The 576,716-nt window shown below is 42.3% G+C and overlaps 12 protein-coding genes, 1 long non-coding RNA gene and 3 pseudogenes across 38 annotated transcripts; 9 read left to right on the forward strand and 7 right to left on the reverse strand.

Annotated features, from left to right (window-relative positions):
• Positions 1 to 14,413: 14,413 nt before the first annotated feature.
• On the forward strand, positions 14,414 to 24,216 carry ATP5PO (ATP synthase peripheral stalk subunit OSCP). Its single transcript, XM_041735302.1, has 7 exons — positions 14,414 to 14,523; positions 15,795 to 15,845; positions 17,359 to 17,469; positions 19,808 to 19,937; positions 21,287 to 21,399; positions 23,663 to 23,749; positions 24,034 to 24,216. Exons 1-7 carry the CDS (start codon positions 14,488 to 14,490, stop codon positions 24,145 to 24,147), a joined length of 642 nt encoding a protein of 213 aa, XP_041591236.1. The 5' UTR covers positions 14,414 to 14,487; the 3' UTR covers positions 24,148 to 24,216.
• Positions 24,217 to 33,865: 9,649 nt separating this feature from the next.
• On the reverse strand, positions 33,866 to 257,045 carry ITSN1 (intersectin 1). Of its 5 annotated transcripts, XM_041735053.1 has the most exons (39): positions 256,797 to 257,045; positions 182,668 to 182,727; positions 180,262 to 180,354; positions 178,991 to 179,054; positions 169,271 to 169,431; positions 161,774 to 161,953; positions 159,885 to 159,981; positions 156,951 to 157,051; positions 152,117 to 152,180; positions 148,513 to 148,650; positions 147,022 to 147,137; positions 141,853 to 142,115; positions 139,663 to 139,812; positions 139,095 to 139,235; positions 135,425 to 135,512; positions 135,153 to 135,292; positions 122,580 to 122,707; positions 119,811 to 120,040; positions 117,935 to 118,056; positions 107,934 to 108,181; positions 105,665 to 105,824; positions 102,694 to 102,899; positions 101,856 to 101,938; positions 97,778 to 97,944; positions 94,428 to 94,473; positions 91,981 to 92,102; positions 89,116 to 89,233; positions 87,232 to 87,423; positions 67,632 to 67,753; positions 65,779 to 65,885; positions 58,963 to 59,146; positions 56,330 to 56,428; positions 50,664 to 50,831; positions 46,112 to 46,324; positions 44,769 to 44,890; positions 43,664 to 43,746; positions 43,284 to 43,367; positions 42,377 to 42,550; positions 33,866 to 40,023 (listed from the first exon to the last, which is right to left on the reverse strand). In XM_041735053.1, exons 2-39 carry the CDS (start codon positions 182,693 to 182,695, stop codon positions 39,875 to 39,877), a joined length of 5,151 nt encoding a protein of 1,716 aa, XP_041590987.1. In that variant the 5' UTR covers positions 182,696 to 182,727; positions 256,797 to 257,045; the 3' UTR covers positions 33,866 to 39,874. The 5 variants fall into 5 exon arrangements, with proteins under 5 accessions (XP_041590987.1, XP_041590984.1, XP_041590985.1 ...); XM_041735050.1 differs by lacking the exons at positions 33,866 to 40,023; positions 42,377 to 42,550; positions 43,284 to 43,367; ... (6 more) ...; positions 65,779 to 65,885; positions 67,632 to 67,753 and adding exons at positions 85,312 to 86,837; positions 245,780 to 245,873; positions 246,644 to 246,773 and having other exon boundaries at positions 256,797 to 257,039; XM_041735051.1 differs by lacking the exons at positions 33,866 to 40,023; positions 42,377 to 42,550; positions 43,284 to 43,367; ... (6 more) ...; positions 65,779 to 65,885; positions 67,632 to 67,753 and adding exons at positions 85,312 to 86,837; positions 246,644 to 246,773 and having other exon boundaries at positions 256,797 to 257,039.
• On the forward strand, positions 56,845 to 58,671 carry LOC121479206 (60S ribosomal protein L10-like). The gene is made up of 2 exons (XM_041734673.1): positions 56,845 to 57,080; positions 58,326 to 58,671. Exons 1-2 carry the CDS (start codon positions 56,845 to 56,847, stop codon positions 58,639 to 58,641), a joined length of 552 nt encoding a protein of 183 aa, XP_041590607.1. The 3' UTR covers positions 58,642 to 58,671.
• Positions 58,152 to 58,278, forward strand: LOC121479622 (annotated as a pseudogene).
• LOC121479448 lies at positions 107,190 to 110,121 on the forward strand. The gene is made up of 3 exons (XR_005984730.1): positions 107,190 to 107,614; positions 107,728 to 107,812; positions 108,188 to 110,121. It is a non-coding gene; the product is annotated as an uncharacterized LOC121479448 (long non-coding RNA).
• A 482-nt stretch (positions 257,046 to 257,527) lies between the features above and the next one.
• Positions 257,528 to 293,284, forward strand: CRYZL1 (crystallin zeta like 1). 8 transcript variants are annotated; one of them, XM_041735061.1, is made up of 13 exons: positions 257,531 to 257,900; positions 266,004 to 266,075; positions 267,861 to 267,938; positions 270,060 to 270,132; positions 273,214 to 273,258; positions 275,063 to 275,131; positions 282,992 to 283,125; positions 284,159 to 284,270; positions 287,260 to 287,358; positions 288,537 to 288,658; positions 289,516 to 289,621; positions 292,049 to 292,098; positions 292,959 to 293,095. In XM_041735061.1, exons 2-12 carry the CDS (start codon positions 266,010 to 266,012, stop codon positions 292,096 to 292,098), a joined length of 954 nt encoding a protein of 317 aa, XP_041590995.1. In that variant the 5' UTR covers positions 257,531 to 257,900; positions 266,004 to 266,009; the 3' UTR covers positions 292,959 to 293,095. The 8 variants fall into 8 exon arrangements, with proteins under 8 accessions (XP_041590999.1, XP_041590994.1, XP_041590995.1 ...); XM_041735058.1 differs by having other exon boundaries at positions 257,536 to 257,900; positions 292,053 to 292,098; positions 292,959 to 293,284; XM_041735060.1 differs by lacking the exon at positions 275,063 to 275,131 and having other exon boundaries at positions 257,530 to 257,900; positions 292,053 to 292,098; positions 292,959 to 293,284.
• A 738-nt stretch (positions 293,285 to 294,022) lies between these two features.
• Positions 294,023 to 305,159, forward strand: DONSON (DNA replication fork stabilization factor DONSON). The gene is made up of 10 exons (XM_041735056.1): positions 294,023 to 294,363; positions 294,999 to 295,079; positions 296,606 to 296,809; positions 297,984 to 298,162; positions 298,924 to 299,102; positions 300,329 to 300,410; positions 300,526 to 300,630; positions 301,094 to 301,292; positions 302,912 to 303,124; positions 304,196 to 305,159. The coding sequence occupies exons 1-10, from the start codon at positions 294,040 to 294,042 to the stop codon at positions 304,331 to 304,333; spliced, it is 1,704 nt and encodes a 567-aa protein (XP_041590990.1). The 5' UTR covers positions 294,023 to 294,039; the 3' UTR covers positions 304,334 to 305,159.
• Positions 305,151 to 337,864, reverse strand: SON (SON DNA and RNA binding protein). Of its 5 annotated transcripts, none has more exons than XM_041735044.1 (12): positions 337,716 to 337,864; positions 334,491 to 334,657; positions 326,130 to 332,036; positions 324,359 to 324,519; positions 322,290 to 322,436; positions 321,932 to 322,120; positions 314,857 to 314,967; positions 313,613 to 313,729; positions 309,293 to 309,440; positions 306,997 to 307,068; positions 306,778 to 306,893; positions 305,151 to 306,226 (listed from the first exon to the last, which is right to left on the reverse strand). In XM_041735044.1, exons 1-12 carry the CDS (start codon positions 337,790 to 337,792, stop codon positions 306,068 to 306,070), a joined length of 7,371 nt encoding a protein of 2,456 aa, XP_041590978.1. In that variant the 5' UTR covers positions 337,793 to 337,864; the 3' UTR covers positions 305,151 to 306,067. The 5 variants fall into 5 exon arrangements, with proteins under 5 accessions (XP_041590978.1, XP_041590979.1, XP_041590980.1 ...); XM_041735045.1 differs by having other exon boundaries at positions 306,084 to 306,279; XM_041735046.1 differs by lacking the exons at positions 305,151 to 306,226; positions 306,778 to 306,893; positions 306,997 to 307,068 and adding an exon at positions 310,109 to 310,188 and having other exon boundaries at positions 309,353 to 309,440.
• Positions 337,865 to 338,064: 200 nt separating this feature from the next.
• On the forward strand, positions 338,065 to 370,934 carry GART (phosphoribosylglycinamide formyltransferase, phosphoribosylglycinamide synthetase, phosphoribosylaminoimidazole synthetase). Of its 2 annotated transcripts, none has more exons than XM_041735055.1 (22): positions 338,065 to 338,562; positions 342,093 to 342,276; positions 344,626 to 344,721; positions 345,156 to 345,330; positions 346,386 to 346,497; positions 347,635 to 347,703; positions 348,188 to 348,313; positions 350,013 to 350,100; positions 350,498 to 350,583; positions 350,774 to 350,942; positions 353,130 to 353,361; positions 355,356 to 355,450; positions 355,832 to 355,941; positions 356,929 to 357,127; positions 358,417 to 358,668; positions 358,908 to 359,060; positions 363,807 to 364,013; positions 365,056 to 365,193; positions 367,480 to 367,610; positions 368,173 to 368,314; positions 369,506 to 369,621; positions 369,711 to 370,934. In XM_041735055.1, the coding sequence occupies exons 2-22, from the start codon at positions 342,132 to 342,134 to the stop codon at positions 369,900 to 369,902; spliced, it is 3,033 nt and encodes a 1,010-aa protein (XP_041590989.1). In that variant the 5' UTR covers positions 338,065 to 338,562; positions 342,093 to 342,131; the 3' UTR covers positions 369,903 to 370,934. The 2 variants fall into 2 exon arrangements, with proteins under 2 accessions (XP_041590989.1, XP_041590988.1); XM_041735054.1 differs by lacking the exon at positions 338,065 to 338,562 and adding an exon at positions 338,732 to 338,887.
• A 16,304-nt stretch (positions 370,935 to 387,238) lies between these two features.
• DNAJC28 (DnaJ heat shock protein family (Hsp40) member C28) lies at positions 387,239 to 402,791 on the forward strand. 7 transcript variants are annotated; one of them, XR_005984720.1, is made up of 4 exons: positions 387,239 to 387,344; positions 397,647 to 397,713; positions 399,476 to 399,604; positions 402,600 to 402,771. XR_005984720.1 is itself a non-coding variant. In XM_041734970.1 (4 exons), the coding sequence occupies exons 1-4, from the start codon at positions 387,468 to 387,470 to the stop codon at positions 400,997 to 400,999; spliced, it is 315 nt and encodes a 104-aa protein (XP_041590904.1). In that variant the 5' UTR covers positions 387,379 to 387,467; the 3' UTR covers positions 401,000 to 401,675. The 7 variants fall into 7 exon arrangements, 4 of the variants coding, with proteins under 4 accessions (XP_041590903.1, XP_041590905.1, XP_041590902.1 ...); XR_005984719.1 differs by lacking the exon at positions 387,239 to 387,344 and adding an exon at positions 387,373 to 387,510 and having other exon boundaries at positions 402,600 to 402,765; XM_041734970.1 differs by lacking the exons at positions 387,239 to 387,344; positions 402,600 to 402,771 and adding exons at positions 387,379 to 387,510; positions 400,924 to 401,675.
• Positions 387,446 to 444,822, forward strand: TMEM50B (transmembrane protein 50B). 3 transcript variants are annotated; one of them, XM_041734973.1, is made up of 8 exons: positions 387,446 to 387,510; positions 397,647 to 397,713; positions 430,571 to 430,703; positions 433,419 to 433,531; positions 435,316 to 435,383; positions 435,933 to 436,025; positions 439,839 to 439,896; positions 443,368 to 444,822. In XM_041734973.1, exons 3-8 carry the CDS (start codon positions 430,605 to 430,607, stop codon positions 443,411 to 443,413), a joined length of 477 nt encoding a protein of 158 aa, XP_041590907.1. In that variant the 5' UTR covers positions 387,446 to 387,510; positions 397,647 to 397,713; positions 430,571 to 430,604; the 3' UTR covers positions 443,414 to 444,822. The 3 variants fall into 3 exon arrangements, with proteins under 3 accessions (XP_041590907.1, XP_041590906.1, XP_041590908.1); XM_041734972.1 differs by lacking the exons at positions 387,446 to 387,510; positions 397,647 to 397,713 and adding an exon at positions 406,686 to 406,820; XM_041734974.1 differs by lacking the exons at positions 387,446 to 387,510; positions 397,647 to 397,713 and adding an exon at positions 407,102 to 407,252.
• Positions 413,039 to 413,598, reverse strand: LOC121479422 (60S ribosomal protein L31-like). Its single transcript, XM_041734975.1, has one exon. It carries the CDS (start codon positions 413,559 to 413,561, stop codon positions 413,184 to 413,186), a length of 378 nt encoding a protein of 125 aa, XP_041590909.1. The 5' UTR covers positions 413,562 to 413,598; the 3' UTR covers positions 413,039 to 413,183.
• LOC121479333 lies at positions 423,606 to 428,608 on the reverse strand (annotated as a pseudogene).
• An 11,396-nt stretch (positions 444,823 to 456,218) lies between the features above and the next one.
• Positions 456,219 to 484,329, reverse strand: IFNGR2 (interferon gamma receptor 2). Of its 2 annotated transcripts, none has more exons than XM_041735001.1 (7): positions 484,077 to 484,329; positions 474,491 to 474,623; positions 469,496 to 469,704; positions 464,944 to 465,089; positions 460,951 to 461,110; positions 460,402 to 460,559; positions 456,219 to 456,888 (listed from the first exon to the last, which is right to left on the reverse strand). In XM_041735001.1, exons 1-7 carry the CDS (start codon positions 484,147 to 484,149, stop codon positions 456,748 to 456,750), a joined length of 1,020 nt encoding a protein of 339 aa, XP_041590935.1. In that variant the 5' UTR covers positions 484,150 to 484,329; the 3' UTR covers positions 456,219 to 456,747. The 2 variants fall into 2 exon arrangements, with proteins under 2 accessions (XP_041590935.1, XP_041590936.1); XM_041735002.1 differs by having other exon boundaries at positions 474,505 to 474,623; positions 484,077 to 484,328.
• Positions 484,330 to 530,445: 46,116 nt separating this feature from the next.
• IFNAR1 (interferon alpha and beta receptor subunit 1) lies at positions 530,446 to 553,078 on the reverse strand. The gene is made up of 11 exons (XM_041735099.1): positions 552,892 to 553,078; positions 547,506 to 547,629; positions 545,066 to 545,244; positions 543,158 to 543,315; positions 542,904 to 543,042; positions 541,855 to 541,996; positions 538,516 to 538,715; positions 538,262 to 538,419; positions 536,198 to 536,348; positions 534,900 to 535,045; positions 530,446 to 533,753 (listed from the first exon to the last, which is right to left on the reverse strand). Exons 1-11 carry the CDS (start codon positions 552,962 to 552,964, stop codon positions 533,514 to 533,516), a joined length of 1,710 nt encoding a protein of 569 aa, XP_041591033.1. The 5' UTR covers positions 552,965 to 553,078; the 3' UTR covers positions 530,446 to 533,513.
• An 11,217-nt stretch (positions 553,079 to 564,295) lies between these two features.
• Positions 564,296 to 565,008, reverse strand: LOC121479334 (annotated as a pseudogene).
• Positions 565,009 to 576,716: the final 11,708 nt, after the last annotated feature.

Consider the following 576,716-nt stretch of genomic DNA (forward strand, 5'->3'; position numbering starts at 1 on the left):
AAATATAAGTACTCTTAACATTACCACAGTGTCAGTCTCATACCAAAAAAAAAAAAAAAAAAAAAAGAAGGAAACAAGAATTCCTTAATATCATCAAAAATCTGATCAGCAGGTAGCATCCAAAATAACCCTAAGTGAACAGTTCAGTTTTGAGGTGAAAGTAACATTAGGTCCAGAATATGGCAGGGGCTGGTTCTAGGACTGGGCCTACTCAGGGGAAGAAGGGGCCGTGACGTGAATATCACCCATTTCACTGTTTTGTTGTGTTTTCCAGTTTCACAACTGCCAAGAGCAATCCACGTAAGGGAAAGGAGGTGAATGTGTAAGCCAAAACATGAATTACTCTCCCTATCAGCCAATGACACTCACCAGCTTCCCCCAGCTGTTATAAAAATAATTAAGACTTAGGTTTCCCTAACCTGGCAGCACTAGGCCTTGAGTAGTTAATCCCATTGTCTACTTCACCTGATTTCGATAAGCCAGTTGTATTTGTCTGAGCCTCAGTTTCCTTGTACAATGGAGGCAATAACAAGACATACCCCGCAGTGCTCTTAAGAGAATTAAAGAAGATAATGTATGTAAAGCACATCGTAAAGCTCCTGGCACAGGAAACCCATAAGGAACAGGAACTATTGTATTGTTATTCCCAGTCTCCTTGGAAACCAAAGCTGGGGCAAGCTGATGCTTGATGAAGATCCTAATGTCCTTATCATGGCCGCCTCCTCTGCTTGATAATACACTGAATCTGAAATATTTTTTTTAAAGACTTTATGTATTCATTTGAGAAAGGAAGAGAGGGCACAAATGGGGGGGCAGGAGCAGAGGGAGAGACAGAAGCAGGCTCCCCGCTGAGCAGGGAGCCCAACATGGGGCTCCATCCTGAGGTCAAAACCTGAGCCGAAGGCAGGCACTCAACCAACTAAGCCACCCAGGTGGCCCTGAATCTGAAATATTTTAAGCTAATGTGCCTCGAAGTGCACTTTTCAGACTACCTGCATCGAAATCACCCCAAAATGATTATTTCAGTGTGGATTGCTAAACCCTCGGCAATTCTTAGGGACACTAAAGTTTGAGAACTTCTGCCTTGAGTTTGCCCAAATGTTTGTACAGTAACTTTTCCAACCAGAGAAAAAACAGGGTGCCCGAAAGACAGTGCAGTGTGGCAGCAGGGACCTGGGACCAGAGATCAGGAGACCAATAGTGGAACTTGGTCATCCATTTGCCTGAGGAATGGAACTGGTGATATCTTCTTTCTGGGGCCACAGAGAGAGCCAAGTGGGAGATCGTAAGAACGAGAAATTACTCCCCATTCATCAATCAATGTGTGGTGTTACTTATTATCCCAATTCTGAGAACCTAAATATAGAATTCCTATGTGGTGTTTCCAAAAACAGACCATGTGGTCTAATGATGTTCACGACAAAGGACATCATTCATGGCAGTCTCATTCATTCATTCATCAATAAATATTTATTGAGTGACAATTCTTTGCCAGGCACTGCACTGGCATAAACCAGGGGAAAAGCACTCACATTCCCTGTCTCCTAAGCACGTAACGGGCTCTGCAGTACCCAAGGCCAAGGAAGGGACCGGGAGAGACTTCAAGCTCACAAAAGTCAAGAGCTAGAAAAGGACCTTAATGAACACAATTCCTTCGTGCAACTGGTGGGAGACAGAGATCCAAAGAGGGGAAGTGGCTCCAACGCCCCACCATGAGAAGGTAGTTAGAAAGGCACTTACTTCTCAGTTCTCAGAACTGTCCCTCCTCTGTTTTACCCTTTCCTGCACCAAGAAAAGCAAAGAAGCAAAATAAATACTGAGTTGCTCTTTCTCCATGTCATCAGAATGAATCATTTGAGTTGACAGCAACAAAATTCTTCCCACTTCATCGCAGTACTATTAAGTTTTCGTTTTTCACTTAACTTAGAAGCAGATACAAAACAGCATGCGGAATGGGATCTCACTTTTGTAAACAGTGTATCTGTGACGTACACAGAAAAATGGCTCTACCAATCAAAGATTAGCCATAGATATTCCCTAGGGGCTAAGATTATGGGCGCTTTTTATCTTCTTCTTTATATTCCTGGAACTTTCTCAGAATGTTCTTAAATCCTCTACAAGGAACACGAATCACTTCTGTAACAAATAAAAGGTTATTTCAAAAATAATGTTGGGTTCTTTTTTTTCTTTTTAAGCCCATGTGTTTTGCCTTTTTGAAACTAAATCAAATCTCATGAGAGGTTTTTAGAATCTTTTTGTCCAGATTATTTCCTTTTTTTTTTTTTTGTCCAGATTATTTCCAAAAATTAAACGCAGTTTTTGTCCTCCAACAACAAGATGTGGCACAAAACAGCCACCTGTCACCAGACCTCTAAGATATTCCTTGGATTTACCCAGGCAAAGACTCACTGTAGTCTTGAGTGGAACCAACTAATCTACAAGTATTTCCTGAACCCTACCCAGTTCAAGGAACTGCATTGTGCCCCATTCTCCGAGGTCAAAGATGCACAAAACATGATCCCAATCTTCAAGAAATATGGGATTTAGCTGAGGAGTGAAGACATAAAAATACACAAAGTTCAGTAACAAAATGTGATATTGAACAAAGGTGTGATGTTGAAAAGCACACTGTGTGTGTTGGACCAGCAAAGACAGTCCATTTAGGGAGCCGTGGGAACCCACTGGCAGACAGGAGACAGAGGGCAATGGAGCCATTGAAGGGTTGTTTTTTTTTTTTTAAATCGGGGAGGTGACCTAAGATCTGTGTTTCCAGGAGATTAAGGTCTATAGAATGTACAATTGTATTTGAGCTACAAGAGGCTGAGGAGATGGAGGAAAACAGCTGTAATATATATCAAGTGGAAAGAATGCGAGGTTTTAGGTTCAGTTCAGCCACTAATAAGGCGACTGTCATTTCTGCTGCCTACGACTAGATTCCTCATCTGACAAGTGGGAGAATGGACTAGAATCTCTAAGGTCGTTCCCTAGCTGTCAAAATTCTTAGTTGCACGATCCAGGCAAGAATGATGAAACCTAAAACCCACATTGCAGTGGCGAGGACAGGCATGGTTTTATTCTAGCAGGTGCCTCTTGGACACAGCTGCTAAGTCACCTTACACATCAACAAAATACAGTCAGATTTTCTCCTCTTACTCTTATTTTTAACCCGTTGGGTGGCTTTGCCCCAAATATTTTCTTTTCACATTCTTTAAAGAGACATAACTAACATACCATAAAATTCACCCTTTTAAAAATACAATTTAGCCATTTCTAAATATTCACAAAGTAGTACAAACACTAGCACTAAGTCCAGAACCTTTTTTGTCACCTCAAAAAAGAAATCCTGTGCCTATTAGCAGTCACTTCACCGCCCCTCCTCCCCTAGCCCTTGGCAATCACTACTCTACATTCTGTCTCTTGATCTGCCTTTTTGCAGACAGTTCATATAAATGGAATCATACAATCTGTGGCCTTTTGTGTCTGGCTTCTTGCACTTCTTTCCTACTGTCGTCAATGTCTATCCACGAGGTAGCGTGTCAGCACTTCTTTTTTATGGCTGAATAATATTCCATTGTATGGATATACCATATTTTATCTGTTCGTCCATTGATGGACATCCAGCTTTTCTCCACTTTTCAGCAGTGCGCTAAATGTTATAGTCTTGTTTTTCAAAGGAAAAGCTGTCACAGGCACTGCCACTATTTGAATTTAAAAAGAAACAGAAATTTGGGACAGAGGGAGGGTGGTCACTCCTGGAGGGTGACAAAACCATTTTCATCAACGGTAACTGTTGTAGACATTCATTCCGACGACTTTTTCCATAGATACCGCAAGGATAAACAAAATAATTGTATTTCCAAAGAGAGTGTGACTTTAAGTGAAAATTTTTGAGCAGCAAAGCCCATTCCATGGATTAAAAAAATGCCACAGGATTAGGGGATAATCTTTAGCTTTCATGTTGTGCCAATGAGAGAGAATTGAGTTTGTAGATTCCCAGGCATGACGGAAGTAGCGTCTCAGCCTATGTGTGACCTGCTTTTCACTCTGTAAACAACCAATTCAGACTCAGGCATATTAGAGTTTCAGCATTTCTTCTCCTTTTCCCACAGTCCAGGCTGTTAATTTCCTCACTGTATTTTTATGAGCAGGGAAAACATGAAATATCACTGACCTGTCAATATTCGTGTTACAATATAAGACCCAAGATGACCTTGCCTTTTCCTAAATCAAGCCAAATGAAAAATAAGGCCAATAAAAGATTTATCCCTTTGACATTAGACCTCTGAGTTCAGGCCTTCCTAAGTGAGGAGGCAGCAGGAGGAGCCAGAGAAGAGACAGAAAAAAAATAAAACTCAGCTGCGTGTTTTCTTCTGGTGGTCCTTTAACATAATTTTGAAATTATCATACAGATCAGAAAGAGAGTAGAGAGTTTAAGAGCTTCATCACCAAGGAGAAACATTTACACAGCACCTATTTTGTGCCAAGAAGAATGAAGAGGTCCATGGTCTCTTGTAATTGAATCGAAGGGAGAAGATTTAGTCATTAAAAATCATCACAATTTGCCAGCGGCTGGGAGAAAGAGAGAATGGGGAGTAACTGCTAATGGACATGACATTTCTCGTTGGCCTGATGCAATGTTCTTGAATTAGACAGTGGTAATAGCAGCACAACCTTGTGACTATAATGACCCCTGAAATGTACGTTTTAAAAGGGTATGCAAATATGTGGTATGTGAATTGTATCTCAATAAAATAAAACATTGAAATCATAATAGTAGCACATCACACTATTAACTAAAAGAGTGAAAAATATCTGGGGCTAGGGTAACAAGAAAAGTCTTCTTCCAATCTTGGGTTTGGGTACTAAACAAAACCTGTAGTAAAATTTCCCTGTATTTGTCAAAGCCTTCCCGAGGCTGTTTCTGCAGAGCCCAGGTCTTCCCGAATCCCCAACTTGTCCTGGCTCAACAGATGCCCCTGTCCTCTGACTCAATGGAAGTTCTCTTAACTGTTTTGCCCCCAAGGATGTGTTTCTCAGGCAAATGCTGCCTGGCTTACAATGTGATTCGGAAATACGCTGCTGGCTGTGTTTTATGCATTTTATCAAGTGTTTTTAACTTTGTGCTAGTTGGAACCATGAAGGGCACAGTTTTAGAAGGTTGAAGTTAAATAATAATTTAACACCAGGAAGCATTCAGCCGGGGCCACCTAGCACAAGCTGCCTGGGTGGTCAATATTCTTGAGCCCTGCAGGCAGCTTCCCATCAGGAGGTTGCTTCGTGGCCACTTGTAGAGTTGGGGGCTGAACAATACAGCAGTTGAGCCCACGGACTCTTGGAGACAAGCCAACTGACTGGCCAAGTAACCCTGTATGTGTTAATTAACCTCACTAAACCTCAGTTTCTTCTTCTGTAAAACAGGGATGATCTTATGCATAGGTAACCCATGGATTTTGAGTAGATGAGTCTACAGTGCCTGGAGGAGTGGCTGGCACACACTCACCCCTTAATAAGTGATGGCTGCTATTTGGATTACTACTACTTCTTCTGCTGTTGCTCTCTGACTGTTCTTAAGGAAGGAAAGTGTTTGCTGCATCCTTCAAGGAGGCTGGGCATATATTGGGTATATTTTAATTGTCACCCACTTAACCTGTTGCATTCTACAATAAGACAATGAGGTTAAGGAGCATGGGTCCAGGGACACCCTGGGGGCAGTTAAGTCAAATTCCACAATGGAACCAACACACCAGATTTTTGCATTCTGACATTTTTTTCATCAGCTTTAGGCTTTAAACTATTTAAGCCAATGTGCCCACTCCTTCTAGGTTCTCAAAGGCCGGTATGGGATCATCTGTTCAGAACAATTTGGGGCCCTTGTTCAAAATAGGAAATTCCCAGGTCCCATCTGGAATTACTCCTCCAGAAGGCTCAAGGGAAGAACTCTGCATTTGAATGAGCTCCTCGCTATTTCTTGGGCATGCTGGAGGGTAAGTGAGAACCACAGCACTGGACTTTGCCCAAGTGCCTAAAATTATCAGTGCCAGGCACACGGCAGATGCTTAAGACATTTTCATCTTAATAAATAGGGAAAAAAGACAAAATAAAATTAATAAGAAAAATCTAAGGTTAAATAAAAATCATGAAAAAGTAAATGTATGTATGCACGTATGTATGTATATATGGATGGATGGATGGATGGATGGATGGATGATAGATGGATGATGGATGAATGGGTGATGGATGGATGGACAGATGCATGAATGCATGGGTGGATGGATGATGGATGGATGGATAGTTGGATGCATGGATGTATGGATGGATGCATGCACGCATGGATGAATGGATGATGGATGGATAGACGGATGCATGGATGATAGATGAATGCATGATGGATGGATGCATGGATGGATAGATAGATGATGGATGAATAGATGATGGATGGGTGATGAATGGCTGCATGGATGGATGCATGCATGCATGGATGGATTGATGATAGATGAATGGGTGATGGATGGATGGATGGATGAATGGATGTTGTATGGATGGATAAATGGATGCATGGATGGATGGATGATGGATGAATAGATGATGGATAGATACATGGATGGATGATGGATGAATGGATGTTGGATGGATAGATGGATGGATGGATGGATGGATGGATGGGTGATGGATTGGATGGATGCATGGATGGACAGATGAAGCAGTGTATCTAACTTCTTTGCTCCTTTTCATCATGTTGTTCTTGAAGAGGAAACCATCAACATTTATTGAGAGAGTTTTTCCTCAGTGTAAAAGTAATATAAGACTGATGCTTAACACTTAGAAAACAAGGAAAGCAAAGGAAAAGACAAACAAAAATCACCACTCAGAGGTTACCACCCTCAAAATATTTGCATTGTTCCCTCTGATCTTCTGTAGGATGCATATAAACACAGGATTGTTTAACAAAAATATCATCCTGTTGTACACCTAATACTCTTTTGAGCTTGCTTTTTTTTAACTTAACAACACATTATGAATATTTTCTCAACTCAGGAAATTCTTCCTCACCATAATTTTAGATGGCAGTATAGTATTCCATCATAGCTATGCTATGATTTATTTCATCCCTACCCAATCATTGAACGTTCAAGCTCAGTAATTAATTAAAAATGAAATATACATGTAGATTCTAATTCATGCCTTTAGTATTTATCTGTATTTTTTTAAGTTCCACAGTTGATTTGAATCAGGAGCCAGAAGTGATGGCTACTGCCCACAAGTCTACTTCTAGAATATTCTCGAGAAACTTCTGGAGTTAAAACACAAAAAAGGAAAATTTCCATGCCTCAATAATGTTGGTATATCTGGATTATATAAACTCTATTGATTCCAGGGTGCACAGCATTGTCACACCTCACAGGAGGAAAGAACAGGTATTATTGTCATCATCACAAGGGGACCAATGTGATCCAGTACCATCAAGATGGTACCAATTTCATTTCTGATGAACAACTGTTTGGAGAACCACACAGCGATGCTCCGCCAACTGGAATGATTTATTTTTATCATTTCTTTCCCTTTCATTGCTTCAATTAGTTGCCAAGATATGACAGGAGGAGCTTGCTGTCTCTTTGGGGCTTGGAAAAACTCAAAGATTAAAGAAAGCCCAGAGTTTATAAAATTATGTGCAATTTAGTGCTTTTGATTTTTAGAAAAACGCTCATACCAGGTTCTTCTGGAGTATAACAAAGGAAAGGTGATTTTTTTAAAGTTAAAAACAATTCAGAGGGAATTAGCAACACACCCTCGAAGGCAGGATCTGTCTTGGTTACCCTCATTCCCTACAGCATCTGTCATGATCTCTAGCACACAGTGGATGGTTGCTAAATGAATTAATGCTCGTATGAATGAATGAATTAGGAGATGGTCCTCTATCCCATTTTAAGTCATACAATATAGATGATCTGGACTCCTCGGTTTTCCTGCAGACTTGATGTCAGTCTCCAAAGGCCAGCCCACTCCTAACTTCCTTATTTCCTAAAAAAACTCAAAATAGGTAATGCTTTTATCCAGCCTCACAATCCTATGCTTAGGATCAAAATCCACAGAAATATGTCACCAGCCCCATCTGCCCCCCACCCCCACCCCCAAGGGAGGTACTCAGCAAATGAAAATCTTCAGGATTCCTTACCACTCCTGGGTCACAGGGGCGATTCTCAGGGTCACAGGAATTCATTTGCTATAGAAACCATGGCTGCCTTTAAACCTGGAGGTAGAAAAAGCTTCCTTTATACTCAAATCACCTCAACTGTGTGGTTCCCAGCCCCATGGGGTCAGCTGTGGCCACCGGGCTCCCTGTGTTCTCCGCTTTCTTGGCACCAAACTGCATGACCCCAAACAGAGCCCCAGCCTCACTTAACCAGGAACCTCAAAGCAGCCATTCCTCTCTGGGTGCTTCTTCACTGATTAAAACAACAAATGACTGCTCTGGCACCACGTATTACCAAAACTCTTGGGCAGTTCATCCCACTGTGGGATCCAGGAAGATCACATCTCTTCCCTGAGTGGTTCAGAACCCCACTGCACCACGTGCCGGTGCCAGGGTCCCCACTTTCTGGGAGCAAGTCCCTTCCAGGCTGCCTGCATTCCTCGCCCTGACTTTTACTTTCACTTTTACTACAGCCAAATACTTGTGCAAAGAAAAAAAATGTATAATTCCTCCCCTCCCTTTTTTTTTTCTACTGTATACTTTCCTGTTTCACACCAAACCCTACAAAGCCTTTAGTGTGTTCACATTTTTATTTGCACCAAATATACATGCTCTTTTTTTCTTCTTTTTAAGTAAACGGTGTTCAATGCTTTCTTATTTACCAGTACGTCTTCCTGAGAGCTGATTGTTGCTGCAGAAAGTGTGAGGGCCCAAGGGGCCCGGTGAGGAGCTGAAGGGACATTGGAGGGGCGAGCTTCTGCCCTGATGTTGGGCAGTGGGAACAAGAGACTGTACCTGCCTGACCCAGAAACACGCACAGCCCGCATGAGAGCATCGCTCAGGGACTGTTTTGTTGGTCAGTCTCACAATACCCTGATTCCTGCTTGCTGAGCTCCTCACACTGAGGTTTGAACAGGGAAAGCTCTAGAAAGAAATTGATGGAGGCCAGAGGCTGGGTCTGCAACGTGAGGAGATGGCTCCCCCCAGTGTCGGGATGATTCTTCAGAAACCTGGACAAGGTTAAGCCAGAGCAGTGACCTTGAATGCTGAGTTGGTGACCGATTGAAGGTGGTGTGACCCACAGGCCTCGAGAGGAAGGGGAAGGAAGAGGCCAGTGCCCAGCGTGGGGTACCAGTTCCCCCAAAGCCGGTCCTCCCTCTGTCACCTTCAGATACTGATGGTCAATGCTGCAGACCACCCCCAACACAGCTTTCTCCAAGGACTCCAGAAAAGCCACCAAGCCTTTTTTTACTGTGTTTTATTTGCTCGTTCCTCTTTCCCTCTGCAGCAGATGCCCCAAACCCTAAAGATAAACAGGTGAGGTTGTATGGTCACAGTACCTGGAATCCCATTGTGTTTTCCTCAACATCTTTTCCTGTTCAAAGCCCGATCCATTCCAGCTCAGGGGCCTCCTGCTGATTACCAGGGCCTCCCTAAAGCCCCCCTTTATTTTTTTAATTGTATTTTTTTTTTTGGAGTTCAATTTGCCAATGGGGGAAATGCCATAGACCTGTGTTAGAAAGCTGCCAAAGTCATTTTCCTGTTCTTAGGTTTAAATAGAAAGGTAGACTACATATGAAGTTCTGAAGTGGAGCTGCCAGCCTGCAGCCCTGAGGAAGTACAGGGCGCTGGACTGCTATTAGGGATCCGTGCATGATTCTCAAAATAAATTCACCAGAAAAGAAAACAAAAAGAAAGAGAAAATTGATGCAGAATTCAGCCCAAGAGAAAAAAAGACTGAATAGTGCAAATATTTCCCAGGTCCATTCAATGTAACAAAACATGTAGGGAAAATCTTATTACCATCACTTGTTCTGAAGATACCATCCTCAGTATATATTCTGCAAAGCTAAAGAAAAATGTCCTGAGGCTGGTGGAGTCAAGGCTGAAGCCAAACTTGGAAAGACACCTTGGAAGTGCTCTGGTCCAACTTTGGAGACTGGTCCTTCATGGAACGTGTCAACGTCAAGTCATTCCTCTTCATGTCAGAGGCTGAATGTTATCAGAAACTAGGTATATCTCTAATAATGAGGCACATAGGTAAGTGATAAGATCATGGCATCTCTTTTTTTTTCTGATTATGGTAGCGACACATGTTCAATATAGAAAAATACAAAATGTAGTTTGTAAATTTTTTCCTCAGTGTCATCAAATATTTTTCTATCTTGTTAAGTATTTTTTTTTAATTTCATTGTAATGGCTGCATAATATTGCACTTTTAAAACCATTCTTTTATGAGAAGACATTTGTTTCCTTTTTTTCCCCTCTGTTTTAAAGTGAAACAAAACAGATGAACATAGGGGAAAGGAAAAAGAGAAGGGGTGGGGAGGCAAACCATAAGAGACTCTTAACTCGAGGAAACAAACTGAGGGTCACTGGAGGGGAGGTATCTGGGGGGGATGGGGTAACTGGGTGAAGGGCATTAAGGAGGACATGTGATATAATGAGCACTGGGTGTTGTATGTAAGTGATGAATCACTAAATTCTACCTCTGAAATTAATATTACACTATATGTTAACTAAAATTTACTTAAAATGTTTAAATATTTTTTAAAATATTTTTTTAAGTGAGTATGGTGAACATTCAGATTTCTGAGTTGCTGGGTCAAGGAGAAAGTCACTTTATTTATTAAAACATGCAGTTGAGGGTCTCATGACACCATGCTGCTGTTTTCCATGCCAGCACATGGTGCCTTTGTAGAGAAAATAAAACTGTGAAAAGTATTTGTTTGGAATTGAAATAATAAAATTAAAAAGTCGAGATTTGACGTTTGGGTTTTGCTACTACTGTGGCAGCTGACAGCCTGTGGCACATCCCTTTGACTCTACTGGCCACACCTAAATTAACAATTTTTTAAAAGATTTTATTTATTTATTCATTCATGAGAGACACAGAGAGACACATGAGAGAGAAGCAGAGACACAGGCAGAGTGAGAAGCAGGCTCCATGCAGGGAGCCTGACATGGGACTTGTTCCCAGGTCCCCAGGATCAGGCCCTGGGCTAAAGGTGATGCTAAATCGCTGAGCCACCCAGGCTACCCCTAAATTAACAATTTTTAAACAATTTAAGGTTATACAGAGAGAAAGCAATATGCTAAGTCTTTTCTCTTCTTCTATGGAATAATTTTTTTTTTCAAATTCTCTGTTTTTGTGTAGGAGAAAGTATGGCAGTCATACAGATGGGAAACTGCTGCCAGCTGCTCGTTCGCAGGGGTTTGCCTCTGGGACCCTGGCCTGCACTGCAGTGTTTTGCCTGTGGTAAGAGTCCAGCAGATGTCCACCAATCCAAGAGCAGGTGGAAGGGAGGTTTAAATGCAAAGACATCAGGCTTCAGGGCTTCTTCTGTATTTCTCCCATTATACAAATCATAGTCCAAATCACCAAGGTGTAAGCAGTATACACTGGCATCAAAATCCCATGCTCAGAAATACATCCAGAGCCCCAGAACTGCCATTTCCTAAATGAGCTGTCTAAACAGGACCTGAGAAGTCTCTGCACCTGCAAAGCGGGTCGGGGGGGGGAGTACCAGACTACCTATGTCTCAGAGCTGTCCTGAGACTCAATATAAAAATGAAATTATATATGTGGTTTAAATAAACCCTAAAACTCAAATAATTGCATTAAGTAAACTATCAAATAAATTAACCATTAAATAAACTCCAAAACTCAAGTAATCACAAACCACTATTATTGCCTTATCCAAGGAGCTGGAATGCATTGGGGATAAATGCAAAGACCGTAGAGCATATCTCCGTGGTGTTATGCAACTTTACAGGTTACTTATGATGATAAATACAGTAAAGGACCTAGAAATTTCCAAGTGTATTTGGCCCCAGAACTTTCAATTCACATTATATCTATTAACATCCACATATTAGAAATCATGGGTTTTGTGGTTTGATTTCATATAAAATGTAAGGTGTACGAAGGCAAGCACTTTGTCTTGTACCCTACTGTATCTTCAGGCCATAGAAGAGCTGCCTGCACATAATAGGTACTCAATAAATTTATATTCATTGCATAATGGATATGCTTTCCATTAAGCTAATTTGAAAATAGCCTCTGAAAATAATATGCATAGTGACGTGAAACATGGGTTTATATGCTCTGCTAGTGAAAGTGTAAATAGGTTTAATCTTTTAAAAAGCAGCCTAACTTCATGCAGCAAGAGCTTCTAAAGTATATGCCCTCTCACTAAGTTGTGTTGCTTCTGGAAATCTACTTGGATGTTATTCTAAGTATGAAAAAAAAAGTTTGTATTTAAGATGCTCAGGAGATGCAGTATTGTTTAAAATGGGAAAAAAAAACCCACCTGGAAACCATCTGAATTATGTTCAGATGAATAATTAAGATACAGAACATTCACTTGATGGGTTATTCTGCAGCCATTAATATGCTTATGAAAATTATAGAACTTTGAAATATTCCTATATTATATTGTAAGCACACATTCATAAATCACATATAATTTCTTTTTTCTCTTGTATTAAGGAAAAAGGCAAGAAACTAAATTGTACATAAATTATAATCCATATATGTAACAAAAACAAATGCAAAATAAGGAACTAACACTGAGTGCCACTGTGCCAGGCAATTGCTCTAAATACTTCATATACATATAACATCTTTATTTTCCTAATAATCTACAAGGCAGGTATTATTATAATACCCACTATAATACTGAAAAAAACTGCTCAAATACTTACACTCAAATATTGGCAACAGCTGCCTCTGAGTGATGAAAAAGACAGTAATTATATTCCCTGCACTTTTCTGCATTCTTACAAGTTTTATGTATGGGGAGAAAACTGCTCTTTAGAAGGGTAAACTAATGAATATTAATCTGTGTTCCTGTAACGGATCTGAACAGGAAAAAAAACTTAATTGACCGCAGGACCCCTTAATTTCAACCAGGGAACTCTGACCCACCCGTGCTCTGCTCGCCAGTTCTCTACTGTACAGAAGAGGAAATTAAGAGTAAGCTCCATTTAGGGTGAAATAGGCTGAAAATCGCTTGTTTTTGTGAATGCAGAGAAACCAGCCAAGGCTAGTGTTGGGTTTTCAGTTTCAATGTCACACTTGCTCAAACCCCAAGATAACCTCGGATAACCACTGTGCTCTACCCAGAATCAAGAATTCAGGCACCGGGAACCTCATATCCCCTCACAGACCAACGGGTTGTTGGGGGTGGAGGGGTGGAGGGGGTGGAGGGGTGGAGGGGGTGGAGGTAGGAGCTGTCACCGCCCAGGCAGGCATTGAGCAGGAAGAGTTGCAGCTGGAGCCCTACAGCTCCTTTCCTTTTATGCAGAGGGAAGAACTGAGCTTGATACATCCTTTGGACGCAGTGGAAATAAGGGATAAAAGATCCTAATGATGCTAGTCATCAATGCGAAATGGGACATATGCGGGGGGGGGTGGGGGGAGTACCAGACTACCTACGTCTCAGAGCTGTCCTGAGACTCAACATAAAAAATGAAACTATATATGTGGCTTAAATAAACTCTAAAACTCAAATAATTGCATTAAGTAAACTATCAAATAAATCAACCATTAAATAAACCCCAAAAACTCAAGTAATCACAAACCACTATTATGGCCATATCCAAGGAGCTGGAGTGCATTGGGGAATAAATGCAACTTATTTATCTATCTATTTATCTAATGAAAATATTTATCTAATTTATCTACTTATCTAAATGGAAATTTAAAATGGAACTATTTATGTGTCTAAATTGATATTTACAATGGAAATATTTATCTAATTTATCTATGTGGAAATTAATTTATTTATTTTAAGATTTTATTTATTTATTCATAGACGCAGAGAGAGAGAGGGGCAGAGACACAGGCAGAGGGAGAAGCAGGCTCCATGCAGGGAGCCCGACGTGGGACTCGATCCCGAGTCTCCAGGGTCACACCCCAGGCTGCAGGCGGCGCCAAACCGCTGCGCCACCGGGGCTGCCCCTAAATGGAAATTGAAAACGGAAATATTTATCTAATTTATCTATTTGTCTAGATGGAAATTTGAAAACGAGGGACAAAAAATCCACCGTACAGTAAGGATTACGTGGTATCAAGGATTTCAACTTAAGGCGCTGTCCGAGCTCGCTAGCTCAGCGGGTCCAACTCTTAACACTTGTTTCGAAGAACCACAACTCCCAGCTGACGGCGACCCCTGCGCATGCGGCCTGACCACCTGCGCCTACATTTCCCAGAGGGCCGAGCGGCTACGCTAACGCACGCGTGCGCCCTTGAGTCCCTCTGACGCGGGTTTGACCTACAGCCCCCGGAGAAGATGGCCGCCCCAGCGGTGTCCGGGCTGTCCCGGCAGGTGAGCGAGGACGGAGGTCCTGAAAACTAGCGAGAGGATCCCTCCTAGGGCGGAATGTGCCAGAGTCCTAGGAGCCGCGGGGCGAGGCCGCAGCTGGGGAAGCGGCGTCGTGGGGCCCGGCGAGTGGGGGCGAGCGGCCCTGCCGGCGCCCTGCGGGCGGGGGGCGCAGGGGGACGCGCGCCTGACCTTGGGGAGCCCGGAGCACAGCCTCGGGACGCCGCTGAGCTTGAGGAGCAACGCGGGGGCGGGGGGCCTGCCCCGGACGCCGAGGAAAGGACACGCCCCACGCCCCCAGTCCTTTAACTTTGTCGTTGTGCCTAAACCTCTCAGGGGCCCACCAGTAACGCTTCAGGATTATTTGCAAAGCCCATTTTTCACCTTTGTGCAAAGAGAAAGAGACGGAAGCGTTTAAGTGACTCGGCCTTGGCCGCCCAGCCAGTAAGGGGTGCCCAGAGCTGAGATTCGAGCCCGCAGAGTCACACGGAAGATGGAGTCGGAAGGGAAAGCCGTGCTGTTTGTGCTCCATGGCAGCACGGTGCATGTCCCGACGCCTCGCCGCTTGGCCGAGTGTTCATGCATGATGAAGTATTTGGATCCCCGCAGCCAGTTTTGGTGTAATAACGCTGCAGATTTGAGATATTATGTTAAGGTGACCTGTGCCCTTGCAGATGCTATTTAAACGAGCTCCAGCTCGGTTCCCTGGGAGACCAGATCCCGTGTCAGAGAACTAGGGCTTGGGCTCACGTCAGACGGCTGCAATGCTTAGAGGATCAGTCTCCGTTTTCTTTTTCCTATAGCATTTGGTTTCTAAGAAGGTATATCTCTTGCACATCACGCCTGGAAGCCTCCCTTTTTTTTTTTTTAACTAAAATCCTTCCTCATGGGTGGAAATATAAATGCAAATAATAATAATAATACATGGGTGGTATATGAATGCAAATAATAATACACGGGTGGTAATATAAATGCAAATAGTCATCATCATCTTGGGGTTTTTTTGAAAATCATCATCATCATCTTGGGGTTTTTTTTGAAAACTGTATTTCAGCCAAATTTGTGTTTTCTCTCTCACACTGATGTGTGCTAGCCTCAGCCTGTTTCTAGCAAAACTGGGGAGTTGGTGGGAAAGCCTATTTCCCAGGCAACTAGGGATGAATCTGAATTGGGGGCAGGGGGGGATTTACCCCTAGGTGATAAATAGCAGCTCATGGTAATCTGTGTGATGATACTCGGAAACTAATCGTTTGAAATGTTTTATTACTGTTTTAAAGGTGCGGTGCTTTAGCACGTCTGTGGCCAGGCCGTTTTCCAAGCTCGTGAGGGTATGTCAGCTTTTGTAATTAATTGTGGAGTAGATGAACGTGTGTGAGTCCAACGGCAATACAGTTAGGGCATAGACGTTTGTATAAGTGCCACCTAAACGTTTCTGCGTGATCTGTGGTTTCCAAAAGGTGATATGTGCATGAGTGCAGGGAATGGAATATGTTGAATGTGGGGTGTGCGGCAGGCCCATGCATAACGTTTATGAGAATTTCCTTTTTTTTTTTTAAGATTGTATTTATTTATTCATGAGACACACAGAAAGAGAGGCAGAGACACAGGCAGAGGGAGAAGCAGGCTTCCTGTGGGGAGCCTGATGCAGGACAGGACTCTATCCCAGGACCTGAACCAAAGGTGGATGCTCAACCGCTGAGCCATCCATGCATTCCTCTGAGAACTTCTCAAAACCCCATTACAGTGCTGGAAAGTAACTGGCCTTCCCATTTACAAAAGCGGAAGCCGACTCTGGAAAACTTGCCCAGTGTTACTCAGCCTGGTCTTAGAGCTGGACTAAATCTTTCTCATTCCAGGCCTTAGCTTTCCCACTATGACCAGATAGCACCACCAAGCATGTTGTAGTCATATATAGGAAAAAGCCTGTAGTTTTTTGTGAAAAATAATTCAGGCACTTACTTAAGTTGTTAGAGCTCTGTTAAACTGAACATTGATGAGGAGGCACTGTAAGGGAAATTTTTTTTTTTTTTTTTTTTTTTTTTTTAAGATTTCATTTATGGAACGCCTGGGTGCCTCAGCAATTGAGCGTCTGCCTGTGGCTCAGGGCTTGATCCTGGGGTCCAGGGATCGAGTCCCATATCGGGCTATCTTTGGGGAACCTCCTTCTCCCTCTGCCTGTGCCTCTGCCTCTCTCTCTCTGTGTCTCTTATCAATAAATATTTTTCTTAAGATTTTATTTGAAACAGAGGGCATGCACGAGCAGAGGGTGGGTGGTGGAGGGGGAGAAGCAGAGTCCCTACTGAGCAGGGAGCCCTATGACGTGGGTCTCATCATGACCTGAGCCAAGGGCAGACGCTAAACTGCCTGAACCACCCAGGCACCCCAGGAGTAATTTATAATGTTACTGTGAAATGTATAAAGATACATTTGTATATGTTTCATTAATACTTTTTTCTTGGCTCTAAAGTGCAAAACTGCCTTCTATCATGTTTAAAATCTCCAGTACTTGGAACTGATTAGTTACTGAGTTCAAAGGAAGCATGAGTTCATCTCAGAATTAAGGTAATTGACTTACAGTTAGAGCTGAAAGGGACACCTTGTGTCCTCAGCACTTTTAAGATGAAAAATTGGAAGTTCAAAGATTGAGTGACCTGGCCATGGAAACAGCTCTGGTTTATTGGAGAATTGCCATTCAAAATAGCTCTTCGATGACATCTTTAAAGTGTCGTGTGCTATAAATGATGTCATTTTTTAATACAAATGTTTAATCCTTCTGTTGGCAGTATGATATTGTCTTAACTGATTTTCCTTTCCTTTTCCTTCTCCATCCTTTTTTTAAAGCCACCTGTTCAGATATATGGTATCGAAGGTCGCTATGCCACTGCTCTTTATTCTGCTGCATCGAAACAGAATAAACTGGAACAAGTAGAAAAGGAATTGTTGAGAGTAGCAGTAAGTAGTTTTTTGTTCATTACTTACTAAATTTCAATCGTATGTTTTTTGTTTTGGTTATTTGGCCCTGTAGCCCTAATAAGGTATATCCTAAGAGAAAATGAACTATAAAAAAAGAAAAAACCTGAAATCATGTTGATAGTGATAGTAGTGGGTATTAATATTTTGAACCTATTGTGTGGTAGGTACAGGCAGATACATACCAGGATATTAATATTAGGAACCAAGATTTGGGGCTTAGAGGAGAAATAGAAGTCATCTTTGAAAATCTGTGTTTGTATTTCAGGTATTTTCAAAATAGTTTTTAGAATGTGTTATAACGTGCTTTACTAGGAATTTCTTTTCCTTTTGAAGCCTTTCCTCGGTTTCAATTTTTATTTTATTCCCAAGATGTGAGAGGAAAATGACCAAGCAGAGCATGCTGGGCAGCAAAATTAGGAAAGTCATATGGGCTCTGTAATGATAATAGAGAACTGATAAAGATCATGAAGCTTACAAGGGAGTCCATTTTAACATTTTTTTTTAACATAAAAAGAGTAAATTAATTGAATTAACAGAAGTCAACTATGTAACTTAAAGAGGAGAATCTGCTGTAATTTTAACTCCATTTTCTAGTTAACAGGTTCCTGCCCATTTTGTTTACAGCAGAAATTCTTTTTTTTTTTTTCCAAAGATTTTATTTATTCATGAGAGACACAGAGAGAGAGGCAGAGATACAGGCAGAGAGAGAAGCAGGCTCCACGCAGGAAGCCTGATGTGGGACTTAATCCTAGGACTTAGGGATCACACCCTGAGCCGAAGGCAGACGCTCAACCATTGAGCCACCCAAGCATCCTGAAATTCTCCTCTTTGAGTTCTAGATTGAAGGTGGAGAGTCTGTACCCTCTCCCAAGAAAGTTTTGCTCTTTTTTGGTTTTATGCTTTCAGAAGTTCTTGTATTTTTAATCCACTTATTTCTAAAGATTTTTTTATCTTACTGTTCAGAAGAGAAAACCCCCACAGGCTAGTCACATAGGATGATACTTACATATTTTGTTCATTTTTCATTGTAAGCTTTTTTATCAGAACTTTTGTCCTAGTGGATAACATTAGCTCTGTATTCCTTTATGTCTGCAGATGATGCTTGCGGTGTTAGTTGGCATATCCACACAGAGCAGGCAGGCTCACACACAGCTCTTTTGGAGCTGATACTTACTGCCCGCTCTTGTCATTTATGCCCATTGTAAACGTGAACAGCAGTGTTCACAGTAGAGAGCGTGACCTGGGTTGTGGTTCTTAGAATGGGGTTTGACTAAAACCTGGAAATCAGTTAACATACAGAGAGATAGAAAGGAAGCAATTACCTGAAGTCTCTATAAAGAATTAGCAGTTTTTTAGAACTGAGAGGAAAGTGTTACGCTACACAGATGCCACTACAAAGCTTTCCACTGGATGATGGAGCAGAAAAAAACTAGAAACATGAAATACTGGATTCCCCAAACACCAGAATGCTTTTAATTTGTGTAAGTCAGCAATTTTTAGGGGAAAATGTTGTTTTTATGGAGTCACTTAAATTGAAATTTTAGCCCTAGATGCTAGTATGTGACAAGTAGCCTGGATTAGATTCACAGTTCTGGCCAGGAGCCTGAGAAAAGGGGCTGCCAGTGGTATTTAATTGAATGAAAGGTGCCCAAATGGAAACAGCCATTGGTTCATTGAACTCTGGCCTGATACAGAGGGGAACAAGGTACCAGAAGCTACCTTGGGTCACTGAAAACAGACATTTATGAATTAACAAAATAGAGACCCACGCTGTCACTCCTGGTAGCCAGCTCCCGTCCCAGAATGGCTGAGGCTTCTCTGGAAACACCAGAGGTCTCTCACGGGGCCCTGTAAGAGGCAGGGCAGGGGCAGGACCAGGCTGAGACCTAGAGGCCCCCTCCCAGGGCATGACAAGGACGCCTCCTTTGCCATCAGAGCACCTTTTTAGGTCTGCACATGAGTGTTGGCATCACTAGCCTTCTCGTAGTTTGTGAAAATCTAGAGGATTACCCATATTAAATACGTTAACAATATGCAGTTAATTGATTCTTTTGGCTGCTTAATTTTTTAATAATCTCTTGAAAAGCAAAAAGGATTTAAGAAACCTTATAAAGTGTTTTTAAATTTTTTCAAGAAATATATAAGATAAAGGTAGAAAGTATTCTCAAAGGCAATGAAAAGTACTTGATTGTAAACTTCTCTCCATAAGTGCTTGAGTGCTAACGAAATATGTGATTCATGCGAAAGAAGTATGTTGTGGCAGCTAGGATCATTTATGCTTTAAGGAGTTTACGAAATTATTTTTTGGTACTTTCAGCAAATCTTGAAGGAACCTAAAATGGCTGCTTCCATTATGAATCCCTACATAAAACGTTCCGTGAAAGTGAAAAGCCTAAATGACATGACAGCAAAAGAGAGGTTCTCTCCTATCACATCCAACCTGATCAGTAAGTATTAGACCTTTTCCACTGAAGCTGCTGGAAATCTTGTTATTGGAAATGTCCAAGGATCAGGAGCATCAGCATCACCTGCCTTTTGGCAGTGAAGCATCTCAGGACTTAGCCAACCTAAGTCGGAATCTTCATCTTAACTAGCTCCCCAAGTGAATTGTTTGTGCATTAAAGTTTGAGGAGCACTGTCTGAAGGATGTTAGGATGTAAGAAGATAATTGCAGTCAGTACTTTCACCCTACGGAGAAGACCGGTGGGATTCATACCCAGAAAATGGTTTGCAGCCAGGGCTGTACCTCTGTCCTTGAAGACAGGTGGATTCTTTGGTGCATTTGGCTTGACTTTGAAGTCCTATGGTCAACCAGAATACGGGCTCCAAAGCAAACCATCTTTGAATATAGATATATGTTAATTTGGGGATTTGTAGCCAAACACTGGAATCTAACCAGAAATAGGAGAATCAGACCGCAGGCTGTGATGAAGATGCATGTTGCAGATCTCTGAGACCTCCCCCTACACCCGCCTTACTGATTTAAATGCCTGTCAGTGCTGGTTCTTTTAAACATTGGATATACTTTTTTTTTTTTTTTTTTTAAGATTCTATTTATTTATTCATGAGACACAGAGAGAGGCAGAGACACAGGCAGAGGGAGAGGCAGGCCCCATGCAGGGAGCCCAATGCAGAACTCGATCCCAGGTCTCCAGGATCACGCCCTGGGCTGAAGGCAGGAGCCAAACCACTGAGCCACCCGGGCTGCCCTGGATATACTTTTTAAACAACAAGTTGTATCTCCTTTGTATTCACATTCTTTCTTTTTTTTTTTTTTTTAAGATTTTATTTATTTGTTCATGAGAGACACAGAGAGAGAGGCAGAGACACAGGCAAAGGGAGAAGCAGGCTCCATGCAAGGAGCCCGATGTGGGACTCGATCCCAGGGCTCCAGGATCACACCCTGGGCCGAAGGCAGGCACTCAACCGCTGAGCCACCCAGGCGTCCCGTTTATTCACATTTTTTTTTCCTTTTTTTTTTTTTTTTTAATTTTTATTTATTTATGATAGTCACAGAGAGAGAGAGAGAGAGAGGCAGAGGGAGAAGCAGGCTCCATGCACCGGGAGCCCGACGTGGGATTCGATCCTGGGTCTCCAGGATCGCGCCCTGGGCCAAAGGCAGGCGCTAAACTGCTGCGCCACCCAGGGATCCCCCGTTAATTCACATTTTTAAAGGATATTGAATATAGTATTTTAAGGCCACAAATCTAAATTTGCTTTAGAGGTGAATATAATACCTTATGGATAACCTGTTTTGAGTGAGTTTCATGGTCCTGAGACGCCTTCACTTCCCCAGATTTGCTTGCTGAGAACGGTCGCTTGAACAATACCCCTGGAGTCATTTCTGCCTTTTCCACCATGATGAGTGTGCACCGTGGAGAAGTGCCGTGCACAGTGACCACTGCGTCTGTAAGTGACCATTTGTTGCCACTATATTTACTTTGATACTCCATGCATCACATTTTGTGTAATGAAAAGAAAAAAACAGGCTGAAATCCAGAAATTGATAAAAGTGGCTTGCCACTTAGGAGGTTTGCTTCAGTTCTTACACAGTTCGACTCTGGGAGGTACCTTCTTGGTGTCCCCCTAACCAGTGACAAATCAGAAGGGCCAGACCGGGTTAAGATGTGTTAGGGAGTAGTGGTTTATGTTCCTTTACAGGTTTGAGTTACTTTGTAAAGATCTTATTAAGTAGGCTCCTGGTAAAGTGTCTAATCTTTGGTGGTGGAGGACAGGGCACACAGGCCTCTTGATCTTGTTGCATTGCGGAAGTGGGCTGTAATGATGGACACTGCTTTTTTGAAACCTGTATGCCAGGTAGTTTGTAATTCATTATTTTTTTTAACATCAGGATTCCATGGGAGGTAGAATTATCCTTATTTTATAGATGAGGAAACTAAGTTGCTTGCCCAAGGTGACAAAACATGGAATCAGGATTTGAACAAAGGCGTCTCTTTCAGAAGTGCATGTTCCTTAAGAATTAATTTTGTTAATGTCCTAAATACGTGTTTCCTTCCTACTCCAGTTGAGTCGGTCCAGGAGAACGGCCTTTGGGGCTTAATTATCAGGGGATGGTAGATGTGCTTGGTATATGCAGCACCTGACCTCGTCCAGATTAGTATCTGGTGTTTACAAGATACTCTGACTCCAAGAGACCACAATTACAAAGAGACATTGTAACACATTACAACATATTTGCACGTTTGTAGCTCAGCAGCTGGTCCCAGGAAGCACATAAGCAGCCGAGAGCCATCAGAGCTCAGGCGTTCTCCTGGATGGGAGGGCCCGGGCAAGGCTTCACCTGGCAGTGGCTGCACCATCCCAGAGGCCAGGCCCCGCTCCGCGTCATTCAGAGATCACGAGGACATGGGTTTTTTTTAAATGGTGCCAATTTTTGTGAAAGCTTTTTAGAAGCAACCGTTGCTAATGCTTTTGATGTTGAAGCTCCTGGGTAAATAAGTTTCCACTGTTTAAAACAAAACAAAAATGTATTATTTGATTAATGACTAAGGGCACGGACTATAGAAATACACTGCTTGTGAATATTGGAGCAAATGGGACCTTAGGTGGGTTTCTTAACTGCTCTGAACATTAGTTTCTTGTATGAAAAGTGGGCATAAGAACTGCCTGCTGCCCAGTCGTCTAGATTAAAGGAGATGGTGGCTGTGAAGTGCCGGCACCTAGTAGGTGTCTACGTGGAAAGTGTGCACATACTTCAGAGTTCTCTAACCTCAGAAGCTCAGCCAAACATTGGTAGACTTGGGGTGCCTGGGTGTTTCCATCGATTAAGCATCCAACTCTTGATTTCAGCTCCGGTCATGATCTCAGGGTCATGGGATTGAGCCCCCGCCTCAGTCAGGCTCCACATTAAGCAGGAGTCTGCTTGTCCCTCTCCTTTTGATCCTCCCCCTGCCTGTTCTCTCTCAAATAAATAAAATCTTAAAAAATAAAACGTTTATACACTTTCACAGCACCCCTCATGCGCCCCCAAGAAGCACTGTTAGATCTTTGCAAAGATGGAAAGCTTCTCTACTAGCTTTTGGACTCCTGAATGTGGGGCTGGGGCGCTAGGATTTGTGACAGGTTGGAGGCCTCTCCTTCAGCCTTTTGCATTCTCCCCTCACCAGGAATGAGACTGGGTCACGAGGGGAGAACACAGGCTGGAAGTCCAGTGCTGTACCCCAGTAGGGTACAGAGCTGTGCCTCCAGAGCTCCTGCCAGCCCTGAGTCTTAAAGATTGTAGGACTGGGTTAAACTGCAGCTTTCCATCCAGGGAAATAGCCCATCCCATGCCCACAGGGCTGCCCGGAGAAGCAGCCTGTGTCATCAAGCATCACTGACTTCAGGTTTCCCCTTACTCGTGTCTGTGGTACCGCTCGTACCGGGGAGCAGAGACACGGAGGCAAGTGGCACTTCCGGCCATAAGTGAGCCTCCCAGTGTGCGCTCAGAGTTGTTCTTGTGGGGCAGAGCCTTGGCTCGCTCCCCAAACAGCAGGGGTGAGTGGCTGCTGCTGGGCAGCTCCAGAATGGCTCCCCAGTGACCCCACACAGGCACTCATGAGGCCTTTCATCGTCATGACGGGTGCCAGGGATGTTTCTTCCTTTTCTTTTACTATGGAAAGTGTCTGCTGTGCCTTACCTAAGTTTAAAGGATGATTTTGTCCTTTTCTAGCCTTTGGATGAAGCCACTCTTACTGAACTAAAAACGGTCCTGAAGAGCTTCCTAAGCAAAGGCCAAGTATTGAAATTGGAAGTTAAGGTGGGTCTCTATGTCTGATGTGCCTCCCCAGCTCGTTTGACTCCGTCGAATGGCTGGAGGAAGTGAAAAATTAAACCTGATGACATACTACATTGCTTATAATAGAAATTTTATATTTTCAACTTAAATGATTATGGACTCCGTTCACAATTTGACTTCTGCTTTTCTCTAGATATAACACCTTACTTTGTGCAACATGCAGACTTTTCAAAGCTTTTCATCTTTCTGTTTGATCAATGAAATGCCAACACTTTTTCACATTTCCAACCTATTTTCTTTCCTAGGTTGATCCGTCAATCATGGGGGGAATGATTGTCCGTATTGGAGAGAAATATGCTGATATGTCTGCAAGAACCAAGATTCAGAAGCTGAGCAGGGCCATGCGGGAGGTTTTCTGAAAGTATTGATTATCTGTCAGTGAAACCTCCTAAAACTTGGAGCAACAATAAAATGCTTCCTGAACAGAATGTCCTGTTTATCTTTTTTGAAGTGGAAATACAGGGAGCCTTAGTTTATATCTTTCCTTCAGAATCCCCCCTAGTTGGAAGGTTAAAAGGCCCATTGGTTGGAGATTTTAGTTTGTGTAGCTTATTCTTAGGAATTTATGGAAGCTTGTGATAGTAGGAAAAACATTTAACGTCTATTGAGGCCTTCTGTGCCAGGCACAATTAGGTCCTTAACGTATCGTATCTTACCTCTCCCGTCCTTGGCCTCCGAGCCCGGAGCCTGGGGTGCTGACCTGCAGGTGAAGTTAAGACCCCAGCAAACCAGGCCAGTTACCATCCTGGAGTTTCCACAGTTAATGCCCATGTCCCGCAATAATACTGCAAGTGGTCCTCCGAGCCCCCAGAATCTGTGCCGACCAGGGCTCTGGCAGCTGCCCCGTGCTCTCCTTCCTGCTTCTTTCCGCTTCTCCTGTGTGTGGACCAACGGCTGTTGCTGTGCCCTCAGGTCCCACATCTGCCAGGTGGATGGGGTCTGTATAGGGTGCTTCACGCACAGCCAGCTGGTGCTCTTCTGATTATTCTAGCAAGTATTTAACTCTTGTGCATCTCCTTTTGACCCCAGAGTGATTTGTCTGTGAGACACAGTGTTCTATGAAATATAAAGGCACTAGTGCTTTCTGTAAAAGTTCTTAGATTCTGGCCAAAAAGATGTCTTCGTTCTAGAATCTACCGGAAGAATGCCATTAATGCGCTAACAGGTATTCATTCCCTCAATCCCACTGAGGGCAGAGGGCCAGAGAAGGGCTGTGCACTCCGCCCGGGAAGCCAGCAGAATAGCGATCCCAACCCTGTGAATGTCCTCAACCAAGGACTAGCCCAGAGTTTCAGCCCAGAGTAGGAAATCGGGACGTTCTGCCCCCTGGAAGCAGCTGTTCAGCATGGCGACCCTGGTCACTGAAGTCACGGCTCAAGCTAAACTTCTTGCCTGTTGGTCTTGCCAATTCTCAAAGGCCTTTCCAGCCAACCAGCAGGCGGGGTGACGGGTATTAGCAGAGTCCCGTTTTCACAGGCTGGGACCAGACCCAAAGGCAGCAACACTTCTGCTTCTCTGATGATCATAGTTAACCCAAAAGGGTTGCCCCAAGGGGTTCCTCCGAGACTTACCTGTTCATATGCAGCCATCACACTTCGGGTTGTGAAGTGTGTCCTGACAAACTAGAACCTGTCGAGTACCAGGAACGGGCCAAGCACAGCGATTTTCACTGCCTACCCCACCAGAAAGTTCCATAAAGGAGGAGATAGGACACCATGTACGGTGAGGCTCATGATGTAGACTTTGGCTGCTCTGTGCCCTGGGACAGTAGCCTGGTGGTCAGGGATGTATCCGGGCCACCCAGGGGGTGTGCATGCAAGCCTGCTCTGCTGCTTCCAAGCTACGGGCCACCCCAGCCTCTCCAAGGCTTGGTTTCCAACCCGTAGATGGGAGTGATCACGCCCACTTCCAGGGTAGCTGCAAGACGGAAGCAGAACTATGAAGAGTTTAGCAGAAGGCCTCAGAGATGTAAAGATGTCAGTAAATGCTAATCCTGGCTCCAGGACCTACTTCCCTGGGTCATCTGACCCTGAAGATGAGTTGACTGCACACAGCTCTCACCTGACACGTGGTCACAAGACAAAGTCCACCTGGTACTGCTGTGAAGGTGTCTGTCCTCAAGGGCTTGTCCAGAGCTCCTGGTTCCTAACGGATCATTAGGATGACTCCCACTCCATCGGTCCTCCAGGGCGGCCTCTCCCTAGAAAAATACCCTTGACCCTGGTATAACCGCCCACCCTGCTCCCCTGCCCCATATAGGCTGCAGCTCTCGAAGCCACTTCATAGATCTCACTGTTTATAACAACCTCGTGATACAGGTGGGATAGACAGCACCCTATTTTCAAATGAGGAAAGAGCCTGAGGGGCTCTGGGGTGGGCTCCACATCACATGCTGGTGGATCAAGTCCCCGAGCCTGGGTCTCTCACCCCCCATTTCGTGCTGGTCCACACGTCACTGACTACACCCTGGCACATGGCCTTCCATCGCTGGAGCCAACAGGCAAAGCTAATCTTAGTTGAGTCCCTAAGATGCTCTTGATTCACCCCTCAATCCAGGTCAGATCTTCCTTATACCTTCCCTCCTATTGGCCTTCTAGAGAAAAAAGTTCTCCAGACACCAGCTGCCTGATTTTTGGTCACGCTCCAAGAGAGTTTGGACAGCAAACCGATTCCCTTCCTAGGGAATACCCCTGGGTGGGCAGAGACAGGATGACTGCAGCTCCGAAGCCCCGCAGGGACATGGTGTGGCCCAGGGCCATCCTGCACCCTGGTGCTGGAACCAGCATGCCCTCCAGCTGGCACGACGCTGCCCTCCTGACCATCAGCTTGTCTGAAACTCTGGCTTCCTCCTGGCAAACCAGCTACCTAATCACCTGACAGCTGAGAGACACCACTTCAGGGCCTCTTGGTAGTTTCCCAGGAGCCAGGAGTGCCCAGACTGCTGGTTGGCCCCAATATCTGGTCACCAAACTTCTAGCTGGGCCTAGCTGGGGACTACATTTACCAGTGTCCCTGGCAGTCCCTGACCAGGACGTGAAGGTCCAGCAGACAAGCAAGGGGAGGAAACGATGTGTGGGTCTTCCTGGGTAGACCTCAGAGGAACCAGCACGCAGGGACCTCAGGAGGTCCCCTTTCCCTCTGGCTACATGCAGATGACAAAGTGGGACTGGAGCAACCACACCCCAAGGGAGAGCCAAGTGACTTCAGGACCAGGCCACCCTGGTCGGCCAGACCTCGGACCTCTGGGCTGTTAAGACAGAGAAATAAACTTCTCTCTTTGAAGCCACAGGGTGTTGGGTCTCAGTGCCAGCAGCTGAGTCTGTGACCTGACCAGTACCCCAGGTCCCCCAAGCCCTGTCTGCCTTCGTCCTGCCTTGCCTCCCGACTGCAGCCAGCCCCGCACCGCACTAGACAGAGCATGACACACGTAAAACACTATAAAACCACAAGCTTCTAAGGTGACAGCTCACGGACAAAATATCTCTGGGAGAACCTTTTGCCGTAACACTGCCCAAATCCTTCAGATCAAACCCAACAACCTTCCTGTGGGTTAAACACATAGAAACAGGGGAAATGATGAAATGGTTTCAAGTACTGCCCTGTGTGATCATCAGACCATCCGTGGGGTGCTCTACCCACAGATCTGTGTACAATGGTATTCAAACGAGGGGAAAAAATTGTAAAGCCACCTAAAGATGTAACTATCCAAGGCTGTTTAAATAAATTAGGATGCGTTCAGACAATGAGATACTATGCAGTCCTTAAAAATCAAGTTGTGAAAAAAAATATGTATATAGCTGATGTAAAAGAAAGCAATCAATAAAATATTAGTGAAAAGATTTAAATTGTGTAATTGAATGTCGCCTTGCATAAGGGAAGTGCTCAGTGAATATTAGCTATTAAGTAGCATCTCGGGGCACCTGGGTGGCTCAGTTGGATAAGTGTCCAACTCTTGATATCGGCTCAGGTCTTGATCCCAGGGTTGTGAGTTGGATCCCCATGTGGCTTACCAAAAAAATAAAAAATAAAATTAAAAAAAAAAGCATATAACACACACGCGGAGCAAGAAAATACAGGAATGACGAACATCAAAATGTTAACATTGGGCTCCTGGGTGGCTCAGCGGTTGAGCGTCCGCCTTTGGCTCATGGCATGATCCTGGGGTCCTGGGATCGGGTCACACATCAGGCTCCCTACGGGGAGCCTGCTCCTCCCTCTGCCTGTGTCTCTGCCTCTCTCTGTTTCTTTCATGAATAAATAAAATCTTTTTTAAAAAGTTAACATGTATTTTTGTGTGGAAGGATATCGCCATCGAATTTATTGCCTTTGTGCTTTTCTGTTTGCTGAATTTTCTGCGTTAACAAATATTACTTCTATAATGAGAAAAAAACAATAAATATTCTAGAATAAAATAGCTCCTTGGTTATGCTGGCTCCTAAGTGGGGTTAAATAGGTATCCATTCAACATGTTTTATACCAGTGATTCCTTTTACCCTCCAATTTGTGCAAAAGGAGACCTTGTCAATCTCAAAGAGAACTAGGTGTCGTTTGGAAAAGAAATGCATTATTTTCTGTGTTTATGACGATGTTCAATTTATTTTGGAAACCTCAAGAAACCAAGGAAAAGGGAGTAGGATTTTTACATTGATCAAAAATGGGGCCTCCTGGTTTAAAAAGGGTGAAAACACACTACGTTAGTGTGCAAAATTTTTTAACTTGTTGTAACATGTCAGCTGGTGTTCAAGCCAGCCAGACAGCTTAAAGGACTGGTTCATCATCAGAGAAATCAGTGATGAAATAGGGAGGAATTACCTTAAAACCCAATCAGCAGGGCAGCCCGGGTGGCTCAGCAGTTTAGCACCACCTTTGGCCCAGGGCCTGATCCTGGAGTCCTGGGATCGAGTTCCACGTTAGGCTTCCTGCATGGAGCCTGCTTCTCCCTCTGCCTATGTCTCTGCCTCTCTCTCTCTCCCTGTGTCTCTCATGGATAAGTAAATTTTAAAAATCTTAAACAAAAAAACAATCAGAAGAAAATGCTATAAATTCAGATAACAACAAAATTCAGTGCTGGGTTTGCTAATGGCGCCCAGAGTTGAAACTCAAGGTTCTGACGAGTTGTTTGTGTGGGAAACTTCTCAGAAAGCCAGAGTGATCCTCCGAATGTCTTTTTAAGACAATCTCAGCCTTATGCTCCCCTGTCAGGGCCCCTGCGTTCCTTCTGTTGCACCTCACTGACTTCTCCACTTCCCAGAAGTACTCAGTACTGGGAAATTGAGTTCTACTTGGTACTGACATCTGTGTGGGAGGGGTTGTTGGTTCAGTTTTTTTTTTACTTTGCTTTTGCACAGTTTTCCTTCCACGACAACCACCTTATCTGTGGGAGAAGGAAGTGCCCAGGAAGAGAAGCCATTTGCCGAGCGGCCTGTTTCCTGTCTGCTCAGAAAGGAGGTGGGGCAGAAAGAACTCGAAATAATCCACCGGGACAGGGTTGGCTTTCTCGTTTTATTCATGAACCATGTGAATGTAAACCATCCAGGTCAAAATGAACACAGAGCTCTTCCGAAGAGATGGTTCTTTTTTCAAGATACATAGGACTAGCAATCTGTACCGATGTTGCTCCTGGTTTAAGGGAAAAAAATCAGTTACCATAAGCCTGAATCCGTAAAATTTACCATCTCATACATAACAAGGTGCCAAAGGAACGTTTGAACAGCAGAACTAACTCCAGCTTCTTTTAAAGAACAAACGGAAGCAACCTCATAATTTGGCCCCGCTTCATCAAACCTTAGACAAATACATAATTCTACAATTTATAATAGAGTCTAATAATTTTTTAGAACTCCATTGACATTGCGTATTAGACAATATAGTCTCCCTTCCATGGAAAATTAAACAGTACCATTATTCAGCAACAGAAGTATCGTACAGTCAACAGGACGTCCATGGAGGGGTGGGGGGTGGCCTGGTCTCTCCCACACGCCAGCCCCCCGCCGGGGAAGGCTGTGAGGGGAGCACTATGCCACCAGCTCTGTGACCCATTTGTCACTAAAACACAAGGGACTCGTGTCAGACTGATACATTCTTTCCCAAACGAGTAAAGGCTAACAGGAGTGGCTTGCAAGCCCTGCTGGGCGGGACCCTCACTCTCTGGCTTGTCCTGTCCCCCCAAATTTCAAAACAACCAGGGCCCAAGAAGCAGCTGACTGGCTGACTCGTTCCTACCCACAGCCCTCTTGCTACCCCAGCCAAGAGGGCGTGGTGCTGAGAAAGGTCGGCCCCTGTGCTGGGCAGATGGACCAGAGCTCGACTGGTTCTGCAGATGGCCTGGGATGGCCCCCCGAGGCCGAGCCTGAACCAGGAGATCTCTGGACGGCTCCATCTTTGGGAACAGAGTCGGTTACATCCACATGGTTCCTTGCAGGTTCCTTGTAGGACTCAACAGATTCCAAGAAGCTTCCAGAAATCACAGCTCCCCGCCCCTGAGGTCCCAGAAGTCACGTGGACTCCAGTGTTCACCAATCTCACGCTTATCAAAAAGGGACTTCAACGGTTGGTCAGCAGCATCAAGAAACAGACAGCTGACTGTTGAAAGAAATCTGGCAAACCCGAGGCTCCCGCTCCCCGCAAATGCCTGCAAGCCACCCACGGCAGGGACCCATAGGCGGTGGCCCCATCTTACCAGAAACCAGCTACTTTCTCCACTGCCTCACTTCCGGTCTATCAGGGGAGGCTGGGACCCCCCCCCCCAACTTGCCACCTCCTGCAATGACTTCTGAATGCATCTCTCAGGGGTTCAGATGTTGAGTTTCATGGGATTTTGTATGCCATCTTTCCACAGGTGGCCTGCAGGGACACTTCTGGTGGCCAGTCTGTGCCCTAGAAGCAGCCTGGACTTCTGGCCCTTTTTTTGGGAAGGGGAAGAGAGGAAAGCCCCTTGGCCCTGGGACCTCCACATCAGAGGGACACAGGCACCTAAGGAGGCTGCTCTGCACCGCCTGTTTGGTGTGCCCAGAAACAGCTTGGCCCAGAAATTCCAAGCTGCCTTCGTCAACCCGCCCGGCCCCGCAACAGGTGAAGACGGTGAAGATGCCCCAGAAAATGTCATTGAAAACGCGACCCACCAAAGGGATACGCCGAATCTATCCAGAAAGAGAGCTGCAAAGGGTGATCCGGAAGCTGGGGGGCTGGGGTGGGGGTCCGGGGGCTCCCTCCCATGTCCTGGACTCTCTAAAGGATGTTTGGTTCAGTCTCGAATTCCTGACCAATCTGCCAGAACTCATGGAAGCTTCTGTGGCACACGGATCTGATGGGAAACAGGCTCTCAAGCCTCTTCGTCCTTCCTGACACAACCACCCTCCAGGATGTTACCTGTTCAAGTCAGTTTTTCGAGAAACACCACGGTCCCATCTGAGGTCATGGCTACAGGATGCTCGTCATCTTTTTCACACCCACCCATTTCCCTTAAATGAATTCATCACATTCTCTGCCCCACAAATGACTTCCTTGAATTTCTAAAATACACAACTTGGATTTTCTTTTTAATATAAGAAATTTAGTTGGGCTGAACCCAAGTAATCTGATTAAAGGTTTTCTACTCCTGGAATAGGTTTTTAATTTTTTTTTCTATAGTTTTATGCACTTAAATTAGATTCCTAAAATACTCTCATATACATACAGAAAAATAATCTCTCCATGACAAATCACATTTTACAATAACAAGTTAAATATTTTGACTACAGAATCTGTGTTAGTTTATGCAACATTTACCAGCATAGCCTCTTGCATACCGTATATACATTTAGTCATGGACATTCCCGTAAACACACAGCAGAGATTTCATGACAAACCTTTTGAAGAGCAGAGCATAACCTTTTCACTTTATGTAGTAGATTTCTGCATTTTCCTTAGCTGGAAACTGTATAGAAATGCAGAAAACCAGATGCCAAGAGCTGATTATCATACACAGGACATTTTTTGTTGTAGATTTCTCATCTATATACACGTATTTACACATATGTTGACCACCTAGAGATGGGAGGGTACAGAGCTAATGTAGCTAAGGCAATACGACATGAATTATATGGTTGCCAACTTCCCTATCTACGCAGAGCTACCAAGAGTCGGAAGAAGGGGGTCGGGGGGATGGTATAGACTTCAGCTAGCTGGGTTTCAGCCCACCACGTCTGAAGTCGGCTTCACAGTTCAAAGACACTTGGGCTATTGGCAACGTGTGTTTGAAACGCACGTGTAAAAATAAATCCCATTACCAACGATCTTGCCAGGATGTCTACGTTCTGACACAGGGACCATTTAGCAGGTGACATGTTGAGGATGTTGATTTGTAAAATGCACATCGAAATGTTCATTCAGGAAAAATAATGCCAGCACGATGTTCATTAAATGCCCTCAGAAAAATACTTTCTGAGCACTCAGTAGTTTGGAAGATTGCATTGCACGGAGAAACAAAGCTATGATGTGCTCTTTCATTCAGAGGGACGCAGTCACACCCACAAAGATGAGTTTGCAGTGTCTGTGCAACTTTCTGGTGACATGTTCACTTAGCAAGCTTCACAATCCCGGACAGAATCGGGAAACAGGATTATTGCTCTGTGTGTGTAGAATCGAGGCTGATTTGCCAAGGGCAAGCAGAACTGCAAAGGTTTTGGGGCGTCCAGCCCAGTGCAAGACAAAGAAACAAGGAGCTGCTTTGTGAGGGAAAGCGACAGCCAGCGCCCAGCAGGAGCGTCAACCCCAGGAGCTACTCACACAGTGGGGTTTTCTCCGGCTCCCCACCCCACCCGGCTGCAAAGCCGTCCATGCCATCCTACAGGGAAGGCCTGCCTCCCAGGGACAGGCACCCCAGCCACCTGCGGACCCTACAGCTCTCTCTCCAGGGAGTGGCCACGGACCAAGCAGCCCAGACCCTGGGGAAGGGACGTGAGCCCTTGTCCCAGCCTTCCTGCCTCTCCTGCCACGTGGATGGTCCTTTGAAGGCAGAGGCTCCAAAAGCCTGTCTGTCCTGCCAGGAAAGGGGAGAAAGGCCCTCGGTGGCCAACTAAAGATCAAAAGGAAGGGTTTTATTTCAAATTAGTGGGTTACAGACCCCAAGGCCTCTGGGTGCCTTGTGGCAACGGCCTGGGCGAGGGGCCAAGGGATGAGCCGATGACACCCTCTCTGGGCCCGGGGCGCATCTGTCACCTAAGGCCTTGCGTCTAGGCCGTTTGTGCTTCTGTGAAATAAAAGCGGATTTTAAAAAGTATCGTCAGCCCAGCGCTCCACAACCTGCCAGGAGGACTTTACAAAGTAAGAGGATGGAAGATGAAGCCCCACCTGCTTCCAGAACCAACTGAAAATACCACGTGCCCGGGGCCAGCTTCGTGGGTGTAGGATCTGTGCGGCCCCGGGGGACCACGTGCCCACTAGGGCCCACGCTTCCTTTAACTCTCCGCTGTCACCCCCTCAAAATTCATTAAGTCTCTGCTGTCACCGCCTCAAAATCTTAACAATTTTCAACACGAGGCCTCCAATGTTCATTTTGTAGCGGGTCCTGGGTGTGACTGCGGGAGTGTGAGACCAATCTGTGTCCTTGTTCGATCTACATATCTTCATTTCCCCTGGTGCACACACACACGCACACACGTATCATGGACACGCCACACACACATCACACACGCATCACACTCACACACACAGCGCAGTCCCACACTCACACTCAGACTATCCTCTCACACACCACACGCTCACTCTCACGTACACACCACACACATTTAGACACATCACACACGCCGTCACACTCACACGCTCCTCTCACAGGCCACACACACACAACCTACACTCTCACACGCATGCCACACACAGTGTCGCACACCACAGATATGGTCATACACTCACACTCTGCTCACACACCCCACACACCCTGTTATACATTCACACACACACACACACACACACACACATACACCACATGCACCCCAGACCACACACTCTCACACACATACCATACTCACACCACACACACATATACCAGACATCCTCACACATCACACTCACACTCTTACACACACCATACACGTGTGCACACACTCTCATACGCTCACACACACACACCACGCCATGAGCTTCTGCATGCCCCACCTCCACCCCCACCCCCACCAATTCTCTGCATCTGAAATTCGGCAAGTCCTAGTCTCCCAGGAGGGACACTTGGGTGGCTCAGTGGTTCGGCATCTGTCTTCAGCCCAGGCCTTGATCCCAGGGTCCTCAGATCGAATCCTGCATCCTGCTCCTTGCAGGGAGCCTGCTTCTCCCTCTGCCTGTGTCTCTGCCTCTCTCTGTGTGTCTCTCATGAATAAATAAATAGCATCTTTTTAAAAAATGAGTAAATAAAATCTTTTTAAGAAAAACAGAGACTCTATTATCCAATCCCAGTAGAGGAGGCCTGACCCCTAGGGTCCCTGTGGGAGAGGGCACCTCCTGGGGGTGGGTGGACAGTGGGGGACACCCCCAACTTACACCTGAGACCCCCGGGAGGACCTCAGGGGCTCTCACAAAGGGGGACACGCTGAACACCCCAGCCCAGGGGGAGGCACAAGGTCACTAGGTACCCCGGGGGCGCTGGCTCGGGCCCACGTCCTGCCCTCCCCACCCGCAGGCAGGCCCCAGGGTGGCCTCACGAGCACAGTCACACCCCGGGGACCCCAAGGTCTCCAGCTGGAGATCACCCCTTGGCGGCCACAGTGGGGGCAGCACGGGCTCCCCCCACCAGACTCGGCCCAGGTTCCCCGACCACCCTCCAGGCCCGCGGCCCCCCATCTTCTTAGATGGAGAAACAGGAGGAAGAAAGCCATTTGCGCCTAAGAGGAGAAATGCAAAGGAACCGAGTTTTAGAAACACAGCCACACAGGAATGTTATTTTTTTTTTGAACGACAAAAGTACAAAAAAAGTGTTCCAAGAAGGAAAAAAAAAATCTCCATTCCTCCTACTGCATAAAAAGAAGAAACCCTGGTTACTGGTTCTCAGGAAGTATCAGAGAAAGGTTCACTTTTTTTTTTTTTTTTTTGAAGGTTGACCAAATGAACCCACCTCTGGACACAGTTTTACTTGGTGGGCTTTGAACACTAAGATAGTCACGCTAGTCAGAGGAGCTGAACAACAGAAGCTGGTATAGAAAGTAGAACAGAAGCCTGTTAAAAACGACTCACAAAAAAAAAAACAAAAAAACAAAAACAAAAGCAAAAACAAAAAAACGACTCACAAAAGCCCTGACATACAGTTGGGGCAAATTTACCCGAAATATGACAACCACACATAGTGTCCACAAAAATGATTATGTGTGTGTTATCTGGTCCCCCAAGGCCGGAGTAATGAGGGTTCCTCTTGTCTTAGGAGCTGATCTGCTCGTCACTGATATGATTATTTAGAGGGGGAGGTGAATTTTTATAAGCATTGGGTATTTTTCAAATAGCTTAAAATCAGATCCACAAGCAGGCCACAAAAGCCACAGAGGCAGGCCCCCCCTGCCCACCTCCCAGTCCCTAGGACAGGGCTCTGGAGCAGGATGGGGACTCCCTGGATGAACATGTACTATTAGCATCACTGGCTCTGTTACTAAGAAGTCACAGCCCAGAGATGAGACCCCCCAACAAGGGGGCATCTGGACTTTAATGCTCCCACGACAGAGAGCTGGTAGACATCCTTCTATCCTTCACGTGGAGTAAGATTTCCCTGCTTGTAGGGAATCGATTCTGGCGCCTACAGGTATCAGGTTAGGTACCTTAATTGAGCTGGATGACCTACAAACACACCCTGGATCTGACACCAGGTGAGGTGAGGGAATGGGAGTTCCAGAACTTTCCTTTCCTCAATGTGAAATACACGGCTGTTTTCCAAGTACGAGAAACATGCCAACTTGATTGATAGGATATGAAGCAGCCCCCACAAAACATGGCTCGGAGCACTGCCAGGAGAGTCCTGGCTGCTGACCCTGGCCATTCCCGGCAGGAAGGGGCATTTCGGCACCTCGGGGTATGAGAGGAGGAAGTGTTGCCTTCCAGGGTGCAAACCAGAGGTGTGACTTTTACCAAGTACCTCATAGGGCTGCTCCGACCACAGCGTCTGAGGCCTGCACCGTGTCCTTAGTTTCTGGTGCCTCCAACTATGCTTTTCCCTGGTGGGAACTCAGGCCTCTACACCTGAAGGCAGAGGAGGAGCATCCAGGATATTTCATTTCCCCCCCTCGCCTTCTCCCTTCTGGCTTGGGGGGCTCTAAACTCATGGAGCAAGTCCATCCCGAGTAAGCAGACCCCTGCTGACCTCATGTTCACCTCGAGTCTGAACCCACTCTGCACCTCTCAAGTACGCAGGTGTCCGTTTCAAAGTGCTGGCGTTTGCGGTAAAATTCACCTCCAACCTCAAAAGAGAAGGCAGTCAAAAGAAAATAAAAGGAAAGAAAGCCCATGAAATAAAATTTAAAACCCACTAGCTGTTTCCAATGGAAATTCTTCAAGTTGTTCCGCACAGTAACAGATTTTCTTCTTATGAACCGGCCCACCCAACTAGAAAAGGCTATCTGGGGTAGAGATTGTCTTTTTCTCCCCATACAAAGTGTTGGCAAACTCTAAAATATATTCCCAAATCTCCAGCCTTCCTAATAAAACCTGAAGCACCTCATCCATTCCCCTCTTCTCCAATCCCCTGGGATTCTAGAACACTCCTTCTCTGTATGGTCAGTGGCTTATGATCGCACCAGCCAAGCTCCTGGAGAGACAACCCTCTTGCCTGGTCTTGGACGGCAGGCCTGCAATCATCCTTCTCCAGTGGCTCCAGCACCCCATCCCCTGACCTCATTCCCTCCCCATAAGACACCAGGGGGTTGGTTACCAAGGTCACCAGGATGCAAGTGATCAATCTACCCACTTTCTGATTTTTTTTTTTTTTTCAAATTCCGTGCTACTCCACTGGATGAAATCAGTTACTTTCACATACTTTAAGTTCATGCTCAAGTTGTTCAAAAAGCAAAGAGGAAAAAGAAGTCCCTTTTAACATTAATGTTCTTTGGAGCACAGCTCTCTCCTCTGCCATCGGAGGACAGAGACACATTATCCAAGCAATCAAATAAGGAAACCTGGCCCAATTTCTCAAGCATCCCTGGTGACCCTAGCCTAGAAGAGCCCCCCTTCTGGAGTCAGGCAAGCTTGGGATCTGAGTGTAAAACACCATCCAGGCTCTCCTGGTTCCAGGAGATGTTGCCTTCCTCCCTGCCTGCCTGCCTGCCTGCCAGGGGAGACAGTGTCACCCAGAGAAGCCCTGCCCCAGAGGGACTGATATATGGATTGTCCCTTCAGGAAAGCTAGTCTACAAAAAGCTCCGGTCCAAGGGCTCCTGTTCTCAGCACACAGCCTGTGAGCAGAAAAGCCCCTTGCCGGGCTAGAGGAGGTCAGTGTGGCTCAGAGAAGAAAGGAAGCTTGCAGGGGCGTCTGGAGGGCCGGGGTCAGGATGCCAGGATACAGTGGCCTACAGAAACCCGGCATCTAAGAAGCAAAGAGCTAGGAAACAGATCGCTTATTGGAAAGAGACATTTCGTCTCTATGAATTTTAGCCCAGGCAGCCAACAAAGCAGAAGCGAAGGAATAGAGGTCAAAGAGACCCCATGCACTGCCCACGCGTCTCTATCCCCCCAACATGACTGCTGAGTCACAGCTGGATCCGAGGGTCAGATTAACTCACCCACAAATAGGCTGGGTCACAGTACAAATTACGCCAGCGAGCGCAAGGACACCGATCCAGGGCTGCTACCCCGGAGGAGCATCTCAGAGATGCTCAATACAGTCACTTGGGGAAAAGGCTCACATACTGCTTTTTCATGCCACATTAATTCTGATAATGGGACGCTGTGAGAGGGTGACCTCGCAGACCTACAAGGGTTACAAGATGCTTGTTACTGTTCACATCACATCCTACCTGCATAAACAGCGACGACCAGCACGACACAGAAAGAAAGCCAGTGAAGAAAAAGGTCTTTTCCTCCCAGAAGGAAAGGGATGGGAATGGTGATTCAGGACTACCCCATTTGCACACCACATACATTTGGTCTCTACCCTAGAGCATGTCCTTCGTATAATACACTGAACAAACTGGATTGGTTATAGAAATAGGAGCGCATGAGTTGTATGTCTATTTATAGATTTAATCTCACACAGTTTCTTAACAACGTCAAAAAATATAAACGTAAGGTAATTCTAACTGTATTTTCTTCTGGGAAGTGGTAAACAAATGCATGCCTGAAGTTAGACTTGGTCTGTAACAGTGCTCAGTGGAAAGTTTTCTAACTAAAGGGTGTGTCTGTTTTAAAAAATACTTGTCTGTTGTTCTGGATACAAAAGTCTACACTATCTTCAATAAATAAATAATAAAGTGTTTCTTAAAAGTATGAAATGTAAACTTTGTTGCCCCTTCTAACACACACACACACACACACACACGTTTTAAAAATTGCTTGAAATATGACAGGGCTCTTATGGGAAATTATGACACTACGCATTCAGTTCTCAGCCAAGTGGAGACTCGGCCACTATGTTGATGCTACCGTCTATGAAAGCACTTCTACAACCCTAGTTAAATGCTAAGGACCTACGATCAAAGAGAACACCGTCTAACACAGGAAAGCTAGACTCCAGTGCCAAGAGAACATGCAAAGAACATTTCATGACCACGACGAACTGGGATTAGGACAGTCACATGCGAACAAAAGACGATCCCAACACTTTTCATTAGCAAATCAAGTTACTACCTAGTTAACCAGCCTATCTCCCGGCATTTAAGGGGGGTGGGGGTGGAGGGGGGAATCAAAGAACTCAAACCAAACAGCTTGGCACAGGGTCATACACTCCCGACTCTGGCAACAAGCACGTGTATTTCCATTACTGAGAGGTTGGTTGTGTGCGGAAGAGGACGGGAGAGAGTCTTAGGTCTTCCTCCCCAGATTTGTGAGGCTTGGATGCTCCTAGAGCCTTCCCCCCACCACATGATGGAGTTCCTTCACATCTTTCCACCCCACTTCCAAATTGTCACTTTCCTTTTTTCACATCTTGGGGACGTCTTTCTTGGGAACACACCAAATACGGCTGCTGGGATTTCCCATGACAATTAGGATCCGCCACACTCAAGCAAAAATGGGCTCAAAGCTGGTCACCAGCAATTACTCTTGTCATGAAACATCATAGGACCTCCAAGGCAAAGAGAATTTTCCAACTGGGCTGGCAACCAGGACCCAATGATATTGTAAAGCAGCCTTTCAGGTGACCTGTGGTGATCTAATCCAGCAGAGTACAACTTTGTAGGTAACAAGCTTCCTTAACCATCTTCCAAGCATGCTGGAAATCAATACTCAATCACCTGATAGTAGCTAGTGATAGTTCTCATTGACATCTATCAATAAAAAGACCTGGAGGGGACTGGAATGGCTCTAACAATGCACCTGCTAGAATCTTCCATGGACCAGCTCTTCAAAGGGCTAGCGCATCGTCTGATCAGGAGACCATCTCCCCGAGGGATCATATCCAGGGCAGCATTTCCAATAAGGTCCCAGTAGGGGAATGAGATTCTGGAGCAGCGGCAGGACCTTCATAATTATTTCTAAACGCACGACGGACTAGGCGTCATAGATCAAAGGGCCTATTCAGGGACTGGTGGAGATAAGAAATAGCGTTACATGAGTTCTCCAAAAATCCAGACATTGCATTTATAAATCTATAAACCAGACCCACGCCTCAGGCCCAGGAATGGGCCAGACTCCCAATCGAATCTAGCTGGGGGCTATGGGATTTCAAAGCCCCTAGAAGCCATGATGAGACCAGAAGTGGGGACCAAGGAAGACACAGTTTTGTTTCATAAAGTGGGAAATTGTTTGGGGGTGGGGGAAGGATTGTCGAGAACTATTCCTAGAAGTTTTGAGGGGCCTGTCTTCACTGTCTCGTTGCCCTGTGGCTGAACATCAAACGGTGGTCTAAGGGAAGCAATGCATTTTTCCAGATTGCATCTGCCGCCTGGGGCTGGAACTCTGCCAAGCACAGCCTGGGCCCACTTCCCTATGGCTCATCAAACAGCTGCAGGTCCAAGCGGACCACAATCTCTCCTGTGGGAACTTCGTGTAGCAGGAGACACTTTGTAACTGGACCCTTGGAACCCTGGTCCTTCTTGATGTCGGCCACACGGATCTCTGTCCGACCCAAAAAATCTGCAAGGAGAGAAAAAAACCCTGCTCAAAGAGAGAATTCCTTTACTTCAAGGCATGTAGTTGGCATATTAGGAATTTCTCAGTGAACTGTTATGCTCTCTTTTCTTCCAAAAGGGAATTAGGTCTGTTTATAGGAATCCATGAACTACAATGACAGAACCTAAGTTTTAAATGGAATGTAAGGAAGAAAAAAAAAAAAAAAAGACTGTTCCAGACTGGGAACAGAGGGGAGTCTAAAAGGAGGTAAAACTGCAGACTATATGGGACTCCTGGGTGGCTCAGCGGTTGAGCGTCTGCCTTTGGCTCAGGGCGTGATCCCAGTTTGGGGATCGAGTCCCACATCAGGCTCCCGGCAAGGAGCCTGCTTCTCCCTCTGCCTGTGTCTCTGCCTCTCTCTCTGTGTTTCTCATGCATAAATAAATAAAATCTAAAAAAAAAAAACAAAACAAAAAAACCCCTGCAGACTATGACTTTCCCCACACCTGGGGACCTCCTAGGGGCTATAAGCTTCCCGGGAGGCAATGTGACATCGCATGTCGTATGAGCTGTGCAAAGATTGGAAAGAAGTAGCTCCCTGGGTTTGTCAGAGGAGGATACTTCATGATGTCACATCCTTTTCAGAAAAGCTAAGGATGGTGATCTAGGGCTGGTCCTTACTATGTCCCCTTGCACATGCCAGGGAGCAAATGCAAGGTGTGGGCAAGGAGGCCACAGCCTGGGCACCGCACGGTTCCAGCAGTGCTCCCAGAACTACCTCAAGACCACTTTTCATCAAATACTGAGTGTCAGCAGAAGAACAGATGTGAACATATTTGAACATTTTTTAAATGCGAGGCAATAACATGATGGTATTAAATGGGCCTCCAGGCCATAATTTCTTCATTTACTCATTTAAGAATTATTTATGGAAATATACTATGGGCACTTCTGTGCAGGAAACAGCTTTCTTTCAAGGTCCCATTTAAAATGTGGAAATTTGGGATCCCTGGGTGGCTCAGCAGTTTAGTCCCTGCCTTCGGCCCAGGGTGTGATCCTGGGGTCACGGGATCGAGTCCCGCGTCAGGCTCCCTGCGCGGAGCCTGCTTCTCCCTCTGCTTGTATCTCTGCCTCTCTGTGTGTCTCTCATGAATAAATAAAATCTTTTTTTAAAAATGTAGGAATTTGGGGTGCCTGGCTGGCTCAATAGGAGGAGCATACAACTCTTGATCTTGGGGTCATGAGTTCGAGCCCCACGTTGGGTGTAGAGATTACTAAAAGAAAACAAAGAAGAAAAGAAAAAAAGAAAACAAAGAAGCTTTGAAAAAATAATTTTAAAAAATAAGTTGTGGGAATTTTTTTTCTGGTGGACAGATACAGCTTTATTTTGCTCACCTCATGGAAATAATCTGTGATGTAAGAACAACACTAGGATTTTCCATTTATACCCCAGTGGAGTTAACACTATGTCGTGATATTTCACTATCTAAAACAACCATAATAACAATCCAGTCTCAAACCTTCACTCATCAGAATAAAAACTGACAATGAAACACAGTAGGATCCCACATGTGAGAGACTGTTCTGGAGACGCTGTAGTATTTAGGCAGTTACGTGCCTGTCTTTGGACCATAACTAAAGGTGCCTAACTTACGATGAGATAATTCATTTAAGTATTAAAAGGCAAAAGCCACATGGAACAATTTAAGCCTTGCACAGATCTTGCTAGCCGTAATCCCTCACTCCTACCACTTAACTATACTCTTTGAATATAATTAAGTTGATACTGTAATCTTTAAATGTATTGTCTGATTTTTACTGGGTGAAGAAGAGAGAATTTCTTGGAATCATTGACCAGACCCCTGCTTTTCCAGGCTCACAGAAGAAATGGACAGCTGGTTGGAGGAATATGCATCCAACATAATTCTGTCCCTTTGATTAACCAGACATATCACCCAAAGGGCACTGATTGATTCTTGCCACACCCGTTGTGGGCTGTCGTTCTTCTTGCTCAGCTGGCTACTTTTATCCATTTTCACCATGGCTTTGGGCCAAGAACTCAAGGACTGGGCTGAGACTTTGGGGGATAGCCTTTGTTGTAGTCACTTGCTTTGGGGAAGCATAGGACCAAGGTCCAGGGTCTTTATCTTGGACCACTATACACCAAGCACGCTTTGTCCACCTTCCCTGAGATACCGCAGCATCAGTGAAGTCCTCTTTCTAGAAGAGGCTGAGTCTTATCTTGTGTCAACCTCATCTCTCTGGAGGGAAGCCAAAAAGCCCCGGCCACCAAGTTCCCAGATAGAAAGCATTTACCCACCAAAGCTGAGTGACAGGGAAGAAGGAAGGACACCTCAGGGGACCATTCTCTACTCACCGTCTGGAGAGAACTGGTCCCTCTCAAACACGGTGATGCACAGGACCTCCTGCTCCAGGTCTTTGATGAAGAACTGGCAGTTGGAATTCCACTTGGGATTCAAAGTGTCCTGGATCGTCTTGGTGATGTGACACTGGGAACCCATGGTCACCTCACAGTACGGGTTACTCTTTCCTAGAGTGGATAGAGTCTGCTAGACTCCCGTGTGGCTGCAGGCTCTTCTGGGCATGGCATGACAGGGGCGTAGCCACACTGGGCAGCAATTTCCCTCCACGGGTCCCTCATTTCTATCCCCTCCCCCACTGCCATATTCGTTAAGTGGCATCAAATGGAGAATCTGGGGACTCCTGGGGGCTCAGTTAGTTAAGCATCTGCCTTCGGCTCAGGTCGTGATCCCAGGGTCCTGGGATGGAGCCCCTCATCGGGCTTCCTGCTTAGCGGGGAGCTTGCTTCTCCCGCTCCCCCTACTTGTACTCTCTCACTCTCTCTCTCAAATAAATAAATCAAATCTTTTTTAAAAAAATGGAAGATCTGAGTGAAAACTTCCACCATTCAGCATCAGACTTAAGCTACGATCCTTAAATATTTCTAATACTTAAACCATTAGATTAATGAGCTTTAAAACTAGGCCTTTCCAGTCTCCTTGCTAGAGCCTTAGAATGCATTACGTCCACAGTGAATTGGCAACCACTCAGATCTCTCTAAAAAGCAAAGTGATGGGAAGGATTAAATTAAGGGGGGGGGGAAAACTCTAAGTTTTTAATAAGGGTTCGAGAAACCAATTCTGGAAGGAAATTTAGGATTATGGCAATAGTACATTTGACTTAAAGCTGGCTGGGCAGGGGCACGGGGATTACAGAAAAGGCTCCCACCCTACCCCATGCTGGAGGAAATTTGGGGTCCTTACCATGTGACCGACAGGGTTTCAGCTCAATGCCCTCAACGACGTTCACCATCAACCTTCCAATACCTGTCGCCCTTTGGGAACGGACTGTGATGGCAGGAAGAACACAAGATGGCTCATTGAAACAACTGGCTCCCTCCCCATCTCTGTCTGCTTCAGATCAGCTGCCCCCTCCTCCCCTTACACTCTGGCTTCCTGGCTCCTGGAATTTACGCTCCACCCTCACCCTGCACCCCACTCTCCATCTCCTCGATGCCCATCCCTTCTCAGGTGCAACCCCCTCCACCCACAGGCCCGTCTTCCACCTCTAGGGACCCTGTGCCCAGCCTTCTGGGCCCAGCTTGGCAGGACACACAGCAGCCACGCCGCTGAGCAGTGCATACCCAGGTACGCCTTCTCCCGCTTCTTCTTCTCAGTCTCTATATAAAGTTCTGAAGCAGCTTTGATTTTCTGCACCCAGGCAGTCCTTGGGAAGAAAAAGACAGAAAGGTGCCAAACAGAACTCAGGGGAAAAGGTTTCAGGTCTGTTCAGACTCAGCCTCCAGGACCCTACCTGCTTTGTTCATTTGCCCCTTAACAATAAAGGCTGGGAAAGAAAGTCTGGTTTTATGTCAAATGATGCTAATAATTATTTCTACCATGAATAAGGAGGGGATGAGTGGTATTTTTATTGATGTACTCGAGACCGGCCTTGGCCTGGGTGTCCCCGTGGAAGAGAGATGCTGTCCTGGAGATGTTGGCACACAACTCTGTCCTCTGTCACTGAAAAGCATCCCATTTTTGCCTTCCCGAAGGAGGCCAGATGGATCTCTCTTACTAAACCATCCAAGGGAAGACCAAACTCAATTCCCAGAAACGGAAGCACTTTACATGGAAAAGCAAACACACTCTGGAGGAAGCACTGGGGCATGGTGCTTTCTTCTTCATTTCTTAGAGACCCATGGATGCATAACTTTGGCCAATTTTCTTGCTTGGCGCAAATGCTCTTCGGAATGCCGTTGGCCTTGTGTCAGGTTCACCCTTCAGAAATGATCTATTTCCTTTGGCTCTAGGGCAGAGTCTTGAATACACAATTGAGGCAAAGTACCCGCTGCTCTCAGATCCAGAACGTCTGTCCAAGCCAGACAGCTCAGGACGGGGTCAGCCTTGGGTGGTCCCATTAATCCCCAATTCGCCTTCCTATTGGTCTCTGCCACCTGGGAAACCTCGGGAAATCTGATCTCAAAGAATGATGAAGATGTGTTTTTTAAAAATTCTCGAGCAAAATCAGTTTCAATTCATTCTATTTTGAAAAATTCATGCCACGTGTTAAACTTTTGAGAGGCTCTAGAGAAAAGTATTAAGACCTCTCTCCTACCCCCTCCAGCCAAAGGTTATGGTATTACAACTCAAGAAATGTTGGGACCTTCTGGTGGATTAAATGTCCTCTATGTGTCCAGCACCCAGTGGAGCCGGGGTGCCCAGAGCCGGGGAGGTGGCAGGTCTTACCTTTCATTTATGCTTTCAGCTCGGAGCGTGTAGACTCGGTCAATGTGGGAGATGTGGAAGATGGGCTCATCTCCAGAAGGGTCAGTGGGTAATTTTACTAGAACCTCATTCAGGAAAATAGGCTGAAAAATAAGGCACAGGCATTATAAAACCAGACTGGGACTCTGTTTCAGTGAACTGTGTGTGTGAGCCTACATGCACGTGTTTTAGTAAACTAAACTTTGTGTGTGTGTAAACTAGTTTCTAATTTCCCATAAACTAGAAAGAGGAAATGCGTGTGTGTTCCAGTAAACTCTACTGGAATAATGATTTTGTGTTAATATCAACTTTCACGTATTACAAACTGTCAATAGGGATTTTTGCCTCCTTCATTTTGCAGGTGTTTTTTGGGTCCTTTAGAAGAAGAGCTGACTGGTCTGTTTTGGCAAATCCTAATCAGCCAACAGTCCCCACGACTTCACCTCCAGCCAGTTCCCTCAAAGATTTTCATATAAAGTGGCTAGTGACAATCCACATAAGTATGTTTTCTGGGGATCCCTGGGTGGCGCAGCGGTTTAGCGCCTGCCTTTGGCCCAGGGCGCCATCCTGGAGACCCGGGATCGCATCCCACGTCGGGCTCCCGGTGCATGGAGCCTGCTTCTCCCTCTGCCTATGTCTCTGCCTCTCTCTCTCTCTCTCTCTGTGATGACTATCATAAATAAATAAAAATTTTAAAAAAAAATTTTTTTAAAGTATGTTTTCCTTTTCCCCACAATCAGGCTAACTGCTGCTTCAGAGAAAATTCGTCTGCAAAAACACCCCCAACACAGACAAATTTAGGAAAACAGTAGCCCAGGACGCGAAGACAAACACAGCTATGGACGTAGGAGCAGACCAAATAAACAGCAGAGGGAAATTCTCCACACATTGACTGTTTAGATTGGCTTTTGCTGGGAAAAGGTGAGGGGCACAGATGTTTCAAGCCATCCCGGGCAGTTTGGAGGCGAATCTGGGAACGTTTGGAAGGTGGGCCCTGGAGTTCCAGTTTTGAGCTTTGCCAGGCCTGCCTCATCCATAACCGTGAGCCCCGCCAGCGCAGGGTGTCCTGTCACCTGGGGACCCACGGTGGCCATTTGGAAGCTAGTAGATGTTTCGTCAATCTAGTTGAATGCTGTTTCTCTTCTGATGGTGCTAGAGCTTCACTGCTTCAGTAACCCTAAACCCTGGCTCACCCCTTAGCTTTCTCCTCTGTGCCACAGCCCCCAAACCCTGCTAATACTCTGACTCTCTTTGGAAACTTTCTATGCGCCCCCCCCAAAAAAAACCCCATCAACCCTGATATTGCAATCTGGAATCATACTTACTGTTTTGTACATTTTATACTGCAGGTTAGATTTGGGACTGAAGACTTTGTCGGTGCCGGAAGAGCCCAAGGGCTTTATGATTTGGGTCAGCAGGAGGAAGTCGTTGAAGAGGAAGCCATACAGCTCCTTGTTGCTCTTGGCCTTGTAGAGTTTCCCACTGTGCAGAAACTTGCGTGGCCCCAAGCAATTGGTCACTGAATTGAACACAAGTTGCTGAGAAAGGAAAACAAAACCCAAAGAACACACGATGAAGTGAGGTCATTTTTTTGATTTTTGTATTTCTGCGCCTGAAAGCCCGGGATCCATCAGAATAGGAGGCTGGGGGATCCCTGGGTGGCGCAGCGGTTTAGCCTTTGGCCCAGGGCGCGATCCTGGAGACCCGGGATCGAATCCCACGTCGGGCTCCCGGTGCATGGAGCCTGCTTCTCCCTCTGCCTATGTCTCTGCCTCTCTCTCTCTCTCTCTCTGTGTGACTATCATAAATAAAAATTTAAAAAAAAAAAAAGAATAGGAGGCTGGGACCCAGGGGGCCTGTATCTGAGGCTCAAATCAAGGACTGCTTTGAAGACTTCAGGTGGTGCCTTTCAGAGCCAAGGAGTCAATGTCAAAGACACAGTTTCCGAGATTCCAAATATCCAGATGAGTCTTGAGTATAATTCCTGCTGCTTTCTCCCTAGGGGTCTATTAGTGTCTCAGGGATTAGTGCCCCTCCTTACTTATTAGGAAATGGGAAGCGGAAAGAAAATCCTCAGCCCTCTCCCACCTCAATGAGTATGTGCTATGTCCATGCTGGGGCCAGGAATCGGCTCCAGTGATAACCCCACACAGGCTCGGACAGTCCCTTGGGCCTCTGGAAAGCAGCCACTATTCTCTGTATAATTCTTTTTTATTTATTTATTTATTTATTTATTTATTTATTTATTTATTTATTTTTATTCTCTGTATAATTCTACAGGACATATGCTACTTTCCAAGCTGCAGATAGAGTCCAGGCCCCTAGCACGTGGGTGACTGCAAAACTCGGAGGCGCTGGGTGATGCCTCAAAGCCAAGCAGAGCAGACACAGCGTCAGTGCACATTAAATCTCAACCAACTCACTTGTCCTGAAAATGTGAAGGGGAAACTTTTCCTGCCACTTCCCAAATCTTGGACCTGGTGCCAAGGGCTGCTGAAACCTGACTCTACCATCCCACTGGGCTCTCTTATCTCATGTGAGCAGTTTCTAAAGGGGTGGAGGTAGACTGAGGCAGAAACATGACTCCATTAGGACCCCCTTTTTTGGTAGAAGGAGAGACTGAGGGAGGGAAAGACCACAGCTGTGCCCAGGCAGCAATAGGATCCAGGCAAGTGTCAGTTCCTCATGGCCCCCACCTGCCCACACTTGAGCCCCAGGAGGAAGCTCCACCATCAGCCTTCAAGGGCAATCCTCCCCAGAGCTACGAACCCTGTAGACCTCCCTGAGAAGAATATTTGTGAAGAGGTGACAGGGTGCACACCATGTGTCCCCCAAGAGATGTTGGTGAACACCCATTTCCCTCCATCATGGGAGAAAGAATCAGTGGTGCCTCTGCGGCTGGAGATCCACAGGCATCAAGGAAGAGTGACCACTCCACTGCACTCTTGGCCACAAGGAAGGAGGAGGGTCTCTAATCTCCCCCCGAGGCTCTAGGAGAGTCCAGAAGACTGAATGTGGTACCCTGTCCCCAAATGGGAGCCTTCGCAGAGTATTCTTTACCCTTTCACAACTCTGAACAGGAGTCTGGAGATCAATTTTGCTTGCCTAGAGGGAGTTCAAGCTCCTTGGGGACAGACAACGAATCCAGAGAAGGCAGCCTGGATCACAGAAAGATGATGTCATGTATTCAGACTCCAGGTTTGGGGCTTCCATGTGGCCAGGCAAACACTGAATATAAATGAATTGGGAACCGTCATTTCATTTTTCTATCTTAGGACAAGAATGCCAAAGACGGTATGTATTTGAAATTTAATTATGGGTACGAGTCCAGACCTGGGCCAGGAAACAGAAGCCAACACGCCCCCGTCCACGATTGTACAGTGAACACCATACAGATGAGACAAAAGCTGGTGTACGAAGCCAGGTAGGAACGATCGATAGGGAGGCAAAGAGTCTATCTCAGAGAGGTACAGAAGCCACACAACTCATAAGAGCTTATTTCACACTCTTATTGTGCTGAGTCTGCCTGATGACAGCTGTGGGACTCAGGGAAGTGTCCCCTCCCAAAGAGCAGGTCACCACGTCAGCACTGTCGCCTGGCAGGTTCAAGAGCTGGTCAGGCATGCTGTCTGCAGGAACAAGGCAGAGCTCCTCTGGATGACACACACGCCTTGCTCGCCCTGGCTTCAGCTTGCCCCAAAGCCTTATCACCTCTTGCTCTGCAGATGCCCTGCTCAGGACATGCTCTCCACTGGGATGCCCACCCCCTGGACTCTATCCTGGACGGATAACGTTATCCTTCAACACGCAGCCAAGTGTCTCCTTCTCCGATGCTTCCCGGAATCTCCCTGTGACTGTCCCTTCCTCCCCACCAGCACCTGCACCTCATTCTGCCTGCATCTTGTTGTAAGCACTGGGTCAGCCCCCCACTTTATCCAGAGTCATAGGACCCAAGGGAGGGAGGGGGTCCCATCTTACTGATTTTCGTGTCCTTTGTGTTTAGCACTGAGCAATGGCACATGGGCAGGTGCTTGAGAAATGTCTACTGAATGGACAAGTGGATGAAAGAATAAGCCAACCAACCAGTGACTGCCCCTGGATTGCATATCAACCCAGAACCCCATGCTCCCACGGCTTTGCCAATCGCACACCTACACTGAAGGCAGACGGGGAGGTGAGGCAGGCGAGGAACCCCTGGTGGGGAGCCAGTGACCGCCCCTGAAGCACTGGAAGAAGGAAGGAGCCACAGGGACAGTGGGTGAGGGGGACTCTCATTCTCCCTGGGCATTTTGGTAAACCCTAGTGAACGGTGGGCGCGCATGCACGTGTGTATGGGTGTGTGCGCACAGCCACAGACGTGGATGCAGAGGCAAAGAGAGAGAGGGAATACAGGCAAAAAGAATCAATGAAACTAAAGAAAGGTAAGTGACAAGAAGAGAATTAAATACCAGGAGAGAAACTTCTGTTTCCGGCAGACTGGTGGACTAGATAGCTGACACAGCCAGTGAAAAATTTTAAAACAGTAACATAGAAAAAATGCGCTTTCGAAATGCAAGCAAGCAAAGTGATCAGAATTTCTAAAAAGTAAAAACAAAAAACAAAAAGCAAAACAAACAAACAAACAAACAAAAAAGACGGTGCAGAGAGAGGCCAAAGCCAGAATGAAAACGTCAACCTCCGAAGATCAACAAACCCCAAAGCCGGCTTCAGCCCTGAGAGTGTCTCTTGAATCCACTTGGAAAGCCAGGTGGAGGGCAGGAGACCAGTGATGCCTGGGGGGCCCAGGTGGGCTGCGGGGTCTACCCCGAGATGGCCACAAAAACACTGGCTCCCAGAGGAGGAATGACAAGTAGACTCCAGCACAGAAGGCAGGAACAAGACGACTTGCTTGTTTTTGACCTTGGAATAAGTGAGATGGAAAAAAAAAAAAAAAGCCCCTGAGAATTTGCAAGAGCGAGATGGCCCTGGCCCAAGTTCGCACACTCGTGTGATCTCTGAGCCCCTCTACATTTAATTTAGGGTGAGGCCGGTAGCAACCCCCGCAGGAGGAATGCTGTTTCAGACCTCAAGGTCCTGCAGATAAAGCTCCCGGGCACCCCAAACTCACAATCAGAAATCACAGCCCAGACAGTGGAGCGGAGGCCACCTACCAGAGCGAGTCCGGGGCTGCGGGGATTGGAGTGATCGGATCTGGAATGTGCGGGAATATGTTTAAAATGTGTTAAAACAGGGATGCCTGGGTGACTCAGTGGTTGAGTGTCTGCCTTTGGCTCACGTCGTGATGCCGGAGTCCCAAGATCGAGTCCCGCATCGGGCTCCCTGCACAGAGCCTGCTTCTCTTCTCTCTGCCTGTCTCTGCCTCTCTCTCTCATGAATAAATAAATAAAATGTCTTAAAAAAATAAAATAAAATGTGTTAAAACACACACACACACACAAGCATGGCCACTTGTGCGAGAATAAGACACAAAAGAGAAACCAGCAGGGATCCCTGGGTGGCTCAGCGGTTTAGCGCCTGCCTTCGGCCCAGGGCCTGATCCTGGAGACCCAGGATGGAGTCCCACGTCAGGCTCCCTGCATGGAGCCTGCTTCTCCCTCTGCCTGTGTCTCTGCCTCTCTCTCTTGTGTCTCATGAATAAATAAATAAAATCTTAAAAAGAGAGAGAGAGAGAGAGAGAGAGAGAGAGAGAAACCAGCAGATCTAATGACATAAAGGAACTCTGGGACTGGAAAGAACGGGCCCGGTGGCCTAGAGAGGTCGGCTCACAATCTCCCCAACAACCACCCACCCCCGCCGGCTGTAGGGCTAAGCTCGGGGTGGGGGGGCTGGGGTTGGGGGTGCACAGCCCGGGCCCCCCACCCCCCCCAAGGCAGCTACCTCGGACAGGCCTTCGCACTGCACGTGCGCCTGGATCCACTCGAGGCGGTCGGAGTTCTCCTTCTCGCGCACCCCTTCGTTCACCTGCGAACACAGCTCTTCGGCCTTCTCCAGGGCGTGCTTCAGGTGGCTGTGGTCGGGGTGGTTCTCAGGAGTGTTTTCCAGGATCTGTGGGGTGTGGGGTGGGGGTGGGACAGGAGGCAGTGGCTTCAGGCGGTGCAGGTGGGCCCCGCAGAGGTGGGCATGGCACCCACCTTTCCCAATGGGTGCCCACGTGGGGAACCGCAGCTGCAGCCACTGGTGGTTGGCAGGGTCCCCTGGGGAGGCAGGGGCATGACACACGATTTATACCTGGGGTCGAGGCGGGGGTGGCTGCTGCGAGGGTGACCAGGATGCAGCCTTACACATCTCCCTCCTAGAGATGGCTCTTTGCTAGGTCTGCGCACTCTGGAACACATCTGAGCAAATGCGCGTTTATTCTGTGCAAAACACTCGAAGCTGGAGGCTAAGAGTGCCGGTTCTAGAGCTACACTTCCTGCGTTAAAATCTGTGCCCCCGGGTCGCCTGGGTGGCTCAGCGGTTAAGCATCTGCCTTCCGCTCAGGTTGTGATCCTGGCATCCCAGGATCGAGTCCCACATCGGGCTCCCCGTGGGGACCCTGCTTCCCTCTCTGCCTGTGTCTCTGACTCTCTCTCTGTGTCTCTCATGAATGAATAAATAAAATCCTAAAAATCTGTGCTCTGCCTGTGACCAGCCATGCTATAGGCCAGTCCCACAAATGTTCTGAGCCTCAGGTTCCTTATACTAAAAATGGGGATGCTCATCGTACCTCCTCTATAAGGGTAGCTGGAGGGGTAAATGATTTGATACGGCAATGCACCCCGCAAAGTACCTGGTGCTTAGAAGGTGCCCATCAGATTCTCAAAGGACTTAGGGTATTAGGAGCAGTCGTGAAGAAAGGTTCTGAGCCAGCTTTGGAATGCACGGGGGATGCAGAAGGTGTACCTGCCTAGGCCTTGTCTACATACAAATAATTCAAATGGACCTAAGCATGAATAATATCTCACCTCAAAGGTACCCTTTGGCATAAAGTCCTAGGTAAGCACCTAAATTGAGAAAAATGCACATTCTGGGTCCTGTGTCCCCCAGTCGTCTCCAACAACAGCCCCACCCTCCAGGCCAATCCTAGCTGTAGTTAGGATCCCTTTGGAAACTCCTGATGTCTCATCCCCGACCATAGCCCCGGGTGTGTGTGTGGGGGGGGGGGAGGGGGCTCCCATGTAGCAATTTTCTAGAGCTCTCCAGGTGGTTCTAACGTGCAGGCAAGTCTAAGGACTACCGCTCTAGACCAGGAGCCCACACAACTGGCTTGTGCAAACTCCTTTGTTTTGGTTTTGGTTTGGCTTCCTTTTCTTTTCTTTTTCTTCAATTTATTTAAACTTAAGAACAACAACAAAAAACACCCCCACAAACATAGTTTACCCATTTATGCCATCCCCTACCCCTGCCTCTGGCAACCACTAATCTGTCGTGTCTATGAACTTGGGGTTTTTGTTTGTTTGTTTGTAAATTTATTTTTTATTGGTGTTCAATTTGCCAACATATAGCATAACACCCAGTGCTCATCCCATCAAGTGCCCCCCTCAATGGCTGTCACCCAATCACCCTCACCCCCACCCACCTCCCCTTCCCCCACCCTTAGTTCATTTTGGGTTTTTTTAAATTAATTTTTTTAAGATTCCAAATTTAAGGGGATCCCTGGGTGGTTCAGCAGTTGAGCATCTGCCTTCGACCTGGAGCATAATCCTGGGGTCCTGGGATCGAGTCCTGCATCAGGCTCCCTGCATGGAGCCTGCTTCTCCCTCTGCTTGTGTCTCTGCCTCTCTCTGTGTCTCTCATGAATAAATAAATACAATCTTAAAAAAAAAATTCCAAATTTAAGAAAGATTGTATGGTATTTGTCCCTCTATATGAGTTTTATCACTTAGCCTAATGCCTCCAGAGTCCATCCATGTTGACACAAATGGCAAGATTTCACTGTTTTATTATGGCTGAATAATATTCCATTATATATTACATTATATACATTCAACATAAATATAACATATATTCACATCACAATTTTTATATCCATTCATCCTTTAGTGGATAAGTTGTTTCCATGTCTTGGCTATTATAAATAAGGCAGGGATGAACATGGGGATGCGTGTATCTTTTTGAATTCGTGTTCTTATTTTCTTCAAGTAAATACCAAGAAGTGGAGCAACTGGATTGTATATGATAGTTCTATTATTAATTTTTTGAGGAATCTACTTACTATTATTCATAGTGCCTGCACCAATTTACTGTATGCTTTTTGATGCAATTGTAAATGGGATTGTTTTCTTAATTTCTCTTTCCGATGGTTCATTATTAGTGTTTAGAAATGTAACAGATACTTGTGTATTGATTCTCTATCTTACAATTTTACTGAACTTGTGTATTAGTTCTAACAGTTTGTTTTATTTTGTTTCAAAATGAAAATGGGCTTATTGATTTCTCTAATTATCAGAGTGTCAAAATTCAGAAAATTCGGGAAGTAATGAAGATCCTAAAAATCATCCGTAATCTCCCCATCTGGAGAGAATTTCTATATATTAGTCAAATGCTTTGCCTACACACACACACACACACACACACACTTTTTGGAAAATAAAAACTGAACCATACTACCACACTACACTGTACCATTTTGCACACTGTTTTTTCTCCACTTCATAAGTTATGTCATTTGATGTCCATTTTATGTGGACCTATGCTATCATTTGTTTCCTTCAAATATTTTATTTATTTATTCATGAAGAGACAGAGAGAGCAGCAGAGACATAGGCAAAAGGAGAAGCAGGCTCCCTGCCCGATATGGGACTTGACTCCAGGACCCTCAACCAGTGAACCACCCAGGTGGCTATCACTTTTAAGGACCCTATGATATATCATTCTAAGGATGAACTACCAGTCATTTAAATATTTCCCTTCCCATACAGCTTCATATTGTTCCTAATTTTTCAATACTTCTGAGATTATTTTTGCAGGATAAATTCCTAGAGGGGGAGGTGTTCAGCCAAGAGAATCTGCAGTTTGATCTGTCCATCACCCTCCAAAAGGCTGACCCACTCTACCTTCGACCAGCATCTTTGCTCACGCTGGCGACCTACATTTTCAAGATATGCCTATCTGGCAAGCCCAAAACAAGGTATTTTCTTCTTTTGTTATGCATCTCTTTTATTATGTAGTTAACTTAAAGCTTTTTGTATATTTAGTATATAAGTGTACTAAATGATAAAGCTAATGTTTATGTACTATTTAGTAGGAGCCAGGTACTTTCCATATACTACCTTGGTTAATTCTCATAACCCTTTGCAGTAGGTATTATTAGTGTCCCTAATTTACTGAAGAAATTGATGCTCAGAGAGGAGCATTGTACCCCAAGGGCACGTAGCAGCGGTACTGAGATTCAAACCCAAGCAGCCTGGCTCCTGACTATGTGTTCTTCACCGCTACTCTACACCACCTGTCAGAAATATCTAGTTGTGTATTTTGCCTATTTTCCAATTGGAGTATTTTTTTCTTCTTGAGCTGTAAGTTGCCTTACATAGATGATAGATACATACATACATACATAGGTATAGATGGGTAATCTATGGATATTTCATATCCTACCTACTTACTTACAGTCTGAAATGTGGTTACCCAGCTTACACCTATCATTTGCCTTTCATTATTGTTCATTATATTTTGTCACACAGAAATTTTTAAGAAAAATGATTATGCAAATAGTATGTTAACATATTCTTGATATGCAAGATTCAAAGAATACAGAAGTACATAGAGCAAATGTGGAAGTTCCCCTCTCATTATCCTACCCCAGAGGTAACCATGCCAATGCGTTGAAGGGCATCCCTTGAACTCCTTTTAGATGCTCTGTACACATTTAATAATCACATCTCATTTTTCCTCTGTTTGACAAAATGAACTGCACTGTAAGATATCTCATGATTTTTTTTACATACATAGAAGTCTCTGTATTTTTAAAAATATTTTCAGAGTACAGATCTACCGTAATTTATTTGCTTTATCTAGTATCTAGGTTGTTTCCAGAATAAAATATTTTTTACATTTGCTACAACCCTAAATCTTTTAAATTTCTGTCCTTAGCGCCACGCTAAGAATTTCTCCACCTTAGCATCATAAACAGTATTTCATCTTAGTACTTTTGTGGTTTTCATATGTATCTTATAACTGGCCACCTTTTAGTATTCTCTTCCTGGGGCACCTGGGTGGCTCAGAAGGTTAAGCATTTGCCTTCGGTTCAGGTCATGATCCCAGGTCATGATCGAGTCCCACATTGGGCTCCCTACTCAGCAGGGAGCCTGCTTCTCCCTCTCCCTCTCCCTGCCACTTCCTCTGCTTGTTCTCTCTCTCTCTCTCTCTCTCTCTCTCTGTCAAATAAATAAATAAAATCTTTTAAAAGAAAAAAAGAGGAGCACCTCAGTGGCTCAGCCAGTTAAGCGTCTGCCATCGGCTCAGGTCATGATCTCAGAGTCCTGGGATCCAGCCCCACAGCAGGGTCCCTGCTCAGTGGGGAATCTGCTTCTCCCTCTCTCTCTGCCTGCCACTCCCTCTCCTTGTGCTCTTTCTCTCTCTCTCTCTCTCCCTCTCTCTCTCTCTCTCAGATAAATAAATAAAATCTTTAAAAAATAAAAAAAGAATAAGAGGTATCAGTATGAACTCATGGGTTTTAATATGCATTATTATCTACATGAATTGATCTAGAAATAAATATAAATGTATGTGTGTACACTTAAATAAAAGTATGTGTGTATGAATATAACATACATATATACATATATTCCTGACTCTGCCACTGAGGGACCCAAAAGGCAGTAACACTCCAACAGCAATGAGCACCCCAGTACCCAGATATGGATTTCTAAAGTCTCCATTAAAGGGAACCTGAGGGGCGCCTGAGTGGCTCAGTGGTTGAGTATCTGCCTTTGGCTCAGGGAATGATCCCGGGGTCCCAAGATCTAATCCTGCTTCTCTCTCTGCCTGTGTCTCTGCCTCTCTTTGTGTTTCTCATGAATAAATAAATAAAATCTTTTTAAAAAGGGGGGGGTTGGAGAACCAGATCTAAAACCTCTCTCCAGGAGGTATGCCCCCCTGTGGTTATATAATCACAGGTTCAGAGTATGTCTGAGTCTGCTCACTCATATTACAGAGAGAAACACTGAAATCCTTTTTTTTTTTCTTTTGGTATTGGCTTCACAATGGCTTTCTGAAGATGGGTAGTAGGGATGACATTTCTTTCTGCTTCTTCCTGGGAAAATCAAGGCACGAGGGCATTATACCTCTATTAGGAAAAGAACCAAAGAACGAAGATTTCCTTTTCCAACTTATGAGGTGAAAAACACTGGGTCTCAGAGCTTAAGACTGTATATTATCAGCTCTTTTCACCATAAACAGTTTTTCTTTCTGAGTTACTGGGCAGATGCTTCCAACATCCCCTTGGTGTATGATTCTAGGCAACAGATACCAGGTGCGTTGGCTGGAGAACTTGCCCATGACCCCAGGTCCCTGAAATGCTGAGAAAGCATTTCTCTGCTTGAAAAGGCAAGACGGGTACTTACATTTTTAATGATCAGTGGGTATCTCGTTACGCGTTGCATAGGCTTCAGGATAAAACTAGAGAGTGGCATCCCTTTACATCGAGGGTCCATTGCCAGCCTCTGAAATGAGAGATTTTTTTTTTAATGTACTTAAGAAATATGAAAAATCTGGTCAGTGACATCAACTCCCCACCCATCACATTGTCTGATTTATCTGGACAAGAACGAGAATAGAGGGGCCTGGAGTTGGAAGAGCCTGACTCACTATTCTAGCCCCAGATGGAGGTCGGAGCCCATAGATGTGACTCAGCCGCCGGGGTTAACCTTTGCTCTGCAGATTCAGTACACGCTCCCTGGGACACATGGTCCCCCCCTTACAGAGGCGAGAGTCTGTCTTTCCAGAGAGCATTTCTTCTTGTTACTGTCAGACCTTTTTAACAGTCCCAGGAACGAGACACAAGACCATAGAGTTAGAATAGAAATGTCCCTTCAGTCCCAGAGATGCCAGAAGGGCTAAATCTCATTGCCTGGTGCAGATGGAGCCTGCACACACCCATGGGAGCCCCGGGCAGGCGGGGACAGTGGAGTTGAGACATGAGGCGGGGGAGGACTACAATCTCAAGGCCTGCAGCTTGTCCCCGGCTTATATGGCCTGTCCCTTTTGTCAACTCGACAAAGATGATCCCATCCGTAAATCACAGGGATTACGTGGTGACTCAGTCCTCAAGTTGAACGCCTTAGAATCGGGCAGCTGCCCTGACCTGGGCCCCAGGTCCTGAGAAGTAAGTGTCAGCGCCTGAACCTACTCCTGCCTGGACATCATCATTCCAGGAACACCTCAAACCTGGCAAAGGTGTGTCAGACCCCCGCAGGGGTGAGGTGAGGAGAGGTGATGAGGGAGAGAAAACAAGCCCCCTGCCCTGGATAGTGTCAGCATCTCCCTCAAGTTCAAGTGCAACCAGTGATGAACTCAGCCTGCCCTGTGCCGGGGGAGGACTGGCCGTTGGCTGAAAAGCCAGGTGGCTCACCATCTGCTCTCCAGTCTCTGGATCACCCTGGGCCTGCTTCTTACCGTATCTCTCCCCTTCAAATGACATTAGAACGCCCCCTATTAATTGGATAGCGAATCAACGCTTTCATGTTGAGAAACACCAGGTGAGAAAGAGAGAACAGGCCTGTGGGATGCTTCGGTCAAGGAGAGACCACCCTTGTACCTCACAGTGGTGATTCCACTGATTATGATACCACTGATTATGGGAATTCCACTGGGATTCCCGTGGATTCCCATAATTCACGGGATTATGGAGGAGGAGGGAATGGCCTGCCCCCAAATGCACGAGGTACAAAGAGAAGCCTGCTGTTAGTATGATTGGTCTATTCACCAAAATATGACTGAGGCTCAGCAGCAGTTATTTGATGCTTTTCCTGTGGTCTTTTTCTCTGGGAGATTTGGGGGCTGTAGAGTGGGCCAGTGGGGCCAGCAGGGACCCACCCTGGCCAAGGCCAAGTCCCAGGGCCTGGGGCCTCCAGCAGCATGGGGCCCACCTCCCCAGATGTCCCTTGTGGGGACACACAGCTCTCAAGACCCCCATTGCCCCCGGGGCAGAGGTCCTGGCATCCCACCCTCAGCCCCAAACACTTCTCAGAGCCTGAAGCCAACCACAGAACCAACTGGGAAATGGACAAAGGATCCATTGGGATTCCTGGCCATTCCCTCTGCAGCAAAGAACAGGGCGTGGGGAGGTGCTCAGACCAAACGGAAGGGGGAACCTGAGATGCACCAGCCCCACCGGGCCGACAAATGAGAAGGATGATTTAAACCTGCATCCAGGTAGCACCACGTCTGCAGCCAATTAAGCCAACTGTGCTCTTTCTCCCTGGGGAGAAACATGCTGCAAACAGTAGCCTCCTTGGTAGTGTATGCAGCCTGTTGATTGTATGGGTTGCCCTAAGGGACCTTGGAGACAGCCCTTTGTGGTCCACTTCGAGGTCTAACATCAAGCTGTCTCCAATCTAGGCTGCAGACAGTTATGCGAGGTGCCTTTGGGAAGCCCCTGGGCACAGTAGCCAGGGTCCACATTGGCCAAGTCATCATGTCCATCCGTACCAAGCTGCAGAACAAGGAGCATGTGATTGAGGCCCTACGCAGGGCCAAGTTCAAGTTCCCTGGCCACCAGAAGATCCACATCTCCAAGAAGTGGGGCTTTACTAAGTTTAATGCGGACGAATTTGAAGATATGGTGGCCGAAAAGCGGCTCATCCCAGATGGCTGTGGGGTCACATACATCCCTAATCGTGGCCCCTTGGACAAATGGAGGGCTCTGCACTCATGAGAACCTTGCACCACCCGAACCCTACTCATGCCCATCAATAAATCCTGCTTCCTGTAAAAAAAAAAAAAAAAAAAGTAGCACCGGGACCACCCGGACCGCGGACCAGCGCTTGCAGGTGCAGGGCCGGCCTGTCCTCTCCAAGCCTCTGCTCACAGCCACGCCTGCCGGCCACTGGGCCACTGTGGGGGCCCTGGTCCTCAGCCAAGCCCCAGGCCTGGGGGCCGTCCTTAGCAGGAATAGGCTTGCAGGCTTGAATTCGCCCCTTGCACACCCAGCTGCCCCAAGTCAGCCACTCGGGGGTGGGGGGGGGAGGCTCCTTACTTTGACAAACTCCTTGAAGTCCGGGGCCTCGTCGGTCTTCTGCTGGATGAGGGCAGCCCCGTTGAGCTGACAGCTGCAGAAGCGGATGTAAGGCTGCATGTGCGGCAGCTGGGCCGTCAGGATGTCGCCGATCATCTTCACGGGCATCTTCTCCCCTGACATCTTCTTGCGGACCCTCAGCGCTCTGCACGGGAACACGGCTAGTGAGCGGCCGGCACACTTCGAGGTGGCTCGGGGGCACACCGCGGGGCGCACACCCGGGGCGCTAAGGGGGCTACGGGGACACAGGGACAGAAGGAACCGGTCTAGTGCTACAGGGAGATGCCACCCGGGTATTTTTCTTTGGTAGGATGGCTGTTTGCTGGTTCTTGGGAATAAAAACTTTTCAAAGAAATCTTTGCCGAACAAGTCAGCATGAGAAATATTTATTTATTTATTTATTTATTTATTTATTTATTTATAATATTTTTATATATAAAAACTTTTCAAAGAAATCTTTGCTGAACAAATCAGCATGAGAAATATATATATATATTTATTTATATATTAAATATTTTTATATATAAAAACTTTTCAAAGAAATCTTTGCCGAACAAGTCAGCATGAGAAATTTATTTATTTATTTATTTATTTATTTATTTATTTATTTAATTTTTTTTTTTTTTCCTCATGGAGAAATAGGGACTCATTTCTTGCATAACCCAGACAGGATCTCTGTGTTGATGTCTCATTTTATGGATTATTTGTGGCGGAAGTCCCAGGCTAGTGTGGCCCCGGTGCTGAGTCTGCTCTGGGCCAGTGCCACCTGTGGGAGGCTACTGTGGCCAAGGGACACGGAGGCTCATTTTCAGACTAAACAGAACATAATCAAGATGGTAAATCAACTGCCACAGAAAAATAATCCCATGTTGTTCACCAAAGCCAGGTATAAATGATTGTCTGAACTCTCTGTGCCGAGCACAGCTTCATCGCTGTGGCTAATTTGAAGGTGCCGGGATTACAGACTTCCAAGGAGAGAAGCCTGTTTATAGGATAATGGGCCAATGAACCCAAACGATTCATATCCTGGAAGTGTTAAGAGGCTGAAGGGACTGGGAAGCATTTGTTTTGGGATCCGGCTGCAGTCTGAGCGTTCCGGGCCGTGAGAGCCAGGACTGTGCTCCCCCGCTTCCAGCTCCAGTGTGTGACCTCCTGACATCAGCCCCTAGAAGGGCACGTCACTGAGCTTCTACCCAGCAATGACAGCCATGTGCTACGAGGGCAGGGCCACAACCTGGGAGGCCATGACTGTGCTCTGCCTCCCCCAGGGAGGGAGGGAAGAAGGGAGGGAGGGATGGATGGATGGATGGATGAATGGATGGACAGACAGATGGATGGACGGATGGGCAGACACAGCAGAATGGCATATGATTTTAACATAAGGTTGGGAGGTTGTTATTATAAATTCCTTTGACCGCCTTCCTGGCCATGTTGGAGAAGCCCCGAGGGAAGAATAGGGCTCTATGAGAATTCCAAGGAAGCTTTGCAATACTAGCATTAGCCTTTCAAAACTTCAGACCACTTTACTTTCTTCCTCCTCCATTTTTTGGCTAAAGGAAAAATCCTTGGACTGGGCAAACCAGTCAAGGAGAGAAATTTTAGGGGACAGTAAGTTACGCGGTCTGAGCAATAAGAAATTCCATCTCAGGCAGATGCCCTTGTAGGGAGAGGCTCTGGTCAGCACTGGCTGCTTGCTGTGTGAGGGGCTGAATGGCCACTGCTCACTGAGGGGGTCGGGATGGAATATCCCCCAACATGTAGAAATTTGCTCAAGGGTGATGCCACCCCCAATTCTGGGGAACTGGAGCCCTACGTAACCATGATATAAACTTGCTATGGATGGAAACAGGAAGAAATTCCATCGTTCCATCATTTTTGTATGAAGAGGAACAAAATAGTCTTTCTCTAAGGGAATGGAAGTACCCTCAAACCTCCCCCCACCCCGACTCTTTTGCTTTTAAAAAATCATGGAGGAGACAAGGAGAAGAAGAAAGGGCAACACATGGCCATTGTGTTGAAGAGGCTAAACCAGTGCCTGGGTTCTGGAGGAACTTGTCCTGGACAGACTCAACTTGTCCAACCAGGAGACAGGTCTACAGTCAGGCTCCTACTATGGACCAGGCACCTGTTAGGTTCTGTTGCCGGTCTCCTCCTGGGATGTTCTACTGCACAGGCAGGACTTTCAAGGACTGGGCCTCAATGGATTTGAAAGGAGGGTGTCAGTGACACCTGGGTGGCTCAGTGGTTGAGCATCTGCCTTTAGCTCAGTTCATGATCCCAGGATCTTGGGATCCAGTCCCACATTGGGCTCCCCGCAGGGAGTCTGCTTCTCCCTCTGCCTATGTCTCTGCCTCTCTCTGCGTGTCTCTCATGAATAAATAGAATCTTAAAAAAAAAAGAAAAGAAAGGAAGGAAAGAAGGGAAGGAAGGAAGGAAGGAAGGAAGGAAGGAAGGAAGGAAGGAAGGAAGGAAGAAAAGAGGGTGTCACCGGGCTCGGGGCTCATGTGACTCAGTCGCCACAGCTCCACTCATTGGTAACCTGGGTCATCACCTCATCTAACATCCTGGGTCAAGGCCTTGAAGGCCAGGGTAATCAATCAGCTAATGAGCATTTCAAAGAGTGCTCGGTTGTTTGCTGGGTGCATGAGTGCTCCTGACCCTCTGAAGTCCACCGAGCAAGCGTTGGCCTGACGTCCTATGCATCCTATGGGTCAAACCCTCTTGTACGTCCATTGCTTATTCTCCCCACTGGCTGTTGGTGGAAGCCCAGTGACTTGACCAAACTCCCGCGACTGATACTGGCCCAAGCTGTGCTCGAACCCAGGTGCTGTGAGGCCGGGGCTCGCGGTCTGTAAGCAGCGAGCCTGGGGCAACGGGCACAGCGCCCAGACCCTGTGCTCCCCCCCAGGTGCTCCTGCCACCTCGACTTCTCTCTGTCGCCCCCTTGCCCGCGGCTCCTCTCCCTGCCACCACTCCTGGCATCTCCGTGCCCCACCTCAGCCTCCCACCCCCCCAGCCCAAAGTTCCCTCCACCCTGTCTCTATCCTCGAGCTAGGTTACTCCTTGTATTTGATTTCTGCTTAAAATAAAAGTATGTCTGGGGGCACCTGTGTGGTTCAGTCTGTTAAGCATCTGCCTTTGGCTCAGGTCATGATCTTGGGGTCCTGGGATCGAGCCCCGTGTGGGGCTCCCAGCTCAGCAGGGAACCTGCTTCTCCCTCTCTCTCTCTCTCTCTCTTAAATAAAGAAAATCATTTAAAAAAATACATAGGGCAGCCCTGGTGGCTCAGCGGTTTAGTGCCGGCCTTTGGCCCAGGGCGCGATCCTGGAGTCCCGGGATCAAGTCCCACGTCAGGTTCCCTGCATGAAGTCTGCTCCTCCCTTTGCCTGTGTCTCTGCCTCTCTCTCTCTGTCTCTCAAGAATAAATCAATAAAAATCTTTGAAAAAAGAAAACTGTTGAAATACGTGTTTCCATAAGGAAATCAAAACTGGAAAAGAAATATTTAAAAATAAATTAATTAATTAAAAAATACATAAATAAAATTATGTCTATCTTAATTAAGTTAAAAAGGTCACTTTTTTTTTTAGATGGTCCTTCATTTTTCTCCAAGCAAGGAGGCAGGAAAGGAGATTGATTAGAGGCAAACAGCTCCCAGGACCTGGGTTTGCATGGCCCTACGTCACGTCTGCATCCCCTCTGCTATCACTCCTGACAGCTGGGCCAAGGCACCTGCTCTTACTGTGAAAAGATCCTTCTTCCCTCCTCTGCTTCTTAAAAGCAAATTTCACAGCTCACCAGTAAGAGAGCGAATCATCCGTTCTAACTGCCAACCAGAGGCCTCATTAGTAGGAAGTCCCTAGGCCCCAGTTAGCACCCCTTTATTTTCATTTATTTACTTCTTCTTTATCTGTTCCCTAAGTCCCATGTCCTCCCCACTCCCACCAAGCACAAAGAGTCGCTGGCTCTTGGGTCAGGAGGGCCAGATATGCAGCTGCTCACTAGTGACCGTGCAGGGAGGGCTGCCTCATACTCTCTATCCAAACACGCCTTCCTCTGCCAGCCTGCAAGGAGCCCTAAAATCTCCCCATCATTGGGGTCATTCCTTTGCATGAGGAAATTAAGGCGATGCAATGAAGGAACGTACCAAAATGTTCCTGGTACAATCTACAATATGGGCGCTCGCCCCATAATTCTTTTCATTTTTCTGTATGTCTAAAATTTTTTTAACTAAAAAATAAATTAAAATTTTAACATATTGAAGAGAAGCAAAAGAAATCAGGCCCCCAGGAGGCTCCTATTAAATATTTTTTCTAGAATAGGAAACCATTAGAAAATTCACCCAAACTGATGAGGACAGAGGAAGGGGACAGAGCTCAGGGACACCGTGAGGGGAGAGGGTGCGGTCGGGGTACATGGACATGATTGACAGCGGGCCAGTAGTACGGCCGACCGCCTCGCTTCTCAGAATACCCCCGCATGCCCCACAGGGCGAGCACCATGACTGCGCTTTTACAGGCCCCAAAACAAGGGGTCCACGGAAAACTGCCCAGAACAAGTTAGAAGATGCTGGAGCCCAGACAAAAACTTAGGACAGGGACGCCTGGGTTGCTCAGTGGTTGGGCATCTGCCTTTGGCTCAGGTCATGATCCCGGGGTCCTGGGATCGAGTCCCACATTGGGTTTCCTGCATGGAGCCTGCTTCTCCCTCTGCCTGTGTCTCTGCCTCTCTCTGTGTGTCTCTCACGAATAAATAAATAAAATCTTAAAAATAAAATAAAAATTAAAACCTTAGGGCATTTGCCTCCTGGTTCCACATTCTTTTCCGGGGGAGGGTGGGCAGCCCTGGCTGGGACGTCCGCAGGTCAACCACAGAGCAGCCTGGGCCCGGCTTGCCTGGTGTGTGCCATGAGGCATTGGCCCTCTCCCAGCCCGGCTCCCCCAGCGGAAACAGGGCCCTGGAGCACATCGGCACCAACGGGAGGAAGGAGCATGCGGGCCTGGCCAGGACAGGGCTCCGGGAAGGGGCTTCTGCTTCCCTGACAGGACAAGAAGGAGGGTGAAGTGGGGGGACCACGGAAAGGTACGGGGGGCGATGCCAGCAGCACTTTCAGTCGGGCCTGCCCCGATGGGTGGGTGGCGGGGGCACCTGGGCACATCAGACACATCTCCCACCTGCCCACCCCCCACTGACGGCTGCCCAAGGTGGGGGGATTAACTTGTAGGTATATTTTCAACAGAAAACTTCTGTGTCTCTTTTGGAACAACTTGTCTCCAGCCCTTTAGGCTGAGCGCGTGTTAGGGTCAGGGGCTAACCAGCTCCCGGCCCCAGGGGATAGGGCGGCCTCTCTCCAAGGCCAGGCACCTGTCATCTAATGACCCCCTAATAACCACCCTATGCAGGAGGTACACTTATCATCCCCATTTCACACATGAGGACACCGAGGCCTAAAGAGCCTAAGTGACTTGCCCGGAGACACAGCCAGTAGGGCCAGAGCAAGGTGTGAGCCCAAGCGCCTGACCCGGAAGCTTCTGCAGCATCGTTCTGGAGGAGGAGGATGGAAACACTTTCTCCAAGCACCCCTTGGGGTCCCCTCTGAATATTAGTTCTCCAGAGCACAGAGAAAAGCAGGTGTCATAGTTTTGCTTCACATCCAGCTCTCTCTCCATCCCTCAACCGCCCCCAAACACACACTCAGGAAAGTGGGGACCAGGATTTATAAGAACAAGGGGTCACATGTAGGAAATGGCCACTTGCTTGTTCCGTGAATGTCTTGATCAGGAAGGGATGCCAGCTCCCGGGGCTGCTCTCCACCCCTGGGCCCAGCGGAGGACGGTCCTCCCAGGCTGGCTGTATCCATGCAGACCTGGGCCTACTCTGTGTTCTTAGCCAGGGATGTTCCAAACCATGGCCCCCTGGGCCCCGATGTGGGGGATTCTTTGTAGAACTGGAAGGGACCCTCGTGATGACATAATTCCCTCCCCTGGCCTCACAGCTGGGGACCCAGAGGCTCAGAAAGGAAGGACAGGGAGCTGGTCTGCTGACTCCAGACCCAGAGCTTCCTCCCTGGCCCTACACTTTGCCTCTGGAAACTGAAATGGGAATAAAATATAAGCAGCTCCAGGGACGCCTGGGTGGCTCAGTGGTTGAGCCTCTGCCTTCAGCTCAGGTCGTGATCCCGGGGCCCTGGGATCAAGTCCCACATCGGGCTCCCTGCATGGAGCCTGCTTCTCCCTCTGCCTGTGTCTCTGCCTCTCTCTGTGTCTCTCATGAATAAATAAATAAAATCTTAAATATATATCTTCTCGGGGCGTGGATCTGAGGAAATTGATGGGCAGCAAATGTTCCTATTGTTTTTCCCCCTGCAGGAGCCAAGAAGGTCCCACAAGAACATTCGCCCCAGGACCCCCGGGTCTGTGGGCAGGGGAGTGGGGAGCTGCCCAGGCCCTAGGAAGGAGCAGATCCGCGGTCAGGAGCCACCCCCAGCCCCGCTCCAGAGTCCCTAGACCCCCCCGTACAAGCAGGACCTTGGCATTCAACTCTCTGCAGTGAGACTAGGGGGTGTGTGGGGGGGGTGGATGTTTCTGGAAAGCATCAGGGGTGCAAAGGAGCCATGGTGCTTGTGAGTGGAAATGAGCGAAAGAGGCGGGGAGAGACACACGGGCGGCATGCATGGGGGACACACGGACGCACCCACATGGAAGTGCTAGTGTGTGAGAGCCCGGGGTGGGGGTGGGGGGGTGGCGAAGCGAGGCTGGGGTTAGCGGGGAGAGGCTTACTTCAATAGTTTGATATTACACATAATCAGCTCCTTCCAGTTAACAAAAATCATAGCACCCTCTTTTTCTGTCAGCAGCTCAGACTCCATCAGGGGTTTCTGAAAGATCTACAGGTGCAGAAAACGAAGCAGTTCAGAAAGCAAACAGTTAGCTTTACAACTCCAACACGCGTCTGCGCCCTTGTGGGGGCTGGGGGGAGGCCCGGAAGCTGACCCCCCGCCTTCCCGCAGCTTCTGCAGCAGACGGCCCCTCCTCTGCCTGCCTGAGCGGTTGGGGGGGTCCCCAGCAGGTGTGCACTGTTCGACAAAGGGGGGGCAGCTGAACTCCAGAGGATGGGCCTTATCTCCAGCAGGACAAAGGTGAGAGGCCTGTGCAGAGTCATGCACACTCGTATCTGCCCACTGAGGGGAGCAGGGGAGGGGAGTGGGGGCTTCAGGATGCACGTGGCAGGATCTGCTGCCCAGACAAGCCTGGGGCATCCTTAAGGGAGCAGCCGACAGAGAGCCTGGGTGGAGGCTTCTGCAGCTCGGCTAGGCCCTCGGCCTGCGCTGGGTGGGCCTCGGGTAAGGACTGGCTGTGGCTCCGGGAAGGGAACGAGCCTGCCCAGGCTCCAAGCTCTGTGTGGCTGGGTGGCTCGGGGTGCATCACAGCTCTCGGCCCAGCCCCACGTGGTGGTGAGGCCCTGCCTCCAAGGAGGTCATTGTCTACCACCGGAGGTGGGCTGCTCTTCTGAAGGGTCTTTAGACAGGGGACAGCCTATCATTGAAATAAACGTGGTCAGGCTCGGGCTGTCCCCTGGGAGCCCTATTCTTCACGCAGTCTCAGGCCGACGTTGAAGCTGGCATATGCCAGCCCACTGCACACAAGTGCCACGTCTCAGGGCAGTGACACTCTCTTCCTAGGCATCCTAGGTTGTGCATTTAAGTGACAGTCAAGGGTCCTGAGGAAGGGGCGCCTTTTTTGGGTGTTCACTAACATGTCCTAATGCAGGAATGGTGGCCTCCTGGACCAGGAATCCATCCCACCTCCTATACTCATTCAACACAGGGCAGCTGGGTGGTGGCTTTCCTGGGGCCCAAGGAGATGGTTGCACAGCGGTTAGGTGGTGGGGGTGGGGGGGATGGCAGGAGTTTCAAAACTGTTATAGCACTTTTCAAACTGTTGAGTGACCCTCCCATCCAGCCCTACAAACCCCTGTTCACTAATATGGCATTTTCCCATGAGTATGAGCAAAAGGCTTCCTGAAAAGCAGGGGTTCCCAACTCTGCGTCTCCCCCTCCTTCTAGACCAAGAGGCCCAGGCCTTTCAACAGCTACCCGGGGGGAAGAGACAAAATGAGGTGTCATCCGGGTCAGGGGAGGGAGTTAGGGGTGTGCATCAGGACCCGAGAAGAAACATCTTCATTCTCTGCAGCAGATTTTCCTCAGGGGGAGATTGTACCATGAGAACTTGGCCAGGTTGGCTGCCGTTTTCAAATGCCAACCTTGAGAGCCAGGAGACCATGTGACAAGCTTGATGGCATCAACTAGTTGGTGGCTAAGCCCCTACTTCTGAGTAGAGTCTAGAATCTCAATTCCCTGCCCACAGGTCTCCTTCCATACACCTCCTCAGGGACTCATTCACCCCTTGGCATGAGCGATCTCTGCCCCTCTATCGGGATGACTCAGAGGGCCACGGTTGAGAGTCCAACCACCTTCTCTTGGGTATGAATCTCCTATGTGATTTCCCATCCAGATGCCCCCCACATGTCAGAAAATTTCTCAGGCTGAGAATCAGGAGAGAGTCCTCCTTCACAGAGCACCCCCTCCCCACCCTCTCTGCCAGTGCCCCCCAGCACCCACTGTGGCCCTTACCTCTGTGACCAGCTGCAGGTCATTCACATAGTTCTCCTCTGTGACAATGAGCTCATGGATGTATCCTTGTCGCTTTCTCTCCGTTGGGGTCAACATATCCAAGAGGTGTAAGTCTGAGCACCCTGGAAAACACAACCATCGAGACATTTCAGGCCAGGTCGAGGGACGCGCTCGCAGCTTCACAGTGAAGAGCCCCGGGGCCTCATGCCTGCGGGCCCCTGTGGTCTCACTCTAGTTGGCAGTGAGTGCTGTGGGTTGGATTTGTGTCCCCTAAAAATACACCTGTAAGTCCTAACCCTTGGCACCTGTGGATGTGACCTTATTTGGAAATAGGGTTTCTGCAGATACAATGAAATTAAGAGGAAGTCTTACTCAATGAACGTGAGCCCTAACCCAATATGACTGGTGAGCCCTAATCCAATATGTCCTTATAAGAAGACATACAGGGGGACTTGGGTGGTTCAGTCAGTTAAGCATCTGACTCTTGGTTTTGCTCAGGTCATGATCTCGTGGGATCGAGCCCCATCTCAGCATGAATCTACTTGAGATTCTCTCTCCCTTTCCTTTAGCCCGTTCCCCTGCTCTCTCTCTCTCTCAAATAAAATAAATAAAATCTTAAAAAAAAGATCTGTGCCTAGCACGGTGCCTAGCAGTAGGCGCTCAATAAATCTTGAATGAAGAATTTTTTAAAAAAAGAAGAAGATATACAGAGACACACAGAAAGAAGGTCATGTGACAACACAGGCAAGGACTGGAGTGAAGCCGCTATAAGCCAAGGAACCCCAAGGATCGCTGGCAGCCATTGGAAGCTAAGAGAAAGGCATGGAAAAAAATCTCTCCTAAATCCTCCAGAGGAACATGGTTTGGCCAACACCTTGATTGTGGAGTTATCTCCAAAAGTGTGAGAAAATAAATTTCCATTGTTTTCAGCCTCCCCATTTGTGCCATTTGTTACAGCAGCCCTAGCAAACTAATACAGTCGGCACACTTTTGCTTCATCAAAACCACTAAAATAACATCGAAAGAAGACAAAACAGCAATTGGCCCATATTTCCTGAGGGCTCACGCCTGCCAGGTGCTGTACAAGGAGCCTTTCGTGGAGCGGTCCTGAAGGCTCACCTAGATCCCACAGTCATCACCACTTTACAGACGGGGAAACAGGCTGACTCACCCAAGATCTCTCAGCTCGGGGGTGGCCAAGAGTCAAACCTGACACTTTGACACCAGAAACTGGGCTCTACCTCAGACCACTACTGTCGGGTCCAAGCTACAGGAGGGGATCAAGTTACCCCAAGGTTGGATTTGGGAGGACGAAGTGGCTGTGCTGAGGCTCCCGATGGGCCTGGGGAGATAGGCGTGGAGTTCAGACGGCGCCCCCTAAATGGAGCCAGGCTGCTGCCCTGCGCCTGTGGAGCTGAGCAGCAGGCCTGCAGACAGACAGGGAAACCCCTCCAGCGGCAGGCAGGTGGGCACAAAGGTGGCCCCAGGTGCCTGAGACAATGGCTCTGTTGACCTCACATGGGGCACGCACAGGAGGCAGTGCCTGCCCTTGCCTCTGCTCACTTAGCCGGTCATTTAGGGTTTTGTCTGCATCGAAAATTCTCAGGTTATCAGCAGAGGTTGTCCCCTGACACACTGGGATGAAGGGTGGGGAGCTCTGTTCCCAGGAATGCCCCTCATCCAGGCCTGGTCCCACCTGTTCCAGGCCAGTGGGCTCTCCTCTCCTTTTTGTGGCGGGTTTTTCATTTAATCACACACACAAAAATCAGATTTTATAAAACAGGCTGAAAGGTGTCCTGGATGTGGGTGGGAGTCGGGGCCCAGAACCCCATTCACTTGCTGTTCTCATACCGTCTCCCCACGAGGGGGCGCGATGGAGCACGACGTGAAAACACCTGTGGCCACCAGTGGGCATCAAGGACCCCAGAGCAGCAGCAGCAGCAGCACCGGGGAACTTGTTAGAAATCAGATTATCACCCCCCCACACACACACCTCATAGGTGGTTATTTGGGCTCATGACCTAGTCAACATGCTGGAAGCTTCTGGAAAGAGAATGATCCCTCTGGGGGCGAATGATATCACTGACTTCTTAGCGAACATGTTACCGTGCCAGACCTTAACTCCGAGTCTGAGTGCTTCCAGGCCTCAGTCTTTTCACCTCCCTGGCCAAATGCACTTTCTAGAATGCGGCAGCTTCTCTTCCTGGAACAGGACAATTCCAGGATGGGCAGGCAGATGGATGCCGGGAAAGCAGCAGGGATGAGCCGTCCTGACGTTAATACCCTCCACGCCCATCCATCTGAGACCTCATCGAAAGCCACTGCGGTGTGGCCAAGCTGTCGTTCCGCAGGGCCGTGCGCTGAGCACAAAGCACGGACGGTGCAGCGCTGCAGCTGAACCTGCGGCCTGGGGCCTCTGCTCAGCCACCAGCCCGGCCCAGCTGTCCCTTGTGGCTTGGGGCGTTGGCCGAGCTTTACTCGAACCACTGCCTCGTCGGTGAACTTTCAGGAAGGAAGCAAGTCCTGATGGCTCACTCTGCTCAGTTCGGCCAGCCTCTGCGTGAGCTTCGGTTTCTGGAAAGTAGAGTGATGCCACTGATTTCTTTGGCCTTCAGGAGAGAGTCACCCGGGAAACACTCTTCCGTTTGGGAGGAGACACCCCCTTCCTGCTCTGTTCTCACCAAAGCTTCCCATGAGTGGCTCCAAGAGCCCAGGGCTGAGGCCATTTCTTGTTACAGGGCAGGGTGCAGTCCTTGGGGACTTGTCTGAACTCCCATGGCGCAGAGTCTTCCCCTAGAATTTTCAGGACATTCCTTTCTGCAGGGATGTCAGAATATTGTGGATATTGTTTGGGGCTGCAGTTCTAAGACTCATCCCACAACCGCTGTGCGGTAATGTTTGCAGGGATACAAACTGGGCACTGGTCAAAAAAATAAAAATTAAAAAAAACCTGGGCACTGGTTGGACCAGGCTTTGGAACGTTCCCTTAGGTCACAATTTCCCTTGGAAGGTATGACGGATGCTATCAACTTGGACCCCAGAAAACCCATGGGTACAACACACACAATAGACGCACAATTTGCACACAATTTTTTTTTTTTGCACACAATTTTATAAGGTCCGCGGGTCCTCTTGAAGCTTGTTCGCAGATCTCATTCATTCATTCCACAAATTTTTACTGGATGTCCTACTATGAGTCTGGCACTAGCTGATGGGGGAGGATTTACAGGGAAAGAGGAGAATGCCTGCCCTCGAGAGCACACTAAGCCTGGGGTCATCAGCTGGGGGTGGTGCTGACTCCCTCCACAGCCTGAAGGTGGTACCCCCCCCACACACACACACAGCAGGCTGAGGGTGGTGCTGACTCCCCACCAAACAGAGGCTTGTACTGCATCCACTGCTCTGGATTTCAGAAGTTCTTCCGAGTCTTCAAGTTTTACATGGTACAGTTTTGAAGAAGCTCAGAGCCAGAGCAAGAGCCCAAGGTCTAGGGTGGATTAAAGCCATCAGTTCCAGAATCCCAGGTGCTGGGGCCAGTGTGGGGTGCACTGGAGGTCTGTTGCACAAGGGCAGGTGGGGGGCATGAGGAAGCCACATGGCCTCCTACTCTGGGCAGCTCCAGCTTTCCGGTCCATCCACCCACAGACCCACATCAGAGCTGATGGAGCCGGGAGAGGCCGTGGGACTCTGGGCTGCTTGCCCCCAACAAATTCCACCCCACACTGTCCACCTACCAGCCTGCCTGGAGACAGGGGCATGGCTCGGTTGGCCTCTCCAGGCCTCAAGATGCAATGAAAAGCAGAGATTCTGTGGGGGAGATTCGTCTCTGCATTGTAAGCCAACAGTGTTGGCTTTCAATCGTCTTTTTAGCTACCGAACTGACCTGTAGGATGCTGTTTTAAAAATCCTTGCTGGTGGTTGCCAGACCGAGAGAACCATTACAGACTTGAAGCAGGCACTTTGAACTAAAAAATATCGTTTCTTTGAAAAATTTAATATTTAGAAAAACAAACGAGTTTAAAAAGTGCATTATTCAGAGAAGGGTAAATGGAAAAGACATTTCAAATAAAAGTTTTCTTTAAGGGTGGAGGGACGTGGTCCTTCTCTCCTTTGGGAACCAGGATAAACATGGTTTTCTGGCTCACTTTCCCGGTGAAAAACGAGAGGATAAAGTACAGCAAATAACTTTTCATGGACAGCTCGGTGTGATGAAGGGCTTCTTATAACTAACTATAATTCACTCCCAGCTGAAATAATATTTCGAGTGACTCCAGGCAGTTAAAAATGATCCCCAACTACAGCCTACATAAAATTCCTAATCTATGTGCTGTCCCTTGTACTTTTGTGTAGTTAGACACGTCTATAAAATGGAGAGGGCCGTGGCACCCCTTTGGAAGGATTTGAGGCTGGGGCACTGGAGAGAATATGGGAAAATTTTACCCAGAGAGGTTATCCTGTCCCCTCAATTGGAAATGTTTCTATGAACAGCATAATCTAAATAAATTGCTTTATTACGAAAGTAATACATAAACACAGGCTTACTGTAGACAGTTCAAAGGATACAGAAGCACTTAGGGTAAAACCTGAGAATCACCCCCCTCTCTGCACCCCCAACCGCTCTACTTCCTTTCCCAACAAGGCCCATAATTTCAAAAACCAAACCAGCCCCCACAGCAAGCTGGCCACGGAGCAAAGCAAATAAACAGGCCTTGCTCCTGGTATGAACGGGCCAAGATATACTATAAGATGGTCAATAAATATTTATTAAGTTCCTAGGAAGTCCAAGAGACACAGAAATGAGCAAGATAAAGTCCTTGTCCACAAGGAAACTCACAGCCCGGAGGGAGACTCGACATGAAAAGTAAACGTGAAATAGCAGGCAGTGGAGAACAGGCCTCCAGGCTGCGACAGGATGGTGGAGTCGGCAGGACTCGGAGAAATAGATGCTCCTGCTCCTCATACCGACAGAGGAAGGCTGGGGGGGGGGGGGGTCCTGTATCAGGGAGGATGGGCCATTATGCTGTGGGTGTGGGGCCAGCGTGCCAGATAAATGCAGAGACGCTGTGGGAGATAAAGTGGGAAGCGGAAAGCAGAAAAAGTGGAAAGTAGGAAAGTGGGAAGATCCTGGGATAAGGTGGTGGGAAGAAGGATGGAGATAAGGTGGGAAGAGGGAAGGAGGTAAGATGGGAAGAGGGAAGGGGATAAGGTGAGAAGTGGGAAGGGGATAAGGTTGGAAGAGGGAAGGGGATAAGGTGATAGGACAAGGGATGGAGATAAGGTTGGAAGAGGGAAGGGGATAAGGTGATAGGATAAGGGATGGAGATAAGGTTGGAAGAGGGAAGGGGAGGAAGGGGATAAGGTGGGAAAAAGGATGGAGATGAGTTTGGAAGCGTGAAGGAGATAAGGTGGGAAGAGGGGAGGGGATAAGGTGAGAAGTGGGAAGGGGATAAGGTTGGAAGAGGGAAGGGGATAAGATGATAGGACAAAGAATGGAGATAAGATGGAAAGCGGGAAGGGGATAAGGTGGGAAGTGGGAAAGAAATAAGGTGGGAAGTAGGAAGGGGATAAAGTGGGAAGTAGGAAGGGGATAAGGTGGTGGGACGAGGGATGGAGATAAGGTGGGGAGTGGCAAGGTGGGGTAAGGCGGAAGTACATTCCATCACAGTCCTCATAATGCCAGAGGGACCAGCTGAGACATCTGGGTACCACTCAGCAATACGGAAACCCAGGCATAGATTTTTATCTTTAAGGGAAAGCACTTGCCAGAGTCTCTGGGGACCCCCGGCCCAAATCCCTGGCTAAGCGGCCCCGCTCACCAGGACACACCCTGGAGCCGGAGCTCCCCTCTCGACTGAAGGCTTCTCCAGGCTTGGCCTGAATGTAGGTAACAGGGGCCCCACGGCCCCGGTGTCTCCCACCAGGTGAGCCCACTGCCCCACCAAGGCTACCCTGGATTGTTCTGGACAATGAATCTAACGGTGCTGCCTTCAACCCCCTGGAAAAAATGGCACATGCGGGATGGCCTGTCGTATAGAAAAGGCCACAATGGATGTGACATAAAGAAGGTCCTCTGGTCAGAGCACTTTGTCCTCCACCTGCAGCTGACGTCTGACCACCGCTACCCCCAACCCTGATCCCCAGGCCGCGGACTTGTGCATCCTGCCATGCAGCTGTGCATGGAGCTGGGATCTGGTGATGAATGAGGCGAGTGGGGGTTCCCAACCTTGGGGGACCTTGGTCTACCAGAGGCTCAGGTGGCCCATCCAGACTCTGGTTCTTGCCGAAGCACAGATACCCAGTAGAGGCACCGCCATAAGCTGCCGTCCTTGAGACCTCAGGGTTGAAGTCCCTCAGACTGGATTTCCGTGGGGCCCCAGAGAAGCTGGTGGGCGTGGAGACCTGTGGTGGGACCTGGGGAAATGTCCCCTGAGGCCACCAAAGACCCCTGTGCCTTATGGCCAGCTGAACCCAGGCCACCCCGTCCAGCCTGTCTTGGGGACTCATCAGGCCCCACTAGGCTGGCTCCCTCCGGGGGCTTCCACGCAGGAGTGACCCAGCAGCCTCAAAGTGCCAATGTGGCTGCCAGGTAACATTTCCTCCTAAGACGGGGACTCCGGTCTATGTGAGCTGCCAGCCAGTTTGATGACCACAGAGCATTTGCAAAGATCCAGCTACTCTCATAGTCAGGTTCTCTCTTAATTTGCCATAAATGAGAATATTGGTAACTTTTTACTTAAAGGCGTAACATGCATGGCTTTATAGCCAATGACGTCCCTGGGGGGGCGTCAGGGGCCCTGTGGTCTGCACCTGTTAGCTCATTCCTGGCCTCGCTTATGTTTCCACCTGCGTTTTCCCCTTCTTCTTGAGCTCCTGATTTCTTTCTTATCTTGTTTTTTTAGAAGATTTTATTTTTAAGTCATCTCCACACCCAGCGTGGAGCTCGAACTCACAACCCCGAGATCAAGAGTTGCACACTCCGCCAGCTGGGCGCCCCCTGAGCTCCTGCTTCCCATCCCGCACCAGCTCAGGGGTCCTTGGCCACGACCATCAATAAATCCTTCGGATACATAAGGCGAATCAGGGCACAGAAGTACAGACACGTTTTTATTGGAATGTGTGTGCACTATTTTTGACCAGAGGGGCCTGGAAATATGTTCCAGGAGAGCAGGAATTTGGGGTGGACCCCATGGGGCACAGGCCAGGGTGGGGAGAAGTAGTGAGGGAGCCAAGCAGGGGGGATGGTCAGAGAAAGGGGAGTAGGTGGTGCAGGGCCTGGAGCCCTGGGCACAGATGAGGGAGTGGGAAGCAGATGCCGGGGTGACGGGGAGCCAGGGACCTCAAGGTGGAAAGCTCCCAGGAGCCACACTGGCAAGCGCTGCGTCCTCCCCAACAATCCCGTGTGCTCACCCCCTCATCCAGCACACAGGGATCTGAGACACCCAAAGCCTTGGTTCATCCATGGCAGAGGGAGTCCCACGCTGCATGGGCCACCGGGCCCCTCGCCCTGCTGGGAAGGTGACAGCTTAGCGACAGCTGCTGGGACCAGGCTCCACAGACTGGTGGGGGGTAGGAGGGGGTGCTCAGATGAGAGGGATGGAGTCCAGAGGCGCCAAGTCCAAGATCACGGTGCCAGCAGGGCTGGTTTGAGCCCCCGCCCCCCCGCTTTCCGTGGCGGGCAGTGGTCAGCTTCCCCTCACGTGGCCTTTCCCCAGTACCCCGATGTCCCTGGTGACTCTCGGTGTCCACATCTCCTCTCCTGGGGAAGGACAGCAGTCAGATTGCAGTGGGGTCCACCCTACTAGCCTCATCTTAACTCGGTGGCCTCTTGAATAGAGGCCCCACCTCCAAATATAGTCAGATTCTGGGGCGCTGGGGGTGAGGGCTTCAACATTTCAATTTGGGGCTGGGGGGCCTCAATTCAGCCCCAGTGGGGGAAATAGGGTCAAGGAGTCCGAAGGCCAGAGCGAGACGGTGACACTTTGGCTGCAGAGCTGGGACAGGTGTGGGCTGTGTTCCAGAAGGGTCGCCGTGGCAGCCGCCTAGAGGGGGGGTAGGGGCTGTGGCTTCGGAGCCTGCAGTCTGAATCGCCCGAGGGGCTATCATCAAGCCGGGGATCCCTGCGGTACCCCAGCCCCACCCAACCCGCCTGGCCAGGGAATGGCCTGGGCGGCCGTGAGTCCTGAAGCTTCCAGGTGGCTCCGATGTGCAGCCAAGAGTGAGGACCGCCCCGTCGGATGGCAGGGTGCCCGGAGGTCCAGACAGCGGGTGTGACACGGGGGCAGGATTCGGAAATGAGATCTGTCCAGGCTCATGAAGCATGAGAGTTGTCACAATTGACGAATCGATGATGCCGGACGGTCGGAGGCAGGTCACTCGAGCAACTTGTCCGAAGGGAAGGGACGTTTGTGACTCGGAACGCCTCCCCGCATCCAGGGCCTGGAGCCCAGGCAGTCGCTGATGCTGTGTTTCTGGGGGCCACAGGGCCACCTCGACCCCCAACCCCAGGGCCAGAGCTCGGAAGGTCACTCTGCTCAAGGTCCTCACTGGGCTGATGGGACAGCAGTGCCCAGGGATGCATGTGGCTTCTGCTAGCAGGAACAAAACCTTTGCTCCTGCGGTCGTGGCAGACGGAGACTCACAAGGAAGCCACCAGCTTCTCAAAGAGTGGGCCCGAGGGTGGCCCATCCATCCCGTTCCGCCAGCCCCGGCCAGGAGGGCGCTCCTGGCCTTGGCGTCCGAGGCCTGCAGGGGCCAGGAGCAGCCAGGCCGGGTCAAGGCCACTGCGTCTCCTCTGAGAATGGCGCTCGGCTGACCGGTCCCGGGACCTGCTCTGGCATCCAGGGCGGGGGGGGGGGGGGCGGGGGGCAGCGTGCTCCTCATCCCGGCAGAACTTTTTTCTTGAGCCTCTAAGAATAGCCTGGTCCCTGGGGCACCTGGGTGCTCAGCGGTGGAGTGTCTGCCTTCAGCCCAGGGTGTGATCCTGGGGTCCTGGGATCGAGTCCCGCATCGGGCTCCCTGCACGGAGCCTGCTTCTCCCTCTGCCTGTGTCTCTGCCTCTCTCTGTGTCTCTTGTGAATAAATAAAATCTTAAAAAAAAAAAAAAAAAAAGAATAGCCCGGTCCCCTGCTGTTTCTCCTAACTTGGCAAACTGACTCCCGGTGGGACAAGAGACAACCGGAGCCTGGGACATTTCCTGCTCATTGTCAGCAACTGCACAGATGCGCTCAGGTCCCTGCTTCCAAGGAGCTTCCATTCTAGTAGGGGAGACAGAAAACCAAATACATCGTAGTTAGGGCGGTGGTAAGAATCATGCATGACTGGGACGCCCGGGTGGCGCAGCGGTGGGGCGTCTGCCTTCGGCTCAGGTCATGATCCTGGGGTTGAGTCCCACATTGGGCTCCCCGCAGGGAGCCTGCTTCTCCCTCTGCCTGTGTCTCTGCCTCTCTCTCTGCATCTCTCATGAATAAATAAATATCCTAAAAAAACCCAAAAAGAATGATGCTTGACAATTCCCATGACTAACACACTGGTCTCCAGCCTCAGGTGAGTGTAGCTTTGAAATCAGCACAGCCTTGTGTGGGGTTCGAGGCCACACCCAGCACAAGGACCGAACCCTGATGTGTCCTCTCCCTGTAGCCCAGTGGGGGAGGAAGGAGCAAGCCTGCCAAGCAAGGGGACTGTCCACCACGGCTCCTGGGCGACCACTGTGGCCACGGCACCCGGGAGGGAGGCGTGCAAATGTGCAAGGCACACATGGCCTCCAACTTGGAAGCTGCAGGGCAGCTGGGGGTGTCCCGCAGGAACAAACTGTCCAGGGGGAGGTACCATCACTGCTTGTTAGAGCTGATCCCGGGTAGATGATCGTGGGGCACCGCCTGGCCCCCAGGGAGCTCAGGGTCTCGTGCGGGGGATGCGTGTCTGTGTGTCTGTGCATCGGCTTCCACCTGCTGAGCTCCGTGTGCGGCAAGTGACTGGCAGGTCAGCAAAGGGCTGAGCCCTGGCCAGTGCGTGGAGCTGGGCTGGGCAGCAGGAAAAGGAGGGGGGTCGAGGAGGGGGTCGGCCCACCCCCCTGTGGCTTCGGCGTGACCAAGACCCCTTTGGATGGTGGTGACAGAGGAGGAGTGTTGGTTGGGTAAGACGAGACAGGCAACGTGGGGCCGGACAGTGGGGGTCCGAGGACCCTCGTGCCGCCTGGCCCTGAGCAGGGGAGATAGGAGGCTCCGGGAGGTTGAGTCACACGGTCTCTAAGCGGGGGAAGGCCCCGCGTCCATGCTCTCGGCTCACCGCTCACCTCCTCCCCACTGCAGGCCCAGCGTGTGGGGACCGGTGAGGAAAGTGGGCATTTCCACCCAGAGGTTCGGAGGTGGGAGGAGACGGTCTTCAAGAGGGTCACTTGGAAGCCACCAGGCCTCTGTCAGGGGCCACCGGGGTTACTCAAAGGTGGCAGAAAGAATGTTAGACGGGGATGCTAGCCACCGGCTCTGTAAGGGGCCCGGGCCGGGCCTTCACCTCGTCAAGTATCAGCGGCCCCTCCTGCAGCCTGGAGGCCCGGGGCCCCTGCACCTGCCTCACATTTGGGGGCTAGAAACCTGGACCAGTGTTCGGGTGAGAGCAGCCATCTGGGGCTGTTATGGAGCAAGCTTCCTGGAGCAAGTGGTGAGCGAGCGATGCTCAAAGGGAGCACACAGGCGAGGACTGGCAGCCCAGCTACGAGATTTGGGGCACCGTCACACAAGGACCGGGAGCCCCGGGGGGATCGTGAGCAGAGTAGTTCCATCTTTAAAACAGCTCTCTGGCCATGGGGTGGAGAAGAGGCTGGGAGACAGTGAGCCTGGTGCAGGGACCGGTCAGAAGGCTAGTAGTCCTTATGGGGTAGGGGGCAGGAGAACCTCAGTCAACCTCAGGGCCTTTGCACTTGCGATTCCTCGGGCCCTAAGCACTTTCCTCCCTGACTTTCGCAGAGTGCTTCTGCAGTCAGACCTCCACCCCCAAGTCACCTCTCTAGAGACACCTTCCTGGCCCTTCCCGGCCCTTCCCGTCTGTGACAGGCCTGGTCCTCAGTCACGCTCTGGGCCCTGTGGTCCGGACTAGCTGAAACGACTGCGCGTTGTCTGGTGGTGGTTTCCTCTGGCTCCTACAAGCTCCATGAGCGCGGGCGCCTTGTCTGCTCTCGTTTCACTGAGCACAGGCCTGACACCTGGCTCCACGCTCCTTGGCCTTGACGGTCAGGGAAGTAGCGGGACAAGAGCTGCTTGCCAGGAGACGCAGGCAGGCTGGGCACCTCCCCGGCCTCGCGGGAGCTGGGCACCCTGGGCCCTTGCCACGGCAGGGTGGAGAGGAGAGGCAGGAAAGAGGGGGGGGAGGACTTCTGTCCCTTGAGGATGGACTGGGGGGGGGGTGTCCCAGCATGAGGGAGACCATGACAGTGGAGGGTCGCACCGATGACTTGGACACATGGGGATCTTCCCACAGCGGCCTCAGAACAAGGTAATGCTGCACGCAGGACCGGGGCGGCCTGGCCCCCCCTTCTCCTCTGGAGCAGATTACAGGGTTGGAGCTCCGCTGGGGGCCTGGCTCGCAGAGCACACAAAGCTCTGGATCCCGAGAGGCCTCTCAGGCTACTTTCAGGGGGCAGGAGAGAACTGATCTCCCAGTCTTTGAGCGTGCTGGGGGTAGCTGCTCTGGAGACGGCGCTTTGGGGTGGCACCCCCTCGTGACACATGTCCCCCATCCAAGCTGTATGGCTGCTTCAAAACAAAAGCCAAACAAAAAGAATGAGCTCCTGGCATGTTTGGGAGCTGACCATTCCAGTCTCTGCTGGCAAGAGAACACACGCCCCAGAAGGCCGTGATGAGAAAGAAAGGACCCAGCGACCCAATGCATCGGTGACAGGTTTATTGTGGGGCGCTGCATGGGCCTGCCAACGCGGTCCACAGACATGACATTTAGAAGCCTCGCACATTCCATTTGCTCCGGCGGCCTCCCTGGCCTCCCCGCCGCCGGCCGTGTGAAACACGGGGCAGCCTGTCCCCTTGGCCAAGAGTCTGCTGGGGAGGCTCTGCAGTTGCAGGGAACGTGGGGAAGGGTTGACGAAGCGGCTGGCTTCAACACGGGGGGGGGGGGCCTCCCCCGGTGCACGAGAGGGGCCCCGACGTGTGCCTGAAGGAGCGGGCTGTCTGGACGTTTTAGGGAAGCCAAGTCCAAACTTTTCTCTCCAAAATCCCTCCCCTGCAAAAGCTCGTCTCCTGTAAAGCCTTAAAATGCACACAAGCCCCCGCTGTCTGGGTGTATGGCGAGCAAGCAGGAAGCCAGTTAAGTGGATTCCTTCATGCTTGGGGGCCAGGTGCAAGGCCTTTCCCCTGCAGTGAGAAGGAGAAGAAGGCTGTGGGGGGCTGCCTGCCTGCCTGCCTGGCGCTTTTATTGTCCCTCACATGCAAATGGAAACGTCCCTCTGGGTGGAAATGTGGTTTAGTAGCTTGCCCACAATCAACCCACCGGGAAGGAGCAGAGCTGGGAGCTGAACCCACGCTCCGAACCACCACCCTGTAGCCCTTCCTAGCGTCTCCAAAAGCCCAGGCTACGGTTAGGTTGACGGCGTGCTGGACACCCCCACTGTCTGCCTGCAGAAAAATAAAATATCCCAAAGTTGTTTAGTTTGTGTGTGTGTTTCTTAAGATTTTATGTATTTATTCATGAGAGACACAGAGAGAGAGGCAGAGACACAGGCAGAGGGAGAAGCAGGCTCCATGCAGGGAGCCCAATGCAGGACTCGATCCCAGGACCCCAGGATCACAACCTGAGCCAAAGGAAGGCAGATGCTCAACTGCTGAGCCACCCAGGGGCCCCAAAGTATCCCAAAGTTTTAGGAGAGATGGAAAGAAGTATCACAGTGAACTTGCAGGTACGCCATGTGGGTACATCTGGCACCACGTATCTCTGGCAGAGGTCAGGGATGACGGGGAGACGCCCTGGCAGCCGTTCTTGGGGTGACCCTGAGCAAGGGCATGTCTGGCAAGCCCTTGTCTTTGGAAAATACCCAGGTCCGCGGGGGCGGAGGCAGGGAGGACTGGAAAGGTTGAGGAGGCTGGCTGCGCCTGGAGCCTGTGCGCGGAGAAGGTGCTAGAATCTGGCACCAGCTCCCCATCCTGGCTGGGGCCGAACACCACGTAGGAAGAGGAACCTATTCCCCATCTTCCTATAGCAGGTGTAGGGATTCCGAGAGGCGGCTGGCTCCGAGGCGCTGCTGCTCTCACTGGCCACGAGCCGGGGGACTGGGGGCTGCCCTTGCAAGAACGTCCCCGCAGCTCCCAGAGCCCGGGTGCTCAGCTCACAGCGTGGGGTGACATCCAACATCTGGATGTCGTGGGACCATCCTGGGGAGCATCTCTGCGCGCGCGTGCACACACACAACACACACATGCACGTCCCCCCGCTTTCTTGCTGGAGTGCGCCACGAGTGGACCCAGCGTGCCTGAGGGGGCATCCTGGGGACCAAGAGGGAGGGGACAGCCCAGGACAGAGAAAGGGACACCACGGGAATCCAGTTGTTCAACTGTGAGTGAGAACAGGTTCCTGGAGGAGAAAGGGCAGGTGAAGTGGCCCCTTGCCCCCCACCCAGGGTCACCCGGGAGAGGCTACATGAAAAGGGGGATCTGCCCAACTTTACAAAATCAGGGCGTGAGTCAGAGGAAGGGACACTTCCTCTTTAGAGGCTTGCGACACTACGCGGGCCCCGCGTGCCCAACAGATGTGGGGCACGGCAGCTGGCGGCCTGGGCCAGAAGCTTGTGTGGCCTGACGGGTCTGCTTTCGGGCTGCGCCCCGACCTCACCATCCCACCCGATGTTACCAAGCTGAAGGCGAAGGCGTTTAACCTGCCCGTAAATCACTGTCCTGCCCGTGTGTCGGCCACACAGGCGCGTGCGCGCACACACACACACACCTGTGCACAACATAAAATATAACCTGGTGGTTCCTGAGAGGCAGTGTGCCTAACCCCAAGTGGCCCTGGTAGAGTTCTATGGCTGATTCTCACTTTTTACAAACCAAACCTTCCAGTTTTTTCATGAATCAACTCCTATCATTTGAGGGAGGGCGCCTGGGGGGCTCAGTCACTTAAGCGTCTGCCTTCCACTCGGGTCATGATCTCAGGGTCCTGGGATCGAGTTCCGCTTCCCGCTCCCTGCTCCGTGGGGAGTCTGCTTCTCTCTCTGCCTCTGCTCCCCCCCTGCTTGTGCTCTCTTCCTCTCTCTCTCATGCTCTCTAATAAATAAATAAACATCTTAAAAAGAAATAAATAAAAATGCCTGGGGAAGTCTTTCATTTAAAGGCTAGAACTTTCTCCCAAGGGAAATGGAATAGCTACACACCAGGAAACATTCTGGAAATCTGGTTTTTCATGTGTGGGGTTTTCTTAAAGGAAGGCCTGAGAACTCTGGCTGAAGTGAAGTATTCACATAAAGCCACCCTGACCCTTGACCTCATTATGTCCCCCCAACCCCCACCCCACCAGATCCAAAATACTAGATACTCTGAAGACCCTCCCCGCCCCCCCCCCGTGCATTTTAGGACTGCTGGCAGTCAATGTAGTTTCCATAAAAATTCTCCCGGGTATTTTTGGAACTAGAAAGAATGAATAGGATTAACTTCTAATTTTGCTAGAGGCAAAAAAAAAAAAAAAAAAAGAATATTCACTCCCAGAAATACTTTTCAATTGGCTAGGAAGCAAGGCTGTGATTGAGTAGGCCCATCCCTGCTGCAATCTGGGTGGGTGCCTCCCCCGCCCCAGGCAGGGGGAAATGAAGGTCCCCCGCACCCTGGCATCTCTGGTCCTTAGCCTCCTTCATAGACCAGAGGTGCAAATCCCCCATGAGCATGAGATACTGTTCCAAGGATACTGTTGTGTTTAGGAAGCTCACAGGTAAAGGAAAGGGAACCACTTGTGGGGTGGGGGTGGGGGGGCACGTGTTGTACCAGGAATGAACGCCAGTGCTTCCTTCTTACTCATTAATTGGTCAACCCACTCATTCAAACAGCATTTCTGAGTACCTAACCTACTGTAGGCCAAGGTGATCAGTGTACTGAACGACAGGAGCTGCTGTTTCATGGGTGAGAAATAGGAATATGTTCCAACCTACTATTTAGAGGGTTTTCTTAAGCTGGTATTATCAGTTTTTCCTTTCTTCGGATGGGATCAAAGAAGGCGTAGAGAGCCCAGTCACCATCTGCTATGGGAGTCTGGATCTGCCCAGTTCCCTTCCAGAAACAGGGCAGACACCAGTTTCTACCATCTGTGTAATGGTGAATTTTTTTTTTTTTTTTTTTACACAAAAAGATGAATCCTTGCTTTAGATCAGCTTCTCTCAGACACCCTTTTATGCAGAGGTGGTCTGGGCTTGGGCCCACCGGCCACCACTCTGTTCCTGCAGCTCTCCAGGCCCTGTTCTGAGATGCGGAGAGGCAGCTGGCCTTGGGAAGGCAACTCAAAACTGCAAAAGGAAGGTGATCTCATTGGTACTCTTCTTCCCCATATGCCGCTGTACCACCCAAAGTTCGGTTGTAAATATATTCACGTTGGACAAATCAACACCAATTATGAAATTAAATGATTTAATGACCAGTGATTTTTGTTTAACAACTCAAAAAAAAAAAAAAAAAAAAAAAAAAAAAAAAACCTTGACATCTTGGAACTCTGGGGCCAAAGGAGATACCTGGCATTACTTGGCTAATTTAATTAAAAGATGCTTTCCCTCTGGTTTATCCATCTTTTAACAATCAGATTCTCTGAGAACGGGACTAAAGTACTTTAAACCAAATTGTGCGGCTTGGGGACTAGCCAGAAAGAGTAAGATCAAGTCTAAGATATAGAACCAAGACTCTGGGACACGTTTTATGCTACAGATACTGAGCATGAACTTATTACATGATTACGTTTACTCAACAGTAGTTACCAGAACAAACTCAGCCGCCACCAACAGGGCAACCGTTTTGGCCGTGACCAACCAGGTGAACATTAACCAAAATGGCCAGTGGGTGGGACCAGGGTTTCTCAACTCTGGTACTGGTGCCATCTGGGGCCAGATAATTCTCTGGTGTCCGGGGTGGGGGGCAGGGCCGTGCGTTGTAGCATAGTTAACAGCATCCCCAGCCTCCACCCGCTAGATGGCAGTAGCATCCCCCCGCTGAGAGGCCCTGGGTCGGATGGATACCCTGGGATCAAATGCAGACTGAGTGGTTTGTAAGAGGAAAGAGCAGCGTCCTGGGAAAAGGACCAGGAGGCCAACAGAAGGCTCTACAGAGAGGGTACTGTGCAGTTACACACAGTGCAGAGTATTACCCACCTTGACAATGTGTCACTTCCAGCCAAACTCAAGGCTGGAGAAGAAACATTGGCTTATATGGGTGAAGGGGTCCTGAGCAAGACATGGGGCTTGTGGCATCGTGGGGCTCGTGGTGGCATTGTTGCTCCACAGTGGCGGTGTGGGGGGGGGGGGCGCGGAGGTTGGAGGTGGAGATTTCTCCACTCGTCCCTTGGCATTTGCATGTCCTGACATCTGTGCCCAGGACAGCAACTTTTCTTCTCAGCTTCATCTGGCCCCTACTTGTTGTAGGTCTCTGCTAAAAGGTCACTTACCCCTGGAAGGGTTCTCTGCCCTGCAGCCGCCCTCCCTGCCCCCTCTGCTCTGGATGTCCTGCTCCGTGGTGACTTGCATCCATTCCTCTGGCACAGAACTTATCTCATCACCCTCCCCCCCCATATATATATATATACATGGAGTGCAGTAGTTTGGTTTTTGCCTTGTTCTTCCCATTAGAACACAGACCCCAGGGACGCGTGGGTGACTCAGTGATTGAGGGTCTACCTTTGGCTCAGGGTGTGATCCCATGTCTGGGGGATGGAGTCCCACATCAGGCTCCGTGCAAGGAGCCTGCTGCTCTCCCTATGTCCCTGCCTCTCTCTGGGTCTCTGACGAATACATAAAACCTTAAAAAAAAAAAAAAGGAACCGGACCCCATGAGGACAGGGACCCTGTCTCTGCCGAGAACCCAGTGGGGCACCTCCCAAAAAACATCTGCTGAACTGATGAAGGAAATCACTCTTCAACTGAATGGCAGCGGAGCGCCGGTTAAGTGAAGCTCACGATCGGAATCGAGCGCGTGGGCATCAGAGCAAAGAGTTTCGTCACTGTGTACACTGGCTGTTCTCTGCGAAGGCGACAAGAGTGGCGCGTGCCAGGCAAAAACGGATGGCGACGGCAGGATGGAAGACGTGAAAGTTCCCATCTCTACCCACACGGTTTTGTGGACGGTCAACAGACCCTTGTTATGATACGTCGTGCGGAAAAATGTTATGTGCCGAGTCACGCACCTGTCAGTGGACCAATGACATCTACGGAAAAGCCCGCGGGGACAGTTAATCACTCGGCTGCGTGGCAGTTCTAGGCTTCAAAACCCATCTTGTACGGGGCAGTCCTCTACATCTTGGTCAGGTTAGGGGTGGGGGGCGAGGGGAGAGGGAGGGCCATTCGCAGGCTCAGGGAGGAGCGGACGGTGTCGGTATCTCAAGGCCCGAGTGTCCTATGGGACACGTGGGCAGCTGACCCCCCTGCGGACATCTGGTCTGCCTGGTTCCCCGTCACCACTGCCAGGTTCCAACAGCAAAACACAGAGACATTTCCGTCTAACTTTTATATGAAGAATTTAATTATCTATACACGTAACTAATTCAAAAGGTCGTATTACAGTTGTTAAAGCCGCAGGTTTATATATTTATATATCTTACATTCATATCCATGAAAATACTGAAGGGCGAGGGGATGAGGAGGAGCAGCCCTCGTTCCCTGCGCGCGGGAGTGGAGGAGGGCCCCTACACAGCTGCCAGCCCGGACATCTGCTCCCAAGGGAGATGTAAAAACAGAAGGTAACTGCAGGTTACAAAGGCATTAGTGGAAACTGTGAGACTGTGCTCGAGGCTCCCCCTCCCCGGTTTCCTGGGCTGTCAGCAACGGGCATTTTTATTGAGAGCTTTCCAACTAGTGTTTAAAAGACACACAAGGCTTCGGCTACAACACGTCAAACACATACACAGACCAGGAGCTCCGTTCCATATTAATCTGCAGAAATCCCACAGTCTAGTTAAAAAAATGTAAACATTGGAAATTAATTGCAAGGAGGCTTCTATACATTCTTTCTTGTCAAGAAAATTACTTGTTCAAAATATGTCATTCCATGAAGAGTAACTGGAATAAAAACTTCATGTAACAGAGACTAGGAAGAGATTGTGGATGCTGTGGATCGTAACAACCTCGGCGGTGTCTGATTTCATGGTACGAAAACACGCAAAATTAAAAACCCAAAACAGAAAACACCAACTCAACCAGATAAATCTGAGACCGAACAAAAACACAGGTGCTTTCTCATGTGGCTACAAGGTCACTGTGCAAAATCAAATTAATGCAGTATGATTAGAGCATCGTACAAGGTAGTAGCTTTCGCCACGGAAAAGAACTAATTTCTTATGTACAGGATGTATTATTACATGCTCAGCAAGGTACATCTGATACACACAAACAAGCACAAAACACCTTCCGTTTAATTGGGGTCGTTCTATAAGTCTTTAAAACAGATATACTGAATTCCTCTGTACGTCTACAGCAGGGGGGGGGGAACCCAAACTACACAATTTAGTTGATAACACTGGACAAAATGAAAAAAGAAAAATACATCAAGTCTCAGATTTATGGACATTTGGAACATTTTTTTAATAGCACATGCAGCATTCTTTGATAGTGGGTCTTTTTGCAAAACTGAAATAGCAAAGGAGTCATTTATTGATTTTTATTAAAAGGCTAAAATATATTTTTTAAAAACACTTTTAAAACTATTGAAAGCACCTGTGCAAAGGTGGGGGGGAAGTCAATTCGAGTCACTAGGAAAGCCACAAAAGGACCCACTACCCTGTGTATTTTTGTAATGTTCGCTTCTATCTCTGGAAGGAAGAGCTCGACATTGTCATCACATGCGACTAAGGTAAAATGAGGTAAACTGCTCTGCAGTGAGTTCTTCTACTCAGAAGGCAGTAGGTGATCATGCTGGAAGTCACATGATCAAGGCTGCATCTCCCATCATCCCTCTGGGCAGTGATATGGGATAGTGGGTCTCTTTGAGGACTTTCAAGCCTGAGGGGGGGATGGACAACATATGATTCCTAGAAAAAGGAGGAGAACAACACATAAGCAAAACAAAACAATGAGCAAAATTCAAGCTAGGAAAATGAGTCAGGCATGTAAACAGCATGGTGCCAAAATGATTAAAAAAAAAAAAAAAGGAAAAAGTGGGGAGGGCGGGAGGGGGACATGCTACAGAAGGAATGAAAAAAAAAAAAAAAAAAAAAAAAACCAAACCAAAACCAAAACCAAACCAAACAACCCCGCAAGATAAAGTCTCGCATTACAGAAGGTCTTCAAAGAGACTGTGGTGAATGCAGCAATGGTCTGGCTTTTAAAGTTCTGCAAACGAAGCTCAGCAGAATCAGAGCAATGCTGCACGTCCGACCGAAAGGAACCAGAGAGGAGAGGCAGCGCAGCCACCCGGGCACTTACATTGCTGGCTTGGGTCCATGTCCGTGGTCAGCTTCACGTAGTTGGAGGGGAAGAGCCCCACTTGCCCGTTGACCTCGCCCTTCCACCAGTCCGGGTCGTCTTTGTTGAGGACGTTGATGATCTGGCCCTTGCTGAAGGCCAGCTCGTCGTCGTTCTGGGCGCTGTAGTCGTACACGCCGATCACCTGGCACACTGTGGGAGACAGGGCCGCGTGAGGGCCACGGGGGCTCGTTAGGCACTCCCGACGCCACTGCTGCGCGCGCTCCCTCTCTCTCTCTCTCTCTCTCTCTCTCTCTCTCTCTCTCTCTCTCTCTCTCTCGGGACGGGACACAATTAAGTGGGTCCGCTCTGCTGGGCTTCGCCGAGCGAGGGCGACGGACGAAGGCGGGGGACACAAAGACCAAGGCCATGGCAAGATTTCACGCTAAGTCTTAGCTGGCGCGACACCTTCCTCTGTCTCGTGTGTGCTCATCGCAGAAAACTTAGGACGAGGACCGAAGGCTCGCGGACTCGCTTCTATGTGGGCGGAGGGGAGCGCCCCTGAAATGCAGACTCTGGGAGCCGGGCCCAACTGCCCAGGACGGCTGTGCACCTCGGGGGCTTCACCACATTGCTCTGCTTCTCTGCCCCCCCCTTTTTAAAAGTGGAAGGTAATTAATCATCTGATTTCCACCCCCGACCCTGCTGCCCCTGCAAATCCAAATCCTACTGAAAAGTAAATCAGTGTTCTATTCTCCTATTATCTTTATGGCTCAGAATTTTGCTTCAAAGGAAGACATCTCCACGCCCGCTTTCCCTCAAACCTATGGGAGGCTAAATCGTTTTCTTTTCCAGGGCCTTAGCAACACTTTAGATAAAGTCTGCACCGTCAGGGTGGGCCTCTAATTAATCTTCCTTAACCAGCCTATCTATGGCTTTAGCTTTTTCAAATTCTCCAGCTAATTGAATCACTTCAGCAAATGATTTCTGTGGGTTTCAACCAACCTGATGAAGGGGCTCCTGCCAGGCCTCCCCGAGGGAGAGGAGGTCCAGCTGGCACCACACCCTCCGCCCACAGGAGGCCACGGCTCAGGCAGAGAGGCCCAGCTGGGGCTGGGAACAGCCCTGGTTTGCCAATCCCTTCATTTCTTGCCAAGGCTGCCAAGTTTTAATCTGATTTCATTGGGGACGTATAGCACAGACATGAACAAAAACGTCTACATTTTCTGCAAATGCCACCCAAGAACGGGTGGCTTGAAGACCCGAGGGCAGATTCCTGCTCCCCTAACCTCGCCCATCTCAGATATTACCAAAGCATCTAATTTGGTCTCTTCAGTCAGAAAATAGCCAAGCGGCTTAGTCGCGGTGCCCTCTGTTCTTTTGAGCCCTTTAGGAGCGCGTGTGCAACATCCTGCCCATTAAGCGAAGCCCCCTCTGTTCACAGGAAATGTCACAGGGGAGTTATTTTGGTCTTCAGTGAGCAGCACATTACAACCAACAGACCCCCGTGGCCTCCAGCTCCATCTCCTGACCTATTTAGACCCCAGCCATTTATTTTTAGGAGCCTCTTTTTTGTCCCCTCACCCCCTAGCCCAAATCCCAATTTAAATAGTTGGAAGGAAATCAAGAGAAAAATCTGGCTTTAATGCCATAGCATTCATGACTCCTTTAGGAAGAGAGTCCAACAAGGGCTCTGTTGTACCCAGAACAGCCAAGCTGCTCACATACTTGGTCCTTTTGAAAAACATATTCCATATCACAGTAGTTGGGTATAGGTCCTGGCAAGTACAAGAAGTGTTCACAAGCAGATGTGAAAGGCAATCTAAGATCCTTCGTGAGAAAACCGAGTGAAAGACTACCGCGACCCGCAGACCATTTGCCAAGTAGAGATCGTATGCTGCCTACCTGCCGGGAACGCCGTGGGCTTAGGTGGCTCCGTTGGAGTGATTTTGCTCGTCCCAGGGCTTAAAAGTTTTACATAATTCGCGGGGAACCAGCCTATCTGGCGCTTCTTCCCACGGGCCTAGTAAGAAAATAATTACATCAAAATGCTTAAAAGGTTCATCCTCATTCAGGGTACAGTCTGCTTCGCAACAGAGCACTTAAAGTTTATAGAAAACTACAAACCAACTGGCATTAACAGTAGAACCTCTGAGCTCCTGTATTACACAACGAAAACACTGTAGCTAAAATTCAAAGTGTAGTAGTCATCGGCCAGCAGAGCTGGGAATGTTGCTGCATAGGCTGGACGGTGTGGGTCCAACTCAGTGTGATGTGGTAGGTCTGGCACAGGCAACTGCTCACACTGCGTTGGCTCTCACGTGTTACTTTCAGGTGACTCAGAGGTGATGGCGAGTGCCAACATTACAGAGGGATTTGATGAGTAACAGTGACAATGATGACAATGAAAATACTACTAAGAATAGCAGGTAACAGTCATTGGGTACTTCTAACGAGTCCGGCTCTGCGCCGAGCATCTTATATGCATTTACCTGCACAATCCCAGGAGGAGAATACTATTACTACTCCCAATTCCCAGATAACAAAAGTGAGGTCCAGAAAAGTCAACTGACAGTGTCAGGTTTACAAGCCAGTTAGTGGTAAGCCAATATTCACACTCGCACCTGCGCTCTTATGGGTTACAGGAGGCAACACGCGTGCAATACACACAGAACATAAAGAGTCTAAGCTTGACACTGTTTTCAAAAACTACCAGGCCTACATGATGGCTGCAGCCACGCTTTGCACTGACATTCTTTTCTCCTTCATTTCAATCCAATTCAACACGAGAGCCATTTAGTGAGTGTTTACATGCTGCGTGTTGTTGGAAAGAGGTAATATACAACATGGAGGAAATTATAACCAAGGTGGTGAGCTGAGATCTGCAATTCTATGAGATGGGGGACCCTAGCTGGGAATCACGAGAAGCGCTACAAGCACCCAACTCTGCCAATGGGAACAGAGAACTCAAAAGGATTCATACATGTGCACACACATGCACACACACATACACACAGCATCTCTAGGAGCAAGACTCTGGTAAAAACAGTTGCCTTTGAGGACTGGGGTGGGAAGGAGACACTTCATATCCCCTTTTGCTCACTTTTGAATTTTAAACCATGCGAATATGTTACCGGTTCCAAAAATAAGAAAATAAAACTCAAAGCAAACTTCCTCTACCTTTATTCTGCCCTCCCACCTGCCAAATTATGGAGAAGGATCCATCTGGGTTACTTTTAGAATGCGGATCAAGTTCCCCTTCCTTGTGGTCTGATAGACTTCGTGCCCTTGGCTCAAGGACTAAAGCTTTTATTTTTACAGTGAATCCGCCCACGACTGCAGCCTCTCATTTTCAAGTCCCCGCGTGTTCCTGTACCCAGTAGGCCGCCATATGGCTTGCAATGACTCTGCTACGCCTCAGCCCTGCACTTTCACAAGGGCAGAACACCGAGCTCACTGGCAATTTCTTCGTTTGTGTATCCACAATGAGAGAGCCTCTGGTTGAGGCACCAGAAGCCCTCCTGCGCATGGCAATTCACCCTTTATTGTGGATTTCAAGAACCGTTCGAAACTCCCTTTTGAGCAAGGTGCTAGGAGCATGAGGATGAAAAAATATGGTTACCGCCTTCAAAAAGCTGATAACCTGCATGGTGACATAAGGAATATGTGTGAAATGCGAATATCATTGACAACAATGTTAAATACCAAGAGTGGTGTGGGCATCGGGACCACCACAGTTCAGGGGAAGATGTCACTTCTGGAGGAAGTGGGATGTGGCCAGCTGTGGGGGGTGGGGGAGGGGAGGGGAGCAGAAGGGAGTGGGGTGTGGGTAGACACGCACTAGGGAGGCATGTTATTCTCAATGAGGTTTGAGAGTCTGGAGCGGTCCTTGTTTTCAAATGCAATGAGGCTGGAGCAGAGGTGTCACTGATGGCTGGTAAGACTAGTAAGCGTGGGGCTGGGAAGGGAAGAAGGGCACCTGGAGGCAGCCTCAGGTGATGGCAGCACAGTAGTATGAAGAGGAGTGGATTCCAGGACTCGAGAGGTCAGATTCCTGAGCCTGGAAGGTCAATGTGGTCAGCCCTGCTGGACAGGTTTTATTATGGCTGCCCAAGAGGAAGTTTAATCTCCGACTTCCCATTCTGGCCAAGACACATTTCTCTAGTCCGCTGGCTCACCCCGTACTCTGCTGGCACTTTATTTTTTAACTCGCTGCCTCTGATCATATAGAGGTACTTATTTCTTCAGCTCACCACGATATAGATCCTCACTTCTTTGACCAAAATTTGCCTCGACAAAACAGTGAACTGAGGACACACATACACACGCGCATGTGCACGCATGCATGCATACACACACACACTCCACACATGGGAACCAAGCATGTTGTGATGTGCACATGTAGCTTTTGTACCACATCTTACATTTATATAGATCTCCGCTTCTATAATGCCATGACCCCTGAGAAGGACTCTGCCCACATCCCTCATCCTGACCTCTCACGCTCCCACCACTCACTATCTGAATTCAGGAGTCAAGCAAATTTGGATAAATCTTCCAATGAATCCTTAGCTCTCACAATTCTGCTACTGGCTGTCCAACGCTCAGGAAACAAACACATAGATTCAGATGATGTGGAATCTCTCGATATCCAAGAGCAGGATGAGGTGGTGGTGGGGTTATGTGTACTGTGCGATGAAATCGTATCCCTTTGGGGTTTTGAGTATTCATATTCGGACAGAATTTTAAACAAATGGAAAAGACACTAACTTGCAGCTCTCCTTCCCACCAACCGCCTGGGTTCTTTTTTCGGATCAAAATCAGCTGACCAGGGGCCAGGGTGAGCTGCTCGGGACCAGTAGCTGTGTAGCAGGCGATAACCTGCGCAATTTCTGAAAAACAAGATCAAACATCGTGGCACAGTGTTACAGTCAGGAGAAGAAATTCTAGGAAGACGCAGCCACCTCCCGGGTTCACAGATTGGCATCATCAAAGTCAATGCCCTGGGCTGGTTCTCTACTAAATGGAGATGGTTCATTCATCCCCCCTACCCCCATTCTACGACCTATGACCCAGATGCAGCATTCAAGGGCTCGGGCGATCTTTTGGTTCTGCTCTAGGACTTCCTCATCATCTCTCGGAACTTATTTACCAACTTCCCTCCACCCCATTCTTGCCCCCAATTCTCGTACTTTCTGTCCCAGCCCCCCCCACCACCACAACTGCTGCCAACACCCTGCTGCCCACAGCAGGGCCTGGCTCCTCTGCACGCCACCCTCCACCCCACAGAGCTAGCACACAGCACATTCAAGGGTGGGCAAGTGAATAAAGGAACTCAAGTGGAGCTTTCCCACCTGCCAAGTAAGTAGAAAGAGGAATTCTATATTCTCCAGAAACTTTTGGGAGTGTGGCGCTAGCTGATTTCCAGGTTGTGGCTTTAGACGCTTAGCCCCACCCACATGACCACTGTCTTTGTGGCTCACACAAAGGGGGATCCTTGGATATCAGGTAGGAATCATGTCAATGCAGGTTTATTTTTATTTCAAGTTAAAAAAAATCTGGAGTTAAGAAGAGAATTTTATGCAAAAACCAGTTTAGCACAGGAAAAAACAAAAAACCTAAACAGTTCTTTACTTTCCCTGAATGTTAAAAATCTCATGGGAAAAATCCCAGCAGTACCACAGACCAGGCTCTGAAAAGTACGTTTCTATTGGCACAGGAGGTCGAGTATGAAAAAACAAAACAAAACAAAACCAAAATCCTTGTCTGACTGAATCCTGGCGTATCCAGTGACTGCTTTTGGAACTTCTAGAAGCAATGCAGAGCAAACCATTCTAGTCCTTCACACTCTCTCCCCATCATAATAGATCTTGAAAGAAAGAAGGGATGAGGTAAAGACAGAAAGAAAGAAATAAAGGAAAAAGGGAAAAAGGCCCCCTGTCCCCTGACAGTACTTCCTCGTGCTCAGGAATGCACAGTAGCAGCTGCCCATCACCATGCTGGGTGCGCCAGGCTGTCCGGGGGCAGGCCTGGCCCGATGCTCCAGGGAGATCAGGACAAGTAAGAAAGAGGCCAGATTCCATACACCTTGGCCCTACTGAGAGCCCGAGCTGGGAACTCTGTGCTAGGGTAGGAATTCTCCCCTGACATGCCAATGGCTAGCTCTAGATTCCAAGAGTTTTTGGTTTGGAGAAAGTCCAAATCACTGTCCTATTTGGCCTCAGATTTTCCTGCTCCTCAAAGGACCTGGCATGCCCCAGCCAGTGATCTGCCCCAGCATTCTTCTGTCTTTGGTGTCCTGGAGCGGCCCCCTGGTTTCAGTATAAAGTTAAGCCCATCTGGACCCTTTGGAATGACAGTTTCAAAATGTAAAACACTCACAGTTAAAACACAGATCTGCCCCGTGTTCCAGTGTCTGGAGTCTGACTAATACCCTATGGCAGCCCGAGAGCCCACTTTCCCCCGCCAGGTCAGGCCATCTGTGGTTGAGCACTGGACACGGAAACGCCAGATCCCCCTGTCGGCCTGCCGGGGACCCTCCCCACCCCTCATCTCCTACGGACACAACAGCAAAAACGCTCCAGTGACCTACAGGAGGAAGGCGTGCCAGACAAACCATGTTATTTCACCTCTGCTTCTTTCCCTTCTCTTTCGTGGTACTATTTGCAGAACGTGTGATTTTGCTTAAATAAACTATAGCACTAAATTCAGAGGATGACTGTAATTTTGCATCTTCAAATGTGTACCTGATGAAAACCTCCCTATGGCTTCCAAATATTCATTTGGGGGACCTCTACTTTGTTGCTCTTTGAATTTCTGCCACTATTTATGTCCTGGGACCAAACTGTGCTGTCAGGAGAGGGAAGGAGCTTCCTGGACCTCCCAAGAGAACGAGGATGCAGCAGTCCTATTACTTTTAGAGCTTCTATGCATTACGACTTCCCACCACCCTGCCTGACTTACTTCACAACCCAAGAGAACCTTCTGTCTAGCGGTGTCCCCCCCACCCCACCCCATGTGTGAAGCAACAGCCATCGCTCATAACCACGTACACATTATTAATGGATTCCAAGAAAAGGATAAACTCTGACTGCTCTTAAGAAAGATTCTTTTGTCTGTCTTTTTTAGGCTTCCAGCCCTAATGAACAAAAGGTTGGGAGCAACTATCAATTACATTCAAAAACATTGAAAAATAAGCATCAGGGTTTGCAACTTACCAGGTTTTTTTCCTAAACTCCCTGTTTTCCCAGCAGTTCCAGAGCCCTTAAAACAGAGCAAAAGGTCTCATTTGCATACTGAAGAGTTTTGGTCATGCAACTTAAAAACACGATCAATGATGACCCAAGCCCGATCGAGCCCCTGAAGCCCCCTGGTTCATTCTGGGGAAACACGGCAGCAACTCTATCTCTTGACATCAGATGTGTGTCAGGAAAACATGGGACAAAACGAGTACTTTGAAACACACAGCTTTTACCCTCTTCTTTAGAGAGAAGTGAGCCAAGTAACGTGGCATTGTAGGATCCCAGACGGCTCAGGTACTGTCTGCGTGTAGCACAGGTGCATCCTGTCCCTGAGTCACACCAAACAGGGGGTGCCGGGCGAGGAAGACTGTTAGGCTATGTCCTAAACACTGAACTCATGCTTATGTTCAAATGGTTATTGAATATTTTACACAATAAAACTCCAGAGACTCTGACATCCAGAGCCCAACATCCAGATGTGCTACATAAAATATTAATATTTTGCTACATTTGCTTTACAGCTTTATCTTTTTACTTAAAAAAAAAAAAGATAACTGAAACAGCACAATGGCAATTCAAACACGCCTTCCCCTATCCCATTCACCTCTTTATCCACAGAGGCAGCTACTCGCCTGTGTATCTTTTTTGCCCAAATCTTACACTGTTTAAACACTGAAATTCCTCTATCAATGCTGGATGCACAATCCATAGAAGCAGACCATATTTTTGTTGTTGCAACGATTCATTGTTCCAAAAGTGCTCTGGGGTTGAATTCCTTTATGGGTACTCATGGAATTTTAAACCAGCTGAACAAGCCAATAGAGACCTTGAGACAGGACAGGGGCCAGACTGTCATCTGTCATTACAAAGTGCTTTATTCTGAATTGATTTTCATTCTTGAGTCCCTATCTGGCAGTAAATTAAGTATTCCAATTAAAACAAAACAAAACCAAACAAAAGGCTTATTAATAAAGTAAATGACAGTTACTGTAAGAATAAAAACATGCCATTCATCTAAGCCATCATGGTCCCTTTATTTTGGTTATTGAAATTTAATAACCATTTACCAGGAAAAGTTTGAGTTACAATTTTTACTCAGATTATGATTTCTGTATAATATATAAAAAATATATAAAAGATATATAATACCAATCTGCCTTGCTATTTTTATAGGATGCGTATCAAAATAAAGGAATACTAATGAAACAAGATTCCAAATGACCAGTTAACTTTCCCAGTATGGACTTATAATAACTCCCTATAGGCCATAAAAGGAACAAAGGCATTTGGCAACACCCAGTGAATGAGTCCAAATAGCTTCAGTGTGCTACCCTGCTTTTTTTAAGTGGGCTCTATGCCCAACGTGGGGCATGAACTCACGACCCCCAGATCAAGAGTCACATGCCCTACCAACTGAGCCAGTTGGGTGCCCCAGTGTGCTCCCTTTTTAACACCACAGCCAGCACATAAACTAAGACATACTCAGAAGGCCTGGTTCTGTCCTGGCACATCTCAGGAATGCAGTAGAAAAGCTGCCCCAGGATATGTGCCACAGCCCTTCTCCTACAGAGAAGGGAAGCCAGGATAGAACAACCTCTCCCATGCCCAGAGGGAAAGCCTGGTATCTGAGGCTGGATCTGGGTTTAGCAGGAAATTTTCCTTATACGCTGAACTCTGTACCCAAGGAAAATGAAAGAGCTGACTTTTTAGATTTTTCTCATCACTATGAAATAATGTAGCCAAATGTTTGTGCAAAATCTTTAGCTCCGTTGGTTCTTCTGTGGCTCATAATTTAAGGCCATGGTTAAAAAAGCACCTTGATATTCAGCTTACCTTTAAAAATGTCAGTTTCTTTTTTAACTTACTGATTTCAGATTTTTTTTTATAGCAAACTATGATTTATCAAAATACAATATAAGTAATGGTTTTGGTCTTTCAATTGATCCAAAAAGGTAGTCACTCTAAGATTCTTCACGCCTAGCAGTAGAAATTGAGTTTAGTTTTAGTTATTCCCCTGTGACCCCTGGAATATCATCTGTATGATTCTTACTGGATCCAACTGGATTCCTGGAGAAAACCCTAATTCTCCCCTCTCCAGGTCTGCAGAGGACAATTCACTGCTGCATTGGAGAGAAGCACTGTCTACCAGGCTTCTGCCAAATTCTCTAAGGGTAAGCAGACTCATGCAAATCCTTTCCTGGGAGTCTCAATAAGCTGCTCTCAAGACCACAGCAAGGGAAAACAAAACAAAACAAAACCAAACCCCAAAACTGAAACAGCTAAAAAGACACTCCCTGAAAAAACAAAACCCAAGCAAAATAAAAACTTGCTTCTGGGCACTGCAGGGAAGGCGAGAAAGGAAGGGGAGGGAGGGACCACACTGTGGGGTCAGGCTCCAGGCTCCCAAAGCAGCTGGAGGTACTAGGGCCTGTGGATCAGCCCAAGGTACACCCTCCTGCTGGCATTCCAATGACAGAGGAGCTCTGTCCACTGGCTTACACCTGAGAAAGCAGGTTTAAAAAAAAAAAAAAAAGACAATTCTTGTGGTTTATTTATGTGCAATGGATCTGTTAAATGACTACATTGATTCACCCTGAAATTCTCCACTAACTTGAAATTGGTCACTCTGAGATAGGCTCCCAATACCCCGGTGGTGGGCTCACCCCACCATTTCATTGAACTCTGCACTGCCTCAAGACCTCTTGTTCTGCAATTGGATTTTTAAGGCCCCGCATAACAATGGGATTCATTTCTGATTCATAAGGAGAACAGCAGTTAGAATAAATTCAGGCCCTCATCAATGGGCCTGAGATTCTAAGGCCTGGTCAAAAGTGTCATTGATCTCTTAAATCTTGTGTCTTCCCAATGTGTAGGCAAAAGTATCAATTGTAAAAACTCTCTACCACCCCACGTTCTGGGGCCAGTATCACCCAAATCCTCTTGTTTTACATGGGCAAAATATTGCTGTGTGTCTTTCTTTGGGTATCCCAGATCAGTGACCCTGAAGACCCAACCAAGAACATTCGCTCTAAACCCTAAGCCAGTCGCATGCAGGAACAGAAATGAGCCCTGAACATTAACTCTCTCAGACCAGCCTCCAGAGAGGTAGCCTCTGCTCAGCCCCAGGGGGTTCTTCTGCTTGTGGGAAGCTTACCCTGCAGCACCAAATGACCAGTTCAAACAATTACAGGGCACTCTGTATCCACTGTCAAGTTCCCGGAACACAGCAACACCCATCAACAGTGTTCCACCATCAAATATTGGCGACTCCCCGCCGAGAGAACCATCGCACAGAAAGGGAGAGTAAACAGTTAATGTGGGTTTACCTCTGAATCTTTAAGCCTCACATAGTTAGAAGGGAAGACTCCGGACTTGTCGCCCACTGCTCCTGTCCACCAGTCACCATCTTTCTTGGTAACCAAAATCACATCCCCTTGCTGAAACGTTAAATCGCCTTGCTCAGAACTCTCGTAAGTGTACATGGCAATAAATTCTGGTGGGGAGAAATATTGAGATACGGAGAGAGCTTGATTGTTTACAGAGATCCCAGACAGCTTTGCAAACGCAAGTTTATGAATAAGGAAGTTAGGATAAGATCCATTCAAGAGAAAAGCTTGTCACAGATAAAACAGAAGTGTGGAACATCCCTGGCTGCAAATGCCCTAACTGCACATACAAATTCAGTAACTGCAGACGTGGGAACAATTCTTGGGAAGACCCAGCCATGCGAACAAAAATGCCAACTGCCTGTCTACCGACACCGAGTGCCAGGGCTGAGCTATAATTTCATGTCATCATTTCCTTTGGAGTGAAAATGGTTTTTACATTTACTCTTAACATTTACTTAGTTGTGCTGAGCACTCATTTGGATGCACTAACACACCAGCTCTTCTATGCACATCAAGTATCCGTGTTTTCGTTTTGAGGGTACCAAGTCACAATTTTGGAACATTTTTAGATACACTATAATCCTTCATGTAAATTAAATAAGACACATTGTTCATTACTCAAGTGCCCGAGTGAAAACTTATGTCCTTTTGTGCCATATACACAGATAGTAGGAAGCTGTTAAAACACAAAATAAAAGATACGTATTATTTAGTTAAAAACGGGCATCTACTTGTCATTCAAGTGCACAAACACGTAGTGAGGACTGATAATAAAAGTAACGTCTACTCAATCCCAGAAAATAAGCAAGCCTTCCTGAACAAGCTGAAAAGAAATGTTTCCTATGTTTTATTATTCAAGTCTTAAAGGCTAAGAACTGACTTTCTTTACAGTCTTGCATGTGATGGGGGTGCATTTCAGAGGAAAATTTCCTTTTTAATTATAAAGAGTTGGTTTTACAAAGGCTCAGAAACCAAATCACTCTCAGAAAGATCCCTAGACACAAAATTCTAGACACTATACTAGGTGCAGGATAAGAGATCTACAGAGAGATGAACCTAAGTGTCTTGCTTCCATTTTTTTCTCCATTTTATCCTAGGCCTTTGGGTATTTTTGTCAAAGTCATTAAAAAAAAAAAAATCACTTTTTACCCACCCGGAAAGTTCATTTTGGGGATGGATGAGGCCTGTTTCTCACTAAAACTTCAGATGGAGCCCTTAAATTCAGAGCCTAATGTTAATTAATAGGCAGAAATTGAGTATGGAGGAATGCTTTTGGCTAATTATAAGAGCCTCTGCAGGAGGTACTAATGAAAGCTAAAACAAACACAAAAAGACACAATGCCCCCTAATGCGTGTGCTAATGTAGGCAGATCTACAACGTGGGAGAGCCCGCCAAGGGCTGAGTCAGCTTAGGCAGTGCTGGCCTCAGGCTGGAGCCTCAGCCAGGGCCCGGGGAGTAGGGACCCCACAGCAGACACAAGGTCACCCAAATGACCAAGGGAGAACAGAAGACGCTCTGTCTCTAGTCCTCCAGTGTGGCTCACACACACCTCCACAGTGAACACAGGAAAAATGATTTCCCACACACGGAAATCAAATCTGGCAGTTGTGCTAAGGACATTCTTTTTTCATTAATATGTTCCTTTTCCCGATCTCTCAGTATTCTGACCTTTCCCCCGTTTGGTTTTGCTCTGCCACTTGCCCCTGAAGCTCATGTTCGGCCATTTAAGATAGGATCTTTGGCAGATGGATGCTTTTCCCAGTGATTCCTGCATTGAAAAGTCACTTTCTCAAAAATGGATCCAATCTTTGAAGTGACTTTCAAAGTGCTGAAGAAACTTCAGACGCATGAACTCTGGCTGAACCTACCATTGCACTATAAGATACCAAGGAGACTGGAAAGACTGTGGCTTCGTTTGCCCTGCCATGCACACAGGCATCTGGGAGGCTCCTGTGGGGCTCAGTGACACGGGCCATGGGAGGATGGGCGGGCGATGGCACTCAGAGCCTCCTCCAGAGACAGTTACCACAGGGCACTGGCCATTCCTAAGTGGGCACACTAAGAGCTACCCAAACTGACCATCTGTTTAATCTGGTTTATGTATGCTTTACTTTGAATGTGACTACCTTTAATGCAATATTAATAAGGGGCTCATTGATACATGCAGATAGCTTTTCTCTGAACTTCAACAGCCAAGTCCTCTCACGCCACTCCGGAAGGCCAGTGAGCTCTCTCCTAGTGTTTCTTAATATTCCAGATCATCTGACAATGGATGTAATAAATGTCAGCGGAGATTAGAAACTCTCTTCTGTTACCCAACTTTAAACGTGTGTGTGGTTCACCTGTGACCTATGGATTGAGGCCTCAAGGGACGAGGCCTCTGTACACGTTTCAAAACAAATCGGCGTTCATCGATGCTGCTCCTAGAGGAGAATGCTCACGGCGTTAAGTGGCTCTCCATCAACAACCCAGGAAATGAAGCAAAAAGGAAAAAACACTAGCAGACTCTTACTGACCTTTCTCCTAGATGCTTTATGCAAATTATCTCATAATCCTTGATTGTTACTTTCTACTCGAAGAGGGGGTCAGTAGCCCACTTTACAGGAGAGGAAGTGAGGGCATGGCTACTAGGAGAGAGCCAAGGTATAAACTTCAGCCTTCCGAGGAGACGTCATTGGATAAAACATACTGAATCTGGGCAGAATAGTAATCTGCTTTATATAATATGGACCACACATGTGTTTAAAAAGAGTTGGTTTTTTTTTTTTTTTTTTTTGCCTCGTTCTGCTAAGTGGATAAAGCACTGATTCAGATGACTGATAGAGTGTATAAACAGAACTCTTCTAATGATCGTTTTGGTGGCAACAGCAAAAACTGGATGCAATAAAATGCTGGATGTGTTTGGCAGTGATGAGGTTTTTATAGCTGTATTTATAAACTACAAACATTTTTGCTTCTCAAATTCCTTTGGGGAAAGTAATTTTGTTACCGGGGGTCTGAAATACCACTGAACTTTAATCCTTGCTGTCTCCAGCCAAACAACTGTTTTCATAATTCTTTCACAAGCCACGCTTTCCAAGGAATGTGACAATCTCAGGATGGTGAAGAGACTAAATAAAACACTCTATCTTCATAGAATTTACTTAAGGAACCCAAGAAAAATTAGCATACAATGGGGTAGACATCTGTTAGCTAGGAATCCCCATCAGACTTGCAGTGGAAAGCCTGTCAAACTACTGGTAGCACTCTTCAATGAGGTGAGAATGGCTACACTGACTGCAGAAAAGACGTGAGATTTTTACCATCCAGAGCCTGGATCATGTGGGTTTTATTTGTTTTTTTTTTTTTTTTTTTTTTTTATTTGTTTTAAAGCCCACACCATGTATCAGCATATATAATCCTCACACTTATGTGATGAAGACCAAGATATAAGGCAATTAATTCTTTGTGTGCTAAACACTCAAAATTAAATTTTTAGGTCTTAAATAATCGGGTGTGCTTATTGACAAGGAACAGAAAAACTGAACTCTGTTTCTTTTGAGGTGGCAGAGATGCCACTGCGATTGCTGGGACAGCTTTACTAGACTGTGTAGTAACATTTTTAAAACAAAACACTTATGTACAAGTCAGAAGAGAACAGACTATAGTAGGGGAAGCAATGACCACAATCCAGCTGCAGAGATGCTCACAAAACTTGATCCCTAGTGACACTGATGGGCCTCTTTCAAACGTCAGAGAGCTTGTGACCAACTATCATTAGAAGATTCGGTTATTATGATCAATGTATCTGATACTATTTTGAAAGTCTCCATGAAGTACTCTGCTTTTGTAAAGATCTAACCTTTCATTTGACCTCAGAGTGGAACACACTGAGCATAAACTAATATAGTCTATTTTTTTTTTTTTAGTACAGTCTATTTTAAAGTGAAATCCCATTTCATTTCAAACATGTACTGTTTATATTACGTGATCCCCTCGACCCTCCTAAGAACATGATTTGACTCAGGTTCTCACCTTCTCCCGAAACGGCCGGCTTGGCTGCTGGGGAAGCTACTCTCTTCAGACTAGCAGGACTTTCTGAAGAACCAGATTCCATGCTGAAAGAGATGGGAGGAGAAAGTATTTTAATTTTTATCTTCAAAGACATGAATACAAATGACACTGATTTTCCTTTTTTTTTTTTAAGAGCTGCTTAATATTTAAAACTTTGAAGCATCTACAGCTGTACAGCTGAAACAGTTGCACTTGGCTAAGTTAAAACACTTAACAGCGCCACAGAGGCATGAGTCTGAGCTGCATTGTTTCTCAGCACTTGCTACATAGCCAACGTATCCATCTAGTTCAAAGCAACGATAGATGCTCTTCCAATATTTTTTGTTATTTTTATCTTCTTGAAGCTCCTAACCTGTTTGAACACCTAGGTGATTGCAATAATTGAACTACAACCTTTATGTTAAAGGATCCATGCTATAAGGTTCATAATCCATTCTTTCAATTATTTCCCCAAATGCATTGAGCCTGTAAGTATTCATGTGTATCTGCATAGTACTGAGTACTAGGCATGATCACCAACAAATCCACAAGAATGTTCCAGGCCTCAGAGTAGAAGTCCTTCTTACATAAGTCACTGGAACACAAGATATGCAGGCTTCCACCAATGAAGGGGGGGAGAAAATGACCACTTATTTGTCAGAGGCTGTCTTCTCCAGATACGCACTCTAACTTCTGCAGTTAGAGGATCCAGAAGACACCATAATCCTGCAATCCCATCTGCGAATCTTAATGAACGCAAGCAATAATTTCATGCCCAACATTGTTTTCATCTAACAGAAGCAGACAAACACAAAAATACCTTGTGGATTTCCTTATGGGCCCTGAAATGAGTTTCACGTAAGACTTGGGGAACCAACCCTTCTGACCTTGGACTTCTCCAAACCACCACATGTCTTGCTGTTCCAGGACGGTGATGACGTCATTTTTGTTAAAATTTAAGTGGTTGTCTTTTTTGGCTCTCCAAGGATACAGGGCTTGTGCTTGTAGCCCTTCCACCTTCTCACCCTTGTGTGGAAATACATAAAGGACCTCTCATTACTCTGTGATCAGTTACCGACGCAGGTGACATCAACACTGGCACGAACACTCCTTTCCAGCAAGCACACACAGGCACACACAGCCACAAAGGGCCCTGCTTCAGTGCAGCATGGGTGCTGGATGCTTCCCTGGTTCCTGGTGATCTCTCATTTTCAAAAGGAGAGCCCAACACCTGCCAGCCTATTCGCAGGGGCACTATCTGGCCATCCAGAGCTGCCTCATTAAACAAGCCAGGAGGTCATATTTCTTTTGGGGCACCTGGCTGTGTGCCTTTGACATCTGGTTCTGTTTTAACCTCCAAGGTGCCCAGGCCACTCCCACCATCCCCATTTCCAAATGGATTTTGGATGTTGGGTGGAAGATTCATACCGAAGTGTAGAAATCTTGCGAAATCTCAAAGGATAATGAACTGATAGTTTAGGTGGACAAAGGAAAATATGCCCCACGTTGGATTGTTTGAGCTCCTGTTTTAGAGACCCAGGGGTCTGGCTGGCATAAATCTGCTGTGATCCACTACATACATCTACATGCAGAGAGGGGTTACAAAGAGGAATAAAATGCCACCTCTGCCTCCTCCAAATAATTTAGGCTAAAAGACTTTATTGACCATATGGCACTGGAAAAAGGGACAGTATGGTATCATTAGCAAAGACTTCACAATTAGCGGGCAAGAGAGAGACACACACAATGATATATACCACTTGGCAGAACGAGATCTACTACAAAGAGGCTCCAGCTATTCACTGTGGGAACAGAGAGAAAAGAGGGATGAATTCTGCCCAGGGGCCATAGGGACAGTTTCACAGAGGAGGCAGCACTGGAGTCAGGCCTTGAAGGGCGAGGAGGATTTTGAGAGCTAGGGCTTCGGAGGAAGGGCACTCCAGGCCGAAGGCACAGCACAGGCAACGGCCTCGGGGTGGCATACTGCAAAGGGTCCAGGAAGAGGAGCACAATCCTGGGGTGCGTGGAGCCTAGTTTCATGGAGGGGTGCAGTAGGAGATGAGGCTGGAAAGGTAGGGTGAGGCATTTATTATCTTTTTTTAAAAACTGTAACATAAAACCATTACAATATCTTAAGATGATACTAAGAAAATTACAACGTCAACTTTCAAGCATATACGAAAATGGACAGGAACAAAAAGATGATGCTCAAAGGCAGCTCATTTGGAACCAACTTGTACCTGTTTTTAAAAGACATTTTCCTATCGACACTCCTGGGTCCTCACCTTCTCGGACCTTCGAAGTCCCTCCTCCCTTCCATCTCGGCTGCACACTTCTTCAGATCCCCCAGATTCTCTGCCTGTTTTTCTTCCTCGGGCTCGCGGGAGCTCCCCGACCCCCACAGCCCACCAGCTCACAGCCCTTCTGTGCTGTCCCATCCTCCCAGCTGCTTCCATCCATTCCTCTGCCAAGCCTGGGCCCCAGCCTTGTCGACCTTTCCCCACTGACACTTTGGAATAACCCAGCCTGGGGCTGGACAGAGCCTGGACTCGGGGTTGGAACCCCACGTGTGTCACTGATTTCCTGACTTTGGTCAACTGTTTAATTCCCCATAGGACCCAGCTTCCACGTTCTAAAAATTGGATATAAACTATCTTCGCCTACCTAGCAGTCAGCATCTCCTACTCCTTCCCAGGTCGCAAACACATTCTTCTTACCACACTGAATGCTCTCTACCCTGATCACCAACCCCAGTCCCTGCAAAGAGCCCAGCAGGGACAGAAGCAAAGGGAAGAGAACATCTCTGGCTGGGAGCTCCTCCTCTCAGGTGGGGAGAACACACACACATGCTGCGGATTTTCCATTTTCTTACCCTGTTCTCTTTTTTTGAAGATCTCACATGTTTCCTCAGAGCTGATCTATGTTCTCACTGCCTGTCGCATGGGACCACCTGGTGCCCTACCTTCACCCTGAACACACCTAAAACTGAGCTCCTCTCTCCAACTAAAAATCATTTTCTCTCTGTGCCCTCCTTGTTTCTCTCGGAGGTCAGATCCTTCTCTCAATCCCAGGCTGCTTTGCTTTCCTTTGGCTCCAACAGGAGTGTGACTCCGTCCTGCTTAGCTGTCGCTGCTGCCCGATGTCCTCTGCTGGCACCTCCCCATGCACCTGCTCAGAGCCCGCATGCCTCCTGTTGATCCCAAGTCAGAGACTGTCCCTGACCCCCAAATGCCTCCCACATGGGCATTTGCTCTGTCTGGTTTGATTAATGTATAGATATTTCATTCCTTTATGTTCATTGCATTAAGTAAACTACTGCTTTATCGTATGGAGTAGTAATATTCAGAATAACGATCCTTTTAGAAACACCCTCTTAGGAGGGCACTTAAGAGTTTCCCATTCACCGGTAATCAAGCCTTTCCGATGTATACTTATTGGTCTCCCCAGATCGACAGGCCTAAGTTTTTCCTGAAACACTCTGGTCTCCTACGTTAAAGCCTCTCCTCACAGCATTTGCTGTCTGACAGGCAAGCCCATTCTACTTCCTAACAAAATCTACCCATGGTATAAGATACTACTTCTTTAGCGAAGCTTCCTGGTCAACCTGTGCAGGAAATTACCCTCCTCTGAACTCCCCAGGCTCCTTAATGCTATTGGGAAAATGTAAACTGAATCCACACTGCCACCTGACCCAGATACACAGAAATAACACTGTCGATAAGCACTTGGCCAAATGTGCTCGTACTGGGTACTGCATGCTAGGTCTTCACACTCCCACTGACTGCTTTTACCTGGCCTAAAACGGGAGATGGAGAGGAGCCAGTGGCCGTGGCTGGAGTAAACGCTGATCTCTGCCTTAGCTGGCCAGCACTGGGAACGGTGAGAGAGGGCTGGGCTGCCCATGCGTCCCAGTTGTCGGTTTCTGGCTTCTCATTCGTGCTGGTGGGCCACCTGGAAGGAAAGTTTGCCACCATGAGAAGCAAGTACTTTCTATGTGCCAGCTTCTCACCTACGGCAGCTGTAAAGCCAGTACGTTTACAGGGCTTTCTAAAGATGAGAAACAAGACAGCAACGAGCCTCAGGCAAATTACAGTAGTTGCTCTAAATCTTCATTTCCCCATTGATAAAATGGAAACAATATTCTGTCAATTTGGTTCATTAGAAGGGTCTCATGAAACATGGGATAGGGACTCGTTGCAACTGTACCAGAGAAGCATCCTCACATGCCATTATTGTCACTGTTAAAAATGATAGTGCAGCCAGCAAAAAAGACGTAATACACCACATAATAAAACATGCCAGCTTGGCAGCTGGCACTTAACACCATTTCTCTGTCTCCTTCCATCCCACAGCAAGCACCAGGCCACAGGCCTAGCCACCAGGGTAATGACAAGCGGTATCCTTAAGGCAACCAGTCGTGCTGGGTCTCAGGGATGGTTTTAATTTTGTAATATTTATAATGTTAATACATCTGTGTGAATGCAAATATAAATGTAATGTACTTTTTGCATCTTTATAAGACATAAACATATTTGGAAATCAAAATAATTCCTTTGAGGGGTGCCTGAGTGGCTCAGTCGGGTAAGCATCTGACTCTGGCTTGGTCATGAGCTCACAGCCATAGGATCCAGCCCCATGTTGGTCTCTACATGGGGTGTGGAGTCTGCTTAAGATTCCCTCTGATAAAAATAAAAATATAATTCCTTTGTTAGATGGTACATCCTGATTCTGAGTTTGGAAAATAAGATGTCCGTGATTAAAGCAGGAGAACCGCACATCACACATGTATTGCAGAAGATTCACAAGACTGGATCCACAGCAAAAGAAACTCCTAGAAAACATGGTGTTTGTCTTCTTTGTTAGTCTGAGCTTCAGTTTAAAAAAAGCCAGAACTTTTGAATCAAGATTAAGACAGGAAGGGAGTCTTTCAACTTGGAATCATGCTAATGGAAGGCTACTTTTTAACAGAGATTAGATAGGGAGGACTTTTCTTAGCACCTGCAACCGTTTGTATGAAAACAGGAATATGTAAAACTTGCTATTCCTTACATCCTTCCCTCTACTTCCTGTGCCCCTGGTCACCATGCTCCTTCCTCTACTCTATTTAAGCCATTTGATCTTTCTCTAGCCTTACGTCTTGACTCCTTGCCTACTATTTGTTTCTTCTGAATAATGATTAGGCTTGAAAAAGAAAATTAGGGGCACCTGGATGGCTCAGTCGGTTAAGCATCTGCTTTCGGCTCAGGTAATGATCCCAGGGCCCTGGGATGAAGCCCCGCACCAGACTCCCTGCTCAGTAGGGAGCCTGCTTCTCTTCTCCCTCTGCTGCTTCCCCTGCTTGTGCTCTCTTGTCAAATAAATAAATATTTTTTAAAAAATTAAAATAGTTCTTACTCAAATCCCTCCTATTTGAATGCTCGTATGAACTACTTTTAGACGACTGCACACATAGATCACAGTCCTCTAACTGGAAGCGTGGGCAGCAGTTTCCTCCATCATTTCAAACCTCTGCTTACACACAGTTTTTAATGCCATTTCCTGATGACCAGGGGTGCGGCCAAGAGCACACGTCTCTTCACTTCCCAGTACAAGACCGATGACCGATGACAGAGGAAAGTTTTAAAGGAAACAGCTTTCTATCTTGTTCTAAACCACATGACTGAATTCAATTTCTGTTTTTGACCAGCAGAAAAAGTGCTGCTTGCATGCAGGAAACAACTGTTTGCTGACTGCCCTGGATGGTAAGTGAATTATTATTAGAGAATGATATTTCTCCATTTCTTCCACAGGAAGGAAAGATAGAGACAAATTACTGAATGCAACACGATGACAGGCTTGACTTCGTTCCTCCCAGGACACACCAGTGCGGAGCAATGAGAGAATGAAATCCAGCTCCGTGAATGTAATCCAGTGTGCCAGCAGAGTGGTCAGAGAAAAGGGTAAGGGAAATGAGCCCACTCCTTAATGCCAGAGGTACAGCCCAAACCCATAAAAGTACTTTAAAAAGATTACTGAGCAAGGAGATCCAAAACCCCTCAGAGATGGCGTGCCTACACGTACGTGGAGCTGAAGTCAGCCCAGCTGTTGGGGGTCGTGGAGGGCTCCGGAGCGCTCACTGCCACCGGAGCGGGGGTCTCACGCACAGCCAGTTTGGGCGCAGGGGCAGAGGTGAGGTCGGGCCCGGGTTTGACTGGAGCGGGCACCTCGTTTTCTGGGATTTTCTCTGCGTAGTTAGCAGGGAACCATCCCGTCTTTCCTTTTAATTCTCCTCCAAGCCAGCCCGGTTCTCCAGTTTGGCTTTCATCCACCTGCAGGGAAAGTCACAAAGTTTAACTTGAAAAGTGGCCCTACATCAACCCCTCAAGATACCAAAGGGCTCTACCAGGACCAAGCCCTGAGCCAACGACCCCATCGGACTGATATACCCCACGTACGCCTCTTCACCCTCTTTTAGTCTTTGTATCCAGGGAAATGAACCCTAAACATGAACCCTGAACAAAGAGTTTGTGTTGTAAAGGTTTCTCATTCTTTCTGCTTTTTAAGCACCTCCCCCCTATCCTTTTCTAGCAACAGCAATTCAGATAGAGCTGAAAGTCCTCAGGCCCACAGTTTACATTTTTAGAGTGACTCTGAATTGGAAAGTGATTGGAGACACTCCATCACTCGGGAAGTCATGTAATTATTAAAAAATAATTTGACTTGGGTTTATTATTTAAAGCTTAATCAGTACTCTAGAAATCTCTAATAACGGAGTAGTATTTGTTTAGCACAGGGATCAGAAAGATAAAAGCACGGTCTTAGATGGTTTCCATGGGAAGCCAAGCTGATGTTAAGCCATTTAAAAGCTCCATAGATACATGATGAGAAAATCAAAGAAATAATTATTCATGGCCAGTCAACTTTATTAAGGTCCTATGTTGTTCTTTTATACAAACTTAACTTTAATATTACAAAAGTGCACAGGAGAATTCAGAATTCTGCTGTTTAATTCTAATTTAAAAAGATCATTCAGAATCACCAGAAAGGTTCTACCTATCTTTATGAGTTACCCCCACTATTTTATGAGCAACAGGAGGATGACTTTGGAGGAAAATTATGTTCATTCTTAGAAAACCATTTTCATTACTGTATCAAATATGGGTCTATCAGAGACCTTCTCTTATTCTTATTCCTTAATATATGCTGCCTGAGGAGGTAAAACGTTGAACACTTCATCAGACATTAATGTTGCTTTTTAGAAATCACAGAAATGAGTAGGGAGGATCTTAATAAAGATTTTGGGAGGGGGGAAATGGGCAAAAATACCAGCTTCCTAACTCATTCAAATATATAGTAAAAAATAAATACACTAAAATAAAAAATAAAGGCCCAAACCACAGAACCAAACATCTACTACCTGTATTCAGTGCAGAGTAAGTGTAATGCTTATTAGCATACCTGAATTTTAAGCGTGCTTGGGGTGGGGTGGAAAAAGCGGAATACATGGCTTACCACTTAACTCTACATCTTATTCACAAAACGTTCAATAAGTAGAAGATGCCGGCACTCTGCTCTACCTTAGGGGAGGGACCCTTATTGTCAGGGGTAAAAGCAATTTTTGAAACTGAGAATTCTCCAGAAAGGAGTTCCCCGAGATAAAGAGCAATATTGCTTCAGAGCTGCTATTTTTCTCTTTGCAGTTCTGATATTCTTACTAACGCTTACATCAGATGTGAACACATTAGCCACTTTTCATTCAACTCCCCCACACTGTTTTGTGCTTACGTTCCTTTTTCTGGGCAGCCCCAACTGTTTCTCTAGATGAGGATTTAAGATGACATTTTTTTCCAATGGGATTTCATGCTGAATGCAAACGGCTAAATGCCTTTGTTTCTTCATTTATACTTATTGGTGATATTATGACACATTTAAATATTGCCACAGCTTTGCAGTGGGAACAGCTGTTTCTAGGCCAGATTGTGCAGGGGAGGGGCTCCCCAACTCCTCGGCAAGTTCAACAGTCACGCTCCCAGCCGCCCTCTCCACTCACTCTATGACCCCAGGTGATGTCAGGCAGGAGTGAGTGAGGAGCTTGAGCCTAATTCACTACTGTGAGCCTGACACAGTGACTTAGCCTCAAGACGGAGACATGTAACAATCAAGGGTAGGGCTCAGCAATTAGATTGGTCTAGTCTGAATACTAGATCTACCATTTATTAACTGGGTGACTTTGGGCAACTTTCACCTCTTGGTGCCTCAACTTCTTCATCTGTCAAATGAGGATAACAGTACCTGTCTTATTATGGTAGCAATGAGAACTGTGAAGTATTTAAAACACTGCCTGGCATATGACCAGTGTTTACTGATGTATTTTTATTTTTTAAAAGATGTTATTTGTTTATTCATGAGAGACACAGAGAGAGAGAGAGGCAGACACAGGCAGAGGCAGAAGCAGGCTTTATGCAGGGAGCCCGACGCGGGACTTGATCCCGGGACTCCAGGATCACACCCTGGGCTGAAGGTAGGTGCTAAACCACTGAGCCACCTAGGGATCCCCTGATGTATTTTTAAAAGCTATCTCTCCTGGGGCTCGTGGGTGGTTCAGTGGTTGAGCATCTGCCCTTGGCTCAGGTCATGATCCCAGGGTCCTAGGATCGAGTCCCACATTAGAGTCCCCTGCAGGGTGGCTGCTTCTCCCTCTGCTTATGTCTCTGCCTCTCTTTGGGCCTCTCATGAATAAATAAGTAAAAAAATCTTAACAAAAAAATCATAAGAAGAAGGAGCTATCCCTCCTGTTGTCCTGCTCTGAATTTGTACTAGAGCTGTCACTTGGGCTTTTGTCCCATTCTAAGAGCCTGGTCTTTACCCTCACTTTAGGTAACAATCCATGGTTCTCTGTATGGGGTATTACTTTACTCCAGGAAACTGCCTGGGAGCCGGGCCCTGTGGCTTTGCCTTCTTTATCAGCAGCAATCCTTTAGAGGCTGGAGCTCAATCCTTAATCGTGGCCTGTCTGGAATGTCTACTGGTCTATCCATGTAGGACCTCCTCAAATGTCAGCTGCTTTACTCACTTATATCCTATGTTTTACAGTTATTCTCTTGAGACAGAGGGTCTTACCTGGCTAATAAGACTTCTGGGACTGATATATGGAGTTGGCTCTGAAACTCTGAGGAAAGGTCCTGCCCTGTGGGCAGGTCTAGTTTGTACCCCAGGTAGCTGCTCACACCCAGCCCTGTTCCCCTGGTAAGAGAGAAAAACATGCTTCACTGCTGAAAGGTGTTTGTACACTTGGAGGCAGAGAAGGTGCCACATCAGCCTCTTATCTCATCCTTCAGGGTAGTGAAACCAAGGAAATTCACTGGTCAATTCTGACCAAAACATGGTCTTAATTAGCTGGTTTTGTTCTCATAGGAATCCATTCGTTTTAATGAGTAACTTAATTTTAAGATTCAGAGGATATAAGAAAAATTCACTCGGAAACTAAATTAACCACTTAGAAAAAGCACAGAGGTTCTCATATGAAAAGGAGAACTAGAGATGCTTGGGTGGCTCAGTGGTTGAGCATCTGCCTTCAGCTCAGGGCATGATCTCAGGGTCCTGGAGTAGAGTTCCATATCAGGATCCCCAGAGGGAGCCTGCTTCTACCTCTTCCTATGTCTCTGCTTCTCTGTGTCTTTCATGAATAAATAAATAAAATCTTAAAAAAAAAAAAAAAAAGAAAGGAGAAATGTATTTCCTGAACTAAGGAAACTTTACCCAAAATGCCAATCCAATTGTGGAAAAACAGTACAGAAGATCAGGATAGAACAAGAAGAATTAGGCATACAAATTGCAGCACAGCTGGCTAGCAAGTGAACTTTAACATACAAAAAGTAGATTCATCTATTGGTGGCTATAAGTCAGGGGGATCTGAATGATTAACAATATTGGTCTTGCTACAATTTCATTTGAGCAGCCCCATTGCACCACCTCAAAGCATTTGGGGTCATTCTAGTAGTATAGTCAAAAAGGGAAACCACAGGGCAGCCCCGGTGGCGCAGTGGTTTAGCGCCGCCTGCAGCCCAGGGCATGATCCTGGAGACCCGGGATCGAGTCCCACGTCGTGCTCCCTGCATGGAGCCTGCTTCTCCCTCTGCCTATGTCTCTACCTCTCTCTCTCGCTCTGTACCTCTCATGAGTAAATAAAATAAAAATCTTAAAAAAAAAAAAAAAAGTGAAACACAAACCCCAGATGTTGTGTCCATGTCTCAAATGTTACAGATCTACAGACTGTTAATATACATGGTATGCTGGGAGGCTTGGATGCAATAGTCAAGTGCACATAAGAGCCATGAGGTTCAAGTACATATGGCTGAAGCCTGATAATATTACATCTCATGGCTGCGCGATCCGTTAGGTAGCATGAATATATCTAAAATCTCTGACCTTGTCACAAAGAAGCGAAAGAGAAATTTCCTCTCCTTTCACAAGCATGACGCGGAACAAGGAGAGCAAAGAGATTTAAACTATGTACCAACTCAGAGCAGGTGGTGTGGCTGCTGAGATGTGCTGAGGAGTATTAGGAGCAGCACATGGTTCACGCAATCGACAGTTTAGAAATAAAAGTTTTCCCCAAAACTTCTGGAAGTTACAACACTAAAATTGTTTTCTAAAGCTCTAATCTGTAGGTCGTCAAATTTTTCCTCCGTTGTAACCGCTCAACTCTGCCCTTGCAGCACAAAAGCAGCTGTAGGCAATATGCAAATGAATGAGTCAGGCTGTGTTCCAATAAAACTTTATTACAAAACAGGCAGTGGGCTGCATCTGGCCCACTCCTGGAATCGAATGTGTATTGGTCCCTCAAAACAGTGAAGATACTATTGTTACAAAACATGCCCACCTCAGATGTTGAGGTTATGGAACTCAAAGGAAGGCAAGAAAGAAAAGGTGCTGACTATATAAAAGAAAAAAAAAAAATCTCAATCAAGAGAAAACAAGGAAAAGCAATGAATTTAATGTTACAAGAATAACACCAAATTAGAAAATCAACAGAGTCAAATGAACTGGCTGATGGCTGACAATCGCTAAAGAAGTGTCCTTTTTCTGAGATATTTCTAAGAGGATATGTTTCAGAAATGATTTAGAATTAGTCTTGACAGGAAAAAGCCATTAGGATAGATCAGTGGTTCTCAAAAGTGACTGCCTAACAGAACCACTTGGAGAAGATTTTGAATCCTGTTTATGGAGTAAAGTTCCCAGAGTCTCTAGGGGTGAGCCCTGGAATGCTGATTTCTTCTGAGCTCCCTGAACAGTTCTGATGTACTCAGTCCTGCACCATCCAGACCTGCTGAGTTACATGATCAGCCTGTGCTCTGAAGACAAACTTCAACAAAATGGCAGTGAGCAAAGGTCTTTTTTTTTTTTTTAAAGTAAGCTCTACACCCAACATGGGGTTTGAACTGACAACCCTGAGATCAAGAGTCGCATGCTCTTCTAACTGAGCCAGCCAAGAGCCTCTCTTCTAATTTTTAAAGTTTTTCCCATACATTATGGATGGCAAATTTGATTTATTTGCCCTCCAAATACCGGAACCTCCAGATCAGAAGACAGGCCATCAAAGTTCACAGCTGTCAAGGTCAAACTCAATTAAGAAGCTTCCATTAGGACACCTGGGTGGCTCAGGGATTGAGCATCTGCCTTTGGCTCAGGGTGTGATTCCTGGTCCTGGGATTGAGTCCTGCATCCAACTCCCCGCAGGGAGCCTTGCTTCTCCCTCTGTCTGTGTCTCTGCCTCTCTCTGTCTCTCATGAATACATGAATAATTTTTTTTAAGATTTTATTTATGTATTCATGAGAGACACACAGAGAAAGGCAGAGACACAGGCAGAGGGAGAAGCAGGCTCCATGCAGGGAACCTGATGTAAGCCTCGATCCCGGGATTCCAGGATCATGCCCTGGGCCAAAGGCAGGCGCTAAACCACTGAGCCCACCCAGGGATTCCCCCCTATAAATAATTTTTTAAAGAAGCTTCCATGAAGAAGGTCTTCCCTGCATATCAGTCTATTCTCATTCCTTTCCTCTTAAATTCCTAGCAAAGTTAGAAGGATTCACTGAGAACATCAGACATTGTCTTTTCAAAGTGTTTCTCTCTACTTTCTAAAAAGATTTTAAACATATGAATGGCAGATATAATTTTATATTTCTTATATTATAAACAATATACACTGAGGGGAGCACTTGATGGGATGAGCACTGGGTGTTATTCTATATATTGGCAAATTGGACACCAATAAAACATAAATTTACAAAAAAAAAAACAATATGTAGAACAGGACACTATATGGTACGAACTTTTTTTGTTAACCGTGGGGGAAAATATTTTTGGACAAAACTGGACTGGTAGTTAATTTTTTTCAAAAAAAAAAAAAAAATTTTAAAGTTCCCTCCAAGACTGCCTACGTTAAAAAAGGAAAGGTTAGGGGATCCCTGGGTGGCTCAGCAGTTTTAGTGCCTGCCTTCGGCCTGGGGCGTGATCCTGGAGTCCTGGGATCGAGTCCCGCATCGGGTTCCCTGCATGGAGCCTGCTTCTCCCTCTGCCTGTGTCTCTGCCTCTCTCTCTCTCTCTCTCTCATGAATAAATAAATAAAATCTTAAAAAAAAAAAAAGAAGAAGGAAACATTAGACTTCTGAAATCTAACCAAAATAGTCTGCTAATTTTCAAAGAAGTTTGAGAAATCTGAGAATCCAATGATTACTCTGCCCACAAAAATAAGTGACCTTTTGATTATTCCACCAAGAGATTGATAGTAGTCTTCTACTACATAAGTTCACGATGTTTCTTAACCTCAAACTTCAGGGAATAAAAAAATTATTACTATCACATGTCAATTTCCACATTTTCTGTGCTGACTGTTAACCTCACGAAGATAATATAGTTGAATGCCATTTGGGGTATAATGCTGCACTGTGTAGTAGAAGAAGACATTGCCGCTATTCCTTTGGCAAGCCAGTATATTATGACCAGCCGCACATTCCATACTTCATTACTTATTTGGGATGTCTGAGATAAAACAAACACCATTCCAGACCTGGGTATTCATTCTGTTATACTTGTCAAAGCTGGACTTATTTTTAGCATTTCTTTAAAAATTACAAATGTTGGCCCATTTATAAATAATACAAAATGAAAATACAAAACTACAAAAAATTAAACATAAAAGCCCCTTCTTTACTGCCCAGCAGTAACCAAAGTTAATGGTTTCGTGTCTCTATTTCAAGACTTTTACCACACACATAAAAACATTCACATATACACACAATTTTTTAAGCAAAATGCAATTATACTGTACATATTATTTCTGCTTTTTCTTTTTTACTGGTGAGCTTATCTGTATGTGTAGATCTGCCTTTTTTTAACATCTTAATCATACTGTTTAGCTATATCATAATTTATTTAAGCATTCCCTGACTTATATGGCCCCCCCCTTTTTTTAACCAAGATTGCAGTGTACATTTGTGTACACACAAATTTGTGCATATGCCAAAAAACATAGGAAGAGTAACAGAATTTCTGGGTCAAAGGGAGTAAGAATTTTTAATTTTAATAGGTATTGTCAAATTGCTTTTCAAATAGCTTAGCCAATACAACCATGCTGACAGTGTGCATTTCATTTACTTTCCTACACTCTTGACAAAGCTAGATATTACCAAATCTTTAAACTTGCTCAGGTGAGAAATGAAAAATGCTATCTGGTTTTTTAACTTGCATTTCCTGATTATCAATGAGATAAAGCCTCTTTTTGTATATTTTAAAAATCATACACTTTCTTCACGTGCCAATATCTCTTCATATCCATGGACAACTTTTCTAAGTTTTAGGTTTCTTTCATGTTAACTTTTAGGAGTCTTTATGTTTTGCAGTATACAAGTTTATTTTATATTGTCAAATCTGTTCATTTTTATCATTTATGGCTTCTGTTTTTAACTCAGAAAGGCATTTCTTTGCTAGAAAACTATTCCTATATTCTGCTTAAAAAAATTTTTTTTTATTAAATTTATTTTTAAGTTGAAACTACTTGGAACTTATTTTTGTCTGTAGCCTGAGATGGAGACTTAACCTTATAATTTGCCAAATACACAGCCTTCAAGTCAGTCCTTAAATGGAATCTAGCAAAGAGAAATCTGGTACACAAACTTTTATACCTCTATTTTGTGTTTTCTTAAGCACAACCTACTATACAAACTCAAAACATATTTTTACTGCCACGACAACACCCAAAGATATGTGTACTTACACAGAATTAAAGTGATTTAAAAGAAAACATTTAATAAGATGCAGACTTCCTGACAGTTACACAGACTTACCCATTCCCCTTTAACCTCCACCAGGAAAGCAAAGGTTTGAAAGCAAGGCAAAATATGTTTAATGAATGTTTTATTTTTACAGCACATCTAAACTCTATTCATCTAGTCAAACTGGTGGTTAACCAGCTATTTTGAGAAAAAAATACCATTGTAACAAGACTATGTTTCCAAAAAATAGCAATATTTTCTCATTAAAGTATAGAGATCATCTATAACACTTCCTTACTGTAATATCTGTAACACTTCCTTATCTCATCTCAAGAAGAGAACACTACTTTCCTGTACATTGTGTTGCAACAAAATCCAGTTTCAAAAACACCGGGCTCTTTTTTTGTTTCAGTGTTAAAAAAGACTTTGTAATGAGGCCCTCTGAGGTCACACTGTACTCTCATAGGTTTTAGATTCCTGGTTTGGTATTTTTATATATTTTAAAACAATTCATAGGCTTTACAAGCCATGGTATTTTCAAAGATGAGGCAGGACAAGTAAAACCACTTCAGGCCTTTAGAAAACAGCATAGGAAAAAGTCAGTGGTGAAGAAGGTGCCTTACAAAACTGTCTGTGTGTACAGAGTGCTGTGCCCACACCAAAGAGAAACCAGCAGTTCTTTCCGTAAAGAGTGAGTAAGGCTGGCACCCAGGCATTCACAAACTGTTTGCTGAGTGAAGGCTGGACTGTATTTGAAGAGGGTTTGTATTGTTATGGGGATTCTGACTTCTAAAGAATCTGATATTTGGCCTTGAGTCCCTATTTCAAGCCCATAATAATTTGAGAAAAAAAAAACAAACAGAAAAAAAGGGGAGAAAGGATTGAGACCTCTGAATATTGAACATACTATTCTTTCTATAGATTTTGGCTCATTAAGGATCATATATTCCCCACCCAGGGATCTGATATATATGTGCAAGATGAATGCATGAGTAATAGTATAATGATCTGTGCATTACTCTGTTACTTCAAAGATACCTAATACTGGTACAACAAGCAGGTTTGTCTCACTCATAGTTCTTTTAAAATATGAAACGATGCCCTTTAAACAAACAAAAAATGCCACCAACAAAACAAAGTTTGACCACTTCTATGACTGTTAATCCTTATTAACTAGATAGAAGAACTGTTTTCTTTTACAAAATTATTTAAATCAACCACATTGCTTTATTCTTTCTTAAACTATAGTTTGAGTTAGAATTACACGAATATATTTAACTGTTACTATAATTAAAGGAAATGAACCCTGACAAAGCAAAATTCTGAACTCTGTTATCTGCTCATTTACGGAGTAAGAAGGCAGATTAACTTTATGTACTTCATGACTCTTCACACAATTCAAAGATGACACAACTAAAGGGGAAAAATGATTCACTGACCCAAAAATACAAAAGTTATCATTGGCAATTGTGAAAGTGATGATAAAGCATTTTGCATTTAAAACCATCTCTTAAAGATTATTCATAGTATAATAAGTAGCAATCTAAACTCTAAATTACCAGACCCTTACAGATTTAAAAACACACTAAGGCTGTGATAAGAAGCCATTTTCTTTAACACCTCTATCTTAAAGTGATGCTAGGATATATTTCTAAATATCATCTTTCATTCTAATAGAAAAGGAAGGTTGAGCCCCTACTTCCAAAACCCTGGATTTCACACTTGGCGCCAATTTCGTGGTGTCAAAATGCAAGAAGACAGATGTTAATCACTGATAGAGATCACACTTTGACCACAGTCTTTCTTACCATTACTATGTCTCCAGGCTGGATCGTGATCTCATCATGACTTCTGGATTCGAAGGGATAGAGTGCTCGGTAATACACCACCTTTACGTTCTCCTGTGCAGAAATTGTAAGTGGGCCTTTTTCTATTTACAAAACAGTGGGGAGAAGGGAACAAAAATCAAGCATTACATGGAACACATATGCATAATAATAAGCCAAACCACTGACCTCTCCTCTACAGATGACCTTAACAACTGAACTATTTCCATCTATTCCAGGAATTTCTGAAGCACATACTTCATGCCAAAGGAGAGCCAAATCTGATGTCAGCAACTGAAATCTATCAGAAAGTTCACTAGCTGCCGCTCCCTGAACAAAGGCCATCCCAATGCTGAAGGCAGTGAGGCTGCCTTAGGTCCCTGGAGAACTCCCTCCTGGCTGAGGCTCCAGCAGCACACATCTGTAAAGCATCAAGACCCCTCTCCCCCGCCCAGGGTGCAGAGTACAATGAAGCAGTTAGAATGTGGCCCTCAATCTGAATCAGCCAAAAAGAAAACTCCTTTGGCAGGAAGCAAAGAAGCACAACTTTCCACATTAACAGACTTGGAAATGTCGATGTCTCAGGTCCCTAAAGCAATCGTATAAAATGTCAAGTGCTGATTTCCCCAAAAATGATTATTATTGATAATCCCCGGTGAAGTAAGTCTTCCTCCACATCTCTCATGGGTGGGGAAATGAGTCTCATGACAGACTTTCTAGGAAAATACTTTAGATTTTAAGTAAAAAAGTTTTAAAAATGGATGCAAGCAGAAGACATTCTGACTTCTGATTAACTTAATGGTATCCAATTGTGGCCCCCTGAACTGGTTTACCCTAGAAATGGACATAGTTAGCCACACATCTATTTTCTCTGAGAAGCAGTGAGGGGAAGGTTATTATCTTCATGTAGTCTTCAAGTGGATAATGTGCAACATTTCCCACTGACCACAGGAAAAAGAAACCCTCATTTTATATGAGGAGGAATCGAGTCCTGGTGAAATTATTTTCATACCAAAGAAAGCATTAAAACATATATTTGCTTTGCCAGCCTGGGCTGCAGGTATTTGGATGTGGGGCCCAACTCCAAACCCCACTCCCATCCCTGCCTACTGTAAACAGGAAACAAACCTTATGCAACAGTGTGCTTCTTTCTTTTCTTTCTGTATACCAATAAAAAGCACACTGATGACCAAATAAAATCGATATAATTTGCCATACAGAGGAAAAGACAATCACTTTCTTCAGCTCATTTTCTGTGAAGCTGTACAGTATTATACAGCCACACAAGAAATCTCAAAAATACATTCAGGTTGCATTTGATGGAAGAGATAATGTTTTCTAGCATTTTCGAGGTCTTTCACTTATCATGATTTAAAGAAGCCACTTACAATCAAAGGTAAAAAAACAGTCACAGTTTTCAAAAGGTCAAAAACGTGGTTTTATGCAGCATTGGCTAAAGACAGATCAGCATAGCCAAGGGGAAAAGGAGCCAATTTCCGTGCCTGAAACAGCCCAGTAATTCCCAGAGAAAATAGCAAACTGGAGAAGCAACAGGTTCTTTCCAAATCTGGAATACAGGTTTCTGCATGGGGCTTGGGAAGGACATTCTTGCCACTTTTGTCTGCAAAGGCTCTGGATCCCAGCGTGAGAGGGACCAAAGGCTGGCATGGTGGTGGAAGATTATACAGGCAGATCATGAGCTCACAGAATGAGTATCTGCACAACTGAAAAAAGGACACTGGCATTCTCATCCCTCTCTAGGAAAGGAGCCAAGACAGGGCTGCCTAGGTATGGGAATTCCTCAGGGCGATCTGGCGGAGAAAACTTATTTGCTACAATGACTTTTGGGCCCTAATACCTGTGGTGGACCAGGGTGCCTGGACAGCTGGCTTGGCTGGCTCTTGATGCTGGTGGAAAAGCCGACTCATCTTGTCTTGCATGTCCGGTTTGCTTTTTTCCTCACTGTCCTTCTTTTTGACACTCTCTTCCCTTCGGAGTTTTTCTTCATCATGGATCTTCCTTGGCCGCTGATGCTCATCGTCCTGCTGCACGTGCTCAATCCACTGCTTGTCCCTCTCCTGAGCTCGTCTGCCAACAAAATGCTTGATTACAGCTAGCAAGCAACGCTGGTTTAACACTGCTACGGGGTCTTTGCACTAAAAAAGCTCCATCTAGTAAATGTGATGCTACACATAGAGGGGATACTGTACTTCAGATGGAGCAATCCGAGTCAATAAAACAAAGGCTCTCAGGGCTCTGATTCTGAGTGAGATGAAATCACAGGACTCAGAAAAACAGAAGATTTCTGATGTATTTTACCAAGTGGTTACAAGAATAACAAAAAGATTTCTCGATGATAAAACTGGTATTTCACTGCAAAAAACCCATAACACACAGGAACAAACGAGATAAGAGAGCTCAGCCAAATAAACACACATGTAGCTCCCCAAAGCTGAACGTGAAAGCAACAGATTTGTCTGAACCCTTTAGGTAGCGGCCATCAATATTAGACAATAGTCTCTGTGCATTTCTCTGAATCTGACAACTTTGTGTTTATCAAAATAGCTGATGCAAAAGGACAAGTGCAATTAAATCTAGGCCCTGAAATCTAAGACAACCTCAACCTGAAACCCACAGGACAAGACTGGGGATGATTTTTCTCTTGGTGCATGGCTGTCTATAAAATCAGTAAACATTTTAAAGAAACTCACGTGCAAAAGGGATACAATGATAGTAATAACTAGTCCCTCCTCAGACATTAACTCCATTACCCTTCACGCCAGGGGGCCAGGTCCTATTAATGTCCCCATTTTTACATGGGAGAAAAATGAGGCAGAAATATTAAAAGGCTTGTCCAAGGTCACACGACCACACTTGCCTGGGGTTCAATCCCAGGCAGCCCGGCTCTAGGCTCCACACCCTGAACTGCTATCCTGTGACATGGCCAACGCACAGAGGTCATCTCCTGGAATTAGAAAACTGCCAAAGGAATATAATATAAACAAATAAAACTTGTATTTGCCATTTAAAAAGTATTATATTTATTTCTACCCTGTATGAATGTGAAAATTTAGCGGTAAAATTCTTAACTTACATCTTTAACATTTTACTTACTTTCAAAACATCTCTTAAGAAAGCACAAAAAAATTTTTTGAAGGAGTCCCCTACCTATGTTGTCATTCATAACAACAATAAAAACACAATAGATTTTCCTTAATATTTGCTACTAATAAAAGTCATCATGTATAGTGTATAACCATGTAATTTCTGAAATTAATTTTGGGGTACTATTCATATGATCATAAGCAGGACATTTACCCTTGTTGTACTATGATATTTTGTGTTGATTTCTTCTCCATAGAAATGTTAATGCTCAATATGAATAACCAAAGCATCTAATCAATTTTGAAGATACAAAAAGGATGGAGTTGGGGTTAATCAGCGTATCTAAGAAGTGAATCCTCAAATTATATCCCAAGAAAACCATAAAATAGTCCTCTAAGTTGGTTAGAGACCCTACCCACCTGTCCACTGGTAAACTGTGTGGGTTCACTTAAAGGGATATTTGACAGTATGGTACTGTGAAAGTATGTTCTCTTCCTTATGATTTAAACATTTTCCTTCTCTAGCTTACCTTATTATAACAACACAGTATATAACACAACACACGTAACATACAAAATATTTGTTAATCGCCTGTTTATGTTATCTGTAGACTTCCCTTTAATCAACAGTAGGCTATCTGTAGTTAAGTTTTAGGGGAGTCAAAAGTTATATTGAGATTTCCAACTCATTGCGGGGGGGAGGCATCTGTGCCCCTAACCTCCTTGTCGTTCAAGGGTCAACTGTACTACATACACCCACAACAAAAGGAGCTCAGCCCACTAAAGGCAAGGACTTGCTTAAAGTATGTTTCTTCATTTTTTATTCTAATTTCAGTAACCAATTTTTACAATTTATAGTGTAAAACTGAAATATTTGGTCATTTTTGTTCCCTGGAGTCGAAATTAATTGAAATTTAAAAAGCAAATATCCAGTAACAAAATCAGACACACCGAAAGTTAACAAATAAATTGCTCTGACTTACTACAAAGAGTTACAAAACAGCAAACTACAAACACAAATATTCAAACACAAAAAAATGTGTATCCTAAACAGCAGCAAATTTTCTCCTTTTGTGCTCAAGTTCAATTTGCAGTTGAAGAAAAGAAGAAAGAAGTTGGAGTGGCACACTGTAGTCCTACTGGAGGAACCCTGTGTGGCGAGCGCTCAGGAGCTTTGATTTCAAACCCAGCGCTTGGACAGCCACTGTTATGAAAAGGCTGTGAACTGGAAACGTATTTTGGTCATTGGCATGCAAATGAGCAGACCAAGTGTCCTAATTTCCTTGTATAATTCCATTTATCTACTCAGTAGTAGCTTGGGAGAGCTCTGGAAACTAACCAAAAACTTCAGGGGATACTTATTATATATGCAAGATTTATATATCCACGTATTTGTGCTTGCATACACACACACACCAAAGAGTAAAGGCTCTTTCTGGTCAGTGGGTACTTGCAGAAGCCCAGAAAGAACAATAAACAAAGTTCCTTCCAGATGGGCCTATAATCCACTGGAAAAGACTCACCTTTGGGCTTCTTCTTTTTGTTTTTCTAATTCTATGGTTTTTCGCTCTTGTTCTTTCTGTTTCAGACGTTCGGCCTCTATGGACTTTTGTTTCTGGAGTTGTTGCTTACTATGTATTTCTCTTAGTTCCTATAAACAATCAGGAAACAGTTCATGTAATGACACAGGGTGATAGGCATTTCCACCATTTATCAGTATGCAACATTTTCATAGAGAGGAAGTCTAAGGCATTTAGAAAACTAACATCTCAGATTTGAAACATGTTAACTTGGAAAACTGAAATCACTCTCCATTTTGACATGCCTGCACTCTAAGAGCTGTTCCAGATTATATTTTATTTTAGTGAGTCATAAAAACATTACACCATTTTCCATTACACGCTTTAGAAGGAACTTGCTAGGGATCCCTGGGTGGCGCAGCGGTTTAGCGCCTGCATTTCGCCCAGGGCGCGATCCTGGAGACCCGGGATCGAATCCCACGTCGGGCTCCTGGTGCATGGAGCCTGCTTCTCCCTCTGCCTATGTCTCTGCCTCTCTCTCTCTCTCTCTGTGTGACTATCATAAATTTAAAAAAAAAAAAAAAAATTAAAAAAAAAAAAAAAGAAGGAACTTGCTAGAGAAGGGTATTAGAGAAGCTACACTGGTTCAAGACTCGGCAACAGAAATGGACTTAACCAGTTTTAAGGGATGGTGATGATCATCAGTAAAACCTCGAGGTATTTCTGATAAGGAATCAACACCAGCCTCCGCTGGCTTGGAAAATGCACACACCTCTTCACATGCTGCCTCCATTAAAACCTCACCTTCTTATGCTATGCTGCCTTAGAACATCCCTCTGCTTCACAACTTTGTTCCTACCAGATTGTTTTCCTTCAAACCACACCCCTTCCAGAGCATCTTCTCTTGCTAAATCCAAGTGTAAAGCTGTCGACCTCACCAGACTAACCCTTCAGTTGGGTTGAAAATAAATGCGGTAATAGTATGATCACCACTTTGGACCAAACTTCCTCATTTGGTATCAGCCCCCAGGAAAAACAATTTCCTTAGCAAACTACTAAAAATAAAATGCATTTTATGATATTTAAAGCACTCAATTCAGAAGTTTAAATACCCTAAAATGTGAGGAATAAAGAAATGCCTGTTGAGGGGGAACCCTCGATTCCATGTAGAAACCCAATGGTCAATAACTGATTCAGGTGCTGAGACTCCTCTTGCTCGTGTCAACAATAAATCAGATGCATCAGTATCCAATAGAGCCAAGGATGCATTTCATTTTTTTTTTCTCTCTGTCTCTAAGAGTGCATTTCCAGTTGACTACTTCATCTAAGTAACTAGGGCTAGTCCCCCGAGGTGGTAGCCCTGGGGTCTTTTTGGTGAGACACGAGAACTAAGTAAGGTTTGCCCCATCTTCTTCATCCTGTTCACTGGTTAAGTCCAAATGGGTAGGTTTCCTCCTGCCTTAAATTCCTACCTTTAGATTCATTCAGAGATTGAACAAAGGTAAAGCACTGTCTATAGAAGATCAGTGTTTTTTTTTTTTTTTTAAGATTTATTTACTTATTTATTCATGACTGAGAGAGAGGCAGAGACACAAGCAGAGGGAGAAACAGGCTCCATACAAGAATCCTGATGTGGGACTCGATCCAGGGACTCTGGGATCACACCCTGAGCCAAAGGCAGATGCTCAACCACTGAGCCACCCAGGTGCCCAGAAGATGAGTGTTAAAATGCACTTACTCCTAGAGAAAAGCCCTATGGGTTAGGCTAACCTTTTTCTGCTAGCTAGACTGTCCTCAGGATAAAGAAAGAACGCATGGACAAATGTTTTATAAACCAGAAGTGACTCTGAGAGGTGCTAAAAGGGATCAGTGAGACACAAGAGAAAGTTTTTGGAGACCAGGAGGTTATGGAGAGATGGTACTGATGGGGGTGCTGGGGGAACACCTAGAGGGAAGTAGGCACTGTTAAAACTGGGAAGAAAGGAAGAGACTTCAGTAGGGAGCCCAGCAGATGAGACTGGGAATATCTAGGAAGAATGCAGGAGAAAGAAGCAACTCCGTAATGCACAAACTGGTGGACTATTCCCTACGGCAGCAGCCCTGACAACATGACTTAGACTTGGTATCTTAGAGACAAATGGAAAAAACGGGCCACTTCCTATTAGAGTAATCTGTACTCTTGGCTCAAGTTAGTATCTCCATGTGAAAAGGAAAACTGCGGTGGAGTGTAAATCAATCTCTAAAGTCCTATGAGAGGGACTCAAAAGTTGGATCCTGCACAGACAGCAATGACCCAACTCCATTGTTAGCCCAATGGCTCAGTAAAAAGGGACTGAAGCATTTACATTTTTTATTTTAAAACTTCATCTTCAATTGCAGAAAATTCTTAAATGGGTTCAAGAGAATAATTTATAGCAATAGACAAGAATCAAAGGGTACGGAACCAGGAAGGAAGAAACCTGGATTCTAGTCTCAGGTTCCTGACACAGGCCAACAGCTTAATCCGAGCAGATGACTGTTAGGTTTTCTTCTTGCTTTAAGATCTGTTATATTCTCAGACACTGCTGATCACATAAAAAATCAGTTCTTATTTATTTCAGTGTCTTTTATTAAGGGCTTTATTCTTCTCACAGGAATAAACCAAAAAGGGTAACTAGTAAGCAAAATAACTGAGCTGAAATTAAATACAAAGAAGTATGAAATGGCAGGGGAAAAGTAACATTTTAGTTTGATATTCAGGAGCCTGGTTACACATTACAATAGAAAAGCTATTACTTTATATGGGAAAAATGTATTTCTAGGCAGAGTGATATTCAAAATATTTAACAACAGGTACAACATAAACACTGCCAGTTAGAATGACTGCTGCCCATGATGCACCAATGCACCCATGAAAAATGGTTTTTTGTTTTACCAAAGAATTACAATGCACATTTCCTTTCTATACTGGGTTCTAGTGATTGAATGTTAACTTACAGACAGATAATTACCAGATACAAAGTCAAGACAGATAGGAGTAAAGCTAGTGCCCGGGTGGCGCAGGGGTTTAGCGCCGCCTGCAGCCCAGGGTGTGATCCTGGAGACCCGGGATCGAGTCCCACGTCGGGCTCTCTGCATGGAGCCTGCTTCTCCCTCTGCCTGTGTCTCTGCCTCTACCTCTCTCTCTCTGTGTCTCTATGAATACATAAATAAAAAATCTTTAAAAAAAATAAATAAAGAATCTATAGAGGGGTGCCTGGGTGGCTCAGTCAGTTAAGCTTCGGGGTTTAGCTTGGGTCATGATCCCAGGGTCCTGGCTCCCTGTTCAGTAGGGTGGGGTTGGGGCGGGGGATGGGGGTTGTGTGGAGTCTGCCTCTCTCTCTTCTCTCTCTCTCAAATAAAATCTTTATAAAAATAAAGAATCCATAGAAAAAAATCATGCTAATAAGACAGTTTTAAAAAACAATTTTTTAAAAAATTTATCAAACCTACATGAAGGAAGATATTTTAAAATTCTAAAAACACATTTATTTTTGAGTACAGTAGCATGAGAGGACAGGCTAAACCCATCACTGAACTGTATAAATAAGTTGCAGCTTCAAGTGCCTCCAAGGAACTGGAACTTGCAGGAGCAATAAAATAACAGATGTCAAATAAGGTAACGGAAAGCCCTGGCATCTCATGATCTAAATTTGTGGACTGCAAAGTGTTTCTACCATTTCCTTCATCCAATCCAAACACTTTTGAGTACACAATTGTAAGAAAATCAAGATGCTACAAATAGGCAAACATTCCAGGTCTTCCTCTCTCTTCTTGGACTTGGGAGTTTAAGATGGCATGAACCAAGATAGAGCAGAAAATTCATGATTCCTAAGCTTGATAACTTTTTCTTGAAAGTTGAACTTCTAGATAGGCAATCTACAGAATGAAGGAATGTGTACTAAAGATGAGTCAACGACTTGTCTTTCCAAGCATGACAAGAGCCCTGTGGAGAGCAGAGTATCTTTCTATAGGGGGCAGGCAGCTGAACTGCTCAGTCATTCCTTTTCAGCGTTGTTTAAGAAACTCAAGTGCAATCATGGCTATTTAAAAGTACCCTTTTAATTGCTTCAGGGAAAAATTTCTAAGGTGACAAGGAAAGCTGATGTCATTAAATCATTTTTTTTTTTTTTTGGGAAATGACAGAACCATTGGGAGAAGTAGCTATGTAAAGCTTCACGACATGAGTTGGTGGCCAACCTCATCCAAGTGACCCTGCATGCTCTATTCCTGTCACAGTCATTTCTTTATCATAACTAAGATAAAAATAGAACAAAAAAAGAAATTACTGACAACCAAAGTTCATTATCTCACTTGTGGCTCTTACTAAAATTATTTTTTTCTATAATCAATAACCCTGTAGTCACATTTTTATAGGCTTAATATTTATCTAGCAATAAGGTATTGAATATACAACTTTGTTGATTTTTCTTCTGTGAGCTCTACTCAATGATCTCAGATGTTTTACATAGGTATAGTGCACGGTAATTTGATATTATCTCCTAATATAGCATAAATACCTTTCTTAATAAAGAAGAAATAATTAAACATGCATTGAAGAAGTTTTAGCTTTGTGTTACAAATATATAAGAAAAAGAGAACTATAGAATGTGTAGTGTATATAAATTAAAATGATACCAATAATATGTCACCAATAATATCTATAGAATTCTAAAGATATCTATAGAATATAGATAATAGTATATAATATACATAATATATTATATATGCATACATATATAGCACATAATATCTACATAATATATTATATATACACCTATATATACTATATAATAATATCTATAGAATTCTAGGATGTAACAAAGTTTCCTCACCAGGGGCTAGCAATAAGTTTTGGATCTGGAAACACTATGAGCTAGTATGCAAACTGAGCTATATGGGCATTTGTCTAGCAAAGAAGGCTCAGAGTTTTTATTGGATTCTGAAAAGGGTCTTTGATCAAACACAGATTATGAATTACAATAAGAAGATAACTGGCAAATAAAGATTGTGCCATATTAGCAAAGATAAATGAAAATAAGCTTGTTTTTTAACATTCTTCCTTCAGCTCAGGGGGAAACATCCCTTATTTCCCCTAAAGAATTAAGATATTTGTACTATAAAACATCTTTGGACATCCTATGGCAAACAGCCAAAGTATTTCAAAAGCAATATGCTGAACGAATTGAATACTCCAGAAGATTCAACTTTTTTTGCCCTGAGAAACATGGCTCACTTTCAAATTTACTAATGACAGTTGTTCTATTGCTATGCAAGGGGCACAGAATCACTTGACTTAAAAACTGTGACTCTTTCTCCTTTATTTGGACTTAAGGACACTCAAAAATAGATGTATTATGTAAAGTGATAGTAACTGAAATACAGAGACATATCCACCTGAACTGGGATTCCTTTTCATAAACAAACATTACTTTACATAAATGCTTCTGAAGAAACAAAAAATTAACTAGCAAGGCTAGTAGTTAATGGAAATTTACTGCTAATTCAGTCATTTAATTTTTTTGAAGGATCAGGGCTTCTCGCTTTTGCCTCAGGCTATCTCTTGGAAATGTGAGACAAAACAAATACACCCTAATTACTTAAAATTCATGAACTCAACATTTTAAATCAAAATAAAGCTGTTTAGGGTACATTTCTTAGGTCTATAATAATCTTCATTCTATTAATATGAAATGGACCTAGGCAATTGATCTAGATGCCAGTATCAAAAATTTCAAGTGTTTGTTTTGCCTCAACCTAATACCTACAGAAAGTCAAAAGCAGAAGTGCTTATTAAATATGTCACTTTATTTCTAACCCAGGGGTATTATGTAGCACACAATATCAGAATTTTTAAAAAGCCTTTTGAGTTCTTAAGATACAGTTTTAAAATATCCCAATTAAATGGATGTGAAACAGACAAAGCCATTAAAGAATGCCAATCAACAAGCCCAATGAGGACAGAGGAACTTGTACCTACATGAAAAATCCTGAAAAGTATTTCAAAACATTGAAACTGTACCCAAATAAAAGTAAACTGATATACCATTCATCACAAAATTATAAAATGTATTCACTCTTAATGCGTTATAATGGGTGGAATACAAAAAAAATATATTGATTGGGTTATTTAAATTCTGAGGAGGGGTATATTAATGTTTAAAAACACATTTAAATATTATTCTAAATCTGAAGTCATTATTCGACCAATTAGGAATTCCAGTTGCCCATGGCACAATTGGCAGTCTATCTAACATAAGTGCTACAGGAGAGCCAACGAGGAATGTATTGGGGCGTGTGTGTGTGTGTGTGTGTGTGTGTGTGAACTGGTGAGGAGACAGGTGGACAGAGAGGGGAGAAGAGCTTGAAAATCCTGTCCTCTCTGTAGGAAGAGCTATTTAAGAAATTCACCCACACCTCCCAAGAGGCTCTGGTATTTACCCTGCTGTTACCAACAAGAGAAAACAGACTCCATTTTGTCCTGAAAATGTGAGTTTCCCCAAAATGTCTCAGCTTAATTTTATAAATCAATATCTCATTATTTGAAATGCAGGTTATTCTAAAGGATAAAATGGTCAAAGGCTCCGGCTAAACAAGAGAATAAAAAAAGAAAACGTTTTTTCAAAAGATTGAATTCTGCCTTTTTCCCTTTCCCAAATCACCTTTGTTAAATATATGTTTTTTAAACCTCAAAAGAAAAGCCCACACTCTAAAAAATGCTTCAACCAACCAACCAAGCCTATGGGTGCGGCCTAGAGTCTGGTATATACAACACCTGTTAATTATTTTGAGGCTTGGGCATGTTCAAATTCTTTTTCTTTCTTTCTTTTTTTTTTTTTTAAGATTTTTTTATTTATTCATGAGACACACAGAGAAAGAGGCAGAGACTAGGCAGAGGAAGAAATCAGGCTCCCCGAGGAACTTGATCCCAGGACCCCGGATCACACCCTGAGTCAAAGGCAGATGATGCTCAAACCGCTGAGCCACCCAGACGTCCCTAATTATTTTACTATATTCAAGGAATCTACATAAAGTTCCCACAATCACAAGTACACTGAATGAGAGTTTTATTACTTCTGTGCTGAGCAGGTCTTTTGAAAAGGATCACATAGGTAAAAGGAAAATTTAATCATGAACAAAATCAGGGAGTGAACCATGAAACAGCCAAACATTATTCTACTAATATGAGAAAGAACTGCTGTTATTTTATTTGAGTTTACACTGATTTCTCTTGCTGTCTCTGTATCTCCTCTTTCTGGATTTCCCTCATTGTTTCCCCTCACATGCCTTTTTTTCCTGACTTCTCATTCTGTTCTGCAGCTCATTCTCCAGCTCTTTTCTTTTTTCCCCTGGTTGCTAAACATTTTGCTTTTCACTGCCTTCATAATGAATGAGCCTGCCATGAAAGCAAGTGTTTGAAACCAAGAGCATAAAAGCCTTAGTTTAAGCCAAAAGCCTTATTTACTCTAACTGGCATTCTCATTTCAACATCAATTCAGTTCTTAGGAGCAATTTTTAAGACAGGTATCATACAGGCAGAATTTATATCTCTAACAGCCTCTTGTGTCTAATGTAAGAAGCCTGATTTCCCAAGAATATTTAAAAAATACAATTCTGAATTCTCAATTAGTCCTAACCTCTCAATTTTGCTAAGAAATAAAATACTCTCCACTTTCAGAATAGTATTACTGACTATAATACTGTCTCCCATAGGATGGAAATATGCACAAAGACCCAAATCATGTCTCAGTTTTGTCTTTCAACATTTTGCAGCCAAGTGGCAAATTCAATGACCTAAAGGACTTGCTAGAAAGATAAGACTACAGTATACACAGTACCTTACCCAGCTGGTCGTTCAGAGCTTTCACCACCACACACACAATTTGTCAAGAGCAAAGATTCACTCATACTCCATGATTTACAATAACTATTCATTGACTTTGACAAAGAAGGCTTACCCCTTCGTGGTAAGCTCTCTCTTAGACACTGAGCACTCATCCATGTGGGGGAACTATAACACAGAGCTGGAGAAGGTTCATCATTCTTAATCTGAGAAGGATGTGCATTGCCTGAGTATGACATGGAGACCTTTAGAAAAGACTCTAAGTGGATGACGCAGCCCAGGAGAACTGCCTGGCAAAGCAACACTGCCTCCTCCATTGCCACTGACTAGAAGGAAGAAACGCTCCAATGAAACACCATTCACATTAGGACTTGTCCAGTACACAATGACTAGACAGGAACTATCAAGGACTCCAGCTTTTCAACATAAAATACAACGTCTAGCCTCTCTGAATGTTGGATTCTCTCATTTGGCACACACCTGAAGCCTTGAAAACTATTAAGCTATACATCCTGTTGCTGCTCTGTATCACAGTTAAGATGTAAAAATATGGAGTATTAGGCTGTCAGTGCCAAAGAAAACTGGTACAGTAACTATTAACATTGCCGAAGGCAAGAAGTCTTCTATTTGAAAAGTCTCTATCAGTAATGTTATTTGACACTTGCCAGAACCATAATTTTATATCTATAGGTAAAGTAAAAACAACGATCGGGGGATCCCTGGGTGGCGCAGCGGTTTAGCGCCTGCCTTTGGCCCAGGGCGCGATCCTGGAGACCCGGGATCGAATCCCACGTCGGGCTCCCGGTGCATGGAGCCTGCTTCTCCCTCTGCCTATGTGTCTGTGCCCCCCCCCCTCTGTGACTATCACAAATAAATAAAAAAAAATTAAAAAAAAAAAAAAAGAAAAACAACGATCGGAATGTCTCTGTGCCCTTTAGACACATACCTTCTTCAAAAAATGTTAAAAGTTCTTGATTTTCATGTAAAATGAAGTAAAAAGGAAAAGTCACAGAAAATAATGTTAAACTGATGTTTCTAGAAAATGAATATGAGAGGACTACTGATTTCTTAGTATGAGAAAATATCTGCATACAGAATACATTTGAAAAGCAGAGAAGTCTGGTAAACAAATGTGATTCACTGAATTAAAACTACTTTAAGAAGTACTAATTCTCGTTAGCAATAATTACAGAAAAAATCAATTATTCATGGCTAAATCACTGGTCAAATACTTCTTTTGATCATGAAAAAGCTGAAATTCACTGTTCACATAAAAGGCAGCATAAATATAAAGGCGGCTAACCAGGGCATTTCTAGCACAAGAGAGTCAGTATCTCAGTGTGCTACTATTTCTAACCCCCACTACCGCCCCGAAGCCCTTTCCTACCGCCTTAGCAAAGCAAAGTATATTTGCTGCATTGAGATTCCTCTGCTGCCTTTCTCAAGTAATTCTTGGCTTACAGTGATAAATTCGAAAGATGGTTATGTCCAGGGATTATTTTGGGAATATATAACATTACATCTATTAGGTAAATATCTATTATATATTTTATATATATATGTATGTTTTGGGAATATATAACATTACATCTATTAGGTAAATATCTATTAAAATACCTGGAAAAAGCATTGTGTGAAAGGAAAGAATGAGCCCTCAATTTCTATGAGATCAGATAAACTCCAGAGACCTTACATCTTATATCCCTGAATCTGGAGCTGTTTAAAACACGACTGTGATTGTAAATATGCTTTATGTTCTCAAAATGTTGCTATCTTTATGAAACATACACCTGTTAACCTGACTAAAAAAGTAATGATTTTTTCCTCTTTAATTAATGATTGGAGAATTTCCATCATTGGTTAACAGGTCTTGTGTCAGGAAGCAGAATGTAATTCTTCCTGAAGTGAAGAAAAAGGAGAGACTCCTAAAAGAAGAATGAATCTGAACAAGCCACGTGTTAGAAAGGACTAAATCAGATGGTACGTCTTAAAAAAAAAAAAGGAGAAAATGATAAGATGTACCTACTCTCTAAACTCTTCTACGTTCAAGAAAATAAATACATTTAAGCCATTTTGATCACAGTCTTATACTCCAGAAACTGAGCTAAAGCAGGGTGCTAGGATTCCTTATGGGACCTTCTAAGTAAGGGACTAGACATGACTTTGACTTTGCATCAAAGGAAGTGAGTAACTTATTGCAAGTAGTTGTGTATCAAAGCTTCCAATGGAGACTGGTTTTTTGTTAAATGGAATCCTCATTTGTGGAGCTAGCCACTGAATACAGATTTAATTTCCTGGTCAACTAATTTTAAAATTCTGCATGCCATAAGGCACTTCTCCAGTGTTATCCTACTAGTTGATAATGAGTGAATTACACTCTTTCTCTAGGGGAACAATCTACACGAATATAAAACAAAACTGCTAAGTCCTTTTTCTTCTATATTCTCCAGCTGGTTTCCTTCTGGGAGGGGGAGATTTTGGATATAGCGAGTTCACACCATCAGATAAGACGTGTGAAATGACTGGACAATCGCCAAGGTTTCACTCCCAGCAAGGCAAAAGTAATTTTTGCATCATTAGTGTGAATGCTGTAAAGGCACTGTTGTACCAAGAGAGGCACTGAAGAAACCGCAGGGGTCAGAATGCTGGCTCTCCTGGTCTATGTCATCATACAAGAATTATAGTTACTAATGAACATGTGCTCTAAATTCAGGGAAGAAATGCTCCCTATTTTCCAACACAACCACACCAAAGAAAAGTAGGCAGGAGATACTCAAGAGATGAAATCTTAAATCTGCCTCTAGAGTTGTCTCGATCAAATTATAAATCTTTTGATGCTTCAATTTAACCGTTTCTGTTTTGGTTTCACTAGGTAAGAGAGGAATATTAGAAATAATAACTATAAGGCAATACAATGTATTTGTTAAGGCCTCCAAATCGGTTGTTTATACAATAAAGCTCTACTGCCTTGTAATTCTTTACTCTCTACATTAAAGTTAATAATGGAAAACCAAAATAAAAATGAAGACAGAAAGCCAGGTTCTTATTTACAAATAAGTGTATTTGGGAAAAGGAATAAAGTAAAAGGAAGGGCTGACTTTGTGTCACTAACACTCAAGGCAGCATCGGTCAATGACACACAGTAACAGGGACTCACGCCACCTCCCTGCAGGGTGTTCTGTTTGGCAATGGCAACAGCACTCCAATAGGCCAAAACAATCCATAAATAGGCCAGACACTTGGGAAAAATCACCCACTGCAGTGTCATCCTCTAATATATGAACTTTGTTTTCGGGAGTCAAATTGCAAGAAAAAGGAATCTTCAGATTAATGCAGAAATCTGGATGACTGTCTGGGTTCAGAAGAGACCTAAATATTTTAACACTGTGTGTTACAAGAGACTCTTTTTTTTTCCCCCAAGAGACTCTTAAAATGCACTGTTAATCATATTCTTTTTGCTTGAAAGAGTGATAAGTCACAGTGAGAGTAAAAGTGAGCGCTTTTATTGTGTTTATTGTAGAGATAGAGAACTCACAGCTCTACTTCCAGTACTTCTCATATAATCATATATGTACAAATATGGGATCTACATATAATACCCCCCCCACACACACACACTGTATAAGAATGAAAGCAAAGAAAAACACTAAGTTAGCTCCAATAATATGTCCCCTAGGAGCACTTGCCTGGCATTGTATAACTGAGAAAAGTTCATTACCTATTACTCTAAGAAAAAAAAAAAGCAAAAATACCTCAAACTCAGATGTCTGAACAGTTTGGCCTCGAATCTCAATTCAAATGCCAACTAAAAATCATGAATGTGGTTTCTAATTTTTTCCTATTTTTAATATTAAAGCAGTTTTCCTTTTTCCAGTGCCAAAAGCAAAATTAGCTAAAGTTAAGTATAAAGGATTTTTGAAATGGAAAAAGAAAATGAGTATTTAAAGAAAAGTATGAAGTCCATTTCTTATAAGAACATAACTGATTAACAACTCCAATATTCACTTAAATCTACAGTACATGCTCATAGTAGGAAATTAACTGCTTACGCTCTGGCTTTTTTATAAGAGTTAATGGTCTTACGATGATAAAGTTGTGAAGTTAAATCAAAGGCACCAAACCCAAAGGAGGCTATCCTAAGCACTTTTATATTCCCTAAGAGCTTTGGCATGTTCCTGAATTTTACCATGTATATGTGACAAAACCATACACCACTTTTGCCACAGAGACACAAGCAATTACTGAATTAAACTATACAATTTTAAAATATGAGGTAACAAAATAAAGATGTGCATTTGAGGACAATCTTGAAGATAAGAAGTGGCAGAAAAATTCTTAGTTTGAAAAAAGAAAAAATCCTTTTTTGGTAGTCTTCGAAGAACAAAAGGCCTAGCTTTTGGACTTCAACTTGATTAGTTATCAACAGATGAAAGGATGGAGATGTACAAAAATGTAATTCGGGTTAAAGACAGACATCGTGTTGGGGGGTGCTCACTCAGCTTTAATTTACAGATAACAAACTCATCCTTAGATGTTAAAGAGAAAAATGCAATATAGATTGTATAATATTCATCTGTAGTATTAAGGCTTGCAAGAAGGCTGACAAACCAGCATCATAAATTTTTCTCCCTGGAATTAAGTATCAACTAACCATCTGGCTAGTTAGAAAAGTTACAAGGGTAGGACATATATGTAGGGACACACAGAACAGTTACCTTCAGCTGATTATTGAAAATATCAATCTCCTGTAGTTTTGATCTGGTTTCTTTCTCAACTTCATCCAGTTGATCTCGGAGCTGCTGCCGAGCTAGTTCTTTTGCTTCTAACGCTCTTTTGAGTGTAAGCAGTGAATCTCCTATTTTAGAAAAACATTGCAAGATAAGAGAGGCAAACGGGCAGTGAAAAAAAATGTAATCTTCTCATTTTACCGAAGGAAATTCTTGCCAGTAGAAAAGGAAAAGACCAACTTTAAAAAGAAAACACGTACTGTGCAAACTGTTCTGTTGAACTTGTTTTAATTGGTCATTGAGTATCTGCTTTTCTGGAATAAGTCTTCCAAGCATTTGCTGGGCTTCCTAGGAGAGAGGAAGGAAAACAACAATGAACTGACAGGGAAAACGAGCATGTCTACGTTCCACATCCGGGCAAACGTAAGTCAGTATTCTCGTCCCTCAAAGACGCATCTAATCTCACCCCAAATCCTATATAGAAACTGCATTTAATCACCAGTCAGGGCAGCTCTTGCTTTCTTGCCAAGCAATTAACTATTTGCCAAATGCTTTTCACTGAAATAAAGTTAAGACAATTATAGCTCTCTTGAGGTTTTGTAAATTTTTGTTGACTTACTGCCTATTTATAAGCATTAGAAATGTACTTTAAGTACAATTCAGCAGAGAAAATGAAAAGCAATGATCTCTCCTTTGCACTGGGATCAATTGTAAATGCAGTGACCCTGTTAGTGGAAAATGACTCCATAGTTTGAATAGGAACTACTCTGAACTTTGTAACCTGAATTACAATTCTCAACACTGAACTGAGGTTTACCATACACCTAAAGATAGAAATCAAGAAGAGATTTCTAACAATAGGATCTTGGCTGCCATATATGTTTTTCTACCACCAAGGATGGATGTACAATTGTAAACAGGTACACAAAAGTCCTGAACCAACTATTTCTTAACTGATATAAGAAGAAAACTAACCTGCACACTGTAAAAGGCTATTTGGAGTTTTCATGGATAACCTCTCAAAGCACTATTTATTTGCTTACAAGTTCAGCTGAGATTACCCTATATAATTTCTATACGTTTCAGTAAAATGACAACCTTTCCAGCACAGAGTAACAAATATTTGACTTTCATTTTTAACTTGGTTTTAAAAAAAAAATCTCATTAAGGAGGTCACTTGTGATGAGCATTGGGTGTTATATGTAAGCAATGAATCATTAAATCTTACATCTGAAACTAATAAGCATTGTATGTTAACAAAGTGGAATTTCAATAAAAACTTGAAAAAAACTCTATACATTGATTTTTGGTTTGAGAAAATAAAAATGCCTTAGTTGACAAAACAGAATATACAGTTCAGGTTGTTTCCCCAAGAAGGCCCAGACAACTGAGCTTCTCCTATTCTCCTCCCTAAATTAAGGAAAGGCCCCTTACCCAATTCCAAAGTTTCTTTCTTGAACCAAGACAATGACACATACAGAAAAAGCCTAGTCCATATACTGAGACTGTTTCATTTATATAAACTTCACTTTTAAAAGCCAACCTAAATTCCTAAAAAAGTCATAAACAAATATGAAGGGCCACCTGACTCATCTGCATAGCAAATATTTGCTAATAAGAGTAAAGAAGAGGAATCAATATCTCATAGCCTATGATATACCAGGCCCTCCTCAAATCATTTATTATTTTTCACTTTACTATTTTTTCAGGGACCCTGATTTGTATTTTATTACCAATAAATGAACACACTAAGTGTCAATCTTAAATAATAAAAATGTGTTTGGTCACAGAGTATTCAGTGAGATAATAAATAAACATGTGGCCTCATTCCTACATTTTCCAAGAGAGTATTTTATGAAACTTCTCATAGTTAATGAGAGACATATAAGAAAAAAGTTATCATATAGAAAAATATACTTTTATTTATTTTTTTTGAAAAATATACTTTTAACAGGTACATGTACTTTTTAATATGTTTAAACAATTTCTAGCAGTGAACATCTGACACTATTTACATTATATATCATATCCTAGTATCTCAAATTGATTAGGTCTTCAAAGTACATGAAACAATAACTGAGAGAACTGGAAGGAAAAAGGAAAAATTTACAATGATAGAGCTATCAACACTCCTCTCGCTGCAGCTGGAAGAGGTCACAAAATCAGTAAAGATGTAGAAAACACAAAAAACACGATGAATCAATTTTTTTTTTTTTTTTTTTTTTTTTTTTTTTTTTTTAAAGAGAAAGTCAGGGACAGATAGAGTTTCTTTTTTTAATTTTTTTTTTTTTTTTTTTTTTTTTATTATTTATTTATGGTAGTCATACAGAGAGAAAGAGAGAAAGAGGCAGAGACATAGGCAGAGGGAGAAGCAGGCTCCATGCACCGGGAGCCTGACGTGGGATTCGATCCCGGGTCTCCAGGATCGCGCCCCGGGCCAAAGGCAGGCGCCAAACCGCTGCGCCACCCAGGGATCCCCACGATGAATCAATTTGCTGTAATTGATGTTTATGGAACATTCCACCCAACTACAACAGAGTATATATTCTTTACAAATACACATAAAATATTCACCAACACAGATCATATGCTAAGCCATAAAATAAGTCTCAGTAAACTTAAAAAGATTAAGAAGAATTGAAATCATACAGAGTATGCTCACAGCTCATAACATACATCAGAAATCAGTAAGATATCTGGAAAACAATCAAAATATTTGGAAACTAATAGCATAATTCTAAATAACCCATCAAAGAAGAAATGACCATGAAAATAAAAAAAGATTTTGAATTGAATGGATATGAAAAGACATTAAAAATTTCTGTAATATGGCTATATGACAATGCTTAGAAGGAATTTTGTATCTTGGGACGCCTGGGTGGCTCAGTGTTTGAGCATCTGCCTTTGGCTCAGAGCGTGATTCTGGGGTCTGGGATCAAGTCCCACATTGGGCTCCTTGCATGGAGCCTGCTTCTCCCTCTGCCTGTGACCCTGCCTCTCTCTGTGTTTCTCATGGATAAATAAATAAACTCTTAAAAAAGAAAAAAAGGAAATATATATCTTAAAATGTTACATCAGAAATGAAAAACTACTTTTTACATCATGAATGGGTGAAGTGGGTCATAATTTTTTTTTTCCCTGCATGTACCGAGATGTGTTAGTTTTTTCTCTGTCTTATTTGTATGGTGATTTATGTTGGTTGAAATTTGAATGTTAAGCCAACCTTTTATTCCTCAAATAAGCCATACTTGGTCATGGTGTTTTACCATTTACAAAAATATTTTACTTGATTCAATATGCTATTATTATCTTTTAATTTAAATTCTTGAAAGATACTGGTTTATAGTTTTCTTATAATGTTCTTACCTAGTTTTGGTATCAGGGTAATAAATAAGAAATTAGTTAGTATTCCTTCCTCCTCTATTTTCTAAAAATGTTTGTGTTGAAATGGCACTATTTCCTTAAATTTTTCATTCATCAGTGAAGCCATCTGGGCTTGGAGGCTTTTTTGTGGTAGGACTTTTAACTGCAAAATGTATTTAATAAATATACAAGTATTATTCAGATTTTCTGTTTCTTCTTGAGTCTGATGATTTGTATCTTTCAGTGAATTTTTTCATTTCATCTAAGTTGTCAGATTTATTTGTATCAAGTTGTTTAAAATACTCCCTTAATTTTTTGCAAGTCTACAGTATCTGTAGTGATGTCAGTTCTTACATTTCTTATAATGGGAATTTGCATCTTCTCTCCCTCTTCAACTTTTCCCCGCTCTTTCTCCTTTTCCCTCCTCCTCCTCTCCATCAATCTAGCCAGAATTTTATTAGTTTCCATGTATATGTAAATGCTGGACACTCGTAGGGATAAACGAGTGGAATGAATTGGAGGAAAAGCAGGTAAGCCTAAGAGCAGTTAAGGAATGTATTTTCTCACCTGTAATTGTTGCTGTAGATGGGTGATTTCAGCAATTCTCAACTCTCTGGATTTGTTTGTACTCTCAATTTCTTGCCGTTGGGTGGTCAATCGACACCTGATATCTTGAAGTTTTCCTTCTAGTTGATGCTTTTTATCATTCTTTAACAAATGAAAAATAATTACTATTATTATTATTACCATTTCTAATGGTTCAGGGTTAGTAGACAACTGACCCTTGAACAACACGAGTTAGAATTGCATGGGTCCACTTACATGTGGATTTTTTTCAAGAAATAACCATACAAAAAAAAAAAAAAAAGAAATAACCATACAGTCCGATAAATGTGTCTACTTTTCTTTATCAGTTTCTTAACATGTTCTTTCCTCTAACTTCCTTTACTTTAAAAATACAGTAGATGATACATATAACATATGTGTTAAGTAACTGGTCCAAAGCACACTACTAGTAGTTATGTTTGAGGGGAGTCAAAAGTTAAGAGTTTTGACTACAGGGGATCTGTGCCCATGATTCCTGTGTTGTTCAAGGGTCAACCATATTCCCAGAGCATAATCAAACATCACTCACAAGAGCTTCTAATTCAAATTCCAGAGTCTTCTTCTTTGCTTTCAGTACAACTATGTCTTCTTGTTCTTTGTTTCTCTGATTGAGTAGCTCTTGTCTTCGATTTCGTTCCCATTCCAGTTGCCGCTGTCTTTCAAGTTCTCTCTTTGCAGCCTGTGGCATTGGCAAACAGACAACTAACATTTTAGTCCTGACATTATACAACGTCTCCTAATAAACATAACATCTAGTAAGGCCTTACACTTAGAGATAAAATGGTACATGCTACAAAAGCTTCTATTACAAAATAGTAAAACAAAATTTATACAAATCTAGTATTTCTTCTATGGGGAAAAAAAAGAATATTGAGAAAAGCTATTTAGTTAGGTGAGACCAGGAAGGATTCATTTCATCATTAGAATTCAATTGTTTATGCCTTCAAGAATGCTTGATGTGACTAAAATAAAAAAACAAAGAACAAAACAAAAAAATCCTGTTCTTTCTTATTATTGACTCGTAAAGACCAAGAAAAATATCTTTAATCCAGTAAAGTAAACCAAAACCCCAGGACAAAAACCAAAAGCAAAAAGTACTCCCAGCCAAAAACACCTTCTATCAAATGAGAAATTACTTATCTCAAGTTTTAAAAGTTTATTGCTTCCCGAGCCCCCTAATCATTTTTTATTTTTAAACACCACATAAGCTTCCATAATTTCTGTAGCAATGTCCGCTATTTTGAAAGCTGACTCTGACGGCTGCTGGGTAAAGTACATGTCCAGAGCCATCTAGCACTCTATTGTAACTGCTTCGTATGTACTGGTCCTCCAACTACCCTTTGGGCCTAGAAGGAAAAGGTGGAGTACCTATTCACCAGTACTCTAGGAAGTACCAATGTGTAGCTTATGGTGAATGACTATTAAGTAATTCTGAATAAATACTCTAAAGTGTCTTTAAACAAAACAAACAAAAAAAAAACATTAAGGGTAGGTGGTCTGTCTTTTGGCTATCCATTCTGGAAGTTAAAACCCCATTAGTATCTGTATGCATTTGCCTGAATTAAAGGAGGCTTACTGTTCTAAGTTTTCTGAGGCAATAACAGTAAATGAAACCAAAGTATTGTGTTTTTATAAAGAAAAATCTTCCATATGTAAAATATATTTCATTCACACAAAAGAATAATGGCACTGCATCTGCAGCAAAATGCTAGAACTGGAAATTCAGGTAAAAGATTAGCTTAGACCCTCTCCAGGTATGACACCAAATTTATGAAGCCTTCCATCAAATATAGTGAACATATATTTTTTTAAGTGGAAAAAAGTGGCATAGAACAATGTAATTAGCATGATACTATTACAAGGGTTAAAAAAATTGCACCAAACATCCAATCTCTCCACTATATAACCTTTTATATTTCTATATACATATATAAATGCAGAAAAAAATCTGAAAAATTCTTAACTGATATCAGTGGTTTGTTACAAGACTATGTTATCAAAAGCTGGAGCGTGAATGTTCTTAGCAACATTATTCATAATAAAAAAAAATTATTCATAATCGTTCAAAAAAGGAGAAAACAACTCAAACGTCCATAAGCTGATAAATGGATAAATATAATTTGGAACATCTGTGTAATTGAATATTATTTGGTCATAAAAAGGAATAAGGTAATGATTCATGCTATACCTTGGGACTTGGAAACATGCTAAGTGGAAACCAGACACAAAAGGTCATATATTACATGATTCCATTTATATGAAATGTCTGCAAAACAGGCAAACCTACACAGGTGGAAAGTAAATGAGTGGCTTTGAGGGCAGGAGAAGAGGGGGATAGAGAGTAACTGCTTTATGGGTAAGAAATTTCTTCTTGGGGGATGCTTGGGTCGTTTAGTGGTTGAATGTCTGCAATGTGGCTCAGGTCGAGTCCCGCATCAAGCTCCCTGCAGGGAGCCTACTTCTCCCTCTGCCTATGTTTCTGCCTCTCTCTGTGTCTCTCATGAATAAATAAATAAAATTTTTTTTAAAATTTCTTTTTGGGGTGAGGAAAATGCTCTGGAATTAGACAGTGGTTATGGTCCCACAACTTTGTGAATATACTCAAACTACTGAACTACAGCAAAAAAAGACCATATTAATATATTAATATTACTTGAATAATTAAGAAGGAGACCAGAGCACACACGCTAATTGTGGGCTTGGCTCTACAGCTGCTTACCTCTCGTCTCTCAATTTCTTTCCTCCTCTCCTCCTCTCTCTGACGTTCTAGCTCCCGTTGCTTTTCCAGTTGTTTCTCCAACTCCAGTTGCCTTTTGCGCTCTTGCTCCTGGCGCTCCCGCTCTTTCCGTTCTTGCTCTGCACGTTCAAGCTGTGCCAGGCGCTCTTGCTCTTTGCGCTGCTGCTCCAAGAGCGCTTGTCTCCGTTTCTCGAGTTCCAGATTGCCACGTTCAAAATTCTCACGCTTCTTATCTTCAAAGGTTACTTTAAAACAAGAAGCAGAAAAACTTTGAAAAGTCAGGATTTTCAACATACTATTTTCTAAGGAAAAATTCATTCAATGGCACATTTGAAATTTGTAGTAAAAACAAACCTGAACTGAAGCTTCTGTCTTGCCTGGGCCCTTAGGAATAAGCACTATGTCACCAAAAAAACTTTAATTTTTTTTTTTTTTTTAAAAACTTTAATTTTTTGATACAAAAAAACTTTAGAACCAATAACTTAATTCAGTAAAGCTGCAGGACACAAAATCAAAATATGAAATTGGTTGCATTTCTATATACACATAATGAACTATCAGAAGGAGAAATTAAGAAAACAGTCCCCTTTACACAATGGCAAAAAAAAAGAATACCTAGGAATAAATTTAACCCAGACCTGCACACTGAAAATTATAAAACACTGATGGAAGAAACTGAAGACATAATTAAATGAAAAAATATTCCATGATCAGAATTGGATTGGAAGAATTAATATTATTAAACAAGCAAGCTCTAAATTTAATGCTGTTCCTATCAAAATTCCAATGGCATTTTTCATAGAACTTAAATAATTTTCAAAAGTATATGGAACCACAAAAGACCACAAATAGCCAAAGCAGTCTTGAGAGAAAGAAGAACAAACTCAGAGCTATCATGCTCCCTGACTTCAAACTATACTGCAAAGCTACAGTAATTGAAACAGTATTATTGGCATAAAAACAGACCAGATCAATGAAACGGAACAGAGAGCCCAGAAACAAACCCACAATTAAATGGTCAATTAATTTACAACAAATAAGCCAAGAATATACAATAGGAAAAGAAAAGTCTTTGCAGTAAGTGGTGCTAGACAACCGCCACATGCAAAACAATGACACTGGACCACTTTCTTCTCATACCAGACAAAAAAATGAGCTCAAAACAGATTAAAGACTTGAATGTTAGACCTAAACCATAAAACTTGTAGAGGAAAACATATGCAGAAAGCTCACTGACAGTGCTCATAGAACACTGCTTTTTGGAACTGACTCCAAGGGAGTAGTAACATTGAAAGTAAAAACAAACACGTGGGACTCTATCAAACCACAAAGTTTCTGCACAGTGAAGGAAACCATCAATAAAATAAAAAGGCAACCTATTGAACAAGAGAAGATACGTGCAAATCATGTATCTGAGAATGGGCTAATATCCAAAATACATTTAAAAAAACTCCTACAACTCAACAAAAAAAAATCTGATTAAAAAATGGGCAGAGGTTGGGGTGCTCGGCTGGCTTAGAGGAGCATGTGACTCTTGATCTCGGGGTCATGAGTTCAAGCCCCACACTGAATGAGAGATTACCTATATAAGTTTTTAAAATGTAAATAAATAAATAGGCAGAGGATCTGAATAGGCATTTTTGCAAAGAAGCATCCAGATGGCCAACAGGTACATGAAGAGATACTCAGCATCACTCATCATCAGGTAAATGCAAATCCAAACCACAATGAGATGTCATCTCACACCTGCCAGAATGACTATTATCAAAGACAAGAAAACAAGTGTTGGGAGGCTGTGGAAGAAAGAGAACCCTCCCGCAGTGTATGCAAATATTGATTATGTTGTACACCTGAAACTAATACTACATCCCGATTTTACCTCAATTTCAAAAAACCCTAAATTCTTTGCTAACATATTCTCCCCCCCACAGACTTATAATCTTTCTAGAACAGCAGTTCTGCATTATACCAATCTCCTTTCCTTTCCTGTTACTCTACAGTTCTCCTTCTCAATCACCTTGATTGACCCACTGACACCCTCTTTCCTGTACCATGAATCTCTCCATCCCTACCTCTCTCCTCTTAGCTGATAACTGTGCTGACGTGTCTTCTATTTTAACAAATAAGACAAATTCTGAAAGCAGAGGTAGGAAGGTGAGTATCCTGAGTTTCATAATGAAGAACAAACTGTGAAGTACTCACTATGTAGATCACATTCTGATTCAGTAAACAATTTTTTCTAATCCATTACTCAGTTTCCTTCTTTGAGAACACCAATGATGAATTTTAGCATTATTCCCCAGGCCAATCATTTCTTTTTCTAATATTTGCTAACATTCTGTCTACAACCATTTTATTTTCCCTTTAAAAAAGAAAAAAAAATCCCAGGCTATCTGGGCCACTCAGTCAGTTGAGCATTCAACTCTTGATTTCAGCTCAGGTTGTGATCTCAGGGTCATGGGATTGAGCTCCACATTGGACATCACACTCAGCATGGAGTCTGCTTAAGTCTCTTTCCCTCTCCCTCTTCACCAACCCCCTCGTGCATGCACTGTCATTCATTCATACTTACATACATAAATAAATAAATATAAAATAAATAAAATAAAATAAAATTCCCAATCTCCACGCCCCTTATGTTTTCAGCAGTGTCTAATCGATTTTGTGTTATATGCTGCTCCTTGGAACCAACCCCAAACAAGAGAAGCATGACATTCCCATTGTTCTCTATTTCAGGAACTGTCACTTTACACTTTGTCTTGAGATGTGTCGCTGTAAGCATCCTTTCTTGGCTTCTTACCACATTTCTGTTTGGCCTTCACTGCTTTAGAGAGATGTTTCTCACACATTACAGTTATGGATTAGAGATCAAACATGGCATGTGTATTTCGGTTTTCTTGTTCTTCTTGCTCCTTTAGTAATTATGAGGAGGCAGCATCCATTTCACTCTGCCCCCTGAAAACTGGAAGTCCCCTCACCCATACAAAGGAATGAAATAATGACACATGCAACAGTGTGGATGAATCTCAGAAACACCAAGCTAAGTGAAAGAAGTCAGACAAATAAGGTCATTCACTGTATAATACCCTGAATGAAAAATCCTGAATAGGTAAAACCATAGAGGCAGAGAGCAGATCAGTGGCTGCCAGGGATGAGGGGAGGGGGATTAGCAATGACTGGTTATCAAGTTTTCTTTTGGGGTAATGAAAACATCTCAGAACTAGACAGGGCTGATGGTTGCATAATACTGCGAGTATACTAAATACCATTGTTATGGACTGAATAACCCCCCAAATTCCTACATTGAAGCCTAAGCCCCAGTATGATGTTATTTAATTAGGATTAAGACAAAGTCCTTAGGGTGGGGGCCACATGAGGAGATTAATGGCCTCATAAGAAGAGGAGAGAAATATCTCTATTTCTCTCTTCCCCTGTGCACACATCAAGGAAAAGTGATATGAGGACCTAAAAAAGAAGACTGCCAACTATGTGCCAGAAAAAGAGCCCAACCAGGAACAGATCTGGATGGCATCCTAATCTCAGCCTTCCTGGCCTCCAAAGCTGTGAGAAATTTACCTCTGCTATTTAAGCCACCCAGACTGCTGTTTTCTATTATGGCCACCTAAGCTAAGACAGCCACTGATTTGTATATTTTTTAATGATCAATTTCCTATTATGTGAATTTTACCTCAATTAAAAAATAATCGAAAGTCTCTACACAGTTTATTCCAATATCTGGCCCTATTTCTGCTACAGAGGAGGTAAATACTAAGTGGTTAGTAAAGAATAAATGAACAAAAATCTGTTCACAACTCTAAATGAATGGCTATCACCAACAGGAAAAGACAATCCCAAATCTGAAGGATTCCTGTCCTTATTTGCCTTTGAGACTTTATTCCCATTATTATTGTTCTGAAATGTTCTTTCTTTCTGCTTGTAATGACCCTATTCATCTTCAGTCTCAAAACAACTGTGACCTCCACAGAGATCCATACCTCATGTCTTTCCAGTCTATGCCAACGGACATACATAAGCTCTGCTGTGCATCTGTAATATTGTCTTCAGGGATTTATTGCACTTACATACCACTCTAATGATTGTTTATATGGATGCCCTAAATCCACAGTTATATTATAACCTTCCAGAGGGCATAGACCACATTTTTAACATTAAAATTCCTCACTGTACTCAACACATAGCTTTGCACAAAGAACATTTTCTTTTTTTTTGGTTAAGATTTATGTGTTTTTTTTTTTTTTTTTTTTTTGGAGAGAGGGAAAGACAGCATGCACACAAGCAGGGGGAGGGGCAGAGGGAGAGGACCTCAAGCAGACTCCTCACTGAGTGTGGAACCCAAGTGGGGTTGAATCCCATGACCCATGAGATCACAACCTGAGCCGAAACCAAGAGTCAGACTCTCGACAAACTGAGCCACCCAGGCACCTCAAAACCATTTTCAGTAAGTAATTTATCAGTGAACAAAAACTAATTTAGTTTAAAGAGAAAACTGAGAGAACTAGGGTCCTGAGCAGGTAAATTAACCACTGAGCACTTCAAATACAGCTACATGACATTGACAAAGTATTTAATATAGAGAGACTCCATAGTAAATTTCATTTGCTTCTGAGTATCAATTATCATCTCACTGTTAAAACTCATAGCCACCTTAGAATATTTTAATAATGTGATGCGTTTATTATTGTAAATGAGGATTTTTTAAAATAAGGTCATATTAAATTTAAAATAACTTCTGGCCATTAAGGAATTTCTTGATCTCTTATAACAACATGAGAAAGTAACAGTAGACAATTTCACATTCTATTTCTGCATTGCTGGTATTGAGCAAACACCATAAAGGTTTATTAATTTTGAGTGTTTTATAAATAACATTTATAAAATTTTTTTAGTGGTGAATAATCAGACTTCAATTTAAAAGTTAGAAGAAGGGCACATTAGCAAAGTACATAATGTTCTTATTTCTCTACATATATTCAAATCCAAAACCATATTACAAGAGTCTCCATTCGGATTAAGGTCAGTTACAGGAACGCAGCAAGGATGTCAGAAGCTAAATTTATTTTTACCTCCATCTTGGCCTCAGAGGTAGAAAATCTCTATAATGATGTAACTCAAATATAAAGACTGCCTTACCAGGTAATTTCTTTTCTAGTTGTTGTTGTTCATCTTCTAAAACTGGTTCCTCTGGTAACCTCTGATCTACTGCTGTTGAGCTGATGACTGATATACCACTGCCAGATCGAACTCGTCTGCAATTGTGGAAAAAAAGAAAAAAAAAAAAAAAAGATTAATTATAAAGCTGTCAAGGTAGAACTGAGTAAATTATGGAAACGAATTTTTAAAGATTATGCCACATCATGGAGCAAACTTTATAGCGAGGAAAACATAAAGATTTGGTCCTCCTTATTTACAAAGAGTTTTTTAAAACTGAATATGTGAATATCCTCAGACACTTGAGTGCCAAGCTTGTTCAAATGTTTAGAGCCATCACCAAAATCAGGGCAATTCCAAAGGACGGAATTCGTGAATAATTATCACGTGGTCTAGAAAGCGCATGGGTCACAGGTGCTCACTGTTGTTACGGCCACCCTTTCATGGAACATTAAATTCTCCAAGGGAAGATCAGTAGCTGAGCTGAATTGGAGCACCTCTTTCCCCTTTATAAAAAGCCTTTTTATCTCATAATAAATGCATGAAATATCTATACTTGACAGTCCCTAAAACAAATCACTTAATTTACTGATTAGTTTCAACTTAAGCCATTAACCTTGCTCTCTTAAAGCAATCTACCTTTTAAAAAATGATTTATCAGCTTCCAGTCTTGCGTCCCTTGTAGTGATTTTTGCCGCTGTCAGACTTTGCAGATCACCTGCCCGGCTACAGTTTCCTCCTACAGCCACAGATTTCTCGACTTGCTCAATACATGCACTGACAGCCATGGGACCATTTCTCTTACTTTTATGGGGATTTTCCACCCCTAGTCATTCCTGATGTTTGAGGAATCAAGACAGAAATTCTTATTTGTGTTTCTTTTTCTGTTCTTTGTGCTTGTAAGATTTCATATTTACCTTTTAAGTTAAAACCTTGAAGTGGCAGCCTCTGGAACAGGAGATGTGTGTGGTGTGTAAAGGTAGAGGATACCAGTAAGTGCGCATTTCTTTCAACTGGACTTTGGTCTACTCTTTTGGCAACTCCACTGAAACTGTGTTTTGGGCTAGGATCATTGTACTTAATTAATTAGCTTCCTCATTGTAATTTCTACATTGCCAACACTTCATTACCTATCCAACGTGTAGAATTCACAGGCAAAATACCCGTATCTTAGGTTCTATGTACAGGTTAATACGGTTTCATTTTAACTGCTAAAATTTTTGGCAACCTTTCATAGATTGGTACAAAAATCGCCAGTCTTTTGGTGTTTTACAAATACACTATAGCTACTTTAAAAAACAGAACAGGCCTAAGATTAACACAGGACCTACATAAGAAGATTTTCATCAACTCATGGATATTTCATTTACTTGCCAGGAATAAAAATGATTAAAAGATACACAGCCAGCAAAGCCCAGTTTGAAATTCACATGCCAAATACACAATTTCTCAAAAGAGCCAAATGTTCCTTACCTAAAGGAAGGTGGAATGTACTCTGGAGGCAGGACAGGTGGCAGTGGTTGGCCAGACATAGCTACATCAATTAGGTGCATAGCCAAGATAAACTCTTCTGCTGTGAGTTTTCCATCTTGATCAATGTCAGAAAGATTCCTATTCAATAAAAGGTTAATCACATTCTAGCTTCATGAAAATGCATGTTTGTTACTATTCCCAAGTGACTGAAATGTTCTGTTTTCTTATTCTGACTCTAGGCCAGTTAAGTCTCTCTGTGACTCCATTTACAAAAATAGTACCTATTTCATAGTACTGTTGCAAAGATAAAATGAGACAATCCATAAAGTTGGGATGGTGTTCAGCATTCAGCAAATAAATGTTAACTATGATTATAATTATACTCTTCTCAAGCCTTGCCAGCCCATTTAAAATGTATCATACTCACATTCTATGTGTCTTTAAACACTATGTACAGCAAACTATCAGGTCAGATAGTAAACATTTAAGCTTTGCAAGACATGGTAATTAACCCAATGAATTCTGCCCTTTTAGGAGGAAAACAGTCATAGAATGGGCACAAAATCTCATTTACAAAAACAGGTGCAGGCCAGGTTCTACTCATTTAGGTTAGCTGGCTCCCTGCTGACCCAGACCTACAAGGGTGGATCTCTACGGCCTTCAGCCAGGGTCAAGATGTTTGCTGCTCCTTAATCTCAAGATTCAGTGGCCACTATTCCTCATGATCAACTTGCCCTAGTAGTTAATGAGAGTAAATAGGTATTTCCAGCAAGTTTAAGAATGGGATTTTACTTAACCACTTCTGGATACCAAAAGAGGATGTAAAACAACAAAGTTCTTCACCAGAATGCCAACAGGACAGATACTACATTGGGAACCTGGCTTTGCTGATGCCATAAATCAAGCAATTGCTCTTAAATCTGAAATTTCCTTAGGTGGCATAAACTAGTTTTTATTAAAGGTAGAATGTCCATGCAGTAACATTTGCCCTTTCTAGAGTAGAGTTCTGCAAGTTTTGACAGGTTCAATTGTGTCACTGAATTCAGTTGTGTATCACAATATACAGAACAGTTCCATCACCACCCAAAATTCCAGCGTATTTCTGAGTAACTCCCTTGCCTTGCCTGCAGCCTCTGTGAACCAGTGATCTTCTTTCTGTCACTCTAGTTTGCATTTTCCAGATGCCAGACTCTAGCCTGATCTTCCTTGACCTCTCCTCCTTTCCCCACCCCCAAGTAAATTCAGTTAGAAGGCAAGTGGAATTCTTCCCCCACCCCAAAGTTGCCTAAACAATGGCTGTAAACATTTTTTTAAAGATTTATTTATTTATGATAGATGAAGAGAGAGAGAGAGAGAGAGAGAGAGAGGGAGGCAGAGACACAGGGGAAGGAGAAGAGGGAAGGAGGGAAGGAGACCTCTTCCTTGACCTCTCCTACTTCCCCCACTACCAGCCACTCCCAAGTAAATTCAGTTAGAAGGCAAGTGGAATTCTTCCCCCCACCCCAAAGTTGCCTAAATAATGGCTGTAAACATTTTTTTAAAGATTTATTTATTTATTTATGATAGACGAAGAGAGAGAGAGGCAGAGACACAGGAGGAGGGAGAAGCAGGCTCCATGCCGGGAGCCCGATGCAGGACTTGATCCCAGGACTCCAGGATTACACCCTGGGCCAAAGGCAGGCGCTAAACCGCTGAGCCACCCAGGGATCCCCTGGCTGTAAACATTTAATTAAAATATCTTTTTACTGTACAGAAAGGGAATATAATAATATTCTAGTAGGAGAAGACTCAAGTATTTTTTTCAAAGAGGGCTGGTTATAAATGAAATACATAAGCATTTAGATATACTCTAGTGTCACAAGAACATCCAATAAATTACCAATCAACCTCTATCAATGTTAGATCTCAAGTTTACATTTCAGAGGGCTCTAGGATACTGGTACATATCCAGGCTTAAAGAGATCTGGATGTGTCATATTAATTGGTCTGCTATGTTTACTAACTGGTCTATTATTATTATTCTATTGCAAAAGGAAGACGCTTTAATACATAGCAGAAAGAACCAGGATGAGTGTAGGGACTAGCACTAGATGTGACCATTTATGAAGCAACCATATCAATGGACCTTAATGGCAAAAATCATGAACCTCGCATGTATACAATTAAAGCAACCAAAAGCTATTAAAAATCATTACAAAATAAGGGTGCCTGGATGGCTCAGTCGTTAAACATCCGACTCTTGACTTTAGTTCAGGTCCTGATCTCAGGGTTATGAGATCGAGCCCCATGTTGGGTTCTGTGCTGGTATAGAGTCTGCTTAAGATTCTTTCTCTCCCTATCACTCCATCCTTTTTTTTTTTTTTTAAAGTTTTTATTTATCTATTCATGAGAGACACGGATAGAGAGAGAGAGAGAGGCAGAGACACAGGCAGAGGGAGAAGCAGCCTCCATGCAGGGAGCCCCATGCGGGACTCGATCCCAGGACTCCAGGATTACGTCCCAGGTTGAAGGCAGGCGCTAAACCGCTGATACACCCAGGGATCCCCTCTCACTCCATCGTTCCCCAACACCCCCCCTCAAAAAAAAAATCATTGCAAAATAGAGACATTTATGTGCCTCTGATGAAAGTACACTGTAATATCTCTGTAGTCCTGCCAAAAAAAAAAAAAAAAAAATCAAATTTGAATCTCATGAGTGGTTTTCATCAGTGGGATGATTTTGTACCCCAAGGGACATTTGTCAACACATGGGGCATCTTTGATTGTCACAACAAGGGGTGGGGGTCATGTTACTGGAATCTAGTAGGTAGAAGCCAAAGATGCTACTAAACAACATACAATACACAGACAGCCCCTCAAACAAAAAATTATCAGGCCCAAAGGTCAATAGTGTTGAGGTGTAGATACCTTGCTCAAGATCCCATTATAGATCTATACGAAACACAGGAATCAATCAACATAAGGAGGCAACCAACCACCAAGAGATAGACTAAAAGAAACTATAGGACAAAAAAAAAAAAACAAAAAAAAAGAAACTATAGGACAAACAATTTGGGCTTTTCTTTTCTAGGGAGGGTGGTTAGAGAACAAAGAGGAGTTTATAGAACACGTAAAAGATGTGTCAACCAACTGATGCAAAATATAGGTTTATTAGCATCGGATTTGAACAAATCAACTACAAAAGGTATGAGGCAATCTAAGGAATCTAATCACTATCTGATTAACTTTGGTGGATTACTGGTATTACGTCCTCTCGAAAAAAATCCCTATCTCTTTTGGAGATTAAAAAGTTAAAATATTTGCAGATGAAAAGGCTATAATCACTGTGCTCTGGCTTAAAATAACTGGAAAGGAGGAGAAGAGAACCAGAACTAGTCACAAATTGACTTACTTAAACTGTGTTAGGAGTTCTAGAGAATTCATTAATTTCTCTGCTTTTGTATTTTTCAAAATCAAAAAGAGGAAAGAGTAAGAGAGGTAATCATTGGGAAATTAATCATAATCCCTACATCCCCACTTGTAAATAATGGTATTAAACTAAGGACCCATGAAGTTGTATCAATTAAAGCCACTTTATACAAACCAAGGAACTTTTTATTCCTTACCATATTGAAGCCAGCTGAGCCTGTGGCAAACTTGATTGCATAAGAATAGTCCTTGCTTGGGGACCTAAACAGAAACCAGGGAAAAAAATATAAAGATGAATCAGCAAATCTTCACTGTCCAGGAAGACCAGTGTTGTGCACATAAAGTACCATGAAATCTCATCATGCAATCACAGTGCTTAAACAATATTTGCTATTACCCAAGGGGCTTTTTCAAAAGGAAATTAAGCTCCAATGAAAAGGGAAAAAAAAACAAAAACAAAAAACAAAGCACGCCACAGCATCTGGCACATATTCAATAAATTCTTGTTAAATGGATGTTTAATGAACAGAGTATGTAGAAGATTAGAGTTTCAAAATGTAACCTGCCCTTTTGTCTGGATTATCATCTCTATTTGTATCAGGGTTTTATTGTCAAAGCTGAAACTTCTTGTCTCTAAACTCAGCATCTTCTACCACCACCTGCTGCCTCCACCAGGCCCACTATCGGAAAAGATTCAGAGAATCTTGGAGGAGGAAGAACCTTAGAGAGGACAACCCTTGTAACCGGTTCATTACAGACTTAAAAAAAAATAGTGACCTGCTCAAGGCTGCACAAATGGCTAACATCACAATCATTTCTTATGTTAGCAATAAAGAATTCCTGGAATTCCAACTCTGCTCTCCAAATCAGCTCTCATTTCTTAAAATACTCATAAATATCTTCATCTCTGGCAAGAAACTGGGCTAAGATATCACATAAAGTCTACAGTGAGAAATTTTGTGTGTTGAAATAAACCAGGGTTAGGAAGAGAGACAAATACGGCTTCTATCACTGTCTCTCAAGGTGTGGCCCCAAGATAACCGATGGACCATGGAACGGGGAATTGTAACAATTTTGTTGGGAAGACTGCCATGTATACATTCTTGCTTTTAGCTATTTCATGTTTCAAATGGCACTTGATCAAAAAAACACACAAGTGGATGTGTTTTTTGCATGGCAAGCAGTAGTGGTTAGGGACCACTGAGAATTATCCTCAATGTGTCAGCACAGGAAGTGCCCGAGAACTTGCCACAGGACTCAGCGCAGGCAGTTTCCTCATTAATTGGACCCAGTTTTCTCATTTCAGATGTCCTTTCCAGATTTATAAGTCTGTGCTCCATCAAATAAGAAATATAACATGGAGCTTAGCATAGTGCTAGCATATAAAAAGTGCTCAATTAATGGTAAATTGGAGACAAATTCTAACTTTTATTTACATATAAAATGTGGGCAGAAAAGCCACATCAACATACACATATGAATTTTAACACATGCAGAGGTATAGAGTTTAATTCTCCCAACTGAAAATTTTTCAAGTAAATCATACCTAGATTATGAAACAGCACCCCAGGAACCCTCTCCAGCCATAGCCCCCCTCCTTTTATCTTTTTAAGAGGAGATGTGAGGGAGAGAGAGAGAGAATCTTAAGCAGTCTCCATACTCAGTGTGGAGCCCAGTGCAGGGCACCACCCCATCAGCTTGAAATCATGGCCTAAGCTGCAATCAAAAGTCAGAAGTTAAACTAACTGAGCTACACGGGTACCCCATCTCCAGCTCCCATCTAATCATTCCCCCAACCAAGTGTAGCTCAACTTCTAACAGCACAGTGAGTCCTTGTTAAGTCTGGCTTATCTTGTTCAACGTATTGCATGTGGTTGTAGAACATTAACCCTAACTGCTGCGTGGTGTACCATTTTGTGACTGTAATAATCTATACATCCATTTTGTTGATGGGCATTCAGACAATTTCCAGTTTGGAGCTCTTATGAAGAGTGAACCCTCTAGGTTTGGGCAAATATATACACACATTCCTGTTGGATGAATATGTGTGTATGTGTACTGGAAGTCTCTAAGAATAAGAAGCAATCTTAATTAATGTGAAAGCTCTAAAAGTTCTGAGATATCTGGAATGAGGAATGTAGACTGATCATTTTGTTTAGGCTCTAATATGATACTTAGTGTGTTGGAACATTAAAAGAGAATTCGCAAAACTTTAGTGAACACTTTAATTTATACTTGTAACAATTCTCTCCACTTCAGAACTACATAAAAGGAAGTTAGTACTTCACCTACCCCCAATAAAAAATATAATAATAAACAAACCAAAAGAACTAGTCCTGGACCTGGATGGGTATCAGGAGATTTGGATTCTGGTCCTGACTCTTCCTACTCCCTAATGGCCTATGACATTAACAAAAGTACGTTCACTCTCTAAGAATAAATTCCTTCCTCTCTGAAGTGAGAGAAATGATCTGTAAGTGATTGGTAAGCCACAGCCCACAGGCCATATCTGGTTCACCATGTGTTTTTGTAAATAAAGTTTTCTTGAAACACTGCCACATCCATTCATTTAACCATGATACATGACTACTTTTATACTACAACGGCACACTTGAGTAGCTGTGACAGACAAAATGCATGCCTAATATATTTATGGTTTTGTTCTTTATAGAAAAAGTTTGTTCACTACCACACTAGAAGACCAAAACTGTTTTTTTGCAACACTAATACTTAACTCTGTACGTCCTAAGGCAAGGTTATAAACATCAAAATATACCACCAACACCTAAGATGGCCTCTTAGCATAACAAAACAGGGTAAAATTGAACTCAGTACAAAGAATATCCTGTGGAAGCCTACATCCATAAAAAGATACCAGCTTTGGGGTGCTGGCTTATATGGGAACATTATGGGAATAAGCAGAAACCTCAAGTTCATAAGTCCTACTATAGGCATCCACATTTTTGTAGAGAAGCATGCTAGTCAGAATTAAATGAAGTTAATGCTTTATCTCAAACAATGACTAACACCTTAGCTTTCGTGATTAAAATATGAATAACCAATAGCATATCCATTGTTTCAGGACACAAGATTAATAAAATTCTTTTCTGGGGAGAAGGCTAGCATTGATAAGATTACCAGAATTCTGCAGCTACTTACATAATCTTGATTAAAGAATGGGCTCTATTTTTTAAGATTGTCTCTTTTAAGAGGGTGTAATAGTATACATCAAGTTGTGAAGCAAGAAGGGGGTACCCACCTAAACAAGTGTATCAGCTAAATGAACCCAGGTAACCAGTGGGGTAAATTGTGCCACTGCTAGATTAGCTTCACTTCCTATAGTGGACAAGCTCGTATCAGAAGCTCAGACAGGTAAGGACACAGATAAACATTAACAAAATCTGCTTTTTCAGGTGTACTTTAAATTTTATCGTCTACCTCACATATTTAAAGGTCTAAATATTCAAGTGCTTGCGTCATTATCTTTGGGGTGAAGACTGCATGTTGGTCATAAAACAGATCCTACCAAGAAAGAGAATTTCTACATCAATGTCACATCTGAATAATATTTTAATTGATTCACAGCAAACACCAACAATGCTTTGAAGAATTGTTCTCAGATTCACGGACAATGTAGTTCCAGGTCTGTATAGAGCACTGGTGTGGGGATCCCCTGGGTGGCGCAGTGGTTTGGCGCCTGCCTTTAGCCCAGGGCGCGATCCTGGAGACGCGGGATCGAATCCCACGTCGGGCTCCCGGTGCATGGAGTCTGCTTCTCCCTCTGCCTATGTCTCTGCCTCTCTCTCTCTCTCTCACTGTGTGCCTATCATAAATAAATAAAAATTAAAAAAAAAAAAAAAGAAAAGAGTACTGGTGTGAAGCAGACCATGCTGAATTATACTTAAAAGTATACTCCTGAATATTCCTTCAGAGCCTGTTAAAAGCTGGACTGGTTTCCTATGTTATATATAAAAATGACAGCTATGCTTTAGCAGAGAGTGAGCGTGGCATTTAGAAAATTTGTGTGTAATTACGAATGCCCCCTCAGATACATACTTATTTGAGAAGACCACTGAGATCCTTTATTAGGGATAAGGCTGAAGATTAGATCAGGCCTTCCAGATATCACTATGTTTTTTAACAGATGAACTTTTCTTTTGGAAGTAAAAATTGCAATGGTAAGTGACAGCACAAACACACACACACACACACACACACGCACACACGACAGTAAGAGTTAGAAATTTAAGATATGTTTCTCCACTTCAGGAAAATTAACTCCTTCTCTTTCCTTCTGTATGTGTTAAAAGGCAGTCACATGTTTTCCCTTCTCAACGTTCAAATCAGAGGTCTCTAGTCTCCTTATTAAAATTACACTTTTCTTTATAATTCTCTCATTTATTTTAGGTGTTTAACTCTCATTAGAAAGGTTGCTGGATAGTATCCTAAAGTCCTTTCTACTCTTCTGATATGGATAACAGAATTTCTTTTTTTTTTTTTTTAATCCATGGAGTTCAGTAAGTTAACTCTGACCTCTTGTACAAGAGGTAAGATCTTACTAGGTAAAAGCGACCTCCCACTAGTTAGTGGCAGAACCAGGCTCCAGACTACTCAATCAATTATCATCACTCTGCAAGCTGCCTTAAACACAGACTCTTTGAGTGGATAGTTTCAAGTTCATGTACAAAGCTGGGCTTCAAAACCTGAACCAGTTTTGGTTTGCAGCAGGGTTTCTGTGTTAGCGCTCTGATCCACATACTAGTGGCATCCACTGTGCAGGAGGATCCTGGGCCTATGTTCCATTTACCAAGAACCAATGGGGTTCAAAGTCTGGGGCGCTCGAGAAGAAAGGAACTGTGGCATTATCAGTAGATGAGAACTCAAGATAAGAGGAACAAAAAAAAAACCCTGTTTAGACAAAAAGCAAACTGAGAAAGACATTTGGAGAGTATCTATGGTCCAACATCTGGAAGCAATTTGCACTTGGAATCAAAATCATATTTCACCAGATTAAGTCTCATTTGTAAATACCTGTTAAGTGTCCACTCATAGTTTTGTCATGACTGTTGAATAACTGTCTGTATTTAAGTCTGGATGACTGAGGGACAGCCCATTCTGCCACGGGAGGGACACTGTGGGGAAAGAAGATTGATGATGAGGAACATATTCAAATTCTTTAATAACAGTTAATGAAGAACTTCCTAGAAAACAGCTTTAACATTTTATTCCCTTTCTAGTCGCTACTTCTGAATGTTCTGTAATGAGTCTTTCCAAATTTTATAGTTATAAATATTTCTCTCAAAACAGACACACTCATTATTTTTCCAGAATCAAGGGTAAACACAATAGACCAAGTGACTGTTCCAAGTTAGAGATATGACTTAATAATTTAAAGGTTCCACAAGATATGGAAAAAAAAATCTCCCTGGAACTGAAGTGATACACTACTGTCGAGGCTTTCCCAAACTTCTGGAACAGTTCTCTTTTGGATTAAAGAGCAATGCTGGTAGCCCACAGATAACTCCCTTTAAAGGTATTAATTCTTGAATGTTTGTAACTTTCTGGTTAGCAAAATGCATTCATTTCTTCATGAAGGGAAATCATTTCATTCTGGGAAGTTTAAATTCCCACGAGTGGAAAGTGTCCCAGAGAGAAGAGAACATGTCCGGGGTCATGGCAAATCATTGGAGTCGTAATGGAAGGAGCTTTGCTTTCCTGTCTGCCACCTACTGCTGCCTTCTCTGACAATGTGTTGCAACCCTGGCCCAAAGAGACGCCTACCAGCAGTCAGATGGGTCTACACCTCCTTAGTGATCAGGTCCTCAGAGTAGTTCCACGCCAAGTATCACAACTGACACCAATGGCTTGTTAAGAGCCTGGTGTCTAAGGAGGGCAATTTCAACGTAATGCTAAGCTCTCAGTAAAATCTGCATTCCACTTTCAGGGCAGATTATAACTAAGGCCCCATTTGCAATTTCCTTTGATTTCAACAAAAATACCTATTTCTCATAGGTAAAAGCAAAATTTTAATCACAAAGTGAACCTCTTAGTCATCATTTATATATGTTATCTACATGCTTATACTTATAATATACACTTCATAAAGTATATGAAACTGCTCCCAAACTCTTGCAAAGTACCTAATTATATTCACATTTCAATTATTATAAATTTCTTAGTAAAAAACACTTACCAATATTGTTTCTGCTGTGAGTACTTCTGCAACAACGCTCTCATTTTAAACTAATATTTTGCTGATTCCAACTCTTGCCTACTTGTCAGAAGCTAATTATCTTTCCCCTACACCCCAGGAATATAGGGTGTTGCACACAGAAGCTGCCCCAGATTATACTTATCAAGTCATAGTTTTCAGCTGAGACTTTCCTGAAAATTTAAATGGACTAAAAGCCTCATTAACAGGTAACCAAAATTTAGATGCCAAATTCTAAAAATGTGCTGGAAATTTAAATTATTAATAAGATGACTACCAAACTCCCTCCTCCAAAATCAATTGTCCTAATAGCATACATGTTTACTGATTTTTGATTCATTCTTATGTCACAAATCAATTTTACGGTGGATTGGAAAATCTCTTGTGGAGAGTCACAGAAAACTCAAAACTTCACCATGGCAAAGGGAAAAGACTAAGAAATTCAAAATTCAGTTATAGATCACCTTGAATTTACATCTCCGCTCGAACTTGTGGTAAAATGTAAACCATCAGTGAGGATTATAACCTCTCGGGATTTACTCCCTCATTCACAATTCTGAGGCAGTATCTACTGCAGGTGGCTATGGGGGGTTAATGAGGTATTTGGTAATAATATTCCTAAATCTTCAGAGTAAAACCTTAATTGAGTGGAACACAAATATCTGTATACCACCATTAACTAAAGTTTCCAGAGAAAACTGCTATGGTTAAGAACTCATGCCTTAAAAATCAAAAAGTACTCAGTTCAACTCTTGGTTCTGTCACTTCTAAGTTGTGTTATTTTGGAAAAATTACTAATGTCTCTGAGCTCCTCATCTACAACACAGAAAAATCGAGTCATCTTATAGGGAAGATGGTGAATATCCCAAGAGCTAATGTATATACATCAGCATTCAGCATGGTGATTTTCAGTTTATGGGTTTCCTTTAAATCATTTTATAAAGGGTTATAAATTGTTCAATTATATTCAATGCACTTTTCTCTTAGAAGTGGGAAAATGACTTGAGTCACTTAGGAAAGATTTCTAATGAGGACTGAAACAAGAAAAGATGGAATCATCTTCATTTATGTCCCCTTTTAATTGCAAAAGTTTGGAAGTGGTTTATGAAGAGACTTAACTTTTCATCTTGTGTAACAATATGCAAGGGAAAAAATTTGAGATAAAGGAAATAGAAATATGAGAGAATATGAAACCAAGATTGGTCAAAATGTAAGCAGTAAGGTCATATAAACTTTGCCAAAATTGGGCCACATACTTGATTAATAATGATTATCCACTAATCTGAATAATTCATTTCATAAAAGGTGGTTTTAAATAAGGTTTCAGTAACAATCCATATAGATTCCATGAGATTATCTGAGATAGAATAAAAAAAATTAGGTGAACTGTGGCTCCAATCTTCATATAAAAATTTTTATACATACACTTTTAAATGACCAATACAAAATAGCTAATTTTCCTCTCCTACCTAGAGTTCGATTTTAATATTTGTGAACATTAGTATAACTGGTACCTATTTGTTTTCCTTGTTAAAAAAACAACACCCAAAGCTTTTTTAGGAAATGTCATGTTTTTTATTCATCATCTCTGCAACATATAAGTGGTAAAAACTGGTAACACTATCCAGCACTAATTATTGGCATCTTACAAAATAAAAGATAATAAAGAACATAGCTAATTCATTTTTAGTTTTAGAAGTTAATCAGATAATAGCTTTTCCCCAACAGCCCATTTGAAAAACAAGCACACTTACCTAGCCACATCAAATGACTGTGCCTTCTGTAACTTAGTGTTTAATTGTGACCCGGGACCAGATCTACTGAAGGAAGAGCTCTTTGGCAATGTGGCTGCTGTAAAAACAAATAGACTTTGAATAATTTTAACTCTACAAAGAATCATGTCCCTATTAACAAAAATGAGAATACACAGTCACCAAATCTGAGGCAGAAATTATTATCCCCTTTTCACCCAGGATTCAAAATGAGTTATTCCCTCCTTGTTCCCTGTGGCTGGACAAAAAGTCCTCCAGATTTATTCAATCCTGCTGAAAATCACCTTACTAAATAGAAATGGTTACCACCCATGTATTTAACTCTTTGTTAAGCTTTTCATATCACACTTTATAGACTCTGTCCCATTAGTTAAAGAAACAACAGCTTAAATACATAGAATATGGCATTCTCTTAACTGTGCTGGAAGAGTGGAAGTATTAGTTCCAGATGGAAAAGACAAAAAGTCCCAGCCTTGCAGGCCTGGCCAGAAAACATGGGATACTAGGGAGGCTCAGCTCTTATGTCTGATTCTCATTCTGGCTGGTTAGCAGTGTGCCAGGAAAAAACTCTGGAGCCTTAGCCTCGTTCCCCTCATCCCTGCCTACTGTCTTACAACATTTGCCATCAGTCACAAAAGAAAACAAGACAGAGCACGTGGATTCACAGATACTACTAAAAAGCAACTGCAACAACTTTCTCAGGTGTCATCTCATCTGCAGCCATGGTCACAAATGAAAGGTGAAGTACATGGTACAAGAGAATCTTATAGAAAGAAAAAAAAAGTGGTACATTTGGCTATAACTTAGAGATAGATCTTGACAGATGTAATAAACCCAGGTAGCTGGGCAGAGAAATAATGATTCACATATAATCATTATCCATGGCTAAAACTCCACACCATCATCACTAGTGAATGTTTCAGATACATACAAAGTTTTTTTTTTTTTTTTTTTTTTTTTTTTTTAATACTTCCCCCATGGTGCCTGAGTGGCTCAGTTGGTTAACTGTCCAACTCTAGGTTTTGGCTCAGGTCATGATCTCAGGGTCATGAGATCAAGCCCAGCAACAGGCCCCATGCTCAGCTCAGAGTCTGTTTGTCCCGCACCCTCTGCTTCTCCCCCTGCTCTCTCTCTCTCTCGAATAAATAAATTAAATTTTTAAAAAATACTTCTCCCACTGGATAAGAATTTTCTAAGATTTGTAGACCATGTCTACAGTTTAGGTTTGCTTTATTTTCACTAAAGGGAAAAGACCTCAAGTAAAGTCTCAGAATGAAATTAGCTACACCAGGAACTTTCTAATCCTTTCCTTCAGGGAAGGGAGCAGGGAATACTCCATCCTTAATGTATCTAGCCATATAACAAACTTCCTTCCCCCTTCTGCCCAATTTTACTATGCCTCCTCCAAAAAAAAAAAAAAAAAAAAAAAAAAAAGCAATGTCTTTTTTTCTCCCTGCAAGTAATCCTACTCCTAAGGGAATAGCTCATTTATCAGCAATTCATAACAACTAAAGAAAAGTAGTAACTGACACATGGAAAAAAGAAAATGTTCAAATACTGCTCCAACTGGACTTGCTATTGTCAGGCCCTAGGAGGGAAATTAAGCTCTTGGTTTTAGCTGTTGAGTTCATCTTTGTCCATAATGGTACCAAAGCTCCACAATTTTATTCTCCTTTACTTCTCTCTAGCCTAGCATACCTTATTTAACATATCAGGAAAAATGAGATATTACATGAAAAAGGGAAATATTTTCCTCTGGAACAAAATGCCACAAAAATATAATCAGAAATTGAAGACAGAAGATTCAGCAAGAAGGAAGAGTAAAATACACGTTGTAAAAATTCAGTCTATGGATTCAGCAGGTCACGTACCAGGATGAGCAAATGCAGGCAGAGGTTGTATAACAGGGGGAGCCCCGTTAGCCAGGGGAGGCACTGCTGCTGTAGGAACAGAAGATACTAGAGGTGGAGACATTCCGACAACTGGAATGGATCCCATTGGCACTGGAGCAACAGCTGTAAGTGGTGGTATGCTGGCGATACCTCCTATACCTGGGAAGGAAAAAAACCCCACAGAATTCACATGGAATCACTTTTCTCCACATTGAATGATAATTAATTCAGGAGTCTTCAAAGAAGCAAATCACTGTCCAGTTGTAATATATTTCCATTTAAAATATAAATTCAGGGATCCCTGAGTGGCTCAGTAGTTGAGCACCTGCCTTTGGCCCAGGGCGTGATCCTGGAGTCCCAGGATCGAGTCCTGAATCAAGTTGCCTGTGTGGAGCCTGCTTCTCCCTCTGCCTGTGTCTCTGCCTCTCTCTCTCTCTCTCTCTGTGTGTCTCTCATGAATAAATAAATAAAAATCTTTAAAAACATATATAAAATCGGAAAAATGTATAAATAAATTTAGATTAATCATTTTGAAGAATATGAAAACTTATGTCAAGTATCCCATCCTAAGGGCACAAGAGCCAACCTTAAGAGGGATCTACTGGCCAAGGTTGAGAATCAATATGAATAACTGTAATGGACTAGAGCCACCAAAGAGAATTAAGTTTATGAATTCATAATGATATTTAAAAACAAAAAAATCCTAATTGGCCACCACAGGTAATCAATGTATTCTGAAAACTAGTATAAATATACAAGGAAAAGAAATCACACATCCATTCTGCCTTTCCTTTACATACTGAACCTCAGAGTAACCAAACATTTGATAGGGAAGTTTCTCTTTATAGAAGTATTCTAACCAGAGTGAAGAAATGATAGAACTAAAATAAATGTTTCCTTTTTGTTTCTCTGTCTGAACTTGTGATATTGTAACATAATAAGAAATACATATCTGGTCTTTGTCCCCAGTTCCTGGTTCTGGTTCCTGGCAAAGCGCCTAAAACCCTTGTGATTTCCTGACTGATAGGAACATCTTTTGTTAAAATATTTGGTCTTGGTCCCTGGTTCCTGACACAGGAGCTTCTAAGACCCCTGGAATTGCTGGAGTGATGAGAGTGCCTTTCCGTATTTTGAATAAGGTGGCTTGGGGCTGGGGGCCCTTAAATAGATGCAGGACAGAAGCTGCTCATGGGAAAGACCGTGGCATGGTTAGTGGGATGCAACTTTCAATCCCACCCCATCCCTCCCCGCCTCCACACAGACCCCAGGGGAGGGTATTGGGGCTGGAGATTGAGCTAATCAACAGCCAAGGATGTCACAATCACACCTGCAATGAAGCCTCTATAAAACTCCTGCACTATAGGGTCTGGAGCTTCCAGGCTGGTAAACATCTCCATGTGCTGGGAGGGTGGCACACCCCAACTCCATGGGGGCAGAAGCTCTTATACTCAGGAACCTTCAGGGCCTCACCCTTATATGTGCCCTATGTGCCTGTGTGTACGTATCCATCATCATATCCTTTATAAGGAACTGATGAACCTAAAATGTTTCCCTGAGTTTTGTGAGTGAGCTGTTTTAATTACAGAAAGGGGAAGCAGGGTGAGTGGGGGCCTCTGACTTCGTAGTCAAGTTGGACAGAAGTACAGATACTCCAGGAATCCAGTGCTTGTGACTCAAGTGTGAAGAGAGGACAATCTTGTGGGAGTGGGCCCTTCCACCAGAGGAATCTGACGATAACTCCAGAGTTGCCATCAGAGTTGAGTTTAATTAGGAAATAATGTTAGTGTCTAGAGAGCTGGAAAATTAGGTGATGTGGTTCTTCTGGACACAAAATTCTTGGCTTAGTCTTTCCTTGATAATACTAAATACATCATTCCATCTTCTGGGATAAAGCACTGCTGTAGAAAAGTCTGAGGATATTCTAATTTTCTTTCCCTCATAAGTCATGTGCTTCCTTTTTTTACATACCCAAATAATTTTTTTAAATTGGAATTTATCTTAGCACTGGTTTCTGCAGGCAGATATTCTCAAGCACATGATATCCTCTTTTAATTTCAAATCCTTTATTTCCAGGAAGTTGTCTTGAACTGATCTTTACCATTTGTTTTCTTCCCTTGCTTTGGTTTTCTCCTTTAGTGACTACCAATACCTTATATTCAATTCCTTTGCCTTCAACACTGGTCACTTTTTCTCAAGTCCTTTTTCTCTCTTGTTAATTTTGTTTTTATTTTTGAAATCTTGCCCATTTTCCCTTCTTTTTCTCTTCTGATAGCACCTCTTGTGCTGTGTCTAGTTTGGTCTCCGTTTCTGATATGACTTTTTCTGTTATTTCTCCTTCTTTCCTGAGTTCTGTTACCTTACTTCTGAGGTTTTAAAATTCTGATTGTGTTGCTCTTTTAGGACTGATGTCGTTTTCTTCATATTTTTTAGCTTGTTTTGAAATCACAGGTTACTGGGGTGCTGTCACTGTTCACGGGGGCGTTATTCAGCTCTCTATACTCCTTTTTCTACTAATAACTTTGTGTGGGATTTGACCTTGCCCAATCCGCCTGTTGCTTGGTTTTATGTGAGCCTTGCTTCCTGGGATTTCCAGCTTCTGTTCTCCACCCCCACATTGGTCTAGACCATTCCCTTTCTTTAATGTCTGTGTCACTGCCCTGTTCAATTTTGATTCCACTCCCAGTCATTTCTCCTCAAGTGTAGGAACTTGTCACAAATGGAAGCTTTTAAATAGCCGCTACGAAGACTATCATCCTTTTACCAACTGACTACTTTTATGAAGGAATATTTTCCAAAGATTTCTAAGGAAATGCATACTGGAGGCTATGTTTTGGAGAGCATCTCTTGACTATGCTAAATCTTAATTCCTGGAATTTCCCCCCATCTCTCCTCAACCACTGGGTTTTCCTTCTTTTCTCTAAAAGTGAAGGGACACTTCCCACCCTAAGCACACCAGCCTTCAGCAGACATGCTCCTCCAGCTTTAGCTCTCCTTTACAGTACAACTCTCCCCTCTTCCAAGTCTCCAATCAGGCTTCTGTCTCTACCACTCCAATGAAACTGCTTTTCAGAAGGTCGTGTACAAATTCATTTTGCCAAATCCAATCACTTCTCTGTCCTATTTTCACTCAATCTCAGAAGCAACTCAAACAAGAGAACACACCCTCCTTGAAAAATGTTTTCTTGGCTACTAGGACACCAACCTCCTCCCATTGTTTCTTGCTTCTTCCCTTTTAATACAACTTTAAATATTACAGCATGGCAAGGACTGGTCCTAGGTCTTCTGGCTCCTCTAGCTACACATCCTAAGATAGTCCTTTTTTAAAAAAACTTTTTAAAAGATTTTATTTGTTTATTCATGAGACACACACAGAGAGAGAGGCAGAGAGAGACACAGGCTCTCTATCGGGAGCCAGATGATGGGACTCGATCCCAGGACGCCGGGATCATGACCTAACCCAAAGGCAGACACTCAACCAATGAGCCACCTAGGGGCCCCATCCTAAGATACTCCATCCAGTTCCAGGGCTTTCATTGCCATCCATACTCAAATTCTCCAGAGCTGATGGATCCCTCCTCAGAGTTCCAGACTCATGGATTCACCTACCTCCTTAGAAAACCAACAGAGCCCTCACACTTAACGTGACCAAAACTTGATTTGCTTTTCCTCCAAAATACAGAATATAATGAATCTAAACCTATCCTGTATTCCACAGCAATTATTACTACCCAGATCTAAATCTCCATTACTTCTTGCCCACAGCAAAAATCTCCCTACTAGGGACGCCTGGGTGGCTCAGTGGTTGAGCGTCTGCCTTTGGTTCAGGTCATGATCCTGGAGTTCCGGGATCAAGCCCTACATTGGGCTCTCCGCAGGGAGCCTGCTTCTCCCTCTGCCTATGTCTCTGCCTCTCTGTCTCTCTCATGAACAAATAAATAAAAGCTTTTTAAAAAAACCCTCCTTACTGATTTCCCTGATTTTACTATTGCAATCCAATCCTCACATAAAATAGACTATTTTTTTCTAAAAGTCTACCAACCATGTACTCTCCTACCCGTAAGTTCTCTGCAGCTTTCAACTGCACTTAGAAAGAAATTTCTAACTCCTTAATGGTTTTATTAGGCCCTAAACCATCTGGCTCTTGCCCTACCTCCCTGACCTCAAGGCCTACCAAAACCTCAGCTACCATGTTCTCATGTTTATTTCTTGCACATACCAACTTCATTTTTGCCTTAAGACCTTTGCTAATTACTGTTCCATTTGCCTGGAAGGTTTGCCCCCTAGGTTTTCACATGGCTCTCATCACTAAGTCAGCTCAGAGTTATCTCTCCTCAGAGAATTCTACCGCAATAACTTTCTCCCATCAGTACCTCTATCATATTACCATTTTATAGAACTGATTGCACTTATCTTACCCTGAAACTATTCATCTATTTGCTTACTTTCCCCACCTTAACAAGAAGCTTCTTAGAGGCAGGAGCCATGATGTCTTGTTTACCAATGTATTCCAAGCAACTAGGACATGCATTAGGGGGTTAAAAATAATAGATTAATCTGGGGCACCTGGGTGGCTCAGTCAGTTAAGAGTCTGACTCTTGATTTCAGCTCAGGTCATGATCTCAGAGTTATAAGATTGAGCCCTGTGTGGGGCTCCACACTGGGCACAGAGCCTATGTGGGATTCTCTCTCTCCCTCTCTCTTTACTCGTCCCCACTCTAAAAAAAAAATAATAAATAAGCATAATCATAATAAATTAGCCTAATAAAACTATGGGATCTGGCAAAATAAGTAAATAAATAAATAAATAAATAAATAAATAAATAAATAAATAAATAAAAAAAAAGACAAACTCCCCCTGAAACAGACTCAGTCAAAAAATAATTATTCTGCGTGTAAACACACTGAAGGAAGAAGATATCAGGCACACAGAACTTCCTGGAATATAGCTGGCTGCCCTCAGGCAAGTCACAGTATCACTACATCCCTTTTTCCTTTCTTTAACAGAGGGGAGTTAATCAAAATGGTCGCTCAAGTCCCAGCTGGCCCTAATTCCACATGTTAACATGTGCCTTAGCACCCATGCAGACGATGAACCGTGGAACAGTGACACTCCATGCCATCCATATGGTTTGATGATAATGAAGGTGGGAAGAGAGAAGGTAGTAAGAAAACCAAGAAACGGGCAGCCCCGGCGGCCCAAGGGTTTAGTGCTGCCTTCAGCCCAGGGCGTGATCCTGGAGACCTGGGATCGAATCCCACGTGGCTCCCTGTGTGGAGCCTGCTTCTCTGCCTCTCTCTCTGTGTCTCTCATGAATAAATAAATAAAATCTTAAAAAAAAAAAAAAAAAAAAACAACCAAGAGCCTTTGAAAAACTGTATGTCTGGACAGGCTCGACCTCACTTTTTAGGAACATGGTTTTAAGCAAACTGTTTACCTTCTCAGAATCTCAGTTCTCTCATTTATGTAACGGGGCTAATTTCTGCGTATTTCAGGGTCATTATTGTGACCAAATAAAATATGATACGTGAAGGTAGAATGTGTAAGGGCTAGGAAATGCATGGTGAGATCCTTTTTAACATTAACTAGAAAATCATGATCCTAGTAACAAATTATTTTCTTCTCAAGTAGCCACATAAGAAGTGTTAAAAAAAATTATCTCGGGTTGAGGTGAGAGGTGGAACTAGAAATACCAGCAAAGGTCAGATGTTTGAGCAAAGCTAAGCAAACCTGGTTAGGACACAATGTACTTTTTAACTTCTCTCATGTTCTGATATTCCCTGGTGAGTCACCTCTTGAAAATAATTTACGGGATGATGCTGATGTGACCAGAAGGAAGGTAGGAAAGGCAGTGGAGAGAAGCCTAGGGGAGAAGCCCAGGACTCACTGACAGAATGGCGGCTCAGAAGTCCCAGGTTCCCTTAGAGGCAGGGGCAGCTTACTTAGGCTGTGGTAAACCCCCCCGGGCAGCAGGTCACAACCTCATGGAAATAAATCAGCAATGACTAGAGCTGAAAGTCTTGCTGTAGAATGGAAGAAGAGAAGACCTATTAAATGTTCAAGGAAGAATGACTGACCCCCCAGTTTTGAGGAAAAAAGAGGAAATGGGATGCCTCTGGCTCTCTGACTCTTTATCCTCCCCGAGGTATCTTCTTGCAGTACCAGAAGGGAAGCCAAAAGACAACCAAACACCCTATAGCTGTTTTAACCCATGGGTCCTGACCAAATGTTGGCTACAGGGACCTTCAAAGATTCAGAGCTACTTCTACTTAAATAAGCCAGCTAACTAAGGACGTAGGGTTTTGGACACACAAGGGACGAGACCCACAAGGGTCCTGGTCATGTGGTGTGGGCTTTACGTACTCCTCACCTCCGCACGTCCTAGCCTTTGCTCATGCATGATTTCCTGAGTTTCTCTGTTTTCTCTCCTGGATCAATGTCCTTCGTGCCTGACCCCAAATCTGCACCTTTCCCCTAATGATTGCCAGTCTTGTAGCTAAACCTCACCAAAAGAAAGGCACTGCACAGTTTGTTTTTAATAGTAAATCTATTAAGTTAAACTACAGCATTTATTCATCTCAGCTTATCATTCATTGTATCAGAAACAACACCTGCATTACTACTGACTGCCCCTCCAAAACCGACTTTGCCTTATCACTTGTCATCAGATCTATCAGGAGGAAGAAAGGGAAACTCTAGCCACAATTCTTGTGTTTTGTTTAAACTAAGAACTTTTGCATGCATCTGATATTAGATCTGATTACTATAATCTTTAAATCAACCTAAACCATTAAAGTCTAGGGTGAGAACACAGAAGAAATCAGAACTGTTGGTAATCTTCGCCAACTAATTACTGATGGGTTTTTAAGAAAAACACCTGGCTAAAAGATCTTTATATGGAATTGTGTTTTGAACTCGGATAATGTTTATTTTCTTCTGCTTCATTTTGTACCAAGAAAGAATTTAATGTGGTCGGTTCTCTCAATATTATGAATTTAGAAATATATTGCTAGATACCATAATCCAAAGGAACTGTTTCAAGGTAGGGGAAAATAAAGATGTTATGGAAATGAAGCCAACAGAAAGAACTGGCCTTGTGAAGGGTCAAGGATGCCATAAGAGCAATGAATATATGGGAGATGCAGGAGCAGACTGCAAATTTATTCCTTTTACCCTGACAGTCTGTGCTGACCCTCTATTTGCTCAACGGGATGCTGCAGGATTCATGAACCACTCAATAAAGCCAATTATGACTTCAAATTTACTTAGGTGAACTTTTGTTCTTTAACACAGGCTAGGGTTCAAATGTGAAACCTGATCTTCTCATCCAGCACTCTCTGCCTTTTACGGGACCAGGACCATCATTTTTTGGACAGAATCACCTCCTACACTATCACAAGGCCACAAACTGAGAAGGGAAAATATTTCTTTTTAAAATATATGGTGAAATATAGGAACCACGTCCTTTTCATACTTACCAAAGGCTGGTGCGCTAGAAATAGCAACTGGTTGCTGTTTCATGACAGGGGGAAGTGCAGAAGGAAGTTGATATCCTTGCAGCTTGAGTTTGATGAGTTTCATAGCTATGGAAAACTCCACTTGATCCATTCGTCCATCATTGTTCATGTCAGCTAGCGCCCTGCAAACCAACGTCAAGGGCTAGGAATGACTCTGACCATAAACCATCACCACACCCACTAACCCCCAGAACGGACTAGTCAGGTCCCTTCATCCTCACCATGGAGACATGACATGCTATGCTATAGTTCTAATACATCTTTAAAGCTGTGAAAATTAAATGAGCTTACAGATGTGTTTATTACTTAAAGATGGTACTCAGACATAAATGGTCAAGTGCAACTTGCAATGAGTATTTTTGTCCCCGGATTTTAATTTTCCTTTTTTTTTTTTTAATTGAAGTAGATTTGTTACATTAGTTTCAGGTGCAATGAGTTTTAATGTATATTCTCTCAAATATGGGGTTTACAAATGGAAATGACTTTATGCAAACCACAACTGTGCATATTCACAACGTCTTCTGCATGAAAAATGTTCATCCAGATTTCATCTTAGTCTAAATATTAAAAATATTAAGATGCTTTATTTAACTTATTCTCTATGTCTCTGCCTCTGTCTCTCATGAATAAAATCTTTATAAATGAATGAATGAATGAATGAAAGAAATAAAGCAAGCCACATCTAGGTAGTGCCCAAAAAAGACAATTAACTTTCATAGAACCTATCCTATATTGCCGGAGTTAACTCAGGGAAAGAAAACATGAAACACAATGAAAAACATGACTTACAACAAAGGTTAAAAATCGTTGATAGCACAGAAAGTTGTTAAGAGTCAACACTATTCTTTTAGAAGTTAGAAAAAGTCATCATGTGGGAGATGGGCTACAGAAATCACATTTGTGCTTCAGGCAGGAGCACACCGGGGCCCTCCTGCAGTCAATGATCCCCTTTGGCAAACCTCACCAGGCGAATCCAATTCCTTTCACCAATAGTGAGCCTGAGGCTCATTTTTCATATGGTACATGAATTACTCATTCACATCCTTTGCTAATGTTTTTTGATGGACTGCATGTCATTTTCTTGTCAGTCTACAAGAGCTCACTGTATGTTAGGTCTTCACTGTTTATCTGTCAATGGTGGACTTTTAAAATTTCATTAGTTCATTCATTTGTGAATAATATCTTTACTAATAGAAATTCTACAATTTTTAAAAATTTTTTTATTTATTTATGATAGTCACACAGAGAGAGAGAGAGAGAGAGAGAGAGAGAGGCAGAAACATAGGCAGAGGGAGAAGCAGGCTCCACGCACCGGGAGCCCGATTTGGGATTCGATCCCCGGTCTCCAGGATCGCGCCCTGGGCCAAAGGCAGGCGCTAAACCGCTGCCGCCACCCAGGGATCCCTACAATTTTATATCATATGATTTCACTTACATGTGGAATTCAAAAGAACGAAACAAACAAAATAAAACAGAAACAGACAAATACAGAGAAACTGGTGGTTGCCGGGGGAGCAGAGTGGGGAGATGCATAAAATAGGCAAAGGGGATTAAAAGGTACAAACTTCCAGCTATAAGATAAATTAAGTACACCATAGGAAATATAGTCAATAGTACTGTAAGAACTCTCTGATGACAGCTGGTAACTACACTCATCATGGTGATCATCTTGCAATGTACACAAATCATCATGGCACACTATATGCTTGAAACTAATATAATACTACTTTAATTAACTAATTCAGCCTCTTCTCATGGAACTAAAGATTACTTTTGCTGTATATTAAATGTTCTTTTGAAGTGAAATCTATTTCTGGATTATCTACTCAGACCAATTCCCAGTTCAATATGACAATGATCTGATCACACTGGCTCCATGAATGTTCTGGTATCTGGCAAGACATAACTTCTTGGGGCGCCTGGGTAGCTCAGTTGGTTAAGCACCCAACTCTTGATTAGATCATTTTCTTCATGTAGTTACTTTTCTTTTTTACAACATTTTATTGATTGATTGATTGATTGATTGACTGATATGAGAGACAGAGGGTATGTGCAAGCAGGGGGCAGGGCAGAAAGAGAAGAAAAAAGAAAATCTTAATCATACTTCATACTGAGCATACAGCCCGATGATGGGCCTGATCCCATGACCTTGATGATCATGATCTGAGCCAAAACCAAGAGTCGGACACTTAATGGAGACACCCAGATGTCCCAGTTACTTCTATTAAATGTATTCTTAGGAGTTTTATAAATTTCCATCATTATTTAAAATGGAACATTTCCCCATTTCCATATTTCAGTGCATTGAAAAAATTTTACTTTTAATAATCATTTATGCTATATTCAGCTATCTTATCAAACTTCTATACATATTACTTCTTTAACCTAAAATCTCTTAGGTTTACTAGGTTTACCATCACATAACTAACAAAAAAGAGAGTTAACTTTCGTTTCCAATATTTATATACTACCTCTTTTTTATTGGTCTTACTGTCTCATTGAAATGTATGAGCATCCTGCTAAGTTATGGGTTTCAATGAAAGGGCTGTAGTGTTTGTTTAGAATAATATTTGGTAGTGATCTTTAGAAAGTAACCTGATATATTTAAAAAGCTTCCTTTCTATATATTAGAAATAGTTACTATATATATATATTAATCAAATGCCTACTCAGCATCTGCTGTTCTGATCACACTTCCTTTTATCTGTTGCTAAAATATTGAGAAAATGCCTTGATTCTGAACCAAACTTGCACTCCTGGCATTAACTCCAGTTGGCCAGAGTTGTAAATACATTGTGATATTCTATTTGCTAGGATTTTGTTTTGATTTTTATACCTATATTCATAACTGAGACTGGTCTCTGGTTATTTTATTTTTAGAACTATCTTTCATGTTTTATAAAGGAAGTTAAATAGGTAAAATGAGAGGGTGAACTTTCTTTTTGCTTAGTTTTTTAAAAATATATTCAGTTATATCAAGCGGTTCTTGGGAGAAAAAGAAAAAGAAAACTTGCCAACAATCAATGTCAACATGCATACTTAAAAAGAAAAATCAAGCAGAGTCTCACATTCTATTCCCCACATCACTCCCCACCCCCACCAAACACATTTTCTAATGAGAAACAAATATCTAATGTGGAATAATGACTTGTTGGGGGAGAGGAGACTTTCTAGTATACTGTAAGCTTCTAAAATAGAAGAATTTCATGTTTCTAAAAACCTTCCACTGACGTGCTTCAGTGGGAGAGGAAAGGAGACATGGAATTCTCAAATTCCAGATGAATGACTTTAAGCCACCCACCACAATCCCACTTTTTTTTTTTTTGAGAATTTTACGTGATCTTTCTTAAAACCTTTATTTCTCAACTAACAAAACATTAAGTATTGGGACTCATCCATAGTGAAAACTCAAAGGACTTTATGCAAATATGATAGTTAATGCTACAAAGCTCAGCTTTCTCCCCACTCCCCTCTCCCAATGAAAGAGCTGGAATACTGGAAGAGCTGAAATTCTAGTTCTCAAGATTTCTCTGCAAAAAAACCTCAGATCTACCATCCACTTTCACTTCCCATCTATAGTTTACTCATTTCTAATAATCCCCCAAAAGACGAACTAAAAGCCTAGGAATGCTAAAATTAAATTCACAAAACTTCCAAGGTGAAAAAAATAACATGTGGAAAAAAGAAGTATATGTTAAACAATTATTGTATATGACTCTTAAAAACCAGCTGATCCTAAATATATAGCATACATACATGCATAGCAATAGGCAGAGCTGAAATGAGAGGGGGACCACAAGTATACTGAAATCTGAAGGGACAAATAAACCATGTATCACTCACACACACCATAGGTAGCAAAAAGTGTAGCAACTCCAAATGAAGGGAAGTATCGCAACATCTACAGAACTACCTAGGAGTTTACTCTTTGACCCCGCAAATCCACTTATAGCAATTTACCCTGAAGATACACCAAGAATATATGAAAAAAAAACCCTATGTTTTAGCTCATTATTACATTATTGGAAATAACTGAAACACACAGGAGACTGGTTAAATACATTAAGGTGTATCTTCTACCATGGGTACCATGTTCCTGTAGGAAAAAAAGAGAGAGAGGGACATCTGGGTGGCTCAGTGGTTGAGGGCTGCCTTCAACTCAGTGCGTGATCCAATGTCTGGGGATTGTCCCACATCAGGCTCCCCGCATGGAGCCTGCATCTCCCTCTGCCTATGTCTCTGCCTCTCTGTCTCTTGTGAATAAATAAATAAAATCTTTAAAAAAAGAGAGAGAGAGAGATCTATGGAATGATATGAGTGATTTCCAGAATGTGTTAAGTGAGAAAAGCAGAAGACAAAAGAACATTCATGTCTGGTAACCTTTTAAGTAAGAAGAAAGAGGAAGTAAAATAGATACGCACACATGATATATTATGAGGCTACTTTTTTTCCCACAAAAATAAACAGAGGAAGGATGATAAGAAACTAAATAGATGCACACAGGGATGAAGGGACAGCACAAGGAGTGACATATCTGAGTTCCCTTTTGTTATAGTGTTGGCTTTTGGAACTTTGTTACTGTGTGACATATTTAGAAATAAAATTACGTCCACAAAGAAAGGAGATCTCTAAACTGAATGAACACAAAAACAAATGCTGTTGTTTTGATTTGTTTTTTTAACACAGGAGTAACAGAGTACTTCATGTATCCTCAGTCTATAACTGTAAGTACTCCTGAACTCCACAGGCTGCTTGTGCGGGTTGCAGACTTGAGTGTGGCAATGGTGAAAGTACTCCTTTGTTCTAGGTACCTCTGCTCCCACATCTCATTCCTGCCCTGGAGATGGAAGTCTATAGGTCTCTAGGGGCCCATCTCATCCACAGAGGATGCTCACATGATGCTCAGCGCTCAATGCACAGATCAATCCAGCCTATGCACTGATTCATTCATTCATTCATTCATTCATTCATTCTTTTATTCATCCAACAAATAATTTTTGAAGATACGGACCTACTGCAGTGTAGGCTCTTCCTGAATTGGTGTTAGCACTATGAATAAGAAAGAGAAGGTTACTGCCCTCACAGAGATGGTATTTGAGTACAAGCAAACACTAAACAAGAAAACTAATCAAATTCTTCCCCATGATGGTTCATGCTGTTCAGAAATAAAATGAGATCATGGGAAAGAGAAGATGGAGGGCAGGAGCAGGTGGGCAAACGGAACCACTTTAGACAAGTGGTCAGGAAGTACTTCTCTGAAACCTGAAGGGTAATCAGCTAGTTAGCTGTGTGAGAATCCTGAAAAACTGCATTACATATTACAGGAAGAGGAAATACCAAGTACAATGACCCAGAGGCAAGAAAGAGCCTGGCCCATTTAAGCAGAGAGAGAAGGTCAGCAAAACTAGAATACAAAAATTGAGGAAGAGAGGGGTGCAAAATAAGAGATGAAAAAAAGGCGAGAATCAGCTCAGGTTAGGCCTTGTAGCCTTGATAGATAGGACTTTCGGTTTTCTTCTCAATGGGGAGTTTAAAATGTATTTATTTTTTACAAAGAGAGTGTGGGTGCTATATGGAGAATGAAATCTAAACTTGGGGCAAGTGTGAAAGACTCCAGTTGAAATGGTGACCAGTGAGCCCAAATGGGATGACAAATGAGGACAGTAGCAATGGAGACAGGAAGAAATGGTCAGACTGGGGAGAAAAGTCTGTAAATGGAGCCAAAAGAATGCACTAATAGACTGAATGTGTAGCTTGAGGAACAGAAAGGAATCAAGCATGCCTCCCAGCAGCTGGACAGTTCCTCAATGCCATCCACTGAGGATGGATGGGATGAGAGACGGAGGGGATGAGGGATGAAGGGGACAAGGCAGAGAAGAGAGGGGAACAAGAAGAGTCCAGGATGCCTAATTCCTTCCTTCCTTCCTTCCTTCCTTCCTTCCTTCCTTCCTTCCTTCCTTCCTCCCTCCCTCCCTCTCTCCCTCCCTTCCTCCATTCCTTTCTTTTTTTTGTGAGTTTGGCAAATTAATCTTGCTGGGGGCTGAAGGCTCTTCTCACAGAAACACAGTAGTGTCCTAAGACACTAGATGTTATACAGCTGTTGGCCCTGCCCCCATGGCCCCATCCCTGAACAGATCACCAAGCTGTTCTCATATTTGCATTTATGTCTCTGGTTTCTGCCTTCTCTCCCAGGGTCCGCTTCTGGGTAGGCCTGCCTTCTCCTCATTTCTCTCCTTAGAAGACTCAAATCTCCATTTTTGTGACCTCTACTGCCTCTGATGCCACAGCCTTCTTCTTTCAGCCTCTTTTTATTTCCTGGACCATCAAGGTTCCTGTCTGCCCCCCTCCACTTTCTTCTCTTCCCTCTGCACATGTAGGCCAACACTGGAACAACTTTAAGTATCCAGAGTTGCCAAAATGATACAGGATGTTTGCCAGTTTCCTTCCAGTTCCTTATTAGTAAGACAATTTCTAGGAAGCTGTTCCACCTTTGGCCACTGTTACAATTTGGCATTACACACACTGACATGAGTCCATCCTCTGAGAATTCAGGTTTTCCTGTATTATTAGTTGGAAATTAGATTGGATAGATAAGGAGCTCCAAAGTATGAGTAGGTTATAGTTTAAAGTTCACAAACTAGGGGAGCTTGGGTGGCTTAGTTGGCTAAGCATCTGACTCTTGATCTTTGCTCACATCTTGATCTCAGAGTTGTGTGTTCACGCCCCGTGTTGGATTCCACGCTGGGGATGGAGCCTACTTTAAAAAAGATAAATGAATATAAGGTTCACTTATAGTGAACTGGAATACAATTTCTACCTGGCACAAAAATTGTACAGGTTTGTAACACATATTCCCCAGGAGTCCCTATCACTCATAGATACGAACCGATATCCACAGAATAGAAAGTAAGGCCCAGAGAGATAGAGAATATTATAGTTCCTCTCAATCCAAAATTTTCTTCTCCCCCACATGACTGACAAAGGGACTGCCCAAACTTTCTGACTCAAACCCATTCCTCTTTCTACCAAAAGGGGAACTGGCCTTCCTTGGGACCCCAGCAGAAAAACTATTAAGAAAACACAAGATTAACATGAGAGACAGGGAGTGAAAACTATTCCATTTGATCAACTGTTACTGTTTATACATTTAAAAATCTAACTTTGAAGAGGCCAAGTATTTATTACTCAGGGTTACTAAGTGAGTAAGTATCAGAGGTAGAGCTGAAAGACAGATCTAACTCATACTTTGCACTACATTATTCCATCATCTTAGCAGGACATCTGTGGTTCATGAAATCAATGATTCCTCAAAGATTATTTCTTTTGAGAAAAGATACCTAGAGGCTTGCTTCCCTCCTCCCAATAACAATTCATGATAAAAGGAAAATACACCATCACAAATTCATTAAGAAAATATCAGCAAAAATTAGACAACAGTTTTGACTCAAGCAAGACTGCCAATTCATCACCTTTACTGTTAATAAAAACTTTCACCATAAAAATAATAAGTCGGAAAAATGACCTTAATATGCTTAGCCAAAAACATTTTGGAAAGCTAACAACTGTCTTAATTGGAAAAAAAAAAAGTGAAATTTACTGGATAATACTTTATTTTTCTCCATCACACTTATTATCATGTGACAATTTTTATACTGCTATTAATTATATCCTTTTCTCCAGATTGCAATTTCTATGAAAGCAAAGATTCTATTTTGTTCACTACTTTGTCCCAAGCACCTACAATAGTAACTGACCCATAGAAGACATTCAATAAATATTTTTCCATTGTTGACTGAACAAATGGGAGATTTTCTCGCAGCAGATATGCATCGTAAAACTGCTTCTTCAGGCAGCCCGGTTGGCTCAGCCGTTTAGCGCCGCCTTCAGCCCGGGGTGTGATCTTGGAGACCTGGGATCAAGTCCTGCGTCGGACTCCCTGCATGGAGCCTGCTTCTCCCTCTCCCTCTGCCTGTGTCTGTGCCTCTCTCTCTCTGTGTGTCTCTCATGAATAAATAAATAAAATCTTAAAACAAAACCAAAAACTGCTTCTTGAATGAACATTCATAAATTACAAATATAGAAGCAGAATTCAATGGAAGAAGCTATGTCCAGTAAACAAAGGCCCTAGTGAGTGACCTTGATCGCCAGTGTGAAGTACAATCATACCAGAACACAAAGCAAAAGAAAGCTTCTTACAGTTAACACAGATGTCCCATGTCTCTCGAATTTAAACTCAGGCACTTAAGTGCCAGGTCAGTGCCCCCATGCTCACATGAGCATGAGTTCTTGCTCTCCTCCCCTCTGCCTCCCCACCCCTTGCAAACCTTTCACTTTATTTTAAAAATAATTCCCAAACCTTGGTTATGTGACTTTCCCAGCTGAAAGTAGATCAGAAGTAAGAGCTAGAAGGGCATCACAGGAGGAGGCTCACCAATTGAAGAGACGGCCTGGCGGCCAATATGCTGACAACCAGGAAAAAACATAAAGCAGACACCAAAAAAAGCACAGGAATCTGGTATCATTTAGTTTCAATTCAAATTTACCCGTATACAAATAGATATATTTCTCATGAGAGCTTTGCTATTCAGAACACAGTAAATGATTTTCATACTGATGACACTGGTCATCAAGCTTAGGCTACATTCTTTAGACTCTGCTTGAAGGCAAGAAGGGACAATGTTGATCTTTATCAATTTCCATTAAATTGTAAGAAAGGTTGATCATTTTGGGGGACAAGAAATTAGCTGGACAATTTAGTTATGGGGCCTACCCAGTCCCTCATGATGACACAGGTACCGTTTCGAGTTTCGTTTTGAGGGTCTATTACACATCCCACACTAAGTCCTTTATATACAGTTTCTCTGCTAATCTTCTCAACAACCCTGCCAGGAAAATATATCTGCCCATTTTCTAGATTAGAAAACAGAGGTCAGAGAGCATGAATACATATTCAAATCATAAAGACCGAATGTAGTACAGCTGGAATTCAAACAAGGGTCTATGACTACAAACCCTGCGCTCTTTGTACTACGCAGAAAGATGCCCCCACAACACTAGAAATGAAGTATTAATTGCAAGAACTGCATGGTGCAGGAAAATGTGATTTCCTGGCAACAGACCTCAGCATGGCATAACCAAAATCATGAACCTAAAATCCAAAATTACATTTGCCACTCTTTTCTATGGTCCCTTTCTCTCCTATGAGCTCAAAAGACTGAATGCTTTTTTGTGATAGTTAATCAAGGAATTCAATGGTGTTTATTATGCCTTTACCTTGTACAACACTGTAATAAATACGAGTTATTTCACTCGCGGCCCTCCAATATTTTCTTTACTTTTTAGTCAAATAACATACACGACCACTACATTATAAAGCAAGAAATGTGGGACATTCAGGTAAGTATGGGTGATGTAGATGAAGCTAAAACAAACTGATGAGAAAATCTCAAACTGTTGATTTCTCCACTGGAAATTCAATTTTTTGATCCTGTAAATGTCACCACTTTTTCTTTTTTTTCTCCTAACATTTCACATTAGAAAGATAACTTTTCAGAAGTATTCTCTGGTAAGAAGTAGTAGAGTATTTCAGACTAGAGATTTATGTTTGCCTTCAAGATCTTAAGAAATGATACTACTGGAATATTTTATTTTACCTTCTGCTTATGTGAAGTTCCAACTTACCATATCTGTGCTAAAACAGGTTGAGGTAACCCAGATTGAAAAAAAAAGTTTCTAGCTTGATCACCTGTAAATTAATTAGAAAAAGTTTCAGGAAAAAAACGAGCAGCTGACAGAGATTTTCTTATAGCACAATTACAAAAATAAGAAAGAGGTTAGTAATTCTGCAAAAACTGAATTAAATATATGTTAAAAGCCAAATAGTTAAGTTTATAAGCAACAGCAAAATGAATCCATCAGATTCACTCATGAATTCACTGACTTTAGAACTTAACACTTAAAAAAAAAACCATCTCAAAAAAGGGACTATCATGTGATTGTACACTTTAGTTCATCTGCTAATAATTAAGATGGGAATAAATTGACAAATGACAAAGCACTTCTATAGGGATCCTCAAGCAACTGATGACTCACACTTCTACTTTTTTAGGTTCTCTGCTATTCCTAATATCTACACTTCAAACTGTCAGTGTTTCTGCTACATTAATGCGGGAAAAGTAATGATTACACGAGTCACATCAACAATTAAGAATGAATTATTTAGAGAGAACTGTGATATACACACACAAAAACAAGTCACCAGGAAATCTAGATCCCATTTTTTCTAAAGCTATCTCCTGAAAAGTAACCAAACAAGGCAGGGCGCCTGGGTAGCTCAGTAGGTTAAATGACAGATTGACTCTTGGTTTCAACTGGGGTCATGATCTCAGGGTCCTGGGATCTGCCCCATTTCTGGCTCCTTGCTCAGCACAGTCTGCTTGTCCCTCCCCTCCCTCAACTCATGCGCATGCTCTCTTTCACTCTCTCTCTCTAAAATGAATAAATAAATCTTAAAAAAAAAAAAAACACAAAAGAAAAGGCAAAGTACAAAAGGAACTTCAGGATATAACAACATGAGAATTCTGGATTTTTTTTTTTTTTTAATATTCAGAACCTGTTCATTTATTTACATTTCCCAAACCAGTTCAAGATCAGAATTAAACAAACATTTTAGCTCAAGGACCACAGTTCATTGGTTTACTACTTAAAGAATATGGTCCACTGACCTTTACCAATTCCCATCAGTGATATACCTAAAACAAGTGGCTTGATATCCGTTATAGAATGTAAATAGGTTTGAATGCAATATAGGAAAAGCAACTGAAAGAATATAGGCCCAACGCTAAGGCAGATGTCCCCTTTGTCATATGTCCACCTCAGGTTTGTGTAATAGATTTCCCATAGATATATGCACTACTGATAAGTAAAAACATAAAAATACTGATTCCGATTACCAGTAATAAATCCAGATATTGGCTTTAAACTATGGAACTGTTGATCATGCTTCGCTCTTTCTTCTACAGTTATGGCCCAGATATCCAGGCTGCCTACAACCCAAAGAAAAAACAAAGAAATTATTCAATGAGAAAAGAATAGCAAAGTGCTCACATGCATTATTTCCCTAGTACTTTCAGATTTTTTTCAGTATTTTGTCAATTATTTGATTAACATCAAAAAATTGATTAACATCAAATTATGCATATAAATTAGAAAATTAAGAGTAGGGATGCCTGATGCCTGAGTGGCTCAGTGGTTGAGCATCTGCCTTGGGCTCAGGGCATGATCCTGGGGTCCTGGCAGGGAGCTTGCCTCTCCCTCTGCCTCTCTACCTCTGTCTCCCATGAATAAATAAATAAAATTGTTAAAAATAAAAAAAAATTAAAACAGGCAAAAATAAAAATGATACTGGCACATATTCTTTATTTTAAAAAAAACCTGTCCTATAATCTTATAGTTAGGAAGACTGTATAAAGACATAAGTTAATAGGCACTTATTTACATAAGCTCAAGAAACAAGTGAATTTAAAACTACAATCTCAGGTTTATTAAATGTTACAGGAGAAAGTTATAAGAGAAGCAGTGCTTCACAATTCATATCCTATGTGATTCCATGAAATCTTTTTGGAATGACATATTGAAATACTACTGGATTGTGGTGATAATTACACAACTCTGTAAAGTTACTAAAAGCCACTAAGTTTTACAGGTAAACTGGTGAATTTTATGATATGTAAAGTATACCTCAATAAAGATGCATTTAAAAGTGAGTATCCTGGAAAAAAATAAAGGCAAACCAAAGAGAATGATATTTGGGTTCTCCTTCACTTTCAGCTCAGAGACTGACCAGATTGCCCCCCCCCACACACACTTCACTTTAGTCCTAGGTCTCCTCAATGTCATCAAAATAATTTTAGACTACACAGATGGAAGACTGTCAAAAGTTCAGATACTTTCCAAAAAGTCGGGGAATAGGCAATATGTATGTTTCATACAAAATATGAATGAGACCAGCACAAAAGCAAGATGTCTGAACATCACACGTCCCCTCTATGTTGTCTGGTAGGACAGCAACAGGAAGGGTGGGATTTATTCAGTCACTGAAAACATTTACTGGCTGCCTCATATAGGCCAGGCACTGTGTCAGATATCAGAGACATCATAGTGCCTGAAACAGCTATGATCCCTTCACTCAGAGGCCTCATAATCCTGCAACTTCTACTGCCCTGTCAAATTTAAACCTAGAATTATAAACAAAAGCAAAAGCAAAAACACAACAGAACACAAACCTGCCCAGGAATTAACAAGAGGGATAAAAATAAAACAATAATGCTAATGGTTTTGAAAAGTTTACAGAGTTCTGTACTGGAATTTCACGGGGGCTTTAACAGATGTGATCAGAGGGGTGGTGATTTGTGCCTCACTCTCCTCATGACTGGATTAGACAGTTGCCAAAAGACAGACATAATAATGGCACCTTCTCTTAAAAAAAAAAAAAAAATTGGCCAGTAAGCAAAACTAATATTTAACACTTTTATCATAATATTAGGAAAAATTACCTGAAAAAAAACTTTTATGCAGATTGATACGTTTCAGGCAGATAAAGTAAAACAAACAAAAATGTCCTGCTTCCAATTCAGGCTTTGGGAAAAAATACAGAATAAGCGACCCAGTTGCTTCCACAAGTACGATGCAAAGAGAAAACAGTGAAAGGCGTAGGGAAAAAAAAAAAAGGCGTAGGAAACATGTGAACTGAGAGCAATGTTTGGATCCTGATTTGAACTGACACACCATAACAAAAAAGGTCTGAAGACCTTCAGGGAAACTATAACACTGGTGTGATAGTTAAGGATATTATGGAATTACTGTGAATTTTAAAGGTGTGATTAATGGTATCGTAGTTATGTCTTTAAGAGAGTTCACGTCTCTCAGAAACACACACTAAAATATTTGTGGATGAAATGATATGATGCCTGGGAGATGCTTCCAAGGAATCCAGATGAAACAATATTAAAAATACGGTCTCAGGCGGGTGCCTGGGTGGCTCAGTTGGTTAAGGGTCTACTTTCGGCTTAAATCATGATACCCGAGTCCTAGGGTTGAGTCCTCATGTTGCCTAGGGCTCCCTGCTCAGCAGGGTGTCTGCTTCTGCCCACTGTTTCTCCCTCTGCCCCTCCCCATGCTTGCTCTCTCTCTCAAATAAAATCTTTAAAAAAAAAAAAATGTTCTCAGGGAGCCTGGCTGGCTCAGTGGGTAGAGCATGCAATTCTTGATCTCAGGGTCATTGGGATGGAGCCTATTAAAACAAAAAGAAGAAAGTAAGTCTTGAATACATTAAAAAAGGAAAATCTTTAAAAACTTACCTCCAAAAGGTGTTGGAAACTGAGCCATGGTTCTGTCACTTTTACCTTGCTAATCGACGCCTGTAATTGAAACGCAACATTTAAGTTTCTGAAAACTTCATTCCTATACACTTATAAACACACTAAAACATTGTTTTCAATGATAAGAAACAGAGTAGTGCCAGCGCTGGGCAACAGCACCACAAATGGAAGTTACAAGGAAAAGGTTCATTCATTAATTTCTGAAGCTCCTTAGCGCCAGGTACACTGACAGGTACTGGGGAATGTTGATGCAAGACTCTGGAAACAAGAAGCTTTCAGTGGATACTACTGGCTCAGGGCAGCCTGCTGTATCACTAATGTTGTATTTGTTACTCTTTAAATATATGTTTTTCTTAGCCATCTACATATATACCAGCCCATCTACTTGGTGGTTGTAACACCGGCTTCTTTTAATGAGCACTTAGTACATGCCGCACACTGTTGTAGGTGCTTTATAGCTCTTACCCCTTCATCATCACAGCCCTTATGATACAGGTGAGACAGACCAGTATTTCCACCCCTTATTCCAGAGGAGGAAAATGAGAATCAGATAGATGAAGTGATTCGAGCAATACCACACATTTGGTGATGGAGCACCATCTGAGCAGGGCCAGCAATCCCCACAGTCTGTGTTCCACTCCCGAAAAACACTGGTAATTTTGCAAAAGGTGGTAAATAATGTATAATGTACTAATGTCTGTCCAAAATACCCAACGCAACCCCAACACTCCAAAATCCCCATCAGGCATTATTTGTTCATGAACAGCCAATGTGAAACCAACCCTGTCTTCTTCCTCAACAAAAATACTCCAAAAGTAATGAATATTTTCATGATGCAAATAGTAGATGCAAATAGTTAAAAAAAAAAAACGAGTATTAAATATTTATAAACATTCAGATTTTTAAAATGACAGTCCTTTGCCCTAATACTCTTCAATTTCATATTCCAGTCCGTCCATGGATTTCTTTTTTTTAATACTGCCAAAATCCCAGGGTCCTAGGATTGAGCCCTCAGGTTGCCTAGGGCTCTTTCATACTGCCAAAAGCTTTCTTGACCTTAACTCTATTTCTAGTACTCTATTTTTTTTTCATAATGGGCACAACATCTTTTACCCTTTTGATGTGTTTTTGTTTTTGTGAGGACAGTATTTTGTTCTTTAATTTTCTTTTTTTTAAAGATTTTATTTATTTATTCATGAGAAACAGAGAAGGGCAGAGACATAAGCAGAGAAAGAAGCAGGCTGCCTGCAGGGAGCCCGATGTGGCACTGGATCCCAAGACCCCAGAATCACGACCTGAGCCAAAGGCAGATGGCTCAACGACTGAGCCACCCAGGTGCCCCTGTTCTTTCATTTTCTTGCTTCTTATGTCATTTAAGTCCTGTTTTGTTTGTTGGCTGATTGCTTTGGGTCTCTCACTTTTGAGGCTTTCCTCATATATCTGGTGATCGACCCCTGGGTGCTCCTTCATACTTAAAAGTAAGGCATTAAAAAATGGGTGTGGGTGCCAGGTCTATTGACTGATGGGCTTCTATACACAATGGTCAAATGTGCCCAGTCACCTTTCACTGGGAGACCTCCAAATGTCAATATGCAGAGGTCTCCTTGTTGAAGTTGCTCAGTTTTGCAGACAGAAGTGTATGGGAGGGTGCTGGCTTTGGAGGAGCAGAAAAGAAAGGAGAAAATGAAGGGGCCTACACTTCCATGTGTACACGAGCACATACTCCCTTTATTTTCAACCCCAAGCTCACTCTTCTGTCAGGAGCATCTCTGGTTCTAATGCTCTCATCCCATCTCCCCAGGAAAAATGGGACTGAAGAAGTCACCTGTCTGCTGGGAATGCAGGAGAAGACATCCCAAAAGATCTCAATACAGATTTTTAAAGAACTTCCATTTCACCTCCAAAACTGACCTCTGCCTGCAGCAGCCACCAAACACTCTGAAGCCTGTCAAGACATTCCCAGAAACAGCTGACTTGTACCCCATCTCATCTATATTGCCCCTCCCCAGGCATTAGGTTGCACCTTTCTCTAAACTCACGTACCACTCCATTCACACTCTGGTTCTAGAAAATTCTTAAAACCCTTTGTTCACTATCTTTTAAACTGCTATCTTTCTCCCTGTGAGTTAATATCTGTTAGGCTTCCTTTGTGTTCACTGCAGACTTTATGGAAGAAAACACATGTGGTCAAGCTGCCATATTTAAGTGAGGGGTCTCTGGATTCAGTTCTGAAGCAGGCGACTTCTCACTGCCAATTCTCTTTAGAAACTATGACTGCTATTCTCTTCTTTCACTATTTCTCACTCAATACATTGTGTAGGGAAGCTTGACAATTTTCCAAAAAAATATATTTTTAAAGATTTTATTTATTTACATGAGAGAGAAAGAGAAAGGATGGAAGGAGGAACAGAGGAAGAGGGACAAGCAGACTCCCCACTGAGCGTGGAGCCTGATAAGGGGCTTGATCCCAGGACCCTGAGATCATGACCCGAGCTAAAATCAAAAGTCAGACACTCAACCAAATGAGGCACCCTGATAATTTTCCAGAAAATTTTAATGTGTTTCATCTTACTTAATCTTCATAATGCTCTTAAAACTGACAGATCATACCTCTTTTTTGTTGAGCTTTACAAAAGCAGTAAGCTCTTATTCCTAAAAGCAGAGTAATACAAATATTTCATATACATAATATGAGAAAACATTGTCTTGATCTATTTCCATTCTTTACTATTTATTGCAAAATAAAGTTATTGATTTAACTATCTTCTTGGTACCCAGCCACTTTACACATTTTCTTAACCGTGCTAAGTCTCTCAGATGAGTCTCTCGGGTTTTCTAGATCTATATCCTTTGGGAATAAAGAATTTAAGCTTATGTTATTTGCCTAAACCAATAAAGCTAAGCTATACAATAGCTGGGACAGCAGGAATTTTTATATTGCCCCTGACTTTCATGGTGATAGTTTTGGTATTTCACAACTAATGAAATAGGTTATGAATAGTTATGTTTGCTGTTGTAAATAGCTTTTACCATGCTTAGGCAGTTTCCTAGTATTACTTGACTTAAAGTTTTCATTAGAAATGACTGCTAAATTTGTTCAGAGGCTTTTTTAAGTGTTTAATAAGATGACCATGTATTTCTTTCTAGAGTAGCATACTAAATTATAGTAATATATTTCTAGTAGAAACTATCCTAGAATTTATGTAAAAACCCAACTTAGATATGCATGTCACTCTTTTACTACATAACAGGGTCCAATTTGCTCGTATTTTTCCTTTAGAATTTTTGCTTAAGCATTTTTTTAATATATATATATATATTTATTTATTTATGAGTGACACACACACACACAGAGAGAGAGAGAGAGAGAGAGAGAGAGAGAGAGGCAGAGACAGGCACAGGGAGAAGCAGGCTCCATGAAGGGAGCCCGATGTGGGACTCGATCCCAGGACTCCAGGATCATGCCCCGGGCCAAAAGCAGAGCCACCCAGGCATCCCTTAAGTGTTATGTCTTAATTCTATGCAACAGAGAATCTAGAGAAAATGGATGTATTTCTACTTCACTGTAAATTTCCAAAATGATCTTTTAAAAAGGCATAATATATTTAATAGACCAAGAAATAACTGGAAATGTAAAGATGTAACAGTAAAAAGATCCCAAGAAAAAAGAATCTTAGGGGTGTGTTTGAGCTAGCCTTCAAGGAACAAATAGTCCTTTTACTAAAACCATTCCACTGAGAAAGATCAAATAAATATTCCTCAATTCAGGTTATGAAATTAGCATCATCGATACTAATCCATAATAATAAAAGTATAGACTACTGTCACTGTTCTGTAGATAAAATAATTATATGCCTCACTTTAAATATTTCACAGCTATTGTGAAAGAATCACAGACAAAGTATAACAAGCCCTAGGTTCCAAAGGATATTATAATCATCATCAGCTCCTTGTGAGGCATTTAAGAGCATTTGCTGTTTACCATTCTTCCTAGAATTCAGGAAATAATTCCCCATCCTCTGTGAACCTTTTCTGCAAAAACATTCACCTATTACGAACATTAGACAAACCCTGTCTTCAGGCCCTTTTACTCCCTCTCTGCTTCCCATTCATCTTACATCCATTAGTGACAACGGAATGCACTGCAACCCCAGCTTGGGCCCAACACCTGTCAACTAATGCCCTTCAGTCTCTTTCCCCCTCATTTAAAGCCCTGTTCCTTAATTGTCACTGGTCTCAGTTGGATACTGGTAAGAATGGACCTAATAAAAACTAAATCACCTTGAAGTGTGAAGAAGATATATCTCCTAGACTTATTTACTAACACAAAAGTCCAAATGCTGCCTTAAGGATAAAGTTGGAATAGTCCCACATACATTTCTTTTAACCACAGGTACTTCAAATGCCATTCACAGCTGGGTTCCCCTCAGATCCAAGACAAAGATAGTAACACAGAGATGAAGCAAATAAATCAAATCTTACAATCCCACCTTCTTTTCAGTTCTATGCTATACAGACGAACCATGGTGATAACATCTTGGTTCAAGGTATTTTGTTACTATTTTTATATATATTGGTTGCATGTATTACTGTAATTTGAAAAAATAAAATAATTTATGAAAACAAATACCACATATCTAAGATTTCTAAGTGTCAAAAATCAGAGTTCTAGTTTGGCTATGGTAGTATATATATATATATATATATATATATATATATATATATGCCCACTACAATCCCTGTCCCACTTAAAACTAAAAACTGGGCAAAACTTTAAAAAAAAGCAACTCTCTGAGGACAGTAAGAAGTAAAGAAAAGTAGATTTTAGAAGAGAGGCAAAAGCTCCCCTCATTTTGTTCACTTTTCTCTAGTAGCTATGCCCCAAGGGTGGGCCCAGACATGAAGTTACACAGTGAAGCTGAGGAGCAAACAGTAAAGCTCTGATAGAAACCCAGTCCTTCTGGCCAAAGGAACTAAAAAAAAAAAGAGCCTCTGTGGGCAGGGAGTGTGAGGATCACGTAATTCTATAAATGAACTCCCATGAGACTCAGGCTCACACCTGAGCTGCAGGACAAAACAAAAGCAGCATAGCAAAAGTCTCGAAAACTGATCTGACAATGGAACCTCTGTGTGCCAACAGCAGATAGAACTTGTAGTTTGAAACTAATCAGGATGAAGACCTGCTCAAACAAACACTGGCACTGTGCAGGGGATTACCACAGCGCACAGAACCTAACATGAAATCCACAATATCCAGGATGTAATCCAAAATTACTCAACATACAAAGAACCAGGAGAATCTCACAAATTCTCAAAGAAAGTTTGTAATCTCAACAGATCCCAAATCCTAGATAATACAAATATTGCAATAATCACAAAGGCTTTTTATTTTATTTTTTTTTAATTTTTATTTATTTATGATAGTCACAGAGAGAGAGAGAGAGAGAGAGAGGCAGAGACATAGGCAGAGGGAGAAGCAGGTTCCATGCACCGGGAGCCCGATGTAGGACTCGATCCCGGGTCTCCAGGATCGCGCCCTGGGCCAAAGGCAGGCGCCAAACCGCTGCGCCACCCAGGGATCCCACAAAGGCTTTTTAGAGCAGCTATTATCCCTATGTTCCATGAGGTAAAGGTAAACACAAATAAAGTGAATGAAAACTCACATGGTCTCTGCAGAGAAGAGAAAGCTAGCTTAAAAAGAATCAAATGGAGCAGCCCAGGTGGCTCGTTTAGCGCCACCCTCGGCCTAGGGTATGATCCTGCAGACCTGGGATCGAGTCCCATGTCAGGTTCCCTGCATGGAGCCTGCTTTCTCCCTCTGCCTATATCTGTGCCTCTCTCTGTGTGTTTCTCTTGAATAAATAAAATCTTTAAAAAAAAAATCAAATGGAAATTTTCGAGAGAAACTTAGTCCTTCAAGAATGAAGAGCAATAGAAACGGTAAATATCTAGGTAAATATAAAATTATATTTTTCTTATAAAGCTCCGTAAGATATGTAGACTGTTGAAAGAAAATATTGTAACACTGTCTAGTAGGGCTTTCAATGTATATTAATGTAATACCTAGGATAACTTTAATATAAAGGTCTATGGAGTAAGAGTAAGGGCCTTATATGGTTGCAAGCTTACGCATCTTATTTGAAGTAACATAATATTACCTCTAAACGAAATCTAAGAAAACTAGATAGATATATTTAATCCCTATAGTACTTACAAAAATAAAAATAAAAACACAGAAATATATCCAAAAAGTCAATAGATAAATGAAATTGAATATTAAAAATTACTCAAATAATTTTTAAAAGGCAAAGAGTAGAAGAATAAAAAAACAGAAAGGATAAACAAAACAACCAATAAAATGGCAGATCTAATTATAACATACCAATAATTACATTCAATGTTAATGGTCTAAATACTGAAGAAGATAACAGCTGAGGGGAAAAAAAGCAATGTAAACTAGAAGTAGAAAGAAGGAAATAATAAAGATAAGAGCAGATTTTTTAAAAATTGTTTTTAAAAGACTGACAATAGAAAAAATTAATGAAACCAAAATCTGGTTCCTTGAAAAAAAAAAAGACAAACCCTTACTGAGACCAATTAAAATAGAGAAGACAAATCAGATCAGAATTACCATCAATCCTACATTAAACATTAAACATTCAAAGGGTAAGAAACACTAAAAATAACCTTATGACAACAAATTTGACAATATGAATGAACAAATTCTTGGAAAATAAAACTTACCAAAATTGATTCAAGGAGAAAAAGAATAATATCCAAATATTCCTATGTTTATTAAAGAACTGGTTTTATTAATAGAATCCAACAAAAAAAAAAACTGCATTCTCAGATGGTTTCACCAGTGAATTCTATTGGTCAAGGAAAAAACAATACAAAAACCATGCAAACTTTTTCAAACAGAAGGATCAGTGCCCCCACTTGAGTTTTGAAGCCATCATAATTCTAATAACCTGACAGATATTACCACAAAAAATTATAAAATCCTAAGTAATACAGATGCCAAAATCTTTCAGAAGATATTAAAAACTTAAACTTAATAATATATAAAAAGGATAATAAAATGACCAAGTAGGGTTTATCCCAGAAATGCAACATTTGCTTACATTGCTGATAATCAGTTAATATAATTTACCATATCAAAAGGATAAAGCAAAAAAACCTCAACATGATTATTTCAATAAATGTGGGGAGAAAAGCTTTTAACAAAAACTCAAACCCAATAATGATAAAAATTCTCAGTAAACCAGGATTAGCAGGAACCTTCCTCAGAAACAGAACACCTACGAAAACAGACAGCTAACATCATAACTAATGGTTTAAGACTGAATTTCTCCCCATGAGATAAGAAGTAAGGGATATCTGCTTTCACCACTCCTATTCAAAACTGTTCTGGAGGTTCTAAGCCTCTGAAATAAGGTATGAAAAACAAAAACAATAGCCAAAAAGATTGCAAAAGAACAAAATAAAACTCTCCCTACTTACAGAAAATCCCAAGGAATCTACTAAATACTATAATAAGTAAATTTACCAAATTCTGATTTTGTGTGATATAACAAAATTGCAAGATAGAAAGTTAATATACTGGAAAAAAATGGTTGGAAAGTGAAATTAGACAAACAATCCTATTTATAGTAGAGTGTCAAAAAAAAATGCACAGTTCTACATATAAATTTAACAAAAGACATCTAGGGATGCCTGGCTGGCTCAGTCTATAAAGCTTATGACTCTTGATCATGAGTTCAAGTCCCACGTTGGGCATAGAGCTTACTTAAAAAATAAAACAAACAAAACAAAGAAAACCAAGGCATCAACATTGAACACTACAAAATACTGAGGTGGGGGGAATAAAGACCAATATAAAGAGAGATGTCCTAAGTTCATGGATTGGAAAATTCAATATTGTTAAAACTGCATTTTTTCCAAATGGGTGTGTATATTCAAAGCAATTCTAATAAAAACTACAGCAGGCTTTTTAGTAGAAACTAAATAAATTTACATTGAAATGAAAAAGACCTAGAATAACCAGAGCAATTTTTAAAAAGAACAAAATTGGATAATTTACTCTACCTGATTCCAAGATTCACTATGAAGCAACAGTAATCAAGACCTTTGGAACAGGTATAAAGAGACACACCAGATCAATGGAACAGAAAACAAGAATTCAGAAATAGACTAATACATGTTTGATGAATTCATTTTTAGTAAAGAAGCAAAGGCAAATCACTGGAGAGAAAAAAAAAGTCTTTTCAACAAACAGAAATAGATTAATGGGATGCCCATGTGGAAAAAAAGAAAACAACACTGATCTTAACTTCATATTATACATAAAAATTAACTCAAAATGGGTCAAAATTTTAAAATTTAAATTTGAACTAATTTAAAACCATACAGTTTAACATTAAAATTCTAAAAGATGGGGGAACACCTTCATAACCTTAGGCTAGACAATTTTTTAGGACACAAATTGCATGATTTATTTACAAAAAGGGAAGGGTGGGCTTCATCAAAATGAAAGTAAACTCTTCAAAAGTACCATTAAAGGGTAGCCTGGGTGGCTCTGTGGTTTAGCGCTGCCTTTGGCCCAGGGCATGATCCTGGAGACCCAGGCATGGAACCTGCTTCTCCCTCTGCCTGTGTCTCTGCCTCTCTCTCTCTCTCTCTGTCTCTCATGAATAAATAAATAAAATTTAAAAACAAAACAAAAATAAAAAATTAAAAAAAAAAAAAAAAAAACAAAAGTTGGGATCCCTGGGTGGCGCAGCGGTTTGGCGCCTGCCTTTGGCCCAGGGCGCGATCCTGGAGACCCGGGATCGAATCCCACATCGGGCTCCCGGTGCATGGAGCCTGCTTCTCCCTCTGCCTGTGTCTCTGCCTCTCTCTCTCTCTCTCTGTGACTATCATAAATAAATAAAAAATTAAAAAAAAATAAAATAAAATAAAAAATAAAAACAAAACAAGTACCACTAAAAAGACAAAAAGGCCAGCCATAAAAAAAAAAAACATTTGCAATACAATTATCAGAAAAAATAACTATATTCAGAGTATATAAGGAACTCTTACAACTTAAAAATAAGAAGAGTATTTGGCTATAGTTCACCAGAGCTTGCTTAACCTGAATTGCATTTCTTCTGTTCCACAATAAGCACTTTTTTTTTACTTTATTATTATTTTTTTAACCATATCAGCCAATAGCGAAGCACAGAACTTCACAGTGGTTGTTTCTTTCTTTCTTTTTTTTTTTTAAAGATTTTATTTTTATTCATGATAGACGGGGGTGGGGGTGGGGGTGTTGCAGAAGCAGGCTCCATGTGGGGAGTCTGACATGGGACTCAATTCCAGCACTCCAGGATCACGCCCTGGACCAAAGGCAGGTGCTAAACCGCTGAGCCACCCAGGGATCCCCTTTTTTTTACTTTAAAAAAAAAATTGAGTCAAACAACTCAGTGAGAAAATGGTCAAAAGGTATGATCAGACACTTCACAAAATAATTTATAGAAAAGGCCAAATTAACACATGGAAGGATGCTCAACATTACAGACCATTAGGGAAATTAAATTGCAACAATATGCCACCATATTTACACTAGGGTGCCAAACAGGAAAAAGACCAACCATACCAGGTGCTAGCAAGGATCCTCATGTACCGCTGACAGGAATATAAGATGGGTACAACCACATGGAAAAATATACTTTTCTTTAAAAGTTTTACAAGAGTGCCTGGATGGCTCAGTTGATTAAATGTTTGACTCTTGATTTCTGCTGGGATCTTGATCTCAGGGTCATGAGTTCAAGCATTGCGCATTAGAGAGCTCTCCATGTGTTGCCCAGCATGAAGCCTACTTAAGAAAGAAAAAAAAAATGTTGTACAGTCCATTGGACCTAGCCACTTTAATTCTAGGTATTTAGCTAAAAGAAATGAATTTTTATGTCCACACAAAGATTTCTATACAAGCATTCACAGGAGTATTAATTTTAGAAGCCAAACCTGGAAACCCAAATGTCAATCAATTGATAAATGGATAGGTAGTGACATATCTGTTAACACTACCTAGCAATAAAAAGGAACCAACTGGTGCTACAAGCTGTAACATGCATGAATGTCAAATTACTATGCTAAGCAAAAAAGCCATGGATGTACATATATACTATATAACTACATTTCTGTAAAAATTCTAGCGAATATAAACTATAGTGACAGAAAACTAGTCAGGACTCGGCAGGAGATGTGAGTAAAGGAAGGGACAGGTTACAAAGGTATAATGAGGCACAAAGAAACTGTGGGGAAAGGTGATGGTTTCATAGGTAATTATATATATCAAAACTGATCAAATAGCATACTTTAAACATATGGAGTTTAGTGTAAATTATATCTTGATAAAGTTGAAAAGAGTCACAAGCCGTACACACAAAAATCCCTATGAATAAAAGTCAAGAGTTTTGCAACCCTAACAGTTCAATACAAATTAGAATATCTATGTTGGAATATCATGTGAGAGAGGTACTTATTCCCAATAACTCCTGAGAAGTATTTTATCATTAAAAACAACAAAAAGGCAACTTTAAGTTCAACTTAAAAACTTAATTGAAGGGGGATGCCTGGGTGGCTCAGCAGTTGAGTGTCTGCCTTTGGCTCAGGGAATGAGCCTGCTTCTTCCTCTGCCTAGGCTCTGTCTCTTTGGGTCTCTCATGAATAAATAAATAAAATCTTTTTAAAAACCTGAAGAGACAGAACAAATGACAAACAATAAGGGTTTTGGGCAAGAATATTTAATATAATTAAGTGATAGATATTTGGTTATTATTATGAATCCTTAATAATATTATTTAGTAAGGATGACAAAGAGAAGATTTATTTAAAAAAAATATTTTTTTACAGAGCTGGGGTGGGATGGGGATAGTCTACATTGATTGAAACCAAAATGCTTTACCAGAAAATAGAAAGTACTCATCTTAATCTTAACAAGTCCAGTGTATTTTGTAATGAATGCTTTTGCTAAATACACAAAGGCCAGTGGGTTTTCCAAATACCTTCGTGGCCAAATAATAAATGCACATAACAGCTATATTTTGATTTTCAATTTCACTGAAGTGGGGAAAAAAGTCTAGAAAGTGTAGGATAAAAGCCAGGTATTCTTACAAATGTCATCAATTAAAAACTGGTCCATCTTTAAAAAAAAATTAAAAAATAAAAAGATATAAAACTGGTCAATCTCCGTAAACACCGATCAAATTCTGCATCTATCCTAATGTAGATTAAGTAAAAAAAAAAAAAAAAGAAAGAAAGAAAGAAAGAAAGAAAAAGAACATCAAAGTATTTTTAAGTATATAAACAAAATTAGAATACGATGTAAGAGTAGACATGAATGAAGCCTCACAGAATCAGCATTTGGTTTGTGTGAGGAAAATATATATACCCCCAGAGGCAAATCATAAAAGCTTTTCGGAAAAAAAAAATGCATTCACTGCCATAACTATAAAAATAAATTAAAATATATCGTTAAAACACAAATTTAGAATGATAGGAGAATATAAACTTCAGTCCTTCCATCTCTAAAGTAATAACATTTGGGCTAGATATTTTAGTAAGGCCTTTTCATTCAAATTTCCAGAGTATGAATCCTTTCTAGATGTAGTCAAAGTTTCAAATGTTAAGATAACTGAAAAAGAGTTAGTTTTTTGACTGTTGAGTCTGAGCATTAGCATATTTAACATTTTCATATTCTTCTCATTTATGATCAGATAATCATTTCTATTTAGATATTATTTGAAGATAAGCCTTTATACCTTTCAAAGATCTTCTCTCTTTAAAGTCTTACTCATTTACTCAGAAAAAGGTTTTATTCCCACAGACAACATAAAGCTATACTAATCTAATACATAAACAACAGGCTTGTGTCAGTAATTTTTATCTCCTCATTGAAACATTTCAAGGTTATCCTAAAAGAGCTGATTTCTAAATCCTCATCTCATTCAAACGATATCATGAAGCTCTACTCCCAGAGTCAAAGCTAATGGTCTACACATTATGCCAAGATTATGGAGTCTGCTTACATGAGGAATAATTAGCATGATCCTTGCTATTAAGATGTTTACAGGAGCACCTGAGTGGCTAAGTCAGTTAAGCGTCTGACTCTTGATTCTGCTCAGGTGGTGGGATAGATCCCCACATCAGGCTCTGGGCACAGCATGATGTTCGCTTTGGATTCTTTCTCCCTCCCTCTCCCCTTATACCCCTCCTTGTTCCCTCACTCTCTCTCTAAAATAAATAAATAAAATCTAGGGGTGCCTGGGTAGTTCAGTTGTTTAAGCATCTGCCTTTGGCTCAGGTCATGATCCTGGAGTCCCGAAATCAAGCCCCACATAAGGCTTCCTGCTCAGCTAGGAGTATGCTTCTACCTCTCCCTCTGCCCACCCCGCTTCTCTCACTCATTCACTCTCCCACTTTCAAATAAATAAATGAATAAAATCTTTAAAAATAAATAAAATATTTATAAATAAACAAAATCTTTTTTAAAAGTAGTTTACAATTGGGGTACCTGGGTGATCAATTGGTTGAACTATTGATTTCACCTCAGGTCATGATCTCAGTGACTTGGGATTAAGCCCAGGGTCAGGCTCTGTGCTCAGTGGGGAGTCTGCTTGAGGACTCTCTTTCTCTCTCCCTCTTCCCTCCCCCATCACACACATGTCCACTCTAATAAACAAATAAATTTTTTTTAAAAAGGTCTATAATTAACTTACACAGCCCAATAGCAAAAACACAAACAACTCAATTAAAAAATTAAGCAGTCTAGATTCAATGCAACCTCCATTAAAATATCAACAGCATTTTTCACAAAACTAGAACAAGTAATACTAAAATTTGTATGGAACCACAGAGACCTTGAATAGCCAAAACAATCCTAGGAAAGAACAACAAAACTGGAGGTATCACAATCCCCAGTTTCTTTTTTTTCCCAAAGATTTCATTTATTTATTCATGAGAGACAGAGAGAGAGAGAGAGAGAGAGAGAGAGAGAGAGAGAGAGAGAGGCAGAGACACAGGCAGAGGGAGAAGCAGGCTCCATGCAGGAAGCCCGACATGGGACTTGATCCCGGGTCCCCAGGATCATGCCCTGGGTCAAAGGTGGCACGAAACTGCTGAGCCACCCGAGTTTCCCTCCCCAATTTCAAGATATACCACATACTACAAAGCTGTAGTAAACAAAAAAGTGTGGCACTGACAAAAAAACAGACACAAAGATCATTAGAACAGAGAGCTCAGAAATAATCTCATGCTTATATGGTTAATCTATGACAAAGGAGGAAAGAATGGGCAAAAGACAAATTCTTTAATAAATGGTGCTGGGAAAACCGGACAGTGATATGCAAAAGAATAAAACTGGACCACTTTCTCACTCCATACCCAAAAATATACTCAAAATGCTTTAGAGACCTACATGTGACATCTGAAACCACAGCACTCCTAGAAAAAAACATAGGCAGTAATCTCTTTGACGTCACCCTTAGCAACATTTTTCTAGATATGTCTCCTCAGGCAAGGGAAAGAAAAGCAAAAATAAACTGTTGGGACCACACCAAAATAAAAAGCTTTTTGCACAGCAAAGGAAACCAACAAAACAAAAAGCCAATCTACTGAATAAGAGATGATTTTACAAATGACATACCCAATGAGTTAATATCCAAAAAATATTCTTAAAAACTTATACAATTCAACACCAAAAAAATCTTATTAAAAAATGTGCAGAGGGCCTGAATACACATTTTCCCAAAGACATAAAGATGGCCAACAGACATGAAAAGATGTTCAACATTACTAATCATCAGAGAAATGCAAATTAAAAAAAAGGAGATATAACTTTATACCGGTCAGAATGACTGGAATCTAAAAAACAAATAACAAGTGTTGGTAAAGATGTGGATAAAAAGGAACCCTCCTGTACTGCTGGTAGGAATATAAATTGGTGCAGCCACTATAGAAAACAGTAAGGAGGTGCCACAAAAAATTTAGAAATAGAAATACCACATGATCCAGTAATTCCACTACAGGGTACTGACCTAGAGAAACTGAAAACAGTAATTTCAAAAGCTACATGTACCCCTATATTCACTGCAGGATTATTTACAATAACCAAGATAACCAAGATATGGAATCAACCCAAGTGTCCATCTACAGATAAATGGATAAAGAAGCTGTGGGGTGTGTGTACCCACAAACACATACACTGGAATATTATTCCGCCGCAAAAAGAAATGAGATCTTGTCATCTGTGATAACATGGATGGCCTCTGAGGACATGATGATAAGTGAACTAAGTCAGACAAAAAAGGACAAATACCATATGATTTATAGACAATAAACTCGTGGTTGCCAGAGGGGGGTGGTGGTGGGGTGCAAGATGGGTGAAATAGATAATGGGGATTAAGGGGCACAAACTTTCAGTTATAAAATAAATACATCACAAGGATGAAAATTATAAATAGAAAATACAGTCAACAATACTGTAATAACATGATAGATCATGACAACGCTTATCATGGAAAGCAATGAGTAATGTATAGAGTTGCTGAATTAATATATTGTACATCTGAAACTAATATGATCTTGTATGTCAAAACAACAAAAAATGGGCAAAAGACCTGAACAGGCATTTTTCCACAGAAGTTATACACATGGCAAACAGATGCTGAAAGATGCTCAATCTGACAAACCATCAGGTAAATGTAAATCAAAACCACAATGTGATGGGATAGCTATTACCAAAAAGAGAAGAGGAAACAAATGCAAGCAAGGATATGGAAAAAAGGGAACCTTTGTATACTATCGGGAGGAATGTGAGTTGTATGTCCACTAAGGGAAACATTACGGAGGCTCTTCAAAAAAGTTGAAATTAGAACTACTATTATAATCCAGCAGTCCCACTCCTGAGTATATACCCAAAGGAATGAAATCACTATCTAAAGAGACGTATGGAGCACTTAGGTGGCTCAGTGGTTGAGCATCTGTCTGCCTTTGGCTCGGATCATGATCCTGGAGTCCTGGGATCTAGTCCTGCATTAGGCTACCCACAGGGAGTCTGCTTCTCCCTCTGCCTATGTCTCTGCCTCTCTCCCTCTGTGTCTCTCATGAATAAATGAATAAAATCTAAATAAAATGTGGTGTTATATGTATGTGTATAATATATATACAGACACACACAATGCAAAATTATTCAGCCATTTTTAAAAAGGAGAAAACCTGCTATTTGAAACATGGGTGAGCCCAGAGGACATTTTGCTAAGTGAAATAAGCCAGACACACAAAGACAGATACCATACGATCTTACTTATATGTGGAATCTAAAAAAGCCAACCTCATAGAACCAGAAAGTAAAATGGTACTTGCGAGGAAGGAACCAGAAGATGCTTGTCAAAGGATACAAACTTTCAGTTATCAAATGAGTTAAGTTCTGGGAATCTATGGTGAATAATACTGAATTCTACACTTGGAATTTGCTAAAGAATAGATATTAAGTCTTCTCACTACACACACACACACAAACTATGTAAATGTGGATATGTTTAATTAGCTCAACGGTGGTAATCACCTCACAATGTACATGCATATTAAATCATCACATTGTATACCCCAAATACATACTATCTCAGTAAAGCTGAGGGAAACAAAGCAGTTTACAATTAAACAGGGGATGGAAAATATACATCAAAAAATCTCTGAGTGTGTCTGTATGTATACAGAGAGAGATGTAAGCAACACCTAATAACTAAAACTTTGTTAAATGCTCACTAATACATCTGATCTGATTTAACCAACTTAATCTTATGAAGCTCTATGGCTTAAATAACTTTGCTATCCCATCTCACAGATATAGAAACTAAAACAACAGTTTATACAATTATTAAATAGTAGAAAAGGGAGTCAGTTTGGTTTTAGGACACATGATCATTCTTTCAGGATTATGAACTTATTGGAACAACCATGAAGTAAAGTTAGCCTGGTAAACCAAGCAGGGTGGAGCTGGGAGGTGGGGAGTAAGGGGATACTGTTCCAAGCAATAAAAGCACTAGAAAACAAAAAGGAGGCAGAAAGGGAAACCAAGTGTTCAGTTTTGTGTTTTTGTTTTGTTTTTTTAAGTGTCATAGCAGACCATAGAGGAAATTGGATGGGAAAAATACATTTGATAAAAGTTTTCCATAAAAGTCCAAAGAGCTTTTATTTCTCATATTAAAAAGCAAAGCTGGGGCACCTGAGTGGCCCAGTCAGTGAAGCATCCACTTTTGGCTAAGATAATGAATGATCCCAGGGTCCTGGGATTGAGTCCCATGTTGGGCTCCTTGCTCAGCCAGCAGGGAGCCTGCTTCTTCTTCTCCCTCTGCCTGCTGCTCTCCCTGCTTGTGTTCTGTCTCTCTCAAATACATAAATAAAATCTTTTTTTTTTTAAAGCAAAGCTTCCTGAAATGTAAATACTTCTCACACAGAAGACCAAAGTTAGATAGATAAGACAGATGATCTAACAGAAAGCCCAGAGCAACAAAAGAAAGAAAGAAAGAAAGAACCAAAAGTGATCAAAGGCAGAAGTTCTACCCATATGATAGGATTTCAGTGGAGTCATTAAACAAACAGGAAAGCAGGCACCTACTTAGGATAAAGCAGAGAAGGTCATGCTTCTCTCTAAGGTGCCTGTCCCCACTGCCTGGGAAGCAGGCAGGCAGGACTGCTGGCCTAGCACAAGGCTCACCTGCAGTGCTAAGGCAGTGCTTAAAGCATCTGGGGTTCTTACAGGCAGAGAGGATGACCACTACGTAGACAAATATCGCCTGTACTGTCCTACATTTTTAACAGCCTCTCATTTATGTTTCCTTCTAGTCTTTTCCCTATAAATATACAATTGTTCCCTCCTTTCTCCCCTTTACATTATAATATATGCTTTCCCCAAGTTATCTTAAAAGCCTTTGATAAACATGCTCCTGGAATTAGTCATTTTCAGAGTGAAGCAAACACTCCTATATTTACATATAAAAAATAGAAAAACACGCAGACTAAATACTCAGCAATCAAGAAATAGGTAGAAAAGTAGTTTCTAAAAGTTCAGATGAGGGATACCTGGGTGGTTCAGCAGCTGAGCTTGGGCCCAGGGCATGATCCTGGGAGTCCTGGGATTGAGTCCCACATTGGGCTCCCTGCATGGAGCCTGCCTATGTCTCTGCCTCTCTCTGTGTCTCTCATGAATAAATAAATAAATAATTAAAAATAAGTAAATAAATAAGATAAAAGTTCAGGTGAATGTTAGGATTTTTAAGCCAATGCCTAGAATATGAGCAGAGTCTTTAACCTGTCTTCATTTCAATTTTAGAAAGAAGAGCTAATTACTGAAAGGTAAGGGAATAAATACTGATCCTTAATTTCAGTATTTATAAGAAAATCTCAAATGTTGATATATTTAAAGTAGAAGACCTCTATAAATGTGGATTTATAAAACTGGAAGACCATTCTTAAAAGAGTATTTATTAAATGTCATTTCACATGAAAAAGAAAATTATATTGCAAGAGGTTTGTTATTTGATTTCCAATGTTTTATTATCATAAATAAGGGGAGATTATTCAGAAACTATGAAATGATTTCAAAACACAAAATAAAAAACCATGTACTAGCAAATACTAAATTAACAGTTTAAAAAAAGCCTAAATTTATATGAGAAATAATTTTTGAGAAATAAAATTTCTAAACTCTATTAACATAATTTAAAATGTTACACTTTATATAATCTAACTATCTGAAACATCTTTAAAATTAGGTATGTTATATGATTCTTTCTGATTTCCTAAAAGTTTGAAAATACTTTAAGGTTTTTGGGTTTTGTTTTTCTCTTTTGAAAATGTTCTAAAGGTTTTTGTTTGTTCATTTAAGATTTTATTTATTTATTCATGAGAGACACAGAGGGAGAAGCAGGCTCCATGCAGGGAGCCCGATGTAGGACTCGATCCCAGGACCCCAGGATCATGCCCTGGGCCGAAGGCAGACGCGCAACTGCTGAGCCACCCAGGGATCCCTAAAGTTTTTTTTAAATCAAAGGGGAGAAGGACAAAATAAAAACAAGTATGTAACATGAAATGATGTAATTAAAATACACTCATTCACAGAAACAGGAATCTTCACAATTATGTAATTCAAATAATCAGCATATTTCTAATATACCAAAAATAGGCCTAATTTAGGATTTAATGGCCTAAGGAACAAAAGGAGATTATAAACATACATTACCAGTTTTTTACTCAATTACTGACCATTGCCTCACAAAAATCTTGTAATCCTCTTATATAAATACAGAAAAGTGAGGGGTGAGGGAGGGGTCGGGAGGGGGGCAGAATTGAGGCAGAGGCCCTGGTGGTGCCACAAACACTCCACTGACCTAGGTCACTGGATTCACAAGCAAAAACACACCTGGTCTCAGTATTTTAAAATGTAAATCTTGGCAGAGAAGGTATTTTATAAGATGGAACGTTTTTAAAGTCAATCAGGCTCACTCCTCCTATTCTCCTTAAATTTACAATACTCCAGCTGTCCTAGATTGTGGACAGCTACATTTGTGCTGCCAGAGAAAGGCAAGCTGGCTAGAAGATATCAGAGGCCAGAGAGGTTAAGGAAACAAGAGAGCTCATATTTAAAATTTTTGGCTTGCACTTTAACAGGTCTTTTGTCTACACTCAGTTCAAGGAGTCCTTTCCCCAATAGTCAGACTAATTTACTTGAAATAGATTTTCATGGTAATGAAGGTAATGAACTTTAAATTCATTTCTCATAAAGAAAAAAAATTTTTAATCTTGTTGGAAAGTTGCTCAAAAGGGGGCATCTGGCTGGCTTAGTCAGTGGAGCATCCTACTTTTTTTTTTTTTTAAGATTTTATTTATTTATTCATGAGAATACACAGAGAGGAGAGAGAGGCAGAGACACAGGCAGAGGGAGAAGCAGGCTCCCTGCAGGGAGCCTGACATGGGACTCAATCTTGGGTCTCCAGGATCATGCCCCGGGCCAAAGGCAGCACTAAACCGCTGAGCCACCTGGGCTGCCCAACATCCTACTCTTGATCTCCGGGTCATGAGTTCTCTCCACCACGGTGGGTGTAGAGATTACATACATAAATAAATACATACATATACATAAAACTTTTAAAAAAGTAAGTTGCTCAAAAAATTGAGTTTTAGGTTAAAGAGCTACAGAATGGAAACGTACAGGATAAAAATTTTAAATTTCTATAAATTTAGTATCAAAGAAATATTGAAAAGAAAGGAAGAAATGTCAAAATGTAAGAGAAGAATAAAAAATGTGTATATTTTAAACATACATTTCTTTAAAGGATAAAGGATATAAAAATATCCTCAGAACCATAAAAAGCACATATAAAATTTACCCTCTACTTATACCATGATGCTAATATTTGAGAGTTGTGAAGAATCTGGTTTTAGGTATTTTTCTATGCACATTTATCACAAATCTATAATAATAAAAATTAAAAGGAATCACTAAAAACCATTGTCCCCACATCCTTTCCTTTTGGAGGCTTTTGTATCTCCAAAAATTCAAAATTTAGAAAACCTTAAAGAAAAACCAAAGGAAATCTTTCTCTTATTAAAAAAAAAAAAAAAGTCTACAATGAAAGAAAACTAGAAGAGCCTCCATCTCTATAGTGAGTCTTACAACAAATCCCAGTCCTGTGAAAACTATTTGAGCAGGAGATGAACACAAAGCAGAAGCCGCCCTGTAAGATTACAAATAAAGGCAGGATGTACACAAAGCCCTTTTGAAACACAGAGAAAAGGTACTGAAAGCCAAACAATAAAGAGACAAAGGAACTGACAAATCCCAAACATATAGCCAACATGATCAACGCCAAATTGTCATGTCTCAAGTCATGGGGCTCAAATGTGGCTTCTACATGTGCTGCTGTTTCAAGTAGAACAAGATGACCCATAAGGGACGCACATACGACTTATTCACGAAGTTGAGATTTTTAAAATTGCATGAAGGGTAAAGAACGTGATAAAAAGGAGAACCTTGTTACTGTGTTCCAAGAGACACTGTCAACATTCTGTCTGAAAAGCTGTAGTGAATTTTCGAGTTGGTCTCTAAAAAAGAAACAGGCACTCCTAGATTTTTGTTGTTGGGGGAGGGGGTGGTGGCAGGGGACAGAGGTGAGAAGGGGACAGGTCAGGAATGACCAGTGGTGAGGAATCACTGTCAGGCCCAGCTGTCAGCACATTACTTGGCAACACTCACTGGCATTTCAGACTATTTGTCCATTTATTCCTGCTCACTTTCCATAAAGAGAGATGCCCCAGTGGCTAGCCTACAGAGCTTCAATAAACAGATTTTAATCTCAATTCTTCTAAGTTATCCTTCCTTTATTATTGGCAATGGGAGAGAATTCATCCGGGAGTAATAAAATCAAGACACAGCTACAAAGTTAAAGAACGAAGGGCAGCAAACAAAAAGACTAGAGAAAGGAAGTTAAGAGAGAAATGGAAATTAACTCCTCTTTGAAGTCTATTTCCACCTTTAGACCACCAACTAACTGCAAAGTAAGTCATTAACCATAGTTGTCTTTTTAAAGAAATCAGAATCTAGAGCACTACAGCTGCAGCTAGAATAACCATTCATAAGGCTTCAATACAATAAGTGAGGACTTCATTTATTCCAGAAGGTTCTACTTTTAAGAGGATCATTAAAGAAAAAAAAAAAAACATTTCAAGGTACGGAAAGCTGAAAAAGTAATTCCTGGAAAAAGCACACAACATAAAATTAATGACAATACTTTTAAGAATCATTGTGTGGGAGAAGAGCATTTCAGATCAAACTATTATTTTAAATATAAGACATGAAAAAAAATATAAGACATTTCAAGGTACGGAAAGCTGAAAAAGTAATTCCTGGAAAAAGCACACAACATAAAATTAATGACAATACTTTTAAGAATCATTGTGTGGGAGAAGAGCATTTCAGATCAAACTATTATTTTAAATATAAGACATGAAAAAAAATATAAGACATGTAATTACAAGAGTAACAGCTAAAGAAATGAGATTATAGAAGTTTAACCTATTTTGAACTCACATACTTTTCAGTATGCTCTCAAACAGAAATTAACTAGTGACCCCCAAATTCAAAACATTTTGTCACATCAAAAAAAACGTAGTAACAGGTTAAAGGAAGAAGAAAATGTTGAGATTTGTGTCATATAGATGTACATATTGTCACTAAAAAAAAGATGATCTAGAGTTTTCTTCCAAGTAAAAACTTTAGTTTCAATACATTACAAGGCACATGCACCTTTAAAAGAAAATATTAAAATAATGTTTCCATTATTTTACTTCTTCCATGCTCCAGAAGAGGAACTGATATATCACACTTGTCTTAAGTCAACAGTGTACTGGTTTACTACTCTAACTTTTATCTCTAGGTAATTAACTTGTAGACCTCTAAACACAGCCAGCAGCCAAGCCTTGGAATTATCAGTTCACCTGAGGGAACAGTGAGAAGCTAGACAGAGGAAAGTTTTAGAGAAAGCCTTTAGCTTGAGGAAAGAAAATCAAGAAACCACCCAGAAAGCGCCAATTGTGCAAAATAACATTGCAACACTGAAAAGAGCAAGAAAGTAGGAAGGCCTCCTGCCAGATTTTTAAGCCTGCTTCAACAAAAATAGTGCACCAGCTGCAACTGGATAAATTAAATATGGGTTTATAGATCATAGTAAAAGAAGAAATGAAACATATGCAGGCTGTGTTAAAAAAAAAAAAAAAACAAAACAAAAACAACCAGGTGCTAGTATTTATAAAATGCTCTACATTTGAATGTATTCATCAACACTGAATTGGCTACATGTAAGCCTTGATAATGAGAACAACTGAGAACCCAGCAAACATTTCACATCTTTGACATCTTCACAGATGTAGTGCCACAATGGATAGCAAATATCAATTACACCTTCCAGTTCGACTCAACTACTTCCTGATGAAAAGTGGAAAACTCAATGGAGATGCGTTTTAATCCCTTAGAGCTTTTGCTAAGGACATTAAGTTTACCCAGTCAGGAGATAAAGGAAATCTGCATAGGTACATATCGATAATCTGACCCAGAGATGCTAGCTGCCTCCTGCTATAGCTGAAGCTTATTTGCCAATGTGTAAAGAATGGGCGAAGTCCAAGGGGGAAAAAGTCTTACTGGAACATCAATGAAAAGTCACTGAGTGTCATGAGTGAGAGCAAAGGACAATGCTGTCATTAATAAAAGCAACTGCGCCCTGCTAGGTGACCCAGAGGACTTCAGTGCAGGAGAAGATTTATCACCACTAGGAAGTTTTAGGACTATAAACCAGTTCAATAACATTAGCATCACTAAAACACTAAATAGACTGCTGTTAACAGAAAACCAGACCGTTTTAGAAGGCAAGAGGTACATGATTCAAATCTTTAATTTCACTCCACTTGACTGAGATACACTGAAATATTTAAGCCTGAGGAAACTGAGAAGAGCTGAAAAGAATCGTGGTCATGATTTGCTGACGATCTCACTAATTTCTTAAGTAGAACCAGCTGTACCACTGAAGTACAGAACAGACATTTGGAAGTCTCTGTTAAAAAGAATCACAAATACTATGCGATCTGGAATAAAACTGGAAAAGAAGAAAATCTCAGAGTTTCTCAGTTTCATATTCCCTTTTAAAAGGTTCAGCTTCTATTTTTAATATGAAAAACTTGGTAGAAGCCAATTTTATACTCAAAATGTGGATTACAGTTCATCTAGAATTCCAATTTAGGCACGTTTGCACACTTAAAGTTGACTGTTTAATTTCAATGTTGCGAAATCCAATAGAGCTATTAAGCTTTGTAATTCCAAATAACATTCAAAAGATTCTGAAAAGATAACTATTGTTACTGAAGGGAAGAAAAGTTAATTCATTCAGTACGTACTTCACTGAGTAACATTCATCTAGATGCGGACTTTATAAAACTAACCCTTCATTCCCTCTGTGACAAAGCTTTTCTTATTTTCTTGACATCTCAACTTTTAAATGGATCTTATACAGTTTTTGTCTAAGGGAAATTTAACTTGAGAATTTGAGCCAATTTACTTAAGGTCAACTCAGCTTGGAAACTCATCACAAAGGAATGAAGAAAAGCCTCAAAATAAATAAGTTTATTACTGCAGATTTCCAATATTAATAACCAGATAACAAAGAGAGCCCTCTCTCACACTGCTGGTGGGAGGGTGAACTGTTACAACTCCTTTGGAAGGTAATGTGACAAGATATATATCAAGGGTGGGGGGAAAAATGTTCTTACCCGTAGGCCCAATAATTCAATTCCTGGGAATCCACTCCAAGAAAAGGATCCAAAATGCAAAGATAGAGGTCTAAAAGGTGTTGACTGTGACTTTATTATGAACAATTGAAAACTGAAATAATCTTAAATGTTTGATAGTATAGGAACTATTATTAACAGTATAGGTAAAAAGTAGAGGTAAATTACAATGTTATTACAAATGTATACAGTGAAATATGTGACCATTAAAACTATTTAAAATGCTCCTCAAAAAGCAGTTTAGAACTTTATAGCCATTATTATGCCCATTATGTTTTTATTTTTCAAAAATGCTCTGATAAAAGAAAATATACCGAAAATTTGAAACTTGGATTAAAAGTTGTAAATATTCTAACATCTAACACTGCATAAATGATTTTGTATACATTGTATCAAATGATATTAGCTGGAGCAAGTTTGCAGAGGACTTTGACAGCTCCAAGGAACCAAAACTACCAACAGCCCAGAGATGGTAAGAGGCCACTCCGCAGGATAACTAGCAATGAGTGTTATTTATTTTTAATTTTTAAAAAAGATTTTATTTATTTATTCATGAGAGACACACAGAGAGAGAGAAAGAGAAGCAGAGATACAGGCAGAAGGAGAAGCAGGCTCCACGCAGGGAGCCTGATGCAGAACTCATCCCAGGACTCCAGGATCACGCCCAGGGCTGAAGGCAGGTGCTAAACCACTGAGCCACCCAGAGATCCCAATGAGTGTGATTTAAATTAGGAGCTGTAGGAAACAGCATTCTAGGCTGAATATCAGCAGGATGGCAGGAGCAAACTACCAAACAAAAGCACAAAATGCCCCCAAAGTCTAAGTGATTCTGAATGGCAGGAACGTAAAAAAGAGGAAGGAGAATGCAAGAGAGGCCATGCAGAGGAAGGGATCCCAGTAGTGGAAGGTGGACTCCAAACTGCCTGGCCATTGGAGGAATCTTCCTCTTAATTCAGACTGCAGAAGCTAAAGAGAACAGCAGCTGTATGAGTTAATTTCTAATTTTCTTAAAAATAGAGTGAAATCACAGAGAAATGGTCATGTTTCACTTATTAGCATTCTGAAAGCAGCTGATTCATAGAGCTTACAGGATAACTCACCCATTTTTTTTTTTTTAAGATTTTATTTCTTTGAGAGAGAGAGAACACAAGTGGAAGCAGTGGGGAGGAGCAGAGAGGGAGAGAATCTCAAGCCGACCCTGTGCTGAACGTGGAGCCTGATTCAGGGCTCTATCTCACGACCCAAGATCATGACCTGAGCTGAAACCAAGACTTGGATTCATAATCAACTGAGCCACACAGGCACCCCAATGTTTAAAATTACCTTTTATGTTCAGAACATCTAAAATCCTAATTTTTATATTTTCTTCCTTTGTGGCTATATTTCAAAAGGTAAGACCCAGAAATCTAACTGAAAAATGTTACCCTCCTGAATAGGAAATAGAAATATATACAGTCTCCCCATCCATCTGAAATTCGAATAAAGCTGCTAACACTTAAATGTCATTCTGTATAACACAGAGTATGTTGCTCCAGTGGAAATTATGAGCTTCACAACAGCACTGGCAGCAGCGAGACCACAGGTCATTCTAAAATAAAGGCAAACTTCTACCGGTTCTCACAGTAGGTTAGCAAAATTCACTGAGCAGTCACCAGGCAGGGTACACAGGCCAGAAGATGATCAACACTTTAAAGTCATAAGATGGGGGCACCTGGGTGGCTCAGTCAGTTAAGCGTCTGCCTTAGCTCAGGTCATGATCGAGGATCCTGAGACTGAGCCCCGCACTGGGCTCCCTGCTCAGACTGGGGAATCTGCTTCTCCCTCTACCCCTCTTCCTTGCCTGTTCTAGAGAGAGAGAGAGAGAGAGGAAAAAAGAAAGAAAGGTCACCAGATGTAAAGCATCCAGTAAGCACCCAGCTCTAGCATTTACCTCTGGGCCTATGGGAGTTGCTTTGGCTATTTCTGAGTTTTAGATTCATTATCTGTAAAATGCATGAAATAATACTACCTACCAGAAAAGGCTCATAATGATAAACACTCTCTCCCTGACCACTTTAATCAGGTTCCTCTAAGCCCCCTTGGCTTTGGCCCTATCCTGTCTTCAGTCTGCCTACCTCAATTTTAGCAAGAATCCTGCTATGCCAGTTTCATGAGAATCCCCTTCTCCCCCAATATTTGATCACACTTGATATGTGATCAAGTTCTTCCATCCCCAACCTTTGATGGGTGAGTCCTTGGCCTACCTTTAGCCAGAATCCACCCCCCACCTTGATTTCTCTTCTCGATAATTTCTCCTCCACTGATCCTCTATCACTGTGCTCCCTGGCTATAAACCCCCACTTGTCTCTGTGTTCAGAAGTGAACCAAAACTCTCTCCTCTATTATAACAGTCTGAATAAAATCTTCCTTACAATTTCAATAAGTGTCAGAATAATTTTTTCTTTAACAATAAGGAGGATCACTTATTTAATGTAAGCAAAAGGCTTAAAACAGTGCCTTATGCACTCTTGTTCCACCACAATTATCAGACAGTACATGTACCAGAGTAACTACATGTTTAAATGCTACACGGCTCAGCTTAAGTAAAATACTGACTATTTAGTAATGACAGTTATTGTGATAAACATAAAAATCCAGACAGGAAGATATAGGTCCTTCCTCAAAGGGCTCAATTTAGAGCAGGAACAGGGAGAGTAGGTAAATAATTCTGGCACAGTGTGCTTCATACAACAGACAGCAGGTCAGGGTCCAAAGGCAGCAAAGAAGAAAAAATGATGAACAGAGCATGGTAGAAAAGTCACCAGTCAGCAGATAGACTTTGGAGAATGAAGATAAGTTTGCAGAATCACTGCCAAGGTTGAGAGTGAACACTCAGGAAGGAAGCCATCCCAAGAGCAAGGGTTAAGGGTGGAGCTGGGACTAGACCACATCCCACTGGCACTCCTGGATAAGAGGGCTACTTAATTATTTAATAGGAATGTGTCAGGACCAGGTTTACCTTTCCCAATTTACTCTGGCCCTCTGAGGCAACAAAGTAGTTGGATTAGGGGAGGGGGCTGCTGAAAACCAACCAGACACACATGACATAATGGGCAAGGGAAATGTAGACACTGCCCATCAACAAGTACAAAATTGAAAAGGAAAAAAAAATTAAGCCTAGACAGGTTGTAGAAATATGTCAAGCAAAGATATTCCAAATTAATATGTCAACATTAGGCTACCATGAGTATTTTATTTATTGTACAACTACTACAGATTGGTAACTGTTTATTAGTAAATTATTCTTACAAAAGAAATGAATTTACCTGCCATTTGCTGATTTCTGCCCATGATCCTCTCTGTCCTCCCTTCTTGCCAACTCTTCTTGCCATTCTAAACAGGGGCCACATGTCTTGTTTGGACCTTAGAATGGTTTACCTGAATCTCTGCTCTTGTTTCTTTTGCATGCTCTAAGCTTAGAAATAGATCCATGTAAAATGCTTATTTAAGGTCTGTTTCTTACATCTGTTACATGGTTTGGCTTACATAAAAAGGCATATAAACAATGTCTACTGAAGGAATGAGTTTTAGGACGAATGAATGAAGCAAATACTGGGAACTCATGTGACAACCCTTCCATCCTCCACAGTTGCCTGCATAGGTTGAGAACTAAACAAGAAGTCTCCCCAGTGAGCTTCCTGCTACAGCCTACTACTACAAGTGTTCAGGAACCAATTTCAATTCTACAAAGCAAAAGATTAACAAAGAAAAAAATACACAAAGAGAAAAACAACAACAACAAAATTATTTAAAAGTTGATTTGGGGGCACCTGGATGGCTCAGTCAGTTAAGTGCCTGCCCTCAGCTCAGGTCATGATGTCTGGGTCCTGGGATGGAGCCCCACATTGCATCTGGCTCCCTGCTCAGCAGGGAGTCTGCTTCTCCTTCTCACACTCTCTCTCTGTGTGAGCTCTCTCTCTCAAATAAATAATAAACAAAATCTTTAAAAAAAAAAGTTGATTTTGACTCCAAATAATGTTTCAAGGAATTTAACAGAAATAAACTACTAGTTTCCTAAACTTCACAGAATTATATTAGTTATGTAATTTTCAAGTCAAAATATTCTGGAGTTCTGACAGAAATATGTGAAATATAGTCCAACTAAAGAAGCAGATGCTTAAATGTATGTCTGTCTCTTTGAGGGAAAAAGTCTATGAATTAGAACACTGATGACTTTTTTTTTTACTTTAACATCTTAACACAGGCAAGGTGGCTGTTTTGTTTTTTTAGATAAACTAGGTAATCATATTCTAGAAATGTGCTATTTTGGGGGCAACAATAAAAATGCTTAGGAGTTGATCTTTATCTGCACACAGCACAGATTTTTCTTAGAAACAGTTTTCATTTATTTGTCCTTAAAATCAAACAAGTTTAGTTTAACATCAGAGGCTTCCCTGTTTATTTTATTTACTCAGTACCAAAGTAGGTTATCAGTGTTTTTAAAGAACCTTTTAAAAGTAAAGTGGTTGTCACAGGATGCCAACTCATGATATAATGAAGGCTACTGAATAACATTTCATAATCCACAGACAACTGTCCCTATGTATGTGGAATGCTGTCCTGAGCAAGTCATCTCATTTGTTCTTAAAAGTTAATTCATTTCCAACTGGAACTCATAGGAACCCTTTGAGTTGGTCAACATAACAATGTAACAAAAGAGACCACCCTGTGAGAAAGAACCGGTCCTATTCCCTGAAAAACTACCTCCCCTACTCCATATTCTACAAATTAGAAACACCAAAACCAAAATATATCACAGATTATCTCATACTAAAAGGAAACAGTGCCTATATGCATCCCAATGAAGGTGGGAAATTGTTTAACTACTAGGGTTAAAATTCTTTAAACTTAACTAAGATTGACCAGCTATTATCAAAATAAAGTCAATATTCTGTAAAATATACATGAAGCATGTCCCAATGGTATTGAAAAAAAATCAACCATATTGGCCACTGACAAAAACAAAACAACCCAAACCAGCTAAAGAAAATAATCTTCCCCATAAACACACAATCGGATTCCAGGAAAACTGGAGAGTCTAGTGGCTGGCTGTGGTCTCAGATCTGCTCAATTTATTAGTTTTAGGAATCCCTAATCCATGCCCCATATGTGATGAATCTCATTCCAATTTTATTGGATAGCACTAATCTTCCCTCCAGTAGTTAACCAAGTAGATCATCCATCCTGAAATTTAAGGTACAAAATAGAAAGGGAAATAAAACAAAATTTGAGTTCAAGGCAGTTAGGCAACAGGCAAATGGATTCAGACTTCCCAGTCACAGAGAGCGAAACCTGTCACTGTAAACAGTAACTCTACCCTGAAAGTGGAGAGACCAGAAAGACACAGGCGAGCACTTAGCACAGTTCAATTGCCTTGCCATTAACTTAGCCATCTATCCAGACACATCACTGTGTTCTAAAAATAGGACACAAGAATGCTTTTATAGCATCCCAGCTGCTAAGAACATTAAGAGAACAAATTTCAAAACATGCATCAGAACCTGTACCCCAAAAGAGAAAAAGCAGTATGTTTCTAGTGTCAAAAGAACAAACCAAGGCAAATGAGATGTTAATAACACCCTGCTTTTATATAGTACCTATCTGTGAAACAGCTCAAATATTTTTGCAAATTAAAAAAAAACTAATTATAGTACTAACAACATCTCTGTGAAATAGGTAATATGTAAATATAATTACTTCTGTTTAGCTACTAAAAAAAAAGTAGAGACATATTTAATCACACTGTAAATTAGATTACTGATCTGGCTCAATCCAGTACTTCCAGCATCCCATCAGCTAAGTCACCAAGTACTCTGTTATTGCTAACAATGTAATGTAAAATATAAAAGTGAATCCCACAGTTCCCTGTGTTCAAGAACTCAACTCTAAGAATCAACAGGGCAAAATTGGCTTTAGTTTTAGAAAGAAAACACTTTATTCTATTTAATCTGTTGAATCTACTTGTTTTCAGGAGTAAATTGAGAACCTATCATCATCATCATCATTATTATTAAAGCCACTTGACACTTAGAAATCACAGAAAAAGTAAAAATTCTACTTTCACGCTAATCGATATAAACTAAAGCTTTATGCTTCACTCAAAGGACAAAAGGAATTCAGTTTGCAAGGTCAACATATACGAAAAGACACACTGGCCTGGGAAGTTAATAGGTTTAACAACAAAGGATGAGTGAAGTAATACTGCAGATCTCAGGTACTTGAAAGAAAATTTTATTTTGGCTCCAAAAAGGAATTAAATTGTCCCCCTGATGGCAAGGACAAAAGATCACCTTTAAGTGTTTTATTTGTACTTTTTAAGAGCCATTATTATGAGGTAACTTTAAAAGCCAGTATATGATTACAACATTAAGGGGCACTTCCTTAATATACTGAATATATCTAACTCCTCTCAAAGCCAACTCTTGCTGAAATAATTCTTTCTTCCCTTCAATACTATTTAGATAAGGCACAGCCAAAACAGTACAGGCTGACTAAACCTGAACTCGCTACAGGAATTTCCAAATAGATAAGAACTTAAGAACTTTGCAAATACACCCCTATTTGAAAGACAAGAGAAACTTGAAGAAAGTATCCAGTGAAAATATGAGCTCCTTTCTTAAAAGGTAAACTCTTCAATGCAAAGTCTGTCTTATAAATCTATTGAGCCCCTGGCGGCTGTGCTAATGCCAAGAAGGAACATGGCTCTCCTGCCACTATCAAAGCAACTCACTTTAATGAAATGATGTCTAGAAATTCTTCAAAATACTCTGGAGTGAGGCCTGGGTGGATAGATGGAACAAGATTGGTCAAGAGTTAACAGTTCCAGCAGCAGGGTAATGGACATGCTTCCCGGGGCTTATACTCCCCCCACCTTTGTAGGTATTGGAATTTTTCATAATAAAAGGTTAAACAGTGAAAGAGAAGAAGAAAGCTGGTTTTAGAAAGTGTCTCTGAAATAGCCTATTTTTATAAGCCACCAGCTCAAGAGTTACTTACTGGGGAATTCAAAAGGAATAAGATATAACTAGCATGTAAAAAATTCTTCCGAGTTAATAAAACAATCAAAATGACCCTGTGGTTTCCTGTCGTTCATATCAGAGTAAAACGCTGACTTAAGAAATCATGTTTCTAGATTGATACGTTTTCTCCCACATGGGTCACGGGAATTAAGCCTGATTTAAAAGAATGGCTGAGGGAGGCCTGGGTGGCTCAGCGGTGGAGCACCTGCCCCTGGCTCAGGGCGTGATCATAGGTCTCAGGATCCAGTCCCACATCAGGCTCCCTGCCTGGAGCCTGCTTCTCCCTCTGCCTACGTCTCTGCCTTTCTTTCTCTGTGTCTTTCATGAATAAATAAATGAAATCTTTAAAAATAAAATAAAAGAACGGCTGGTTATTTTTTTTTTATTTCATCCTGACGACAGACACTCTTTCTGAAATAATCAAAGGGAATTATGGGATAGTCTAGAGAAATTGTTTCTACCCACAAACCCAGACTTTAAATAAAGCTTAGCAAATTTTAAACCATCCTTTTCATCAGTTTCTAAGAGCTCATCTTAGATCAAACTAAATAAAGCTAATTTTTAACATATTACTTATATCTTAATAAATACTCTCATAAATCATGCTATTCCATCTTTGGAAAACTTCATTCTTTTGGATCCTGCTAAGAGCTGGAACACAAAAGAGACCAAAGCCCTGTCTGTCTTTTATTCAACAGAGTCAGTACTCAGATGAATGCCATCAAGATCTCTTTAGTCTCCATAAATGATTGGAGACACTTGACAATCAAGATTAATGTCTGACCTGTGAGTTAACCTTAACAATGGACTCTTCTCTGCAGTCACATGGAAACTCAAAAGTTATTACCAAATCACATTTCTTTACAAAGTTATCATCGTTCTACTAACAGAGAATTAATCAAAATCCTTTCTTAGAACAGAGAAAATTAAACTCTAGGATGGGAAACTTGAAGGACTCCCATTAGTCCTGAACAGATATTACATAGGGACTCTTTCTCCTCTTTGATCCAGGCAGCTTTACTTAGAGGAATCTGCTTCAACAGCAAACACACACATTATTTAAGCTGTCATTCTGCACATACTGCTAACCTATTTGGCAGAGTGAATGTTTCTAAAATGGATAGCAACTACAAAAACTAAAATAGAGAAATTCCTCAGACCTCAAAAACTGGCCACTGAGCTGAGTCTACAGTTGGTATTTCCAAATATTTGGAAATTACATTAAGTACCAGGAGTAATTCAAAAGAGTGTAGTAGGTTAATTCATGTCATCTGTATGGTAACTTTTACAGCCCTGATCAGAGCTCTTTATAAATGGACACAAAAGGTACCTTTTTAGTAACATATAAGGAATTCAATCTGTGCATTATAGGAGACAAACCAGTTCTCTGACCTGTACTGAGTGAGACAACAAATATTTCATGCATTCACCTCAGCAGGGTGGATTTCCCCGCATTGTGAAGGGCCAAATGGCTCAAGATTCAGCCTTGTTTCCAGAGCTCAGAGGGAAGATGATTAATGAATCAAAAGAACAAGGAATGGTGAACTTGTTCAGGGGCTTGCCTACAAAAGCTTGGTTGCCGCCTAAAAAATGCTTCAACCTTAGATAAAGCAGGCACTCAACACAGAGGTTCAGGCAGGGGCTAAGTTCTTGAATGACTCATTAAACTTCTCTAGGGTGTCAGCCACAAAAAAACGATAGGACTCAAACCAATTTTTTATCAAGTTCTTGACTTTCAGGTTGTTCAAAAGACTGTGCAAACTCTACGATATGAACAAGTCATCTCTGAGCACCAGAAAAAGAAAAAAGAAAGGGGTTGCGGGGAAGAAGAGCTTGATTCTCCAGGAGCTGATGGACTAGTCTGAGAATCACATCAGTCCCTTAGTTTTCAGGCCCACACCTTTCTTTTCTTTTCTTTTTCTTAAGATTTTATGTATTTATTCATGAGAGACAAAGAGAGAGAGGCAGAGATACAGGCAAAGGGAGAAGCAGGCTCCCTGGGGAGCCTGATGTGGGACTCCATCTCAGAACCCCAGGATCACAACCTGAGCAGAAGGCAGACTTTCAACCACTGAGTGCCCCAGCCTACACCTTTCATCACTCTTCTGCTCATTTCTATTCTTGCCATGGTCAGAGAGGAAACAAATAGAGGGTAACTTTTGTGACTTGAGAGAACAGCTCATATGGAAGAGTCCAGTTTTGAGAAAGAGAAAGAGGAAAGTTACAATTTATCCTCTATTACTTATCTGTGCCATCTATGCCCCTTAGAATTGTTGATTCACAACATTGGAAGTGAAGCAAGAGATACTGTAATAAGGACAAAAAGAAGTGATTACAATAGGACTATCAACATGGCACTGTTCAAAAATTATATGGACAAAAAAGAGGAGGAAAAGAAATTATAGTAGAGTATAATAGTGGTCCTGAGTAGCCAGGTAAAAGACGATCTTTGCCTTGCTTGTATTTAAAACACATTTTTCGAATTTTCTAGAAAGATCATTAAAAATAATTTTTTTATAACAAAATATGTTTGCCCAAAAAGCACTTTTTCATTTAATATATGAAAGGTGCTACTTATAGGAAGTATTCTATAAAACAGTCTCAGGCTAAGCTGTGAAAGGCACTACAATGAGAAGAACTACTTTTTTATTATCCTTAGAGGTCTTTGCCCACCTAATCCAATAAACATTTAGTTGTTTTTTTTTTTTTTTTCCAATAAACATTTGTTAAGAAGCTATCATGTGGGGGGATCCCTGGGTGGCTCAGTGGTTTAGCGCCTGCCTCTGGCCCAGGGTGTGATCCTGGAGTCCCGGGATCCAGTCCCACAACAGGCTCCCTGCATGGAGCCTGCTTCTCCCTCTGCTTGTGTCTCTGCCTCTCTCTCTCTGTGTGTCTAATGAATAAATAAATAAAATATTTAAAAAAAGAAGAAGAAGCTATCATGTGGGACACCTAGGTGGCTCAGTAGTTGAGCATCTACCTTTGGCTCAGGGCATGATCCTGAGGTCCTGGGGGGAATCTGCTTCTCCCTCTGTGTATGTCTCTGCCTCTCTCTGTGTGTCTCATAAATAAATGAATAAAATCTTAAAAAACAAACAAAAAGAAGCTCTCATATATTAGATCCACGGTCAGCTGAGATCCCAAAAATGGTAATAAAGACATTTACTAGTCAATTCTCATTGTCAAGGTGCTTCAGAGCAGAGCTACAAAACCTCCTGCACCCACCTCCAAATTTGAACACCCCTCAAAAAAGTAGGAAACCTTTTTGTAATGTCACTAAATTCGAAAACATACTACAACAGACAATATTATTGTCAAAATGCTTGTTGCACTTCCCTTACCAGAGTTTCTACCTGCCCATCCCTGCAAGGGAATATACTGCTTGCCCACTGAGGCCATGCTTGACCATGTGACTTGCTTTGGCCAAAGAAGTATGAGTAGCAATGGCATATAGCACTTTTGAACAGAAGTGTTAGGAACTATTGAGAGGTTCTATCATGGCTCTTTTCAGTCAATCATACCAGGTCCTGGAATGAAGCCCACAGGGGACATTACCGTGAAAAGTAAACTTTCGATGTAGTTTACTGAGATTTGGAATTGTTACTGTAGAGTAATTTAGCAAAAGCTGACTAATTCATACACCCCAGACAAAACTTTAATATACGGAAAAACACTACACCCCAATGGGCAGGAGGTAGAAGAAAATAATCTTCTCTCTAGCTGTGCTCATTCCAAGTTCACAGTTTAACCTTCCAAGAGACAGATGATAACACTTTGGCCCTGAAACCAAGCATTACTTGCCCACTGCTTGTTTTGTTTTGCTTCATTTTCTCCCCAAAAGTCTGGGTAGGCCAACTTGAGGCACTTCAGGCATGTGGAGCCAACCTCTCATTTAACCCTTAGACATATGAAATTCCCTTCCTTGAAAAAAACCCTCCAAAAATGGTGCCAACGAAAATATTCCATGTGACACAAGATAACAAAAAATGTCCAAAGGAATGAAATCTACCCCTTTCCTTTGAAATAAATTAACATTAAGTCTCCTTAAGTTGTACACCAGAACCCAACATAACAATTTATGTCAATTATATCTCACTTTTAAAAATTAAGTTAATCTTTATATTAGAGAATACCTGCTTTTTAGGAACAATAAAATGCAAAAGCCTATTAAACCATAGGCTGCTGTGAGACAAGCAGGCCAAACTAGCTAGAATGTACCTAAACTAAGAGATTCAAGTATGAGTAAAGATCTTTCAAAAAAACACTAAAAAGCAAGGAAGAGTCACTAAATTAATACAGCACCATTGCAAGGAAAAAGTTACATGTGATAAAAAAAAAAAGGAAATTTATTTTTATAAAGTTACATAATCCAGAATGAAAATGACAATTGTAGAACTTCATACTCACCATACTATAACATAAAAACACATAGAGCAAAAAAAGAGGCAATCTCTTTGTATTTACTGGTCAAGATTTAGAAAGTAGTAAAACTTAAAACACAACTAATAGGAGTTCCTAATTAACACAATAGCCAAAAACTAAAATATCTGAACTGTCAGAGGACAGGTGTTGCAAAAAAACAGCCCCTTAAAAAAACAAAGACAAAAACAAAAACAAAACAGCCCGTTTAGGAAGCAGTAACCTGGTATACATCAGAATTCCAATGTACAGGCGCCTGGGTGGCTCAGTCCACTAGGCATCTGCCTTTGGATCAGATTGTGATCCCAGGGTCCTGGTATCAAGTTTGGCATCCAGCTCCTTGGTCAGTGGGGAGTCTGCTTCTCCCTCTCCTTCTGCCCCAGTCCTCCCCCCACCCCCTACTGGTGCTCTCCACTCTCTCTGGTGCTCTCTCGAAAATAAATAAAAATAAAAAATAAAAGTAAAAGAATTCCAGTGCAGTGCAGAGTTAAAAAGGAAGCAAACAAGTCAAACACTAGAGTGTTTACAATTTAATGGGGAAAAAGAAAACACAAAAATACTATACATATACATATAGATCAAGGGGAACATACATTTAGATGAATAACACAGCTGGAACCCAAATATTTACATAATAAAGCTATATAAATGCTTTGGCTTGGGATTCAGGAAGCACCCCTTAAAAAAGGTAAATATAAGAGGATACAATCTCATAACCTTCCTAATTATAGGATAAAAATAATCTATGGTATGCAGTTTGGTAAGATAAGAAAAAGTACTCCTGGGGAAGAAATATTTAAAATCATGTTGTTCTCATGCTCTCCTGTTGAGGTTAAAAAGTCAGGAATCACACATCAATATATTTAAGAAGCAAATGGAATACCCTGCAAACGTCAAATTAAAATCTTTTTTTTATTGAAATTCAATTTAATTACCATATAGTGCATTATTAGTTTCAGAGGTAGGATTTAGTGATTCATCATTTGCATATAACACCCAGTGTCGATTCCATCACATGCCCTCTTTAATGCCCATCACCCAGTTACCCCTTCTCCCCACAATGACCCTCTGTTTGTTTCCTAGAGTTAAGAGTCTCCAATGGTTTGCCTCCATTTTTCTTTTTCCTTCCCTTCCCCTGTATTCATCTGTTTCGTTTCTTAAATTCCATAAAATCTTCTCTTTCTCATATATCATTAAATACCTATCTTCTAAGGAAATTATCTTAAAACTTTTGTTAACCAAGAAAATGTTCTGTAAACAAAACCTCATACAAGCTCAAGATATAAAAGTAGAGCTGTTTTAAGTGTGCGTATGGGCTACAGGATGGGAGAAATTCTACAAGTGGTTACCCAGCACCTAGGACTAGTACCATTGAGTCAAAGGGCTACTAAGGGTAGGGAATTGAGAAGGGAACAAAGCAGAGTCTATGCTCTGAGGGACCTTATATTCTAGAATGAAGAGATGGTGAATAAGTAAGTACACAAATAAATATGATCATTTCACATACAGAGAACTACTCCAAAGAAAACAAGGTAGGTGATGACCAGAGGTGGTATCTGGGGTTTCTTCATGAGCTTGGGTAGTCAAGGAAAATCTCTTAAGAAGACACTAGCATATTTTCTGGGTAGTTCCAGAGAAGCAAAGATTCAAAGAAATAAAAGAAGCTGTTCACAGACTAGAAAGAGGCCAGGTTACCAGTAAAGAGTAAATGAGGGCAGTGTAGAAAGGAAATTGGAGAGTTAAGAGAGACCAAACCACAAGGATCTCTTAAAGTGAGGTTTGATATTAAGTGTAGGAAGTCTCTGAAAGGTTTTAAGCAAGAGAAGAACATGATCTGATTTATGCTGTGGAAGTTACGTGTGGAACAGATTCCACGTAAACAGGAGAAATCAAGAAAACCAAAGAGATGATCATCACTGACACTCATGTGAGACGGGGACTCATGTTTTAACCATGAAAATGATGAGGAGTGGTCAGATTCAGGACATATCTTGGACAGAACACCTACAGAACCTAACAGTGGAGTAGACAGAAAGTGAGTGGAAGAGAGTATAAAGGATAGCTAGGACACTTTCATGCTGCATACCTGGATGGGTAATGGCACTGCTTACTAAGATGAGAAAAGTCTGGGGTATATAGATTAGGGCTTGGATAGCATTACAAATTCTGTTTTGGGGCACCTGGCTGGCTCAGTCAGTGGAGTATGTGGCTACTGATTTCAGGGTTGTAGGTTTGAGCCCCACATCGGGTATAGGGAGGACTTAAAATTAAAATCTTAAAAAAAAAATTGTTTTGACCAAGTTAATTTTGAATGGCCTACTATTAGCTACCCAAGATCTGTCTAGTAGGTGCCTGCTGACATCTAAATCTATAGTTCTTGGGAGAAGTTGGAGCTATTAATGCCCACATACTTGCCCAGCTCTTCCCTGCTCTCCCACTTCTATATCCCTATGGCAAACCCTTTCAAAGACTTCTCAGAATTCCCAGTGCTCTTCAGAGCAACGTGAAAACTTAATGATTATCTCCAACTTGCTACCTAAATTTGCCTGTTTGCTTAGTGTGACCAGAATAATTAAATATCAAGAAAATGGGGCAGCCTGGGTGGCTCAGCGGTTTAGCACTGCCTTCAGCCTGGGGTGTGATCCTGGAGACCTGGGATGGAGTCCCAGGTCGGGCTCCCTGCATGGAGCCTGCTTCTCCCTCTGCCTCTGCCTGAGTCTCTGTCTCTCTCTCTCTCTGTGTCTCTCATGAATAAATAAATAAATAAAATCTTTAAAAAATAAAAAAAATTTAAAAATATCAAGAAAATGTAGCACCTAACAAAACAGTAAATATGAAAAAATGTAAATCACATTTGCTCACACTAGAATAAATTTATTTGCTCACACCAAAATAAACTACAGATGGTTTAAAGATTCCAATGAAAAAACAAAACCACGAAAGTGTAGTAAAAGAAAAGAAAAAACAAAACCACGAAAGTGTAGTAAAAGAAAATCTCAGTTAACATTTATAAAATCATGAAGAGAATGTTCTTGTTTAACAGCAAGGAAAAGAAATCCTTAAAAATGGAAAATAATGATGGATGGGGGAGGTGGTTTAAACACTTCTTTAAAAGAACAATCCCACAAGTTTTAAAAGCAAATAAGAAATTGGTCAAAAATATCTGAAGCATTTGACATAAGGAATTAAAATCCTAAGTATAAGGAAGTCACATAAATTAATAAAAAAGATTAACTCCAGCAGAAAATATGACAAGGACAAGGGCAGAAATTCAAAAGAGAAGAAATACAAGTGAGCAATTAACACAAGAAAAAAAGTGCTAAGCTTCTTATCATCAAAAGAACAGAATTAAAACAAGGAGATACTCTATTTCACCTATCAAGCTGGCAAATATTAAAATGGCAATGAGTGTAGACTTGGAGCCTGGGCAGTAATTATTAAGCCCTTTCTGAAGATAATTTGGTCAAGTATATCAAAAGCCTTAGATTTCACATGCTCTTTGACCTACCAATTCCACTTCAGAGAATTTATCCTAAGGGTAGGGGGGATCAGGAGCTGTTTGAAAAAATTAAGGTATAAATTATCATTATTGGATTAGGATACTCTGTACCTAAAAAAGGTTGCTTTAGAATTACATGTAATGACACAAAAAGATCCTGCATTAAAAAATTAGGTAATAAAACCCTTTGGTCAGGATAATATGTAAAAATAGGTATCTTTGTATCAAGAGATCTCTAATGGTAAAAATTGCAGGAAGCTAACAAAGGTTGTGTCTGGAAAAATTAAGTGTTCTTTACGATCTTTTTCTTTTGTTACAAGAGTATATATTGTTGGATAATCAAAACTTCATTTTGAGGGGAAAAATAAAATCAAAAGTACAAAGCATAAAAGAGATACTGAATGGAAATTACAAAAAAAAAAATTAACAGACAATATCTTCATATGATACCACTATAATTTAAGGAAATTTCTCTTCTAGGATAGAAAATTTTCTGTACTTATATTCTTCCCATTGTGAACATGAATTACAATACTCTTTTTTTTTTTAGTCTTATCTTTTAGAAGGTAAAACAAACTTTTAAAAATTATTTCTAATCCTCTTTCATTATCATAATTTTAACACCCATTACAACTATCACAGGGTATTTCCAAGGATTTATGCCCATGTCTTCTGTTCCAAAACCAATTTTTCTTTATTATTTTAACATCTTCAGGGAACACAAACATACTGGGCTCCATCATCTCCCTCCATACTATTACCTTTAGTTGACATCAACATCTTAGCCCAGTGGTTCCCAAAGTCTGGTCCCTGACCTGCTTCATCAGCATACACAGCAAGCTACTTGGAAATGCAAATTATTGGCCCCACCCAGACCTAGTGAATAAGAAACCCAGTGGGCACCAACAACCTGTTTTATCACAGTCCTCCAGGTAATTCTGATGCAACCTAAAGGCTGAGAACCATGGTTTCTGCCTCTATGCTTTGGGCCTTTCAGAACCCGGAAATTCTCCTAAGAACAGTCAAGTCATTTTTGAAATTAAATTTTTCAGAATTCCAATAGTAACGCATTAAAACTTTCAAGAGGACTGAACTGTTAAATCTCATATCTCAATAGCTAACAACAAAATAAAAAAAAAAGATCCAATAGAAGAAAATCATACCTGTAAAGATGTCTTAAAGGCACCAACGAGCCCTAAAGACATGGCTTCAAGCCTTCAACAGCCTCTGAAGTAAACACATCTGGCATAAGGAACACACTAAATGCAAACTCATCTAATTACACGTGTCAGAGACAGGGCTGCATAATCAAACAATTACCCAAAATACTGAGTAATAACAACATTCGAGCCATATCTAGACATCAATACAACAATTCAGTGTGTCCAGAACTTCAGAAACATCTTTATTCTGAACTAAATGACCCCATTTGGGGGCAAGATCTATTGAGGTTTGAAATGGTAATTAATATAGGCTTTGTCCTATAATGGAAGAATAAGCATGATAGGAAAAAAACAAAGTTTATTCACAGTCAGATGGAGAAACAAATTTTTGCTACGTCCATTTGTTCCAGGGATTGATGAGTCAAGTATTGAGCTAATGCTAGAGACAGAAGCATCCTGCACTCCAAAAGACTGCAGCCCACTTGGATTAGCAGGGGCCAAACACCAGACAGGGATCTCCCTCTGCCCTGGGGCAGGAACTTTACATACATTATCTCTAATTCTTGTTAGAGACAAGAAAACTGGAGTTTGAGAGGTAAGTCACTTTCAAGGCCACTCATCATTGTCAAGGTGCTTCAGAGCAGAGCTACAAAACCTCCTGCACCCACCTCCAAATTTGAACACCCCTCAAAAAAGTAGGAAACCTTTTTGTAATGTCACTAAATTCGAAAACATACTACAACAGACAATATTATTGTCAAAATGCTTGTTGCACTTCCCTTACCAGAGTTTCTACCTGCCCATCCCTGCAAGGGAATATACTGCTTGCCCACTGAGGCCATGCTTGACCATGTGACTTGCTTTGGCCAAAGAAGTATGAGTAGCAATGGCATATAGCACTTTTGAACAGAAGTGTTAGGAACTATTGAGAGGTTCTATCATGGCTCTTTTCAGTCAATCATACCAGGTCCTGGAATGAAGCCCACAGGGGACATTACCGTGAAAAGTAAACTTTCGATGTAGTTTACTGAGATTTGGAATTGTTACTGTAGAGTAATTTAGCAAAAGCTGACTAATTCATACACCCCAGACAAAACTTTAATATACGGAAAAACACTACACCCCAATGGGCAGGAGGTAGAAGAAAATAATCTTCTCTCTAGCTGTGCTCATTCCAAGTTCACAGTTTAACCTTCCAAGAGACAGATGATAACACTTTGGCCCTGAAACCAAGCATTACTTGCCCACTGCTTGTTTTGTTTTGCTTCATTTTCTCCCCAAAAGTCTGGGTAGGCCAACTTGAGGCACTTCAGGCATGTGGAGCCAACCTCTCATTTAACCCTTAGACATATGAAATTCCCTTCCTTGAAAAAAACCCTCCAAAAATGGTGCCAACGAAAATATTCCATGTGACACAAGATAACAAAAAATGTCCAAAGGAATGAAATCTACCCCTTTCCTTTGAAATAAATTAACATTAAGTCTCCTTAAGTTGTACACCAGAACCCAACATAACAATTTATGTCAATTATATCTCACTTTTAAAAATTAAGTTAATCTTTATATTAGAGAATACCTGCTTTTTAGGAACAATAAAATGCAAAAGCCTATTAAACCATAGGCTGCTGTGAGACAAGCAGGCCAAACTAGCTAGAATGTACCTAAACTAAGAGATTCAAGTATGAGTAAAGATCTTTCAAAAAAACACTAAAAAGCAAGGAAGAGTCACTAAATTAATACAGCACCATTGCAAGGAAAAAGTTACATGTGATAAAAAAAAAAGGAAATTTATTTTTATAAAGTTACATAATCCAGAATGAAAATGACAATTGTAGAACTTCATACTCACCATACTATAACATAAAAACACATAGAGCAAAAAAAGAGGCAATCTCTTTGTATTTACTGGTCAAGATTTAGAAAGTAGTAAAACTTAAAACACAACTAATAGGAGTTCCTAATTAACACAATAGCCAAAAACTAAAATATCTGAACTGTCAGAGGACAGGTGTTGCAAAAAAACAGCCCCTTAAAAAAACAAAGACAAAAACAAAAACAAAACAGCCCGTTTAGGAAGCAGTAACCTGGTATACATCAGAATTCCAATGTACAGGCGCCTGGGTGGCTCAGTCCACTAGGCATCTGCCTTTGGATCAGATTGTGATCCCAGGGTCCTGGTATCAAGTTTGGCATCCAGCTCCTTGGTCAGTGGGGAGTCTGCTTCTCCCTCTCCTTCTGCCCCAGTCCTCCCCCCACCCCCTACTGGTGCTCTCCACTCTCTCTGGTGCTCTCTCGAAAATAAATAAAAATAAAAAATAAAAGTAAAAGAATTCCAGTGCAGTGCAGAGTTAAAAAGGAAGCAAACAAGTCAAACACTAGAGTGTTTACAATTTAATGGGGAAAAAGAAAACACAAAAATACTATACATATACATATAGATCAAGGGGAACATACATTTAGATGAATAACACAGCTGGAACCCAAATATTTACATAATAAAGCTATATAAATGCTTTGGCTTGGGATTCAGGAAGCACCCCTTAAAAAAGGTAAATATAAGAGGATACAATCTCATAACCTTCCTAATTATAGGATAAAAATAATCTATGGTATGCAGTTTGGTAAGATAAGAAAAAGTACTCCTGGGGAAGAAATATTTAAAATCATGTTGTTCTCATGCTCTCCTGTTGAGGTTAAAAAGTCAGGAATCACACATCAATATATTTAAGAAGCAAATGGAATACCCTGCAAACGTCAAATTAAAATCTTTTTTTTATTGAAATTCAATTTAATTACCATATAGTGCATTATTAGTTTCAGAGGTAGGATTTAGTGATTCATCATTTGCATATAACACCCAGTGTCGATTCCATCACATGCCCTCTTTAATGCCCATCACCCAGTTACCCCTTCTCCCCACAATGACCCTCTGTTTGTTTCCTAGAGTTAAGAGTCTCCAATGGTTTGCCTCCATTTTTCTTTTTCCTTCCCTTCCCCTGTATTCATCTGTTTCGTTTCTTAAATTCCATAAAATCTTCTCTTTCTCATATATCATTAAATACCTATCTTCTAAGGAAATTATCTTAAAACTTTTGTTAACCAAGAAAATGTTCTGTAAACAAAACCTCATACAAGCTCAAGATATAAAAGTAGAGCTGTTTTAAGTGTGCGTATGGGCTACAGGATGGGAGAAATTCTACAAGTGGTTACCCAGCACCTAGGACTAGTACCATTGAGTCAAAGGGCTACTAAGGGTAGGGAATTGAGAAGGGAACAAAGCAGAGTCTATGCTCTGAGGGACCTTATATTCTAGAATGAAGAGATGGTGAATAAGTAAGTACACAAATAAATATGATCATTTCACATACAGAGAACTACTCCAAAGAAAACAAGGTAGGTGATGACCAGAGGTGGTATCTGGGGTTTCTTCATGAGCTTGGGTAGTCAAGGAAAATCTCTTAAGAAGACACTAGCATATTTTCTGGGTAGTTCCAGAGAAGCAAAGATTCAAAGAAATAAAAGAAGCTGTTCACAGACTAGAAAGAGGCCAGGTTACCAGTAAAGAGTAAATGAGGGCAGTGTAGAAAGGAAATTGGAGAGTTAAGAGAGACCAAACCACAAGGATCTCTTAAAGTGAGGTTTGATATTAAGTGTAGGAAGTCTCTGAAAGGTTTTAAGCAAGAGAAGAACATGATCTGATTTATGCTGTGGAAGTTACGTGTGGAACAGATTCCACGTAAACAGGAGAAATCAAGAAAACCAAAGAGATGATCATCACTGACACTCATGTGAGACGGGGACTCATGTTTTAACCATGAAAATGATGAGGAGTGGTCAGATTCAGGACATATCTTGGACAGAACACCTACAGAACCTAACAGTGGAGTAGACAGAAAGTGAGTGGAAGAGAGTATAAAGGATAGCTAGGACACTTTCATGCTGCATACCTGGATGGGTAATGGCACTGCTTACTAAGATGAGAAAAGTCTGGGGTATATAGATTAGGGCTTGGATAGCATTACAAATTCTGTTTTGGGGCACCTGGCTGGCTCAGTCAGTGGAGTATGTGGCTACTGATTTCAGGGTTGTAGGTTTGAGCCCCACATCGGGTATAGGGAGGACTTAAAATTAAAATCTTAAAAAAAAAATTGTTTTGACCAAGTTAATTTTGAATGGCCTACTATTAGCTACCCAAGATCTGTCTAGTAGGTGCCTGCTGACATCTAAATCTATAGTTCTTGGGAGAAGTTGGAGCTATTAATGCCCACATACTTGCCCAGCTCTTCCCTGCTCTCCCACTTCTATATCCCTATGGCAAACCCTTTCAAAGACTTCTCAGAATTCCCAGTGCTCTTCAGAGCAACGTGAAAACTTAATGATTATCTCCAACTTGCTACCTAAATTTGCCTGTTTGCTTAGTGTGACCAGAATAATTAAATATCAAGAAAATGGGGCAGCCTGGGTGGCTCAGCGGTTTAGCACTGCCTTCAGCCTGGGGTGTGATCCTGGAGACCTGGGATGGAGTCCCAGGTCGGGCTCCCTGCATGGAGCCTGCTTCTCCCTCTGCCTCTGCCTGAGTCTCTGTCTCTCTCTCTCTCTGTGTCTCTCATGAATAAATAAATAAATAAAATCTTTAAAAAATAAAAAAAATTTAAAAATATCAAGAAAATGTAGCACCTAACAAAACAGTAAATATGAAAAAATGTAAATCACATTTGCTCACACTAGAATAAATTTATTTGCTCACACCAAAATAAACTACAGATGGTTTAAAGATTCCAATGAAAAAACAAAACCACGAAAGTGTAGTAAAAGAAAAGAAAAAACAAAACCACGAAAGTGTAGTAAAAGAAAATCTCAGTTAACATTTATAAAATCATGAAGAGAATGTTCTTGTTTAACAGCAAGGAAAAGAAATCCTTAAAAATGGAAAATAATGATGGATGGGGGAGGTGGTTTAAACACTTCTTTAAAAGAACAATCCCACAAGTTTTAAAAGCAAATAAGAAATTGGTCAAAAATATCTGAAGCATTTGACATAAGGAATTAAAATCCTAAGTATAAGGAAGTCACATAAATTAATAAAAAAGATTAACTCCAGCAGAAAATATGACAAGGACAAGGGCAGAAATTCAAAAGAGAAGAAATACAAGTGAGCAATTAACACAAGAAAAAAAGTGCTAAGCTTCTTATCATCAAAAGAACAGAATTAAAACAAGGAGATACTCTATTTCACCTATCAAGCTGGCAAATATTAAAATGGCAATGAGTGTAGACTTGGAGCCTGGGCAGTAATTATTAAGCCCTTTCTGAAGATAATTTGGTCAAGTATATCAAAAGCCTTAGATTTCACATGCTCTTTGACCTACCAATTCCACTTCAGAGAATTTATCCTAAGGGTAGGGGGGATCAGGAGCTGTTTGAAAAAATTAAGGTATAAATTATCATTATTGGATTAGGATACTCTGTACCTAAAAAAGGTTGCTTTAGAATTACATGTAATGACACAAAAAGATCCTGCATTAAAAAATTAGGTAATAAAACCCTTTGGTCAGGATAATATGTAAAAATAGGTATCTTTGTATCAAGAGATCTCTAATGGTAAAAATTGCAGGAAGCTAACAAAGGTTGTGTCTGGAAAAATTAAGTGTTCTTTACGATCTTTTTCTTTTGTTACAAGAGTATATATTGTTGGATAATCAAAACTTCATTTTGAGGGGAAAAATAAAATCAAAAGTACAAAGCATAAAAGAGATACTGAATGGAAATTACAAAAAAAAAAATTAACAGACAATATCTTCATATGATACCACTATAATTTAAGGAAATTTCTCTTCTAGGATAGAAAATTTTCTGTACTTATATTCTTCCCATTGTGAACATGAATTACAATACTCTTTTTTTTTTTAGTCTTATCTTTTAGAAGGTAAAACAAACTTTTAAAAATTATTTCTAATCCTCTTTCATTATCATAATTTTAACACCCATTACAACTATCACAGGGTATTTCCAAGGATTTATGCCCATGTCTTCTGTTCCAAAACCAATTTTTCTTTATTATTTTAACATCTTCAGGGAACACAAACATACTGGGCTCCATCATCTCCCTCCATACTATTACCTTTAGTTGACATCAACATCTTAGCCCAGTGGTTCCCAAAGTCTGGTCCCTGACCTGCTTCATCAGCATACACAGCAAGCTACTTGGAAATGCAAATTATTGGCCCCACCCAGACCTAGTGAATAAGAAACCCAGTGGGCACCAACAACCTGTTTTATCACAGTCCTCCAGGTAATTCTGATGCAACCTAAAGGCTGAGAACCATGGTTTCTGCCTCTATGCTTTGGGCCTTTCAGAACCCGGAAATTCTCCTAAGAACAGTCAAGTCATTTTTGAAATTAAATTTTTCAGAATTCCAATAGTAACGCATTAAAACTTTCAAGAGGACTGAACTGTTAAATCTCATATCTCAATAGCTAACAACAAAATAAAAAAAAAAGATCCAATAGAAGAAAATCATACCTGTAAAGATGTCTTAAAGGCACCAACGAGCCCTAAAGACATGGCTTCAAGCCTTCAACAGCCTCTGAAGTAAACACATCTGGCATAAGGAACACACTAAATGCAAACTCATCTAATTACACGTGTCAGAGACAGGGCTGCATAATCAAACAATTACCCAAAATACTGAGTAATAACAACATTCGAGCCATATCTAGACATCAATACAACAATTCAGTGTGTCCAGAACTTCAGAAACATCTTTATTCTGAACTAAATGACCCCATTTGGGGGCAAGATCTATTGAGGTTTGAAATGGTAATTAATATAGGCTTTGTCCTATAATGGAAGAATAAGCATGATAGGAAAAAAACAAAGTTTATTCACAGTCAGATGGAGAAACAAATTTTTGCTACGTCCATTTGTTCCAGGGATTGATGAGTCAAGTATTGAGCTAATGCTAGAGACAAAGAAGCATCCTGCACTCCAAAAGACTGCAGCCCACTTGGATTAGCAGGGGCCAAACACCAGACAGGGATCTCCCTCTGCCCTGGGGCAGGAACTTTACATACATTATCTCTAATTCTTGTTAGAGACAAGAAAACTGGGAGTTTGAGAGGTAAGTCACTTTTCAAGGCCACTCAACTCCCAACAAACCCAGGCTCTGTTCTGACCTGTCTACCCTTGTTTTACTGTTACCACTTCTAAAGTCAAAAGGAGAAAAGAATATGAATTGTTTTTAACTTACATATTATGCCAATTTTAAGATCAAATCAGGAATAAAAATGATGTCGTGATTTTGAAAGAGAAGCATGAATTAGGTAAAATCAAGAAGCATCAAGGCAAATAAAAAACTAGGGACGCCTGGGTAGTTCAGTGGTTGAGCATCTGCCTTTGGCTCAGGGCATGATCCCGGGATCAAATCTCACATCCGGCTCCCTGTGTGGAGCCTGCTTCTCCCTCTGTCTCTGCCTCTCTGTGTCTCTCATGAATAAATAAATAAAATCTTTAAAAAAAAAAAAAACCTAGTTTCTAAGTGATCCCATTTTTTAATAGGAAAAGTTATCAATAGAAGAATCAAACAAGGCATAATATAGGCCTAATATAAAGGCCTGATTATATTAGGTGTTGAGATTACAGACACTTATTATTCCTTTTTGAAATTCTTTTATAATATACTGTTATTTTTAAGATGATCATCCCACATTAAAAAAAATTTTTTTTAAGATTTTATTTATTTATTTGACTGAGGGAGAACAAGAGCACGCACAACCAAGTGGAGTGGTAAGCAGAATGACAGGAAGAAGCAGGATCCCAGTTGAGCAGGGAGCCCAACACAGACCTCAATCCCAAAACCCCAGGATCCCAATCTGAGTCAAAGACAGACACTTAACTGAGTTACCCAGGTGCCCCCTCTCTCCAATTTTTTTTAAACCCAACCAAGATTCCATCAATCAATGGTTCTCAATAGGTATGTACCATTCAGCCATGGATGGTGGGAAATGCAGAGTACTTTTGGTTATCACATTCACTGGAAGGCACCACTGGCATTTAGCAGGCTTCTCAGAACAGTTCTATACAAGGAATTACCTCAAGTAACTTCCGAACGTCTCTAGACATTCATGTAGGGGGGTAAATCCATTTATAATTATCTGAGCCTAGAACCTAATTCCATTTTACATTTAAACACACAAGACTTTGTGCAAGTCTATACAATTTGCTAAAAGTTTAAATTCAAGAGAACACCGTTTTGAGTTTTCCCAAACGTTGTTTGTGATTCCAGTAGTCAGGTCATTAACTGCGATGCCCTTCTCCATGTCTGCATCACCTCCCTCTGTGCATTTGCAGCAAGGGTGTCTGCAGTAAGCATCCCACCCTCTGTGTCTTCTGGTATAGTCAGGCCTGAACTCTGAGCCACTCAAACAGTATAAATTACTTTGATTTCTCTTTATAAAAAAGTTACGGCAGGGACACCTGGGTGGGTCAGTCAAACTGTTAAGGGCAGGGCTCTAGGTTTTGTCTCAGGTCATGACCTCAGATCCTGAGACAGAGCCCTGCCTGGGGCTCTGTACTCCTTGGACAGTCTGCTTGAGACTCTCTCCCCTTCTCCCTCTGCACCCCACCCCCCACATATACTCTTTCTCTAAAATAAACAGATAAGGGCAGCCCCCGTGGCGCAGCGATTTAGCGCCGCCTGCAGCCCAGGGCATGATCCTGGAGACCTGGGACTGAGTCCCACGTCGGGCTCCCTGCATGGATCCTGCTTCTCCCTCTGCCTGTGTCTCTGCCTCTCTCTCTCTCTCTCTCTGCATCTCTACGAATAAATAAATAAAATCTTTAAAACAAAAAACTAAAAAAAAAAAGTTAAACAGATAAAAATAAAACAATTTTTTAAAGTTAGGGCATTACACTGAGTTTTGTATATCTAATTTAATTTCATGAGAATAAAGGAGGCATCAGAGAAAGGGAGTGCTGGGTCTGAAAAGGTTGAGAGTTTGCTGTGATAAGCACAGGAATGTATGCAGTGGATGAGAATCCGGATGACTTCTACTAGGCCAGGCATTAAAGAGATCTGCAAAATTGCAAAACAATTCCACTCTTCTTATAAGTCTTTGTTCTGAGAAAGTTATCATAATTAAAAATTTATGCTAACTTGCAATGAGTTTATTCATTTTAAATGAATTCATGAATTAAATGCTTAAAAATGGGGGCGCCTGGGTGACTCAGTGGTTGAGCATCTGCCTTCAGCTGAGGTCATGATCCCCAGGTCTTGGGATCAATTCCTCCTCCCCCACCCCCATCGAGCTCCCTGCAGGGAGCCTGCTTCTCCCTCTGCCTATGTCTCTGCCTCTCTGTCTCTAATGAATAAATAAAACCTTTAAAAAAAAAGTTTAAAAATGAGTAATTTCTCAGTTTTGATTTTAATGTGTAAGTATCAATAAAGAGAACCTATATAAACAAAAGTTCCTTGGGGATCCTCAGTTGTATGAAGGGGTCCTGAGAGGGAAAAAGCTTGACAGCTTACTGCTCTAGAGGAAAAGGATGTGGAAGGAGGGCTGGTGCAGGAGTCGGGTGGAGCAGGTACTAAACCGGATCAGTAGGGCATGATTACAAGGGGTTCAAGGAATTCAGGATGAGGTATAAGCTTTTGACTCCGGCAGCTGAGGGAAGGCTAGAAAGCCACTCAGATTTTAATACCATAAACATGTCATTTTGTGCAATAATAAAAATTAAAAGGCAGAACATAAATCCTTGAACATGAAAGCTTAAATGAAAATACGAGCACCAAAAGCCCTTTTCAGGCAGACATAATAATAGTTAAAAACACCTCCTTCTCTCCCTGCTTCTGATCTATACAAACAAACCAGAATGTGGGGACAGTAGTCATGAATGCAACTGGATGGCCCTCCGGAGCCACCAAGGATGGAAAAGGAGCCTTGCAAGGGAACATCTGCTCCCCGCCCTCCCAGTGCCAGGCCCCTTCCATCAGCATCTTCAGGATTCCACATGGTATTATTTTTAAGGATTCAGCTTCAAAAACTTTTAAAATCAGAGGTGTTCAAAGAAGCAGGAAGGCCAGACCTCCTCCTGCTCCATCCCGCATTCCTGCTGGAACTGCAGTGCAGGCTCTGGTTCTCTGGGCTCCACTGGGAGGATCGGGCCCTGCCACCTACAGCACTGTTTTTCCCCCCTACCAGGAGTTCTGGACAGAGGAATGGATGTATACTGGAAGCATAACTGGAAAGAAAAAGGCAGAAACGCCCAATTTTTAACACTAGTAGAGCCTCCCCTTCACACAAACTCTGTGGGAACATCCCCAGCCCCCTCCCCTGGTTTCTACTTCGCCCCAGTATGAATCTTGGTGCTAGAAAGGGATCCTGTGGTATTAAGACTGACAATAGGAGGGGAAGACGGGAGGAGGTAGAAGGGTAGACACATCCTCTAACTCCCATGACAGGGCTAGAGGCCTGGCTTATAACTCCTGGCAAAGCGCCCACCTTAGCCGGGAGGGAACAAAGTCTGGAGGGACCCACAGCAAGTCCAGGACACCATCTTAGAGAGGTACCTTGGTCATCTGAATCCCAAAGACTCCTATCAGCACCAACATTTGTTCCTATTTAGTTCTAAGTTTCTTTTCTTTAAAAAAAAAATTTTTTTTAAGAGAGAGAGAAAGCTCTTGAGAGAGAGTGCACAGGCAGGGGAAGGGGCAGTGGGAGAGGGAGAAGCCGACTCTCCATTGAGCAGGAAGACCTGTGCAAGGGCTCGATCCCAGGACCCTGGGACCATGACTTGAGCTGAAAGCAGCTGCCTAACCAACTGAGCCACCCAGCTGCCCCTAAGTTACTTTTCTAAAAGGTATCTTTTTTTTTTTTTTAAAGATTTTATCTATTTATTCATGAGAGACACACACAGAGAGGCAGAGACACAGGCAGAGGGAGAAGCAGGCTCCATGCAGGGAGCCCGATGTGGGACTCGATCCCAGGACTCCAGGATCAAGACCTAAGCCAAAGGCAGACGCTCAACCACTGAGCCACCCAGGTGTCCCTAAAAGGTATCTTTCAATACCTTCCCCACTTCAACTTTTTTTCTCATTCCTAGTTGGTGGTACAAACTCTCAGAAAAGTTCAAATGGAGTAAGAACTTGCCTCAGAGCCAGAGACTAGGAGAAAACTGAAAAATCTGTCTTCCCAAGGGCCACAGAAAAAGGAAGAGATCTCTAAGAGCTGTAAGCTGAGCCAAGCTCTAAGAAAAGAAATGTCCAACTAGAAAACTGGACCAGAAGCACTCTAGGCATGAACTTGGCCCCCACAGCTCCCCATCTCTCCCCTAACTACCTCTCTGCTAGAGCCCTTGCCTTAGGCTCCAGACCCAGGACCCCTCCCAATTCCGCCCCCGCTGTCATACAGTATACCTGACCCATGAACAACAGGGTTTGAACTGCGTGGGTCCATTTATATGTGGATTTTATTCCATACAGTACCATAAATGTATTTTTTCCTAATGATCTTCTCAGTAACATCTTCTTTCCTCTGACTTAAGAATACAGAATATAATATATATAACATACAAATCACATATAACTGGTCTGTTTATGTTATCAGTAAAACTTCCAGTCAACAGCAGGCTATTTCTAGTTATCGGGGAGTCAAAAATTATATGTGGATTTTTGACTGTGCAGGGATTGGCACCCCTATCCCCTCCCCTTTGTTCATAGGTCAACTGTAGAATTGTGAGCCTTCCAAATGGAAACTTCCTATATATGTATTCCCAGAGAGCTAGTGTACAGTGCACGTAGGCATACCATACAGCATAGTGGTTAACAGTGCAGACTTCAGCCAGAATGCATGGGTCCTAATACCAGAGCTGCCACTTTCAGGTTGTGGGATCATAGGTAAGCTAACTAACCATTATAACAGTTCCTATTCCGCAGGGTTGTTGGGAGGATTAGGTGAGTCATTACACGGGAAAACATCTAGGACACTGCCTGCACATAGGAAGCACTCAGTAAATACTAGCTGTTTCTATACTTCAAATGGATCCCAAATTATAAAAGTTTGAGGGAATTGAATATGATAAAGTTAATACCTATACCTGACGTCATTCCTATTGTAAAAGGTGTTCAAATTCAAAACCATAAACTTAACCTGTAACTGAGACCCTTTTCCCAAACTGGAGATTTACATTATCTTGAAAAGAACACCCTGGTTCCAAACCTAATAATCTCTGAGCAAAAAAAGACATAAAACAACCACACACTCAAAAAAGTTTTTTGGCTGATAATTTATTTTCCCTCTATTTTCAAAAATGCATAACATAGGCACTTCATACATAATTTTTTATTATTAGCATATAACATTTTCACTAAGACCTTGGCTCTCTAAAGTTCTGGCCTCAGGATTTTTTTATACTCTTTAAAACTTGAGGATCCCCCCCAAAAAAAATTTTTAAAAAAATAAAACTTGAGGATCCCAAAGAGCTTATCTTAGAAACTTTTTTTTTTAGGATTTTATTTATTCAGGAGAGACACAGAGAGAGGCAGAGACATAGGCAGAGAGCCTCTCTCTCTGTCTCTCCTGAATAAATAAAATATTTTTTTTAAAAATTGCCACTAAGGTAAACTAAATGTTATGTTCTAATTTCTTTCCATTTTTAAAAATGATAGAGGAGCGCCTGGCTGGCTTAGTCAGTAGAGCATGCAACTCTCCACCTCGAGGTCATTGAGTTCAAGCCCCATGTTGGACATGGAGCTTACTTGAAAATAAATTAGGGGCATCAGGTGGCTCAGCCAGTTAAGCATCTGCCATTGGCTCAGGTCATGATCTCAGGGTCCCGGGATGGAGCCCCACATCCCTCATATCCATCAGGGTTCCCTGACTCAGTGGGGAGTCTGCTTCTCCCTCTCCCGTTCCCCCTACCCCTGCTTGTGCTTTCTCTCACACTCTCTCAAATAAATAAATAAAAAAAATATTTTTAAAAATTAACTAAAAAAATTAAATATAATAAAAATATCATTTTAATCACTCTAAAGTATATAATTCAGTGATATTTAATATATTCACCATTTAATACATTAATAACATGACGAAATCTAGTTCCAGAACATTTTCATCATCCCAAAAGAAAACCACATATTCTGCCCCCAGCAACTACTAATCTCCTTTCTGTCCCTCTAGGTACGTGGCCTTTTATGTCTACCTTCTTTCACTTATCATAATGTTTTCTAGGTTCATCCATTTTGTTGTAGGTAGCATGGATTCCTTATTATGAATGAATAATACTCTGTCATACGCATATACCACAATTTGTCCACTGATAAAAAAAAAAAAAAAGTTGATCAACATTTGGGATCGTGTCCACCTTTGGCTACTGTGAATGATGCTGAAAATTCACCTCCAAGTTTTTGTTTGGACAGCTGTTTTAAATTCGTTTGGATGTATACTTAAGAATGGAATTCCTAGGACATTTGATAACTCTATATTTAGCTTATTGAAGAACTACAAAACTGTCTTCCACTGCAGCAGCACCAGTTTACTTTCCCACCAGTAATATATAAGGCTTCTAGTTCCTCCATATTCTTGCCAACACTTATCATTTCCATTTTTTTTTTAATGATGGCCAATCCAATGTGTGTGTGTAGGGGCATCTCAGTTTTAATTTCTATTTCCCTAATGACTAAATACATTGTTGGCCATTCGTATGTCTTCTTTGGAAAAATGCCTATTCATGTCTTTTGTTCATTTAAAAAATTGGGTTATTTCTTTTTGTTGTTGGATTGTAAGAATTCTTACATCTAATTGTTTTATAACCACATGAAAGCACTTTAAACCGATGACGCATCTGGTCCTCCCCTCTCTACCAAGCTTTAAGACAAATGCCAACCTTCCACATGACAAAAAGAACAACTGAGAAATTAAAAGAGGTCACAGAATCAACTGGCAACAAGACGACATAACTAAAACCTTCATTTTTGTCTTAAATTACAAATCCAGGACTGGATCACAGATGATGACAAAATAATGGTAATAGTCATTTCTTATAAAGCGCTTACTACCTAGCAAGGCACTGTGCTAGCTGCTTTCACATCCTCCCAACAACCCTGGAAGGCAAGAACTAGAATTGACCTCATTTTACATATGGATTAACAGAGGTACAGAAAAGTGAAATTGTTGGCTTATGGTTATGCAGTCAATACCTGAGCAATTTTGCTTCAGAATCTGTGCTCTTAATCCATTTGCTATACTGGCTCTCAATCATAAAATAACAAATCTTGACCAACTGCCGAACTCAGGACCTAAAAAAAAAAAAATGCTAGTAGCTACATTGTGATATGTCACTTTCTAGTTCTAACCCCCAGTGTCTGCACAAATCTTTCAAGTTAACTCTTGGTTCTAGGACTTGCCTCTTCATCACGTTTAGGAATGTCACAAAGAAGTAAATCCAAAACTAGATGGGTGAATGCCATTTTATCATTCCAATTTAAGATCTGTTATATTTTTGAATCTGACAAAAGACTATTCAGGATATGGTGACTCAGTTGTCTATTTCCAAGAGCATCTGGAATGCATCTTGACTGGAATTATAAGATGTTACAGTTACCAGCAAAGGCAGGCCTAAAGGCCCATCTAATTCAAACCTGTAATTTACAATATAATTATATATCAGTTAATGGTTTTGTAAACTAAATCTCAAACTTGAGAAGAAATCTAAAAGGTAATGTATTTCATAACAAAACCAATATGAACAGAATGCTAGAGGTTATAGATTTCATTTTCTGAGCAATAATTACAGGCATAACTGCCTGCTATATCCAGCACTGCTACAACTGCCTGGAATTAGGCGACCTCAGAATGTGAAAGAACTTTAGGCCCTACCTAAACAATCCTTCACAAACAATTCTCTCCTTCTAGAATTAAAAGGCAGGCTAAAGCCCTGAAATGTGCCTATATGATAAATGATCATTTATTTATACCAAATTTTATTTCATAATGTTATAGTACTTCTAACTATTTTTGTGGTATTTCAAGAATTTATTTACGTTCAGCTACCCAATACATCACTCGTAACGTTCTTGTTACAACAAACGATAGCAAATATAATGTTCTGTTTTCTCATCCGTAACACGACGAAGTGTATTTACCATTTCTCTAACAGAATTATGGATAACAAATTTTAGATAGGACATGACAAAGTCTCTTGTAAAATACATGAGACATGATAGGTACTCAATAAATATTCCTGTGTCTTTGTGAAGTCATGGGTGTGAGTTAGATAATACCAGAAGCCATTCTAAAGCAAACTTTACATAAGCTAAGTGCAACTCTGATTAGTATCTAAAAGGTCACTTATCTGATGAACTCAACTGCATATAACCCAGAATCTAGATACCAGAAGAGCCTTCTGATTAGAAAGATAGGTATCATTTGTAAGTTATAAAGGAAATCAGTTTACTTCTTGGGCTAGACCTAATGTCATTTCTGATACAGCAGAAGACTCTATGAAGGCTCTTTCTATATATATCCTATCACCCATTTTATAAAATGTTTCTTTTTTTTTTTTTTTAAAGATTTTATTTATTTATTCATGAGAGACACACAGAGAGAGAGGGGCAGAGACACAGACAGAGGGAGAAGCAAGCTCCATGCAGGGAGCCCAATGTGGGACTCAATCCTGGGATTCCGGATCACGCCCTGGGCTGAAGGCAGGTGCTCAACCAATGAGCCACCCAGGCATCCCTGCTGAAATGTTTCATTTAATTAGGGCTATGGAGGTTCAACATGCAAAATATTAACATGAATACATGTAAGTCACAAAGGAAATGTAAAATGCTTTCCTCTTCTGATGGGATTGTGAAATAAAAGAATTCCATACCAGAGGGACCTAGAGAAAGGATGGAAAGAGATACAGTCAAGCACACCCAGTGCTATGCTGTATGTTGGCAAATTGAACTCCAATTAAAAATATATATATATGTAAAAAAAAAAAAAAGAAAAGAAAAAGAAAAAAAAAGTAAAAAAAAAAGATAAATACCCATCATTTGCTTCGACGTGGATGGAACTGGAGGGTATTATGCTGAGTGAAATAAGTCAATCAGAAAAGGACAATTGGGGCAGCCCCGGTGGCTCAGCAGTTTAGTGCCGCCTTCAGCCCAGGGCCTGATCCTGGACACCCAGGATGGAGTCCCACATAGGGCTCCCTGCATGGAGCCTGCTTCTCCCTCTGCCTGGGTCTCTGCCTCTCTCTCTCTCTCTCTCTCTCTCTCTCTCTCAATCTCTCTGTCTCTCATGAATAAATAAAATAAAATAAAATAAAATAAAATAAAATAAAATAAAATAAAATAAAATAAAACAAAATAAAATAAAATAAAAAAAGAAAAGGACAATTATATGGTCTCATTCATTTGGAGAATATAAAAATTAGTGAAAGGGAGTAAAGGGAAAGGAGAGAAAATGAGTGAAAATATCAGTGAGGGTGACAAAACATGAGAGACACCTAACTCTGGGAAATGAACAAGGGTTAGTGGAAGGGGAGGTGGGCAGGGGGTTGGGGTGACTGGGCGATGGGCACTGAGGGGGTCACTTGGTGGGATGAGCACTGGGTGTTACGCTACATGTGTCAAATTGAACCCCAATAAAAGATTTAAAAAAAAGAGAGAGATACAGCCAAAAGTTTGGGAGCAGGGTGGGACTCAAGGAAATGATTAATAGCTGGGGCAGGAGCTTCCTTTTGAGACCTAGTCTGACCCAGAAGGATAAGCCAGAGACAAATGGCAAGAGACAGAAGGACGAGTGGACAGTGGCATGAAATGAAATGTGAAGGAAGCTAAGTGTATGTGACAAAAGGATCATACTTGGAGGTTCAGGTGGCCAAAGTCTGGAAAGGTGAGGTATAGATGGAAAAGATGAGGAAGAAACCAGAAAGGTCACAGGGATGGTACATAAAGCACTCATCAGACTGGGTACAAAGGTTCAGATTTTACCCTCTATCGTAGCAATTCTCTGTGTGGTCCCTGGATTTCTGGAGTTCCCAGGACCCCTTCAAAGGGACCAGAAGATCAAATCTACTATAATAGTACTCGGACATTATTTTCCTTTTTCACTCTGTTTATATTTGTGGTAATACAAAAATGACTGGTGGGTTAACTGCTGCCACCTTGGCAGTGGCACCAAACTGTACTGGTGGTCGTGTATTCCTCACTGCCACACAATCACAGTAAAAAAAATCAGTTTCACCTCAGAATGTCCTTGATAAGTCATCAGAAAGTATTACGATATTAAATCTCAGCCCCTCAATAAATGTGTTTAATATTTATGTGACCAAAAGGGAAGTAATCATAAAGCACCCCAATGGCACGCAGACGATGACCATCTTAAGAAAACACACCTGTGCAAACGTGTTAGAAGCTGAACTAGCCACTGTTTTCGTGGAACACAAATTTTACTTGGCAGAACACCACCAGAAAATCTATACTTACTTTTAGACTTAAGTATTTGGCAAATGGTTCTCAAAAATGAAGTGAGTCAACTGCGAGAAACACTGATGGTACTTGTTGCTAACGATAAGAGTTTTTGGGCAAAACTTTTAAATTTGGAAAACTAGTATCTGCCAACGTGAATTAGGCTACTTCCCGACTTTTAGAGAATTTTCTAATAAAATGGATTCTCGTATTAACAAATGGGATCTTGTATTGTTTAATGAAACATTTGAAACTACACAACTCGGTGAACTAATATTTTGCAAATGACCAAATCATGATGTTACAAAATCACACAGGAGTAAAATATCCATCCAAATTGCAAGATGAGCTAATAGATTTTATTGTAATGCAGTATGAAAAGTTCACCAACATAATTCCAGATTCCACATTGCAACTAACCCTTAAGAAACTATCAGTGTCAAATTTTGGTATAGTACCAAAGAATAACCACAATTTTCTGAAAATGCCATCAAAAGACTCCTGGTTTTTTCCAACTACATATCTGTGTGAGGCCAGATTTCTTTCAGCTACTTCAACCAAAACATTTCGCAACCCATGGACTGCAAGAACAGATATGAGAACCCAGCTGTCTTCTATTAAGCCAGACATTCAAAGAGGTTTGCAAAAATGTAAAACGATGCACCCTTCTCACTAAATGTTTTTGCTTTGTAAAACAGTTTTCCTAACCCTGTTATTTAGGTAGGCATGTGATGGGCTTTACAGATATTTGCAATAAATTAATAAAATATTTTGTAAATTTCTCAGTTTTAATTTCTAATCTGGCAGATAGTGATAGATTAAAAAAAAAATCCACATAAAGAAAAGCTCCTCGAGGTCCTTGATAACTTGTCAGAGTACACAAAGGTCCTGATACCGAAGTCTGAATGAAACCTGCCACCACAGATGAAACATACAGGGAAAGATTTTATCGTGAGGCAGATGTCCAAACACACCCCTCTGGCAACAAGGGGTAGGTTAACACTGAACAGGGGAGGACTAGAAGCCAGACCAGTCAGTAAGAACAAGTGGAAATGTGAACAATTCCAAAGTGTGCAAGTGTGGGCTATGACGACAGCAATGAACATAGCGGGAAAGAGATGAATTCAAAAGATGTTTCGGGGCAGGAGAGTGGACAGAACCTAGCAACCAACTTCAGAATGAGACAGAAGGAGTCCAGGCTGCCAGCCTGCATGGCCAACTTGCAACTGCCCATCCACCTACCTGGCTTACAGACAGGTACTGAGACAATCCCTATAGAGATCTAGATATCCCAAAGTCAATCAGTTCTAACAACAACTCTCCCTGGGGTTAGTACAGACCCCACAAGTTAAGGGCTCAGTCCCACTTCAGACATCAGCCACAAGTCTTGAGTAGCCCCTGAAGTGCTTGAGTATCCCCAGCCCTTCTACTGGCAGCCTATAAATTCGGGGGTTCCCACAAGCTCCACCTTCCCCCAGGTTCAGTAATTCACTGGAACTACTCACCAAACTCAGGAAAGCACTGTACTTGTCATTAGTTTTATTACCTCTCTTGTCTGTGAACTATGGTACCCACTTGTTTTGGAATGCTGGTGAGGTTGGGGTCCAAAGCTGATGGCCAAGAAGGAATTCTTGAGACGTCTTTGGTGCAAAAAAAGGTGATTTTGCTTAAACAGCGGGACAGGACCCAAGGGCAGACAGAGCTGCTACCCCAGGGTTCTGAGGGGTGACAGATCCTGTAACTTGGGAGTTGGGGGGGGTTAAGGAAAGAGAGGTGTCCAAAAGGACTTTCATATGCTAAAAAAGACTCAAGAGATACTGGAGGCCTTGCCTTTGTCAAGCTAAAGGAGTTTGTCCCTCTAGCAAAGCATTAACTTTAAGAGAGTTGGGAGTTTCCAGGAGGAAGGTTATATACTCCTCCGCCTACCTCAAGTAATTGTCAATGGGCTGAAGGGTATAAGGAAATTTTATTTGATTTACATTCCCTTCTACCTTTGTTTCCCACATCATCATGGGGGGCTCTAGGAAATTGAGTCTCTAGATTTCTGGAAATTAGGCTATTGATAAGAATGCTTTTTCCTTGTAAATTACTAAGACCCCCAGTAAACTGAGAGAGACTCAAGTCCCGCAGGGCTGTGATCTCTATTAGTTAGCCATTTGTTTTTTTTTCCTTCCCTTAGTTTTAGGGCAGCCAAGAGTGCCTGAGGAATGTCACCTGTATCCCACCTGGGAGTGGGGAAGAGGATTTGTGGGTGTCAGTTTGTGCTTTGTCCTAACCTTGCCCTCGGCTCCCTCATTACATCTACCCACATATCTAAATGTTCACCAAACCAGATGTCCAAACCACGCCATTCTAGGGTTTCTATACAGGGCTTCATCAGACTGACATGACTGATTAAATCACTGACCACAAGATGAAACTCAAATCTCCAGTCCTCCTCCTTTTTTGGGGGGTGGTGGTGGTGGCTAGTAGTCATTTCATTAGCATAAACTCAAGTAAGGCCTAAAAGGGCTCATTTTGAATAACAAAAGATGCTCCTACAAGTCAGGAAATTCCAAAGGGAACCAAGGAGGAAAGTCAACTACACTTTTTTTATTATGCTACAGAGTACCTAACATAGTTATTGATCTTTAGTAGGTACTCAATAAATAACTGCTGTAGAAAAAAGGTTAAAAGGCAGAAGAAAAGACAGAACTCCATCCAGGTATACACAGAAAACAAGATTTATTAGTTGTCGCTAAAACTCTTAAAGTGGAGAGGACTGTCCTAGAGGGGACTGCAAGGTCAAAAGAAGGTAGAAATAACAGCTCTAGAGACAGAACGTAATGAGGTAAGGAGCCCCAAGAGACCAAGAAATCCTAGATGTGATAGAGAGGAAAAAACCGAGTATAAGGCAGGGAAAGCCAAAATAGAAGAGTGTTTCTAAAGAAGAAATGTGGGGGCACCTGGGTGGCTCAGTGGTTGAGCATCTGCCTTTGGCTCAGGCCTCAAGTCATGATCCCAGGAATCTGGGATGGAGTCCCGTATATGGCTCCCCTGGGGAGTCTGCTTCTCCCTCTGCCTATGTCTCTGTCTTTCTGTGTCTCTCATGAATAAATAATCTTTAAAAAAAACAAAGAAATGTGTCGAGGGGTGCCCAGATGGCTCAGTCAGAAGAGTCTGGGACAACTGATCTTACAGTTATGAGCTCAAGCCCATGCTGGGTGTAGAGGTTATATTGAAAAAAAAAAAAAAAAAAAAGGTGTCAAGTCAGATGTCAAGAAACAAATGGGTGGAAACTTGTGTCCAGCAATCAACAATGGAGGGGCAGAGCAGAAACCCACTATGATGAGTAACAGGAACAGTAAAGACACCCAACATGAAACTACTCTTCCAAGAAACAGGGCTGCCAGAGGGCGACATGGGTCGCCAACCAGTGAAGGGAGCACAGCAGCACTGGGATGAACCCAAATACAGTGTGAAGGAAGGGACGGAGGAGGCAGAGAACAGGCCTGGTTCAGGCTGGAGGTTCTGGATTGACACCAAACCCTGTTCTACCTGCCTTAAAGGCCCTGCCCAGTCTGGCCTCCCCTTCTCCACGGTCCTCCTCATGGCCATGGAGGCCTTCTTCTCAAACGTGCTGTGCTCCTTCCTCATGGCGTGGGTCCTGTTCCCATGCTGGTTCCTTCCCTGATGAACTCCTGTGCGTAGCTCAGACTCCCAGGTCCATGTCACATCTCCCATGGACTCTAGAACCGGGTTGCGTCCTCCTAAACGCTTTCTGCAGTGCTTTTAACAGCTGGAAATCATGTATTTATGTGGGGTGGCTCGTGGGTTGTTTTGTTGGTATGTCCATCTGTCCCACTGAAATAGAAACAGACGGAGGACATGTAGCTGTCACCGCTGTCCTCCCCGCTCCTGCCTCAGCTCCTGGCACACAGGACTTGAGCAGGACTCGAAGCAGTGGACTCACTTCATTTTTGTGCAGGACTGAGCGGTGGCACCGCTGAAGGGAACAAGCACCGGAGACAGGCCCAGAGTCACAGAGGACCCAGAGAGGAACTGGCACCTAGAACCTGAGGAAGGAAGGTGACGCCCACCTCGTCCTTCTCCCTCTGTCCTTCTCCCTCTAGTCCCAAGAAGCAAAGGGTAAGTAAGTGTGAGTCAGTGAGAGTCACAAGAGCTATTTGGGAAGTGGGCAGCAGGCCCAAACAGGAGGCAGAATCGGCCCTGAAAAGTGAAGGTTCGAGAGCCTTGGGGGAAGCCTGAGGAAATGGGCAAATCTGGTGAGAACGGGAGAGAAAGCTGTGAGGGAATACGCAGCGGGTCACCGCCAGGCGGGGAGGGAAGCCCAAGAGTCTGTTTGCTTCTCCTCAGCCAGCTGTCAGCCGCACAAACACAGGAAACAGCGTGCAGATAGCTGGGCTGGAGAGGCGACGGAGGTCTGCAGGGGAGAAATGACAGAGGGACAGCTGGCCAGGGGTCCTGGGTGTGACACGCTCAGTGTTCCCAGGTGCGCAGGGCAGGAAACAAAAGCAGGAGGAAATGATGAGCCACCTGAGATGAGAGAAAGCGAAGGAGGACCAGGAATCAGAGCGGGTGAAATAAATTAGGATACAGAATCTTAAAAATAGGGACACCTCGGTGGCTCAGGGGTTGAGCATTTGCCTTTGGCTCAGGGATTGTGATCAGAGGGGCCTGGGATCAAGTCCCGCATTGGGATCCCCACAGGGAGAGCCTCCTTCTCCCAATGCCTAGGTCTCTGCCTTTCTCTCTGTGTCTCTCATGAATAAATAAAATCTTTAAAAAAAAAAAATCATCTAGGCTTTAAAAAAAAGAATCTTAAAAATAAGTGCAACATATTTTTCAAGATATGATAAGCTCTTGCCACCTACTGTAATCAGTCTCTTACCAAAACCATAACAACAAATCTCAAAAATAGGCCCGGCCTGTCTGGAAAAGGTCAAGTTGCTATCTCTCCTAGAGTCTTAAAAAAAAAAAAAAAAAGCAGACGACTGAAGAAAGGATATATCCCTTTCCAGTTCCAACTTTTCCACAGTAGATACATGTTTCTCCAGCAGTTCCAGATGAGCGTAAGTTAAAAAGCCTCCAAGAATGAGCCAAGACAGAAAGCTACACACCTTAGGCACTGAAAAAATCTGAGGAAATCTGCAATTACAGAAGCAGCCCAACTGGTGACAGTAATGCCCACAGTTCTAAATTTAAGGTGATCTAACCAGACTACAGAGGAGTCTCCCAAACTTCATTCTATTCAGAGAAGTCACAGAATAGTAAAATATATTTAGTTCTAAAATGAATGAGAAATACAAATTCTGTAGGCAGTATGCTACCCATTTAAATTTAAAAACCAAACTTTATTGAGAAGAATGCTCACATATGCTTTTGGTTTCTTTGAGGTCTTTGTATCATTTTATTAAAGGCCTTCACTTAAAAGAAGAAAATGGTCACCACCATTTTCATATTCTCACCGTTTATTATGAGTGTTTTGGGCATGTGTTTGCCTACTCAACACCCTTCCTTCTCCCAACTGATCCTATTTTCCCTCCTGTGATTTCCATGAGTTTAGGTACAGACCTTACCAACTGGTACAAAAGATGGACCCAAAAGCCAGGACAGCCAATGAGATCCTGCACTCTCCTGACCAAGAGGACTGGTTCAGGCTCATGATCAAGCCAGGCCAATTAAAAACCCTTGGACTTGAAGGTATGTGAGTCAACATACCTCCCTTTGTTTCTTAAAACAGTTGGTGCTTGGGACACCAGGATGGCTCAGTGGTTGAGCTCCTGTCTGCCTTTGGCTCAGTTCATGATTCCAAGGTCCTGGGATCCAGTCCCACAACAGGCTCCCCGCAGGGAGCCTGCTTCTCCCTCTGCCTGTGTCTCTGCCTCTCTCTCTGTGTCTCCCATGAATAAATAAATAAAATCTTAAAAAAAAAAAAAAAAAAAAGACAGTTGGTGCTTCTTCCATTTGCAAATAAAAAATTTCAGACAAATATAAATAAGGACTATCATAACACCAAATTTTATCTTCCTCTACTTTAATCCTTTCCTTCTCTTCCCATCACTTTTTGGTTCTCCCTCTCCACCCAACTCCTTAGGAGAATAGATTACCACAACTTACCATTGAGTTGTTAGGACATCACCATGGGATAGAAAAAGCCTTCGACCCGGGTAAATTAAGCTGAGATTCCATTTCTTGGTATTTAGATGAGAGTCTAAATTTACCAATTAAAGTTGAGAGTCTTATTTCAGAGGCTTGAACAGAACACACCTGAACAGACTTCAAACTCACCCCCTACACGGACACACGCAATAGTGTTATGTTCACTGTGAATTTCGCTACTATCATTTTTTTTGCGTGTGGCCACAATGTTATACGTATGTGAAGGGAAATAACACCACTGAACTGCTAGGGCATCTGGAAGTACATTCCAAATCTCTTCCTTCCTGCTTTCCCTCAGCTAGAGATCTGAACTGGTTTAAAAGAGGTGAAAGTAAAAAAAAAAAATTAAAAATTAAAAAATTAAATAAATAAAGAGTTGAAAGTGGCATCCACATCTGCAAAATGGCTTTTTGAATAAAATCATGATGACCTAAGTTAAATTCTGTACTTCTGCATTTCCTACAATCCTTAATTTTCAATGTTACGATTACATGGAAAATATAATGAAAAAGTCACAACTTCCTCAGAAGTGTTAGAGACATGGTAGTATTACTTAAAAAAAAAAAAAAAAATACAGTGTTGAGAATAAGAACCGTCAATCACCATAACAGTAACCCACCTCAACTGGCTTAAACCAAAAGGAACAGGAACAGGAATGCAGCCAGTCCTCAGAAATGAATGAAAAGACGGTTTAAAGCCATCAGAGATTCAGATAGTGTTCTTTCTGCTTCTGTCCAGATAGGTGCTTTATACACTCCATATGAACACCTTTCTCTGCTCCAGACACAACAGCAGGACATAACTTATGTCCCAAGTGTTTACCTTAGGGCCTTGGGCATGTGAATCTCTAATCCCAATCTCCAGGTCCAATTTCAGATTTCCAGGAAAGGAACACTGATTGGGCTAGCTTGGGTCAGGTCCCCAAAGCTGGTTCAATCCTCCTCCGTGTCTTCTGTGGGGAGGAAGAAGTTGGCCAGGAGAGGATGTTTAGGTAAAAGGACAGTTAAGGGATTTGCGTTGGGTCAGACACTCCAAAAATTCCTATCACACAGTCTCAGTTCTCTGTACTTGTTTTATCATCATCACAATAAGGTCCATCTTAGACTTTTGCTAGGAGTCTAGAGTTTAAAAGAACTTAAGAGAACTGAATCAAATTTAAGAAATTAGACGGTGGGGGATCCCTGGGTGGCTCAGCGGTTTAGTGCCTGCCTTTGGCCCAAGGTGCGATCCTGGAGTCCTGGGATCGAGTCTCGGTCGGGTTCCCGGCATGGAGCCTGCTTCTCCCTCCTCCTGTGTCTCTGCCTCTCTCTCTCTTTCTATGTCTATCATAAATAAATAAATCTTAAAAAAAAAATTTTTTTTTAAAGAAATTAGAGGGTAAGGAGCTTTCACCACTGTTTGGGGAGTTCACATCAATAAAAAGTACAAATTAAAAACAAATTATAGGGGTACCTGGATGGCTCAGCCAGTTAAGCGTCTGCCTTCGGCTCAGGTCATGATCCCAGGGGCATGGGTTTGAGTCCAGAACTGAGCCCAGCATCAAACCCAGCATGGGGCTCCCAGCTCCACCAGGAGTCTGCTTCTTCCACTGCCCCTACCCCTGCCCCTACCCCTGCTCATGCTCACCCCTCCCTCTCTCCCTCAAATAAATAAATAAAATCTTTTTTAAAAAATTTTTTCTCTGCTTGCTTCAGCAGCACATATCTAATAATTTTTTTTATTAAAAACAAGAGTACACTTAAAAAAACATGTATGTTTGGTCTACATGAAAAACCCAAGAGAAATGGGGAAAAAAAGAAAAATAAGATGTTAGAGGGCTAAGATTCTGTCTTGGTTTAAGCCTGGACATCTGGAACAATTCGCAGACAGAGAGCGCATGCTCATGTTCACTTACCAGATGACCACACTCAGATCTTCCCAACTACTGTACTTTCAAATGGGACACAGGTGTGCTCACGGTACTGCTGCCCTTAGTTACGGGAGATGATGCCTGCAATTAGTACTAATTACCAGGACTAACGTGATACTAATTGTAGAGGACATCAAAAGGTTGAGAAGCACTGAATAAATGACCAAAACACTCCTGGAACTAAGAGAACAGAGTGGCTGGTTACCAATGTATATAAGGCCAATACACATTCAACAAATGTTCAAAGTCATTGGTAGTGGCAAAAAAAAAAAAAAAAAAGGCAAGTTAAAACAAGACTAAGATTTTTCTTAAATGGTTTTATCCAGTCGTGGTGAGGGAACACAAATTAGGGACACAAAGCCAGGGGAACACACTTGAGGGCAGTGGTGGGCTATGGAGGCTTAGAATATATTCCAATACATTAAGTGAAAAACACAAGCTACACAAAGGTATGTATTGAGATTACAAAGTGGCAAGGCAACGAAGACTGAATTCAGCCCTCGGGTATGCAGTGTCTGAAGCCCAGTGTGTTTATAAAAATTGTGGTCCATACAAAAATTGCGAGATTTCATATTAAATCCATATTTCTAGATTTCCAGCTTTTTTTTTTTTTTAAGATTTTTAAAATTTATTTATTCATGAGACACACACACACAAAGAGAGAGCGAGAGAGCCAGGGACACAGGCAGAGGGAGAAGCATGCTCCATGCAGGGAGCCTAACGCTTGATGCCGGGTCCCCAGGATTAGGCCCTGGGCTGAAGGCAGCACTAAACTGCTCAGCCACCTGGGCGGCAGATTTCCAGCTTCTCTTGAAGAACTAGAAGGTATGTCTCTCAGGCCACAAATGAGTAGGCTGCCTGGCCCTGGGGAGCCTCTTGCATGGACCAACTTCAGTGCCCACGTCCCTAACATGCCCTCATGTCTCCCAGACTGAGCAGCTCACACACCCAACCTGCTGAGAAATTTGAGCTGATGGACCCCTCACAGCATATGAACAGTCATTATTGCTGGATAGTGAGATTCTAGGTCCACTTTTTTCTTGTCTATATTTTCAAAAGTTTTCTTCGATAAACACATACTGCTTTGGGAGTGAGGGGGGAAAAATGTTATTTTTTAAATTACCAAATCACAACTGCAATATCACTTCATCTAATGAGACTGAAACAACTAAAGATAACAGATAATGACTGTGGTTTAAAACTAATTGAACTAAGGAAGTAATGTAAGGTTTCAATTACTACAGTATTTCCCTCCTTTGATACTAATTAAAACACCAGCTTGGACAGACAATAGCAGCGTTTTACAAATTAGATCTTCCTCAAAGTGAACAGCTTCTACAGACAATCAAGTCATAAAATACCTATTTTAAGGATTCATTTCCCTATATTTCAAGTTTCTTTCACCAAGAAATATAAACAGAAACTCTATCAGAAATCTGTTAATCAACTTAATGCTTAAAAAGTTAAATAATTGCTGATCTTTATTTCACATTGTTTGGTTTGGTCTGATCAATAATAACAGTAGTTTCACAAGAACTTCAAAAAAGTTTCTACCAATCACTATTCATCACACCCCATCCCTGAAAGCTCAAAGAGTATCTTCATGGCAAAGAAAAATTCCCACATCAGGTTTCCTGCATGGAGTCTGCTTCTCCCTCTGCTTGTTTCTCTCTCTCTCTCTCTCTCTCTCTCTCTCTCTGTGTCTGTCTCTCATTAATAAATAAATAAAATATTTTAAAAATTTTTTTTAAAAATGGGGATCCCTGGGTGGCTTAGCAGTTTAGCACTTGCCTTCGGCCCAGGACATAACCCTGGAGTCCCAGGATTGAGTTCCACATCAGGCTCCCTGCATGGAGCCTGCTTCTCCCTCTGCCTGTGTCTGCCTCTCTTCTCTCTCTGTGTCTCTGTCTCTGTCTCTGTCTCTCACTAATAAATAAAATCTTTTTAAAAAATTTGAAAAAAAAGAAAAATTACAAAGCTAGGTAGAAATGGCAATATCCACAGGTGACAGAAAGTAGAGTTGATTCAACATTTCTCTCTTGCTTTCCTACAAGCCACTCCCACTCCCATGAAATCCAGAGTGATCTTTTTAAACAAAAGCAAATCATGGGACTCCTCTGCTTAAAACTTACCTTAGTTTCCTACTTCCATTGACTTAAAAAAACCCAAACTAGCCCCTATCTCCTCACTGCTCACCAAACTTGAGTAACTCTGGCCTCCAGGCAATCAGGTCCTCAAACACTAATAATCTACTCAATGTGCCAACAAGCAACTGCTCAGGGTCCAACATGTACCAGGCACTGTTCTAGATGCCGGGGATAAAGCAGTGAACAATACACACAAAACTCTCTACCCTCCTGAAGCTTACATACTAGTAACCTCTCTACCACCTTATCTTCTGCCTCAATTTCTGTAATCATTTAAAGAATTTTAAAACAATTATAATGACTGTATTTGAAGGTATCTGGAAATAAACAATACTACCTATAATAATTTTATAATCATTTGCTGACTTTCTTTAATAGTAATTATCATAAACAAGGGAGAGAAGAAATAAAAAAGGGGGACCTTTACTCATTGAAACTTTGCTATATACCAGTAATGAGACTTATTTATCCATTTTTCAAGCTTTCTCTCATACTAGCTATACAGCTTTTAGATGCCAGTGACCAAAAGGTAGCATTTCAATTTTGCCAGAATGGAGCAGTTGAGTTTAAATAATGCCAGAAAGTGGAAGATTACTTGTTTTCAAAATCTAATTATCTTAGGTTTGCAGCAGAAATGGATTTTTATAAAACAGCATCTCCACAACGAAGATTATAGATCTTCCACAGACTCTTATTATAAATAACATACAGGAATGGTGTGTGTATGTTTATACAATGACTTATGATAGGAAACACTACCCTTGTTAGAACAATGTAACCGCTCAGGAACTTTGTCTCAGAAAAAAATAATTAGCCCTACACACACGCACGTACACAAAGATAAAACAAACAGATCCAAGAGCATCTTGTTTCCAGTGCTTTTATCATAAGAATCAGTGTCCTCCTGGGGTGCCTGGGTGGTTCAGTTGGTTAAGCATCTGCCTTTGGCTTGGGTCATGATCCCAGGGTGAGGGACTGAGCCCTATATAGGGCTCCCTGCTCAGCGGGGAATCTGCTTCTCCCTCTCTCTTCCCCTGCTGTGTGCTCACAAGCACTCTCTTTCAAATAAATAATAAACACACTTTTTTTAAAAAGTAAATAGAATCGGTGTCTTCCTTAGGGCACTTAGATGGCTCAACTGGTTGCACATCTGACTCATCGTTTTGGCTCAGATCAGTCTCAGCCCTGCGTCAGGCTCCACGCTCAGCATGGAGTCTGCTTGGGATTCTCTCTCCCTCTCCCTGCCCCACCCCCAACACGCACAAGTGCTCTCTCACTCTCAAATAAATAAAAAAAAAATCTAAAGAATCAATGTCCTCCTTTACTAGGTTGGCTAATGCATGGCACTACAAACCACTTGGCTGCATTCATTTCCATGAGCTGTATCCATGTCTTGCAAATCCATGCTACCAGTCACCGGGAGGACTTGCGGGCAAGACACAAGGATGAACAAAACCATCACTGACAGAAAAACAAGGCAAAATGCCCATTAAAGCAAGAGGATCAAAAGCACTGCCCTTGTGCATTAGGATAAGATGTTTTATTTTAAACATCAAGGATTAAAAAAAAAAAAATAACCCACTGCTATGACCTTGTTATGTTCACAGCCATATTCAGCTGAATCTGAAACTCCATCACACCCTTCAGTTCAACTCCTGGGACTGCCACTCAGCCAAGAGTGCAAAGTATTCTGTACCATTCCCACACCACACAACAGTGAATGGGTTTTAGTGACCAGCTTAAAATTGAGCTGTCAATTCAGCACAAGCAAACTCAGGCCAGAGAGCTAAAGCCAAAACAATTTCACCAATGCTCTCTCTGGGCAATAAGTTAGTAAGATAAAGGGCCAATTAATTCTCCCAGAAAAAGGTCAAAAGACCACTGAATTCAAATAGATGAACCTGTCTCAAATTCACCTGGTTAGAGGGCTACAAATGTTAGCAACAAAATGTTAAAGATAGTCTACCATCACATTTATTAACAGGCTTGGGTTTTTTGTTTTTAGCAATCTCCCGGTGGATCCATGACATTTCTGTACAGAGAGACCATCACATTCCTGAAGTGAACTTCCACAGGCTGATTCAAATCTCCAAATTGGCCAATATGGGAACGTTTGGACAGACTCCCAGCTGTCTTCCTTATCATACGTCTACACACAGTCGTTTCCAAGGCAAGTCCACATTATAAGTGAACCGCCTTTTCAAATTTCACTAGTCTTCTCTGTAACTCTAATCCTGTTTTTCATGCAGGGGCACTTCAGGAAAACCACTACATTGGAAAGGATAATAAGCTGCTTTGAGAGACGAATGCTAGATAGTAGACAAGGCTTATTTGTGAGCTAACTTATATGACTAACTTCTCAACAAGAGGGACTCAGGCCTATAAACTGATACATAGCAGAGAACCTCCAGGTTATTCCAAAAATGAGATCAGGAATATAAAAATACCCTAATGCCTATAAATCATGTCCAGGAAACAGGCAGTCCAGGATCGTGGCTGAACATTTGGGCTCTGGACTTACACATCTGGGTGGCCACTTACTGGCTCTTTAAAGTTCCTTAACTGCAGGCACTTCAGTTTCCAAGGCATACTCATCTAAAAAAGGACAATTTTGTGAAGATTGAGTGAGGTAGTGCTTATCAAATGATGCAAAAAGACTTGCTAAATGTTAGCTATCACTATTAGCAGTGCATGAATTTTCTGACTTTCCAGATCATACTCCTGAACACATCACATTAACATCCCTTTCTTCTTCCTAAAAATAATAATTTGCTAGGTTTGTCACTGGTTAACTCATTCCAAAAAAAGGGAGGGAAGAAAACAACTCTCAACCACCACTGTAAGGATGTAAATTGCTACAACCTTTCTAAATGGCAACATGTATCAAAAATCTTAAACTTGGCATGTACTGTACTTTGATCTTGCAAATCCACTTCTAGAAACTTATCCTACAGAAAAAAAAAAAAAAATCTCCCAAGTATACACAGAGATGCATGTAGGAGAATAGTCACTGCAGAGTTTTAACAGTGGGAGAAAAAAGAAAATTAATGTCTGATAAAAAAATAGGTTAAATGATCACAGACATAAAATGGAATCTTATTCAGTTATTAAACTATTACAACTGATGATATAGCCATGGAAAGATTCATGATGTAAGAGGTTAAGCCAAACAAAGTTACAAAATAATCATGCATAGCAGGGCCCCATATTTGTTACCAAAAATTGTATCTAAAAAGCTACATGCACACACACCAAAAGAGGGTTTGAAGAAATAGGTACTGAGGTAGTGGATATAGAAGTATTTTGTAGTGTTTACTTTTCGCTATTTCGATTTCTTTCTACCATAAAGATGCAATTCCTTAAAATACAAGGGAAATGAACTGATTAGCAATTTGCTTCTAAAATACACGACAAATCTAAAAGCGATGACAAGATTCATCTTTATTTAGAAAAATACCTATTTACACAATATTTGATGGTTTTTTACTTTTAATGGTTAGTTATCCAATTAAAAAGTTAGTTATCCAATTAAAAATTAGTATCAAGAAATTAGCAAGAGACTTCTTTTCTTCAAGAGATGGATTTCTACCATCAAGTGCAGCAGTACAAAAATTAAATGGATTAGTTTGAGTTTCATATATTTTTATATACTTGAACTCCTGATCATCATAATTACCATTTAGTACATGAATATATCTCAAGAATTTATGTAAGCATTTGAAGTACTTAAACTTAACCTACAATTATTATTCCCATTCAGCTGAAAAAACTGAGACATTGAAAGGTTAAGGGCCAGATCAAAGTCACAGATTGTATGTGGTCAAACCCAATACCCTGTAGAAATTTTACTCCTAACTATTCAGCACCCTCAACTATATAACAGAAACTGTTCTTTATGGGGTATTACACTGGATTCTGAAAAGAAAGACTGAAGGTCATATTTTATTAGGATGAAAAATGAAATTGGAAAACATACCAATTTTCTGTATTTTTTGTAAACCAATTTTTACAGCAGTATGTTGGGTTTATCATAGCATACCAGTGGCATTTTGAGATAGTGTTAAATAGTAACCCACCACTACACGGGGACCTAAATTTACGTTTTTAGTCTCTAAACAATATTTTGATAGGAGCCTTCTTTTCAGCTTAATCACCTTGTGCCTTCTATGCTTGGGAAAGGTTCTCTCTTTTCAGAGCCAAACAAACTTACATAAATGACTGGGCACAGTACATGTGGCTCCTAATTTATAAAATCCGTGACTAAGTAATAACATTAATTTTACAAGAAAAGGTTTTAAAGTGTGGCCTCATTGCAACATTATCCACTCATAAATATTTAATGGAGCTCCTCCAGGCACTATTCTAGGCACTGGAGATAGAATGATGAGCCAAAATCTCTGCTCTTCTGAAACATATATTTTAGGTGCATTATATATCTGAAGGTCGTAGTCCATTTTTTATTAGCAGCCTAAGGTATAAAACTTAGTCTGCTACTTAAAATCTGCTATCCACTTCAGAGGACGGTCTTAGGAGAAGGAAAGCACAGGGCCAGCTGTTCTCCAACTTTTCTATTCCAAGAGAAATTCCTGGAGAACTTGTTTAAAAATCGGATTCCAGGGCCCCATCTCCAGGAATCGGATTCTGAGGTGAGGTGACAAAAAAAAAAAGAAACCCGTATTTTTAACAAGAACCTCACTTAATGCTGATCTAAATGATCTGAGGTCCACACTTTGAGAAACCCACCAGTAAGTGGAGCCATTCAGAAGAAAATGATCATTCCGAAGAGACTAGTGCTATGGCAGTGAAACCTGAACTGAGTAACATAAACCCAACCCTCACGTAATTAATTCTGTGTCATTCACAAATCTAGCAAATTAAAAAGATGAGTAAGAATGGAGCAATTTACCAGCACCTCCCCCTTAACATCTTATGGGATATTTGAATTTGCCTCAAACTAGGCATTTGCTGAAAAGATGAACTTGAGTTCTACCAACAGAAGAGATAAGCATGAAGAAAAAGGAAATTTCTAGTAAATTGCCAAAAAAAAAAAATGCTAAGAGGGACAAACATTTCAGGGAACTAACTTGCTACTACTCATTTTATGCCCTATTTCACAATGCTTAGTATCTGAACAATCCACAGGGTTCCAAAGTACATCAAAAATTTGTTCATTTCCTCTCCTACTCAGGCAGAATAATAATCATAGAGTTTTGTGAAGGTGCCATGTGCCTCGGCAACTTCAACAGACACATTCTTAGATAAATAAACGCCACTAAAAAAAAAAATTCTATCAGAAATGCTTTTTTAAATAGTTTTAATGCCACCACTAAATCAGTGTCCCTTCATTTCCAATTTAGATTACCTAAAAAGTTCCTGGGTTCTTTACCAACCTCCTACAGAAAAAAAAAAAAAAAAAAAAAAAAATTCCCTTGGATATTAGAAGGACGTACATTTTTAGTTATAAAGCGAACACCATCAGTGCAACATAAATGTGTCATGTAAACTAGAAGGGAAAAAAAATTCTTTTAAAGAAAAAAAACCAGCATTTTGTTTGCAGAGATAAACAGGTAGAAATCCTAACCTTGAAGAGAGAAATTTAAGCTTCTGCAACCTTACATCAGCTAAAAATAAAGGTATCCAGGCAAATACATCCCTCCCATTTTAGGGGTTGAGAGTAGCACCTCGCGGACCAGCTGGCCTGCTGGGTCCTGGCCCCAGTTCCTAACCTCAGATCCTGTCCACTGCCTGATGCATGAGATCTCTGAGCCTGTGTGTTCTTCATCCGTTCAAAGGGATTAGTGACACTGCCTCTCTCCGTTAACGGAATTGAGATTTTTTTTTTTCCCAGATGCATTTGTTTTTATTATCTGTCCTTTTTTTTTTTTTTTTTTTTTTTTTTTTTTTTTTTTTTTTTTTACTGTGCTTGCTTCTATCATTTGCGCGCTTGACCACGGAAACGGCGAGAGCGGGATGCCCGGGGATGAGCACAAAGAAACGGCATCTGTCCGGGGTGCGCATATATTTAAGATTTCAGGCTGGTGCTGTCTTCAGAATAGCAGTGACGATGACAAAGTTCTAGGGGAAACTTTCATATTAAGAGGCTATCAGAAATCTCCACCGCCTCCCACTCAGCGGGGCAATCAAAATAATAATAATAATAATAATAATAAATTAATTAATTCTGAAAAGACGCGAATTTATTTCTTCAAAAGCAAAGCGCTTCTCCAGTCTGAAATCACAACAAAAGATGCCCGTAGGGAATGTTATCTGCGAAGTTGTTTTCTAATCCCGAGGCGGGCAGAAAAGTCAAGGGAGGCGCAACCCACGGGCTGGGTTCCTTTTCCTGCGGATCCCGGTCCCAGGTCGTCGCAGGCGCGAGCAGGGGCCGCAGCGGTGGCCCCGCGGGTCCGCACCGCGAGGCGGCGGCCAGGAGGAGCGGCGGACCCCGGGGCCGCGCGCTCGCGGCGGAGGGGGAGCCCCCGGCGGGGCGCCTCGGGCCGAGCGGCAGTGACCGCCCTTCACCGGCACGCGACGGAGACAAGGGGATGAGCCGGGGGCGCGAGGCCCGCGGGCGAGGCGGCTGCCCGCGGGCGCCGGGTCCCCGGGAGGCTCGGCCCGGGCGCCCCTCTCGCCCCCGCGGACCGAGGCGCCCCGCTCGGCCGGCCGGGGCTGCGGACGCGCGTTCAGCCCGCAGCCCGTGCAGCCGCCGCCGCCCGCTCGGCCCGCCGCGGCGTCCCGGCCTCCCGGCGCCCCGCCGCCGCCCCCGGGAGGATGGGGAAGGACGCCGCGCCTCCCGGGCCGAGGCTGCGGGGCGGCCCGAGGGACGCGCGCCCCGGGCGGCCATCGCGCCGACCCCCGCCCCCGCCCCCGCCGCCGCCGCCGCCGCCGCCCCCGCCGCCCGGTCCAGCCTGCTCCTCACCTCATCTCCGGGCGGGTCCGCGCTGCCGCCCCAGGGACAAATCAGTGCAGCTCACTCGCCGCGGGGAGGGACGCAGGAGCCGCAGCCCCGCACACCATCCCCGCCCGCCCGTGCGCCCGTGCGCCCCGGAGCCCGCTCGGGATTCTCCCTCGCGAGCCGCCGTACTACGGAGCAACCAAGCTGCGCTCCCTCCCCTCTCCTCCGCTCCTCTCTACCTCCTTCGCTCCCTCCCTCGCTCCCTCGCTCCCACCTATCTCCTCATCTCCCTCCGCCGCCTCTCCCGCCCCCGTCCCCGCCACCATCTCCGCCCACGGATGGGTGGGAACCGGCACTCGCCAATCGCAAGAAGGCGCTCGCACCTCCTCACCGCCCCCTGCCGCTGCCCCCGCCCACCGCGGGAACGAGGCGGGGGCAACTAAAAAAAAAATGGAAGAGGACAGAGTGACAGCCACGTGAACCAATCAGCGAGCGCGCAAAGGGGGTTGGTGGGCGGGCGCTTGTCATTTCTCCCCGCCCCCTTCCCAGGAGGCGTAACCTTCTGGACTGGGATTTCCCTGACCCGCCTTCTGGAGCTGCACCGGTTTGGGTGCATCCGTCCGTCGTCCAGCGAGGCACTTATTAAGCTGTATCCAACTAAATCAATTACAAAAGGTTTTAAGGGAGAGAGCAACGTGGAGGCGAAAAAGAGGCGGGTCACCGTCCAAGGAAGGCGGCAGGGCAAACGGTTGGAATGAGGAAGGGTGTGGCCTTTAATAGAAATTTGCATAAAACGGAACCCATCCGTGAGACTACAACTTCGCCCTTTTATTGGTAGCCCCGGGGCGTCTCGTCCTGGCGGGGCATTCTGGGAGATGTAGTTCTGCGTTCGGTTGCTATGGCGTTCTCCACAGCCTCCGGTCCAGAAGTGACGAGAGGCCTGACCAATGGGAGCAGCGCCTGGGCCAGCGGGGGCGGGCTCTCTGCAGTAGGACTCCAAGGTGGCGGTGGCGAAGACGCAGGCCGTTGGGGCGCCTCGGAGGCAGGTGAGTCCCCGGACCTGGGTTCTGTGTCTTCGGAAGCCGGGCCTTGGACTTTGGACGCTTCGCGGAACCGTGCCGCCCTGGGGTGAGTGGTGGGTCGCGTTGCACCCTAACCCCAGACCCTCTTGGGCCCAGGCCTAGCTTAGCTGAGGCCGCCGAGGGGCGGGAAAGACTTGACCATTTCCTGGTCCTTACAGGTTTTCATTGTAGGTTTTATCTCAATTTGCATCTCTCTTTACATTTATAGAAGCCAGAGTCGGGAAGTTCCCTTCCCCTGAATCTCCCAGGTTGGATTTTTTTGCACACCCACCCCTGCTTTCTTTTTATTCCTATAATTTAAGTTTGTGTTTCATTCTCTCATACTCCTCTGCCACCGCTTTTTTTCCTGCTTCACTTTGCTTATTCAGTGAAGCAAAGGAATTTGCATTTACGTGATTATGCGGCCAGATATGCCCTCTTAAGATGAACAGCGGAAAACCCTGGAGCAACGCGTGAGAATCGCCTCAGAATCATGTACGAGCACAGATGCTGATTCTGCAGGTCCGGGCGGGGCCTGAGACTCTGCATTTCCCACCAGCTCCCCAGGCTGCTCGTCCAAGGTCTGAGTAGCGGGGTGTTCAACTCAGCTCTGCTCAATACAAAGATAATGCGAGGCACTTAATTTTAAATTTTCTGGTAGCCACATTAAAAAAAAAAAAAGTGAAAAGCACGTGAAGTTAATTTTCACAATGTTTCGTTTAACCCAAAATATCCAAAATTTATCATTTCTACCCATAATCAAATATTTTAAAATTGAGATATTATACATTCGTCTGTTAGTTAAAAAAAGAATAAGCTGTACCCCGACGTGGAGCTTGAGCTCAGCAACTCCAGGATTTAGATGCACCTGCTCTATGGATGGAGCCAGCCAGGCGTGGCAATTCTTTTTTTTTTTTTTTTTTAATCATCTTTGAAATCTAACGTATGTTTTACCTTGACACCACATCTCAGTTCTGACTAGACACCATTCACATGTTCTTTAGCCACCTGTGGACTAGTGGCCGCTGTTATTGGACCCGGCAGGTCCAGATGATAGAGGTGCCCCCTGCAGAAATTAAAAGGTGTTAAAGCTCAAAGGGTTGCATGTCACCAACCCCTTTGCTGCTCTGTGAGATGGGCCTGGGAACTATTTTAGAGAGGTTCTCTGCCCAGATTGCAGAAATAATAGTGAAAATAGCCAGCACGTATTGAATGCTTATTTTGTGCCAGGTGTTGTACTGAATGCTTTGCTTGTGTTGTTTAATCTTTAAAACAACCGTTGGGGGCAGCCCGGGTGGCTCAGCGGTTTAGCGCGGCCTTCAGCCCAGGGTGTGATCCTGGAAACCCAGGATCGAGTCCCATGTTGGACTCGAGTCCCTGCATGGAGCCTGCTTCTCCCTCTGCCAGTGTCTCTGCCTCTCTCTGTGTGTCTCTCATGAATAAATAAATAAAATCTTAAAAAAGTAAAAAATAAATCAAACAACCGTTGGAGGTAACTACTATGCTTTGTAGAGGTGAAACCTAAGGCCTGGACAATTAAAACTGAATAGCCTAAAGCCATTTGGCCAGTAAATAGAAGAACCAGAATTCAAACTCAGGTCAGTTTTGACTTCTAAATCCTGTCAACCACAACAGTGTATGATTATTGTTTTTTGATCAATAATTTCACTTCATTGATGTCTCTGCTCTAGTTTATGGCAGATGAAATGTTCAGAGTTGAAACAGAGAGGGTTCCCCCATAGAAGGTTAATTTACCTACCACTTGGAGTGACATATTTTGGTAGTTTTACAAACACTCCATGCCATATATTTTTTTTCTTTTTCTTTTAAAGTAGGTTCTAGGCCAACATGGGGCTTGAATTCAGGACCCAACAATCAAGAACCACATGCTCTAGGAGTACCTGGATGGCTCAGTTGGTTGAGCATCTGACTCTTGATTTTGGCTGAGGTGGTGGTCTTGGAGAAGTGGGATTGAGACCTGCTTGGGCCTATGTGCTCAGTACAGAGTCTGCTTGTCCCACTCCACTTGCTTCACCCCCTGCTTGGCTCTCTCCCTAGCTAGCTCTAAAGTAAATAAATGAATTCTAAAAAAAAAAAAAAAAGTCATATGCTCTACCAACTGAGCCATCTCCATGCTGTATTATAAATAATAAAAGATCACTTCCTCTGCACTATATGCTGGGCAGTAATGTGTCTTGATTCATTGGTGTACCTCTATGAAGAAAAAGGATGAGAAAGCTTGGAAGTTGTTAAAATATTTCGCCATGGAGTCATAGTGTTTTTTAGTTTTGTTTGTGGAAAAGCATTCTATGCTCATGAATTGGGAGAATAAACATTTTTAAAATAGTTTTAAAATATTTTATTTATTTGAGAGAAAGAATGAGTAGGTGGGGAAGGACTGAGGGAGAGGGACAAGCACACTCCGTGCTTCTTAAAGCACAGAGCCCAATGGGGACTGATTACATCTTTTTTATTATCATTATTATTATTATTATTATTATTTTAAAAAATAATGCTCCTGTGAACTTTACATTGAATATTTCAAAGACAACATTATGATTTTTCCAGGCCCCCCGAACAGTACTATGCTGAGCTAAGGTGAGTTTTATGATTAGAAGAGCAAAACTAGGGGTGCCTAGGTGGCTCAGTCAGTTAAGCATCTGCCTTCAGCTCAAATCATAATCCCTGGGTCCTGGGATCAAGCCCCACATTGGGCTCCCTGCTCAGTGGGGAGCATACCTCTCCCTCTACCCCTGCTCATGCATGCTCGCTTGTTCATTCTCTCAAATTAATAAATAAAATACATTTTTTAAAAGAGCAAAAATACACATATCTATACATACTAAAATATATTTTGCAAAATAATTTTTCTATTTTTATACAATGTAAGAAATACACATCTTGCGAATTATTTTCTCTTCATTGTGGATTTACTAGTAAATATTTAATCAAAATTACAATTCCTATTTTGCTTCTGAAGCAAGAAATTGTTCTTGTTTTTTTAAAGATTTTATTTATTTATTCATGAGAGACACAAAGAGAGAGGCAGAGACATAGGCAGAAGGAGAAGCAGGCTCTCTGCGGGAAGCCTGATGCAGAACTCGATCCCAAGACCCCGGGATCACGACCTGAGCCAAAAGCCGACCTTCAACTGCTGAGCCACCCAGGGATCCCCTCAGAACACTTTTAGTCTGAAAGTGTAGATAAGGAATAATCTGTAGAGGTTTTATTTACAATTATTAATAGGTGAACTTCTTGAGGGACTAAATGTAGCAGAAGAGCTAATGGAGTTCATGTTGCTGTTATAACTAAGATGAAACCATTCAAAGTTTCTTCCCATTGGTTTTTTTAGAAATGCCTTTAAAGATCAATATTTTTATTAACTGCTTTCTTGAAGTGTTATATTCAAGTATTTCTTCTTTCCACCAAAAATTATTTAAAATAGGTGTCTTTGGACTCCTGGGTGGCTCAGTTAAGCATGTGACTCTTGATTTCAGCTCAGGTCATGATCCCAGTGTTGTGGGATTGAGCCCTGTGTCACTGCCCCTCTGCCGGCCCCCCAAAGATATTCAACTATTTTATCTTATACATGCAAATATCTTTACATTCAATAAAGATTTTATTAAATAGTGGACTAAGTGTTCCATTTAATCTAGACTACCACCTGAGAAGCTATATTATCCATTCTCTCATTTTCTTAGTGTTAAGAACTCAGTATTCCTTTTTGTGATCTGGAAAACAAGTAAATAACATTTCGTTAGTTTTCTTCTGGCCACTTCTCTAAAAATACTCTTCTTTCTTCACTTTGTAACTTTGAGGATATTTTTCTTCCCACATGGCTTTTTATTGGACCAATTAAACATTACTTTTTTTCCCACTAATCAGGCCAATTTTAGCTCAGATTTAGAGGAACCATTTAGGACATTCTGACTAAAGATATCGACATTATTATGTATATAATATATGCTTTAGGGATACAGACAAGCAGTTATCTTCCAGGGTCTTTGAAATTGGGGTGCATGTAGTATGAGGCCCATGTGACTACTGATTTGGGGAACGTGCCATATGTTTTAAGATTCATTGGGCAGGGGCACCTGGCTGCCTCAGTCAGAAGGACATGTGACTTGATCTCCACGTTGTAAGTTCGAGCCCCATTACTAAAAGAATCAAATAGGGGATCCCCGGGTGGCTCAGCGGTTTGGAGCCTGCCTTCGGCCCAGGGTGTGGTCCTGGAGTCCTGGGATCAAGTCCCACATCAGGCTCCCTGCGTGGAGCCTGCTTTTCCCTCTGCCTGTGTCTCTGTCTCTCTCTCTCTCTGTGTCTCTCATGAATAAATAAATAAAATCTTTAAAAAATAAAAAAAAAATCAAATAAGCTTTTTTTTTTTTAAGATTTTATTTATTTATTTATTCATGAAAGAAAGAGAGAGGCAGAGACTCAGGCAGAGGGAGAAGCAGGCTCCTCGCAGGAAGCCTGATGTGGGACTCAATCCTGGGTCTCCAGGATCACACCCCAAGCTAAAGGGGCGCTAAACCGCTGAGCCACCAGGGCTGCCCAAAAAAGAATCAAATAAACTTTAAAAAAAAAAAAAAGATGATGGATAGAGAAGATAGTGACTACCAGCTTTACAACAGGAGCTGCTTTGTTTTTTTGTTTTTGTTTTTTTAAATAATAAATTTATTTTTTATTGGTGTTCAATTTACCAACATACAGAATAACACCCAGTGCAGGAGCTGCTTTGAAATCAAGATGTTGATATGCAATTGTTTCATTTCTCAAAATGGAACTACTAATACCTCTAGACTGAGTAGGAGCAGTGATTTCTTCATTTAATAATAATAGATACTACTCTCAAGCAATGGCTGGGGAAACCTGATAGTGAGTGAATAAAGCAAGATTTTGTTTGTTAGTATGTTACGAAATCTGGAAGCATGGAAGAGATGGGGTAGCTTGGGTGTCACTGGGGGTGATTTCAGAGAAAGAATAGGACATGAGTTTTATTCACTTGGCAGAATCTGTAAAGTAAGTTGGGCACAGTCTCAGAACAAGCAACACCTGTACGTCCTGAGACGCAGATGACCAGATGGTGTGAGGTCACACTGACTAGCTCAGAACGAGAGTGTGCCTGTGTTAGAAAAAGGGGAATAAAGTAGATTAGAGACAGTGAATGTGCATTTTAGACAGCCTTGAAAGCTAGGCAAAGGGGGTTGGATCTAAAGCTGTAGGGACAGGCGTTGGGTGACTCAGTCAGTTAAGCATCTTCTTTTAGCTCAGGTCAGGGTCCTGGGAGCAAGCCCCACATCAGGCTCCCTGCTCAGTGGGGAGTCTGCTTCTCCCCTTACCCCTTCCCCTGCTTGAGCTCTCTTTCTCTCTCAAATAAATAAAATCCTTTTTTTTTTAAGATTTTATTTATTTATTCATGAGAGACACACAGAGAGAGAGGTAGAGAGGCAGAGACACAGGCAGAGGGAGAAGCAGGCTCCATGCAGGGAGCCTGACGTGGGACTCAATCCCGGGACTCCAGAATTATGCCCTGGGCCGAAGACAGGCGCTAAACCGCTGAGCCACCCAGGGATCCCTAAAACCTTTTTTAATTAAAAAAAATAATAATAAATTGTAGGAGGGGCAACTGGCTGACTCAGTTTGTAGAGCTGGGACTTTTGATTTTGAGTTGTGAGTTCAAGCCCTCCATTGGGTGTGGAGATAACTTAGAAGAATACAATGTTAAAAAAAAAAAATTGTGAGAATACATAGCTTCTATCTCTGCTTAGGTCTTTCCTGTCTCCCCTGCCACAACAGCCAACACACTTACATACACATACCTGCAATCAATGGTTAGAATTAACATCTGGCCTACCTCTATCTCTGAAACTAATAATATACTATATGTCAATTATTTTAATTTATGTTAAACTTAATTTAAAAAATTAATATCCCCCTCAAAAAAGAAAAAATAATGTCTTAACAGGATAATTTGTAAAAGACCCAAACTGTAGCAATCAAGTGTCTGTCTGTAGTAGAATGGATAAATAATAATTTTTTAAATTTTTTTTGATAAATAATAATTTAATCACACAATAGAATATAGCATAACAAGGGTAATAGGGCAGCCCTGGTGGTGCAGCGGTCTAGCCGCCTGCAGCCCAGGGTGTGATCCTGGAGACCTGGGATGGAGTCCCATGTCAGGCTCCCTGCACGGAGCCTGTTTCTCCCTCTGCCTGTGTCTCTGCCTCTCTCTCTCTCTCTCTCTGTCTCTCATGAATAAATAAATAAAATCTTAAACAAACAAATAAATAAATAACAAGGGTAAAAAATGAACCACAATATAGGAAACAGCATAGATGGTGCTCACAGATATAATATTGAGAGAAAGAAACTAGACGTGAAGGAGTGCGATTTCACTTTTATAAACCAAAAACAGACCAAACTAATCTGTGCTGTTAAAACTTGGGATGTTAAGTGTCCTTAGGAAGGGAAGGTGGTGACTAGAAGGGGAACAAGGGAACTTCTGGAGTTCTAGTGATGTCATGTTTCCTTGACGTGACATGGCCGTGTTCACTTTTCAAAATTTAGTAAGCTATACATTTAGGATCTGTGAACTTGGCTATATGTATTTTATACTTCTATAAAATTGACATTTTAGAAAATAGTCTTGCTGTATAATTATAGTTGACTCCTGAACAGGTCTGGGATTAGGGGAACCAACCCTCTGAGTGGTTGAAAACCTGCATGTAACTATTGACTCCCCAAACACTGAACTACTAATAGCTTGTTGAAGGCTTACTGATAAAAACAGCCAACACATATTTTCTATGTTACATGTATTATATTCTGTTCTCTTACAATAAAGTAAGCTACCAAAAAGAAAATTTTATTAAGAAAAATCATAAGAAAGAGAAAATACATTTACAGTAGCATACTATTTTTTTTTTAAATTTTTATTTATTTATGATAGTCACACACACACAGAGAGAGAGAGAGAGAGAGAGAGAGGCAGAGACATAGGCAGAGGGAGAAGCAGGCTCCATGCTCCACTGGGAGCCCGACGTGGGATTCGATCCCGGGTCTCCAGGATTGCGCCCTGGGCCAAAGGCAGGCGCCAAACCGCTGTGCCACCCAGGGATCCCCAGTAACATACTATTAAAAAAAAAAAAAAACCCACATGTAAGTGGACCTGTGCAGGTCAAACTCGTGTTGTTCAAGAGTCAACTATTACGAAAATTAAACAACTGTAGAATCCTTAGAGATGCCTCAAGAAGTTCACAGAATACAGGTTTAATACTTCCATTACATGGTTCATAAACTGATACAGAAGAATCAGGGGTATGATTTGAATGAGTGTCTTGACTGTTCACTTTTTCTTTTTAATGGTCTTTTTTAAGAGTTTGAAAGACCTGGGGCGCCTGGTGGCTAAGTTGGTTAAGCATTGGACTCTTGATTTCTGCTTAAGTCCTGTTCTCAGGGTCCTACAATGCAGCCATGTAGGCTCCATACTTGGCATGGAATCTGCTTGAGATCGTCTCCCTCTGCTCCTCCCCGCTCATGCTTTTTCTCTCTCCCAAATAAATAAATAAATCCAAAAAATAAAAAATAAAAAGCCTTGAAATCCCTTCAGATGCCTCTTTTGGTAGTTAAAATTGAGTTCTGTGGCCCTTGTGAAAAAAATTTTAAGTACATCTAATAATTTTTATTGAATAGCAAAGTGAAATTAAGCACTTGGTCACCTTGCTTTGAAAGGTTAAATGTTAAACCCATTCTTACTAAGATATGTACTCAGAGATTATCCTTTTATTTGACCACTTCCTTTTTTTTTTAAGATTTTATTTATTTATTCACGAGAGACACACAGCGAGAGACAGAGACACATGTAGAGAGAGGAGAAGCCGGCTCCATGCAGGAAACCCGATGTGGAACCCGATTCCGGGACTCCAGGATTGCGCCCTGAGCCAAATGCAGATGCTCAACCACCAAGCCACCCAGGCATCCCATTATTTGACCACTTTCAAGAATTATTATCTAAATAGTTTTATTTGAAAACTATGTGTAGTCATTTTATCTGTTGCCAGCATTATTTTTCAATTTTTGCTTTCATTTGGTCTGGGAGACAGTTTATTTCATGCTTATATATATGTATATATATATGTGTGTGTGTATGTGAATTTTTTTTTAGGTGACTATGAAAGGCTTATATTTTCAAAAGAGTTCTACAAATGAAGAAATAACATTTGTATTTCAAGAAAGGGTAAGAAAAATTGTTCAATTATTAAATGAAAAAGGTTACATATTTTCTAAAAATATTACATATTTTCTATATGTAATAGTGTCAGTTAAGTTAGTTTGAATGGAACTAAGTGAGCAAAAATTACTTAAATGAAACTTACAAACTCTTTTAATTTTATGTGAAAATGGTGATCCATGTTACAGTATAACCATACTTTTTTTAAAGAGTTGCTTCAAAAGAGTTTTTAGTTCCTCAGGGTGGTGGTATAAAACATATTAGGAAAAAGAACAACCTTGATAGTCTTATATGTTGCAAAATTAACCCGACATATTCAGAATACCACAATAAAGTGAGTATTCAGATTGTAGCCATATTTCAGAAAATATTTCTCCCATGTTGTAAAATGAAAGTGGTAGAAAAGCATTGTTCTCCACACCAAATTCTGAGCTTTGCAAAATTATCTCATTTGCTAAGTTCTAAATTGTCTCTCATTTTTGCCCACTTTAAGAATAGGTAATAAAATTTTCATATACTGGTGATTGTTTCAAAGATTCGTAGCAAGCCAGAATCATTCCACGGACAACCTAGGACCCTAAACTAAGTACTATTATTTATTTCATGGTGGTAATAAGAACGTCCAGATCATGGGCACAATCCAATGTTTCTATTATCTTTTACTAACTCCAAAATTAGTTAGGTCAGGAGTCAAAATCCCAGACAGCTTGTCTTCTACCATTGAGTCAGGATGAAGATCTCAGAGATTTGATTGGCTCTCGGGAAGAATCGTGTACAGGTTCATACAATCATGGGTAAAATCTGCACATTTATCAGTAATATTGAATATCTTCCTAATATCAAATACTATCAAATCTGAATCTTAAAAAAAAAGAGATATTCCCAAAGTGTTTACGTCAAATCAAGTTCAAGTCAAGTCAAACCGTAATCTCTTTGATAGGTCATAGGAGGGGCTATAGAAGTAGTTATTCTTCCCCAGCTTCTGATCTAATGTTTGGGCATATCAGGAGTTGAGAGGAATATTTTAATTATTGGTGCCAGGATATGGTTGTTTGGCAGAAGTGATATTATATTTAATAAATAATACAAGTGGGTGACACTGAACACCTGAGTTGAGCAATTCTTTGCCTTTGAAGTTATATCTAGCTATGGGATAGTGCAGTAATTCAGATACATTAAGTTTGTATTTTGGCCCCAAAAATCCCACGAGGTATGCTGAAATGTCTAAGACAGATGTTAAAAAGGGTAAGTTAAATAAGAGATACACAGGTAACACCAAGCAACTTCATTTATAGCATTAAGAAAATTCCAAAATCAGTGAAGGCTTTATGTTATGCATATAAGGATATCCCTGGATGTGTGAAGCTTTGATGCTTTGAGGTTATTTAGATTGAAATTAAGTACAGTATTTGTTGCTCTCCTTTTTATCCTAAAAATGTATTGCCTATGTATGTGTCCATATTGGTCTCTCTACATTTTTAAAATAAGTATCCTAAGGCTTTTTAAATATTTTACCCCAAACTTCCCCTTCTGTTTTTTTTTTATTATTATTATATACTATGTATATAATTATATGTATATTATATTATACATATATATAGTATATACTATATATAGTATATAGTATATAATATACTAGTATATTATTATATACTATGATAATTACTTGTGGTTTTTTCACTGAAGTTAGGTATAAGATTTGTGGGGGGTTTAGTTTTGTTCAGTTATGTGTGACAATTTTCACAACATAAAGGTATGTTCTCAAAAAAATATGTTATCATTTGGTTCTAGGAAAATCTTCCTGTTATAGAGGATAACTATGTGAGACTTCAAGTTAAAGCTTGTGCTCTAAGCCAGATAAATACAAAGGTATGAGGCTTTTTTTTTTTTTAAGATGTTATTTATTTATTCATGAGAGATGCAGAGAGAGAGAGAAGCAGAGACACAGGCAGAGGGAGAAGCAGGCTCCATGCAGGGAGTCCAACATGGGACTCGATCCTGGGTCTCCAGGATCAGGCCCAGGGCTGAAGGCGGCACTAAACCGCTGAGCCACCCGGGCTGCCCAGTATGAGGCTTTTATTTTGACCAAAAGTCAAATGAGAGTTCCTGGTATATTTAGTGTACAAATATATAATGAGAACTGACTTCGGAGTGCCAAAAAAATAACACTCTTAGAAGACTAAATCAGCTAGGGGAAAAAAATGTAATGTGAATTTTTGTGTTTCTGTATTAAACTGTTATCTAGCTGAAGTCCTACATTTTATATTATTACATGAAAATAGCTCATAAACTCCTTTACATTGTGAAAGGCTGAGAATTTATAATTAAGGCCTTTAAGAAATTACTTTTTTTTAAAGATTATTTATATTTATTTCTGAGAGAAAGAGAGCATGAACAGGGGGAGGGGTAGAGGGAGAGGGGAAGTAGACCCCCTGCTGAGCAGGGAGCCCCACATGAGGCTTGATTCCAGGATCCCGGATCATGACCTGAGCTGAAAGCAGATACTTAACTGACTGAGCCACCCAGGCGACCCAAGGAAGAAACTACTTTTATAAATACAGTAAAAATAAAACTAGAAATCTAATCAGTGGCTTATTAACTATTCTGTCGCTATTTCTAGTTAATGTCTTTAGGCAGGGTTCATATTCTTCATGTCATTTCTCTGTCTCTCTCTTGCTCATAATTACACATCCCCAACCTCCTACCACCCCAGTCATCAGTCATGGTTGATATGAAGTATGTGAACAGTCTTCAAATAGTTAATAAGGTGTGGTTATTACACATAATAAATGTGCCATGATAAAGCAGATCCATTTACTCAGTTTTGTAAAGATTAATACTATTGTTTTAAAGATTTTATTTTTTTTTTCTTGTGGTTCCTACAATCTTATATCTTTAAATATGTCTAGCATATCAGTATTATTATAAAAGTGCAAGTGGCAGGAGCTACAGGTTTACGTATGCTGCCACTTTAAAATTCAAGCATTTAATTGGTTCAGAATCTAACAAAATACCTCTTAAAAAATGATTTATCCAAGATGCCTGGGTGGCTCAGCAGTTGAGCATCTGCCTTTGGTTCAGGACATAATACCAGAATCTGGGATCAAGTTCTATATCAGGCTCCCTGCGTGGAGCCTGCTTCTCCCTCTGCCTGTGTCTCTGCCTCTCTCTCTGTGTCTCTCGTGAATACATAAATAAAATCTTTTAAAAAATAATAATAATTTATCCTTGGGGTGCCTGGGTGGTGCCATTGGTTGGGCATCCGACTCTTGGTTTTAGGTCAGGTCATGATCTCAGGATCCTGACAGCATGCCCCACAATGGTCTTCCTACTAGTCATGGAGTCTGCTTGAAACTCCCTCACTCTCTTCTGCCCCTCTCTCTCGTACTCTCACCCTCTCTCTCAAAAAAAAAAAAAAAAAAAAAAAAATTTTAAAAATAATAATAGTAATCTACCCTTTAAAAAAAAAAGAAACTCCACTCTGAAATTGTATGGCAGTTTCCTTTATGCATATCCATAGCTTTATTCCACCTGCCCTTTACCTGAGACTTGTGAGAAACACACAGATGATGTCCAAAGATGTTGGAATGGAGACCCTTTTTTCCTCCATGACTACATCCCCTTTATTCAGCAATATCTTCTCCAAACTCCCTTCGCCCCACCAGAATGAAGTGACTAGTAAAAAGTATTTAGACTTTTGGCCATAATTTCCTTTCATATGTGGCAAGTAAAATTGCTAAATAAAGGATGCTAGTGGTGATTTGAATAATAATACTAATACCTAAATTCTTCAGATCAACTAATTGTTCAGGCAACTCTTGGTTGCCCACTATAGAGAGAAACTAATTTTGTGAAGTGTTTTGCTTTGTCTTAACTCCAAAAATTAAATCATATTTGCTTTTTCTGTGGTCTAATTTTTGCTCTTGCTTTCCTTATATATGAGAAGAAACCAGGATTTATTCTTAACAATAACAGTCTGTCATGATTTAGCTTCTGACAGAAATGAAGATGGAGAAAGATTTCTTTCCTGTTGGGAGAGAAATTGCTGGAATTGTGTTAGATGGTAAGTTTACAGATGTCAATATCTATACTTACTTTCTAAGATGAAGGAATTAAATGGTAGCTAATTGATTTACCAGTTCATAAAATTATGTACCCTTCCTCAGATGTGAAATATAATTATACAAAAATGTTTCCCTTTTTTAATTAAAAAGAAAAGTGGAACTTAGTGTTTTTCTTTTAATTTTATTTTTCTAATTGATGTCTTATAATTAAAGAGCTTATTAGAGTTTAGTAAATATTTGGATATTATTTGTTTAAATCCATGAGTAATTATAGTTAATGGAATGACCAACGTTGTTCTTTCTATAATGTTTACAAACCATAAATAACTTGTGTAGGTTGGCTTTGGGCCAAAATTTATAATAATAGTAACTACATTCACATTCAATTTTTTAAGTTTGCCTAAAATTGAGCATTTAAAATCAGTCTGCTCATGCAAAAATGGGAAGAAAAAACCAGTAAAGTTTATGATTGCCTTAAATAAAAAAAAATTAAGTTTTATTTAGTAAGTAATGGTCTTAACATGCAAGACAGTAAGTCTAAGTATTTGAGATAATTTGTTTCTAAATAGACCTACTTTTCATATCCATTGCTAATAGGTAGTTCATGATCAATCAGTATGTTTGTTCTTTCTGCATATGTGAGTGAGTGAATGAGTATGTAATATGGGTTAGACTGAGTTTTACCTGTGATTTTAATCTGTAATATATTTGACTCTTTCTCAACGTTTTCTTCAGATACAGGTAAATCATAATTTCATTTCTTCTTTTTTCTTCTTAGACTGTAGGAAAATAAAAATAATAATTCTAATAGAATATGATCATTGTCATGTCATTGCATTCATTCATTCATTCACACCAGATATAGTGAGCATTTGCTAAGAGCTTCGAATATTAAATGAGACAGAGTCCCTGCCCTCAAAGGAATTTTCCTTCCAAAATTCCTTCCTAGGGTAAAGACAAATACATCCTTATGAGCAGATTATTATGAAAGCTCAGAAGAGAGCTATCCAGCCCAACCAGAAGCAACAGGAAAGGCTTCTTGGGTACTTTAAGCAGACTAAGGAGAATTGTACTCAGCACAGAGGGTGTCATATACAAAGACAGAAGCGAGTGATAATCTGATGTTTCGTAACAATTACAGAGTTTGGTGTTGTCAGGGCAAAAGCAAAGTTCCGGGCAGGAGTCAGAGGCAAGATATATTTGACAGCAGAGAAACAGTTTGTCAGGAAAATTCTCCTTCAAAAATAGCAGAATAAAAGATAACAAACAAAATATTTTAATGATATAAACACTGATTCCTTATCCCAAAATATGAGGCAGGATGGTAGACAAGGGCCAGAGGCATAATGAGCCTCATATGTCAAATTGGGTTTTAGGAAGATTATTGGAGTGCCCGTATGAAGTATGCTTTTGAGGCTGTAGGCAAGAGGACTAGTTGGGTCATAGACTAACAAGCAAGAGGTGACAAAATCCATAACCTAGATAGTGGTGGCAGAGGTGCATGTTCAAGAAATACTGAGGAAGTAACGTTAGCAGGACTGAATAATTAATGAACAGGAGAATAAAAGCAAGTAAGAGCCAGGAGTGATTTACCCCCATTCTAGTTAAGGTATGAATTGGTGCCACTAATTGAGAAGGGAAAAGGATCTGATTTGGAGGAAGATGGTGAGTTTAGATTTATACTTGTTGAGTTCTAGGTACATAAGTGACATCTCACTGGAGAGGTCTATTAAGCAATTGTGTGAGTTTAAGCTCAAATGTAAGAGAGTTCTTGCTAGAACTGTATATATTTGAGAATTGTTCCCATGTCAATTGTATATGAAATCAGAGTAGAAATGGAGGAGGACCATAAACATAGCCACTCTTTGGGAGGCAACTGAAAGGAGTATGAAGGAAGCCAATTGAAAAGGATCAGAGTGATCCCAGGAAGACAGGGATCAGCAGCCAAAAAAGGGAAAAGTATAGTGCATCAGAAGCCAAAAATATTGGGAGGATGGTACAGGGAGGGATCCAGAGAAGAGCAAACTGTGAAAAGAAGATTTGAAAGTAGGAATATCAAACAGTTGCTTGTAGAGTACCAACAAATGAGCTCTGGAACCATCTTTCCCTTAGCCAGCCAAAGAGGCTACTCCCTTCATCTTCCTTCATTGCATTACATTAGTGTCATCTGTTAACTAAGAATAATCATACCTACAATCATGAGTTAAATGTGATGAAGATCAAATGAGATACTGCAAGCAGGCATTCAATGTTTGGGATTTTCCTTTCCTTCTTGTAACTATTTGAACAAAGATATCTAAAGAATTGACTGGTGGTAGAGGCTTTTTCTCTACCATGTGCAGAGAAAATGTAATCATCATTTCTATGTAATTCTAAGAAGTTTCTTGATACCAGTCTGAATTATATCTATAATCCCAAATTGAAGTAATTCTGTGCATGACTCCTACCAGAGTCTGCCACTGTATGTCTTAGGTTCTGCACCTAAAATAATGACAGGAGGGATCCCTGGGTGGCGCAGTGGTTTGACGCCTGCCTTTGGCCCAGGGCACGATCCTGGAGACCCGGGATCGAATCCCACATCGGGCTCCCAGTGCATGGAGCCTGCTTCTCCCTCTGCCTGTGTCTCTGCCTCTCTCTCTCTCTCTCTCTCTCTCTCTCTCTCTCTCTGTGTGTGTGTGACTATCATAAATAAAAAAAATTAAAAAATAAATAAATAAAATAAAATAATGACAGGAGATTGGGCTCGCCACAGGAGGGGTGGAAGGCAGTGTAATCATCATAAGAGCTGCAGAGTGGATTATTTTCCTTTATTCCTTCATCCTTAGCAACACAAACATCATCCTCTGTGGTGTCAGCAGCCACATGACCCAGATTTTGTGGAGCACTATGTGCAGAATCCAGATTTGAAGTGTTCTATCCTACAGTCTTTATAATTGACCATCAAAGTGTCCTAGAAGTTCTTGGCCTTTTCTCTGAGTCAGTGACTTTTTTTTAATAAACCCATGAATTTATTTTAGTAGTTAAGTAACAGTGGCATTTAATAATCTCACAATACAAATTAATTTTCTCTCCTCTTTAAGTTGGAAGCAAGGTATCATTCTTTCAACCAGATGATGAAGTCGTCGGTAAGTTATAATTTATAGCCCTATTTCAAGTCCTCTATTTTACTGTCATCTCTTCTTTTTCCAAGGCAATTATTAATGTTTCTTGTGTCCTTTGCTTTGGATAGGATACATACAGGGGCGCCTGGGGGGCTCAGGCGGTTAAGCATCTGCCTTAAGCTCAGGTCATGATCCCAGGGTCCTGGGATCAAGCCCCAGATCGGGGCTCCTTGCTCAGAGGAAGTCAACTTCTCCCTCTCCCTCTGCCTCTCACCCCACTTGTGCTTACTCACTCTTTCTCAAATAAAATCTTAAACAAACAAAAAAGAATACATATATCCTGAATCTGCTCACAAGTATCCACTGATGAAGAGAATTTGGAGTTAAATTCTCAATAGCAGAATATTTAAAACCTTCTACTATTTGACTATTGAACAATGTGATAGAAAGATGACCATAGTTATTAATGTGGTCGGTACAGCCTTTCCTGACAGGACCCTAGTCTATGACTTGACTGCAAATTCTGGAACGCACAGTCACAAGTCACCTGCTTGAAGACTGCTCACTGACCGGGCTGTATGGAAGCTCCGCTCTCCATATCCAGCTTGCATTTCACAGAGCTGCTCCCTCAGTAATCTTGTAAAACCGAAAGTCCACTGGAAATCTTCAGATGAATGGTTATCTTAAAAACCCACAGTGAATACTATTCTCCCAATATATATGTATTTATATTATTATATCCTAAACAGTCACACAAACATATAAAATATGACTTTAATAATAGTTTTGAAAATTAACATTTCTGTGTAGAAAATATTGATAGGAAGATACTTAAACTTAGAAAAAAATCAACTTTATGGTATGCTTGAAGTTGTTAATAGCTTTTTATGGTATTGCCTTTGACTCATGTATTTTTTGTAGAGAACTTACTATTTCTGTCTTTAAAAAAATATATATATGTATATATGTACATATATATATATATATTTAAAGATTTTATTTGTTTTTTTGGGACTGACAGGGAGAGCATGAGCCAGGGGGGTGAGCAGAGGGACAGGGAGAAGCAAGCACCCCACTGAGCAGGGAGCCTGACTCAGGCTCGATCCCAGGACCCTGATAAGAAGGCAGACGCTTAATCCACTGAGCCACTCAGGTGCACCTATTTCTGTCTTATTCATCCAAGAAGTCAATGACACTGTGTTACTCAAGATTCCTTTTGTGTTGTTTTTTTAAAGATTTTATTTATTTATTCATGAAAGACACAGGGAGAGAGGCAGAAACATAGGCAGAGGGAGAAGCAGGCTCCCTGCAGGGATTCCAGTGCAGGCCTCGATCCCGGGATTCTGGGATCACGCCCTGAGCCAAACGCAGATGCTCAACCACTGAGCCACCCAGGCACCCCTCAAGATTCCTTTGTAAGAGACCAAAAATGAAATCGGGATTAGCATAGAGGAAAATGGGATTTTACTAGAAGCATCTTACAGAATCAAACCGTGCGAAGGTAGCTGTGCATCAAGAACAATTTTAATGAGGAATCCAGGTGCCCCCAAATCTCTAACTTGCCTCTGTACATAGGACACCATCACTCAGGTCACAGAAGAGGAGGAAAAAGAAAGAGAGCATAGGCAATATAGCCTTCATGACAGAAAATGAACAGTCTGCTTCCCTTCCATACTTCTGAGGCCTCTTCCTTCCCCACACTAATAATTACTGGAATCTTCCTCAAAATTCTAGTGAACAAAATTTAGACTAATACTTACTGGCATCTCATTAGGAATGAATTCATTTATGGGATTGTTTCTGTTAAGTTTCTCCTGTCGATTTCCAGGAATTCTGCCCCTGGATTCTGAAGACCCTGGACTTTGTGAAGTTGTTAGAGTGCATGAGCATTACTTGGGTATGTGCCAGTCTTTTGCTGCTCATGTAAGTCTTGCATCATTGTTGTGTGGTGTTTAGTAACATCGCAATGTATTTGCATCTACCTTGTGTAATAGCCATTGGCTGATCACGTGAACACTGCTAGTGTACATTTAGTATCCATAAAATTCATATTCAGACCATACAGCATATAGACTTTTATTTTATTTTATTTTATTTTTTTTATTTATGATAGTCACACACACAGAGAGAGAGAGGCAGAGACACAGGCAGAGGGAGAAGCAGGCTCCATGCACCGGGAGCACGACGTGGGATTCGATCCCGGGTCTCCAGGATCACGCCCTGGGCCAAAGGCAGGCGCCAAACCACTGCACCACCCAGGGATCCCTAGACTTTTAAATCTCACTTAGACTACAGTGGTGAGATGTTTGAAAATTAATTTCTTCCTTGGCTCTGAAATTATATCACCGATCAGAATTGTTTTTTTAATTGAGAGATAGTTGGCATACAATGTTATATTAGATTCAGGTGAAGAATTTTTTTTTTTTTTACTTCTTATAAAAATAATTTTTTTACTTATTTAAAAAAATTCTTTTTTTACTTCTTATTCTTCATTATTAGTTGAAACTAAAAATATGTGAAATCTAGATAATATGTGCAGAGTCTGAGACAGGAAAGAATCAAGAACACTTGTCTTTGGTTTCTATTGTTAATATATTTTTAAGTTTTTTTAATTTAACTGAAATGTTAATTTTAAATTTCTCCTATAGTAATTTACTTCTTGAATATATAGAATAAATATAAATACACTTTAGGAAACTATAGTGAAAAGATGCTGCATCTCCTTAGTAATCAGGGAAAAGCAAATTAAAACCCGCTTCAGGATACCATTACTCATCCACACGATTGACAAATTTTATCAAGTCCCCGCTGAGCCACCGGGGCTGCCCAGTAGTTAACTTTCTATAACAAGTTATTTTAGGGGACTTAGTCAAAACTCAAGCCTGAGAATCCAAATGAAAGGTTTTAGTTGACTCCATAGTTACAAGGTTCTCAACAAACAAGTGAAATAAGGCCCAAGGAAATTCTGGTGCCAAAAACAGTATAGTTACCTGTAAAAAAGCTAGTGGTGGTCCTCAATTTTCAAACTGCATAAAATTGAAATAGCTTTGGAGTAGAGACTTTCATAGCATGGTATTTGAAAGTGAGCTTTATCTTTCAAAGGAAGACACATACTTGGCTCCATATCTAGGTTTAATATACACAGGCCTCAGATTTCCAGAAAAAATGACTTTTAAAATTAATTTTTTTTTAAGATTTTATTTATTTATTCATGAGAGACACACAGAGAGAGAAGCAGAGACATAGGCAGAGGGAGAAGCAGGCTCCATGAAGGGAGCCTGACATGAGCCTTGATCCCGGGACTCCAGGATCACGCTCTGGGCCAAAGGCAGGTGCTAAACCACTGAGCGACCCAGGGATCCCCAAAATTAATTTAAGTGAACTATCCCCAACATAGTGTTTGAACTCATTACCCCAAGATCAAGAGCTGCATGCTCTCTTTAATAAATTTTTTTAAAAAAAGAAGGTAAGTTAACTGTTAAAAAAGGGCCCATTCTTTCTTCTGAGATTTGGCATGATTTATACACATTTCCATCATGTATTTACCAATTGTTTTTTAATAACAGCTTCATTGAGATATAATTTACATACCATAAAATTAACCTTTGTAAACCAGTCATTTTTAGTTTTTTTTTTTTTAAGATTTTATTTATTTATTTATTCATAGAGACACAGAGAGAGAGAGAGAGAGAGAGGGAGGCAGAGATACAGGCAGAGGGAGAAGCAGGCTCCATGCAGGGAACCCAATGCGGGACTCGATCCCAGGTCTCCAGGATCATGCCCTGAGTCGAAGGCAGACACTCAACCGCTGAGCCACCCAAGTGTCCCAGTCATTTTTAGTATTTTGACAAAGTTGATCAACCCTTATCACTAATTTTAGAATACTTTATCACTCCAAAAGAATCTCCATTTCCTTTGGCAGTTATTCTCCATTTTCCTTCCACAGCTTCTCAGAACCATGAATATACTTTTTCTTTCTATTGATTTGCTTATTTCGGACATTTCATATACATTAATCTTGCAATATGTGGTCTTTTGTAATTGTCTTAATTCATTTTTCATAAAGTTCATGTTTTCAAAGTTCACGCATTGCGTGGCATCTATCCATATTTAATTCTTTTCAGTGGTTGAATAAAATACTCCATTGTATAAGTATACCACATTTTGTTTTATCCATTCATCTATGATTGGATATCGAGATTGTTTCTACTGTTTTTGGCTATTATGCATAATGCTGATCTGCACATTTATGTAATAAATTTTTGTGTGGATATATGTTTTTATTTCTCTTGGGTATATACCTAGGCATAGAATTATTGAATCATATAACAACTCTACATTTAACATTTTGAGAAACTGAGAAACCATTTTCAAAATAGCAGCATTTTATAATTCAACTAACAATGAAACAGCATCTCAGTTGCTCCTCATCCTCACTACTGCTTATTATTTTCTGCCTTTTTAATTTTAAGCATCCTAGAAGTGAAATCTTGTTGTTGTTTTCATTTTATTTCCCCAATGACTAATGATGTTGAAAATTTTTCATGCTTATTGGACATTTGTATATCTTATTTGGAGAAATACCTGTTCAGATCCTGTGCCCAGTTTTTAAATTGTGTTATCCTTTTTATTGGTGAGTTGTAAGAGTTCCTTATATATTCTAGATAGAAGCTGCTTGTCAGATAAATTGATTATAAATATATTCTCCCATTCTAAAGGTTGCCATTTCATTTTCTTATGACATCCTTTAAAGCACAGTATTTAAAATATTGAGTGGGTTTCAGGTTCTTCATATTTTCTTTTGTCCATTGTGCTTTTAGTATTATTTCTAAGAACTCATTGCCAAAGATAATTTTACAAACATTTACACCTATGATTTCTCCTAAGAATTTTATATATTTAGCTCTTACATTTACTTCTGTGATCCATTTTGAGTTAATTTTTGTACATGGTATGAAATAAATGTTCTTTTTTTTACATGTAGATATCTAGTATCCCAGAATCATTTGTTGAAAAGACTCTTCTATACCTACTGAATTGTCTTGACACTCTTGTTCAAATCTTCTTTTTTTAAAGATTTCATTTATTCATGAGAGTCATAGAGAGAGGCAGAGACATAGGCAGAGGGAGAAGCAGGCTCCTCACAGAAAGCCCAATCCAGGACTCGATCCCTGGACTGGGATGACGCCCTAAGCTGAAGGCAGATGCTCATCTGTTGAGCCATTCAGGCATCCCACTCGTGTTCAAAATCAATTGACCATATATAGGTTTATATCTGGATTCAATCCTATTTAACTGATCTATATATCCATTTTTACGCCAGTCAAAATTGCTTTGATTACAGTAGCTTTGCAATAAATTTTCTTCTTTTTTTAAATTTAAATTCAGTTAATTAACATATAATGTATTATTAGTTTCAGAAGAAGAGTTCAGTGATTCATCAGTCTTATACAATACCCAGTGCTCATTACATAATAAGCCCTCCTTAATGTCCATCACCCCATCCCCCGCCTCCCTCTAGTGACCCTCAATTTGTTTCCTATGATTAAGCGTCTCTTATGGTTTGTCTCCCTCTCTGATTTCATCTCATTTTATTTTTCCCTCCCTTCCTCTATGATCCTGTTTTGTTAAATTCCACATGAGTGAGATCATATAATTGTCTTTCTCTGATTGACTTATATCACTTATCACTTAGCATAATACCCTCTAGTTCCATCCACATTGTTGCAAATGGCAAGATTTCAGTCCTTCTGATGGCCGAGTAGTATTCCAGTGTGTGTGTGTGTAGATATATCTATATCTATATATACCTGCCGTGGTTTTTTTTATCCATTTATCTGTCAATGGATATCTGGCCTCTTTCCATAGTTTGGCTATTGTCTACATTGCTGCTATAAAAATTAGGGTGCAGGTGCTCCTTCGGATCACTACATTTGTATCTTAGCGGTAAATACCTATAAAGAGCTTAGCAAACTCAACACCCAAAGAGCAAATAATCCAATGAAGAAATGAGCCAAAGACATGAACAGACATTTCTCCAAAGAAGACATACAAATGGCCAACAGACACATAAAAAAATGCTCCATGTCACTCAGCATCAGGCAAGTACAAATTAAAACTACAATGAGCTACCACCTCACACCAGTCAAAATGGCTAAAATTAACAAGTCAGGAAATGACAGATGATGGCAAGGTTGCAGAGAAAGGGAAAGCCTCTTAATAACACTTTTGGTGGGAATGCAAACTAGTGCAGCCACTCTGGAAAATAGTATAGAGGTTCCTCAGAAAATTGAAAAGAGAGCTATCCGACAACCGGGCAAAAAGGGCCCATTTTTCTAGGTGTCGCCAAATACTGGAGATTTATAAAATGGACCAGAAAGAGAAAAGCAAATTGGAACATCAGTTTCCTAGCTATAAAGCTTAAACTAAGACAAGCAAACCACACAAATGACCTTTTATTTTCCTATGAATCAAGAGGATTGTAGTCCAAAAATCCATTAACACATATAAAGAAAATAATTCCAGATATTCCTTGAGGAAAAAAATACAGTAAAATGTTTCTTTAAGAGAGGAACTTTACGAATGGCCATTTACTGTGACTGCTTGCCTTTGGACAAGACACTGGCACATTCACCAAACTGGATAGCCTCTAAATTCTGTTGGTGCTCCAACATTTTGTAAAAGACGAAATAATTTCAGTATGTTCCCTGGAGATTTGCGGAAGGAAATACTCAGTTTAGCACAACTCTATTTCAGTTTCTGTTAATTCTTTAGTAATTTTTTTAAAATGAAAGTTGAATACTCAGCCACCTTCAGATAAGTCTGTTCTTTCCCAAACCGAAGAATTAGGTTCCAAACAACTTCCCCAAAAATGTCTTATTAATCCTTCTACAGAATACTAAAGATAAAGTTAAGAAGTTGATTGAATCTTCCAGTTCTTTTGTGCTTTCAACTCTTAAGCCATTTATGTCAAGCATAAAAATAATTTTTTCATTCAAAATTTAGTACACATTTTCAGCATTATTTTTTTGGACCTAAGGTAGAAAGAATTGAAATTATAATTCTTGGGTTTGATATGCTGTTATTATACCTCCCTGGTTCTTCTATTTGTATTTTTAGTTTTTCATAACATAATAAATACTTGTGGACCACCTAACACAAAAGCAGGGATCTCAACATTAAACTACGTTACCATGCAATGTTAGAGCCTTTGCTTAGCTTTTTTTTTTTAAAGGACTACAAGTTTGGTTTGGTTGTTTTGGGGTTCTTTTAAAGATTTATTTATTTTAATGAGACAAAGAGTGAATGAGGGAAGGGGCAGAGGGAAAGAGAAAATCCTGAAGGACTCTGCTGAACACAGAGCCTAACGCGGGGCTCAGTCTTGCAACCCCAAAATCATGACCTGAGCTGAAACCAAGAATTGGGTGCTTAACTGATTATGCCACCCAGACACCCCTACATGTTTGATTTCTTAATGAAAATATAGGCAGTCCCAATTCTTATAATGGAGGATATTCCCGCAACAATATAAGTAAACTAGAAATGCCTGAGTGGCTCAGTTGGTTAAGCATCTACCTTTGGTACAAGTGGTGATTCCAGGGTCCTGGGATTGAGCCCCACATAGGGCTCCCTGCTCAGCAGGGAATCTGCTTCTCCCTTTCCTTCTGCTGCTCTCCCTGCTTGTGCTCTATGTGTGTGTCAAATAAGTTAAAATCTTTAAAAACAACAACAACAATATAAGTAAACTGTAGGTACCTTGAGTGTGCTCTGTTAGAGTAGGTGTGCTTTAGAGTCAGACATTTGAATTTCTTAGCTGTGTAGCCCCAGACAAATTAATTACCCTGAACCTCACCTTATAATCAAGAAAATTAGGAGGATAGGTATTTTAAAGAGTTTGGTAAAGAATAAAGTACCATGCGTGAGTGATATCACCTGGTGCTCTATTTTATTTTATTTTATTTTATTTTATTTTATTTTATTTTATTTTATTTTATTTATTTATTTTTTTTTTTTTTCTGGTGCTCTATTTTAATGCCTTGCTGGTCTGAACATTTTCAGCACATACATGCTGGTGTTCTGTCCTCTAGATGGCACTAGTTAGTTGATATGTGCAATGCTGAGTGGCCTGTGCTACACCATCTCAACTTTAGAGGGAAAACATTTGAAAGAGTTAGTAGACTACAGAAGTGTTATAAAGTTGATTTTAGGTAAAATGAGAAAGGATAGCTTTTAACTGAAAAAAATCACATTCATTGTACAAAATAAAAACCTAAAAACTAAATAATTTAATTTATTAAGGAAGAGCTTAATGATCAGATCATATAGAGCTCTTTATATTAGGAGTTTGCATTTTGTCTCAAGTGCAATAGAAAGCCATTGATGAACTGAGCTAACATCAAGAGTCAGTCAACCAACTGAGACACCCAGGTGCCCCACCGCTGAACTTTAAACAGAGAAGTGTTAGCATGTTACGTATGCTTTTAAAGATCATTCTGGGGGCGCCTGGGTGGCTCAGTCAATTAGGTGTCCAACTCTTGATCTCAACTCAGGTCTTCATTTCAGGTCGTAAGTTCAAGCCCCATGAAAAGAAAGATCATTCTGACACTTCTGTTTTCCAAAACACTATGAGGGATATTGAAGAAAGAAGACATAAAGTTGAAAATAATACTTAGAACATGTAAACAAGCAGTTCATTTAGAATATGTTTTTAACTTCCTGTAAATCCATAAGAAAAAGATAATGCAACAAAGAAATTGATAAAACACTTGAACAGTTGTTTCACAAAAGGAATTCCAGATGGCCAGCAAACACAGAATAGTGTTTGGAAAAACAAGTTAAAATCACAGTTAGAAACCCTTTACACACCCATATGATTGGTAAGAATGTATACTAGTGCCAGGGGTTGACAAGGATGTTTACAGTGATAGGAGCTCATTACCCAGCTATATGGGAGAATGAATTCAGACAGCCACTTCAGTAGTATGTAGTAAAGTCAAAGGTGGTATTCCTGTGAGGTGGGATTTCCATCCTTGAGTACTGTCTTAGAAAAAACCCACATGACAGCATAATGCCATCTTTTATATGAGAGCATTCTTAGCAGCATGGTTTAAAACTGCCACAAACTGAAAACAACACAAATCCTCCTCTACTAGAGTTGTATCACCAAATGAATGTTTTCACATAGTGGAAACCCATAAAACACCAGAAAAACGAAAGCACTGCAGCCACATTTACAAAAATATTTATGGCTTTAAAACAATGTTGAGAGGGAAAAAGGAAGATAGAAAAGAGTTCATATGATGCCACTGAGATAAAGTTCAAAAAGAGGCAAAACTAAATGACATTGTTTAGAAATGCATACTTGGGCCATAAACTATGAAGGTGAACAAGACTGAGGTAGCGACCTCTGGTGGGAAAGACAAGGCTGTGGCTGTGCGTTTTCTCTCAACCAAGATTGGTGCTTACTTGTATATTTGCTTGGTATTTATCCACCCATCTATACTTACGTCCCATGTACTTTTCTGCATGTGTTTTATTTCACAATATAATATTTTAAAAATGCACACACACACTGACTCCTATGCTAAGAGTGCATTACGTGTGGGCCAGAATGGAACTGGGGAAACCAAAATGTCAGCAAAAGAGAAAGGAGTAGTGCCTTGGACCAGGGCCATAGTGGGGCTAAGAAGAGATAGATCCAGGAGTCAGGACTAATGGGACTTGCTAACTGATTGCTTCCTCTTGTTCTTTGTGACAGTTCACAAACCAGAAAAAGTTACATGGACAGAAGCTGCTGGAACCATTCGGGATGGAGTACGAGCCTATACAGCTCTGCATTATCTTTCTCATCTCTCTCCTGGAAAATCAGTGCTGATAATGGATGGAGCCAGTGTAGGTGCTAATAATTCTGCTAAGAAACAGATCAAAAGCTACTAAACTTAGGAAGTAGGCCATCCATTTGCTAATATAATTCTCTGCTGATAGCTTATTCACTGCTCATTTTGTTAAAATAGGCAGCTTTGACTAATAGGAGATTAAAGTTAGACTTAAGGGTGTTTAGTTTATTATTTTGAATCTGCTAGTACATTAAAAAAGCAGATAAGCCATGTTTTTATGCCTGTTATACAGAGCCTGAAATGGCTCATGAAATCTTTGAACCATGCCCCAAAACTCCCTACTAATTTTGTATATGCCTCACACTTACACTTGTGTCGATAAGGTGTTGTATTTCTAGATGGGTCACACAAGATAAAAAATGTGCTCCTGTCAATATATTACACATATCAACAAAAAATAGTTTAAGACACTAAAAATACATAAAAATAGATTATAATCTAAAAAGGTCACAAAACTTGGGGTGAATTTTTATCATTTTTTATGTGGCTATTGATGAAAATGCTTTTATCCCTTGCTTTTCTGTGCAAAAAAGGCAGAACTGTCTTCAGCATTGGCTTCAACCTGATGCCTAGCATCAGGGTAGTAGTGTTTCCTTGAGCTCACCCCTCAGGTCAGCAAAAGGATGGAGCTTTTGAGAGTTCTTTGATCTTTAAAGAGAGATAGATGGACTCATGCATGTACTGTGAAATTAGCTTAGAACATCATGCTGACAAGGCCCTTAAAAGCCCATTTTTCTCTTCCTGAGGCCCAAGTTTCTGAATGCAGCCCTCCATCTTGAAATTATGTGCAATGACGAGACTGGGTGAGAGCATGTGACATGTATACCTTTTCTGCCACCCCTTCTGAAGAAGAAAGTCAAATGTCTCAACCTTGCCCATATTTCTTTTTCTTTTTCTCTCAGATAATATTCAAAAATATACTAAAGTAGCACTAAGCTATTAGACTTTATTAAACGGCCAATGAAACAAGTTAGATATGGCCTCTGCCTTATATCTGTAAGCCCATTTTGTATTTTTTCCCCACACAGGCACTTGGTATGATAGCTATTCAGTTAGCACACCATAGAGGAGCCAAAGTGATTTCAACAGCAGGCAGCCTTGAAGACAAGCAATGCCTTGAAAGACTTAGGCCTTCTATAGGTGGGTACTATTACTCAACACAGACTCTGCAACAGAAAATTTTGAAGAGATATCATCTTATAGACTAAACTCATAAAGTACAAAATCCCAACTATAGCAACTTTTTTCTAGGTGTGTTTCCTGAAGCAGGGGAAACAAAAGCAAAAATAAACTATTAGGACTACATCAAAATAAGAAGTTTCTGCACAGTGAAGGAAACAACAAAACTAAAAGACAGCCTACTGAATGGGAGGAAATATTTGCAAATGACATCTCTGATAAAGGGTTAGTATCCAAAATACATAAAGAATTCATACAACTTATTGCTCAGAAAACAAATAATCCAATTAAAAATGCATAGAAGACATGAACAGATATTTCTCCAAAGAAGAAATACAGATGGCCGACAAATGAAAAGATGCTCAGCATCACTCATCATCAGGGAAATGCAAATCGAAACCACAATGAGATGGCTAAAATAAAAAACACAAGAAGCCACAAGTGTTGGAGAGGATGTGGTGCATGCCACTATTGAAAACAGTATGGGGGTTCCTCAAAAAGCTAAAAATGGAACTACCTTGTGATTCAGTAATCACACTACTGGGTATTTAACCCCAAAATATAAAACACTAATTCAAAGGGATACATGCACCCCTCTGTTTATTGCAGCATTAAAATTTAGAAAAGCTAAATAGTGGAAGCAGCCCAAATGTCCATTGACTGATGAATGGATAAAAATGATATGAAATATATATCTCATATATACATAGGAATATTATTCAGCCATTAAAAGATGAAATCTTGCCATTTGCAACAACATGGATGGAGCTAAAGAGTATAATGCTAAGCAAAATGAGCTAGTCTGAGAAAGAAATACCATTCAATTTCACTGGCGGAATTTAAGAAACAAAACAAGTGCACAAAGGAAAAGAAAAAAGGAGAGAAACAAACCAAGAAACAGACTGTTAATTATAGAGAAGAAACTGATGGTCACGAGAGGAGAGGTGGGTGAGGATTAAGAGGACACTTATCTTTTTTTTTTTTTTAAGATTTTATTTACTCATGAAAGACATAGAGAGGCAGAGACATAGGCAGAGAGAAGCAGGCTCCCTGCAGGAAGCCCAACGTAAGACTCGGTCCCAGACCCTAGGAACAGATCACGACCTGAGCTGAAGGCAGACGCTCAACCACTGAGCCACCCAGGCATTCCAAAAGGACACTTATCTTGACAAGCCCTGAATAATGTATAGAACTGCTGAATCACTATATTGTACACTTGAGACTAATAGAACACTATGTTAGCTCTACTGGAATTTAAAAAAAATTAATTAAAAAATGCTCAACAAAAAAATGAAAAGATTGAACCTGTCCAAACAATACAAATGGTAAGGATAAAGAAAATAGACTGAAAAAATGACCAAGGAGAGAAGAATGAGGAATGGAGAAACTAACAGATGAAGAGACAAGAGGCTGAGCCAGAGTGTGAGGGGCAGGCAGGAAGGGGAGTAAAGTTCATTGAGTGTTAGTGTGAATAATCTATCCTGACATCGTCACCAGCCCCCTGTCAGTGAACCAGGGTGCAGCATCTACAGGATTTAACCAGTGTGTCCAAGGAGCTACAACTAGATTGGAGTGGGATTTAAATCGAGGCCTATCCAACCTTAAAGCCCTCCTTACTTCCATTGTTACCTTCTGCCTCTGACAGAGATAACCAAGACATGGAAGAAAGGTTAAGACAGGGACTGGAGAAAGGAGGAAAAACAGGAAAAGTTTGGAAATGGAATTGAGGGTTGGGGGGCAGACCATGAACTGTACTGTTGAATGGAGAGGCTTCTTCCTGCCCTTCAGAGGTACTTCAGTCCCTTCCCAAATGTCTTCCCTAGGCCTGCCCCCGGCCCCCACCTCTTAGATCACTGTCGTTCTACACCCCCTACCTGAGCCTCCATCTGAGCCATGCTGTGAAGAATTCTCTTTTACAAGAGGGTACTAAAAGTTATGAAAAGGAATTATAAACACGTCTTCATTTTGACAGTTCAAATACTCAGATTTTTTTTTTTTTTAAGATTTTACTTATTTATTCATGAGAGACAGAGCGGCAGAGACACAGGCAGAGGGAGGAACAGGTTCCCCCAGGGAGTCTGATGCTGGACTCCATCCCAGGATCCCAAGATCACGCCCTAAGCCAACCACTGAGCCACCGAGACATCCCTAGATTTTTTTTTTTTTTTAATCTCATTGGCTTGTTCTATTGATATAATACTCTAAAACTAGTCTAGTTTTCACTAGGTGATCAAAATAATCATTTTTTCCCCTTAATCTCCAGGATTTTTCTTCATTTTGGAGAGCAAGTGGGGAAGGCAGCGGGGGGTGGATTTCCATGACTAAAAAGGGATAATACAGCCTCTAATAGAGAAGTATTATATCACACAAATACCGTTTTTACTTTTTAGCTCTAAATTCTATTAAACCTGAACATAAGAAATTGCCTAATCTTTCAGTTTATGCCTCAATATATATTTATCTCTGTGGTTTACAGATTCTCTGTTCTATTTAGCAATAAGGTACAGTCCTCTTTTAGTAGGCCAGCCTTGGAACACATCATCCACAAAATATTAAGTATTTTTTTCAATTTTTATTTATTCATTCATGAGAGACACAGAGAGGCAGAGATATAGGCAGAGGGAGAAGCAGGCTCCCTGCTAGGAACCTGATGCGGGACTCGATCCCGGGACTCTGGGATCACAACCAGAGCCGAAGGCAGACGCTCAACCACTAAGCCACCCAGGTGCCCCAATATTAAGTATTTTAATTTGATTGAATATACCAGTCCCTTCCTTTAAATTAATCCCTACCACTGTTGGGTCAGAAGAGAAAAAATAAAATTTGGATCCAGTAATTGAACCACTCCATACATTTCAGAGAAGAAATATTTGCTTTTTCTTTTTCTCTGATTTCTTTGTACTCATCACATAGAGAACAATACAATTGCCTGACTTCCTGTCCTTCACAGCCCGAGTCATCGATATTTCTAGTGGGAAAGCCCATGTTGCTGAAAGCTGTTTAGAGGAAACAGGTGGCCTGGGAGTAGATATTGTCCTAGATGCTGGAGGTAGGTACTTTACTAGATCAGTAGTCTGTGTCATTTTTGTAGTGTGATGGATGCATCTCAAAAAAAATTAATATATAACCAGGTAATGATTAACATCTATTAAATTGATGTCATGTTTTGTTTTTAACATTTCTATTTAAACCGGAGCTTCTTGAATCCCATTGTAAACACTGTCTGGAAGAGAGAGCATGCTTACCTTTAACATACAGGCATTGGGGTTTAAATGTTTCTACGAAAATGAACATCATCTATTCTCAGGGGTTCCCAGATGATACACATTAGTTCAGCTCTCAGCCAGATACTTAGTTGTGCTGTGTCTGTCTGTCCTCTATTGGATGGCTGACTTCTGCAATCTCTATTTGGAAAAAAGCATGGAATTTTGTTCCGTTTTTACCTTCCTTGACCTTTTGTTATTTAACCAGTATCTATGTAACACCTAATCTGTACACACGTAGGTAGGGCCATTGCACAGAAAGCATAGGATTCACAAGCCTGCAAAGGGAGGCTTCATAGTTTGTTAAGATTTATCTTCTGTGATGAGAATCCTAGGAATACAACTGTGACCATTTTAACATGTTTCTTTTTAACCAGTATTTTCAGGACTTTAACTCAGAAAAATCACTTCTTGGCCTTTTGGCTAAGATCAAGTGTGAAATTAACTCAGAAAAATCTTTCAGTGGAAGTGACTGTGTATGTCACTAACTTTTCAAATATACATTTCAATAGTTATGTCAATGTGTGACTATCTTGAGTCTGTGGGTTCCTTAATCAGAAGTCAACTTTTCCCAAAGAATTAGTCAATGATATGATTAAAACTATCAATCTTAGTTATGTATTATGTTGTTGCCTTGCCTGGTTTTAAAATGAAAATAAACTTTTTGTCTTTTGTTATTTCACTTGTAATTGAATCTAGAGTAAATTTTATGACCAGTTTTAATGCAAAAAGTTTATTTTAAGGTGTCTGAATACATTGTTACTTTATTTCTTTCTAAGAAGAATGCTTCCTCATTCCTAACATTAAAAAGTAAAAGTAAAGAGGACTCAAAAAAGAAAAAAAAAAAAAGGTAAAGAGGACTAATTTGAAGAATAAAGAATAAATTTTTGCCCGATTACTATAAAATATATTTCTTGTCTCTCTCTCTCTCTCTCTTTCTTTTTTTAAACTATTCCCTTGTAAGTGAGATTATATAGTAAAGATGATGAACCAGCTGTAAAATTACAACTACTACCTCATAAACATGATATCATCACACTTCTTGGTGTTGGAGGCCATTGGGTAACAACAGAAGAAAACCTGCAGGTATTATCAGAAACAATAAACCATTACTATTACACTGACAGGATGTAATTAACAAAGAATAATGCCTAAGTCTTTTGAAGCAAGATGTGAAGAAATGATAAATTCTGAATTATACCTATTTCTAATGAAATGTAGCTTTCTTTTTTACTTTAGATACATGGTGGCCAAAATGTAGAAATAATGCCATTCAACCTTTATATAGTGGTTTGGAAGAAGTGACTTCTGAATTTTTTATTAGTATTTCTAGTAAGATTTTCTTTTCTCATAGTAACAAACATTGTTGGCATATACTTGGCAAAATATTTCTATAAAATTATAACAACTCCCCATTCACATTGGAATTTACTACAAATGTGTGTATATACATTACTCCCAAAGTTATATTTTTCAATAGTATTCAAGTTTTCTTATCATGGCTGATATGTAAATAACATAACTCTCATATATCAATTGCCACTGATTTTTTTACATCCTCATGAAGATAACTGGTAAGTAACAGGTAAAAATCTCACTCTGTCTCATACACGCATGCACATGCACACACACGTGCTCACACACAGCCAGGCACACGCTTATACAACATATACACACACATCCACACACATGCATGCGCACAAACTACCACTCCATCACCTCTACATAGGTCTTGCATCTGACCTTGCTCTTTTCATCGTTTTGGACAATGAATTAGAAAAGAAAACATTGCATTTTGCATATTGTTATTAAAGTTTGTATGCTGTTTGTGTGCTGTTTGTGATTTGGGTATTTGCATAGAAGTTTTTCTGGCTCAAGATATCAGTCATCTGTCTGCTATTAAACTCACAGTCATTGATGAGTTTCTGTATGTTCTGTCCAAGTTGGATCCTCCAGATAGCCATTGCCTTTTCCTCAAAGGAGCAACGGTGGCTTTCCTTAATGACGAAGTTTGGAATTTGTCAAATGTGCAACAGGGAAAATATCTTTATATCCTTTTTTATCTACTGACTTGAGTTTATGGCTTGAGATTTACCATGTACTCTCATTAAGTTCTTTAACAATGATGATTGATAATAATAATATAGCTAACTTTCATTGAGCATGCCAAACAGTGTTCCAAGTGCTTTGTAAGTATTAATTTATTTAAGCATTAAAATGGCCCTGTGAGGTGTAAGTACTATCATTATCCCTGTCTCACAGAAAGATTAATACGTGTCCCAGGATGCAACTAGAAAGGGGCAGGACAGGAATCACCCAAGCAGTCATACTGGTTCTGAATGGAAGATAAACCATAAGATACAAGGCACTATGAAAATTACACATCACTGTGAAAGGCTGCATCCTTAATCTAAGCTATGATGGTACTATTACATAAGACATTTCAGAATGCTCATCTGCATTAGAGAGCTTGTGAGGTGTTTTAAGATTAACAGAGCTAGAAAATCTTCATCAAATGAAAATGGGTTTGTTTGTTTGTTTTTTAAATGGAATTAATTCTAAGAAAAATCTGGTGAATGAAGCCAAATCATTCCAGTTTTGGTAAAAGCAATGAAATCTTCTCTTGAGAATGTGAAAGCAGTTCCAAAAGAATGATCCAAACCTCTTTAGAACAGGGTCAAACCTATAAATAAAACTTTTTTTTTCTAAGATAACTGTCTTAAAGGCAACTGTACTTGGTAAAAATTGTATTGGATGAAACATAAGTTCTTATTACTAAATAGAGTAAATCTGTATGCAAAGAAAGAAACTTGCCTTAGTTTGTCCACTATCATACTTTGCTTTTGTTAAATGTGTGTAGTTATGTACACATGATACTTAGAAAGGCCCACCTCCTCTACAAGAATGACAGAATTAATTCAGAACTTTCAAATAGGAGTTTTTAATTAGGACCCTGAATATGTTGAGTCACAAAAAGTACATTTCAGAACCAGAATATCCCCTTACTGTAGGGAATGTGTGAGTTTCAAGTATTTCTAAATATTTTTCTTTGAATTTGGAAAATCAATTTTTTAACGTTCTAAAAGAAATCCTTAGACTTCAGGTTTAAGCAACTTAACTGTCCACTAACATTGTAATTATCAAGAATATCATGAGAGGTTAACAATGAAGAATACCATGTGTTAACAGTAACACTAGATAGTGTTTCGAATCTTACATGTCAGGAGCTAGGCTGGCTCCTTTGCCTTTGTTACTTAATTTCCTCCATACACACACACACTCTTAGAGTTACTGTTGGCATTTTCAGTATTTTCACTTAAGAGAAGTAGAAAGAGAATTTGCAGTATGAGGTCCTCTTTAAGAAAATCTTTAAAATGGCTTATGTTCTGGGGCTCCTGGGTGGCTCGGTTGGTTAAACGTCTGCCTTCAGCTCAGGTCATGATCCCAGGGTTCTGGGATGGAGGCCCACATTGGGCTCCCTGCTCAGTGAGGTGTCTGCTTCTCCCTCTCCCTCTGCCCCCACCCATCCAATGCTTGCTCACTCTCTTTCTTGTGAATAAATAAAATCTTTTTTTTTTTTTTTAAGATTTATTTATTTATTCAGACAGAAAGAGAGAGAGAGGCAGAGACACAGGCAGAGAGAGAAGCAGGCTCCATGCAGGGAGCCCAACATGGGACTTGATCCCGGGTCTCCAGGATCACACCCCAGACTGCAGGCGGCGCTAAACCGCTGCACCACCAGGGCTGCCCTAAAATCTTTAAGATAAAAATAAAATGGCTTATGTTCGTACTTTCTAATTTACATTTTCTAATTCCTGAACTCTCAAGTTCCAAATCAGACTTCAGTCCTCACTTGTGCTAACCCCTCTCAATCAATTCAGACATGAGCCAGCTGCTGCTTATGATTTAACAGACCTTCTACTGGTTCTATGCCATATGTCATTCTCTAGTACTAGCAATTACATAGAGTCTCAATCCTAAAATTATAATTTCAATTAAATGACTAAATTTTTTTCTTAATTTTACACTATTTCTTGATTCTCTTAGTGACACAGTTAACTTTTCTGCCTACAAAATGAGCCAATTAGCGGCCAGTTTAGTACATAAATGTGCACCTAACATAAGAGATGCAAGTGCTAACATTTTTATCTAAAAATATCATAAATAGTGCTAAAAGGAAAACTTGACACCATAACACTTCTGCTTGTTTGGGATAACACGAGTCATTACTTAGGACTAGTCATTAGGCTTGCTGCTTCTGCCACTTGTCCTTAGAAGTTTAGGCTCTGTTATGTCTCCGCTTCTCTCAAATAAGTTCCCCATTTCCCTGTTTCCAAGGTAAACTTCACAGCTTACAGAATGTCTGTAACTTAAATTCTCAATTTCTGAGAGTGCTGAACTTAGATAGGTGACCTGCCTAACATCTTCCTTTTATTGACTGGTTTTGTTCGACTGCCACCTTAACAATCTTTCCAGCTACGTATCCTAAAAGATGTGATGGAGAAGCTATCAGCTGGAGTTTTTAGGTACGCTAAGTAATCAAATCGTTTATTTTCTATTCTCAAGGAGGTAAGCAAGCATTTCCACTTTCATTTCAGTTTTCACAGCATACCTGTTGCCTCCATAGGTTTTTTTTTTTTACTGTTTTTTTTAAATTTTTATTTATTTATGATAGTCAGAGAGAGAGAGACAGACAGAGGCAGAGACACAGGCAGAGGGAGAAGCAGGCTCCATGCACCGGGAGCCTGACGTGGGATTCGATCCCGGGTCTCCAGGATCGCGCCCTGGGCCAAAGGCAGGTGCCAAACTGCTGCGCCACCCAGGGATCCCAGGTTTTTTTTTTTAATTTGGATAAATAGCCGCTCTTTAATATTTGTCAAAGTGTATCTTGTGATACACCAATAAGTATTCCCTAAGAAGGGACCCATGAGTTCTCCTTAGTGCATTCCATACCATACCATACCACCTTTGCTTTTTTCATCACCTTTCCCAAGGCAACCTAAAATAACCTGTAGACTGAGAAGAGGCGAAAATGCAGTTTTGTTTTTTCAAGTTGGATCTGGGAGTGGATGAAGTTGGCAGTTTTCCCCTTCAAAACTTAACCACTTTTAACAATGGGAATACTAATGGACAAGTTTGTTTGCATTATTTAAAATAATAGGATTGGGGCACCTGGGTGGCTCAGGTCATGATATCCAGGTCCTGGGATGATGGAGTCTGCTTGTCCCCCTCCCTTTGCCTTTCCCAGTGCTCCTGCACGCTCTCTAAAAAATAAAATCTTTTAAAAAATAGTAGAATTGAACTATAGCAATTGTCAACTACCATCCTATTGTTCTACTCATCTTTGCCTTGACCTGACTTTTCTAATACTGTCATTCTTCCTCAGGCCTCAGTTGGATGAACCCATTCCATTGTATGAAGCGAAAGTTTCCATGGAAGTTGTTCAGAAAAATCCAGGAAGAAAAAAGCAAGTTGTTCAATTTTAATTTTGTTCTTTCTCAGACCTCAGTTGGATAAACCCCTTCCAGTACTCGAAGCCCGAGTTTCCTTGGAAATTGTTCAGAAAAGTCAAGGAAGATAAAAGCAGTGTCCGGTTTTCTAGGAGTCAAGATACTCAGAGTCATTTAACGTTTTTGAGAAGTTATTTGAAAAATTGTTGTACAAATGGTCAAGACAATTCCGTAATTAACATCTAAAGGGATTATTCCGAAATTACTTCTTGCTCGTTTCTACACATTCGCCTTTGTTCCAAAGTCCTTCCCATGAAGAAAACTGCTTTCGGCAGGAGCCGCTCTCCTGATAGGCCGTCGGTGTGGGCGTTACCGCCATCACCCTGTGCGCGCCGCGTCCTCCAAGCCTGCCTTCCGTGGCGAGCCTGAGTGCTTTCAAGCCTCAGAGGCTCTGGTCCATAGACACTAAAGTTTTTCCAAGCATTCATTTATGTCAGGGATCCCTCGGGATCCAGCAGGACCGCGGCCCAGCCTCGCCGGCGGGAGCGGCCGCGGGGGCGGGGCGGGGGGGGCGGGGCGGCTGCGCTCGCTCGGCTCCCGCCGGGTTCTCTCTTTTCGGTCCAGGGGACGGAGGCGCAGGTCCCCCGCCGGCTCTGGGCGCCCGCCGCGGCCGTCCGCAGGCTTAACCCCAGCGGCAGCCCAGTGTGACGTCGTCTCGGCCGGGGCCGGGGCCGGGGCTCGTGACGCCTCTGCTCCCGACCTACGGAGCGCTCAGCTCTCCCGGTGCCCCGGGCCGCGGGTTGCCCCGCCCCTCGGCGCCCACGGCCCGGCCACGACCCGGCCACGACCCGGCCACCGCCACCGCCACCGCCGGGGACCCGGCAGCAGCGCCCGGCAGCCGAGCCGACCGAGGGAGGGGCGGGGCTCGGGGCGGCCGACGTCGCTCGCCCGCGGGGGCGGGGCCACGTCGGGGGCGGGGCCGGGGCCGGCGCGCGCGGGAAGCGGCGGCCGCGCGTCATGGCCGTCTCGGTGCCCGGCTACTCGCCCGGCTTCAGGAAGCCTCCCGCTACTCTGCGGCTCCGACGGAAAAGGGCCCGCAGCCACGGGGCCGCCGCCGCGCCCGGGGAGCAGCCCGAGCCTGCGCCCCGCCGCGCCGCTCTGGCGGCCGGGCTGCTCCTGCGCCCCTTCCCGGCGGCGGGCGGCGGCGGCGGCGGCGGCGGCGGCGGCGGCCCCCCGGCAGCGGCCCGCAGGAACCCCTTCGCCCGCCTGGACAACCGGCCGCCGGCCTCCGCGGAGCCCCCCGACGGGCCGCCCCGCGGTCGGCAGGAGGCGCAGGCCCCGGTGAGTGTCTCGGGCCCGGCGGGCGGGCGCGGGGGCGGGGGCAGGGGGCGCGGACGCGGCCCGGAGCGTTGGGCGGGGCTGCCCCGAGGCTGCTCTCCTGTGGCGGGCGCCCCGCGGTCCGGCCCGGCCGGGGCCGCTCGGAGCCCCCGGGGGTCGGGGGTCGGGGGTCGGGGGTCAGGGCTCCGGGGGAGGGCGGCTCGTCCGCGGAGGCCGCTGTTGGGTGGGAAGACCCGAGACCCTCCTGCCCCGCACGGCCGCCGCCCTCGCGCTCGGGAATACTCCGGGTGGAGGAGTGTTGGGGATCCCTGGGTCCGAAATTCCTGGCAGGCAGTTCTTGCCCCAGAGCCTGTGGGTCCCTGGGCGTGAGACCTCCGCACCCGCCGTCGGACGCACGGATCCCCCCCCCTCACCCCCACCCCCCCCCTCACCCCCACCCCCACCCCCACCCCCACCCCCGGTTTTAGGAGTCAAGCCAGACGCGAAACTGGCGTGAAGCCGCGATCTGGTGATTTGCGTGTGAATTTCCTGCCCTGGGCATTTATTGAGGCACTTGGATGGCGGGGGAGGCGCTGGTGGTGGTTAACGCAAACTCCGGCATCGTTTGGGATTAAAAAGGACCATCGTTTTCCCCGCAGTTTGTAGATTCTAATCAAGAAAATGATTCGCTGTGGGAGGAGAAGTTTCCTGAAAGAACAGACGATACTGAATTACTGCAGGTAACAGTTTTCGATGTCAGTAGAAGGTGTAGTCTTAAGACCTAGACTTATACCTCAGAAGCATGTTTTTTGTTAACTCGTTGCTCGAGAGCGTGGAGGCAGTGGTCACCTCTGCCGGGTTGAAAAGATGCCATCGGCCGGCGGGAGCATGAGGTGCCTGACGTACAGCGCTGCGTACTGTAGATTCAGGTTGTCCTTCCTCCACCTGTTTTTGACACTCTCTCTCCGTGGGCGGTGACTCCAGCTCCTCTCTCCACACCCAACTGCTTTTTGAACTTCCTCTTTAGCTGAATCTTCAGACAAAATCCGCAAACTACCTCCACAGGTTGTGGCCTATCCCTGAACCTTGCAGACGCGGCCACAACAGCCGTCCTCTTGGTACCATCCCCCAGGTATTCCTGTTGTGCAGCTCGTCCTTAACAGGAACAGGCCAGAGGGCCAAGACCTTTCATATAAAGGGACGGCCTTCACAGGGTCTGTTACAGATAGTTCCCCCGCACCTGTTACTTGGTGTGTGTGATGTCACCTCAAACAATCATTGTAAATAAAGTGGAGAAAACGGCCTTGAAAGGACAGCAGAACAGTCTGGAAGGAAATTTTGAGATCAGGAAACATCTTTTTACATATGGCCTCCTCACAAGAGCCCTAAGTTACCTGCAGGAACCGCTTGGCCCTGGTTCCGGAGTTTGCAAGGCTTAAATGGTGCTCTTTATTTTTTTTATTTTATTTTTTTTTTTTAAATATTATGGTTTTTTTTTTTTTTTTTTTTTTTATTATTATTATTTATTTATGATAGTCACAGAGAGAGAGAGAGAGAGGCAGAGACACAGGCAGAGGGAGAAGCAGGCTCCATGCACCGGGAGCCCGACGCGGGACTCGATCCCGGGTCTCCAGGATCGCGCCCTGGGCCAAAGGCAGGCGCCAAACCACTGCGCCACCCAGGGATCCCCAAATGGTGCTCTTTAAAACAGTTGCAGGGGACCCTGGGTGGCCCAGTCGGTTTAGCGTTCAACTCCTGATTTTGGCTCAGGACCGTGAGCAGTGTCACAAGACAGAGCCTCAAATCAGGCTCCTCGCTCAGCAGGGAGTCAGCTTGAAGTTCTCTCCCTCTGCTCCTGCCTCCCCCCAATAAATAAATAAATAAATCATTTTTTAAAAATAATAAATTACTTGGAAGGTTTTTGCTTTGACAGTAAGATCAGTAGATTTTTTTTTTAAATTATGATTGTGGAAATAGTACATGCTTCTTGTAACTAAACTATGTATAAACTATAAGGTAAAAATGTGGCCCTCCACCACCACCACCTATAACAACAATAAATTCCCGCTTCCAGAGAAAACCACTGTCAACAGTTTACTGTAACTTTCTAGGGTGTTTCACAGTGTGTGGTGTATTTTCAGTGTTACTTATTATGCAGTTATAAGATTCTGACAATTCCGTGATCATGCAGGTTGATAAAATCTGTAGATTAAAAGGGAGGTTCTTTGGTACTCAACTAATTTTTGTGTCCTTTGTTTCCTAAAAGACTCCACAAGTATCATTCTCCGAATCTGATACTCCATCCTCAGAAAGTACTGAGTTACCTGTGGACTGGAGTATTAAAACTCGACTCCTTTTCACCTCTTCTCAACCCTTTACCTGGGCAGATCACTTGAAAGCACAAGAAGAGGCCCAAGGTGTCATCCAGCATTGTAGGGCAACAGAAGTTACTTTGCCTCAAAGTATACAGGTAATTCTGAAGGGAAGTTAGGTGTGTTTTAAAGTAACAAATTAATTGTAAAACGTACTTCTCTGCAAAATGTCACAAATATTTCCTTCTTCTAAAAAGTTTTTCTTCTAAAGTTTAAAGACACTAAGACTTGGGGGATTTTGTATTTCTTGCACTTCAATGCAGTTTTCTCTATCAGATTCAGTAACTGCCCATTAAATTTAAAGACCTGTCCTGAGGACTAATGTTAGAGGCAGAAATTGTTTGAACAAAACCGTTCTTCTCTAAATCCTTCTGAGAAAAAAATACAAGGGAGAAAAATGAAAAGCAATTGAATAGAATTGCAAAGGTAGATTGGTTATTCTTCTGGTTTTCTGATATAATGTATATTCTTTTTTTAATACATACTAATTCTTGCTACCTGTTTGATAGTGTTGTAAATACTGTAATAGAGTTAATGAGTTCTAGAATGGTTTTGGAGGAATGTAATTGCATTGCTGTCAAGCAACTCATCAACTCAAATTAGATTAAAAGTGATTACCTAAAAAAAGGCCTTGGGGAATCCCCAGGCGGCCCATCAGTTTAGCGCCTGACATTGGCTCAGGGTGTGATCCTGGATTCCCTGGATCGAGTCCCGCATTGGGCTCCCTGCATGGAGCCTGCTTCTCCCTCTGCCTGTGTCTCTGCCTCTCTCTCTCTCTCTCTCTCTCTCTGTGTGTGTGTGTGTGTGTATCTCATGAATAAATAAATAAATAAATAAAATTTTTAAAAAAAGAAGGCCCTGATACATCTTTTTTAATAAATCAGGTTGATTTATGATTCTCATTACTCATTTTTACTGGTTCCTGTTGAAACAGTTGTGAGGGGAGAGGGGTTGAACATAGTATTACTTACATGCAGTAAACATCTCTATCGCCCTACCCTTATGATAACTAAAATAGTCACTGTTCTCCGGAGAGAACAGGAGAGATGAGAGAATGTTCCCATCTGTATTTTAAGTCCTCCTTTTGATATGCTTTAAGATACAATAAAAGCTGGCAAGAATAAACTACATTTTAGCCGGTGTAACAGTTATGAATACTTTTCTATAGGAAACAGTAAAGGTTCTTAGAATAAGTGGCATATTCAGTGCTTTTTGATGAAATTTTATACTTCTAATGTGGCAAAAACTTCCAATATCATCTCTGGATTTTAGGATCCCAGACTCTCCACTCAGCTCCGTTGTGCCTTTCAGCAGAGCCTAATCTATTGGTTGCACCCTGCCTTTCCCTGGCTACCACTGTTCCCTCGCATTGGAGCTGATAGAAAAATGGCTGGAAAGATAAGCCCTTGGTCAAATGATGAAACCTTGCAACACATTTTAATGAGTGACTGGTAAGATTATTAAAAATTTGTACATCCCAGTAGTGTATTTTCATTGTAATCAGTATTCTTATTTACAATGTGGAAGTGTATACTGGTAAAAGGTTCTCTGTGTTCCTCTGAATTATTTTTTCTAAGCTGTTAATAATCGATATTTAAATTGTTTACTTTTTTTTACTCTTATTCACTCTTTATGCAATTGTGGAATTATGTATAAGTGTTACATAAATATATACATTCTTTTATGTTATTTCATCTCAGTGGCTGCTTCCTTTCTCATCAGCAGAAGCTGCTCAGAGAAAAGTCAGCAACCAGTTATCAATTAAGATTTGTTTGGTTTCTTTTTAATTTTTTTTTAAAGGTTTCATTTATTTATTCATGAGAGACAGAGAGAGAGGCGCAGAGACCTAGGCAGAGGGAGAAGCAGGCCCCATTCAGGGAGTGCAATGTGGGACTTGATCGTGGGTCTCCAGGATCACACCCTGGGCTGAAGGCAGCGCTAAACCGCTGAGCCACCGGGGCTGCCCCAATTAAGATTTATTTAAAGAAAACATGATTAGTGTTTAAGCGGTAAACACTGTGGGTCCCATGACCAATTTTAGTCCTTTAAGAGCCAAGTTATGTATGTAGTAGAAAAAGTTCAAACCATTATCTATAATATTTGTGTTGTGTTTTTATTCAAATGAGTATCAAACTGAATCATAAAAAAACTAAATTTTAGTTGTTAAGCTAAATGTGTAGTAATGCCTAAAGAAAATCTTGCTACTTCATAGGTCTGTGAGCTTCACTTCTCTCTATAATCTACTGAAGACAAAGCTTTGCCCATATTTCTACGTTTGTACCTATCAGTTTACGATCTTGTTCCGAGCGGCAGGATTAGCAGGAAATGATGTAATCACAGCTCTCATCTCTCCTACAACTAGAGGCATAAGAGAAGCTATGAAAAATGAAGGTAAAACCATAGGCTTAAAATGATTTATTTTTTATTTATCCCGTTATTTCATCAACGGGAGCATAGTTGATTATTGTGATGTCAACATGCTGGTGTAGTTAAAAGGAATTAAGTGGTTTCATCATTGAGCTGTTTTGCTAATTCAATGAATATTTGAGTGTCTACTATGTGCCAGTTGCTCTGGTGCTGAGACCATAGAGAGAGACCAAATACACATATCCTTGAACCCCACAGAACTTGTAGTTGATTTGACGGTAAGGAGGATCCATTCCATTCATCCAGTGAGCATTTATTGGCACCTTTGTTCTATACAGTGTTCTAGTCCCTAGAAATACAGCAGTGACAGAAGTAGACAAAATCCCTACTCTCGTAGAGCTTATGTAATTTGTTAAAGGAGAATGTTATATTGTTAACAAAAGAAATATAAAAATTTGGAACAGTGTATGTAGTTGATGCAATTTTTTCATTTTCCTTAAAAAAATCTGGAAGAGTATTACAAAATTAATACGGCTACCCCATAGTGGCCAATGGTCATGAGACAGAATTCTGCTTTGTTCTTTTATGTGCTTTTATGATTGAGTAATTTCTTTTGTAATAAAAAACTGATTTAAGCATTAAAAAAAAAAAAGTATAGTAAGCACTTTCCTTAGAAGCTAAAGTTTGAATTGTCTTTTTACCAATTGAATTGCCTTTTACCAGTTTTACCTATATTTTTTAAGAAATGCCTTCTTTATTTGTGATTTGTGATTAATTTGTGATTTTATTTTTTCCCAGCAGTGATTTAAGCTGTCCCTTAATGCACAGCTTTCTTTAAGTTTAATGGTGTTCCCTTCTTTGATCTGATAAACATATTGAGCTGGAAAGTTCCCATCTGAATGTACTTGTCTAGAAATTCCTACCCCCTTTTAATAACATAATTTTCAAACTGGGCCAACCATTGATGATCACAGATCTATTTAATCAGCACTACAGGAAAGAGTACCACATGTAGTGGGGGAGTATTCATTGTTTCCTGAACCTTTTGTGTAAAAGAGGAGGAGGAGGAGGGGTGTGTGTGTGTGTGTGTGTGGTGGGCTACTGTCAAGAAAGCTTGAAAGCTGTTGCCTTAATAGATCCACGTGTAAAAGCTCAAATCTTCAGATTTCATACTCTGTAAAAGTAGGACACACTTGTTCTTTTAGAGTATATTAAAGGAAACTCAGTTATATTTTTCTTTTCTCACGTAGGTATTGAATTTTCTCTGCCGCTAATAAAAGAAAATGGCCATGAGAAGAAAAAGGCATCTGGAACAAGCCTGGGACATGGAGAGTATGTGATTAAAACCACCTTTTACGTCACGTAGGGACTTACGGTCTCAGTGAAGTAGTTTTGTAGAGGAAACCGTTTGATGAAATGGAAACTCTTAACTATAACAATTTTCTAGGGAACAAGTAATCAGTGATGAGGATGAAGATGAGAGCTTTTCCTGGCTGGAAGAGATGGGTGTGCAAGATAAAATTAAAAAACCAGACATACTCTCTATCAAGCTGTATCCTTTCCGTTGTGTTAACTAGAATTGATTTTCATTGAATTTAGTGAGCTGTGTAATATTGACAGTTTTATTTGTAATCTTAAATTGTCTTAAGATCATATTTAAACTAATTCTCCATCATAATTCTCCATCATTCTCTAAAAAAACAGACTAAGTACCAGTAAACTATGAACAATTACTGCTAAAGTTTTTTTTTTAATGGAAACATTCCATATAGAGTATGTTTTCAACTAGAGAAGAAATTCGTTTTCTTTAGGAGTCAACTTCTAGCAAATTCAGTGGTCAAAGAGAAATCATTTTGATTTAAGCAGATGTGTTATAATTGCAGCAGAGTGGGGTAGAAAGAGCACTTCCAGTTCACAATGGGAAAAAAGGGTCCCAGGTGATTCAGAATCAAGATGATGGCTTTTCTCATTAGCATGGGATTTTAATTTGCAAGTTCCTTGATTGTCATTTTCAGACGAAAAGAGAAACACGAAGTGCAAATGGATCACAGACCTGAGTCTATTGTGTTGGTGAAGGGAATGAATACCCTTACATTGCTGAATTTCTTGATCAACTCTAAGAGTTTAATTGCTAGTTCAGGTCCGCAGGCAGGACTTCCACCAACCCTCTTATCACCTGTAGCTTTCCGAGGTGCCACAATGCAAATGCTTAAGGTAATGAAAAGGAAAAAAGAAAAAAATCTACCCTAATCCTCATAAGTAAGCTTTTTAAGAAGAAATCAAGAACAAATTCTTGATTTGTTTTTAATAACTCCTACCATTTTACATGGTGCATATTTTGTTTTTGCTTTCCTCCCAATAAAAAAAATGTTGATATAAAGGTATATCAAATTATATGAGAACATTCATTATATGAAATGTTTTATTTGAATTATATAAAAGTAATTTTTTCTAACTGAATAAATCTGATTGGCAACAAAAGCATTTTGGTGTTAGTCTTTTTTGCCATTTGGAAAAGCTGCTTTAATCTCATTTTGTCATTTCGTAAGCAATGAAAGAACCTAGCTAAGATTAGAGATCTCAAAACCTAAATCCTGGATAGCTGAAAAGAATAGCTGTATATCCATATCGTTGAAAAAAACTTAACAGATGTAAATACAAATACATTGTGAATGTTACTAACAAAAGATTTTAAGATTTTATTTATTCAAAAGAGACACAGAGAGAGGCAGAGACACAGGCAGAGGGAGAAGCAGTTTCCTCACAGGGAGCCTGACATGGGACTCGATCCCCAAACTGGGATCACACCCTGAGCCAAAGGCAGGCGCTCAACCACTGAGCCACCCAGGCATTCCGAATTTGTATTTTTTTAAAAAATAGAATTTATTTTTATATTTATTTTCCCAGTATTCTGCATTGAAAATGTATTACTGAATTGGGAAGGGAGATGGGCAAAAGGGTTAAAGGGGATTGGGAAGTATGTGCTTCCAGTTACGGAATAGAGTAAGTCATGGGATGGAAGGCCCAGTGCAGGGAATATAGTCCGTGATACTATAACAATATGGTGGCCGATGGTAGCTACATTTGTGAGCAGAGCATAATGTTTAGAGTTGTAGAATCGCTGTCCTATACCTGAAACTAATGTAACTGTAACATGTGTCAACTCTACTTCCATTAAAAAAATCTTAATAGGGAAGCCTGGGTGGCTCAGTTGTCAAGCATCTGACTCTTGACCTCAGCTCAGGTCTTGATCCCAGGATTGTGAGTTCAGGCCCCAGAAAAGCTTTGTTTTGTTTATTAAAGGTTTTATTTATTTATGAAAGACCCAGAAAAATGTGGGGACAAGGGCAAAGGGAGAAGCAGGCTCCACGCAGGGAGCCCGACATGGGACTCAATCCCGGGACTCCAGGATCACACCCTGGGTCAAAAGCAGATGCTCAACCGCTGAGCCACCCAGGTGTACCTGTTGTTTGTTTGTTTTCCTAAGTAAAAAAGCATACTACTAAATTAGGATACTATATGAAAAATTATATTCTCTAGAATATGCTTAAACTGAGTCATAACTTGGAGATGTGCTACAGATGGAGAATTAACATTTTTACTCATAGCATTCTTTTGATGTCTTACGAACTACCTTATGCTATTATGCTCACAAGTATAGTTCCTGCCACCATACAGTGCTATTATAGTACCACTGGCTACGGTCCCTCTATGTTGTACCTTTTAGTCCATAACTAGTAAAGAGGAAAACCCAAATGAAGTTACTGAACAAGTCTTTAGGGACAAAAGCTTGAGAGACGGTGACAGTAATTTTTCTTTAAATTTTCTTGAAGGCAAGAAGTGTAAATGTGAAGACACAAGCTGTTTCTGGATACAAAGATCAATTTAGTTTGGAGATTACGGGTCCTATCATGCCTCATTCTCTACATTCAGTAACCATGCTACTCAGATCTTCACAGAATGGGTCATTTTCTGCTGGACTATATACACATGAGCCAACTGCTGTATTTAATATCTGCCTGCCAGTGAATAAAGTACTGGATAAGGTAAGTAGACAGCTGTTAGCGTAGCTCACTGTAGCTAGTTTCCTCGGGTGGAAGAAAGAAGTGATTTATAGAGTCAAACTTGTGTCTGACTTACCATTAAACTGTACTATTTGGAAAAAAAAAAAAAACTGTACTATTTGGGATCCCTGGGTGGCTTAGCGGTTTAAGTGCCTGCCTTCCGCCCAGGGCGTGATCCTGGAGTCCTAGGATCACCTTCCGCTTCAGGCTCCCTACGTGGAGCCTGCTTCTGTCTCTGCCTCTCATGAATAAATAAAATCTTTTTTTTTTTAAAGATTTTATTTATTTATTCATGAGAGACACAGAGAAACAGAGACATAGGCAGAGGGAGAAGCAGGCTCCACATGGGGAGCCCGATGTGGGACTCGATCCCCAGGACTCCAGCATCACGCCCCGAGCCGGAAGGCAGACGCTTAACCGCTGAGCCACCCAGGCGTCCCTAAAATCTTTTAAAAAATAAATAAAAAATAAACTGTACTATTTAACTGCCAATCCTAAAATGAAGGGGTAAGATTTGGGTTTTTTGAGATAAATTTTTATGAATTTAGATTGTACTCCGCAACGACTATAGAATTTCCCAAACAAAAAGGCAAATTGTTTATATGGCCATCTCAGATCCAGAATAGTACCAGATTCCTTTATTATAAACTATGGGTATTTTATCAGTATTTGCCTTTAATTTTGGATATAGTTAGGTTTCTATTTTTTATTTACAGGTTATAATTAAAACCTTTAAAATTGCCTCATGCTTTTATCATCTGCCAGACGTCTAAAAATAACCAAAATTATTTGTGAATGCTATTGTATGTGAAAACTTTTAGGGTCAACTTCTATGGATAATGAACTGCCTTTGCCTTATGAACGTGATTAAGGCAGGTGTTTGTCAAAGTTCCCATGGTAATTACTAAAATTTGACTCTGTTGGTAGAGCATGCGACTCGATCTCAGAGTTCAAGTCCCACATTGGGTGTAAAGATTACCAAAAAAAAAAAAAAAAAGTCAGTGTTCAGAGACTGATACACTTTTTAACTTACTTGAATACAAATTTCCACAGGAAACTGTTCTTGAGGAGCTTGCTAACTGTGGATTGCACCCTAAGACTCTGGATCAACTTAGTCAAACACCAATACTGGGAAAATCATCTTTAAGACATGTGGAAATGAATGACTACGTTTATAATTGGAGATCCTGAACACCAAAGTAAGCCTAAAAGGAATCTTTGAGGAAAAAGCCTTCTAGCAAGGAAATTCAAGATTCTTATACCTTTGGCTCTAAAGTTCATTTTGGAAGTTAAATGAATCTAACTAACTTTAACATATTCAACTGTTGATAAATATTAACCTTTTACGTTAATTTTTACATGTGTTAAGCAGTAGGATCAAGGTTTTAAATCAACATTTACTATTCTGATTAGATATGAAGAGAACTCCCAACTTTTTAAAAATATAAGTAACTTGAGACTTCCAGACCTTTACAACCTAATTATAAATCAAGTAGAAAACTGAACGTCATGAATGTCAGTTTCTCCTTGCAAATGGGAAATTGAAACTAAATTACGATCAATTATCTCCTGGTATTGTGACTGATGGCATCAGGGCAAAATTATATTTGACAATTCACCTATCCTACTACGGAGGTTCTAGCTTTATAAAGATACAAATGTAGACAGGATCTGCTGAGCTGATTGTTACTGTATCTACCATAGTTGCTGCTTTCCTTCTGATTTATGATTCCTTTATTCTCAAATATATTAAATTTGGTTTTTTGATGCATGTTAATTCAGATAAGGGTATTTTGTATTCCACATAGAATAGGTTAATAATTGTATGCTCAGCTATCATGGTAAAGTAGTATTTAATGTCCCTGGGGTGTGTGTGTGTGTGTGAGAGAGAGAGAGAGATTCAAATTTTCTTAACAATAAAAGTGCTTAGAAACCAAAAGTATTGGGTAAAGAAATGACAGTAATGAAGTATGTGTTCACTTTATGATCCAGAAAATAAAACACCACATTTATTCCAGAGAAGTTTATATTTGGGCCTTAAGCTTTTGAAAATAAAGTTTAGAGACATAGCATTATGAATACCACTGTAATACACATGAAATATTCTATCAGACCCTAAAAATTAACATAAACTTAAACTTTCTCATAGTCAACAAAATAGTGGCTGGGTGCCGATTTTATTAGATAAGTTGGTTACAGCATTTTAATTATCATTTAACGTCTATCTAGGTGTAGCTGAAATTCAAAATGCACATCAAAGTAAAACTATATCACAACTCAATGCCATACTAAATGTACTTGGCCTCTGCAGTAGAATTCTAATCAGACTTCATTTTGACTCCCTTCTCATGGCCCAAGTGGCTTTGATGGGAACGCAGGACTTAGTGCAGATCATCACACAACATACCACTCTTTTTTTTTTTTTTTAGAACCTCTACAAAATTTTAAGGGGAGATGGTGGCATTAGCCCTGTGGAACAGATCTTGCTTGATTACCTCAATAACACTGGCCCAGTATCTGTCCAGCAGAACCCATTGTGAACTAGTACAAGGTGCACAGCCCTTCACTGATTACAGGCAAGTGTTACAGCAGCCTAGCCATAAGGAAGGGAGGTTACATCATAGTACAAAATACAGTATAAAAGCGTTATTTAACATTCCACACTGAAGATTACGGATGCCTTCAAACAATCGTTTGGATGTTAGCCACTTAAACAAATACATCACTAAGGTAAACAATATAAACATACCAAAACCCTGTATGGTTAAATACAATTTCCATGGTACAAAAATCAAAGCCTGGAGATGTTTGTACAGATTGCTTTTTACACAATGTCTTAAATTGCCAAATATTTACAACATTAAAGAGGAAATACATTTTGATGCAGAGTAAAATTATCTGAAATGATTAATATAAAACCTCAATCTATCTACGTGAGGCACTCCTGAAGCAAGTGGCATTAGCCATGAGGTCCTTTGGTACAAGGCCCATTGCTTGAAGAACCACAGTAGCTGCTGTGGCTTTAGCATGCTTCTTATTAGGGCTGGCAAAGCTGGGCTGGTAAGCGCTTCCATTTATCAATACCTATTCAAGAAAAACATACAATTGGGCTGGTAAGGGCTTCCATTTCTCAATACCTATTCAAGAAAAACATACAATAAGAACAGCATCAAACTTTAATATCTATTAGCTTTGTATTTTTCACTAAATGCTAGAAAAATAACTTACAGAAATATAAAACCCACACTATGTAAGTCAAATTAATCTCAACCCAGGAGAAGCAAATCATTTGGGAAAAGGGACTGCAAATTAAGAGCAGGTCTCCAAATGGGCGGGAAGGAGAAAACCCTGATAAAACTAATTTCCCAAGTTCGCTGGAAAATGTCAACAAATTGTTCACCAGATTTTGCCCACCTCTTTCCCTCCAGCATTTTTTAAAACTAGGACATTAACAGGTCATATTAAAGTATGCTTAAATATTTAAAAACCCCAAAACCCTACCATTTCTACCCACACATATATATTCACTCCCAACCCACAATGTATCAATCCTGTGACCATACAATGCTTACCCCTCACCCTCTAAGTCCTCAAATTAATAGGGGTATACAATTAATGCAGAAATTCATATTTACCCTAAAGAGAAAATGTTTGCGATGATCTGGGCCACTATCATGGACCAAGAGAAATTCTGGTGGTTGCCACCTTCTCTTATTACAGATTTCCATCAAAGCAGACACAGGATGTTTGCCTACAAAGAAAAAAATAACCAGTTGTTGATTATTTCCAATGTGGCAACAAAATACGAATTCAAGTGGGAGATAGGACAAGAAGAAATTCAAATGTACTCTCACCTGACAGATCTTTCATTGCAGCAGAGAAGTTCCCGGACCTCTTTTGTGCTCTTTCTCCTACTGCAACAAGACCTTTAAAATAAAAAGGCAGTGTTCACTGAAGAAACTCCAAAGCATCATTTTAAATTATTATATACAATGATTCCCTCTGTAGGACCCTAAATCTCAACCTATGCCTTCCAATAAAATACTCAACCCCCACTACCTTTGATTTTTATATAGTTTACCTTGTTTTGCTGTTTCAATGTATAAGCCTATACTTTATGTTCATATAACTTGGTAATAGAAATTGCTTAAGAAATCAAATATTCACAGAACACAAAAACCTAGTAGCATATGAATACACCTATTAAGTGCCACAGATAACACCTTTAGGATTTCTTTTTAATAAGTTTAAAAAATAGTGGCTATTTATTTCAAATGCTTTCTAAAGGCTTTTCCCATTCCTTAAAGCACCCTGCTGTTAATTAAGTTCCCCAAAAGGTGAGGATTTTAGGCCACACACCCTCCAAACAAAGAAGTGTCTCTATAAACGGGTCCATTTTTCCCCAGCAAACAGCCCCTGACTTCTCAAATGAAGATGTTCACAGAAGACAATCTCACTGCATAACCTCCCTTTCCAATGGGATTTCACTGTCTCATTAGCCAAAGTCCATGCTTTCCTGCTTCCATTTCTCCTAGGGGGAATTCTTCAGCTCTTCACTAAATCTGCTAGTACTCTTCTCCAAACCCAACACCTATTACACAATTCCAACGAGGATGTTCCTGGAATTATGTAATGCATTCACAGATGTTTTCTTATAAACAAATCACCTTGTATGACTCAAAAAAATCTATTCAACTTGTATAAGTAATACAATGTCAAATGTGACATAATCCATACAATGTCCTTTTCTAATTCAGTTTGAATTAATGCTACAGCAGCACAGAACGATTCTCCTGCTATTTCCAACCTACTTGAGAATCCTTACAATTAATCCCTCTAATTTGAAAAAAAAAAAGATATCACAGTATTCTACGTGGATGACAATGTAGAAATTCTGATGCAAAATGCTTTATGAGACACACAATTTGGTCCAAGCTAGTTGGTTTCCAAATTCACTGACACAGAATAATTTATCTGCATTAACTTCAACTTCTCTTTCTGATTGAAAAGATAAGGAAAATTCCAGGTTTAAGCTTTCTAGTCTTTAAAAATCAGGCTTATACACAATCTATTGAAATCACACTGAGATGACAGCCCCATTTGATTCTACGTAAGACATTATTCCAAGGGAAGAAATTATTTAAGAGGTACCAACTGGCTGTTATCAATGAGCACTAAGTGTCTGTGTGTGCATATATACATATATATACATGTTTGTTTGCTTTTTTTTTTTTACACAAGTGGAGGGAGGGCCCAGAGAGACAGACAGAATCCCAAGAGATTCTCTTTCCCGTGCACCCCACAGAGGCCAATGTAGGGCTCGACCTCACGACTCTGAGATCATGACCTGAGCCAAAATCAAGAGTTGGACACTTAACTGAGCTATCCAGGCACTCCGCTAAGTATATTTTTAATACTTAGCAACTGCATGGGGGCAATGCAGAAGGATTTCCAGGAGTGGCAAAGTACTAGTAAGATAAAAGTTCCAAGGTGCCCTGAGCACAAGACAATATGACGAGCTGACACTGCTGTCAGCAACTGGCCTATTCTCCAGCCCCAACCCAAGAAAATTCAATGACAGAGCTTAAAAAGAGGGAGATACCAAAACTGTTTATAGGAGAAGACAAAACAAGACTCTAATAGGAAATAAGGAGAATACGTGGTATAAATAAGAAGGAAAAAAAAAATACAGCCTAGAAATGACAAGTATGTTACCTGTCACAAGAAAAAACGGGGATACCATTTACCAAAACTGTAATCTAACTGAAATTTCAATCCCATTGATATATGCACATTTCCATAATATTTAGCAACTAACATAAGACCACCTTTTAGCTCCCATTAGTGACTCCCATCTGTATCTATACAAGCTGCCACAAATGGATGAACCTTTTCTTTCTTAATAGCTGTAGATATGCTCCATCCAGTTAAGCATCATGGACATCAAAATGTAAAAAGGTTACTTTGGGGGAAAATATTTTTTTTCAAGGGGCACTTGGGTGGCTCTGATGGTATAGCGTGTGACTCATGATCTTAGGGTCATGAGATCAAGCCCACATTGGGCAGAGCTTGCTTTAAAAAAAACTACGAAGGTAATGAAACCCTAAATATTAAGGAGAAATAATCAACATTCCCAAAACAATGGGTTACCTTTTCGGTCTGTCTTAAAATCAACCAGGATAGGTTCCTTATTTCCTTCTTTGTTTTTTCCTAATCCTTCTCCTTCTCTCCAGCCCATTTTTCTCATCAAAACGGCTCCCATTCCTCCAGTTACCGGGGCTGCTCTTAAGAACTGATCCTATCCAAAGAAAGAAAGGTAAAATGTCCCCATTTCACAGTTAGAATTTGACTACAAACTTGGTGTTACTTAAAAAAAAAGTCTTATTTTACTTCTAGATCTGGTATAGCAATTAAATTTCTATACTTATATACATACTGTAGTGTGGATGCTCTAATTATTTTCACCATTAACATAATAGTATTTTGAAAGTCAAATAAGGCAAATAAATGGCAGTTTAAAACAGTGGCCCTCATGCCCCCCTCCAAAAAAAAAAAAAAAATTAGAACACTCCTGTTTTCGTCCACTATTTAGGTTCACTGGTATCTCTTCTTAGCTTGCAAAATAAAAAGAAGGCAATGTTAAAACAGTCAATAATATTAATTGTCCCAGGTGTACCTAGTTAATGAATAAAGCCCAGAAATCATTTAGAAATAGTTTGGACACTGAAGAAGCATACTGTTAACAACCCAAGTTTTCTTCCCCATTCTACCATAAAGCAAGTAAAAATATTTTACTTAGAAAATCCCTATGAAGCAAAGAAGATAACTCTTTAAAGTATATTTACACAGTAAGAAATGGACAGTCATATAAAATACCCTGTCATTATACCAAACTGAATCTGAATTCTTTTAAAACCTAGCGTGACGTTAAAAGACTTGTAAAAAACTCCTTAAGCGTTTACATACCTAGGCCTCGGTGGCAGCAGTGTTGTGAATAGTAGGGCTGGCACTGACCGGGGCAAGAAGACAGCTACAAGGATTTGGCCCTGAAACAAGTTTCCATACAGAGGGGTGAAAGTTCACAGGTTATTCTGTGAACAGTCATCTCTCTTGTATCCAACCCACTGAACCATAATTTCCATCAAAGCAGCAAACCACTTAATGTCATAAGATGCACAACTATATACATTAGCATGGTCAACAGTCATATTCACACATTTTAAGAAATAAATAGCTGATGCCTCTATTTAAAGGACATCCATGTAAACAGAACAAATGAATTCTACTGTTGATCTTTATGGCTTTTTTAAAAATTTGTAAATCTCCAAATCCTGCTTTAGTTTCCCTTGTTATTAAATTTTAGATTTATGTTCTCTAGCAAATATGTAGCAAAAGTCATTAACTTATCAAAAGAGGGAGTCAAAACTTTTGGTAGCTCTGGAAAGAGTAAGCATTAATCATTTCCTGTATTGATAAGTTAATACAAAATTTTTTAAATCTTGTTTTTACACACAGTAGTAAAACTTTATCATCTTATTTTTTTCCCCAGCTTTGTAAATTATATGCTGGGGAGAAAGCATGCCAATGATGTGTGACTAGACATTAAGTTCAACAAGGTGCTCTGATGGAAGGAGGCAGCTGTGGAGGTAAAAACATACCCCTGGTTCAGTTCCTTATTTGGTGCAGGCCATGCAGTGTTGATGTATAAAGAGAAAAGTTAGCTGATGCTTGGGTATCAACTGCCTTGTTGCTACACACCTAGAATGACTTTTACTTACTTCCAGGTTCATCCGCCCCTCTTTTCCAGGCAACACTCCTAAAAAAAAGGGCAACTGTGCAAAGTATAATGCAAATCCCCAAATAACCCAGGCTTCCAACTCGGTTTCCAATCTCTACTATGTTCATGTTTCTTTACCCCAGTGTGTATACAGTTCACCAAAAAGCTGCTTAATCTAATGAACCTATAATAATAAACAATACCCTTCGGGTCATGTCCAAATCATTTAATTCCAGAAAATAAAGGTTCTTTTAAATCAATTATCACTTAAAAATGTTTTACTGACAAATAATAATAATGGAAAAATTCTCACTCCTTTTCATCTAAGAATATACTGCAACAGACTAAAAGAGAATATGGAGAATGCTGGCATTCCATGTGGTTTTTAAACGTAAAAGAGTGTAGCGAGGCAAGAAAAGCTGTATGATCACTGAAAGTTTTCTGAACACAACACTTTGTGATATTTGACAGTGAAGATAAATGTTAATTTTTCAGTTATCTAAAGACCTTCCACATTATAAATAAAATGTTCCTTCCTTCCTTGACATCAGTAGCAAATGTTCTTCTATAAACATTTAACTGGGAGTTTTCCTGAAAACATAGCTTTCTTACTAGTATTTAAAAATGTCTCTGATGAATGTATCTCATAATTTATCAAAATGGGTTACATTTACATTTAACATGATGTGAATTATTTAAAACTTGTCAACTGCCTACAAGACCGGAAAGCAAAAAAAATTTAAGGGACAGTTTGCAAGGAACCAATTTAATCAGTAGATTCATTTCTGCAAGTTACGTTAACATGATTTTTAGAACTGTATTAGCATTATGTGGATAGGCAGCACTTCATCATACAAATGAAGTTCAAAATTTTGCAATGGAATCGCATTCAGAAGCTTCTACCTAGTACTGTACAAAACTACTTAATTTTTATGTGCCTAAACACTCACATAAACTTAAAGTCTAATTTCCTGAAATACTGAGCACTCAGCTTCAAGATTAAATAATATTAAAGAATTAAAACTACTCAAATAAGTGTGTACTTATAATTAGTCCCAATGAGATGAAAACCATTTTCAAATACTATACAAACCACTATATTTTAAATACTGTAATATAGTTAAGTCCAAAATGAACTCAAAATCAAAAGTATTTTGCTAGATTTTCATCTTTTTCCAACACCAATCCTAGTAAATTACATAAAAGTTAATTTTTCATGAATCTGACCATATACTCACTATACACCTATTAGTACATCTCTTCCCCCCCACCCAAGTGGCAGGCAAACTAAGGATATATCATGTTTTATATTAATTTGTTAATAAGAGGGCCATCAGAGATAATGCTATCAAAACAAATGTTATGAGATTAAAAGATCTGAAGCAACCAAAATCTCATTTTGCTGAAATTCAGTTCATTCCCTGGCAATCATAACCATTCTTCATAGGTGCCCATCACGCTATTAATTACCACCCTGTGAAGCAGTAATAAGGACTTGTCTTCTCATGACACTTGGGGACTGAAATTCCAAGTAATTACTTGCCCATGATCACAAAAGCAGTCAGGAGTACAGCGGGATAAAGAAACCTTCCCAATCCTTTAGACCACGCAGCCTCCTAGTTTCAGCACTGCCATGCTGCCAGTACTCCTGAAACAAATTTCCCATCACCCATCCAACCAAACCAGAAGGCATTTCTTTAGAAAGCCTTGCTTAACCACCTAGGACTCCCCCGACAATGAGGCAGCCGTAGGTGGAGTTCACAGGTCTCATTGCAGGAATGTGAAACCAGGAGCACCTACATCTTCACAGCACGAGGCGTCCATCCTCTCCTTTCAATTTAGGACTTACTATATCCTGGTTGTTTGGTTTTTTTCCATGACATCAGTGGTTCTCAAATTGAGCCTGTGGATCACCAGAGGCCACCAGGGCCTAAATGGTGGTCCACAGATTGTATCCTCCAGCCCCACCCCGCCCCCTTCACCACCCCTTCGGCACTGCCCACCTCCCCACACACTCCAGCCCTCCTCCCCAGCCTTCCAGTCCCATGGCAAGATCACCACATGCAGTGCTAATACTGGGGCCTCCCAACCAACTTGCTGTAACCGGCAACTGACAACCACAGGGATCAGGGGCTGGAGATCACCAGAGGGGTGAGGAGTAAGGGCCAAGAGAGCTTACAAGAGGGCACAGGCACTAAGGAAGGGGAAAGAAGGACAGAGGAATAGAGAAATGGAAAACTGGGATGGTAAGAGGGCCCTTTGGGCAGTGATCCACCAAATATAAACCTGTAATAAAGTATCCCATGATGAGAAAAAATTTGAGAACCACTGCTTTGAAATCATTAGATTAGTAGTCCAACAGGAACTGTGGAACATTCTGAACAGCACCTGAGATACACTTGTTAGCATTCAAAAGTTTTAAAAAACCACCCCCCAAAAAACCAGCAGTTGCAATATAGAAATAACTTGAGGATAGAAACTAAACGGGCTCTTAAGCCATATTTATACATTTGCCATTGTCTCACAAATCAGGTCCATCTTCAGTGTCCATCCTAGAGTATGCACACATAGAAAATTTACTCGTGAACTTTCAGTTAAAGTCACTGGCCTCTTCGTGCATTTTTAATAAAACATTTTCTAAAAAAATCATAATTTTGTACTTGGACACTTTCATATGTGCGTATGTCGTGTACCTTTTTAATCCAGGCTTGGGCACCAGTATTAGCCAATTGTTCTTGTGTCAGAACCTGTACTCCTGTACTTCCAGTGAACTGGCCAGGAATAGAGTTTAGCTGAGCCCAGGCATCAATCTGAAGAAAAAAACATGCCTCAATTAACTAAGTAAAATTACTTATCTACTCAAAACGCCTCTGGTTTATTTCACTACGTTATTTAGTTCTTCAAAAGGCTAAGACTTAAAACTTCAACTTTTAAAATAGCATGCTGAATTTAAACATATTTAAAATTGTTTTCTTAAACACTTCAAAGAAGCACTTTGCTAACATTCAGTTCGGTCCCAATAATAACAAAATTTAAGATGTAACTCTAACTACTAAAAAAGTATAACTATATAATACTCATTCCTCAAAATATCACATTGATACATGAATACAGAAAACAGTTCATAGAGCCAAGGATCCCCACCCTTTGCTTATGTACATCATATAAATGTCACAATCACCTGAGTTTTTAATAACCTTTTTTGTGGTATTAGAAATCCAGGATAAATCAAGAGATATGCTTAAGGAGTAATGAGTTATACAGGAAATTGTTCAAACACATAAAACAGCTTTCACACTACGTTAATCACCAACATTTATTGTGATGGTTAAAAATCAGTTGTCAGTCCTTCAAAGTAGATTTACTCAACACTGGCATGGTCAGATCTGTATTTCCTTATCTGTCTGAATGTATACTTACTGTGTCTATACAGATCTACCACAGGAATGTAGAAGACAAATGGAAAGCTGTCCACTGTTAAAAGTATAGACTCTGGATTCAAGACTGCCTAATCACTTTTTTACAATTTTAATTCCAGGGTAGCAGTAGTTAACGTACGGTGTTTTGTTTCAGGTTGACTAACCTTTTCTTAGTCCATTTCCTCAGCTGGAAAGTGGGAAATAGGAGTACCTACATTTCACAGGGCTATTATGGGCATGTAGCTACTTTTAAATACCAGATTACAAACTCTATATAAGGGCAGAGAATTTTTTTATTTACCCTCCCAAACTGTTCCTGCCACACAGTACACAATAAATACTTACTAAATAAATGATCATGCCCCAAGTCACTTTCATTTAAAATAAGCTAGCTAATTACAATAAATTACAATTTCCTTGGATTTTAAGGACCTACGTTTCAACAGCATGCCACAGACTTTGCTTATGTCAGAACTAATTATTTAAATTCTCATTTATACATTAAAATTGCTACATACCCGTTCCTGAGCTCGATTTAACATGCTCATGGCTTCAAGGTCAAATGCATTCTCACTGAGTCTTTTCTGAGCAAGTGCCCGCTCACTCATTGCTGTTGAGATGTCCACAGGCTAAGAAAGAAAACATAGATAATTATCTCAAATTACGATAGACCCCCTAAATTCTAAAAGTGCTTGCATCTTTAGTTGCTACATATCAAAAATAAACTAATAGCCTTACAAATTAATAATCTTGTAAAGTACAGAAAAGATGCCAAAAAGTAAAGGAACCTTGGGAAAGTAGACAAGGATTTAAGACAAGTTACAAAGTATCAGAGGCAGCAGTTAAGTGATTTCATATTTTCTACTGTATCATATTACGATCATGGAAAGTTGAAGAACTTAAAACTCTCTAGCCTTCACTAACAAGTCATTTATAAAAAAATGAGAATTTTTTTGAACAATTTTTCAACTTAATTTATATGCATTAGCAGTTTTCAATTTATCCTATTTATTAATAAGCATAATGTGAGAAGCAATAAGCAAGGTTCTTGAATAAGCAAGCAGAAAAACACTATCATATCATGTCAGTGGTCTCTCCACTCATCCGCACATCCTTCCACCTTCTTGCAGTTGCTCAGGGACAGTTGTCTTAAGAGAACTCCACTTCTTCAAAAACTGTATTTCACTATATAAATAAATGAATCCTTTGTTTTCAGTTTATATACATTAATGACCCAAATTAAAATACTTCCGTGGGGGTACATAACAATATGAACCAAAACACCTAAAATGAGGTATGTCTGAATTGACATATCCTCCTTTTCAAAGCTCATGCCCTACCTGTAAAAACTTTATGCTAAGCAAAGAGGAGTTTATAGTTTAACTTTTTTAAATGTTTCATAATGGTAATCTTTAGAACAAATTCCCAATTTGTCAGATTTGTGGCTCAACCATAAAAGGAAAACCAAGTATATAATGTTCTTTGTTCTAATATTAAGAGCTCATGTTGACTTCTATCAACTCACCAATTCTTAATACTTTTCTTCTAACACAACTTAACCCATTAGTATTACCCAGTGATTGCACCCAAGAAAATTCATTTTTGGAAAATGTTTGACATGGGAAGGTTTTCCTATATTCATTTATAAAGAATAATTAGTGAGCACTATATGGATATGACAAACAGTCAGTGAGGTAAATTAACGGCTAAGGATTTTTCTTAAAAAGCTAAAAGTAAAGGCCACCTGCAATTTAATGGTGTACTGCATATGAAATTTTTCTAAAATAAAGACCTGTATAGTAGAGAAGGGTATGTAACCATGAGAGAATTCTATCTCATGCATAAGAATTCCTAATCTTCCTTTTCCTACCTTCAGAACCCCTTATTCTTCCATCATTCTTAGTTATCCTGCTAAATTGTCTCCGAATTCCTCTAGCAACAAAATTTTTCTTCTATGTAGACTCTTTTGTATTACCTTTTTAAAACGAAAGCAAAACAAATCTGAACTCATTCTGTCATCATTGTTGGACTGTTTATAGATCTCAGGATTAAAGATCTTAATCTCTTCATCAATACACTGAATTATCCGTGCTAATTAGAATACAGGACCTATAAAAAATAATCTAAGCAAAGTCACAATTAAATACTAAAAAATTTTGTGCCTTCACTTTTCACTTCTATTATAATTCTGATCAACTGCTGACATTTTAAATGGCAACCCAGATATTTTGGCCAAAATTTATTCCTTTGGCGTTAGATGTTTCCTAAAACTGTTAAGTAGGATTATCAATGTAACTTGGAGGCCCACTGAATACGTCTCAAAGACTGTTCATTAACCTTGCCCAAATTACTTTGGGTAGCAGTCTATAAATCTTTCAGGATGGCTAGATGGAAATGGGTTTTTATTCCAAAAAGTTAAAGTTTAGAGGAGATAATTTGGAAAATCTATCTCCACCATCCCAAGCCTTGATTCCCAATCTCCAACTATGAATTTAGCCATGAAAATGTAGTAAAGATGGCTCTGAAAGCTCCCAATGTCTCTAAAATGAAATTCTTCAAACTGGAAAGCAAATAAATATATCTATCTTTGAATCCCTCTTTCGGAAAACACATCTTCAATACTTTTTTCTTTTAAAGTCTTCACTGAGTAAGCGGATAACCTAAAATGTCTCATTTATCCCAAGAAGAAACTTCATTCAAATCTCAGTAATACTTAAATTCACCTGTCTGAAAGAAATTTTAATATAGCAACCTTGATATTTAATATAAATTTACTTTATATAAAATTACAACTATTTTTTTCCCAAAGTAATAAAAATTCATTTACTCAAAAGGCTTATTAGCAAAGTAAGCTCCAAGTTCATGTCAAAACCTTATTACCAGATGGTAATCTATTAATTTTATATTCGTATTTTTAAATGTGAAGAAATAAAATGAACCCAGGATTATCTTAACCTCTTAAGGATCCTGAAGAGTTTGAATCAAAAAGCAGGTTTCCAGGTTTTCAAGGCATTCCAGATATGTGATAATGAACAAAAAGCCAAATATAATCTCCAAAGCATTAATACTCAAGAACTAGACCAAATGTTACATGTCAGTATTAAAACTCTCATAAAATATTAGAGCTACTCTTCAGAATACTGGCCAACATTATTCTCTACAGTTATAGTAATGAGCACCTGAAATGTGTCTAGTCCAATTAAGAAACTGATTTCTCAATGAGTAGTGACTACTACTACATCAGACTGTATGATGTGTGTGTGTATATATGAATAGTATATATTGGATTATACTATATAGTAGAACTTTAGAGCCTTAACTATCTTTAAATGTTGCACAGAAATAGGAATATGTGAAAGTTACCAAAATGATGCTAAAAAGCCCTTCTAAAAACAAGGTGAAAAAAAAAAGCTTAAATTTCATAGACTACTATCTAGTTGTCATCAACAAGCCTTATTTGTTTCCAATGACAAACTATAGATTTTCTAAAGTCTAATTATGATACTACAGTAATATTCTAGGTATTGTAATGGGGGAATGCCTAATTTCCTTTACACTAAGACTCATGCTAAGTGAAATCTATATAAGAGAGTATCCTGAATTATAATTCCAGTTCTAATAAAAACCTGTCCAAGTCATTTTATCTCTACTACAGCAACACAGCAAATCACTTCTCCCATAATCCAAGAAAGTGTCAGGAATAATGAAATCCACAATTAACATAAATTTCATAGTCTAAGCATAAATTGTGTACTTTCTGTATCGTCCTCATTAAAAAATCCTAAGTAAAAAAAAAAATATCCTAATTTACTTCCCTCTTTTGTCAACCAAACTGTTCATACAAGTATTTTAGGTTATTTCTTAGAAAGAAAAAATGGGAGGGGCTATAAAAGGGCTAAAAAAAATATTAGAAGGGGGGCAGGCAGATAAAGAAAATAAAACCTATAATATGAAAATTATTTTCTACAAATATAATTGCAGGTATCTTAAAAGATGGTAAAAAGGAAACTTTTAATTGTAAAAACACAGAACTAAGAAAATGCATAGGACCTGTATGTAAAATAGAATTTTAAAATATTTAGCAAAAATTAACAAATTACAAAGAGGTTCATATAGAAAAGAAGATAACAACTACAAAAACAAAAGCCATACACAATACAGAATATCTCAGTGTCATGTGTTTTTAAACCATAAATTATGAATCTTTTTATTACATCATATAGAATTCTCTAGTATAAACTCTTACATATTTAAACAAACTACAGTAAGAAAACAAATAGATAATCTAGTAAATGGTTCAAAGAAATTCAGTGTTAATCACTGAGGAGAATCTAAGGAAAGGAGGAGGAATAACAAGGCTGTACTTAACTATTCTAGCACTGCCAGGGCCTAGTGTTTAATTTTCAATTAAAATTTACATCTTACCCCAAGAACTGAGCTTTCCTAAACTATAAATTTAGAACTTCTACACTTAAGAGAACTGTAGCTCCACTGGGATGTGGAAATAGTTTTCAGTAAACCAGGCACATTGCCTACCTCTGGACATCTAAATATTTATGATTAATAGTAAACCCCAGGAAATTTTATGTCAAAGACTACATTTAAATCTTCTACCCAATAAGCCTCTAACTTTATTACCAAGAATTAATGCCCCCGAGGACTATTTTTTAAATATTAGTTTTCCAACATTTTTGATTTCACTGTTTATGAATCAAATTCACACAAATATGGTCAAAGTTCTGCAGTCACTCCTTACTGAGGATGATGTTGGCTGGCTTCTGGATAGGAAGACGATGCTATGGCAGTAAGGAACAGTCTGATGAGCTGATATTCCATAAGATACGAATTTATGTTGATCCATCCACATCTATCCACTCACGCTTATGTCAAAGAGCACTCATGTGCAAGACAATTGGTGGAGTTAAGGATTACAGCAAAGCCGAGATCAAATCTGTGATCTTTGCTTAAATGTTTTAAGCTCAAAACTAAAAAAACCACAAACTCCATTTGTATTTATTAAAATGAAAAAGACTGAGAAGTTTTTTTAAAAAAATACTATTGAGTTAAAACAGTGACCATTTGAAAGAACTTTCCTTTTACTCTCTCAAACCCTTTATTTCAACCCCTAACAGGGAATCAAAAGGGTCAATGCTTCCATAAAATGTCACCAATAGTATTCCACAAACATTGGTATATATATATATCATAATCTTACAAATATATTTGCAAGATACAGCTAAATAACTAGAACTAAACATTTTATATTGTGACTACCTCCCCCAAGTGTTTACTACTAGTGTTAGGTAAAAGTACAAGAGACCTAATATCAAAACAAAACCCTCTTCTAAAATTTAGAACCCTCTCCTAAAATTTTGGGATTGTTTTTGCTTAAAGTTAACCTACTTATTTTTTTAGTCTGATCTCCCAAGAAACTAGTTAAAAAGAGTTCTGGTATCAAATAGTTGTATATATCCTCCCACAGGAGAAAAAGCTTCTTTTCTTTAGCCCTCTGAACTTTTTCTCCTGCTTTCATGAAACGCTGCTTAATACAAAATTTGAATACCCAATTTTTCCCCCTGGGATTTCTTTGGAAATAATTTCCAACTTTTAATTAAAAAATGACAACCACTTCTGATGACAGACAAGGATAAGGCACCACACTCTTAGTGTTAAGAATGAAAATGGCAGAGTACTGAACTTCAAATATATAAATACATATATAAAAACTCTCAATCAAGAAAGTACTTTCACCATGTTCAAATAAGGTTAAAATAGTTATGATCACTTATTTTCTCAGGATAATCCCTTGGAATTTTTCAGTATTTATAGGAAGATACTCAGCTGAAAATTTTTTCTCACATAAATAACCTCCACATATTTTTTTCCAACTCTGTTAAATGTTTTATCTACAAATTACTAAAGGCATTATGTATCAGAATTTTTTAAGTCTGTTTGGCCCTCTTATCCTGATTTATATTCAGCTAGTACAAGATTTAAGTTAATTGCAAATGTCAGTTAACTTTTCCCTCTTGAGATGTGCAGGTAGCCTTATTTGGGGATTAGCAACTGAACTACTCAACTGGTTATACTAAAATATTGTCCAAACCAACTGTCCCTCACTGGTGATACTCTTTCCTCACTGGTGACAGTATAACTTGCTTCAATTGCTGAATCCCACGTAAATATAAATCATAACTGGTGACTGTAAGATGCACTGGCTAATTATCATGTCCAGCTTCATGGTATAGAACTTGCTCTCTTAAAATGCCGGTCAAAAAAAAAAAAAAAAGTGAAAATGTCACCTGTGAATAGCTCAGGGGAAAAAAAATACTATCAAAAGATTTCTGATTTGGGTTCTGTTCACTTTCTGATTTTATAAACAACAGGATTTATTTGTAATAATGGAAGTGTTTAGTGGAAGATAATATGGCCAATGAAGGGAACCTGAGGTGGAGAGAACTGGTCTCTCTGACCTACGTATCCCAGAATTGCAAGAAAAGGAAGTGGGGAAGAAGTCCCACATTGTAAGGGCATCAGATTATCTAGTCCAGTCCTTGGACAAACGTCTGGGCTTTGGAACCAAGGGCAAGAGGTGATAACTAGTCTATAGTATCATTCAAAACTCCCACCCCCCCTAGTAAGTCTCCACCCTCCCAGATCCCCCAAGCGTGATTTTGCACAACAAGTTAAATAAAAGTAAACTGTTTATTAAAAGATACAGCAAAGGTACAGATACAGAGATACATACAAAGATACAGATATATATATATATATTTACATATATATACAGTCTTGCTGTTTTCATGTGCACTATACTTAGCAGCACATTAATCAGGCAGCATTTTAATGGGGTTGTTTTGACACTTGGCGTTATTACTGCGTCATTTTGACAAGATACAACTATAGCCTCATGGAAATTTCAAGTTGTAAATTCCACTTCTCCAACTTTTAATAGTAGCAAAGAGGGGAAGGAGAAGGGAAATGGAGTACCAAGGCTGAGCATTAGGTTAAACACAAGAATTCCAAAGGGCCACGGTAGCACAGGGAAGGGAAAATGATTAAAATTAAAGACTATCTGACAAACAACCCAAAGAAACCAATGTTTAAGGGCAATGGGCTATGTATCCAAGATGCTCACACATCAGCCTACAATGACCTTTTCCAATCCAGTTCTTGTGTTGAACCTGAGGATCTGCCTCTCTCTGCTTGATCCCTCCACCCAATAAATTTGCTACCACCAAAATCTAGAGCTATAGAGCCTTGAAGCAAAACGGGAAGCTAAATAGTTGTACCTTGGGCTACCTTCCCATAAGTGCAAGGAGGGCCCAATGTTGGGTAAGGATGTGATAACACTGTTCTCTGCAATTCGATGCTTTTCACTTTGTGGCTTGGTTCCACAAAGTGAATTGCATCGAGTTACTGTCAAATGAGAAGCTGCGGGTTGTTTCATCTGTCGTCTAACCCGGCCCTGCCGTTTAACCCGGCCCTAAGAAGAGTGAAACAGAATCCAAATCAGATATAAAGTAACAATAAAATGGGAGATTCAGGTATTAAAAAACAAAAAACACAAAACACAATATTCCTCTTACTTACCTCAGAGGGCAAATTGCTGCTGAAAACATTATCATCATCTTTGTTTTCTTCACCATTTTTCTCTACAGGAACCCACTCTCCATAAACACTATCTGCTTCTTTTTTTCGATGTTGAGATCCAGATGACACAGGAAATTCTTTTGTTAATGTTACCTGGCTTTTTGGTGGAGTTGGCTTTGCTGCAGCAATCTAAGAAATAATGTATTTCCTTAATTAAAACTTGACTTTCAACATGATCTGAAAATAGCGTTGTTATTTCTCACAATATTTAATCCAAAAATTAAGACATTAAATTCCATTGGGTTTCATTTAAATAGTCTCTGTGCTGTTTCATCAAACCATAAACACTAATACTCACATTCAGATTGAAAAAAATGGGTTTGGGTTCACTGAGTTTAAAGGGATGATGATAAAAAGGAGGTTCTTCTTCCTCTTCATCCGAAACATGAGGCTTATTCACTATTACATCATCATCTTCTTTACTCTGTGCGATCTGTTTGCATTTCTTAAAAAATAAAAACAAAAGATAAATCTTACACTTTATATGGAATAACATGTAATTAAAAAAAAAACAAAACCACATAAAATTAACTTTCAGAAATAAAACAAGATTAACAATTAGTTGTAAATAAGTAACTTAGCTTATAAGCTATTATTTAAACACACTCTAGCTGGTCAGTCAGTCAACAACATTTATTGAGCACCTACTATGTGCAGAGCACTGTACTGGGCACTGTCCAGGGAATACAAAAAAAAAAAAAAAAAAAAGTAGAAGACATGGTCCCTGCTCCAAGGAGCTTACAATCTAGTTCAAGAAACAGAATTACATACACATGAAATAATTGAGGAACGCTTTTACAGAGCAACACAATTAACAAGTGCAAACTGATATAATACAAACTGAGTACATAAGTGCTGAAAGAACAAAAGCTCAAGAGAAAACAGAATCAGGCAGAATTTGATAATCAAGGGCTATTCCTTGAAGAGTTCTAAACCAGATTTTCATAGTTAAGAATAAGGATTGGCAGGAAAAGAAAAAGAGTCATCCTAGTTAGGTGGTGGTAAAAAGGTGAAAAACTTATTGGAAGAACAAGAGGGCTGAAAATGAGGCTTAAAAACATATAGGGGAAACATTAAGTGTTCACAAGATTTTAGATAAGGAGCTTAGATTTGATAAGCAAGTAATAGAAGCCTTCACTAAGTCCTTAAATTAAAAAAAGTTGTAATTCATATTGCAACAAATCTAAGTGAGAAAACAGATTAAGAAACTATATGAACCCCCAAATGCATGGCAAATAAAAAATCTGAAACCTCTGGGTTAGATGGTAATGTGTCTCTCCATAAATGTTTTGTAGGTTGAGTGTCTCAAGGAACAAAACTCAAGAATGAAAAATAAGGCATGATGGAGAGGGTATTAACTGATGAGGTCTGACACATAAAGCAAAGTCCATTCCTTCCCGAGAAGCTAAGGAATAGACTCCATTACCTGGCTTTATAAAAAGGTCAGAGTAAATTTGGGTGGACTTATCTATACAAGCGGTAGAATTTGTCATACCCATCATCAATTGGAAATGTTACAATAGGATAAAAAGCTTCAATTGGCCAAAAAACAGTATATACCAAGCTTGTAATCAAGGGGAACAGAATATATTGACAGTGGCAGGCTGGCATAAGGCTAGCCAATAACAAGTTTCAATATATGAAACAGTGTGATATTTCTGGATCCTAGCAGCAATATTTCAGCGTCCTCCCAAAAAAAAATAATAATAATAAAAATAATAATATTAACAAAACAAAGCAAAAAAAAAAAAGCCTCAATTGAAAAGATCAAATTCTTAAAAACAAAAATAAGTGTGTTTAAAATGTTACTGCCAAAACCCGAACCGCAGGAAGAACTGATAATGGCCGGCCATTATCACCAATGGCTGGTACCAAACAGCCAAAACCCGAAATGTTGATGCGTAAGAAGTTCCTTTCAGGCAATGGCCAGCTATTCTCATTAATTTCCAAGCTCCGGTGGCAAAAGATCATTTCTGAAGATTGTCTGTGTCTTTGCGTATATGCAGTACACTCGTGGCGATCAGTGAACACGTCGTGAATGGAAACGAAACTGTAGGCGAGCTTCTGCGTGTTGCTCACTCAACACCTCCTCCATTCAAACGAACCGTCCCACTCCTCAGTCAGTTTGGCTTCTAAAACTGGAAAGCAAAAGTAATGGGAAGTAACTTTTAGCTAGCGGAGCTTAGCCATCCCGGATAATGGCCTGCTAAACAGAGCTTCTGCCGCTGCCACATCTGTATTTCGGGTTTTGGCCACTCGGTGCCAGCCATTATCAGTTCAGCCCACAATTCGGGTTTTGGCACGCTCCAGAGTCAACATCACTGAAATAATCCATTTAAGAATGTAAACAAATTCTGTCTAGCTTACCTCAGTTAGTTCTTCTATAGTAGCTCCTCCTGATTTTTTAGCAACTTTCTCTTCTATTGTGGGTGGAGGTGCAGGCTTTAGGTTTGGCGGTAAAGGAACACCAGCCTTAGCACACATGGCAGCTGCATTAGCTTTGGCTATTTCAAGTAATTGAGCCTTATCTGGAAGAGGAAAAATATAAGCAGATTTCCTACAGGCTAAACACATTCTGTATTATCCAAAAAGCTTATATGGTTAACAAAATTAAAGGCAGCAATATTCTGTCCTAATGTAACTGTGATCAAATCACTCCTGATCAGTTTTCACACAAATGACCCCTATGAAATCAACACTCAGCTTCCCTTTTAAATACTATACAAAATTAGCTAAATTATGTAACAACCACCCTAAGACACACACACACACACACACACACACACACACACACACTCTCCTGGCAGAGCCCTCTTTATTTTCCAAAATTATGATGCCTTCAGAATTACTTTCCTTCTAATCTCTGACATTTTAAATCACTCTTTAAGCCCAAGTTCAAGTACCACCTCTTCTTCTAATAAGCCTTAAGTTAGAACGTAACACTTCTCTTCCAATGTGCTCCAAAGCACCTTACCTATACCAGAACTTACAGTAATCATCACATTCTACTTTATTTTGCAGGTTACGATTTGGTAAAAGAGAAAAACACATATTTTATCCAGGACTCCTCTACCAACTTGCAACCACTTCAAATATGTAATTCTATGAATTAAAAAAGAACTCAACTTTTGTTAAACTGAATGCATTTTCCCTTACTGTTCTGTTAGGGTCTTCTTCTTTAGATAACCCTGACCTAGAAATGTACAATCTTCTAAGATAATGATAGATTATCCATTACTACTGCAGATAGTCATGCACTATCCATCAGGTTTTAATCATCCCTACGTATTTCTTAAATCAAAAGAAACTAGAACACTTTACTTTTAAAGGCAGATTATTAAAATACTAAAATCATGTTAATAAATTTACCCATTATACTATATCTTCACAAAGATTTAACAGCCCTGTGCTGCCATTTTCAAACATGTAAGTATTTAAAAAGAGACACTAATTTGAGGCTTATTTGCAAGGACCTATGTTGGAATACATACAATAAAACAATCTGAGCACATACCAGTCTTGTCGTTAACTAGACTCGTACTTTCCATCTTTAGTTATGGAAGATAGTTGAAGCAAACTAAAACATTCAAGTATGAAAACACCTTGGTTCTAATACACTCCAAAAGGTCTTTTTAGCTTTAATTATAAATGTACTTATCCCTACATGTTTTCTAAACACAAGCTAATCTAATTACAGTTGACCCTGAACAACATGGGTTAAAGGCACTGACACCTCTGTGTAGTTGAAAACTGCATATAACCTTTGACTACCCAAAAACTTAACTACTGATATCTACTTTTGACTGGAAGCTTTACTGACAACATAAACAGCAGATTAACACATATTTTATATATGTATTACATGCTATGTGCTAAAAAAAAAATTTTTTATAAAAACATTAAGAAAATACATTTACAGTACTACCTTATCAAAAAAAAAAAAATACCCACGTGTAAGTGGATATACCCAGTTCAAACCCATGTTGCCCAAGAGTCTACTATAAAGAAACTAAAAGACAAAAATACTTCTTCTAAAACAATAAACCCGAAAGATTCCAAATATTCCATTGGACTCAAAGATCAGAAAAAAATTAAGTCATTCTCTATTACAATGCCATTTAATTTTTAAAGGACTTACTCAAATCTGTCAGACGTTTAGGTGATCTGCCTCTTTCAGAAGACCTGGATCGTTTACGACGGATGGGAGATCTGCTGAACCTTCTTCTCAAGGGTGTTCGTGATCTCCTTAATCTTACTGGTGAGATACTAAAGCTTCGTCTCCTTACCACAGACCTTGATCTTCTCCGGCGGCTCGGGGTGCGGCTTCGGCGGCTCGGGGTACGGCTCCGGCGGCTTGGGGTTCGGCTCCGGCGGCTCGGGGTGCGGCTTCGGCGGCTCGGGGTGCGGCTCCGGCGACTCGGGGAAATACTAAAGCTCCTCCTCCCCACAGATCTAGATCTTCTTCGGCGACTGGGAGTGTGACTCCGACTCCGACGACTTGGGGTGCGACTGCGAGCTCTAACTGTTTTCCGGTTATCCCTAGAACTTGATCTTTTTCTTTTTCTTTCCCTGGACTTCGACCTGTGCTTTGGAGATCTTTTACGCTTCTCTTTTGATACAGAGCGCCTTCCTCTGGACTTTGACCTTGATCTGCTGCTCCTCCTCCTGCGTCTTGAACGGGACCTTGAACGTGTTTGAGAACGATGAGACTTGGACTTAGATGATCTCTTCCTTGCCCTAGAACGAGATTCGCTGGTACGCTTGCGTGATTTATGTTCAGAAGACTTGGAACGCTTACTTCGAGATCTTAATGAAGAGTCTCTTTTCTTCTCTTTCTCACCTTTGTCCCGGTTCTTGTTTTTCTTACTTTTCTCATGTGTGTCCTTAACTTTTACAAAAATTTCATAATCATCTTTTTCCTCTGAGGAAGACTCTGAAGCTCTCTCTGGTATACTGATTACAACCGGACTGGCAGCAGATTTGTCACGTTCAACCTCACTTGCAAGTAAAGGTCCTTCAATACCAGCTCTAAGGCTTGTAAGACGTTCCATATCCTTAGGAAGTAATGGTCTCACTAAATCTGCTTCATTAATATCATCAATATTAGCAGAAAATCCTGAATCCGACAGTATCTCTTTAGTAGGGAGAGTCACTTCTTTATCTTCTCCACTACTTTCTTTAGGACTGAGAGCAACTGCCAATGTCTGGTCACACTCTTTTATAGGCAATGGTCCTTCTGCATCCTTACTCATAAAGTTATTTGATGGTAAATCAAGATGAATGTCCTTAGCAGGCAAAGGTCCCTCTATGTCAGCTTCACTACCACCACTAGGACTAGTGGAAATTATCATGTCATGTTCAGTATCTTGAGTAGTTAAGGATACTTCAACATCATATTTATTAACTGAACTGAGAGCAGATTCTGTGGCAAATTCAATACCCTTACTAGTTCCCATTGCATCAGGTTCAAGAGCAAGGGGACCAGCAGAAGATAGAGTTCCTCCATCAGCTTCACTAACACTAGAGCAGGTATCCAATACTGTGCATTGTTTAGTCTCACTGATGGACAAAATATTCCCTTCACCAATTTCATCAACAGCACCAGTGCTGGCAGCAGACACTGTATTTTGTTCCATCTCTTTAGCAACTAAGTGATTATTTACATTAAGTTCTATATTTGTACCATTTTCACTTTCATAAGGGTCATTCTTCAGGTGTCCTTCAGCATGTGGCTCTTCATCTGAATGCATGGGAATCTCCTGTATGCCAATCTCTGGAGCAAGATTTTGATCCCCAGGTAATATATTCACTCCTTTTATAACAGTCGGCTCCAGTATCATTGGTGTAGACTCTAAAACCATCTCATCTGGTATTACTTGGGTCTGTTCTGAGACAGTGACAGCAGGCTCTGAAATTATCACAGTGGATTCTTGGACAGAAACAGATGGTTCTGATACAACTGTATTAGGTTGAGGGACTGACACTACTGGTTCCAGTACAGGCACAGTAGGCTCCAGGGCAGAAACTGGCACAGGAATGGTAACATGCTCTGATTCAGCCAAGGCCAAGGTCTCTGGGACAGCTTCAACAGGTGGTTCTGGAACAGCCACAGCTACTGGGTCAGAGACAGCCACAGCTATTGGATCTGGGATAGCCACAGCTGGGGTCTCCAAGACAGCCACAGTTGGGGGCTCTGGAACAGTCACAGTTGGTGGCTGTGGAACAGCCACAGCTGGTAGCTCTGAAACAGTCATGGCTGGCAGCTCTAGAGTGTTCTGTGATGGCTCCGGATTAGTTGCAGCTGGCTCCAGGAGAGAGAGAGATACCTCTGAGGCAACATGTCCTGAAGCTTTCATGGAATCAAAAGTTTCTGCTGTCTCAGACATAACTGAAGGCTCTGATGTTAATACAGTTGGTTCAGCTGACATTATGGGAGTTTCAGATACCATGTAAGTCACTGCTCTCTCTGGAACAATTTGATGTTCTTCTGCTACTACAGCAGACTCTACAGGTGTTGCTGTAACCGAAGACTCTGGCTCTAACGGTGGTTCTGGAACAGTCACAGCAGCCTCTGATGCTAACACTGAAGGATCTGATGCTGACACTGAATAATTAGCAGGCAATGCCGAAGGCTCTGACATCTCACTTTGACTCACAGAAGGTTCAGACAGCGACACAGACTCTTCAGGAGGTAATGCTGGCACCTCAGTAGGCCAAGTATTTTCAGCGGTTAATGCTGACTGCTCAGTAGGTAATGCTGGACCCTCTGGTGGTTCCTCAGGAGGCAATGGTGGTGTCATTGGTGGCTCCTCAGGTGGTAATGGTGGCATTGTTGGAGGCTCTTCAGGAGGCAAAGGTGGCACCATATATGCCTCCGTGTATGTATCAGTATAAGAATCGGTGTAAGAATCAGCTGCCATAGACATCATTGAACGATCAGCAGTGTAAGATGACATCATAGATCGGTCAGCTGCAGAGTACGATGACATCATAGACCGGTCAGCAGCAGAGTATGACGACATCATAGACCGGTCGGCACCCATGGACATCATAGATCGGTCAGCCATTGGGGACATCATGGAGCGCTCGTAAGCTGACATCATAGAGCGTTCGTAAGCAGACATCATAGAGCGCTCAGCCATAGGGGACATCATAGAGCGCTCATAGGCTGACATCATAGAGCGCTCATAAGCTGACATCATAGAGCGCTCAGCCATAGGGGACATCATAGACCGCTCATAGGACATCATGGAGCGTTCGTAAGATGACATCATGGAACGTTCTGCAGCATAGGACATCATCATAGAACGTCTAGATGCCAACATCAGGGGTCTTGGTGCTAACCTATATGGCCTGGGGGCTATTCTATAAGACCTGGGTGCTATCCTATAGGGTCTAGGTGACATCCTATAGGGATCAGGAGTTAGTCTGTAGGGATCATGGCCTAATCTATAGGGATCTTGCCCTAATCTGTAAGCATCATGACCTAATCTGTAAGGGTCATGACCTAACCTATAGGGATCCTGAGCTAACCTGTAAGGATCCTGAGCTAACCTGTAGGGATCGGGAGATTTTGAACCCAACATAGAAGAATCTTGGGTACTAGATGCTAACATCTGGGCATCCATGGTACCTGATGCCAACATCTGAGCATCCATGGTGCCGGAGGCTAACATTTGAGAGTCCATAGTGCCTGATGCTAACATCTGAGAATCCATAGAGCTAGTAGCTAACATCTGGGAGTCCATAGTGCTGGTTGCTAACATCTGGGAATCCATGGTGCTGGTTGCTAACATCTGGGAGTCCATGGAGCTGGTTGCTAACATCTGGGAGTCCATGGAACTGGTTGCTAACATCTGAGAGTCCATGGAACTGGTTGCTAACATCTGGGAGTCCATGGAGCTGGTTGCTAACATCTGAGAGTCCATGGAGCTGGTTGCTAACATCTGGGAGTCCATGGAGCTAGTTGCTAACATCTGGGAGTCCATGGAGCTAGTTGCTAACATCTGGGAGTCCATGGTGCTAGAGGCTAACATCTGGGAATCCATAGTGTTGGACGCTAGCATCTGGGAATCCATGGTGTTGGACGCTAGCATTTGGGAATCCATGGTGTTGGACGCTAACATATGGGTCTCCATGGTGTTAGAAGCTAACATATGGGATTCCTGGGCCATCAAGGGATCCACTCCTACTGTTACAGAAGTCTCCCCCACTAATGTAGTAGGCAGCTCCTGTGCTACCGTATTATAGGACTCCAGCGCTGTCGTCGAGGGCACCTCCAGGGACTGCGACACGGTCATCGTTGACAGCTCCGTTGTCACCACAGACTGAACAGAGATCTCCAGCGCCACAGTTGCCACAGGCTGCCCAGGCAACTCTGGTGCCCCAGGCTGCCCTGGCAACTCCAGCACCCCTGTTGCCAGAGGCTGCCCCAAAAGCTCCAGTGCTCCAGCTGCCCCAGACTGCCCCGAGAACTCCAGTGCCCCAGTTGCCATGAGCTGCCCAGGCAACTCCAGTGCCCCAGTTGCCACAGGCTGCCCTGACAACTCCAGTGCCCTAGTTGCCGAAGGCAGCCCTGGCAACTCTGGCACCCCAGTCACCGAAGGCTGCCCTGGCAACTCCAGCGCTGTCGTTGCCACTGGCTGTCCTGGCAACTCCAGCACCATTGCTGCCTCAGGCTGCCCCAGCAACCCTGTTGCCGTTGTCACCTCAGGCGGCCCAGGATGTTCCACCGTTGTCATCCCCACAGGCTGCTCCAACTCTGACGTCGTCACAGGTTGTTCGGTCAACTCCATTGCTACTGTTACCGCAGGCTGCCCTGGCAACTCTACTGCTGCTGTCACCGCAGGCAGCCCTGGCAACTCCTGTGCCATCACAGGTGGCTCTGGTACCTCCTGTGGTGGCTCCAACCCCACGGATGGTGCTGGAAGCCCTGGCAATTCCTGCGACAACTGTGGCACTGATGTCGCTGAGGGCCCCGGCAACTCAGGCACTGCTGTCGCAGGGGGCCCTAGCAACTCAGGCACTGGGGTAGAAAGGGGGCCTGGCAACTCTGGCAATGGGGTAGCAGAGGGCCCGGGTAACTCCAGCACTGGAGTCACAGGGGGCCCCTGCAACTCCGGCTTGGAGGTCGCAGGTGGCCCCGGCAACTCCATCACTGAGGCCACCGACGACTCCGGCAGCTCCAACGCCGTGGTCTTGGGCAGCTCCAGCAACTCCTGTGGTCTTGTCATGGATGAATCTGCAATCTCCGATGGTACTTCTATAGGCTGCTCTGGCAATGGGAGCCCTTCAGTTGCAGACGACTCTGGAAAATCCACTGTTGATGTGCTTGGCTCAGGATGTACCTCAGTAGGTATCTCAGGCGATACCACAAGGGTTTCCGATGACTCTAGCCCTTTTGCTACTGGAGGTTCTAATATGATCTGTGACTGCTCTGGAGGTATGGTCTCCAAAGATTTCAGCACAGGCTTCATCTGATACTCCATTGACATTGTTACAACTGGCTCAGGTGACTTTAGCACTACTGTTGTAGTAGGCACTGGTGCCGTTGTAAAAGAATCCAGAATCTTTGTCATGGATGGTTCCAGCGTGAGTGCCACAGACTGCTCTGACTGCACTGAAATTACTGATGTTGATGCAACTGACAGTTCTGCAGTTTTTGTAGCTGGCTTCAGAGTTTCTAAGGTGTGTGGCTCTGATACCTCCATGGACACCACAGGAGGCTCTAACACAACTGCAGGAGATTCACTGGTCTCAGAAAGGCCAAAAGCTCTTACAGGATGCTCCAGTGCCATCGCTGAAGGTTCAGAATCAAACTTCAAAAAGGAATCTGATTCTAAATCTATGTTCCCATCATGATGTGATTTCACCTTTGACTCAGATTCTTCTGGCTGTCTTTTATACTTTTTTTCCTTTTCTTTCTTCTTTTTCTTCTTTTTATTTTTGTGCTTTTTATGCTTCTTTGACTTTTTGGTGGGAATTTCATCAGTAGGATCTGTTTGTACAGACACACATCTACTTTTTCTGGAGGCCTCCTTCAGGTCTGAAATTAAAGAAAGTTAATTTTGTCAAACATTCCCCACAGTAAACTTAAACAAGATTTACATTCCATGTTAAAATACCACAGTATTATGCTTCTCATTAAATAAAGTTACCAACTAAACTTTTTACTATGAACCAATTACCTAAAGACTGAAACTTTCCCAATATTTCTTTCTACAACTAAAGTCTGAGTTAAGGGAAGCCTGGGTGGCTCAGCAGTTGAGCGTCTGCCTTTGGCTCAGGGCATGACCCTGGAGTCCTGGGATCAAGTCCCACATCAGGCTTCCTGCAGGGAGCCTGCTTCTCTCTCTACCTCTGTGTGTCTCTCATGAATAAATAAATAAAATCTTTAAAAAATAAAATCTGGGTTAAAAACAAATTCTCAGTTTATCACAAAAACTTGAGAGTCACACTAAAATGTGTTTACTATGGGACGCCTGAGTGGCTCAGTGGTTGAGCATCTGCCTTTGGCTCAGGGCCTGATCCCGGGATCCAGGATCAAGTCCCACATCAGGCTCCCTGTGAGGCGCTTGCTTCTCCCTCTGCCTATGTCTCTGCCTCTCTCACGAATAAATAAAGTCCCTAAAAAAACAAAAAAAGTGTTTACCAAACTTATTTACAACTATTTTCTCCACCTTACAAATCATAGCAAGCTACTTTCAAACTACACGTAAGAAAACTTCATATTACCAACTGTTAAAATTCCTGTAAAAATGCACATGTTAAATAATATTTAGGACTATTTAATAACCCAAAGCAACACGCCACTGGCTCAGGAACAGACAGTCTGCTTTTGGATCCTGTATCAATTAACACTCACTAGGTGAATGGACTTGGCAAAATTATGACACTGTCTCCTAAAGTTACAGGACAAAGAGAGTTAAAACATACAAAGTATATTGAACAATGCCTGACATATAATAAGCCTTCAAATACTAGTGATTGCATTTATATAGCATACAAAGAAAGGGCTGAACAACTAATATAAAGTGCCAACACAAAACATGAATTTTATCGCACTAAAACTCCCATGTTACCTTCTAATAAAAACACCTTTTCCTTCAATGCTCTTTTAAAATTACTAAAATAATCTTAATGTTTCCACTCAAAAAATAAGTCCCTTCAGGAAAGAAATTCATTTTTTTTAAGATTTATTTATTTATTTATTCAGAGAGAGCGAGAGAGAGGCACAGACACAGGGAGAGGGAAAGGGAGAAGCAGGCTCTATGCAGGGAGTCCGACGTGGGACTCGATCTCGGGTCTCCAGGATCACACCCCGGGCTGCAGGAGGCGCTAAACCGCTGCACCACCGGGACTGCCCAGGAAAGAAATTCTTATACCCCTTTACATTTAACCTAAAAATACCACGTATCTGAAGAGAAAACAGTTTTCTTCTTTACAAGTAGATTAATTTACTCTAATGCCAATACCAACTTAAATTCTAGTGGTCCCAGAAAAGCTGATCAGGGGGCAGCCCCGGTGGCTCAGCAGTTTAGCGCCGCCTATAGCTCAGGGCGTGATCCTGGAGACCCAGGATCGAGTCCCACATCGGGCTCCCTGCATGGAGCCTGCCTCTCCCTCTGCCTGTGTCTCTGCCTCTCTCTCTCTCCTCTTTGTGTAAAAAAAAAAAAAAAAAAAAAAAGCTGATCAGAAATCCAGGCCACTAAGACTATGGAAAAAATGAATACAAGACAAGATCCATTTCAAAGAAAAACCACTTTATACTACTTGTTATTTACATATCTAATACTAATTAGCTAAATTATACTTCAAGAAAAAACTGCTACAGCCATGAATCTAAGGAGAGCAGGAGTCAAAGCTGGGTTGTTGTTGTTGTTGCTTTGTACCATATGCTATATCAAAAATAATGAAAATAAAAAATAAAAACCCATACCACCCCCTCATTTCCAAAACTGAACAAAGCTAGTTATTTCTGTGGTTCATCATAAAGCTTTCATTTCTAAGCATCAATTATTTAATTAATTCCCAAAATACACTATCAAAGCGATGATTCCTCTCTATTCATTGCACTTGTAAGAAGGTAGATGCAAAAACAAGGCAATCTCTAAACTTGGGCTTTAGGATAAAACCTCCTAGGGTTTTAAAATCATTACAAATTTGATTCAGGCTCCTATACCTTCCAAAATGGACATTTAAAACAATTTTTCCATGAAAACCTGCATTCAAAATCCTGGTAAAGAGGCACTACAAAACTAAATCAAATAAAGTTATATTCCACCAACAAAGCAACCAAGTATCAATGCTCATGTTTAAATATAACTGGATTTCCAGAGACTTTGAATGGTTTTCAGTAAATAAATTCAAACTTACTACAGTTTTAGACCAAGTGAACATTTTTTTTCAAGTGAACATTTTTAAACAACATAAAGAAATAATATTGTCAACTACTAAAGAATTTTTAAGTTTTTGAGAAAGCTAATTATCTCCAACTTACCTGGCTTATATCGTAGTTCTGTATCTAAGACCCCAGAAAGTACTTCCTCTATCTTCTGAACTATTTCTTCATTTGGGAGGCTCCTGGCAGAGGCAGCTGCATCACCTGCCTGGTTTCCTTCATTAGGTGTATTTGTTTCACCATTGAGCTGGCCTTCACTCCTTCCACTTGACAAGAAAAGTTACCAAAATTCATTAATACTTTTACCACACCATACACTGAATTAATATTTCTAACTCGATTGAAATAATCTTACACCGTTCACGCATTTCACCCTTTTTGTATTTTCTTTCAGGTGATACTCCCCACCAACAATGCTTCTTTCACCCTATCTATTAGAAGTTAGTACAGTTTCATTTTTACACAATTACTTAATTTTCAGAACCATGGAATTTTAGAAAAAGAAAAAAAATCTTTGAAACAGCTTTCTAAGCTCCTTTTTAAAGAATAATAAAATATTTCCAGAAGTCTACACTGATTTAGATTTGGGTTACTTGCATTATCTATCTCAGGGAAGAAAAATTGTTAAGATCACAATCACAAATCCAAAGAAAAATATACCACCTAACATACGTGGTACAATATACCATCCTAACATGACAAAGGCTACAATCACAATAAAACCACACCTGTGCATGGATCACAATCACCATCAACAGTATCAAGGAACAGTTATACCACAGACACATTGAGTAAAAAAGATAAATTGTAGCCCCTGATCAAAGTTACTGAAATACCATAAAGTTTAAAAAGAAAAAACATTTATATAAATTTTACCCATTGATCAAGAATCGTAGTATTTCCTGGTATTCAAAAAAAACTTATAGAAAACAAATGTTTTATTTATGGTTAACAGTAAATCAATATAGATGGTTTAATGTGTTTTCAATTCCCAGGGTCAGGAAAACCTTAACACAAAAAGCATGTCATTTACCTAGTTACTTACACAATTTTTGTAAGTTAATAAAATTGTTTTAAAAAATAATTTGAACATTCAATTTAATCAAAATTAGCTAACAAAACAGATTACACTCCACTACCTGATAAAAGTATGAATGTTCAAAAAAGAAAAAAATTCAGTAGTTACTTGTTATTTGGGAACACTTATTTTTCAAACACAAGTCACATAAAAATTGACATTTACTATTAACTAGAATCATGGGTATTTAACTCACTTAATAACTCTATAATTAGCACAATTACTCTGATTTTACAAATGAGAGAAACGGCACCCAGAAAAGAAACTTGACTAAAATTCATGGAGCTATTAGGATGTGAGCTGGTATTCAAAACCAGAGCTCATACTCTTAACCACCATCTATATATACTAGCTATCTTAACTATTTAAACGTAGCCTCCTTACCCAAACTGATATGTAAAAACATAGGAAAATACAGTAACTATAACTCACTGAAATGACAAGCTAAATTTTGTTTTTAGACTAATAATGTATTACATATTATTTGAGAAGCTGAATATTCCCCAAATATAAGTCTAATATTCTCTTTTAGACTTTGTTTCTGAAGCCCTTTTACACTTTTCCTAACCACTTACATACACAATCACATTATTAGGGCACGGATTAAAACTTGGAGAAGTACAACTTTAAAAAGTGTGTAAGAAAACAAATCATCTTAACGCTATCAGAATTTATCTGTTATTGAAAAGTGATGAAAATTTCAAGCCATCTAAATATCCAACAATACATTCCTACAATATTATTCTATGAAACCATAAAAATGGTCCAAAAAGACAACTGAAAATGTGAAAAAGACAAACTTGTTCACATTAGGTGAAAAAACCATACAAAACAAGATCACACTTCACAAAATGTGTATGTGCATCAGTACACACAAGCGAAAAAAAAAAGAACATAAAGAACATCATTATGTGGTTGTTTTTCAATTTTTTCATTTATTTTTTTCTAAAAGCCTTACAATAAAACAGTTTTTCAAATACAAAAACTAGTTTTTATAAAACATAAAAGTGAAACATTACAATAAGCAAATACAATCATTGCTTAAAACTATTAAAAGTTTTCAGGAAAATTATATTCCTATACCTCCGGTCTTTTCTCATCACCTAAAATCGCTAACAAAATTTTAACAGCAATGAAATGAGCGAACGGATATATTTCCTCCTTAATATACCCTGCAAAATTAGTAATTTTAGTGATACTATATACCATTGCCCCAATAACCCTATGTTAATTTCAGCGCTTAATTTACAATTGCGTTTTTAAGTTCACGTATTGCTCTTACTCTGAACTTTTGAAATATTACTAACAAAAACACTGAACCTAGACCAAATATTTACTTTACATAAAACAAAAATTTTAAAGACAACCTCGAAACAACATGACCAACACCATTTTCCTTTCTCCGTATAGAGCTTATTTCTTTGGAAATCTATTCCCGTTCAAATTTTATGGAACTAAGGCTAAACTACGTAAAAATCTAAGAGCAACGGCAAAAGTAGCGTATTGGTCTTATATGTCAATTGGGGCACGAGTAGCAAAAAAAAGGGGGGGGGAGGCCTAAATACAATGTCTGCTATCCACTTGCCAAATTGAGAAATTACTAGTAATTCAGAAATCCCCTTCCATTCTCACCTCGAACATTTCGTCAAAGTAGCTAACATTAATTTGAGCTGCTTTCCGTTCAATTTCTAATCCATTATTAGAATGCTGCCCGGTGGAAGCCACAGGACACCAGGGCCCAAATAATCTAATTAAAGGATCCCGACCCCCCAAATGGTCTGAAGCGTGCAATAATAAAGCGGATTTAAGATTACTCAAGAAACGGCCGTTAGAGACCCTTTCCGGTCACAGGCACCGGCCGGCGAAATCCGCGGAGGCGGAGAGGGGGAGGGGAAACGCGGCAGCGGAGGAGGAGCCGGGGAAGGAACTAGGCCCGTCCCCGGTGGACAACCGGGCCTACGAGTAGCTAAAAGGAAAGAGATGACCAAACGGGAAAGAAGAGAGCATCTTAGCTCGGCTCTAGAAGAGGGAGTCCCGGGTTACCTCAGAAAAGGCCAAGTTCCTCGCTGGAAAGGGAGGGAGCGGATGGGGGGGAGGGAGGGCCCGGAAAATGGATCCCGGGCCCAGGCGGGGCCGTAGCGGGGCCTGAGGCGAGGAACGACGGCGTCTCCGAAGAAAGGTACCATGGAAAGCTACACGGGGCCCTATCGATCCCTTGGGGGCACAAGAGTCTGGGAAGCGTTTACCTGGAAAGCTCCTGTTGAATTTCCCGGAATTTACTGACCACGAAAGACCTAAAAATCTGCTCGATGTTGGTCGCCATGGCGTCCGCTCCGTTCTCTCAACTCCTCCTCGCTAGTCCTCCAGGCTCCCAGCATGCCTCGGAAGGAGGCGCAGCGGCCAATTCCGTCTCTCGCCGTCCTGATTGGCTTGTGTGGGAGCGTCCAGAGCGGCACGCTCCGCCGCTGGACCAATCAGAGAGCACGGCCCCGTTCCCCTCCGCTGTTTCTGAGCGGCTGGGGTAGAGGTGCTGACGTTTGCGCCGCGCACGACTATGTCCGCCATGTTAGTGACTGACGCAGGCGCCATTACAGGAGCAGTCTCTCCTGAGGCGACTGTGTCGGCTAAAGTTGTCAGTCTCCCGCAATGCTCGGGAAGGATGAAGAGGCTGACTAAATGCCCAAGATTACACAGCATAAGGAAAGAGAGTGAGGAGGGCGACGCGGCTTGACACGGGGGGGGGAACCGCCGCCGTCCTGGGTGGCGCCGAGTTGTGTTTTGGCAGGGAGCTACATCCGGAAAAAGCATTAATCAGCGCCCGCCCCCACCGTGGTGCGAATAGGAACACGTTTTTACCCCCATCTTTCTCCCGTGGCATCCCATCATCATCCACCCCCCCACACCCCCAGCCTCGTGTTTTAATGCACGGGGCCAGAGGTCTCGGACGACCTGCATTCAAAGCCGGGTGCATTTTAGGATACCAAGAGGCTCGGCTCGGACTCGTTAGCAACACAATCAGCTAATCGTGGATCTAGCATTTGGGGCGCTGCCCCTCCGCAGAGCCCTGAAGGCTCCGGAGGAGGCACAGAGACGGTACGTGGCGCCCGATAACTGGAGTGATAGGCGCGCAAGGCCCTGGTTAGCTTCACTGTGGAGGAAGCGGAGACCGCGCACGAGGGCCCGAGGGAGTCGGTCACACTGGATCACCTCGCTGCGGACCCCACGGGCCGCGCGCTGACCAATGGGGTGGCGCGGGCCGCCGCGGGGCGGGGCGGGGCGGGGCGCGCGCAGGATCGCGCTGGGCCGACTTCCGGCGCGCGGCGGGCGCCCGGCCTCGGAGCGCGCGGGCCAGCGAGGGAGCGCGAGCGGCCGGACCGCCTGGTGTCGGTGCAGACGCCCCTGTCCGGTTCTAAGTAAAGTACGTTTACGCTCTGGTTCGGGAATTTAATATCACGGATTGGGTGAAACTCTAAGAACTGGTTTGGCCGTGGGAGTCCTCGTCTTTTTGAATGCCGTGGGTTGGGGGAGTTGGCCATGTGCTTTTCACCCCCCCCCCCTTAGGGTCTTGCGCTTTCCCTGCCTGAGAGGTCGGCGCATCGCTTTTTTTTTTTTTTCTTAGGTCCTAAGCCCAAATTGCATATTTTCTCTAATGCACCCCCCTGTCTGTAGCCGACTTAGAGTCCACTTTTGCACTTGGTTTTCAAGTCGTTTGCAGTGGGTTTACTTGGCTTGTTTTAGGTTGCCCACTCAGATGAGTCCACGAAGAGCAAGTTCCTGGGGGTGTCCCCGCGAGCAAGGGGCAGTCTCCGTGCAAACCAAAGCGCCTCGCAGCCCAGGCTGCCCAACCACCGCTCCTGGCGGGGATCCCCCCGCCCCCCACCCCGGGCTGAGCGCTCATGCTATTTTTGCGACCCCCTGTAATCACCAGGACAGTTTACCTTTGGTTGCCTCTCCTAGTCAAACTGGTTTTTTTTTTCTCCAGATTTGAGGAAAATGCCTTTATTTCAATACACGTGGCAAATCTTTTTCATTAAAATAGTTTTTGTCCTGAGCATAGTTTAGCAAGTTTTTTTTTTTTCTTCAATTGTCAGTGATCATAATCTCAATTGTTAATATCTGGAGCAAAATTGGACTCGTGAGAATCCAGACTTTACTTCCTCTTAGAATTGTGACCTACGAGGGGCGCCCGGGTGGCTCAGTGGTAGAGCGTCTGTCTTCGACCCAGGTCGTGGTCCTGGGATCTCTTCGGGCATCTGGCTCCTCTGCAGGGAGCCTGCTTCGCCCTCTGCTTATGTCTCTGCCTCTGTGTGTCTCTCATGAATAAATAAATAAAATCTTTTTTTAAAAAAATTGTAACCTATGAACAGGTGATTTAACTTTATTGCGCCTCAGTTTCCTCTCTGTAAAATAAAGTAACCACTTTATCTGCCTCAGATTTTTTTTTTTTTAAGATTTTGTTTATTCATGAGAGGCAGAGGGAGAAGCAGGCTCCTTGTAGGGAGCCGGATATGGGACTTGATCCCTGGACACCAGGCTCACACCCTGAGCCAAAGGCAGATGCTCAACCGCTGAGCCGCCCAGGCGTCCCTGCCTCCTAGATCTTTTAAGATTAAGTGAAGCCCATCCGTGAAAATTATTCAGAATAGCATCTGGCACAAAGTAGATGCTCAAAAATCATAAGTTTTTTTGTGTTATCAGCTTAGATATAAATGTATAATTCTAGCACAAGAAGTTACTGAATTCAGTTTTCTGTGTTCATTTTGCCTAGTACCTGATGAAATGCCTTCTAGAAATTAGTAAATTAGGGGACACCTGGGTGACTCAGCGGTGGAGCATCTGCCTTTGGCTCAGGTCGTGATCCCGGGGTCCTGGGATCGAGTCCTGCATCGGGCTCCCACAGGGAGCCTGCTTCTCCCTCTGCCTGTGTCTCTGCCTTTCTCATGAATAAATAAGTGAAATGGGTTTTTTTTTTAATTTTTTTTTTAATTTTTATTTATTTATGATAGTCACACAGAGAGAGAGAGAGAGGCAGAGATACAGGCAGAGGGAGAAGCAGGCTCCATGCACCGGGAGCCTGACGTGGGATTCGATCCCGGGTCTCCAGGATCGCGCCCTGGGCCAAAGGCAGGCGACAAACCGCTGCGCCACCCAGGGATCCCTGAAATGGGGTTTTAAAAAAAAATCAGTAAATTAATGTGACAAAGTACTTATTTCGGGGGCTTTTTTTTCCTGTTAGTACTTCTTCCTGTCCCTAATGTTTCAATTTATGTAGAAGTAACAAATATAACAAGTTTACGTTTATAAATGCTGAGTGTCAGAAATTATATTCTGTTTATAAATGCCATTTCAAAAAAATGTCATTTTAGTTAACCTCTACGTAGCCTTTTAGAGGAAGTTCTCCTTCTTCTGTCTTTTAAGATGTAAAAAAAATTGAATTAGAGATGGTTAGAGCTTAGCCAAGGTTGCACTACTCACTGGAGTTGAGATAGGTGTTGCATCATTCCTACCTAAGAATCAAATGCCAGAACCAAAGTGAGACATGTTCAAGTTGATTTTCTTTTCTCTACCAACTTTCTAACATATTACACTGACTTCTTAAATCAGGAGTCAGCAAACTGGCTCTTGTGCCAAATCTGTCCTGCCACCTATTTCTGCATAGCGCACCAAATAACAATATTTACATTGTTAAATGGTTGGGGAAAAGGAAGAATATTTTTATAACATGTAAAAAGTATAAGATATTCAAATTAATGTCCATAAATAAAGTTTTATTGAAACACATGCTAATTTTTTATAATCTGGTAACTTCCCATTGCTTAAATCAGAACATAGGCAAACTATGACCAACAACCCACTATTTATGTAAGGTTTTATTGGACTTTACCATGTTCATCCATATCTGTATTGTCTGTGGCTGCTATTGTGCCACAGCAGCAGAGTTGACTTGTTACCATAAAGATTGTATGACCCTCAAAAGTGAAAATACTTCCTATCTGATCCTTTACAGGTCCCACTGTTAAGTATTTCAGCTTATAACTTTGAAGTCTATTGTTTATAGTATCACAAGGTTTAAAAGCAGGGTTTTTTTTAAGATTTTATTTATTCATGAGAGACACAGAGACAGAGGCAGGGGAAGAAGCAGGCTGCCTGAGAGGAGCCCGATGCGAGACTCGATCCGGATTCCAGGATCACGCCCTGAGCGTGAAGGCAGACGCTCAACTGTGGAGCCACCTAGGGCTCTCTAAAAGCAAGATGTTTTAAACTTGAGGTCTGAATTTGCAGTATTAGGATTCATGTTTAATTGAGGTTTGATGATAAAAGTGGAAAAGTGAAGCCTAAAAAGGGTGGATTATTCAGAGGAGATTTAAAACACTGTCCTTGGGGCACCTGGCTAGCTCAGTAGGTAGACCGTGCAACTTGGAGTGTTGAGTTCAGGCCCCACCTTGAGTGTAGAGATTACCTATGTGCATACTTCCCTAATTCTTGTGAGTATAGTCATCTGAAATTATAAGCCTGATTTTTTCACAAATGAATCTTTGGAATACTTCTATTTAAATACTTAGAAATTGTGATTTGTAAACTACGTGCATTCTAAAATATCAACTGTGGTTTTCTTTCTGCAGCTTTTATTTTCCTTTAGAATTCCTGTTTTGCAGACAGCAATGGCAGCCCGAGTACTTGTAATCGGCAGTGGAGGAAGGGAGCATACCCTGGCCTGGAAACTTGCACAGTCTAATCATGTCAAACATGTGTTGGTTGCCCCAGGAAATGCAGGCACTGCCTGCTTAGAAAAGATTTCAAATACCGGTAATCATCTTTTAAAGTGGAGAGTAATAGTTAATAATTGTAAATGATAAACTGTCAACTATATTTGTTCTTTATAAGGTTGATAGCTTTTCAGATCTGAATGTTTTTCTTAACCTTAACATTTATGTGGTAACTTGAATACTTGCCTTATGTTGTAAATTTTAGGTATCTTGTTCAGAGTGTGGCACTTCTTTAATTACTTTAAACCTTAAAAAATACACCCATTGAAAAAGTCACAAGTGCCTAAGGTTAAAGGCATTTTGATGTGTATTTTTGGAATGAAAAGTTGAGCAGTAATATTAAATGTAAATTTTGACAATTCTGAGTCCATAATAGACTTCAGTCGTTATCTCTTTCACTGGTAAAAGTGAAAAAATGACCAGTTCTTATGTTACATTAAATTCTTTAAGTGGCTTCCTATGGTTCTTAGAATAAAACTCAAACTCCTTTACATTCCTTCCAAAACCCTTTGCGATCTGGTTTCTGCCTGACTTTTCAGCCTCATCTTTTATATCCCTTGTTTTCTTTTCTCTGTGCTCTGTCCATGCAGTCCTGCCAAACAGAGCTGCCTTGAACTTGGTTTTTGTTTGTTTCCACCCCTAGCATGACTGGCTCCTCATCATTCAGGTCTCAGTTTATATGTTATTTCCTCAAAGAGGTATTTCCTAAAGTTTCTAAGTAAAGGATGCCCACTCTATTTCATTTGTTTTCTTTTTTTTTCTTCCTTTTTTTTTTTTTAATCTTAAATTCAGTTTGCTCATTTGTTTTCAATCATGGACTATCATATGTATTTACTTTTCTATTGTCTATCTTCATTTCCTTATGCTAGAATATAAGCTCTAGAATGTAAGCTACATGAGGCCAAAGAGCTCTTCTTCTTTTTTTTTTCTTTTGGGATTGTGTGCACCGTGCCTAGTACCCTATGTGGCACATAATATTTATGGAGAAAACATAGAACCAAAAAGCCCCAAACTGGGAGAAAATAATATACACATAGTACCAAAAATAATAAAGAAAAAGATAAAATATCTGCTTTCCTGGGATCTTAGCTCTGGGGGTAAGGTATTATGTGTTTATTGAAGAACTAATACATTCTATCTAGAGTTGATGTTATACTCACAAAAAGTTGATGTTTTGCCCACAAAAATCTCCCAAGATTGCCATGAGACTACTACCACTTGCAACAACAGGTTAGGTGTGTCATCTTTTGCCATTCTCTGTTTTGTACAGTGGTTGTTGGCTCTGCTCAGTCAATTTGTGTTTGCAGGTCCTAACCCAGAGTGCATGGCTCTCCATCCTTATCCTACTTGGGCAGCTCCTATAGATCGAGTACTCTTTCTGCTCTTATCCCTTACACATCACAAATGTCACAGAGTTGTTTAAGATTTCAGCCAACTTAAGAATAGTGTTCCAAATAGAGTGAATAGGACAGTGCCTATGGAACCAACACATGCTTAGTATGTGGCTAATCCTGCTGCTAATTACTTAGAATTCCGTTGAGAAAAATTTCCTGGCTTGTAGGCTGAAGTAAGCTAGGTCTTAAGATTGTCATTCAGGGTGCACCTGGGTAGCTCAATTGGTTGAGCATCCAGCTATTGGTTTCTGCTCAGGTTATTATCTTCGGGTCATGAGATCAAGCCCTGCTTTGGGCACTGCGGGGAGTTGACCTCCCCTCTCCCTCTACCCTCTGTGCTGCCCAGGCACCCTCTTTCTCTCTGAAATAAATCTTTAAAAATAAATTTGTTATTCGGTTCTTAGTTCACTCATCTCTGCACAAAGACCCTTCCTGCTCAACCAGAAATAGCCTCCCAATTCACCTGATACCAGATTTGCCTAATTTGTTCATACTTGGGGGGTTTTTTTGCTTGCATATTTATTACCCAACATTCCCGCATAAGCATCCTAAGCATAGGGACTCTGTTAACATGTTAACTCAGGGACTAGCACAGGATATAGCACATAGTAGTTCTCAGTAAATCTTAACTAAATGACATTAAAAGGCAGTTTCTGAGTATATCCTGTGGGGCTTTCTATTTACAATCAATGTAACATGAATGCCATAGTCAAGAAAGTGCTTTATTTAATACCTCTTTGGGAAGCTTCCTGGTATCTTCGTCTAACTGGTTGTAATAATCAAGGACTGAGCTTTGTTGGTTAGCCTAATGCAGTATGCTCTGAATTTCTCATGGTGAAATTGTCATCTCTACCCATAAAAGAAAAGCAATCATTAATAAGCATTTCAAAGTATAGTATTTATTTTTTCAACATGATTGATTAACTTAAGGAATGTTTGTATCAAGTGAGATGTTGTGTGTGTGTGTGTGTGTGTTTTTTTTTTTCTATTTATAGCTATCTCCATCAGTGACCACACTGCCCTTGCTCAGTTCTGCAAAGATGAGAAAATTGAATTCGTGGTTGTTGGACCAGAGGCACCTCTGGCTGCTGGTAAAGTTTGTTTCTATTTATTGTTACAGTAGATGCAATGCCAGCAGGAGCTTAGAGGTCATCTAAGCTAATTCATTTTGCAGATGAAGATTTTTACTATCATATCACAGTGGGAAAAGAACTATCACCTTCTTAAAATTTATGGATTCTACTATTTTTTTCCCTGATGCATCAATAATGTCATGAATGAAAGAGCAGATTTGCAACTGTGGAAAACATTTTAAATGTTTATATTCTGCTCTGTCATATGTTTGACTTTTGCTGGATTTGAATCACATGTTAGTAAGATTTTTGTTTATATCCTGTAGACTGCATGAAAAACTTATTTTCTGCCTTTACTCATCTGCCTTATGTCAGTGTAATCCTGATTCTTCAGAGTCACAAGGCTCTACAGAGATCTTGGTTCACCTAAAGCTGCTCATTCCCATCAATAGGAATCGCTGGGAACCTGACATCTGCAGGAGTGCGATGCTTCGGTCCCACTGCAGAAGCAGCTCAATTAGAGTCTAGCAAGAGATTTGCCAAAGAGTTTATGGACCGACATGGAATCCCAACTGCACGGTGGAAAGCTTTCACCAAACCTGAAGAGGCCTGCAGCTTTATAATGAGGTAGCTAGAAGACTGCCTGTTGGGGGCAGTTGTTAGGATGTGTAAATATACAGGTCTCTTTTGTGTCACAGGTTTACAGTAAGATAATCATAGGAGAAAACCTCATGCTGTGTAGGTTTTTCCAACATTAAAATAAAATGGGACTCTGTACATGTATCATTGTACAATCTTGTGGCCTTGGAAAAAGAATAATATTACTGAGGAGTTTCTAGAGGAAAAGATACATTTGGTTCAGCAGTCATACACTCCTTTTATGGTCAAATTAACAAACACAGTAGCATCTTACAACATAAAGGATATTGATTTTTTTCATAAATAATGGCCTTCTACCATTGCCACTTAGATCTAAATCTTAAGACTAAACATTCTTGTTCTCCGTTACATTAAAATTATGAAGCAATTAATGACGGTAGACACATGCCCTTTGCCCTTTTTTTATTGCCAGTTCTCCCTTTTACCTGGTATGTTTTCCTTTTAGTTGGGTCAATTTCATTCTTTATTCATTCTTCATCCTACAGGGTTTCTTAGACACTGAATGTTATTATTTCCTTGTAGCCAGATGCCTTGGGTAAGTAACAATTTTGTTACTTACTTTGGGTAAGTCTCCTTCTAGATCTCCAGTCCCATCCAACAGAAGACCTTAATTATCAAGAATAGTTTCTTCTGTGTACTTCCAGAAATGATTTGTGTATCCATGCTTATGATGATCTTATACAGTCACATCTTCTGCTGGAATGAGAATACAGTTCACTACTCTGTTCTTAAGGATCCTTCCATACCTGACTGTACAACTGCTTTAGTCTTCCAAAGATGTTGCCTGTATGATCTCATGATAAGTGAAAAAACCAAAATTGTATGTATCCTATGATCACAAGTATAAAGGAATATGTAGGGGAAAAAATCCCGGTGGGAAGTACATCAAAATGGTGTTGGTATAAGTAAATTTTTTTCTGGTTTTTTGGTGGTTGCTGTAGCACATCATTGCATTTTAGAGTGCTTTAAGCTTTTGAATTGTAAGGATTTTTATTGAATATTGAAATTCTCTGTCTTCACAGTGCAGACTTCCCTGCTTTGGTTGTAAAGGCCAGTGGTCTTGCAGCTGGAAAAGGGGTGATTGTTGCCAAGAGCACAGAAGAGGCCTGCAGGGCTGTACAGGAGATTATGCAGGTAGGTTGTTCCTCTGGAAAAGTCACAGTGTGATGGATACTCCTTAAGTTTGATATGTTTCTCAAGATGAGACCTTATCTAGCAAATACACAGGTAAGTTTTTTGTGTTTTTTTAATTCCGTATATTATTCATCTCTATAAAAGGGTTTTTACAGATTTATACGGATGGCTAAACCACTATGCTGTTCTTTGGAAGTAAGTTCTAGCATGCTTTGTCTGCTGTGGAAAGATAGAAAATCCTCAAACTATAGAACATTCAAATTCTCCATCATCCATGTAGACAAAAGTATTTGTCCTTAGTGTCCTAGGTCTGAGAGAAGTGAAGGAATGAATTAATATACTTTCCTCATACCATCCCTCTTGGTGGTTATTCTCCTTTATAGAAATCTATATTCAAAGGCATAATCTCTAGTACAAAATGTAGCAAGCAAGCATATCATAATAATCACACATAAGAATTAAATGGTAAGGGTGAAAATAATCTTTTTCTGTTACATGATTGGAAACTGGAAAGCCAGATCCTCAGAAGAGTGTTAATTATATGTTCAGGGAACCCTGAGTGGCACAGCGGTTTGGCGCCTGCCTTTGGCCCAGGGCGCAATCCTGGAGACCCGGGATCGAATCCCACGTCGGGCTCCCGGTGCATGGAGCCTGCTTCTCCCTCTGCCTGTGTCTCTGCCTCTCTCTCTCTCTCTCTCTCTGTGTGTGACTATCATAAATAAATAAACATCTAAAAAAAATAAAATAATTATATGTTCATATCATCTGTACCAGTGCTGGCTCTGCATTATTGCCACTTGTCAAAATAGGAAATATTCATATGGGGCGCCTGGTTGGAGATTACTAAATAAATAAACTTTAAAAAAATTAAATAAAGTTTATTTATTTAAGTAATCTCTACACCTGATGTGGGACTCTATTTTATGATCCCAAGATCAAGAGTCACATGTTCTCTGACTGAGCCAGCCAGGTGCCACAAATAAATAAACTTTAAAAAAGAGAGAGAGATTCATATATTCCTTTGAGGCTCTCAGAAAAGGAAGAAGAAATTACAATACTAATGAATTGGTTCATGATACAAATGATGAAAAATGACAACAGCCTTTTTCTTACCCTCCTTACCCCCTGTTCAACAAGGATAAAGCTTTTGGAGCAGCTGGAGAAACAATTGTCATCGAAGAACTTCTTGAAGGAGAAGAGGTGTCTGTATGTATATCCATCTTTTGGGCTATCATGGAGTAGGAGAAGCTATAGAATCTGATCTGCGAGCCCCAGGAGGACTTGATTTATTATGGTTGTTTCATCTGAAAGCATAACAAAGGAATTTGTATATGTCGTACTTTGGATGCAAGTGAAAAAAATCTATCCTCTTTTAATCATGCCCAGTATATCAATAGAGGACTTGGATTTTTATCATATTATTTAAGAAGGCCAAAGTTGAAATACTTCACTTTGGGAGTAGCTTGACTTTTTTTTTTCCCTAACTGGCTCAAATATTACAGATCCTTCAGAAATTGAGTATATAAGATGTTCTGATTCTTGATGTGGATAGTTTAGGGTTATTTATGTTTCAACTTACTATAAGAAAAAAATTTTTCCCCTGAGTAGAGTTAGTACATACAGTTCCCCTCATTAAACTTTTTTACTTTTTGCCATTTAAGGTAAGTGGACTATTTTGTTTTCTCTGCAGTGTCTGTGCTTCACTGATGGAAGGACTGTGGCCCCCATGCCCCCAGCACAAGACCATAAGCGATTGCTGGAAGGAGATCATGGCCCCAACACAGGGGGAATGGGCGCCTATTGTCCAGCACCTCAGGTATGGCCCAAGTTGTAGTTCAGGAGTCATTATTTAAGTCTTCTCAAAGAGCTCTTGGACCATACTTTTCTGTTTTCTGTACATGGTATTATTAATCAGCCATTTGGATTTCATTTAATGTACATGGTATTATTAATTAGCCATTTGGATTTCCTATTAAATGAAAAGTAGCTCTTCTAGTCTCACTCTAAAACAAACCTTTTCTGCTAAAGTCTGAAGAATTAAGTATAGATTGAACAGGTCCTTCTATGTCCTGCTCTGTACCCACTATTTTTAACCCATGAGCACCAATTATAGTCCAGAATTATGTTTTATTTATCTTTGGATGAAGTAAATCCTACTTTGTCTGTGTGTGTGAAACAGATGAATTGAGAACCAAGTCAGACTATAATTTGTTCTTATCATTTCTGTACTTCATGGTGGGTACATAAAGTATGTTTCCAAATTATTTCTGGACAGTTTTTAGAAGAAATCTGCATTGAGTGTCTTATAAGTAGAACTGGCACTTCAGAAACTCAGTTACTCTTTTCAATGATAATAGTGAACAGTGTTTGTGCTGATAATATAGTGCCTTATACACATTTTCCTTAATTATAAAGATTAAAAACAAAACAAGATTTATGTTACGCTAGAAGTATTAAAACTACTGTTTGGAAAAAGTGATTTTAGTGTAAGAACCATCACTAGGGGGACGCATGGGTGGCTCAGCAGTTGAGAGTCTACCTACGGCTCAGGGCGTGATCCTGGAGTTCCAGGATCGAGTTCCACATCATGCTTCCTGCATGGAGCCTGCTTCTCCCTCTGCCTGTGTCTCTGCCTCTGTGTGTGTGTGTGTCTCTCATGAATAAATAAATAAAACCTTAAAAAAGAACATCACTAAGGGGCACCTGGCTGCCTCATTTCATGGAGTATATCTCTTGGTCTTGGGGTTCTGAGTTTGAGCCCTAGGTTGGGCATAGAGATTACTGAAAAATAAAATAAAATTTTTTTATTTTTTTAATTATTTATTTCACAAAGAGTGCGAGCAGAAGCAGGGGGAACAGCAGGCAGAGAGAAATCAGGTTCCCTGCTGAGCAGGGAGCCCAACACGGGGTGCCATCCCAGGACCCTGGATCATGACCTGACCTGAAGGCAGATGTTTAACTAAACCACCCAAGAGCACCTAAAATAAAATATTTAAAAGAAAAGAACTCTAAGTCTCATTTTTATAATTAAATTTATAAATTTACAGATTCTTTATAGACTTATGAAGTAGCATAGAATATACCAGAAGGATACAAAAGGACCTCAAAGTAGTAGAGAGGCTTTTTTTCATTTTTATTATGTTTTAGAAAACTTTTAGTAAGGTTTGTTTACATGTTTAAAAAATGTGTAGGTTTAGAAGTAAAAGGTGATTTAACATTTAATCCTGATATGGCAGTTGACACTGATCAATAAATATATAACCTAGCTTCTGCTTAGAATTTTTATCTCACAGAGTTGTTCTTTCCTATTTTAAAGAATAAGGGTAACTACTTACTTGATAGAGTCAATATGAGGATTTTAAAAGTTTATGAATTTCAAATGCTCAGTCTGTCTGAATTAGTAAAAAAATAATAATTCTCACAGTCCCCTTTCATTGTCCATTTGGTACTGCTTACAAGATGGTTATTTTTTTTTAATACTTAGTTACATTTTAACATTCCTGTATGTTCCCCAGGTTTCTAAGGATTTGTTCCTGAAAATAAAAAACACCATTCTTCAGAGAACAGTGGATGGCATGCAGCAGGAGGGCATGCCATACACAGGTGAGCATATTGATTTCACTATGGACATTATTCATAGAGTGACTTTACACGTTGACAAAACTTCCCCCATTTCTCCTTCTTCACCACCTTTCAATTGACCATAACTTTTGCCATAGTTAGTGCAGAACCTGGAGTATTTAGTAACTTATATTCTAATTTTCAGTCACAATACATCGTTTTCATTATAATTTGGGGGGAGCGGGTTTGTTTTTTAAAGATTTTATTTATTTATTCATGAGAGAGAGAGAGGCAGAGGGAGAAGCAGGCTCCATGCAGGGAGCCTGATGTGAGACTTGATCCTGGGACTCCAGGATCACGCCCTGGGCCAGAGGCAGCACTAAACCACTGAGCCACACGGGGTGCCCTATAATTTATTTTTGTTTCTGTTTCAATGAAGGTGTTCTCTACGCTGGTATAATGCTGACCAAGGAGGGCCCAAAAGTTCTGGAGTTTAATTGCCGTTTTGGTGATCCAGAGTGCCAAGTGGGTAACAGTTAAAGATAGAGTATCAATTGTTATTTTGTAAATGTATGTGTTTTAGTCTCAGAATTTATCAGCCTCGAAATAATTACCTTTAAGGAATATATGCAAATTCTGCTGGTATCTCAGTGAATGCATTGTCTAGAGAGAACTAAGATTTTTCTCCGTTGCTATGTTGATTATGTCTTTCCAGGTGATCCTCCCACTTCTTAAAAGTGATCTTTATGAAGTGATTCAGTCTACCTTGGATGGCCTGCTCTGCACATCTCTGCCTGTTTGGCTTGATAACCGTGCTGCCATAACTGTGGTAATGGCAAGTAAAGGCTATCCAGGAGATTACACCAAGGGTGTGGAGATAACAGGTGAATATCTGAGAACAAAAGGTGTAATTACAGTGTGACAAGTGAGCAGTGTTACAGTAGGCCTTCCTCCCATGCCATGCTCTGCTTCTTTTAGGGGCGTAAGGCTGTCAGAAACCTTCCAGGGTGGTTTTAACCATGTTGGATGTGGGTGTGCAAATATCCAAAATTCCTGTATTTAAAGAACTGTCCATCTCCCTTCTTGCACAAGGAATATCTAAATGGGCATAGCCAGGTTTCTAGAGTATCACTCAAGTGTGCCTTTCTCTTCCATCCTCCAAGAGCCAGGAAATTAAGGGAACTCAGTAGAGTCAGAACAACAGTAGTAGACACTACGTCAATGAGATAGATTTCAGCGGCATGGTCACAACTAGACCCCCTCACCCCTTACCTCCTGTTTGCAGCATACCCCATAGTCACTTGGATGATGGAATTAAAAACCGTTTCAAAACTATAGCCTTCTCTTCCGTCTCTCTCTACAGGAAATGAGGCGTCTCTTGTTAAATGATATTAAATAAAACAGTGTCTTAAAATGCTAAAAAAGTTCTAGTGCCATGAGCCCAAAGGCAGTCCTCCATGATGCTCAGCAGCCTGTAGTTTGGTCTCCCTCAGGGTCCCAGCAGTGTGTTTTGGTTCAAACACCCCAGATCTGTCTTGCCCAGACAGTGAGTTCATTGCCCTGTGAATCCCAGTCGTGGCAACTGTGCAGTTAGGAATTGATTGCCTTTTTTTTTTTTTTTTTTAATTTTATTTCTCTATTTTAGAGAGTGCATGTGCATACACACACACTTACACGTGAGCAGGGAGGGAGCACAAGGGGAAGGAAGAGGGAAGGGAGAGAATCTCAAGCAGACTTCACACTGGACACAGAGCCAGATGCCAGGGCTCAGTCTCACTACCCTAGACCATGACCTAATCCAAAATCAAGAGTCAGAAACTCAACAGACTGAGCCACCTAGGTATCCCTGATTGACTTTTAAAATGAATAGAGAAGGAATAGAATCAAGATCACTTATATTGGTGAAATTTCCCTAAGATTGAGGTGACAAGTATAATAGTCATTTCTGACACAGCAGATATTGTGTCAGATATTCCAAATAACAGGAGGTACTTGGGTACTTATGACTGAATGCCCCTGTGTTATAAAGACATTTAGAGAAGACTTATATTAACAAATCACCAGCTAGGATGCTAAAAGAGAAGTGGTGACCAAATAGGACAGACTTTAAGTGGGGTGGGGGTTTTTTTGGTTTTTTGTTTATTTTTTAGTTAAGAGGCTATCTTTGTGTAAACTGCCCATGTTGGTTACTTGAGAATATAAAAAATATGGTCTAATAATATTTAAGTGTAAAATTATATATGAGAGCTTAAGAATAATTCAAATGAAAATAAAACTGGGGATTTTAGACTGGACCTAAAACCAAATTTAAATCAAATTTGTCTTAAGATTTTACAATTGTTATATTAGGGAAAATATTAAGGATGTTTTGCATTACAGTTTTTCTGTTTATTTAAAGAAGAAAGAAGGCAGCTTGTATGGCTGTGATAAAAGGAATCCTTTAAAAAAAAAGGGAATTCTTTTAAGTAAAAGATGTGATCAAGTACAGGTTTTATTCATTGATTTTAGTTTTTTTTGTTGTTGTTGTTTTGTTTTTTGTTTTTTCTTATCTCCCCTTTTAAGTTGTAGTTTTTAATGTCCTGTCTGGAGAGAATAACTATACAGCTGACCCTTAAACAACAGGGTTTGAACTACATGGGTGCTCTTAAACATGGAGTTTTGTACAGTACTATAAATGTATTTTGTCTTTCTTACGACATTGTTAATAATATTTTCTTTTCTCTAGTTTATTGTAAGAATATAGCATATAACATACAAAATATGCATTAATCGACTATTTATGTTATATTGGTAAGGCCTCTATTTAGCAGTAGGCTCTTATTTTTTTCCTCCCCCATTGAAACAATAGATCTTACATGAGGTTTATAACACAGGTTAAGGATAATGCAGTTATCACCTAGAGCAGAACAGGCTATTCTTAAGAGAGAGGGTCTATTTGCTATCTTGTTGCTTTATTCCTTCCTGTTAGGATTCTTGTGAAGATTCATTTAAGTGAAATAAAAACTTACAGAAATTATAAGCCACTTTAGAAGTGTAGACTATTGTTATGATGTAAATCTGCTCTCTTATAGGGTTTACTGAGGCTCACGCTTTAGGACTGGAGGTGTTCCATGCAGGCACTGCCCTGAAAGATGGCAAAGTGGTGACTAACGGAGGTAGAGTCCTTACGGTAACAGCAATCCAGGAAAATCTCCTCTTGGCCCTTGAAGAAGCAAAGAAAGGACTATCTGCTATAAAATTTGAGGGAGCCTTTTACAGGAAGGACATTGGCTATCGTGCCATAGCCTTCTTCCAGCAGCCCAGGTAAATTACTGAGGTGGTTCTAGCACAACTTCAGAACTAGCATAGCTTCAGAACTGGTATAAATGGCCATATAGAAAATTCTATGAACCTATACTAAGTCATTTCAATAATCTTTTCTCTCTATGGGACTGACTTTAATTTGCATTTAGTTTGAGTCAAAACTAGTTACAACAATATTCAAACGAAACGGGAAAAGCTTCATGGTAGCTCTTTTTTGTTTTTTCTCAGTTTAGTAGAGTCCCAGTAATGTTAAGGACTTTTTTACATTGTATATTTAAATGTATACAATCATTTGTCCATTATTCATCAATAAAGATGGGGAAAGGATTTTTATGCCTTGAGTTATCATATATTTAAATATTTACTGTTGTATTTTTATCTTAGTTCCTGGTTTTGTCAAAGAATTCAATTTGAAAATATTGGCCATCTTCCTTTGCAACTTAATTGATTCTACTGTAAATTTTGACAGTCTTATTTTGTTACTGTCTTTATTACTGAAATGTATTTTTCCCCTTATTAATTTGTTAGCACAACTATTCCTTTGTAAATTCAATAAACTATTAATTGCAAATGTGGGTGTTTTGATTTCTTAAGTATAGATCACAGTTATTATTGTTCGTTTAGGTCATCCATGAGAAATAAATTAATTGAGAGACACAAAGATTTTATTTATTTATTCATGAAGGACACAGAGGAGAGAGACAGAGGCAGAGACATAGGCAGAGGAAGAAGCAGGCTCTATGCAGGGAGCCTGATGCGGGACTTGATCCCGGGTCTCCAGGATCACACCCTGGGCAGAAGGCAGGCATTAAAGCACTGAGCCACTCAGGGATTCCCGAGAGACACATTTAAAGTTTAAATACTGGGGCAGCCCCCGTGGTGCAGCGGTTTAGCGCTGCCTGCAGCCCAGGGCATGATCCTGGAGACCCTGGATCAAGTCCCACGTCAGGCTCTCTGTATGATGCCTGCTTCTCCCTCTGCCTGTGTCTCTGACTCTCTCTCTCTCTCTCTCTCTCTGAATAAATAAAACCTTTAAAAAATAAAAAAATAAAGTTTAAATACTAGAAATTTTTAGGCTTCAGAACATTAAAATACCATGCCAAAGTTTTATTTTTTGTTTTAAAATAACCAGATTCCATTGAAATGACCAATTATAAGAGCCTGGGATCTCAATACTAATCTGAGCTCATTAAAGATGAAGAAAATGAGAGGTCACAATACCAGCTGCTGAGAAAGGTTTTTTTTAAACCAGTAGAACTTTGTTTCCTATCTGAGCATGAGCCCAGGTTGCTAATTTCATTGGAGTTAATTGCTAGAGCTTTCAACTCTGTTGGTACCCTGACTCCTTGTTTCTAATAAAATTTCATAGTTCTTCATGTATCACTACATCCCAGGAGGCCAAAGTACTCATTTTTGTAAAGCAAGGCTACTGAATTCCCAGTGTTGTTCATGAGCTTTCGATGCACTACTGCAACATGTTGGCCCTGTTTAGAAGGGAATGATGCACTATCATCTGGTTTTGCTTTTTCCAACATGTTTTTATTTTGTTTCATGCTAATTTCAGCCATAAGGAAACATACATAGTTCTCTACTGCAATAAGAGCCCAGTTTCATTATTTAGGAGTTTCTTTGTAGAGTGCGTATAATCCTAATTTTCACTTTTTTTACTCCATTTTGGCATTCCTTTCCTTCCCATACCAAAATTGAACAGAGAAATGTAGGAAAATATCAGTATATCCAGCTACCTGTGAGAAGTACTTCTAGATGAAATAAGTAAGAGAAGTAGTTCTCAACAGTGATAATACAATGGAGTCCACTAGGGAATTCATTTTAATACATTTCAATTTCTAGGCCCTGCCCTTTTCAAGTTAAAATCCAAATCTGTGGATGGGGCCTGGCACATTCAAAGATACAAAAATCATCTTCCGTTTCAAGTAATACTTTAAACAATTTTCCCTGGCATTTGGGTGATGTGTTTTTGTTTAAATCTTTAGGGGCCTGACTTACAAGGAATCTGGGGTAGACATTGCAGCTGGAAATATGCTGGTCCAAAAAATTAAACCTTTAGCAAAAGCTACTTCCAGACCAGGTAAGTCAGAGCCTGCCCTTTGCTGGTTCATTAACTGTGACAGACATTGTGAATTGATTTGGGCTTTGTAGTTCAATGAGGAAAATGTGTCAAATTAATGCTAGGTTGTTAAGTCTTGCCCTGTTTAAGCGAACCCCATAGTCATCTGCTTTTTTTGTCTCTAATATTAAGAACAGCATTTCTTATCCTTATTAAATTCAAAAAGATTATGTCTGCCTCTTTCATACATAATTACTTTTTTGATCATTTCTTTGAGCACATTGTATTCTTCCCCATTCTCAAGAAAGACATATCTTATTTTTGCCATGCTTAAGAAGTGTTTGTATATCCATGTTTAATCTATTAAAATGCAGCAGGTAATTAGTTTCCTCTCCCCGTTAGGCTGTGATGTTGATCTTGGAGGTTTTGCTGGTCTTTTTGATTTGAAAGCAGCTGGTTTCAGAGATCCTCTTCTGGCATGTGGAACAGATGGTGTTGGAACTAAACTGAAGGTAATCAGACACCTATGTGATTAAAGGTCTTTTATGAATGATAAGAGAATTTACCGTATATCAATACATATTTTCCCCTCTTGACATATATGCACCAAAGAGAAATACTCCAAATAACCATAAAACATGGTTAATGTTTAAACCATAAAACATAATGTTGTTACAACTATATCTGGCTGGAGGATTATTGGAGGGAATTAGATGGTATACTTTGGGTGGCACATGGGTAGTTTCAGTTGGTTAAGCATCAGACTCTTGATTTTGGCTCAGATCATGATCTCAGGGTCTTACTCTACAGCCCTGCATCCAGCTCCATGCTCAGCTGGGAGTCTGCTTGAATTCTCTCCCTCTGCCTCTCCCCCAACTCATGCACACACACTCCCTCTTCCTCTCTATATAAATAACTGTTTTTTTTTTTTAATGGGACACTTGGGCAGCCTGGGTGGCTCAGCAGTTTAGCTCCACCTTCAGCTCAGGGCATGATCTTGGAGACCCGGGATCAAGTCCCACGTTGAGCTCCCTGCACAGAGCCTGCTTCTCCCTCTGCCTGTGTCTCTGCCCCCCTCTCTCTCACTCTCTCTCTCTCTCTCTCTCTCTCTCGGTCTTTCAGGAATGAATAAATAAAATCTTTTAAAAAAAAAAAAAAAGGACACTTTTGGGAGCACCTAGATGGCTCAGTTACGCATCTGCTTTTGGCTCAGGTCATGATTTCCTGGCTCTCTGCTCAGCGGGGAACATGCTTCTCCCTCTCCCCCTGCTCCTTCTCCCCTGCTCATGCTTTCTCTCACTCACTCAAGATCTTTTTTAAAAATTTAAAAATCGGATACTTTTCGGTCAAGTGGTTTATCAGAATTTAGTATTTTGTCTTTAGGTGTTTAGAGCAGCTAGCCAAATAGCAGTAATATTTATTAGCCTCCATTGATAAACTGACAAGGTATGATTTGGAGTTTATTCTCTTATGTGGATGCTTGTATTGTGCTTCTTTAGATTGCCCAGCAGTGTGATAAACATGATACTATTGGTCAAGATTTGGTTGCAATGTGTGTCAATGACATTCTAGCCCAAGGGGCTGAGCCCCTTTTCTTCCTCGATTACTTTTCCTGTGGAAAACTTGACCTCGATACAACTGAAGCAGTTGTCACTGGAATTGCCAGAGCTTGCAGAAAAGCTGGATGTGCTCTCCTTGGTATGACCATTTTAATCACATGTCCTTCCTGTATTTTAACCCTGTGTATAAATGTGATCAGTACCAATATAGCTAAGAAGAAAAACTGTAGGGGCACCTGGGTAGCTCAGTTGGTTAAGCGTCTACCTCCAGCTTGGGTCATAGTCCTGGAGTCCTGGGATTGAGCCGCCACATTGGGCTCCCTGCTCAGCAGGGTGTCTAATAAAAAAGAAAAACTATAGATGACACAGTGAAGCAAATAAAATAGAGGTAACATTACTTGAAAACTTAGATCCTGATGCCTTCAAGCCCCTCCTCAAGGGTTTGTCCCCCAGACTCCTACTCTTAAACTGTGAGCCAGGCCTTATCTTTCTCCCTGATCTTTACCCCTTCCTCCTCCTGGCCTGCAGCAGAAGTAGATGATTCATGACATTCTAAATCTTAAGCGTTATTTTCCAACAGAAATTATGAATAAAATGTACTTAAGATTTACAGGAATATTACTTAAATATATATGGGAACTTTGAGCAAAATGAATTTACAGGTTGACCAAGCAATAAAACTACCTCTTTTGTATATCAACCATTTCTGTGGACACATCTGTCCCAAAAGCCAAAAATACCTTTTAACCATCTTTTAGGACAGTTTATAATTTGGAGTCTGCCTTTACATAGGATCACAGGGACACTGGGTGGCTCAGTGGTTGAGCGTCAGCCTTTGGCTCAGGTCCTGATCCTGGGGTCCTGGGTTTGAGTGCTGCATCAGGCTCCCTCTTCCTATGTCTCTGCCTCTCTCTCTCTTTGTCTCTCATGAATAAATAAATAAAATATTTTAAATATAAATATATATATATAAATATATAAATAAATATATATATATATATATACACACACACACACACACTGTATTTAGTCAGGCCTTGCATTTAAGCATGACTAAATCACTTCTCTAAGACTGTACCATCATCTGGAATATACAGTGATTATAAAAAATCAAATACAGGTGAAAGCATTTCTAAAATTAAACTATAATAGAAACATTCAAGCAAGCATTCGTTCTTTAAAGAGAATGTTGTTTGGAGGTTACACTATCCTTTCAGGAAATTAGTACTGTTTCCCTTAAAGTCATGCTTGGTCAAAAGTTCTGTTAGGCAACTAATAGAGTACATTTTTTTTAACGTTTGCAGAATATAGCCACATGTGTAATTGTTCATAAGAAGAGTAGGGGCACGAGTTCCTGGTGTCAGTACGTCCTAGACAGGTTTATAAATATTATGCCTTATCATGGTTCTCATTTTATTGTCCTGCCAGGAGGTGAAACTGCAGAAATGCCTGACATGTATCCTCCGGGAGAATATGACCTAGCTGGTTTTGCCGTTGGTGCCATGGAGCGGGATCAGAAACTTCCTCACCTGGAAAGAATCACTGAAGGGGATGTTGTTATTGGAATAGCTTCATCTGGTCTTCACAGCAATGGATTTAGCCTTGTCAGGAAAATTGTAGCAAAATCTTCCCTCCAGTACTCGTCTCCAGCACCCGATGGCTGTGGTGACCAGACCTTAGGTAAACATACATTTAAATTCTCCTGCTTGGAAACTTGAGAGCAACACTTAATGGGTTAGTCTTTTATTAGTTAATTAGAATGGAATAAATTACATTATCCTATGTTTTCACTCTTTGGACATTTTCATAGAACTGGCATGTCTGCAGGGTCAAATCATTCTGTATTTCAGAATTGTTTTTTATATATGCTTTGGTTTTACATTTGTAGGCTAAGTTTGTCTTATCTCTCCAATACACAGGGGACTTACTTCTAACTCCAACCCGAATCTACAGCCATTCGCTGTTACCTGTCCTACGTTCAGGACATGTGAAGGCCTTTGCCCATATTACTGGTGGAGGATTGCTAGAAAACATCCCCAGAGTCCTTCCTCAGAAATTTGGGGTGGATTTAGGTAAGATTACTAAAAGGAACTTCTCAGAAAACCATTCAGAGGAAAAATGTATTATGGAAGAAAACTGTGAGTAGTCAGTACACATATAATTATGTATATGGAAAATTCTTAATTATTGGGGTTTCTCAGAAAAAAATGAGGCTGACCTTTCTCTTTCTGCTATTTTTTTTAAGATTTTATTTATTTATTCATGAGAGACACAGAGAGAGGCAGAGACACAGGCAGAGGGAGAAGCAGGCTCCATGTAGGGAGCCCGACATGGGATTCGATCCCAGGTCTCCAGGATCACTCCCCAGGCTGAAGGCGGTGCTAAACCGCTGAGCCACCTGGGCTGCCCCTCTTTCTGTTTTATTAACCACATTTATAAGGCATAATATTCTCTCATATAGTTGACTTACATAGATGAAGTGTGATGGGGAGTATGAGGGGTTGGTATCCAGGGGACCCAAACAACAGCATAGAGAAGGGAGACAGATTTGAGAATCACTTTGTGCTTAGAAGGAAAAAGAAGTCTCAAGTTTCTAGTTAAGCAAATGAGTAAATGGTAACACCCATAACACAGCATTAAGAGTAGATTTGGAGTAGGAAGTGGGAATAGTGTTTTTTGTTTTTTTCCCAAAGATTTTATTTTTTTATTTTTAAAAGATTTATTCACTTTTTAGAGAGAGCACGAGAGTATAAGGGAAGGGGTAGAGGGAGAGAATCTCTTTTTTTTTTTTTTTTTTTAATTTATTTATGATAGTCACAGAGAGAGAGAGAGAGGCAGAGACACAGGCAGAGGGAGAAGCAGGCTCCATGCACCGGGAGCCCGATGTGGGATTCGATCCCGGGTCTCCAGGATCGCGCCCTGGGCCAAAGGCAGGTGCCAAACCGCTGAGCCACCCAGGGATCCCAGAGGGAGAGAATCTCAAGCAGACTTCCTGCTGAGCATGGAGCTGGATGCAGGGCTAGATAATAAGACCCTGCGATCATGACCTGGGCCAAAATCAAGAGTCAGATGCTCAACCGACTGAGCCACCCAGGCGCCCGTATTTATGTGTTTTAGAGAGAAAGAGAGCATGAGTGGGTACAAGTGGGGGGAAAGGCAGAGGGAAACAGAATCTCTAGCAGACTCCGTACTGAGTGTGGAGCCCAAGGCAGGGCTTAATCTCACAACCCTGAGATGACCCTGATCTGAAATCAAAAATCAATCATTAAACCAGCTGAGCAAAAAAAAAACAAAACAGCTGAGCCACCCAGGTGCCCCAGGAATAGTGTTTTGATTTTCAATGTTTATTTTAAGGTATCTGAGAACACAAGTTGAGATCAGACGAGTTAAGTTTCGTGCTCATATGCAGATAGTAATAGTTATAGCCAAGAGAGTGGAAGCAACTAAAAGTGGTTTCTCAGTGTTCTGTCCACTTTAAAGATCAACAGAGGCCAAATTATTGGAAAAGAACAGTCGGAAGCAGGGAATGAACCATGTAAAAGTATCATGAACTCAAGGAATAGAACACAACACTGGCCAGCACTCTACAGCATAGAGACCTAGATGAGAACTAGAAATATTAAAAAAAAAAAAAAAAAGGCGGGGGAGGATCCCTGGGTGGCGCAGCGGTTTAGCACCTGCCTTTGGCCCAGGGCGCGATCCTGGAGACCCGAGATCAAATCCCACGTCAGGCTCCCAGTGCATGGAGCCTGCTTCTCCCTCTGCCTATGTCTCTGCCTCTCTCTCACTGTGTGACTATCATAAATAAATAAAAATTTTTAAAAAAAATTAAAAAAAAAGAACTAGAAATAAGCCAGTATAATTCAGAGTCAGCTCAGAAAGTATCTCAGTGAGGGTAGATACCACCCACCCAATGATTGTGGGGGGAATGAGTGACAGAGATCTAGAGACAGTGAATAGAGGTTGTTATTTCAAGAAAGTTATTGGTAAGAGGGAAGGGGGGATTATTACTTATACTCAAGGCAAAATGAGCAACTAGGTTTTTCCTCCCCGTTTTTATAGCATAAAGAGACAGGAACTGCTCCATCTATCTCGGCCAACCAATATACATGGGTTTGAGAAAATAGAAACCATAGAAGTTCACATAAAGTGGTCCCTTTTCCCAGTGAAGTAAGAAGGGCTTAGTGAGATCAGCAGTCTGAGTGAGGGCTTGAGGAAAGAAGTAAATAATAAGGTAGACTAGATCAGAAACAAGAATGAGACAACAAGCAGTACTGAAGGTGAAGGTGGAGCTGGTTGTGTGATTTTTCTCCCAAAGTAAGAACTGTGTCACCTTGAAACACAAGCAACAATAAAAAAAATTGATTGGTTTGATCCAGTTGGCTGGCCAAGTGGAGGGGTCACTTGTGAGGGGAAGCAGCTGTGGGTACAGGTGAGTAGATTTGCAGAGCCAACAGTAGAGTCAGAATACATGGAGCTAAGAGAGAATCCAAAGTCAGAAATAGGTCGTGATTTAGAGTTGATACCGCCATCTTCCCCAATAGCAACTGTGGTTGAGTCACACAAATGTCCATATCCCAGTAAAAAGGAGTTAGGCCCTTACATCAGCCTCTGAGGTTTCTTGCATGAATCCTAGTTGGACAACAGATTTAAGTAAACAATTTTCAACATTAAAGTTGCAGCTGGTTACATTACTCATGACTTGTCTGTTCATTTGTAGAAACTAGGCTCTTAGCCTGTCAGTATTTGTTTGCTTTCAAATACTTTAAATGAGTTTGCTAAAATGAAATCATAGTTTGTAACCCTGCCATTTAATGTATCATCAATATCCAGCAGTCATAATAGCATCATTTTTGAGGCAAGATTCCTTTTTTTTGATGCATATACCACTATTTGGTTTATGTTGCTGTTGACTTTAGACTATTGATACCACAGTGAACATCATAGTAGCTAAATATTTTGAGCTCAGCTTTTAAGAATGGACATTTCCCAGCTAGAAGAAATGAAATTAAATCTGATAGAGGAGAAGGTTCATAGACATGTGATGCTTTTTAAAAATTTTAATCAACTCTAGAGCATTAAAGAACTGATTATCCAGGGCACTTGGCTGGCTCAGACAGTAGAGTACCTGACTCTTGATCGTGGGGTGTGAGTTTATTCAAGGCTCATGTTGAGGGTAGAGTTTACTTTAAAAAATAAATAAATAGGGATCCCTGGGTGGCGCAGCGGTTTGGCGCCTGCCTTTGGCCCAGGGCGCGATCCTGGAGACCCGGGATCGAATCCCACATCGGGCTCCCGGTGCATGGAGCCTGCTTCTCCCTCTGCCTGTGTCTCTGCCTCTCTCTCTCTCTCTCTCTGTGACTATAATAAATAAATAAATAAATTAAAAAATAAATAAATAAATAAATAAATAAATAAATAAATAAATTTAAAAAATAAAGAAACAACTATCTTTGGGGATCCCTGGTTGGCTCAGCGGTTTAGGGCCTGCCTTCGGCCTAGGGCCTGATCCTAGAGTCCCAGGATCGAGTCCCACATCAGGCTCTTGCATGGAGCCTGCTTCACTCTGCCTGTGTCTCTGCCTCTCTCTCTCTCTCTCTCTCTCTCTCTCTCTCTCTCTCTCATGAATAAATAAATAAAATATTAAAAAAAAAAAAAAAAGGAAAGAAACAACTATCCAGCAAATAGACCAAGTTAATAAGGGGAACTGATCATTAACCCTATTATTTAATAAAAATCTAGGCTCAGGGACGCCTCGGTGGCTCAGAGGCGAGTTCCTGCCTTTGGCTCAGGGCATGATCCTGGATTCCCAGGTTCAAGTTCCCCATCAGGTTCCCTGCATGGAGCCTACTTCTCCTTCTGCCTGCGTCTCTGCCTCTGTGTGTGTGTGTGTGTGTGTGTGTGTCTCATGAATAAATAAATCTTTAAAAAAAATAATAATTTCTTTAAAAAATCTAGGTTCACAGTGGCTTCCCTATTTTATGAGCATAGAAAATATTTAATTATTTTCCAATTCAGATCCCATAACTTATAGATTCCAAAGAACTATCCAAGTATAAATGTGTGTTGTGTTTATGCCTTTACCTTTAAAAATTTTATTAAAGTTTTTTGTTGTATTATAACAGACCTAAATCTAAATTTTAAAGTAAATACATTAAGGGGTGGTGGCTCAGTTAAAAAGTCTGACTCTTGATTTTGGCTTAGGTTGTGATCTCAGGGCCTAGGATTAAGCCCTGTTTTGGGCTCTGTGCTCAATGGGGAGTCTGCTTGTCTCTGTGTGGTCCCCCCACCCACCCACCACAACTACCACCACCATCATGTACTTTCTCTTTCTCAAATAAATAAAACCTTTTAAAAAAATAAAGTAAATATGGTTGGGCATATTTTGATTTTAACCTTTTATAAATTGTATGACTTTTTTAAAATAGTGGATACGTTTCCTCTAAGTCTGTGACATAAGCCACCTAGTTTTGTATCACACCTAGAGTGCATTTTGTTATTGCTAAGACCCAGCTTAACATTCTCAAACCTTTACTGGAATTCAGCTGGTAACAATTCCCCATTAGGGAATTCCTAAGAATCTAGTTACTTGATGCAGTACAAGACCTCACTTAATAGTGAATACTGGCCAAGTGTGTCGGCAAAAATGTTCTTGATATCTGCAGTACAAGTGAATCCCCCCCTCAAAACTGTGAAAGGCCAACATATAGTTTTACCTTATATAAAGTAGCAGTACTGCTTGTAATCTCCACAGCTTTATATATGTGCATACATTACAGAGACAATAGGTTAATCAGACAGTACTTGCCTGTTTTCAGATGCCCAAAGCTGGAGGGTCCCCAGGATCTTTTCATGGCTACAGCAGGAAGGACACCTCTCTGAAGAAGAGATGGCGAGAACATTTAACTGTGGAGTTGGGGCTGCCCTCGTGGTATCAAAGGATCTGACGGAGCAGATTCTGAAGGATATTAAGCAGCACAAGGAAGAAGCCTGGGTGATTGGCAAAGTGGTGGCATGTCCTGAAGGTAATTGCTCCTTGTGTAGTTGCTCTTAGGTATATAATCTCAACTATAACTCTGCCCTGCCTCTGCAGCTGTACCCACCTTTTATTCTAGCTATGGCTATATCAGCTGCCTTTACACAGCTATAATATGACAACAACCCCAGCTCGTAACACCACATTTCTCTTTATTTCTGCCTTAGGGCTCTGACACCTCCGTGTAGTCGTCACGTATGCACAACTACACCCCACAGGACAAGCCTTAACCAATAGAGTGAATAAGACAGAAGGGAACAGTTCTGAGACAGGGTCTTCATGGGTTTTTTGAAAGTCCCAGTGGAATCAAGCCCCAGTTGCACACTGGGGTGACCAGTTTAATAACACACTCTTATATTTGGCTCTCCATATCACTCTTCCCAGATCCTCACTCTGGTTTCCTGGGATCACTTCCCAGAGTCATCTTCCCACGAGCAGGACCTGGTCTCAGGCTCTACTTTGTAATTCAGCTCAATTCAGGGAGTAGTGAAGGGAGCACCCTGACAAGTGCTGTGTATACTTAGGACTCTGTTAGAAGTACTAGAAGTTAGCAGCGTGGCTAACTCAAATTAGTGAACAGAGATGCTGGCTTGCCGATTATGTCTGTGTCTGCCTTTCATTCCTTTATTGTATAGGTTTCATTTTCAGGCCAGTTCTCCAAATGCCAGGATGTCTTGAGCCCACATCCTTGAGCTCATGTTGCAATAGGAAAGAGAGGCCCTCTCGTCCTCCACATCCTCTCGTATCAAATCCTTGAATGGCCCCGCTTGGGTCACATGCCTTTCCTGAGGCCAGGAGATAGTGCCGTCCTGTGGCTTTTAGTGGAAGTAGGTAATTATACATGTTCTCTATCAGAAAGTTTTTATGAGTGAGTAAAATTAAGTGGTAAAGCCTGTTCTTCATTTTAGTCCTTGTATATCTTATTTTCAGAATAAAGTGTTCTCAAGTTCTCATAAAATACTTTGCTTTCCATTATTACTGTTAATTCACTGTTGTTCCATTCTTATTTGTTGGGTGTGTTTGAAATGCAGGTTCTCCTCGTGTGAAAGTCAGGCATCTGATAGAAACTATGCAAATAAATGGGTCAGTATTAGAGAATGGCACCCTGAAAAATCATTTCTCTGTTCAACCAAAAAAGGCAAGAGTGGCTGTCTTAATATCTGGAACAGGTGAGATGTGCCTTCTTCTTTACTATGAGGCTGTAGAAATGCCCTTTCCTTCTCCCTTCTCCCCAGCCTCCTTCAGATTGTGAGGACACCGTCAGGAGAGCAGAGCAGGGGGTCAGTAAGAAGTGTTATTCTGTGTCCTCAGTCTGTCCACTTTTGGAGGGCTTCTGAGACACCTAAAGAAGAGAAGAGGGTATCAGGAAGACACTTGAAGAAACAGAAACCAGAAAAGACAAAATCCAATTTTCGTATCCTAGCTTTCTAGTTGAAAAGTCTTAAAAAACAGCTGAGGGTTTTTTTAAGAATAATATGAAATTTAGGGTTGCCTTGTGGATGGGAGGGGTAAAATAAGAGCATCATATTCTCTTAAGAGATGGAGATAGCGGGGATCCCTGGGTGGTGCAGCGGTTTAGCGCCTGCCTTTGGCCCAGGGCGCGATCCTGGAGACCCGGGATCGAATCCCACATCGGGCTCCCGGTGCATGGAGCCTGCTTCTCCCTCTGCCTGTGTCTCTGCCTGTCTCTCTCTCTCTCTGTGTGTGACTATCATAAATAAAAAATTAGAAAAATAAAAATAAAAAAAAAGAGATGGAGATAGCATGTTTTTCTCACTATTGTAAGTAACATTGTTGTGAACATTTTTGTAAAATATGCAGTACATTTCTAGGTATATATCTGATTATTCCTTTAGGATACATTCCTGAAAGTGTAACTGCTTTCCAAGTCTATGTTAAAGTTTCAATATACTTTGGGCCCAAGTTGATGGTAAAGCAAAGAAGCTATTATAAGGGTCATAGTGCTTTCTTCTTAAGAGGGTTGATTTTTCAGGGTAACTGGCTGACTCAGTAAAGCATGTGGCTTTTGATCTCAGGGTTGGAAGTTCAAGCCCCACCTTGGGTATAGAGATTGCTTTAAAAACTAAAATCTTAGAAAAGAGAATGGGGGTGGGGGTAAGATAACTAAGTGATGGGCATTAAGGAGGGCATGTGATGTAAGGAGCATTGGGTGTTATGTAAGACCAATGAATCACTGACCTCTACCTCTGAAACTTCTAATATACTATATGTTAAATAATTGAATTTAAATTTTAAAAATGGGGCAACCCAGGTGGCTCAGCGATTTAATGCCACCTTCGGCCCGGCACATAATCCTGGGGACCCGGGATCGGGATCAAGTCCCACGTCAGGTTCCCTGCATGGAGCCTGCTTCTCCCTCTGCCTGTGTCTCTGCCTCTCTCTCTCTCTCTCTCTTTCTCTCTCTCTCTCGCACTCTCTCTGTGTCTCTCATGAATAAATAAATAAAATATTTAAAAATTTTTTAAATAAAATAAATTTTTAAAATGAAAAACAACAAAAATGAAGACTAACAAAAAATAAAAATTTTGAGAGAAAAGCAAAAAATTAAAAAAATAAGAGTTGATTTTTGTTGTTAATTAAGCTGCCTCTTCCTCTCTAGTCAGGTTTTTTTGTTTTAAGATACTATTTATTTCTTTGAGAAAGCATGAGAGGGCAGGGGCAGAGGGAGAAGCAGACTCCCTGCTGAGCAGGGAGCCTGACTCGGTTGTGACTTGAGCCAAAGGCATACTGTGCCTCCAGTCAGTTTTTGTTTTTTTTAAGGTTTTATTTATTTATTTATGAGAAACACACACACACAGAGAGGCATAGAGACACAGGCAGAGGGAGAAGCAGGCTTCCATGCAGGGAACCTGACGTGGGACTCAATCCCGGGTTTCCGGGATCACACCCTAGGCTGAAGGAGGTGGTAAATCCCTGTGCCATCCAGGCTGCCCTCCAGCCAGTTTTTTTTTTCTTTTTCCTTTTTTTTAAAAAAAGATTTATTTTTATTTATTTATGATAGACATAGAGAGAAAGAGAGGCAGAGACACAGGCAGAGGGAGAAGCAGGCTCCATGCCGGGAACCCGACGCAGGACTTGATCCCGGGACTCCAGGATCCACCCTGGGCCAAAGGCAGGCGCGAAACCGCTGAGCCACCCAGGGATCCCTCCAATCCAGTCAGTTTTTAAATCATGTTATATACTATTACTCTTCTTGGTCATGAGATATGATTTTGCAGGAGCCAATTACATACCCTCAAACCAGGAGTGCCTCCATTTTAATAAGCTATTAATCCATTATCCCGAGAGAAAGGAAATTTAAAAGCTTCACATGTTTTGCCAGTCTTTTCTAAGACATTTATTCAGAAATCTTGACCATTCACTATGCAAAATAGAACTTTTTTTTTTTTTTTTTTTAAGAAGCATGAACTTACGAATATGTTTCTCTCTTTCAGGATCAAACCTGCAAGCTCTTATAGACAGTACTAGGGAGCCCAGTAGCTGTGCACACATTGTTGTTGTTATCTCCAACAAAGCTGCAGTGGCTGGTTTAGATAAAGCGGAAAGAGCTGGAATTCCCACCAGAGTGAGTTATTTTGAAAAGTGTCTTTCCTGCAGACTGTATGTGTGTATGTATGTGTATATGTATGTATTTATTTATTAATTTTTTTTTTAAGATTTTATTTTAGTTATTCATGAGAGACGCAGAGACACAGGCAGAGGGAGAAACAGGCTCCATGAAGGAAGCCCCACATGGTACTCAATCCTGGGTCTCTAGGATCATGCCCTGGGCTCAAGGAGGCACTAAACCACTGAGCCACCGGGGCTACCCTGCAGATTGTATTTAAACTCAAACCTCCAAAAAATAAAAAAATAAAAATAAAATAAATAAATAAATAAATAAATAAACTCAAACCTCCCACCCTCCCTCCAACAAGACCTCCATCTGTAGGACAACTTATTTTTTGGATTTCTGGATTGGGGTATATGCTAGGCTTGCCTTTCTACTTCATCCTTCCCATGTTTAATTCCTTTTATCAGGTGTGTCTTCATGAGAAAAAAGGAAGGTACAGTCAATGTACAGATTGAGTTTTAAATCATTTTTGGTAATTCATTGAAAAGATTGTGCTTATCTTTTTCTATTACAGGTAATCAACCATAAATTATATAAAAGTCGTGTAGAATTTGACACTGCCATTGACCAAGTCCTTGAAGAGTATTCCACAGACATAGTCTGTCTTGCAGGATTCATGAGAATTTTATCTGGCCCCTTTGTCAGAAAATGGGATGGTAAGCAAAAATTATGTGACACCACATTGAGAAATCAACTGAATGCAGGCTACAGGGTCGTTAGCTTTCCAAACAATCCCATTTAAATATTTATTGGGCCATTTTAACACAGGTCATAATTTAATTTCCTTTCCTCAGCTCAGAGGATGACCCAATGATCATTAATTATCCTGCTCTTTTTATCAGTTTTCTTGGGCCTACTGTAATTAATCGTCTTCTCTAATACAGCTTAGGTTACTCACATTACTAATATTTCATATTCAGAAGATACATTTTTACTTGTTTAGAAGCAAAAGAAAGTGATTCCTTGAATCCCAAAATAAAGAGTCCATCTTTTCCTTAGGAAGTGTAGACCATAGCACCTTTTAAGATTTTATTTAGTCAGAGAGAGAGAGGGGGGAGAGAGGGGCACAGACACAGGCAGAGGGAGAAGCAGGCTCCATGCAGGGAGCCTGACATGGGACTCGATCCTGGGTCTCCAGGATCACTCCCTGGGCTGAAGGCGGCGCTAAACTGCTGAGCCACCTGGGCTGCCCATGTTCCTGCCCTTTCCACTAAAATTTTGACTACATCCTATTGTCCCTTTTTGTGCACATGTTTCGGTGATAAATGATTCTCTTTCCAAAGAGTTTATGTTTTTTTCTTAAGTGAACATGGTTAGATAAAATACTTATGGATAATATAAAACTGGCAATGCACATGGAACTAACTAGTATCTTGCCAGTGGACATGCCACTTCATAGTTCGAAGTCAAGCACATAGATACCGTGCGAGAATCTCCTGTCACTCCCTAATAGGATGTACTAGTGACAAGCCAAATTTTCTTTGAGAGCTCTGTGATCCACAGTTGATCCCCCTCTCATCCAACTTTCAGTCACTGCAAGTACCTATTTCACATGGGTCCCTTTGCTGTAAAAACAACTGATTCGTTTGTTCAGGAGAGTTCACTCGACATTTAGTACCTAGAGTCGTTGCATGGGTCTTCAGTTGTGAAAGGCAGGAACTTGCTGCTCCGGGCCTCTTGGATGAAAACCTATATTCCCTTTACTTCATTTCTGTCTTTTACAAAGAAACACCCATCCCAGAGAAATCCTGCTCCTCCTGACTCCTGATTCTAGACGGAAAAACATTCCTTGGGTAGAGTACACAGGATTTTAAAATTCTGACCACTGTGTTTTTATTAATTTCCAGGGAAGATGCTCAACATCCACCCCTCCTTGCTCCCTTCTTTTAAGGGTTCAAATGCCCATGAGCAAGCCCTGGAAGCTGGGGTCACAGTCACTGGGTGTACTGTGCACTTTGTAGCTGTGAGTATGTCTCTTTCTAACAAAATATTATTAGTATCTATATGTACTAGGTAGAAAGTAATGTTCAAAATTTCTGCTTCCCTCTCCAGGAAGATGTAGATGCTGGACAAATTATTTTACAAGAATCTGTTCCAGTGAAGAGAGGTGACACTGTTGCAACTCTGTCGGAAAGAGTGAAATTAGCAGAGCATAAAATATTTCCTGCAGCCCTCCAGCTGGTAGCCAGTGGAGCTATAAGGCTTGGAGAAAATGGCAAGATCCGTTGGGTCACAGAGGATTGAAACCTTCCAATTCGGGAATAGGGCCAATTCTGAACAAAGTTTGAACAAAAGCTATTTGCATGGTGAGTTTTATCATGGACTCAGCTGAGAAGAACAGCTGCTAAAAAAGAGGCCCTCACCTTCACCTCTGGCCATTTTTTTTTTTTTTTTTTTTAATGAACAGAGATTTGTTAAAAACAAGACTGGTACAGCCTATCTAATACCTGTGTGTGTCCCTTCCAGTGGTCTTTCAGGGTTTACCTGTTCCAGACCTTCTTGTTAAAAATCAAGTTGGTCATTCAGAATTCCTTTCACTTTCAGCCAGATAAGATACCAAAGCTCTTTGTCCTTCTTAATGTTAACCACCTCCATTTTTTGTAGTTATATGTTCTCTAGTATTTGAAGAGTTAACCAACAAGACTACTAAGTTAATATCTTTGCCCTGTATTATGTATCTGTACTGGTTTGAATTGAGACTTCTCTATGCTAATTATCCTAAGCATAATTTAGTGTCATAAAATTTGTGTGTCGCTCTCAGCTCTGAGGGATAGTGTACTTTCTGCTTTGAAATATTATTAAACATCCCTCTGATTATTGACAGTTTCTTTACTACCCAGATTTTAGCTTCACAGTGATTCTACAGATTGTCAACATTCATACTCTGGTAACTACTAGGTTAAAGAGAGTTTTGGAGGCATCTAGATTCAAACATAGGACTAGGGCATGTTACTCATTCTCTCTGTCTCTGTCTCCCCATCTACTAAGGTAGGCAAATACCTGTTACGGCTGTCTTGATAATTATGTTAATGTGTGTGAAATGCCAAAAACCATGCTTAGCATAGAGTAGGCACTCAGACGTCAGCATTTATTTCATAGTTCTTCCCAGTTACAAAAGCTATGGTAATTTAGTATGATTTCAACAAATATATCTTGAACATAAAATTGAGAATGGTGATAAATAGAATATTGGAAGTATGGTAAGTATGTTTGGGAGGAGTGAGAGCAAGTGGAGAGCAATCTACCCAGACTAATAAAGAGTATAATGGCACTGTGTGTGTTTTCCGCTCTGGCCATTCATTTCCAATCTGGATATGCAATCCTGGACCTGGGAGATCTGGGTTGACATAGTAGGCACATGTACATGACCCCAAGCTTGGTACCACATTTCTCTTCTCCTGTAGCAGAGTGAACAAGGAATGGCCCAGCAGCCCTAAGGCAGCCAGCTATCCTTAGACTCCTGGGCAGCCTCCAAGCTGATGTGACCTAAGCATTGCCTGCCCAACAGGAGTGTACCTTACTGAAAGGATATCCAGAGACCCTGTTCAAATCTCCTGTGGAGTTCAAACTCAAGACCTAACAGCAGAGCAGTCATTTTATACAGAAGATGTAAATTGTAGCCTTACAAAGGAAAGAGTAGGGAGTTAAGGGGAGAGCCACCTTCACTAACCACCTAATCACTGCCTCTGATGCAAGTAGGTTTGCCCAGGCCTAGCCCAGGTGGCTGGCCAGTGATGTCCCCTTTACTCACACTGAATAGTCCGCCACAGTCATCACATTGGAGGTTCAGGTGGCATCATTTCACATGGGTCCCTTTGCTGTAAAAACTGATTCGTTTGTTCAGGAGAGTTCACTCAACATTTGGTACCTATTACTTACATGCCAAACATTGTCCTATGACATTTACAGAAAGTTAAAAGATCTAACGAAAAATGTGTAATATAAGTAGAGGCTAAAAGGGACACCTGGCTGGCTCAGTCAGTGGAGTATACAACTCTTAATCTCAGGGTTGTGACTTTGAGCCCCACATTGGGTGTAAAGATTAAAAATAAAATCTTGGGGAAAAAAAAGTAGAGGCTAATAGCACCTGCATGCAAATTAGAAAAATCAGAAAATATATATCTGGTTGCCAGAAACCAAAAAACATTTGAAAATAGGGATGATAATTGAAAGAACAAGGGAATCTGCTTCAAGGGTGTCCTACTGTCTAGTCCCAGTAAACAATATTATTTGGACATGAGTATATGAGCAGCCATTAGTTTATAATGATAGAGAAAAGGTTATTTAAGTTATGAAAAAGTCAATGCAAAAAAGGCAGACGGGATGCCTGACTGGCTCAGTGGTTGAGCATCTGCCTTTGGCTCAGGTCGTGATCCCGGGGTCCTGGGATCAAGTCCCGCATCAGATTCCCCACAGGGAACCTGCTTTTCCCTCTGCCCGTGTGTCTGCCTCTTTCTGTGTCTCTCATGAATAAATAAATAAAAATCTTTGGGCAGCCCGGGTGGCTCAGCGGTTTAGCGCCGCCTTTACCCCAGGGCATGATCCTGGAGACCCAGGATCAGGTCCCACATCAGGCTCCCAGCATGGAACCTGCTTCTCCCTCTGCCTGTCTCTCTCTCTCTCGTGGTAAATAAATAAAATCTTTTAAAATTAAAAAGGCAAAGATGAGGTTAATGTATTGTAATAAATATGGACATGTATCTTTTATTATAGATGTTTCTGTATGTACACAGGAATAAAACATCAGCCCTTGGTCACACCCTGTTGTCAGGGAGAAAGATTGGGCAGAGGCAGATGGAGGTCCAACTGTTAATCCGTGCTGTTGGTAATAACAAATCAAAAAATTCAGCTGTGAGTCCCAAAACAAGCCAAGTGTTCTGAAGAAGAGTGTTACAGTTTCTAAGAGAAACTTCATGACCTCTAAATGTTCCTCCTCGAATTTTTTACTCTTTTTAACTATAGATTTCTTAAATAACTCAAGTACAACATCGTATTTAATCATAATAAAGTTTAATAATGATACAGCTGCTAGAGCCTCATTATTTTTTTCACCACAGTTCCCTTGGCTATTCTTTCTCATGCTAAGGGAACAGAACCATAGCCAAAATCTTGCCCCAGGAGGAGAATGTCAAGGACACTGCTGCCATGGCCACTGCCAGTGGGCATTCCATCTGCTGTGTGCCCACCAAAACTCTGACCACCTGTGTCTCTGGGTCACTGATCCAGGCTTAAAGCCCCAGGCAGGATGATCCAGTTGGCTAAGTTTAGGTACCCGCCCCCCACCCCCAGCTCTCACAGCCCGGGTTCATGGGAGAACAGGAATATGGCTTCATACTGCTGGAGAGTGAAACTGCCTCTCCTACAGTAGTAGATGCCCTGCACACACTGAGGGGACGCCCATGCACAGCAGCCCCCAGGTGTCAAAGGCCTGACCCCATAGTTCAAGTGACCAGTGCAGCTGCAAGTAGTTCAGGAAGACTCCTAAAATCCCAGTCGTTCTGGTTTTGAGTTCATGTTCCTGTTAATTCCGACGGCACCTCTTGGCCTCTCTCCCTGAGCTGTTTTTTTTTTTTTTTTTTAGGATTTTATTTATTTATTCATGAGAGACCCACAAAGGCGGAGACACAGGCAGAGGGAGAAGCAGGCTCCCCGTAGGGAGCCTGATGCAGGACTCAATCCCAGGACCCCAGGATCACGACCTGAACCAAAAGCAGACACTCAACCACTGAGCCACCGTCCTAAGCTGCTGCTTTTTTACCAGTTACCTGTGTAATACATAAATTTTTGCCTCCTCCACTACTATTTAGGGGAGAGTCTGATAGCCATTCTTTCTCAGCCTTTTATTTACCACAACATATGGCTATTTTTCTTTATCTGGAGCCAATTGGTTTTCTTAATTTTTAAAAATATTTGTCTAAGTAATCTCTGCATCCATTGTGGGGCTCAAACTCCCTACCCTGAGATCAAGAGTCACACGCTCTTCCAACCAAACCAGCCAGGCACCCCTGGAGCCAATTACTAATTAACATTTTTAAATTAACTCATAAGAAGGAACAATCCAAATGTCCATCTGCTAATGAATCAATAAAGAAAATGTGGTCATTCCATACAGTGGAGTATTACCATTAAAGGAAATGAAGCGCTGATACATTCTAGAACATGGATAAACCTTGAAATATGCTGAATGAAAGAATCCAGTCACATATGACCACATTTATAGTTCACGGATATGGAATGTCCAGAACAGGCAAATCTATATGGACACAGAATAGATTAGTAGTTGCCCAGGGCTGTGGGGATAGATAATATTTTGAGGATGATGCCTAAGGAGTGCAGGGTTTATGTTAGGTAATGAGAATGTTCTAGAATTGATCGTGGAGATGGTTGCATGACCCCATGGACGTATCTAAACCCACTGAACTGTACATTTTTTTTAAAGATTTTATTTATTCATGAGAGACAGGCAGAGACACAGGCAGAGGGAGAAGCAGGCTCCATGCAGGGAGCCCGTCGTGGGACTTGACCCTGGGTCCCCAGGATCACACCCTGGGCTGAAGGCGGCGCTAAACCACTGAGCCACCGGGGCTGCCCTCAACTGTACATTTTAAGTGGGTGAACTGTGTGACATATGAATTATAGTCATACAACTATGTCCCAAAACAAAGCTACAGCTCTGTCACTGTAAAAACATTAATTCACAGTTTTTTAAGTACATTAAGGTTACATTTAATCTGATGTTATAAAATACATTTAAAATACTTCACATTCAGGGGGTGCCCAGCTGGCTCAGTTAGTGGAGCATGTGACTTGACCTCAGGGTCCCAGGTTCAAGTCCCACATTGAGCATAGAGCTTACTTTAAAAAATAAAATTTAAAAAAATAATAAATCAATAAAATTTAAAAGTAATAATAAAATACCTCATTCAGATTATGAAGTCACTTAAATGAATATAGACAACGTCCATGCTTTGTGACAGAAATATTAAAGTCTGTCTATCGGGGGCAGCCTGGGTGGCTCAGTGGTTTCGCGCTGCCTTCGGCCCAGGGCGTGATCCTGGAGACCCCGGATCAAGTCCCAAGTTGGGCTCCCTGCATGGAGCCTGCTTCTCCCTCTGCCTGTGTGTCTCTGCCACTCTGTCTCTCATGAATAAATAAAATCTTTTAAAAAATAAATAAACCATTAAAATAAATGAGTTTTGAAAAAAAGTCTGTCTATCTGGGGGCACCTGGGTGGTTCAGTGAGTTAAGCATCGGCCTTCAACTCAGGTGATCTCAAGGTCCTGGGATTGGCCCCAAATTAAGTCACATGGGGCTCCCTGCTCAGCGGGGAGTCTGCTTCTCCCTCTGCCTCTGCCTCTCTCCTCTGCTTGTGCTCTTTCTCTCTCTCTCAAATAAACAAGTAATAATCTTAAAAAAAAAAAAAAAAAAGGACTGTCCCTCTGAACTGCAATCCTAATCCTCAATCCTCCATCTGTTAACCTGGCAATTCTCATGGGTCAACTTAGTGCAAATGCTAACTCCTGAGCCCTGGCTGTATCCTGAGCATTGCAATAAAAGAATGAAGATCTCAATATTCCCAATCGATTTTTTTTAAGGTTCATGAATTGAAGTATTTGTGCACACTCAGAGTCAAACCGCACTTTAAATTTTTATGTGCCACTACAAACTTTTACAGGAAAAAACGTAGTTTTGTTATAGTATCCTTCAGTCCCCTGACTGCTTCAGTTATGTGCAAAAACAAAACAAGATCACGAAAAATCATTTTTTTTAAGATTTTATTTATTTATTCATGAGAGACACAGAGAGGGAGGCAGAGACATAGAGAGAGAAGCAGGATCCATGCAGGGACCACAAATGCTCATGGGACTCATCCGGGAACTCCAGGATCATGCCCTGGGCCAAAGGCAGGCGCTCAACCACTGAGCCACCCAGGCATACCAACGAAAAATCATTTTAAATTAAATATTCAGCTGAGAAATCTATTAGGTTATGCTTCACTTTTGTTGAAAGCCAAGTATTGAAAACTCCCTCAGCTTTATAAAAGATTTATCTTGCTTTCTCAGCATCCACAGCAAATCAGCCTTTTTCTTTTTTCACATCAGCCTTTTCAACTGTGCCTTTGTTTGGGGCCCTTGAGGGTGTTTGCAGCACCCTAAGATTCGGGATGTGTGTGCAAGGTGTGACCTCGTTTTGCAAAATGAGTCAATATTGTTCAAAGGGAGGTGGGACTGTTTTGAACCTTTAGGGATTCGTGACCTGCCTACCCTAATACCACTCCTAGGTTAGTCATTAGCTTAGAGACGGAGCTTTGGCGCTGGAACTGAGTGGGTAGGAGAGTGTAGATGATTTAGGTAATCAGAGTGCACACTTAACAATCAAGTGAAAGGACCAAAAAGGAGCCTGAAAATGGACAGACGGTGCAGCTGGGGGCCCAGAAGAGAGGGATGCCACCGAGACTAGGAGAAGGGTATCCAAAGGAACAGGGAATGAGCTCTGGTTCCTTCTTCCTAGAGGCCAAGTTAGAGAGAAATAGGTACCACCACCCCATCCCACACCTTTCGGCAAGCCAGAAAGCACAAGATTTTTTTTTTTAAGATTTTATTTATTTATTCATGATAGACATAGGGGGAGAGAGAGGCAGAGGCACAGGCAGAGGGAGAAGCAGGCGCCATGCAGGGAGCCTGATGTGGGACTCGATCCAGGGTCTCCAGGATCACACCCCGGGCTGAAGGCGGCGCTAAACCGCTGCGCCACTAGGACTGCCCAAAAGCCCAAGATCTTAAATCCATTCCCTCTGGGGCCCTAAGTGTGCCCCCCACTCCCCCAATGCAGACATTCCAGGTGGTATGAGAGTCCTGGTGGAGAGGAGGCAGCGGCAGCCAGAAGCGAGATCTGTAGGACAGGTCCAGCAAGAGGAGACTGAGGACGCAAAAGCCTGCACTTGCCTTTAGAGTTTTCCACCTGGGGGGCAACGATGTGGCTAACACAAATTCCTGGAGTCCACCGAGGATCACACAACCCGTATTTGTCTGCTCAGGCTGCTGTAACAAAATACCACAGGCTGGGGTTTACCCAGGAATTACTCTCAGGGTTCTGAAGGCTGGAAGTTCAAGATGAAGGCTTCTGAGCCCGCCTTCTCACCGTGTGCTCACATAGTGCACGTGCATTGCTGGTGTCCCCTCGTGGGTCCAGATTTCCTCCTCTCTTAAGGACAGACTGGATTGGGGGCACCCCAATGGCCTTATTTTAACTTAATTGCTCCTTTAAAGGCCCAATTTCCTATTTCCTAACATTCTGAAGTACTGGGAGGTTAGGAGTTCAGCAACAAATTTGGGGAGGAGGGGAAAAGCAATTCGGCCCTTAACATCTATTATCTCCTCCCAAAATTTGTGCCAGTTTTCAAGTGGCCCCCCTGGGACACTGAGAGCCATGACCACAGTGGCATCTTCTGGCCACTGGAAGAGCCAGCCAGACCACCATCCAGGGTTGGCTGTTGGTAGAGATCATTTTGAAGAAGTGAGAGTAAACCCTGGGAATCCTTTGTAATTATTATTTTCTTCAAAAGAATGGTGGGATTTGGGATGCCTGGGTGGCTCAGTGGTTGAGCGTCTGCCTTTGGCTCAGGGTGTGATCCCGTGGTTCCGGGATCGAGTCCCGAGTCTCACATCAGGTTCTCCACAGGGAGCCTGCTTCTCCCTCTGCCTGTGTCTCTGCCTGTCTCTCGTGACTAAATAAATAAAATCTAAAAAAAAAAAAAAAAGGTATTTATCTAGATTTTGTCAAGTGAAAAACATAAAGGAAGATATGTATGTATACTATGCTTCCATTTATATATCAAAGAAGTGTGAGTAAAAGGGCATTCTTTTTTTTTTGAAAGGTAGAGAAGGGAGGGAAGGGTGGAGAAAGAAAGAGAAGAAGGTAGGGCTGGGGAGGGGCAGAGAGAGAATCTCAAGCTGACTCCCTGCTGAGCAGAGTCCCATTTGAGGCTCCATCTCACAACCCTGAGATCATGACCTAAACTGAAATCGAGTCAGATGCTTAACCAAATGTGCCACCCAGGCGCCCCAAGGGCATTCTCATGTGTTAATTATCTCCACAAGGACACACAGCAACTGCCACCACTCCCTCAGCAAAGGAGGAGAGCAGGGATGAGCGGGGAGGTTTTTCAGGTATATTTTGCTCTTTTAAACTAATATTCAATTTATTAAAGTTACACATTCAAAACTCAGCTTATATGTTTTTTTAAGTAATCTCGATGCCCAAATGGGGCTCAAACTCACAACCCCAAGATCAAGAGCTGAACGCTCCATCAACTGAACCACCCAGGCAACCCTATTTCTTAGTAAACATCAACCATTATTGTTAAGGGGACTTGGTTGATAGTTGATCCCACAGACACATGAAAACACTTGTGGCTAAATTTTGTTTTCTATGTTTATTTTCTTTCCCTAATATTTTTATTATCTAGGACTTAAAAATTCTCTGAGAATTATTTTGATACCTTCAAAACTTCTAAGTTGATGCTAAAATTCTCTTAGATAAGCTGATAATATATGTATATTTAGTAAGATTTCAATTTTAAATCAAAGTCTAAATCACTCGATCACATTTCCAATTTTAATTTATGACTGCCGTAAGATTATGTCTGAATTTCTGAGTATTAAACTATACAAAATACCAACTGTACTCCAATTTCTTTTTTCTTTAAGATTTGTTTTTTCATGAGAGACACAGAGGGAGAGGCAGAGACATAGGAAGAGGGATAGAGGCAGAGACATAGGCAGAGGGAGAAGCAGACTCCAGGCAGGGAGCCTAATGGGGGACTCGATCCCAGGATCCTGGGATCACACCCTGAGCCAAAGGCAGATGCTCAACTGCTAAGGCATCCAGGCATCCCCTAGTACTCCAGTTTCATAACATAAAAATATTAACACTTGATTTTTCATTGAGACAGAATTAGTATAAAATTCAACTTCTGAAATACAATTCCATGATTTTTTACAATATTGACAAGCTTATACAACAATTACCACTACCTAATTCCAGAACATTTTTATTACTCCAAAAGGAGAATTCTGTTTACTAGCAACCACTCATCTTTAGTATCTGCCTTCTTTCATTCAGCGTATTTTCAAGGTCCATCCATGTTGTGATGTGAATCAGTACTTTATACTTCTCACATAATAATATCAGGTTGTATGCTCACGGCACATTTTGTTTATCCATTCTTCAGTTGATGAGCACGTGGGTTCTTTCTACTTTTTGGCCATCATAAGCAATGCTGCTTTAGTTTTTGTTTTAAATTTATTTATTTGAGAAAAAGAAAGAGAATGAGAGCCAGCGAGCATGAGCAGGGGAGGAGAGGGAGAAGCAGATTCTCTGTTGAGCAGGGAGCCTGATGGGGGGCTCGATCCCAGGACCCTGAGATCATGACCTGAGCTGAAGGCAGACGCTTAGCGGACTGAGCCACCCAGATGCCCAATAATGCTGCTTTGAATAGTTGTGTGTATGTTTTTGTGCGGAGGTATATTGCCAGTTCCCTTCGGTATATATACCCAGGAGGGCAATTGCTGAGTCACATGACAACTCTATGTTTAACTTTTTAAAAAAATATTTATTTATTCATGAGAAACACAGAGAGAGAGAGGCAGAGACACAGGCAGAGGGAGAAGCAGGCTCCATGCAGGGAGCCCGACGTGGGACTCGATCCCAGGTCTCCAGGATCATTCCCTGGGCTGAAGGCAGGTACTAAACCGCTGAGCCACCTGGGCTGCCCTGTTTTTGAGTAATTGTGAACTGTTTTCTAAAGGTTGTCCATTTTACATTCTCATCAGCAATATGTGACCATTTTGATTTCTCCTCAACAACACTCACTATTGTCTGTCATTTCAATTACTTAGCCAATGTGTTATCAAGGATGTAGAGTAACAGGCATCCCCGGATAGGTTGGAGTGCAAACTGATTCATCCTTTATTAAATGTAATTTAGCAAAATTTATTTATTCAGAAAATACACTGGCCACCTTTCTACAGCTGTGAGATCTGGCTAGAGATCTGGGTCATTCTTTTTACAGGTTGCAGAGCAAGGGATGTTTCATAATTTATGTTTCCAGTCTCCCGTAGTTATTGGATTCTCCCCGCTTTAAATTACTTTAAATTTTGTTATTATAGTGATTCAAATGAAAATCTTGGGACTCCCCCTCCTAAGACTTTCAGAGGTAATTAAGATCCTGAAGTTTGTGTGAAACATTCTTATGCTGAGCACAGCTTTTTAAATGGACAATTTATTAAGAACATTGTCATTGCGGGATACCTGGATGGCTCAGTGGTTTAGTGCCTGCCTTTGGCCCAGGGCAAGATCCTGGAGACCCGGGATGGAGTCCCATAGGGCTCCCGGCATGGAGCCTGCTTCTCCCTCTGCCTGTGTCTCTGCCTCTCTCTGTGTGTGTCTTTCATGAATGAATGAATAAATGAAATCTTTAAAAAAAAAAAAAACATTGTCATTGCTACTTTATGTATTTTTATTATGTTAATGGTGTGGAGAAAAAAGATCTTATTTTTCCTACTACCAGAATTTTACTCCTGTACCTAGAGAAAAGAATTGCTTTGTAATTGTAATCTACTTTATAAACCACTTGCATCGGGAATGAGACAGACACCACCATTTCCCCTCCCACATACACAAACTCTTACAAGACACCCAGTTGAAGGTAATAAGTGGTCCTTGAAAGGCTGGGTGGAGTGGCAACTTCAGTCCTGTCTCCTGCATGAAGCAGTGAAACTTAGAGTACATTTTAGATAAGCCAAGGCTGGAAGAAGGAAGATAGGAGGTACAAGGCCCACCTCACAGCCTGGGAACATAAGTCTATTGGCAACATTTAGGAAATTTGCTTGGTGGCTTTGAATGGAACCCTCCCTTCTGTGCCCTCTAAAAAAATATATATATATATATATATATATATATATATATATATATATATATATATATATATTATATGAAATGCCCATTTTTCACTAATTATTTTATAAAACGAAGAAAAGGACCCAGGCCTGCCCCGGGACTGCGAGACACAGGAACAGAAGCTCCCAAGAGTGTTGCTGGCAAGTGACTTACTGTTCTTAGTACATTTGCCAGCTGATGATTTGGACACAAATAATACATTTAAAAATCTAATAAATGACTTAATGAAGGTCTGGTACTATTAACCACATTTTGAAACAAACTCCTCCCAGAATTGAAATTATTTTAGAAAGCTATATGCCAAGACAATATGCAGATAACTCTAGCAAGGTCTTCCCTTCTGCAGCATGTAACCAGGTTTGCCGTCTGGATAAAGAGGATTATAGGAGAAATCTTGCACTAACGCTGCTGATTAAATCTGCAGACTTAGGCAGAAAAATCTGCCACAAATTGTGTGGACTTGGGCATGTCATTTTTCTTTCAGTATGCTACGACTAGATTTCCACAGTCCACTTAATTCCAACATCCTGCTAGTCCTTGTTTGAACCATCACAGATTTAGGGAGAAGTAAGTGGAAAGGAGAAATGAGAGAAAGAATAGTCCACATAGGGCCTCCGAAACAGCATTTTCAACATTCTTGGCCAGAGAATTCTTTGCCAGATAAACTTGGCAGTGTAAGATGTCAAGCAGCATCCCTGGTCTCTACCCACTAGGTGCCAGTAACAATTCCCAATTGTGACCATCAAAAATGTTTCCACCATTTTATGTCCTCATAAGGGTTCCAGCTTCTCCACATCCTGGCCATCACTTGCTACTTTTTTCTTTTGTCTGATAGCAGAATCCTAAGGGGTGTGAGGTGCTGGCTCACTGTGGTTTTGATTTGCATTTCCCTAATGATCAGTGGTGCTGAGCTTCTCTTCATATACTTGTTGGCCATTGTGTATCTTCTTTGGAGAGATATCTATTCAAGTCTTTTGCCTATTTTTATTATTTTTTTTTTCAGAATTTATTTGTTCATGAGAGACACAGAGAGAGGCAGAGACACAGGCAGAGGGAGAAGCAGGATCCCTGTGAGGAGTCCCATGCAGGACTCAATCCCAGGACCCCGGGATCATGCCCTGAGCCAAAGGCAGACGCTCAACCGCTGAGCCACCCAGGCGCCCCCTTTTGCCTATTTTTAATCCATTCATTTTTCAAAACCGTTTCTATAGTTTTATGTAGTTGGAATCATATATGGAGCCTTTTCAGATTGTTTCCTTCCACTGAGCAATACGCATTTAAGGTTCTTCAATGTCTTCTCGTAGCTTGATAGCTCAATTACTTTTTATCACCGAATATTTTATTGCATGAACCACAGTTTATTCACTTACTGAAGGACATCTTGGTTCCTTCCCATTTTTGGCAATTATTAATACATTATTTTTAAAAAATTAAAAATGCCTAACACAGAATAGCTGCAAGAATACAAAAACTTTCCAAATAATCTTTACCCAGATTTTCCAATTAACATTTATTTCATTCCATCTGGTTTACTGTTTGCTCTCTTTCTCCCTTGCTCTGTACATGCATTTGTTTCTCATTGGAGAGTAATTTGCAGACATCATATCCCTTTCTCCATAAATATTTCAACATGTATTTCCTAAGAACAAGGACAGAACCATTCACTCACTGTGTATATCCCCCAGAGTAGGTAATTAAACCTTGCTGTCAAGTACAGAACAGAAATTATGTGATTCTTTAATTTAATAAAAGAAATGATAATCAAGAAGGGCATCTTCAAAAGGAGTTTGGGTAACAAACTGGATTTATATGCTCATTTCCTGTACTCTTCTATTGAGAATAGCATGGACCAAATGAAGTAGTATCACCTCATCAGAGCTTGAGGCGTCTTTGGAAGACCCTAAGACGAAAGAGGCATTCAGGGGCATTCCTACAGAGTGGGTATTTTATTTTATTATTTTATTTTATTTTATTTTATTTTATTTTATTTTATTTTATTTTATTATTTTATTTTATTTTATTTTATTTTATTTTATTTTATTTTATTTTATTTTATTTTATTTTATTATTTTCAGAGTGGGCTTTTTATTTTTTTTTTTAAACTTTTTTTTTGTTTTGTTTTATTTATTTATGATAGGCACACAGTGAGAGAGAGAGAGGCAGAGACACAGGCAGAGGGAGAAGCAGGCTCCATGCACCGGGAGCCCGACGTGGGATTCGATCCTGGGTCTCCAGGATCGCGCCCTGGGCCAAAGGCAGGCGCCAAACCGCTGCGCCACCCAGGGATCCCAAGAGTGGGCTTTTTAAACAGAAGTAGCCGTGGGGTGCCTGGGTGGCTCAATGGTTGAGCATCTGCCTTTGCCTCCAGTCGTGATCCCGGGGTCCTGGGATTGAGTCCTGCACTGGGCTCCCGGGAGGGAGCCTGCTTCTCTCTCCATACTTCTCTGCCTCTCTTTGAGTGTCTCTCATGAATACATAAAAGTAAAATCTTGAAAAAAAAAAAATTTAAACAGAACTAGCCTCACATCTCATTACAAAGGTGTTTTGGAATTCGATTTGCCTTAAAACCTACTCTCTCCATAAAGCATCTTGGATGATTCTCTAGCAAAGAATGTTAGGTGACAGTTTTAATGTTTAGTTTGGTTGCTCAAATCTTTGACAACCAATAAGCAGTGAAAGGAGGCTACCCCCCCCCCCAATATGCTGGTCTTTTTAACTTATCAAAACATCTAGACTGACTATACTTAACATAAAATCTTAAAAAAAAAAAAAAAAGTAACCATGTGAGGTCATGGATATGTTAATCAGCTTGACTATAGTGATTATTTCACAATATATACATATGTCAAATTATCAAACGATACACCTTAAATATTACAATTTTTGTCAACTAGACCTCAATAAAGCTGGAAACAAATTCTGAAGGGTGAGAAAAGTACAGAGTAGCTGTGCTGTAAAGCAATGATTTCAATAAACATGGTCAGTAAATGTAATATGGGTTAGAAACAATTCAAATTTTGGTTCCCAGACAGCTAGTGCGCATTAGTTTCCCCCTTAGTGGCCTGCAATTAGGGGGAGGTGTATACATTACAATTTCAAGTAACAGAAAGTGCTGTGGATCAATCAGCAGCAGTCAAATACAGATAATTCAGGCTCAAGTGACAATAAATCATCACACTAATTCTAAGCCAAAAACGAAAATCAGTTGGGTGGGGGAGGGCAGTTTACCACTGGCAAAGTCCCACAGACCCATACAGGAGAGTCTGATAGCTGGGTTACCTTGCTGGGAAGAGAGAACAGAAGAAAATATCCAAATGAATGTGAATCTTCTCTTTTCCACTGTACTTTCCCTAACACTCCTAGACTTTAGAGTATTGTTGTGTTACATAAATTAACCCACTGCTTTATTTTTTTTTAATTTTTTTTTTTATTTATTTATGATAGTCACAGAGAGAGAGAGAGAGGCAGAGACACAGGCAGAGGGAGAAGCAGGCTCCATGCACCGGAAGCCCGACGTGGGATTTGATCCTGGATCTCCAGGATCACGCTCTGGGCCAAAGGCAGGCGCCAAACCGCTGCGCCACCCAGGGATCCCCCCACTGCTTTCTTTAAAAGCTGAACTCTCAAAAAAAAAAAAAAAAAAAAAAAAAAAAAGCTGAACTCTCTATATCAAAGTTTTTTTTTAAAAGATTTTATTTTTAAAAAAATTATTTATTCATCCATTTATTTATTTATTTATTTATTTGAGACAGAGAGCACAAGGAGGGGGTGGGGGGCAGAGGGAGAGGGAAAAGTTGGCTTCCCCCCGAGCAGGGAGCCTGAGGTGGGGCTTGGTGCAGGAACCCAGGATCAAGACCTGAGCTGAAGGCAGACTCTTTTTTTTTGAAGGCAGACTCTTAACCAACTGAGCCACCCAGGCGTCCCAGCATGAGACTCTTTCTTCAGCAAATAGTTTAAAAAATGAATTAGGATGGTACCCAGAGGGGTGTCTGGCTAGCTCAGGTGGTAGAGCATGCAGCTCTTAATGTCAGGGTCGTGAATTCAAGCCCTACATTGGGCATGGAGCCTACTAAAAAAAATAAAAATGGTAAGTAATAAAAAAGATGGCACCCAGAAAGGAAAGCATATACATGATTGTTCTATGAACTGTAGCTTCAGAATTAACCATTTGCAAGCATCACTGGACAATATGTAGTCTTAGGATGCTGACTGCACCATTAAGTCAAGCTTCGGGGAAGTGATTTTTGGTTACTATGGTAACTTCTTAGCAATATATCAATTTCTATGCAGTTATCACAGAACCAGAAAGAGAAGAAAAGAATAACATGGATTAAAATAGAGCCCTTGGGGTGCCTGGCTGGCTCAGCTGGTGGAGCCTGGGACTCTTGATCTCAGGGTTGTGAGTTCCAGCCCCACATTAGGTGTAGGGTTTGTTTTTTTTTTAAGATATTTATTAACAAGAGACACACAGAGAGGGGCAGAGAAACAGGGAGAGGGAGAAGCAAGCTCCCTGTGGTGATTCCGAAATGGGACTCCATCCTAAGACCCTGGGATCGTAAAATATCATTTAAAAATAAAATCTTGGGCAGCCCAGGTGGCTCACCGGTTTAGTGCCACCTTCAGCCCAGGGCATGACCCTGGAGACCTAAGATCGAGTCCCACATGGGGCTCCCTGCATGGAGCCTGCTTCTCCCTCTGCCTGTGTGTGTGTGTGTGTGTGTGTGCCTCTCATGAATAAATAAATAAAATCTTTTTTTTTAATAAAATCTTTAAAAAAATAAAAATAAAATCTTCCAAAAAAAAAAGTACATACAAAGAGAGAATGGTAAAGCAAATGTGGCAACTCTTCGTAGATGAACCAATACTCAGAAACTGCCTACCTCCACATTTCACATACATGAGAAGAATAATTTCCTGAGTCAGTTAGCTAGTTTGCATTTTGCAGCGGCAAGAGTTCCTGATGGATGATTCAGCCAACTCCAATTCACCTTCTACAAGTACAGAGTCACACCGTAATACTGACACTCTCTGAAAGAGAGAAATGGACTCAGGTTCCAGTAACTTACAAAAGGCACTTGACTACATGGTGCTAAAGTATAGGAGCTTCTAAAATGCAAACAAAAGGAGATTTGTGGGCAGCCTCAGTGGCTTGGTGGTTTAGCGCCGCCTTGGGCCCAGGGCATGATCCTGGAGACCCAGGATCCAGTCCACATCATGGAGCCTGCTTCTCCCTCTGCCTGTGTCTCTGCCTCTCTCTGTGTGCCTCTAATAAATAAATAAAATCTCTTTTTTTTTTAAAGGAGATTTGTGATGAGTGCTTTGTAAAATGCAAAGTGTCAGACAAATAATGAATAGTTTTTAAAGCTGTGTCCATGCTTTCCCCCCCTTTTATGCTGTGTTTAAGACGCCAGGTAGAAACGCTAGCTTGTTCATTGTTTGCTTATTATAAGGCAATCCCTCTGCCTCAGTATTTAAATCTTTCTCTGTGCAACTACATGGGAGTCAGCAAACTGCTATACCGCCTGTAAATTCAGAAGCTCAGAAAGGCTAGTACCTATTTTGGGCTCCTTTTAGGAAACACAGTCATAATCAAATACATTGCTTAATGCGCCAGGAACTGTGCCAGGTTGCTTACATACCTTGTGCAATTCTCACAAAAATTCACTGTGTTTTAAAAAAAAAAAAAATTGAGCGTGTTTGATGCAATCATTATTTCATCACATGTAAAATGAAAGTAACTACACTTAAAAAGAGACTAAACATAAGGCACTTCGCACAGTAAGTAAGCTGACAAAAGTGCTCATTATTTTACTGGTAAGCAGACACAGAGAAAAGCAATTTTCTGCCTTTTTCTATGTGTTTTTTTTTTTTTAAAGTATCTCCCAGGGCAGCCCTGATGGCGCAGCGGTTTAGCGCCGCCTGCAGCCCGGGGTGTGATCCTGAAGTCCCAGGATCGAGTCCCACGTCGGGCTCCCTGCATGGAGCCTGCTTCTCTCTCTCTCTCTCTCTCAATAAATAAATAAAATCTTAAAGAAAAAAAAAAAAAAAAAAAACACCCACCTGGTCCTTTACAAAAAATAAAATAAAAAATTAGAAAGTATCTCCCCGTCCAAGAGGGGGAAACAAGAAATACCCACGGCAGTGGGTATTAGTGAGCTTAAAAGCGAGGAGACCCTACCTACCAGCGCCTGGCTAAGCCAGCTGCTCAGTAAGTAGCTGCTAAATTAACGAGACCTAAGACGGTTTCCAGCCTGGGTTTGCTAGAGGCCTCTGCGCAGGTGCCCCACCTGCAGACCCGGAAAAGGCTGTCCAGGTCCTGATCGAGGAAACCACTCCGCGGTCCCTTCTCAAAAGCAAGTTACTGAGGGCCGTCGCGCCCGACCCCCTGCGACTTCAGAGGTCCCCGCCCACACTCACCACGCTCGGCAGGCGACCCTGCCCGCCCGGGTCCAGGGCACCGCCGCGCATCCGTCGCCCCGCCTCCCTCCAGGAAGGCGCAGGCGCACTACGAAGGCCGCAGCCCGCCGCGCGGGCCCTCGAACTACACTTCCCACAATCCCAATCGGCCAGACCACCGCCCGCTGAAGGGGGGAGCGGAGGCGGAGCGGATCGCCCCGGGGCGGGGCGGAGCCTCCCGGGATGCCGTCCCTGTGTCCTCCGGGGTGAAGTTCGTTTTAGGAGAGGTTCCTGGGCTCCCCGTTAAAGGAGGACCTCTGTCTCAATTAGGTACGATTCTGGCCTCCGTCCCCAGTGTGGTCCCCTCCGTGTAAGCCGGCAGATGGTCTAGTCCAGCGGAGCCGCGCGGACAGCGGGAAGGGCAGACCGCGCACGCATGCGCAGAGGCGCAGCATGGGGGTGGGAGCCGCTAAGCCCCTTCGCCGCGGCCGGGAAGGTGAGTGGGGGACGGGACGGGGCGGGGCGTGTCCCGGGTCAGGACCAACACTGCCCCGCAGTGACCTCGGCGGGTGGTTCACCGCCGCGGTCTCGCCCACCTCCAAAAGCCGTTAACCCCAAATTGTTCAGCAAACTGGGGTCCCCAGGAGCTCAGCCTTAGCGTTCGTGCATCAAAAATCGCACTTCCCATTAAACCACTTCTGGCGTTTCATTGCCGTTATCTGGGTATAAGTCGTGCTCTTCTGCTAGACCATGCGTTCTATTTCTTTCTTCTTTTTTTTTTTTTAAGATTTTTATTTATTAGACCATGAGTTTTAAAAACAACAGCTAACAACAACAACAAGAAAACCAAACAGCTGTGTCGGGAGGGCCCGCCCTTCGTCCCGGTATCCCAGCATGTAGCAGACAGCTCCTTCTTGATAAGGTGCAGAGCTTAATTAAAGTCTTTCGGACACTTGATTCCATTCCGTTTCGAGTCAGACGAGCTACATACTTGCTCGGGTTCTCGGTTTCATGTGTGAGCCTTCCCATGAGAAGACTCCTGGAGATGATGAAGACGGTATTCCATCAAAGACAGTGGAGGTGTTGAGGTTTATAATCTGCTAGGGACACAGAGAATTAAGCAATTATTTATTGTGCCCTACCCCTAACCCCTAATTTTCCTTACACCCTGCTGTATGACTGGGTTATGTTGCTTAACCTTCTGGGCCGACGTTTTCTTATAAAATGAGGTTAGATTAGATCTCCAAGAACTTGCCAGCTCTGAAATTCTGAGGTCAGTGAGGAATAGAATCCAGATTACATCACAATATGTTAATGCTACACATCATCAACTTCCATTTGTCTGCTAACATGAGTGAAATATGGCTGTAAGCGTTTGGCAGCAGCATTAGAAAGAACTGCCCCTTATTGTACCTGTAATTTTTCCCTGGTGGCTGAAAAGATGAGATTTGCTGATAACACAACTTTTCTTTTTAAGACTTTATTTATTTAGTTATTCACTGGAGACACACAGAGAGAGAGGCAGAGACACAGGCAGAGGGAGAAGCAGGCTCTGTGCAAGGAGCCCGATGCAGGACTCGATCCTCGATCTCCAGGATCACGCCCTGGGCCAAAGGCAGACGCTCAATCGCTGAGCCACTCAGGTGTCCCAGTACAACTTTCATGATTCTATATTTGTTGTCTATTTGTAGATCACTGTTAGGAAGAACTCTGGGTACAATTATGAACACGATGTACGTGACAACGGCTCAGATCTTAAGATCTCATCTGATAAATGTTTCAATGATACCTAATCGAATGAAAATGCTTCCATATCTTGGTGTCATTAGAAATAGAATGATGTCAACTCATAAATCCAAAAAGAAGATGAGAGAATATTATAGGCTGCTAAATCTGGATGAAGGATGCTCTGCGGATGACGTCAGGGAATCTTTTCATAAGCTTGCCAAGCAATACCATCCAGACGGTGACTCTAGTACTGCTGATTCTGCGACATTTATAAGGATCGAAGAAGCTTATAGGAAGGTGCTTTCCCATGTGATAGGACAAACAAATGCCCAACAGAATAAAGTTGAAGAAGCAGAGGAAGAAGAAGACAAATTCAAATATAAAACACCCCAACACCGGCATTATTTAAGTTTTGAAGGTATTGGTTTCGGAACCCCAAGTCAACGGGAGAAGCAATATAGGCAGTTTAGAGCAGACCGTGCCACTGAGCAGGTGATGGAATATCAGAAGCAGAAACTACAAAGCCAGTATTTCGCCAATAGTGTAATTGTTAAAGATGTAAGACAGAGCAAAGAACAAAAGATAACTCAGGCTATAGATCGTTTAGTAGAGGATCTCATTCAGGAATCAATGGCCAAAGGAGACTTCGACAATCTCAGTGGGAAGGGAAAACCTCTAAAAAAATTTTCTGGCTGTTCATATATCGATCCCATGACTCACAACCTGAACAGAATATTGATAGATAATGGATACCAACCAGAATGGATCCTAATGCAAAAAGAAATAAAAGATACCATTGATCAACTCAGAGAGGCCATTTTAGCGTCAAGAAAAAAACTTGGTAATCCAATGACACTGAATGAACAGAAGCAGTGGAACCAAGTTTGTGAGCAGTTTCAAGAAGACATCCGGAAACTAAACAAGCGAATTAATGATTTTAATTTAATTGTTCCCCTCCTGACCAGTCAGAAAGTCCATTTTGATGCACAGAAAGAAATTGCCAGAGCCCAAGAAGTATATGAGACCCTTACAGAAGCAAAGGAAGTCACAGATAAAAACCCAAACAACACTGATCAGAGAGAAGGAGAGAAAACACCTGGAGTCAAGACAGGTTTTTTTAACTGGATGAATGTGTGGAAATTTATTAGAATATGGCCACTTAAATACTCACAGTAGTGCCCCAAACCATCTTCAGTTGTGCTGACATCACACAGAGGCTGAGATTTATTGTTGTAACACAAAAGCCTGTGAACTGTGTGCCTCTGTACTTATTACAAAACTGATCACGTCTCCAGTGATGTGTGAGAAAGCTGTAAGAAACTGAGTCAGAAATGTCCAGCCAGCTTTGCTCTGAGGAGGTTGCAAGAACAGAAGAGAATTTCTAGGAAAACAATCCATTCCGGTACATGAATGTCAGTCCCAGGTGAAATGATTTAGGTCAGGGACTCAGACTGGGAATCATAAAGGGTATTCCAAAAGTCTTAGTGCAATTTTCAGTTCTAATAACTCAGAAAACAGTTGCCATCTTCAAAAATAGTTACTGAACCAACAACAACAATCAAAAGCAAACCTTAAAAAGCATTCTCAAAGTCACAAAACTAAGGAAGTATGGGCCATAGGCAAGCAAACTTTCACAATGATGCATGTTTTTTGCAAGCTTGCTGCATTTATACACTTGAGGTTATTAAAGTTTACAACCATTCTAAGACTTGGGACACTATGTGGGTGGAAATGTTATGATCAGGAAATTAGCCCAATAGAGTTACTGCACTCTTCCTTTTTTATAAAGACCTCTGTGGGTACTGAATAAAAAAAAAACCAAAAACCCACAAAATTTCTGGGTTGTACTTTTTCCTGCCTTAACTTCATTATCTTAGCTATGGAGATCCATCAGCCAAGCTAGTTAATATAGCTGTTCTAGAAGTAGACTCCAGTGGCCACTTTTAAAAGAGTTTGGGTGTATTTTCTGCCCTTTTGGAGGTAAAATAATAATAAAAAAAAATCCTTGGGATCAATGGAAACTTAAGATTTCACTTCTGACTTCATCTCTAAGTCTCCCTGAAGCCTTTCTTTGTCGTCTATCAGATTCCCCAGAGGCTTTTTCCATGTGAAAATCTCAATTTAGGGATATAATTTCCTGTCTTAGGAACCTTTTCATAAATGAAAAAGATGTCTGAATTTTGTGCCAGTTTGCACTTTGGGCAAATGACAGGAGATTAACATTCGTGAGATTGTTACGTTCCATCCACTTTCAGAAAATCTGACTTTTTAGGTTTGCGTAATTGCTTTAGCCACAGAATTGGGCAACTAGAAGAATACAGAGAGTGGTCAAACAGAGCAGATCTGTTTCCTTATTTAACCCAGAGTGCTGGATTATGGATGTGGTTGAGAAGTGGCACTTGCCACTCTGATTTTGAAAGAACAAGTTATTTTGTAAAGTGCGTGATGGTTAAGTAAAACTACATCTTCCAAAGGAAACTTCAGGACTTTCTGCTTGGATGATGGGGTAATTAATTGGTATAATATGTGATTATTTTACTGAATGAGTTATGTGGCTTCTACAATGATGGCATTACTGTAAATGAAATTGTGAGCAGTATGAAATAGAGCTACATAATGAGAACTATAGTTCTAAAACATTTTAGAAGGCTATGATTCTGTGAATCTTGTTAAGAATGGGAATTAGATGTATGATACCTAGTTGCATTGCAGCAACATAATACAAAAGACTATTTTCAATATTGCATAATGGGAAAGTAAACTTAACAAAAATTTTCAGCACAGCACACTTTATGCCTGTACATGTTGTCTATATTAATAAAGTTAATTTTAATGATTATCCAATGGTCCCTTGTTATATAAACAACAAATAACTATTTTTGGCTGACTACCTGAAGAAATATTTTTTGTCTTTTTGACGCTATAAAAGCCGTGATCAGAGATTGTTCTTATGAAGAAGGCAAATTCACTTAGGGAAAAACAGATTAACTAATTTAAGACATTAAGTTGCAGGCCCAAAAAAAAGATGTTGGCCAGTTCATCAGCGTTTGTTTTTTTGTATCTATTTGTTCATGAGAGATACACAGAGAGAGGCAGGCTCCATGCAGCAAGCCCCGTGCTAGACTTGATCCGGGAATCCCAGGATCACGCCCTGAGCTGAAGGCAGACGCCCAATCGCTGAGCCACCCAGGCTTCCCAAGTGTTTGTTGAACACAAAAGAAGTCACTTCTCCTTCCTTTGATGGAGACTTGACCCTTTTCTGGATGTGTTACACCTTGTAACTTTGCCAACGTCTCAGATGTAGTAGTAATGTCAACTCATCAATAGACACATCAGAGTCTACCTAATTCCAGCTTTGAATTTCAGAGCTCCTTTCTTCAAGCTGTAGGACCAAGATCCTGGCCCAACACCCTGAGGACCAGGGTGTGAAATGGTTTTTGCCCCTGTTCTGTATGCCCATGGCTAGTTTGGTACCTCAGGGCTCTAGTTTTCTGTTCCTTGGTAGAACAATGGCAATACTATTCTTTTTCTTCATCGAGCCATGGAGAACAGGGTTCTGCTCTTGGGGGTGGAGGGCCTCCCAGAGATGGGAGTCCCCTGAGACCTTGTCTGTGTGCTTGGGCCCTGCTATTCCCTGACATACTTCTCTGCTGCCAACTGCCTGCCTGGGTGACCATCACTGGGCCTCAGCCACCATTTGGGACATTCTCAGTACCTCTCAGGCAGCCCTCGTGCTGATTTGCCTGTTCCTAGAAGTGCTGCCATAACTTTTTGGCAACGTTTTGTTCATTCAGCCTCCATTTACGAAAGTCCTGAAGGGGGCAGCCTGGGTGGCTCAGCGGTTTAGCGCTGCCTTCAGCCCAGGGTATGATACTGGAGACCTGGGATCAAGCCCCACATCGGGCTCCCTGCATGGAGCCTGCTTCTCCCTCTGCCTGTCTCTGCCTCTCTCTCTGTGCGTGTGTGTCTCATGAATAAATGAATAAAATCTTAAAAAAAATAAAGTCCTGAAAGGAAATTCACCATTCCATCATCTGGGCGATCAGAAATCAGTAAGGAGGGGAAGGGCAATGGACCCCTCAGCCCCAAACGTAACCCTCAGATACTCATTTTGCTTGGTATTACTGCTGCCGCCAGCACCCTGGCCTCCCTCTCCTCCCCTGGCCTAAGGGCAGACCCATAAATGTTGCATAATACCTCTTGCCCAGCTGAGACCAGATCAAAACATCAAATACAACTTTTCTCAAGGCTTAGGATGACATAAGCAAAGGGAAGGCAGTCGTGGGACAGGGTAACACCCTCCCCAGTTTGTCTCTGAGCCCAGACCCCCAGCCTGCTATAGGGAGGCAGAGCCTACCACTCCCACCTCTGAAAGAATCTTCGGGTACCCCAAACATGACTCCACTCCCCCAGATCTGGATTTAGGAAACTAAGAACTAAGGGATTGTCTTTCTGGCCAAGACCAGTTTCAGAGTCTGGCTTCCTCTCCGAGGACCCACATCTTCCCTAGATGATTGATGTATGCCACTGTCCTCCAGCCTCCCGCTGTGACAGGCTCCTACCTGAGAGTCTCAATACGACAGACATATCAAATAAGCTTAACATTGTTATAAGAGAGACCTACTCCAAATAAATAAATAGAATCTTAAGGGAGTGCTTAGGTGGCTCCATCAGTTAAGTGTCTGCCTTCGGGCTCAGGTCAGGATCCTGGGGTCCTGGGATCGAGCTTGTGTCGGGTTTCACACTCAGCGGGGAATCTGCTTGTTCCTCTCCCTCTGCTGTTCATGCTCTTGCTCACTCTCAAATAAGTGAATTTTTTTTTAAAGATTTTATTTATTCTTGAGAGACACGGAGAGAGAGGCAGAGGCATAGGCAGAGGGAGAAGCAGGCTCCCCACAGGGAGCCCAAAGTAGAACTCGATCCCAGGACCTGGGGATCACGACCTGGGCCAAAGGCAGATGCTCAACCACTGACCCATCCAGGCGCCCAGTAAATGAGTCTTTAAAAAGAGAGAGACCTACTCACAGTTGTGGGGCAGGTCCTTGCTGGTGCACCTTGAGGACCTTCTAGTAAGGAGCATATGGCCCAGTGGTGACGCAGCTTTAAGATTTATAGCAGGGCCTCTATGCTCTCTCTGGTTTCACCTCCATGGGTGAAACTGGTCCCGGGCTTTGTCCTTTCAACTTTTCCACTTAGCCACAGTTTATACCATGACTTGCTCAATGAAATCTAAGCTTCTCAGTTAGATTTGCTTAAAAATGTGGTAGATGGCTGTTGTGTTTTGGGCTGCCTTTCATCTTGAGAATGGACTGTTTGATGGTGGTATGTGTCATTCATCTAGGGAGGATGTGGTTCCTAGCACAGGAAGTCAGACTTTTGAAGATGATCTTGATAGGTGAGAACATCCCTAATTTTCTTAAATATGCTCAAAAATGGTCATGTGAGCTAGGCTCTGCCAAGGCAAGTCCTTGGGAGACATGGTTCAGAATGAAGCACAGGAGGAAAGAGGCTGGCTTTCTGTAGACATGCCACGTAGCTGGTGCAAGAAGGCAGGGCTGCCCGGTGGACAGAGAAGTGGCATCCATGTCACCGGCAATGGCAGCCAAATTCATGGGCGTGGCCACAGTATCTTTGGTGTTTTCCTCACCAGGTCAGTTCTTCAGTGTGGTTTCAGGCATTGTTCCTGGAAATAACCGTGAGCCGCTTTCTTTGGCCCTCCTGAAAGTTCCAGTGTCCTTTCATAAATCTCTCTTTTTTAAAAAAAGATTTTATTTATTCATTCATCCAAGACAGAGAAAGAGAGAGAGAGGCAGAGACATAGGCAGAGAGAGAAGCAGGTTCCCTGAGAGGAGTGTGATGCAGGACTCGATCCCAGGACCCTAGGATCACAACCTGAGCCAAAGCCAGATGCTTAACCACTGAGCCACCCGGTTGCCCCCATAAATCCCTTTTCTGCTTAATCCAGCTAGAGTAGGGGCTGCCACTTGCAGCTAATAACTGTGACTGATACAGATGAGATCATGAGAATCTCATGGGTTTGGGATACTTGGGAGCTATATATGCTAGATTGTGGTGCAGTAGGTACATGGACTCTCAGACTCTCAGCTCTACACACCTCTTTGTAGGTGTGTAATCCTGGGCAAAATACCAAACTTCATTGACTCACAGACTACTCAAGTATAAACCCTCAAAATGATGGCTTATTGCAAGGATGCATTGAGATACAATATGTAAAAAATCCAGCGTGGTTTTTAAGTCAGGTTGAACGTACAGTGCTGTGCTAATAAAATAATAAATAGAAGTTTGTATAATTTTATTTTTTAATTTATATATATATTTAAATATTTGTTTGTTTGTTTGTTTGTTTAAGACACAGAGGCAGAGGCATAACCAGAGGGAGAAGTAGGCTCCCTGTAGGGAGCCCGATCGGGACTCGATCCCAGGACCCCAGGATCACAACCTGAGCCAAAAGCAGACGCTCAACTACTGAGCCACCCAGGTGCCCCAAGTTTTTATTATTTTAAAGATTTGTTTTAAAAAAATGTTCCCTTGGGGGTGCCTGGGTGGTTCAGTTGGTTGAGCGTCCAACTCTCAATTTCAACTCAGGTCCTGATCTCATGGGTTGTGGGTGGAGACTCTGCATCTGAGCCCAGAGTCTGCTTGAAATGCGCCCCCCCCCCAGCACTCATTCTCTCTCTCTCTCTCTCTCTCTCTCTCTCTCTCAAATAAAGGGGGGAATTTTTATTTCAAAGCTGATCCATTGCTAGTTTTCTGAATTCACCGAAACTGTTCTATGACATGCCTTCAGCTAGTGGGAGGCATTAAATGAGAATGTGGAAGAAGCCAGTGAAGAAAGACCACATATTGTACGATTCCATTTATGTGACCGGTCTAGGATAGGCAAATCTCTAGAGATAGAAAGTAGATAGTGGTTGCCTAGAGCTGTAGGGTTTGGGAGGAAATGGGGAGTGACTGGTAATGCTCAGGGGTTTTCTTTTTGGAGGTGATAAAAATGTTCTAAAATTGATTGTGGTAACGGTTGAACAGTTCTGTGAATGTACTAAGAACCACTGAATTGTGTGCTTTAAATGAGTGGATTTTATGGTATGTGAAAGCTGTTTTTTTATAAAAAGAAATTAAAAAGTAAGAGAAAATATAGAGCAGTTCTGAATTTGGTAGGTTGCTTGCTACTTTTCTATAGCAAAAAAAATGTCCTCAAAAGCATAAAGAGTGAGGGAACTGTTTTAAATTAAGCACAAAAATGACAGCCAATGTTTGAAGAATTTAAATTTAGATGCTTTCACATCTATAGCAAATGTTAATTAATGTGTACAAATTTCTGCAAAACCCCCACAGAACTGTGTTAGTATTCCCAGGCATTTGCTACTGTGTCTTTTTTTTTTTTTAAGATTTTATTTTTTTAAGTAATCTCTACACCCAGCGTGGGGCTTGAACCACATCCCTGAGATCAAGAGTGGCATGCTCCACGACTGAGCCAGTCATACCCCTCACTGTGTCTCTCTTACAACAAATAGCTACTCTTACCAAAATGAGTGGTGGCCTTACATAAACAAGAATCCACAAATGGAGAAAATTAGATAAAAGCAAATGCATGTTTTGTAAAAACTGATTGAAAGAACGTGGGCTTTAATGACATAAAAGCTTCTTTTAAAAGATTTTATTTATTTGAGAGAGAGGCAGAGAGAACACAAATGGGGGGTGGAGCAGAGGCAGAGGGAGGAGAAGCAGACTCCTTTTTGAGTGTGGGAGCCCAATGTGGGGCTTGATCCCAGGACCCGGAGATCATGACCTGAGCCAAAGTCAGATGTTTAACCGTCTGAGCTACCCAGGCACCCCACATATAAAAACTTTTTTTTCTAGGGAACGCCAGGGTGGCTCAGCAGTTGAGTGCCTGCCTTTGGCTCAGGTAGTGATCCTGGGGTCCTGGGATCGAGTCCCACATCAGGCTCCCCAGAGGGAGCCTGCTTCTCCCTCTGCCTATGTCTGTGCCTCTCTCTGTGTCTCTCATGAATAAATAAATAAAATCTTAAAAAAAAAAAAACACGCTTTTTACTCTGGAACTCATTAGGTGATTAGGCAGTAGGTAAGATGTCAATCCCTGCTATCTCCCATTACACATCATGCAGCCCAGAGTCTGTGGGGAAGGAGAAACGTAAAACCCTGCCTTTCCTTTCTTCTCTTTCTTCTCTCCAACACCAAGAACAAGTGGCCCCAACACATCATGATTCTGAAAGCTTCTGGACATGAGTGTCAGGGGCTGCCAGAGTGAAGAAGAAGACCTATGCATGCTTGGGTCCCGCTCTTATGGGCACGAGCATCTTGAGAGGTTTGGGAAATGCCTATTTTAAGCTTATCCCTGATGGTGCCAGCCTGCCCACAGGCGCCAAGGCCTCTGGCCCAAGGGCAAAAAAATACATCAACTGGCTGGGGAAGTGTTACATAGTACAACAGCATAAGGTTCTTTATTTGGAAAAGGACAAAGTCTTTTTTATTTTGAAAATTCACATGTATATGTTAAAAAAACTCAATCAATGCAAAAGGATAGACAATGAAAAAAAAAGGATAGACAATGAACAAATGAATTCCTCTTTAAACCAGACCCCCCACTCCACTCCCACCCCTACTGCCACCCAGACCCAGACCTCCCACCCAGACCCAACCCTACTTCCCAGATCTGACTGCCATCAACAACTTCAACTAGTTTTTTTATGCTGTGGTAACAAATGACTAGAAAATTAGTGGCTTAAGTACCACATTTATTGCCTTACAGTTCTGGAGGTCAGAAGTCTGAAGCGGGTCTTACTGGGCTAAAATCAAGGTGTTCGTGGGGCTTCATTCCTTCTAGAGGCTCTAGGGGAGAATCTGATACCTTGCTTTTTCCAGCTTCTAGAAGCCACCTGTATTCTTGGTTTGCGGCCCCTTCCTCTATCTTCAAAGCCAGAGACAGCAGGTAAGTCCTTCTCATGTCACGCTACTTGGACTCTCCTGCCTCCTCCCCTTTCTGCTGACAGGACCCTCGGGTTTACCTCGGTCCCTCCTAGATCATCCGGCACAATCTTCCTTTTTTGGGGTCAGTCTGTTAGCAACCTTAATTTCCTTTTGTTAAGTAACGTAACATATTCACAGATTCTAAGAATTAGGACATATTTGGGGAAGCCATTATCCGGCTACCACAATATCCTGCCAAAAGTTTATATATTTAATTGATATACACACACTGTCTTTCCATCTCTCTCTCTCAAAAACACACAAATGCAAACACACTCTATGTGCTCCTCTTATCTTTTTCTTCACCTGTCTATTAATGTATATCCTCAAGACCTTTCCAAATCAACACACTCAGCTCTATTTCATTATCTGTTAAGCCTGCCTGAGATTGTTGTATGTTCTCACGGAAATAAGAACTAATCGCTACCGAGCAGATGAAGTAAATAGCAGTGCAAGGTTAGACCAAGAGAGGCCTTGGGGCAGAGAGACAGCAAACGCAAGCTGAAGTGATCATGAGTCGGGAGTGAGATATGGCATGATAATCCATCGTGAGGTATGAGGCACAGAGAAGCTGATGATAGCTTAGTTGAACAATTTCCTTGCATTAACTAATCTTCGCTATGACATAGGTACTATTAACACTTTTTTTTAAAATTTTTTTCTTAAAGATTTTGTTTGTTCATGAGAGACACACACAGAGAGAGGCAGAGACACAGGCAGAGGGAGAAGCAGGCTCCCTGCAGGAAGCCCGATATGGGACTCAATCCCAAACTCCAGGATCACACCTGAGCCAAAGGCAGAGCTTAACCACTGAGCCTCCCAGGCATCCCTATTATTAACACTTTTTGAGAGCTGAGGAAACTAATGAGGCACAGAGAGCTTAAGTAACTTGTGTTGGGTGCCACAGCTAGAAAGTATTCAGGGGTAGGGATTTGAACCCAGATTGTCTTGGGTTGGTCAGGTTCCAGATCCCTGTTCTTAGCCACACACTGTGCTGTGGTGTCGACAGAGAGGATTTTTGAAGCAGATCACATTAGTGGCAGCTTCTGCAATGAAGAATCAAGATACTGAGTTTCCTGGGGCTGCCTTGAATTCAGTGTGTCTTAATTGTTGGGCTGTCATTCTTGCCCTTCATCTTCCCTCAAGCTTCCTCCCCTCATACCGTGAGCAAGAGGCAGTGTGATGCAGTAGTAAAAGAGTGGGCTTTGGAGCTAGGAGACTGGAAGTCAGATCCAGGTTTTGCCACTCACTACCTATGGGATTTTCTTGAGTTTCTGTTTCTTCATCTGTCCAATGAGTATACAGTAGACCCTTGAACACCAGGGGTTTGTACTGCGTGGAACCACTTATAGATAGTACTATAAATGTATTTTCTCTTCCTTATGATTTTCTTTCTCTAACTTACTTTATTTAAGAATACAGTATATAATATATCTAACACATGAAGCATGTTTTAATTGATAATTTGTGTTATCGGTAAGGCTTCCAGTCAACAGTAGGCTATTACAGTTAAGTTTTGGGGGAGTCAAAAGTTATAGGGGCATTTTTTGACTGTGGGGGGAGGGTTGGTGCTCCTAACCCCCCTATTGCTCAGGGGTCAACTGTAATCAGACCTAACTTGCAAGGATAGCTGTAATCCTTAGAAATGATGAATATGAAATGCTGGGTGCGGGATGAAGTCCTTAGAAGTAACTCAGTGGTTCTCTGGGCACTATTGCCCCCAGAGGATGTTTTGGAAATTTATGGAGGAATCTTCGAAAACAAATCGGTTGGAGGGGCACAACCAGCAGAGCTTCTGTTTTGCCCGTTTGGACCTGTACGTTGTGCTGGCTGGCATCTATTCTGATTGGTTGGTAAGTCCATGCAATCCTAATTGTTAAGTATTTCAAATCACCCAGGACCACAAACATTTAGGAAGTGGAGTCAGTGATCCTGAGGGTTTGCAGTGCAGGTAACAAAAAGAAGGAATTATTTCAAGTCTTGGCCAACATTCAAACATCTCACCAGATATTCATGTGGGGGGAAAATAGTCTTGTTTATAATAATCTAAGCCTGGAACAGAATTACATTTTACATATAAACACAACATACTTTGGGGCATGAATTAAAATATACTTTTTTGGGGACTCCTGGGTGGCTCAGTGGTTGAGCATCTGCCTTTGGCTCAGGGCGTGATCCTGGGGTCTCGGGATCAAGTCCCGCATCGGGCTCCTTGCAGGGAGCCTGCTTCTCCCTCTGCCTGTGTCTCTGCCTCTCTCATGAATAAATAAATAAAATCTTTAAAAAATAAAATACACTTTTTTTTTACAAATGCAAATACTGTAAAAGTTGTACTTATTTTGAGGGAAATTTTACCAAGAGCTGTACCCCAGTTCAGCAGCTCATTAGTGATGGCACCATGGCTTATGGCATTTGAATGATCGGTACTACATGCCTATTAGAGTTTGCTTTTAGTATTGAATGCAAATAGGTACCAGAGGAGATTGGCTTTTACTTAAAAGCCAACTGTGACCACATTAGTAAATCTTGCAGCCAGCATCCAAGATGACCCTCAAAGATCTCCACTTTCTTTTTCTTTTTTAAAGATTTCTTTATTGGGGCACCTGGGTGGCTCAGTGGTTGAGCATCTGCCTTTGGCCCAGGTCGTGATTCCCGGGGTCCTGGGATCAAGTCCCACATCAGGGAGCCTGCTTCTCCCTCTGCCTATGTCTCTGCCTCTCTCCCTGTGTCTCTCATGAATAAATAATTTTAGTATATGTGCTGCCGAAGCGAGCACTCTCATGAATAAATAAATAAAATCTTTAAAATAAATTATAAAGATTTATTTATTTTATATATATAGAGAAAGAGCAGGCGCGAGAGGGGTAGAGGGAGAGGGAAAGAGAATCCCAAGCAGACTCTGTGCTGAGCATGGAGGCCATTGTGGGGCTTGATCTCATGACCCCGAGATTGCCACCCCAACTGAAACCAAGTGTTGGATGCTTAACCGACTGTGCCACTCCCTCCCCACTTTCATTTAATATTTCTTTTTTTTTAAAAGAAGATATTTACATGTTTGGGTAGTGCCCTCCCATATTTTATCAGATTTGGTCTGCGTGATCAAAAATGTATAAGAAGTGACAGCACGTCACATCTGAGGCTAGAAGCTTCCTGCTTTCTCACTTTCTGTTAGGTCACTCACTTTGGGTGAGGCCTATTGCCGTGACTCGATGCAGCCTTGTGGAGAGGCACATGCATCCAGGCTCTGAAGCCTCCAGCCTCCAGCCATGGGAATGAGCATTATTGAAAGCAGAACCTTCAGAGATCTGCAACCCCTGCTGATGGTTTAACTGTAATCTCATGAAGAATCCTGAGCCAGAACAATTTAGCTAAGTTGCTTCCAGATTCCTGATCCTTAGACATTATGTAAAATAATAAATAAATCTTTGATGTTTTAAATCACTAAGTTTGAGGATAATTTGCTACATAGTAATAGATAATAGAGTAGATGTACATGAAACTATTGTCTCATTAATTTCATTAATAAGTATTGTTTTTAAAATATTTCATATATGCTACCCTTCTATTGTACAATGAAAATCTATATTGCAAAAGCTACATGTTGAAATGACTTATTAAATTGGGGGTCACCTGTTGTTTTATCATATTCTGTTCCTGAGGCATTTTACCTAACTTCTGTATGGTTTTGAGTACAACTGTACTGCATTTACTGACCCATTTTTCTCTTCCCTGATATGAAGAATTTTTGAATCAATCTTTTAAGCATTGGTGTCTGAATATATCCTTGATGTAGAGTACTTGCAGTATTTCACTGCCACCTTTTCCTAGATTATAACATAGATGATTATTTTATTTTTTAAAAAATTTTATTTATTTATTTGTTTATTTGTTTATTTATTTATTTATTTGAAAGAGAGAGCACACAAGCACGAGTGGGAGGGAAGGGCAGAGGGAGAAGCAGGATTCCTGCTGAGCAAGGAGCCTGATGTGGAGCTAGATCTCAGGACCTCAGGATCGTGACCTGAGTCAAAGGCAGGCATTTAACTGAGCCACCCAGACATCCCTTACTTTTTTTTTTTTTTTTTATGTAGGCTCCACAGCTAGTGTGGAGCTCAGTGCAGGGCTTGAACTCACAACCCTGAAATCAAGACTGAACTGAGCTGAGCTCAAGAGTCAGACACTTAACTATCCCCCAGTGGCCCATAGGAGATTATTTTAACATGACACTTATAAAGCAGCCTGACTCATTTCTAAGAGTATCACACTTCCTATTTTCTCCATGAGTGTCTCTATTTCTGCTGAGGTTATGTCTCCATTTTTTGTTTGTTTCTTTTAAAACTAGGATTTTTGGGACACCTGGGTGGCTCAGAGGTTGAGCGCCTGCCCAGGGCATGATCCTGGAGTCCCAGGATGGAGTCCCACATCGGGCTCCCTGCATGGAGCCTGCTTCTCTCTCTGCCTAGGTCTCTGCCTCTCTCATGAATAAATTAATTAAATCATAAATAAATAAATAAATAAATAAATAAATAAATAAATAAATAAAATAAAACTAGGATTTGGGAGTACCTGGGTGACTCAATTGGTTAAGTGTCCAAGTGTCTTGATTTTAGCTTGGATCATATTAGGGTTGTGGGATCGAGCCCTGTGTAGGGCTCCTCACTCAGCAGGGAGTGTGCTGGATTCCCTTTCTCCACCACCCTCTCCCCCTCCCCACAAGGCGTTCTCTCTCATTAATAAATAAATAAATAAATAAATAAATAAATAAATAAATAAATAAAAAACTCTGGGGTTTATGGGGCACCTGGGTGGCTCAGTTGGTTAAGTGTTTGATTCTTGATTTTCACTCAGGTCCCTGATTTCATCTCAGCGTCCTAAGATGGAGACCACCTCGTGCTCCATATGCAGCAGGGAGTCTCTTTCTCCCTTTGCCCCTCCTTCTGCTCACTTGCTCTCTCTCTCTCTTCCTCTCTCAAATAAATAAATAAATTCATAAATACATAAATAAATAATCTTTAATAGAAAAAACTAGGTTTTTTGGTTTCGTTTTGTTTTTTACTATTCTATAAAGCTAGTTTGAGATTATTTTTCTTGTTCCTTGCAACTGAAGGAGTCAATTGATAAACGAAGCCACTGCCATCAACAGTCTAGACTGCAGAAAGAAATGTCTCCTCTCCTGCCTGTATCACATGACCCTCCAAACTTTGGTTTCATTTCCCATCTAAAGACCAATCTTTCTCCCAAACGATTGGCACTGAATATCCATACTCTTGAGAGAGGGTCATTTCGGATCCATAGGAATGTGATCTTAATTTCAAGATAGCTTTATCCAAATACAACAGTTCTACTGACTTACGCAAAATCTTTTTGTTACACAACCCCCTAACTTTATGGAGGAAGTGACAATATTTTCAGAAGTACATGTTTACACATTAAGCTTTAGTCTTTCAGTTTCTGCATTACACATTGGGTGTGTACTTTTTTTTTTTAAAGATTTTATTTATTTATTTATGAGAAGCACAGAGAAAGAGGCAGAGACACAGGCAAAGGGAGAAGTAAGCTCCCTGTGGGGAGTCCTAGGACCCCAGGATCATGACCTGAGCCAAAGGCAGATGCTCAACCACTGAGCCACCCAGGTGCCCCAGGTGTGTACTTTCAAAAGATGAGGACTGAATGCCACTTTATCAGAGTAAGTTCATGAAACAGCCTTAAGAAAATAAGAACAAACCAGAACCTGCAAGACCTAGTGTGAAGGACAGCTTGGATTGTTCCTTTCTCTTAGTAGGTTTGAACCCACCAGACTGGAATCTACCTAATTTTAGGTGAAGCAGCCTTATGGAACTGTCCTGGCTCAAACCTAAAAAGGTCTGAAGTCATAGAGACTCCAGATTCTAGGAGGGCCTCTCTGAAGTTCTTACAGAATAAGTATTTAAGAAAACATGCTTAGGTAGCTACATGATGGAATACCAACTGAATCAGGGCAGATGTGAAGATTTGTTTAAACTGATTTGCAATTTTACTAAAGACTCAAATCAGTGCATTTGAAATGATGACATTGAAATTTTGGCATCAGTAACTTAATCCCAATACATTTCAAATGCCCATATTTTCAAAGTATATATATATATTTTTTCAGAGTGTCTCTCTCTCTCTCTATATATATATATATATACTTAGTATATAAAGAATAAAGATACTTTATATATGTAAATATATATATATACTTTTTTCAGTAAATATACTTTTTCAGTATATATACTTTTTTCACCCTTTGTAAAATAGAGGTTACAGAATGACAGAGAAGCTAGCTGCATTAGTGTGAGTCCCCACTCATTTCTGGAAGAGTAACTCAAAGCATGCACATCCAAAGGGCAGGTCAACAGTACCATCTTCCTTTGAACATGCTGCTAAGCATTTTCTTACAGATACTCTCCTGTAGGGACGCCTGGGTGGCTCAACGGTTGAGCATCTGCCTTTGGCTCAGGGCATGATCCCGGAGTGCCGGGATCGAGTCTTCTATTGGACTCCCTGCATGGAGCCTGCTTCTTCCTCTGCCTCTGCCTCTGTGTCTCTCATGAATAAATAAATACAGTCTTAAAAAAAAAAAAAAGATATTCTTCTGTAAAAGAAGCTTTTACAATTTTGGGGAAATCTTAAAATACTTAATACCTTAAAAAGTGATGAGATTTAACACTATGATAGGAACTCCTACCTATCCATTCTTTTTCAGTACTAAAGCCCTATTTTCGTTTTCCAGCCTTTCTTGACATTTAGTGTAGCAAAGCGACTATGTTTTTGCCAGCAGGATGAAAGCAGGAGTGGTATATGCTAGTTGGAATGCAAGCATAATGGCTGGAGCTACAGCAGCTCTCTTAGATCATGAGGTGATACTGGGAGTAGAACCAGATATCTTCCAAATGCCTGTTATCTTGAAAGCATACATAAATACATGTGTGACTCTCTTGGTGGAACAATGAGGCTGGATTTGTCTCCATGAAGTATCAGATGGGCTCTAGACTAACTTTAGACTTTTTAAACATAAGAGGGAAATACTATTTTTGTTTACACCAGTGTTATTTTGTGGTTGCTCTCCCATGTTATATGCAGGCAAACTTAATCCTAATAGAATAAAGAAAAAGAGAAGCAAGATCTAAAACCTTGTTTTTGGGACCTTGTTCTTGAGCCTCAGTGGCTCAGCAGTTTGGCGCCTGCCTTCAGCCCAGGGCATGATCCTGGAGTCCCTGGATCGAGTCCCACATCGGGCTCCCTAGATGGACCCTGCTTCTCCCTCTGCCTGTGTCTCTGCTTCTCTCTGTGTGTGTGTCTCTCATGAATAAATAAATAAAATCTTAAAAAAAAACCTTATTCTTAAAAAGTCGATTTTCATAAGCTAATACGTTTTATAAATTATATGATTTGACTATTTTTAAGGTTGCACATATTTCAAAAGTAAATAATTCAACAAATATTTATTCAGCACTAGATCCTAACGCATGTATCAGAATGATGGATAATGTAACTCTAAATGTATTACTTGCCAAGTGACAAATATAAAAGAAAAACAGTACCCATGAAAATGGGAACTGAGGGATAGTGGGAAAATAAAGCAATGATTCTTCCTCCTACATGCATAACATCTCTAGGAGTAGCAGGAAGAAGAGGATGACATTTTGTGATAAAAACCTTTCTTTTTTCATCATACCCAAAGTAAAAACTTTTTAAGATTTCTATTTATAATACCTGGATTTACAGTGTCTTTCCCTCCAAACAACTGAATGGCGTTTGATATCCTGTAGGAAATTTCGATGGGGCTTTCAAAAGATGGTGAAGTTATGCTGAAAGCTTGAGATGCAGTGTCTTTATTTTTATTTATTTTAAAGATTGTATTTATCTATTTGAGAGACAGCAGGAGCCAAGGAGGGACAGAGGGAGAAGCAGAATCCCTCTGAGCAGGGAGCCTGATGCCAGTTCCATCCTGGGCTTCCAGGATCATGACCTGCGCAGAAGGCAGACGCCTAACCCACTGAACCACCCAGACGCCCACATTTTCTTATTTATTGAGTACGCTCTACACGCAAGATGGGGATTTGAACTCATGACTCCGAGTCGCATCCTCTACGGAATGAGCCCGCCACGCACCACAAGATGTCTTTAAAGGAGGGCGTTGGAAGAGACCTGACTGTGAGGAAGCCAAAAGTCTGGGTGGATCCCTGGAAAAGCCTCAGGACAGAATTAGAAGAGTAGGGATCCCGGGGTGGTTCAGCGATTTAGGGCCTGCCTTTGGCTCAGGGTGTGATCCTGGAGACCCGGGATTGAGTCCCACATCGGGCTCCCTGCATGGAGCCTGCTTCTCCCTCTCCCTCTCCCTCTCCCTCTCTCTCTCTCTCTCTGTCTCTCTCTCTCTCATGAATAAATGAATAAAATCTTAAAAAAAAAAAAAAAAAAAAGAATTAGAAGACTAGTTGTCCTGTGCTGGTTACCTCGGGTTAGCAGAGCTAGCCGATAGCCTCGGACGAGAAGCTTCACTGTTCTGGGCCTCCCTTTCTGGGCGGTGGCATTAGCAGAGGGCATCCCTGCAGACCCTCGGGGGCTGAGAGTCCCCTCTCTGCAGCACTTGCCCTCCCTTGGGCAGCTCAGCGGCCGGCGCCGCGGGGCCTGGAGGCAGAGTCCCTGCCCTCCGGGTCTTGGGTGCCCTCCGAGCGCGTGATTTCACGGGCGCCGCACTTGAGCTCCGCGAGCAGAAACGCAGCGGCGGGAGCCGGGCCCCAGCCGCCGTCCGCAAGACGGCAGCACCTCGGACCACGTTCACGCGGAGCGAATCCCAGCGCGCGGGCAGCCGGCAGCTCCCGGAGCCCCCGCCCCGCCCCCTGGCGCCCCGCCCCGCCCCCTGGCGCCCCGCCCCGCCCCCTCGGCCACTTGCTGCGTGCCGATTGGTCGCCGCGGTGCGCACGGCGCCGCGCCCCGCCGGCGCCCCTCGCCTCGCGCGCGCCGTCCGCTCCCGGCTCCCGGGCACCGAGGTGGGGCGCGGCGGACGCGCGCGCTCGGGGGCGGCGTGGGCGTCGCGGCGGCCAGGTGAGTGCTGGGGGCCGGTCTCGCGGCGCGCGGGGGGGGGTCGCGCCCGTCGTCCGCGCGCGGAGAGGCGCCCCCGGCCGGCCGGGCCTGCGCGGTGCGGCGGCGCCCGCCCGGCCTCCCTGTGCCGCGCCCGGCGCCGCCCGGCGGATCGGGCCCGCGGACCTCCGCCGCCCCCCGCGGCCCCCGCCCCCCGCCGCCCGCGCGTGCCCCGGGGCCCACCGAGGCCGCGCCGCGCGGGGAGCCGCCGCGTTGCCGGGGGGCGGGGGTCCGGGCCCCCAGTACCTCGGCGCCCCTCGGGTTTGCTCCCAGCCGAGGGGGGAAGGTGGTCGGTGATCCCTGGACTCTCCGGCTCTGCCCTTGGCGGAGGCCGGTACAGAGGTGGGAAGAGGCGACGTCCGAGGCTCCTCATTCCTTTGACAATTGATCCTCGAGGTCAGTGTCCTTTTAGGTGTGTAGCCGCAGAGAATTGCGCCCCCCCTCCGCCCCGTAGCGGGGTAGTTGTGCCGGGGAAAACCGTTTTTGGTGTTTTTAAGCAATACGTTGGCTTCCGAGTTAATCCCTGGAAAGGTGCTTCGTCTCCCATGCAAGTACGTGACCTTTTTAAAGCCAAAGCCGCGATGACGGGGTCGACTGTGCCCGCTCCCTTCCTGTTGGTGCCGGGTGAGCGTGTGTCTGTCTGTCCGTCTGTGGACGGGAGTCAAACCTCCGATTGGAGTAAATGTGCGATCACCATCGTGCCTCCCCAAGGCATTAATTTCTCGGAGTATCCCACCTCTTCTCTCAAACTCTTCGTTCACCGGTACCGTGATTTCCCTTTTCTTTCTCTCTCTGTCTCTCTCTCTCTTTTTTTTTTTTCCAAGACTTTATTTATTTATTCACGAGAGACACAGAGAAGCAGGCGCCCCTTGGGGAGCCCGAAGCAGGACTCGATCCCAGGACCCCGGGATCACGACCTGAGCCAAAGGCAGACGCTCAGCCACTGAGCCACGCAGGTGCCCCCAGTGATTTTTCCCTTTTCTTAACAATTCCCAAGGCTCTTACTCCCAGGCTGGTCACACTTCTTGTCCATCCTCTTAAGTCTCTTATTTGTCCTCTGTCATGTTTCAAATCCTCTTAGGTGTCAAACGTAGAACAAACGTTAAACATTTTTTTACGGTAATAATAGTGTTGCAAGACTCTCGGCTCTTAAACCGAAAATCGAAAGTTATCTCCAATACTGATGCTGCAGGAAAAGCAGGTTTAATGAGAGTTTCCTCTTCCGGAGACACGCCCGCCCTGCCCCGCCCGGCCTGCCCGGCCCCCATCCTCTGCCCACTAGGATTACCGCAGCCTTCCCCTTCTGTCTTTAATGAACTCACTTCTGGAGTCCAAGGTAAAAGTTTATCCTTACTTGCTACTTTTAAGTGATAGCAGTAACATATCTAGGTTATTAAATTTTTTTTTGACATGACAGAAGAATATCCAAGTGAAAAGTTCAAACGGCACACCAAAGTGTATCAGGTAAAAAGTGGGAATTCCTTGTTCACTTTCCATCCTTTATATCTTCAGATCCGTTGCCTAGGAGGGGACCATCCCATAGCTGTTGGGCAGTTGACTTATAATAATATTAGGACATGGTTCCATATCTGTATGTGTGTGGATCTACCTCATTTTTAGAATGCTTCATCCTATACCATTATTTATATGTGCTCTCATGTATTTTGTTGATCCTGTACTGACCGACATTTGGTTGTTTCTGGATTTTAGCTGTTAAAAGTCTTGCTGTGAAAATCCTTTTGCCATTGTAGGTAGGATAAGTTTCAGGTAGACAATGTAAACAGATTGTTGTTCTTTGGTATAATTTGAGTGCCTTTTTCACCAGGAATCGTTTTTATAACTTAAAAGATTTTATGATTTAAAGGCAGTAGCTCAATTTGTTCTAAATGCATTTCTTAGAATCTGTGTTTTATGTTTGGAGACTGGATACTGGATCAAGAAAATTTTGAAGACCAGGTTAAATAATGGTAAATTTTTGGGATCCCTGGGTGGCGCAGCGGTTTGGCGCCTGCCTTTGGCCCGGGGCGCGATCCTGGAGACCCGGGATCGAATCCCACATCGGGCTCCCGGTGCATGGAGCCTGCTTCTCCCTCTGCCTGTGTCTCTGCTTCTCTCTCTCTCACTGTGTGCCTATCATAAATAAATAAAATTAAAAAAAAAATAATGGTAAATTTTTGTTTCCACTTAGTTGGTGTTGACTTTAAGGTTATATTCATTCATTTGATTGGCTTGGTAGAAATAAATAGAGAAGGCCTTCAGGAAGAGATCTGTGAACAGACAAACTTTGTGTACTTTCTGTCCTGTGGTAAGCACCTTGAATATCCCATCATAACAAATCCTTGTTCTCTCTCTTTTTTTTTTTTTTAAGATTTTTAATTTACTTATTAATGAGAGAGAGAGAGAGAGGCAGAGACACAGGAAGAGGGAGAAGCAGGCTCCATGCAGGGAGCCCAACGTGGGACCCGATCCCGGGTCTCCAGGATCAGGCCCTGGGCTGAAGGCGGCGCTGAACCGCTGAGCCACCTGGGCCGCTCTTTGGTTTTTTTTTTTAAATGTTTCTTTTATTGTGAAATGTATCCTAGGTGCAAAAAAAGTGTGTAGAACATAGGTCTGTGTGTACATATATATTTGTGATGATATATGATTTTTTATATATACATATGTGATATATGTATATATTTTAAAGAATATGATTCCTGTGATCCTTGTATCTCCCACCAGATTAATAAAACATTCGGGCAGCCCAGGTGGCTCAGCGGTTTAGCACCACCTTCAGCCCAGGGCGTGATCCTGACGACCCCGGATCAAGTCCCATGTTGGGCTCCCTGCATGGAACCTGCTTCCCCCTCTGCCTGTGTCTCTGCCTCTCTCTCTGTGTCTCTCATGAATAAATAAAATCTTAAAAAAAAAAAAAAAACATTCCCATCCTACTTCTGAGGTATGGCCTCTATTCTGATTTGTTAATCTTTCTCTTGCTTTTTAAAATAAGCTTTACAAAAATAAATAAATAAAATAAAATAAGCTTTACACATATATATACAAATATACACATATACATATATATTTACACATATACATAAATGCACACACACAGCAGACACATACACACATACCCATCCTACCAATGTATTTGGTTTTGAATGAACAGTTTTATTTTTTTAAGATTTTATTTATTTATTTATTTATTCATTCATTCATTCATTCATTCATTCATTCATGAGAGATACAGAGAGAGAGAGAGAGAGGCAGAGACACAGGCAGAGGGAGAAGCAGGTTCCATGCAGGGAGCCAGATGTGGGACTTGATCCGGTGACTCCAGGATCAAGCCCTAGGCTGAAGGCGGTGCTAAACCGCTAAGCCACCCCGGGATCCCCTGAATGAACAGTTTTAAAACAAAATTCTCATGCAAATAGATAATGAGCATGTTGCAAAGTTTTAACTGTTACAGTTAAAACTTGTTTTTTAAGATAATTTAAGGAACATATGTAGTCCACAGGGAAAAGAATGTCTGAACAAAATTGCCGAGTTAGATATAATCAGTTAATGTTCCACACAGCAGCAAAATCATCATGCCTTTGGAATTACTCTTTTCTACCAGGCTAGAAAAATCATAACACCTTATTAATTTCTCCAGTTAAATCTTACAGGACTATAAACTGTGTCTTTTCCATTAAATTAATACTTAGTTATTATTAATTATAGTTCATTATAATTAATTAATTATTAATTTTTCCCCCAGGAGTGCAGCTGAACTCCAAACAGGCTTCTTAGAAAATACTAGAGCTTTCTAAATTTGAGATTAAAATTTTGTTTCATAAAAAAAAAAAAAAAAAAAAAAAAATTTTGTTTCATAATTGTAAGCACAGACCTGATGGTGTAAGGAAAGGACGTTTTTGTCACTATTGGATGGGGGTTTCCAGGAAGAGATGAGCAGAACAGAATGGCTTCAGCTTGCCTGACTGTTTACAGGAGGCCTTTCTGAGGAAGTTAGTGGGTAGTGTTATGAGTGAGTCCTAGGAAATGGGGTTCACCACAGTAAGGGCTTCTGGAAGGCTCTAGAGCAGATCACGTACAGGCACACTGTCTTACTGTGCTTTGCTGATACTGCCTTATTTATTTATCTGTTTTTTAATAAATTGAAGACTTGTGGCAGCCCTGTGGGAGCAAGCCTATCAGCACCATTTTTCCAACAGCATTTGCTCGCTTCCTGTCTCTGTGTCACATTTTGGTAATTTTTGCAATATTTCAAACTTGTTTATTATTATATTTGTTATGGTCATCCATATGACTGCCGAAAGCTCAGATGATCATTTTTAGCAATGCAGTATTTTTAAAGTATGTACATCGAGGTTTTTTTGTTTTTTTTTAGACACAGTGCTGTTAATGCTCAGTAGACAACAATATAGTGTAAACATAACTTTCATAAGCTCTTGGGAAACAAAAAAATTCCTCTGACTCACTTTACTAGGATATGCACTTTATTGCTGCGGTCTGTGACCAAATCTGTAATATCTCCGAGGAGTGCCAGTACTGGACGGACAGCAGAAATGAGAGGGTAGGCTGCTTCGCATTTTGTATTTTCTGCTTTTTAGCTCACGTGGTCAGCCTGCAGCTAGCAGGGTCGGTCAAAGCAGAACCCTTCTGTGAAGGAAGTGAATGTCCTCTGCTGGTGCAGCTGCAGGGCTTGGAAGGCGAGCAGGAGCTTTATCACCATATGATCAAGATCAAGCCAAGCCCAGCTGAGTACAGATAGGAATCTGGGCCAGGTTTCGGGGCATTCAGTCCTCCGGTTAAAAGGCTGGTAGAGCAGCTGGGGCATGTCTGTCTCGAGTTACCACTACTTCAATCTGGCCTGGTTAGCCTCCTTGTCTGGGGCACAGCTGGATTCTCTTTAGCTCTCCTGTGTTGGATCTTTCCTATACCCTGGATTCTCTATTTTATTTTTATCTTTATTTTTACTTTTACTTTTACTTTTACTCATGAGAGACACAGAGAGAGGCAGAGACCTAGGCAGAGGGAGAAGCAGGCTCCTTGCAAAGAGTCCAATGTAGGGACTCGATCCCAGGACCCCAGGATCACACCTTGAGCCAAAGGCAGATACTCAACCACTGCACCACCCAGGTGCCTCTAGATTCTCTCTCTCCTAAAAAAAAAATTTTATTATTGAAGTATGACATACGATGTTACATTAGTTCAGGGGCACAACATAGTGGTCTGACAATTCTGTACATTACTCAGGGCTCACCACAATAAATGTAGCCACTATCTGTCACCATACAGAGTTATATTATCGACTCTATTCCCTGTGCTGTACTTTTCATCTCCAGACTTATTTATAACTGGAAATTTGTATCCTGTATTCTCTCTCTCTCTCTCTCTTTTTTTTTTTTTTTTTTTTGATTTATACTCCCTAGTGGTACTTAGACGCTAGTAACTTCTTGACAAGAAGAGTAACATGTTTCAGAGACCTTGCCTGTCTGAATATGTTTTGATTCTATACTCACACTTGATTGATACTTTCTCTGGTAATAGAATTTCAGTTGAAAATAATTTGCCTTCGGAATTTTGAAGGTATTGCTCCATTGCTATCTGCATCCGATATTTTTTTTTTTTTGAGAGGGAGCAGGGAGGGGCAGAAAGAGAATCCTAAGCAGGCTTCACGCCCAGCAAGGAGCCCAACTCCAGGTTCCACGTGTCGACCCTGAGATCGAGACCTGAGCAGAAATCGAGTCAGACACCTGAACCACCAAGCGCCCCCTGCCCCTGCCTCTAATTTTCTGTTTCCCCCTGGTCTTTCCTGGGTTGGTTCTCAGCTCTCCCCACTGCTGACTTGGAACTTCAGCTTGCTTGGGTGTGCTAACTCAGTCACCACTGCCCACCTGCTTTCCAGCATTCAGAATTGCATTGCTGTTGTCTCCTCTTCTGTTCTCTGTATCATTAGGAGTTTATGACTTTTTAATTTAATTTAATTTATTTATTCATGAGGAACACAGGGAGGTAGAGATACAGGCAGAGGGAGAAGCAGGCTCCCTGCAGGGGAGCCTGATACGGGACTCGATCCCAGGACCCTGGGATCAGGACCTGAGCCAAAGACAGATGCTCGCCCACTGAGCCACCCAGGTGTTCCAGTTTATGACTTTTCAAAAACTCCCTTTATTGTAGTTTTAGTGAAGCTTCAGGAGGGAGCAAAATGAGCAGCTTATGTGCAATCTGCTGTCTCTACCTAAAGCAGTAATAGTTTTTTTTATATTTTTAAAATTTTTATTTTTAATTTTTTAATTTTTTTTTTTTTTTTGCAGTTTTATACCTTTATTTGACAATCAGTGATTAGTTCTCATCCACATTAACAGTCTGTAGATTTTTGAAAGTGGTGACAGGTACGTAGGTAACCAGCGTGTAGAGCTTGTTTGGTGAATATTCATCCTCGTTACGTTTTCTGGACAACCGCACACTGATACCATATGGAACATTCCTTATTCCTTTGGCCGAGACAGCTTTGTTGAGCCTGGTGTCAATGCGCACATCTGGAGTTCCCATCTCCTTCATGGCAAATTTCCGGATCTCTTTGAGTGCCTGAGGGGCACGCTTCTTGAAACCCACTCCATGGATACGTTTGTGAATGTTGATGGTGTATTCTCTGGTCACTACCTCGTTGATGGCAGAACGGCCCTTCTTCTTCTCGCCACCCTTCTTTGCAGGAGCCATTCTGCCGGGCCCTAGTTGGAAAGGAAGCAGTAATAGTTTTTTTAGACTGAAGGGTCATAGCACTGTTGTCAAGAACAGAGTAGTCGCTACAAAGCAATCATATGTATGTGAACCTTTTTGATAGGGAGTAGTTGATGGTATTGAGTGATCACACATGCTGGACACAGCTATTATTATTCTCACTTTCTGGGGCGCCTGGGTGGCTCAGTCGGTTAAGCATCTTCCTTTGGTTCAGGTCATGATCCCAGACTCCTGGGATCGAGCCTCCCATTGGCTCCCTGCTCAGTGAGGAATCTGTTTCTGCCTCTCCCTCTGCTCCTCCCTCTGCTTGTGGACTCTCTCTGTCAAATAAGTAAATAGAATCTTTAAAAAAAATCTCATTTTTTTTGGTGGGGGGTGTTGCTGTCATCACCCCAGTTTACATACCAGAAAACTATAGCCTAGGGAGATTTAAAACTCAGATAGTGCTGGTACATAGCAATTGTTCCCTGAAGAGTAGAATGGATACATGGAGCTGGCCAAGTAGGCAGAGCTGGGAGGAGGCTGGATGTGGGAATGGGCCCGAGCCAGTGCTTACTTCCAAAGCCTGGACTTTTGTATATATAGACATATTTAAAGTAAGCTCTGTGCCCAGTGTGGGGCTTGAACTCACAACCCTGAGATCAAGAGTTGAATGCTCTACCAACTGAGTCAGCTAAGTACCCTCAAAGCCTGTACTTTCCAGTGCCCTCTGTGTGGTTAATGCTGGAAGATGGTGATTGGTACACTTCCTTCGAGGGTTTTAGGAGTACTATTACTATAGACCTTTTCTGAACTCATTTTAATACCTTTGCTTGCCCAGTAATGCTTGTGAAGAGGGTTCCCTTTCATCTGTGTGGGTTGGAACCTGTGACCCTGGAGCCAGTTTCTCTGAACTGGGGAGGAGGGCATTTACTGAGCAATGCTAGAGGATGCAAAGATGCCTTAGTAGGGATTTTGCCAGAGAGCCTAACTAAAGATGGCCTCAGAGTGCAATTTTGCCACGACTGGAGCAGCTCGTGGATTATGTAACTGTCATCTAAGTTTAGGTGGCAGTTCATGATTTAAGCCTTCCTATTTTTTCAACTTTTTTATTACAGGAAATTGTAAACATATAGAAACAGTTCAACAGTAGATTCAACATTTTAACATTTTGCCATATTTACTTTCTTTTTTTCTTTCTTAACCACATGAGAGTATGTTGCTGACATTGACACTTAACCCCTAAATATGTAAGCACGTGTCTCCCAAAAATAAGGTCATTCTCTTTACATAACCACAATTCTTCCATTATCACACCTGAGAAAATAATGCTATAATATCATTTAATGTCTGACCTGTATTCACATTTCCCCATTTGGCCCAGACTGCTTTAAATTTTTTCAAACTAGAATCAGCAAAGCTTTGCACATTTCACTTGGTTTGTAAATTGTATGTTTTGACGTAGCTGAAGTTAATGACAAAATCTCTCGAAGTTTCCAGCTCATGTTGCTCTTGGAGACTGCTTCACTGCAGTAGAGATGGTGATGCTTAGATACTTAGCAATGGAAGGAACTCTTGAGTGAATTTGGGATGGTGATTCCTATGGTTTATGTGGCAAGTTTAGTGTTTTGTTTTTTTTTAACCTGGGAAGTTTTGGGTTTTTTTTTTTTTAAGGCTTTATTTATTTATTCATGAGAGACACATAGAGAGAGGGGCAGAGACACAGCAGAAGGAGAAGCAGGCTCCCTGCAGGAAGCCTGATGTGGGACTCCATCCCAGGATCATGGGATCACGACCTTAGCCAAAGGCAGATGCTCAACTGCTGAGCCACCCAGGCCTCCCTAACCTGGGAAGTTTTAAAAAATAGATAACTTGGCCTTACTCTTGACTTTATGATCTTTGGGGAGGGGGTCCCAATTACTTTTTATTTTTCTTTTAATTTACCAAGTTACTATGAAGTTAGTTTGGCCCTGCTCCATGGACCTGTGTTTGGAAACCACTGATTTAGTCCACTTGTCTCATGGCCCAGTGTCACAGGCTAAAGCATGTCAGAGCCAGTACTAGAAGCAGGGCTCCTCGTGTTCTTTTTTTCTCTAGCGATTATTTGAATATTTTTTCTTTCTTTTTTTTTTTTTTAAAGATTTATTTTTATTTATTTATGATAGTCACAGAGAGAGAGAGGCAGAGACACAGGCAGAGGGATAAGCAGGCTCCATGCACCGGGAGCCCGACGTGGGATTCGATCCCAGGTCTCCAGGATCGCGCCCCGGGCCAAAGGCAGGCGCCAAACCGCTGCGCCACCCAGGGATCCCTGAATATTTTTTCTTAAGCATGCACACAAAGTAGTTGCTCCACAACATAATGTGCTATTATTAGAGCAAAACAAAAATTCATGAAAGCATTTATACTAATTCTGCCTAGAGAGGGAAATGTTCAATTTGTGTCCTAAAGGTTGAATTGGAAGTTTGCCTGTAGAGAGTAGATGAAAGGGGTATTCCAAGGGTGTGTGTGTGTGCATTTAATATTATAGATATATATTAAAATAACATATGTATGTATTATATCAGATATGTAGTATACATTGACTATTATATATTATGTATCTAATATAGTAATACATATTTTTTTCTTAAATATTTTATATCTTTATTTGACAGAGAGAGAACACAAACTGGGGGAGCAGTAGGCAGAGGAAGAAGCAGGCATCCTGCTGAGCAAGGAGCCTGACACGGGGTTCGATCCCAGTGTCCTGGGATCATGATCTGAACTGAAGACAGTTGTTTAACCCACTGACCACCCAGGCATCCCTAGTAATACATATCTATATTAGACATGTGAAATATCTGAATATATTCATGTCTAAGTTAGATATATAAATATAAATATAAACATGAAATATAAACATAAGATATATACAGTTTAGCAGTTTGAGCAAGTATTGGCTACCTTCTGCTTTCTGTTTCTCTGTGGCTAGAGATAGTGTCAGGATAGCAGGAGATAAGAAAGTTGTGTTAGGGAAAGATTTCAAGTACCCTGTACATTTCGGAATTTATCTCACTAGCTGTTGGAAGTTTGTGAGTGAATGGCATGACCCAGTCTGAGTTTTAGAGAGAAAATTCTGGCAGAAAATGGACTTGGACTTGCAAGGGGGATGATTTTAAGAAATCATATGTTTGAATATATTGTCGCAGCAGAAGTACTTTCCCTCACCCAAATGATGGTTGTTTTTTTTTTTTAAAGATTTTATTTATTTATTCACGAGAGAACGCAGAGAAAGAGACAGGCAGAGACACAGGCAGAGGGAGAAGCAGGCGCCCTATGGGGAACCTGATGGGGGACTCGATCCCAAGACCCCGGGATCATGACCTGAGCCAAAGGGTAGACGCTCAACCACTGAGCCACCCAGGTGCCCCCAAATGATGTTTTTTATTATCAGCTTTTACAGATTATCAGTTTCAGTAAACCTAGGCATAAAGTCGACCCTTTCTTATGACAGGATAAGGAGACATGTATGCATTTCACACTTTGGAAGCTAGAAGTTAGGGGTTCGCCTGAGTGCCTGGCCTATGTGCACCAGGCACTGTGCTAGGCTCTGGCAATGCCGCAGCCGGTGAGAATGGACTTAGACTGTCCTTCACGGAGCTCCCCTGTGTGGGGGGAGGTGAATATTAACCCAGTAATGAGATTAATAATGCAATACTGGGGGATTAGGAAGTCATGAAAGTCCGTGTCGCCTCTCACTTAGAGATTTCAGTAGCCTGTGAGCTGATCTCTCTCTTTGTCCTCTTAGTCCTTCCAGTCTGTTCTCCCACAGCAGCCTAAGGGATCCCTTGGAAAGTAAGTCCCTCTGCGCAGCACTCTCTTCTGGCTCCCTATTTCAATCAGTGAAAACCAGAGTCGTCCCAATGGCCTACGGGGCTCTGTAAGGATCCTTCCTTGCCTCTCTTACCTCTCTGATTTAGTCTTCCCCTCTCACCCCACTGCCCCGGCTACCCTGGCCCCCATAGTGATGCTTCAATACCCAGACACTGCCTTCAGGCCTTTGCCCTGTTGCCATCCTCTCTGACGGACATCCAGCAGGCTGACTCTCTCCCTCCCTTCAAGTCTTTGCTCAGCTGGTACCTTCTCTCTCTCTTTCTCTCTCTCTTTTTAAAGATTTTATCTATTCATGAGAGATGCAGAGAGAGGCAGAGACACAGGAAGAAGGGAAAGCAGGCTCTGTGCGGGGAGCCTGATGTGGGACTCGATCCCAGGACCCCAGGATCATGCCCTGAGCCAAAGGCAGACACTCAACCACTGAACCACCCAGGTGCCCCCAGCTGGTACCTTCTCAATGGAGCCCACTCTTGGGGCTGGCAATTTTGACATTTCGGCTGGCCCCACTCTTGCCTGTATTTTTTTTTTTTCCACTCTTGCCTGTATTCCCACTGCTCCTTACTCTGCTCGTTCTCCCCCTCCCCCCAAGGCAACATGGTAATTATGTGTCTGGTTAAAATTTAAAGATTATGTGTCTGGTTCCCTCCCCCCACCCAGCTCCCCATAGCCAGGGCTTTCTGTCCGTTCACTAATGTATATTAATTAAGTGTCCAGTACCCAGCACATAGTAGACGTTGTAAATAAACACTTAGTGAGAAAGGGAAAGCTGATATTGGAGTGAAAAAGTGATAACTAAGCTGACATTTGCAGTATGGGCAGGTGTTAACTAGGTGAGCTGGGAATAGAGAGGTGTCGGACAGAGGGGATGTGGGTTTTAGATGGGGTGATTTAGCAAGTAGGAGGTACTACAAGAGAAACCAGGAGGACTGGAGGAAAGAGACACAGTGTTATAAGGGGACCCTGGGGCCAGTAAGGACTGGGCCATACTTTATTTATTTATTTATTTATTTATTTATTTATTTATTTATTGGGGGCCATACTTTAGAGTTTTGTCTTTATCTTAAAATAAATGGGAGGGAAATTAAAAGGTTTTAAGCAGGAGGGCAGTACTAGATTTGTGCCTTTTTTTTTTAAAAGTCACCCCAGCTGCAGTATGAAGGACATATTGATGGGGGCAGGAGTGGATGTGGCTAGATCAGGCCGGAGGCCATGGTAGTGGGACAGTACTCGGGTGACACTGTGGTGGAGGTAGACAGACCAAAGTTAGGAGGCATAATCAGGTGATGGATCAGTTGTGGGAGGGAAAAGAGAAATAGTAGGGATGACTCCTGGGTTCCTGGCTTGTAAAACTGGGTGAATGATGATTCATTCTTGGTAGGGAATCCCAGAAGGGGATTGGGTTTGGAGGAGGAGAACATGAACTCAGATCCCGACATGTTGATTTTGAGTTGACTTTGAAACAGCCAGAGGATGTCGGGCAGGTGATTGGATGTATATGGATCTGGGATTGGCTGTTTCAGTCTGTGAATCAACTGCATAGAGAAATAGTAGAGGGGAGGATTCACCAAATAACCCACACTTTGAACAACTAAAAGTTGTTAACAAGGATATTACCAGGGGAGATTATATAGCTATAAAATTAAAGTCTCTTTAAAAGTCTGTGCTCCCTGTCCTTTTCTTTGGTTTTATTTATTTTTTTTTTTTTTTGTTTTTTTTTTTGTTTTTTTTTTTTTTTTTATTTAGGATAGTCATACAGAGAGAGAGAGAGGCAGAGACATAGGCAGAGGGAGAAGCGGGCTCCATGCACCGGGAGCCCGACGTGGGATTCGATCCCGGGTCTCCAGGATCGCGCCCTGGGCCAAAGGCAGGCGCCAAACCGCTGCGCCACCCAGGGATCCCCTCTTTTCTTTGGTTTTAGATTTAAATCTTTGACCAAAATTGATGGTACTTACTACATTTTATTCTTGTTATATGTGATTTACAGGTCAGAAGGCAAATAGGCCTTCCCTGAGATAAAGTATGTAAAATGTCTTTTCCAGAAGTACTTAGATCTCTGAATAATTCATGCTGTTGGGTTTTAAGGCCTATAAAATATTCACACTGTGAGTGTCTAGAAACCAGGTTTATAGCAAACCAAGAAGAAAAGCTATTCTTCAGACTCCCTTGGCAGGATTTGAATCAGCAGCAGTCACCACAGTCATTGTAGACCTCATTGCCTGCTTCTCTTTCCAGATGATCACAGTGTTCCTCTAAATTCAGTTTCTCTTCCATCTTGTTCTTGATCTCCTCACCACAGACAGCGGAACAATAACGTTGTCTTTATGAAATCTGAAATGAGAGACATACTGTGAAACTCTGATGATGAGCAGCAGTATAGTGTAATGGTCATGAGCCCAGATTTTAGAATAGATGTGAATGAATTTCCATGGAAGCCCTGATTTTCCTCCTTGCTAGCTGTGTGAGCCATTCTCTAAACTTTTTCAGTAATATGAGATAGTAATAGTAACTGCCTTAGAGCATTTGTGAGGATTGGAGGGCATAGTCCCATGAATAGGGGTTTTCTGAGGATGGAATGGGGTGGTCTGTAAAGACCCTAGCACCTATACACCTCCTGTAATTTATAGCTAGTACTAGCAAGAGTGAGGAAGACGCAGATTTTATTTTTGTTTCATTTGAGTCAGGTTGTTTTGCTCTCGCTATGTGGGCCTCCTATCTTGAATGATATTTATATTTTGTTTCATATTTTGTTAATCTGATTTTTTTAATGGTACATATTCTAATTTAATGTCATGAAAATGTTGATTGATTTCTCTGCTAGTTTATAAATCTGATGATGAGGGCTGTTTTATTCATCTTAATTTTCCCCACCGTGCCTTGCTCGTAGGAGGTGTTCTGTAAATAATTCACTACATGCTTCAGAGGAGTCTTGTGCTGATTAAATGCCATATTTGTAGGTCGACCATAGTGCCTGCACACAGTAATTCAGGCGAACAAAGGACATGAGTCAGAGACAAATACTGAATCCTCGGTGCTCTTCCACACCTTCTCCCCGAGATACCTTAACTGCCCTATGACCTCAGTTAACAATTACTGTGAGCCTCTTATCTGTATTTCTGTCTTACATGGCTCTTTCAGTGGTTTCTGTATATCTGTCTTATGTAATTTCCACCTGAATGTCCTTTAGTTTTTTCAAGTGCATCATGCTCAGACTCTCCTCTCCTATTCTCCCTTTCCTGTTTGGGCTAATGGTGTGTCACCATCCACTGGGCACCCAGCCATCGTCATTCTCGGCTTCTCCCTGCCTATTGATAATGCCACTTAAGTAGTCCTCAAATAAAAACCCTTTCTTTGGCTTGTAACCAGTGTGGCTTCAGTGTACCTCCCAATTCTCTCCCTGTCTAGAACGAGGGCAGGCGTCTAACATTTCTCTCCAGTCCCTCCTCCACACTGTCGCTGCCAGCATTGTCTTTCTAAATCACAGAGATGATCTTGCTGCTTCCCTACTTACAAGCCTGTAATTTTATTCCTTCTTTTTCATCTGCCAAACTCTTATTCATGCTTCAAAACCCCACCAAGTTTGCTCTTCCTCAGTTCTTCCTGGCAAGTACTGTCCAATAACACTTGATTTCATATAGTGCAACACTTTTGCACTACAGCTCAAAATGTTTGTGTATTATAGCCCATATATATTTTTTTAAAGATTTATTTATTTATTTATTCATGATAGACATAGAGAGAGAGAGAGGCAGAGACACAGGTGGAGGGAGAAGCAGGCTCCATGCCGGGAGCCCGATGCGGGACTCGATCCTGGGATCTCCAGGATCGCGCCCTGGGCCAAAGGCAGGCGCCAAACCGCTGAGCCACTCAGGGATCCCCTATAGCCCACATTGTAATGCAATTACTTGTTCTAACAAGGTTCCTTTTTTTACTGCTTTTTTTTTTTTTTTAAGATTTTATTTATTCATGAGCGACACAGAGAGGCAGAGACAGGCAGAGGGAGAAGCTCCTCCACAGGGAGCCTAATGTAGAACTCAATCCCAGGACCCCCAGGATCATGCTCTGAGCCAAAGGCAGACGCTCAACCACTGAGCCACCCAGGCGCCTAACAGTGTTCCTAACTAGACTGCTTTCTACATTGATTGCCTTAGTTGTTTTTATATATTCAGTGCCCAACAGTAGTAGCATTTAACAACTAGTGGAGAGATGGCAGGACAAACAGATGGTAGTATAGAAATTTGATTAATGGGAACATTCCTGAATTAGATGTTATTTGGGATGCATATGGAGATTTCTCAGACCGTGTTTGTATGTTGAAGGCTATAGTTGTTTTCTCCTCTTGCTTTTGCAAGTGTCCTTGGGTTTCCTAAACTGAGTTTTTGGAAATGAAATTTTGACAGTTGAATCACTTAAAATGCCCTCTGAAAAGGATTCATATTTCCTTTTATAAAGAGTTGCCTCTCTTAGTAATGGGAATAATTGCTATCTAATGTGTTTCAAGACTGGTGGGTCAGACCAGCAATCCATTAGTTCAGTTCTCTAATCTTGTTTTTTTTTTTTTTTTTTTAACTTGGTACCAGGGTCAGTTTTGTGGGAGAACATGCCAATAATTTCCTTGATCTCAAAAAAGTCATAAGTTTATTAAAAGCAGTTACAGACATAGTACATTATACAAAGAGGTTTCTCAACAGGCAAGAAGAATCAGCACCTCATTGTGTTTAATTATAATAACTTTTTAAATTTTTGTATTTAAAAAGCGTTTTGGGATACCTGGTTGGGTCAGTGGTTGACCATCTGCCTTCAGCTCAGGTCGTGATCCTGGGGTCCTGGGATCGATTCCCACATGGGCTCCCTGCACGGATCCTGCTTTTCCCTCTGCCTGTGTCTCTGCCTGTCTCTCTGTGTGTCTCATGAATAAATAAAAATCTTTTTAAAAATAAATAAATAAATAAATAAATAAAAAGTAATTCATGCTCAGGAGGGCTGCAAACTTTGATGAAAATAGACAAAAAGCAAAACACACATGATCCTATCATTCACATATATATATTAATATTATAAAAGTATTGGTGTTTGTCCTTCTGGTATTTCTACATATGTGTAGGTCTTTTTATGTCTGTTGGTAGTTCTTTTTTCTAAAAAGGAAATAATGGGGCAGCCCGGTGGCTCAGCGGTTTAGCGCTGCCTTCGGCCCAGAGTGTGATCCAGGAGACCTGGGATCGAGTCCCATGTCAGGCTCCCTGTGTGGAGCCTGCTTCTCCCTCTGCCCGTGTCTCTGCCTCTCTCTCTCTCTGTCTGTCTCTCATGAATAAATAAATCTTAAAAAAAAAATAAAAAGGAAATAATGTTATACATATAGTCTTAATAACCTGCTTTTTTTCACTTAGTAACCAGTAGCATTTATTCATGCCACTAAATTTTTTTTAAGATTTTTATTATTTATTCATAAGAGACACAGAGAGACACAGGCAGAGGGAGAAGCAGGCTCCCCACAAGGAGCCCGACGCGGGACTTGATCCCAGGACCCCCGGGATCACGCCCTGAGCCAAAGGCAGATGCTCAACCACTGAGCCACCCAGATGCCCCTCTTTTGTTTCTTCTTAATCTAATTCACTTTGCTCAGCTTTTAAACTTTAGTATGTTTTAAGATTTTACCAAGTGTTACCTCATCATAGAGGCTTTCCCATGTCACCCTTTCTTTTTTTTTTTAAACAAGAAATATTTATTTATTTATTTATTTATTTATTTATTTATTTATTTATTTAAACAAGATACTTGACTTGAAGGCAAAACTATCTAGGGATTCATTTCTTTTAGAGTTATTTATCCCTACTTAAAGACAGTTTGCCCTACATGTAACAGCTATGTACAAAATTTTCCAATCCAGAACCCTAGGTGGTTCAGCGGTTTGGCGCCTGCCTTTGGCCCAGGGCGTGATCCTGGAGTCCCAGGATTGAGTCCCACATCAGGCTCCTTGCATGGAGCCTGCTTCTCCCTCTGCCTGTGTCTCTGCCTCTCTTTCTCTCTCTCATGAATAAGTAAATAAAATATTTAAAAAATAAATAAAATAAAATTCTCCAGTTGAATAAGGTATGCAAGGATTTTTATGTTCTTTTTTTTGTTAAACAGTAGAGAACAAAATAACTTACTGGAATATAAAGATGAGAGCTGACCGATCATGCCACTAATGAAAAGAGGTGGTATTTTCACAGAAGCACTATTTTCCTCCATCCCATCCCCATTTGATGTCGATCAAAACATACCATTGGCCATTTTATTTTAGTTTTTTAAAGATTTTATTTATTCATGAGAGAGACAGGCAGAGACACAGGCAGAGGGAGAAGCAACATTGGCTATTTAGTTTAAAAAGATGCAATATGCCTGTGCACGTACACAGTTACTTTATGTACAATAGAGGAATGGGGAAATGAAAAAAAGCTGGGCAAATGAAAGAATAGAGAAAACTCTAGTAGTCAGGATCTGGTGGAACCAAATTGTGGCTTTCTATTTGAGAATATCTTCTTGGTCTGGAGGAACAGAGTTCTGGAGTAAAGTAGCAGGTTCACTTTTTAGTAGACACCTGTCTGCTGCTGGAACACAGCAGTTGTCTCTTCTTCCTCCATTTCCAACTGTGCAGGTGTGTCTGTTTCATTGATTGGTTGCCCATCACCCTGGAATCCGATCTGCCTCACTGCCAGACCCTGTCGTTCACAGTAGGCTTTCATTAGTTTACTAAGTGGTGTGTGCCTCTTAATCTTAAACTGCACCACAGAACCATCCTGCCCCCCACCTTCAGATTAATATGATCGTTGTTCTCAGTCTTCATTCCTTCCTTGGGCCTTTCACCGGCCTTGACGAGCGCCAGAGTCTCCCCAGCTGCCTCTTCACAAAAGAGATACCAGGTCCACACCAAAGAAGCACACAAGCAGCACCAGGACGGCAGAAGCCCCGTCACCCTTTCTAAAATAAGTCTCCCCTTTATTCGCTGTTAGGATCCTGCACATTTCCTCCATAGTCATTATTTGTATTACTCTGTTTGATGTGTCTCTGCGGCACTCCATCCCTGACTCTCCAATTTAAGCCCCAGAAGGGAGGAAATCATGACCTTTGAGAAATCACTGTCTGCAAATAGCTGTATATTTTCTGCTTCTAGAACTACTTTTAATTGGGTTAATATATGGGAAATGAATTTTATAATAGAAAAGAAGACTTTTAACTTCAGAAATTGTCTTAAATTCATAGTGAATTTAACCTTCCCTATTAACCAGTTAATATTTAATCTTTGAAAATAATCCATTGCCATATCTATAGAAGAGCGATAAAATGTGCAAGCCGTCAGTGTAGCTAAAGCATATCTGAATGATAAACTTCTAAAAACATTTTGTGGGTAAAAGTTACATACTGTAAAATACACAGGTTTTACGTGTATACTTCAATGACTTTTGATAAATGTGTGTAGCTGTATAACCATTATCCCAATTAAGGTACAGAACGTTTCCATCACTCCTCCCCCAAAAGTCCCTTGTAGTCAGGACTTACCCTCTAGAGGCAAACACTGTTCTGATTTCTGGACTGTTAACTAATTTTGCCTCTCCTTAAGTTGCATTTAAATGGAATCATGCAGTATATACTCTTTTGTGTCTGCCTTTCACTTAAGTCATGTCTTTGAGGGTTTACTCTTTGTGTGTGTGTGTGCAGTTGTATGTATCTACTCATCCTTTTCTGTTGCAGAACAGTGTTCCATTGTGTGAATCAATCATAACTTTTTAAAAAAGTTTTATTTATTTATTAGAGAGAGAGCAAGAGATCGAGAGAGCACAGCCCAGGGTTGGGGAGGGGCAGAGGGAGAGGGAGAAACAGACTCCCCGCTGAGCAGGGAGCCTGACATGGGGCTCCATCTGGGATCATGACCTGAGCCAAAGGCAGATGCTTAACCTGCTGAGTCACCCAGGCGCCCCTCAATCATAACTTATTTATCCATCCTTCTGTTTTATTTATTTAAAGATTTTTTTTATTTTTTTCATGAGAGACACACGAGGGAGAGGCAGAGACATAGGCAGAGGCTCTGTGGGGAGCCTGATGTGGGACTCAATTCCAGGACCCCGGGATCAGGCCCTGAGCCAAAGGCAGATGCTCAACCACAGAGCCACCCAGCACCCTCCATCCTTCTGTTGATGAACATTTAGGTTGCTTCATTTGGGGGCTATCACGAATAAGACTGCTAAAAACATTCTTCTCTAAGTCTTTGTGTCGATATGTGTTTTTTACTTCTTTTGGCAAATACGTAGGAATGGAATTGGAGGTTTATTTTTAACTTTATAAGAAACTGCCACCAGAAATATATGAGATTTCCACTTGTTCTACAACCTCACCCATGCTGAGAGGTGCCAGTCTTTTAAATTTTAGCTGTTCTAGTGAATGTGAGGTGTTATTTCATCAATTTGCACTTCCTTAATGACTTGACGGTGTTGAATACCTCTTTATGTGCTTCTTGGTCATTAGTTATCTTTTTAAGTCTTTTGCCCATTTGAAATTGGCTCAAGTCTTTTGCATACTTTTTACTGCCTATATTTTATCTTTTCATTACTCATGTCCAGTTCTTTCTATATTATAGATCGAAGTCCTTTGTCAGATAGTTGTTTTGCAAATATTGTCTCCCAGGCTATGTTTCCAGTATTTGGACCTTCTATCATATATTAATTGTACTTATTTTTCAGCATAGTTGGATCCATTACTTTAAATTTAGAGGTATTTCACCTGAATCCATATTTAAGCATATTATTTGAAAATATAACTAACATACTGTTTATAAAGAAGTCCATCTTTGTGGACATGCTATGCAGTGTTAAATTTTTGCTTTACATAGTTCTCTTTTAAGTATAAGAAGAAAAGGGATCCCTGGGTGGCGCAGCGGTTTGGCGCCTGCCTTTGGCCCAGGGCGCGATCCTGGAGACCCGGGATCGAATCCCACATCAGGCTCCCGGTGCATGGAGCCTGTTTCTCCCTCCGCCTGTGTCTCTGCCTCTCTCTCTCTCTCTCTCTGTGACTATCATAAATAAAAATAATAAAAAAAAAAAAATTTAAGTATAAGAAGAAAAGATAGTCTTTTATATTTATCTACATATTGATCATTTCTGGTTTTCCTTATTTCTCCCTGCAGATCAGAGATTCATCTGGTGTCGTTTCCCTTCAGCCTGAAGAATTTCCTGTAGCATTATTTTTAGTGCAGATCTCATGATGATTTACCTCAGTTTTTGTTTACCTGAAAATATTTTTATCTTCATTTTTATAAAAAAGCTTTATTGAGCTATACATATGTTAACATTCACCTATTTCAAGTGTACAAGTCAATGATGTCTAGTATACTTACAGAGTTCTGCAGTCATCACCACAGTATTATTTTTTTAAGATTTTATTTATTCACAAGAGACACAGAGAGAGACAGAGACAGAGACAGAGACACACACACAGGCAGAGGGAGAAGCAGGCTCCATGCAGGCAGCCTGATGTGGGACTTGATCCCGGGTCTCCTAGATCACACCCTGGGCTGAAGGCGGCGCTAAACCGCCGAGCCACCGGGCTGTCCACCACAGTATTATTTTTTTTAAGTTTTTATTTATATTCTAGTTAGTTAACATACAGCGTAATATGAGTTTCACGTATACAGCTGTGATTCAGCACTTCCGTACAACACCCAGTGTTCATCACAAATGCCCTCCTTAGTTCCCATCACCTGTTTCCCCCATCCCCCGCCCACCTACACTCTGGTGACTATCAGTGTATTCTCTGTAGTTAAGAGTCTGTTTCATGGTCTACCTCTCTCTTCCCTTCCCCTACGATGGTCTGACCACAGTCTAATTTTAGCACCTTGTACCCATTAGCAGTGACTCTCTATTCCAGTCCCCCTACTGTCACTAAGCAACCACAAATTTACTTTCTGTCTGTAGATTTCCCTCATCTGGACATTTCATATAAATGGAATCATACAAGATGTGGTCTTATATCTTTCACTTAGCATAATGTTTCTGAGGTTCCTCTGTGTTATACCATGTATCAGTACTTCATTCCCTTTCATTACTGAATTTGTATTCCATTGTAGGTATGCCACATTTCATGTATCTATTCATTTGATATATGTTGGATTGCTGTGCTTCTTGGCTATTATGACTAATACTGTGATGAAATTTGTGCTCAAGTTTTTATGTAGATATATCTTTTTATTTCTCTTGGGTAGATAGTAGAATGGCTGTCATGCTCCCTTTTTAAAAAAATATTTATTTTGAGAGAGAAATGCACAAGGTCAGGGTGGGGGGCAGAGGGAGAGAGAGACAGAGAATCTGAAGCAGGCTCCAAGTTCCATTTGGAACTCGACTTGGGGCCTAATCTCACCACCCTGAGATCATGACCTGAGCCGAAATCAAGAGTTTGATGCCTAACTGATTGAGCCACCCAGGTGCCCCCTCATGTTCTTTTCTGAAGAATATTTTCACTAGATATTGAAATTGATTACTTAAAAAAAAAAGCACTTAAAGAAATTATTTTCACTATCCTGGCCACTTCTGTTTCTGGTGATAGATGGGTCATTGTATTATTCTATGCTATATGTAATATGTTGAAAAAATGATAGTAATATGTTGATCTTTTTCCCCCTAAAACTACTTCAAGTATTTTTTTTTCTAATTTTCAGCTTTTGATTATGAAGTTTTCTCTGTTTAACCTTCTTGGAGTTTGCTGAGCTTCCTGGATTTATAAATTACTAATTATCACTAAACGTGGGAAATTATCAGCCATTATTTTCTCAAATATTTTTTTCCTCATTCTGTCTTTTTCTGGGACCTAGTTCAACATATATTGGATCAGATACTAGTGATCCTCTGTACACTGAGGCTCTGTTCATTTTTTTTTTCTCAGTTGGGGAAAAAAAATCCCTGATCTTTAGATTGGATAATTTCTTTTGATCTTCCCTCAAGTTTACCACTCTTTTCTTCTCCTGTCCCTAATCTCCTGTTAAGTCCATTTGGTTCATTTAAAATTTCAAATATTATAATTTTCAGTTCTAAAATCTCTCCACTGAGATTTTTCATCACTTCATTTGGACCATGTTCATTTAAGTCTTTGAATGTGTTTATGGTAGCTTTAAAGTCTTTGTCTGCTAATTTCAATATCTGAGTCATTTTGGGGCCTATTTCTATTGACTCCCCCCCCCCCCCCCGCCCCTGGCTTGAAAATAGATTGCATTCTTCCTGCTTCTGTGAGTGTCTAGTAATTTTTTGCTACATATTAGACATTGTGGATGATAAATTATAGATACTCTCAGTTTAGTTATCTTCATCTGAAGAGTGTCAGTTTTTGTTCTAACAGGCCGTTAAAAATGCTGGCTGAGCACCTTCAAATTGTAGACACTTGGTTTTATACCTTATTAGAGTAATGCCAAGATGTTTACTATGCCAAGATGTTTACTCATCTCTTCTGACTTGGTGGAACAAACTCTAAAATATCCTGCATTGGGCAGTAGGAGAGCTCTGCTTAGTTCTTTTAGCCTTCCAGCTTGTTTTTGTTTGTTTGTTTGTTTGTTTGTTTGTTTTCCTGCCGAGTTTCTTGAAATTTCCTCCATTTATGTTCTCTCTGGGGGATTAGCCAGGTATTTAAAGAGAGTTTATATTAAAGTGTTTGGGGCTCTTTCCTGTGACTCATTCCTTTCCAACTAGATCTTAACTCATTGTGTTTTCTTTTCTTTTTTTTTTTTTTAATTTATGATAGTCAGAGAGAGAGAAAGAGGCAGAGACACAGGCAGAGGGAGAAGCAGGCTCCATGCACCAGGAGCCTGATGTGGGATTCGATCCCGGGTCTCCAGGATCGCGCCCTGGGCCAAAGGCAGGCGCCAAACCGCTGCGCCACCCAGGGATCCCTCATTGTGTTTTCTTTTAAGGGTTAAATTCCCTCCAGTGTCTGCCTGCTTTTCAGCACTCTTCAGTGCTTTCAAATAGATTTTCCCCCCTTACTTTTTGGAATTTAAGGTGTTCCTGGATCACCTCATCAAAATGTACTTTGTTTTATTATTTTTTTAAAGATTTTATTTATTTATTTATTTATTTATTTATTTATTTATTTATTTAAGATTTTATTTATTCTTGATAGACACAGAGGGAGAGAGAGAGAGAGGCAGAGACACAGGCAGAGGGAGAAGCAGGCCTCATGCCGGGAGCCCGATGCAGGACTCGATCCCGGGTCTCCAGGATCATGCCCTGGGCCAAAGGCAGGCGCCAAACTGCTGAGCCACCCAGGGATCCCTTCAAAATGTACTTAAAAAAATTCTCACAGCATATTATACCCTTATAGTCCTTTATGCACATGATTTTTCTCCTGCTAGTTATTGATTGCTGTGTTCCTGATAACTCTGAAACTTAGTCGTTTAAAACAACCATTTTGTTATGCTTATGGTTTACTGTGGGTCAGTAATTGGCCAAGGGCATGGCCAGGATGGTGTCTCTGCTCCATATATCTGGGGCTTCATTGGGTAAAGCTGGAAGTCTGGGTACTGGACTGGTGCAATAGCTGGAAGAGCAGTCACCTAGAAGTGGCTGCTCACACATCTGGCAGGTGGTGCTACCTGTTGGCTGGGAACCGTGGGCCAGAACACCTGTACATGGTCTCCTCACGGCATTCTGACCTTAGATTTTTTTTACATGGCAACTCAGAAGTCTGGTACTAGTGTTCTAGAGAACGAGCTACAAGCTGTGTTGCCTTTTACTATCTAGTCATAGAAGCTGTATGGCAGACATTACATAGAATCACTTCCTCTACTCTACTGGTCAGCCAGTTTTGATTGCCAAGCCTGAGTTCCAGGAGAGGGACATTGATTTCTCAGTGAAGCAGAAGTGTCAGAGAATTGGCAGACATGTTTTAAAACCATCAGGCTCATTTAGTAAATAGTAAACTTCCCCTTGTGTCCCAACACAATCCTGTGTACATGTCAGTTGGTATTCATTCAAGTATTTAATTTTTCTTCCTTAACCCTAGGTCTAGACCTAAAGCCAATTTCTGTTTAAAACTTTAAGAAAGGAAAAGATATTTCACTTCTTAAAAACATTTCCTTAGATTTGATTATTTTCTGTCTTTTTATTTGTCGAATACAGAGTTTAATGAAAAATCCATGCTTACGGGGTGAAAATGGCAGGCTTCCTCGATAATTTCCGTTGGCCAGAATGTGAATGTATTGACTGGAGTGAGAGAAGAAATGCTGTGGCTTCTGTGGTGGCAGGCATATTGGTAAGTGAAAAGGCCTGGTTGGTGACACTTTGCCTAATTTTTTGCCCTAAAAAAAATTTTTTTTTTAAGATTTTATTTTTTTATTCATGAGAAGCACAGAGAGAAAGAGAGAGGCAGAGACACAGGCAGAGAGAGAGGCAGGCTCCCCTTGGGGAGCCCAATGTGGGATTTGATCCCAGGACCCAGAGATCATGCCCTGAGTCAAAGGCAGACGCTCAACCACTGAGTCACCCAGGCATCCCTTTGCCCTGAAAATTGTCAATTCCTTTGGATCACGAATACCTTTTCAGAAGTGTTTATTTCACTGTTATTTTAGAGGAATAATTAGAATTCTAGGTATTGCTGAACAAAACATGCTAAGCAAGCCCTGGGTTGGTTTGACTTTATAAATTTGTTAAACTTAATATCTTCAGTTCAAGTGATAATACAATTATTACAAGCAGTAGCATTTTTTAAGTTAATGATACAATATAAGTCCTGTAAGCTCATCAGAGGCTTGGAATTTGATAACCAAACAGTGTTGTGACTCACTGAGATTCAGGATGTGTAGACAGCAGTAAGGACCTGAGGCTGTGTTAGAACTGAAGCCCTGCAGTGCTCTAGGGAAGGGACCCCAGCCCAGTTACCCCCCGCTGCAGCTCTGACAGGGAAATGAGAGGAAGACATTTGTGGAGGAAACACTTGCTTCGTTTTCTTCCTAACATTTTTTTTTCTTTTTCAATTTTTTATTACAAAACATGTTAAGCATGTATAGTCAACAAAAATAGAATGGGATCAAGAACCCTACTCACCCCATGTTCATACAGTCCAGCTTCAGGAAAAAAAATCACGACCATCTTGCTTTAGTGTTCCATCATCTACTCCCTGCCCTCACTGAGTTTCTGAAGCCAATTTCAGTATCCATTACATTTTTAAAATGTATCTCTTTCAGTATACAGTTCTATACCTGAGGTCTAGTAGAAAAAAAATAAATAACCCAGAGCAGGAATTAAAGATAATTGTGAATTCTCTACTTTTTTTATGTGCTTTGTGGTCATCTCACCTGCACTTAATTTGTCCATGACATTCTTTAAAAGTTCCTCTAAGTCTTTTCAGCTTAGTTTACATAGAAACATTGCATTTTACAAACTTGTGTTCAGACAGGCAGCATTTAATCAAACTGCATCATCGATTAAAACTGCAGCAGGCTTAAATAGTTTTGGAGACATGACAGCTGACCCTTGGTAATGCAGCTCATTTGTGGAAGCAGAAGAGCTTGGGCATATCAAAGAGGAAGGTTCTCTGGAGAGAATGAAACACTCAGGTAATCAGGAGCTGGTTAGCTGGAGGTTACTTAAGAGAGCTTCAGGGGCGCCTGGGCGGCTCAGTTAGTTAAGCATCCGACTCCTGATTTTGGCTCAGGTCATGATCTCAGGGTTGTGAGATCCGGCTCTGTGTTGGGCTCTGCACTCAGCTGGGAGTCTGCTGGAGATTCTCTTCCTCTGCCCTTCCCTCTGTGCGCATGTGTGCTCGTGCTCTGGCGCTCAAATAAATAAATAAATAAATTATATATTCTAATTTATTCAGAGAGAGAGAGATAGAGGCAGAGATACAGGCAGAGGGAGAAGCAGGCTCCATGCAGGGAGCCCGACGTGGGACTCGATCCCGGGATCGCACCCTGGGCTGCAGGCACGCTAAACCACTGCACCACCCAGGCTGCCCTAAATAGTATATTTTAAAAAGAGAGCTTCAGTGCATGTAATTATGGAGGATAAAAGAAGAAGATAATTCGTTCCAGATAACACATTATTTTTATCTTGAATTGAGAGCAGAACTTCAGGATCTTACACTGATTTGATTAGCTAAGTTTACCTCAGATGTTATCCAGAGTAAGTCAACAAGGGATTCTTTTTTTTTTTTTTTTTTTTTTTTCTGTGTATATCTGCATTTTATTTTAAATTATCTATGTTAACCAATGCACATTTAATTCACTCATATTATTTTCTTGCTTCTGACCTTAAATTTAACCAAACCATAAAGGGATAGTTTGTAGAAATTGGTTATTCTTCTACACATAAAATGATGGTAGGTTGTAATATAGATGATTTAGTTCCTTTTCTTGGTCTATTTTTCTTCAGTTTTCCTTTTCCAGTGACTGAACAGCACCCATAATTCCTTTGAAGAATAAATGGTTATTTCAATACTGTTGAAAGAAAAAAAACATATTTAATCTGTTTGGTTAGGTTTTGCTATGATTTATTTATCAATTCTTTTTTGAGAACCCTAAGAAAGTGACTATGTGAATGGGTCAGGGCCTAGGAGCAGAGGGAGGAGCTAGGAGACACTATAGGAAGGTCACCTAATGGGCACCTGGATGACTCAGTTGGGTAAGTGTCTGACTCTTACTTTTGGCTCAGGTCATGACCTCAGAGTCCTGGGAAAGTCAAGCCCTGCCTAGGCTCTGCACTCAGTACAGTCTGCCTGGGATTCTCTCCCTCTCCTTCTGCCCCTCTCCCTGCTCTCTCTCTGTCTCTCTCTCTCTCTCTCTCAAAAAATAAATAAAATCTTCAACAAGGGATTCTTATTTGTTATATTTCCACATCCAAAACTCTAAAGTAGAAATACATTATGTTTCATTTATATGGTCTGTAGAAATATAGGAATATTACAGAGCAAGTAACTTCATGCTAAGCCAAAGTGGTAGTGTTATCTTAATGACTTGGGCTCTTGCACAAGTTTTTTACAGGTTGGTGGATAATGATTGATGCTGCCGTGGTGTACCCTAAGCCAGAGCAGTTGAACCATGCCTTTCATACGTGTGGTGTGTTCTCCACATTGGCTTTCTTCATGTAAGTATGAAGGTAATTCTTAATTCAAGATTGTTTTCCAAAAAACATGTTTTCCTTATAGTTTTTAATATCTGGAATAACCTTTTAATAATCAATGGATTCTTCTTTGACATGATAAATATATATTTTTCCCCATTTTATTAAGATTTTAAAAATCAAGAATGAGTGTTGAATTTAGTCACATATCTTTTTAGCATCTATAGATTATCACATGATTTTTCTTATAATATTGTTAAACTGGTCAGTACTGTATTTTATCAGTCCCAAGATTATTTTTTATATTCGAATATTTCTGAATATGGGAGTGCTTCTTTTAGTCAGTGTTACCTTATAATTACAGTTGATTTTATATATATGTAAATTTTGGTGGTGGAGAATAAGAGGGTAGGGGGAGAGAATCTATTTTTTTTTAAGATGTTTATTTATTTATTTGAGGGAGAGAGTGCAGGCACATGGAAAAGAGCCGAAGGGAGCAGAGGGAGAGGCATAAGCAGACTCCACGCTGAGCAGACTTGGGGTCATGACCTTGAGATCATGACCTGAGCTAAAATCAAGAGTCTGATGCTTAACCCACTGAGCCACCCAGGCGCCCCACAATTGATAATATTCCTTTTTCTTGGTGGTAAAAAAAAATAATCATGGATCATAAAAAATCAGTGGCATCTTAGATTTAATGAAATATGTTACATTTCTAGATTGTTTTTTAGAGAATCATTCCTTGAGTATTGTAACACATGGAACTTTTAGCATGGAGAATAATTAATTTTTTTTAATATTTGTGTTTGCCAGTAGCTGACAGGAGGGGGGATTGGCCTATGGCTTTTCTTTTTTATTAAATCATTTTTGGGCTTATCTGTTAAATCTCACTTCATAAAAGAGTTTGGAAACTTTCTGTGGATATCTTTTATTAATTTTAAAAACTATGTTAAAACATTAAGATTACATAATTTCCTTATACTGTAAAGAGTTATAAAAGTTAAATTGTGGGGGTACCTGGATGGCTCAGTGAATTAAGTGTCCAACTCTTGATTTTGGCTCAGAGTCATGAGATTGAGCCCCCTGTTGGCTCCACACTGGGCATGGAGCCTGCTTAAGATTCTCTCTCCCTCTCCTCCTGCCCCTCCCTACCCTGCTGGTGCGCTCTTTCTCTCTCTAAATAAATATTTTTTAAAAAGTTAAATTGTAGAAGGTAGAACTACTTACATCTATTAAGAGTGCAGAGAAGAGGCTTTTCTGCTATACATACTATACTATCTACATTTCTATTATAAATGCACCTTGCTCTAACAAAAATGGGAAGAGCATGAGTAAAGTGGGCCTGTTTATTATATAGACATCAAATGTGTGACTTTGAGAAATGGATCAGAGAAAATCACTTGACCTTTAACAAAAAGAGGAACTTAACTCTTGATTATAATGAGAACCTTAAAATACGATGACTCACCCTGACTCATTCAGGTGTAAATATAAAATAGGCGAAGAACTCAGAAAATTGGCCCCTCTTTCATAATCTCTGGACACAAGTGATAGTAAATTCTTCTTCTTCTTTTTTTTTTTTTTAGTGATAGTAATTTCTTAAAACTAAGTATGTTTTCTGGGTGAAGTTTAGGTAAAGAGTTCTGTAACATTTCTATCCATGAGAATATTTGTTAAGTTAAAAAGAAATGTTCAGTTATCCAGATACTGACTTTAATTAGGAGATGTTTCTCTTCGAAATGATATATAAACATCTGTGACTATCTTAGCAGCATCCAAGCTTAAGAGATGATTTTGTGTTGTTGCAGGATAAATGCTGTGTCCAATGCTCAGGTGAGAGGTGACAGCTATGAAAGCGGCTGTTTAGGAAGAACAGGTAAAGGCACTTGAGTTGTCAGTGTACACTGGCAAAGAGGGATTTATCAGCAGAAAATAAAAGGTCTCTTTATATAGGCCTAGTTATGATTGTATATAATTGTTAAAATTACTCCTAGAAGTTCTATTTTAGTCATGTTTTACTGCTCATAGTATATAAATAAAATGTTATTATTTAAAATCAATGGCTGTTGGAATCCAGGTTACTCCTCTGGCAAAGCTAATGATGGCTTTAGGGTTTAATTAATCAGTTAATCAATTCAGTCATATAATTACTTAGATGCTCACCTAGCTTAGTTCGCTAGGGTATTAGTTTCTCTAGCCAGCAGAAAGACGATTTTCTTTTTTTTCCTCTTCCCAAGTGTGGCTTAACCCCTTTTAATTTGTTTTTTAAGTCTTTATTCATTTAATTGTTAGAGCAGGTGTATGGGAATATGTGGCTGTCTTTGATATGCATAGCATGTATTAAGTTAATGGTGTTTCCATTGTAACTCATTCTTAAGACTGCTGCAGAAATGAGTGGAAATCCTAAAGCCTGTTCTTTATATAGGTGCTCGAGTTTGGCTCTTCATTGGTTTCATGTTGATGTTTGGATCACTTATTGCTTCCATGTGGATTCTCTTTGGTGCATATGTTACCCAAAGTAAGTATTTATTTCTCCTTTTTATTTCTCTTTTTCTTAAATTAATTAACTAATTAATTTTACTCCCTCTTTTATTTCATAGAGATTCACATACGTCTTTTACATGTAGCGTAGTCCGTTAGCTCCACCTGGAGTAAAATTTAGTGTAACTATTCACTTAGCTTGAAGATACCTAAGTTGTTTAATAAAACCTCTCAGTGGGGTCGCTGAGTGCAGTGGGATAACTTGGTTGTGGAATCTAAGCCACTGACAAGACCAGGTAACTCTCAGCCATTTCTAGAGCTTCTGATTACCTTCTTTACCCTGGACAGCCAGGCTGTATACTCGAGGTCCATATACTGAGGGTTGTAAGTGGTAAAGTGGGAAATCTGTACAGATCTACAATCCCATGTACATAATCCTAAAATCCACAAAGTGCTGGAAGTTAGGTTTCTCATAACCAAATTGGCAGCCAAACCTGACTTAAGTTGACAGGGGCTCCTTATGGTCTTTATTCCATTGAATTGATATTCAGATGTTTTCTTGCTAGAATGTGGTTGTATTTCCTTGTGGAGGCTGGTCCCAACAGAGCTGGGCTGCTATGTTGTATTTCTGCCCTGCATCACCATTCCTACATGTGAAAATTTCTGAATTCCAAAACATATCTTGCCTCGAGAGTTTCAGCTCAGGGGTATAAACCCCAGTATTCCACTGAGATGTCCTCTTTCCAACCCAGCCTGGAATTTTTTAGGCATAGGTACAGGGGAGATTTTTAGGGGTAAGACTGAAGACATGACTGTAGCCTTCATGCAGAAACCTGCTCACTCACTCAGTGGAGTGAGCTCACAGTGCACCATCCTGAGTTTTGTGGCTGCTCCAGGCACCATGGTTTTCCTCCAGGGTGGGGTCAAAAGGCAGGATCCAGTCTCAGAAGAACCTGCTTCTCTCCCTTCACTTCAAAGACCAGGAGTCTGTTTCAGATAACACGTAACACCACTTATTCATCCTCTGATCCCTCTACCCCTGCAATCTCTTTGTCACTCTGCTTAACTGCCGCATGGCCTTGTCCTTACCCACAGCTGATGTTTTAATACCCTTGATAGGACCCCTTCAGTTCCTAGCTCTATCTTTGAAAATTTTTGTCTTTCACTCAGCACAAAATAACTTATTTCCTGGAGCACCTGGGGGGCTCAGTGATTGAGTGTCTACCTTCAGCATAGGTCATGATCCAGGGGTCCTGGGATCAAATCCCACATTGGGCTCCCTGCTCAGCAGGGAATCTGCTTCTCCTGCCCCTCCCTCTGCTTGTGTGCGCTCTCTCTCTCTCTCTCTCTCTCTCTCTCACATGCTCTCTCTCAAGGAAATAAATAAAATCTTAAAAAAAAAAAAAAGTACAAGTGGTTGACTGCTGTTTAGATAGTATTGTTCATCAAATATATCTAAAATGTAGGGGTGCCTGACTGGCTCAGTTGGAGGGGCAGTGTACAACTCTTGATCTCAGGGTTGTGAGTTTGAGCCCCACGTTGGGTGTAGAGATTACAAGGAAGGAAGGAAGGAAGGGAGGGAGGGAGGAAGGAAGGGAGAGAGAGAGAGAGAGAAAAGAAAGAAAGTTATTTTAATTAAAAATACTAATGGAGGACACAGTTCTAGTATGAACCTCATGTAAAGTGCTTTATTAAAAACGGCTTTATTAAGATATAATTTGCATCTCAAGTAATTTACCCCTTTAAAGTGTATGTTTCAGTGTTTTTAATATACCTAGAGTTGTGCTACCATCACACAATCCAATTTTTTTTTTAAAGATTTTATTTATCTGAAGGGGGCTGGAGAGCATAAGTCAGGGGAGGGGCAGAGGGAGAAACAGACTCCCCCCACTGAGCAGGGAGCCTGATGGCAAGCATGATCCCAGGACCCTATGCCGAAGTCAGACACTCAACCACCTGAGCCACCCAGGCACCCCACACTCTGATTTTAGAACGCTGTCATCCCAAAAGAAACCCCTTACTCATTAGCAGTCACTTCCATTACCTTCTCCACCAGCCCTAGATAACCACTAATCTGTCTTTGTAGATTTGCCTATTTCATATAAATGCAATCATGTAGGGAAGTGTGTTTTAAGCTCACTCTGTCCCTGACTCTAAGTACTATTACTGATTTCCTTGGAAAATCTACTTAGTGACTTCAAGCAACTGGTGGAACTTTCCAGTTTCTGTTGTGAAAATGGGCATAAATTATCATTTCTGGAAGGTGTGTAGGGAAGTAGGAAGTTTGTAAAGGTTGTGCAGTCATTGGTTGTGTGTTTTTTTTTTAAAGAACTAGTACACAATGAGAAATTTCTCAATTGTGGGGACGCCTGGGTGGCTCAGCAGTTGAGTGTCTGCCTTTGGCTCAAGGCATGATCCCCCGGGGTCCTGAGATCGAGTCCCGCATTGGGCTCCCCACAGGGAGCCTTCTCCCTCTTTCTGTGCCTCTGTCTATCTCGCTCATGAATAAATAAATAAAATAAAATAAAAAAAGAAATTTCTCAGTTATGGATTTCATCTTTTTATTTGTATAGCAATGCTCATTATATATACTTTCCTGTTTATAAATTGAATATGCTTTTGCTTCAGAGAGCATTTCTGACACGTATTTCAAATCTTTTGTTGTGCAGATTTTCTTGACCTATGACTAATCATAATAGCAGCTAACATTTACATAGCACTTTATGGGCCAAGTACTATTCGAAGCACTATACACACAGTCATACATTTCTTATACTCTGTGGGGTAGGTGCTGTTATAATGCCCATTTTACAAATGAGGAAACTAAGGCATAATAAGGCTAAATAATTTGCCCACTGTAAGTATACAGATTATTAGACTACTAAATCATCAAGAATTAAATTGTATCTTTCTAACATTTTTTTAAAAGATTTTATTTATTTATTCATGAGAGAGAGAGAGAGACAGAGACATAGGCAGATGGAGAAGCAGGCTCCCATGGGGAGCCTGATGCGGGACTTGATCCCGCCCGGGATCCTGGGATCACAACCTGAGCCAAAGGCAGACATTCAACCACTAAGCCACCCAGGCACCCCCATTTTTGTATTTCTATACAATAGTTTTCCCCCCACCTTTTCCATGGGGGTTATGTACCAAGACACCCCCCCACCATGGATGCCTGCAACCATGGAGAGTACTGAACCCTATCTATACTCTGATATCCCTATACATGAGGAGCTATGATAAAGTTTGAGGAGCTATGATAAAATTTGAACACAGTAAGAGATTAACCACAAGGACTAATAAAATGGAACAATTATAACAGTATACTGTAATAAGTTACATGAATATGGCCTCTCTCTCTCTCTCAAAATATCTTGTACTATAATCACCCTCTCATTCTGGTGATGATGTGAGATAACAACACATCTGTGTGACTAGATGAAGGGAGGTGAGTGATGTAGCTTTAGGCTACTGGTGACCTACTGATGACCCATCAGGAGGATCATCTGCTTGACCGAGGATAAGTGAAACCTCAAGAGGCAAAACTGCAAATAAGGGCAGAGTGAGCTACTGCTGCTTCCTTAGCAGCTCTCTTGCAGCTACAAGCATAGGAATCGCCTTAGACAAAAAAGAGAACCTATGAAGTTCACTGTCTTTTATCCAGAGTGAGAACAAGATGTTTTGGGAGAATAAGATGGACATTTTCTTCCTAAAGTTTCATCATAGATAATGAATAATAGCCATATTTTATAATATACAGAGCATGTCATTGTGAGTGGCACAAATACTGCACCACTGCCATTTGCCTTTTGCAATCTTCTAATCTGTTTTTACTTTGTATGTGCAGATACTGATGTTTATCCAGGATTAGCTGTGTTTTTTCAAAATGCCCTTATATTTTTTAGGTAAGTTGCCTAATTTCTTAACCACACCTAAAGCATTTACAGAAATCTCACTTCATTATAAGAGCAGCATATAGAATGGAACATGTATAAATCCCTTGAATTAGTTAACAGTGTGTAGAACTTCTTTGAAAAGGTGAAAATTCCACTGTTGTATAAAGGGGCATATGTAAACTATTTAATTGGGGTCCTGCTCTGAGCTAAGAGCTCAGCTGGATGATTTATATATGTTGCCTTGCAGTTCCCATGTAATTGTCTAAAATACTACTTAGAAACCAGGTGATGCTCCCATTTTATAGATGAGGAAATAAGGTTCAAAGCCTACTTCGGGACACCCAGCTAGTAATTGCAGAGCAGAGACTTGAACCCAGACTACTCTTCCATAGCCGATTAAAAACCATTTCTTTTCTTAAAAAAGAAAAACAGAAATCAGATTTAATATATGTTATTATCATGTCATATACAAAACCGGTTAGGAAATTGAATTTTTGATTAAGTATTTAAGAAAAGTAAATATAAAAACAAAGCAAAAGTATTTTTCAGGGGCAATCTTCTAAAAAAAACCCTAAAATAAAGCTCATGGGGTACCTGGGTGGCTTAGTTGGTTAAGCATCTGACTCTTGATCTCAGCTTGGGTCATGATCTCAGGCTCATGAGTTTGAGCCCCACATTGGAACCTACTAATAAAAATATTAAGCCCATATCCTATGCCTTTCAGAATGAATGTCTTTTAACGTAAAGATAAGTATTTTAGGCATCCACTTATAAATTTATAGCCCCCCCAAATCATTAAGATCTAAGCGTTGAAGAACTTTGTTTTTGTCACTGTTTTAAAGCAACCTGATTATGATGTGCTGAGATGAAGCCTTCTGCATGTTTATTCTGTTTGGGGTTCATCGAGTTTCTTGGATCTCTCTGTGGGTTTCATTTTCATTGAATTTGGAATCTTTTCAGCCATTATTTTATTCAAAGATTTTCCCCTGTCCATCCCACTGTCGTCGGAATCCATATATACTGGGCTGCTTGAGTCATTACCCCTAGTACTTCGTCCTTTTTTGGTTTTTGTTTTCTGTGTTTCATTTGGGACACTTGCTCTTGTTATATCTTTATGGTCACACTAGTCTCCTCTCCTGCACGTGTCCACTATCACTCCTATCCAGGGGTGTGTCACCTCAGACACATGGGTTTCATCTCCATTTGCTTGATTTTCCTTATTTCTCCTTAGCATGCTCACGCTCTCCAGCACCTCCTTGAACATAGGACGCACGTTTATTAACTGTTTCAGAGTTCCTCTGTGTCAGTTCTGAGTCTCTTCTTGTTAATTTCTACTCTCTTTATTTTGGGTCTTTCTCCTTCCAGTTGCTTCTTCACATGCAGCTGGTTGTGGGGGTAGGGGCTGGATTTTTTGGCATTCCTTTAAACATTTTTGATCTTCATCCTGGGTGCACTTAGGTCACTTGGAGACAGTTCGATCCTTTTGAGTCTTGCTTGTAAGCTTTGAAGGACAGAGCCAGAGCTGACCCAGTCTAGGGGTGACATGTCCCCTGACTAAGGGGGTGCATTTTGTGCGCCATCGATTCTGAGGCTTCCCACTGCTTAGGAGGTTGGGAAGTCTTCCCAGCCCTGTGACAGCTCTGGGACTTACTCCTTCCCTCTCCTTGAGTAGTTTCTTCACATTCATCTGCTCATCAGTTCTCAGCAGAAGATTCAAGGGGAGTCTCCTGCATGTCTCCCTCTCTCCTTAGCCGTGTGTACTCTGCCTCATGGACTCTAGCCGCTTTGGCCTCTCTGAACTCTCAGCTCCGTCCCCTCCGTTTGAGGAGACCGCTGTGCTCTGCTCTCTTACTGCATCATGGCCTGGACACTCGTGGCTTTCAAAGATGTTTGATGGTTCCTGCTGTCTTATAATTATTTCCTGGCATGTGACCAACAGTCCTTTGGGGATACAGTTAAGTTTTCCTGAAGACATCTTAGGCACTGTTTAGAGTTTTAAGATCTTAGATCTTCAAGATCTTTCAAGATCTCAGATATCAGATCTTGAAACTCTAATCTAGGGACACCTGGGTAGCTCAGTGGTTGAGCATCTGCCTTCAGTTCAGGTCGTGATCCTGGGGTCCTGGGATTGAGTTCCGCATTGGGCTCCCTGTAGGGAGCCTGCTTCTCCCTCTGCCTGTGTCTGCCTGTCTTTCTGTGTTGTTCATGAATAAATAAATAAATACAATCTTAAAAAAAGAGAAAGAAAGAAAAGAAAAGAAAAGAAAAGAAAAGAAAAGAAAAGAAAAGAAAAGAAAAGAAAAGAAAGAAAAGAAAAGAAAGAAAAGAAAAGAAAAGAAAAGAAAAGAAAAGAAAAGAAAAGAAAAGAAAAGAAAAAAGAAAAACTCCTGTGCTCATGTGGCCTGGCTACTGCATTAACTGAATGCTCAGCTCAGAGCCTGGCAAGTTAACCAACCTCCTGTGTGCTTCCTCTGTGCTGGGCCTTTCTAAGTAGCAGAGTGTGGCTCCTATGTCTGTGGCCACTCTTCCTCTGCTTCCTTTGCAGCTGGCCCTCCACCCACTGGCTACTAACTTTTGAAGTTTCTTACGGCTCAAGTCCAGGCCTCTTCTCCCTCAAAGTGAACTCCTTTATGCTCAAGACCTTGATTACTGCATATATGTCAATGAGTCACAAGGGTCTGTCTCCACGTCTGAACCAAGTATCCACTTTCCTCCCTCTCCCGGGTGGCTGACATTTCAAATCCAACACATCCCGTGTACCCACAGCTCAACTTACAGCCCCAGCGTGCCCTACCTCTGTCCCCTGCACCCTCCTTCTTCCCACTGTACTTCACCAAGATCATTTCCACCCTTCCTTCAGATCTCAGCTCAGCCGCCACTTTCTCAGGAAGACCTTCTCGACCTCTCTAGCTACTTCTATTTCACTTTCTTGGCACCAGGTGTGTCGCCTTTACAGCATTTTTTTGCTGTTGAAATTTGATGGTCTTCCTCAGGCTCTCAGCTCTGCTTGTGAGTACCATTTGCTTTGCTGTGACTCCAACATTCCTAGCACTTAGCTAGGACCCGCTGCCTAGCCAGTCCTCCGGGGACAGTAATTATATGGTAAATGAATGAAGAAGTGCGGCCTGGTCTGTTTTAGGATTCCTTGGTTATCATAGCCCAGGTATGACCTAAGCTCAGCGATGTAAAGTGGCCCTCATCCCTGTGCTGTGAGAAATGCCTCTTTTCCTTACAGGTTTTCTATCTAATAACTTCCCAGGCTTTAAGAAAGTCTATTTAATCAACCAAGCTTAGCCATCAAGGCCAACAAACTGCTGTATAAAATGAGCACATTCAGACCAGTACCTCTGCAGTCTTTATTTTTAGAAATTGATCCAAAGGAACCAGGGAGGTACCTGTCAAAGCATGCTTAGAAAGTGACTTCTTTGTTGCTCATTCCCATGCACTGTTTCCTCATGATTTCTTTTAATATCTTTCTAGCACTCTGATCTACAAATTTGGAAGAACTGAAGAGCTTTGGACCTGAGAGCACTTCTTAGAGCACACTTCCTTTTCTTTTGTTATATTTGTAGATAAGTTTTCTTCCCTCGACATGATTTACACATTGCCAAATGGGGTAGATTGTACATTAAATGTTCTGTTTCTTTACACTTCTGTGCTCTGAGTTTTAAAATAGTTTGATGAAGTTTCTGTGCTTTTTTAAAAATCATTTAATAGATTGTTAATATGTATATAATATAAAACTATATGGATGGGGTGATAAGAATCAGTTTTTTATTCCTGAAGATTTAAAAGCTTGATCTATTCCTTGAGCCAGGGTTATATCTTCATGTCATTTTAAGAGTTAACCATTGTGTTTTAGTATCTTTAATTTCTGAAGATGTGCAAAAAAAAAAAAAAAATACAGCTCCATGTACCTGAAATAAGCACTGAGCCATTAGAAAGGATATTTCAGCAAGTTGTAATTTATTTTGGCTTAAAAATGAGATTTTTTAAAGGAAAGGTGTTTGTTCATATGTATTAAAGAAGTGGACTTTTATATGAAGATTTTTTAAATGCCTGAAGGACCAGTTTGAAAGCCTCTTTTAAAGACAATTCCTCCAACGTGACTTTATTTGAGAACGAATAATACGAGGTCAAATAAGCTCAGCTTCATATGGTTAATGTGAAAAGGCTGTAAGGCAGCTCAGCAACATGCTTCTTGTAAAAGCAGCTCCAGGGATCCATCTAATGGGATTCTCTTTTGGCAGGCTGTTATTTTCTGACATTACAAAATTCAGCATCAAGCAAGTTTGAGACAATTGCAGTCTAAAAGCATGAACCATATAACAAAAACTGGAATAATTAGTTTCAAGATAAAGCACTTCTTCCCAAAGGGAATCATTATGACCTAGTGAAAAATTAGGCATTTCTTCCACTTAGTTACCACCTGCAAGTGTCTCTCTGCGGTAGCTCTTGCACTTTGGGTGAACTCTTCCTGCAAAATATATCTTTAACCTGAAAGTCCATATTCCAGTCGAAACCTTCTTTTGCTGAGTTTGAAACACTTTTTTTGCACCGTGTGTATTCCTAGGAGAGATGTCAAAGCGATGGTTGGGTCCTTTATTGCTATGTTTGCTTTATAGAGGCTTCGTGTTGCACTTTTTTCCTCCAGAGGGATTTTACAGCACCTTTTGTTGTAAGACAGAATAATAGCAATGGTATTAATATGCAGCTTCTAACAAGCCTTATTTTGATTTTACCTTCTCTCCTCTCTGAGAGGATTTACCGTGCACAGAGTATGAAGCGGTTGTGGAATGCTGTGCATTTGTCTAGATGCCTTCTTGTTTCATTACCCCTTCCAGTGTCAATTGTCTTGCTTCCAACAACTTGTAAGACCATTTACTGGTTGCCACTCTCTTGTAATGTGTTGCAATAAATATTACTTCTCACACATCCCAATATTGTGAAATCATTTGGAGAAAACGAACCATAAGAATCTGCTTGTTGTTCACTTTCAGTTATTCGAGTGGACCTGGTCAAAGAAGCAGTTTCTCTTTGTGACATAAAGAGAAATACATTATGCTCAGACTCGTAAAATGCTAGTATGAAGGCTAGCAAAGGGCGTGCTGGAAGACCAACTGAAATAGTGGCTATTGTCTCTATTCCTGATTCTGGCATGAATTTGTTTTGTACTTGTGAGCAAATCACTCAATCTTCCTCTGTTTACTCACTTAAAAAAGGCGTGTCTGGGGGGGGTAATGTTCATACCCTTACAGGTATTGTAAGAAAAGATGGAGCCCTCCATAATCATCTAAAAATACATGAGGGGCACTCAGTTGGTTAAGAGTACAACTCTTAGTTTCAGGTCAGAATCTCATGGTTGTGAGATTGAGGCCCCCATCGGGTTCCACACTCAGTGTGGAGTCTGCTTCAGATTCTCTCTCCCTCTCTTTCCCCTCTTCTCCTTCCTGCTCACTCTCTCTAAAATAAATTTTAAAAATCTTAAAAAAAAAATACGTGGGTTTCCCTTAATAGAAAGTTCTCCCTGTTACACAGGTTCAATGGCTGTGAATTTGAGTGTCTTTTGGTGTTTTTAGGTAGACCAGCATTACCAAAGCATTCTGTTTTATTATACTGTTTCTTAGATCCTGGTATTCCTAGTGGTGTTGCCACTATGAAAAAAGTCTAAATGTTTCCATTATATAAATTTTGATATGTATCAACATAATGAAGTAGCAAGGTTGAACCGGAAAGATTGATGTTAAGTCACATAACGTTTGCATAATATTTGCTACTTGAGCAAGAGCCCCACCCATATGTTTGACATTGAACTCAGGGTCTCAACATTTTTCCACAATGGAAGGGTTTTCAGTCATCATGTCAGCTTCATTGTTCCATCTTATTTTTTTTAAGATTTTATTTATTCATGAGAGACACACAGTGAGAGAGAGGCAGAGACACGGGCAGAGGGAGAAGCAGGCTCCCTATGGGGAGCCCGATACAGGACTCGATCCTAGGTCTCCAGGAGCAGGGCCTGGGCTGAAGGCGGTGCTAAACCGCTGAGCCACCCGGGCTGCCCCATTGTTCCATTTTAGATTCAGTTACTTCACATGAAATCATCTCTGCCAATTTTACGAATTTATCCCAGTTTTTCCTGTACCCTCTTGTCATCGCACTCTCATTTTGATTCTGTTTAAAGTTTATACAGGTTTGAGGCTACTTCAAGACAATCTCAAGTAACAGCCTATTAAATCCTGAGGGAGAAACATCCGATGTTAATTTTATTCTCTCAACAATTAGACACATTTTGTGGTTAACAGAGGGCGCAGTTAGGTTAGAGCAAGCTCTTCACTGTATCATCTGTCCAGACAGGAAAAATTAAAGTAGAAGCTACTTGATGTAAAAATTCTTATTTAACTTTGTTGATTGTTTTTCTTAATTCTTTGATGGAAAACAAAGGAATAGGGACAGCTGAGTGGCTCGATCCATTGGGCATTTGCCTTCGGCTCAGGTCATGATCCTGAGGTCCTGGGATCGAGTCCCGCATCAGGCTCCCTGCTCCCTTCTCCTGCTCCCTCTCCTGCTCTCTTCCAAATAAATAAAAATAAAATCTTAAAAAAAAAAAAAAAAACAACAACCTACGTAGGAACAGCCTGGAGTGACTGGTAGTTTCGGTGCTTTTCTGGAGATTTATGGAGGAAAATCAAGGTATACTTTGATCCTGGAGTAGATCTTCACCTTGAGGGAATTGTGGCAATTTTTGCTTTTGAAAGCTAGTCTTTATGATAGTTCCATTTTCTTAAACATGAACACAGTTATATTTTCTTTGATACTTAGACGGTCTTTACTTTTCTTAGTGACCCTTCTCCTCAGTTTCATTGCAGACAAGCCCAAATAGGAGCACCTGGGTGGCTCAGCGGTGGAGTGCCTTCCTTTGGCCCAGGGCATGATCCCAGAGTCCAGGGATGGAGTCCCGCATAGGGCTTCCCACAGGGAGCCTGGTTCTCCCTCTGCCTGTATCTCTGCAACTATGTCTCATAAAGAGATAAATAAAAAATATTTAATTAAAAGATTAATTTAAAAGATTAAAGAGAAAAGATTAAAGATAAAGATCTTTAAAGATCATTTAAAAATTATTAATCTTTAAAGGATTTTATTTCTTCATGAGAGACAGAGACAGAGGCATGAAGAAATAAATATTTTTTTAATTAAAGATTTTTATTTATTTATTCATGAAACAGAGAGGCAGAGACACAGGCAGAGGGAGAAGCAGGCTCCCTGTAGGGAGCCCAGTGTAGGATTCGATCCCAGTACCCCAGGATCACGCCCTGGGCCAAAGGGAGGCGCTAAACTGCTAAGCCACTCAGGCATCCCAGAAATAAATAAAATCTTAAAAAAAGAAACACCTAAATATTTACTCCACCCTCCTTCTCCCCTTCCCTCTGGACCTCCCAACTCCCAAGCTTTCCAAATCCAACCCTCATTGTCCCAAATCGGTAGGTCCTGTGAAGTCTCCTCAACACCGGATCAGCGATCGTTGCTCCTGGGGGGACCCAGGGCTAGGTTCGCCCCTGCCCTTCCTCAGACCCTCCGAAAGTAACCTCAGCTCATGTGTGTCTCTGTTGAAAACCACATTCCTGAACATCGCTGATTCCCTAACCTCGACCTCAAAACTGCACCACCACTCATGCCTGAAGGCAGCTTCCCAAGCCTGCTGTTCTCTCTGAAGGCCCATCCCTTGCACTTGGGAGCCCAGGGGGGCACTGGAGGGCCATCGGGCTGGGGACCAGTCCGCAAGGCGACATGGGCCAGACCCTGGGCCGGGAGCAACACGGCTCTAAGTAGGCTGCGGGCAGGGCCCTCACTCCCGGCCCCAGAGCTGAAGCCACAAGCGAGTCCCCCGGGGGCCCGCCCCGGCTGGCATCACAGCCAGCTGGCTGGGCAGGTGACTCAGTCACTGGCCCCTGGATGCACCTGCGCATGTGGCCTGGCATTGCCCCGAGTGGGAGCAACAAACCCATATGGTGGCAAGTGGCCCGGCTTACAAATAATGAACATCGGCCGCAGCTACAGAGCTCCCGTCGCCCTGGTTTTCCTCCTGCACCGTGTCTTTCCACCCTCACTCCTCTCGCGGCCGTTTCTCTGCGCTCCGTGCTCTACCGCGGGCTTCTCACGTTAGGTCCCTATTTCCTGAGGTCACCTTCCTGCTCCGCTCTGAGCGCTGATGGTTACGGAGAAGGTGGTTTCTGAATCTGAAACCAGCCTCACCCGCACCAGCCCTGTACTCAGAGGGTAGGGGGAGGACGAAGCAAGAGGCCACTCCAGGCTGCTAGGTGGCCAGGTGTTTACAATTATGTTTTATTTATTGATTGATTCATTCATTCAAGACAGAGAGAGAGAGGCAGAGACACAGGCAGAGGGAGAAGCAGGCTCCATGTAGGGAGCCCGACGTGGGACTCAATCCCGGATCCCCAGGATCACCCCCTGGGCTGAAGGCAGCGCTAAACCGCTGAGCCACCCGGGCTGCCCTAAAATTATGTTTTAAATGATTTTAGAGGGAGAGGGAGAGGGAGAGGGAGACAGCATGAGAGCATGAGCTGGGGGAGGGGCAGAGGGAAAGGGAGAGAATCCAAGCAGACTCCCCTCCTGGGTGGCGCAGTTGGATGAGCAGCCAACTCTTGGTTTTGGCTCAGGTCAGGATCTCAGGGTGGTGAGATCGAACCTCACATGGGTCAAGCAGACTCCCCTCTGATCAATTCGGGGTTCGATCTCACCACCCTGAGGTCATGGCCTGAGCCAAAATCAAGAGTTGGCTGCTCAACCAACTGAGCCGCCCAGGACCTCAGGCGGTGGGTTTAATAAGCAAGGAAACTTGCACACGAGGCCTGTGGTGGGCGGCAGCAAGGCGAAGGGTTCTCCACACCTGCCCTAACTCTGAGTCTTAAAAGTTGATAAAGAGGCCCTAACCAGGTTCCATCATGTGCACTGCACAGGTGCTCTCAACACCCCATCACCATCTCCAGGTCGTGTCCTTGGAGCAGCTCTGGGTGCAGGAAAGGCAAGAGGACCCCATTCCAAGGATGGGGAGGGAGTGAGGAGCCTCCCAAGTGCTTGGATCCAGCTCGAGTCAACTGGCCGTCCCATCTTGTCAGTGACCTTCCCCAACAGACGTTGTGTCCTACATGTTGTCTCATTTCACTCTCAGTTTGGAAGCAAGAACTTTCATCTGGAGAGGCTAAGGAACCTGCCCTCAGATTGGGGTCACAGATCAGGCCCCTTGCTCCAGAGTGCAGGGCCCTGAGCTTCCCTCAGCCAGCATTCCTCATGCCACCCTATGTGCCCCCTGTCCCTGGTGTTCCTTGAGGAAGACAGGTGTGGTCCAAGAAGCTCGGGAATCCTTGGGCTGAACCAGGTTAAAACATTATTTCTGTAAAGTTTCTTCATTTTTAAGATTGTATTTATTCATTTGAGAGAGAGAGAGAACACGTGCATATGGACAGGGGAAGGAGAGAGACCCCACACTGAGCCAAGAGCCTGATACAGGGCTTTATCTCACGACCCCAAGATCACAACCTGAGCAGAAACCAAGAGCCAGAAGCTCAACCGAGCCACCCAGATGCCCCTGAAGTTTTTTATTTTTTAAAGATTTTGTTTATTCATAAGACAGAGAGAGAGAGAGAGAGAGACATAGGCAGAAAGAGAAGCAGGTTCTATGCGGGGAGCCCGATGTGGGACTCAATCCTGGGACTCTGGGATCACGCCCTGGCTGAAGGCAGGCGCTAAACCACTGAGCCACCCAGGCGTCCCCCCTGAAGTTTTTTTTTTCTTAAAAGCCTTGTATAAAATATGAATTGCATGTTTTGAGGAGAGAGGTGTCAGTTTGATGGTTCCATACTCGAGACTTGGAAATCTGTGTCTTAGAACACCTTGAGAAAGAAAATTTGGAGAAACTGCTGTGATTGTGGCTTTAGAAGAACAGATGGAACCAGGGAAGTCCTCAAAGGGAGAGGGGAGCTCCAGTGTGGATGCTGGGGCCTCGGGAAAAGCCAGTGGCTGGCCTGACATGGAGGATAAAAATTTGGGGCACAGAGAAAGGAAGAGGGATACTTCACATGGGACTCTTCCTAGAGATTTCTGGTTTTGGAGTTGGGCTTCGTGGGGAACCATTCACTTATATTTAGGTTGGTTACTCATCCCTGGATCTGGCCCCACCACGTATTCGCTCTGTGATCCCAAGGCTGTTTGCCCATCTGGAGGTGTTTGAGGATTCTCATATGATCTCACTCATATGTGGAATTTAAGAACCAAAACAGGATCATAGGGGAAGAGAGGGGAAAAAATAAAACAAGATGAAATCAGAGAGGGAGAGAAACCACGAAAGTGTCTTCATCATAGGAAACAAACTGGGGGGCGCTGGAGAGTGGGGGGCGAGGGGAGGAGGTAACTGGGTGATGGGCATTAAGGAGGGCACGTGATGGGATTGCGCACCGGGTGTTATATGAGACTGAAGAATCACTGACCTCTACCTCTGAAGCCAATAATACATTATATGATAATTAATTGAATTTAATTTTTTTTAAAAGAGAGAGAGAGAATGAACACTAGCAGGTGCCTAACTTAGTGCCTGGAAACAGTTAAGTGCTCAATATCAGCAGGCCCTTATCTCTCCCGGATGGCTTTGCCTGAAGGGAAGGACGTTTCCTTCCTCTTTCGAGAGCTGTTTAGCCTCTTGGCACAAGGTGGCGTGCCACCGTAAAGAAAAAACGTCCGGAGTCCCTTGCTTTTTCGTTTTGTTTTGTTTGGAGCCTGCCCCCTGCCTATCTTTTTGTAACAGTTTTTCACACACAGCTTGTGCCACTTTACATAGGGTTTTCAGATGATAATCTATGCCTCTTCAAAGTATTTTAAATTTCTACAAGTAGGTGCAGCAGGGGAGGGCAGGCCTTCCAGACACTCGTGGATTATGCCACAAGCACCAGTCTCTGATTTGGGAGCATCTATTCCAGGTACCAAAAAGTGGTTCAGGATTATGTTGAGTGTATGTACCTCCCTGTTCTGAAAGTTGTGAATTTAGAGATTGATGAATTTGTTTGTTTGTTTGTTTTACTGAAATCCAGACTTACAGGAAAGTTACAAACCTTTATCTAAAAAAAAAAAAAAAAAATTTTTTAAATTTTATTTATTTACTCATGAGAGACACAGAGAGAGAAGCAGAGATGTAGGCAGAGGGAGAAGCAGGCTCCCTATGGGGAGCCTTATGCGGGACTCGATCCCAGGACCCCGGGATCACGACCTGAGCCGAAGGCACATGCTCAACCACTGAGCCACCCAGGTGCCCCCATGACCAAGCATTTTTTTATTTTTTATTTTTTTTTATTTTTTATTTTTTATTTTTTTTTTCCAAGCATTTTTTTAAAAGCATTTTTGAAGAATGCAGATGCTTGGTTTGTAGAATGCCCCTCAATTTACATTTGTTTGATGATCCCTTATGATTACAGGTTGTGCATTTTTGGCAGGAATACCACAAAAGTCATGTTTGTTATGTTTTAGACCTTTGTAATTAACTTAGATAACCTGTGGGGACAGAGACTGATTAACTTGATAAATCAAATAGAGCAAACTCATATATATATATATATATATATATATATATATATATATATATATATATTTTTTTTTTTTTTTTTTTTTTTTTTTACTAACAGCATTTTGTGGAATTGAACGAGAGTAAGTGGCCCTGTGACAGGGCAGGTGGGATATACATTTGTGTGCAGCAAATTGTAATCTTTCCCTTACATATATAAATGCTTTTCATCTGGTTGTAGATAAACCCAGATGCAGGGGACATGGGGGTCATGAGGGAGGTAGGGGGTTCAGCTGTATCCTGAAATCAGCCGGTTTTGGGGCCCTCACATCCCTGTTTCTCTCCGGCCAGAGCACAGCACTTTCATCTTGTACAAAACTTGTGATATTATTTCATTATAAACAAAGGAACATTCTCATAGAAAATGTCTGGGGAAAAAAATGAAAACAGTAGAGAGAAATTCATGTTTAGATGAGCAAATAGCTACTTTAGATTTGCAAATAGCTACAGTAGAGAGAGCAGCTAGACATGGGCAGTGGTGGCTTCTCTGGGTCCCCCAATTAGTAGGAAAAGGGGACAGGGGGACCCCCAAGGCTTATTTATACACATACCCCTAGTTAAAGCATAAATTCACTTGCAAAAGATATTAACTATTTTTCCTTGTAACTGAGTAGTGGTATGAATAATAATTCATAATGAATATGAATGAGCCTTGTTTCATTCATTCAGGTGTTTCTACCCTGGGATGGAATTCTAGGCAGGGCGGCTCCCTGTCTTCCCGGGGGGCTGGCCAAGAGCTGGCACTGCCCAGAGCCCTCCCCAGCAGCAACGATCGGCTGTGGGGGCCCAGGGCACTAGCACCCACTCTGACCAGCTGGCCAGCCCTCCCCGTGGAGGCGGCCTTCTCCCCTCGCCTTGGCCAGAAACGAGGAGGAAGGAATCCCTTTTACTGTGCTCCCATCAGGGAAACCTTGCTTTTTCTTTTTCTTTCTTTTTTTTTTTTTTAATATTTATTTCTTCATGAGAGACACACAGAGAGAGGCAGAGACACAGGCAGAGGGAAAAGCAGTCCCATTGCGGGGAGCCCGATGTGGGACTCGATCCCAGGACCCCAGGATCACACCCTGAGCCGAAGGCAGATGCTCAACCACTGAGCCACCCAGGGGCCCCAGCGGGTCTGTGAGCTGCACAGGAGAACACAGGTCTCTGCATCCTGGGCCAATGCCTGGCTGGCTTCTCACTCCCACCAGACTGCAAGGACAGTTTGGGATGTTGTCATCTAAAAAAGAGGCTTTTTTGGCATAGAGCAAACCGATTTTGGGGGGAACCTTGGGGTTCCTCATAGAGATATTGAGTTGTTTTCCAGTAGCTGAAGGGGGCAAAACGAGGGGCTCTGCAGATGTGTTAAAACATTAAGGACAGGGGGCACCTAGGGGGCTCAGTCAGGTAAGCATCTGCCTTCAGCTCAGGTCATGACCCTGGGACCCAGCCCTGCATCAGGCTCCCTGCTCAGCACGGGGTTCTGCTTCTCCCTCTCCATCTCTGCTCCCCACTTGTGCTCCTCTCCACCCCGTCAAATAAATAAATAATAAATAAATCTTTAGGGACGCCTGGGTGGGTCAGCAGTTGAGCGTTGATTTAAAAATGGCAAGTTAGGGCAGCCGCCTGCAGCCTGGGGTGTGATCCCGGGGTCATGGGATCGAGTCCCACATCGGGCTCCCCGCAATGGGACTGCTTCTCCCTCTGCCTGTGTCTCTGCCTCTCTCTGTGTGTCTCTCATGAAGAAATAAATAAAATCTTTTAAAAAATAATAATAAATCTTTCTTAAAAATAACAACAACAACAAAAACCTGCTAAGGGCAGATATCAGTGATTTTAAGTGAAATAAGAGTCATAAAGGTGACCGCCAAGCACCAGCTAGGGCTGTTCTCCACAGTGGGGATTGCTGGGTGACAGGCAGTGGTCATTTCTCCAGTGCATTAGCCTGTGTCCTACACGGACAGAGTCTTCTTCCTCTGCACCACCCGGCCTCCCACTCCTGCCCAGGGGCCTGCCTTCCCCACCCCCCAAGCCCAGCAGCTCCTCACCCAGGGGCATCACCACCATCCCAGGTACTGGGGGCCCACCAGCGGCTGTCCCTGCACAGCCGAGCACCGCGGGCCCCCCAGGGGGCACTAGCCACAGCGCAGGAACAGGGGATGAGCTACTTGGCCTTAGAAAATTCGTGGTGCTTGAAAGCACAGTGTCTTGAACATCGGACGTCTGATTCACACAAAGGTGCCTTATAGGCCAGAGGTGGCCTTGTTCCAACTAATCCATCATCTCGGGCGCCCTGTTTTTGGTAGAGGCCCCTCTTCCCTCCACTGATCTGCATACCCCTACTCCTGCCTCCCTCCCCCTGCCCGGGGACACAGTGCATGATGTGCTTTGTGCAATTTATGCAAGGGTGTTATGCTATATGTTGGCAAATCGAACTCCAATAAAGAAATATATACAAAACAAAAATAAATAAATAAAAAACAAGAAAAAGAATTTATGCAAGAATACCTCTTCTCCCACGTAATATATGACCCTTGAATGAGATCATCTCAGCATTAAATGGCTTTTTTTTCCTTTTTTTTTTTTTTTCAAATGGCTTCTTGCAGGGACTTCGTATTCACTTAAATAATGGGAATGGGTCTGTTTTCTCCTGTACAGTGAACACTTCATGGTGTAGGTCAAGGGGCATCAAACTTCCTTGGGAAAGGGCCAAGTAGTAAATATCTTGGCCCTGTAGGCCTTCTCAGTTCTCCCCAGCAGTGCAAATGCAGCCAGCGATGGTCCGCACATGAATGAACGTCACTGCCTTCCAATAAACGTTGATTTACAGACGCTGAAATTTAAATTTCATATGCTTTTCATGCGTGATGAAATACTATTCTTTTGATTTCCCCCCACCCCCAACCATTTGTAGAAACTATTCTTAGCTACAAATACAGGGAGCGGGCTGGATTTGCTGCATGGCCTACAGCTTGCCCTGTTGTAAATGATGTATAAGGTGGCTTCTGACTCATTTTATGGTTCTGTACGTAGCCTGACCAGAAATTAAAGTCCCAAGTTAGTACAAGTATGAATTCTAATTGATGAGCTATTTATTTTACAAAGTAGAATCAGGTGTTTTGGGGGAAGAGCTACAGAAAAGGAGACTCTTAGTCAACTAGTTCTTATCCTCCTGTGGATAAGAGGCCAGCCCCACGCCTCCTCAGGATGTTTATTGAGTTAGGATGGTGAAGTGGGGCCATGGAGAAGTGGCATGTTTGGTGTTATTGGCATCGTCTCCCCTACAACACAGTAACGTTGGAGAGCCTGGCCCCAGAGAGGCCCCTGGGAACAGGGCTGGCTCTGGGCTTGGGTTCTGAGTGTCACAGGTTTAAGCCACTGCCTTCAACAAGAAGGGCCTTACTGGGCCTGCACCGCAGTGACCTCCTGCTCCAGGCCCTGAAGCCAGTTCAGCCTTCTGGGCATCTGGTCCCCAGAGCCAGCCTGCTGGCCCCTGACTAGCTGGAACTAACGCCCTTCCCCACACGGTGGCACATAGGCACTTCCTCTCTTACAGAGCTATCTGTCCCCTTTCTGTTGGGCTCAGACTCTTAGCCTGCTTTCTGCTACATGCATGTCCTCCCACCCTCGCTGTGCTTCGCCCCACAGCCCCAAAAAGGAAGCCCTTCTATCTCACATCCCCTACCTGATCTGAGCCAGGTGTTCAGAGTCTCCACCTACTAGCTCTTCCTCCAAACCAGGCTCGACTCAGATGCACCTAATAAAGTGGATCTCTCCCAAGAGCACTTGCATGGAGCGGGGTCTGGGGGGGAGGAGGGGTCCTTTTGTGTCTTGTCGGCAAAGTACACAGTGCTTGGTTAGAAAGTCAGCCCAAGAGCCAATTCCTCACCAGTGGCACAAGCGCCAGATGAGAGAGAACTTGGTCCCATTGACCAGTGCCAGAAGCTTCATAATCATACCGAGTCTCTTCTTCCCAGTGTGTTTTGGCCACCAGTAGGGGCTAAAGCAGACCTTACAGCAAGTCTATCACTTGTGTGTGTGTGTGTGTGTGTGTATGTGTGTGTGTGTTGGGGGAGGGGACATGTAGCTACACATCCATTTCCCAAATGTCAAGGGTCACAGAAATGGGATTTTCAATCCAAAACCTTTGAACCAAAGAACCTGTCGATACTTCCCTCATCAGAAGAGTGCATGCCCCGTGGGTATCAGTGTTGTCCATCAGCGAATTCTCTTTACTGCCTACAAGCCCCTGCCTTGGTCAACACACAACTCCTAAAAAGTGAAGTGCTCACGCAGCTTCTGAAAGTGCCCTTTAGGGCAGCCCGGGTGGCTCAGCAGTTTAGCACCGCCTTCAGCCCAGGGTGTGATCCTGGAGATCCAGGATCGAGTCCCACGTCGGGCTCCCTGCATGGAGCCTACTTTTCCCTCTGCCTGTATCTCTGCCTCTCTCTCTCTCTCTGTGTGTGTATAATAATAATAATAATAATAATAATAATAATAATAATAATAATAAAGAAAGTGCCCTTTATACCTGCCTAAGGAACCGAGGGATGCACGCAGACTGTTCCCTCTGAGTGATCATGAGGCCTTGGTAGCTCCACCGGGTATCACTTAAGAAAACGGAAATGCAGATATAGTGATTTTTAGGAGTTGGAACTTTGCAGAAAATAAAGAAGGCCAAAATAAAGTGGAAAGCAGCAGAACATTCACATCGACTTGTAAAAAGTTAATTACACAATCTTTTATTCCCTAGCCTGAAAAAAAAAAAGGTTTAAATCGCAGGATAATATTTACAGGACTAATCACATTTTAAACTGAGAGACTGGATATGAAGAAGGGCCACTCATTGTCCCTTGTTGGGACAGGCTGGGACAGACAGGTTATGTGATCTGCTTGAGGGGTCCAGTCAAGGAGAGGACCCTGTGTCCCGGCTGCCAATGAGCAAAACATCAGGTGTGTCAGAGCTGTTTTGCTGACAAATAATTGCATGGCTTTTTAGTGTTTAAGAGAAATCTTAATTTTTCTGGGATATCTCTATAATTCTGGAAACTTGTATGATTAGAAAACCCTTAGTTTAAAGGAAAAAAAAAATAAGTGTGCCTCCCCCATGAGACCCGTTACATCTTCCAAGGCACCATCGGGCTTCTGGGGGCAGGACTATGGAATGCAGGGCTCCGTAAAGTCCTGACAGGAACGTCAGCAGCTTCAATGGCTCGGAGCTCTCATCCCACAGGCTGGCTGACTGGACCAGAGTTTTAGTTCAAAGTGCTTTGGAGAACATCTTCTCGCTCCTTCTCTGGAAACGAAACTATGGACACAGAGTCCCAGGCGTCATCCTTTGGCGAGCTGTCCTTGTCCAGGGCCTCTAAGATAGGCTGGCTTGGGTCCTTTAAATACTAGAAAAGGTTGAAAACCAACATTGTTATTAGTTTTATCAGTTCAAAAGAGCAGACCTTCCACTTGACTCTTAGCTGCGGCACAGGCCTATCTTCCCCAGGTGTGCGATCCTATGCTGATCACCACTGCCACAACTTCTAAAACAAGAGCACCCCAGGGGGCACCTGGGTGACTCAGTGGTTGAACATTTGCCTTTGACTCAGGTCATGATCCCGGGGTCCTGGGATGGAGTCCCACATCAGGCTCCTGCAGGGAGCCTGCTTCTCCCCCTGCCTATGTCTCTGTCTCTCTCTCTGGGTCTCTCATGATAAATGAATAAAATCTTACAAAAATCAATCAATCAAACAAACAAGAACACCCTTCACATCAGTAGTAACCTGAACACGAATCCAAGGTTCCAACCAAGATCACACCAGAGCTCGGGAGAAGCGAGGCCTGACTTGCTGCACTTGCTGCAGGCTTGGGGGTGGCTCTTCCCAAAACGTCTCTGGAATTCGGAGGATGAGGGGCCTCTGGTTCACTCATTAAGGGGGAAGAGAGGGAAAGTTCGCCAGGTTTTCCTCAGCCCCTCCACTCTGGGTGCTTCTGTTTCACACAACACACATGGAGCAGAGAACAGAGAAGCTGGGCACTGGGTCGGGGAGAGACCGAGAGGGGCCTCGTGAGGTCTCTATCTGCCCTTCCCCTCCCACCCCTGCTCTAGGCTGAGCCATCATTTCACTGCTGAGTGACCCAGAAACCCATGCCTTGCTCTTGGACGTGCCAAGAGACACTGCAACACACAGTGAGCTGAGAGCTTACTCATGACGAGAACATAAACCAATCATGTGCACTTCTGAAACCTCAAAAATATGAGTGAAACTTGATTCACTCTTCTCATGTAACTTCAGTGCCCTTTGATACATATTTTTCACACTTTCCCAGGAAAGTGAACTGAAACTCTGTTTTAGAGCCACACCCCACAGGAAAAACTAGTAGTAAATTCACTTCCTAGGGACCTGCTGGTTGTTCTGTGAGGGAGAGACAAATGCAAGAAAGATTCTGAGTCCCATTGAAGGCTGTTATTTTGTGAAAATATTAACCAGGGAAGGTTGGGGGTTGTGTGTGTGTGTGTGTGAGAGAGAGAGAGAGAAAGAGAGAGAGAGAGAGAGAGAGAGAGAGAGAGAGGGAGGGAGAGAGAACTCACTTAATATGAGTTCTACCCTCTTAATAAAAATTTTAAAAGATTTTATTTATTTATTCATGAGAGACAGAGGCAGAGACACAGGCAGAGGGAGAAGCAGGATCCATGCAAGGAGCCCGATGTGGGACTCGATCCCACGACCCCGGGATCATGCCCTGGGCTAAAGGCAATGCTAAACTGCTGAGCCACCTGGGCTGCCCTCTTAATAAATTTTTAAGTGCACAATGTGGTACCAACTATAGGCACGATGAGGTACAGCAGATCTCCAGGACTTACTCATCGCGCGTAACTGGAACTTCAGACCCAATGAACAGCATCCCCTCGAGCCCCTCTCCCCTGGCCCCTGGCAACCACATTCCACCCCTGCTTCTTCTTTTTTTTTTTTTTCCAAGATTCCATTTATTTATTCATGAGAGACACAGAGAGGCAGAGACACAGGCAGAGGGAGAAACAGGCTCCAGGCAGGGAGCCCGACCCGAGCCAGTCCCCTGATGCGGGACTTGATCCCAGGGCCCCTGGATCATGACCTGAGCTGAAGGCAGACGCTCAACCACTGAGCCACCCAGGGGCCCCTGAACATGTAATTTGTATTATGTCTGTGTACTTTACCCCCTGACAAGGGAAGGAAGATGAGGGACTACAGTGTGGGACCCAGGAAATTAAACAAAATCCCCCACCCCTGGACAAGCAGAGCAGGACTGACTCTATTTTGGGCTGCACCCGCCTTGTGCTGACCTGCTTATTACTTAGGGCACTGCCTTGCCCTAGTCAGAGACCAGGGCACACCCTAACCGGAAATCCGGCTCAGCGGACCAGCATGACTGGGCCACTCTCTGCGTATCCCATTGGCCACTGGCCCCTATAAAGTTGCTAAGCCTCTTAGTCTCGGGGTCCAAGTCCCTGCTCCGCTGCGTCGGGTATACTTGGACCCAGGCTCGAGCTTGTAAATAAACCCTCGTGTGTTTGCATCGATGTCGGCTCCTTGGCGGTTTCTCGGATTCGCGATCTGGGGCACAACACACAGCTCTTTCTGGAAGCACTGCTCTTTCTCCGCAGACTTGGACTTTATCTAACGCCTACTCCGTCGAGGTATAACGGAGGGAGATTCTGTTTCCAGTACCTTTGCCCCGATTTTGCTGCCAATAAACTTCCAGAAGCAAATCCTTTTAAATGATCTTCTGTTGGCTCACTTCTGACCCTAAGCATGTCCCCCGTGGTGTCCTCGGAGGGCCAGGCCACCTCAGAGCCTCGGGGCGGGTGGGGCTGTGCAGGAAATCACTCTCCCAGAGACCCCGTCCACCCTCCTTCCTCAGGTCTTTCAAAATACCAGTAACATCCAGGGAGCTCTCGGTGTGCAAGGCTCTGTACTCACAGCCCTGGGTGCGTTTGCCCTAGAATCCTTCTAAGTGCACACATCTGACCCACAGCCCATGCTCTAGACCCCTGTCTTTGCCACCCTCCTGTCCTCTGCCAGGCTCCTTGGGGGCTTTCTCCCAAAGGCATGGGGCTCATGTGCCAATTTCTTGGCCAGGCCAGGCACTGGCTACCTTTTTTCACCAACTTCATGGCATTAAAAAAGTGTTTTAAATCGCGGGAAAATACACATAACATAGAAGTTACATCTTAACCGCTTTTAAGTGTACGACTCAGTAGCATAAAATACGTTCACACGGCTGTACAACCCTCACCACCATCTCTGGAACTGTTTGTATTTTACAAAACTAAAATACTATCCCCATGAAAGACTAACTCCCCACTTCTTCCTCCCTGCCCAGACCCTGGTACCCGCCACTCTACTTTGAATGGCCTCTATGAATTTGACTCCTCCAAGTATCTTATAGAAGTGGAATCACACAGTATTTGTCTTTTTCGTGACTGGTTTAATATCTACCATAATATCCTCAAGGTCCATTCACGTTGGGTCAGAAACTCCTTCCTTTTTATGGCTGAATAACATTCCACTGTATGGATAGACAACATTTTGCTTATCCATTCATCCAGTGATGGAAATTTAGATCGCTTCCACCATCTGGCTGTTGTGAATAATGCTGCTATGAACCCGGGTGTACAAATAACCCTTCTAAAAATAGGCTTCATGCCCAGTGCAGAGCCCAACGTGGGGCTTGAACTCACAACCATGAGCTCAAGACCTGAGCCAAGATCAAGAGCCGGACGTTCAACCAACTGAGCCACCCAGGCACCCCTGCCCTATACCACTTTTTAACTCAACTCTCTATGCCCATGGCTTTGTCCCCTGCCATACCCTTAGGCATTACCTGGGAGGGCGTGGAGTGCTAAGATGTCACCCACTAGACATGTGCATACGTACCTCTTCTATTTGTAATGGGATGGTTGGCGGAGAGTGAAACCAGTATTTTATCAGGCCTTTGTATTTCAGGACCAGGAAGAAACAGGCCCCTGCCAGTGCCAACAGCAACAGAAAGATTCCCACGGCAATTATGATGATTTGCTGAAGCTTGGTAGTGGCTAAGAAGAGGACACAAAAGTGAACAAGAGGCTCATCCCACACGGGAAATAAATATCGGGTCATTCTTGATCTACCAACTGCTTAGAGGCTTCACTGTCCTCATGAAATGGACACATACTGTCCCTCCTCCACCCAGCCTCACAAGCCTGCATGAGTAGCTAGTAGAGGCAATCCTAAAATCAAGCAAGCACCATTAGCTCTCTGGGGCTGTTATTACTGTCGATCTCAGCTTCTCCTTCCTTCTCAGCAAGGAGATCGTCCTTGCTTCTTGCCCTTCTCTCTGGGTCTCCCCACTCCTACGTCCCTCCACCTAGTAAGCCATCCCTGATTTCACTACTTGGGAAGGATTCTTGTCCCAGCTCAGAAAGGCCGTGAGGTGTCCTACGTTACCATCTGCTGCTGTTTCGTAGCAAGATACGTTGCTTAAATGTCCGAGTCTAGAGAGCTTTGAAACTGTCCAAACCAGTTGCGCCTTGACTTGTAAACAGTATTCTCTTAAGGGCTTCAGGTCATTCAACACAATGGAGTTGCTCCTGAAAGGGCCTTTAACCTATATAAAAAACACCAACAAGCACATATGAAAATTACCTGAACACACACGGTCGAGCCCCTTCTACCTTTTCCATATTTCCTCAAATCCGCAGGGAACATCAAAACCAAAGAATAAAGAGTTTCTGTCTTGAGAGAGTCACTGGCTTGCAGTGGACACAGTTTATACGTGAAATCTGGTGAGCCGTGTGGAGAAAGACACTGATGGCTTCAGAGATGTGTTTCTGGGCCCTCGGAGGGCCCACCCGCTGTGGCAGTGGAGGGCCTGCCACTGGGATTTAGCCAATTCCAATGTCTAGGATGAAATTTTCTCCTTTAAAATTGCTTAAGTGGGGCGCCTGGGTGGCTCAGTCGGTTAAGCCTCCAACTCTGGGTTTCAGCTCAGGTCATGATCTCAGGGTTGTGAGATTGAGCCTCACGTTGGGCTCCACGCTCAGCGAGGAGTCTGCTCGTCCCTCTCCTTCCCCACCTGTGCGCACTCTCTCTCTCTCTCTAACACATAAATAAATAAAATACATAAATAAGTTAAAAAAATTTTGAAAATAAACAAAATAGTTTTAATGCCCAGTGCATTTACTTCAAAATCACTATTTTTTTACTTCATGGTCAACGTATTCTAGATACTTTAAGGTAGTCAACGAACAGAGAAAAAAAAAATCATCATGGGAAATAATGTTCCTTTAGTTCCCAGTCTCCTTCTAGTTTTAACTGAAATGTGCTGAGGCCTCTCTTACAGAGTTTTGGTCAACACACTCTTGGTGAGTTATGTAGCTGGGGACACAGCTGGATCTCAGATTCTTGAGGATCCTGTCTCCTTCCCATGTTCTGTCCCTGATGCCACTGGCTCCCTCATGGGCCTCATCAACCCCCCTCCCCCCCCCAATCTGGATCCCTCTGGTCAACGGCTTCTTACTCTCCTGGACAAAGTTGCCATCATTCCACAGGGAAACAGGGAAAAAATACATTATGGCAATATAGGATTTCTTTTTTTTTTCTTTTCTTTTTTTATTATTATTATTTATTTATGATAGTCACAGAGAGAGAGAGAGAGGCAGAGACACAGGCAGAGGGAGAAGCAGGCTCCATGCACTGGGAGCCCGAAGTGGGATCCGATCCCGGGTCTCTAGGATCACACCCTGGGCCAAAGACAGGTGCCAAACCACTGTGCCACCCAGAGTTCCCTATAGGATTTCTTCTAAGGGATTGCTTTCCTATTTTGAGATGCAGGAGAAAATGCTACAGCCATTTGAAACGGTGGTATAAAATATGCTCAGTAACGTGGAGATGAAGCTGCTATAGTGGTTCCTGAAAATCATTGTATGCAGAACATCTTATTTTTAAAAATATAAAATAATCATATTACTTAGGGATAGTAGGATCATAGATGATTTTTTTTCCTTCTGTTTAATGGTGATGGACTACCAGGGCAGAGGAGAAAAATTTTTGCTTGTGATGCCACGTAAAGCCATTTTTTAAAAAGGTTTATTTATTTATTTGAGAGAGAGAGAGAGTGTGTGTATGTGTGAGCGGGGTGTGGGGGGTACAGAGGGAAAGGGAAAGAATCCCAAGCAGACTCCCTGCTGAGCGAGGAGCCCAACTCGGGCTTGAACCCACAACCTGGAGATCATGACTTGAGCCAAAACAAAGAGTCTGGTGCTTAACAACTTCGCCAACCAGGTGCCCCACCACATAAAGCAATTTTAAGTACAAACTTCCTTTGGGGTTTATTTCAGCCACCACCTGGCATTTCTAGAATTTAGAATAACAGATTGCAGAGACCTGAGACCACTGTCCTTGGAGGGCCTGCTTGCAAGGGTAACCATAGGTGCCATCTGGGAACTTGGAATCCGGAAGTGTCCCCCCTCCGCACCCCCTACCCCGTTCCCTAACTAGTATTGGCATCTTATCGTACAAACAATGTTTTTTATTCTGAACACCTGCTCTCCTTCTAGGAGTCTGGAATTTTGATATGTGCTAGGGAAAAGAGGCCTGTATTTCCAATAAAGCCCCTGGGCGCAGGGTCTCTGATAAGATTCCCCAGAGGACATTTCACATGTCCTCACGGTTTGTTGTTGGAGGAATTAAGTGTGTCCTGTCTGAGTCTTTTGGGAGAAAGTTCTTCGAAGCTTGTATCTGGATTCCTCTGGAGTTTGGCCCATGTGCCTCTTCCCCTTGCTGATTTTGCTTTGTGTCCTTCTTCTATAATAAACCATAGCCATGAACACAACCATGGGAAGGTCCCATGGGTCCTTCCAGCAAATCTAGGGGTTGGTCTTGGGGACATAGACTCACAGATGGGATGGGGATATTTTGGTGGCTCTCAAACTCATGTGAGCCCTAGAGTCTTCTGTTCATAGAAATCCAAAGTATAGCTGCTCTGGTTGGGGAGCGGGGGTGGGGTGGGGGGGAGAATCCCTTCTGGAATCTTCCAGACCAGGCCCTTCTCTATTCTAGTTGCCCAGACCTTGATCTCTTGATTCAGAGAAGTAATTATTTCCTTTTTCCCCATATGATAAGAATCTATTCTTCAGTGAATTTTGCCTTCCTCAATGTTTTTAGACTATTAAGAAACCAGGAGGAAGTGCAAATGTAAACTATGTAAGAGAAAAAGTACAGAGCATGGATTCTAGGCTCAGATGTTTCCACACCGCTGTGCTGCTGACCTTGGGCAAGTTACTCAAACACTTGGTTTCCTTCTCTGTGACTCGGCTCAGTACAAAGATTAAATGAGATGATGTAGCTAAAATGCCTGGCCCAGGGCCCCATACAAAGAAGGCTCTCGATAAACATAAGCTCTTATTATTATAAAAAGCTATAAGCATTTTATAATATACGTAAGTCCAAACCATCATGCTGTACCCCTTATACTTAGTGATGAATGTCAGTTATCTCACAATAAAACCAGAAAGCCAAAAAATAAAACAAAAAAATTATAATACTGTTGAATTTAGGAAACCCTGAAGCTTATATAAAACCTGATGAGGGATCCCTGGGTGGCGCAGCGGTTTGGCGCCTGTCTTTGGCCCAGGGCGCGATCCTGGAGACCCGGGATCGAATCCCACATCGGGCTCCCGGTGCATGGAGCCTGCTTCTCCCTCTGCCTGTGTCTCTGCCTCTCTCTCTCTCTCTCTCTCTGTGACTATCATAAATAAAATAAAAAAATTAAAAAAAAAAAAAAAAGAAAACCTGATGAGATAAACATGATAAAACCTCATGAGGTGCAGCTTGGACAATCAGGCACCGTAGACAATTTAAGGCCAGCATCTTCCCTTATACTACGTAGGGGGGACCAGGCCCTGCTGGTCTGACACATCTTTGTGAGCCTTACAGCCCCTCCTGCATTTCTGACGGATCCCGGCACTTGTAGTTCCCCAGACATCCCGAATCTTCCTCCATCCTTCTCCCTAAGAGGCTCTCTTTCCTCCCAGTGGACTTTTTGCCTGTTCATATATGGTTTCCTTGCAAACCATTCAAACCAGAGCAACTTCTATAAACCTTGCAGACTGCAGTGGTAGACTCCTTGTTGTAGAAACAGGCCCTCTAGAACCTTCTCCACGCTTTAGAGTGCCACAGGGGCACCGTGAGCATCCCAAACAGTGGGGCTAGGGTGGTGTCAGGCAGGGAGGGGCCTTCAGATCCACTTGGCGGAAGGGGAAACTCCGCACAAGGAGCAGAAACTCGGGTGTCCGGGGGAAGGATGAAAAGTGGTTCAGGGCCCAGACTCTAAGGCAACACTGGGATGCTCTGTCCTCCTCATCCAGTGTCAAGTACACTTTCTTTCACTGAATCAAAAAGGAAAGAAAAGCAAAACAAAGTAGAAAAAAATGCTCTTGCCTTTTGGATTCCGCCCTTTTCCCAGTAATGGACGTAATACAAAAAAGTGGCAGAGGAGGGAGAGATGTCAAAGGGAGAGGAAAACCTGATGACAAGGGAGCCTTCTCCTGGAGTCACCCAAACGTTCTCAGGAGGCCCAACGGTCACTGAAATAGAATAGCAAACACAAACAAAAAATATATATATGAATATATACATATATTTTATATATACTTTTTCTGTTCATCGAAGTCTAAAGTATAGCAGACTTTATTTTATTTTATTTTATTTATTTTATTTTATTTATTTTATTTAATTTTATTTATTTTAGACTTTATTTATTTATTCATGAGAGACACAGAGAGAAAGGCAGAGACACAGGCAAAAGGAGAAGCAGGCTCCCTGTAGGGAGCCCAATGCAGGACTCAATCCCATGACCCCGGGATCACACCTTGAGCTGAAGGTAGATGTTCAACCGCTGAGCCACCTAGACGTCCCACTACAACATAATTTTATATTTATAGTGTGTACACACATGCACACACACATGTATTTATAAATGCAATGAGATCACATTCAGGTGCTCAAGACTAGTAGAGACTGCTTGGGGTACAAGCTTAATGTGGGCGGCCAAGGGGCAGGAGGTCCAGGAGGGCCATGGTACACCACAAGGAGCTTCTTGCCTTCAGCGGATGGATGGCTCTGGCAACAGTCCATGTGGTGGCCCAGAGCCAGTCTCTCCACAACCCCCTACCCTAGGACACAGCTTCCATGCAGAGAGCAAGACCCACGACAGGCAAGTACTGGAGCCTCTCAGGCTTCAAAGCCCCAAAAGCCAAGATCTCTTAGGATAACTCTGCAGGAAGTTTCCAGAGTCCCCGTGAGGGACATGCACAGTTTTAGGAATTGCTGCACTCAACCCAAAGACCCGGATCCCTAAAAGGTATTTAACATGGCCCCAAGGGAGATGCAGTTTATCAATCAAGGGTCATTTTGACATAAGTGATGACACTGCCTAGGGACATGGCCAACATGCCACCTTGATCAGATTTCCAGAGATAGCTGGGAGGTCAGCCGAAGATCAAATTTTCAGGCAGAGGAGGAAAGAATTTTGTTAGTCCTTACCTACTATCTATCTACCGTGTATATTTATTTTTAATATACATTCTTATAATTTCTTTTTTTTAAGATTTTATTTGACAGAGAGAAAGAGAGAGAGATAGAGAGAGTGCACACACAAGTAGAGGGAGCAGCAGGCAGAGGGAGCGGGAGAAGCAGGCTTCCAGCTGAACAGAGAACCTGAGGCAGGGCTTGATTCCAGGACCCTGAGATGATCACCTGAGTCAAAGGCAGATGCTTAACTGACTGACACACCCAAGGCACAGCCCTTATAATTTCTTTATAAGTGAAAAAAGTGGTGTTTACAAACCTTTAGATCCATGTCTCCTAGCTCATTGTCCTGCTATGTTTAAATATAGTGACAGAGAGGCAGCCCGGGTGGCTCAGCAGTTTAGCTCTGCCTTCAGCCCAGGGTGTGATCCTGAAGACCTGGGATCAAGTCCCGTGTCGGGCTCCCTGCATGGGGCCTGCCTTTCCCTCTGCCTGTGTCTCTGCATCTCTGTGTGTGTGTGTGTGTGTCTCTCATGAATAAATTTTTAAAAAATCTTTAAAAATAAATAAATAAATAAATAAATAAATAAATAAATAAATAAATAAATAAAGTGACAGAGAAATATTGGCATCAGAAGTCTATTTGTTGAAGCTTTTCATATAGTTCACAGGACAGCCAAGACTGTGACTCATGAAGTCCTATAGATGAAGGGTTCCAGGATTCATCAAACAAGCATTTAAACCATGTGCTTGGGGAATCCCTGGGTGGCTCAGCAGTTTAGCGCCTGCCTTTGGCCCAGGGCGCGATCCTGGAGTCCCGGGATCGAGTCCCACGTCGGGCTCCTGGCATGGAGCCTGCCTCTCCCTCCTCCTGTGTCTCTGCCTCTCTCTCTCTCTATGTCTATCATAAATAAATAAATCTTTAAAAAAAATAATAAACCATGTGCTTAACTGGAGGAACTCAGATCGAAGTATAATTCGGGTCCTACAAGTTCTAAGAGGCTCATTTCTGCATGGTTGACATGTGCAGGTGATCGATCAGATGGATCACTGTGAACAGTCCCATGTTCACAGTAGCGGGAGGAAGTCTCTTGTGCTTCCGAGCTCTTGCCTGGGCTCTCCCGGGTGGGCAAGGCTCAGGCATCTGCTTGGGCCACCCTACTCTGTGCAAAAGGAAGTGGTCCCTGCAAGGTTTGCAGCTGTGCCCTCCGATCTCATTTCTTCTGGTGGAGGAACTATGTCTAGACAGACACCGGGCCAGCCTGGCCCACTGCCAGCCAGAGCAATGTGAGTGGATTGGCCTCATGTGATGAAAAGGTTTTGTTAAACCTACTCACAGATGCTGGCCCACGTGTTTACAAGCTTCCCTATCACAGCCAAGTGACTGGAGCTTGGGAAGGTGCTGACTTGCCTGCTACAGGCCTCTCGCCTTGGTAGGACATGTTCTCGAGACTTTTCTGTGACTTACGCATGGGAGTAGGCCTGGAAGCCAGGGTGCCAGCTGTGACCAGTCACTTGATCTCCCAGAAGGCCAGTGCTGGGAGACCTGCCCTTCTGAGAGTCACAGATCTGGAGTCTGGTACCAACCTGATAAGCCTGTCTCTTGAGGGGGAAACAATCGACCTTCTCTCAACACATTGAAGAAAGACTCGATTGTCTGTAGATAATAGTTGGTAGCAGTTTCCATGTACTAAGCTATTGCTGTAAACCAGGCAACGTGGATAGTCCATGTGTCCACCCAGATCTGTATCCCAGCCACAGAAGGTCATCTTCACTTCCCACAGGGAGAAACAGAAGCCTGGAGTGACCCTGGTTGCCCAGAGTCAGGAAGCAGCAGAGCTGGGATTTGAACCTAGGTCTACGTGACGTCACGGCCTGCCCCCTGCAGCCATCTCCTCCTCTCCTGCCAAACGCTTGGTAAAGCATCATCGCGTTGGTGATCCAGCCCGAGTGTACAAGTGGTGAACACAGCGATGGGATCCGAGGACACCGCTGCCTGAGACTTTACAAGTGAGGGGCAGAGGATGACATCCTAGCCAGGAACGACCTGGGAGCACTGCTGCCCAGCTCGGACCAGGACGACGGAGAGCAACTGATGGCTGGCACCGGACCAAGGACTTTCACAACAGGCCCTACCTTCTATTTCCATTCCTCTTCTCCTGGGCTATGGCCGGGGACTCCCACTACATTTTTTTTTTCTTTTTTTCTTTAATTAATTTCCACCGAGATGACATTTCATAGCTCAGACGTGTGCTGGTCCTCTACTCGAGGACAAACAACTTGTCCGTAGTAAATGACCTGTCTTCTCTTTCCATCCCTGCATCATTTGGCACAAACCGTTGATTGTCCTTTTCAGCTTCCTATTGCAGAAAATTTCAAACACGTAGAAAGTAGAGGGAAGATCCTAACAACAAGGCATGTACTCATCGCCTAACTTTTTTTTTTTTTTCCCAACTTTTATCAACTGTCAAGTCATGGCCAATTCTATTCCTCCTGTGCCCATCCCCTTTGCCTTCAGCCCTCCTTCTCTCTGGGTTGTTTTGAATGAATCCGAAACATCACATCATTTCATGTGGAAATACCCCAGCATGTGTCTCTAAAGGATAGGCCCCCCCACTTATAATACCTAAGATTATAATAATACAGAATACCTAAGATAAACTAACACTAATTGCTAATAGACTATCAAACAGCTAGACGGTGACCACATTCCCTCAACTGTCTTATGCTTCTGTTTAGCTTGTTTGATCGGGATCCCATACTTGATGTCTGCGTAAACCACGAACACTGAAGAAACACGGGGCACATGTGAAAGATGAATCGTGGAAGGAGCGAACGAACAAGCTCGCATCTGTCGATTCTTACGCCCCCTTCCAATTTCTGGGAGCACATGTGCTCATTCAAGCAAGTCTTTACTGAATGTCCACTATGTGCCAGGCACTGTTCAAGGCTGAATTAAAGCTTTTCTTGATCATAAAGGAAGTTGTGCCAGAAGAGATAAGGGTGATCGGTGAAGCCAATATACTAGTGTCTCGTCCAGCCCAGAGGTCAGCAAACATTTTCGGTAAAGTGCTCAAATAAATTTAGGCTTCGCAGGCCAGACGATTCCTGTTGCAACCATCCGGCTCTACTGCTGTAGCTTGAAAAGCATCCACAGACCATACGTTATTAAAAGATGGTGAAACTGCGTTCTTATAAAACTTTATTTACAACAACAGGTTGGCGGGCCGGACGTGGCCCGCAGGCTGTGGCTTGCCAGCCTCTGGGCTAGCAAATCACACTCCCCTAGCGCCAGCCTCCATGGTCAGTACTTGGGTTGGACCATCATCCCCACCAGTTTGCTGGCTGTGTGGGGTGAGGGACAGGACGGAGGGGCATGGAGTCCATGCTGCTCAGTGAGGAGTAAAGTGAAGAAAGCCTGGAAAGGATAAAGGAAGTTTCACGGCCACGTTCTCTTACTTACCATTCCTAAGGTACTGGAACCATGGCACTCTGACCCAGGTGGAAACCAGGTCTCCCACCTTAGCTCGGACACGCAAGGAGACGTTTAAGTGTGGAAGGAACTCCTGTGAAGGGCTGGTTGGGGTGAAGTCACACTCCGTCGTGGTGATGTTCATACAGTTCACACCTATGCTGTCCACACTGAAGTCGTACCACTGACTGCCAGAGGCGCTGGAAGGGAAAGAAAGGCCTTCACTTCACAGAATTCTCTGTTCTCCCACACACAACAGTTCCCCCAGAGCTGATTTTTTTTTTTTTTTAAAAAAGAAGCTTTACTGAGATACAGTGTGCAGACCAAATAACTCACTCAGGTAAAGCAGACAGCTCAGGGCGCCTGGGGGGCTCAGACGGTGGAGTGTTTGCCTTCGGCTCACGTTATGATCCCAGGGTCCTGGGATCCAGTCCCGCATTGGGCTCCCTGCTCAGCGGGGAGGCTGCTTCTCCCTCTCTCTCTGCTTCCCCTCCCTCGTGCTCTCTCTCTCTCTCAAATAAATAAAATTTTTATACAAAAATAACAAAGTGCACAACTCAATGACTTCCAGTATATTCACAGGGTTATGCAACCATCACTATGGTTAATTTTAGGGCTTTTTTTTTATCCCCCCAAAGAAACCCGGTATCCCCACAGCTGTCCATTTAAAGTTTGCTTCGCCCATGTGAAAAGCCTGCTAAATCCAAGGCCGCATATTCTTGTAAATGACAATGCATTCCCCAGAGTCCCAATGCCACACCCCCACATGGGACTCTACTCTCCAGCCCCAACCTCTGTCCTTAGGTGACAGACTTGAGAAAACCAGGGAGGTGGCTGCTAGAAACCTCAATGGGAGGCAGCAGGCAGTGTTCTCTGTAGAGAACACACACAGCAGCTCTGGCCTAGAAAGCAAGACCAGGGTACACAGAAGAGATGAGGCTGGGGATCACTGCCACTGGCTCTCACGCATCACACGTGCTTCTAAGTATACCTCTGACTCGACTGGGGACTCTTCTGTCAAAGTGGCAAGTGGCAAGATGAAGGCCTCTTCAAGATGTGTGCCCAGGGCTTCCATGGAAGATGCCTGCCACACTCTCATGACCGCCAAGCGCTGGGTGCCCAGATCCTACTGGGGAGAGAGATCCCCAAGCACAGGCACCCCCATCTTAGATTGGCGGTGTGCTTCAGCAAGGGTAAGTGGGTTGTATTTTTTTTTTAGGTTCTACAGATACTTATAGGTACTCTAACCTTCTTCCCGGAAGACCCCAGCTGTTGAACTTGGGCAGAAGGCTCCCCACATTTCAAAGGCTCACTTCCCCATTTACCAGTGGGGACCACTCCTGTTCCCCATCCTCTTCTCTCCTCCAAACTTGGCCCTTTCTCAGAACTGCTTTTGAAAAATGTTTCTCCCCAAAGGGGCCTACAGGGGGACAAGCCAATCAAATTTAAATGACAGCTGACACATGACCGCGGTTTAAGGGGGAAGAGTGGAAAAGGAAGCTGCGTTCTGGAGGCTGCCTCTCCACCTCTCTGCAAAGGGGAGAAACGAGGTTATGTTGGTTCCACTTAAGTGAACACGGCATCAAGAGTGTGGCCCTGCTCACAGCCAGACTCTGGCCTCCTGTCCAGGGCTCTTACTGCTAGGCGGGAGTCTGGGTCTCACCCAGGGAGTCACACTGGCTCCCTTCCATGATGGGTCCATCACGACCTGCCTCTGCCCCTGAAATTATCTCATTTGGAAAGCAGCCCTCACCATGAGAGGGCACACAGCATAGTGGTTGAACAAATGGATTCTGGAGCCAGATAACTGGATTCAAATCCCAATTCCTTCGCTTCTCTGTTCCTTAATCCCCTTATCTATAAAATGGGGATCAACTGTAGTATTTGCCTCCCCGAGGTATCATGAAGGTTGAACCAGCAGACATGAGCGAAGTGCCTGAGCCAGGACCTGGTGCCCAAGTAAGCACCATGTGAATCATTTGTTCAACACCTGCACAATTATGGACTTCGCTGTTCAGCCTCTGTTGGATCACTTCCAAAAACACTAAGTGTCCCTTCTGACCCAGCAATTCCTCTGCTACAAATGCAAGAAAACAATCGGGTGATTTATGTACGAGGCCACTACCGACAACAGTCACAAACTGGGGACTGTCTACACCCGCAAGTGGGGAAAGAGTTAAATATATCATGTCTGATACATCATACAATAAAATGAGCAGTAAAAATGTTTACGCAGAGATAATTATGAGAAAAAGTGCTCCTACACTTAACTATGTTTGGTTGAAAAAAAAAAAAGGAAGGAGGACCCAGAAGTGTAACCCCAGTTTTGTTTCAGTTTTACACATGCACCGGCACATTGTCAAACCAAGTGCATGCATTTAGTAAAAAGTCTAGAGAGAGAAACACTAAAAGGAGAATAGAGATTATCCTTGGGCTGTAGAGCACTAGGTTGTTTAAATTTTAAATTCTGGGTAGTCTCGCTTTTCTGTTAAGAACATGCATTGCTGTTAAAATCAGGAAAGAAAGAAGAAAGAAAGAAAAGAAAGAAAGAAACATTTTCAGAAGACCGGGTTGGTCAAGTCAAGTTTTTAAAAGTGAAATCTCCAGACTTTTTAATGTTGGCACTAATTGGGGAAAAAAAAAAAAAATTAAACACCAAGGGTCAAACACAGCCTGTAGGCTACATTATCTGCAATCCCTGATTTAAACTTTAAATTTTCCCACAGTGCTCAGAGTATTTTGGCTTTGGCTCCTCTACTACCAGAAGACAGGCACCTTCCTTTATAATTTCAGTAATGCTTTACTGTAGAGAAGTGGGATGGAAAAGTTTGAAGTCCCACGAGCCTCAAAATGAAATTATTTCATGTCACTGAAACATCCCCGACATGTAAAAGTCTTGAAAAACAAAAACAAGAGCAAAGGCCCTCCCGCATCATCGAATCAGCAATTGGAAAAGAAAACATGATCAGCCCTGGTTTCAGTTTCTCGTTACCCCTCAACTCTTCCAAATAGGTACGTTCAGTCACCCCATCTTTTGTTTCTTTCAACAAAACCAACCTCTAGCCTTGAAAAAACTATCTCCAAAATGCCTTCCAAAAAAAAAAAAAAAGCAAGAAAAGAAAATGAAGTAAACATGCTTATCTGGGATGGGAAACTATCAAAGGCTGTAAGGAATATTTCTACTAGAATATTTCCACTGTTTCCTTGTGCTCCCTAGACCCACAGATGTACTTCCCCCTTCAAGGCTAAGGAATGCCAGTCGGTGTATCAGCTGTGATTTCCTGTTACTGAAACCTTATTTGGTTCCACAATATCATGTTTACTCAATGCTGAGTAGGGCCAGCTTCTTCGTGGGCGTGTGACCCATGCAGAGACACAAAGGCCTGCTTGGAAGAGGTGCTCAGTTTGATGCTCTGCTGTCACCATCTTGAATTTCTCAGTAATTCTGAGCAAAGCCCCCTCCCCCCAATTTTCATTTTGCACTGGGCCCCACAAATTATGTAGCTGGTCCTTGTGAACTGGTCCACGTACTGTAGATTACTGGTACTTACTTGAGGAACAGAGAACCAAAATTCAGAGATAACCCCAAAACTCTGGTTCAGAGTGTATTTTTATCAAGCAAATATTGTTACAGTGGACATTCCAAGATGAGAAAGGAGTCGTCTGGAAACACACTCCTCTAACACGAACTGCCTGTAATTTTTGTAGGTTCCTTCCCTGTTGTTGACCAGAGATACAGTCCAAACTTTATACGGTTGCCACTGCAACCGGATGACACACAATGATCCTTTTTAGTAGTTGCCTAATGTTCAACTACTAGCTAACATGACACGATTTGGCATTTTTCTGCTGATGGACAATGAAGGCTTCAAGGTATATCTTCATGAATATGAGGGGTTTCCTTTGCTTTGCTTTGCTTTCTTTAAAGATTTTATTTATTTGAGAGAGAGCGAGAGAGCACATGGGTGAGAGGGAGTGAGAACCTGAGGCAGACACCACACTGAGCACAGAGCCCAACGTGGGGCTCAATTTCACAACTGGGAAGTCCTGACCTGAGCCGAAACCAAGAGTCAGATGCTTAACCAACTGAGTCACCCAGGTGCCCCCTCCCCTTTTTCTTTTTCTGATGGGGGCTTGTATCACCTGCGTAGGGGAAAAGTGACGTGGGCATTTCTGTGACTCTGGATGTACAGCAGGTGACTCTGCTGTAGCGCGGCCGTGTTAACTAATCCTCATCCAGCACCATCTCCATCAACCATGCGCTCCCAAGCACTGAGCATTACCATTTCTTTAAATTTTGTTTAACTGGTAAAATAAAACGACTTAGCCAATCATTTTTAACTTAGTAACTTAACTTAGTAAACATGTAACAACTGAGGACTTAAGAGTTTGCCTTTCTTCTTCTTCCCATATGTTTCTGTTGCACACCAAATGATGATCAACTGTAAAAAGGGGTGAGAGAGAGAAGGAGGGGCCAGAATAATGTGCGAAATGCAAAAATCCCCTTAGAAATCGAGAATTAGTAGTGATTTAGTGAACACGTTCTTCGGTAGGCCACAGCTGGCCCGTCAGGTTCAATAAACCAGATTTTCTTTTCTTTTTTTTTTTTTTTTTTTTTTTTTTTTTTTTTTTTAAACCAGATTTTCAAACTTGAAGAAGATGAAGGCTAAAAGGTGCCTCCTGGCCTTTCAAGACAGGAAGCCCTCTTATACGAGCCTCTCCCGAAACCAATGAGAGAACAGTCTCCCACCCAACTAAGAAGCCATGTGGGTAGACAGCAGAGGTTCTGGCACCAGTGCTGTCTAAGCCCCTGTGTGGGTGGGAGGGTGTGAAATCTCTGTCCGTGGAGAGTTTACAGGTACAAGGGGGAATACCTGCTTCCAGTGGCTTTGCAGGCCGTCCTGCCAGGAGGCAGGCTCGAGCAGCTGACCCCAGGGCTCCCCCCACCACTCCCCGTAAAGACGACAACAGAAAGATCTGGCTTACTATTTATACTGCACCTGGTAGACCACGGGCCTCGAGTCATTGCTCAGGGACACTGGCTCCCAGCTCAGAACCCGCTCGGCGTTGTACAGGTGAACCTTCGGGTTTCGAGGAGCAGGGAGCTGGGAAAGGGAGTCTTGAAAGGGGCAGAGTGAGAGAAGGGGGAGGAGGTGAGAGACACAGGGAGGGTCAAAAGAGAAAATCTGATCACAATTATTTACGTGCATGTCAGCAAACTATGCCCACAGCTCTGTTTCCGTAAGGGTGCAGAAATGGTTATGACCTGGATCGCTAGGCGTGTGTGTCCCCCTCACCCCCACCTTTGACTACACACGGCCCCACTGACACAGTCCGTGGAAGAAAAGAGAGGCCTGGAGCTGCCTTTCTGCCTGCAGATTCCAGTTCTTATGAACAGGGCCTGGGTGCCAGGGCCTGGCTCAACCAGGATGCTTGTCCTATCTTAATGACTGGTGGGCAGGTTAACTTGAGAGTCTGTGCCTCACTTTCCCCTTCAGGAATAAGGGATAGAAAATAGTACGGTCCAAAAGTGAGCACTGATAATCGGTGCTCACGTGACGTGCATCAGCCCCAGAGTTCCATTAGTACCAGACATGCATTCATACCAAGGGAGCGTCTGACAAACCTCCACAGGTACATGCACATGCCCCAAACCAGGAGTGCAAAGTTCAAAGGCACATGGAGGGTGACACATGTCCTTTGGGTTCCATGAGAGTTGTGTGTTTCTCAAGGACCCCCCACCCCCACTCCGTATCACAATCACCAAGGCAGCACTGGAAATGCAGATGCCCAGGCCACACCCCCCAGACCTGGAAATCCACATTCGCAACAAGCTTCCCAGCTGATTCTTAGGCACAGTAAAATCTGAAGACTACAAACAGCAAAGTGACACCCATCCCAGGGAACCACGGCTAAGGCCAGAGTCCCCTTCCTGGGGTGACCTGGAAGGCACAGCTCCAGCCCCCACAGCAGATACTTCACAGGACTCGGCCGGGGAGTGCAAGCACAGGAGCCTTTGCTCTCGCAAGGAAATACAATCATGACGAACCTTTCTCTGAGATTGAAAGATTAATGAGAAACCCCAGGGAGTGGATAGAAAGATTTGAAAAACATGCAGAGCATGTCCCAGAATTCAGAGCAGGAAACTCAAACCACATGTTGTCAGTAAATGCATTTGGTCTTGAAGAATGGTGGCCAGTTGGCCAGTTGGCCAGCTCTTCCTCGGAAGGATGCGTAACCAAGAGTCTGTGGCCACTTGTTTACTTACAGAATGCCCACTGTCTCCACAGCTCGGAGCTCAGGCTGGCCTTCATTCCAGATCATTCTTCAACCAGCTACCCCACACTCCTGCTGAAAGCCAGGGCCAACGGTGGGCAGGCCGCAGCAGCCCAGAGGGGGGCTGCTCTCCAGGGCAGGCCCACCTCGCTTGCTGTGGCTGCTGTGCGGCCTGGCATATCCCAGAGCCCTGCTGCCAGGAGCACCGTGCAGGGCCCCCGGGGCGAGGGCTTGGTGAGCGCCGGGCACCCATCAGAGTCCCAGAGACCTCCTTTCCTTCCTGTATCAGTTTCCTATTGATGCTGGGATGAAGTAGCACCAGTTTGGTGTCTTAAAACCAATGAGATTTCTCTAGTAGAGTTCTGGAGGTCAGGAGTTCGAAACTGGTCTCACTGGGGCTAAACTCAGGATGTTGGTCAGGCTGTGTTCCTTCTGGAAGCTCTGGGGGGAGAAATAGCTCCTTGCGTCCTCCAGTTTCTAGAAGCAGCCCACATTCTTTGGCCCACATTCTTTTGGCTTCCCTCAGCAACAACAGGCTGATTCCTCCTCTCTCTCTCTCTCTTTTGACGATCCATTTATTTATTTTTCTTAAAAAAAATTTTTTTTGAGAATTTACTGATTTATTTTAGAGAGAGAAAGAGAGCAAGAGCGAGAGGGGCAGAGAGGGAGAAGAGAGAAATCCAAGCGGACTCTGCCCTGAGCACAGAGCCAGACACAGGCTCATTCCCACCAACCTGACATCACCAGGACCTGAGCCCCAAATCAAGAGTCAGACACTTAACCGACAGGGTCCCCCAGGCGCCCCTTTCTTTTAAAATTTTCACTTCAATTCTAGTTAGTTAACTTACAGTGCAATACTGGTTTCAGGAGAATTCAGTGATTCATCACTGACATAAAACACCCAGTGCTCATCACAACAAGTGCTCTCTTTAATGCCCAGCCCCCACCACTTCCCCTCCATCAACCCTCAGTGTGTGTTCTAATGTTAAGAGTCTCTAATGGTTTGTTTCTCTTTTTCTCCTCCTGTGTGTTCACCTGTTTTGTTTCTTAAATTCCACATGAGTGTAATTACATGGTATTTGTCTTTAACTTATTCACTTCGCGTAACACGCTCTCGCTAGATCCACATTGTTGCAAATGGCAAGATTTCATTCTTTTGGATGGCTGAGCAATATTCCATTACATATACACACAGACACACACACACACACAGACACACACACACACACACACACCACATCTTCTTTATCTATCCACCTGTCGATGGACATTTGGGCCTTCTCCATACTTTGATTATTGTTGATAACGTTGCTATAAACATCAAGGTGCACGTGCCCTTTCGAGTCTGTATTTTTGTATCCTTTGGGTAAACAGCTAGTAGTGCAACTGCTGGATCATAGGGTAGTTCTATTTTTAAGTTTAAAAAAAAGATTTTATTTATTTGAGAGAGAGAGAGAGAGATCGCACAGGGGGAGGGGTCTCCAGGGAGAGGGAGAGAGAGAATCCCAAGACTCTGCGTAGAGCACAGAGCCCAATGCAGGGCTTGATCTCACGACCCTGAGATCATGACCTGAGCCAAAATCAAGAGTTGGATGCTCAACTGACTGAGCCGCCCATTTTTAACTTTTGAGGAACCTCCGGACTGCTCTCCAGAGTGGCTGTACCAGTGTGCGTTTCCACCAACAGCGTAAGAGGGTTCCCCATTCTCTGCATCCTCACCAACATCTGTTGTTTTCTGAGTTGTTGATTTTAGCCATCTGACAGGTGTGAGGTGGTATCTCACTGTGGCTTTGATTTGTATTTCCCTGATGACCAGTGATGTTGAGCATTTTTCATGTGTCTTTTGGCCATCTGGATGTCTTCTTTGGAAAAGTGCCTTTTCATGTCTTCTGCCCATTTCTTTTTCTTTTTAATTTTTTTTAAAGATTTTATTTATTTATTCATAGAGACACACACACACAGAGAGAGAGAGAGAGAGAGAGAGAGAGGCAGAGACAGAAGCAGGCACCATGCAGAGAGCCTGACGTGGGACTCAATCCAGGGTCTCCAGGATCACACCCTGGGCTGCAGGTGGCGCTAAACCGCTGTGCCACCAGAGCTGCCCTTCTGCCCATTTCTTAACTGAATGATTTGTTTTTTGGATGTTGAGTTTGGTAAGTTCTTTATAGAGTCTGGATACTAACCCTTTATCAGATATGTCATCTGCAAATATCTTCTCCCATTCCGTAGGTTGCCTTCTGGTTTTGCTGGCTGTTTCCTTTGCTGTGCAGAAGCTTTTTATCTTGATGAAGTCTCCATAGCTCATGTTTGCTTCTGTCTCCTTTACCATATATGCAGTAAGAAGCTGCTATGGTTGAGGTCAAAGAGGTCGATGCTTGTCTTCTCCTCTAGGATTTTGATGGTTTCCTATCTCACATTTAGGTCTTTCATCCATTTTGAACTTATTTTTGTGTACGGTATAAGAAAGTAGTCCAGTTTCATTCTTCTGCATGCGGCTGTCCAGTTTTCCCACCACCACTTGTTGAAGAGATAGGCTGAAGCCTATTCACGCTGCCACCTCTCTGGTCTGACTCTCCTCTTCCATCTCTGAAGGACCCCTGTGATCACAGTGGGCCTACGGAGCCCTACTATCCGGGGTCATCTCACTATCTGAGGATCCCTGGTCACATCTGCAAAGTCCCATCTGCGCTGTAAGGTCACACAGCCATGGGCTCTGGGGCTTAGGATGTGGACATGTTTGGGGACCATTACTCTGCCTGTCACAGTGCCTTTCACTATCTCCCCATCTCTGAGTTGGGGGGTGGGGGGTGGGGAGCCATCTCTTCAGGCACTCCCGTATCCGTGATCCAGATATTCAGCTAAGAAAGGAAGCACCAAAGGACCGAGCAAGAGGGAAGGGCTTCTACCCCAACTGACGGCTGGACCAGAAGAAAGGCTTCCCCATAGACATGGAGTCTCCAGATGAGCCTTCTGCTTTCTTCAACTTTCATTTTGCCAAGATGTGGAAAGTGACCCCCGGTTCTACTCTGACATTTGACTTTCCTGGAATCCCCTCCTCACCACATTCAGAGGAGATAACCAGTCTTAAAACCGAGGGTTTCACAATGAAACACCCAAGACTGCCCACTTGTTAACAATTGCCTCAGAACACTGCCCTCTGCACCTCTCAGAAGCCTTGTCCTTGAGCTGCCTCACCCCCAAGGGGCCCTCCTCGTTCCTGGGAAACCCAGGGCCAGCCCTTGCCGCTCCTTCTCTGGAACCTTCTTTCCTGCTATGCCATGGCTCTCTCCCCTACTCCCTTTGGGTCTCTGCTCTGGTTTCTGGTGTAAAAGGCCTGGGGCTTGGGAGTCCCTGTCCCTGCCTGACTTGTCCAAATGATGCTTGTTTACCACCTGAGTTCTTTGTCTACACCACGGTGCTAGGATTCCAGAACGAGACTGCCTGAGTTCCAAGCTGCACACTCCTCGGCACCCTGGGCAATTTGTTTAACCTCTCTGTGCCTCGGCTGTCTCATCTGAAAAATGGGTACAGTACAGACCCCACAGTGTTGTTAGGTGGAGAGAATGAACTGGTTTTCTGCACGGGGCTGAGGATAAGGTGAGCACCTTGTGATCCATGCCTCTCCTCATTGCTAGCAGTTTATCAACAGTGTCCCTAAGTGCAAGAGCGAGGAGCTCCAGGAAGGCTGGGCGTTGTTGGATTTGGGGACTGTTTTAGCCCCCCTGCTGGGAAGTGCAGGCACTCAGCATCTGGGGAAGGACTGGCCTGCAGCCCAGCAGCGTGCTTTCCTCCAGAGATGACATAACCAATTTCTTGTCCTCGGCACCACGTTCACCCACTCAAAAATCAAGCAAAGCTTAGGTTCCCTTCTTCCTTCCTGGCTTTCTGCTGAAGTCTTCCCATCTGTCCGATCTCTGCTGTTGCAGGAAGTGGGTGAACCACTCTGGGCTGTGACTTAGCTGGTTGGCTCCTAAGAGTCAGGATATTTAGGGTCATAGCGCCTGCTGTCCATGTGGTCCATATAAGCTCAGTGGGAAGAGAACAGAATTTTTGGATAAAGGGCAGAAGCTCGAATCCTGATCCTATGACCTACAGCCACAGATCCTGCCAACCCCCAGCTAAGGCTCTGTTTCCTCCTTAATTATGGAGCAGTGCCATCTCTCCTGGAGTTGCAGTGAGGGACAAATGCAAGACCACAAATGAAAAGCAAACTAGACACTGCTAAGTAAATTTCTAAGACGGGACTCTTTCAGGGTGACCTAGTTCCTCAGGATGACAAGTAGCAACCAGTCACCCAGCCCCTGCCTTCAGGGACCAGCAACAGGGTGCCTAGCCCCATGCTGAGCGCTGTATCCAACAGTCTGACCCTGATGGAGGCAGAAGAGTGGCCCCCCAAGGATGTCTGTGTCCTGTGAATATATTAGGTTACATGGTAAAGGGGAATTGAGGTTGTAGATGGAATTTAGGTTCCTAATCAAAAGACCTTAAAATAGAGAGCTTCTCCTGAAATATGTGGGCAGACCCAATGTCATCACAACAGAGTTCTCTGGAAGCTGGAGAAGGCAAGGAAACAATTCTCCCCCTAGAACCTCCAGAAAGGAGCGCATCCCTACTGATACCTCGATTTTAGCCCAGAGCCTGACTTCTGACCTCCAGAGCTGTAAGATAATAAATTGGGGTTGTTTTAAGGCACTAAGTTGGTGGTGATTTGTTACAACAACAGGAACTCATATGGTCCCTGGAGGTGGACACCAGGGCTTTAATGACACCCCAGCTCCAGAAGATAAAAGTTCACAATAATAGTAGGATGTACAGAGTTCCACTCTCCCTTCCCTCTCCATGGTCTATGGGACAATAACCCATAAACCATTAATGGTAAGAAGAGATAACGCAGGTATCACCTGTATGAAGAGTGTTCTCTGCATCTCACAACTACAGTCCTCCTGGGCTACCTTCATGCCACCTTCCTGTCCCCGGCCATCACCTCTGATCTACCCTGGATCCAGGCATTTAAGACTTAAGTCATATTTAAGAATAGGCTTTCTTGGGTCTCAAAAGGATTCTTTGGTTAACATACATTACACACAGAGGGGTGCCTGGGGGGCTTAGTTGTTTAAGCATCTGCCTTCAGCTTAGGTCATGATCTCAGGGTCCTGGATTGAGCCCTGCATCACCCTGACCTCTCTCCTCCCCCTCTCCTCCCTCACCCAGCTCATGTTCTCTCACTCTCTCTCTCATAAATAAAATCTTTAAAAAAAAAACCCCATACATCACACACAGATAATAAAATAAAGTACAGGGATGCCTGGGTGGCTCAGCAGTTGAGTGACTGCCTTCGGCTCAGGTCGTGATCCCAGAGTCCTGGGATTGAGTCCCACATCAGGCTCCCTGCATGAAGCCTGCTTCTCCCTCTGCCTGTGTCTCTGCCTCTCTCTCTCTGTCTCTTTCATGAATAAATAAACAAAATATTTTTTAAAGTACAGTTAACATTAAAATCAACCATTTAATCTTGACATGCAAAGACCCTTTAGAATCTTTCTATGGATGGGGCGTTATAATGAACATCTTACCTCCAACACCTTGTGGGTGAGGAGAAGCCAAAAAACATTAAGACAGAGAGGGTACATAAAGCCCTCTCTGACAAACAAGAGTCACTTAATACAGGAGTGCCTGGATGGCTCAGTCGGTTAAGCATCAGACTCTTGATTTCAGCTCAAGTCCCAATCTCAGGGTCATAAGATTGAGCCCCGTGTCAGGCTCCTCCCTCAGAGGGGAGTCTGCTTGAGACTCTTTCTCTCCCTCTCCCTTACCCCACTCACCTGCATACTCTCTCTCCCAGATAAATAAATAAATCTTCTTTAAAAAAAGAGGTTTTTTTAGAGCAAAATATGCCCCCCCCCCACATGTCACTTTGGCAGGTTGATTTTTTTTTAATGTTAATTATTTGGAATTAAAGTTACTTAAGAAACAGTCAGTGCAAGAAGGACAGTCTGACTTTCCTTTATCCTCAGAAATAAATTCCTCCTGTGAAGGTGTCCTCCCTATACTAGAAGGGTAAAGAGCATCTTTACTCAGAGACAGGGAATTCAAGGCTGGCAAGGCTCTATAAACAACCTCTGTTACTTCTTCATTCATTTGCCACCCCAACTCAAACCCCTTTGTTTGGTCAAATCTCCGCAAATCACTGTTTCTCTAACAGGTAGGAAAGCTGCCTATTTTGGTTACTTCTTCCAATCTCATATTTTTATAAGCTCCAGTAGGTACAAAATTAAATCTGTTTTTCTCCTATTACTCTGTCAACTTAATTATTAGACCAGTGGCAGAACTTAGAAGGCAAAAAGGAAAAGTTTTCCTCCCGTACACTACAATTTAGACCAGGTCCAATATTTCACATATGTTCTCCTTAAAACAACTCTAAGGCATAGATACTATAAGTTTTCTTTTTTAAAAATTTGTTTTCGATATTCATATTTTTCCCTCTGACCATAAAACCAATCTCATGATTACTGAAGGATACTTGAACATTATGAGAAAGCATGGAAATTTTTCTACTACCCATTTACTATATAACCATTGTTAATAGTTCCACTCTGTGCTTGGACTAAGAGTTTCTCTTAAAAATATCCCAGTTGGTTTTTTAATGGTTTATTATAAAAGAATTTTAAGTATTCACAAGAGATTAGCATAACATGGTGCTATTTTTCAAAGGATCTATGATGAAGGAGCTTCTTTTCTTTTCTTTTCTTTTCTTTTCTTTTCTTTTCTTTCTTCTTTTTTAGAGGAAGGAGAGATAGAGGTAGAGAGAGAGGAAACTTAAGCTGGCTTCACGCCCACTGGAGCTGACATGGGGCTTGATCTCATGACCTGAACTGAAATCAAGAGTCTGATGCTTAACCAGCTGAGCCACCCAGGCACCCCTGGACCAGTTTATTTCTGATGCATCACACAGACCCAAACTATAAGATAATTACTAGAAAGACACACAGGGCCTTCGGTGTTGGGGCAATGTCAAATTGCAGTTTCTAAATACTTCTCTCCACCTCAGACTCTCGGCAGACAAGTCACAAACGCACAGACCACCACTAGTGAGGAGTAGCACCAGTATAAAGAAACCACCACCAAGCCCATCACCCAGCAGCTCAGGCAGTTACCAACATTTTGCCAAACCCCGGATCGCAAGGGAAGGAGGCCCAGGGAGGGCAGAACAGAGATTGCCCAAGACTTGAAGCCGGGAGGGGTGAAGTCAGGATTCAAATCCATCTGTCTCAAAGGAAAACAGCCCTTTGGCCAGGAGCACAAACCCTCCCGTGTGCTCCCCTCATCAGGAGATTTGGAATCTAAGGCCCTTTCTACGTGATGCTGGCAGAAGAAACAAACCTAGACCACACCCTGAGCAAAACATCTAAATTCTTGACACGATTTAAGTGCTACGCAACCGATGACAGTCTCTCTCCCTGGGCAAGAAGGCAGCAAACCAAATACACACGGGCCTACACAGAGGATAACCTGCGCGCACCTTCCTCGCTGAGGTCCTCTTAAACTTTCTGCATTTGGCTTAGGAGTATGGGCAGTTGTGGTCGGGGGTGAGGAGGACGCTGACCCAGGAAGGGGCGATCTGGCTGCGAGCTGAGCTGGGGTCAAAAGTCTGGTTCGATGACTCTGGGCCGCCACCACCCCCGGGGGTCGGGGCATTTCTGGGTCCTGCCCCGAGCGCTGCCCCCATCCGTCCGACCCCATCAGGACTCCCACACTCCCTGTCAATCGCACCCCTGTCGCAGCTGCAAGGAAGGCAGCCTGGGGCCCCCCGCGCCTGCCTCGGGCCACCGCGGAGGGCGCGCCGGGCCAGGCAGGGGCCGCGGGCAGCCAGGCGGGGCCGGCGAGCCCGTGGCCGGCAGAGGCGCCCCTCCCCCAGGCCGGCCTCCGGCTTTCCTCGCTTCTCGCCGGGACCTGCGGAGCCGTCGGCCGCACCGGCTCGCGGGCGAGGGCCGCCGAGCAGCAAGCAGGGTGCCCCGAGTCACGCAGGGGCAGCGGGAGCGCCCCCGGCCCGGGAGGGCTGCGGACCCGGGGCCAGGACGCCGGGCCGGGGTGGGGGTGGGGGTGGGGGTGGGGGTGCGGGGGGTGGGGGTGGGGGCTCCTCGCCCAGGCGCTGCCCGGAATTCCCCGCCGCCCCGCCCACACCGCGCACCCCACCCCGCGGCGGGCTCCCCGCATCCCACCAGCCATCCGGGCTCCCCGCGGGCCCCCGGGCGGCCCCGGGGTGGGGTGGGGTCGGGTCGGGGCAGTCGGGCCCGCTCACCTGCTGGGGACGCCGCGGCGCCGCGGCCGCCGAGCAGCAACAACAGCAGCAGCAGCGGCGGCGGCGGCCGCATGGCCCGGGGCTCTGGGAGCGGCCGCGGTCTGGGAGCGGCCCGGCCCCGGCGCGGGGTCCCCCGAGCGGCTCACGTCGCCGCCCCGGCGGCCATGGCGAGCGCAGGGCGAGCGCAGGGCGAGCGCAGGGCGAGCGCAGGGCGAGCGCAGGGCGAGCGCAGGGCGAGCGCAGGGCGCGCCGGGCCCGCCCCTTCCCGGGCGGCGGCGGCGGGGGGGGTCTGGGGGGGGCCCTGCGGCGGGATGGCCCGGCTCGGCCGCCGCGCCCCTCCCGGCCCCTCGCGGCCCCTCCCCGCCCCGCCCCGCCCCGCCCCGCCGGCCGCGGGACTTTCCTGGCGGCCCGACCCGCGCGGTGGGCGCCGACTCTCCCCGCGGCCCAGGCCCCGGGCCTCCCCGAGCGAGCGCGGAGCGGGGGCAGACCGGGACCCCGCCGACCCCGCCGCCCGGGGCTTGGGCCCCTCTGGGAAGAGCCCCCTCCCCCACCCTCCCCCTCCCCCACCCTCCCCCTCTCCTCCCCCACCCTCCCCCTCTCCCTCCCGTCCCCCTCCCCTCCCCCTCCCCCACCCCAAGGCTCGCGGTGGGCCTCGCGCCTCGCCTCGCCTCCGCGCCCTCCCCCACCCGCACCCCATCCTCCCCCCTTCCCCTGCTGCTCCCAGACGCGTGGGGGTCACACGGGTCCTCCCTTGGCTTAAACTTTGCTTTCGTAGCCTCTCAAGTGCACACTAAGCTTCTAACCCCTTTTGGGAAACAGGGTTAAGGGTGCAGGGGTTAGAAATGGCCCAGGTGAAGGCAGGTGTGGGGCTCTGGGGAACGGGGGCGGGGGGGGGGCTCCCACAGAGCAAGGCGGAGGGAAAGGAGAGAAACGTCCCACATTTCAGGGGGGCCTGTGGGTTTGGCCCTGGTCTGGGCTGCGAAGTGAATGAGGAAGTGACCTCAGGAGCTGGGGGAGTGGGGTGGGGTGAGGGGCCGCGGGGCTGGGGCGAGGCCTACTCTCCCAGCCTGGGCCAAGCTCCAGTTTGATACCAGCTGCAAGGATCTGGGTCTTCTAGGTTCCCCCAAGATGGGCCATAAACCCAGCTGAGCAGGGGAGGAAAGGCGCAAAGAAGGAAATGAATGGAGGACATCAAGAATTGAAGAACGTTGGGTACCTGGGTTGCTCAGTGGTTGAGTGTCTGCCTTTGGCCCCTGTTGGTTGGTCGTGGTCCCAGGGGTCCTGTGCATTGGGCTCCTGACAGGGAGCCTGCTTCTGTCTCTCTACATCTCTCGTGAATAAATAAATAAATAATCTTAAAAAAAATTAAAAAACAGAGTAATCAAGGCCCACTTAGGAGTCTGCTGGGCTACTTGCCAACAAAGTATTTGGCAACATAGGGCTTTACTTTTGGACTTCTTACATTTTATTTTTTACTTAAAAGATTTTTTTTAAGATTTTATTTATTCATTAGAGACATAGAAAGAGAGGCAGAGACATAGGCAGAGGGAGAAGCAGGCTCCCTGTGGAAAGCCCGATGTGGGACTCGATCCCAGGACGTTGGGACCCTGGCATCATGCCCTGAGCCAAAGGCAGACGCTCAACCACTGAGCCACTCAGGTGCCCCTTAAAAGATTTTTAAATTTTTTTTTTTTAATTTTTAAGTAATCTCTACCTAACGTGGTGCTAGAACTTAAAACACAGAGACCAAGAGTCTCCAGCTGTAGAGACTGAGCTCCCCAGGCGCCCCCCACATCTTGCCCTTTTTTTTTTTTTGGTAGAACTCTTGAAATTGGTCACTGTTGTAAAAAAAAAATAGGTGATAAAATATCTAGCGGTTATCTGAATGATGCTTTGAGTGGGTTTTTGAGACACAGAGATATGTTTATATCCTAAGTGGAAAAAGCAGTATGTAAACCAGAATCCTCGCACATTGAGAATGATTGGAGGAAACATACCACCATACTCACATAAAGTAGGTAATGGGATTATGAATGGGAACAGTTTTCTTTTTTTAAACGTTTTTCCCTTCAAAGGGCATATTTTACTTTCATAGTCAAGAAAAAAAAAATCATGATAAAGGAAAGGAGAGCCGAGCATCCATCTCAGCCCATGCCAGAGAGGCCTGATGTAGGGTTCTCAGAGGAAAGGACAATGGTTTTCGATGGGGGTGCAGGGAAGGCAGTAAAACTCCACAGAATACTTGTTTCTTCTTCCCAGCTGGAGAATCTCCTTCCAGAGCTCTTCCCTGCTAAAATGTGGAGGGTTTACTTTTTCCTTACAGAAGTCTGTGACAAGATACCAAAAGGAACATATCCAGTGCTGTTGATCCTGGCATCCTGTTGTTATTTTAAGCACACAATATCCCCAAAGCAAGTAAATGCCAAGAATGCTTGATCACCATGGAAAGGCCAATTCTCCTTTCCGCGTTCCTCCTGGCTGGAAGACTTTTACTTTTGAGGTCATCGCTAGATGACTCTGACTTCCGCGGAGATCCTACACCTAAAGAGAACAAGAAGCCAATCCTGTTGCATTTCTTGGGAAAGATGTCTAAGCATCCACTACCCTTTGGTCCCATGTATAGCCGCCTGGCATCATGCAACTCATTGGTTATTGCATATAACACCGACGTGGGTTCCCTTCTGCAGCTTCTCCCTTTTGGAGGCAGATTTACTGTGAAACTACCAAAAGCTTAACCTCCCACCCCCCCACCCCCACACACACCCTTGCCCAACCTCCAAGGGGCTGCTGGCACAGAGTTCGCATTGTCATATGCTTCTCCAAAATCTGCAAAGTAAGAGATTCTAACCACAGTTGTTAGGACCTCTGTCTCTTCCCTCTCTGACTTCTCTTTTAACTCACTTCTCATGGAGGGTGGTGCTGGGGGGGGGGTGGCTGTGGCATTTCTTGAGAAGTGTCTTAATACTGTGTATCACCAACAAATGGTCAAGTCGAAAGGAACCCTTCTAAAGTATCAGTAATGAACACTTTGATACATCCTTCTAGAGGAAAGACTGAATCGACTTTCTATTCTGTATACAGAGCATGTTTCAGAAGGTCGTCATTTGCAGAGACGAAGATGACACAAAGATGTACGTGTCCCAGAGTCAGACAATTAATACGGGTATTTTATTTTTCTGCATTTTGCAATGTTAGTGGTATTTGGAAGCTTTAAAAAATTGATAACTTGTGATTTATTTTCTCATTGTGAATAAATGATTTTGTACCTAATTGTATATTCTTAGCTGTGTATTATTATTATTTTTAGATTCTTTTACTTATTTATTTGAGAGAGAGGGAGAGTGCATGCCCACACGTGGAGGGGGAGGGATGGAGGGAGAGAGAAGCAGACTCCTTGCTGAGCAGGGAGCCAGAAGCAGGGCTCCATCCCAGGACCCCAAGGTCATGACCTGAGCTGAAGGCAGGTGCTTAACCAACTGAGCCACCCAGGTGCCCCAGTTGTGTATTATTTAATAATATCACATAATTATAGGACACCTGGGTGGCTCAGTGGTTGAGTGTCTGCCTCTGGCTCAGGGCGCGATCCCAGGATCCTGGGATCAAGTTCCCCATCGGGCTCCTTGCAGGGAGCCTACTTCTCCCTCTGCCTATGTTTCTGTCTCTCTCTGTGTCTCTCATGAATAAATAAATGAAATCTTAAAAAAATATTACATGATTAACAATAATTGATATAAATAATATATTAATATAGAGATGATTATATAAATAGCATATAAATATATAAATATAAATTATATAAAAATTAATAATCTTGGGGCAGCCCCAGTGGCGCAGTGGTTTAGTGCCGCCTGCAGCCCAGGGTGTGATCCTGGAGACCCAGGATCGAGTCCCACATTGGGCTCCCTGCATGGAGCCTGCTTCTCCCTCTGCCTGTGTCTCTCTGCCTCTCTCTCTCTCTCTGAATTAAAAAAAAAAAAGATTTAAAAAAATGTAATAATCTTCTATAAACTTCAGCCTTACCAAACCCAAATTCCTCCTTCCCTTTCCATTAATTTGCTATCTCCTAACCAGTTAATCTTCCTGAAATCTTTTCCTTACACTAGTAATCTGGAGGTGCTCCCCTCATCTCCCTCAGGAGGGATGGCAGAAAGAAGCCAATATTGGTTGTTGGCCGGGGGAGGTTTTCCATGTGTTATATCACTCAGTCCTCTCAGGTAGGGGGATTATGACTCCCAATTCACAGATGAGGAGTTTCGAGTTAGCATGGGCAGGGAAGGATGTTTTTGTACAAGATTTAGAAGTGAAGCCGTATTCCTTCACTCTCAGGAGGTTGGGGCAGGGCACGGGACATTGTTGCCATTCTAGCACTGTGGCTTATCTGCTGGCATCCTGGACAGCGAGGACCAGGCCCCTCCAGCTCCTGCTGAATCCTCTGTACAACCAACCTCCCTGTCTCCTGGGCCAGGAGTGCGTTAGCTCCATGACAAAGGGCGTCAGCTTTTCCTGCAGGACCCTTGTGCTGTCATCGGTGTTGGAGGTTGGAGATGGTGAGAAACCAACAGTGGTTCCAGCTCAGCCTTAGCTTCCTGCTTGTCCTTGCGATCTCCAACCTTCTCTTCCCCACTGCCTGCCCTGAGAGCTGTGGGATCCAGCCTCAGATACAGGAAAAATCGTCCCATCAGACTGGGTAGCCAACTCCTGCAATCACCCAGGGTCCAACTCCTATCACACCCCTGCCCCCCCCCCACTCCACCCAGTGGTTCTGCTTCTCTGACCCAAACATGACTGATCATACCCCCAAATTGCACAGCCAACGAGTGGTGGGGTGGGCTCTTGGCTACAAAGCCCCTTGCACCTCACGCCAAACTTCTCACCCTGCCATGTCAGTCTCCTCATCACTAGGCCTGCCTCTACCTGATGGATCATACTTTCTGTGACTCCTTGACAAGACCCACTAGTCCATCAGCGCACCTTTGATGATGAACTTCCTGAGGGTCCCTGCGCACTCCTGATGGTATCTGCCCCTCTTCCTTCACCTCTCACCTCCTCCCCCACCCACACCCTAGATTCTAAAGCTCAGTCTCTGGCTGGAGCTTTCACTCCCTGAGAAGTTCGTTTCCCTCCTTGACCACCTCCTGGAATCAGCCTTGACTGAGACGGTTACCTCCAAAGTGCAGGTGGGTGGGTGTCCTCCATAGATTCAAACAGAGTAGCAAGAGCTCTGAGCCCAGAATAGGCCCTGAGCAATGCTAAGTGGAGCCTTGATTTGTCACTTGGAGTCCTCCATCCTGAGAAAGGCCAACAGCAAGAGCCCAGGGATTGGCATACAACAAAAAGGACAAATTCACTGGAGCCTGGGGCTTGTCTTCTCATCATGTCTGTTGTGGGGCCCCCTTGCATCTTCCTGCAGATTTGCATTTCCGGTCCCCCCCTTCCCATGGGGCCCCATAAAACCTCGTTACAAAAATATACACTCTTTCTCTTTTACCTCCTTCAAAGAAGGACCCCTGCAAGAGTATCACAAAGTACGACATTATGCATTCTATTCCTCTGTGAAACAGGGGGATGGGTAGTATCTAGAAATTTGGCACAGAGGAGAGACTAGGCAGAGAGAGGAGGACATTTTATGGGTCCTTTTAACCTTTTTGAAAAGTGAAGATATGTCTATATTTATTAATGATTTAAATGTAATTAATCAACATATAGTGTATTATTAGTTTCAGAGGTAGAGTTCAGTAATTTATCAGTTGCTTACAACACTCAGCGCTCATTACACCACGTGTCCTTAATGCCTATCACCCAGTTACCCCATACCCCTACCCACCCCTCCTCCAGCAACCCTCAGTAGTTCCTTTTTTTTTTTTTTTAATTTTTTTTTTTTATTATTTATTTATGATAGTCACAGAGAGAGAGAGAGAGAGGCCTAGACACAGGCAGAGGGAGAAGCAGGCTCCATGCACCGGGAGCCTGACGTGGGATTCGATCCCGGGTCTCCAGGATCGCGCCCTGGTCCAAAGGCAGGCGCCAAACCGCTGCGCCACCCAGGGATCCTCCCCTCAGTCGTTTCCTATGATTAAGAGTCTCTTATGGTTTAGGGCATCTGGGTGGCTCAGTTGGTTAAGCGTCTGCCTTCAGCTCAGATCATGATCTCAGAGTCCTGGGATGGAGCCCCATGTCGGGCTCCCTGCTCAGCAGGAGTCTGCTTCTCCCTCTCCCTCTACCTCTCCCCCGCTGCTCATGTTCTCTCTCTGTTTCAAATCAATAAATAAAATCTTAAAAAATTAAAAAGAGGGATGCCTTGGTGATTCAGTGATTGAGCATCTGCCTTTGGCTCAGGTCATGATCCCGGGGTCCGGGGATCGAGTCCCACATTGGGCTTCCCACGGGGAGCCTGCTTCTCCCTCTGTCTACATCTTTGCCTTTCTGTATCTCTCATGAATAAGTAAATAAAATCTTTAAAAACAAACAAACACAAGAGTCTCTTATGGTTTGTCTCTGTCTCTGATTTCATCTTGTTTTATTTTTCCCTCCCTTCCCCTATGATCCTCTGTTTTGTTTCTTAAATTCTACATATGAATGAGATAATATGATAATTGTATTTCTCTGATTGACTTATTTCGCTTAGCATAATATCTTCTAGTTCCATCCACATCATTGCAAATGACAAGATGTTGCGGGTTTTTTGATGGCTGAGTAGTATTCATATATATATATATCTCACATCTTCTTTATCCATGCATCTGTTGATGGACATCTGGGCTCTTTCCATAGTTTGATTGTCGTGGACATTGCTTCCATAAACACTGGGCTGCACATGCCCCTTCGGATCACTACATTTGGGATGCCTATAATTAGGTGCAGTGCATGCTGACACTTTAATATTCCTGATCCTGGCGAGTCTCCTGGAAAAGCCTCGACAACTCCAGGGTAAGTGCCCAGGGCTTCAGGAAGCTGCCAACATGAACTGGAAGAGGTGGGGCTCAGATTTCTTCATAGGTTCTCTGGGCACAATTTGTGTAATGAGGCCTCTCCAGTTTTGTAATTTAGAGAAGCTCAAACTGATCCATTTCCAGGAAGGATTAAGATTGTATCGTTATCCTTCTGTGTTTAACATTGTCATCTGGGTCCTCTAGACTTCTGGGCAAAACTTGGCAGATTGCAGGTAAGAGGTGGAAAGGCTCAGGCTGGGAGGTGGCTGCTATAAATAAGCTGAGTGTAGCCAGGAGGTGTTGGATGGGGCATCTGATGAGTCACCAGCAGCAAACTGGGAGCATTGCCCACACCTTCCGATAAGAATAGTCACTGTTTATTGAGACCCTACCCTATGTCCTCCCTCCATCCTCATAACCACCGTATGCTTATCTTGTTTTCTGACTGTACCTTTTGAACACCCTTGGCATATCTGGGTGATATTCAGCCTTATGAATACTCCCCGTTCCAGAGAGATGCCAATTCCCAGCCTCCCTTACACCCACTTGGCCTGAGCCGAGCTTTCTTCCACTATACCCCTTCTCTGGGTCAGAAGCCATGGAAGCGTTCACCTTCAAGAACCACCAGGAGTTCCCCTCAGACCCCAATTCTTCAATTTTTCATGAGGGAAACCATATGATCAAGATAATTTTATACTACATATCCTAAAACCTAAACACATTTCTTCTCTTTTCCCATGCAAACACCTCTGTTCGACTATCCTCTCAGATATACTTCTTACCTCATTCGTTATTATTCCCCTTGCTTCAAAACCTAAATGTGAATCTTCACAAAGCCCTGGAGACATCATCCATCTGCCCCCAGGAAGGCTTCTCAAGTGAGTTAGAGCATCCAGTTTCTTGACTTGTGGCTGGAATTGTACCTTGCAGTATGGCAGCATGGCTCCACCACCAGAAAAGTCAACTGGTGACGGGTCAGTGATGTAAAACAGGAACTTCACTACCCAGGATTTCATTCACGCAGGGGGATTAGGTTGCTGTAATCCAAACACAGACTTTTCGAAACGTGACTATTGCTGTTTCCTAAACAATCTCCCTGAAATGAGAAGAGCATCCACCAGATGGAAGCCCTGTGACTTCACTTCAGTTTCTAAAACCTTTGTTTTATGAGCTCTGTTTTACACCTTGATGTAGCCAGAGATCAGGACCCCGTGTCTTAGCTCAGGGTGCCGTAACAAAATACCATACACTGTATGGTGTAAACAGCAGAAATATTTTCTCACAAAATAAAGTTTACTTTATTTGGGGCTAGAAGCCCAAGGTCAGGGTGTTGATGTGGTTGGCTTTCAGGAAGGCCTCCAATCCTATCATAAAGGCCCATCTTTATGACCTCAACTAACCTAATTACCTCCCAAAGACTCCATTTCCAAACACTATCACGACAGAGGTTAGGGATTCGACATATGAATTACAACACCCCCTCAAAACACACACACACACACACACACACACACACACACACACACACACAGAGAGAGAGAGGAAAACCATTATTCTCCTAGAGTATACATTTGACAAAAGGCTCAAATACATGTTTTACAAACACAAAGAATAACAATAATGAAATGAAAACACATGTTTGGGAGAAAAAAGATTCAAACAGAGGTTTTGAAAACAAGTTCTCTCTTTTTCTCTCTCCAATCTCTTTCTGTCTTTGCAACTTCCTTTTTTTTTTTTCTTTTTTAAAATTGAGATATAATTGACATGTAACATTATATTAGTTTCAGGTGTACAGCATGATGATTCAATGTCTGTATATAAACGAGAATTGATCGCAGCACCTGGGTGGCTCAGTCAATTAAACATCTACCTTTGGTTCATATCATGATCCCAGGGTCCCAGGCTCCCTAGGGAGTCCGCTTCTCCCTCTCCTTCTGCCCCTCCATGTTCTGCTCTCTCTCTCAAATAAGTAAATAAAATCCTTTAAAAAATGAGAAATGATCTCCACAATAAATCCAGTTAACATCTGTCACCATGCAAAGTTATAATTTTTTTTCTTGTGATGAGAACTTCTAAGATCCACTCTCTCAGCAACTTTCAAATGTACAGTATTGTTAACCATTGTCACCATGCTGTGCATTACATCCTTAAGACTTCTTTATTTTAGGGCAGCCCGGGTGGCTCAGCGGTTTAGCACCACCTTTGGCCCAGGGCGTGATCCCATGGATCAAGTCCCATGTTGGGCTCCCTGCATGGAGCCTGCTTCTCCCTCTGCCTGTGTCTCTGCCTCTCTCTATGTTTGTGTCTCTCATGAATAAATAAATAAAAATATTTTTTAAAAAAGACTTATTTATTTTAAAGGTGGTAGTTTGTGCCTTTTGACCATCTTCACCCATTTTGCCTCTCACCCCCACATCTGGCAACCATCAATCTGTTCTCTGTATCTATGAGTTTAGTTTTCTTTTTTTAGATCCCACATATAAGTGAGATCATATGGTATTCATCTTTCTCTGACTTATTTCCCTTGGCATAATGCCCTCAAGGTCCTTCCATTTTTTATGGAGGCCTTGTCATGTAGGCATGGTCAATCATTAACTTTATTTTCAGCCCTTCGCCTTTTTTTTTTTTTTAAGATTTTATTTATTTATTCATGAAAGACACACAGAGAGAGAGGCAGAGACACAGGCAGAGGGAGAAGCAGGCTCCATGCAGGGAGCCTGACGTGAGACTCGATCCTGGGTCTCCAGGATCACACCCTGGGCCGAAGGCGACGCTAAACCGCTGAGCCACCCGGGCTGCCCAGCCCTTCACCTTTCTTATAAGAAACTTCCAAGCTTCTAATCACAGCTTGTTCTTTCCAGTGACCAGCTCTCATCCAGGATCCATCCAGGAACCAACTCAGCATCACCTCATTAGAACAAAAGACACTCCCATCACCCAGGAAATGACAAGGGCTTCAGAAACTGTATGCCAGGAGCCAGGGGCAGAGATGGACATCTATTTTCCATTGTCTCACAGTAGTAAAGAGGAAGCATTACCAGTAACAGCAGGCTTCTTCATTTAATTCCTTCCTCTCCACACACAATTCTTTCTGGGTACACATTCCCCTTGAAAAGACTCATGCCAAAGTTGAGACTTCCAGAAGAAGCTGGCATGTGATGTAATAATGTCAATCACCTGGGTCAACACACTGGCTTAGCTTGGGGCAATGCCTATGAAACATCAGCTGAATCCTACTTCTCGATAATAATAAAAAAGATTAATTGTGTACCTCATTCTCTAGAATTCTAAGGCAGCTTAGAATAACAAATATATTGTATGGCTGTTCCATATACATGTTTTTTATTGTAAAGATTCATAAATTAAAAAAGAATACATGGTACAAAATATTAGATACAAAATTATAGGTCTAGGGCAAAAGGATGAGTCCAGGAAATTAAGATAGAGTGTGTTGTGACCGTGGGAAGTCAGTCTATCCATGTGTAGTAAAAAATCCTACTCATATTCTAAAATCAGCTTTCCAGCAACCAAAATACAAACCAGGTTCCTTAATGTCCACAGGTATACTAGTATCAAAGGCAAGAGAAAGGCAGTTAAAAAGCACATGCATTTTGCTTCCAGCCTGACTTCTGTTCTAGACAACAGCAACTTTTGCCTTGGTTGGCCCTACTATGTGGGCTAACTTACAACAGAACAAAAACACATGCAAGCCTTTATTGCTGTCTTCATCCTGGCGCAAATAACAGTATTTGCTCATTATCGTGAATATAGAATATAGAAAAATAAGAAGAGAAAAAATTCCCCCATAATCTTACAACCCTCAGACAACCACAGCTTGCATCTAGAAAACTCCTAAATTCTTAAGCAGCTGTGAAGTGGTAAGGGGGCAGCACTACTTCCCTCATTTTGAGAAGATTGTAGAAGCCACATTTGGGACGGGCTAGAAGGGAATCTTGCTTCTCACGTGCTTGTGTTTCATGACTGTGTAAAAATCAGGCCGCCTATAGTTGCAGGGCATTCAGTCTTGGTTTGCAGAGCCCAGAACATGGAGAAAAAAGATGTGTGCCAGACACCTCCTACTCACCCTCAAGCTTGAGCCTTGGGTTGGCCAACTCCTTCCATGTAGAGTCTTGCAAAGTCATGGCCATCTTACAGCAGGTCATTACATGAAGCTTCTCTTCCATTTCATGGGTGTTAGATGCCTTGCGAAGGCATTTCTTGCCTTGTCTTGCAGTCTTAAACTATTGTCAACATGGACTTTCATTTTTTCTTTGAAACCTCAAACATCATAGTTATGTGACCTACTGGGTGCCCACAGAAAACAAATAATAATAATAAAAAAAATACAAATTGATTTAGGTACATTTGTTGGTGAAGGCAAGAATGGACGGAGTCCAGGGACAGTAAAGCATATTCAGAAAGCACAAGGCGGCTTTCTGTATCGTGTTCCCTCCTTCCTTCCTCCCTTCCTTCTTTCCTTCCTTCCTTCCTTCCTTCCTTCCATCTCTGGTTCATTTAGCACATGTTTATTGAGCATCTACTCCACACTGGGCTCTCTTCTGAACCCAAGAAACAAAAACTCCAAGCTTGGGGAGATGAAGTCTTAGTGGAGGTGACAGAGGACACCCAGGCCAACCAACGAAACACAGCACCTCGTGTCTCAGACCACGCTGGATGCACCGTTGAGCTGGACTGGATTCTGTCCCAGGAGACATCCCCGGAGTCTGTGGTTGCGGATTCTATAGGAGACCTTCTTCCTCTTCTGTTGCAGGGCTAGTGGTAGGTTCTGAGGTGACTGGACCCTCCGTGTGGACAGTAGGGAAACCCTGGCAGGAAGTGACCCCTTGGCTGTGCCCGAGAGCTACTGATCCATCCAGCTTTTCAAAGTCCCCAACTGAAGCTGGAGGGAAACCCTCCCTGGAGGAACTTGGGAAGTGTTCATGAAGTGGCAGTTTCTTCTCACCTGCCTAAGGATCTCACCCCCAGCTCACAACCCTTCTCTGACTTGGGGGGAGCCCCTGCCCTGCCTTGATCTTCCCCAGACAAGCAGTGTGTGTGGGGGCACCACACCTGCTGGTATTGTCACAGTCAAACCCCCAGGGACCCAGGGGGTGCTGAGAACACCTCCTCACTCACTGCCCCAAGTAGGATGAGGGCATCCATGCAAATGAAGCCTCAGAACTTACCTGGACCGTCTCAGACACAGTGACACCCTTTATTTACCAAACAGACATCAGTCATATTGCCTCAGGAAGGGAAATTAGTCCTAACACTTGGATTCAAATGAAGCCAATTCTAGGAAATACCATTATTCTAACACCAAAATTTTGACTTATGCAAGTATTGATGGAGATGGATCCATTTACTTTTTTATCCCTCAACGAAAAGTTTCTTGAACAAATATTTATTGAATATTTGAATATTTCACTTCTGTGCCAAGCATGGTTCTAGACACTTCAGATACAGCCAGGACCAAAGCATTATAGCTAAATTTAAACTTCAACATACATACCCTCAGACTTTAGTAATTTAATAATTATCTACCCCTAAACGTCGTTTAAACAGGAAGCCAGATGGACTTATGGGCAAAACTAATTCCTGACCTTGGGTCCACAAGGGTCCTGCGTCCGCCTCCCGTCACTCAAGAACTTGGCCCTACCCCCTGAATCCTCAGATTGCGGGAGGGGAAGGCGCTTGTTTTGTCCGCAGGCTCTTCTGCAAGTGCTCCCATCCTGCAAATGCAGCAGCATTAGCTCCTGGGCAAATGCAAAACAGAAGAGACTGTTTCTATTCTGCGAATTAAATTCCTCTTTGGCTCCTTCACTTGAAAGCAGATTAGTCTCATTTCCAAGAACCAAAATACAAACCTCCTGCCCAAGCTGGCTTTTAGAAATGGTTTGGCAACAGTAAGAGAAGATGGTAAAACCAATTAGGAGGGGAAAGTAGGGCTAGAAAGTGAAATGTGCTTTGTTGTTACCTTTTTAAAAACTGCACCATCAGAGCTATTGCGGGGTGCCTGGGTGGCTCAGTAGGTTGGGCATCTGGCTCTTGATTTCTACTGGGGTCAGGATCTCAGGGTCGTGGGATGGAACCCTGCCTAGGGCTCTGGGCTGCTGGAGAGTCTCTCTCTCTCTCTCTCTCTCTCTCTCTGCCCCTCCCCTTGCTCTCTCTTTCCCTAAAATAAATAAATAAAATTAAATAAAAAAAGCTATTGCGGTATTTAGAGATATAATAAAATCTTTTGTTTAAAACATAACAGCTGTGATAAAACATGTTCTTCTTTAGTAACTAATTGCCATTGGAATTTTTTTCTATGTAGTTTATATTTTGGATAATTTTAGATCGACAGAAAGGGCACAAAGATAGTACATAGTGTTCTGGGTCCCCCTCACCCCATTTCCATTTCCTTGAGGGTCTTATATTATTAAGGAACACTTACCAAAGCTCAGAAACCAACACTGGTATCTTAATATTAACTAAACTCTAAACTTATTTTGGATTTCACAGTTTCCACTTTAATGTCCTTTTCTCGTTCCAGGATCCAATCCAGGGTACCACGTCACATTGCACTGGATTCCTTCTGAAGGAGCAGATTCTGGATTCTGAAAACAGTAGAAATAATATTATGTTATCACATTGACATATAGACCTTCTTTTGAATGTTGTTTACTTTTTAAAAATAAATCAAAAGGGCAAACAACTGGATTTGTCCCTTATAAGCAAGAGCTTCCTAGGAGAGGATTCAAACATGCATAGCATAAGGTATACCAATTATACCTCAATCAAGCAGCAAAAAAGAAAAAAAATTGTATGTCATATTGAAACATAGGGTTGCAAAATACTTTGTCAATGATTGTCATGGCACCAGACCAATCTATATATCCCATGAGTCAAAGTCTACCTTTTAGAGAACCTCAAAGACAGGGATTTTTTTTTTTTTTTTTAATGACAGGGAATTTTAACTCTACAGCTATTTTTCCCTTAATCTGAATCAGAAATCACACCAGGACCCATATATAAAATGATTCCAAATCTGTGCTGGAGGGTCTGACCCCCTCAAGTAGTCCCAAGGCCTGAGGAAAACTCTAGTGTCACTTTGGGCCTGGAGATACCAATAGCCCAGTGATGTCACATAGAAACTGGGGCTTATCCTATCAGCAGGTCAAAGGGCACTGGAGCTGATTAGAAGAGAAAACTTGGAGCACCTGGGTGGCTCAGCAGTTGAGTGTCTGCCTTCTGCTCAGAGTGTGATCCTGGAGTCCTAGGATTGAGTCCCACGTCCGGCTCCTTGCATGGAGCCTGCTTCTTCTCTCTCTGCTTATGTCTCTGCCTCTTTCTCTCTCTCTGTCTCTCACGAATAAATAAATAAAATTGTAAAAAAAGAAAGATACTGACTTGCTATCAAAAATAATTTAAAAAAAAAGAGAGAGAGGGATCCCTGGGTGGCGCAGCGGTTTAGTGCCTGCCTTTGGCCCGGGGCGCAATCCTGGAGACCCCGGATCGAGTCCCACGTCGGGCTCCTGGTGCATGGAGCCTGCTTCTCCCTCTGCCTGTGTCTCTGCCTCTCTCTCTCTCTCTCTCTGACTATCATAAATAAATTAAAATTAAAAAAAAAAACTTAAAAAAAAAGAGAGAGAAAACTTGCCAAGAGTCCAGAATTGTCTCCACCGAGAAATGAATATGTCCATACTTCAGACTGCCTTTGAAGAAGCAAGTGTCACAGAATAAAATAATTAAGTCATGTAGGAGATATAAGACAGGTCCACAGGGACGCTTGGGTGGCTCAGTGGTTGAGCATCTATCTTCCTTGGCTCAGGTCGTGATCCCGGGGTTCTGGGATCAAGTCCCGCATCAGTCTTCCTGCAAGGAGCCTGCTTCTCCCTCTACCTATGTCTCTGCCTCGCTCTGTGTCTCTCATGAATAAGTAAATAAAATATTTTTTTAAAAAGACAGGTCCAGGGATCCCTGGGTGGCGCAGTGGTTTGGCGCTTGCCTTTGGCCCAGGGCGCGATCCTGGAGACCCGGGATCGAATCCCACATCAGGCTCCCGGTGCATGGAGCCTGCTTCTCCCTCTGCCTATGTCTCTGCCTCTCTCTCTCTCTCTCTCTGTGACTATCATAAATAAATAAAAATTAAAAAAAAATTTAAAAAGACAGGTCCACCATTTTTTAAAAAGATTTTTAAATTTTTTAAAAAGATTTTATTTATTTACTTGAGAGAGTGCATGCAGGGGGAGGAGGCAGGGGCAGAGGGAGAAGCAAACTCCCTGCTGAGCAGGTTAGATCCCAGGACCCTGGGCTTGAATTCACAACCCCAAGATCAAGAGTCTCAGGCTTTACCAGCTGAACCAGCCAGCTACCCTTGGGTCTACAACTCTAATCAACAGCTCCCAAATCCAAAGAGCTCTGTTATGGCTGTCTGAAATGACAAACTCTTGTTAACTCATGATCTGAACTAGCACGAAGCCTATAGAGCCTTTAATGATCCCATTAAGTGTGAAACAGTTACAAGTTTCCTTTGACAACTGGAAATGGTTTGATTACACGGTACCGGTCACGTCGTGCTCGAGGTGATGTAATGTCACCTGTATCATATCAGCTTTCTAAACCCCAGATGGCAAAAACATTTCTGGCCCAAGTTTTCCAGATAAGGTGCTGTGTTGCCTGTTAACCACTCCCATCTATTGAACGGTAACATGGGGTACTCAGCACACCTCCCCTTATCTCTAGAGTGGCAACTCCAGAGTGGGTAGTTATGCTAACTATAGGACCCTGAAAAGTTCCACTGCCCTCTGAGAAAGGGCCTTGGAGGTACGGGGCTGGCATGGGGCACCCCGTGGGACAGATTTCACAGTGTAACTCTGAGGTTACGTTATCCATCAATAATGTCAGAGAAAGGCTGGGAAATCCTAGTGGGAATTTCAACAATTCCCCTATAAGGGAAGCGATATTCCAAAAGAGGGGATTCATGTGTCTCAGTTGGTGGTCCAAGACATGGTGGTTCCTTTAGGGGAATCGCCTTAGTTGGGGCCAGGAAAAGAGGGAAGCAAGTTTCCAGCTGCTGAGGACATCCTAGGACCCAGCACTGGTTTAGTGGGGGTGGTGAAGTGGCCTGGGTGGATGGGGCATTTGGAGAAAGTAGACACTTGTGACAGGGAGGCTCTAGGCCCCTCTTTGTAGTGGAAATGGCTTTGATGAGCCACAGGACATTTGATGTGGGTGACTTGTCTTTGTCCCAGGCACCTACTGAACAGGACCTGCCCCCCTGGGAGTAGTTCCACTAAAGCTGAGGGAAGGCCACATGGCAGAGGAAGGCATGACTGGAGCCTGGGATGACCCCAGGCACACTCAGCTTGGACTTCCTGACCCTATCATCAGACAGGTCTTGGAAGCTTCGGTCAACCAGAAGGCTGGCTTAGAGGTAATAGGAAAGGGATCGATAGAGGGGAATTTGCTTCCCAGAATAAAGTCTTTGGCTAACTTACACTCAGCTGAGCTCAAGCAACTTTGTAATCTGCTAGTAATTTATAGTCAACTCATTTAGCGAAATAGCCATCTGGTTCACATAATATTTGATGCTATGTGGTTGATGTGAGAAGACACTTTTACCAGTGGTTAAAGACCTTCGAATTTTTCACCCTTGACAGAGAAGACAAAGAGACATGTGGTTATTATGTTATAACCACACAGTATCAAAGGTTACTTAGCTAAGTGTGAAAGTAACAGTAAGCACTGCAAACATCAAGAAACTCAGGAAACTATTCCTCGAAGCCTTCTGATCACATCCAGTACCGCTTAAAAATCAGATCAAGTCAAGGTCATATGCTCTTTCACGTGCTCAAAAGCCCTCCCAGGGTGGTGAGAAATCAGTCCCCGTCTCATTCTGGAAACAAATGCACACCAACAGCTCAAGTTGATGTGAACACCAACAACAAATATTTATTGAGAACTTTTTTTTAAATAATAAATTTATTTTTTATTGGTGTTCAAGTTGCCAACATACAGAATAACACCCAGTGCTCATCCCGTCAAGTGCCCACCTCAGTGCCTGCCACCCAGTCACCCTCACCCCCCGCCCTCCTCCCCTTCCACCACCCCTAGTTCATTTCCCAGAGTTAGGATATGGCATGTGACATTCCAAAGGGTATAAAATGATAACCCACACTCTGCCTCTGGGATCTTGCAACCCTCAGGAGCATGAGTTGGGCATGCCAATAATGCCAATAAGGCCAAGACCAAGCAGAGGAGGAGGGAGGCAAAAACAGTGCTGAGAAGGAGGGGGTCGCTCAGCAGGATCAACTGCTACAGGGGAAAGGATTGGAGAGTTTTGGACCAAAGCCCCCCGGGGTGTGGTGGCTGGGGCCAGTGGTGGCTTTGGGAGAGCAGTTTTGGTGGAGAAGTTGGCAAGGAAGCCAAATCAGGAGGGATTAACCAGTGAGTGGGTGTGAGGAAGTGGAGAAGAGTGTGGTGATGAAGCACAGTGGTGAACTGAGGAAGTGGTAGGGCCAAAGGAAATTTGTGTCACTTTTTTTAAGTTAGGGAGACCTGATGAGGGGAGGGTGCTGGCAGAGGAGGGAGTCAAGATGAAGATGAGTTGACAGGCCATTGCCACGGGCTCTCTGCACTGACGTGCAGGCCTAGCCCAGCTCAACTGCTGGAGCACAGCAGAGCATGCAAGTCTCATGGCTTGATGACTACTATCTGCCTTTTATTTGTCCCATAGGGAGAACATTTTTGTTTTTAAATTAGGTAAACTGTATGTCCAGCGTGGGGCTCACACTCATGACCCCAAGATCAAGAGTTGCATGCTCTACTGACTGAGCCAGCTGGGTGCCCCCATAATGAAAACATTTTGATATTTTATTTGTGAGGTTAAAAATAACAGCCAGGGGTGCCTGGTGGCTCGTTTTGTTGAGCTTCCGATTCTTGGTTTCGGCTCAAGTTGTGATCTCAGGGTTGTGAGATCAAGCCCTGAGTTGGGCTCTCTGCTCTGCGGAGAGTCTGCTGGAAATTCTCTCCCTCTCCCTCACTGCCCCTGCTTGTTCTCTCTCTCTCTCTCTCTCTAAAATAATAAATAAAATAAAAATCTTAAAAAAAAAATCCCAAACAGCAACCAGAGCAAGCATTTGGTGAAGTCTGTCTTGTTTCCTAGAGGGGTTCATGGCAAGTCTGAGCTCAGCTTGAACCTTCAATAAACATAACAATTATGCTCTGAAATATAATTCGGCCACAAAAAGGCAAGAAGCATTGACCCAGGCTACACCATGGATGAACCTTGAAAATGTGCTGAGCCAGGTACGAAAGGTCACATGTCACATGATTCCATTCACAGGGAATGTCCAGAATAGACTAATCCCTGGACATGGAAAGCAGGTTGGTGGCTGCTAGGAGGAGCGCTGTAGGGAGCAACTTACTCAATGAGCATAGGGTTTCCTCTTGGGGTAATATAATATTTTGGAACTAGATACAGGTGGTGGTTGCACAACACTGTAAATATACTAAATGCCACCGAAACTGTATGTTTCCTGGGGCCCCTGGGTGGCTCAGTGGTTGAGCATCTGTCTTCGGCTCTAGGTGTGATCCCAGGACCCCGGGGTCTTGGGATCGAGTCCCCCACCTGCTTCTCCCTCTGCCTCTCTCTCTCCGTGTCTCTCATGAAAAAATAAAATAAAATATTTTTAAAAACCCCAACTGTATGTTTCCAAATTGTTAGTCCTATCTCACTAATAATAATGAAGCCAAAAACGATGCCAGGAGCTCCCCTTGCTAGATTCTGCATCCTTCTCTGCAAGGGTTTTTACTCAGTATCCTTGCACCTGTGGACAAGGCCTTACTACCTCCTGGGCAAGTCACCCACCTGGGACACTCACCCACCTGGGACAACTCCGCCACAGTTGACTTCCTGTTGTGCCCTCCCCCTCTGCCGGCAGCCAACGTTGTGGCTCACTCAGGGTCCCGGTGTGCCAGGGACCGAGGCATCTCCTCTGATAGGGGACTTTCAGTGCTGAAACTGGGGCAGTCCCTGGTAAACCGGGACTTGCTTGCCCTATGTTGTGCTCTGATGGAGGAAGGCGCTTGGAGGTCAAGGCCTGCCCAGCCCTGGGGAACAATGTCAGGTGCTCTCACCCTGAGATAGTCACATGCTCATTACAGAGAGGTGTGACACGGCTCCTGTGGGCCAGGGGAGGAGGCTGGATCTTTTTTTTTTTTTTTTTTTAAGATTTTATTCATTTATTCATGAGACACACACAGAGAGAGGCAGAGACACAGGCAGAGGGAGAAGCAGGCTCCATGCAGGGAGTCGGATGCGGGACTCGATCCCAGGACCCCAGGATCACGTCCTGAGCTGAAGGCAGGTGCTCAACCCCTGAGACACCCAGGCGCCCCGAGGAGGCTGGATCTTAAGGCTGCTGAAGCCGGAACACGCCTAGCTCAGGAGCTGTCATCAGGTCCTCCTTTCGGAGTAGGAATTGGAATTTCCTTTGAGGTCCATCTGGAGGCTGAGGGCTGACCTCCCAAGTGGCCCCTGGAGCTGCAGAGGGACCAGGCATTTCCCCAGGGATTATGCCAGTGGCGGGGGTGGGAGCATGGCAGGACCTTTTTGCCTGGACAGGGTCCTGGGGCTGAGATGCAGTCTGTGAAGGAAATCGGAGATGCTTCAACCTGGTACTACAAACAGATGGGTTAATTTGCAGACATGCCAAGGAGGCTTCTGGAAAGAGTGACAGGGACCCTCTACTCCTTTGCTTTGAAGTTCAGCGTTACTGGAAGGCATCTTGGTGGATGAAGGCCGGGAGAGCTGGGCTGGGGCTCTGATGCACCCTCAGGGCCGGGTGTCTGAAGTGGGGAGGACCCAGGGGCTCTGAACTGGGGGTCCTGAGCCTAAGTCCTTTGGGAGGAGTGTTAGCCTGTGAGGGGCTTGGCCATCAATGAATCACGGGGTGCCTTCCAAGGGGAGCAGCTACAGCGGTATATACACTTAACAGAAATTATTCAGCAGGAAAGAAAGAAAGACAGAAAGAGAAAGAAAGAAGGAAAAACAAAGAAAGAGAAAAAGAAAGGAAGGAAGAAAGAAAGAAAAAAAGAAAGAAAAAGAAGGTTCACATGGATAAGCCTTGAAAACTCTGTGCTAGGGGCACTGGGTGGCTCAGTCAGTTAAGCATCTGCCTTCAGCTCAGGTCATGATCCCAGGGTCCTGAGATCAAGCCCCATGTCAGGTTCTCTGCACAGCGGGGAGTCTGCTTCTCCTCCCTCTGCTGCTGCTCCCCTTGCTTGTGCTCTGTCTCTCTCTGTCAAATAAATAAATGAAATCTTAAAAAAAGAAAGAAAGAAAGAAAGAAATCAGTTACAGAAGGTCAACATGTATGATTCTCTTTCTATGAAACATCCAGAACAGGGAAATCCATAGACAGAAAATAGATTAATAGATCCCGGGGGCGGGGGTGGGTGGGTGGGGCAGAAAGCAGGAAATGGGGAATGACTTCTAATGGGTACAGAACGTCTCTTTTAGGGTCATGCATCCCACCAGGGTGTCTCCGGGGGTCATGGTGCTTAATCCCTGTGTGCCCATCATCCATCGGCTTCATTTATGCTTCAAGGCCAGCAATTCTGGAAGCAGTCTCTGAGGCCAGGGAAGGGTGAGTGGGGGAGAAACCAGGCAGAAGCAGCCCCAGGAGGAGCCCACGGTCCAGATGTTCTCAGAGCCCTAAGTCCCTGTTGCTCAAATGCGGGTATTTCGGGCCACAGAGCTGATACTTGCCGTGGGGTTTTGGTTTCCTGTCTCTTGGCAAGCTTGTTTGCCATCCTGTTGTGTGAGGTGGAGAGAGTCATAGCTGGGGTGTAGGAGGCCTAGACATGACCCAGCCCAGTGTTTGTGGTTCTGGCTGCACTTTAGAAACACCAGTGTGTGTTTCAAGACTAGCAATGCGCAGGCTTGTCCCCAGAGCCTCTGGGTCAGTTGGGGAGGAGGTTTGGTGGGATGCCCCCCTTGACCACACCGCCTGGGCGAAGAACCCTCTTCTACAGAAGATGGTATTGTGCAACAGATCATAGAGCATCCAGGCAAAAATGGAGGGGAAGAGCGAGAGAGAGACATGGCAGGCACCAATTAATAGAAATATCATGTTAATTTCCTGGATTTTGTGATATCCAGGATATTTGAGGCTCTTTGAGATTTGTAGCTTGTGATTTTATTTTCTCATTCCACATATTCACTTTCGTACCTAATTATGTGTTCTTTTTCTTTCTTTTTTCTTTATGATAGTCACAGAGAGAGAGAGAGAGAGGCAGAGACACAGGCAGAGGGAGAAGCAGGCTCCATGCACCGGGAGCCCAATGTGGGATTCGATCCCGGGTCTCCAGGATCGCGCCCTGGGCCAAAGGCAGACGCTAAACCGCTGCGCCACCCAGGGATCCCATGTGTTCTTTTTCTTAAAGAGGGACTCCCAACATTGTTTAAGGCTTATACCCCACAAGACTTGGATCTACCCCTTGGTTAAAGGCTTACTTAGGTCCGGATAAACTTTTGGTAAGAATATTTCATAGTTGTAAATCACATGACTGCTTCTATAATGCTGGGTGTCTCACATTTAGTGACCAAGCATTTAAGGTGGTGACGGCCAGACCTGTCCTGTGTAAAGATCCATTTTTCCCTATTGCACTTAGCAAGCAAGCAGAGAAATAGTATGTTGTTCCTCCGCACCGATTCTGTCTCCCAACTTTTCACGGAATGGCTCTAACATCCATGGGCAAATCTTTCCTGAATCAGTTCTTCCACCAAGAGTTGCAAAATGATAATTTTATGACTGTTTCACTAATTTTGCCTTTATTGACTGGAGTTCTTCTATGAAGAAAGCCTTCCTTCATCAATTTCATAGGTGATTTCGATGTGAACAGACCAGTTTAGAAGTATTGACCCAGTCCAACAGACCCATTTACAGGTGAGAAATATTGAGATTCAGGGAGGTAAAAAGATTCGCTTCAAATCACACAGTCACTAGCAATAAAAGGCTACTTTAAAAAAAGAAAAGGTAGCAAAAAAGAAAAATCTTTATTTTGAAACAACTCTGCAATTCCAGAGCAGGGCATCACAAACTGTCACTGTTTTAGAACACCTGTCAACATTTCCTAGAACAAGACACAGCTTGGGAAATAGGACCAGGCTTTGGGAGACATTTGAAGGCTTTCCATTTCAGCCAGGAACCAAATTAGCTCCCCATTCTCTCATTGCAATTACTTAGCATGGCTCTGGAAGTTCTGACTAATAAAGATAAAAAGTAAAAAACAGGAACTATCAGAAATAAGAATACAAAATCACCACTATCTGTATATAGTGTAATAGTTTTTCTAGAATAGCCTTTCTCAAGCCTTTTGGTCTCAGGACCCCTTTACCAAACTCTTAAAATTTGCTGAGGACTCCAAACAAGTTTTGTCTATGTGGGTTATTTATATTGATATTTATCATACTAGAAATAAAGACTGAGGAAAAAATTTAAAATATTTACTTAGTAAATAATTCAAAAGTAACAAACCAATTAGATGTCAATGCCACTTTTTAAATGAAAAGGATTACATCTTCTGAATGGAAAAAGCATTTGGTAAAAAAGTGTTTTCTTTTGCAACTTTTTAAATCTCTTTAACCTCTAGTCTACTGGTAGACTCTGTACTCAGCAGATGCAGTGTCACATGATCCAGTTTCTAGGAAATTCTACTGCACACTTGTGAGTGAATGAGAATGAAAAAGGCATAATAACTTTTTGGTATTACTGTGAAAATAAATAATTTTGACCTTGCAGATTCCCTGAAAGGGTTTCTGGATGACGCTTTGAGAACTGCTGTTCTGGAACACTTGAGAGGCTCAGCAAAAAGTTTTACTAGCATCAGTTACTTTGGTAAAGTGGCTGGATAAATAATAAATATAGGAAAACTAGTCATTTTTCTCATATACCAGCATCTATGCAATGTCCTACTTCTACTCTTGCATGCATGAGTGTGTGTTTGTGTGTGCCCATTGTGTTACCTTTATAGCAAATCTGAAATCTCAACAATCTAGATGTTCTTTTTGCTTATGTTGCTGGGAGGGCAGCTTTTCAAGGTTTTCTTTTCCCTAGGCATTCCTTCAAGAGCTTCTGGATGAGGAAAGAAGGGCAGGAAGAATAGGAAAGCAGAAAAGAGAGGTCTACACATAACATCAGAGCTGTACTTGCTGCGTGCAGCCCTACTACGTGATGTTCCCCCTCCTTTCAAGTCATCTTCTCCAACTGAGATGCTCACACCACTGCTGACATCCCAGACCTCTGGAATGGCCAGGCCTTCCAGAGAGTTTCCCATAATTCCTGCTGTGGTTTGATCTTCCCATGCTTCCTAGGCATGGGGGAAGCAGGTGACTACTAGGGGTTGGCCCAAGCCAAGGTTAGGAAGGGCATATTCTTTGTTTTCAGAATCTACCACCCTCTTCATCAACTTGGCCCACTAGTCAGACCTCTGTGTTCATGGGGGTAGTTTCTCAAAGGGGCAGTGCTTCCCCTTCCTCCAGTCCAGCTCCCTTCCAGAAGCTTCCATTTGAGGGTAGGATCTATACAGTTGGGTCCCTCAGCCTCATGTGAATCAGTAGGTATAACCACTTATCCAAAAAACAGTAAGAAGCATTGGCAAAATTGGAGAGCAGAAAAGTTCCAGGAAGAGAGAAGGAGAACAAGTAAGGAGAGGGCAGGTTGAAGTGAGAATGTCCTTCTGAAAATGAAGGGAGACCCAGGCCCTTCCAGGGTAAGAGTGACTCTGGGGCTCAGTCTAAAAAGGGTGTTTGTTAGCCCCTTCCTCTCCAGAGCTGTCAGCATTTTCAGTGTCATCCAAATTTATAGAAAAAAAAAACTTGTGGGATGCCTGGCTGGCTGTCAGAAAAGCATGCGACTCTTGATCTCAGAATCATGAATTTGAGCTCCATGCTGGGCATAGGGCTTACTAAAAATAAATAAATAAATAAACTTTAAAAAAAGAAGAAAGAAAAAACTTGTTACCTTTGGACACAGAAACAGAGCTGTGTTTTTTTAAAGATTATTTTCTGTGCATACTATTTTCCTAGTGTCTCCAAACTTTATCCTACTTATGTTGAAATACTATGGAGCCTGGTTTTGTCTCAGCCCTGTAATTCTGTCTCGTTTGGATGGTATTCATGAAATAGAAATGTTTTTGCATATTAATACCTCATTTATTGCCCAATTTATTTATTTATTTTTTCCAATTTATTTTTTTTTCAAAGATTTTATTCATCTATTTATGAGAAACCCAGAGAGAGAGGCAGAGACACAGGCAGAGGAAGAAGCAGGCTTCCTGCGGGCAGCCCGATGTGGGACTCCATCCCAGGACCCCGGGGTCAAGACCTGAGCCAAAGGCAGACACTCAACCACTGAGCCACCCAGGTGCTCCTTGCCCAATCTATTTTTAAAACATAGCTTCAGGGGCAATCCTCACAGGGAGCTGGCTTTTCCCTCTGCCTATGTCTCTGCCTCTCTCTGTGAGTCTCTCATGAATAAAATTTTAAAAATCTTTAAAAGAACAACTTCATTAAGTATAATCTGTATACCATAAAACACACAACTTAAGTGTACAATTCAATAGTTCTTAGAACTTTTATAGACTTGTGTAATCATTATAACAATCCAAGACATTTGCCAGTTTTCGTTTAACTCTTAAAACACCTTAAGTACAATTAGCACTAGAGAAAATATGGATGTCTATTTTTTAAAAAAAATTAAAAACCTGAAATTTGAAAGTATTTTTAAAGTAGTGTGTGGTTATTTTTCTTTCAGTGGCAATGCGTCAACCTAGCCAATTGAACTCTTATTTCATGAATCAATCAACTATTCAATAATTTATCAAGCATCATGTGATGGTTACTTTTAGGTGCCAACTTGGTGAGAGACGTTAAGTTGTTTGCTCAAGTTCACACAGCCTGTAGGTAGTCAGGCTAGACTTTAAAGCCATGATCCCTTTGAGACCCTGTTTAGTGCCTAACTGTAAAACTAAACATTGTACCACATCAGAAAGAAGCGGTTGATGACAATTCTAAAGTATTTATTCCCATGCTCTGGGAGGTGACCTCAATAATTTAGTTTTCCTTATGGCAGTGAAGTTTTTGATATTTAAGTTCCACACTTGAAAAAATAAGCATCCCTGTATCAGAGGAAGTGTAACTAAATACTGCATGCTTAGTCAAGGGGAAATTTTTGAAATAACAGACATTATACATTTGAGGAAGTGGGTTAACAGGCTTAAGGACCAACAAGAGGCCAATGAAGAATCAGAGAAATTTGCATTTCTCCATAATAATTGTTTACAACCAAAGCAACAACAGTGTTACACATCCTACATTTGCAGTCTGTCTAAGTCAACGATGTTTGAACATGGTAATGAAGAGGCTGCACAGTGTGGGGCACATGACGCACATGCCAGGGGTTGGTAGGATGAATGAATGCACTCAGCCTTCTTTTTTTTTTTCAACTTCCTTTCCCTGAAATGACAAACAGCAACAGAACTGGGAAGACCCAGGCTTCAGTTCACATATCTATTCTTGATGATTATCATCATAAAGATGTGTGTTACAGGAAGTGGATACCAGTCACAGCTGGTACAGGGCCAGTCACAGAAGGAAGGTTTAGGGCACAACCCCAGTATAGTTTTAGAGGAAAAGAAAGACACAAGATAAATGCTTCATTTTCAACTTTTCTCTTTTAGAAAAAAAATAATCAAACTTCATATATGATTTTCCATCCAGTCATGATTTTACTGAAATCAAATGAATCCTTCCTGGTCAGGGAAAACATGTACTTGAATCATATTGGTCATTTGGTCATTTGAGATGGATTCATCCAACTTCCAAGCCTATAGCTTTGTTGATCACGCCATGTAGACATGGCTAAGTTCTAGGCTCAGCACATAACTATGAAATCAAAGTGTTGGCTGGACTGAATGCTCATCTGTTGGCTCTGGAGGCGGGGTGGGGAATCCTTCTTGAAACTTGTTCTCGTTGGTAGAATTCAGTCCTTCAGGACTGAACTGAATCTTATTTACATGGTGACTATCAGCCAGTGGCTACCAGCCACCCAAATTCCTTGCCTGTGACTCCCTTTTATCTTCAAGCCAGCAAACGGTGTGTTGAATTCTCATGCTTCAAGTTTGTGCCTTCTTCTGAGATGAGTCAAAGAAAGTCTGTTTCAAAAGGGCTCATGTGATTAGGTCAGGCCACCAGGATAATCTCCTAACTCAAGGTTAACTGTGTGATCTAATCTAATCTAATCCAATCCAATCTAATCACAGGATGAACTCCATTATATTCACAAACCTGGGGATTATACAAGCTGTTTAACACCAGGCATAGGGGTAATGGGCACCATCTCTGAATTCCCCTACCACACCCAGCTCCAAGAATGATCAACCCATGGCCAATCTTGTTTCACCTTGCGGCAGGATGGGATGGGTTCCCTGGGCAGCATGCTCTGAGATGAAGGTGAGCTTGCAGGAAGTTTAGTGGGAGCGTTGGCAGGATCAACTCTGTGCAAGGGAGGGGAAGGAAATGGGGGCTCTGAAGCCGGGATGGTCCTTCAGAGAGAGGTGTTCCAAGGTGGGGCAATGCCCGTCCACCCCCTGGATGGCCAAGACGCCCCCCCGCTTTTTTTAGAACACAACGAATCGCTTTTATTTCAGTATGCACCCACATCTCAGCATTTAGTGGTCCTGAAAAGTGGAAAAATACAGCAATTTGCCAGGAAGTCAAGCCCGCCAATTTCGGGGATCTGCTGTGCACACCGAGTTCTTTCTCGATCCCTGCTGAGGACCATGAGACGCAGCAGCACCAAAACCAAAGTATGCACCGAATCCAAGGTTCTTTTTGTTCCAGTTGTCAGATTCCAAACTAGACCCAGTTGGATTGGACATGGGCTGCCCCAGGCAGGGTTCACCAAGGGCTCTCCCTGAAGATATGACAGTGCAAGATATGTCTTGATAACACTGATCAGTGCATTGCACCAACTCTATGGCATTTCTGCAGCTCCTCTTGGGCATCCAGTATTTTTTTAAAGATTTTAAAAATTTATTCATGAGAGACACACAGAGAGAGGCAGAGATATAGGCAGAGGGAGAAGCAGGCTCCTTGAGGGGAGCCTGATGTGGGACTCGATCCTGGGACCCTGGGACCACGCCCATCTGCTGAAGGCAGATGTTCAACTGCTGAGCCACCCAGGCGTCCGTCCAGTTACTATTTTGAAGTAGAGTCCAGATATCATAGTATCTATAAACAGTTCAGTATTACTTCATCTGTAGACATCTCACTCTGTGTCATCGCAGCAAAATCTTTGGGGTCCCCAGAAAAAAGAAAGATGAGATACAGCTTTAGTGACAACAGAGAATTCATTTTAGGCCCCCACCTGTTTCCCCCTCCTCCCCACATGATCTGTGCCCGGTTTGGTCCCAGCACACTTGTGCAGAACATCCTAGGAGGCGTCAGAATTACAAAGAAATGCAAACGTATCAGTGGTTAAGGTTTTTCTGGGAAGGAAAGAGGGGGGAATGCAAAACCTACCAGTCAGTACTAGAGCCTAATCAGGTCGGAGACTGGAGATCAGCTGTAAGAACTCTTAGTGCGGTTGCAAAAGAGACAGAGCCTCGAGTTCCTTCGAGACAACAAGCCCAAGACCAGGTGCAGGTTAGATGGCTCTCAGAGGGGACCCAGAGCCCCTTCTTCTTGTCGGACAATTACCACTGCTTCATTATGATGTAGTTTTGTGAACTTTTGTTTCTTTTTTAAAAAGATTTTATTTATTCATGAGACACGAAAGAGAGAGAGAGAGAGAGAGAGAGAGAGGCAGAGACACAGGCAAAAGGAGAAGCAGGCTCCCTGCAGGGAGCCCGATGCTTGACTTGAACTCAGGACCCTGGGATTACACCCCGAGCCAAACGCAGACACTCAACCGCTGAGCCACCCAGGTGTCCCTATGATGAAGTTTTGGAATATAGGTGTGGTTTGGTGGGGTGAGTCCGGAGCTGATGGCCAAGAAAGAATTCTTGAGAGGTCTTTGTTGCAAAGTGGTGGTTTTATTAAACCCTGGGAATGGGACTTGTGGACAGAAAGGGCTGCTGCCCTGGGGTTGGGAGGGGGTGCTCAGGAGTTGGGGGTAAGGAAAAGGATGATTTCAAAAAGACTTTCATATGTTAGAGAAGACTCACAGGATATTGGAGGCCTTGCCAATGTCAAGTTAAGGCTGTTTTGCCTTCTAGCAAGGCTTTCACATTAAGATAGTCGGGAGCTTCCAGAGGAACATCACCCTGATGCCCGCTTCAGGCATCCGTCAACAGGCTGCAGGTTATGACATGTAATTGCATCTACGTTTCCTTCTGGAAGTTAGGTTATTGATAAAAATGCTTTGTTCTTATAAATTACTAAGACATTTGTAAACTGAGGGAGACTCACGTCTTGTGGGATTGTGATCTCTAGAAGTGAACTATTTGGTTTTCTTTCCCTTAGCTTTAGGGCTGCCAGGAGCGCTTGAGGAATGTCACCTGTATCCCACCTGGGAGGTGGGGGGGTGTTGTGGGGTGTCAGCTTCTTCTTTGTCCTCAGCTTGCCTTCTGCTCCCTCGTCAACTATAATGTTAAAGTCTCCACTTGAGGAGGAGCACAAGGGGAGGTGTCCAAAAGGACTTTTTAAAAAAATATACATTTTATTTAAATTCAATTTGCCAACATACAGTGTAACACCCAGTGCTCATCCCATCAAGTGCCCTCCTTAGTGCCCGTCACCCAGTAAGGACTTTCATATGCTAAAGAAGACCCTCAGGATACTGGGCACCTGGCTGTTGTCAAGTTAAGGTTGTTTTTCCTTTTATTGAATCATTAACGTTAAGACAGCTGGGAGCTTCTGGAGGAACATTATACTCTGCCTACCTCAGGGCCTTGTCAAAGGGCTGCAGGTCATAAAGAAATTCAATTTTGTTTACTTTCCTGTCTGCCTCTGGTTCCCCATCACTCAGTGGACGGGATGGTGATGTTAAGGCTCCAGGAAATTGAGTTATGGGTCTCTGGAAATTAAGCTGTTGATAAGAATGCTTTTTCCTTGTAAATCACTAAGCCCTGGGTAGACTGAGGGAGACTCACCTGCCGGGCTGTGATCTCTGTCAGTTAACCATTCATTTTTCCTTCTTCCTTTTAGGGCAGCCAGGAGCGCCTGAGGAATGTCACCTGTTTCCCACCAGGAAGTGGGGGCAGGAGTTTATGGGGGTGTCAGCTCATGCTTTGCCCTCAGCTTGCCTTCTGCTCCCCCATCAGGTAGCATCTTTTTTTTTTTTTTTTTTTTTTGTGATGTTAGCAGCTGTTGATGCTTCACATCTGAACAGAAATATTTTTTGATGAAAGTTCACTCAGGAGCTTCTCACCTATAACTCAGAATTCAAAGACTCAGGGGGCACTGACTCAGCAAAACTCCTACAAGGAGTTTCTTCCCATTGCAAACCTTCACCCTAAGATCAGGGGACGTGTTGGACTCTGTCTCTATCAGGCAAGAAGTAACATATACACTCGCACATACACCTTCACCGATGGCAGGAAGAGGCTCCGTCCATTTCCTCAAGAGATGCATTTCTTTTTATTTTTTTAAGATTTTATTTATTTATTCATAAGAGAGAGAGAGAGAGGCAGAGACACAGGCAGAGGGAGAAGCAGACTCCTCACAGGGAGCCCGACGTGGGACTTGATCCCGGGGTCTCCAGGATCACGCCCTGGCTGAAGGCAGGACTAAACCGCTGAGCCACCAGGGCTGCCCAAGAGATGCATTCCTAATGAAATTTTACTTCTTCTTCTTCTTCCTTTTTTAAGGTTTTCTTGCGTTTTTAATAGGGTTTAATAATGTTATGAGTGAATCCTATTCATCAATTGGTGCATGTTTTATTTACTTATTTTTTAAGTAATCTCTATGCCCAATGTGAAGCTTGAACACACAACCCCAAGATCAAGCATCACCCAAACTGGGTGCCCCTGAAACTTTACTTCGTACACTTAAAAATGCTGGATCGAAATTTGTGAGCTGGTTATGTTTTGATCAAGTGTATGTTACTAATAATTGCAATGCTAATTAAATCCAGGAAACGTTGTATTGTTTTTAATGTTTGCTATTTATTTATTTATTTATTTATAAATTTATTTATAAATATTTTATTTATTTATTTATTTATTTATTTATTTATTTATTTATTTGACATACAGAGAGAGCTAGAGAGCACAGGCAGGGGGAGCAGTAGACAGAGAGGGAGCCGCAGACTCCCCGCTGAGTAGGGAGCCCAGTGGGAGGCTCCATCCCAGGACCCTGGGATCCTGAGCTGAGCTGAAGGCCGACACTTAACTGACTGGGTCATCCAGGTGCCCTAATTTTTAAATTTTAAACTTTTCTTGCCCATCCATTTTTCTGATAACCTTTTCCCCTCCTTGAAATGTAGCATTTATGCTAGAAATTGACCTTTGCTGGGAAATCACTTCTTTGGGAAAATATTATTAATCCATTCACATTTCCAGAGGAATATAAATATTTGATCATAAGAAGAATACAAGTCAGGGGTGCCTGGGGGGCCTGGGTGGCTCATTCGGTTAAGTGTCTGCCTTCAGCTCAGGTCATGATCTTAGGGTCCTAGGATGGAGCCCTGCATCGGGATTCCTGCTCAGCAGGGAGTCTGCTTCTCCCTCTCCCTCTGCTCCCAGCTCCAGCTCTCTCTCTCTCTCTCTCTGTCCTGCTCCAAGTAAATAAATAAAAAATTTTTTTAAAGATTTATTTATTTATTCATTCAGAGAGAGCGAGAGACAGAGACACAGGCAGAGGGAGAAGCAGGCTCCACGCAGGGAGCTGACGTGGGACTCGATCCTGGGTCTCCAGGATCACACCCCAGGCTGCAGGCGGCACTAAACCGCTGCACCACCGGGGCTGCCCTAAATAATAAAATCTTTAAAAAATACACACACACAGAAGAATACAAGTCAATGTATTGCAATGTTTTGCAGCTAGAGAAGAGAGCCTCTGTGGACCTGGGGTCCCTGCCTTGGTGAGGCAAGAACCATATTACACACTGGTTTCTCCTTGGGACGTTTTTGTTTGTTTGTTTGTTTGTTTGTTTTTTAACACTTTGAGACTATGGCCATAGAAAATATGAAAAGAAATTTATGAATTTGTATACTTTTTTTGTGGCAAGGATGTATGATGGGGATCAAGAAATATGTTACATTAAGGTAAACATCCCTGGGAAGAGGAAGAGAAAAATTCAAAGAAAAAAGAAATGATGCAAGATTTCAGAACTGATAAAGAAGAGTTTTTCTAATTTCAGAGTAGGTGTTGGTGGGCATCAGTTGCTTCTGCATTAGATTCCACGGGAGACATTTATCAAATGATAAAAAAGTTTGTTTTTAAATGTCAATTTTTACAACTTACTGGAAAGTGCATCCCTTGCAACTATTTCAACTTAGTATTTGATTTTTACAGGTTTTTAAATATTTATTTATTTATTTATTTATTTGAGAGAGATAGGGAGACAGAACAGAGGGAGGGACAAAGGAAGAGAGAGAGAGAAAGAATCCCATGCAGCCTCCCTGCTGAGTGTGGAGCCTGACTCAGGGCTTGATCTTAGGACCCTGTGATCATGACCTGAGTCAAAATCAAGTCAGACGTTTAACAGACTGAGTCACCTAGGTACCCTTCAACTTAGTATTTCAGATGTCAATTAAAATGTGTAAAAGAGGGGGCGCCTGAGTGGCTCAGTCCGTTGAGGATTAGACTCTTGGTTTCCACTCAGGACGTGGTCTTAGGGTTGTGGGATCGATCCCTGAGGCAGGCTCCATGCTCAGCACAGAGTCTGTTTGGGATTTTCTGCTTCTCCGTCTGCCCTTCCTCTTGCTTGCTCTCTCTCAAATAAATAAATAAATAATAAATAAATAAATAAATAAATAAATAAATAAATAAATAAACATCTTTTAAACAAATGTGTAAGGGAGTATATGGACGTACAAAAGTTTTTTCAGGGACACACAGGCAAAATGTTTAAAAGCTTTTTTTTTTTTTTTTTACCCACCCTTCTTTTCAGCCTGAACACATTTGTGTTCCTTCATTGTCTCAGAAGAATGGGGAAGTACTTGCTTGGCATTAACATCAGCATAACTCTGTGTAACTGACTGCATGCTTGTTTTCAAAAGAGATTTGCATATAATAAATCTTTTAGTAAAACATGCCCATACTTGTATTCTGGGCAGCTCAAATGATGGCAAAGAAGAGAAGACACTCCCTTTAGAGAGAGGAGGAAAGAATGTATCAGGAACCAAAGATGGAGCTGTGACTGTAAGTCTGCCCTAAATTTCTTTTTTTATTAAAATCATGACATGTTTGGGGCCCCTGGATGGCTCAGTCCATTAAGCATCTGCCTTCTGCTCAGATCATGATCTCAGGGTCCTGGGATCAAGCCCCACATCTGGCTTTCTGCTCAGTGGGGAGCCTGCTGCTCCTTTTCTCTCTGCCCCTCCTCCTGCTTGTGCACTTGATCTAATTCTGTCAAAGAAATAAATAAAATAAAATAAAAATAAAATCGTGACACCTTTTTCTCATTGATTAGCCTTTAATCTTGGAATATCTAGGTTTGTTTTTTCTCAGTTTATTTCAACTCACTTTGTGTCTGATTCAGATGATTTTCCCAAACCTGACTACTTAATTCTACCGTCAGAAAGAAATAAAATACAAAGAATCTCCTATATAAAATGCATGTAATAATGTGAAGATTTGCTTTTCATCAATAAAAGCCAAAAATATGCACATCTAGAATTGCCACACTGTGATTGAAATCTTTTAAATAAAACACACCAGGATTCTAAATTACCATTTTCTTTTCCAAAGCAGCTGATTACAGACTTTTTTTTAAAAAAGTAGATACTTCTTAAAAAAAAAAAAAAAAGCAAACAACTATGGTAAAAATGCATAGCATAAACTTTACCATCTTAACTATTTTTAAATGTACAACTCAGGGGGTTAACTATGCTTACATTGTTGTACAACAGATCTCTAGAACTTTTTCATCTTGCAAACTGAAACTCTGTGCCTATTGAATAGTAACTCTTCATTTCCCCCTCTCTGTGGCCTCTGGCAACCAGCATTCTCTGTTTCTTTCTTTCTTTTTTTAGTAATCTCTATCCCCAAAGTGAACCTCGAAATCATGACCCCAATATCAAGAGTCGGATGATCTTTGGACTAAGCCAGCCAGATGCCCTGGCGATTCTTTGTTTCTATTAGTTTAATGTTTTTAGAGACTTCATAGGAATGGAATCCTAGAATATTTGTCTTTTTGTCACTGGCTTATTTCACTTAGTGTAATGTCTTCAGGGTACATCTATGTTGTAGCATGTGACTGGATTTCCTTTATAAAGGCTGAATAATATTCCATTGTATGTATATACATTTTCTTCATCTATCCATCCACCAGTGGACATTTGGATTGCTTTACTCTCTTGGCTATTGTGAATAATGCTGCAATGAATGTGGGTGTCTCCAAGATCCTGTTTTCAATTCTTATAGATACAGACATAGAAGTGGGAATACTGGATTATATGGTAGCTCTATTTTTAATTTTTTGAGGAATCTCCGTAGTTTTGTTTCATAGCAGCTGCACTACTTTGCATCCTGCTTAAAAGAAAACCACAGGCTTAAGATGGTGTCACTCAGGTTAAGGCCTCAAGTCAGTAAACCAAGACTTAATACCTAACCAGACTACCATTTCAATCCTCTTGAAATACAACCTTTTAAAAAAAATATTTTATTTATTTATTCAGGAGAGACACAGAGAGAGGCAGAGACATAGGCAGAGGGAGAAGTAGGCTTCCTGTGGGGAGTCTAATGTGGGACTCGATTCCAGGATCCTGGGGTTCAAGCCCTGAGCCAAAGGCAGCCACTCAACCACTGAGCCACCCAGGCATCCCAAAACATGATCTTCAATTCATCAACATGGGAATTTCCTGGTCAGCACTAAGAAATTTACTGATAGACTCATTCCTTTCCCCATTGGAGGGCGATCTTGCCTAAGTAATGGATTCTTTGGTAATAAATTTCTTTTTCTCCCCTCCCTCTCTACCTTTAAAAACATTTCCTTTTCTATAGCTCTTTGCAGTTCCCCTTTACTTGCTAGACAAGATGCTACCCAGCCCACGAATTGACTAAGAAAGCCCATTAGATCTTTAAAGAAGCTTACTCGATTGAATGTTTGTTATTTAACAATCCCCAGCAACAGAGCACAGGCTTCCAATTTCTCCATATCTCCATCAACACTCGCTATCTTCTGTGGTTTTAATAGTGGCTATCCCAATGCATGTGAGGGGATACGTCATCATGGTCTTGATTTATGTTTGCCTTTTCACTTTGTTGCTTGTTTCCTTTGATGTGCTGGCATTTTTAAGTTTGATGTAGTCTGAGTAATTGATTTTTGTTTTTGTTACTTGTGTTTTTGGCGTCATATCGCAAAAAATCACTGCCAAATCCAGTGTTATGGATTCCAGTGTTTCATTTTCTAAAAGAAGCTAACCATTGTTCTCTATGGCCCCTGAGCTAACTAATTGAATTAAGATAAAAGGAAACCATTATACTCAAGTTCTTCCCAAACTCTTCCAGATGAGCCAATTGGACTAAATATGTTAGAGCATGTTCTACAGAAAGAGAAGAACTCACAGGTCATCGACATAGGGTATTTATTGGGTTCAGTGGACAAAGAAGGAAGAGGTGATACCAAACTGTTCCTACACTGCACTCTATCCATAACTTCAGGGTACTACCTTATATAGTCCTGCCTCTCCCTGGGGCGGGGCGGGGGGGGGGGGCGTTGATGGGCCAGGAGATACTGCTAGTCACTTTGCCTGGGTCATGACTCTGATTGTTCTGTACCATCATCTTCAGTTGCTTGTTCAACAGGTGAGTGTAAAGGGGCTGAGTCACAGCTTAATGAGTCACCTCAACTAGCAGGGTGTGCATTATGGTGATTATACCCTGAGGCTAGGGCTGTTTACATTCTGGTCCAATTCAACTCCAAAGGAGGGCCTACTTCTTTCCCTTTCCCCCAAAGCTGTTACTATGGATGTGGGGCTTCCCTCTTACTGACTCATTCACTACATAGTTCTGTTCATTAAGAGACAAAGATGCTTCAAGTAGAGGAGGTGGTGGCTAAATATTTACTCAACTGGTTTCTCTTGCTTAGTAAACCCAACAACCAAACATTTCGCGGTCAGGTCATGGTGACTAGCACAAGATTCTTTTGCTTTCTTTTCCTCATTGCTCAAGATAAAATATTCACAAATAGAACCTCAAGAAACCCCTTGTGTAGCCATATTTTGAAAAAGTAACCTCTGAAGATGAGGATTCACATGGAGCCCTTGGAAGAGATTGAGGCACACCATTAAAGAAATGTTCTGGGGAACCTAGGTGGGTTGGTTAAGCATCTGACTCTTGATTTTGGCTCAGGTCATGATCTGAGGATCATGAAATCGAGCCCTGAGTTGGGCCCCATGCTGGGTGTGGAGCCTGCTTAAGATTTTCTCTCTCTCTCTGTCCCTCTCTCACATGTGCATGCATGCTCTCTCTTTCTCTCTAGAAAAAAAGAAAAGTTCCAGTGTTTCAGATGGTAGATTTATTTGTGGAGTCCACTACCCTTCTTCCAGAATTTAAAAAATTTGCTTTCACTTTGGTGGTAAGCTTAGAAGTCTAAAAGGCATATTCTGGAATCATCTAGATGAACCTGTTGTATGTTTGTATTTAGGATCTTCTTGGGGCACAGTGGTACTATTTTGATTATTTTCAGGTAATAGGACATAAACAAAAATGAACTTAGTATGATCTATTTCAGCCAAATTGGGGTCAAATAATATTAACCATATATTGTACAACTGGCTATTCATCATAGTTCGATTGAAAAAAAAGTAATGGCTGAATTGGTTCCCTCACATTGCAGGGTGCATGGTAGACAAGCCATGCTGAACTCAAATGCTGAGTTAATGTTTTTTGCTTTACTTTTATTGTTTTGCAGTTTGGGTTATAGTTCATTTATAAACTAGATTTGGTTTTGTTGTGTGAGAGCTATATACTGAAGATTATAATTAGTTTTACATTCACACATACTTAAGGAATATTATGGTAAAAAAATTGTCAACCTTGGCACATGCTGAAGAAGCTTCTTTATTTTTTTTTCTTTAAAGGGGTCTAAACATTTCTCAGATTTGAGGAACATCCTGCTAATAAACAGATATGATGACAAAAGATGTGCCCTTTTGCTCTCCTATCTTAAGATGCTTGTTCTGGTGGTTCTCAACCATGACCACAGTTAAGAATCAACTGAAGAACTTAAAAAAATACTATACTATATCAGGTATGCTAATTTCAGATATAGCTATACTAATATCATAAAAAAATAGACTTTTAAGACAAAAATTGTTACTAGGGGCAAAGAATGATATTATATAATGATAGAAAGGTTAACCCATCAAGCAAAATAGAAACTATATATATACATATAGGTGTGCCTGAATGGCTTAGTTAGTTAAGCATGCTACTCTTGGTTTTGGCTCAAGTTGTGATCTCATGGTCATGAGATTGATCCCTGCATTGGGTCCTGTGCTCAACATGGAGTCTGCTTGAGATTCTCTCTCCTTCTTCTTCTGTCCCTTCCACTCATGCTCTCCCTCTCTAAAATAGATAAATTAATCTTAAAATATAAACAAACTATAAATATATATACATGTACTAACAGGACCCCAAAATACATGAAGCAAAACAGACAGAATTGAAGGGAGAAACAGATAACTCAACAATAAAAGTTGAAGACTTCAATATCCTACTTTAAATGATTTATAGAACAATGAGGCAGAAAATCAACAAGGACATAGAAGACTTGAACAATACTATAAACCAACTAGGCCTAACAGGCATCTATGGGCACACACCATCCAATAACAGCAGAATGCACATTCTTCTCAAGTGCTCATGGAACATTCTCCAGGATAGATCAGATGTAAGACCAGGCAAAAAGTCTCAATACATTTCAAAAGATTAAAATCATATAAAATATATTCTCTGATCACAATGGAATGAATTAGAAATCAATAACAGAAGGAAATTTGGGACATTCACAAATACGCAAAACAGACAGAATTGAAGGGAGAAACAGATAACTCAACAATAAAAGTTGAAGACTTCAATATCCTACTTTAAATGATTTATAGAACAATGAGGCAGAAAATTTGTTAACAACCAGTGGGTCAAAGAATTAATCACAAGGGAAATTAGAAAACACTTAGAGATAAATAAAAAGGTAAATACAACATACTAAAACTTACGGAATACAGCTAAGGCAACAAGGGGAAAATTATAGCTCTAAATGCCCGTATTAAGAAAGAAGACGAGTGCCTGGGTGACTCAGTTGGTTAAGTGTCAGACTCCTAATTTTGGTTCAGGTCATGATCTCAGTATCCTGGGATCAATTGCTTCTCGGCCTTTTGGCTAAGATCAAGTGTAGTGTCCTGGAATCAAGCCCTGCCTCGGTCTCTACACTCAGTGGGGAGTCTGCTTGAGGATTTCTCTTCTTCTCCCTCTGCCCATCCATCCCACTTGTGCACTCTCTCTCTCTCTGAAGTAAGTACATAAATCTTAAAAAAAAAAAAAAAGAAGAGGGGCACCTGTGGTTCAGTAGGTTGAGCACCCAACTCTTGGTTTGCCTCAGGTCATGATCTCATGCATGATGGGATCAAGCCCTGAGCCAGCTCGGTGCTCAGCAGGGAGTCTGCTTGAAGATTTTTTTCCTTCTGCCTCTCTTCTCACAGGCAAGCATTCGTGGTGTCTCTCTTTCTCTCTCAAATAAATAAATAATAAAATAATAAAATAAAAAGAAAGTAAAAAGAAAGAAAATCTGAGATCAATAACCCAACATTTCACCTTAAGAAACTAGAAAACAAAGAGGAAACTAAATCCAAAGAAACGGAAGGGAGTAAAAAAATAAATATTAGAGTGAAAAATAAATGAAATAGAGAATAGAATGAACAGTAGAGAAAATCAATGAAACAAAAAGTTGGTTCTTTGAAAATATCAATAAAATTGACAAACCTTTAGCTAAACTGGCTAATAAAAAAAAGAGTCTGAAAGTGCTAAGATCAGGAATGAAAGAGGAGACATTACTATCAACCATACAGACATAAAAGGACAATAAAGGAATACTATAAACACTCATATGCCAAAAAAATTAGGTAACCTAGATGAAATGGATAAATCCTACAAAGATGCAAACTACAAAAATAAATTCAAGAAGAAACAGAAAATCTGAATAGATCTGTAGCAAGTAAAAAATTGGGTTAATAATCCAATCCCATAATAATCCAATTTCCCACCAAGAAAAGCTTACATCAGCATGGTATCACTGGTGGATTGTTTATAGATCCAAATAACACCAATTCTTCACAAACACTTCCAAAAACATAGAAGGAAACCTTTCCCAACTCATCCTACGAGGCCAGCACTATCCTGATACCAAAAAGAGACAATGCATCCAAAAACGACAGACTAATACCCTTTATGAAAATGAATGCAAAAATCCTCAACAACACACCGGCAGATTGAATCCAATAACATGTAAAAAGGATCATACAGTATAATCAAGTGAGATTTATTCTGAGGATGCAGGTCAGTTTAACATACAAAAACATAGAAAACCAAACCAAACCAAACCAAACCAAACCAAACCAAGAGATCATTTCGGTAGACACAGAAAAGCACTTGACAAACATATGACATACAACACCCTTTCTTAAAAACACTTAACAAATTGGGAGGAGGAGGGAACTTCTTTACCCTGATAAAGGGCATCTACAAAAAGCCCCACAGCTAACATCATAGTTAATGGTAAAAGACCATAAACTTTCTCTCTAAGATCGGGAATAAGACACTATTCACTTTAATTCAGCATTGTATTAGAGGTACTAGCTGGGGGAATTAGACAAGAAAAACAAATCTAAAATATCTGTATTGGAAAAGAAGAAGTAAAACTATCTCTATTTACAGATGATACAGTCTTGTATATAGAAAATTCTAAGAAATCCACCAAAACCACTGTAGGAGCTAATAAATAAGTTCAGTAAGGTCGCAAGATAAATATACAAAAATTTTGCTTTTAGCTTTTGGCAGCTGTGAGGATGGGGAGAGCTCAGTCAGGCTGAGGACATCGGATCTCATTGTCTTTCTACCCTTCAACTTTTCCCGGAAGCCACTCAATAAAATGCGTTGGTTCCCTTCATCTCAAAGTGGATTTTTTGCTTCTGTACATTAGCAATGAACAATTTGATAAATTAAGAAAACAATTCCATTTTCAATATCATCAAATAGAATAAACTACTCGGGAATATATGTAACTGAAGAAGTACAAGGATTAGACATTAAAAACATTATTAAAGGGTGTCTGGCTGGCTCAGTCAGTAGAGCATGTGACCCTCAATCTCAGGGTCATGTGTTCAAGCCCCACATTGGGCATGAGGCCTAATAAAAAAAATAAAACATATTATTGGAAAAAATTGGAGAAGATCTAAATAGATGAAGAGATATTCCATATACATGAATTGAAAGACCCAATATTATTAAAATGGTACTAATTTCCCAAATTAATCTATTTTTTAAAAAAGATTTTATTTATTTATTTATTCATAGAAACAGAGAGAGAGGCAGAGACACAGGCATTGGGAGAAGCAGGCTCCACACAGGGAGCCCGACATGGGACCTGACAGGATCACACCCCAGGCTATAGGCGGCGCCAAACCGCTGCGCCACCGGGGCCGCCCCCCCAAATTAATCTAGAGATACAATGCAATCTCTAGCAAATACCAGCTGGCTCTCCCTACCCCCCACCCCACCTCTGCCCCAGAAACTGCAAAGCTAATCCTAAAATTCATTCTTTGTTGTCCTGTGCATTGTAGGATATTTAGCAGCATCTCTGGCTTCTACTTGCTAGATGTCAACTCTCACCAATCCTTAGATAAAATGGATTTTGGAAGACAGTTTTGGGAGTTCCCTCATGCTCAAAAGCATTAAAGGGCGTGGAAATATGGGGAGGTGGCAAGAGCACCTGCTACAGTTAACACTTGTACCACTCAGAGCCACTGTAACTGATTCTTTCAGGTGATGGCTGGTCACAGTTAAAAAAGGATTAAAAAAAAAAAAAAAAGAAAATCTTATAATAAGTAGGCTAATGAGACAGCTACAGTCCCCATTTTTGAAGATGGTCTCTAGGCCAGAATAAACCCTCCTTTTCTCCCTCCTCTCTCCTCACTGTCAGCCAGCACTTCTTCTGGTCTGGGTTGCTTGCCTGGTGGGCTACCCTAGACCTTGATCCCTGAGAGGTTTGTGTCCAAATACTTTGCTGTTGTCAACGTCTGTTCCTGGTATTGGTCGTTCCCAGGGCATCACTTGGGATAGAAGCACCCAAAGGTGCCCCAGGCAATTCCCAGCATTCCAGACCCACTCCTCTTCGCCCCATCATGAGGTTGTAACTTAGCCTCCTCATAAGAATTGGGGTGAATTTCCCTTGTCTGTATATCACCTCCTGCTGATCCGCTGGCCTGCGGAGCTCAAAGCAACCAGATGGGAACCAGAGCTTCAGACTTAGTGTCGCCCTTCTCGTCCTTTTGGAAAAGGCCTTCTTGTCTTTCTGCCCTCTCCCTACCAGGAAACCAGACCTCGAGTCCAGCCCAACCTCAAGTACAGATCGCCCAGAAGAAAGCGAGGCGTGCTGGGGAGGGATGCACTGGGCTCCCACCCCTTGGTGCTGTCAGAAATTCAGCACTTTGACCCCTCGGGGTTCGTTTCCTGCTGATGCCTTAGCTGCTGTGTTTCCAGCCAACCCAGGGTGCTTTCAGGCTGGTAGCTTCTAGGGGATGTGGCATGTGGTAGGACAGTGGGTCTCATGATCCTCTGCCTGTTGTTGTACCTCCTTTGACATAAAACGGGTCCCTTGGTCGAAGGCAGTCTATCAGTCGGGATTCATTCAGAGAAGCAGAAACTTTGAGTGATAGAGAATAAGACATTGGAGTAGGTGGGATAACGCCTCCCGCCACCTGCCACCCCAAAAGACGTCCAAGTCATCATATCTGGAACCTGTGAATACGGTGTTCGGATGGCAAAGGGAGAATTGGGGCAGCAAAAGGAACTGGCTTTGCTTATCAGCTGATCTCAAAACAGGGAGCTTGTTCTTGATGATCTGGGTGGGTTCCAGGTAGTGGTAAGGGTCCTTTAATGTGGCAGGGGGAGGAAGAAGAGGAGGCCACTGTGATGTCACGTGAAATGGAACTTGGAAACTAATATTGGCATTTATGATAGGGATTAGTTAGGGAGTTAGTGAAGAACATTGTAGAAGACTGCTTCTCACCTGCGCTTTTGGTGGCAGGCAGGCCTGGCCGGGAGAAAGGAGGGCTGGACACGAACAGCAAACCAGCAAGGCAAGGCAGCCGCTGCTGTGCCGTGACAGGTGCTTGCCTCTGCCTTCCACACCACAGGAAATTGCTCTTGAAGCAAAAATTAAATATACATGTATTTTTTTCTTTTCCTTTTTAAAAGTTTTTTAAAAAAGATTTTATTTATTTATTCATGAGATACACACAGAGAGAGGCAGAGACACAGGCAGAGGGAGAAGCAGGCTCCCTGTGGGGAGCCCGATGCGGGACTCGATCCCTGGACCGCAGGATCATGACCTGAGCCAAAGGCAGAAATTCGATTACTGAGTCACCCAGGCATCCCTTGAATGTCGTCTTTGCAGGGCCAGTGACTGAGGGCTGGTGATCTGGAGAAGGACAGGGAGGAGCAGGGCTGGATAGGAGGCTGGCGTGTGGTAGCCCAGATGACGGTGTAGACTAGCATGTGATAGAAATGAGAGGGAAGGAAATGGGAGGATTCAAGGGCTATTCAGGAGGTAGGATGAACAGGACTCGGTGACACTTGGATAAGGAAGAAGAAGGAAGAGTTGGAGACACCTAGTAGAGTTCTGGGCTGAGCCAGAGGGTGCATTTCCTGAGTGGGACCCAGCAGACTTGGGGGGAGGTCTGAAAGTTCATTTATACGACATTGATGGATTTCTAAGTAAGAGGTGCTAAGAGGAGAAAAGAGGTGAGTAAAAGGCCGTCCTTGCCCTGAAGGAGGGCACGGTCTAGTGGGCAAAAAAGAAATGTCCACGAATTAATGCAATCCAGCAGAATCCAGCAGATTCGGATATCAGAATATTCCTGCCTTTTTTTTTTTTTTTAAAGATTTTATTTATCTATTTGAGATAGCAAGAGAGGGAGAGAGAGAGAGAGAGCACACATAGGGGGAGTAGCAGAGGGAGAAGGAGAAGCAGCCTTCTTGCTGAGCAAGGAGCTCATCCCAGGACCTGAGATCAAGCATGAGCTGAAGGCAGGTGCTTCACTGACTGAGCCACCCAGGGACCCTCTATTCCTGCTTTTTGACCAACTACTCCTACTGCTGGATGGTGACGTGTGGAAAAAACTCTAAAGAAAACAGTGGATCCTCTTGAATGCAACATGTCTTTTATTGAGCAACTACTCACAGTAGGCCAGGCACCATTCGGCCTGAGGAATCAAAAGACAAAAACGAACACAGCGCCTGACCTCAAGTTGCTCACAGTCCACTGGAAAAGATAAAACAGGCGTGAAAGTAACCGTGATATGAAACGTGGTCAGAGCCAGGTGAGAAATGCTGGCAGAGAGGTGGGCAGCCAGTCAGAACCATCAGACAGATCTGTGCCCCCACCGGACTCAGATGCCTGCCCCCAACCCCAACACCTTCTCCTTAGGGCAGAATTAGATTGGAATGTATTTTTCTGGCTATATAATGTTTGCAATATTAACTCTCTTAACTGTTGTTTTAAATTGTAAATAAAACACGTTACAGGTAATGTACTTAGTATGAATTTCTGTAGGAAGCATTACCTTTTTTTAAGATTTAAAAATTTTATTTATTTATTTATTTATTTATTTATTTATTTATTTATTTGAGAGGGGAGGGAGAGAGAGAGAGAGAGAGAGAGAGCACAAGCAAGGAGGAGTGGGAGAGGGAGACGCACATTCCCCACTGAGCAGAGAGCCCAGCACAGAGCCTGGTCCCAGGACCTTGGGATCATGACCTGAGCCAAAGGCAAATGCTTAACAGACTGAGCCACCCAGGTGCCCTGGAAGCATTATTTATATTGGTTGAGGGGTTTGGGAAGGCCTAATAGTACTTTTGAAACCTAACATTACCAGGGTTGCCAGATTAAAAATTACAGGTATCCAGTTACATGTGAATTTCAGATAAATGAATGCTTTAGTATAAGTATGCCCCAAATATTGCACAGGACATAAACTAAAAGGGTATTTGCTGTTTATCTGAAATGACAGATGGGGTACAAAGATGACCTCTACATGTTTACCTGGCAGGAGTCATCTAGATCTCAAAGAAGGAATGATACATTTTTATACTAAAAAACTCATCATAATCTTTCTATAAGTAAAATGCCAGAGTATTCATAGCAATTTTTTTTTTAGTATAAGTATGTCCCATGCAATGTTTGGGACACATTTATACTAAAAAAAAAACAAACAAAAAACCCCAACCAACCAAAAAAACCCCTATTCATTGCATACTTGAAATTCAAATTTAATTCCGATTTAACTGGGTGTATTTTTATTTGCTAAATCTAGCAACTGAAACCATATGTAGTCTTTAGCTACACATCGCCCTCTTCCTTGCTTCTTCATAACCCCGCCTACCCAGTTAGGAATCTAAGATACCAGTTGGTTGTGAACCTGAGCAGGGTGATTTGTCTTCCCCTAGTGGTGGACCTGGCCAATGTATGTACCCTCAATGCCCCGGTGGTCACTCACACAACACTTAGCAATTGTCAGCCACAGAGTCAAAAAGAGAGTCCTTGTCTCTTGACGCTTGCCATTTAGCAAAAGGGGCTCTATAGAGGCAAATTGCTCTAAAATGTCTCCTGGGCAGCGTGCTAGACGAATGTGCAGGTACAGAGGGTCACAAAGATGACTTCTACATGTGTGAGAGGCAGAGGTCTTTTAGGGAGATTTCAGACTGGATGATGTGCCTCTTTGTCCTATAAAAGTCATCATATCTTTTTTATAACTAAAATTCCAGACTGTCAAAACATTATGATATTTGGGACTATGCTATTTGTTGCGTATTTAAGGACTAACTTCAATCCTTTGGAAAAATGAACTTTCTACTTGACAGACAGGCAAAATGTTTCTTCATTCATTCATTCATTCATTCATTCATTCATTTTTCCCTCAGCATCTTCTTCTCTGATGGAGCTAGGAAAATTTGGGGTGACTGAGGGTGAGGGGCAGTGAGAGTCACTGTGAGGACAGTTTAATTTTTTAAAAGACTGATATATTATTTTAGAGAGAAAGAGAGAGGAGAGGAGAAGGGAGAGAGGGAGAATTTTAAGCAGACTCCCCGCTGAGCACAGAGCCTGACATGGGGCTTGATCCTAGGTCCCTCAGATCATGATCTGAGTCAAAATCAAGAGTCAGCTGCTTAACCAACTAAGCCACCCAGGTGCCCCAAGGATAGTTTAATTAATTTTTAAAAAGAGATTTTATGTATTTATTCATGAGAGACACACACAAAGGGAGAGGCAGAGACATAGGAAGAGGGAGAAGCAGGCTTCCTGTGGGGAATGTGATGTAGGACTCGATCCCAGAATCCCGGGATCACGACCTGAGCTGAAGGCAGATGCTCAACCACTGAGCTACCCAGGAGTCCCAAGGATAGTTTAATTTAAGCCAACTACTGAGAGAAACAATCTCCCTATTTCCTTCCTTTTCCTCAAACTTGTTTTTTTCTAAGCCAGACTATCTGCTCTGCTAATATTTTCTTTCTTCTTCATCAATTACTACCTCATCCACAAGATACCCTCTGCTAGAATGAGCCCCAAGTTGGCGCAGGCCTCACAAAGGGTAGGAAACTGGTATATTCTTTGCACGAAAGGCATCAGATTCTCTCTTCCTGCCTTTTCCCCCTCAGGTAAAGAGAAAAGGTATTCCTATTTTTCCTGCATCAACATAAATATCCCAAGACAAATACCCACATACATTAATGTGGTCCACAAGACCTAGAAAGAAATGCAGTGAGAACAAATTGGATGTTATTGGAACTTGTTAAGTAACAGGGCAGTTCTTGGGCATTAGGGATGTGTATTTATTAGTATTTACTGCCTTGTGCCATTTGAAAAAAATTTGAGGAAGCTTATTAAAAATAATTTTTGAAGGATCCCCCTCCCCCCAGACTGAATATTAGTTGTGTTCAATGTCAGATTTTTTTTTTTTATTTTTTACTTTTTTAATTTATTTATGACAGTCACACACACACACACACACACACACACACACAGAGGCAGAGACACAGGCAGAGGGAGAACCAGGCTCCATGCACCGGGAGCCCGATGTGGGATTTGATCTTGGGTCTCCAGGATCGCGCCCTGGGCCAAAGGCAGGCGCCAAACCGCTGCGCCACCCAGGGATCCCTCAATGTCAGATTAAATGTGTCCAGAGAGAGATGCCTGGATGGCTTAGTCATTTGAGTGTCTGACTCTTGCTTTTGATTCCGGTCATGATCTCATAGGTCATGACGTTGAATCCTTTACTGGGCTTCGTGCTCAGTGGGGAGTCAGCTTGAGGATTCTCTCCCTCTGCCCTCCTCCTGCTCATCCTCTAAAATAAATAAATAAAATTTTTAAAAAAGATTTTATTTATTTATTCATGAGAGACACAGAAGCAGAGACATAGGCCGAGGGAGAAGCAGTCTCCTGCAGGGAGCCCGATGTGGGACTCAATCCCAGGACCCTGGGATCACGACCAGAGCCAAAGGCATATGCTCAACCACTGAGTCACCCAGGTGCCCCCAATAAATAAAACTTTAAGAAAAGATGTGTCCAGATGGCAGGAGAGATGAATTTACATGTGGGATTGGGGTGTGTCCTTAGAAATCTCTGAGTTTATTCTGAGAAGAAATATTTCTAGAAGGAAGGCAGTTGAGTTCAGGAAAGCAGAGTATGCACCACCACTGCAAACTCATTTAATAAAGGCTGTGCTCCATCCAAGTCTTAAGGTGAGGTTGTGAAAAGGAAAAGAGGAAAAAGAGGTTGTGAAAAGGAAAAGAGGGTTGTGAAAAGGAAAAGAGCTGCTGGTCCAGGAGCTGGGGGACAAGACAGCTGCAGTGGTGCCTTCAGGATACTCAGTGCCTGATTTTGGAACATTTGGCCCAGGCGTTGGCCCCCCTCTGCTTCACAAATTGTGAAGGCACCCATTGTAGCACCTTTTGTATATGCAAGTTTATTAAGCCTAAGCATGACAACAACAAAATAAAAGACTTCTGGTCTCAGTGTTTATTATATAAAATTGTTCACAGCAATAGGGTTGAAGACAAAAACACAAATACAACTTTACTGCATAGAAACACTGAACACATGGTTTACATCCTTCCGCAACTCAACTAACACACAAACACCGTCAGAAACAACCATTTGGTTTCAAACTGCAGATTTCACACATTCGATAAGGATTTTCTATGCAACCTCCATGAGCAATGCAGTGCAATTCTGTAGATGCTGGGGATACAGCAATGAATAAAGGAAAGTCCTTGCTCTCATAGAGCTTCTGGTCTCATGGGGGGCAGACAGATACCAGACAAAAAACAAACATACAACATGTCATGTAGTCATAGGAAGGAAGGGGGAGGAAGGAACGTTTCTGTACACTCAGGATTCTTAAGAGCAGTTTGGGGCTGCCTTTTAAAGGCCGCAGGTTGGGGAAGAGATACAAACTCTAAATTATATTTAAAAAACGAGTTCATAGGTTATAAATCTCTGGTCAGATTCTACAATTCATAGCTCTGAGTTACATTCCTAATTTTTGAATTAGAATCTATACTAGTAAGTACTTCATGAAATCCTAATGGAATATGACCCACGTCATGTGTGAGGGCAAAGGTGGGTATAAACATGCGTGGATGTGTTTACACGCCCATGTCACTATTTACATGTATCTTTAATCTATAATAGATTACATGGTTGTAATGATACACATCTTTGACATAGATTTTTGATTCTATTCAGCCGCTCCAAGGACTATCCGTATTGTATTTCTGAGGTGGTTTCTTGGTGCTCCTAAGTACAGGATTATTTCCAAGTAAACTATTCTTCAGAAACAACACTTAATGCCTTATAAGCAAGCACCTCCTGATTATGCTACATGTAGACCATAATGAAGAATGGAAATGAAGTAGTTTCATGTCTAGAAGACAAGGCAAGAATGAAGGGGTTTTGTTCACTGCTGCTGAGATGCTTGTTCCCTGAAAAAACCAGGATCTTCAAACCTGAAGACATCCACTCCCACATCTTGGGGACCTAACGATTTCACTGGTTTCTTCTTCTTCTTCTTTTTTTTAAAGATTTTATTTATTTATTTGACAGACAGAAAGAGCATGAGCAAGGGGAGTGGCAGGCAGAGGGAGAGGGAGAAGCAGGCTCCCTGCTGAGGGAGCCTGATGTGGGGCTTGAACCCAGGATCATGACCGGAGCAGAAGGCAGGCACTCAACCAAGCCACCCAGGCGCCCCTCACTGGTGTCTTCTGATTCTAGTATCTAAGATTCCCCTCCTCCACACCCCACAAAGGACATCGAGTGTGAAGCGGCTTCTTGCCTGGACCTGCGTGCTGGATGGGACCACTGCGTCAGCACCGTCTGAGAGTTGGTGGTGGTGGTGGTGGTGGTGGCGGGGAGGTCATAACATGCTCCTAATCTCTTCTTTAAAGAAGCAAATTTCCACAGACGGGGCCTTTACAAGTGGAGAGCCAACCCAGAAGGTCTGCTTGAAACTAGACGTCTCTGGGCAGAGTGATCAAGAGGTGGATGTGTGGGGTCACCTTCGGGATTTTCCAGCAGAGACCTGTGTTGTGGGATCCTCAGGGCTCCCTGATTTCCACTACGCTCTGCTGGAAACCAGGGCTGCAGGTCCAGGAAAGCACGTGGTGTGCTCTCCGGAGCTGTGGGTGTGCCGAGGAGGTGCTGCCCTGGGGGAGCTGCTTGCCACCTTTTCTTCCCTACACGTCAACCTGGGACCTCAGCAGGGACTACAACACAATACTGGCCATAGGTTACGTCCATCCTAGCCTGCTGTGATGAAAATTCCTAGACTTCCTATGAAGGGGGGAATCTCCATGAATAATTTAAAAATACATTACAGGTGGCCTTCGAAAAACGTTATGTGATTCTTAAAATTGGGTTTCCCTTCCAGTTACATTTTCTTCCTCACCTTGATAATAAATTTTCGCTTTCTTGAGTGTGTATGAGCTGGGCAGGAGGGGTACCTGAATACTGCCACATGGTAGAGAGAAGCTGGCCCGGTACGAAACATGACACAGGTAAGTTACATGTCAGTTATACCTCAATAAAACTGAGAAAGAAAGAAAAAAAGAGAGATACAGATGAGCAACCTCACAGCATGTTAATCATTAAAAGCTGATTAGACACATTCCTCTTATTTTTCACTGAAGTCCTCTGCTTTCCTCCTCTTGATTTTATTCTTCTTACTATCCTGTTCTATTGGTAGTATTTTCTGGTCCCAAGACTTCCTGTATATACTGCAACTACCCTCTACATACTTCCTTATCTTAAAATATTACAATCACTTCTCTAATTAGGCCATTTTCCCTTTCTCTGTAACTTCAGTGATTGAAATTCGAATCCGAAACCTGTTCTACCCGGTTGGGAATTAAGTTATGAGTCAGGAAGTATTAATGCGTATGAAAAGATCACCTGGTTTGAATCCTAAAGCACCAAAGGGATAGGTGATTGTGATGGAGAAGCCCAGGTTTTGGGACAGGGTTCCCCTGAAAATTGTAAGGATCACAATTTCTGGCACCTGTGGATGTTTTCTAGATTAAGCTATTTTTCAGAAAACCAGTGGTAACGGTATTCAGCTTTTCTAAAGAAATTTCCTAAGGGCTTACATATACTTCAGTGTCAAAAGTGTCTAAATACCTCCTGAAAAATCCTGAACTATAAAACTGAAAATGGAAGACGAATCAGTGACACAGGCAGATCCAGGCATAAAGTGACGGCATCACTGGACAGGAACACAATTCCTCTGTGTGCTTTGCCACAGTGGTACTTGAGATGTCATGAGACAGACCGAGAACATTTTCTGGGATTTCACTCATTTCATCAGATGGGTCCACTGTCTTTCAAGCCTCTGCACAGGGAAAAGAATACAGAAAACTTCTGTCCAACAAATCAGTGCTTGCCTGGATTTAGGACCTGTGACCTGAAGACGTTTCCCTTCCCGAATAAGCCAGCATCCTCTGGCTGGTCAAAGCAAGAGCTCAGGTTTCTGGTGTGGCTTCCATGGAACTCCCACGTCTTTCAGGGCTCCCTTCTGGTCACTCGCTTTCCTGTTGCAGGAACTCTTCGCTGAATTTGCTTCCACCGCTTTCATCTTCATTCGAATAGTTTCCCGAATCCTGACTCGTTTGGGAACTGTACTTTTTGTGATCTTCATCAGTTTGATTAGTTTCTTCTACTGCAGAGATAGTGTTCGTATTTTCAATGATAAAACACCTTTCCGTTTGCTCCTCGGATGTCAAAAGGAGGAGATTCCAGAGCGGTGGCTCCGAAAAATACTAATTTAAGAAAGAGAGAAGAATAGGAACAGAGTGTTTAAAATAGTAATGGTTTTTTTTAGTTTTAACAGCATCAGTTTCTTACATCCACTACTGAGAAAAGGCTAACCTCTTGGTGTTCATATGAAAAACCAGTTAGGAGCCTCTGGATGGCGCTTAAAACCTTTAGAATAAGCCCCTTCCTAGGATGGTCATGTGCATCTTGGCACAGTCTTAAGGCAGGTAGGTAAGAGGACCCCAGAGGGGGGCCAAGGAGCACGGGAAAGGAAGGAAACGCGAGGTACATTGGGGCTCTGGAATGAGAGAGTTGCTCTGGAATGAGAGAGTTGCTTTTGAAAAAAAAATTTTTTTAAGATTTTATTTATTCATGAAAGACACAGAGAGAGAGGCAGAGACATAGGGAGAGGGAGAAGCAGGCTCTCCATAGGGAGCCCAATGCAGGACTCGAGATCATGACCTGAGCCGAAGGCAGATGCTCAACCACTGAGTCACTCAGGTGCTCCTTTTTTGAAATTTTACCAAATAAGAGCATTAGTTCTAGTTCTCTTAAGTGATCTGTTCAAGTTCATAGAGTTAACATATGCAAACATATAGCAGTTGATCAACAATTCAACTTTGGGTCTTGCTAGCTCCAAAGCTGGAGCTCCAATTGATACTCTCAAGGCAGGCAGCCTGAACCCCCGCCCCCACCCCCCGTCCCCCGGGCGAACACACCAGCCACAGGCTAGGTCCTGGGCTTAGGTCTTTGTCATTTAGTGCTTTCATGAGATATGCCAACCTCACTGGGGTGCCAAACATGAGCCTGTGAGGTGTCCCAAAAGGAGGCTCATGTTCTGTTATTTCATTTTCTGTGATGTCACCCACAGAACGTACTGATGATGAAGCTTACGGCTGTTGGTGAATACCCAGCCTTTCAATGGTAAAACAAATTCCAAGGTAGCCAAACTGAAGAAAGATACGAGATTCACGCCAAACCTTACTATTCCACATGACATGATATTAAGTGATTGTTTCTAAAGCCAGTTTACTGAAAGTGAAGAAAATATCCCAGTCTCTACTATTTCCCCAATATTAAGAAAGTGTATATATTCTGTTGAAATCAGATTCATTTTAAGAAAAATCCACCTGTTGACAAAAGTCACATACCTCATCTATAGTGGATGGAGGTTTACTTGATGGAAAGAACACATAACTGATACATCTCAAGAGAAGTTTCACAACATAAATGACAACAGGGATGGAAAATATTGCAGCACAAATTCCAGCTATGAGCCAGGTTCTAGAAGTATTTCCTAAAAATAAAGTAAGTGATGTTTAGCATCGACATAGGTTTTGACACACAAAAACATTAACGGCTGACAGTCTGTGTGGGCAAAATATAGCCATGTGAAAGGAAAGGTAACAATCTAAAGGTAACATGATACACTTTAGAAATATTTCTGGTAACACGGAGCATACAACAGCTGTAGGCAATGCATTCCCTTTATCATCTATCTATCTATCTATCTATCCATCCATCCATCCATCCATCTGTAGGATCCACGCCCAATGTGGGGCTCGAACTCATGACCCTGAGATCAAGAGTCTCACGCTCTTCTGACTGAGGCAGCCAGGCATGCCCCCTGGCCCCTCCTTTTTAGGCAGTGCATTTCCATTCATTCATTCATTCATTCATTCATTTATTTATTTATTTATTTATTTATTTATTTATTTTAGTGCATTTCCATTTAGAGTGGCCTGGCAAAGGAAAGTATACAATACTGACATATAGCTACCCATGTGCAAAGTGTTCTCTAGCACTTCCGTGACACACAACTAGCATAACTAAAACCATTCTGTGACTAATCAGCATCTCGAAGTCAACACTGGAAATTGCAAAATACAAAATGGGGCTTAACCATTCCCACAGAACAAAATTCACAATTGAACTAATGAAATGATTTCCACATAATTACATAAAAAATTACATAAAAACAAACAAAAACGACTAAAAATAGTCTTATTAAATATTAAAGAGTAATTATTAAAGGCAATAAATTATGTGGGTATTGGATGAAGTATTAAGCATTCAAAAACATGGAATCGTGCATTAAAAATATTTTCTAAAATAGAAAGACAGCCTGAAAGTCTACTTTTGTTTTTTTTTTTTTAATTTTTATTATTTATTTATGATAGTCAGAGAGAGAGAGAGAGGCAGAGACACAGGCAGAGGGAGAAGCAGGCTCCATGCACCGGGAACCCGACGTGGGATTCGATCCTGGGTCTCCAGGATCGCGCCCTGGGCCAAAGGCAAGCGCCAAACCGCTGCGCCACCCAGGGATCCCTGAAAGTCTACTTTTGATTCATGTAGCCCATGAAGAAAATATTTTGCAATTTTCAGTGAACTGAAGTATTAGAAGTCCAGTTACATTAAAAGAAAGAAAGATATAATCAAAGATTCTGACCTGGTTTTGTTTTCTCGCACACAGTATCACTAAAACCACTGCTTTTATTCCACTTATCATCCTCGATGAGTGCTCTGGCTTTGACACAATATTCAGTCAGCGGTTTCAATTTAGAAAAAGTAAAATCAGTTTTTTTCTCCCGAATTTTTCTCTGTAAAAAAATAAGTAGATCATTGATAGACTTTAGTCACCTTATGAAATCGGAGTTGGAACATCGATTTCCTAAACTCTCCAAACATTGTCTACGACTGGCCTCTCCCAACCACTTAGTTGGTGTAAGTTTAAGAAATATACATGCTTTGGACGACAGATTATAACCCATGTCAAACTTAAAAATGCTGCTTCCCCAAAGGAATATGGTACATTCCCTTTTTAAAAAATATGATACATTCCCAAAAAAAAAAAAAAAAAAAAAAAATATGATACATTCCCAAGATAACTCTAATTTATAAGTAACTGTTGATCGGTATTTATTTATCTATCTATCTATCTATCTATCTATTTATTTATTTATTTATATTTTATTTTAAAGATTTATTTTTTCATGAGAGACACACAGAGAGAGGCAGAGACATAGGCAGAGGGAGAAGCAGGCTCCCTGAAAGAAGCCTGAAGCGGGACTCAATCCCAAGACCCTGGGAACATGACCTGAGCTGGAGACGCTCAACCACTGAGCCACCCAGGTGCCCCATGTTACTCAATTTTTAACCTTATAAACATCCTTAAAAAAAAAAAATAGAGTTACTATGACTACCATTTTAAAGAAGAGGAAATGAAATTTCAGAGAGGTAAAGCACCCTGCCTGAGGTTACACAACTTGGTGGGCCTGAGGTTACATAACTTGGTGGATTGAGACACAAATTTAGGTTTTCCTGATGTAGGGACAACTGAGAGCTGGCTGTAATTCTCAATGGGCTAAATTATACTTTGGTTACAGTGCATTCAGACAGTTAAAAGGAAAAGTAGCCCAGTCATTCTAATTTTCTTAGATTTCCAACAGAAGAGGAAGTCATTTATAGAGTTTACCCACTCAACAACACAAGGTTTTTAAAGGTTGATTCCTTGATTGTAATTCTATAGGGAAATCACATGGATTGTCCAATGTTGTGTATTGCCTTTGTCTGTGGTTTTTGGATTTGAGTGGTTTTTTTTTTTAAGATTTATTTATTTATTCATGACAGGCAGAGAGAGAGAGAGAGAGAGAGGCAGAGACATAGGCAGAGGGAGAAGCAGGCATCCTGCAGGGAGCCCAATGTGGGACTCGATCCCAGGACCCCAGGATCACGCCCTGAGCTGAAGGCAGACGCTCAACTGCTGAGCCACCCAGGCGTCCCAAATTTGAGTGTTTAAGCCTCTGTTTCTTAACTCTTTTTTCATGACTCCCCTTGCCAAAGGGTCCTTTTTAGAAGACTGTTTTCAAATCCTTCCCCTTCCATGAAATTGAATAACAAGGGACAGGATTTGGTGCAGCAAAGCAGAGCTCTGAAGTATGCTCTCCTCTTGGAGGGCCACGAACCAGAGTACCACCTGAGACTCTTTGGCCTCCTCCAGGTACCCCGCCCCCAGGGGATATCTGGCAAAGTCTGGAGGTTTTTTTGGTTGTCACCACGGGGAGGCAGTGCTACTGGTGACCAGTGGGCAAAGACTGGAGATGCTGCTAAGTATCCTATAATGCACAAGACAGCTCCCACAACAATCGTCCAGTTTGGATGTCAACAATGTTGAGAGACTCTGCTTTAGATAAATCCCAGGAATCATATTAAAAATGCAAATTCCTGAGTTCCATCCCAGAGATTCTGATTTGGGTAGTAAGAGGCACAGGGATCCAAATGTTGACAATAAATCCAGGGCCCAGATGCAGGTGATCCATAACTATGCTATAAAACAAGGAGAGATGCTAATATTCTTTATGTTGTAAATATCGGATTTGATCCCAGTGTCTTTATTAAAGTTTAAAAATTTCCCAACATTTAAACTTCAAACTTTGTCTCCCCAAATCCTAGTTATAACCCTAACATTACAAAACTTTCACTATGTAGTTGCTGTTTTTTTTTTTTTTTTTACCTCAGCATTTGAAGTGTTTTCCCAAAATACAATTTCATAAATTAGTGGGAAATTCTGGTTCACAGGCTTGTTTTCAGACTCTTCTGGAGCACTGATATAGACCCGCAGGGAAACATCATTGGTGGATTTCATGGTAATGACCGGGGGCAACAGGGTAACTAGAAAAAAAAAAAAAAGGTATAGACATAATGATCAACTTGGAAAAAATGTGAAGACTTCATAAGCACAATCTGAAGTCACAAGAACTGGCTTACTTTGTAACTGAGCATCAAATTTTTCTTCTTTAGACCAAACGGATGTGGTATTTCCATCAGATGCCTGAACACGGATAAGGTAAATTCCCTTTCGGAAAGTATTTTGAGGAAAGACACAGTGGGTTGTGTGGACAGTTTTACAGCCTGGTATTTGTTTCCATTTACCTGAACTGTCCCCAGGAATCTTTTTTAAATAGGCACTTCAAAGACAAAAAAAAAAAAAATGTATTACAAACATAGTAGTTCAATAAATATTTATGAAGTACCTAGAATATGCTGGACACTGAGGGGTTAAGGTTACAGAGGGAAGAAATGGTCCCCACCCTTGGAAAGCAGATCGTACAGGGCAAGAAGCACACCTACAACACAAGAGAACCAAACCCCTTGCTCTAAGCACATGTGACAAGGCGCAGGTGTGCTAGAGCTGCCCAGGGCCAGCCCACAAGAACAAACAGCTGAATTTTCAGGAATGTGCCGGAGCCAGTTATTAAAAGTCGTTATTAAAAATTAAATTACACAAACTTACAAAGAAATAGTATTAAAAATAAAAGATGCGGGCAGCCCGGGTGGCTCAGCGGTTCAGCGCCGCCTTCAGCCCAGGGTGTGATCCTGGAGACCCGGGATCGAGTCCCACATTGGGCTCCCTGCATGGAGCCTGCTTCTCCCTCTGCCTGTGTCTCTGCCTCTCTATCTGTTTCTCAAATAAATAAATAAAATCTTTATAAAAAAAAAGATACTGATGGGTCAGAAGCATCGGTGACAACCTGGATCAAAACTCATGCTGTCCTAATTCTTTCACTACACTGTATTGTCGATGCTCCAAGCTATTTACGTCTATTGGATCTCTAAGGTGGAAATACTCTACAATGCGAGTCCTCATGAACATTTCTTCCCAATGCCAAGTTTGGTGACATCACGTTCAAGCTCGAAAGTGTTGAAAGTCACCACAATAAAAACAAAACAAGATGAAGAGGTGATCACAGTAGGAGTATTTACATCATGAAAACTGGCAAAGCGCTACATATCAGGCTTTTTTTTTTTCCTTCTGGAAATCCAGCTGTGAAGCTTAAACACCAATGGATAAGTGTCATAAGGGAGATATATGCCCAGTGTGGTAAGAGCGAGTCTAAACAGAATACGGGCACCTGAGCGTGAAGAGGTCAAGTAAACTGCTCAGCAACCAACAGCTCAAAGCCACTCAGTTCCAGCCTGGAATGTGTAAGCCTCCTAACTGGTTCTGTCTTTGGCGTCTCTGTGGTCTATGTACCACGTGGCAATCCTCACCCTCCTTGAATACAGACCTCATGCTGCCTATCCCTCAAAGCAAAATTCCAAATGGCTGGACCCAAATGCCTATAGGAGAGTCTGAGGCCAAGCCCAATCTTATCCTATTCTACTTACTCAATTTTCTCATTCATTGCTCTCCCACACCCAAATGTTCAACCGTTCTCAAGGTAGGTCTTCTTCCACATGGTAGGCAAAATTTCAAGATGGCTCACAAGGTTTCCACCCCTGGTGCACATGTTCTGCGTAATCCTTCCCCTTGAGTGTGTGCAGGGCCCATGAACTCTTGACTAGGTGACATTATATGGCAAAAGTGCAGGGATTTACAAATGAGAGGAAGGTCTCAAATCAGTCGACTTTGAGTTAATCCAGTGAGACTGAGCTGGATGGACCTGACCTAATCAGACAAGCCCCTGAAAAGAGGGGTCCAGGGATCAGAGATTTGTCTCTCCCTGTGGCCCCCAAGAAGCAGGCCAACGTAAGCTGTACAGCTTGGAGAAATGAATTCTTCCAACCACCACCTGAGCGTAGGAGAGGACGCTGAGGCCTGTACGAGACCACAGCCCAGCCTGACTCCTTGCCTGCAGCCTTGTGATACCCTGAGCAGAGGGACCAGCTAAGCCATGCCTGGTCCCCCGACCAGAAGTCACTGGGAGATAACAGCACTCTGTAAGCTGCTAACTTGCTGGTAATTTGTTACAGAGCGATCTCTCCCCCTTGCCTTAACCTAACATTATTTTTATTTTTCAAGATTTTATTTTTATTTATTTGAGAGAGAGCATGAGCAGGGGGAGAGGCAGAGGGAGAGGGAGAAGCCGGTTCCCTGCTGATGCGGGACTCGATCCCAGGACCCTGGGATCATGACCTGAGCCGAATGACCACTGAGTCACCCAGGTGCCCCTCTATTTTTGATTTCTGTAACCCTTATGCCCTGTAGACCACTCCTCAGCCCCAAATCACAGCCTGCCAGGCCATCTCAGCTGCCTGCCTTGGATTTCGGGAAGCACGTGTCGTATTCTGTTGTAACTTTACCATCCCTAGGATGCTTCATACAGGGTGCCAAGCACCCACAAGAAACTTCGAGACCGGACACCTGAAACCCCTTTCCCTCCCTGGTCTGTGGCCCTCAGACTCCACATACTTCTGAGAGGGAGGTATAGGCAAGAGATGACTGCACAGTTTCCTGGTGAGTCGGAGCTTACGGGCACAGGAACGCGTTTCCATTCCACAGTGAACAGGGTCGAGTCCACCAGAGCGGCCCCCACTGCCCTTGGCTCTCCGTCCACTTCTGGCTTCTCTCCCTCTTCTCACTCTTCCTTTCCTGCCCTTGCTGGCATTGCCGCTGGTCCCTCTTTTCCTTTGCCCTCGGCAGGGCCTTCTTACCCATCCCCTGCCTCCCCTCGATTTGCCTCTTTACCGGCCACAACTTTCCAGCCAACACGAACTACGTGCAGTGCCCAACCGCTTCCACGGTGCTTGGACATCCTACCTAGTTGGCTAGAACGCTGTTCTCTCCAGCTTTCCCTATTTCCCGCTGAAGCGATCACTCCAAAGAAAACCTTCCCAAACCACTAAAAATCGTCAAGAAAACAGGAAGGCTAAGTTGGAATGGACTGAGGTCATCCCAAGGACTCATGGGAAAAGGGAGTTCTGAAGGTCAGGGTCACCTGTCAATTACTCCAGACTGAGGAAATAATAAGACACACATAAAGAGAGGCAGACTTAAAAAAAAAGAAAAGAAAAGAAAAGAAAAGAAAAGAAAAGAAAAGAAAAGAAAAGAAAAGAAAAAAGCAGTAAGTCCACGAGATCTTATTAGAAATATGCCCACTTTACAACAAACGAAGAGACCAAGGCCCAAAGAGACTAAGGGATCAGCTCAGTGTCACTGGTTAGTTAACCGCAGAGTCGGGCCCAAGAGGAAACACTGGATGGTACAATCTCCTGAAGTACAATCTCCTGAAGCAGTCACCTGTGCAGAGAGCTGTAGGGGGCCGAAGCCCAGTGCAAGGAACCCTAAGAAACTGGGCAAAGGGACACTCATGGATGAGAACTTACTAGAGCCACTGAGCTTGGAAAGTCACATTTGGACGCGCGTGACCCCATTTCACACTTCCATAGGGGTAATCCCATCTAAGAACAAAGATGTGGTTTTTAGCATCAAGCCGGATGTTTTCTGGGGGAGGCAGTTTATTTGCAACTAGAAGACAGAGAATACAGAGAAAAGCATACATTTTTACTTGAGTGAGAATACATGGTAAGGGTTCTTTTTTTTTCTTAAAGATTTATTTATTTGAGCACGAGAGATACATGGGAAGAATTCTTAACAGCATGGGCAAGAAAATAAAAGGCTTACACATGAGTTACGGTGTAGGTTTACACTATGGGATAGTATCACCCACTAAAAAAGAATGGGATAGGGGTGCCTGGGTGGCTCTGTTGGTTAAGTGTCTGCCTTCAGCTCAGGTCATGATCCCAGGGTAATGGGGTCAAGCCTCGCGTCGGGCTCCCTCCTTAGTGGGGAGTCTGCTTCTCCCTCTCCTTCTGCTGCTTCCTGTCCCCATCTCTGGCTTGTGCTCTGTCTCTCTTAACTAAATAAATAAAATCTTAAAATTAAAAAAAAAAAAAGAACATGATAGATCGTATGTGCTGACATATAAAGAGATCCTCAATGTAATAAGTTAAATAAGTTGTAAGATATATCTAGCAGGATCCCATTTTTTTATTTTTAAAGATTTATTTATGAGAGACACTTAGAGAGAGGCAGAGACACAGGCAGAGGCAGAAGCAGGCTCCCTGAGGGGAGCCCGATGTGGGACTCGATCCCAGGACCCCGAGATCATGACCTGAGCAGAAATGCTTAACCGACTGAGCCACCCAGGCGCCCCTAGGCAGAACTTTCATTACTGTTCACTTGAGACAAAAATCCCAAATACTGTGATTTTTTTTTTTTTTTTGCTTATGTAAGTGCTATTGTAATGTTTTTGTTTCAATATCTATTAAAACCATCCTATAAACGTCAGCAACAAAGGCCAAAACCGCCAACATCAAGAGACTGCCCACCTGTATATATAGTTACGGAATCTACAGCAGAACTTCCTCCTTACCTGGGGTCTTTATACAGTGCACAGGACTATAGATACCGTTTTTTCTCGGCAAAAGTCTTGCTTTAACTTTTAAACAGTAAGTGGTCTCTGGTGAGAGATTATAAATTTTATCTCTGGAGTAAACAGTTTCAGTCCTTCTCTAGAATAAAACAAATAGAAGACTGCTCTTCAAAAAAAAAAAAAGAAGGTCAAAATGGAGAACAAATTCATGTCTTTTTTCTCTCCCATTAAACAGAGGTACAAAGAACGCTTACTTCTCCACTTGAAGAGTTTTTCCAGATATCTAAGCTGTAGGTAAAGCTGGAGCTATCCAGAGCCCACATGACACTGTCTCTCACTCCAGGCAGGGAGATGTTTATTATGATTGCCTTATCTTCGGCTTCCAAACGTACTTTTGGGGGACCAATCTGAGCTGTAAAGAAATGAACACATTTATTTGATCACTTCATTAATAGAGGGTGGAAACATTCAGGGATCCACTCAGGGTACGCACTCTCAAAGTTGATCATTCAATGTGTTGACAGAACGGATGCAGGATTTCAAGGAAAAGGGATGCTAAAAGTGACTCCAAGGCTCTTGGCGCTATCAATGAAACAGGTGCCATCTGTAGTGGGGATGGAAAATTAGCTGCAAGAGGAGCAGGTTTGGAGTGGGAAATCAAGAGCTTTGTTTGACCTGATGACTCAGACACCCAAGCAGAGATGGTGACTAGAGAGCTGGTGATACAAGTGTCAAGGTTAAGGGAAAGGAGTGGGGCTGGAGATGTAAGTTTGAGCTTTTCTCAAGGGCACACAGATTGGAGGGACCGAGGGTAGAAAAAGAAGAAGTAGGACAATCCAGCCCTGCAGTAATCTGGCACCGAAAGGCCTGGAAGGCCTGGAGAAAGGGGCAAAGGAGGGAAGGATGAGCAGGAAAGGAGCTGGCAGGGATCAGGGCCCTGGAGACCCAGAAGTGGATGGGCTTCCAGTGATCACTGTGGCCCTACAAAGGTTCTGAGCCAGAGGAGGGCTGGGAAGTCTCTTGGCATTGAGGAGGGCACCAGAGTCCTTGACAGGAGTGGTTTCTTTTCCTTTTTTCTTTTTTTTCTTAAGATTTTAAAAAATATTTATTTATTTATTCATGAGAGACACCGAGAGAGGCAGAGACACAGGCAGAGGGAGAAGGCTCCCTGCGGGGAGACCAATATGGGACTTGATCCCAGGACCCTGGGATCACGACCTGAGCCAAAGGCAGACGCTCAACCACTGAGCCACCCAGGTACCCCAACGGGAGTGGCTTCTGTATAGTGACAGGAACGGAGGGCACATGCACAGGGCTGCAGAGGGAGTGGCAGGCCAAGAAGTGCCGAGAGGGACAGAGATCATCCTTCTCAGGGGTTGTGATAGAGGGCTGGGATTCCCAACTGTTTAATACTCAGGACCCCCTCAAACTCAGAGAAACTGAGGGTCTGAAAGAGCTTTTGTTGGGGATCCCTGGGTGGCTCAGCGGTTTGGCGCTTGCCTTTGGCCCAGGGTGCGATCCTGGAGTCCCAGGATCGAATCCCACATCAGGCTTCCTGCATGGAGCCTGCTTCTCCTCTGCCTGTGTCTCGGCCCCTCTCTCTCTGTGTCTCTCATGAATAAATAAATAAAATCTTTAAAAAAAAAATGAAAGAGCTTTTGTTGATATGGATTATGTCTTTGAATATTTAGCACAGAAAATGTGAAAACTGCTAACATTTTAAAATATTAATTCGTTAACAGGTAATAATGATAAGCCCACTGTGCCGTAACAAGTATTCGTTATAAAAAATAACTCTATTTTCCCAAAACAAACATAGTGAGAATAGTGGTGCTGTGTCAAATCTCGTCCCATTACTGTCTTAACAAAGACGACAGATGTTATCTCACACCCACCTCTGGAAGTCACCCCACCAGTCTTCCTATGATCCATCAGCCTCTGGAAAACTCCAGAATATTTTTTATATTCTTTTAAAAAACTCTATACTCATGGAAAAGGGGCAGAGAAGTCTTGGAATTATTATGAAAACAGTTTGGCTTTTTTTTTTTTTTTTTTTAAGTGGGAGATTTCACATCACGCACATGAGTGGGCTTGGGAAGTGAGCCCTTATGGTAGCAGTTAACGAGGAATATTCTGTAATTCAGCTGGCAACTTCCTCTTACCTTTTTCAAATAGGGTGAATGAGTCAATATTATGCCACGGAGAAGTGTTGTTTCCTTCCTCTGCTCTTAGACGCAATTTAACTTTGTCGTAAACGTTGAGCTTGAGTGAAGAAAAGTCGCATGTGGTGTTGGCAACAGACTGACACCCAGGCAATTTTAACCAAATATCATTTCCAAGTCTTTAAGATAAAAAAGCAGATGAACAAATAAGCAAATGTATAAAAATACAAAAGACTGTCAGACATGGTTTCTGTTTACTAAAAACTGAAGCTATTATAAAGCTAGGCTAAGTAGTTATTCTATTTGAGTTAATGTCCTGTTAACATTTGAGTTGCCATGTGGCACTCTTGTTCAGCACATACATACCAGGCTTTTATTTATAACATGGAATAACTCTGATCATTTGTTTTAAAGATTTTATTTATTTATTCATGAGAGACACACGGAGAGAGGCAGAGACACAGGCAGAGGGAGAAGCAGGCTCCTTGCCAGGAGTGTGATGCAGGACTTGATCCCAGGACCTGGCATCACACCCTGAGCCAAAGGCAGATGCTCAACCACTGAGCCACCCAGGTGCCCCAAAAGGGTTACTTTAAATAAGAATATCTGAAAAAATCTTTGTTGTACCTAAAAGAGTTGTTTATTTTTTATTTTGAAAGATTTTTTTTTTTTCTGGGACGCCTGGGTGGCTCAGCAGTTGAGCATCTGCCTTTGGCCCAGGGCATGATCCCGGGATTCAGGATCGAGTCCCACATCGGGCTGCTTGCAGGGAGCCTGCTTCTCCCTCGACCTGTGTCTTTGTCTCTCTCTCTCTCTGTGTCTCTCATGAATAAATAAATAAAATCTTTAAAAATAAAAAAAAGATTTTTTTCTTATTTGTTAGAGAGAGAGAATGCGAAAAAGCAGGGGGAGTGGCAGGCAGAGAGAGAAGTAGGCTCCGCACTGAGCAAAAGAGCCTGATGTGGGGCTCCATCCCAGGACTCTGGGATCAGGACCTAAGTCAAAGGCAGATACTTAACCAACTGAGCCACCCAGGTGTCCTTAAAATAGTTGTTTAATAAGAAAATTCTGAACTAAGGCAAAGAATGAAATGGACAAAATTCAAAGTTCAATTTAAACATTTTTTTTTTTTAAGATTCTATTCATTAATTCATGAGAGGTAGAGAGAGAGAGAGAGAGAGGCAGAGACACAGGCAGAGAGAGAAGCAGGCTCCATGCCAGGAGCCCAATGCAGGACCTGATCCCGGGTCTCCAGGATCAGGCCCTGGGCTGAAGGCGGCGCTAAACGCTGAGCCACCCGAGCTGCCCCTAAACATTTTTTAAATAATGATTTTATTTATTTATTTATTCATGAGAGACGCACAGAGAGAGAGAGAGAGAGAGAGAGAGAGAGAGAGAGGCAGAGACATAGGCAGAGGGAGAAGCAGGCTCCATGCAGGGAGCCTGATGTAGGCCTCGATCCCGGGTCTCCAGGATCATACCTTGGGCTGAAGGCAGGCGATAAACCGCTGAGCCAGCCACCCGGGCTGCCCTCAAAGTTCAATTTAAAGAAAATCTCTAGAGATAAAAATTCTTAAGTGGCTAATTAAGAGAAAAAACACGTATGTATGTATACAGATGTATACACATGTGTACACACACACATACAGACACAAATGGCTAAAGCTGCGAGATTATTAACAATCGACTAGAAAACAGGAGTGCCGGGGTTGTGGTTGAAGTGGGGAGATCCTGGTTCTGGAGGTCCTACACCCTGTTTTTTCACTGCCCAATTCCTGGCCGCTGTTTCTTGGACAGAGATCATGGTTAGCACACAGGGCCCTGACACCCAAAGCAAAGCACTGCACTTCCTGAGCTGTGTTCTTCTGTAATCCTTTCTTCTGCAACTCCCTGCTTGCCCAGCCTCTTGGCAGCTACGAAGTAGAAAGTGCTAGGGAGAAGGCATAAACTCTAGAAAAAGAGTTTGTGGAAAAAGAGGATCCAATATGCTCATGTTAATAAATTGTATCTAAAATTAAAATCTTGTATACGATGGGGAGAATTGAAAAATCCTGACCATCGGAGAACTGGGGGGCTATTTCAAGACCACGGATAGACCTTTTGGGGTCCTCTTCCATATCCTCAAGACATGTTCTAGTTCGGACCCTAATTTATACTCAAAGAAGGTGGAGCATCTAGAAGAGAGAAGGTTGGGCTGTGGTCTACACTACAGAAGCTGTCTGCCATCCTCATCCCCCAAATCTCTTTTGCTACAACACCCAAAGGTCAAGTGGATGAAGTCTCTATTTGTAGAAATGTAAGCTATAAACATTACATAGACATAAAGTTTCTGTAAAAGATAGAAAAACCAATTGTTTCCCAAATCTGAGAAATAAACGATGGTGTGGCAATTTTTAAAAAATTTCAGGTGATTCTTGCAAATCAATCAATAGTCACATACGTTTGATAATATGCTGAAAAGGTCACATTCCTGATAGACGGGTTGCTCCTGTTCCACCTTAGGATAAAGGTATCATCAACGATGTAGACCTCTACATTTTGAGGAGATTTTAGAGTTGTTCCTCCTGGAAATAAAGAAACAAGACAGAAGACAATCACATGTACACTGTAAATATTCTTAAAAATATTGTTCTTCCTTTCACATCACTGATTAAAGAATGAATACATTCATATATAATAAAGTACATGCAAAAATCTAAAAAAAAAAAAAAAACACCCTAATGATTGCTCTCAGCACAGGGAGGCTGCTAATTATTTATGTAATCTTTGCTTTTGAGAGAGCTGGAAAGAGGCTGAGGTGTTTGTTTTGTTTTTTTTTTTTTTTTTTGAAATCTATAAAAAGTAAGCCTTCTATGTCCTAAGTATCTCAGTAAAGCTGGAAAAAATAAGGAAAGATAAATCAGCCTTATCTTTTAATTAAAAGTCTCTTTACCCAAGACATACAAAACGCTAATTCGAAGGAATACATGCACCCCTATGTTCATAGCAGCATTATTTACAACAGCCAAGTTATGGAAGCACCCCAAGTGTCCATCAACTGATGAAGGTTCAGCCATAGAAAAGAATTAAATCTGCCATTTGCGATGACATGGATGGAATTAGAGAGTATTATGCTAAGTGAGATAAGTCTGTCAGAGAAAGACAAATACCATATGATCTCACTTATATGTGTAATTTAAGAAACAAAACAAATGAGCAAAGGTTAAAAAAAAAAAAAAAAAAAAGAAAGGCAAACCAAGAAATGGACTCAACTCTAGAGAACAAATTGACAGTCACCAGAGGAGAGGGGGCGGAAGGGAGGGGGGAAATGGATGAAGGGGATTAAAGGCCATACTCATTGTGATGAAAAATAAAACAACACCTTCCACCTGCAGATAGATTACAACTCATCTGAAAGCTCAGATGACAGCTGGCATTTTTTAGCAATTAAGGTTAAAAACGAAAAAAGGAAGAAATTGTCTCTGCATAAAAATTTTCTTTGGTCTTAAAAGTGATGTAAAAGATACAAGGTTTCATGGTTTAGTGGCCTCAGTTTGGTTTCACATCCTATATTCATGCTTTATGTATTCTGTTAAAGAATGGAACAGGTGAGATTTCAAAGTCAACAGCCATACACAGAAACAAATATTCACATGACAAAATCGAGAGAGATGAATGTTTCTTATGTCAGCCAAGCACTGTAGGAACTCATAAAGGTGTTCATATTAAGCCCGAACCCTTCTGATTACTTTTAAGGACTTCCAGTCCCCAGTCCAGAGATCTATTATTTCTTTTTCTTTCTTTCTTTCTTTTTTTTTTTTTTTGAGATCTATTATTTCTTACACTTCGAGTATGAATCTTCCCTGAGTTTGATGTCCTCTCTTATTTTTCCCTTTTGGCTTCTTCCACCTGTGTTTTTCTTCCTCTCTGACCATTACCTAGATCCAGCTCACATTGGACCCCTTACAGAAAGCCATCATCAAGGACTTCAGCTCATGCTAACCTTGCTCTTTCCTTACATGCTGTAGCACACATCTGTACCCCTCAATTTCACACTAAAGCACAGTACACGACACAGTACCTGACATCTACTAGGATCTCAAAACTTGCTGAAAGAAGATGTTTCAAGAGAAAACCAGCAGTTTCTTTGCATTAAACACAATCTCCAATCAGATTACAAACTCCTTGAGGACAGTCTATACAGCTGCATACTTAATCTGCATTTTTCTTTCTTTTTTTTTTATGATAGGCACACAGTGAGAGAGAGAGAGAGGCAGAGACATAGGCAGAGGGAGAAGCAGGCTCCATGCACCGGGAGCCCGACGTGGGATTTGATCCCAGGTCTCCAGGATCGCGCCCTGGGCCAAAGGCAGGCGCTAAACCGCTGCGCTACCCAGGGATCCCAATCTGCATTTTTCAGAGTTCTCAGCACAGTGGTGGGGTTAGAGGAGTTTCTTCATCACAAAAGGTTGATCTTTCACTATGACAAGCTACAATTTTTTTTTTTTAAGATTTTATCTATTCATGACAGACACAGAGAGACAGAGACATAGGCAGAGGGAGAAGCAGGCTCCCTGCAGGGAGTCTGATGCGGAACTCGATCGCAGGACCCTGGGATCACACCCTGAGCCCAAGGCAGATGCTTAACCGCCGAGCCATCCAGGTGCCCCAATAATCTAAACTTTTTAAAAGGCTGGCTTTTACATTTATTTATCTCTTGTTCCTACAATACGTCCTTTGTTTTTGTCTCAGGGCAAGCATGTTCCCTCCTTGTAGACTTTCAACCATAGGCGTCCTTATGTAGAACTTTTTTTTTTTTTTTTTTTTTTTTTAGATTTTATTCATTTATTCATGAGAGACACAGAGAAAGAGAGAAAGAGAGGGACAGACAGAGGGAAAAGCAGGCTCCATGCAAGGAGCCCGACATGGGACTCGATCCCGGGTCTCCAGGATCACACCATGGGCCAAAGGCAGGCACCAAACCACTGAGCCACCCAGGGATCCCTAGAAATTTCTTTATTGGTACTGCTCACTCTATTTTCCAGCTAGAGATGTTATGGTATGGAGTCCAAAGGGAGAGGAGCTGAGATAACATTTTCTGAAAACTTTATTTTTATTTTTTATTTATTATTTTTTGGAAAACTTTATTCTTAATTTGGGAGCTCCTCATTGAGTCTCCCCTCCTTCAACTATCTTCTTTACATTTACTTGCTTGGAGACTTTCCCTTATTCCACTTCTCTAAACTTAATTCCCATTCCATTTGTTGTGATTTTATAGTTTCTATGCAGCTACGGGTCTATAATCCCGTAGCTGGGTTTATAGGAATCAACCAAAGGTGTGATGGCATTTGTCATCTCTGGTCTGGACTAGTCTAATTCCAGTAATTCTGGGCCTTGAGACAGGGAGAGGAAATCTGATGGTGGTAGAACCAAGAATTGCCTCTGGGATGCCGTCGTTCAGCTAAAGAAAGGAGACTGCAATTTGGGGCATCTTGGCATTTGGGAGACCAACAGATAACTGACTGATAAATGACAAAGAAATAGTTATTAAACAGTGTTTTCGATTTCACAGATTTTGTTCTGTCCGTATTACCAATATCTGTTTGAAAATAGTCTATTTCACTTTGTAGTGTCTAAGATCTATAAATGGGCACTTGATCCAATACTCCCACTTACACAACTGGTTGCTTCTAACCTTTCACATTCCTATGGATGATCAGAAACAATTTACTGTCTCTCTCTTTTTTTTTGTAAAGATTTTATTTATTTATTGATGAGACACAGAGAGGCAAAGACATAGGCAAAGGGAAAAAAGCAGGCTCCCTGCAGGGAACCTGATGCCAGAATCGATTGTGGGGACCAGGATCACGACCTGAGCCAAAGGCAGACGCTCAACCGCTGAGCCACCCAGGCATCCCGATTTACAGTCTTTTAAAGTCTGACATAAATCCAGACACATCCGTCCACACAAATAAAAATGTCCTCCCGTATTTTGTTAATTTTCTTAGGCCAGGGTCCTAGAATTGCATTCACTAGGTTGGAAAGAAGGAGTATTTTTATGACTTTGAAAGGGAGCAACATTAGGATCTCCAGTTCTGGTCAACATTTCATTTGGTTTTGAACATTTTATTATTCCTTTGAGGAATAAAAACACATTAGTTAATTGAATGATAATGAGGAACTTAACAGTATTGATGGATAATTGAGAATTTAAATAGTTTAACCTTTAGGAAAACAGACAAGTCTTAAGCCCAGGGCACTGCTGCCAGATTCCCAGGGTTTAATTTCCGGTTTGGCCACTGGCTAGCTGTATGGCCTTAAGCAAGCTACTCAGTGTCTCCGTTCACCTGTAAAACGAGGATAACAATGTGTAGCTTTTTACAGAAAACTAAATGAGTTTATACCTTTAAAGCACCTAGATAATTGCTTGGTACACAGTTAAGCTGTGTATAACTCTAATACAATGCTAGCTGTGTATAAAGTTTATTTTAGCAGCCCTCCCCTAATTTAGATTAAAATAAGGATCTTAATGTACCTCCTCCAGAAATGCTACTTTCACATGGGAATTCTGGGGGAAATTCTTTTTATTTTTTTGATTTTATGTATTTATTCATGAGAGACACACAGAGAGAGAGAGGCAGAGACATAGGCAGAGGGAGAAGCAGGCTCCCTGCAGGAGCCCGATGTGGGTCTCGATCCCGGGACTCCTGGATCACGGTCTGAGCCAAAGGCGGATGCCCAACCGCTGAGCCACCCAGGTGTCCCGAAATTCGTTTTATATTACAGCACAATGAGCTGAATACAAAAACTTCAAGAACAAAAGACTTCAAAGAGATTACCATGGGTTATACCAGGACCATCGTACCCATCTACTATATATACTATATTTATGGAAGAGTTTGAGGAATAGGATACTCTTGTACCACATCAGGGTTTGCTTTTCTATGCAAACAGGGATTTTGAACATATTAGGCGGCCTCACTGACCCCTTGGATTCCTGCCCTGCGGTGGTGCTAGTCTGTCTTTCTTTCTTTCAAGATTTTTTATTATTTACTTATTCATGATAGACAGAGAGAGAGAGGCAGAGACACAGGCAGAGGGAGAAGCAGGCTCCAAGCAGGGAGCCCGACGTGGGACTCGATCCCGGGACTCCAGGATCGCGCCCTGGGCCAAAGGCAGGCGCTAAACCGCTGAGCCCCCCAGGGATCCCCTAGGCCCTTTTTCTCACTGGGTGCCCCCTCCTCACTACAGAGTCAACCTTTTAATAGTTGCCATCCCCACCCCCCACCGGCTCCCTAGTTAAGTATTAATAGAGGCAGCAAACTGGCCTGATGGCCCCAGACTCTGTTTCTTGGCCGCGCATTTTTCTTTGTTACTTTGTATTAGACTCCACGAAGCCTTGAAGGCAGAGAAATTCCCGCAATCCCGGCCTCTCTCTAACTGTCACATTGAGACAATGTTTCAGGCACAGCAACACTGTTTCGCGGCTAAAGCCTCGTTTATTATTTCAGGGTCCAGCCGAGCTCCCGGATTCCCGGGAGAGAAGCGAAGTGGACAGGACAGGACGGCCGGGCTCGCCCGGCGCGGCGGGGGTGGAAGCCCGGGGGGGCGGGGGGTCGCCGCCGGGGACCGGTGCGCAGGCCCGCAAGCCAGCGGCGCGCAAGGATGCTCGGACTCGGCGACCGCCCGCTTTCGGGCCGAGCGATGCGGCCCCGCACCCGCCGAGGTCTCCGCAAGGACCCCGGGAGGCCTCCGCGCGGTCTCCGCCAGTCCCTTCCCCGGACCCCACCGCCCAGCCCCTCGCCCCGCCCCGCCCCGGGCCTGCGCCGAGGCCCCGCGTGTCTGACCTGCGGCTGCGGGCGACATCCACGGCGCCCCCGCCACCAGCACCACGGTCGTCGCGCCCAGGAGGGTGAGCATCGTCCGGGGCCGCCCTGGCCGAGCAAGTCACATCCTCGGGCACCTCACGCGAACCCGGCGACGCGGGGCAGCTCACCCTCGCAAGGGCCGCCCCCGCTCCTCCCCTTCCGTCCTCCCCTCCCCCCTCCCCTCCCGCGCTCGCCCCGCCCACCGCCCCGCCCGCTGCGGGCAACACCCACGGCGGCCCCGCCGCCAGCACCCGGGGCGTCGCGCCCAGGAGGGGGAGCATCGTCCGGGGCCGCCGCTGGCCGAGCGAGCCCCATCCCCGGTCCCGTCCCGCGGAGCCAGGCGGCGCGAGCTAACCCTCGCGCAAAGGCCGCCCCTCGCCCCCGGCCCCGTCTCCCACCCTTCCTTCCTCCCTCCCGTCCCCACCCCTTCCTTCCTCCCTCCTCTCCCCTCCCCTCCCCGCCCCTCCGCGCTCACCCCGCCCTACGAGTCCTCCGCGGGGGAGGTGGGGGGAGGCGGCGGACCGCGCGTGCGCGGCGGGGACCGGGTGGCGCCCCCCCCCCCCCCCCCCCCCCCGTCCTTACCGCCAGTCGCCGCCCACGGCCGCCCGCCCCCTTCCAGCAAGGCCACGCCTAGCGGGACGCCTGGGCCCCGGCGGGAACCGGGCGCGCGCTCCCCGGGGCCTCGAGCCCGAGGCGAGGGCCGGCCCCCGCCCTCGGAGCGCGGCGGAGGTGGGGCGCCGCCCGGCCTCGCATCCCCGCGCGGTCGCGGACACGGAGGGGCGGCAATGAGGAAGCCGCGAGCCGCCTGGCGGATTCCTGGGTGCAGAGCGCCGTGAGCAAGGGCAAGAGCGTCCGGGGCCCTGGCTGCCGGGGCGACCTGCCCGAGGTGCGCACGGGACCGGTGGAGAGTCTCGACGGTCTCCAGAGCTCAGGCAGTTAGGGTCCCTTGCCCTTATCAGTAAACAGTTGGGGTCCACCCTTCAGATCGTTCTTTAAATGCCCGAATCATAGATTATGGATGGTATTGAAATACGCAAAAAGAAGGGATGAGATGAAACAAGCAATCGTGCTTAGCTGTTAATTACAACTAAACAATATTAATTATCGATCGTCATAAAATGGGTATTTGTAGAGAACAAGGCACTTGGGTTTTTGCCTTATAAACAACTTTGGGGGATGATTTTTTTTTATTTTTTTTAAGGATTTTATTTATTCATGAAAGACAGAGAGAGGCCGAGACACAGGCAGAAGGAGAAGCAGGCTCCATGCAGGGAGCCCGATGTGGGACTCGATCCTGGGACTCCACGATTATGCTCTGGGTGGAAGGCAGGCGCTAAACCGCTGAGCCACTCAGGGATCCCGGAGGTATAATTTAAATATCGTGAGATTCACTCATTTTAAGTGAAAAAGGATGTTTGGTGAATAATGATGTTAGGCCTCATTATTTTTATTTATTTTTAGAAATTGACAGCACTTGTAGGGGGGAGGGGCCGACATCCAGGAACAGAGGCTCTCAAGCAAGCCCACCCTCAGTACAGATCCCGGGGACAGGCTCCATGGAAGGATCCCTGAAATCTTGAGTGAGCAGAAATCAAGAGTTAGGTGCTTAACCCCCTCAGCCACCCAGGGGCCCCAGGCCTCATAATTTTTTTTTTAAACATTGGCTTATTACTTTGTTATTCAACAAATTTTAGGTTTAATTCTGAGTTTGCCGGTGCCTTAACAATATGATAGAAGGAAGACTATCCTATGAGAATATGTGGGTCGAATGGAAAAAGGAAATTCCTGGTTGCACTTAGTAAATTGTACATATTTTAAAAGATTTTCCAACAACTTTCTGGCTGATGGTTTTAATTGAAATTTCCATTTCCTGCTGTCCAAAAGTTGCTTTTGCAAACTACTGGGAATAGTTTGCACTTCTGTCTTTAGAACGTGGGCCCCAAAGAGTTCATGGATGGGAATTTTCCATTTGAAACACTTAAAAATATGTTGGCAGCCCCTCCCCCTTCTTTAATGGCAAGGTAGAGTTTTTTACAGAGGCACACAGCACTTTTGGCAACAAAAATCACATCCATATGGAAATAATCCGGATGTATTTTAAAATGGAAGAGTTCTATGTGGTGTATGCCTATATCATTTCTTTTTGCTCATAATAAGCAGTTTTAAAAGAGTTTATGCTTCATTTTTTTCTTTTTAAGATTTTATTTATTCATAAGAGACACAGAGAGAGGCAGAGACATAGGCAGAGGGAGAAGCAGGCTCCCTGCGGGGAGCCCGATGTGGGCCTGGATCCCAGGACCCCGGGATCATGACCTGAGCCACTCAACCACTGAGCCACTCAGGGGCCCCTTGAAGTTTAACTTTTATTTCTTCAGATCTTCAGCCACATTTTCTCTACAGCTTCTAATAGCTTTTACTGACAAAGGGATATGCTTAGTTTATCATCACATAGTTGCAAGCAGAACAAATATTTCCCTAGGACGTGCAACTTTTTGTTTTTGGGTGTTAAATGAAAACACTGAAGGCAGCTTCTAACCATTGTCATCAATTGTAAAATTTTTAAAACATGGAGTCAATAGATATCACATGAGACTTAAATGTACTCTTCCAGTACTTGCTTGTAGAGGTTTGCTTCTATGGTCTCCCTTAGGTAAGCTGCTTAGGACAAGATGAGTGGCCAATAACAATTAGGGTAAAAACATTTTTCAAATAGTCTGTGATGATTTTTTTTTTACTCTTTTAAGTATTTGATCAGATTGTCATTGTTTTTATAACATTATGTGGCGAGAAAAAAAATTCATACCAGCAATGGAATGAGCATTTCTGATGTTATCTTACTCACTTATGTTAACAGTAGTATCTTTAATTCCCAGTTTGTAGGAATCATTCTGCAGCATTAGTTTAAGTTAGTTAAAACTAGCAAATGTAATCAATCTGTACACACAATCAGGCTAACTAAACAGCCAGACATAGTCACAAACTTCAAAAGTGGATACCATCACTGCACATTTCCACTTTGTGGAACTCCCACCCTGTTTTCAGGTATGTTGGACATCAATGTATGTGACATATGGCTCTCTGATATTTGGTCTAAGTGAAAGTGCTAGTGCTAGGCAACATATCAAATATTAGTAAGATTTAACTTATTTGACAAGGCAAATAGAATTTCCTTACACCCCAGTAGGCCCTTTATTCCAACACAAACCCCAGAGTGGGTGTACTCCAGTTTAGGAACTGCTGCTCTAGGACCTTCCAGAAGAATGAATTTACTTTGGCCGGAGAAGTTGGTATAGCAACCTCGCTGAGCAGTGACTGGCTGCACAACAGTGGAACAAACATTTAGGATGTACAAACGTTAGCTCCAGGATGGACAGGGAGGAATCTGAGTAGCCCTGCTCTGGAATCTTCAGAAGTGCCTTTCTCCTTAATGTTTTATTCCTTTTCTTATCCCAGCAGGCAGACAGTTACATTACACACACACACACACACACACACACACACACACACACACACACACAAACACTGGAACATTCAACTAGTTTGGTTGTGAGGGGTTGGATTTCAACAGGCGACCTGGAGCAGGGGGTGTTTTAGTGGAGACTGAGTGGATAAGTAGGAGGCAGAGAAAGAACAGGGAACAGTGTTCCAGCAAAGGGAATGTCATATTTGAAGGCTTGTGTTCAGGGTGGCTTGAGGTAAGAGTTAAATAGACTGCCTGCATAGTGACTGCATCCAGGGAGAGAAAGACACCTATCCCTTTGTATGTAGATGCCATGAAGGACAGCCTTGCCCTTCCCAGCTGGTAACTATGTACCCCTGAAACAGAGTTGGAGTTAGTGGTTAACACGGTGAGCTCTGGGGCTCACTTGCCTTGGGTTGGTCTCCCCACTCTGTCGCTCTGGGACCCTGAGCAAGTTATTTCATCTTGTTTTCTTATGGGGACCATAAACGTTGGTATGTCATAGAGGTGGCATGAGGATTGAGGTAATTAATGCATGTAGAGTCTAGTCCAGTGTCTGGCATATGGTGCTCAATAAATATTACTATGTCCCTGCCCCACCCCCGACCATTGTGGTGGTTGTTCTTTCTGCTTCATAAAAGCCCAGGGGAAGATCTAGTTCTGCCAGAGAAAACTGGAAGGATCACATGGCCCCAACAAGCAAAATTTCATTGCCTGACTTCAACTGGGCTGAAATTTAAAACCTTCTGTACTCACTGTAAATCTCTGCCCTACCACCTGTCATCCTCAACAAATGTTCTTCCTCCCATTCCTTTCTTTCTCGGAAAATGAAAGCAGTCAACGGATCAGACTTCAGCTTGCTACCACCCAAATCTCAAAATCCCTTGGACCTGCAACCTTTCTTTCCTTCTATTGCTGAGAACCCATTCTTCCTTTGGTCAAACAATAATCTACCCATCTGGATCTGTAAGCAACTCCCCTTTAGGGATGGCTTTCCATTGATTCTTTTTCCCTTCCCCCATGACTTGATCTTCTCTCTTTGATCCCTTCTTACCAACAATGAAACACACTCAAGTCTCTCCCATCTTAAAAAGGCACATCCTTCACTCTCTCTGGAAGCTGTCCTTTGTCCTATCGCTCATAGCCAGATTTAGCTACATTCATCCATACCTATCTGCATTTCTTCACTGCCTGGGTATTCCTGAGTCTGGCTTTGTGCCCCTACCATTGTGCTTGCCCCATTCTCACCAAGACACCAGCTAATTGCTAGTATTCAAACCCATTAGACTCTGTAGCCTTTGTCATACTTGACTTCTCAAAAGCATTTAGTAAATCTCATTCCTTGTTCCCCAAGATTTCTCCCCCCCCCCGCAAAGATTTTCTTTATTTATTTGAGAGAGGAGAGAGAGAGAGAGAGAGAGAGGGAAAATATGACCTGGAGGGAGAGGGAGAGGGAGTGGGAGCAAGAATATGAAGCAGACTCCATGCACTGGATGCAGGGCTCGACCATGAGATCATGACATGAGGTGAAACCAACAGTTGGCTGCTTAACCGACTGAGCCACCCAGCTACCCCCTACCCCACCCTGTTCTCTTCTTTGGGTCTCTTGATTTCTATCATTGGCCTTTCCTTCTACTTCTCTGGGCTTTCTTCTCAATCTCCATTGCAAACCCACTCCACTGCTCGGCACTTAAATGTTAGTGTCACTCACTGCTTTGTCTTAGCCCCCTTTCTTCTCATGTTAAGTGATATCCCCTCATGGTCTCCTCGCCTGTATGAGTTCATTAGCTGTCATTTATGCTGATGGCTCCCCAAATTGTCTCTGGCCTAGATCTGGCTTCTGATAGCCAGATTTTACATCTATCAATGTGCTGGATGTAGTCTCTGTTATTTTGCTCCCCATATGAGAAGTCCACTTCCAAGTCTAAACCCTTATGTGTGAACTTTCAGTCCCGACTACAAGCAATTCCAAAGCTTTGCCTGGCAGGTGTCACCTTGCCCTCCCCACACTAGACTTGGTGCACAGCTGTCGGTTCACAGCCCCCCTCCCCCGAAGCTTTCCAGGTCTGCTCTGAAACTGGGTCCCAGTACACCGATGGCAGGGAGAAACCCAAGAAAGAGGCAGACCACTCCAGACTGGTAGGTGGAAGTTTTCATAAACAAAGAGAATTTATACCTGATGCTTGGCTCTGGCAATAGCAGGACAAATGGATCCCCACACCTGCCCTAACACCAAATCTTGAAAGTTGATAAAAGACACACACACACACACACACACACACACACACACACACACACACACACACACATACACGGTGCAGGTGTTCTTGACATTGTATCACCATCTCAAGGCTGTGTCTTGGGATCAGCCTCTGGGCAAGCACACCCACACTCCGAAAACAGGGGAGGTGGGGAGGAGGAGCCTCTGAGTGTTGGGGTCCAGCTCACAGGTCAGTCGGTGGTCACAGCAGGCCAGTTTTCTAGAGGGTGTTGTAGACCAAAACTCCAGGCACCCCAGAACAGCCATGCTCATAGGCATATGTGCCTTCCCCACATCCCCAGGCGGAGGCCCTAGCTGAGACTCTTTTCTGTACCTACCTTGATTTCCTGCCCTTCCACTCCTGACTCTTTCTCCCTTACCCCACCCTGCTTTTGTTCAGGAGCCTTGTTTAGGGGTCCTTGTCAGTGAGACAGTTCTCCCCATCTGTTTCATCTACTGGGCTCCCCTGAGCAATTCTATGGAGGAGAAGGAACCGGAGAGCCCGAGCCTCTCTTGGTTGGCCTGGGGCAGTACATGAATAAAGACTTGCTTTTTATCTCCAGCTGGGCTCGTGTCCTAATGGACTACCTGGACATTCAGAGGGCCCTTTCCTTTTTTTTTTTTTTTTTAAGATTTATTTTTATTTATTTATCTATGATAGAGAGAGGCAGAGACACAGGAGGAGGGAGAAGCAGACCTCATGCAGGGAGCCCAATGTGGGACTCGATCCCGGGACTCCAGGATCATGCCCTGGGCCAAAGGATCCCCAAGAGGGCCCTTTCCATTCGAAAACCTGTCGTCTTTCTTCAGCTGAAGGAAATGGGAGTTTGTGAGCTTTAGGGATCTGTGAGTTTATAGTTTTTATCAAGTTTAGAAAATTCTTTACCATTATTTCTTCAAGTATTTTTTTCCTGCCCTAACTCAGTACGTTTTTCCATCTCAATCATTGTGTTTTTCTTTTTCTTTTTTTCCCCCAAAGATTTTTATTTATTCATGAGAGACACACAGAGAGAAGCAGAGACATAGGCAGGGGAGAAGCAGGCTCCGATCAGGGAGCCCAATGTGGGTTTGATCCCAGGACCCCAGGATCACAACCTGAGCCAAAGGTAGATGCTCAACCACTGAGCCACCCAGGTGCCCCTCAGACATTGTGTTTTTCATCTTTAGACTTTTGATTTGGGTTCCCCCCCCACAAATATGTCTTTCATGTCCCCCCTTAACACTTTTCTCTACCTTCTTGAACATATGAAATACGTTTAAAAAATTTTTTTAAATATGGTTTTAATAACTTTTAATATCCTAATTTGCTAATTCTATTTATTGTTTGTATTGATTTATTTTCCTTCTCATTATGGGTTGTATTTTCCTGCCTCTTTGTATGCCTGGTAATTTTTTTAAAAATTTTTTTTTATTATTATTTATTTACGAGAGTCACAGAGAGAGAGAGAGAGGCAGAGACACAGGCAGAGGGAGAAGCAGGCTCCATGCACCGGGAGCCTGATGTGGGATTCGATCCCGGGTCTCCAGGATCACGCCCTGAGCCAAAGGCAGGCGCCAAACCGCTGCGCCACCCAGGGATCCCTTATGCCTGGTAATTTTTGATTGCATGACAGACAATGTGAATTTTTCATTATTGGGTGCTAGAAATTTCTCTATTTCTATAAATATGCCTGAGTTTTGTTCTGGGATGCAGTCTGGTCACCAGGAAATAGTTTTGTCCTTTTGAGGCTTGCTTTTGTTAGACGGTGCTAGAGAAATGTTTAATGTGGGGTGAAATTTGCCCTGCTGATATACTCCTGAGTACTCTTCCTGATGCTCCATGAATTATGAGGTTTTCCACACTGGCTGGTGAACTGTTCCCAGCCTGTATGAGCCATAACAATTGGTCCCTTTGTTTTTTGGGGGAGTGGTTTTTTTTCCTTAGCTTCAAGTTTCTTCCTGACACTTGCTCTGATCAGTACTTAGCCAGATATTTCAGGGAGACCCTTTGCAGACCTCCAGAGCTTTCTTTCTCTGTGCAGCATTCTCTTCTCCCTGTCAGATTTAACTGCCTCAGCTTTCTGGGGCTCCTAGTTCCATATCCTCAATTCACAGGGCTCTGGGTTCCTCCTCTCTGGGCTGAGGGCTGGAAATTATCTCCAGGAAGTCAGTTTATGCAATTACAGAGCTTATCTCATTTGTTTTTCTTCTCTCAGGGAGTACTGTCCTGAAATACCTATTTTCTAATATGTATCTAAAATATTTTTTGTCTTTTTGTTTATTGGTAGTTTCAGGCAGCAGAGTAAATCTGGTCTGCATTACTCCATCATCATAGCCAGAAGCAGAAGCCCCCAAATTGTACTGTTTTGTTTTGTTTTAGATACTTTTTCCTCTCCATTTTTTCTGCTTTTTCCTCATTAGTAAAAGTTGTACTTCCTGGATTCACCCTTGATATCTCTTTTCTGTTCTCTGTAGTTTTTATCTCTTTGTACTTTCACTCTTGGTTCTGAAGGATTGACTTGATTTCTAATGAAATTTTTATTTCTGCAATTTATGTGTTTAATTTTCAAAAACACTTTCTCATTCTTTTTTTAAGATTTTATCTATTTATTTGAGAGAGAGAAAGAGAGTGAGAGTGAGAGAGAGAGAGAGAGAGAGATCACAGAGACAGAGGGACTGAGCAAGGAGCCCGACTTGGGGCTTGATCCCAGGAACTTGAGATCATGAGCTGAGCTGAAGGCAGATTCTTAACCAACTAAACCACCCAGGGGCCTCTTTATTGTTCTTCTTTCAAAAAAAAAATCGCATCCTGTCTTTGTTTTATGGATGCTCTAACATGTCAAACCTTTTAGAATTTGTTTTTTTCTGACATTCTCATCTTTCCAACATTCTTTTTCTTCAAGAGGCAATTTGTTCTGTTTGCTTATTTTTGTCTTTCCCCCTTATGTTGCTAGTTTTTCTCGTTGTCTGGTAATCTTTTACTGTCCATTTATATTGAAAAGGCCAAAGGCTGTTTTCTTGGGCAACATAACTGATGGTGTCTTATTTATAAGATAAGTTGTTGTGTGTTAGAGGCAAATAAGAGTTTATGAACCCACAAAAGAAGAGTCTTCTCAGTACAACTGCTGAGACCACAGAATTGTGAGCTTGAGGTAAAAGGGAAGCAGTGGTGAGCCATATGTACCCATCTGTTTCTTACCTCATTTTGATCATTTGCAAAGATTATTTGCTGCTTCAGGAATGAACCCAAATAATCTCCATCCTAAGCAGTGACCCAGTCCTCATTTTCCAATTTTTGGACCTGGACCAGACTTTATCATTTGGCTTTCCATATACTAATGCTACAGGTGACCAATCCATGGCACCTGGCATCCCCTTTACTTGTCTGGGTCCAGCAGCCTGCTTTTTTTTTTTTTTTTTTTTTTTTTTTTTTGTGGCCAGCACCTGTACCTTTTTTGGATGTGGGCCAGAAGTTCTTACGAATGAATGTGGAGGTATAAATACCCCAGCTGCCTATACTGGCCAGCATATTTAATTTTTAAAATATTTATTTAGGATCCCTGGGTGGCGCAGCGGTTTGGCGCCTGCCTTTGGCCCAGGGCGCGATCCTGGAGATCCGGGATCGAATCCCACGTCAGGCTCCCGGTGCATGGAGCCTGCTTCTCCCTCTGCCTGTGTCTCTGCCTCTCTCTCTCTCTCTATGTCTATCATAAATAAATAAATAAACAAATCTTTAAAAAAAAATAAAATATTTATTTATTTATTTATTTATTTACTTATTTATTTATATGTTTAGAGGGTGTGCACATGTGTGAGTGGGGGGAGGGGGCAGAGGGAGAGGGAGAAAGAATCTCAAGCAGACTCCGTGCTGAGTGTAGAGCCCAACGCAGGGCTCGATCTCACCACCCTGAGATCATGACCTGGGCTGAAATCAAGAAGCAGACATTTAACCGACTGAGCCACCCAGGTGTCCCTGGCCTGTATACTTCTGAGGAATGTGCTCTATACCATTTTCTTCTGCATCTCCATGGGGTTAAGATTTACCATGCACTTTGATAGCTGGCTTGTTGGAAGTCTTTCCTTCCATGTATCACTTCCCCTCTGCTTTGGTGTTGTCCTGCACCTCCCCAAAAAACCACATGCTCTCAGTTGTCATCTCAGGATCTTCTTGGCAGGGGAGAGGGATCCCATTAAGACCAGTGATGATATGGATCAAAGGTTGACACCCTTCCCATAGCTTTTTTTTTTTTTTTTTTTTTTTACCCTTCCCATAGCTTCTTACAACGAAAGCCCTACTCTTCTTCTCTCTCTAAAAATTCAGTAGAGAGATTGATAAAGAGGAGCAAATTCCCACACCTGTGCTTCTCATACTGTGTTCGATCCCACTCTGGCAGGAAGAATTCAGACACCCAGCATGTGGCAGAGTTGTCTGTTACTCAGACTGTTAAGCCACAGTGAACACAAATCTCCGAGACGAGTTGAAATGTAGGCTCCAGCTGTCACAAAGAATCTCTTCTCTGATATTGGGGTTTCTTATCTGTTTATATCTACCAAATAAGGTAATTTTCTGCTCCTGCAAGAACAGAAAGCCACAGGAATGCAAAAATCTGCAGATGTGGTACTCAATTAACAACTTAGGCACTTTTCAGGCAGTGATTCTCCGATGTTGGTGTGCATTAAGATCACCCGAGGGCTTGGAAAAACATTAAAATACAGTCCTCACCCATAGAGTCTCCCATCCACTTGGTCTGAGTGGGCCCAGAGTTTGCATTTCTAGTAAGTTTCCAGATGATTGTTACTGTCCAGGGAATATACTTTAAGAACAAGGAATCGATGTTTTTCTCCCCCTAGCTTAGATGATCATAATTTACAGTCTGTTCCTTTCATGGAATCTTCTGATATGATCTGTGCAGTTTTCATGTAATTGTATTATAGCTAGTTGACTGTCAAAATCATTTATTGGTGATGAAAGCTATTTAGAGTTTTCTACTTATATAGTTACCCTTGGGCTAGCATATTCAACAGTAGCAGTTCTCTTAACCTAGTAAAATATTAATCAACTTCATCTAATTTTTAATTTTTATTTTATTTTATTTATTTTATTTATTTATTTTTGCTGTGGAATGGTTGTAATATCCTCTCTGGGTTTCAGCAGTGGCTTTACTCTTGTCTTAGTGAAAGCATCCCACCTTCTTGTCATCTCTAAGACTCTTGGCCGTGGTTTAGGAGGAGGGAAGGGGGTAAGGGGGATGTGGGGTAGGGAGAGGAAAGAGAGAAAGAAAGGAGTAGGGAGGGCAGCCAGGGTTTGCATATTTCCAGGGAAATGCAAACCCTTGTTTCCAGTTGGAGGGTACAGAGGGCCAGGGGAGAGGAGAGCCCTGGCTCTGGTGGCAGCTCCACATCCCCAGACCTCATGAAGGAGCTAGTGCTGGAAGTTGGCTCCAGGTAAACAAAAGAGAATCCTGGGAATCCAAACAAAAGCACAAAGCTAAGGCCTTTTTTCTAGAAAAAGTCCTCTTTGTCATCCACAGGGAGCCACCCTGCAGTCTGCCCCTCTCACCCTCCATTGTCTGAATTCACAGCAAAATAAATAGCTAGACAGCTTCTCTCCCAGTGAGGTTGGTGGTCTCACACATCCTCACTGGGAGGGCCTTGAGTGCCCATCAGCTGTTGTCTTTCCCTTCTCATTCTTCTGCAGACTTAATCGTGCTCTTGGGCAAGTCATCTCCCATCTGTCTGCTGGAACCTTCTGGACTGTGCATTCCATGTGTTCTTGATGGTTACCTTGAATTCAGCCATCTCACACCCAAAAAGCTTCGGCATGCGAGCCTGCTTTGGGGTCAGCACATGGCCCTCCTTGCACACCTCCTGGTTGGACAGCAAGGTCACCACACCTCTCCTGAGAGCACATCTCTCTGCTGTGGCTCTATGGGGACTGGGGGGACTGCTCCAGGGGCCCCAGTCCAGGCTCATGGTGAGTGTTACATGGTTTCCAGCTCTAGTGAAGTCCATTTCCATGTGTTTCGTGAACCACCCATTCACTTCCTCCTTGGTTCGGTTGGTGAAGTGGAGACTGACTTCACCCCTCAACTTCTTGCTGACCTGATGCAGGTTGTCTTTGTAGTCGTTAGATGGGCTTCCACCCAAGGCCACCGTCATTGCTTTGTTTTTGCCAAAGAACATCCAGCTGTGCTTCCAGGCATTCTAGGTGTCTTTCAACTGGCTTTCTTCACATTGGCCACGGAGAAGATGAAAAGGTATTTTTGTACGTGTCCACACATTTCCGAAGCTCTTCTATCAGGTTCCGTTTCAGTTCTAAGCCTTTCTTGGCAGTTTTGGTTAAGGAAACTTTCTTGTTGTGCTCCGATTTGGGCACAGAACTGCAGGCAGATGCCATGGAAGGTGATCTGCATCATTTAATTTGATTTAATTTAATCTTTTAAAAAAATATTTTATTTTTAAATAATCTCTACACCCAATATGGGCCTCAGACTGACAACACCAAGATTAAATCATGTGCTCTACCAACTGAGCCATCCATACACCCTCTAATTTAATTTAATTTAATTTAATTTAATTTAATTTAATTTAATTTTTGTGTTGCTTCCCCTTCCATTTAATTTTATTTATTTATTTTAAAGATTTTATTTATTTATTCATGAGAGACACAGAGGAGAGGCAGAGACACAGGCAGAGGGAGAAGCAGACTCCCTCTGGGGAGCCCGATGTGGGACTCCATCCCAGGACCCCAAGATCACAATCTGAACCAAAGGCAGACGCTCAACCACTGAGCCACCCAAGTGTTCCCCTCTCTACATTTAATTTTAAACACAGATGAGCAATCTCATTCTTTTCAGTTGTAACAATTAGCACATCCAAATCATATTACAAATATAGTACAGATTCTGTCAAAAGTTATGAAGTGTCTCCTCTTTCAGGACACTTTTTACACATGTAAAGTGACAGGTCTTGAAAGAAAAGTTCTGCTCTCTTCCTTAATTTTGATGCATTTGCACCATATTTGCCAGAATCAAGAAGGTCTTCTGAGGAGTTTCTGGGAAATTCTCTGGGTACTGATGCCAGGAGAGGATGGAGAGATGAAAAGGGAAAGATGTCAGCTGGGTGGCCAGCAGTCGGGAGCCAGGAGGGTCACCAGCAAAACCCAATTACATGGTAGAGACCTGGAGGGTCCAGGGTCTGGGCACGTCAGAGAGGAGGAGTGGGAAAGCAGGGGCAAGGCAACTTGGAGAGGAGAAGGCTGGTGAGAAAAGAGGCCAGGAGAAGCAAAAAGCAGCCCCTGAGCTGTAAGGAGCAGAGCAAAAGTTGTCTCCATAAACTCTTATCATGAAATACAAAACAGTTTTATTATATAAACACTGTGGCATTCAGTGACTGTGTTGAAGAGCAAGATATGAAAAAGAAATTTAGAGCTTATTTTGTATGAGACATTGTTAGGTGGGTGGGTCAAGTTCATTATCGCTTACACCACATGGGCCATTTTCCTGTAGCCTCTGTTACAAATCTCCTTAGGTTCACTTGTAGTGAAGGAGGAGGAGGGGAGGAGAAGAAAGATAGGGCTTTATTGAGGAATGGTATTTTTTTTTAAGATTTTATTTATTTATTCATCAGAGACACCGAGAGGCAGAGACACAGGCAGAGAGAGAAGCAGACCCAATGTGGGACTGGATCTTGGGACCCCGGGATGATGACCTGAGCCAAAGGCAGATGCTCAAACACTGAGCCACCCAGGCGTCCTTATTTATTTATTTGAGGGTGGGGGAAGCCCTCAAAGAGTGTGCGTGAATGGAGGAGGCAGTGGTGGGAGGAGCAGAAGAAGAGAGAAAGAGAGATTGCCTCAGCAGGTTCCACTCCCAGCACGGAGAACAATGCAGGACTCGATTCCATGACCCTGAGATCATGATCTGAGCTGAAACCAAGAGCTGAATGCTTAACCGACTGAGCCACCCAGGTTCTCAGAAATGTAAGTTATTTGATGACAAATACACAATAAGTTACGTTTGTTCTTCAAAATTGAATTTGCTCACTACATTGTAAATGAACATATTTGTGATACTGCTCTGACCTCCCCAGTTTAGGCAATCCATGTCACAACCACACCAATGTTTTTTGTGTTTTAGGCAATCCATGTCACAACCACACCAATGTTTTTTGTTTTTTAAAGATTGCATTTATTTATTTATTTGAGAGAGAGAGAGAGAGAGAGAGCACAAGCAGGAGGAGTGACAGGCAGAGGGAGAGGGAGAAGCAGGCTCCCCACTGACAGGGAGCTGGATGCAGGCCTCGATCCCAGGGTTCTGGGATCATGACCCGAGCCAAAGGCAGATGCCAATTGACTGGACCACCCAGGTGCCCTGCTAGTTTGTATTTGTGGGGTTCTTTTGCTAGTCAGGAGGTACTAGATTGTACTAGATTCTAGCCCTTGCTTTATCTTTACAAACATGCTGAAAAGGAGATTGCCAGCAACCACCCAAATATCCATCGTGGATGAATTGATGAACAAAATGCAGTGTGTGGGTGTATTATTCAGCTATTTTAAGCAGGCATGAAGTACTGAACAGTGTAGATGAACCTCTGAAACCTTATGCCAAGTCAAAGAAGCCAGACATAAAAGGCCACATATATGATTCCATTAGTGTGAACTACGCAGAATAAGTAAATCCATAGAGATAGAAAGTAGATTGGTGGTCTCCAGGGACTGGAGGAGCAGGGTGGGGGTGGATGGGGATGATTACTTAATGGGTTCGGGTTTTCTTTGGGGTGATGAGAATGGGTACTTGTAATGGGTGGTGGTTGGACACCATGTACTAAATGCCACCGAATCGAACATTTTAAAATTGTTAATTTTATGTTATGTGAATTTCGCCTGTCAAAAAAACACCAAACCAAAAACAGAGAGAGAGAGAGAGAGAGAGAGAGAGAGAGAGAGAGAGAGAGAGAGAGAATGTTGCCTGTGGCACATCAGATTCAAATATAATGTGAAGTTCTGTTCCTTTGGGGCAGGCCCTCAATTTCCAACTCCCAGAGAGCCTGGGGTGAGTTTCTCAGATCCTTCTTCAAGCGCCTCTAACCTCACAGCAGGGGAGGGAAGCTTGACTCATGGAATTAGAACCCTCATATGGCCCATGGTCTCTACTTCACTATCCTGCCCGCTGCTTCCTGGCAGGATATTCAATAAACTTCTGCCTTCTTTGCTCTGTCTTGGGCGAATTCTTTTTTTTTTTTTTTTTAAGATTTCATTTATTTATTCATGAAAGACACAGAGAGAGAGAGGCAGAGACACAGGCAGAGGGAGAAGCGGGCTCCATGCAGGGAGCCTGATGCAGGACTTGACCCCAGGACTCCAGGATCACGGGGGGTTGAAGGCAGGTGCTAAACCATTGAGCCACCCAGGGATCGTTGGGTGAATTCTTTGCCTGTGCTGCCGGCTTCCACCAAGTTGTTGGGTCACCCCAAATTTGGTGGCCCCCGTCCAACTGGGGGAACCCCACATTTAGTGACCCATATGGGGAGACTTTGTAGCCACCCCCTAATTTGGTAGGCCCTGCATGGTGAGAGCCTTTGCTGGCCCTGGGTGCTCCCTGTATATTCTCTTGGAAATTTTCAGGACATTTCTTTGGAGGACTGACTTCTCAGGCTCCTTGGGGACTCGCCAACCTCCGACCTCTGGCCAAGGTGCCTCGTTGGTGAAGATCTGAAGCCTTGGGGAACCACCCGTGAGGGATTTCCCATTTTGCCCTGGGGAGGGAACTTTCCCTCCCTCTTCTTTCTCTTTGGGGCCCTTTGGCAGGCTAACCCTAGCACCTCCCAGACAACTGAAGGTCTCTGGTCAGGGTGGCTCCCCAGTGTGCTCTGAAGGTCTGCGGGTGAACAGTTTGGACTGTCCGCACCGGTGAGGGCAAAGGGGTGAATCCGCACATGTTATGGCCTCGATTGGGACCCTTTCCTGATGCTGGAGAGAGAAAGAAGCCCATGTCCCTTTGCTTCTGTCTCTATCACAGGAGTCTACCTTGTATTAGGGTTTTCTCTCTCCCTCTTTTATGGAGATAAGGTGGCCGAGAGACAGCCTGAGAAAGAATCTCAGCCACGAATTTTGCATTTTATTTTTATTTTGTAAAGATTGTATTTATTTGTTCATGAGAGACACACAGAGAGAGGCAGAGACACAGGCAGAGGGAGAAGCAGGCTCCTTGGGTGGGGAGCCTGATGTGGGACTTGATCCCAGAACCCGGGGATCACGACCTGGACCTGAGCTGATGGCAGATGGTCAACCACTGAGCCATCCAGGTGCTCCTGTTTAACCTTTAGAGGAACTGCCAGACTTTTCTGAAGTGGCCGCCTCATTTTACAATCTCACCAGCAATAAATGGGGCTTGATTTTTCCGTATCTTTTTTTTTTTTTTTTTTTTTTTATGATAGTCACAGAGAGAGAGAGAGGCGCAGAGACACAGGCAGAGGGAGAAGCAGGCTCCATGCACCGGGAGCCTGATGTGGGATTCGATCCCGGGTCTCCAGGATCGCGCCCTGGGCCAAAGGCAGGCGCCAAACCGCTGCGCCACCCAGGGATCCCTTTCCGTATCTTTTTGAACACTTATTAGATGTCTCTTTCATTATAGCATCCTAGCGTGTAGCGTGGAATCTCATTGTGGTGTGAATTTACTTCCCCTGATGGCTACTGAGTAACTTTTCTTTATTATTTTATTTTTTTCTTTTTCTTTTCTGAGTAACTTTTCATGTGCCTCTTGGCCGTTTGTGTATCTTCTTTGGAGGAATGTCTATACCGATTCTTTGCCCATTTTTCAATTGGGTTATTTGACTTTTTATCACCTTTGAGACCCTTGAAAGCTCCAGTTCTTCTATCCAACCCAACACCAACCCCCCCAAGAAAAAAAACCCTCAAATTAAGAAAATCTGAAGTTTAGAACTGGACTCTGGGGCCAACTCAGGACAAGATCAACAGGTGACCATGGGGAAGAAGAGGTGCAAGATCACCCAGAGCTTATTTTCCCGCAGCTCACAGTGACACTGGACTTACCCCCTTTTAATAATTAATTTTTATGCCCAACGGGCTTTTGTACACTTCCAGGAACCCACCTGAAATTGTTACTTGTTCTGCAGCAGTTAATGATAAAATCTTCACGTTCTGCTTTTATTATATAAAAAGATGAGTTTTACAGATTAGAGTTCCCCAAACACTTGAAGAATGAGAAAAACTTAAGCAATTAAGCTCTTCCAAATGAAAACTTGATGGAAATTGTGAGCCACATTATGAGACACTTTTATTTTTATTTTTTAAAAAATATTTTATTTATTCATTCATGAAAGACACACAAAGAGAGAGGCAGAGACACAGGTAGAGGGAGAAGCAGGCTCCATGCAGGGACCCAGATGCGGGACTCGATCCTGGGACTCCAGGGTCATGTCCTGAGCCAAAGACAGAAGCTCAACCACTGAGCCACCCAGGTGTCCATGAGACACTTTTAAATGCTTTAAGCATCTTAAAAATCTGATACACATGAATATAAAGATTACCAAATATTTGGTAGGAAATCGTGAAAAAACCTTTTTGGAAAAATACCAAATGTAATGGATCTAAATTTGCTTCCTCATTATCTTTGCTCTTCCTCTTATTCTCTCTTTTGCATTTTGCTTCCCTGGGGTTCTGGAGGCCTTCCCTTTGCCTCCCCGGATCCACTGTCTCCTCAGCTGCCCTGGTCCATGCTCTGGGTGCTTTGGGAGACTCGTTGTATTAAGGTGCATCAACGGTGTCCTTTACCCCTGTCTTTGATTGGGTTTTGTCAGTGGCAGGCATCGGCCTGAGATCTGAGGGTGGGGAACAGGGAGGTGGGCTCCTTTCCAGAGGAGTCACTGTGAGTTGTCTGTGTCCCTCAAGAGGTTGTATACCCTGTCGCTGTCCCCAGCTCTCTGTGGAGAAAGTGATCCTCCCCGTCTCCTTCAGGCCTGACCTAGTCAGCCCCCCATGCTAGCCTCTTGCTACTGTATTTTTCCTTGTTGGTCAACCCTGCCCACCCCTCTATCAATAGTACCTTCACTCCATGCTTCTCAGTCCCTCCATTGGAGGGTGCCATCTCTTCCCTGATAGGTCCTTGACTTATAGACTGATCCTTTGCCTGACTTGGAGAGGCAGAGTGATCTTTGCTGACCAGACAGGTGACCAATACAGATTAAGAGTTGAAGGCTCAGAATCAGGGACAGAAGCTGTGGCTCTGTCATCCAGAAGATTCCATCCAAGGCGAATAGGCTCTTTATCTTTTTTTTGTCCAGCTTTTGTCCATTACATGAGAATCTCTGACCAGGTTATTGGCTCTAGTCAATCATTTTTGCTTGGATTTTTTTTGGTGTGTGTGTCCTTAGTCTTAGAATTTTTTGAAAAACAAGGCTCTTTGAATATCTTATCTTGAAAGTAGGGCCCAAGTGTTTGTGATGCAACCAACATAGCACATTCTGCAATTGCTTTCTCCTGCCTGGAATTTACTGTGATCTGTCATATGACCTATTTACGCATGGTTCTTGTCTACTGTGTTAGAGTTCTGTAGAGAAATGGAACCAAGCAGATTTGTTGTAAGAATTATCTCAGGATTGTGAAGGTGGAGGAGTCCCATGATCTGCTCCCTGCAAGCTGGAGGCCCAGGGTGGGGGTGGGGGGTAGGTTTCAGTCCAAGCATAGAGCAAGACCAATGTCACAGCTCACAATAACTTCCCCCTGGCACTAAGTGGTTACTAAGTAAACAGTTGTTGAGTGAATGAGACTGGCTCATGTCTCACTGAATTTGATGAGAACTTGAAGCCTGGGATGGTGCATGGTCAGTGGGTTCATGGCTAAGCTTAGGACTTAAGCTGGGACTTAAGCTGGGACTTAAACTGGAACTTAAACTGGGACTTAAGCTGGGACTTAAACTGGGACTCAATCCCAGGAGGCTGTATTAGCTATCTATTGCCGCATAACAAATAACCCCACACCTAAAAGCTTCAAACGACATTTATTATGTCATAGTTTCTGTGGATGAGGAATTCAGTCCAGCTTAGCTGGTTTCTCTGTTTAAGGCTTCCCAAGGTATCAGCCAGGGCCAAAGTCAACTGGAGAAGAACCCATTTTTAAGCTCATACAGTTGGGAGAATTTCATTTTTTTTAAAGATTTTATTTATTTATTCATGAGAGAGGCAGAGACACAGGCAGAGGGAGAAGCAGACTCCATGGGGGGAGCCCGATGTGGGACTTGATCCCAGGACCCCGGATCATGACCTGAGCTGAAGGCAGAGAGGCTCAACCACTGAGCCACCCAGGTACCCCAAGAATTTCATTTCTTTAGGGTCATTGGACCAAGGGCCTCTAGTCTTTGCTGGCTGTTGACGGGAGGCACCCTCAGGTCCTTGCCACCTGGGCCTTTCTACCATGGCTGCATGCTTCTTCAATGTGTATAAGCCATGAAGGCCATAAGGAGAGTCTACTAGTAAAATGGAAAGTACCATCACCTGGAACTTAAATACAGAAGTGGCATCCCATCAACTTCGTCACGTTTTGTTGAGTGATGGGTACCATCCATACTCAAGAGGAGGGGATTACTCAAAGGGGTGACTTACCAGGAGATGGGGATCATGGGTGCCCTTTTTTTTTTCTATTCATGATAGTCACACAGAGAGAGACAGAGAGAGAGAGAGAGAGAGAGAGAGGCAGAGACACAGGCAGAGGGAGAAGCAGGCTCCATGCACCGGGAGCCCGATGCGGGACTCGATCCCGGGTCTCCAGGATCGCGCCCTGGGCCAAAGGCAGGCGCTAAACTGCTGCGCCACCCAGGGATCCCCATGGGTGCCCTTTTTAACCTGCCTGTCACAGGTGGGTATGAGCAGACTCTGGAGCCAGGCCACCAAAGTTCAAATCCCGACTTGTCATTTCTTTGCTCTGTGACCTTGGGAAAGTTACTTAGTCTCTTTGTGCTTCAGTTTCAACTTTTGAAAAGATGAGGCAAATAATAGTATCTGCTCCATAGGATTGTTGTGGGAACTAACTAAAAATGTGAAAATGCTTAGCACCGGGCCTGCACACAGAGATTGCTAACTAGGGATTGGCTGTTTTCCTGCTCCACTGGGGCAGGTGTGCAATGGGGACCCCAAAGGAAGGGGAGTCACAGCTACCCCGTGTTTCCTGTTTTTGTAGCATTGTTCAATCCAACCTTGAGTGTGTTCTTGCCATGACTTTTCCTGCTGGGAGACTTTACTCCCATTGTGAAGTCTTTTTAGTGTATTTTTAGGCACAAACCAGGGGTGTTAATCTGGGCTCTTAAAGGGCTAGCCCACTAGTAGGGGACTGTTTCAGGAAGACTTCTGATGGGCGTGGACACAAAGGCATTGTTGGGGGTTCTGCTTGGTCTAGACAGGAGCCGTGAGGCAGCCAGGAGACAGATATGAACTTGACTTGGGGAGAAAATTGCAGGGAGTGGTCCGTTGCTTGAGGCAGATTTTTTTTTCTTCCCCTTTTCTTTTTCAGGGAAGTGGCTTGGGTTGAGCATTGTCTGAGCTAGAGAATTTAGGATCCAGCTTGCAGAGAAGCCTGTTGCTGAGGAGAGGGTGGCATCAGGTTCCATACAGTAACCTGGGACCTCCTGTTCTCCCTCCTTCCCATTTAAAGCACCAAAAAGAGGTCATACCTGGTCAGGATAAAACAGCAGAGCGTTTGGGCACCTGGGTGGCTCAGTGGATTAAGTGTCTGCCTCCGGCTCAGGTCATGATCTCAGGGTCCTGGGATCGAGTCATGCGTTGGGCTCTGTTGCTCAGCGCGGAGTCTGGTTGGGATTCGCTCTCTCCCTCTGTCCCTCCCACTCATTCTCTCTTTTCTCTCAAATAAAATCTTAAAAGAAAAAAAAAGAAGAAAAATTAATAGATCCTTTCACTGCAGTGTCAGTTTCCTGTGGCTGCTTTGGGAAATCACAGCAAACTGAGTGGTTTAAAATGACAGAAATTTATTTTCTCAGTGTCCTAGAGACTAGAAGTCTGAAATCAAGATGTGGCAGGGCTGTGCTCCTTCCAAAGGCTCTGGGGGAGGATCCTTCCCTGCTTCCTCCTCCTTTCTTTTACCGTTTTTTTTTTTTCTTTCTGATTTTAACTAGGTTTACCGTTTTTTTTTTTTCTTTCTGATTTTAACTAGGCTCCCCACCTCACGTGGGGTTTGAACTCATGACCCTGAGATCAAGAGTCACATGCTCTTCCAACTGGGCCGGGCATATGTGCCCTGCCTCTTTCCAGTTTCTGATGGTGACTCGCTATCCTTGACATTTCTTGACTCATAGATGCGTTGCTCTAATCTGCTTACAGAGTCACATGGCCTTTTCCCTGCGTGTGTCTCTGTATCTCTTCTTACAAAGACACCAGGCAGTGTACTAGGGTCTACCCCAATCTAGTGTGACCTCACCTTAAATTAATTAATTGCATCTGCCAAGACACTATTTTCAAATAAGGCCACATTCTGAGGTTTTGGGAGGATGTGAATTTTGAGGGGACTTTATTCAACCCAGTACAACTGCACATCATTTGCTATCCATCTTCACTAGTTGCAAATCATGTCTGAGTATGGCTCTGAGGTCCTCTGCAATCTAGAGCCATGGACAATTTATTTTATTCTAATTCTGGGATATATTCTTTTTCTTCTCAATTATTATTATTTTTTTAAGATTTTTTTTTTTTTTTTTAGATTTGAGAGAGAGCAAGCGAGAGTGAGAGTGAGAGAGCATGAGCAGGGGGGAGGGGCAGAGGGAGAAGCAGACTCCCCTGAGCAGGGAGCCCTACGCGGGACTCTATCCCAGGACCCCTGGGATCGTGACCCGAGCCGAAGGCAGATGCTTCACCAACTGAGCCATCCAGGCACCCTATCACTGTTTTTAATGAAGTACAGTTGACATACAATTTTATATTAGTTTTATGATAAGTGTAGTTGCCACCTGTGAACGTACAATATTATTGACTACATTCCTGGTGCTGTACTTTTCATCCCCATGACCTACTTATTTTATAACTGGAAGCTTGTACCTCTTAATCCCCTTCACCTATTTCACCCATTCCCCCCTCCCCCAATCCCCGTAACCACCAGTTTGTTCTCTGTATTTATGATTCTGTTTCTGCTTTTTGTTTGTTCATTTGTTTTGCTTTTTTAGATTCTACATATAAGTGAAATCATATCGTGTTTGTCTCTCTCTATCTAACTTATTTCACTTAGCAGAATATTGTCTAGGTTTATCCATGTTGTCCCAAATAGCAAGATCTCATTCCTTTTTATAGTTGAGTGATATTCCATTGTGTGTGCATGTCGTACAACTTCTTCTTCTTTTTTTTAAAATTTATGACAGTCACACAGAGAGAGAGAGTGAGAGAGAGGCAGAGACACAGGCAGAGGGAGAAGCAGGCCTCTTTTGGGGAGCCCGATGTGGGGCTCGATCCCAGGACTCTGGCACCATGCCTTGAGCCAAAGGCAGACACTCAACCACTGAGCCACCCAGGCATCCCCCTCTGCCCAATTTTAATCAGATTGCTTGTTTGACTGATGCTGAGTTGTATAAATTATTTCTATATTTTGGGTATTAGCCCTCTAGGGTTTATTCTTGATTAGGACAAAACTATGGGATAAAGTGAGCCTGTCTTGAGTAAGCAGCCAACAGTGAGTTGTGAGATACACCATCTATAATCCTGCCTCCTCTGAGCATTTGAAATAGCTTTGAAAAATTATTTATTTTTTGAGAGAGTGAGAGAGAGAGAGGTGGGGGGTGGGCAAAGGGTGAGGGAGAGAGAGAATCTCAAGCATGCTCCACACCCAGCATGGACCCCACGCAAGGCTTGAACTCATGACCTGAAATCATGATCTAAGCCAAAATCAAGAGTCCAACTCTTAACTCACTGAGCCACCCAGGTGCTCCTAAAATAGTTTTATAGACGCCCACCAGGTTAGGGTTGGAAGACTCCTTAGATATCATTGCATCCAGCTCAAATTGCAACCTAGTTCAGTCCTGACTGTCACCTTCGTACTAGAAGGAGACCATCACTTTCTTAGGCAGCTTATTCTCTCTTAGACCAAAGGGATGGACACACATATTTTCCTTCCGAGAGCCAAGGTCGGCCTCCTTGAGCCCTGTTGTACTGTTGTGCATTCTCATTAGCCCTCTGTGAGATGGCCAAGGAAAGGTCAGCCCCCATCATATCTCAGCTTCCTTTTTTTTTAAAAAAAAAGATTTATTTATTTATTTATTTCATGATAGACAGAGAGAGAGAGAGAGAGAGAGAGAGAGAGAGGCAGAGACACAGGAGGAGGGAGAAGCAGGCTCCATGCTGGGAGCCTGACGCAGGACTCGATCCCAGGACTCCAGGATCGCGCCCTGGGCCAAAGGCAGGCGCTAAACCCCTGAGCCACCCAGGGATCCCCTCAGCTTCCTTTAAAAACATTCCCCATCCTGCCACCCTTTTCACAACGTCTGGCAGGTTTTCATGGTGGTACCAGGACTGAAATGTGGATTTCTCTATGTGATCTGACGCAGGCCCTGGACCCTTAGCGTTTCCTCTTCCTTTATTTATTTTTTTTCTTTCAAATTTTTACTTTGAAATAATTTAAAATTGATAGAGAAGTTGTGAGAATCCTACAAAGAACTCCTTTATGTCTTTAACCCAGATGCCCCGGTTGGCACTTGGTGTTTCTCTAGAAAAAAGGATGGGCCAATGTCAAGCTCTTGGAGGGCTCAGCAGGTGGTCCTCGTGGCCTGATGGTGGGATTCGGAGAATGCAGGTGCAGGTCACCTAGCTTTCTACACAGGTTGCACACTGCTACCACAGGCTGAGTTTGACATAAAATACCCTGTCCAGCTCATTTTCAATTCTTGCCTTCTTTGTGTCACTCAGCTTGAGAAACCTCAAATTGAGAAACCTCAATTTAATGGACAACCCCTGGTAAGGATATGTTGTTATCTTTAGCCCACCAGTGCTTGTCAAATTCTTATTGAATGTTTCATCTAACATGCTCATTGCTCATCCCAGTTTTGTCTTATCTACAGATTTGAAAGGAATGGCTTCCGGAACTTGTGTTTGTGGATT

Source organism: Vulpes lagopus, chromosome 20 (genome assembly GCF_018345385.1).
Source record: "Vulpes lagopus strain Blue_001 chromosome 20, ASM1834538v1, whole genome shotgun sequence".
Taxonomy (NCBI): Eukaryota; Metazoa; Chordata; class Mammalia; order Carnivora; family Canidae; genus Vulpes; species Vulpes lagopus.

Coding starts and splice junctions, on each gene's coding strand:
- ATP5PO (XM_041735302.1), top strand. CDS start 14,488: ATGGCCGCCCCAGCGGTGTCCGGGCTGTCCCGGCAG. Junction 14,524..15,794: donor TGTCCGGGCTGTCCCGGCAG/GTGAGCGAGGAC, acceptor ACTGTTTTAAAG/GTGCGGTGCTTTAGCACGTC. Junction 15,846..17,358: donor CGTTTTCCAAGCTCGTGAGG/GTATGTCAGCTT, acceptor CTTTTTTTAAAG/CCACCTGTTCAGATATATGG.
- LOC121479206 (XM_041734673.1), top strand. CDS start 56,845: ATGGAGCCTGCACACACCCATGGGAGCCCCGGGCAGGCGGGGACAGTG. Junction 57,081..58,325: donor TGCCCTGACCTGGGCCCCAG/GTCCTGAGAAGT, acceptor TCTCCAATCTAG/GCTGCAGACAGTTATGCGAG.
- ITSN1 (XM_041735053.1), bottom strand. CDS start 182,695: ATGGCTCAGTTTCCAACACCTTTTGGAG. Junction 97,945..101,855: donor GCCGGCCGTTTCGGGAGAAG/GTGAGAACCTGA, acceptor TCTCCCCACCAG/AATTTATTGCCATGTACACT. Junction 94,474..97,777: donor TGAGGCTTAAAGATTCAGAG/GTAAACCCACAT, acceptor CTCTGTTTTAAG/GGCTCTGGAACTGCTGGGAA.
- CRYZL1 (XM_041735058.1), top strand. CDS start 266,010: ATGAAAGGCTTATATTTTCAAAAGAGTTCTACAAATGAAGAAATAACA. Junction 270,133..273,213: donor TGCTGGAATTGTGTTAGATG/GTAAGTTTACAG, acceptor CTCCTCTTTAAG/TTGGAAGCAAGGTATCATTC. Junction 288,659..289,515: donor CAACAGAAGAAAACCTGCAG/GTATTATCAGAA, acceptor GTTCTGTCCAAG/TTGGATCCTCCAGATAGCCA.
- DONSON (XM_041735056.1), top strand. CDS start 294,040: ATGGCCGTCTCGGTGCCCGGCTACTCGCCCGGCTTCAGGAAGCCTCCC. Junction 296,810..297,983: donor CTTTGCCTCAAAGTATACAG/GTAATTCTGAAG, acceptor TCTGGATTTTAG/GATCCCAGACTCTCCACTCA. Junction 303,125..304,195: donor TGAATAAAGTACTGGATAAG/GTAAGTAGACAG, acceptor AAATTTCCACAG/GAAACTGTTCTTGAGGAGCT.
- SON (XM_041735044.1), bottom strand. CDS start 337,792: ATGGCGACCAACATCGAGCAGATTTTTAGGTCTTTCGTGGTCAGTAAA. Junction 307,069..309,292: donor TTTTAAGACAGACCGAAAAG/GTAACCCATTGT, acceptor TTTATTTTAAAG/GTCTTGTTGCAGTAGGAGAA. Junction 306,894..306,996: donor TGCAATGAAAGATCTGTCAG/GTGAGAGTACAT, acceptor TTTTCTTTGTAG/GCAAACATCCTGTGTCTGCT.
- GART (XM_041735055.1), top strand. CDS start 342,132: ATGGCAGCCCGAGTACTTGTAATCGGCAGTGGAGGAAGGGAGCATACC. Junction 344,722..345,155: donor AGAGGCACCTCTGGCTGCTG/GTAAAGTTTGTT, acceptor TCCCATCAATAG/GAATCGCTGGGAACCTGACA. Junction 357,128..358,416: donor AGCTGGATGTGCTCTCCTTG/GTATGACCATTT, acceptor TTGTCCTGCCAG/GAGGTGAAACTGCAGAAATG.
- DNAJC28 (XM_041734969.1), top strand. CDS start 388,737: ATGAACACGATGTACGTGACAACGGCTCAGATCTTAAGATCTCATCTG.
- LOC121479422 (XM_041734975.1), bottom strand. CDS start 413,561: ATGGCTCCTGCAAAGAAGGGTGGCGAGAAGAAGAAGGGCCGTTCTGCC.
- TMEM50B (XM_041734973.1), top strand. CDS start 430,605: ATGGCAGGCTTCCTCGATAATTTCCGTTGGCCAGAATGTGAATGTATT. Junction 433,532..435,315: donor TCCACATTGGCTTTCTTCAT/GTAAGTATGAAG, acceptor GTGTTGTTGCAG/GATAAATGCTGTGTCCAATG. Junction 439,897..443,367: donor AATGCCCTTATATTTTTTAG/GTAAGTTGCCTA, acceptor ATATCTTTCTAG/CACTCTGATCTACAAATTTG.
- IFNGR2 (XM_041735001.1), bottom strand. CDS start 484,149: ATGCGGCCGCCGCCGCCGCTGCTGCTGCTGTTGTTGCTGCTCGGCGGC. Junction 469,705..474,490: donor TACCAGGTGCAGTATAAATA/GTAAGCCAGATC, acceptor TTTCCCTTCCAG/CGCCTCTGGCAGTCAGTGGT. Junction 461,111..464,943: donor AAAAGGGCGGAATCCAAAAG/GCAAGAGCATTT, acceptor TTTTTTATATAG/GTTAAAGGCCCTTTCAGGAG.
- IFNAR1 (XM_041735099.1), bottom strand. CDS start 552,964: ATGCTCACCCTCCTGGGCGCGACGACCGTGGTGCTGGTGGCGGGGGCG. Junction 547,630..552,891: donor GATGTCGCCCGCAGCCGCAG/GTCAGACACGCG, acceptor CTTTATTTCCAG/GAGGAACAACTCTAAAATCT. Junction 533,754..534,899: donor CTCCATCCACTATAGATGAG/GTATGTGACTTT, acceptor TTCTTAAATTAG/TATTTTTCGGAGCCACCGCT.